Raw genomic sequence first — 576,716 nt, forward strand, 5'->3', positions numbered from 1 at the left:
TTTGTAGTGAAAATCCTAGAGAGTTTGTCGTTTGATGTTGCAGCACCACTGCTATGCGCAAGAATATCTATATACAGCCCCATGAAATACTTCCAAATAACAGAGCCTGAAAACAAAGCCTAGAAAAGTTGTGACTCTTGCGTACTTGAGAACATTGCTACTTACTTTCTACAAGAGGCATTTCTTTTGTGTGTCTGAATATGTATATGGATATGCAATAAGAAGCGACATAGAAGTATTGTCACTGAGAGAACACATTAGCGTCCTGTTTATTGTGTTGGTCCTCAGTGCATTGAGCGTTGAAGCAACATTGGTGCAGTTAGTTGGAGCATTGAACAGTCTTAAATCTCTTGCAACCTATGGTTAAATATCCCTTCTCTGCATTGTGAAGTTGCAGACACTAGCATACACAATGTCGAATTGGTATGTGTATTGAGATTTAATTGGATTAGTTTGTTGCCTATTATACAAGTATCATAAAGATATATTTTATGCTATAGAGAGAGTAAAGTTATGATTGCAGTGGAGATTGGAAAATATTTGTAATCATTGCGATTGTCAACTAATACTTCTTTTCTAAAATGGCCAAAGTTGATGAAGTATTAGAGTTCCTGAAAACTCTGATACATTCCACTGATCATGATACCATGAAAATAAAAAAGAACACTCTTGTGATATTCAAACATGTCTGCAAAATGCACAAGACAAAATAGATTTTTTGCAGCTTGAATCACAGCTACAACAAGAGGAGTTACAAAATTATAGTCATGATTCTGAACTTGTCTTTGTTCAGGACAATTCTTTGTTTGAGACACACTCCCATCAACTACTAGAAATTGATCAGATCATTGAGCCCCTCTCAAGAGCAGTTGTACATGCAGATGTAGAAATTCGACATACACTTCCCAAGACCATCATCAAACCTTGGGAAGATCTTATCCATAACAAGCACAGAACTGGACTTGGATATGACAAGGATGTGTCCTTTCATATTCTAGATTACTCAAAACCCATCAAATTTCAGAATGTTGGGGTTCTTCATGGAAATTCACCTTTAGTTGTTCCAGATTCTGCTCCTCTTCCACATCAATAACAATAGATTGTGAAATGCCAATTGATCTGTTACTGAATGTTAGTTTTGTTGTGCTAATTTCAATTACATATTTATAAACAAATGCTTGTTCATTTCTTCCTGTGCATAGGTTTCCTTACGTTGTTTGGTGATTGTAAACAGGTAAATTACATCAAGTTTAATCTAACATTCATGAGAAAATTAGCTTAAAAGACAAGTGTTGAACAACAACAATAAAAAGTATATCAAACCATCAATTGAACACTTTAACAGAGGTTTTTGATGAAGGAGTTCACCCCTCCTGGGCTTCATCTCCTTGGTCCAGCTTCCATGGCTTGGGCCTTTGTATTAGCTAAATATGGAAAAAATGATGTTTACAAAGCTCTACTGCTCCTGATACCTATTCCAATGTGTTCATAATGTCGAAATTAGCTAGGAACACCTTTTCCTGAGCTCAATTTGGTCTAAAAATGCTCCAGTTATGGATCAAACATTTTTTCCCTATAAATCCTCCTCCAAAACTGGAGGAACTCTAGTTAAGGCCACTAATTGTAGAGGCAGGCCTGAAAATGGTGGAATCCACCAAAAATCCCGCCAAGTTAAACTACAGTTAACTGGAGGATTAATTAAATTTAAGCGCGATTAACTAGAGGATTAGTGCACTAAGCACAGTTTTGTGGCTGACCGTTAGCGCTAATGGGTTTTGTGGACACATGTGTCACATTTAATGTCACGTTTGTCACCGATTTAACTGACCTCCACATTAACCTTAACCGTCGAAGTAATGCATTCACATGGTTTTCACTAACCGTCAGGGTCGTGGTTTTATGTTGGAGCCACCAGAGTATTAACCATTTGGTGTTAACTGTTGGCGCGTTCACATGGGGAGGGTTGGTCCTCCTAACCGCCAACCTAAACTTCAATTCAATTCAAATATGCATTGTGTGCTATACTAGTTAAGTGACATGTGATGGTGTAGTGGTATGGCACAGAGTTTGTAGAGAGGAGGTCACGGGGTCGAACCCCGGTGCCTCCATAAAATTTTGATGAACTGTGTCAAGACAAGTTTTTTGGGGAGGGACACATAGCGGCCTCCGGGCTTGCCACTTGTCCCCTCCTCATTGGTCCTGCTCTAAACCAATCACAATATGCCACGTCACCACCTCTCATCAACCAATAATAATCTAACACTTGGCGAGCTCCGATTGATCCGTTGACCAAAGTTGAGCCTACACAGTCACCTGCCACATCAGCAGTACAGACTGCTAATTGTGCATTTTTTTTTTAATTTCCCTTGTTTAGCAAAGTGAACAAAACTAAATAACTTCCTCATACAAACTTGGTTTTCAATGAAACAAGTTGCGTTAGGATCGTTTTTCCAAGATGGATGCAGTCATTCAGGTTTTGAGCCATTCTGAGAACTTTGATTTTTGAGCTAAATACTAAGCACCTGATCATTCCTCCCCACTAGAATCCTTTTGGACCCCAAAAGATACTATCAATTGTTCAGCAAGTGAAGGTGCACCTCCCTCACCTTCTCGATCTGCAACCATTTGGCTTTAGAAGGCTTTTATCCCCTGAGTCCCACTCTAAGGTATTCGACATCCCCTATTTTTGAAGTCCTGATTCTTCTATCAAGTATGAGATCCTGCTGAAGTTCATCAAGATATTCTGGTGAGAAATCATCTATTGATGGTAGCTGAACATGCTCTCCTTGATCATCAATCAAAGGAGGCTCAAACAATCTCAAATTCTCAACATTAACAATAGGGTATATTTGCATATAAGGAGGCAAATCAAGCTTAAATTCATTGTTACCAATCTTTTCCAGAATCTTAAAAGGACCACAACGGATTGGCTTAAGCTTTTTAACTTCCCCTTGAAGTCTCTCTTTGCTAATATATAACCAAATTTCATCTCCAACTTGAAATTTGTGATCAATGCAGTGTTTGGCATGCCTTGCCTTGTAGCTGCTTTGACACTTTTCCAATTGTTCTTGCACTCTATGATGTATCAGCTTAATTTTCTCTATGAACTTCCTTGACTTATTGATGTCATTGTGACCATCGATGGTGACATCTTTCTCAAAGATGAAGTTCAATGGCAATCTTGGCAAGTACCCATAACATGCCTCAAATGGCGATGTGTTTGTGGAAGAATGCTTTGCCCTATTGTATGCATGTTGTATGTAATGCAACTGTTGATCCCACAACTTGGGATGTTTGTTGCAATATCCTCTAAGAAGATGAATGAATGGTTTTTTGACCACCTCGGTTTGTTGATCTGTTTGCAGATGAAAGGTTGTACTCTTCTTCAACTTTGTTTCCATCATGTCCCACAAATTTGACCAAAACTTCCCAACAAATCGAGAATCTCGATCACTTACAATGGAAGTAGGAAGACCAAAATGAACCCAATTGTTTTGGAAGAAAAAATGAGTTGTTTGTTCAGTTGTAATTTGCTTTTTACACGGTGTTAGTTTACACATTTTGTTGAACCTGTCTACAACTACATACAAGTAATCATGACCTTTCCTTGACAATGGAAGACCTCCTACAAAATCCATTGAGATACTCTCCCATGGATGTGAAGGTATCGGAAGTGGAGTGCACAACCCTAGTTTCCTATTGCTAGGCTTACTTGTTGCACACAAAGAACATCCTCTAATGAAATGAGATACATTATCAAACATGCATGGCCAATAACATTACCTTTGGAGATTCGCTATTGTCTTGCCTACACCAAAGTGTCCGACAATCAATGAAGTGTTCACCTCCCTTATGATATTGTTTCTTTCTCCCTTTGGAATACATAACTTGCCCAAGTGATACAACAAACTGTTATGTACATGATAATCCAACTCTTCAATTTGGTTTCCTTGACTCAAGCTTGCATACACATCTCGAAAGTCATTATCATATGCATATTGCTCAATGTAACTTTCATGCAAAACAAAATTATGCTTGAGTATAACAGATAAATTTACAATAGGCCTTAAAAGCATATCAACTACCTTATAGTAGATTCCTTTTTTTGTACCTGATAACCAAATGAAATTGTTATGGAAAACCCATCCATCTAAAATGTCGTGACTGCTGCAACTTTGACTGTGACTGTAAGTACTGCAGTGGTTGATAGTCGGTATGGATAATGGTCTCTCCTTCTCCATCAAGTAGTGTTTCCATTTTTTGACACTTTTTACAAATGCGTAAAGTTCTTTGTCATAAGTGGGATAGTTAGTTATAGCTCCAGTAAAAATTTCAGAATGAAATGAAATAGGCTTACCACGCTGCATAAGAACTGCTCCCATGGCGTAATCACTAGCATCCGTTTGAATCTCAAATGGTTGTCTAAGATCCGGAAGAGCCAATACCAGCGTTGAACTGATCTTTTGCTTCAAAGCATCAAATGCTTTCTATTTTACATCTCCCCAATGGAAGACTTTCTTGACACTAGTCAATGCATGTAATGGAGCTGCAATGGAAGAAAAATAAGCAATAAATTTTCTCCAATATTGTGCTGCCCCTAAAAAGCTTCTTACCTCTTTAACTGTATTGGGCTTGGGCCAATTCAAAATGACCTCAACTTTAGAGGGGTCGATCTTCAACTCACCTCCTCCAACAATGTGTTCCAAATACACTAAAGAAGTGTTGCCAAATTCACATTTCGACATCTTTAAAAACAACTGTTATTTTCTCAAGACATCAAGTACTTTGTTTACATGCATGACATGTTCATCTTTGGATTTGTTGAATATGAGTATATCATCTAAGTACACAATGACAAATTCATCTATAAATTGTCTCAATACATCAATCATAACTCTCATGAAAGTAGCTGGAGCATTTATAAGACTGAAAGACATAACAAGCCACTCAAAAAATCCTTGTTTAGTTTTAAATGTGGTTTTCCAAATGTCCTCTTCAATTATTCTAACTTGATGATAACCACTTCGTAAGTCTGACTTAGTGAAATACTTTTCATACCTCAACTGATCAAGCAAATCATCAATTCTTGGGAGTGGATAACGATTCTTTATCGTGATTTTTTCAATGCACGAAAATCCACACACATACGCCAAGTCTCGTCCTTCTTTGGCACCAAGACAAGGGGCGAACCACATGGCGAAGTAGATGGGCGTATGATACCTTTGTTTAACAATTCTTGAATTTTCTTCTTGATTTCCATGCTCTCCGTAATCGACATGCGATACATGCCAATGTTTGGAAGTGGAACATCCTACTGCAGTTGTATCTCATGTTGAATTCCCCTCTTGGGAGGTAACCCCTTCGGTTCCTGAAACATCTCTCCATGCCTTCTTACCACATAAAACAAATCATATTTCAATTTGTCATCACAACCTTCAAAAGATTCATAATCAATGTCATTCTTTTTCTTGATCATGAGAAGCACAAAAATTTTACTTGCATTTACTAGTCTCTTAATCTGCCCTGCATTAGCCAAAGAAATGTTCAGCTTTTTGTGATGGGCTCTCACAATGTACTCCACCCTATTCTTGAGAAATAAGTATTTGTTTTCATGGCGATAAAATACTGCTTTTCTATCACACAAATATGGACTACCCAAAATGATTCCTGAGATGTCAAGTGGCACTACATCTAACTCAACTTCATCAATGAATTTTTTAGTAATGGTGAACTTGAATAAACACTTCCTTATAACCTGTACATTTTCATTATTGACTATCCAACCCAATGGATATGGCTTATGATGAGGTACAGTTTCAAGGTTGAGCTTTTGGACCAAGTCTTCTGAAATTAAGTTTGATTGTGACCCATTATCAAATAATGCATCAATCTTTATATGATTTGAAATTACCCTTACATGAAACAACTCTGTTCTTGATTCTTCATTTGGAGTGGTGTTTTGATTGTTTGAGGAACCAGTGCTTGCAACAGCTTCTTTCCCTTTTGTGACCATGGCTGAAATCTTGGTCTCATCACTAGAATCTTATCCAAGGTCATGTTGTGTGGTAGCGGTCATCTTTTGTTTTCCCTTATTATTTTGTTTCTTAAGCTTTAGTTCGGGATGTAATTTCCAACAATGGGCTTCATCATGCCCAGCTTTGGAACAATGTTGGCATATGGTTTTCTCCCCTTCTTTCTTCACACTTAGATTCTTCTTTTCCTTCCATTTCCCCCCATTCTCTTTATCCTTACCCTTGAAAGGCTTCTTGTTACTACCCTCTTCCCGAATGTTCTTTCCCCTTGCTTCAAGGTGCGTGGCTTACACACATACCTCATCCAAATTGCTTGGATTGAACATAAGGATAGTATGTTTCAAATAGGAATGTAAACCCCTAATATATTTCAACAGTGTATCTTGGGAATTCAAGTTTAATCCTAACAACAAAGCCCTCTTTCTAAACCCCTGGGTATAGTCTTGGACTATTTGGCCTTTGAGCTGCCTAAAATTATGCCAACTCATAATGGCTTTTTTCATATAGGCTAAAGGGTAGAACTGTCTTTTAATTGCATAAACAAATTCAACCCAAGAAATGGATATCTTACCATGAATTCACGTTTCCTCTTGATTCTTTGCTTCCCACCAGACTAATGTTTCTCCTTCTAGCTTCAATGAAGCCAACTGGATCTTTATGTCATCTTCTTGAAGGTTCTGAATTCTGCAGTATACCTCCAGTTGTCAAATCCAATTGTCTAACTTTTCTGCATTTACGTCACTATTGTACATGGGAAGTTCAAACTTAATGTCCAATTTGAGTAAGGGAGTTTTTCCTTTTGGGGTTTTTGAATGAGTATGGGTAGTTTCAGTGGTGGTAATGGAAGATGATGATGTATGTGATAATGAAGATGATGAAGATGGTGGAGATGGAGGTGGCTTTCCTCCACTACCCTTTGAATCCTTCTCTCATCTTTCTTATCCTTTGAGCTTCCTTCTCCATGTGGAGGCTTAGAAATCTCTCCAACCATTCTAGTGTTCCTCTCTTCATATAAGACTTTAACCATCTCAGTTAAAGTATAGAAAGCTTTCTTGAATTCTTCCTCTTCTGAAGAAGGACCTTTAGGCTCTCTTTCTCCATACATAATGGATGTGGATTTAGGATTAGAAACTAGTACTGCTTGTACCTCTTCAATCTCAATTGAAGGCAAGACTTGATGTGTTTCAAGTGCAGCTGGAGTTGGAACTTTGGGTGGTGGAGATTGTGTCCTCGTGGCTCTCCTTCTTCTAGGGATTACCTCAGGAGTTGCAACCAACAATTTCCCTTTTCCTCTCTGCAACTTCAACTTTGTAAGCATCACAATTTTGCAACCATTAAAACCCTACTTGCACAAAACTCAAGTAGTCAAGAAAATCAATTTTTGCTCTGATACCAACTTGAGGTACTGCTGATGTGGCAGGTGACTGTGCATTTTTTTAAATTTCACCTGTTTAGCAAAGCAAACAGTTGTCAATAACTTCCTCATACGAACTCGATTTTTAGTGAAACGAATTGCGTTAGGATCATTTTGTCGAGACGAACGTGGTCATTCAAGTTTCGAGCCATTCTGATAACTTTGATTTTTGAGTTAAATATTGAGCTCCTGATCACCAACACTATGATCGAGTTGGGCATATGAAAGATCAATTTTTTATCTTCATCCATGTAAACATTGTCATAAAACCAATCATTCTTCAAACAAATGCTTCAAAAACAAGCCTCTTGCAAGAACAAAGATTCATCTTTGATGGATCGCTTCTTGGCAATGGGCTTCAACAGCTAAGAAGATATTTCAGTCATATGTCAGAACTTGTTCTGGAGTATTGAACAGTCTTGCAGTCAAGTTTTCTCCATCATCTCACCTCGTATCTAACAAGGGGGGGAATGATGGTCATCTACAAGCTTCAAAGCCACATCAAGCAAGCCTGAGCCATAACCTGCCATACCAGATTCAGAGTTGTAGACAGAGACAAAGATGCCCCTGAGCATGCCTTTAGTTGGTGATGCGTCTTCAAAGAATTGGGGACACTTCCTTTAGCAGAAGACTTCAACTTCTTGTCAGTTTTGGAAGAGTTTCAGGAATTGCATTAAGCATTCCAGAGTTTGTGGTAATTCTTAAACCATCACAGTTTGAGACCTCCCTTTTCAGGTTGAGGTTCACCCTTTTTATACGGGGTGAGACATCCCTTTCAAGGTTGAAGGTTTCCCTCTTCAAAACATTAGGAGCACTTCCTCTAGCAGAAGACCTCATATTCATGCCAGACTTCGAAGGGTTCTAGAAACTGCACTAAGCATTTTAGTGTTGGTGGTCCTCCTTAAACCATCACCTTATACCAACACTTCAGAGAGCACATTCAGCCTAGTGTTGCCATGCATTTTTGCACATTTTGTATTATAGCTCTCTTCTTGGACTCATACATACCCCTTCGGATTAAGGGGGGGAATATTGGACACCTAATCCTCTAAGGGTTGGTGTGGAAGTTGAACAACCAAAGGGAATCTAAGGGACCACTTGGAATATGAAACCAAGGGTCACTCCTATGTATTATAAGTATGTATCATTGTGAATAAGATATGACATTCAATGTTTATCTTTCATATTCTACATTCGCCATGTATGTGTTTAACAATGCTTAATATTGTGTAGATACTTTGTACATTAGTGTGTGTTTCCTTAGTGTGCAGTATTTTGTTGTGATTGCTTGCATTTTTGAAAACATGTTTTCCCCTACTTATCGTGTGTTCCACTTTGCTTGCAGTGTTGGGTGTGGAGCCTGATTAGCTTCTGTATTCAAAGGTTTCAGCCGAATGTATACTCCAGGAAGACTTTACACCCCTCCACGTGGGGGAGTGCGGGGGGGAGTTGCCCCCCCCACGGGAGTCCGGGGGGGCTAATCCCCCTGGCTGGGGGGTCCGGGGGCCAGCGGTCCCCCGGCAGGGGTTCGGAGGCAACACCCCCGAAGCTAAAAATAGATGTAAAATTGCCTTGTAAAAGTCTAGTAATTTCTAGTCAATCTGGGCCGTTCATTAGGTAGATGATCTAACAGTAGAAGTTATGTTTAATTTAGGGTTTTTTGCCCTAGAAGGCAACCCCTCACTATATATGACGGAATTGTATTGCGTCTATGTATATCTGTATTCTGAGTGAGGGAGAGAGAGGAGATTGAGAGAGAAGAGGGTGTTACAGTGGATCTGTTGTAGGTTGTATCTCTTCAGTTTGTTGGATAATATAATAAAAGAAGGACTAGCTATTTCTCCATGGACGTAGCCCAAACTGGGTGAACCACGTATATCTATGTCTCTCTTATTTTATGCGTTTTCTGTGTTTATATTTCTTTAATATTTTATGTGTTCCATTGCTCTGTAATATATAATTTTCTAGCAACTGGTATCAGAGCCGAAGGTCTATTTGGCTGGTAAACTCGCAGGAGAGAAGGTTTCAGGGTTTGAGTGGGAGCAATGGCGGAAGATGGTAGGTTTAGGGTCGAAAAGTTCAATGGCCAAAACTACCAATTGTGGAAGATGTAGATGGAAGATTATCTGTATCAGAGAGATCTGTACCTACCATCGAGTGGAAAGACAAAGAAGCCAACGAGTATGACAGACACAGAATGGAATATTCTGGACAGAAAGGCACTTGGAACAATACGGTTGTGCCTAGCGGCGTCGGTAGCATTTAATATTTCAAAGGAAACGACAACACAGGGTTTAATGTCAGCATTGGCCAAACTATATGAAAAACCCTTGGCCTCAAATAAGGTATTTCTTATGAAGCGTTTATTTAACATGAAGATGTCAGAAAGTGGATTTATTGCAGATCATTTAAATGATTTTAATACAGTTATAAGTCCATTAAGTTCTGTAGGGGTAAATTTTGATGATGAAGTTAGGGCTCTGTTATTTTTGTGCTCATTGCCAGAAAGTTAGAATGGTTTAGTTAGGGCAGTTAGTAACTCTATCTCTGGATCTAGTACTTTAAAGTTTGATGATATTGTTGGTGCAATCCTTAGCGAGGAAATGCGACGGAAAAGCTCTGGTGAGACATCAGGTAATGCTTTGACTACAGAGACTAGGGGAAGAAAAATGGAAAGAGGAAAGAGCCCAGGATATCGCAGTAAGTCAAGAAAAGGCAGATCCAAGTCCAAATCGGGGATAGTGTGCTGGAAATGCGAAAAGAAAGGACACTTAAAGAAAGACTGTAGATTTCAGAAGGGAAAAGAAAGAGATGCACAGCAAGAAAATAATCATGAAGCAAACGTGACAGGTGAGGTGTTATAAGATGCTTTGATTCTTTCTTTCGAAAATATTATTGATTCCTGGGTGGTAGATTCAGGGGCCTCATTCCATGCCACAACTGATAAGAAATATTTTCATAACTATGTTCAAGGAGATTTTGGACAAGTTCGATTGGGTGATGATAAACCCTGTAAAATTGTTGGAATGGATACAGTTTTCATAAAATAGAAAAATGGAAATCAATGGCTATTGAAGAATGTAAGGCATGTTCCAAATCTAAAGAAAAATCTGATTTCAACAGGGCAGTTGGGAGGTGAAGGTTGCGTAAGTACTTTTACAGATAAAACCTGGAAGGTCACTAAAGGATCTCTGGTAATAGTGAAAGGAGAAAAGGTTGGTAAATTGTATTTATGCAATGGTATTTCTAATTCTGTTAATGCTTTAACCTCTACAGGAGAAGATACGGCATTGTGGCATCATAGGCTCGGGCACATGAGTGAGAAGGGGATGCAGATTCTTCACTCAAGAAATTTGTTACCAGGTTTGAAGCATGTTGATTTAAAATTCTGTGAGAATTGTGTTTATGGAAAACAGAAGAGAGTCAGATTCCTTAGAGTTGGGAAAGAAAATAAGAGCGAAAAATTAGAGCCTGTGCATACAGATGTATGGGGACCTGCTCAGGTATCATTTCTTGGTGGCTCTCGTTATTATGTTACTTTTATTGATGATGCAACCAGAAAAACCTAGATTTATTGTATTCGAAATAAATCTAATGTATTTGATACTTCCAAGAAATGGAAAGCTTTGGTTGAAAATGAGACAGGGAAAAGGTTGAAGTGTCTCAGATCAGATAATGGAGGTGAATATTGTAGCAAAGAGTTTGATAGGTACTGTTCAGAGAATGGAATTCGCAGAGAAAAGACAGTTCCAGGAACACCACAAAAAAATGGTGTGTCAGAAAGGATGAACAGGACAATCATAGAGCGTGCAAGGTGCATGAGATTGCATGCAGGATTACCTTTACAATTTTGGGCAAATGCTGTAGATACTGTTGTTTATCTAATAAACAGAGGGCCTTCAAGTTCCTTGGATGGTGGTATTCCAAAGGAGGCATGGACAGGTAAAAAGGTAAACTACTCATTTTTAAAGACTTTTGGTTGTAAAGCTTTTGTCCACATTAACAAAGAAAATAGAACAAAGCTTGAGGCAAAATCAAAGAAATGTACCTTTATTGGATATGGTGTTAATGATTTTGGTTATCGCTTATATGATTATGAAAATCACAAAATCATTAGGAGCAGAGATATAATATTCAATGAAAAGGTTTTGTATAAGAATCAGTTGCAGGAAAAGAAACAAGAAAAAGAAAACAGAGAATACACAGTGCTTGACGATATTACAGGAAAAGTGATAGTGCCTGAAACTCATAATGATCAACAGCTAGAACAACAACCACAACAACAACAAGCATTTCAAACACCTGAAAGTGGTGTTAGAAGATCTACCGGGATAAGTAGACCCCCTGAATGATACTCTCCTTCATTATATTATGTATTGTTGACTGATTCTGGTGAACCAGAATGTTATGAAGAAGCAGTGCAGGTATAAACTAGGAAGAAGTGGGAGCAAGCCATGAAAGAAGAGATGGACTCCTTAGCACATAACCAGACTTGGGACTTAGTCAGGTTGCCTGCAGGTAAAACAGCATTGCAGAATAAATGGGTTTACAGGCTGAAGGAAGAAGATGGAGGAAAACAGAGGTATAAAGCTAAACTTGTGGTGAAGGGGTTTGCACAGAAGAAAGGTATTGATTTTGATGAAATATTTTCTTTTGTTGTTAAAATGACTTCAATCAGAACTATTTTAAGTCTAGTAGCAGCTAAAGAATTGCATCTTGAGCAGTTAGATGTAAAGACAGCCTTTCTCCATGGGCATTTGGAGGAAGAGATATATATGCAACAACCACAAGGATATGAGGTAAAAGCAAAGGAGAAACTAGTGTGCAGGTTGAAGAAGAGCTTGTATGGCTTAAAACAGGCTCCAAGGCAGTGGTATCTAAAATTTGACACGTTTATGTCTGAACAAGGTTATACTAGATGTCACTCTGATCATTGTGTTTATCTCAAAAGGCAAAATGATGGAAGCTATATTATATTGTTATTGTATGTAGATGACATGCTTGTTGCAGGTTCTAACATGCAGGAAGTAAATGTGCTCAAAAGGAAATTGGCAAATTCATTTGCAATGAAGGATTTGGGTGCTGCAAAACAAATCCTTGGTATGAGAATAACTAGAGACAAGAAGAATCGCAAATTAACATTGTCTCAAAGTGAGTACATAGAAAAGGTGTTGAAAAGGTTTAATATGCAGAATGCAAACTAGTTAGTATGCCTTTGGCTAGCCATTTCAAATTAAGTAAGGAGGCGTGTCCCAAGACTCAACAAGAAATAGCTCATATGTCTAAAGTTCCATATGCATTTGCAGTTGGAAGCTTAATGTATGCAATGGTCTGCACAAGGCCTGATATTGCACATGCAGTGGGAGTTGTAAGCAGGTACATGAACAATCCAGGAAAAGAACATTGGATGGCAGTGAAGTGGATTTTCAGGTATTTGAGAGGTACCACAAATCAAGCATTATGATTTGGTGGTTGAAACATTGCTCTACAGGGATATGTTGATGCAGATATGGCAAGTGATAGAGATAACAGGAGGAGCACAACAGGGTATGTGTTTACTGTAGGTGGAACAGCTGCCAGTTGGGTTTCGAAAATCCAAATTGTTATTGCACTTTCAACAACAGAAGCAGAGTATGTTGCTGCTACAGACGCTACTAAAGAAATTATTTGGTTACAAAGGTTTTGTCTAGTCAATTTAACATCTTAAATTGCTCTACATAAATTATCAATCCGGGTATCATAAACTAATGAAGTGTGGTGCACCATATATGCTTAGTTAACCTTTTTCTTACTTCGTTGTTTTATAGTTTTTATCTTGTTTTGGGGTTTTGTTCTTGTTGATCTCTTAAAGTGTCTAATGCAAATGGAAATCCTATTCTAAGGTCTTAAGGATACTTTTAAAGGTCAAGTATGGATGGAGATTTCAAGACAAGGTTTATGTCCCTTATGGTAACTTCCAAAACTTATCACTTCAAAAGATCTCAAAACATGCTATTGATCAAATTAATACTTGAACAGGAATGTAAATATGCAGCTACTTAAATCAAACAAAAGATGAAATACTGATCATGAAATTACCGTCTCTGTTGCCCATCTAATTACAGAAATAAAATCTAAACTATTGCACTCAAACAAACCAAAAATTTTAGACTAACGAAAGCAAGATCAATTTACTTCACTTATAATCCGATAGCTCGCCAAGTAGCTTTTCCAGGTTAAGCCATGGCTCTAGAGATAACGTCAAATAACATGAAAAATTGATATCTAAATGAAAGCAAAATCAAATTACTTCACTCATAATCCGATAGCTCGCCAAGTAGCTTTTCGGGGTTAAGCCATGGCTCTAGAGATAATGTCAAATAACATGAAGAACTTGATATCTAAATTACCTACTTGCAGATTAATGAAAGCAAAATCAAATTACTTCACTTATAATCTGATAGCTCGCCAAGTAGCTTTTCGGAGTTAAGCCATGGCTCTGGAGATAATGTCAATAACATGAAGAACCTGATATATAATTGCAGAGATGAAAGTAAAATCAAATCACTTCACTCATAATTCGATAGCTCGCCAAGTAGCTTTTCGGGGTTAAGCCATGGCTTTGGAGATAACGTCAAATGACATGAATAATTTGGTATCTAAACTAACTAACAACAACAAATAAATAAGACTGAAATCAAAGCATAATTGAAATTGAAAAGATTAAGAAAAAGTTCAGCAGAGAGGCAAATCTCATGTCAATATTTGATGCAAAAACATGTAAAGAAAAACTAATCTACAATCAGTCGGTTGAACACACTTGCATGAATTAAAATTGCATGAATGGAAAATCTAAACTATCAAACTTGAAAGTAATAAAATGACATACATGAATGAAATCAAAGCAAAATTACAAAATAAAATCTACTCTACCTTACATTCTAATGTGCTCCATGGCATCTACTTCGCATCTCCTTCCATGTTGAGAACATCAAAGCTTTATTCAAATTCTTCAAAATTACAAAGTACAACAAAGCTTTCCAAAGCTTTCGAAAGCCATCAAGGAAGAACTATAAACTCCAAGATAAGCTAAGACTAACAAGCTAACAAGCTAACAAATGAAGGAGAGAGATCTCCTATTTATACAAAAAGATGAGAAACCATCTCATTAATGTGAGTCCATGAATCTCTCCCTCTACCTCTAGAGTCCTAATCAAAATAGGAACTGATAAGACACATGTCTTCTTAGAGTTTCAATACAATTAGGATATGTGACACATATCCTCATGATCTCATGATTCTCTCCACTCAAATTCGAATTTGGTCTTAGAGTGCCACATAAAGGTCTTCTATAAGCCTCCTTTTGACCTACACATGTCAACAATCTCAACCCACTTGTTAGGTATAAGCATATGCACATTATTTTCTAATTTTTAACCACAAATTCACTTAAAAAGGCTAAGAATTAATAAAGTTTGGAAAAACATAAATGTGGCCCAATGATAATGAAAGTGGGATGAATGTAGTGACATAGTAATGAAATGGAGGTGATATAATGGACATAATAGTGAAAGTGTAATGGAAATGAATGACATTTTCAAGACCCAACATACCCCCCAACTGAAGTTATTGCATGTCCTCATGCAATATATATTACATTAACTCTTTTGATCCTTGAGCTTTGGCTTAAATTTGCATGATATCATTTGATAACTTCATATTTTTGCAAAGTGTTTTACATGAATTGCAACATGGTTGGTTCTTGTGTTACAACCAATTTTATTTTTTTTGCATTCTATTTTGATCTTTGAACTTTGCATAATGATATTTTGATTATTGTTGCAAAGTATATCTTTGTTGGATTGCACGATGGTTGGTTCTTGTGTGACAACCATGATATTGTTTGTATCCAATCCATCCTTTAAGCACTTCTTTTTTTGAAAAGCCATTGTATGCTCATAATAACAATGTAAAAGTTAATATATGTTGGAAGTATGTGGGCTCCTGAGTATGATATGGACATGAAAAGATATGAAGATGAATGTATTTCCCCCCCAACTGATAGTATTGGCAATTTTATGAAATGAGAAAGAGAAATGTTTTTCCAACAATTATCATTCTAGCTTTCTATGGAATTCTATGGTCAAAAGTTAGAAAATGACGTACCTTCACTTACCCTTTGGAATGGATGAGCTGTATGTGTGGTGGCTGAAAAATTCTGATCATTTTCTTCTTCAAGTGGCTGAACAAGAAGAGTCATGGATAAAGAGTTAAGATGACTTTTTATTGCTTCTACTAAAACTTACTGAATCTGCTCCAAAATGCTGAAAATAAGTCTTCATGTCTTCAAACTCATTAACACAATTCCTACTATGTGAAAAGATGTTCTGATGTCGAACATAGCAGGAAATTGTTGACCTAGTGACCTGTTGTGCTCTACAACAACCCCCCATTTCATACCATTTTAATCACAAAACTATAATATGAAATGGGTCCCTTTTTGTTTTTAATTGGTATTAACTTTGTATCATTCAAAAAGGTCCGAAAAACAAAATGAAAGCATTATAAAAAACCTTTTTGACAAACCAATTATTTGGTCTTATAATATAAATAATTAATCTTTTGTCATTGCGATAAAGCAATCGCAAGATCGCATATCGCAATGACAAAGGAAGCATAACTTAAAGGCCCGTTGGTTTTCTCCAATGCGATGACATGCAGTAGGCTATCAGATATCGGCAATAATAAGTTCCTATAATTAAAGTGCCTCCCGCTCCGATGCGATGCGATTAAATGCTTTTCACTCCGATGCGATGCGATCACGTCCCTTTCACTCCAATGCGATGCGATATCGCTATCGGCGATCAGGGATATACCATGCATGCTTTTTAAAGTGCCCATACTCCCAATGCGATGCGATGCGATATCGCTATCGGCGATCGGGGATTTCAAAAGGTGTCAATACAAAGATTTAAGTTTTCCCCGACACCTGATTGCGATAAAGCCAAAAGCGCAAACTTCAAAAAGCCGTTAAAGCAGAGGTATTACAATTAATTCGTATTTAAGGCCTTATCTTTCAAACAGTGATTCACCTGCGCTCAACCGCCAAAACGTCCAAGGCACGCTTAAACAAATCATGCGGCCGATAAGAGATATGATGAGCATTTAAAGGATTGACAGGTTTTAATGGCCATTTAATGAAATAGTAAGCTTAAAAAATCTTCTCATAGATTGTATCCGCGGCCACTTTAAGTTAATCCCTCATCATGCATTGATCAATATATCTCACTCGTATTTGGTTTTGCCTACCAATTCTCTGTGTTACGCTTATTTCCACTACTGTGCAGAATTTTTCTGAAGTAATAGATTCAAGCAGAATGGGGAAGAAGTCTAAGAAAACCGCAATCGCTACCACTGCACCAGCCACAGGACAAGCCGTCGTTGATCCAGCAACTAAAAAGAAAGGATTAATATCTGATACTACATGTTCAGGACTTGGCAAGACCACTTGGCAAAGTACCTATAATTTGATCGAAGCCGAAGAACCAAAGGTGACGGCAGTGCAAGCTACAACGGGTTCCAGTAGAAAATCTGATGGTACTTTGAAAGACTTGGCCGACTCTTTCCTTCATCGGATAGCGGCTTGGGGACAAATTCTCCCATATACGGATGTAGTAAAGTGGGCAATTGAGGAAATCCCAATCACTGACAGAACTTTCTGCACTAGAGATGGGAGGATCTTCGGTTCATTCAAGGCTGATGATTTGAGGCAAATGTATCATTTGCCTGAGCCAGAAAAGAAGTACAACAAGGCATTTCTGGAGAAATTCCGAAGTGAGAACGAAACTGAATCCGAACCCATTCGGGAATGGAGGCAAAATCCGGCGAAACACAAGCATGAAACTTCCAGTAAGTACTCTGTTGATTCTCTATGTTCTCCATATTGTTATGTTGGGATAATGATGTGTAGATTGTGGGGGTTGCACGATTCTTCTAATTTCACCATAGAAATGGTTCCCTTGATGGAAGCGGCATGTAATAGTGAGATTATGGATTGGGCAACCATACTATCAGATAAGCTAGCGACAGCAGTTCTTAGTTTTAGAACTAAAACTTCCGTCTCAGAAAGGTTTATTCCCCCATTCTACTACAGTGCTTATATACTAGATACCCTGTGTTTTAATTCTGAGTTTCCTGTACTCGGCTGGAGGTGGACTGTGCAAGACCCCACGCCTATTCACATATACCATCAGAAATTGTGGAAGACCTCCTATAAGCACCATTTATACCAAGTCTGCAATGGCTTCATGTTACCCATTCATTATTCTATTTTTAATAAACCTGCTCCCAAGATTTCTTACCAAGCAGGGATTGATTTAACATCAATAGGAAGATGGTTCGGAGAGGAGAAATTTACTTATGTAAGAATTTTCGGCAGCCAAGCTGAACCTCATGTCCTTCCTTTGTACATACCTGACAAACTGCTGGCAAGGGAGATAGCCTATCAGATTATTGCCGAAGGAGTTACACAAACTCTGAAGAAAAATAAGAAGCAGGTCTGGCCCTCCTTTCCTCTGAGATGTGGTGTCTACACTTTGCATGATTTCAAACATGCAGAAAAAGAAGCTACGAAAATGAAATCATTGACTCTAGCGACTCTCCCAAATAGGCGATTTGATCCCAACAAAGTCGCCTATAATGCACTTGAACAGGCTAAATTGACAAAGTTTGATCATGTAGAAGATAAATTTGATGACCTGTTCTCTTCGGCTGAATCAATGTATCAAGTTAGATCGCTGGCCATAATGGAATACAAAGATGAAGGGTTAGTTGAATTCAACAGACTTAGAGAACAGAGGTTGCAAACTCTGCCTCTAGATCTGTTAGCAACAGCCCCAGCAACAAGACCAAGCGAGCCTGAACAGCGACATACTAAGGAACCTCCGGTTACAACAAAAGAACAGGAGAAAGTGCAGGAGGAAACCCAGAACAAAGAACAGGAGAAAGTGCAGGAAGAAACCCAGACTAAAAGGCAGGAACAGAGCAACATAGAGATAAATGTGGATACTCAAATTGATCCCAAATTGCTCCAGGAATGGCAGCAATTTGATTCAATTATCAGTAATCTTGAGTGCTCAAAAGACACCGAAACTTCAAAAGTGGCAGATACACAGGAGACCACTTCAAAACAGGTTCCAACTGGAACCAGCAGCCTACCCAGTTCAAAGGAAGTAGAAATAATCCCAAAGGATCCCTCCGATCAAATTATTTTGCAGATAGAAGAAATCCCTCCTTTGGATGTCTTCTATAGCCCAAGACACAAAGATGTGGTAAAACAACAAAGGAAGAGGAGAAGGATTGATCAACCTTCCCTTTTCCCAGAACAGACGGTCACAGGCAATGTGGTTTGGAAGGAGGAATTCTACCCCTCTGATGACCTAACAAAGCTATCACAATATGCTGGAGCCTATTCGGCAGCAACAATAGACAAGGCATCAGAGGTGAGTCTTTTATTAAAAACAAAAGACCAGGAAATCTTTTTATTGCAAGCACAGCTAACAGAAGCACAGCAGAAAGCAGAGCATGCAGAACAACAATTGTTAACAAAACAGCAAATAAATAATCAATTAACTCAACAATTGAGAGAAGAGAAACAGAGGATTGACCACAGCGCAGTCCAGAAGCAGAAAGAGTTGTCTGAGGCCTTGGCACAACTGAGGGCAGTAAATGAACAAATGCTGAAGACAAAAGATGAGCAGATTGCTCAACTATCAGCGCAGCTTGAGAAGACAAAGGGCGTTCCACAGATAGCCGAATTCAAATTAGAAGCATTACAGATAAATAAGGCATTAATAACACAAATCAAGCTTCTATGTCAACAAATCGCCCAGGCGGAACCACTATGCGAATTGACGGCATCAATAAGTAAACAAACAGAAAAGGCTAGAACAGAATTGGATCAAGCTAAAGAAACATTAACTGAATTTCTTGACTCGCAAGATACCGATCAGGGACAAGCGGCAAATTTACCAAGAATTTTAGAGTCACATAAAGAAATATTGTTTACAGAATGGCAGTCCCAGTTAATGAAAGCAGAAAGGGCAATTTCAAGATGAAAATCAACCACAAGTAATTTGGTTGAATTGGTTAATAATACTCTCTACTTGTCAAATATGATTTCCCAATGCACTCCAGGTAAATTGACAGCTGTGAAAACATTGGAGCAGTCATGTTATCCAGATCTAGAGGAAAAGGGGAGATTAATTGCTGGAATTAACAGTTTAACATGGGACACCTATTGGTTCTTCTTGGTAAAACCACACAGTCAAAGAGCCGCCCTCAAATGCCTTACAGATGCAATCGGGTATATTATCTCCGATATTCAGGATGCCACCGATGCCGCCCAGCTTAACTCTCACCTCAACAAACCGCCCGAAGTGGAGCCAATGCTTGCGATAAGTCAGCTCAAGTTTAAAGGCAAACAACCTACTTGATGATTCATGCCGCCGACTGCCAAGTTGCTGAGAAGAATATATTCAAGATCATTTGATACCAATTAAGTAGGATTTCAGTTTCATAGATAGTTAGTTTAATTTAGTATTTATAGACCCTTTCATTGTTTTGGAAAGGGTCGTAAAGTTTTGTACTTGACTTAAAACCTGAAGTTGCACTACTGTACTTCAGGCATATTCTTTTATAAAACTGGACCAATCATTCTGATTTTGGCAAAGAAGCTTTTATGCAAATGTGCACCACTGTCTTTGTTTGAAATTATTTCTGCGTTAGAGGAAGAATTTCAAATAGCAATTGATATTGGAGAGTGACTCGCAGCTCATATGGTACTATTATCTATGTCTGAATCCATTCTTTTTATATGAATTGTTATATGATCGCCTTTGCTATTATCGAATATATGTATGTGTTTTAACAGCATTTCTTTATTCCCTCCACTATTGGATGTTTATGGTAATGCTTTTCTTTTAATCATATATGTATTGATGATATAAATGATGAGTGTAGCAATATTGCGTTAATCACCTTGTTTAACTATTTAAACAAAGTAATCCTTGAATGAGTAAATGTCCATGTTTATTAGATGGAGTCATCTACATGCCTGTTAATAAACGTAGATCATCAAGCGCTGCACTTCAAAGTACAATAGTTCCCGGGATTAGTAGTAATTCTTTTTATTTCGCTGATAAATTAAGTTATTCGCCTATCATTAGATTAGTCAATCAATCATTCATTCATCCCGTTTATTCATTGCTGGGAAACTGGTCCCATTATCCCCAGTCGGAGCCACCATTCCAAACGGAAAAGGAGCTGTATTAAGGTCTGGACGGGGTGGTTATCCCCCAATGTTGATACAACGATTTTCGGGGCATCAACATGACCATTAATGGATGCCACTAGTCAACACGAGAACTCTCACCATTTATGACAATGAGAGTCAAGATGCCCAAACACATCTTGCTAAGTATGAAAGATTTTGCCAATGTCGAGTCACCTAAAAGATCTGATAAACAAGGGAAATTAATGTATTTCCATTGTTTATCAGCATGATAACTTGCCATTAAGGCATGCAAGCCTCAATGTGTCTTTACAAGGAACTTAGACTCAAAGGACTATGGACTCAATAATTTGCATTGAAACAGGGCTTATTTGCGGAATGAAAATGACAAGAAATGGAAGATGAAAATGGAATATGGCAATGGAGAGTAGAAATGGCAATGGGCAATAAGCATGTGAATGAGCCTATTGCTTTTATTCGTGGGTTATGAATGGACAAAAAGAGATGGAAAGTGGATGTGAATGTAAATCGAAAATATGAAGTGAAATGAGGTGAATGGTTTATTATGAGGTATGGATGTGATGGAGACAATAGTATCTGAAAGTTTTTCAAGTGTTTAGATCTGATTTTGCATCAGCATATTTCCTCTTTGTTGCTAATCATCCTCTTATGAAACAAATTGGTCTCTTAGAGAGACACCATTCTCTTGTAGTCATTTGTCCTTCCTCCTGAAACCTGCAAAAAAACTAATACTTCTTCTGCAATGGAATGTAATATTATCAAATGAGAGAGGTGATCAATCTCTCTAGTTATGATATTTACACACAAAACTAAGAATTTGTATTAATGAAACAAGTTCTCAAAGGAAAAATCAAAAGAATTTATATCTACTTTGGAATTGGTGCCCCAAGTTGAATGTTGCTTCTTTTCAGCAATTTATTTCAATATTTTCCATTTCAAACTCTAATGATGGATTTTTCATTGTGTAGATCTTGTTGAGATCTTTCCAACGATACTTGAATCATCAAAATCTAATTTCGTATGAGAAAGTTAGGCTGATTTGAACAATGAGGTTTTTTTAGCTAGAGAACAGTTGCGGAATTGGACTTTAGCTGCGAAATGTGCACAGTTTCTGTAGCTAAAAATCTTGAATAAAAAGTTAGCCATTCATCTTTCATCATCAGTCCAAAATTAATCAATACCTTTAAAAAAGTGAGCAAATAACTTATTCATTTCATTGATTCAAAATTATTATTTTTTTCTTGACATGCAGCGACTTAGTGTGGTGACTTAGTGATAACACACAACTTGACTTCCCTTTGACCGGGGTCTTTTTCATCGACTTGGATCAAATGAATAGGACACCATCCATGTACTGACATTTTCCCAACTACCCATGTGGTTTGTTTCGTCTCTTGACACCTATAACCTATAGAAGTATGAAAATGGCTGCGGAATTGCCAGTTAGCTGCGGAATCAGGCTGCATTTCATAGCTAAAAGACAATCAACCATTAGTTTTCTGATTTAAGTTATTGGAAAAGAGATTTTATGTAGCCAAGTACCAGGGAGAGAGAGCCTAAGATCACAGCTGGTGGACCAATCATTCATGAGCCTCTGTTTTCTGCTATTTTTTCAAATTTTCTTTCACTGTTGGAGAAATGACTGTGTAAAAAAGACTGGATATGTACAGTGGAATAATTGGTAAATATGGATATGGAACGACAGAAACTATGAGTATGGGGTAAAACGACTATACATACACGAAAGCAGAGGAGTTGTATGCATGAAATACGTGAAAATAGAGTGTAGAAGATACTGTGAAATGGAGTGGCTGTGTGCGTGAAAAAAAAATGCGGAGGATGTAAGCAATTGCACACGTAGACAGAGTATGAAAACAGAGTGATGCTGAATGAATAATCCAAGCAATATGGATGTAAAAGAGTCGTATTCAACTTGGTCAAGTCATACAATTAGCCGTTAAACAGGTGCTTGGAGAAGTATCGTATTCAATTGGGATACGTCTCTGTTGTCGGCCGTTAAACTGAAATACAGTCACGGAGGTTGCATGAGACCGTTAGCAATTAAAGACGCGTAAACAACATTGAATTCCAGCACATACTAGGTTCCCAAATTGGTTTTGTCTTCTCCAAGCACGCTGAGTCAAAACAACAGACTGTTCATCAATTAAAATCTGTTTTTCTTCACGTGGCATGCAAAAAGAGGCTTCAGAGAACCAAGAAATTCTCTTAAACCACCACGAATTTCTTAAACCATTTACAGGTTATCTAAATGATCCTATTGCCGAAAAAACCCATGTTTTATTTTTTCCAAATTCGCCTCCATTTGGCCAGATCGTGCATTCAAAGTTTGACGTTTTTCTCTGTTTTGCGTTTTTTTTCTAAATTGTTGTGGCAAATGTGTTTTCTTCAGGTTTGCGATATCTACAGTAGCCAGTGGCAGCAAGTGAACATCTTTTACAGTAGCTATCCCATGTTTTCGTAGAAACAACTAAATATTTAACATGTTTTTTTTTTTTTTTTACAAGAACGGGTATGGGATTATATTGATCTTTGGCCAAAATGCCTTTCACCGGTTACATTTGGTCGGGCATAGCCCTTAAACTTTTCTTCCACTAGCTGATCAGAGGTCCCAAATCCTGGGTACCCGCGAAATTTATTCCAGACTATCGATTCTATCTCTATTATTTTCCCTATCTTAAATAGACAAGCAAACTAATTCAGCAAAATGCAGAAAAACATGACAATCGTTATGGAATGGAATCCCAGCTCTCAATTTCGTCTGCCAAGAGACAGCCAGCGGAAAGAGGAACTGCCCTGTTGGCTTCTATATCAGCATCTTTATTATTTTCTCTCAAGACATGGAGGAAAGTTGTAGTCCAGAAAGATTTCATCAAGGTTCTGATCCTTGAAATGATTCTTGCCAGGCTGATGTCTACAAGAGAGGAATCCTCTACTAAGACTTTGATGATGGCTTGAGAGTCTCCTATAATGCTGACTTCTGAGAGACCCATAGCCTTTGCTTGCTTAAGGCCTTGCAGAAGTGCCAAGGCTTCAGCTTGCATGCTGGTTGACTGCCCTAATCCCCAAGCGAACTTTGCCACTGTTATGCCCTCTTTATTTTTTATAATTCCTCCTGCCCCACCAATCCAGGATTGCCTTTCACTGCTCCGTCGAAGAACAAAGAGAATCTAGCTTGCCTGAGAAGCAAATCCGACAGTTCGTTCTCCTTCCACCTGAATTTCCATTCTTTTGTGGCCTTGTGGTGCCTAATTTTGCCTGAGAAATGGAGGCTCATCGAGGTGCCCCAATCTACGTCATGTTGAATCAGATTCAGCTCTGGCAGATAATCCCCAAGACTTTCTTTCCGAAGGCATTTTGTTTTGATGATAATAACCTGTGAGTTGAGACTTTCATCCCTGAAGACTCTTCTGTTGCGCTCGAGCCAAATCTGCCAGCAAGCAAATTTCGGCAGGGAGAGCCATGCTGCTCTGAATCTTTCGTTTTTTGGGAGAGTTTCAGGATAGTAATTCTGCCAATTTGCAAAGAGGTCAGGTATAGTCATGGGCAAAGTGAATTCAGGTTTCCAGAAACTCAGAAGTCCTTGCCAGATTTCTCTTGAATATTTACAGTCCAGCATGATACGCTGAGCATTCTCCTCATTGTCGCAGCATAAATGGCAGCGGGAGGGGCCTTGAAAGCCTTTCTTCTGCAATATGTCAACTGTTAATATCACTCTGTGGCATAACAGCTAGCAAAAGGAGTCGACCTTGGGCATGGATTTAATGTTCCAGATCCTGTTCCATACAGCTGGGTTAGGGGGGACATGAGGTCGATCCTGCAGACTCTTGTAGCCTTGCGCCACCGTGTACAGCCCTGGGGCGGCTCCCCATCCTCGGGCGTCCTTCTTACCCACGCGCAGAGGCGCCATCCTGTTTAGCAATGCAAGGAGCAGATCGCGAGCTTGAGACAGCTCAGGAGGGACGGGTGGGAGTCTCCAGCGCAGCCATGATCTGCCTTGCCACTGCGAGATGTCCCTAAGTGTGTTGAAGCCTGCGTTGTCCAACCACAATCACAGCGACTATAGAGAACTGTGGGACGATAAGGGTGGATGCATCATAATTCTATCTTCCCATATCTTGTAGTCTTTACCGTTTCCTGGAATCCAGTATGCTCTGTCTCTGATTAAAGGGACTGCTTTTTGGAAAAGTTTGATCAGTTGCGAGCTTGTGGTGGGTAGAGGGGCGTCCAAGCATCTCTTTCTCTTTCCCTTGAAGTATTTCCTCCAGAGATCTCTTTGCGCCCAGCCTGGATGTGATCTAATTACTCTCCAGAAGATCTTGGCACCCATGGCTATGTTTTGGAGGCTGAGATCCTTGAAGTTAAGGCCTCCTTCGCTCTGAGGCTTGCAAATTTTCTCCCAACTTACCAATGGGATTTTCCTGTCATTATGGTTGCCCCCTTTCCAAAAGAACTTGCGAATGAAGGCTTCCATTTTTTTTATGATGCCTGAAGGGGCTAGGATTACAGAGAATTGAAAAATGGGTAGGCTACAGAGAACGGATTTGATGAGGACAGTTTTGCCAGCGAGATTTAGCCATGAAAACCCCCAAGCTTGGATTTTGGCCTTAAATTTGTCCAACATAGGGACCCAATCTCTGTTGTAAGCCAATTTATGAAAAATGGGGAGGCCCAAATATGTAAAGGAGGACCAGTTGAGGGAAGCAGTAAAGCCCAGAATTCTTGAAATGTTTGTAAGGGTGGAAGGCGAAATATTCCAACAAAAGATTTTACACTTACCCCTGTTTAAGCTGCCGCCTGTAGCTTCACTATAGTCATCTAGGACCTCCTTGAAACTTGAAGCAGATCTGGCGGAGGCAGCCCCTAATAAGAGGGTATCATCCGTGAACAGGGTGTGATTGACATTTTTAACACCTCTTGCTATATTGAGCCCCAGGATCTCTTGGTCAACCAGTTTCTGATCCAGGTAGAAACTCAGGATAGAAACATGAATAACGAAGAGTAGCGGAGAGAGGGGGCAACCCTGCCTAAGCCCCCTTGAGGCTTTAAAGAAACCAGCTGCTCTCCCATTCACAAGAGGGGTGATCCAAGGGTCAGCAATACAAGCCCGAGTCCATTTTAAAAAACCCATTCCAAAGCCGAATTTTTTCAGGACCTCCCAAAGAAAGCTAAGTCTGACCCGATCAAAAGCATTAGCTAAATCTAATTTAATTACCATACCTTTCTCTTTGCGAAGCTGGCTTGAGTGGATTGCCTCTTGAACCAAGATGAAATTGTCAGCAAGTTGTCTCCCTTGAACAAATCCGCCTTGGTTCTCCGGGATGATGGCTGGAAGTATGCCTTTTAGTCTATTGGCAATGACCTTTGTGATCAATTTGTATCCAATATTACAAAGAGAGATGGGGCGGAACCGATTGAATTCTTTAGCACCCTTTTCCTTGGGGACGAGGGCGAGGAAGGCTGAATTGGTGCTGCCCCCAATTTTCTGGCAAGTTTGGGATTTCAAAACCATTTTGTAGAGGTCTTTCTCCACAATCTTGCAGTGAAGCCATCTGGGCCCGGGGCTTTGTCCGGCTCCATGTCGGAGAGAGCATCTTTTATTTCTTGTATAGAGATCTTCGCCTCGAGCTGTTGATTCATTGAGGGAGAGATCCTAGGAGGAACTGCCTCCAAGAATTTAGAGTTAGAGTCCATCACTCCCTCTTCTCTATATAGATTTTGAAAATGATTGAAAGCTACTCTCTTTATGCTATCAAAGTCTTTGTGAGTTGAGCTGCCATCTTTAATTTCTACAATAGAATTGAAGCTCATTCTGACTTGAGCTTGTTTGTGGAAGAAGGCAGAATTTCTGTCTCTTGATTTAAGCCATAAACTCCTAACTTCTATCTCCAATGCTCTTCCTCCGAAAGGCAGGATTTATGGAAGATTTGCTAGAGCTCAGCTTCCTTGTCTAGAACTTCTTTAGTGATTTCTGCATCTTCACTTTGAGCATGGTGGTGGGCGAGGTTGTCCTGGGCCTGCTTTCTCTCTTTTGGAGGGGAGGGAAGGGATTTGGCCCAAGTTTTGAGGACCGCTTTCAATCTTCTAAGCTTTTCTTCCCAAATGAAGAAAGGGGAACCTTTTACTGGAAAAGTCTAGCAGTCTTGAACCAGCTTCAGGAACTCTGGTCCCTTAACCCAAAGAGGGTTGAATCCGAAGGGGATGGGACCAAGATCTTTGTGGCCCGATATCTCAAGCAAAATGGGCTTATGGTCAGAAGCGCTACATGGGAGGATGTGCAATCTGGATTCTAAGCCCAGCAGAAGAAAGGAACTCTGCACCAAGCATCTATCAAGTCTAGTAGCAATATGACCAGGATCTATTCTGGAGGGATGTCGAGTAGATCCTAGTCCTGCATGAGGTCTTCCACCCATTCCCTTGCAGGATCCCTTATGATTGTTCCTCCTTGCTTTTCCTCCATGCGCATGGTAAGGTTTAAATCCCCTGCCACAATGATGTTTTCCAAATTTTCTGACTCCGACAGATGTCTGATGGAGTCCCAGCACTCTCTTTTCTCCCCTATATTTGTTGGAACATAGACATTGAAAAGGTTGACTGCCTCCCTTGAGTCCAAAGGCTGGAGCTTCAAAAACAGCCAGTGGGTGTTGTGCAATTCGATGACCAACCTATACTTGAGAGGGTTCCAGAGGGAGCCCAGACCCCCAGAGGCTCCCCATGCTGAAACTGCGTGTCGTTGCTTCCTTTCCAAAAAATTTTGCTGATTTCGAGAAACTCCTTGTCCTCCATTTTGGTCTCCTGGATCAAAAGAATGTTTGGGGCTTCTCTTCTTATAAGACTTCTTGTTGCTTCTTCTTTCACTTTGCTCCCCATTCCACTGCAATTCCAGGAGACGATCTTCATTATTTATTTTTATGATGATGGGCTCCCTTGGAACCCTGCACTTGATTTTTGTTCGTCTTTGGATTTTTTCCAAGGAGTTTCTCCAGTGTGGGTTGGCTACCCTGAAGCTTGTCCTTGTAAGTTTCCTGATCTCTCTTTTCTCTAGCAGATTTACGGCCTCTTGCAGATATTCTGACCGATGTCTGCATGTCTCCTATTTCTCCATCCTCCTCAGACTCCTCCGAGTCATGTTCCTCCTCGGATGCTTCTGTTTGCTTTTCCTTGTTTCTTGCCGTGGCGCTTTCTTCAGGTCTTGCATCTGTTGAAGTCATTTTTTCTGGTGGATTATCTTGCTTATCTTCTTCCTGGGGAGTCTCTTTGGCGGAGCTTAAGACCACATACCTGTTTTCTTGACTTTTTGACGGGGGAGCATTCTGGGTGGAGGCAGGATGGGGGACATGAACCCCAGATTTCTTTTGGGATGCCTTTGACCTCTTGACCTGGTTCCAGCCCTCTTCCTTACCTTTCTCTGCTTCCCCTTTGTTTGGGCACCCTCTTGCAAAGTGGCCATAGATATGACATTTACGACATTTGAAAGGAAGTTTCTCGTAGTCCAACACTTGAACGTGCGTCCAACTGCCGACCTTTAATTTGATGGCCTCCGGAAGCCCCACCTCTAAGTCTACCTCGACACAGATTCAGGCGCAATCATACTGGTTGTTGTTGTTTGCTCTGTCAATGAATTTTCCCAAAGTATTCCCTATGTGCTTGAGGGACTCCCAGTTCCAGCAATGCACTGGGAGATTAGGGAGCCGAACCCAGACAGGGACCGTCGTTGGGACATCCATGGTCGGGTCAAAGTCACGGGTCCATTTGTTGAGATAGAGACCCTGAGGTCCCATGAAATATGGCCCATTCCTGAAGATCAGGTCTTTGTCCTCCTTTGTGTTGAACTCAAACGGGAAGAAGCCTCTGCCCAGAAAATAATAGGTGACATTGTTTTCGATCAGGGGAACCTAGTTCTTGATGACCCAGTTTTCCATCGATTTTGGCGAGGGCCAAAGGCCCGTGAATTGACCCACCAGGGCTCGATCTGCCAGGGACAAGGCAACCTAGATCGGACCCTCAGGAGGAAGGTTTACCTCCGGAACATCGTCGAGCCTTTTGACGAATTTAGAGATTTCGGGCTTCTTCTTTTTGGGCAGCGAAGCCAGGAGAGAGGAGAAGGTTGCTTCAGCTTCCGGGGGTGAAGCTTGCGAGGGACCGGTAGGCGAGCCTTGGGCCTCCATGGCAAAGCACAGATCAGCAAACCCGATCTGCACCAAGCAAGAACAGGAAGCAAGGCATCTCAAGCTCGGAGAGAAGGAGATCCGATCAGACCCTGCAGGACGAGGGTGATCCAGGCAGATCTAACTGGTGCAGGGGCACAACACGGTCTAGGATTTATGTTGTATTTTACTGTTGGTTGTTTCTATGAATTTTTGGAGATCATGCATTGTTATATGACAGAAAATTCCAAAAGTTCTCGGGTTAACTAAATCTTTAACATGTTGAGCTATGGGTAGTTTTGCAATTTTCAGCACAGAGAATAGCCTCTGTTACTTCATCAATGACGGGATCAAGAACATAAACAACTGTTGTAGCATAAGATGGTTTAGCTTTTGGCTTGACTGGATTTCCTTCCCTTCCTTCAGTGCAGCATTACTTCAAACAAAGGTGCACTCTCAGAATAATTTGATCAAGGAATTATAAATCAGTTAACCCCAAATTCTAAGTCGACGATTACATCAGACTCTTGAGAAGTTCTTGCTTGATGAATTTGAGCTTGTCAAAGATATAATTTGTTGATTCGAATGTGCTTCCCCTTATTTTAGAGCCAAAATGAAGACAATGTCTACAATTAGGGCAGGAAGAGTTAGAATGAATCCATTTGTCTACGCATTCTGTGTGGAAGCCATGGTTGCAATTCAGCAACATTGTGGCATCTCTTGTCATGAATTCTGCCAAATAGATAACGCACTCTATTCCAAGCTATGGCATAATTATTTGAGTCGATCTTAGTTAACTCCATAGAGCTGCAGGTTTTTTTTATTGTGTTTTTTTAATGCTTTTGCAGGTTTGTTTCTAGGCCAAAGCTCAAACAGGAATGCAGATTTTATATTGAGGCCACAGTGGAAACTGGAATTGGGGATAGCCATTGATTGTTTTTCTTCTTTTTTTTCTCTGAAATTGTAAATTTTTATAAGAAGGATTAATGATTTTCAATTTCAGGCAGCAAAGACTTCAAGTAAAATATGCTAAAAACATAACTTTGACTGAGGCCTTAAGCTGATTTTTTTATCAATCTGGGCTGGGTGACTAGGATAGGATCAATGTCAAGACAATTCTGGAGATGCCCATGTGGTCGGTTTTTTCATTGGACGCTTATAACCTGCTAAACCTTGAAATTAGCTGCGGAATTCACAATTAGCTGCGGAATCGGGCTACATTCCGCAGCTAAGTTGCAAAATCTTATTAAGACAGGATATAGTGTTTTGAGGACCACTACAAACCATAACCAGTCAATCTTGGACAGTTGAACCTATCAAAGCAGTTGGGTTTCATTTTTTTTTTTGAATCAATTGAAATGATGAAGTTTATTTTGTCTCCTTTTTTTTAACATAACAATTCTTTTTCTCATCTTCTAGATCAGACAAAGTGCAAGAGGAGAGCATACTCAAGAATTATTATTATTATTTTTTTTATAACAATTTTTTTTTTCTGATCCTCCAGATCACACAAAGTGCAGGAGGAGAGCATACTCAAGAATTATTAAAAAAAAATTAGATGTAAGAAATAAGGTCTCCTAATTACACTTCCCCGGCAACGGCGCCAAAATGTCTAGTCAATTTAACGTCTTAAATTGTTCTACATAAATTATCAATCCGGGTATCGTAAACTAATGAAGTGTGGTGCACCATATGTGCTTAGTTAACATTTTTCTTACTTCGTTGTTTTATATTTTTTATCTTGTTTTGGGGTTTTGTTCTTGTTGATCTCCTAAAGTGTCTAATGCAAATAGAAATCATATTCTAAGATCTTAAGAATACTTTTAAAGGTCAAGTATGGATGGAGATTTCAAGACAAGGTTTATGTCCCTTATGGTAACTTCCAAAACTTAGCACTTCAAAAGATCTCAAAACATGCTATTGATAAAATTAATACTTGAACAGGAATGTAAATATGCAGCTACTTAAATCAAACAAAAGATGAAATACTGGTCATGAAATCATTGTCTCTGCTGCCCATCTAATTACAGAAATAAAATCTAAAATATTGCACTCAAACAAACCAAAAATTGCAGACTAACGAAAGCAAGATCAATTTACTTCACTTATAATCCAATAACTCTCCAAGTAGCTTTTCCGGGTTAAGCCATGGCTCTAGAGATAACGTCAAATAACATGAAGAATTGATATCTCAATGAAAGCAAAATCAAATTACTTCACTCATAATCCGATAGCTCGCCAAGTAGCTTTTCGGGGTTAAGCCATGGCTCTGGAGATAACGTCAAATAACATGAAGAACTTGATATCTAAATTACATATTTGCAGATTAATGAAAGCAAAATCAAATTACTTCACTTATAATCCGATAGCTCGCCAAGTAGCTTTTCGGGGTTAAGCTATAGCTCTCGAGATAACGTCAATAACATGAAGAACCTGATATCTAATTGCAGAGATAAAAGTAAAATCAAATCACTTCACTCATAATCCGATAGCTCGTCAAGTAGCTTTTCAGGGTTAAGCCATGGCTCTAGAGATAACGTTAAATGACATGAAGAATTTGATACCTAAACTAACTAACAACAACAAATAAATAAGACTGAAATCAAAACATAAATGAAATTGAAAAGATTAAGAAAAAGTTCAGCAGAGAGGCAAATCTCATGTCACTATTTGATGCAAAAACATGTAAAGAAAAACTAATCTACAATAAACCAGTTGAACACACTTGCATGAATTAAAATTGCATGAATGGAAAATCTAAACTATCAAACTTGAAAGCATAAATGACATACATGAATGAAATCAAAGCAAAATTACAAAATAAAATCTACTCTACCTTACATTCTAATGTGCTCCATGAATCTACTTTATATCTCCTTCCATGTTGAGAACATCAAAGCTTTATTCAAATTCTTCAAAATTACAAAGTACAACAAAGCTTTCCAAAGCTTTCCAAAGCCATCAAGGAAGAACTATAAACTCCAAGCTAAGCTAAGACTAACAAGCTAACAAATGAAGGAGAGAGATTTTCCTTTTATACAAAAGATGAGAAGCTATCTCATTAATGAGAGTCCATGAATCTCTCCCTCTACCTCTAGAGTCCTAATCAAAATAGGATCTGATAATACAAAAAGATGAGAAGCTATCTCATTAATGAGAGTCCATGAATCTCTCCCTCTACCTCTAGAGTCCTAATCAAAATAGGAACTGATAAGACACATGTCTTCTTAGAGTTTCAATATAATTAGGATATGTGACACATATCCTCATGATCTCATGATTCTCTCCACTCAAATTCGAATTTGGTCTTAGAGTGCCACATAAGGGTATTTTAGAAGCCTCTTTTTGACCTACACATGTCAACAATCTCAACCCACTTGTTAGGTATATGCACATTATTTTCTAATTTTTAACCACAAGTTCACTTAAAAAAACTAAGAATTAATAAAGTTTGGAAAAACATAAATGTGGCCCAATGATAATGAAAGTGGGATGAATGTAGTGACATAGTAGTGAAATGGAGGTGATATAATGGACATAATAGTGAAAGTGTAATGGAAATGAATGACATTTTCAAGACCCAATAGGTTTCTGGATGAATTAGGCAAGAAGCAGGAGTTGGGTAGGTTATACAGTGACAGCAAGAGTGCCATACATCTTGCAAAGAACTCTGCATTTCATTCCAAGACTAAACATAGACAGCTCAAGTACCATTTCATACGGTCAGCATTAGAAGATGGACAGTTGAAGCTGGAAAAGATACACACTAGCCAGAATCCTGCAGATATGTTAACAAAAGTTGTAACCAGGGAGAAACTGAGAATCTGCTCAGTTTCGATTGGTCTTCAAGTATGATGAAGAAGATGAGAAACAGCCAGGTCCAAAGTGGAGTTATTGTATAACAAATGAAGCAGCGGTGGAGTTGCTATAATCAGTCTCCAAGTGGGAGATTGTTGGGTGTGGAGGCTGATTATCTTCTGTATTCAAAGGTTTCAGCCGGATGTATACCCCAGGAAGACTGTACACCCCTCCACACGGGGGGGTGCGAGGGGGGACTTGTCCCCCCCCCCCCGCGGGGGTCCAGGGGCCAGCAGTCTCCCGGCAAGGGTTTAGGGGCAGCACCCCCGAAGCTAAAAATAGATGTAAAATTGCCTTGTAAAAGTCTAGTAATTTCTAGTCAATCTAGGCCGTTCATTAGGCAGATGATCTGACGGTAGAAGTTATGTTTAATTTAGGGTTTTTTTTCCCTAGAAGGCAACCGCTCACTATATATGAGGGAATTGTATTGTGTCTATGTATATCTGTATTTTGAGTGAGGAAGAGAGAGGAGACTGAGAGAGAAGAGGGTGTTACAGCGGATTTGTTGTAGGTTGTATCTCTTCAGTTTGCTGGATAATATAATAAAAGAAGGACTGGTTGTTTCTCCATGGACGTAGCCCAAACTGGGTGAACCACGTATATCTGTGTCTCTCTTGTTCTATGCGTTTTCTGTGTTTATATTTCTTTAATATTTTATGTGTTCCATTGCTTTGTAATATATAATTTTCTAACATGCAGATGTCGATGAACACTCTTCCTTATGTCGATTTCGTTGATGGCGCTTATCGTAGTACATAGAATATGTCTTCCGTTGCGTGGGGACTTTTTCCTCCCAATGATGAGTTAGTGAGTTTACAAGGTATATGTTCAAGACACACAACTAACAATATAGAAAAACATAGTGTGGTCATCGAACTATTGGCAGAAGCTATTGCTCTTGGTATTAGGGTGTTAGTTGTTAAATTTGATTCACAACTCATTATGTTACAATTAAACATGCATCATTCCATCAGAAATCCTCACATTTTAAGAATGTATTTGCATGTTCGTCTCTTCAATTATTTTTTCTTACATAACATATCAACACATTCCAAGACATCTAAATACATTGACAAATGCATTAGCTAATCATGTTTTAGATCAACATTTGCAACATATGTAAAAATGAAACCATGGCACAGTAGGAACATCAGGTACATAAAGTAAAACATGTATATATAGAGTTTGAAAAATGTTTTTACATATAAAAAATCAAAATTTGTGTTCTAAGACACATGGTTTCTTGAGCCTACATAAGTGCAAAAAATATGACTGGAGACATGTCTATTCGATAACAAGATGCTCATGATAACATGATACAACCCTAACAACTTGGCCTAACAACCAACGTAGTCTAGTTGATACCCCTATGGTATGCCTCCGATACCAAAGTGGCACATCATCAATAGTAGCATAATCTAGAATGCCTCTAGTCAAGGCCTCTAGATTACGCTCCACTTCCACCATAGGATTGGTTCCCTCGACATATGGTGCATTCTCAATATGTCGTGCCACCTCCTCGCTATCGGAGAAACCCATGGAGGTATCTCTGCTCCCACATTTGCAAAATATCACAAGTCTCAGTCTTGGTTCACATATTAAAAAAAACAATTACAAAAATTTGAAAAACTTAAAAACAATTCTTTGCTTGAGTCATTCCACTGCGTCCCAAGTGGCAGTGGGAAATCACGATCTCCTCATAAATCCATCCCATCATAGGCCCAATCATCCACCATGATAATCTATTGACGTAGCCATACAAAGAATTCAGGTGGAAATGACATTTGTTGCTCACCTCTATGACAAGGCATCAACTCTCCCCGCCACGACAAATGTGGATCCCTAGGTCTGGGAGTTTCTACCTCCACCCACTGATATCTAAATAGTAGACACATGCTCCTGAAAGAACACCACCAAAATTGACCCATAACCAAACTGTTTTAGCTTGCTTGTCTTACACTTGGTAAGTTGGTCTTTGAGATTGGCCAATGATCCTTCACACCAATTGAATACGATCATATTGAGGCAATCCACTACATACTGGAAATGAGATTTTCTCACCTCGTGTAGAGCTTGGACCCCAACCAGTCGAGCTATAGTGTAGAGGATTGTTCTTAATGGAAGTTCTCTGACATCTTTGATGTCTATCTTCTTGCTTTTTATTTTGCAAGAATTGTGGGCACAATGCCTGGAAATTAGCATATCAGTGCTTTCTCCTCCTGGGTGAGCACCTGAAAATTGTACTCGTTTTCCTGTCATGGACAAGCCAGTGATGAAATATATTTTCGCTACCTTTATATCTAGCTCTTGGTCTCCTATCACAAACAATTGACGGTTTATATCCCACCATCTCACCAAATAGTGTAATAAATCCACTTAGGCTCTGATCCTAAGGGTGTGGAAGAACTTAAGCAATCCGCATTCGCAAAGAGCCATATGCAATTTGGATCCTGTGATGCCCATTGATCTTCTACTTCATGCCCTCTTTCTTTCCATTCAATTGCCATTTTCTCCTATAAAACATCATTGAACAAGGATTTAATTAGATTCCATGGAGGAAAATTTGCAAAACAACTAGTAATTTTTTAGTTTTGTTGGAAAAATTGGTTAAGCGGTGCCAACGTGTCTATCCCTAATTTTTACATGCTGGCCCTGTTGAGCTCAGGGCAATTAGTGCGGACCTGATGGGTAAAACCCGCACTGACCTCCCTTGACCCCTTTTTATTCAAACACCCCCTAGCTACCTATTATATGGGTTAAATCACTTGAAATTACTACTAAATTGTAGAGGAAGGACAAAGCTCTTACCCACGACAGACGGTTCGTTGAATGGTGCCTTGGATCAATCACACTCCTCACCTGAAGATTGGGGGAATTTATGTCAAAATGTGCTCTCCAATTCACAAAATGACAAATGATAATTTTATTTTTACTTTTTGAGTTTATATAAACTTTTTTTAAAGTATTTTTACCGTTTAAAGCTTATTTTTTACCTATATTTGTATATTTTCCTCAAACTTGGCAACGTTTGTTCACATGTGTAGTGACATGTTATTACTAATTGGCAACGGTAATTAATTTGGTGAACTATCGAGTTTTATTTTATCACTTTTTTTCAGACTCATAAAACTAAATGAAAACAGAACCCCCTTGGAGTCATCTTTCAGCTCTTTTCTGACTCTCGAAAGATGAAAAGATTGTTGAGCACTTGTCTTTTCGAACTTGTAAAAGTAAATGAAAAAATGTCTACTCATTATAAGTTTAACCCTTTTCCGGTTTGAGATAGAATAGCTACAAAAAAGGAATACCTTAGTCAAACATGGCTAAGAGGTTCTCTTGGATATTATTTTCCACCTTTTTGGATTCGAGAGATTATCTATGAAAAGGGATATCAGGATTTTTCTCTTTGCCTCTTTTTTAAACTCTCTAAACATGAAAAAGACTTTGAGTTACCTCTCCGTCGGGCTTGTAAAACTAAAACGACGAAGGACTTGTCCCCATGAAGAGACCGAGCTACTCCTTCCTAGGGCTTGTTAAAAATACTAGGATGGATTCATCTGAAGGATGATCTTATACGACAAGCATATGGTATCCTCTTCAATCTTGAGATTAAAAATAAAGAGGTACTCACTTGAAATAGTGTGAAAAAATAGAAGGAAATATATATCCTATATTCTGTATAAAAGGCAACATGTCGCTCCTGAACATGACACTTATTTGTATCTCGTGTCGAGTTTGGGTTATCCTCACTTCGTCACTTGCCTTACTAGGTTTAGGGAATCCATTTGTCTCTCATCTGATTATATCATATTGTCACCATGACCTCTGATCATATTTTAAATCAAATGCTTCCAAATTTCGGAGTCAGGTTGTTGATATGTTCAAGAGAAGTTCCATCTGCAAATTCAAACCACTTATACCCTGTTTGACATTTTCTGCAACAATCCTGAATCACTCTTGCCAACTCTGCAAAATCTTAGCATAGTTACCGATCAAACGAGAACTATTACCTCAAAATGGGTACTCTAGCACAAAAACCAAAAAAAACATGAAAAAACAGGCCGAAAACGAAAAGTGTTGATGCTGGAATAACATAATTTTTTTCGGGGTACATTTTCAACATTTTTTAAAAATGACAGTAAGAACCAAATTTTTTTGTGCAAAAAACACCCTGAAAATGAAAAGTGTTGATGTTGGAATAACGTCTTTTTTTTCAAGGTTTACTTTCAACATTTTTTAATAATGACGTTAAAAATAAAATATCACAACTCTAAAAAACTTTAAATTTCCAACGATTTTCAAGCATAACATTAAAGATAAAATATCACGTCTTTGAAAAGCCTTAAAATTCCAACAACTTTTAGGCATGACATTAAATTTAAAATATCATTTATTTGAAAAACCTTAAAATTGCAACAATTTTCAGGCATGGTGCTAAGAAAAAATACTTATAATTGTTTTCAATTATAGCATTAAAGATAAAATATCACGACTTCGAAAAACATTAAAAGCTTGACAATTTTTCGACCATGGCATTAAAACCAAAGTTATGATTACAAAACAATCTTAAGTTTTCAAAATATTCCAAGCATGACATTATGGAAGAAAAAAAATTATGACTAAAAAAACCTTAAAAACGAACACATAAATGAAAGAGTTATTATACCAAGAGTAATTTTTTTTAAATGCTAAATGTATAGTGATTTTAAAATCTTAGCCTAAGACAACTTGATATATTGCAAAAAAAATTAAAAATCAACCATCAAATTGACACGCATTGTAGGTGAATTTGACCCATTGTAATGAAAACTTAAAGCCCAACCATGAAATTGACACATTGTGGGGGCAGACTCGATTCATTATAATGAAAAAATTTAAATCAACTATCAAATTGCACATAATAGGATCAAGTTGCTAAACGAGTATCGACACGGACCTTACATATATATATATATATATATATATACAAAAGGAAAAACACATACACACACAAAAATAAAAAATAATAACAAATAATAAAACATGAAAAAAGTCAAATATAAAAAAATATATAGAAAGGACAAAAAAAAAATCAAAATTAACTTGTAAAATTTAAAAAATTAACCAAAATTAAAAATTAAATTAAATAGGAAAAAGGAAAATATTTCAAAAATAGACACAATTTAAGAAAAAGAAGAAGTTAAAGATTAATTAAAAAAATCAAAAACAATTTAAAATAAAAAATCAAACATAAATTTTTTAAGTTAAAAATAAATAAATAAATTTGCAAAAAAGAATCCCCGCCCAACCCGCTAGGGGTGGCAAGGGGTTGATTCATGACCAAAAATAAATCAAATATAAGAAAATATTTAAAAAGGAAAACAAAAAACACCCAAGAAAAAAAAAAAAAAAAAATTAACTTGTAAAAAAAACAAACAAAAAGCAAAAAATAAATAATAAAAAAAGGAAATATTTCAAAAATATATATAATTTAAGGGTAAAAAAAATAAAATCTAAATAATTTTTTTGTTAAAAAAAACCTCATAAGAAAAAATAAAATAAAATAATTAGCAAACTCCACCTCGCTCATCCGCGCCACCAGGAATCGGCCCCTTGCCACCCAAGGTCGATTGGGCCGCGGGGTGGGCAGGGACAAAGGGAGGGGTGAGAAGGGGTAGGTGGGGAGGGAGGCAGGGAAGGGTAGGTTGGGTGAGGAAGGAGAGCAGGTGGGGATGCGCTGGAGTAGAAGGATGGGCAGGAGTGGGAGCGCTGGGGTGAGCAGGGAGGTGTGGGGGGCAGGAGTTAGGGGAAGCGAATTTTTTTTAATATTTTAATTTTTTTATTTTAATTCTAAATTTTTCAAAAAAAATTCAAATTTTAATTTTTTATCTTTTGTTTTTTAATTTTAATGGTTTTGAATTGTTTTAATTTAAATTTAAAATTTTTTACCTTTTTGTAAATTTTAATTTAGTTTTGGTAATTATTTAATTTTTTTTATGAGTTGTTTATTTATTTTAACCTAAAAAATAGTTTTAGATTTATGTTTTTGGTTTATTTATTTTTTTTCCTTAAATTTTATTTTTTTTTTTTGAAAAAAAATCGTTTTTTATGCATTTTTTGAATTTTTTTTTACTATTTTTTGTTAAGTTTTTATTTAAATTTTTTATTTTTAAAAGTTAATTTTGGTTTTTTTCACATTTTTATGGTTTTTTTTCTTTCTTTTATATATATATATATATATTTTTATATTTGAATTTTCTTTTGTCTTGTTTTTTTCTTGTTCTTGTTCTTCTTTTTTTTACCAATATGAAAATCACCAACATTTAAAAAAAATTATCCACACTTAATACATTAGAAAACTTAAAGTGTAAAAAATAAGCTCTCTAAACAAAAATAGTTGATGCTCATGAGCACTTTTCAAAATCAAGATGAAAATCACTAACAAAAAAAAGTTGTTCATACTTAATACATAAAAAAAGTTAAAATGTCAAAAATAAGCCCTCTAAAAAAATGTGTTGATGCTCCGTCAACACTTTTCAAAATCAACATGAAAATCACTAACATTAAAAAAAAAAAAAAAAAAAAAAATCATACTTTATACATAAAAAAATTTAAAGTGCCAAAAAAATGCTATAAAAAAAGTGTATTCTGAATCACCATTTTTCAAAATCGAGTGATTTTTTGCTACGTCAAAAATACGGGTACTAGGTAATTTATTCATTTGATCGATAACTATGTTTCCTATGTTTCGTGTCGATGATGTGGGAAACATTATGGCCCTCCTCTATGGATCACTTCCTGTCGACTCCAACTCATTATCCGGAAAGATGATCTAGGAACTCCCTTTCAGTACCTTGAAGCTTGCATGCCTCAATGGCAGGTTCTTCGCATTCGACGATAGGTTCACATCACTGGCCTTCGATCGAATAGTTTTGTTAGTGTTTGACTTCAACTTCATTGTTCACAGTCATGGATTGTGTTGTTGTACCTTGAAAGCCAACATCATTATTAGTGGTTTCTCTCGTGCCTGTTAACAATTTACATCATTGAACAGTGATAACGTGGTTTCTACCATGTTCAACTCTGACGCATCTATTCACATGGTCATATTCGTACTTTGGTTGGATCGAGATAGAGGTGAAGACCCTAGGTTTCGTTTGATAAATCTAGGTTGCATGGAGTTATTAAGTATTCATGATTATAAACATGATCCTTTCTATTTGGATGGTTGTGTCCATGTCGTAGATCCTTGTATTGTTAGATGTTTGCTCAGAGATGTATTATTAGGCATACTTACATCAGAGATGTCATATATATTGTATTATGTTTGATTTGCAGGTCTCCTGACGATGGTTCTCTAAGTCCATGCCTTTGCTTGTAAAGCACTTCAGCCATCACTTACGTTCTGCCTTAATACTTTAGGGGGCATTTGTTATATAGTATTTTGTCACACTCTTAATCTCGTATCCTGAAGTGTCGCAAAGTGATGAAAGTTGTCACAAACGATGTATTCACCATGAAACATTTTTAGAACATCCCTGAAGAAAAGGAAAAAAACTTGCCTTGAAAGAATTCTCAAGAACTTGTCAAAAAACCTTGTTTGCAAGCTCATTACGCTTCCTATAGTTGATGTCTAGTGCTAGTAACCTCTGGAATTACACATGTCTAGTGTTGTCAGCGCGACTTTTATCAGGAAAATCCGCGTTGGTCCTTTTCAGGTAGTTTTTCCCAAAATGGAGGAGAAGCTTCTCTTACTAGAAGGCTCGAGAGCGACGATGTGGTTTCAAGTGAATGAAGATTGGAACAACACCTCCCATTCCTAGCCCTAGATCCTACTTTCATGGATATTTCCATTGAGATGCGGAACTCCTCCCTCTTTTCATGGATCCTCAACTCCTATCCTTTCCTATAAATGAAATCCCCACCATCCACTTATGGTTGGTTGTCATCCTAGTGCTAAATTATACCCAAATGCTACCCATTTGCAAAGGATAAAAGGTGTTTGAAGGCTAAGGCTTGGACTTGGAATCTCACTTGGAGGAGGCTTCCAACATCAGGGCTTCATTGGTTGTAATACTGCTTTTTTCATCTATTAATGACACAATATATGTTTTCTTTCCATAAATGTGTCAATTATTGTCCATTTATTGTAATGATCCTTGATCTGTTACATAATTTGTATTAGAAAATGTTATGCTTTGCATAGTTTTGTTGTCTCCACTTGATCTTTCTTGCAAGCACTCATCTACACCAACGAAGAGGAAACCGTTAGCTTGGAAGCCAAAGAGTCAAGGTCGACATCAAGGGTATTGACATCAAAGAGAGGTAGGAGATCTATCCTCCTTTGTATTTTCTAGTATGAATTAGGAAAGTTTGCATGTGGTTGTCTTTTGTAGTTTCTAGATCCTCCCATAGGACTAGAGGGATCATTTTTGTCTGCAGAAAGGATTGCTTACACAACAAAAATCTTCTCTACCTTCGTCAAAATGATAAAATCACCTCATATCTTGGCTCGAGACATCAAATTACCACATGGAGCATGAATCCATCTTTCGTAAGTTTTATCTGCTCCAAACTCCTTATCGTTTCCTCAAAAACATAGTTTTTCCCAATTGTTCACAAATTAGTTGGCACATATCTTATCAGGAGAAAAATCATGAGCCTCTTCTGAATGAACTATCAGTGCCCGCTCAAAATAGAAAAAATTAGCGCTGATAATTTAATTATCAATGCTCAGTCAAAACGTTTTCAAAAAGAACACTGACGAACTAATGATCAACACTGCGATAAAACCCTACTTGAGTCTGTTTGCGACCTCTAGCAAAAGGTCTACACTACTTGGTTTCCCTTTCTTAATCTTCTTGGCCCTAGGGTCAGTTTATCTCCTCTTTTGACCTTTGTGCTTCTTAGATCTATCACTAGCCTATTTATCATTAGGTCCCTTAAAGGTGTGTCATCCACATCAATCACTTTATTTTCCAGGTTAGGGATCTGTTTGAGTTTGAACTTAAGCCTCAGTTTTTTTATCAGCCTTGTATGAGGCTTTTTGACCCCATAAATCTCACTTAGAGTGGGTTCATTTAAAATATCCCTTTGTTGTGTTTCAAGTTGACCCTCCCCTATTTTAGCAGGTTGATCTTTTGCAACTTTCACATATTGTTCTTGCAACTCAGGAGATGACACTAGAGGAGAAGATAGGGCATTTTCCTCCATAACCCTTTTACCCTTTCTTGTATAAACCCTCTTTAACTCGTGAATAAGAATAAGGGTTTTGGGATCTCAGATGTTTGAGCAAGCTTCTCTAGTTTCCTTTTCTTGCTACTGGTTTTGGACTTAGGAGAGACTGACTCTACGAATCCCCCCCAAAATAGGAAATGATCCTAGGTTCTGTTAACTTTTTTCAAATGATTTAGAATCAGAAGTTTAATCATGATTTTATGGAAAACATAGTGAGGGGATGCATCTGGTTTAACCTGAACCCTTGCTGACATTTTCCTTAGACTCATAAGCAAAAAGAAAGGCACATTCATCCTAACATGTCAAGAAACATGAGCGAGAAACCTGAAGTGATGCATGATAAGTCTGTTGAAATGTCCCTCACAGGTAAAATAGGCTTGAGTTATCCTTGGGATTTGGTCCCACTCAGATTTGAGCTATGATCTCTACACTCCTAGACGTCATGGCTTGTCTTTGTGTTCATCCTTAAAAAAGAAGGGGATGTCGATGCCTGGCAAGGTTTGATTTTTAAACCAACGATCCTGTTGTAGCGGCTACAACCACCCTCTAAAGTTTTTGCCTTAGCTTCATTTTGGAGCCTCCCTTCCAACCTTCACACCAGCTTGCCTTGCTTCTCCAAGTTCACAAGCTTTAGTGTTTTGCTTGCACAAAGGCAGCCTGTCGATCACAGCTCAATGCATTCCCCTCACAGGCTGATCACTCGGACTTGGTCCAGCTGTAGGCTGAGCAGCTCCCCCAAGAAATTGCGCAATTATGGAGGGAAACCAGCCTTCCCTCTAGAAATTGCACAATCCTGATTGGCAGCCTGCTGGGCTCCAAAATTGCGCAATTCTGGTAGTCAACACTCACATTGAAAATTGCGTAATTTTCCCCAACAGGGTTGCTCAGCCCAGAATTTTCACAAATTTGGGCAGCAGTTAGTTGCTCTGCCCAGAAATTGCGCAAATCTCCTAGGCAGTCAACCCAGCTCCCAGCCAGAAATGCGCATTTCCTTCAAGCAGTCAAACATCCTCTTGCATGTGCAACTGAGTTGACCGGTTCCCTCCAGGACAAAGAAAAATAGACTTGCATGCATGGGATGCTTCTCCCAAGGTAGCATGCAAAGACATCCCCTGTTTCATGGATCTATGTTTAACAGTTGGAGGTTACATGCAAGGATCATTTCAGAAACCTCCCACTAAGTGTCGCTTTCCCTAGATTTGTGGCATGCACGTCACAACCTTGATGTTATCAAAACTCATCAACCAGACGTTGCAAAGCTCATTCCTCTCATCAACCTTGCAGCTATGACATCCCACATCACATCTAGGAGTAGTAGGCACATTCAGCTCAATTATTTTTGGGGTAAGCATGCTTTCCATGACTTGTGTTTCATTTTTGTTGCTTTTTGTGTTTTCGCTTGTATGAGTATTGTTTGCTTGTTTTCTTTGAATGCTTGTTGTCGTTTACATGTATATTAGCTTGTCCTAGCACTATCTCAGTTTTCGTTGCTATCTCAATGTTGTCACATGCATGAAACTATTTTTCACGAATGGTCGTTTATTTGGTGACTCGCTTCACCCCCATGCATGTTGATATGTTTATTGAATCTTTCATTCACGTTGCATGCATTGTCAATCACTTCTACTTTCACTAAGTGTCTCCATGCATCCACTGCCATATTTTCTTTTAGTTGTCCGTTGGAGAGTTGGACCAACCTTGGTCTGGACTCTGCCTTCACTGAAACAACATTGCACAATCTGGGGAAGGAAGGCTCTGTCTTCCTCTCCAGAAATGTGCATTTTTGCCCAGGCACAGTCCTTAAGAACTGTTTTGCGCATTTCTAAGGGACAATGACTGTTGGCCTAGAAAATTGCGCAATGCAGTCACTAAGCCTGCAACATTTCCAGTTGAGATTACACATTGCGCAATTCCAGTAGTCAGCAGCCAGACTGGACTGTGCATTACGCAGTTCCAACAGTCAGCCAGTCTCCCAACAACCCAGACTGTGACTTTTGCAGTCTTGGCAGTCAGTGTCTCGACCTCCCGCCTGAAATTGCGCAACCTTCATGATCAGTCACACAGGTATGTTGAAAGTCAGTTCTCAAGTTCATTTTGGTTTTCGACTGACAGATTGCTTGCCATGAGTGTTGCCATGTCTCCAGGTATTACAGGTGTTCATTTGCCTCTCAGCAGTGCAGGTACAATGGTTTCCAAGAGGGCAGAGTTGAAGACATCGTTCAAAGCACACCTGGAGATGCAGTTGATCAAATGTTTATGGGCTTGCCTACTCACGAAGGTACCAAGTTTTTCATAGACAAGAACATCAAAATATCACAACGAGCAGCATCATGAACAATAGTTGAAGGCAATATACCGAACATAACGAATGCAGCGAACACATCGAATGCAACAAATGCAGTGAACGCAAGAGGAAGGTTGTTGACAACACAGAGGCAGAACAAAGTTGCAAGATCAAGTAGATCCACTGACAATGAAAGCAACTTTGGAGACTCAGGCTATGAGGTGACGATGCGACATGAAGATCGCGCGAGGATATAGAATGGAACAAAGAAGGAGTTGCATGTGTTGAAGCAGCAACTCAAGGAAGAACATGAAGCTGCACAGACAGACGAATGATTTGCAGCAGGAACATGAACAGTAGTGGGTGCAACATGCACTCACGGATGAAACTGCATTCGTACAAGTTAAAGATCCATCCCAACAGTTGGCATAGAGCAGATATAGTGAGAATTTTTGTTGATCACATGCAGGGGATTCAGCGACATGCATGTCATTGTGCACATGCATGCAATGCAACCCATTCAGCACACTCACCAAGGCGAAGACAAAAAGCAAGTCCAAATGGAGTTGAACATGTACTTCAACAAGTTGATGCGCATTACCACGAGCACACACTTGAAGATCAACGCGGACACTATGCATTAATTTGTTGTCGGTTCAGATGTACCCAAGAAGACCATGCGCATGTTAGTAGACAAGTTGGATGAAGGATCTGAACCAATGCACCGGTTGCAACGGAGGTAAGAGTTCGCTTTAGCAAGATGTCACCATGAGGTGCATGCACACCATCATGAACGACCAAGCTTGGCATCAACTCACCACCTTCACCATCACAAGCATTCCAAAGAGTTGGTCTCATCACAACGGACCAAGTGTTAGTGATGTCTTGCATGGCTTGCTCAAGCCATGTTGTCTCACATGAGTACATGTGCATTGTAATGTAACGTCATGTCAAGTGTAAGTCAAGTGCCAATAGTTGGATGTAACAATCATAGAGTAAATGAAGAGTCATGAGGGTAGATGAACTATCACAAAGGGGAATGTCAAGGGTCACCCCACCCTTTTCTATAAATAGTCCCCCATAACTCATTATATAGGCTTTTGGTCAACCAAGCTTATGATAAGACTATCTTGGAAAGAGCTTGGACAATATTGTAACGCGCCTTGGCTTCTCCACTACACGAAGCTAGTTCATCTCTTTGGAGGAGCAGGCGGATGTGGCTGTAACGTTCCATTGTTGGGGCTAGCAGGTTTACACGGATGTATTGTATGATCGGAACTTACACTTCTTTATATAATAAGAGCCATCATGTTTTCTTGCATATGTTGTTATTGTAGTTGGATTGTTTTGGTTGCTGTAGAAATGTATGTTGTTTAACTTACGTAGTTGTGTATGAACACTTTTGTATGCAATTATATGAATCTTGTTGCAGGTGTGTTATTGGTTTAACCATCACTTTGGATTGTCGGACTAACCTACATTCTAGCTTGTGATGCATCTTCGCTCGTGTGTTCCCTTCCCAGTTGAGTACACTTACAGGCTACCAAGGGGTGCACTCATCTCAACCCACCTGTGTTATAAAATCTCATGCATCTTCCTTGACCCACTGCTAGGACTCCTACACCAAACGGTCTGAGGTCTAATTGGGACTTCTTACCGGGGAGATCCCCTTGACATGTTGGTGGGTCCAGCACCATCAATAGATCCCCATCCACTCGGAGGCCTATAGCATCTATAATCATTTCCTTTATAACTAGGAAGGATATGTTAGCAATGTTCACCCCCTGGCCATAAAAACCCTTTGCAAATGTTTGATCCACTGCATTATGAAAGCCATCACACCTAAAACAAAAATCCTCCCAGCCTTCTCGTCGAAATTGCTCTTGAATTTATAAGATCGCTTCAAGAGCTTCAGGACCCTCAGGCTCTCCTTTGTGTAGTCGATCGCTTTTCCCCATAACTACTAACACTCAGAACGAAAATGTAACACCCTACTCCCACATCTACCCAAGTAACTGGACAATCGGGGTAAACATGTGACGAGAAGTTACTATGATATGACTCGACCTCCTAAGTCACCTTAAGGAAGTAGAACTGATGGAAACACACCATACAAACCTTCTACATCAACAGCATGACTCCCAGGAACAATCCCAACCTCTCATGTAGCCGGCCCCTAGGTCTCACTGAGTTTTTTGACCATTAAACCCTCAGACGCTCCCTTGATATGGGCAAGCATGCGTCCAGGAGGCTTTGGACGCTCCCATAGCATGGGTATGCATGCATCTAGGGACTTTTCTGCCCAGTGTTTTTCCTGCGTCTCTGGGATTTTAGCCACTTTTTCAGGCCCAAAGTCCAGGTCACTTCCCAGAACTCAATGACAGGTTTAGAGCTGAAAAATAACAACATAATAATGATATTAATGCAATTGCTTGAACAAGGACTAGACTATACCCCTATTAGCCATGAGATACATTTAGTCAAACATGTAATCTACAATTTTAAACAACATATCTGAGCATAGTGGTCTCATGCTTATCTGAGAAACATTAAGAAGCATTGATGCCTCAACACATTAGTTGTCATTTCATCTATTAGGCCATAGATACATTGTTCATTCATTTACAAGTGAAAGCATGATGAGAGCCATACATAGCCACTATCATAATACATGTTTGTAACTAGCATAATAGCAATAGAAATACCAAGGAAACAACAACCATATAATCCACATATCAACCAACATAATACTTGTGAAATAAAAAGGAGAAATAAATTCATACTAATAATGTAAAGGCCAATGAGTTGTGGGACTTCCACGAACCACCCGACTGTAGACATGGCTGAGCCAAATCTCTCTTCAGCCAGTCACCATCGTGCCATATTCCAAGCATGAATGTGGGAACTCATAAAACACATCAATCCAAAACCATTCAGGGCTTCCAGAGGCCAAACCACCTCAACCCATCAAACAGTGATTCCACCTCACGGTCGGAAATCACAAAACCATCATCATATTGGTCTCTACCCAAGCCTTCCAGGGCTCCAGAGCGTTTGTTCCAACCAATGATTCAAAGATAAGTAACTCAACTCACAACTTACTCTGGGCTTCCAAAGCGTTTTATCAAACTAGGGCTTCCAGGGATAGTAACTCAACGCACCAAGGGCTTCTAAGTGTTTTTCCAACCAAGACTTCCAGGACTAGTAACTCAACCCAAGTTGTTACAGGGATTCTAGAGCATTTGCCCAACCAGGGCATCCAGGAACTAGTAACTCAACCCAAGCTAAAGGAAACATGAGAACCAACTAGAACACAAAGAAATGAACCCACAACACCATCACTGTCCAGGAAATAGCAAGGTTAGGAAAATCCACTAGCAATCCAGGCAGTCCTCCATGCTAGTGATAGATCATGACCAATAAACCACATGCATATGCCATGCATGCCAAAACTAGTGAGGAAAACATACATGCAAATCGGTACATGCAAGAAAAACTTGTCGTGGTTGTTGATCCCGATGTCCTCTTGCGCTTTCCTACCCTTCCTTTGCCTTCTTGCTCCAAAACTACAAGTATGCCACACTCCTCTAAGAGTGCTCCAAGAAACTCTAAGTGCCCAAGAGTATGAGAGAGAGCTCCAAGACTAAATTGACAAAAGTCTATGAACTAATCATCAGAAGCCTTTTTATTATTGAAGCCTCTATTTTCTTCATTTTCCATTATTTTCCTTCATTCTTCCTCCTCACATGCAACCTGTGACCTTTCACCTCCCTTTTCTCCTAATTTCCATTACTTTCATAAATAAATGTGCCAAAAATGCCATTTTTGCCTTTCCAAAGCCTTTACCATTTCCTTTTCCAATTTCCTTAGCCATTAATCAATCACAAGTGATTCCCATCACTATGTTTTTGCCCAACATTCAGCTTGGAATAAGTGTCCCATCAACTGTGGTTAAGGCAGTCCTCCATGCTACTGATAGATCATGACCAATAAACCACATGCATATGCCATGCATGCCAAAAGTAGTGAGGAAAACATACATGCAAATCGGTACATGCAAGAAAAACTTGTCGTGGTTGTTGATCCCGATGTCCTCTTGCGCTTTCCTACCCTTCCTTTGCCTTCTTGCTCCAAAACTACAAGTATGCCACACTCCTCTAAGAGTGCTCCAAGAAACTCTAAGTACCCAAGAGTATGAGAGAGAGCTCCAAGACTAAATTGACAAAAGTCTGTGAACTAATCATCAGAAGCCTTTTTATTATTGAAGCCTCTATTTTCTTCATTTTCCATTATTTTCCTTCATTCTTCCTCCTCACATGCAACCTGTGACCTTTCACCTCCCTTTTCTCCTAATTTCCATTACTTTCATAAATAAATGTGCCAAAAATGCCATTTTTGCCTTTCCAAAGCCTTTACCATTTCCTTTTCCAATTTCCTTAGCCATTAATCAATCACAAGTGATTCCCATCACTATGTTTTTGCCCAACATTCAGCTTGGAATAAGTGTCCCATCAACTGTGGTTATTATTTTGCATTTATTAACTTTTGTTACATGGAATTTTCACTAAGGTTGTTATAGAAAACAATGGAAGAGAAAACATAATTTGTTTCATGCCTATGCAGGGAGCTTTAACTGATATTTACCTCAAAAGGAAATAATGACATTACATGATAATCCTACGATGATTCCCTTCGCATGAAATCTCGTGCTTAGACAAGAAAGGTGAAAACAAAAAACTTGTTAATTGCAATAATGCATTTGTGGCATCGATCATACCATCACTTTGATAATGATTGTCACCCTTTGGCAGCTGAAATTTAAACAAATTTTCATTTTGAAAAAATTAAATAACATGTCATACCAGTTAATTGATCAACACCATTTGTCAAATGATGATAGGTTATGTGGTAACTTGATTTGCCAATGTTCGTTTGTTCATAAATTAAAACAATTGCTGATATTTGATTTGTCAACGCTTTCGTTTTATTTTTTTTGAATTTGTCAGGGCGCTTGAAACTTTTATGAAAAGAATAAAAAAATGTTCCAATCCATTTCCTACGAACCCTTTATCCTGAAACTAAACTGTGATAACAACCGGCTCTAATGACTGGATGTTGTCTCCTTAAGAGACAAAAAATAACCCTAGTAGACAGGTGCATAGTCATTGGGCAGTTCCCAAATCTTTAAAACCAATTCATTCTCCAAATATGCAACTTGTGACCTATAAATTATTCTTGTTCCCATTTGAAAACATTGATGCAAATTGAACTATCCCACATACCAATAAAAACCAGCTAATCACTAAAAACTTGATGAAGACTACAAAGTGCTCAAACTAAAACCAATCATGTTGCAAATCTAATTGATACTATAATTAAAATGAGGCTGAAAACATGCTCTAGTGATGAGCTTATTTATGTACAAACCAACCTATTCTAACTATTGAAATCAACTGCATCAAGTGATACAAAAATGGCAATGCAACTAATCAAGTAGTTGCTCAAATGATGTGACTCCTTGAATTTGCTTGAACACTGTCCAAACAAGATAATGTAATGACAAAGACAATTGATGATAAACCTTATTCTCACAGTGGAAACATTGTTGAACATTTAAGTTGAGAAATCCTTCCATATAGACAACTATAAGATCATAGAAGACAAATTTTGTTTGTTGATCCTCAAGATATTTTGTGACTTAATTGTTATGTTTGGATGGTTCATATGTGCTCTCTTCTTCAACACATGGTGGTTTCGGCTATGAGTTTTCAAGCTTATGTCCAAAAATAAAACATTATTCAATCTCAATGTTAAAGGGAAAGGCAACAATGTATCTTTTTGCTTTTGTTGAAATGAAACTTCAAAAGAATGACCCTGTAATGGAAGAATTTGGGATATTTCTTGAGCCTCTAAAGCCTCAAATTTAATCTAAATGTTCTTAACAAACTCCTCTAAAAATGAATCTTTGCTTCTAAGCTACATTTTCATGACTTTAAGTAGGAAGAAAAAAATTCATCCACTTCATCATCAATATACATATCATTCCATTCCTAAGACCTTGAATGGAAATAGAGTCTGTCGCTAACTCTGGTTTTTCCATTGATATTCCAAAGAAGATAATCCAAAAATTTGTTATAGACCTTATGGACTTAACAGGTAACCTTTCAACCCAACTCCTACATTCTCCTTAGAAAGAATCATAAAACAGTCTAAGGAATACATCTCCATTCTTGATTTTAAGGAGATCAATAAAGTCATGGTAATTTGAGATATGTTTCAAGGCCAGGCTTAGATCATCTCCATTAAATTTAGGACCATTCCTTCAAAATATTCATCTGTAGGAAGAGGATTTCGAAAACCAAGAAGGTTTGTAAAGCCAAACATGCATACCTTGAAATAATAATAGCAACATTTGAGTTCTTCATCAAATCCAATGGTGTCACTAGTTCATTCTTCAAGCTCTGGATTCTCAAATCGAGTGCAGTTGCCAGTGATACTCTTTAGGCTACTGATTCTTTGGACAATGAAGTTGCCATGAATGCTTTGAAATCTGAATCTTGTTGAGAGTGGAGTCGCCAGGTGAATGATGTGCAACCTTTCTGTGTCTGTCCTATGTTCACCATTAAAGAGCAGATCTGTTTGTTGTCGTTCTTTCGGGATGTTGACTTGAAGCTTCGCATCCCTGACAATGGCACCAAGATGTTATCACTCAAAAATTACCCTGACTGTGGAGGGAAATCACTAAGAAAACCTTCAAACCGCTTTGGGATTTAAAGTTGGTCCTTTAATCTGGAGAGGGATTTCTCCTTAAATCTGCCACTCAAGGTCACTATAGTAGCATGTTACTAATACACTCATTGCCCAGATTTAACTTCTAACAACGATGATTTTGGTTTGGAAAGGAAAGAAAAGGGACCATTGGGCATGGAGTCTCTGACATAAAAAGATATCTCCTAGTCACATGTTATATGAACAACTCTAACAAAGAAAAGATAGATTACAATTTCTTAGACAAATTATCATCAAGGTATAGTAGGAGACTGTAGAAAATAAACATAAAAAATAAAGTAGTATGATTTATGCAATGATATCTAGGCTGAAAAACACATATGTATTTTGAATAACATGAACTTGAGTGTTTAATACGAATTCCAATTCATATAGCTTTATTCAAATACTGAAGATTTAATGACAAAAGTCTTGACTAAGGAGAAAATAAGCACAGTAGAAAAATGGACAGGAAACCATTCATACATGAATCTCTGAAAACTACACATGTAACACCGCTTATAGCAAATTATATTAATCTAAAAAAGTATACACAAGGCCTGTCTTTTTCCAAGAAAGTTATGAACCCTTGGTTCTCTTTCACAATATACTTTATAGAACATTTACAAATTGTAATCATGTTTTTAGAAAACTATGATTACAAAGTCTCAAATATCTACATAAATTTCTAACTAGAATCAAATACATTGCATAAACATTTCCTTGATGTACTTGTTTTGTTTAGTCATAAAACAAAAGGATAAGACACTGAATCTAGACGATGAGTTGTAGTTGAAAATATGGCTGAGCTTGAGGACAAAATCACTTACTGATATCTCGCAATGAAATTTGGAAATGCTTTGTTTTACCCCACAATTTTTGCTTTGCCTTTGTCAAAACAAAAAAATCACCTTATATCTTGCCCTGGGACATCAAATTGCCACTTGGAGCATGAATCCATCTTTCATAAGTTTTATCTGCTCCAAACTCCTTATCGTTGCCTCAAAAACATAGTTTTTCCCAATCGCTGATAGATTAATTGACACATATATTATTGGGATAAAAATTGTGAACCGCTACAAAATTAACTGTTAGTGCCTGCTCAAAATATAAGAAAATTAGCGTTGACAATTTAATAGTCAGCACTTAGTCAAAATGTTTCCAAAAAGAACACTAACTGACTAATGATCAACACTGCGATAAAACCCTACTTGAGTATGTTTTTAACCTCTAGCAAAAGGTATACATTACTTGGTTTCCCTTTCTTAATCTTCTTGGCCCTGGGGCCAAGTTCTCTCCTCTTTTGACCTTTGTGCTTCTTAGATCTAGAAGCCACCCTTGTGTTTATCATTAGGTCACTTAAAGGTGTGTCATCCACATCAATCACTTTATTTTCCAGGTTAGGGTTCTGTTTGAGTTTGAATTGAAGCCTCAGTTTGTTTATTGGCCTGGTATGAGGCTTTCTGACCCCATAAATTTTAGCTAGAGTGGGTTCATTTAAAGTCTTCCTTTCCTCTGTTTCAAGTTGACCCTCCCTTGTTTCAACAGGTTGATATTTTGCAACTTTCACATGTTGTTTGAGCAACTCAAAAGACGACACTTGAGTTGGAGATAGGGCTTTTCCCTCCATAATCCGTTTACCTTTCTTGTATAAACCTTCTTTAACTCAGGAATTGGAACACATATTTCTATTAGCAAGGCTTTCTTTTTGCTCGTAGTCTGAATAGATGAGGTTCCTTGTTTTGGGATCTCATAAGTCTAAATAGACTTCTTTTGTTTCTTTCTCTTGCTACTAGTTTTGGACTTAGGAGAGACCAACTTTATGAATTCCCCCCAAAAGAGGAAATGCTACCAAGTTCTGTTAACTTTTTTCAAATTATTTACAATCATAAGTTTAATCGGTATTTTATGGAAAACATAGGTAGGAGACACATATAGTTTATCCCAAACCCTTGCCAACATTTTCCCTAGACTCATACACAAAAATAAAGGGACATTCATTCTAACCTATCTAGAAACATGAGAGAGAAACCTGAAGTGATACATGTCGAGCCTGTTGAAATGTTCTTCGCAGGTAAAATAGGCTTGAGTTATCTTGAGGATTTGGTACCACTCAGATTTGAGCAAGGATCTCTTCACTCCTAGATTCCATGACTTGTCTTTGTGTTCATCTTTCAAAAAGAAGGGGATATCGATGCTTGCCAAGGTTCGATTTTTGAATGAGATCCCCATCCACCGGGAGGCCTGTAGCCTTTGCAATCGTTTCCTCTGTAACTGGGAAGGAGATGACAACAATGTTGACCCCCTGGCCATAAAAACCCTTTGCAAATGCGCGAGCCACTCCATTGTGAAATCCATCATACCTAAAACAAAAATCCTCCCAGCTTGCTCATCGAAACTACTCACGAATTTTTGGGACAACTTCAAGAGCTTTAAGATCCTTAGACTGTCCTAGTTGACCGCTTTTCGCCATAATTGTCAACATTTGTAACAAAAAAAATCGAATAAAAAATGGGATTTGTTTCACGCATATGTAGGGAGCTTTAACTGATATTTACCTCAAAAGGAAATAATGACATAAAATGATAATCCTACAATGATTCCCTTCACATGAAATCTTGGGCTTAGATAAGACAAGTGAAAGAAAAAAACCTGTATAATTGCAATCATGCATTCGTGCCATCAATCATACCATCACTTTGATAATGATTATCACCCTTTGGCAACGAAAATTTAAACAAACTTTCATTTGAAAAAATTAAATAACATGTCATACCAATTAGCTAAACAACACCATCTGTCAAATGATGATACGTTACGTGGTAACTTGATTTGCCACTGCTCGCTTGTTCAAAAATTAAAACAATTGCTGATATTTGATTTGTCAACATTTTCATTTTAAAGTCTTTGAACCAGCGCTGACAAAATCAATAATTTGTTCCAGTCCATTACCTCTGAGCCCTTTATCCTGAAACTAAACTATGATAACACGACCTTCAACTCATCATGCTCCCATGTTTCAACTAGAAAAATAGTATGAATTTCACCCGGGATCCAATTTAACATAAGACCTTTACACCATTGAAAGCCACAACAACTCCAAAAAAGGATCTTGAGTTTTACAAAATTTTGTTATTACTACCATCCTAGTTTCCATCCCTAATAATAGCTTTTTTATTTCTAATTAATTCCCATTTTGCTTATTTTCTAGGTTCCATTACCTTTAGAACTTTCGTCCTTATTTCAACTTGGTCTATTGGAACATGGTCTTCATTTATAAAAATTCTTAAGACTTTTAAGCTTGAAGATTATTGAATACGCCAAATTTATGGTCAATACAACTTGCCTTGACATAGATCAATCTATCTTATATTCGAGTATCTTTACCAACCTCTTTGCTTCTATGAGATAAGTTGTGTCAATTTGTGACTTGTTTTTAATTTTTAATTTTACTATTGCTAGTTTGTCCTCATATTTCTACTCTTTTATACCAACAATTACGAGAATCAAATATCTTTTTACTATGCTCATGATCCAACTAAATTAGCTTACTGATTTCCCCTTTGATGGCATTGTTATCTAATTTATTTTCCATACTACTTAGAGCCAAATTGTTATTTAATTCAACTCTTTAATCTTGTCTCTCAAGTCACAATTTTTTTTAACTCTGGGTTGTTTCTATTTTTTTCATTTGTTGTCATCCAACCTCTAATTTTTACAGTGGAACCTCAAACCCTAATAATCTATTATCTAGCTTCTCTTCCGACAATTTAAATTTGTTATCAAGAATTGCAGCTAACTCTATTTTATGTTCCACTTCTCTTTCTTCTCTCCTTCTAATGAGTCTATATGATCATAAAATCTGGGGTGATTTTACTAGGCCTCCCCTTGTTAGGTTGAGGTTTTGGCATATGTGGTGAAGTGCTCATAGTTGAAAGTAAAGAAATAATTAAGAAGAGGAACTTATGCACTTGGTTTATAAATGACAAAGTATAACCATAACCTCATTCTTCTTTGATCAGAACAAAGAATCTCATGTTAGATATATCCCCAAAGTTGGTCCAATTTAACTAAATCAAGCCAAACCTTTCAGATAGTTGTTTAGTCTCACCTCATGCCAGATTGGCCTTGTCAATGGTCTACGTCATGTGACAAGACTAAGTGTTCAATAAGTAACTAAGGATTCATCATAAGCGGATGTAGATCCATCTATTCAATGTATAACGTGTCGTAGAGATACGCCGTTCAATGTATGCCATTCACAAGCCTAATTTGTTCAAAGTTGCAAAGATAACCCATTAAATGGCTGCCACAAAGATAATCTATTTGTTCACTACAAAGATAACCCATTCAATATCACAGAGATACTGTATTTATTCACTATAGAGAGAACTTGTTCAATGCTACAGAGATAACCTATTCAATGTATGCCGTTGAAAAGCCTAATCCATTCAGTGCAAATATATTTGTTCAGTGCATGCTATACCATGGAGATAGTCAATACCATAAAGATAATCAACATTTTTTTAAAATAACCTTTCTAAATATTTTAGTAGTAATTAATTTAATTTTAAAATTTTAATAGTAATGGATTTAACTTAAAATTTATTAATATTGGTAGTGGATCAATTTACATTTTTGAAATTATAAAAGTTGTGAAAAGAGTTAAAATAAGTTTTAAAAGTTTTGTTTTGTTTTGTTTTTGTTTTTTTGTTTTGTTTTGTTTTGTTTTTTTTTAATTAAGAAAAAAGTCTAAATGTCTCAATCTACTATTTGACTTAGGTTAACACTTGTTTAATAATTGAGGGGAGAGGCTCATTCTATAGCTCAGTATGATGTGAGGCTCATTTTACAGCCTAGTGTGATGTATAACTCTGTCTGTGTGTCATTATAAAAAACAAAAAAATTAAATAATTATACAAAACATTTAAATAACATTGACTTACAAAAAAAATTAAATGTGAAGAAATTGAATCCCTCTAAGCTCATATTAAATCCATATATTTAAAATAGATCTATACTCATAATAATTTTTTTTCAATTAAAAATATTTTTATTATCCATAAAAACAATTTCATTTCTTATTATCTGTTTTTTTTAATTATTATTAAGTATAAGAATTATAATTTAAATAAAAATCAAACTATCAAAATCAATTAAGAAAAATACGGCTCCTTTTTCCCATCCCACTATGGTGCAGAAACAGAAATTTGTTTGTTTTGAAATCCTGTTCATTTATTCACATATAGAGGATACCGACACATTAGTGTACAGTCCGGCCTGTCCAGATAGCACACTATTAAATCAATTACATAAAAATCAAACTATCAAAATCAATTAAGAAAAATACGGCTCCTTTTTTCCCATCCCACTATGGTGCAGAAACAGAAATTTGTTTCGTTTTTATTGGTGGGCCTTTTATTTTGAAAGCCTGTTCATTTATTCACATATAGAGGATACCGACACATTAGCGTACAGTCCGGCCTGTCCAGATACCAGACTATTGCGCGCGGGGAACGACTTACAAGGGATCGATCTCACGACCAACGAAAGATTTCCGACAAAATCCTTGCTGCCTAAATTTTTACGAGGGCCAAACTTTTACTTCTCTTCCACCTTGGAAGTCAGTGGACTGTTAACGCTCACGCAATGGAAGATTTCGGCGCGATTTCTTTCAGATTTCAGCCATGGAGTTTCTTGACTTAGAGCAATAAAATACGCTATATTTTTGGTCGATTGGAAGTATGATGAGGTCGAGGAAGACGGTTATGAACAAGGTAGGCAAATATGAGATCGGAAGAACCATTGGTGAAGGTACCTTTGCGAAGGTTAAATTTGCACAGAATACGGAAACTGGAGAGAGCGTGGCTATGAAGGTTCTCGACAAGGGGGCTATTCTCAAGCATAAAATGGTAGACCAGGTAATTTTTGAAAATTCCTTTTTAATCTTTAGTGTTTTATGTCAAAACTTTGTACATTCCCCAGAGTATTTTCCTTTTCTTTTTACCCCATCGGCCATAGCAGTCAACGAGTATTCCCATTTTGAATTTTCTCTTCAATGCTTCGCTGTGAATTCTCTTTCAGCAATTTCAGCAACCAGGAAATGCTTTTTCCTGATTGCAAGAAATAGAGTCTTTCCACCTGTCACTAAGTAAAACATGGTCCAACTCTTTTTCCGTTTGCAAGAATTAGTGCTTTTCCATGGGTCTATTTTTTTTTTTTTTTTTCAAAACATGGCGTCCATGTACTTCTAAAGAAATCTTCTTAATTTTAAAATTCAGGGGTACTTGTCTTGCCTCTCTCTAACCCCTAGTGGTACACTCCTATAATTTTTTGAATTGATGTCGTTTTAGTATAACCATTATTGCTATTTAATTCCCTTCTGTTTAGAAGTTCAAGTGTTTTTCTCTTCTTTTCTGCCAATGTCTCTGGAAACTTGCACCCAGCCTCCACCGTTATTGCATGCCTTGGTGCTCATCACAAGTATGAGCATGTTGCCTTTGGCCCCAACCATTGTTAGATGCATTGGCACGCATCCACAATTGTAAAAATATCACTTGGTAGAACTTGAGCCTTGGTGGGGACTATGCTATCTATGTGCTTTTCCTGATTGGACAGGTCACTGTTGATTCCTTAAATTTTACCATTTTGATTATAAAATTTATGTCAATGATAGACACCCTTCCAACATTAAAGTTCCCTCCCTCTACTTGCTTATTAAATTTCTTCTATATAAACTCATGTAATGTTTGTCACCTCTGTTTTTGTTTTTCTAGTTCTGTACTCAGTCAATTGATATTTATCTTCTATATAAACTTCTGTAATATTTGACACACATGTATGTGTTTTTCTGGTTCTATACTCAGTGAATTGGTAATATGTTAGCATGCCAAATTTCGACATATTAACTTTGTGTGGTGTTATATATGCCATTGATTTGTACGACTTGTTCTCGCCGAATATTGAGTGTTGAAACAATCAGATAAATTAGTATATGGTGTTACCAGAATCTGTCCAAAGCAACGATTTCCATGATTAATTCCAATAATCCAACAAGCGCCATAATGCTAGATATTCTATTGTTATGATAAGTGAAAGTAATGCTAATGCAATTGCATCTCTATTTTATATTTTTCTTTTGTTTGTGAAAAATAAGAAATCCATGGCCTAAGGTTCGAGTTCAAATTCCAAATTAGAGATAGCTATATCTTTGTTGTTCTTTTTATAAGTTAAGCAATATTCTAGAAGCCGTAGGGATGGGGAGCAAATTATAAGCAGCTGGTGGTAATTCTGAAATGGCTTAAAATATCCCCTATTTCAAAACCATTATTAATGGAATTATGGTTGCATTTGTCTCTTATAGGTTGGCACATAGTGAATTAGTGACTAAGGCTACTAGGCCAACGCGAAAGAAAGTTATTTCAAGATTGAGCTTAGTATGAATAGACTGGGCTTAGATTAAGAGAGTAATAAGTATTGATTTGTGTTTGGATAAATCATACACCATAAACAAATGGTTAATACTATGTTCATAGGGAGTTTGGTGCACACCGATTCTGATTGCTTATTGCTTTTGGGATTGTGTTGCATCTTTCTACAAGATTTGAGGGATGGGTGTACTCATTGATAGAGCTTGACTACTCCAAACAAAGATCTCAATGACAAAAGTATTTTGGGTAATGAATCATGGCCATATCAACAAAGGAACTAAGGGGTGGCAAGTGTGAGAAATGTCTTTGATGTTGAAATCTGGTAGCATCAGGAGGTACTCTCACATGCCCTTGGTTCTCGGCTTGTGAGAGAGAAACACCCATAAAGTCACTGTGTGGGTTTTGCGCCCAAGTTGGGGGTTTTGGACCCAAAGTGAGTGGGCTTGGAACCCAAGAAAGTGAATTTAATATTCTAATTTAATGTAAAAGCTGAGTTGGAGGTTCCTTGATTTCATCCAAGAGGAACTTCGGGACAAGGAACTTCTGCAGAAGACTAATGTAGAGAACATTGTCCTCGCTAGTAAGCTGAAGAAGGTAAAAGAGAAGTTCATCATCAAGAAGGACCTAAGCAAAGTGAAATGCTTTACATGTGAAGAGTATGGTTATTATGCAAGCAAGTGTTCGCACAAGAAGAAGAAAAGGGGGAAAGTGAAGAAGCCTGAGATGGCAATGGCTGCTTCTCTCATTTCTCCGAGTGCACCATTTGTGAGGGTGCTTGGTTCATAGATAGTTGGGCATCGAAGCATATGACAAGAATTCGAGAAGTATTTTAGAGTCTAACAGAGTGGGATTCTGAGCTACATGTGAAGATTGGTGACAAGTGTCAGCATGTAGTCAGAGGAATGGGGACTATACCATTCACGATGGAGTTAGGTAGATTGCTGCAAGTTTAGGATGTACTTTAGGTACCGTAACTTGGGTGCAACATGCTTTCAATCTTAGCAATTGAGGCAAAGGGGTTTCAAGTTATATTCCGAAATGGAAAAGTGATGCTCCAGCCCAGTGGATCTAACTCTAGTCCAGGAGTGGTTCTTGGAGTCAGAGATAATGTATAGGCTAAAGGGCAAGCCTATTGACCATGGAAAGAAGAAGGTTATAGAGACTCAGAGGGAGTCAAGTTCCAGAGGGAGTTCACAGATTCAGAGGGAGAGTCTATAACCCCAGAAGAGTACATCAAAAGAGAATTTCACATTTGAGAAGGAGGAGCCATGAAATGGCTTATTGGCCTATGCCTATGTGGAAAATAAGAATTAAGAGGCTTCTAATAGTAGGGACACTTCAAAGAAGGATTTTGTTCTTACAACAGGTTATGCTTCAATGGCGAAGGATAAAGTATATGATGAATGTTGGAGAGCAGTCGTGGAAGATGATTGTATTCTAGTGTGGGAAGAAGAGATACTTCCAAGGGATGGGAGTAACTCCCTTGGTAAGAGGAAGTGTTGAAATTGGGTAGCATCGAGAGGTACTCTCACATGCCCTTAGTGCTAGGTTTGTAGAGAGAAACACCCTCAAAAGTGACTATGTGGGCTTTGCACCCAAGTTGGGGGTTTTGGACCTAAAGCGAGTAGGCCTGGAACCCAAGAAAGTGAATTTAATATTCTAATTTAATGTAAAGGTTGAATTGAAGGTTCCTTGCTGGACGTAAGGGCTTCCTAAGGTGACCTAAGGACAAGTATATATAGCAAGCCAATGGAGAGGCTTATGGAGAAGAAAGAGTGAAGAGACAATTCTTCTTGTAAGTGTGAGAAAAGGAGCCACAATGAAGGAGGAGGGGGGCGCAACTTAAAGGGAGCAAAGCTGCAACCAAGAAAGAAGTTGTCTGAGGTTTTATTGAGGCTGAGTAGGGCCTGTTTGGAGGGCCATAGGAAGGATGTAGCTTTTGATTTGGGGTAGCATCGGATGTGCTCTAGCCACGAAATTTGGTGGAGAGGTTGGGGCACATGAGATCTCCAATACCCAAAAAGGGTTTGGGCAGATTCTAAACAGATCAAGAGATATTAAAATAATTAATATTTTTAATGGAGTCCCTAAGTCTAAACTTAGGGAAAATAAAATATTAATGTGTATTAATATGAATCTGTGTTAGAGTGGTCCAAAAGACATGGATCAAGCCAGATCTAATCTTAGCTGTTGATTAGTGACTTAATCTCTGGTGTTGAGATGTTAACAGGAAAAGTATAAGAGGAGGCTTGACGGTTGCTTGGAGAGCACACCAGATGATTAGTCATTCTATTCTCTAGAGCGGGGTTTGCTAAGAGGGATAGAATCAGTGATCGGGAGAGCAACTGAGGGTCATTGAGTACAGAGAAATAGAGAAGGCAGAGGTTGTGCCGAGAGAGTAGCGCAACAGCCAAGGGCTCACGCAAAGGCAGCCAAGTGCTGCGCAGAGCACTAGAGGGGCCAACGCAGAGGCTCCCAGAGTTGACGCAGGGCCTCTTGGGGCTGACGCAGGGCCAGTGTGAGACAGAGAGGGGCTCACACAGTCCAGTTTGCGCAGACGCTGGGGTTGCAGGAGCAGTTTTGTGCTGAGAAGCTGCCGAAAGGATTTTCCAGGGTTTCAGCTAGGAGATTTCTATCAAACTATGAGGTATAGTTGCTAAGGAAATTCTTTGTTGGGTAGGCTAGTTTCAGCACCCAGATTGCACTCTGATATTGCTTAATAAGAAAACCCTCAGATAACTACACCGATTTTCCCGCATTGGGTTTTTTCGAGGACATTGGTCCAAAAATAATGGTGTCATGTGGTGTGTTTGTTCTTGTTTCTTTTAGTCGCTGGTCTGTAATATGTTGAGCATGGATTGGTGTTTATTTTCAGTATTTACATTGTAAATAACTTGTTAAAGAAAAATAACAAGTAGGTAGGAATAAATCAGAAAAAGTGCATGGAGGGTTTCTAAATTAAGAAAACTTAGAAACTTCAACATGGTATCAGAGGGTGATTGCAGATCACAGGAGGACGAAAAGCCTTCAGCCGAGCGGAGCAATAGCAGTAGAAAACAACTGCCCCGAGGTGACAGAAGCTATTTCTAGCAGCGTAAAGGCCAAGAAGTGTGACGTAGAGCCAACTAGAGCCATGCAGAAGAAGTCGGGAGCTGTGCAGAGCCTCAGAGAGGCCAGCGTTGCTGACGTAGAGATCCAAAGGGTTGACGCAGGGCATCCCAGGGCTGACACAGACCCATCTGGGGTGACGCAGAGCCAGCGTGGGGCACAGAGGGGTTGACGGAGTTCACAGAGAGGCAGTGGCTAGAGTTTAGAAGGCTGCATAAATATTGCAGAGTAGAGCTGGTGAGGTATTGTAGTTAGAACAATACCTGACAGAGCAGGGCTAGAGAAGTTGTTACCGAGGGTTTCTAGCTGAGGAACCTGGATCAGTAGTGCAGTTGCACAAGACGATCAGAGTAGGGGACATCTCGACAAGCGGCAAAAGGATTTCCATGAGGGAAATTAGGACTCAGAGGGAGTCCAGAAGAGAGCTTCCAGACGGGAAGTAGAGACTCAGAGGAGTCGAACAGAGAACTTCCAGGGGGGAAGTAGAGGAGTGTCATGGCAGTACACGGGGTAATTAGGACTCAGAGGGAGTCCAAAAGAGAGCTTCCAGACGGGAAGTAGAGACTCAGAGGAGTCGAACAGAGAACTTCCAGGGGGGAAGTAGAGGAGTGTCATGGCAGTACACGGGGTAAGAGACCAGGATAGGCTGGACGGAGCATCGAACTTCACAGTCTAGAAGGTCAGAATCTTATCCGTGCTTGACAGGAATCGTGTCAAAAACTTTGCCTTGAAGGTTATAGCTATCCCAGTCGAACCCAATGATAACGACAAGTACGAAGAGGCGATGGCGAGGGCAAAGTGCATTATCCTTGACGGGGTCAAGGATCATGTGGTACCACATATAGCCGAGAAGGAAATGACAGTTGAGATGTGGGAGGCTCTCAAGAACTTGTACCAGCATACTTCTGTGTAGAGAAGAAGGTTGCTCGAGAACCAGATGAGGTCGTATTAGATGAAGGGTCAATTGATTGACACCTTCCTCGGAGGACTGAATGAGATCCGAGACTAGGTGACTGCTATAGGAGCAACACCGAATCAGGAGCTTATGGTGAGGACAACCCTGAATGCTATCTCAGAAGATTGGGAAGTGTTTGTCCAGAGTATCTTGGGCAGAGGAACTCTCCTACCTTGGGACGAGATGTGGGTAGCTTTTCGCTAGGAAGAGATCAGACGACAGTCAAAGACAGGTAGCAACAGCAAAGGGATCAAAGCTCAGCAGGAGGAGGAAGATGTGGCCCTAGCATCCGAGGGAATGCAGGAGAAGCGGAAGAAGAAAGATCTCTCCAAGATCAAGTGCTTCCACTGTGGGGAGATGGGTCATTATGCGACTTAGTGCCCAAGGAAGAAGAGTAAGGGAGAGTCTTCTGAGACTAAGGCAACGCCAACACGGGCAGAGAAGGAAGTTTTGACAGATGATGACTGTGCCATGAGTGCACACGCACCACTTGAGCGGAAGTGGGGAGACATCGAGCTGTAGTCAAGAGGACTACAGGCGATGAGGAGCATGATCCTTGAGGTACCTAGCCTCTTGGATTAGACCTTGCTACGGGAGCCCCTCAGCTACTCAGCCTGTTTCTTTGTCTTGTATGCCTAATTATGCCATTTTTGTATCATATCATCTAGACCCTAGGCTATAATCTCCCCTTTATAGGCTATTTTGAGGGTACTCTATTCCTTATCACATTGAATTGAGACTTGTTCTTAGTCTGAGTACCCTATCTGAGCCTATTGAAACTATCACCTTTGAGCTATTAACTTAAAATATCCTTTAAGTGACTTATACCGGGAAGCCTCCCTTGTGGTGGAAATTCCACTAAAGCGCAGGAGTGTTGAGGTGACAGTGGCCTCCACCCTATTATTGTATCTTGGTCTAGCTCTCGTCTTGCAATGCCTCTCACAAGACCTGCTAGATTTTGAGGCAACAACTCCTAGTGAGAAGATCAAGGCTTTGTGGTATGGTCCTTTCAAGATATTGGAAAAGGTGGGAGATAATGCCTATAGACTCAATCTACTCCCATACATGCACATTTATCCAATAGTCAACATGAAGAATCCTAAACTATATGAGCCTTCCATGTTGGATTAGGAGGAGGAGCATGTCTTATCTTTCATAGAGGACTTAGCACCATATGCTCAAACAAAGTTGGTAGAGGACAAGGATTTACAAAAGAGGTCCAAAATTACATGACAGGGACAACATGACATTTGGCACAATGGGTTAAAAGGGCAACTTCTAGGAAAAGAAAAATGGTACTTCAAGGAGAAGGTAGAGGAAAAAAATGTCTCACCTAATTTAGTAAAGCTTTCGGGGACCAAAAGCCTCCCTAAATGGGTAGGTATGATCTAGATTGGATGATTATATCATTTGTCATCTACCTCGATACTTCCAGAGGGGGAAAAAAATTGGATGAATTAACTTGTAGGCTCATTTTAATAATAGGTCCCAGTTTAGAAAATGAAGGTTTTAAACTTTCTGAAGCCATTTTGAGGCATTGAACAACATTTTTTGGGGTCAAAATTTTCCCACTTTAGCACAGAGACCCTGAAATATTGATCTACTCTCAAATACCTTTCCAACGGTGCAATAATGACATCAATTGAAATTCGTATGCAAAAGTTAAGCCTCCCGCAAATTAATCTATCGTGTTGACCACCACGGTATGAGAGGATGCCACATCAACCCCCATTACTCATGCAAATGGGGATTTCCAAGTGTGGACTTTCAAAGAGACTCTAGAATTTCCAAAACTATAACTCTAGTTGAGGGTTGAGGAAGTCAAACCTTACCCTAGTTGGTTATCAGGTTACGTTAAACACTGAGCCACTAAGGGTAGGAGTCCTACTCTATATTATTGTATTTTCTTCCATAGTTGATCAAAGCAACTAGGAGTAAGAAGTTAGAGAGGAGAACAAAGGGGGTTGAGGTTCTATAGTAGCCTTACAGGCCACGGGTCTTTGGTAGCTCCATAAAGAGTACTTCTTCCTTTCTAATTGCATATTTCCATACCAGAGAAAAGAGAGAAAAGAAACCTCACCTTCTAGTTGGGTTTCCTCCTATAGGTGATTCCTAGGGTAAAACTTATGTCTATTATGGATGGCGCATTTCAGCTATTTCATTTGTTTAAGCAGAAAATCAGCGATTAAAGAATAAGGGATCTAAAGGAAAATTAACCTACATAGTAAAGATTTCAGTTATTTTATTAGATATGTTGTGACAATTTGTTCTAATGGATTATCCACAACAGTTGACAGATAATTTACTATGATGCATTATGCCTTTGTTGTTTTCTTTTCACATTGCTCAAGGTTGTGTTGTAGCACTTCCATCACACATAGAACACAACCAACCTTACAACAATGGCAAGCAAACAAAACCACACACCTTCACTAATACACATAGAGGACTATTCAGGTAAAGGGCCCAAACCACCTGTTAACAACATACAACACCAGAACAAGAGATACCAACATACCAACCTCCCACAAATTGACTACCAAACCTACCACTCGAAATTCCTATGAAGAAATTATAGAATTCAAGGATTAACGGAGGGAACATTACCAAATTTACAGAATCCATTAGAAGCACCAAAAGCCACAAGTGCCAAACCAACTTATGTGAAACTGAAAGCAACATCCAACTTCTTATCAACATTATAACAATTACGAGGCCAACCATTAACAATGAGACTAAAATCTTCGCAACAAACAGTCATATCCCCCAATTCACAAGGATTTGTAGGCATTAACTCACATCCAATGCACTTGTTCACCATTATATGCCATATAACTGTTGGGGATTGTGAACGATGGTGTGGACTAATAGAGTTATGCCATAATATGCTCATATCCCATTGCAAATGCATGTCACAACAAGAGTTGTGTGGAAATTATTTCATGGGATTAACATTATAACCATGGGAGGGGGTATGAGGAGGCCCCTTCAATTTACCTTCCTCTAAATCCACCCCTTGATTAGCTTGCGTATCCAACAAAACATTTTGCCCACGCGTAACTTGTTAATACTCAATCCATTCAAAACCATGTGCTTGTCGAAGAAACCTTTCTACCAAACAACAACAGTGTAATCTCCTTGGAAGGTGTATGTGTGTGAGAGAGAGAGAGAGAGAGAGAGAGAGAGAGAGAGAGCTAATATGAATTCTGGAATCCTCCAATTTTGTGACTCTTCATGTGCCCATATTACAAAATAGCAAAAGACATTAGAATAAAGCCAACGCTTTTAGTTTTACCTCATTATTAGAAGTGACACAATGCCCCATGCAAAGTCAGTAACTTGATTTCTTGCAAGGTCAAATGTTAGAAATCCACACATCCCAGGTTTGGTCTATGCCTTAGCTAGGAAACATAAACACACTAGCATTGCCTAACTTTAAACCAATGTTGATAATATCGGCGATATTCGGAAATATCGCGATATTTTCGGCAAAACGATATATCGCCGAGAAAATATCGCGATATTTTCAAAATATCGGCAAATATCGGAAAATATCGGCAAAATATCGCGATATTTTGAAAATATCGGCTATATTTAAAAATTTGAAAAAATTATTTTTTATGCTTGCCAATATTTGCCGATATTTTGCCGATATTTTCGCCGATATTGCTGATAAGATATTTTCTGGACCCTCGCCGATATTTTGCCGATACCGATATTTTCAACACTGCTTTAAACTATTACAAAGCGAAAATTACACCAACAATTAGATCAATGTATAGTACACAAAATTCAATGCCCAAGCTTGTTTCTCATCATTCCATTAATAAGAAAATTGCAGGGATCCTGTACCAAGGATAATGGCCCTTTATATCCCTATCCAAATGCCAAATACAAAGTCTATCCTTTGAACAAAACCCTAGGGCTGAGACTTTGTCCTCCAAGCCCTCACTGCCTAAATAAATACACCTAAATCACACAATTGTAACAACTAGGCAACAACCATCCCTCATTAAATTCACTCAAACACTAATCTGCTTACTTGGCAGGTTGATATCACTTTGTTGTAGCCTCCATCCAATCCTTTAGGACACTTATTAGCTTTTTTGACTGTGATAGCCTCCACAATAGGCCTCGATCTGCCTAACTAGGCCTCCCTTTGCCCTATCAATCCTGCAACCTCCTCCCTAGGCCTGCAACCCCTTCCTGTGGCCTATTGTCAAAGTTTCTAAGTTTTCTTAATTTAGAAACCCTCCATGCACTTTTTTTGATTTATTCCTACCTACTTGTTATTTTTCTTTAACAAGTTATTTACAATGTAAATACTGAAAATAAACACCAGTGCATGCTCAACATATTACAGATCAACAACTAAAAGAAACAAGAACAAACACACCACATGACACCATTATTTTTGGACCAATGTCCCCGGAAAAACCCAATGCGAGAAAACTGGTGCAGCTATCTGAGGGTTTTTTTATTAAGCAATATCGGAGTGTAATTTGGGTGCCGAAACTAGCCTACCCAATAGAGAATTTCCTTAGCAGCGATACCTCACAGTTTGAGAGAAATCTCCTGGTTGAAACCTCGAAAAATCCTTCCGGCAGCTTCTCAGCACAAAACTGCTCCTGCAACCCTAGCGTCTGCCCAAGCTGGACTGTGTTAGCCCCTCTCTATCTCACGTTGGCCCCGTGTCAGCCCTTCTAGGCCTGCGTTAGCCCCAGGAGGCTCTGTGTCAGCTCTGGGAGCCTCTGCATCAGTTGCATTGGCCCCTCTGGTGCTCTGCACAACACTTGGCTGCCTCTGCGTGAGCCCTTGCTGGCTCTGCGTCACCCTTCTTGGCTGCTGTCCTGCTCTCTCGGCACAATCTCAACTTTCTTTGTTTCTCTGTACTCAATGCCCCTTACCTCTGACTTGTCCTTCGGTTTTGGGACAACATCCCAAACGCAGTTCCAAACGATGGAGTCATACTCCTCCACCATAGCATCAACCCAGTCTGGTTGCTGCACTGCTTCCTCGAATGAAGAAGGTTTGGTCTCTACACACTCCCCAACCAGGGCCATGTAACCAGTGTACCGCTTGGTGACCTCCTCTGTCTGCGCTGAGAAGATGGCTGTCCCACATTCTCTCTCGCATCCAGCATCAACCTGTCAGCTTCCCTTGAGCGTTTTCGCCCATCTCTGGAAGACTCAGCATGAGTGGATGTCTCCACTCCTGGATCCTTTGCATTCGGCTGCTCCGCATCAGTCTGAGGCTCCTCCTCCGCATGCAACTTGAGCTCCCTCTCAAGTGATACTCGCATGGCTTTCTGCTCGTCGAACTTCATATCTCTGCGTACCACTGTCCTCTGACTGGTAGGCAAGAACACCCGATAGTTGTGGGGTGTATCAGTGTACCCCACAAGTATCCCCAACTCAGCTATTGGATCTAGCTTCTTTCGGACATCTTTGGTCACATGGCAATAAACCGATGATCCAAAGATCCTGAAGTGACTCACATCTGGTCTCTTCCCGAAAAAGGCCTCCATTGGTGTCTTCATTCCCAGTATACGATGCGAGCTTCTGTTCTGCAAGTATACCACTGTATTGCATGCCTCAGCCCACAAATGAAGTGGTAGGCTTTGGTCATGCAACATCGCTCGAGCTGCTCCCACAATCGATTTGTTCTTCCTTTCAGTCACCCCATTCTGCTGTGGGTTACGGGGTGCTGTCAACTCCCATTTAATTTCTTCTGCTGCACAGAAGTCCTTAAACTGTTGGGAGACATACTCTCCACCATTGTTGCTTCGCAAGGCCCTTATTTTCTTTCCAGATTCTTTCTTTGCCAAGGCTTTGAACTCACAAAAACTTGAGAAGGTTTGATCCTTCTTCTGCATAAAGTAGATCCAACATACGAGAAAAATCATCAATAAAAATAACATAGTACCTTTGTTTAGCGGTGGAGGCTGTAGAGAATGGTCCACACACATCTGTATGAACTCGCTCTAGGATTTTTCCAGCGCTACTGTCTCGATCCTGAAAGGAAGATTTTGCATACTTACCCAAGGTACAACCTTTGCATGTATCAATTTGCTCCAATTTTCCCTTGGGAAGTCCGATAGAAATCTGTTGCATGATCTTCAAGGCCCCATGGTGCAAGTGGCCCAATCTTCTATGCCATAGCTCGTCAACATCTTGGCTCCGCACCAACTCTGCTTTGGAACTCAATGCAGCACAATCGTCTACCTCTAGCTTGTAGAGATTCTTTACTCGAATCCCAATCCTCTTGGTCTGTCTAGAGCAGATATGCCTTAGGAATGCTTTTCCTTTACTAAAGACCACATCATAGCTTTTGTCTTCCAGCATAGTGACGGACACAAGATTCTTCTTTAGACCCGGCACATACTTTACATCAGTGAGGGTGAGAGGCGCTCCATGCTTCCTCTGAAACACAACCGTACCTTCACCTGAAACACGATACTTTCCATCATTGCCCATCTCGATGCGCATCTGAAGGTCCTTCTCCTGCAAGGTACTGAAAAGATTCTTGTCGCCGGTCATGTGGAATGAAGCTCCACTGTCTAGGTGCCAAACACACCCCACCATCGATGAAACGATACATGCGATGAGGGTGAAATCCCATTCGAACTGTGAGGCCAGTGCCTCACCATCTGATCCCTTCAAGGATCCCTTCTTGGATTTCTTCTTTGGACAATTCGTAGCATAATGGCCCACCTCATGACAATGAAAGCATCTCACTTTCGATTTGTCAATCTTCTTCTCACCATGGGAAGAACTGGATTTGGAATGCGATGCCTTCCCTTTCCCTTTCCTCGCCTTACTCGCTAAGGCTAGATTTTCTTCATCATCTTGCTTTGATGAAGATCCATCTCTAGTGCTTCTTCTTATCTCCTCCTACATCAGATCCGACCAAAGTCGTTCCCAATTTGGCAGTTTCTCTCTTCCATTTACCGAGGCTTGGTAGCTATGCCAGCTCTTAGGAAGACCGAGGAGAGCAAGACTCACCACGTCATCATTGGCTGTCGTGATCCCTACATTTCCAAGCTCATCCCTGTAGGTGGTGAGCTTGTTCAGATATGCAGAGATCGTGTCGCCCTTTTCACACTTGATTTTCCGAAGCTTGTCTTTTAGCGCCAGCTCCCTCTGATCGCTGCTGTTCTGATATAGATCCTTCAATGTTTTCCACTTTGAAAACAATGTCTCCTTCCCATGGAGACTCGAGACTATGTGGTCTCGAACTCCCTCCAGAAGGATTCTCCTCGCTCTAGCCACACATTTCTTCCATTCTGCCAATTCTTGGGCATTAGCAGCTGTTGGCTTGGGGACTTCTTGATCAATGAAGTCCTTCAAACCGTTGTCCTCTAATACCGCTTCCATGTGATCCTTCCAAGCTATATAATTCGAGCTGCCATCAAGGGCATACTCGAGTCTCAAATCGTTGAACGACATTGGTGAAATTTGAGATGTGATAAGAATTTGAATTCTATAATCAGGAACTTCAAACTTCGAACTTCTCCCTTCTTTGTATACTGTTCTTTGCTTTGATCACCTTTGCTCTGATACCATGTAGAAATTCCCACTGTATATCACCTGATAATGCAATATACTAAAGCAAAATACTTGATCTACTTCTACAAACAAACTTGCGGAAGCTTAATTGATTTTGAGCAAGATCAAATAGAACACATATAACAGAGAATGAGAAATCAATCACACATGAACACAAAAGAATACTTTGGGGAAAGCCTCAGCGAAAAACCCCGATTTCTGTATTATCATACAAGTGGAAATATGTCCGGATTACACAAAGCTTTAGCTCACAAGCTATCCAGCTCTTAGTACAATCCCTCAATGCTGCTCATAGACTGAATAGACACAACATATGCCTTCCCTCAGTCCTCCAAGCCTCCTATTTCCTTGTGCAGTTTCTCCTGGGTCCTCTGGCTGCCACCTGTGTGAATTGACCTCTCACACAACTCAGAAGTAACTGCGCAATCTCCAAGGAATGAATTCCTTCTGCATGCAAGAGATATCCTCAATGGAATATTCCTACAACTGGTAGTACACTGCCCCATCATCTAATCTCAACTGGGTCTCTGATTGAACTGACATGCATGAGTTATTTATGAGAGAATATTCAGTTATCTGAAGTGCAGTAGTTACATGCATGCATGCATTAACTAACTGAACTCACAATTAGTTCAACAAACTGTTGGAACTAATCTAACTAGACTTAACTCAGTTAACTGAGCTAACTAATTACAACTCAAAGTACAACTCATCCTGATCTCCTTAATCAAGGGATAACTTCCTCAATCAAAGGGGAAACTATTGCATGTCTTCACATAGACTTCATGTTTGATTTTCTCCAACTAATTAACTCAAGATGAATTAATTAATTATTTTTCAAACAACTGCTAAAATCAAATTCGAATTTTAATTCTCAATTTTAGTTCAGGGACTAACTAAAATTGGAATGTATCCCGAAATGCTATTTATAGCAATGCTATTTTTAGCACTTCTATATTTAGCATTTCTTGTTGCTATTTTCAACATCTTCAACACTTGCATGGGCAGCAAGATCTCTTCCTCTCCTTTTGTTGTTGAAGTTGTTGTTGTTGGACCTTTGAGCATTTCTTCTATTAGGACAATCTTGGGCTATGTGACCAAATTTGTCACATCTATAACATTGGACTTTGGACAAGTCCCTTCTATTATTGTTGAATGCTGGAGCTGGCTTCTTTGACTTCCATTTGGAAGGTCTTTCTTTCCCTTTTATTTTCTTGACATTGACTACAAAGACTGTAGGTTCTTCCTCTTCTTGTCTCTGAATTCTCCCTCTGGAAATGAGCCTAGATTCTTCTTGACTGCAATTTCCCAAAAGCTCATCAAATGAAGGGAGGTCTTTACTGCAACTAATACTTGTAATGAATGTCTCCCAAGACATGGGGAGTCCCCCAAGGGTCATCTGCACCAACTCTCTTATTTGAGAGATGCTCATGAAGTATGCTGTTATAGATTTTGAATTGGACATCTTGTTGTCACGGAGTTGACTTTTCAAGGCTATGACTTGGCCGAGATTGTTGACCCATACATTCCAATCAATTTGTCATACATCTCCTTTGACTTCTTTAGCTTGGACACATAGCTGATGAAATGGTCTCCAAGAGAGTCAATGACGATCTTCTTGGCCTTGATCTCACCCGTGTATTTGGATTTGACACCGGCATTGGCATTCTCAGGAGGTTAAGCTACTTGGCCCTGCACACACTGCATCACATCATTCTCTTCAAGGGTAAGATCCAATCTAACCCTCCATGTGTTGGCATTATGGCTAATGTGTTGTCCTTGATGGCAACCTACTTGATAGAGATGTCAACAGCATGGTTATGCAAATGCTACAGGTGATATGAACGAAGGAATATTAGTTCAGAGACAGATGGATGGCAAAGATCAAGTGTGAGAAAGTATACGCGGATCCAATGAAGCAAGATCATGTAAATACGCAGTTATGATGAAGAGAAGTTGAATACAAAATCCGCACCATGATATTATGAATACCAGGGGACTTTACCATGGTATTGGCCCATAGTAATGAGTGTGACAACGATTATATGATCCCGTCAAAGAATGCCAACGACATTACTAAGGGATTGGCCTAAGGTATTCACTGAGGCTAATGCTATATAAAGAGATGGAGATCAAAGTGTTATGTGTGCAAGTTATGGGTTATTAATGTGTGATTTGATCCGAAACAAGTGTGCACCAAGGAGCATGAAAGAGGCTTAGATCTGATAGATCTGAAAGAATAATAACGAATATGCTTGTTTGATCTGTTTGTGATTATAGCTAACAATGATTGATCTGTGATGATAATAATGCTCAATGGGAATATGTGATGGTGAAGTATGTGTTGTGGTTGCAGCGAAGGTTTGACTCATTGATTTCAGATCTATATGCTTGTTTGCCTCTGAGAGGTTGCATACATATGCGGATCTGCCTCTGGGTAGTCACGTATATATTCTGTGAAGTATTTTCAGTATGGGTAGATCTGTACGCAGGTGTGGTGAATGGTAAGCGCATACATACGCGGATATGCTGTATGAAAATCGCATACACCTGCTAGGGTTTTACAGTATGGCTTGTTGATGACATTTGATCAGTTTTGTTATGTTTGTTGCTCTCTATCAATGATGTCTCTCTCATAATAATCTATGTTTGATAGCATTGGTTGGGTTGATTTGATTATGGAATGGAATGATGATTGGTGATGATGATACTGTGTGATGATCTGTATTTGGTTCAGTAATCTGTGATGGATTCAGCATGTGTCTCAGTGATCGGTTCAGCGTGACAATGATTCAGATTCAGGTGTCAGTTATTTGAGATCTGTACGCAGTTATGATTCAGAAGAGTAGCGTATATATTCTGACATATGTTTGATCAAGGTTTGCAGTGACAACATTTGGTTTCTGTGATGAACAATATATGGTCTGGTATAGTGGTTGTGCATTGATATGATCTGATAAGAATTGATTTGATGTAGTTGCATTGGTTGACAAAGATTCTGTGACTGATTTGATGATTGAGTTGGTTCAATGATTGGATGATTTGGTTCAGTGATTAGTTTCAGAATTGTTACTTGGTTTGAACTTAATGATGGAAGTGGATCTAGTCTGAAAATATGATAAAATGTGGCCTACAGGTTTGATGTTGAGTTAGGTGGATTCAATATGAAACATTATGAAATGTGGTCCACAAAGGTGCTGAGGGTTGGAGCCTTCAGTGAGGAAGTCAAAGCTTCCGTCTACTAGCAGCTTGAGAATTTGTACAGGGGGTAGGAGCTAGTAAACGAGATCAGGGGGTTGGATCTCCCTTCTAGTGGGTGTTGGAGAACGAGAAAAGGTTGTAGCCTTCTGCAGGTGGGCGCCTATGTATTGGTAAGAGTCTGTGTCAGTACAAGATTGTAAAAATTTTCTTTATATGAAAGAAGACAGAGACAGGGACAACGGTGGTTTTCTCCCACATTGGGTTTCCACCTAAAAATCTTGGTGTTCTATGTGTGTTGCTTATGTGTTGTGTTATCTTCTCTTTACTGCTTATGGTTTTATGCTTAATGAATGAATAATGAAGTAATGATGCACTGACTAAGGATGAACAATTAATGAAATAAATGATAAATTAGTTGTCTATATATACGCGGTTTGTAGTTACCATAGTCGCGTACATATGCGGGTTTCCTGAATGACAATAGCGTACAAAAATCAAAATAAGAAATTGAAAAGTTAAAATAAGTTTAAAACATTGATTCACCCCCCCTCCCTTTCAGTGTTTTTCCCAACACCATGCTGCAAAGTTGGGGGCATCATTTAACTTCTCTTCAATCTTGAAGTAGGAGGAAGTCATCTTGTCCAAGAAAGTTGTCACCAATCAACAAGAGAAGTGTCTCAAAGGGGAGTTTCTGGTCTCCAATGGCTAATCTTCACCTCAACTTTGCTACCATGTTAATTTTTCACAGTGTTCTATCCTATTATAATCACTTAAAACAATTTCTTTCACCCCAGTAACAGTTAAGCAATTATAGATAAAATAGTAAACAGTAATGCAAAATAGAAGATTAGCCAAGCACAATGAGACACAGAAATTTGTGTCAGAGACCAGGGCAAAATCCCACAAGGGGGGAAACCCAAAAATCATTTTTTCTTCTTTATAGTCAATCAATGTTCAACATGAGATACATAGTCCAATAGTACATCCCTAAACCAGTCAAAGTCAAAGCATTGACATTCCAAGTCAACCAAGACAAAGTCACTCAAATGAGAGAGAGAGAGAGTCAAATCTAGTCAATAATCACAGTTTGCAACAGAGGACCAAAATTCGGCTTGTGGAAGCTCGCTCAACCATAGTCAAGAACTTGTAATTTTCGGTCAAAGTCAACAATCAAACTTGCCCATAAAACTTTGGTCAACCCAACAAAATATTCAACCTTTTCTTTATTCAAAACTCGGTCAAATAGAGTCAAAGTCTGCTGCAACTTTTAGTCAAATTCCACAATCAAACCCTATGGTCAACCTCAAAAAATGTGCCTAGAACAACAGTCAAATAGAGTCAAAGATTCGGTCAAGTCTTTGTTATTGCTCAGACTAGCAGGGGACCTAAGGGGAAATCCCTAGAGGGCAAATGTTAAGCCAAGGGCAACAAATGGAGACTTAGCCCACTCTCACCTCAGCTAAGGCTCCCTTCTATTTATAGACTTTCACCGATGGGAGGAGACCCGATATATATGGAGTCACTAATGAATGATAAGTCAATGAATATGAGTGACCCAAACAAACCCTTTCCTAGAAAATTTTGAAGGAAGGAGCTTGCTTGTTTTTTGAGCAAGGTATTATGTATTATAGAGAAAGGAAGAGAGGATTTGAGGGTTAGGTTTTATGGGATGAGACTTGTGAAGGAGTTCCTGAATCCCTAAAATCCTTATTTAGAATTGGTATCTCGGAGCGTATTGAAGAATGATCTTTTTAAAGGAACAGGACCACACGGGGCCTAGTGGACCCGGTCAAGGGTACGAGGAAAATATGTAGCAACCAATGATATTATTATCCTAGACAAGGTGGGGAAATGATCAAATAAAGTATTTTCACTCAAAGATGTTTTGACCCTATGAGGTACTAGCCTTGGGGATGGCAGGGAAAGTTTTGATCCTGGATCTAGGGCTTGGATTTTCTCCCAACTCCACCGTCAGAATGTCTTAAAATTGGAGGAGGGCTAAAGGAAAGGCCAACGCAGGAGATCCTAGGAGATTGAATTCTTTTGATGGCTAGCTTGTTGGGAAATTGATGCCCTAGGTACCCCAATGTGGCCAGTCCTGGAAGGATGTGAGAGAATATGAGTTTTAGTGACTACCCTTGGTAGATCAGTGCCTTAATCTTTGGGAGAATGGAGTCTATGTTGAGTATGAGTAGGATTTCTTGGTTCCCAGTCAAGGAGGCCTCAAGATCACTTCGTTTGCCTTTTAGGTCAAGAAGAAGCAACCTTGCAACTTCTATACTTCGATGTGCAAGAGGATTGGCTTGTTAAGGTCAAATTCATTGATAGAATTACCCGTAGGAGATTTCGCTCCTATTACATGGCCCATACATTGAAAGGTGTTATAATAGAGACACATTCCACAATTTTAAGCAATAAATGCATGCAACAATGAGCCCTAGAACAACGAAAATCCTAGTCCAAAATATATGACAAAAGTAAACAAGAATAACATCAAAAGTGTGTACTTACATGTAATAGAGTATATCCAACCATTCACAATCGACAATAAAGAAGCTCACAGAGAAGATAGACCAATATCCACACATCAAAACTAATCCATAAAGCTCCAATTCATCCTTAGAAAAAGTACGAAATTCTCAAGAGAGATAAGAGATCCAAACCAAAGTGATGATGAACAAATGAGCTCATCTCACTTGTATTTATAGATAATTTAGGAGTTTAAATTAGCCTCCTTGGCCTACATAAGCCCCCAAAATAAAAATAATGTTCTAATAATACAACCTTTGGTGACAAGGCCACCAACTAGCTCATGAATGAAAAAGTAAGCCTCTCAAGAGGTCAAATAATAATCTATTCATGTTGTAGGGCCCTCTAAGAGGCCTAATGAAGTCCATGGGTGCCACAATGAAGAATAGGACCCTCAAGAGCAGTGGACTAGGGGTTGGCCCCTTGTAATAACCAGTGTTGCTCCAATGATATGTGGGGGCATACAAGTGTCCTCATGGGTCTCCAAACCAATCGAAGATGCTTGTAGATTGCTTGCAAGGGCTAGGATGATGGTGTAGGTGATACCACATTATCGTGCAAGTCATGGATCATTTGCCAAGTGTATGGTGTAGATCTGGGTCTGGTTGGGAATGATAGATCAGGTGCATCCTACTCGTCCAATAAGTGAACCACGGGCAAATTTTGAATGGTTGAGGGGATCCATGGAGTGCAATCTGCTGCTATGGAGGGACGCCCATGGCTCTCAATGCTCACCCTACATGTGCCAATGTAGCCCTCTGGAGGATTAGCACACCGTATAGGGAGACCAAACCCAAATGGAAACCATCTGCAATCTTGCATAAGATACAATGCGTCCCATAGCCTTACAGTATAACAAGTCATTAGAGAAATCGAGTAAATGAGTCTACCTAATCATGGACCACAGGTGGGCACTTCATAATGGTCTGCCCTTCCATAATGGGCTTCGGGATGTGCCAATGTCTCCTAAACTCCAAATGGGGTTAACCAAGTACCCTACGAGGTAGTTTCTACTTCTAAAGGGGATAATATAGCCAAGGTACATCCATCAAAAAGGTGGTGGCATGTGGCAGATAGGTGAATGAAGTAGGGAATGAGAAGGGGCAGCCCTGGGTCAGATGCTGGGGTACAAGGGTAGCTAATAAGAGGGAAGCCCACACTTAGGTTTATAATTTATAGGAGGGAGCAATTGTGGTACATGAGGTGCCCCGACCTTGATTTTTCCACCCTTCTTTTATGCCTTTTTCCTTTTTATGATATTATTTAATTAATTGCTCGGGGTTCAAGGGGTTAGAGCATGATGTATAAGATATAGCAGTGAATTCCCCCTTTTAAGGTGGGGCGGTTCATCGCCCACCAGGGGTTGGGACAATCATGGGTTCCTATATGATGAAGAAGGCTCATAGAACCTGTAGGAACTAGGGTGATGGCCATGATGATGGGATGGAGCTCATGTATCAACTTTTGCTTGTGTGCTAAATGTTTTTGTCCCAACCATATTTTGCATTTTGTGGTACATTTTCCTGTTGAATGTGGCCATATATGCTTTTAACTTTCTTTGCAGCTGCATCAACCTCCGGGCTTTATTCTAGGCCATGACCCAAGGTGTGGGCACGGGGAAGAGGCAGGCTAGACCTATGTGGACCCAATGAAGGAATGTGGACCCAGGGGGGAAAAATGATGGATGGGGTAATGATGAATGGAAAGAGGGTAATATAAGCTAATAAGGGAGCGGGACCATGCAACCAAAATCAGAGTTTCCCGTTAATACCATCCCTGGAACCAAATGGTCAGTAAAAGAGATCCCACGGACTACAATCCAAGGTTAATTCCTAAAAGGGGTCCAGGGGGCAGAATCAGAGACCTTAGCCTATTCTTTCCGCCGAATTGTTGATTTGGGGTAGCATCAGATGTGCTCTAGCCACGAAAATTGGTGGAGAGGCTAAGGCACATGAGATCTCCAATACCCAAAAAGGATTTGGGCAGATTCTAAACAATTTGGGAAATATTAAAATAATTAATATTTTTAATGGAGTCCCTAAGTCTAAACTTAGGGAAAATAAAATATTAATGTATATTAATATAAAATTGTGTTAGAATGGTCCAAAAGTCATGGATCAAACCAGGTCTAATCTTAGCTGTTGATTAGAGACTTAATCTCGGCCGTTGATTTGTCAATGAGAAAAGTATAAGAGGAGGCTTGAGGGTCACTTGGAGAACACATAGATGGAGACCAGTGATTTCAATTTCTGGAGCGGGGTTAGCTGAGAAATTGAACCAGTGGTCTGGAGAACAGTCAGGAGGCAGCAAGTACGGAACAGAGAGACTAGAGATCAGCACAGAGGCAGAAAAGGCAGACACAGGGCCAGAGGGAGCCACGCAGAGGCAGCAGAGACTGTGCAGAGCTAGTAGGGCCTGCATCATCCACACAGAGGCTACATGAGTGACGCAAAAGGCCAGAGAGGTTGCGCAGAGTCTCAACAGGTTGACACAGAGGGTTTCAGGTCACGCAGAGGTCAGTAGGGCTGATGCTGGGTTCAAAAGAGGTCCGGGAAAATTTGTCTATCTGTGGGTAAGCCAGTTTGGCACCCTATTGTACTAGAAAATTGCTGAATAATAAAATCCTCCCTTGCTGCATCGGTTTTCCCACATTGGGTTTTTTCGGGGACATTAGTCCAAAATAACTGTGTCAATGTGTTGATTCTTGTGCATATGTTTGTTTCTGTATTACGGTGTGATATCTGCAACAATATTTATTTTAATGTTTATTGAAGTAATTTCATGAATAACTTATGGTGAAATAAGTAGGAAAAGTAAATTAGTTGTTGTAGTGATAGAATTTTCACATGGTATCAGAGGAAGTAATCAGAGACAGAAAGGGAAAATCAGTTATGGGTCGAGACCACGATGCAGAGGCATCCACCTCAGGGGACTCACGCAGATTTTCAGAAGATTGCACAAGAGAAAGAGATTTCGATTTCTCTATGTTGGCTTCCAGGCTGGAAGAAGAAGTGGCGTGCATGACTAGTGCTGCATCATCAGAGGTATGGTATATAGACAGTGGAGCCTCGTGGCATATGACAGGAATTAGGGAGTGTTTCTTAGAATATTGAGAAGAGAAGATGAACTTTCAGATCACCATGGGGAACAAGGCATAGTGTATTCCAGTAGGGAAGGGTACCATAGTTTTTCAGACAGAATCAGGAGAGCGGTTCCGTGCTACATGTACCAGGATAGGGGATGAACTTACTTTCCGTGTCATAACTACAAGGCAAGGGCTATGATGTCTACTTCATCAAGGAAAAGGTATACGCCAAACACCCGAGCTGGAAAAAGAAAGTGCAGATTGGGATCAAAAGTAATTGGTTGTATATATTACAACTAGAATCACCAATGGCACTAATAGGCAGTCATGGGGACAAGGACTTGAACGAAATATGGCACAGAAGGATGGGTCACTTGCACCATGGAGCTCTGAGAATCCTCAGGAGCATTGTAACAGGAGTTCCGGATCTGAGTACGGAACGAGATGATGTATGCAGGGGATGCGCTCTAGGAAAGTATGCCAAGGCGGCATTTCCTAGGAGCAAACACAGGGCCAAGAGTGTACTAGGATTGATACACTCAGATATCTGCGGACCTATGTCCGTCAAAGCTCTCAGTGGTGCCGAGTATTTCCTTACCTTCATTGATGACCACTTGAAAAAAACTTGGATTTATTTTCTGAAAACCAAGGATGAGGTTTTTTGTCGATTCAAGGAGTTCAAAGCTCTTGTGGAGAATCTGACTGGGAAGGAAATAAAAGTTGTGCGCTCAGATAATGGTGGAGAGTATGTCGATAAGGATTTCACTGATTATTGCGATAAAGAGGGCATCAGAAGAGAGTGGACTAACTCCCTACAATCCGGATTAGAATGGGGTGGCATAAAGAAAAAACAGGACTATTGTAGAAGCGGCTAGGGCCATGCTGTATGATCAGGATATACCAAAATTCCTGTGGGCGGAAGCATGCAACACAACTGTCTACGTTCAGAATAGGACTCCTCATCGGGCATTGGACAAGATTACTCTAGAGAAAGTCTTCACTGGGAAGATGCTTGAAGTCAGTCATTTCAGGATATTTGGGAGTTTAGCATATTGCCGCATACCGGAGGAAAAGAGGAAGAAGCTGGATCATATTGCAGAAAAGGGATATCTGGTGGGATATAGAGAGAACACTAAGGCATACAAAATCTATCTTCCAGGGAGCAGGAAGGTAGTAGTACGACGAGATGTAAAGTTCATGGAGGACAGAGCTTTCAGAAGATCTCGCGAAATGCCTTCCAAGGAGCAGTCGAAAGAGGATCCGTTGGTCATGCCTCTTCAACCAACAGAAGTGAAGAATTCTTCCTCAGGTCAGGAAGATTCTCAGGATGAGGAGGAGGAGCGAACAAAAGCACCTGCTGGTAGAGGAAGAACTAGCAGGGAACTTTGTCAGATTCTGCGTGATGCAGAGAACTTCATCGGTGAGCCAAGGAACAGTAAGAGGGAGCGAAAACAGCCAGACAGATATCAGGGGTTAGTAGCTCAGGATGGAGAGCCTACTAGTTTCAAGGAGGCAGCTCAGCATCAAGTCTGGCTAGATGCGATGGTAGAGGAGTATAACTCCATAATGGTGAACGATGTATGGGAGGTGGTGTCAAGGCCTCAAGACAGATCTGTGGTAGGTTCAAGATGGATCTACAAGATCAAATATGCTGCGGACGACAGTGTTGAGAAATACAAGGCCAGGTTTGTGGCTAAGGGGTATGCTCAAAAGGAAGGGATTGACTATGAGGAAACCTTCGCCCTGGTAGCCAGGTATACATCTATTAGGACTGTGATATCTCTTGCAGCCCAGATGGGATGGGAGATCCATCAGATGGATGTCAAGACGACATTTCTAAACAGGGTAATAGAAGAAGAGGTATACATTGAACAACCAGAGGGCTTTGAAACTCATGAGAAGAAGTCTCATGTATGCAGACTGAAGAAAGCCTTGTATGGGCTGAAGCAGGCACCGAGAGCGTGGTATGGTCAAATAGATGGCTACTTGCAGAAGATGGGGTTTGTCAAGAGTGACGCGGGTTCGAATCTCTACTATCTGGTTGTAGAGGACGAGCCGCTTATTTTAGTATTATATGTGGATGATCTCTTTCTGACAGGGTCATCCAGACTCATTGAGGACTGCAGAAAGGAGAAATCTTCCTTGGGCAAAGGGAGGTATGCTATAGAAATCCTGAAAAGATTCAAGATGGGACACTGTAGACCTATGGCTACGCCAATGATCACCAACTGGAAGAAGATTGATGCATCAGAAGACAAGGATGTCGATCCCACCCTATATCGACAACTAATAGGGTCCCTGATGTATCTGGTCAATACTAGGCCAGATATTTGCTACGATGTCAACACCATCAGTTAGTTCATGGTGGAACCAAAGAGGGCACACTGGGCAGCAACCAAACACGTTCTCAGGTATGTACAAGGAACAATTGATTATGGGCTCTTATACACCAAGGGGAAGGATATCAAGTTGAGTGGATTTACTGATGCAGATTGGGCAGGAAGTTCAGTGGATCGGAAATGTACCTCTAGGTACTGTTTCAACATTGGATCAGGAATGACCTCCTGATGCAGTAGGAAACAGAAGCCCGTGGCTTTGAGCTCATCTGAGGCAGAATATATGGCAGCAAGCACAACTTCATGTGAGGTCATATGGCTTAGAAAAATGTTGGTGAACCTATTCAGAAGAAATATGGAGGCAATCAGGATCATGTGTGATAATCAGAGTTGCATCAAACTCTCTGAGAATCCAATGTTTCATGATAGGTCGAAGCTTATTGATATCCAGTGTCACTTTGTTAGAGACTGTGTCCAACGAGGAGCTGTACAGTTGAGCTACACTCCTACAAGAGAACAAGTGGCAGATATCCTCACCAAGGCCCTTGGAAAGTCAAAATTTCACTACTTCAGGGAAAAGATGGGGATGGTAAAGAACCCCTTTCAGAAGTAGAAATGAGTGTGTTAACAACACGAATGAAGAGGGAGTTGCAGTGCAGATGCAGTGTTGGGAGAAAGGACCAACAACAACACAGATGCAGAGGGAGTTGCAGTGCGGATGCAATGTTGGGAGAAAGGACCAGCAACAACACGGATGCAGAGGGAGTTGCAGTACAAGATGCAACAATGCAGAGGATGTTGGGCAGGGAGGCTTAGCATTAGCATAGGGACCGATGCCAGATGATCAGAGTGATACTCAGTGAGGAGTATTACTAGAGCACAATCCTCGCTAAGAGGGAGTGTTGATTTGGGGTGGCATCGGATGTGCTCGAGCCACGAAAATTGGTGGAGAGGCTAAGGCACATGAGATATCCAATACCCAGAAAGGGTTTGGGCAGATTCTAAACAGTTTGGGAGATATTAAAATAATTAATATTTTTAATGGAGTCCCTAAGTCTACACTTAGGGAAAATAAAATATTAATGTATATTAATATAAAACTGTGTTAGAATGGTCCAAAAGTCATGGATCAAGCCAGATCTAATATCAGCCGTTCATTAGGGACTTAATCTCGGCTGTTGATTTGTCAACGAGAAAAGTATAAGAGGAGGCTTGAGGGTCACTTGGAGAACACACAGAGGGAGACCAGTTAGTTCAATTTCTGGAGCAGAGTTAGCTGAGAAATTGAACCAGTGGTCTGGAGAGCAGTTAGGAGGCAACGAGTACAGAACAGAGAGATGGGAGATCAGCATAGAGGCAGAAAAGGCAGACGCAGGGCCAAAGGGAGCCACGCAAAGGCAGCAGAGACTACGCTAAGCCAGTAGGGCTTGCGTCATCCATGCAGAGGCTACAGGAGTGACGCATAAGGCCAGGGAGGCTGCGCAGAGTCTCAACAGGGTGACGCCAAGGGTTTCAGGTCACGCAGAGGTCAGTAGGGCTGACGCTGGATTCAGAAGAAGTGCTGGAAAATTTGTCTATCTGTGGGTAAGCCAGTTTGGCACCCTGTTGTACTAGAAAATTGCTGAATAATAAAATCCTCCCTTGCTGTACCGGTTTTCCAACATTGGGTTTTTCCGGGGATATTACTCCAAAATAACTATGTTAATGTGTTGATTCTTGTGCATATTTTTGTTTCTGTATTACGATGTGATTTCTGCAGTAGTATTTATTTTAATGTTTATTGAAGTAATTTCATGAATAACTTATGGGGAAATAAGTAGGAAAAGTAAATCAGTTGTTGCAGTGATAGAATTTTCAAATGAATCCGCCCATTAATCCATGCCCAAAAGTGTCCATGATAAGCAAACTACAATAATCAATTTCCAAATGAGAAGGCATACCTTTAGATTCGGGAGGCCCACCTTCAAACATACGATCATGGCAAATGGGTGAGGGACCACATGGCTGGCTCAGGTGGCGGAGAAGATGGCATAATGAGCTAGCTGGTGGTTGCAAGGGGATGCTGGCTGCCCCTTGTCAAAGTTAAGTCCCTTCTAGACTTATGCTACTTCTTTATGTCACTACTCTTGTTTTATCATTTGTGTATGAATATTTGAGTATTTGAATGCTTCTAACTTTTTGCTAAAGATATGACAGGAAGATCCTTCGTAAGGATCACCTGGGTGCTATAAGGTGGAGGAAAAGAAAGCTAGTACAAGTAGTACCAAAAGTTGTTGGTGTAAGAAGGGGAAGCTCTAGTAGTACACAAGGATTACAACTACTGATGACAAATCATATATTGCTAAATGTATTTGTATACTACAAGCTATGTATAGTATAACGTTTCAATGGCAAGTTAAGCTCTCATAGATGATTTGATTTATGTTTGCGTGTCACGTGATCTTGTTGGATATCATGATTTTGTCTAAGATAAAGTAAGGCCTTAAACATTGACTTTTGATATTTGATAATTTAATACTGTTGACAGTATAGTAACCCTAATACCAATGGGTGGTTGTAAGATAGATGCTTAGGATCTTTTTCTTGTAGTAAGTTGTAACTGCTATGATGATTTAACAACATTTGACAATGTATCAAATGGATGTCCTTCCTTGATGTTGTTAGTACTTTGATGTGATGATGTGGTTATGATCCTTGAAGAATGAAGACACACTTGTCCACTGTCCTAGTTATATGACACTAACCCCTTGATGAATCTATCGATAAGTGATAGTAAAACAACTGATGGTGACTTGTCATGACTATATATATATATATATATATATATATATATATATATATATGGGAACCTGACATAGTTTGTCTCTGTGATTTGACAGCTTTGTTGTTGCATGACATATGAGGTATAGGTTGATGTCGTGATTGATGATGATTGAAGAAGCTTCCCATTCAGATGGAGAGATCCTTGATGAGATCCCAACACCTATTATTTATTTGTAGTCCAATGATTATAGAATGAAACAATGATCATTTGATGTTATATTTTTATTATTGATCTAACAGTGCTTTGTTGACAGGACTGATTTATCGTATGCAACATTAGGATCCACATCTCGTATAGAAGTGCTTTTATGGCATGTTGGATTGCATTGATGGATTATTGTTATTGTATTAAATAGATCTTTGTATGCACTCTGAGTCTTGGTCATATATAACTCAGACAAAAACATCTTCACTTATTAAGATAATATTGTTGTATGAGACAAGCTTAGGCTTGTGGATATTGCCTCCCTGTGTAAGAGGGAGTAAAGATGAATATGGTATTTCTTTCTTCATGTTATATATTTTTTCTAACATTTGATGTCCTATATGAACAGGAAAACAAAGAACTGTTGCTCTAGGTAATATATGAGGTACTGTGATTGAACTCCTCCATAAGTTGTTTGAGCCGGTACTAGATACGAGCACTTTGATATGTTTCTGATCTTTAGAGAGCAACATGGATTGATGGATGTGAACCTCCTAGGAAAGGGTTCGAGTTGGTCAAGGACACTGAGCTAGCTCTTCCCCCATGTCTGAGCTCCTAGGGTGGGGAATGGAGCTAGTAGGCTCTTGGGGATGAGAGACCTTTAACGATAGGGTGTATAGAGATCTGGGATCCCTCCTAGTCAGAGTATGCCCCAGTTAGCACCCTGCCCACTTTGTGGGATAACCTCCCCATCTAGCCAATGGGTTGAGGGACTTGGAAGTTGGGATAGAGTGTGTGTTAGAAAATAAAAAAGGTAGAAAGATTTTTTTATACTTGATAATTACTTGTGAGATTATGTTAAAATTGTCAACTAGGGCCAAACTCCACGTGGGTCATCTTATAAATGGCAGCTGATATTTTTCTTGGATCCCTCTCATCGAGAGGTGTAGGTTTGATCTAAAGATCATCTGATTTCGACAAGTATTCATGGAGATATGAATTTATTAGTGTTATAGGACAATTCGTCAAGATCGGCCAACAACCAAATAAACCCACTTGTGCTCAACATTTTAGTATAAATAGAGGTGGCCTTCAAGTCATTTCACACACTCACTCTTGTGACCTCTCTTCATTTTGTTTTGGGTTTGATGAAGATGAGATCTAGAGGGAGTGCCCTAGGTGATATGTTGCCCTAATAGAAGATGCCCTAGAAGCTGTCATGGACAAGGTTCTACGCTGCCCTAATGGAGAAGTCTAATATGTAGCAAGAAGAAGGCTCACGCAGTCAGGGAGGAGGTCTCATAATGCAGTCCAAGGAGAAGCCTTAACGCTGGTATGGTAGAAGCCTAATGCTGTCATGGAGGACAACCCTTATAGTGGAGTCTAAGAAAGGTTCTACGCTGCCCTAAATGTGACCTTCCTACACAGCAAGAATAAGCCTAAATGATGCCCTAACGCTGCCCTAACAACTTGTTATAGGACGCAGTTTAAAGAGGGTTCTTATGTGCCCTGATTGCTGTAAATGCAAGCCCTAGCTGCAGTCCTTTTGGGAGGACTATAGCCTTAACCTAGCTGCTGATAATGGAAATACTTGGCCACAGTTCTAAGAGATCTCTAGCAGTCAAATAGAGCCACTATACGCTGCCTAAAAGGTTCCTCATCCATTGTCCAAACACTCAGTCTAATCTGCAGTTTCAAAGAGGCATCTATCTTCCCTAGCCGCAGTGAAAGGTGAAGGTTACAGCCATCAAAATAAAGGTCTCTAGCAGCTGTCATTTGTGCTACAAACCGCAGTCCAAGTAGGGTCAATATTGCCCTAGTCTCAGCCCTCAAGGAGGTCATCTTGGCCTCAATTAGAGAGGACCTTATCATCCAAAGGATGAAGTTTAAGAGGTCCATAACTTTGTAAGGAAGGAACCCTTGGACGCTGTAAGGAAAGTCATATCTAAGTCACATTATTGTAGATGACAACATGACACATTTGAGATCTGTTCTGGGCATGACTGTGCAACAATAAGGCTGATTGGTAGACATTGTTCTTCAAGGGTAATTGCTGGGAACTGTATGACAATCTTGCTTGTTGCTAGGCTAGGCCGCAGGCCATAGCCAACAACATATTGTGTAAAGGGTTGCACAAGGATAAGGATTGAAGGTTGATGTGACTGCTTGTGTGGTCAGCATGTTAGACAACATGGTTAGATGCAACATGGTATTAGAGACAACAGTGAAGTGCAACATAGTAATGATTGGGTGCAACTCGGTGATGGGAGCAAAACAATGAGAAGAGCAGCTCCGTGATTAGGTGCAGCACAGTGATGCATGCAACATGATGATGAGGAGTAGCATGATGATGAGGTGCATCACAGTGATAGGTGCAGCATGGCGATAGAATCATCTTGGAGGATCAGTTGAAGCAGTTTGCCTTCACCTGAGTTCAGATTAGCTACCTCATGTGTCATTTTCTTAAAGAAGATCTTTGCTCTCATTATGACCAGTCAAAATGTTGAGTTTTGATGTATATGTACTATCTCTCTCTCTCTGTTGAACTATTGAAGAATATATAAGAAGAATTGATCAAGGGTTTCCCTACATTGGGTTTTGTCCTGGCTGGCAGCACATCTTATGTCCTCTTGTCTTGGCTTGTCTTCTGCGATTTATGTTTATGTTCTATCTGCTGTTTACTTTAATGACGATGTGATTGCCAATCTGTAAAAGATATTGAGCTAACTATGAAAATTGAATTAAATTGCTCTAAGCATAGAACATACCTAAACTTAACAGATTCTAGTGTTCTTACTAACTTTCTTATGTTCTTCTTTTATTTTAGTTCATAAAGCAATTACCAAAACAATCGCACAAAGATCAAGGACACCAGATGTAGGCGGACAACCAGGGAAAACCCCAGTCTTGGGGAAAACCCAGTCAACAACTCTTCCTTTTTTTGCGATAATCCAGGACTCTTGACTTAGACACAGACTTCCTCCACACCAAGTTAGCCCTTTCCTTTTTCAGCAAATTATCACTTTCCAGTACTGTCTTCGACCTAGATGCAGTAGTAGCAGCAACAACACTTCGATGCAGTAGTATCTTCGACCTAGCAACTTTGATCTTAATGCAACAACTTCAACCTTGAAGCACTTAGCTCTTCGACCTTGAAGCATCAGTATTACCTTGAAGCAACACTTCTACCTTGATGCCGTACTTCGACCTTGATGCTGTACTTCGACATTGATGCCATAACATAACTTTGACCTTGATGCCGTAACAAAACTTCTTGATGCCATAATAGAACTTCGACCTTGATGCCGTACTTTGACCTTGATGCTGTAGCATAACTTCGACCTTGATGCCGTAACAGAACTTCTTGATACCGTAACAGAACTTCGACCTTGATGCCATAACAGAACTTCTTGATGCCATAACAGAACTTCAACCTTGATGCCGTAGCCCAGACAATCACACGTTTGAGAGAGAGAGAGATAACCCAAAACCTTTTATCCTGCAATTCTCCTTCTTCCACTGCAACTTCGCACTTTTTCTCGACTTCTTCTAGGAAATCAAACTTGTGTGAGTGATTGTCCTCCAAATGAATCGAACTGCTTCAATATATAGGCTTCTTGTGAGGTCGAATTACCTTTTTTGAGGCTGACTCGATCTTCTTGAGGCAGACTTGGTGTGGAGGTGACATAATTCATTTTTGACTAAAAAATAATTCTTTTTACATGATTCAAAAGCCCAAGAAGGGTCTCTTTAAATGTACAATGACTCTATTGACCTAGAATAAATCATAAAAGTCCTCAATGGGGACATTGACCTAAAACATGATGACCCAAGCATGAAATCCATGCTTTAATAAGTCATAATAATAATAATAATAAAATTTCTTTTCATTATTTTTCATAAGTACATTTTATTATGGCTCAAACATAATTATGAAGACCGAGCCTAGTTACATTTTTCAACAGTGTGATCCCTACCCCTTGCAGTAGGTGGATCTCACCCAAGTTGGTGGATGCAGGTGTTCTACCATCTGATTCTTTAAGGTTATGATGGATGATCGGGGACAATAGGGTAGAGTGTGATCCTTAACTCTGGTAAGTTGATCTCACCTATTGTAAGGGACTTTGGGATAGAGTGTGATCCCTACGCGTTGGGGTAGGTTGATCTCGCCCATTGTCTTTGGTTCCAGGTGGTAAATATGGTTCCTCGATGATGATGATGATTTCGGGTAGTAGTAAGAGTCTCCTCGATGGTGATGGAGTCAGGGTGGTAGTTGGGGCTCCCTTGCAACAATTCTTCTTCTTTAGATTTAGGAGTGTTTAGCGTGAGATGAGCAGAGACAAGCTGAGATGAGTCGAGACAAGATATGACTTGATGATGATGATGATCCTACTTCAAATGATCATATGGATTATTGATATAGGGTGGAAGCCGGATGCTCCCCTATGATGATGTTTGAGCTGGGCTACCCAATTATGGTATGGATTGAGTTGGACTCCCCTATGATGATTCGTCTTCTTCTTCTATTACATCAAGATTGTTCAACTGATGATTAAAGGAAATTGAGATGAGATGTGCTGAGATTAGTAGGGTTTGAGGATTGATCTCCCCTACCCTTGATTATGGATTATTCTTCTTCTATGTGACAAGATGAGACGTTACAGTTGCCTGCCTTCGCATATTGAGACATGTCATCCTAGATGAGATTCATGATGTTAATGGAAATTCCTCCCTAGTTGAGAGGGAGTGTTATTTTTTTGGCAGCTAGGGAGAAATTCCCTAGCTCACAATTTGATTATGTTTCAAATAATGAATCAAAAAGGTATTTTATTTTTGATCCTCATGTTGGCTTCTATTGGAGGGAAATAATTAAAGTTGAAACTAAATCTATGCTCAAGTCGGCCTACCCCTAAGGACACGACCGTTCCCTCATGGAATCATCTATAAATAGCAAAATAGGTTAGTCATTATGTATGGAGAATTTGGATCTCTATCTGCACTTCGCACTAGTATGAGGTCTTCGTTTTGGCTACAGGTGTCTCGTGTTTTTCTTTGGATTAGGTCTTCCGCATTTCTATGGCTCCAGTGCTCTCGCTGTTCGAGAACACCAGAGATCTCGCACTCTTGGATTCGCATTCGCATCAAAGATCCTCACATCTTTATGATCCCTCATCGCTTTGGTTTGGTCACATTGTAACAACATATGAATTCTCACATCTCGCAAATCTTGATGACCTCTATTTATGATCAACCTTGACTCAATAAGTCTTGCATCTCGGCACTATAGTTTCGACATATTTATTTGGCACAATATCTTATATATGAATTTTTTGGGCACAGTAATTTTGTTTCTTATCTCAAGTACTCTCGACACAATGGTTATGTATATGGTTTCCTGATGATGTATTTGGATATGGTTATGTATATGATTTCCTGTCGATGTATTTAGATATGTCGATATATAATACACAACGATGTATATAAGCAGTATACATGGAAGTGTTGTATATGATGTGTATTACAGCAATAACATCGTACTGTGATATCTATAGATTGTCACTCTGATAAGATTTAATAAGTTTTGACGCCATACATCAGACATAATATGGCAAACAAGATCTACATCACATAGCAAGACTCTTCAGATATTGCATGGCAAACATCTCATATTTGTCATGGCAGACATCTCTTGTATGGACATGACAGTCATCACATACATTGTCATGGCAGACATCTCTTGTATATGGCAAACATCTCTTGTATGGACATGACAATCATCACATGCATTGTCATGGCAGACATCTCTTGTATATAGCAAACATCTCTTGTATGGACATGACAATCATCACATACATTGCCATGGCAAACATCTTTTGTATGGACATACGTGACATCTCTGTCTGCTGAACAATCTCATAATATTGTACTTTGTATCTCAGCTGAACAATTGATTAAATCTAATAGAAGAAGAAGAAGAATTATGGGTTTTCCCCCTTGTGGGGTTTTGCCTTGGTCTCCGACCAATCTTGGTGTCTCTTTGTGTGCATGCTTTTCTTCTGATGTTCCTTTTCATTGTTCTGTTGTATTACTGATGATGATGCTTCTTCTGCATAATTGCATATGTTGTAATGATGATATAACACTATGGGGTGAATTCAATGTTAGTTTTGGTAGCATCAGATGTTCTCTAGCCATGAAAATTGGTGGAGAGGCTAAGGCACATGAGTTCTAAAGAACCCAAAAACCGTTTGGTGAAATTCCACCTGGATTGTATTTTATTAAAATAATTAATATTTTTAATGGGGTTCCTAAGTCTAAACTTAGGAAAATTAAAATATTAATGGGTATTAATCAAAATATGGGTGAGAATGACCTAGAAGGCAGATCATGTCATGTTTTAATCTTAGCCATCGATTAGAGACTTAATCTTGGCCGTTGAAGTCTCAATAGGAAAAGTATAAGAAGGAGGTTTGGGGTTCATTTAGAAACACACAGAGAGATTGAGGAAATCGATTTTCTGAGATAAGAAGTTCTTAGGAGGAAAATAGATTGGGGAGATCTTGCAGCAGAGGGGCAGGGATAGTTCAGGAACACTGACAGAGAGGTAGAGAGAAGCTTGTGGAGGCAACGCAGTAGCCAGGAGGGCTGACGTTGGGTTAGTCTGGGCCCACACAGACTTGACACAGAGCCAGAAGGGCCAGCGCAGAGGAGAAAGATGCCTTCCTCGCAGAAAGCCGGAATTGCCGGAACAGCCGGGAAAGCTGACGCAGTGGGCAGAAGCGCTGATGCAGGGCTAGCGCAGAAATAGCAGGGGTTAGCTAGTTTTGCTGCCGGATCAGTCGAAATCTGCCGGGTGAAGTGAGGTAAAACTCACTCAGATTTTCGGCCATTGTATTTCTCTATCATTGGTTTGCTGGGAGGGCAACCAACATTTGTATTCAGAATTGCTACTTAATAATAGAAAACCCTCAGAGCTGCTGCACCGGTTTTCCCACATTGGGTTTTTCCGGGGACTATTTTGTCAAAAAATAACTGTGTCCTATGTATCTTGTTCTTTGCTCAGTTTTCTATTTCATGAAATCGAATTTAAAGTAGTGTAGGCTGCCGAAGTAATTTGCTTCAGTATTCAGAAGAATAACTTGATGAATGTCATTAAAATCAAGTAGGTGAAGTAGATTCAGATTTGCTGCAGTAGGGGTTCCTTGAGGATTAGGAATTTTCACATGGTATTAGAGCATTGATTTTGAAACAGGAAGAGCAGATCCAACGCTGAGCAGAGAAGCCAAAAACTGCACTTGGCAACAAATCGAATCCCCTTGAAGGGATTGCGCAGTCCTTGTCCGGAAGTAGAGATTCCAAGGAAATCTCTCTCTGAGAGAGTCGACAGAGAGGTACGATTTCCGAATCGTGAGCTTGCACAGGGAGAGGGAGTGATGCAGAGCCTCAGCGCAGTGCTTGAAGGACAGAAATCTGTCAGAAAAGAAGCGAAGACACATAGAAGGGGAATTTTCTCCTCAGAGAACTTTTTGCCAGAAAGTTTGAATTTCTCACTTCCTGAGCAACTAAGTAGTGACTAGAGGAGTCAATTCGACAATTGGGTGAGATGGCATCGCATGGGCTCGGAGATCAGGACAAGTAGGAAGGAGCTTCTAACTATGTCATATGGAAGATCAGAATCTTAGTTGTTCTGGAGGAGTACAATCTTGAAGCCTACGTCAAGAGTGTTGTGGCTGTTCCTGCTAACAACGATCAAAGGAAGAAGTACAAGGCCAAGCAAGGAAAATAGATTGGGGAGATCTTGCAGCAGGCGGGTAGGGATAGTTTGGGAATACTGACAGAGAGGCGGAGAGAAGCTTGTGGAGGCAGCGCAGTAGCTAGGAGGACTGACCCTGGGCCAATCTGGGCCCACGCAGCCTTGACGCAGAGCCAGAAGGGCTAGTGCAGAGGAGAAAGCTGCCTTCCACTCAGAAAGCCGGAATTGCCGGAACAACCGGGAAAGCTGACGCAGTGGGCAGAAGAGCTGATGTAAGGTTGACACAGGGCCTACGCAAGGCCAATGCAGAAATAGTCGGGGTTAGCTAGTTTTGCTGCCGGATCAGCATGAATATGCCGGGTGAAGTGAGGTAAAACTCACTCAGATTTTTGGCCATTGTATTTCTCTATCACTAGTTTGCCGGGAGGGAAACCGACATTTGTATTCAAAATTACTACTTAATACTAGAAAACTCTCAGAACTGCTGCACCGATTTTCCTGCATTGGGCTTTTCTGGGGACTATTTTGTCCAAATATAACTGTGTCCTATGTATCTTGTTCTTTGCTCAGTTTTCTGTTTCATGAAATCGAATTTAAAGTAGTGTAGGCTGCAAAAGTAATTTGCTTCAGTATTCAGAAGAATAACTTGATGAATGTAATTAAAATCAAGTAGGTGAAGTAGATTCAGATTTGTTGCAGTAGGGGTTCCTTGAGGTTTAGGAATTTTCACATGGTATAAGAGCATTGATTTTGAAACAAGAGAACAGATCCAATGCTGATCAGAGAGGCCAAACGCTGCACTTGGCAACGATTTGAATCCCCTTGAAGGGGTTGCGCAGTCCTTGCCGGGAAGCAGAGATTCCGAGGAAATCTCTCTCTGAGAGAGTCAACAGAGGGGTATGATTTCTGAATCGTGAGCTTGCAGAGGAAGAGGGAGTGATGCAAAGCCTCAACGAAGTGCAGCGATTTGAATCCCCTTGAAGGGGTTGCGCAGTCCTTGCCGGGAAGCAGAGATTCCGAGGAAATCTCTCTCTGAGAGAGTTGACAGAGGGGTGTGATTTCTGAATCGTGAGCTTGCAGAGGAAGAGGGAGTGATGCAGAGCCTCAACGCAGTGCTTGAAGGACGCAGTTTCTACTGGGGCAGAAATCCATTGGAAAAGAAGTGAAGACATATAGAAGGGGAATTTTCTCCTCAGAGAACTTTTTGCCAGAAAGTTCGAATTTCTCACTTGCTGAGCAACTGAGTAGTGACTAGAGGAGTCAGTTCGACAATTGGGTGAGATGGCATTGAATTTGGAAGGAGCTTCCAACTATGTCATATGGGAGAGCAAAATCTTAGCTGTTCTGGAGGAGTACGATCTCAAAGCCTATGTTAAGAGTGTTGTGGCTGTTCCTGCTGACAATGATCAAAGGAAGAAGTACAAGGTTGAGCAGGGGAAGATGAAGAGGCCCATTCTCAATGGAGTTCGAGATCATGTGGTCTCACACTTGCAGGGCAAGGATACAACCCAAGAGATGTGGGAAGCTTTGTCTTTACTGTATGAAGGCTCTTCCGAACAACGCAAGATGTACCTATAACAGAAGTTGCAGCTGACATTGATGTGGAAGGGAGAAGGAGTCAACTCCTATCTTCAACATCTTTAGGATACCAGAGACTGACTTGCTGCAATGGGGTCCACTCCTCAGTCAACCGCAATGGTGAGGATAGCCCTGAATGGAGTATCAGATGAATGGCAAGTCTTCGTCCAAAGAATATTGGGCAAGGAAAGACTACCTTCATGGGAGGAGATGTGGGCAACCCTTCAACAGGAGGAATTAAGGAGGGACCTAGTAAAGGTCAACTTCAATGGAAATAGTGGAAGTGGCACGAAGACCAAGGAGGAGGAGGAGAACGCAACTCTAGCATCGAAGGGATAGCGGAAGCCAAAGCGAAAGAAGGACAATTCGAAGGTGAAATGTTTCAGATGTGGCGAGATGGGCCACTTTGCATCCCAATGTCCTTTGAAGCCAAAGGATAAGGATGAGAAACATGATCCTAAGGCTGCTCTGGCAAAGTGTTATGAATATAATTCATAACAAATAAAATAAATATAATTAATGTAAATATTAAATAATCAAATATTGGTTATGTTAAATAGTCATTAAGTGAAAAGGCATGTCTAAAAGACATTCCCAATCACGAAAGGACACCTTTTTAGGTATATATATGCGGGTCCTCATTGTAACATTCATCACTTGTACAATTTTATATATATTAATAAATTATTATTTTAATACCTCGTGTATTTTTACCTTAAAGTCTACAAGCTACCAATTTTTATGCTTCAATGGTATCAGAGCCATGGCGCACAATATAATCATGCGAGTCTTTGAACGTTGTTCGCTGCGTAATGTGCCATTACGTTCACATCCTGAAGGCGTTGGGCAGTTTAGTAAAATTCAAGAAGCATTTCAGCATTTAGAAAAATCATATGCAAAAGTTAAAGCATGTCGAAAGGAAAATGATCTAGATGATGATTCTGATGAAGATTATGCAGATCAAGATGATGATCCAGATAAAGATGAGGTGGATAAGGACTATCTTGAGAGACAAGAAAATGAACAACAACAACAACAACAACAACACAGAGATGGGGGGCATCTTTTAAATGGTTCTGCCAATGGATTAGTCGGTAATGATTCCCTTATCCGACAAAACCAGGGGACAACAAATGCCATGGCAACAAAGATGTATGAGGAACGTCTAAAGTTACCGCATCAGAGAGATTCCATGGACGATGGATCGATGAAGAGGTTTGGAGACAATGTTGGTCAGCTACTGGATGCAAACCAGACAAATATACTGAAGTCAGCAACCACACCTGGGCAGCCTTCGGGGCAAGTTTTACATAATACAACAGGTAATATGGTAGCTGCTCTTTAGCAGGTTCAGGCTCGTAACCAACAACTTCCTGTAGCCACACAGGACATCAAAACTGAGATGAACTCGGTACTAAGTTAGAGATCTGGCACTTCAGATGCTTCATTATTTGGAGTACCTAGAGTTGGCCATTCAAAACCAAATTTATTAAGCCCAGGTGCAAATCAAGGAGGAAATAATCTACCTTTGAAAGGCTGGCCCCTGACAGGTCTTGACCAACTTCGACCGGGACTTCTACCAACACAGAAATCTTTCATTCAATCTCCACAGCAATATCATCATATTCAGATGTTAACTCTGCAGCAACAACAACTTTTGCTCCAAGCACAAGCCCAAGGAAATTTGACGTCTGCACCATGTTCTAATTTTGGTGATATGGAAAGCAGAAGACTTCAGATGCTTCTGAGTAACAAGAATGTTGTTGCAGGCAAGGATGGCCAAACTAATGCTGTTGGTGACATGACCTAGAATGTTGGGTCTCCACTGCCACGACCTGAAGCAGACATCATATTGAAGATGAAAATAGCTCAAATCCAACAGTAGCAACAACAACAGAGCAATCAACAACAACAACTTCAACAACAGGCTCTGTCAAACCAGCAGTCCCAGGTTACTAGCCATCAGCAGCAGCAACAAGAGAAACTTGGTGTTGCTGGTGTTTCAGTTGAGGGGAGTATGTCAAACTCTTTTCGTGGAAATGATCAGGCTGCATCTAAGGGTCAAAATGGAAGAAAAAGAAAGCAGCCTGGGTCATCTTTTGGTCCAGCTAATAGCTCAGGAACTGCAAATACTACTGGTCCATCGCCAAGTTCTGCACCTCTGGCTCCATCTACTTGTACCTGTGGAGATGTAATGTCCATGGCTGGTGCATTGCAGAATAGTGGCAGCTCATCTAAGACGTTGATAATGTATGGATCTGGCGAATGTGGGGCCCTTGCTTCACCATCCAATCCTCTAGTTGATATAGATCGCTTTGTGGAAGAGGGGTCCTTGGATGATAATGTGGATTCATTTCTATCTCATGATGATACAGATGCTAGGGATAGAGTAGGCCGGTGTATGAATGTTAGCAAAGGGTTTTCATTTTCGGAGTTCAGTTGCTTTCTGCGGCCTAGGGAAATTCAAGAAGCTGCAGATGCAGCAAAAGCTCGGTTTGCGCACATTGATGGAGATCATCTGACGATGTTAAAAGTGTACCATGCTTATAAGCAGAATCATGAGAATCCAACATGGTGTTATGAGAATTCTATCAATACAAGAGCCCTCAATATGCAGACAATGTGTTGACAACAATGGATATTAGTTTGAACAGTGGAATCTTTTGGTAAGAACAAAGAAAGCTGTTTACAACACTCTGAACATGCTAAGCATTGATGTTACAAGGAAGTGTCTAGTTGCTGAAGGGTGGTACTGGTGCCTTGTATTTGCAAAAAGTCAGGTTCAAGATGCATTGCATTGTGCAACTGTGGATAGTAACTCACAGGTTGGAACTATATTCCAAGTGCTTTATACAAAGGAAGCACCACCCACATATTTCAGAACAAATAAATTTTGCCACTGCTTTCCAAGAAATAGTTGATGCATATGGTGTGGCTAAGTACCAAGAGGCAAATCCTAGTGTATTCACCATCATTACATTCCCATTTTTGTTTGCTGTAATGTTTGGTGACTGGGGCCATGGTATATGCTTATTACTTGCATCCTTGTGGCTCATATGTAGAAAAAGAAAACTTGGTAGTCAGAAACTTGGAGACATAATGGAGATGGCTTTTGGAGGTCGCTATGTGATTTTTATGATGGCAATCTTCCCAATTTACTGTGGACTCATCTACAATGAATTCTTTTCAGTTCCCTTTCACATTTCTGGCCCATCGGCCTATGCATGTCGTGATTCTTCCTGCAGGGATGCTTATTCAATAGGATTGATAAAGGTTCGTGAGGCCTATCCATTTGGAGTTGATTTGGTGTGGCACAGTAGTCGAACTTAGTTGCCATTTCTAAACTCATTAAAGATGAAATTCTCTATTCTGTTGGGAGTTACACAAATGTATTTGGGAATTTTTATAATTATAAGCAATACACATTTCAAAAAAAAAAAACCTGTCCTTGTTCCCCTGCCATCAAGCATCGTAACCGAGGTTGAAGGGTCAACAGGTGTGAAGTGTGACCCCTGGCGGCGATTCATACGGGCTCTGTGACTTAAAGGGTTGCTCGGTATATATAATTCGATACAGCGTAATTAATATACAGTCGGGCAACGATTCGTATGACGGTGTAAGGGTAACATTAAAAGAGTTATATTATAATTAAAATTATAATATTATTATTATAATTAAGTAACATAATTTAATTAAAAAAAAAAAAAAAAAAAAATTAATTTGAAATTTAAAAAAAATAAAAATATTTTAAAACATATATATATATACATGTATATTGAAAAAAAAAATATTTTTATTAAAACATATATATATTGAAAAAAAGAATTGGGTTCAAAACTAGACATAACATTGGTCTTGAAACAGAGTTACTAGCGAAGTATAGAAGCTAAGCTACCAGTGACCAACTATTAAAAATGACGTGAGCCAGATGAAGGCAATTATTTGAGGTTAAGATGAACGAAACTGCCAACAATACAACTTTGAGGACAAAGCTTCCGAAGGAAGGGGCTATGTTATGAATATAATTCATAACAAATAAAATAAATATAATTAATGTAAATATTAAATAATCAAATATTGGTTATGTTAAATAGTCATTAAGTTAAGTGAAAAGGCATGTCTAAAAGACATGCCCAATCATGAAAGGACACCTTCTTAGATATATATATGTGGGTCTTCATTGTAACATCCATCACTTGTATATATATATATATATATATAAATTATTATTTTAAATACCCTGTGTACTTTTACCTTAAAGTCTACAAGCTATTAGTTTTTATGCTTCACAAAGATTGACGAAGATGAGTTTGCCATGAGTGCCCACGCATCTTCAGGAGGGAGATGGGGCGATATAGCATTGTAGTTGGGAGGGCTACATGTGGGCAGGATCCTTTAGGAGTCCACCTCTTGGTTCAATTCCTTGCTACGGGAGCTCGAGATTCAGTAGTAGCGAGATGGACTTAGTGTCAGATGATGCAGTGGATTTTTTGGAGGACAAATGCAGTAGCAGGAGACCAAAGACTGATCAATGCAGAGCAAGGTTGGCAGCAGTGCAGAAGTCTACAGTAGCGCAAAAGATTCAGAGGGTCAGAGATTAGTAGCAGTCAGATTCCAACGTTCATGGTATTATGTTGAACATAGTTAAGTTCAGTTAATTCTTGATGTTTTTCAGTTGCTTCTCTCAGTAACTGAGTTGCAGTACGAATGCAATGCTATATGTGGCAGTGCTAGCAACTGTTGAAGTTTCTAAGTCTACCAGTTAGAAACCCTCCATGCACTTTATCTGATTTATTCCTACCTACTTGTTCTGTTACTTAACAAGTTATTTACAATGTAAATACTGAAAATAAACACTAGTGCATGCTCAACATATTACAAATCAACAACTGAAGGAAACAGAAACAATCACACCAAATGACACCCTTATTTTTGGACCAATGTCCCTGGAAAAACCCAATGTGGGAAAACCGTTGCAACTATTTGAGGGTTTTCTTATTAAGCAATATCAGAGTACAATCTGGGTGCCAAATCTGCCTTACCCAATAGAGAATTTCCTTGGCAGTAATACCTCTCAGTTTGAGACAAATGTTCCGGTTGAAACCCCGGATAAACCTTCTGGCAGCTCCTCAGCTCCAATCTGCCCCAAAAACCCCAGCGTCTGCCTTTCTGGATTGATCAGCTCCTCTCTGCCCAGCGCTGGCTGTGTGTCACCCTGAATGGGTCTGTTTCAGCCTTGGGAGGCCATGCGTCAGCCTTCTAGCCCTCTGCGTTAGCAACGTTGGCCTCTCTGAAGCTCTGCGCAGCTCCTAGCTGCCTCTGCATGGCCTTGTGTGAGCCCTGGCTGCTACTGCGTCACTCTCTCTGGCTACTGCGCTGCTCTCCCGACACTATCTCTGCCTCTCTGTCTCTTTGTACTCAATGCCCCTTAGCTGCAACTCCGATCACTGATTCTATCTCTCTTAGCAAACCTCGCTCTAGAGAATAGAATGACTGATCACTCTGGTGTCCTCTCCAAGTGACCCTCAAGCCTCCTCTTATACTTTTCTCGTTGACATATCAAAGACCGAGATTAAGTCCCTAATCAACGACTAAGATTAGATCTGGCTTGATCCATGACTTTTGGACCCTTCTAACACAGTTTTATATTAATTCACATTAATATTTTATTTTCCCTAAGTTTAGACTTAGGGACTCTCCTAAACTGTTTAGAATCTGCCCAAACCCTTTCTAGGTATTGGAGATCTCATGTGCCCTAACCTCTCCACCAAATTTCGTGGCTAGAGCACATCCGATGCTACCCCAAATCAACGCTCCCTCTTAGCGAGGATTGTGCTCTAGCAATACTCCTCACTGAGTATTACTTTGATTATCCGACATCGGTCCCTGTGTTGAGCTAGGCCTGCTGCCTACCATCCTCTGCACAGTTGTATCATGTACTGCTGCCCATGGTTCTGCCACTGCCACTGCTGCATCTGTACGACAGCTCCCTCTGCATCCATGCTGCTGCTAGTCCTTTCTCCCACCACTGCATCTGCACTGCAACTCCTCTCATCATGCTGCATCGTGCTGCCCACTGCTGCACTACAACTTAGTTACTGAAAAGTAAGTAACCGATCTCCCAACTCTGACCTCTTTGTTGGGCAAGAGACCCTCCTGATGCTGAAGCTCCCTTTGCCGCTAACAAGTGCTCCCTCTTTGACCTTTGCATTGCTGCAACAACTTCCTGCATCTCGCACCGTTGCACACCTCTCTGTGCCATCCTGCACTGGTGCAACACTCCTGTGCCTCTCGCACTGCTGCAGCCTGCTAGCTTCGCGCTGTCTCGAGACTCCTGCACTGTAGCTCTCTCTGCTGCTCCATCCGCATCCATCTCTACCCACATCAGCCAGTCCTGCTACTCCTCTTTGGGGCTCCCGTAGCAAGGTCTAATCCAAGAGGCTGGGTACCTCGAGGATCCTGCCCCTCATTGCCTGTAGTCTGCCTGTCTACAACTTGATGTCTCCATACTTCCGCTCAAGTGGTGCATGTGCACTCATGGCACAGTCATCGTCTGTCTCCACTTCCTTCTCTGCCCTTTCTGGTGTTGCCTTAGTCTCGGAAGACTTTCCCTTACTCTTCTTCCTTGGACACTGGGTTGCATAATGACCCAGCTCCCCACAGTGGAAGCACTTGATCTTGGAGAGATCCTTCTTCTTACGCTTTTCCTGCTTTCCCTCAGATGCTAGGGCTACATCTTCCTCCTCCTGTTTGACTTTGATCCCCTTACTGCTGCTTCTCGCCTTTGACTGCCGTCTGATCTCTTCTTGGCGAAGATCCGCCCACATCTCATTCCAAGGTGGAAGTGTCCCTCTGCCCAGTATACTCTGAACAAATACCTTCCAGTCTTCTGAGACAACATTCAGGGTTGTTCTCACCATCAATTCTTGATCTGGCATGGCCTCTATAGCAGTGAATTGATCTCGGATCTCATTCAGTCCTTTGAGGAAGGTGTCAATTGGTTCTCCCTTCTTCATCTGATACGACCTCAACTGATTTTCTAGTAACATTCTTCTCTGCACAGAAGTATGCTGGTACAATTTCTTGAGGGCCTCCCACATCTCATATGCCGTTTCCTTCTCGGTAATGTGTGGTACTACATGGTCCTTGACCCCGTCAAGGATGATGCTCTTGGCCCTCGCCATTGCCTCCTCGTACTTGTTGTTATCATTTGGGTCGACTGGGATAGCTATAATCTTCAAGGCGAAGTTCTTGACACGATTTCTATCAAGTACGGATAAGATTTTGGCCTTCTAGACTGCGAAGTTCGATGCTCTGTCCAGCCTGTCTTGGTCTCTTACTCCGTGTAGTGCCATGATGCTCTTCTACTTCCCTGCTGGAAGTTCTCGATCTGACTCCCTTTGTGTCTCGATTTCTCTCCTGGAAATCCTTCTGCCGATGTCGAGATGCCCCTTATGTTGATCGTCTGTGCAACCGCACCACTGATCTGGATTTCTCGGCTAGAAACCCTCGGTAGCAACTCCCTCCTCTTGGCCTTGCCCTGTCAAGTACTGTTTTGACTACAATACCTCACCAGCTCCACTCTGCAATGTTCCCACAACCTTCTAAACCCCAACAACCTGAAGGTGAGAGTTCTTAGGCTCTACGCAATCCCAGCACCAACAACCCGACCTCCTTAGCCAATTGTGTTAGCCCTCCTAGCTTCTGTGTGGCTTTGCGTGAGGCTCCCTTTGCCTTTTTTAGCCTCTGTGCTGCCTCTTCCTAGCTCACCCTTGATGACGCAAACACTGCGTCACCCTTCCCTTGTTGTTGCTCTGCTATAAACAACTTCTGTCACCTCGAGACAACTGTTTTCTGTTGCTATTGCTCTGCTCGGCTGATGTCCTCAGTTCTCTTGTGATCTGCAATCATGCTCTCATACCATGTTGAAGTTTCTAAGTTTACCAGTTAGAAACCCTCCATGCACTTTATCTGATTTATTCCTACCTACTTGTTCTATTACTTAACAAGTTATTTACAATGTCAATACTGAAAATAAACACTAGTGCATGCTCAACATATTACAGATCAACAACTGAAGGAAACAGAAACAATCACACCAAATGACACTGTTATTTTTGGACCAATGTCCTCGGAAAAACCCAATGTGGGAAAACCGGTGCAACTATCTGAGGGTTTTCTTATTAAGCAATATTAGAGTACAATCTGGGTGCCAAATCTGGCTTACCCAACAGAGAATTTCCTTGGCAATAATACCTCTCAGTTTGAGACAAATGCCCTGGCTGAAACCCCGGATAAACCTTCCGATAGCTCCTCAGCTCCAATCTGCCCCAGAAACCCCAGCGTCTGCCTTTCTGGACTGCGTCAACCCTCTCTGCCCAGCGTTGGCCCTGTGTCACCCTGAATGGGTCTGCGTTAGCCTTCGAGCCCTCTGCGTTAGTAACGCTAGCCTCTCTGAAGCTCTGCGCAACTCCCGATTGCCTCTGCGTGAGCCCTGGCTGAACTGCGTCACTCTCTCTGGCTACTGCGCTGCTCTCCTGACACTATCTCTGCCTCTCTGTCTCTTTGTACTCAATGCCCCTTAGCTGCAACTCTGATCACTGATTCTATCTCTCTTAGCAAACCCCGCTCTAGAGAATAGAATGACTGATCACTCTGGTGTCCTCTCCAAGTGACCCTCAAGCCTCCTCTTATACTTTTCTCATTGACATATCAACGACCGATATTAAGTCCCTGATCAACATCTAAGATTAGATTTGGCTTGATTGATGACTTTTGGACCCTTCTAACACAGTTTTATATTAATTCACATTAATATTTTATTTTCCCTGAGTTTAGACTTAGGTGCTCCATTAAAAATAGTAATTATTTTAATATCTCCTAAATTGTTTAGAATTTGCCCAAACCCTTTTTGGGTATTGGAGATCTCATGTGCCCTAACCTCTCCACCAAATTTCGTGGCTAGAGCACATCCGAAGCTACCTCAAATCAACAACAGCATAGCAGATGCAACATTTGAGAGGGAGCTGTAGTACAGATTCAACAATGGTAGTGGTAGTGTCATGGGCGGCAGTATAGTAGCAGCAACAACACAATGTTGGTGGCAGCAACAGTGCGGAAAGGGGATGGTTCAGAGACAGAGCAACATGCATTTGGATATTGTTGCTAGAGCACTTTCCTCTCTAAGAAGGAGTGTTTGTTTTTGGTAGCATCAGATGTGCTCTAGCCATGAAAATTGGTGGAGAGGCTAAGGCACATGAGTTCTAAAGAACCCAGAAACCGTTTGGTGAAATCCCACCCTGAGCGTATTTTATTAAAATAATTAATATTTTTAATGGGGTTCCTAAGTCTAAACTTAGGAAAATTAAAATATTAATGGATATTAATCAAAATATGGGTGAAAATGATCTAGAAGGCGGATCAAGTCATGTTTTAATCTTAGCAGTTGATTAGAGACTTAATCTCGGCCGTTGAAGTCTCAACAGGAATAGTATAAGGAGGCTTGGGGTTCATTTAGAAACACACAGAGAGATTGAGGAAATCAATTTTCTGAGGTGAGAAGTTCTCAGGAGGAAAATCGATTGTGGAGATCTTGCAGTTGAGGGTCAGGGATAGTTCGGGAATACTGGCAGAGAGGCAGAGAGAAGCTTGTGGAGGCAACACAGTAGCCAGGAGGACTAACGCAGGGCCAGTCTGGGCCCACGTAGCTTTGACGCATAGCCAGAAGGGCTAGCGCAGAGGAGAACGCTGCCTTCCACGCAGAAATCCGGAATTGCTGGAACAATCGGGAAATCTGACATAGTGGGCAGAAGAGCTGATGCAGAGTTGACGTAGAGTCTGTAAGGCTGACGCAGGGCCTACACAGGGCCAACACAAAAATAGCTGGGTTAGCTAGTTTTGCTACCGGATCAGCTAGAATCTGCGGGGTGAAGTGAGGTAAAACTCACTCAGATTTTCCGCCATTGTATTTCTCTGTCACTGGTTTGCCGGGAGGGCAACCAACGTTTGTATTCAGAATTACTGCTTAATAATAGAAAACCCTCAGAGCTGTTGCACCGGTTTTCCCGCATTGGGTTTTTCTGGGGACTATTTTGTCCAAAAATAACTGTGTCCTATGTATCTTGTTCTTTGCTCAGTTTTCTGTTTCATGAAATCAAATTTAAAGTAATGTAGGCTGCCGAAGTAATTTTCTTCAGTATTCTGAAGAATACTTTGATGAATGTAATTAAAATCAAGTAGGTGAAGTAGATTCAGATTTGCTGTAGTAGGGGTTCCTTGAGGATTAGGATTTTTCACATTCAATGTATAAATGATGTAATGCAATTATCAAAGCAAAGAACATTATATAACCCTACGAAAAATTAACACTATATACTCTGTTTCTTGGACTGTTGACAAGTACATGGTCAATAGGATCAAGCTTAGAGATAACTATAAGATCATGTTATTATGCAATACAAGACCAGTGAATTTGTGCAAGTTTTTTCTTCTCTCGTGTTCTATTTTGTGGATTTCTGCCTTCAAATCTGTCATTCTGCATTTCTCAATTGTAGGAATCATGTGGGAAACATCAAAACAATGATAATAATTTGTGATTCTGATTGTGTCAATCTTATTGCAATAACAAATAATCAAGGAATGCTTTCGTTTAGCATTTAACATCTAATATTCTTATAAAATGATTTTCCTTGAGATTTATCAGGCTATTGTGTATGCGGATCTTGAATATACTGAGCATGACATTAGTGCCTTCCCTAGAATAAAATGTCAACATAACTAAATTTGTAGTGTAAGCTTTACAAGAATGTAATACATGATAATGCCAACCATAACTATTTTTACGGTTTTCTGCATTCATTAAGATATACATCTATAGATAACATTATTTAGTACAGCTATTTAATAATTTTTAGGAATTGTGCCTAAACTGAAGTAGAATGTAATATTACCAACAAAGCCCTTCTATTGAATGGTGTATATTGTGTCATATAAGAAACACAATGCAAATGAAAATTATATTTACTAATTTTGGACCTCTTAAATTATGTCAGAGTTTAGTCAGTTGTTGAAATATCTTTTAAAGGTAAGAACTTTCTGTCAGATGAATGCTACTTTTTTTGTTTGGTTCTACATTATTATCATGCATGAAGATTAAAATACTAATGTTTTGTATGTAAATGTTTTATTTCTTTATTGTTTCTCTCCAGATTAAAAGGGAAATATGTGTTATGAAGCTGGTTCGACACCCTAATATTGTTCATTTGCATGAGGTATACATAGTACTAACCCTTTGTATTGTCTTTTCTATACATTTTTAATAGCTCTTAATATTGTATTTGTTTTTGTTATCATTGCATCATGATCACATTGTTTATTACAAATAAATGATAAGACTGAGCATGCAGGTCTTGGCAAGTCGGACAAAGATCTATATTATTTTGGAGTTTGTCACTGGAGGTGAACTATTTGATAAAATTGTAAGGATTATGCCATCCATAGCTTGTTTTCTTATTTTGTTCAAATGATTGTATTTTGTTTTAGATATAGAACTTTCAAATGTTCCAAGTCAAATTCTATTTCAGACGTATATGTAAGTCTTAAGCATGTCTGTTACACTAATTCGTGCAGGGTTATTTTGCTGGTATCAGGTATCCTAGCAATAGGAGGTATTAGATGTAAAATAGCAACGTATTGTTATTAAGCATATAAAAAAATGTTGACTTGAAAATTAGCTTAACATCGCTTGAAACCCTCGTAAAGGAGGTAATAAAATCCTCCGGAGGGACCAGCATCTTCCAAACAGCTCTAATAAAACTTAAAATAATGCTTATTAACGTTCTAAATATGCCTCAAATGAAGGCCTATACCCATACCACAAATCAAAGCACTTCCATGAAGCATGGGAATGACTTTCCAAGTCCAAATTGGGTCACAAAATGCAATGTACCCTATCTAAAATATGAAAATTTTCTTCCACAAATTTCAAACATTTTCTTTGACAACTTTTAACAAACAGTTAGTGTGCAATACTTTTGTCGAACAGTTGGCTGGCACAGTAGGAAAAATGCTACAGCAAGAGAAATATAGAGGCAAATCATCAATTTTATTATCTGATTGGAAAGCTATTACAATGCAAGAACAATGAAGAACCTGGAATCTCCACTTAGCAAATAAATCTGGGCTAACTCGGCCCACTGGAATGCTGGTATAAATTCAGGAATGTCTCAGCCTCTAAATGATGGATCAGCAATGGCAGTATAATAGCTTCTTTCAGAGATGACAGCGGTACAAGCTTAGCCTCTAAGTCTGATAAACTCGGCCTTCTCAGGATGAATGCACAACCCAGAAATTTGTCACCAACATCAGTCCAACTCAGCTCCAAGAGAGAGGAGGAATTCAGTCCTTATAATAGAATCAACTTGGCCTTTAAGGGTCTGCAACTCAGCCTCTTCAAATGATGGAAATCAGCCTTCCAACACTAAATGTATTGCCCAGAAATAGTCCTCCCGAAGCAAGCAACTCAGGCTCCTGAAGGCTATTCGACCTTTGATGTATGCCGCAATAAATGGGTGCAATAACCTCTGAATCTCGGCCTCCAAAGAATGCCAGAACTCTGCTCAAGTAGGATTGTGCTCGGCCTCCACAAATAATAGGATTCTCAACCCTTAATAAAATGCTCATGGCCTCCTTGATGAGATAAGGCACTCGGCCCCTCAATAAAATATTCTCGGTCCTCCTTCAGCAAATGTGCAATCGGCCTGCCAAAGCAAGGGTGCTGTCAGCCCCTTGGTGAAAATGCTCTCGCCCCCCTCCAAAATAAATATGCTCGGCCTGCAAGATAAATTCAAGATAAATTCACCTCCTTTTCAATGATAGATGGGATCACAAGCAATCCGAACAATTTGCAATGTAACTTGGCCCTTTCACAATACTCCAGCAAATTCAATGATAACTTGGCCCCTGAGATGAAAGCAGCCCATCCACAAAGGATTGATCTTCAGTGAATGCAATGGAAACTCGGCCTTCTGAGGTAGATAATACTTCTGTAGCAACTCGGCCCTCTTGGGGAATAAATCGAAGCCCAACACCTGCAAACAAATATAGGTCCAGCAAATATATTTCTCTTCGGCACTTCAGAGACACCTGCAAATGAGATCAATTGAGAAATCTGAGTGATTTCCTGCAATGCCAGCTAGGGTGGCAATAATGTCCACCGAAATTGGATAGTTACCAGCTAGGGTGGCAATGATGTCCACCGAAAGTAGAGTGAGGATCTCACCTGAAACCCTCGAACTTGACTACCTTGAGCCAAAATCCAAATATAAGAGAATAATCACCAAATAGAATGAATAAGGAATGGCCTTCTATCCCCTTTTATAAGACATCACAGGACTTTCTCCAAGCTTCTAGAACTCCACTTTTTAATATTTTATTGACGAAGCCACTTTTTTCATCCAAATGAATTTTGACCCCCTTTTATTAATAATAACAATTTGCCCCCTTTTTATTAATAATAATTTGCCCTTTTATTTCTAATAATAATATCAAAGTATGTTGGGCAAAAACTCCTTAGTCTCCTTGGCAATTTTCCCTTTTTTCTAGCCGAAGGAGACAAGATAGGCTAGTTGGAAGGGTATCTCCATGCTTAGGAAATTGGGGATATTACACAAAATCCGTAAGAACAAACTGATTCAACATAGAAGGAGAGATTATTTGGCTTGAGCGTTCAATGTTCCCTTTAAAGATGCTTGAATTGACTTGGAGGAAAATTGGGAGACCTTGGAGGCCCAACACTCTCCTCAAGATGCTCAACATTCCTTGATCTTGGCGTTTGACCTCCCAATGGCTAGGAAAAGGTGGTGTTGATTTTGGGTAGCATCGGATGTGCTCTAGCCATGAAATTTGGTGGAGAGGCTAAGGCACATGAGATCTCCACGACTCAGAAATCGTTTGGAGAAATTCCACCCGGATGAAGAGATATTAAAATAATTAATATTTTTTATGGGTCTCTAAGTCTAAACTTAGGAAAATAAAAATATTAATGTGTATTAATATAAAATGGGTGAGAAAGTTCTAAGTGATGAGGATCAAGCCAATTCTAATCTTAGTTGTTGATTAGGGAATAATCTTTGCCGTTGATTCATCAACAAGAAAAGTATAAGAGGAGGCTTGAGGGTTAGTTGGAGACACACCAAGAGAGATCAAGAATTCGATTTTCTGGGCTGGGTTTGCTGAGGAAATTGAGTTAGAGATCAGTTGCAGTGAGGGGTAGTTCAGCAAGGGATTTCAATCCAAGGCTGAAGAATACATAGCAGAGAGGTAGTGAAGTGCCGGAAGAGGCAATGCAGGCTCGAGGGAGCATCGGATGTGCTCTAGCCATGAAATTTGGTGGAGAGGCTAAGGCACATGAGATCTCCACGACCCAGAAATCGTTTGGAGAAATTCCACTCGGATGAAGAGATATTAAAATAATTAATATTTTTAATGGGTCCCTAAGTCTAAATTTAGGAAAATAAAAATATTAATGTGTATTAATATAAAATGGGTGAGAAAGTTCTAAGTGACGATGATCAAGCGAGTTCTAATCTTAGCCATTGATTAGGGACTTAATCTTTGCCGTTGATTTGTCAATGGGAAAAGTATAAGCGGAGGCTTGAGGGTCAATTGGAGACACACCAAGAGAGATCAAGAATTCGATTTTTTGGGGCTGGGTTTGCTGAGGAAATCGAGTTAGAGATCAGTTGTAGTGGGGCAGTTCAGCAAGGGATTTCAATCCAAGATTGAAGAATACATAGCAGAGAGGTAGTGAAGTGCCAAAAGAGGCAACGCAGGCGCGAGGGAGCATCAGATGTGCTCTAGCTATGAAATTTGGTGGAGAGGCTAAGGCACATGAGATCTCCACAACTCAGAAATCGTTTGGAGAAATTCCACCCGGATGAAGAGATATTAAAATAATTAATATTTTTAATGGGTCCCTAAGTCTAAACTTAGGAAAATAAAAATATTAATGTGTATTAATATAAAATGGGTGAGAAAGTTCTAAGTGACGAGGATCAAGCCAATTGTAATCTTAGTTGTTGATTAGGGACTTTATCTTTGCCGTTGATTCGTCAACAGGAAAAGTATAAGAGGAGGCTTGAGGGTCAGTTGGAGACACACCAAGAGAGATCAAGAATTCGATTTTTTGGGTTGGGTTTGCTGAGGAAATTGAGTTAGAAAGCAGTTGTAGTGAGGGGTAGTTCAGCAAGGGATTTCGATCCAAGGCTGAAGAATACATAACAGAGAGGTAGTGAAGTGCCGAAAGAGGCAGCGCAGGCCCAAGAAGGGCTGACGCAGAGGCCTGAGGAGCCAGCATAGAGGACGCAGAGGGCCGTAGAGGCTGATGCAGAAGCCGTAGAGGACGCAGAGGGCTTCAAAGGCAGCATTGGGAGATTCTCTAGGGCAGACTGGGAGCTAAGCAACAGATCCAAAGCCGGGAGAGGGTGACGCAGTTCCAGAGCAGTGCTTGGAGCAACTTTCGCTATCCGGCACAAGGAACAGTCAGAGTCATTGTGGGGTTGATCATCCGGTTGCTGATTTGTCAGAATATCTGTCTCCAGAGGGAGGTACTACTGCAAAAGATATTCTCTGAAGGGTGAGCCATTTCTGGCACCCTAGTTGTATTCAGAAATCTGCTTAATAATAAAACCCTCTATATGCTGCCTTGATTTTCTTGAATTGGGTTTTTCTGGGGACGATTGTCCAAAAATAGCGGTGTCCCTTGTGTGATTGTCTCAGTTTATTTCAGTGCATGACCTGTATATCTGTGAAGGCTGCATTTGTGTTCACTTCAATGTTTATGCTATTAAATAACTTGTTAATGGAAAGAACAAGTAGGAGATAGTAAACTAGACATTGCGGTAGGGGTTTCTGATGTGTTTGATTCAGGAATTTTCACATGGTATTAGAAGGATTGCAGATCATAGGAGACTGAACGCACCAGCTAGGAAATTTGAGAGTTTGCAGCAAAGAAGCAGATGTCCCAAGAGACAACGCTGTTCCAGAGCCAGAGACACAGAAGGAAGGGTGATGCAGTGCTTGCGTCAACATTCTTATCCAGGAGAGGAAGACGCAATAGCTGGGAGGAGCCCACGCAGTGGTTGCATCAACTGTCCAGGGCAATGCAGAGGGAGTGGGGGGCAGATCAGGCCTACGTAGTGCCAACTCATCTTTCTCAGCCAGGAAGGATTGACGCAGTGGCCAGAAGGAGCTGATTTAGCTCTCATTGTGATTGCACAGAGCCAGAAGAGCTTAGATCCTTCGAGTTGCCGGGGCGAAGGGTGGTGTGTAGATTTTGATTTGAGGAGTTTGTGGGACACTAGTTCTGTTGGTGCAAAACAATGTCTAAGGAGACTGAACCAAGGTAGAGGGAAGCACTACCTCAACAGATTTCTAGCCAAGAAATCTAGATCCGGGTTGCAACGACAAAGGAGGATTGGAGAGGAGTGATTCAAAATTTGGCCAGAGGATTTCCGAGAGGGGAATCAAGACTTAGATGGCGTCTAGAGAAGAGGAGCAGAGATGGCAATGAATGGATTGAGGGATCAGGACAGATTGAATGGGGCTTCCAATTTTGTCATCTGGAAGGTCAAGATCTTGGCAATCCTGGATAAACATCGCATCAAGGACTATGCCTTGAGAACCGTAGCTGTCCTAGTTGATCCTGATGCAGATGAGAAGTATGAGGAGGCCCAGGCGAAGGCGAAATGCATGATCCTAGACGGGGTCAAGGATCATGTAATACCACATATTGCTGAGAAGAACACAACAAGTGGGATGTGGCAGACCTTGACCACCTTATACCAGGGCTCTTCCGTGCAGCGGAAGATGGAAGATGTTATTGGAAAATCAACTGAGGTCATATCAGATGCAATAAGGAGAAGAGATAGATCACTTCCTTCTCAGGTTAAAAGGGATTTGAGCCCAACTTACTTCTGTGGGGTCTACATCGGATCCAGAGTTCACAGTCAGGATTGCCCTGAATGCAGTCTCCAAGGAGTGGGAGACATTTGTCCAAAGCATTTTGGGCAGAGTGACTTTCCCCAGTTGGGAGGAGATGTGGGCAGCTCTTCAATAGGAAGCGCTTAGGAGATTGACCAAGACGGGGAGTAGTAGTAAGGGAGTTTGAATCAAGAAGGAGGAGGAGGAGGATGCAACTCTAGCATCTGCGGGATAGCAGGGGGTTCAGAAGAGGAAGAAGAAAGACATCTCCAAGGTCAAGTGCTTCAACTGTGGGGAACTGGGACATTATGCCTCTCAGTGCCCCAGAAAGAAAGGAAAGGGAGAAGCTTCCGACTCAAAGGCTTCTCCACCAAAGGCAGAGAAGGATGTCGAGACTGATGACAATTGTGCCATGAGTGCTTATGCGCCTCTAGAGAAGAGGTGGGGAGACATAGAGATTTAGTCAAGAGGACTACAGAAGAGGGTCAGGATCCTTGAGGTACCCAAACTCTTGGATCACATTCGGCTATGGGAGCCCTTAACAACAGTAGCATGAAGACAGGTGTTGGGTGGAGCAAGGTGTGATGGAGCGGCAAGGCAGTGTTAGAGTGCAGAAGTCTGTAGCAGCGCAGTAGAGGTTGCAGCAATGCGAGAGGCACAGAGGTGTTTGTAGTAGCACATTGGCAGCAGAGGGAGCACAGGATAGCAGTAGAGGGAGCACAGGATAGCAGTAGAGGTAGCTTTAGCATAACAAGGCTTCCAGACTGACCGGGATGTCAGTGGTTGGGTGAAGTCAGTTACTTACTTCTCGATAACTGAGTTGCAATGCAGTATTTAGTAATGGCAGTGTTATGGGCAACATGATGCAGCACGTTGAGAGGCAACTGCAGTACAGATGCAGCAGTGGCAGTGGTAGTGTCATGGGTAGCAGTACAGGAAGCAGTGGTGTAGTGGATGTGGGGCGACAGGCCAAGCATCAACATAGAGGACCGATGTGGAAATTGGGGACATTACACAAAATCCCCAAGAACAAACTAATTCAACATAGAAGGAGAGATTATTTGGCTTGAGCGTTCAATGTTCCCTTGAAAGATGCTTAAATTGACTTGGACGAAAATTGGGAGACCTTGGGAGGTCCAACACTCTCCTCAAGATACTCAACATTCCTTGATCTTGGCGTTTGACCTCCCAATGGCTAGGAAAATGTGGTGTTGATTTTGGGTAGCATCGGATGTGCTCTAGCCATGAAATTTGGTGGAGAGGCTAAGGCACATGAGACCTCCAGGACCTAGAAATCGTTTGGAGAAATTCCACCCGAATGAAGAGATATTAAAATAATTAATATTTTTAATGGGTCCCTAAGTCTAAACTTAGGAAAATAAAAATATTAATGTGTATTAATATAAAATGGGTGAGAAAGTTCTAAGTGACGAGGATCAAGCCAGTTCTAATCTTAGCCGTTGATTAGGGACTTAATCTCGACCGTTGATTCGTCAACAGGAAACGTATAAGAGCAGGCTTGAGGGTCAGTTGGAGACACACCAAGAGAGATCAAGAATTTGATTTTTTGGGGCTAGGTTTGCTGAGGAAATCGAGTTAGAGATCAATTGCAGTGAGGGGCAGTTCAGCAAGGGATTTCGATCCAAGGCTAAAGAATACATAGCAGAGAGGCAGTGAAGTGCTGGAAGAGGCAGCGCAGGCCCAAGAAGGGTTGACGCAGAGGCTTGAGGAGCCAGCTTAGAGGACGTAGAGGGCCGTAGAGGCTGACGCAGAGGACACAGAGGGCTTTAGAGGTAGCGCTGGGAGATTGTGTGGGGCAGATTGGGAGCTGATCAATAGATCCTGCGCTGGGAGAGGGTGACGTAGTTCCAGAGCAGTGCTTGGAGCAAATTTCGCTGTCCAGCACAAGGAACAGTCAGAGTCACCATGGGGTTGATCATTCGGTTGTTGATTTGCTGGAATATCTGTCTCTGGAGAGAGGTACTACTGCCAAGGATATTCTCTGAAGGGTGAGCCATTTCTGGCACCCTAGTTGTATTCATAAATCTTCTTAATAATAAAACCCTCTATATGCTACACCGGTTTTCCCGAATTGGGTTTTTCCAGGGAAGATTGTCCAAAAATAACAGTGCCCCTTGTGTGATTGTCTCAGTTTATTTCAGTGCATGATCTGTATATCTGTGAAGGCTGCATTTGTGTTTACTTCGATGTTTATGCATTTAAATAACTTGTTAATGTAAAGAACAAGTAGGAGATAGTAAACCAGACATTGCAGTAGGGGTTTCTGATGTGTTAGATTCAAGAATTTTCACAGATGTCTCCTTGCTTTTTGTCCAAACTTTGCTTGCTTTGTGATTCAAGACTTGACTTTGCTTTCTTATGTCTTGTCCTTGGTCATTAGAGTTACCTTGAATTGAAGTGACCATTCCTTTGGTCATAAGATGTGCCACATTGCTTCATTTACCCCACATGACTTCCCCAAGAGAAGATGATTTGGCATGCCTGGGGGAGTGCAATAGACCTTGGAGAATGTGGGACATTTCCTTTGGGAGCAGAAATGCATCGTGAATTGTGAGACTACAATAAAGAATGATGGCCATGGCCCAGGAGGTTTGTATATAGAAGAAAAATGGTCCATGTGGGGAAAAGGTAGGTGCGCTAGTACAATAATAATATCTATGTTTCCACCCTTGCATAATGCTATCACCTCTACATGGCTAATATAACAAGTAGTACGATTACATTTATAAGGCTAATACAAGTAGTACGTTCACCTTTACAGGACCAACAAGTAGTACGATCACCTTTATAGGGTTAGTACAACAAGTGCTCCTTCAAGCCATGTGCCCTAATAGATCCACTTTGATGATGTTCGAATACCTACTAAGGACATAAGAATGTCCATCCAGGCAGGGAATTACTACCCACTAGTGGGCAGTTAGCAAAGACATAAAACCAAGCACCATGAAGATGAAATTAAGTAGACTGCTCATGACCGTCCATCGAAGTTGAACTAGGATACACTTTACACTTCATCCCACATGGCCTTACAAGGCCATAGACTGCATATATTTGGGCTTGGTGTGGTCCAAAAAGTTTTGGGGTACACTTGTTGAAAGAGGGGTAACGATGTCCTCCGTTTCTACCTCGAGGTCATTTTTTGCTTGATTTCTTTTCTTCATAGTGTTTGATCTCTTAGACTTTGCCACTGGGGGAGAGAGGTATCCCTACCTCACACTTTGCTCCTTAGAGGCTCTCGCCTCAAAATCCTTCCCTAGGATAGGTGCAAGGTTAGTTCTCAAAGGTGTCTTGGTTTCTTCAGATGATTACTATCTCCTAAAAGCACCTTCCCCTGTTCAGAGTCTCCCTTGATGTGCCATGCCAACACTTGTCAACTAGAAAAGTACCTAACCAGGCTATCAGATAGGATATTTACAGATTGTATATTTAGGTCACTTGGACCACACCCATGACAAGCCTGGACTCAAAGATGTCTTCCTACCTAGAGCAATTTTTAGAGCATGCTGGTATTATTGCTCCCCCCCATACATGCAGACATTGGATGCACTCAGTCAAGATCCTTTAGGGACAACTTTGGGTTGGCTCCCATTGACTCTAGATAGAGATAGATCACCATATATTGCGATTTGATAAAATTTTCTAGGTATGCCGCTCTTCAAGAGTGGAAGATAGAGATGCAGCTCAAATTTTCGGTGTCCCCTCTGTAATTTCTTCTGGTATTAACATTAGAGATGCTTATCCCTCTTCACCAGGGATATTTTTAGCCACAAATCTCAGCTCTTGCATGCCATGCCTCACTTTGGGATGACCAGGTCGACTACTTCATACTTCCTTGTTGATCCATTAGATAGAAGTAACAAACGACAAATAGAGTTCCATAACGCACTAGATAGCAGGATGGTAAGACCCTGGGTTTCTCCTTAGCTTCACCCTTGGGGAGACCCCTCGATATTATTGACACTGGTTCGAAGGTGTCAGTTCGAACATCAGGCCACACGTACCTATAGCATTAGAGAGATAAGCTCTAGACATATGCTTCGTAGAACATGCTTTGTAGAACATGCTTCCTCTGTTAGACTACCTCCCAAATCTAGAGGAGCAACCAGAGATCCATTCAAAGTTTTCTTCTTCCAACTTCATATGTTAGGAGCATTTCTTTCCCATACATCTCCCCTTTGATTGTGCAGCCAGGCTCCTCGATTGATCTGAAATCGGGCATGATAAAATTGAATTAGTTTTTTCTCTAATTTTGAATGAACTCTATGATTCTCAATTTACCATCATGAACATGAAAATTGGCATAACATTTAAAATCAACATTGAAATGCAATTGAATAATCAAGCTCACAAAACGAATATGCAAAATGATATGACAACAGAGTTCACCAAGCATTGGCTATGTCTCCAAGTTCTCACCGAATTCGAACTACTTCATTAGTTCTCTTTCAAAGAGGGCTTCTTCTTTTACAAAAAGGCTTGAATTCTTCTCCCAATAAGGGGCTGGTTCTCCTTTACAAAGGGCTGAAATCTTCTCCTAATAAGGGGTTGGTTCTCCTTCACAAAGGGCTAAGCTTCTCACATCAAGTGGCTTATTCTCCCATAAGTGTCTCGCAAAAACTGTCTCTCAATAAGGGGCTTCAATTCTTAAGCATGACTACTACTTTCTTATTCTTCTTCAAAGAGTTTATAAATCACTCTTTAAAAAGCTTACAAAAAGTAACTCTCCCTTTTTACAAATGAAGTCCATCCTTTTATAGGCCAAGAGCATTTTGTTTGGCTTTTGATGCGAAAATCTTATCCCAAATGTGTTGGGATTCAAATCTCTAAATAAAATGTATTGTTCTGTTTATATAAATATATATTTTCCATTTCAAAACACAAACCAAGAACATGGTGTAGTGGTTAAGTGTCTCACAAAAACTCTCTCTCAACAAGGGGCTTCAATTCATAAGCATGACTAATACTTGCTCATTCTTCTTCAAAGAGTTTATAAAAAGCTTACAAAAAGTAACTCTTCCTTTTTACAAATGAAGTCCATCCTTTTATAGGCCAAGAGCAATTTGTTTGGCTTTTGATGCCAAAATCTTATCCCAAATGTGTTGCGATTCAAATCTCTAAAGAAAAGGTATTGTTTTGTTTATATAAATATAATATCCTCCATTTCAAAAAACACAAGCCAAGAACATGGTGTAGTGGTTAAGTTGTTGTGCTTGTGTAGGCTAGGTCACAGGTTCAATTCACAACAAATTCGCTCCTTTTCTTATTTTTAGAATAAAACCAATACAAAACATAAATACTATTATGCACTTCTCTACACTTGTTTCACATGTGTTGCATTGGTGAAGTCTGTTGGACGCTAGAGTGGAGGTCATGGGTTCAGACCTCATCCTTGCAGATTTCGTGGAGTAAACTTTTGATCTGTCCTTACCCTACCACATAGGCTTTACACAAGCTCCACATGGCAGCCTTTGGTTGGTCACATGGAATCTTCTAATTGGTCCATGTGGCAACCATGTGTAAAACTTTCCATTGAGCCAATTGAGTCTATCACATGTTAGCCCTATTATCGATCTTGCCACGTGTCAACATCTAAGTGTGCCATGTGTCAACTGTTCCATCTCATCTTGCTACATGCTCATCTTGCCATGTCTGCATCAGAATGTTCGATGCGTTAGCCATGTCACATCATCTTGCCATGTGTTAGCATTTGAATGTGTCACTTATCAACTTTTCCATCTTGCCATGTGTTGACTCTATCATGCCATCTTGCAACATGTCAACATCTGAGAATGCCACGTGTCAACCTTGCCACCTCATCTTGCCACATGTCAACATTTCAAAATGCCATGTGTCTTTCATGCCACATGTCAAATCTATACAAGTCCAGTCAACATCAATGCTGTACCTTTCTAATATCCCTAAGGAAAATTAACAGTAAATATGCAAAGGAAACATAGACAAAAACACCATAAACAGTGAACACACAATCAGACCATAAAATTGCACCAAAAACTGCGTTGCTAAGCTATTTTTATTAATAAAGATGGGTGTACAATAAGGTGCTGGAAGGAATGCACCTGGGCTTGCTCAAGGCAAGCTAGCAAAGCCCCAAATGACAAATAAGACACCCTCCACCAATCTGTTGCTATGCTGCTCAAGCTCTGTGCTAAAGATGCCCAGAAATACGTTGCTGACTGAATGGATCTGCTGCTAGGGCCCTCTTCGGTGCTCAAAAAATTTTGGGAAATTAATCTCGGCCTCTCCACCAAATACCTAAAATAACCCACGAAGGATTTGGCCAATGCTTGACTTCGGAAATTTGGCCCTATTTCCCCTAGCTCCTCTAGCTGCTGGCTTAATTGGGACCCCTGTTTGACCCCTCAAATATGCCCAGAAAATTCTGCCAAATTATTTCTGAGGTCCTTGTCAAAAACCCAGAAAAACCTAGAAAGGGTTTTTCCTAGTTTTGACGCTCCAAAATTGACCCCAAATGCTTGGCCCTCCTCCACAAGCAGAGGATGTAACCTGTAGCAAATGTTGCGTTTTCTGCTCCGCTAAAATGTTGGAAAAGGCCCCAAAACACTTCCCCGAACTCCACCTCAAGTTTTAGGTCCAAATTCCCATCACTCCTCAACAACCAAGTGTCTCCTCCAAGCACTGCGCAATCCCTGCGCTGTTGCTAGTGTCTCCTCCACACAAACTCGCACTCCCACTGTTGGAACAATCAAAAAAGGATGGAACTCCCTCCTTGGGCTGGCACTCGAAGTCCACCGAAGCAAGGGTTGAGATCCCTCGTAGACACTCGTATGCTAAACAACACTTGCAGACTTGGCTTCCGCTCAAGCATGCTATATCAAAGACAAGTTTCTGAATAGATGAATGAATGAACAAAACGAGTGCCTCTTGCTCTATTTATAATTTGTGGCTCCTTCTCTCCTTGTGGTCCCCACTCTTTCTCTCTCCTAATTCGCACTCCCTTCTCTTTCCTCTCTCTTCCAAGAGTGCGAGTTCCCTCCTTCGGTCGAATTTCTCTTTCTTGTGGTCCCCACTTTCCACTAGAGCCGCAATATTCTCTTTTCCTCCTAAGTCTTGGTGCCGGAATTGCGTCCTCTCCCCAAACTCATCTCTAATGCTGAAAATCAAAATTGGGGATATTACAACCTTCCTGCGATATTTTCACTGTTTGGCTTAAACTTCAGTAGGCCTTAATTTTTGCATACGATGTTTGTTTGATTCTTTTCAAATTGTATTGGAAAGCTCTCGACGAGCTCTTCAACATGAGTACATTTTCATCAGAAATTAAGACCAACTTCAAATTTTTGATTGTGATGATCCTCCTGTATCATCGATGGTTTCAAAAGACCCCGACAACGAGACAGTGCCTAGTTTACTCACCACACCCTCGTCCATTAGACTTGGGAGATCTTGACATCATCAGCCTCATTGTCTGATCTCTCTCTCCCACACACTCTCTCTTGACAAATTCTTGAGTTGAATTGTCCACCTTTCCAGTCTTGGACAAACTCACTTAATATTTTGTATCATTGTACCTTTGTCACAATGTTATACATATGTTTTGATGATATACTTATCTAGGTTTCTTTCTTTGTATTATTTTCAACATTTTCTAGGAGATGCCCTTACACTCCCACATTGTATTCATACTAGTTGTACTCTTCAGTCCCACTGACCTACTTTTGTGGTCACTTGTTGGACATCAATAAAATGATCTTAACTTAAATTTCTTATTGCACATTGTTTGTTTCTATGATTGCTTACTGTTACTCTGCATACACACTGGTTCATTGCATTCCTGTTGCACACTGATTTACCATCATGCACCTTTAATCCTGAAACCAGTACTTTAATGCTTTCTTGTTGAATGTGTGACTTCTGCACTTTGCTTTTCTTTTCTTTTCTTCAGTTGAATGATTGTTGTTCACAACAGTTGTTCTTGTTGCACTATTCCTATCACAACTAGCCATGTTCCCTAAGTTTCAATGTAGGAAAAGATGGGAAACTTTCCCAGTCTGCCACAAATTGAAGATTAGCACATGTACAGGGTGTTTGGTTCGCTGTGCCACCCCCTTTATCCTTATCAAGTATAGCTTCTTGTTTATGGTTATAATCTTGGAAAAACAACCAAGGCAGGAAGAAATCATGTACTAAGAAATCTGGAGGTGTGATGTTTTTTCCCTATTTAGATTTGATATGCACAAAATTTGTTATATGATTATGTTAATTTTTCACATGTTCTATGTAGCAATAATTACTTCAAACAATTTTATTCACCCCAGTAACAATTAAGCAACTATAGATAGAACAGTAAACAATAATGCATAATAGAAGATTGCCAAGCACAATGAGACACAAATATTTTTGGTCAAAGACTAGTGTAAAACCCCACAAGGGGGAAAACCCAAATCAATTCTTCTTCTTCTTAGTCAATCAATGTTCAACTTGAGATATATAGTCCAGTAGTGCATCCATAAACCAGTCAAAGTCAAATCTTTGAGTTTCCAAGTCAACCAAGTCAAGACCAATCAAATGAGAGAGAGAGTCAAATCAGGGCAATGAATATGCCTGAAATAGGATTGCCGAAATTCAGTCAATATCAGTCAACAGACCCTGCAATTTTTCGGTTAAATGCCACAGACAAACAGTACTGCAATTCTTGGTCAAAGTCAACCGTCAACCCTATGGCCAACATCTAGAAAACAGTGCAAAGATTTGGTCAACACAGGGAATATTCTAGTCAAAGATCCGACCTCCAAGCACAGTCAAATTCTCGGTCAAAACCAAAACAGAAAGTCTCAGTCAACAAAAGGTCGACTCTGGTCAACACAGACAAAAACAGTTCATAAAGTCAACTCTCGGTCAAATAGAAAAAGTCTCCTTCTCCTTCGCATGTGTGAACTAGCTCTGCAATTTCAGATTGAACTTGATGTGATGTGTTGAATGATGATGTGCTAAATGAGTGTCAACGATGATGTATTTATATGTGGTTTTGGACGAGCCCTTTCTACTATGGGGCCAACTTGTCTTCCTTGTTAAAAATGTAACTAGTGTCGGTCTTCATAATGAAAATTAAGTATTGATGTACTTATTATTATTATTTTATTTTTTATCAAGCATGTTCTTCATGCTCAATTAGTCAAAAAGAGTGTCAGGATTTTGTATTTGACTAATGTCATATTTGACATTTGAAAGAAGAAAAAAAGGATTTTTATTTTAGTCAAATGGAGTCAATCTAAGGTCCAAATTGACCCTCCCTGTCAAGTCGGCTTGTGTGGCAAGTTTTCACCATCTTGGACAACCATATAAAGGAGTAACCTCAACCTCTTGGGAACAATCAAGTTTTGAAGTTATCATCGAGTTCTGTGATCAAGAGTGAAGAAAAGGGAAGCCAAATCCAGAAGAGAAGAGATAGTCAAAGGAAGAAAGTAAAAAACCAAGTTTTTCTGCCTTGTCTCTGTCACATGTGTGAGATTCTGTGAGAGTTCTGAAGCAACTATAGGACTGAAATTTGGCCTCTGCAGCAGGGCCTGAAGTTATGAAATTTTGATCAAGTTTGGAAAAGGTTTGACCATATTTGACTTTTGTTGACTTTGAAGAAGACTTGGGAGGGCTGACTTGGAATCTTTGGAGAAATCATGGTCTAGGTTGTGGATATCTCATTTTGACTTTGTTGACCACTACGTGTCAACTTCCCATAGCAGTACACCCCCTTTTCTTTGCAAAAGGGATAGCACTTGATTGACGTGTCCGTGCCATTCGACAATCATTGTTGACTTTATCAATTTATGTTGTAAACCCAGTCTGCATGTGTGAATTGTAAATAATCTTGGCAGAGTTGAGTCATGTATGTAAATTGTCTAGGTGGACCTAATTTTCTAGTGATAATCTATGTTCCGGAAGGTTTTTTGTCTCACCGATCTATTATCGGCAGAGTTTTCTTTCCGCCTAACCCCAAAGCCAGAATGAATTTTGTCATTAGAATCTTAGAGGAATCCTAAAGTGTTGATCTGCTAGATTATAGTTGGTCGCAGAACTGGGTGGTCTATGTCAAATGGGTTTTCCCCCTTGAGATGTAAAATTGTAAAAGTCATGATGTAATGTGTCTTGAGGGTTAGAAAATGTTTTAAATCCCTTCATAAGTCCTAAGTCCTAGGTCCTAGGTGATTTTTTCAAAATCTAAGTTCGAGGATCCATTTAAAACTAAATTAAAAATTAAAAATTAAAAAATTGAAAAGATAAAAAACAATAAAATAAAATAAATAAAAAATTAAAAAAAATATAATAAAATAATAAAATAAAATAAAAACTTAAAAAATAATAAAATAATAATATTTTGAGTAAATAAATGCAGAATTTCAATTTTTTAAAGCATTAAAAATTCGACGGATGAGATTAAGAGATATCTTGATCCTCATCGACGGTCGAGATCATTTTGACGTGGATCACTCGAATTAGCCGTTGGGAATTTTTCCTTTAAATAGGGTGCTAGGGGTCATTTGAGATCAGATTTGATCTGAGAGTCTGGTGCTAAAGAAAGCTCTCTTGTAGTCATTTTGTGCAATAAAGAAGACTTTGGCGTTAAAAATCTAGCTGGTGTTACTCTTTTGAAAGCGCTGTAAGATGATTTATGTTTCTGTATAATTTTATTTTCAGCCATTGATTTTAGCTTGATGAAGATTGATCTAGGCACAGGTATCTTGTCTGATCTTTGGGGTTTGAATGATAGTTTAGATTTTGAAATATAGTGGCAGGTATCTCCATTTGATCTGGGTTTCACTATTGTTTTCTCCCTCTATGTTAATGGTTGATTTTAAGCTGTGCAGGAAATCCTTTTTTCAGATTACCGGGCGTTAGGGGAAGTTCTCGGCTGAACCAGCCAACTCCCGGATTGTGTTTTCTGAAAGAGCCCAGCCAGTTCTTGATCCCGGGCTTATCATTGAAATTTTTTATGAATGCATGCAGGGTTTTTTGAAGTGTCTCACATTAAAATTAAATTCTGATAATACTACTGTGATTATTGACAAATTTGGCTACTAAAGAGCCTCAGATCTGTAAATACTGTAAATTGTTTAGCTGGTTTTAGGGTTTTCAGTTTATTTTTGGCACATTTCACTTCTGGGTTTTCCGTTATTGCAGGTTGCTGATACAGGTTTTGAATTTTTTTTGGGGTTTTCATTAAACAATCTGAAGCAGTGGATTTAAAAAAAAAAAAAATTCTAAATCAAGACTTCTAGAAAAGGGTTCTGGCAAATTTTAAAGAGTTTTCCAGCCATCTATTTCTGATCGGTTTCTTCAGAATTGTTGCCTGGTGGGGTTTCATGCTACATAAAAATTTTGAATTTTTTTTGCTGTCAGCTGCTGCCTGGGGTTTCATTTTTGTTGCAGGAAAATTTTGACTTTGTGTTCATTGTTGTTTTTCTCAAAAGCTTTCGGAATTTTTAAGGTCTGTCTGTGGATTTTAAAGCTTTTTTTACGGGCTCTGGAAAGCTTCTGGGTCATTTTCCTACCTTCGCTTTTCTCCTACGCTACCCTAAATTCCTCACGCGGCTGCCTATTCTTCTCAACTTGCATTGCCATTTCTCTTCCGTTGTTGTCTGCGTTTTTCTCACAGCTGCTCCTTCAACCTGCAAAACGCATAAAAAAAAAAACACGCGTTCATCCCCAAAGCCACCACGCAGCCTGCGCGCTCTATCTTTGCTAACCCACAGCTGCCTTCACTCTGCTTCTCCGGCCATCTCCATGTAGTCTCAACATAAGCTTGCAGCCTCCAGCGTGCTCCCAACCTTCATCTCCCTCGGATCCCTACTCCTCGTGCTGCTTACCCTATTCCGTCCATTCTTTCCACCCGTCCAGAACCTGCACCTGCAGCAGCAAAACACTTGCTTCACATCTCCGCCTCCAGCCTAAGCTCCTCACGCTGCTATCTCTGTGCTGATTCACTGGTTGCTCACCTTCACACACAAAAACCGTGAACTGTATGCGTGGGTAAGATGTTAAGGTCACGCACTTCTTGATTCTCGATTTTTTTGGTTTCGTTTTGATTTAGGCTTGAATAGGTTTATTCCTTTTTTTATTTGTTAGGCTCTAGTTTCAAACATGAAAGTTTAGTTTTAGGATGAGATTGTTTTAATTTTAGTTTTGTCATGTAAATTTAGGATTTTTTAAATTGCCGTATAGCTTTAGAGTTTAAGCTTCAGATTTTCGATTTTAAAGCTTTGTATATATTATAATATGCGTTGTTTTCTTACATGTTAGATGTTAGTTTTTGTTTAGATTTTTTAATCTTAGGATAGTTTTAAATTAAATATTATTATTATTATTTTGTTTCATTTTAAATTTAAAATATATATATATATATATATATATATATATAAAACTTCATAAAAAATCTTTTTTAGTTTTAGTTTTTTTTTGTTTAAATTTCTAGATTTAAAGCTTCAGTTTTAGATATAGATTTTAGAGTTTTGTTTTAGTTTAGATTTTGACTTTAACTTTTGTTTAAAAAAAAATATGAAAAATTAAAAAATCATAAAATTATAAAACTCAAAAAATATTAAAAAAAGGCAGGAAAAATAATTTTTAGCCCCTTTTTTATTTTTGTTCTATAGTTCAGGCTTTAGATTTAAAGTTTCATTTATTTAGCCTAGTCTTGTTTTATTTGAAAACATAAAAATATTCTGGAAATATTTTGCCAAATTCAGTCCTGGCTCAGGGATTTATCACGTTTTATCTTTTCTGTTGAGGCTAAAATTTTGATGTGGAATTAATGTTTATCATTTTTATGTGAGTTAGCATGCTTGAATGATCATTTTGAAGATTAGCTACATGAATGTGAAATCTGGTTAGCGTTTAAAATTACGTGGTTGTGTATCGAACTTTATCTTTCGAAATTTTAAGTTGCTGGAGTATCATTAAGCCGTTAAGCATTTTCTCGCATTTGATAAAAGTTAATCTTTGTTTGAGTTATTTGATGATAAATGATTGCTCTACATGGTTTACATTTTTGCAACATTTAATAGGTAATCATTTAAACATTAACTCCATAAGGCACTGGTCTATTAAATTAATAAAATCTATTTAGTGCTGGTTTCCTTTCGTGTCTCCCAAACCAACTGATTCACAGTTGGTCAATCATTTTCCCATAGGGTCTACCCCCCTTAGCCGCGGGAGACAGGCTTAAACGGAGAGATCGGGGATCAGGGTGACAGCCCTCGGTCTGTGCGTTGTCGTGACAATCTGTGCGACAACTGACTTGATTCTATAAGAAGAGGATTGTTTAGTTTTCCCCCTAGTGGGGTTTTGCCCTGGCTTGGAGCCTAAACTTTTGTGTTTCTTGCTTCTTTGTGATCTTGGAAGACTAAAATATTGTATTATTGCTTGATGAAGAAGAAATAATAACTAAAAGAAGAAGATTAACATTCACAAGTAATTATCAAGTAGGAGAATCAAGCATCATTTCCATGTCACTTGATTTTTCCAACATTCGTTAGGGTCGACTTGGTCAAACACAAAAATACAAATTCTCTCCATGATTTTGTTGATGAAATTTGACCGAAGCTGCCATCTTCAACACTCCCTCTCGGCTAGGGAGGAATTTCCACCTGCATCATAAGACTCATCTTGGATGTATGTCTCAACATAAGGGAAGCTGATAGCTGCACCATCATCTCGTCTCATCTCATCTTAGGTGAAAAATGATGACTTGATCCATAGAAGAAGGAGAATGATTCGCATTGATAATAGGGGAGATCGATTTACCACAACCAAGTCCATGGCAGTCATAAATGACCTTGGTAAAGATCACACACCCTATGTCCACTGACTGATCCTCACCCAACTTGATCCTTAATGATCAAGTGGTAGAACACCTGCATCCAATACTTAGGGGAGATCAATTTACCACAACCAAGTCCATGGCAGTCACATCCGACCTTGGTAAAGATCACACACACCTAAGTCTCCTCACCCACTGGCTAAATGGGTGGCAATCCGACAAGCTTAACCATCTCAATATGGCCCTTAGTAAATAATGACGCGAAGGTGACTTCCGGGTAGGAAGCATACTGAGGCATGTACTTAGCTAAGTCCATGGCTCCAATGAGTACCCTCACACCCGGGAGCCTCATTGCTAATCCCTCCCCCCATAGAGTCCATGGCTAGTCAAAAGACTAGGGGAAGAGCATATGCTCAATGTTCTCGATTAGCAGTGTTCCCTCTCAAGGAGGGATACATTCTCTTGCACTCCAAGTTACTCTCTGAAGAATACAAACTCTTTCGGCAAGGCTTGGTGAGAATGTTAGCAACTTGCTCATTAGTCGAGATGTGTTGGGGCCTTACTGCTCCTCTTTGTACCATATCCTTGATGTAGTGGTACTTAATGATGTGCTTCGACCTGTAATGGAATACTGGATTCTCTGAAAGTTTAATCTTGGTTTGATTGCCACACTATATCATGGTCGTATCTGGCACATGATCAAACAACTTTTCAAAGAGCTTCCGCAACCACACTACCTCACTACTAGCCATACTAGGTGCAATATACTATACTGTACTGAGTGCGACATATTTATGCTTCTTGCTCATCTAGGAAATCATGGCAGATCCAAAGCTAAAGCAACACCCAGATGAGCTCTTCCTGTTAATAACACTCCCCACCCAATCTGCATTTGTATATCCATGTAGTTTCAAATCATCACTGAAGGCACATCTCAGTCCATAACTGATCGTCCCATGTAGATATCTCAACACATGTTTTGCAGTTACCTAGTGAGCATGCAAAGGTTCCACCATGAATTGGCTCAAGGTGTTAATAGCAAAACATATATTTGGTCTAGTGTTGATCAGAAACATTAGAGCCCCAATTAGCTGTTGGTAGATAGAAGGATCCATTAGATCTAGTCTCGTAGCTTCACCACATAACCTCTTGAAGTTTGCCTCCATCAGTGTGGCCATGGATTTGCAATACACCATCCCAAATCTCTAAAAGAGTTTGACAACATATTTTCCTTGGTTGAGGAAAATCTCTTTAGGTTTCTGCCACGCCTATAAGCCCTAGAAATAGTGCATCAACCCAAGATCTTTCATCTCAACTTCAGAGGCAAGCTCTGTCTTACACTGGACGATTAGAGGCTTTTCTCTTGTCATGAACAAGTCATCAACATATAGAGCCATAATCAAAGGCATACCTTGGACAACCTTGAAGTAGAGGTTAGGATCGACATTGCTTCTGTTGAATCCTAGCTTCATCAAGTATCCATCCATTCGAGCAGCTTCAATCCATAGAGGGATTTCTTCAATCTGCAAACATGGGTTTCCTTGTCATGTTCCTCAAAGCCTTGCTGTTGTTGCAAGTACACTTCTTCCTTCCGTATGCCATGAAGAAAAGATGTCTTCACATCCATCTGATGAAGACTCCAACCCTGATTAGCAACAAGGGCAATACTAGATTGGATGGTAGTGTATTGGGAAACAAGAACTGTATGCCATGAAGAAAAGATGTCTTCACATCCATCTGATGAAGACTCCAACCCTGATTAGCAACAAGGGCAATACTAGATCGGATGGTAGTGTATCGGGAAACAAGAACCGTATGCCATGAAGAAAAGATGTCTTCACATCCATCTGATGAAGACTCCAACCCTGATTAGCAACAAGGGCAATACTAGATCGGATGGTAGTGTATCGGGAAACAAGAGCAAACATCTCATCATAATCTTCACCCTCTTTCTGGAAGAATCCTCTAGCCACAAACCTTGCTTTGAACTTTTCAATGCTACCATCAGCTGCATGTTTGATTTGATGAAAACTTGACTAAACTGAGAGAAGGGGTGAATCAGTTTAGTACATTCATGGACATTAAAATTCTTTTCTTTAAACTCATTAACTGAAACATTACATGAGCAACTTAATAAATAATGACCAACAGATTGAATATGTGAACAACAAGTAATAAGCAAACCAAAACATCACATCAACACATAATAACAACACATATTGACACCAGATATATGTGGAAACCCATAAAGGGAGAAAACCATGATTTTGTTATTGTTGTGATGCAAAGGCAAGCTCCTACTCCTTATTACATCTGATTTTCTGTAGGCTCCAACCTACAGGAGGCTGCTACCTCAATTTTCTGCAAGTTGCAACATGCAAGGAAGCTCCAACTCCCATATGTTTTTTGTAGGCTACAACCCATAGGAGGCTCCTACCTCAACTGGCTCCAACTTGATGTTTATCAAGCCACTACTTGAAAGGAGACTACAATCCCCTGATGCAAACAAAAAACAACAATGTGTTGGTTTACTTGGTCATAAATTCTGCATATCTCTATATTCATTTCAACGTCTTCTTCCCTTCAAATCTGCTTCACATAAGCTTCATATGTGTCATGTAACTAACGCATAATACCTCAATCAATTCTCACACATTCTCCCACTCTCTAACCTCAACTTGCTTCCAAAAACAACATCTTTTATAAAGAAAGTTTTCTGGCTGCTTGTATTCCACATAAGAATATGAAGTGAACAGCTTGACTCATTGCCTTCCACTCATTCGTTTCCAAACTCTTCATATCTTGAATATTAGAACACAAAAAGAAATAATCCACCCAATATTAACTTTCATTCACATGAAATGATTAAATTCATCAACATAAGCCAACATCAAATAACAATATTTATTGTTAATGCATCACAACAATCTTCGCAACATCATTCCCTTTGCCTTGGACTTGCATCACAACATCCTCATGTCATTGTCTCAACCTCCTTGAGTCTTGTCTTGTTTTGCTGTCATGGAGTTTTGCCTTTGCTGTCATGGAGTCTTACCTTTGCCGTCATGGATTCTTGCCTTTGCCGTCATGGAGTCTTGCCTATGCATCACAACAATTCAGCTTAACAACAAATTAGTATCACCACAAATTCTTCATTAAACAATCTCTGCAACATTATCCAAACATCAAGCCATCAACATGCCATCAACACTAGCATGAAGCCATCAAAATGCCAACATCAATGTTCTACCAAACCATCAATGTATTCGCTGCTCCTTTGTGTTGTCATCAAGCATGCCAATTATTTTCGCGCTGATAGTCAACCTGTCAACTAAACTTGAAATGTTGATGACCCCATTGTCAGCGCATCGCCGCATTGTTCTTTGCTGATCATGATTTGCTCTGTTGCCCTTTACTGACCTTGTTACTGCTCTTGCCTTGCTGCTCCTTTGTCCCTTGCTCCTGCATACCTTGCTGCTCCTATGCCCCTTGCTCCTGCATACCTTGCTGTTGCTCCTTGCCTTGCTGGTCTTGCACTGCTCCTATGCCTTTGTTGGTCTTGTGCTGCTCCTTTGCTTGCTACTCTTGTGCTGCTCCTTTGCTTTTCTCCTGCATTGCTGTTCCTTGCATTGCTGCTGTTTGCTACTCCTTGCATTGCTGCTGCTCCTTGCATTCCTTCAATGCTCCTTTGCCATCAATGACACTAATGCCAACAATCTCCCTCTTTGGCATTGATGGAAATACATTCGTCCTCCCCCTTTTGTCCTCAAAAATATTTCTCATTGCTGCCCATAACCTCTGCTTACCTCCCCCTTTGACATCAATGGCAAGGGGTTACAGATGACTTGTATCCCTCCAATCCACATTTATCCATTTTCTGTTATTAAGGTACTGAAAAATATGGTCTTCAACTCACTGTAAAAGAGTCCTCAGTGTAGCTGTCATCATTGCATTAATGCTATACAACCTGCAATGTCTTGTTCTGCATAAACAATGTTGATACTGTGATTGAATGAATGCCACTCCAGATGGCTTATTAGGGCTTCTCCAGATTGAATGAATGTTGCTCCATAAACATTGCTCCAAATAAGCTTCAGAAATTTTTAACATTGCAAGATATTGTTGTGAGAACACTCTGAAAGCAAGAATATTGTTGAGAGAACACTTTGTAAACTATTGCAAGAACTCATTGAATAACCACATTGTAGAGCACATTGCAAGAATACATCACCGCACCATAAGAAAGAACAATATCACCATAAGAACATTGAAATATGAATATGAACGTTGCGCACCAACACTCCATGCTCACAATTCTTTTTCAATGCATCCAAACAAATGAAGGTAGCAGAAATATGCTTCTCTTCAAAGCTCTCAAGCTGCGAAGATAATTCTCAGACTGTCATAGTACCTTTTCAGCAAGGGGCTATCAACTTTATCCTCACCCATATGCTGGCTACAAATGAGAAGGCCTTCCACATAAATTTGAATACTACTATTGGAGCATAGTTATCGATAGGCTATACACAAAAATGATGGATATCATCAGGGGTGTAGAAATAATTCTGTGATGGCCATTGAGCAGTCTTCACAGTACCACACGTAGTGGAAATAAAATGCCTCTTGACATTTTAGTGGCTTGAAAGCGAGCCATAGGAAGGGAAACTTGACTGGTGCAACTAGAACCAATATGATGGGTATGCAATAGTGGTTGCTTTGGCTAGACTGGAGCACTTTGATATTGACTACTCGTTCATGGAATTTTTTGTTAGATCCCTCGCTCAAATTTCCAATAGTGTCAATAACAATGTGAATACCATCTTTACTATGCTAAGTAGATGAGCTTTCTTTTAAAAAAAGGAACATGGAAAGTGCTTTGAAACCTCTTAACAGGCGGACTCAACATATTTGCAATTAACTTCCCTTCTGTGTTTGCAATTGTTGGACAGTGAGAAATGCCAATTACTCAGCACAATCAGAAAGAAAGTATTGGTGTGGAATGTGCCATACTGAATACTCAAGCTCCACAACCAAAGGGCCATGCTGTTATCTTCATCTGTGTTGTTTCAACTCCCTTGGCAATTAGACCTAATACTCCAAATTTTGTTGCCTTGTGTTTGTTTGTTGATGACAAAACTGTATTGGTTGACATATGTTGCAATGTACCCAAAATTATATCCTTTATACAATAAACCGTGAAAAAAATGGCATCGGGGTGAATATTTGCAACACAATCATCATATATTAATCGCATTGGTATATGGCTTTGAATCCTTCCGCCTTCCATCAAATTCTTCTTATTTATGCATAATTGCAGAGTACATCCATACATCCATATTAACCTCAACGCCATGCTGCTTCATTTTATAAAGTAAGTCCACTGCTTCCTTCAATTTGCCCGTCTGCATATTCTAAAGACTACATACTCATTTGTTCTTTGCACTCCATGCTTGAATCCGTCCACTTGAATGCAAGTCCAGGGTGCAAGCAATCTGAGGAAAAATAAAGAACAAAAAGTAAGAAAAAATAATTAGGCTTCTATGGATTTCGACAACTTGATTTTGTGTATGTTCCCCATCACAACCCCACCATCATATGAAGTAATAAAATGATTGACATCCACTATGATACTGCTGTCACATTGATAATAGTCATATTTAACATATACGCCAATATACCAATGTTGTAGTGAATATGCGAGTTGGAATTAGTATTGTAGCGATATTGATCAATTCAACCCCATATGTATTATTACTCGCCAAATCCAACTAGTTATTGAATTCTGAACAACAATAATAATAACACCATATTAATAAACTCCAGGTTGTAATGGTGACTGTCCACGTCGATATGAGCTTCTGTGCCATCGATAATAAGTATCAAGAGCCACTTTAGACTGTCGCTCATTCTCCATAGTTAGTACATCCACCTGAATTTCAAGCTTGCGGCAAAGACTTTTGTAATCAAACTCCTCCCTCAGCTTCTCCATATTTTCCACTTTCATGGTTCTCCTCGATGCCACAGTGATGGTCTAATTGTTATAACTAAAGAAATATAAACTAGACAATTCTACAGTTGCAAGGCATGTTAAGAACTTTTGAAGGAACTTTATCATCATCTGCGGTATGTCCATTTTCTGGCTTCTTCGTTACTCTCAACAACATCAAAATCTTCATCGTTTTCATCAAATGGATCTTCTTCCTCAGACTCATTGGAGAAGCTGCTTCAACATTTATCATCAAGTTCGGATTCCTCTGCACTAGGATAGTCATTCATTGGGTTATTCTTATCATTAAAATCACCAGTGTTGACTTCACTCGGATAGTCATTAGAATCATCAGTATCGACTTCTAACAAATGCGCAACACCTGCAACGGACATGTGCAGCTCCTGCAGTGGAATGCGCAACAAAAATCATCAGTATCGACTTCTGATTCTACCATATCTCCATAGTAAAATTCATCTTCTTCCTCGACTTGCACCAGTGGATAGTCAGCTACAACATCTTCAGCCACATTTTCTTCTTTTCCCAAGGTGTAGACATCGTAGACATAGTCTTCTTGTTCAGTAGTGCAAGAAGAACATAACTGAGCTTTGACTACTGCTGCAATAGACGGTAGATATTCTCTCATCATAGGTAGGAAGTTACACAAAATTTGTCTTTCACGATCTGACACAGTTTTATGTTTAGCTTTAGCTTTCCTTGCGGGCTTTGCCTCCATTGCAAGTCGAACACATATGTAATACTGCATTTTCGAAGTCAACGTATATATAATACCAGACATATGAAACACTGTCATCCAAACGTAATATAATGCCAAGCAAACACAAATGGTAAATTGTGCCTCTTCCGATACTAAACACAGATGTAATATGCATTTTGTGGCCATGACATTAGACTAAATCTGATACTAAACACAGATGTAATATGCATTTTGTGGCCATGACATTAGACTAAAGCGCTGCGCTTGTAAGTTGCTGCGTTGAGTTGTGTTTAGCAGCCTTTCCGGATTTATCAACGCGGTAAACAAACCAAAAGGAATTGTTTGACACATGGAATTGTGATTGGTTTACGTCTGGTGATTGCTTGGCGATAATATTCCAAAAATGAATGCAACAATAATATTATTGTGCAGTGATACTAATAATGCCATCGAATGCTTGATAATAATAATAATAAAACGCCATCAACAATAATGACCATCTTGATAATAATAACAATAATAACGCTTGATAATAATGCTCCTCCAAAGGCACATATCACGTTGAGGAAGGCCACAATAATGTTAGCAATCGACATAATATTCAACATAATAAATTTCACCAACTTCCATGTTGTTTTTGTATATGTGTTATGGACATGCACACTTGATGATAGGCCTGATTAGAATATTTTTCATGCTGCGTGTATTCAAGATAAACTTCGATGGATGTCAATATATAATCACAATAATAACACCAAATTTCCGAGCTTTCATGTGATCAACGTGAAGAATGTTGGGATTCCTGTGGTCAAACACTGTAAAATGAGCCGCGCCACCAACCATATATTGCTGCAAATTAACACCGGGTTCGTATCTCGGTTCCATACATGAACGCTTCATAAAATTAACATTGTGTTTTGACACCAATCTCCATTCATGGATGATATTTGTAAGAGCAATAATCTTGGAGCCCAAGGAGCTGGCTGCCGGAGGATTTCTCATCTCAATCTTAATGCCTCTCTTATTACAGCGCTGCTACCATTACAACTATTGGTTAGGTATTAAGGCTGCTCAACGATGTTTCAAATAATCAATGTCACCACATTATTTGTAACAACATGCGCCCATTGTAATAATGTTTCCAATTAATTGATTAATACACCAGTTCAAATAGCCCCAATCGAATTTGTAACTTTCCTTGGATGCTTGTAATATTAATGATATACAATGTAACATATGTTCATGTCACAATTCTGCCTGAGCTGAATAATGCTCTTATTATCATAATGGTCCCAATGCCAAAGAATCTCTATTATTCTGCTGGTAACACAGAGAGAAGTATAATTGATATAAGGTATGCATTGAAACGTTCCAGATCTCTGCACTCAAGTCCATTACTCTATGAAACATTGAAGGCTCCCAAAATTATTTGATGATACCTGGACATCTTATCCTCAGTATTTGTAGTCATTTAGCTCCTCCTCCAGCGTAGGATCATGTTCTAGTATTCTTGTTTCTTGTATGTGCTGCTCATTTTTAATAACTTCCTGTTCTAAGACGCCGTCCACTAAATCATTATCAAGCAAAGCAGCGACATTGGTAGCCACGTTAGTGCCAGTTGAATCCTCGTTGCAAGTACTCTGATGCTTGGCCTTCTCATTGGCAATTTCTCGCTGCTTATTTTTGGAATCCTTCAAGACACCTTCTATGGAATTCACAAGGACATTTGATTCAATTTCCACATTGGCAATTTCCTGCCATTTATTATTGGGATCCTTCAAGAGGCCTGCGGCATTTGCAAGAACCTCACTTTCAATTGTTGTATTGGCAATCTCCTGCTGCCTATCAATGGAACCCTCCAAGGCAATTCCTGTGCCATCTGCAAGAACCTTGTTTCCAATCTCTGCGTTAGCAATATCCTGTTTCTTATCATTAGAATCCTTCAAGGCACCTTCTTCATCATTTACGAGAACTTCTGTTTCAACCCTAATATCCCATGTTGTAAGTGAATCAATGCCTTTTGTAGCACCTGTTTCAGAAGGCTGAGGAGTGTCAATCAAGGGACGAATGATTTTTTTTCTTCCCTCCAATTATAAAAATTTTGTTCTTCACTAAAAAGGGAGAGGAATGATTCTTTTCTTAAATTCCTTCCCAGTAGTTGTAGGAGTCTTTTCATTTTTATTTGTTGAAGGTTTCTCCACATGTGATGCCCGGGTAGTTCTTAACCTGGTCCTTCCCAATAACATCGGTTTCCTTCTTATTTTCACTTTTGCCAACTGAGTTTGTCCTCATGATATTGCCACTCCTCCTATATAGCTTTCTCTTTGTTATTATTAATTGTTTCTTCTGCATGTTTATGTATTTGTTTGCTTCACATTTTCCATGCCAACTTTGATCTCATGATGTCCATTAACTTCTCACATTTTATGGGCTGCTCTCCCCCTGGGATGTTGTTGCTCTTCTATACTGACTGGATGACTGCCTTGCTGCTTGGAGCAGCTCCCCCTGAAACCATGATGCCTTCATTGTGTCATTGAAGTAACAAGTTATTCCTTTCTCTTCCTCTTCCGCACTTTCGTAGATTGCTTTCTCTTGTTTGCATTTCTTTCATGGTTTTCTCTTCTTGAAGTTACTTCAATCTTCTGTCTAGTGCTCTTTAGAATATATGGCAGCTTACAATCGTTGGCTTTGTGGCCAAGATTAGTACACACAAAACATCTTGTGTGGCCAAGAAAGAGAGAAAATCATGTGTTTCTTTTTGCGTTCATGTTTTTCTTCATATACACTTTTCATTCAAGCGCTTTATGTCCATATTCATGACACACATAACAATAATCATAGAAAGAGTTTATGTCCCTGTTTGCTGATGTTCTCCTTCGTTTGCTTGTTGGATAGTACCTTCTTGTTTGCTGGATGTTTTGCTAAATAGTCTTGATCTTCTTGTTCTTACAGCCTGCTACTCTGTCCAGGTTCATGGCAATGGAAGCATGAGATATATTCTCTACTTTGAAATTTTCTCTGGTTGTTCCACATAGACTTCTTCTTGGTCGAACCATGCAAGAATGCGGTGTTGACATCCATCTGATGTAGGTTCCACATAGACTCCCTCTTGGGTTGTTCCACATAGACTTCCTCTTTGATCGAACCATGCAAGAATGCGGTGTTGACATCTATCTGATGCGGGTTCCATCCTTGCGAAGCAGCAAGGGCTATGATCGAGCGGATGGTGGTATATCTGGCAACAGTTGCAAATATCTCGTCATAGTCTATACCTTCCTTTTGAGAGATGCCACGAGCGACAAAACGAGCCTTATACTTTTTAGCACTTCCATAAGCTCCATGCTTTATCTTGTAATGCCATTTCGAAGTGACAATTGTTTTGTCCTAGGGTCTGGGGACCACATCCCACACATCGTTCTTCATGATGGATTCATATTCCTCAGTCATAGCATCTTTCCATACTTGATGCTTGATAGCTTTTGCGAATGACGAAGGCTCATTTTGAATGATCGTGCTCATGATGGTCAAGTATCCCTGGACCCTGATACTTGGCCAGCTTCTTACTTTCACAGAAAGTCCCTCACGGTGCAATGTGTCCTTCGGCATCATCAAGTGTCCCCTTGAGCCATGAAGGCCTCTTCCTCGAAGAGGAAGGCTCTTGCGGACGGGTATCAATAGGATCCATAGGTTCTTCCACATCGGACATCGTCTCATCTTCCTTTTCCTCCGGTTTCCTGGTGTCAGATTCTTTAGATTCCCTTAGAGTAGGAAGATTGTCAACTTTGCTAAGAGCCATATCTTCGTAAAAGGTGACATCATGGCTAATCTTGACTTCCCTTTGACCAACCACATAGATTCTATAGCCCTTAGTATTTTCGCTATAGCCGACGAAGATTCCTTTCTTTCCAGATGCACCCAATTTATTCCTTTTCTTTCCAGATGCACCCAATTTATTCCTTTCTTTCCAGATGCACCCAATTTATTCCAGAGACATCTTCCATCCGTGATAGTCAGACTTCTCACTGAGCTTGTCTTCAGCGGGGAAGTGTGATGAGGACCCCATGAAGTCTTTGAGATTACTTCAATAGCCTTCGGTGATTGCTCTTGCTTTTTCTCTTGCTTGGGCTTTGTCTTCACCTCAGCTCCGGTACCATGTTAATTTATGGTATGTTCTATGCTTAGTGCAGTTTACTTCGATTTCTTCTTATTAACCACTGTTTAACAATCACATAAACATAAAGTAAATTGCCGATAGAACATTAATAGATCAACAGAAAACAAGCCAAGACAAGAGACACAAGATGTGGCGGCTAGCCAGGGACAAACCCCAATGCGGGGAAACCCTTTGATCAATTCTTCTTTAATATTCAATAGTTTAGCAGAGAGAAATAGTACAAATTCAGAAATCTGTAATTTTATGACGGCAACAGCAAACCCTAAATCAGCAGAGTCAAACTTAGTCAAACGGCCCCAAATTGACCTCTAGTCAACCTTGAAGAACTCGGTCTTCAACAACAAACTTCGGCAGCCCAAAACAACCCTTGGTCAATGGTCAAAACAACAGTCTGCAGTTAGCCCTAACTAGTCAACGCTGGTCAACACTTTTGTCAATGCAACACCCAAACAGCGTGCGCAGGTTAGCCCTTGGTCAACGCTTGGTCAACACTTCACAAAATAGCCCAACACTTGGTCAACGTAGCCCTAGAAAAGTCAACGCTGCTGAGAAAGTCAACGTTGCCCTAAAATCAGTCAACGCTGCCCTAAACAAAAAATGCGTACTTCTTCTTACACGTGTGAGAGAAACTGCTCCTTCGCTGGCCCAATGAGATGAGGAGAGAGAAGATGAGTTGAGATGAGATGAGTGAATATTGACTCAACCTCACTTGTACTTATATGATGTGTTGGGCATGTGTGCCACACATTTAGCTGCTGGTCGACCTTGACAATTTGTCAAGTAAATATAAATAAATTCATATCTCCATAAATACTTGTCGGAATTGGATGATTGTTAGATCAATCCTACACCTCTCAACAAGAGGAATCAAGGAAAAATAGCAGTTGCCATAAATAAGATGACCCACATGGAGTTTGGCCCTAGTTCCCAATTTTAACATAGCCGCAGTCAAGAAGAAGAACGTTGCCCTAATCTAGAGGACGCAGTTAAGTGAGAAGCCCTAACATTACAAGGAGGACAACCCTAGTATCCACGCAGTCTAGAGGAAGAAGCCTAAGCACTAACGCTATCAAGATCAAGCCCTAGCCTATACGCTGGCCTTTACGCATTCAAGAAGGAGGTTGCCCTAGACAACGTAAAGTGTTGTGTGGACAACGAAGCTTAGCTGCAGTATGAAGGGTCAAAGGGACAGCGTAGAGGCTGCCCTAGACAGCGTGAAGGGCTGTGGTGACAACGTGGTCTGAAAGGGCAGTTTTGAGGGTAAGGTTAGTGCTGTTTCTAGGTACGGTTTAGAGTTGGAAAGGCAAGCAGCCAGGCCAAGGAGAATAGGAACCATACGCTGCTGTTTTGGGTATCATTCCATGGAGGTAGTGACTACAAGGGAAGAAGCTTGCCAAGGTAGGCCGTAGTCCTTAAGGGGCTGTTTCGCTGGGTGTGTAAGGGCTGCCAGATGCCCTAACCAATGACCACATAAGCAGCAGTGAAGGCAACATTGGAACAACAATGTTGTGGACAGCTAGGCAATAGAGCTTGGTGGAACCAAGATGCATGGACAACAAGGCTACATAGTGCTGCAAAGATGCATGGACAACAAGGCTACATAGTGCTACAAAGTCTTATGGGACAACAACAAGGTATAGCAAGCTGTAAGGGGACAACAACAAGGTATAACATGAGTAGTAGGGCCAGCAACAAGCACGAACATCACAATGATGGGACAACAATGATATAGTGTAGCAATGTTTTATGGGACAACTGTAAGATGTTGGGACAACAGTATGATGAGACAGAACAATGTTGGGACAACAAGCACAGACGGTAGTGGCAAGCATGGTGCTGCAAGCACATGAAACATGCGGTATGATAACTTGATTCAACAATGGCACATGGGACAACAGTGCAGCATAAGGTGCGATAGTGATGAGGTACAACATTGTGAGATGGGTGCAGCATGGTGCAACACGGTGAGGTGCAGCATGATGACAAGATGCAACACGATGATAGGTGAAGGAGTCACCTTGGAGAATTAGTTGAAGCAACATGTCTTCAACTGATTTCATATATCATATTCTTAGAGATGATCTATGCTTTTATCTAGATAAGTCAAGTGTTGAATTTTGTTGTAAATGTACTATCTCTCTCTCTCTCTCTGCTGAACTATTGAAGAACATATAAAAAGAATTGATCAAGGGTTTCCCCACATTGGGGTTTGTCCCTGGCTAGCGGCACATCTTGTGTCCTCTTGTTTTGGCTTGTCTTCTTCTATTTATGTTTATGTTCTATTTGCAGTTTACTTTAATGCTGATGTGATTGCTAATCTGGAAAAGATATTGAGCTAACTGTGAAAATTGAAAAAAATTGCTCTAAGCATAGAACATACCTAAACTTAACAATATTTCATGACTCAATCAGAGCTACCTTCAAGCTGTTAGGGTTGTACAGAAGGAACTTGGCTCTGATACCAATTGATGAAAACTTGACCAAAATGAGAGGGGGGGTGAATCGGTTTAGTATATTCATGGACATTAAAATTCTTTTCATTAAACTCATTCACTGAAACACTACATGAACAACTTAATAAATAATGACCAGCAGATTGAATATGTGAACAACAAGTAATAAACAAACCAAAACATCACATCAACACATAATAAGAATACATGTTGACACCATATATATGTGGAAGCCCATAAAGGGAGAAAACCACGATTTTATTATTGGTGCGATGCAAAGGCAAGATCCTACTCCTTATTACATTTGATTTTCTGTAGTCTCAAATCTACAGGAGGTTGCTACCTCAATTTTCTGCAAGTTGCAACATGCAAGTAAGCTCCAACTCCCATATGTTTTCTGTAAGCTACAACCCACATGAGGCTCCAACTTGATGTTTTCAAGCCACTACTTGAAACAAGAAACAACAAAGTGCTGGTTTACCTAGTCATAAATTCTGCATATCTCTATCTTCATTTCAACCTCTTCTTCCCTTCAAATTTGCTTCACATAAGCTTCATATGTGCCATGTAACTAATGCATAATACCTCAATCAACTCTCACACATTCTCCCACTCTCTAACCTCAACTTGCTTCCAAAAGGAACATCTTTTATAAAGAAAGTTTGCTGGTTTTTTGTATTCCACATAAGAATATGAAGTGAACAACTTGACTCTTTGCCTTCCACTCATTCATTTCCAAACTCTTCATATCTTGAATATTAGAACACAAAAATAAATAATCCACCCAATATTATTTTTCATCCACATGAAATGATTAAATTCATCAACATAAGCCAACATCAAATAACAATATTTATCATTAATGCATCACAACAATCTTCGCAACATCTTTGCCTTTGCCTTGGACTTGCATCACAACATCTTCATGTCATTGTCTCAACCTCCTTGAGTCTTGTATTGTTTTGTTGTCATGGAGTTTTGCCTTTTTTGTCATGGAGTCTTGTCTTTGCTGTCACAATTTCTTGGCCCTTGCTGTCATTGAGTCTTGCCTATGCATCACAACAATTCAGCCTAACAACAAATTAGTGTCACCACAAATTCTTCATTAATTAATCTTTGCAATATTATCCAAGCCTCAAGCCATCAACATGCCATCAACACAAGCATCGTGCTATCAACATGCCAACATCAATGTTCTACCAAACCTTCAAGGTATTTGTTGCTCCTTTGTGTTGTTGTCATCAAGCATGCCAATTATTTTGGTGTTGATAGTCGACCTGTCAACTAAACTTGAAATGTTGATAACCCCATTGTCAGCGGATTGTTCTTCGCTGATCCCGATCTACGCTTTTGCCCTTTACTGACCTTGTTATTGCTCTTGCCTTGCTGCTCTTTTGTCCCTTGCTCCTGCATACGTTGCTGCTACTCCTTTGCGTTGCTGCTCCTATGTCCCTTACTCTTGCATACCTTGTTGTTCCTCCTTGCCTTGCTCGTCTTGCGTTGCTCTTATGCCTTTGTTGGTCTTGTGCTGCTCCTTTGCTTGCTGCTCGTTTGCTGCTCCTTTGCTTTGCTCCTACATTGTTGCTCCTTGCATTGTTGCTGATCGCTGCTCCTTGCATTGTTTCTGCTCCTTGCACTCCTTCAATTCTCCTTTGCCATCAATGACAATAATGCCAACATGATTTTGTATATCCACTTGGAAGTCACAACAGACTTCCCCTCAGATCTCGGAACAACCATACGTCAGTGTTCATGATGGACTGATATTCCTCTGTCACTGTTTCTTTATAGCTGCAAGGTTCCAATTGTATGATGTCGCTCATCAATGTAGCATATCCCTGATATTTGCGAGGCTCCTTGCTTTTTGTGAAGGTACATCTAGGGGTTGAATGTCTCTTTGCATCCTATAAAGTATCACGAAGCCACAAGGGTCACTTCCTGGAGGGAGGATCACAAGGAGGAGGATCTCAAGGATCCAAAGGTGCCATAGGCTCATTAGGAAGGTCAGGCTCTGGCATGGATGGCTTTGCATCTACATCTAGAATATCATCTCTTCTCTTAATACTGGCAAGGACATGAGAGTCGCTTGCTTTTCTAAGGGAAACATCCTTCATTAAAAGTCGCATCTCGACTGAACTCAATGTTCCTCTAACCTGGCACATATGTCCTGTAAGCTTTAGAATTTTCACATTAACCAACAAACATACCTTTCTTTCTTGAAGCCTCTAGCTTTTACCTCTTCTCCTATGGTACATGAAAGTAGACATGGTAGCCAAATATTCTCAAGTGTCCAACTTCTGGTTTCACACCTATAAATACTTCTTCAGGAGTCTTGTCCCCCAAGGCTTGATGAGGGCTTCTATTTTGGACATATACTGCGGTATTTGCTGTTTCTCCCCACAGAAACATAGGAAGTTTCTGATCATGAATCATGGCTTTGGCTGCTTCCAAGATGGTCTTGTTCTTCCTCTTAGCAACTCCATTTTGTTGAGGGTTGTATGGAACAATCACCTCCCTCTTAATCCCAACATCTCTGCAAAAGTCTTTGAAATCATTTGAAGTGTATTCTCCTCCATTATCTGTCCTCAGGATCTTGATCTTCTTTCTAGTTTGATTTTCCACAAGAGCTTTGAAGTCCCTGAACATGTTGAAAACTTGATCCTTGGTCTTCAAGAAGAAGATCCAAGTCTTATGGGAGAAGTCATCAACAAACATTGCATAGTATAAATATCCTCCAAAAAATGTCACCAACATGGGTCCACAAAGGTCAGAATGAATAAGTTGAAGAATCTCTTTAGATCTGTTTCTACTAGAAGGGAATGGTCCCTTGACATTTTTACCACTAGCACATCCTTGACATACACCTTCATGATCAACCTGAATTTGGGAATCCTTAAAACGATCCTGCTCAAGACATGTAAAGCCCTGTAATGAAGGTGAGCAAATCTCCGGTGCCAAAGCTCACATTGGTTAGTGCTATCATGGACCAATGCTTGGATTGGTCTCCTTCAATTCTAATTCCATGAGTGAAGGTTGCTCTTAAGCTAGATTTCCTTGGCCAAGTGAGGACTTTTTCATCAATGAATGCAACCCCGAACCCTTTGTCTTCCATGGTTGAGATGGAGACAAGATTCTTCTTCAAGCCTGTTACCGCTCAAACTAGCAGGGGTCCTAGGAGGGGATCCTAAAGAGAAACTACTAGGTCAAGGGGAAATAATGGAGCGATAGCCCATTGTCACTTCAGCTAAGGCTCCCTGCTCTTTATAGACTTTCACCGATGGGAGGAGACTCGATATAGGGGGAATCACTAGGAACGATAGAGCTATGAATGGATAAAGAGCTAAGTAACTGGATTCGTCCAAACCCCTATGCGAATCTGAATCCTGCGAATCGGATACGATTTGCTAGGAATTCAAATCCTAGAACAGGACACGATGTGCTCATGTCCCGATTTTGGGATTCGAATCCCCTAAAAATGCATTCTGCGGACTTAAAAATGCACTGTTCTTTTTTATTTTCACCTTATTTCTCATTCACTTTTGCATAGTTTGAGCTGTGGGCAAGGAGCTAAGGGTTTGGAGCAAGGAGCTAAGGGAGTAGAGCGTTCGACAAGGAGATTCAAGCACCAGGTAAGTGCACTTTAGCTCCATTTTTTTGCATTTCTATTACAACAGTTTGTATATGATTTTTTTTTACAAATTTGTGCATGTTTTGTTCATTTTTTTTATAGTATTCATGGCTCAATCAAAGACAACGGTTAGGGGGCAAAGGAAGGGGAAGAATGTCTCCATTGGATATGCTCCTCCTCTCCCAATATCATCAGAGTCTGCTGCAAGTAATGTTGAGGGAAGAGGAGGACCTAAAGACGACATTGAGAAATATCCCTTGTGGAAATATGTCACAAGAGAGGATGGGACAAGCACCAAGGGGAAGGGAGGAGGCAATGTGCAATGGAGATGCAATTTTTGTCACATTGCTTTCAAAAGCACATATTTCCGTGTGAAAGACCATTTGTTGGCTTTACCGGGTTGTGGAATTGGAGCTTGTAACGCTGTTCCTTTACAAAAGAGGAAAGAAATGGAAAAGGAGTCCATTGTTGGTATGGAAAATGCGGCTGCAAAATCAAGAAAAACCAAGAATGAAGACCCCCTTCCATTTTTGAGGAAAGGCACCACCAAATTTCCATTTGAGAGTTCTATTGGGGGACAAGCAACAAAAAGAAGAGCAATTACACTTGGTCCAATGGACAAGATTTTTCAAAAAGAGAAACGAGAAGAGCTTGATCTCACCATTGCCTTCTTTTTCTATCAAAACTTCATATCATTTAATGTTGCACGCTCACCTTTATTTATTTAGATGTGTCGAGCTCTAACTCACGGGTCTCCATCATGGTATGTGCCTCCTAGTTCAGAAAAGCTTAGAACCACATTGTTGACGAAGGCAAGAAAAGAGGTGCAAAAAATGCTTGAGCCTATTGTAGTGTCATGGCCAACATCTGGGGTTAGCATTGTTTCTGATGGATGGACAGATCCAGCACGACACCCAATCATTAACTTCATGATGTCTTCCTTGAATGGTCCAGTTTTCTTGAAAGCAGTGGATACACTTGGAGAATACAAGGATGCACAATTTATTGGTGAGTTATTTATTAAAGTTATTGAAGATGTAGGTGTTGATTCTTGTGTGCAAATCATTACAGATAATGCACCTGTTTGCAAGGCTGCTGGCATGATTGTGGAAGCTAAATATCCACAAGTGTTTTGGACACCTTGCATTGTCCATTCATTGAACTTAGCACTGAAATCCATTGCTTCTGATGTGCTTTGGATTGGTAACATTGTTGAGGATGCATGACATATTCGTAATTTTGTGCAAAATCATACAAATGCCCTCACTATCTACAAGGAGTACACCAATCTATCATTGTTGAAGATTGCTGATACACGGTTTGCCTCTTCATTCATGATCTTGAAGAGGTTGAGGGAGGTCAATACCGCTCTTGGGTCCATGGTTATTTCTAAGTTTTGGTCTTTTTGGAGAAAGACAGATCAGGTAGCCTCTAAAAGAGTGAAGGACACAGTGCTAGATGATGCTTGGTGGGAGAGGGTAGATCTAATTATTCAGATCATGGACCTTATCATTTCTTTGCTTCGATTTGCAGAGACAGACAAACCCATCTTAGGAGAGGTTTATGAGGGATGGGATTCCATGATTGAGTTTGTGAGGAGCATTATTCTACAGAGTGAGTGCCCCGAGTATGAGACATCACCAGAGGCCTTCTGTGATACTATATAGGATATTCTTGTCAGTAGATGGGACAAGAATCGTACACCTTTACATTGTTTGGCTCAGTCATTGAACCCAAAATACTACAGCCATGAGTGGCTGAATGGTGGACCTTCTTGCAGATTCCCTCCTCACATGGATGGTGAAATCTCACAGGGGAGGAAAGAGGCATTCAGGTGGGTTTTTCAGGATAGTGCATTGCTTGATGAGGTGGAGGATGCCTTTGTAGAGTTTTCCACTGGCACTGGTCGATTTGCAGGATATGATGTGATTAGAGACAGGTGGGCTAAGAAGCCCTATTCTTGGTGGGCAAATCATGGGGCAACAAGCCCTCCTCTTCAGCAGTTAGCCATGAGGCTCCTCTCTCAGGTGACTTCATCCTCTTGTTGCGAGAGGAATTGGAGCACATATGGGAATTTGTATAGTGTGAAGAAAAGCAGGCTTGAGCAGTTCAGGGCAGAGACAATGGTGTATGTGCACACCAACCTTCGTCTTATTTACAGGTAGAGGGAAGAGTGGTTGAGGGGAAAAACAAAGATGTGGGATGTCTTTTTTGATGATATGGCTCTAGACAGCAGTGTTGAGTTGGCATTGGCCAACATGGATCTCAATGATCCAGTGCCAGAGCCTATTAGATTTGATGACAGTGATATTTTAGAGGGGTCATCCTCCACACCAGCAAATGCAAAGGCGACTATGGATACAGGGGAGGAGGAGGATGCGGAGGAGAGCAATGGTGATCATGATGATGAGGACATTGATGCTGATTCCGATGATGACTCTGAGGATTGATGACTACCTATTGCGTTGAGGCTTGTATACCTGTAGTTGTTTTATATTTTCTATTTCTATTTGCCATTGGCATTGCACCAACACTACCTATGTAACATATTTTGATTTGATGACTTAATGAGAAAACTACAGTTTTCAGTGTCTTTATCTTAGTATCTTGTAGTTGTAAGTTGTCTTTAATTTATGAATTATGAATCATGATTTATGTGACCATTGACATGTATTTGAACTTTGTATGTACTATGCATGCTATATATGAAGATCTATGTTTGAAATCAATGAATTTGTATCATTAATTAGAATTTGTGTAAGAAATATTTAATTTTTAATATATATATATATATATATATATATATATATATATATATATATTTTAAATATATATATATATATATTTAAATATATATATATATATATATATATATATATATATATATATATATATATATATTTAACTATATATATATTTAATAAAATAATATATAACGAATTCTACGTGTCCTGTTCTGAGGGGTCAACGTGTCCGAATCCGACACTCGAATCTCCGAATCCTATGAATCTCGAATCCTCAAATCCTACAAATCTCAAGTCCTCGTGTCAGGTGACTTAGATAAAGAGTGATTCCTAAGGCCTATTCGCAAGAGAGGCTCAATTAGATAGCTTTCTTGCTTCAAAAGCAAGGTGATGGGCTCTTTAGGAAGGGCTAAGAGGGTCGTTGGGCCTAGGTTTGGAGGATATGCCTTAAAAAGGGGCTTCCTAGACCTAGGGATCCTTATGGATAAGAGGCTTCTATGTAATCCTTGTGGAATTAGATTTGCAAAGTTGTGGGACTACAAAGAAGCCAAGTGGACCCAAACTAGGTCGAGGGTATAGAGTTGATTATTCAAAGAGGAGCTTGACCTAATTGGGGAGGAGAATATGTCGAATGACTAATATTCTTTTGAAATACAAATACAATGACCCAAGTGAGGACACTAACCCAAATCAACGTAGGGCAAGAGATGGTCTCATGGCCAGGGCTTGCTATATCTCGGGATTCCACTGTTTGAATTGCTTGAAATTTGGAGGACCCCTTGAGCAAACTACAACACAGTGGTGGACCAATTTTCAAGGTGTTTGGATGGTTACAAAGAGATTCGTTTGATTCCTTAGGTGACCTTCTAGGGTTAGGCCCAGAAATTGGAAAAGTGAAGAAAAGAAAGGTAATTTTAACCACCAAAGGGATACGATGATCACTGTCTTATTGCTTGGGCTTAAAGGAGTCAAGATACACATAGATCATGAATTTTCGTAAGCTAAAGAGCCCTAATTGATCTTTGCTAGCCTCTCTAAGGGAAACAACTAGATAAATAGAGATTTATACTTCAAATTTGCGAAAGAGACAAAGTTTCGAGGTATTTGATCTAAGAGGTGCCTCTAGGAACATTCACCCAATCCCTCAAAGGCCAACTCATGCATTTAATCACTTAATCAATGTCCTAAAAGAATTTTGCATTACATTTAACCTAAGTAACCGGATTCGTTCATATAGCTCGGCGAACCCGAATCCCCCGTGTCCGATACGATTCTCTTGAAAATCGTATCCTAAAATCAGATTCGACGTGTCCTATTAGGATTCGCACGAATCCTAAACGAATCCTGTGCATGGTTAGCGAATCCCGATTTTAGGATTCGTATCCCAGAAAATAACTAGAAAAAATTGTCTCAGTGACCAATTTTTCAGTATTTCTGGAGAAGAATGTATGTTTTAAGTTCGGTGGACAAAAGTTTGCCTATGTAGTTTCTAGAACAGAATTTCTAGGGTTAGATTTCTTTTGTTGGAGGCTTATTCTCATCCTCAGCAGCCAATCTCCAAGCAAATTTTGTACTGTAGATGTGTGTTCCTCTAATACTGGAGAATCATCAATATCATGTTTTCTCTGAAAAACAACGAACTTGACAAGATTCAAGAAGTGATCTGAGATTTGAAAAGACTTAAACTTCACTGCTCATACATTTGATTTGTTTTACTGTTATTTATCCATGATGTGTTTATCCTTTAGTTGGCAAAATACTTTTAACTTTTAAGACTTTTAGAGAAGCGGATGTTTAATAAGTCACTGGCATTGTTGGAAGAGACATGACCCCAGATTTAAGATAATTTATCAGCAAAAATTAGCCCTGAGATGCAGATATTTGAATTTTGAAATAAAAGTCCATATTGTCCAAAATTTTGTTCATCCTCTAGTAATAGGCATTTATGTTGCTAATATCATAATATGCCTTAGATTATATCTCCCTGTAACCATTTGCCATTTCATATAAGTATGTTTGTCTTTTGTATGTACTATGCATGCTATAGATGAAGATCTATGTTTGAAATCAATAAATTTGTATCATTAGTTAAAATTTGTGTAAGAAATATCTAATTTTATATATATATATATATTTAATAAAATAATATATAACGAATCCTACGTGTCCTGTTCCGGGGGGTCAACATGTCCGAATCCAACACTACGAATCCTGAATCCTACGAATCCCAAATCCCATGTCAGGTGACTTAGCATTTAACCCATATAAGAATAAAGATAACAAATACATGCAGTTAACCAGTAAGATAACAAGAATAACATCAAAATTTTGACTTACATGAGAGAGAGAGAGTATATCCATTTATCAACTTTGCATTAGACAAGCTCCAAATACAATAGCGAAATCCAAACATCATAGTGCATCAAGAAAAGCTCCAAAAATTCATCCAAACAAAAAGTGCGTTAATCTCATAAGAGATACTAATCCAATCCAAATGATGATGATTTAACTGAATCACCTCACTTCTATTTATATAAATCACTAATGAGTTCAATTTGCCTAATTGGGCCTATTTGAGCCCCAAATAATAAAATAATATGCGATAATAACATTCCTTGGTGACAAGCCCACCAAGATAGCTCAATAACATAATAATACGCCTCTCGAGAGGGTCGAATGATCAATAAATTGAGTCGTTGGGCCTTTGAGGAGGCCTAATGAAGTCCAGAATGTGCCACGATGTGAGAATGGGTTTCAAACATAGTGGACAAGGGGTTGACCCCTTGTTTCCAAGCAAATCCCTGTGGTGCCCCTGAGTGGCTGTGAGGGTCTGAAGGACATCCTCATGGGTCTCCAAGTGGATCGAAAATGCCTATAAACCATCTATAAGGGCTAGGATGATGTCATAATCCCTCTGTGGTGTTCATCTGAACCCTGGATCATCTGCCAAGTGTATGATGGAAGTGTGGAGCCGGTTAGGTGTGGTGAACCAGGTGCATCATCCTCATCCAAAAAGGTGGAACATGAACGATCAATGAGTGGTGTTAGGGATCCATGAATTACTCTTTGTCATGGTGGAAGCCCATGGCTCTCAACGCTCACCCTACAAGTGCCAATGTGGCCCTTTGGAGGGCTAAGACCTTGTATAGGGAGACCAAGCCCCAAATGGAGACCACCTGCAATCCTTCCTAAGATCCAATGCATCCCCTTGCCCTCCAATACAACAAATCGTTAGAATAATCAAGTAAGGAGCTTACAAGCCATGGAATCAATGGGGCACTCCATGGTGGCATGCCCTTGCATAGTGGGCTTTGGCATGTACAAGTGTCTCTAAGCTCAATAGGGGGTTAATCGAGGACCATATTAGGTGGTTTCAACCTTTAAAGGGGGTGACATGTCCATCGTACATTCCTCAAGTGGTAGGTGGTAAATGATATAGTAATGGAACAGAGTGGGGATTAGGGGAATCATCCAGACCACATATTATGGTGCAAGGGTAGCTATAACAAGGGAGGCCCACACCTGGGTATATGAGTGTAGGAGGGAGCAAATCATGGTACATGAGTTACCCCAACCTTTGTTTTTCCACCCTTATTCATGCGCCTTTTGCCTTTGATTGATTTTTCTTCATAACTGCTCGGGGCTCCAGGGGATGAGAGAATGATGTGTAATATATAGCGGTGGATACCTCCTTAAGGTGGGGCAATTCATCGCCCACCAGGAGTTGGGACAATCATGGGTTCCTTAATGATTGAGGGGGCTCTTCTAGGGCCCATAGGAACCAGGGTGATGGCCATGGATAAGGGGTGGAGCTCATGTTTGGCTTTTGCCCATGTGCTAAATTTGTATGTCCCAATTATCTTTTGCATTTTGTGGTACATTTCCTATTGAGAGTGGCCAAATTATGCCTTTTCTTTTCCTTCTAGCTGCATTAACCTCCGGGGCATTGTTCTAGGCCCGACCCAAGGTGTGGACAAGGGGAGGGGGAGGCTAACCCTATGTGGATCCAATGGACCCATGTGGATCCAGATGGGAAAAGAGATGAATGAGGCTAAAATAAGCAGAAAAGAGTGATGCATATGGTGTCGGGAAGTGGGACCACTCAACCAAAATTGGGATTTCCCATGTAGTGCCAACCCTAAAGCTAATAGCCAGTAAAGGAGATCCCACTGGACTAGTATACAAGGCTCACCACAAAATTTGGCAATGGAGACAAGAGTACAAACCTAGGCCATTTTTTCCGTCGAATCCCCCCACTAATCTATGCCCAAAAGTTCCCATGACAAGTAAGGAAATTACTCAACTATACCAATGAAAAGCCATACCTTCGGGGTTGGGAGGCCCACTTTCAAACATACAATCATAATAAGTGAGTGAGGGACCACATGACTGGCTTAGGTGGTGGAGAAAATGACACATCGAGCTATTTGGTGGCTGCAAAGGACTGACGGTTGCTGGCTAAGGACCATCTTGGGAGAAAAAAATTATCCTAGGGATATGCCCCCCAAAGTGGTGGGTAACAAAGCCTGACACATATAACACATCCTGCAGATAAAGAGTTTCACCATAATCCAAACGAAAAGAAATAGATCCAATTTCTTTGACAGGATGAGTAGAATTATCACCAAGTATAATTTTCAAATTTGTTTCCCTCTCCACCAAATTTGAGAGGATTTCATAATACCTAGTCAAATGTCTAGATGCCCCATTATCCACTAGCTAGCTATCAACGCTATCTGAAGATGAGCTAGAAAGAGTAGGAACAAGATTATATTCAGATTGAGTATTAGCAACATTATCAACATGCCTTGAGTTCTTGGACCTGTTTTGAGGGCGTTGAGTCTCTTCAACACTTGCATGGGAAGCATGACCTCTTCCTCTCCTTTTATTGTTGAAGCTGTTGTTGTTGTTGCCATTGTTGTTTTTGTTGGGCCTTTGAGCATTTCTTCTATCAAGACAATCTCGGGCTATGTGGCCAAATCTGTCACATCTATAGCATTGGACTTTGGACAAGTCCCTTCTATTATTGTTGAACTCTGGAGCTTGCTTCTTTGTCTTCCATTTGGAAGGTCTTCCTTTCCCTTTTCCTTTCTGAGCATTGGCCGCAAATGCTGTAGGTTCTCCTTCTTCTTGTCTCTGAATTCTTCCTCTGGAAATGAGCCTGGATTCTTCTTGAGTGCAATTGCCCAAAAGCTCATCAAATGAAGGAAGCTCTTTTCTGCAACTAATGCTTGTAATGAATGTCTCCCAAGACATGGGGAGTCCTCCAAGGGTCATCTTCACAAGTTCTTTGTCAAGAATGATTTCTCCAATGGAAAGAAGCTGATCTCTTATTTGAGAGATTCTCATGAAGTAGGCTGTTATAGATTTTGACTTGGACATCTTGATGTCACAAAGTTGACTTTTCAAGGCTATGACTTGGCTGAGATTGTTGACCTCATACTTCCCAATCAATTTGTTATACATCTCCTTTGACTTTAGCTTGGACACATAGGCGATGAGATGGTCTCTAAGAGAGTCAATGATGATCTTCTCAGCCTTGATCGCACCCTTCTTGTACTTGGATTTGACATTGGCATTGGCATTCTCAAGAGTTTCAACTACCTTTCCCTCCACATATTCCATAACATCATTCTCTTCAAGGGTAAGATCCAATCTAGCCTTCCATGCTGCAAAGTTGGAGGCATCATTCAACTTTTCTTCAATCTTGAAGTAAGAGGAAGTCATCTTGTCCAAGAAAGTTGATCACTGATCAACAAGAGAAATGTCTGAAAGAGGTGTTCTCTGGTCTCCAATGGCTAATCTTCACCTCAACTCTGATACCATGTTAATTTTTCACATGTTCTATGCTGCAATAATTACTTAAAACAATTTCATTCACCCCAATAACAGTTAAGCAATTATAGATAGAACAGTAAACAATAATGCACAATAGAAGATAGTGAAACACAATGAGACACAAAGATTTTTTGTTAAAGACCAGGGCAAAACCCCACAAGGGGGAAAACCCAAATCAATTCTTCTTCTTCTTAGTCAATCAATGTTCAGCTTGAGATACATAGTCCAATAGTACATCCATAAACCAGTCAAAGTCAAATCTTTGACTTTCCAAGTCAACCAAGTCAAAACCAATCAAATGAGAGAGAGAGAGAGAGTCAAATCAGGTCAACGCATATGCCTGAAATAAGAGAGACGAAATTTGGTCAACCTCAGTCAGCAGACCCTGCAATTTTTTGGTCAAATGACATAGTCAAACAGTCCTGCAATTCTCGGTCAAATTCAACAGTCAGCCCTGCCGTCAAAGCCCAGAAAACAGTGTAAAGATTCGGTCAACACAGAATATTGCAGTCAAAGCTTTGGCCTCCAAGCACAGTCAAAATCTCGGTCAAAACAGCAGCAGAAAGTCTCGGTCAACAGAAGGTCAATGATGGTTAATATAGACAGAGGCAGATGAGAAAGTCAACCCTTGGTCAAACAGAAAAGGCCTCCTCCTTCGCACGTGTGAACTAGCTCTGCAATTTCAGATCGAACTTGATGTGATGTGTTGAGTGATGATGTGTCAAATGAGGGTCAACAATGATGTATTTATATGTGGTTTTGGAGGAGCCTTTTCCACTGTGGGGCCGACTTGTCTTCCTTAGGTCTGACTTGGTCAAACCCAAAAATACAAATTTTCTCCATGATTTTGTTGATGAAATTCTGACTTAAGCTGCCATTTTCAACAGAATATACTGCTAAAAAGCAATAGAATGGTAATATCTTTCAAAATTATGACATTTTGTTCTTTTTTTGGTTTTACGAGCAACGGGAATTACCTTTACATCCAGGCTGTGTCTTGTGTGTTTTCACAGTGTTGATTTACAGTTGGTTTTTCTCTGTTACAGGTTCATCAACAACGGCTCAGTGAAAATGAATCACGCAAGTATTTCCAGCAGCTTATTGATGCTGTTGATTATTGTCATAGTAAGGGTGTTTACCATAGAGATTTAAAGGTACTTAATAGTTTCATGCTGCCAATGATTTTGCCTAGCATTCCATTGTTTTTGATGCTATAGTCACTGCTCATCAGATGCTATGACCAAAATTATACTCTCTCTTGCAGCCTGAAAATCTTCTCCTCGATTCTCAGGGAAACTTGAAAATCTCAGATTTTGGGTTAAGTGCCTTACCTCAGCAATTAAGGGTAATTAATTTGTTCCATTTTTGGCTGCTAGCTAAAACTATAAATTTAGTTATTTTGAGGTATATAAGAATATATGTTTTGGACAAACATTGACCTGTGCTAAAACCAACATATGCAGGAAGATGGACTCTTGCACACAACCTGTGGAACACCAAATTATGTGGCACCTGAGGTTGTATTTTTTTTTTTCCCTCTAAGGGTTTGTTATGTTGTGGAAGGATCTTACTGTGACTCGATTATCCTTGTTCTACAGTAAGCATGGGTTTATGTTTTAGTGCAAGCGAATAGATAAATTTGAATTTGTTTGTTATACTCTGCTTTGAAGTGTGTTTATTTTTATAATTTGTATTAAACTACAGTAAAATTGGGGTTTATAATTTGCGTAAAACTGTAGTAAGGTTGGGTTTTTGTTCCCAAATAGGGTGATAGATAAATTTGAATGTGTTTTCTATGTTTCATTTTGTGAAGTGAGTTCATTAGTATTTCCCGCATCAAATTTTATGGAACTGTAAATTTTACATACTGATTTACAAGTTGTTAATAGGAATGCAATTATGAGACATACATTTTATGCTATTTTTTCTTCGATAAATTATTTTACTAATTCGTGATGATCATGCATGCATGCACATTGTTTCCCTGCACGCCTGCTATCAACAAAAAGGATGATAGGAAGCTTAATTCTGTTGAACATGTGGTAGCTTCGGAAGATATTCTGCATAGGCTTGGTGTCTTAGCATGTGGAAGATGATTTATTGCCTTTTTAGGTGTTTGCTTGGTGGAGTAAGTGATTTATGTCTTCTTTCTTAAGTCTAGCTTAGGAAAAGTACAATAATTAAAGTCAATTAATTATTTTGGACTAATAAGTTATTTTCTAAAGATAAATAATTTAATTAACTTAGAAATCTCGATCTCAACCATTGATCTCCAAGATCTTCTAGAAGGAAGATTAAGGTTAGGGATTAAGGCTTAATGAAGATTATAAAAGAAGTCTAGGGAAGAGGTGGAGACACAAAAACACGAGAGAAGCAGCCACAACATCTTTGGGGATGCGGTTTTCTCAAGGAGAGTGAATTGTGAAAATTCCGAAACCCGAAATTCTACTGCAACCACTGATAATATTTCTTCTATTTGTTAAATTAGCTAAACAAACTATTTGCAGTTTCCTACGACAAATATTGAAACATATACACTGCAGCCTTCACAAAACAAATACTGAGGAAGAAAAATAAATACTGGAAAAGTAGAGAAATTCTAGCACACACATAAAGATATTGACAAAGTTATTTTTGGACAATTGTCCCCGGAAAAATCCAATGCGGGAAAACTGGTGCAGCAAATTGTTGATTTTTGGGTAGCATCGAATGTGCTATATCTCTGAAATTTTGTGGAGGGGCTAGAACACACGAGATCTCCAAGACCCAGAAATCGTTTGGTGAAATTCCACCCGGATTGTATTTTATTAAAATAATTAATATTTTTAACGGGGTTCCTAAGTCTAAACTTAGGAAAATTAAAATATTAATGGGTATTAATGAAAATATGGGTGAGAAGCTTCTAAGAGACGAGGATCAAGTCTAATTTAATCTTAGCTGTTGATTAGAGATTAGATCACGGCCGTTGATTTCTCAATAGAAAAAAGTATAAATGGAGGCTTAGGGTCAGTTGGAGAACACACACAGAGGGATTGAGGAAATCGATTTTCTGAGGTGAGAAGTTCTCAGAAGGAAAATCGATTGGGGAGATCTTGCAGCTGAGGGGCAGGGATAGTTCAGGAATATTGACAGAGAGGCAGAGAGAAGCTTTTGGAGGTAGCGCAGTAGCTAGGAGAGCTGACGTTGGGCTAGTTTGGGCCCACACAACCTTGACGCAGAGCCAGAAGGGCCAGCGCGAAGGGAGAACGTTGCCTTCCATGCAGAGAGTCAGAACTGCCAGAATAGCCTGGAAAGCTGACGCAGTGGGCAGAAGAGATGACGCAAAGCCTCAGAGAGTTCCACGTAGTTACTGCGAAGGGACAACGCAGTTGTAGCCGGGGTTAGCCAGTTTTGCTGCCGAATCAGCCAGAATCTGCTGGGTGAAGTGAGGTAAAACTCACTTAGGTTTTCCGCCATTATATTTCTCTGTCACTGGTTTGTCGGGAGGACAACCAACATTTGTATTCATAACTTCTGCTTAATAATAGAAAATCCTCAGAGCTGCTGCATCGGTTTTCCCGCATTGGGTTTTTCTGAGGATGTTTAGTCCAAAAATAAGTGTGTCCTTCGTGTGATTGTCTCATTTATTTTTCAGTATTTGATCTGTATATTGGTGTAGGCTACAGTGTATATACGTCAATATTTTCTGAATATTTCTGAAAATAACTTGTTAACTGAAGAACACAAGTAGGTAATGCAAATCAGTTTACTGCAATAGGATTTCTGGTTTATTAGATTTAGAAATTTTCACATGGTATCAGAGCGATTGCAGATCAAGGAGCACTGAGGCCATCAGCGAAAGGACAGAGGAAAATCTGTGCTGAAGACAACTGTCCTGGGAGACAACGCAGTTTCTGGCCGAGAGAGCAGAGGGGTGACGCAGTTGACGTAGTCACCAAGGAGGCTCATGTAGAGCCTCTGTTAGCTTGATTGGGTGACGTCGTTCTGCAGAGGGTAGCGCAGTGGTTATTGGGCCAATGCAGAGATTGTTGAGTCTCGTTTTTCTGATTTCCTTGGCTAGAGGTGCAGTGTAGATTTCATCTAGAGTTGTTGGTGGGGTGCTGATTCTGTTGGTGCAGAACAATACCTAGTGGGGTAGAAGCAAAGTAGAGGGAATTAGTCCCTCAGAAGATTTCTTGCCAAGAAATCTAGATCTAGCGTTGAACAACAGCAAAGAGAGATCTAAGAGGGGTGCTTCGACAGTGGTTGGCAGAAGGATTTCCGTGAAGGAAATCGAAATTTAGAGGGAGCTTGTTCCTTGGAGGATTTCTAGCGCCAAAGAAATCCAGATTCGAGTTTTGTTGGGGCAACAACGAAAGAGGGAGAAGAGAACCAATTCGACATTCTTTTGAGCAGAGATGGCTGTTAACGGACTGAGGGAACAAGACAAGTTGGATGGAGCTTCCAACTTCTTCATCTGGAAGGCTAAGATCCTGGTAGTTTTGGATAAAAATTGCATCAAGGATTATGCCTTGAAGATGGTTGTTGTTTCGGTTGATGCTGATCCTCTCAAGAAGTACCAGGAGGCTCAAGCAAAAGCAAAGTGCATGATCTTGGACAGGGTCAAGGATCATGTGATCCCACATATTGCTGAGAAGGACACAACAAGGGAAATGTGGGAGGCCTTGAACACCTTATATGAGGGAACTTCCGTTCATCGGAAGATGTTGCTTGAGAGTCAGCTGAGACAGTTTTAGATGCAAAAGGGAGAAGAAATCAATCCCTTCCTTCTTAGGTTGCAAGGGATCCATGACTAGCTAACTTTCGTAGGGGCTACACCAGATCCTGAATTTATGGTTAGGACTGCCCTGAATGTAGTCACTGAACACTGGGAAACCCTTGTCCAAAGCATCTTGGGCAAGGCTTCTCTTCCCAGTTGGGAGGAGATGTGGGCAGCTCTTCGATAGGAAGAGATCAGACAATTGACCAAGGCGGGAAGCAGCAACAAAGGGATCATAGTCAAGGAGGAAGAGGAGGATGCAACTCTCGCATCAGCGGGACAACAAGGGCAGCAAAAGAGGAAGAAAAAGGACATATCCAAAGTTAGATGCTTCAGATGTGAAGAAATGGGTCATTTCGCCACATAGTGTCCTCGGAAAAAGGGTAAAGAAGAGAAGTCTGACTCAAAGGCTGCTCCAGCGCAAGCTGACAAGGAGGACAATGAGGATTGCATGATGAGTGCTCATGCACCTCTAGAGAAGAGGTGGGGCGATATTGAGCTATAGTTGGGAGGACTATAGGAGGGCAGGATCCTTGAGGTGCTCAAACTCTTGGATCACATATGGCTACAAGAGCCCTTAATGACAGTGGCAGAATGATGGGAGTTAGTTGGTGCGAGGGATGATGGTGCAACAATGGCAGAGCTAGAGTGCCAAAGTCTGAAGCAGCGCAGTGGAGTGTTGCGACAGTGTGGGAGGGACAAAGCAGATACAATAGTAGCGCAGTAGCATTAGAGGGTCAGCATAGATTAGCAGCAGAGGTAGCTTCAGCGTCGAGGGACATCTACACTGACCAACATGTCCGCTTTTGGGTGGCTTTTCAGTTGCTTACTTCTCAGCAACTGAGTTGCAGTGCAGCAGTTAGCACTGGCAGCGCTATGGGCAACATGCTTCTGCATAATGAGAGGGAGCTGCAGTACAGATGCAGTAGTGACAGTGACAGTGTCATGGGCAATAGTACAGATTGTAACGGCGCAGTGGATGAAGGGCAACAGGCCGAGCATCAGCCGCGCAGAGAACCGATGTCGTGGATCAATGTGATACTTCTGCTGGGAAGTATTGCTAGAGCACATTCCTCACTGACAGGGAGTGTTGATTTTTGGGTAGAATCTGATGTGTTCTAGCTCCGAAATTTTGTGGAGTGGCTAGAACACATGAGATCTCCAAGACCCAGAAATCGTTTGGAGAAATTCCACCCAGATTGTATTTTATTAAAATAATTAATATTTTTAATGGGGTTCCTAAGTCTAAACTTAGGAAAATTAAAATATTAATGGGTATTAATGAAAATATGGGTGAGAAGCTTCTAAGAGACGAGGATCAAGTCTAATTTAATCTTAGCCGTTGATTAGAGATTAGATCACGACCGTTGATTTCTCAACAGGAAAAGTATAAAAGGAGGCTTGGGGTCAGTTGGAGAACACACACAAAGAGATTGAGAAAATTGATTTTCTGAGGTGAGAAGTTCTCAGGAGGAAAATTGATTGGGGAGATCTTGCAATTGAGGGGCAGGGATAGTTCGGGAACACTGACAGAGAGGCGGAGAGAAGCTTGTGAAGGCAGCACAGTAGACAGGAGAGCTGACGCTAGGCCTATTTGGGCCCACGCAGCCTTGACGCAGAGCCAGAAGGGCCAGCGCGGAGGGAGAAATTTGCCTTCCACGCAGAGAGGCGAAATTACCAGAACAACCGGGAAGCTGATGCAGTGGGCAGAAGAGTTGACACGGAGCCTCAGAGAGCTCCACGCAGGCCCACGCAGTTACTGCGAAAGGGCAACACAGTTGTAGCCGGGGCTAGCTAGTTTTGCTGTCGGATCAACCGGAATCTGTCGAGTGAAGTGAGGTAAAACTCACTCTGGTTTTCCGCCATTGTATTTCTCTGTCATTGGTTTGTTGGGAGGGCAACCAACATTTGTATTCAGAACTACTGGTTAATAATAGAAAGCCCTCAGAGCTGTTGCACCGGTTTTCCCGCATTGGGTTTTTCCGGGGATGTTTAGTCCAAAAATAAGTGTGTCCTTTGTGTGATTGTCTCATTTATTTTTCATTACTTGATCTGTATATTGGTGTAGGCTAAGTGTATCTGCATCAATATTTTTTGAATATTTCTGAAAAATAACTTGTTAACTGAAGAACACCAGTAGGTAATGCAAATCATTTTACTGCAGTAGGATTTCAGGTTTACTAGATTTAGAATTTTTCACACAGATGAGGGTTTCTTTATTAATCTTTTAGTAGTACTTCAAGTACAAGAATTCAGATAGCAAAACAGGGGAAAAATACTGAGAGAAGTTTAGCAACAAATTTCTCACTCTCTACAGCGACTCCCTGACCCCGAGATGGACCCTCCGCCCATACGTTGGTGTCTCTGCATCACCCTCTGCGCAGTGCTCTAGTGGATTGCGTCTCTCCTCACGCCGTCTCTTCCTGAATTCATCCTGCACTTTTGGACCACTGCTGATACCCTCTCTCTCTCCTCCTGCAACTCACCCTCTGTCTCTCTCCTCTACTAAACTTCAGCCACTAAGAAAATCAATTTGCTTGGGCAACTGAGTAACTGCACTTGTGTATTCTCCATCTACCCATCAACTTCTTCTTATAATCTTCCGTTGGAGCACAAACAACCAAGATTAAAACATAATCGATGGCCCAAATTATTTCCCTGTTGATCCATATGAGTTTCTAGAACATTCAAACCTTAACGTAATTAATTTTGATTAATTAGTCATATTCCCTAAGTTTAGACTTAGGAAATATTTAAAAAATGACTAATAATCTAATTAAGTCATTTCTAGGTGGAATTTCCAGAAACGATTTCTGGGTTTTGGAGATCTCATGTATTTTAGCATCTCCACAAAATTTCATGGCTAGAACATATCCGATGCTACAAAAACTAACACTCCCTCTTAGCGAGGAAGGTGTTATAGTGTTGCAATTACTGCCACAACACACTGTCTCTAAACCATCTCCTGTCATGCTATTGATGTCTGGCTATTGCTGCCCACCAACTACTGCGCAACTCTAATATGCATTGCATCTGTGTTGCTGCTGACCCTGCTGCCAATCACTACATTTGCACTACAACTCCCTCTCATCTGTTGCTTCTGCAACTGAGAATCCATTTGTTTCTGGTACTGAAATGGGTTCTCCACCATACCTATCAGTTCCCCGAATTGGATGAACTTAGCTCTCCCTAGAGATTTCGTAAGTATGTTTGCTACCTGATCTCCTGTGGGAACATACTGCATTTGGACTGCCCCATGCTGAACACAGTCTTTGATTAAATGACATCTGATATCACTGTGCTTTGACCTATCATGAAATACTGGATTCGCAGAGAGTTTTATGCAACTCTGATTATCACGGTAAACGCTGGTCGATCCCATCTTCTTCCTGAATAAACTCACGAGCAACTTCCTAAATATAGCTTCGCACATAGCTCTGCTCGTTGCCATATATTCAGCTTCTGCTGAGGTCATTGCTATTGACTTCTACTTCCTGCTAGACCAAGAGACCATCCCTGTTCCAACATTGAAGCAGTACCTGGAGGTACTTTTCCTATCCATTGAACTACCTGCCCAGTTTGCATTTGTGAATCCGCATAATTTGACATCATCTCCTCGAGTAAATTTCAACCCATATCTGACTGTTCCACGCACATATCTAAGAATGTGCCTAGCTGCTGCCCAATGTACCCTTTTCGGTTCTACCATGAACTGACTAAGGGTATTGACAACGAAACAAATGTCTGGCCTAGTGTTAATTAGATACACGAGAGATCCAATGAGTTTTCTGTACAAGGTGGGGTCGAGTTCCTTGTCCCATGATGCATCTGTCTTCTTCCAATTGGTGATCATGGACCTCGTCATGGGTCAGCAATCCTGCATTCTAAATCTCTTCAGAATATCTGTAGCATATCTCCCTTCCCCAAGGAAGATCTCTCTATTCTTCTGCCATACTTCCAATCCTAGAAAATAGTGCATCAACCCCATATCCTTCATTTCGAATTCTGCTTCAAGGTTCCTTTTGTAGTCGTTTATGAGCTTTGATGATCCTGACAAAAACATGTCATCTACATACAAAACCAGAATGAGAGGCTCATTCTCCACCATTAAATAGTAGAGATTGGGATCTACATCACTCTTGATGAATCCCAGCTGCTGCAAATCACTGTCAATCCGACCATACCATGCTTTGGGTGCCCATTTGAGCCCATATAGGGCTTTCTTCAACCTGCATACATGAGTGTGCTTTTCATAAGTTTTGAAGCCTTTAGGCTGCTCTATATACACCTCTTCTTCTATCACCCCGTTCAAGCATGTTGTCTTGACATCCATTTGGTGAATCTCCCATCCCAACTGCGCTACTAGGGATATAACATATCTGATAGAGGTATATTTGGCAATAGGGGCGAAGGTCTCCTCATAGCCTATCCCTTACTTCTGTGCATATCCTTTTGCCACGAATCTAGCCTTGTACTTCTCTACACTGCCATCTACAGTGTACTTGATCTTCTAGATCCATTTGGAACCTACAACTAATCTGTCTTCTAGTCTAGGCACTACCTCCCAAACATCATTTGTTATGATAGAACTGTATTCTTCTACCATGGCATCCACTCACACCTGATGCTGTGTGGCTTCCTGAAAGCTAGGTTATGTAACTTGAGCTACCAAAGCTTGATATTTGTCAGGCTGCTTGCCTTGCTCTTGTTTGTCCTAAGTGCTCTGACAAACTTCTCTGCGTCCCTCAAGGTTTGACCACTTCCCTATTGGCTCTAGCATTGGTGGTGGGAGGTTCAATCAGTTCCTCCTCCTGTTCCTGCTGCTCTGTTTGCTAAGAACTCCCTGAATCTCCTACTTTTGAGCCTACTTCTGAGGAGATACTGGTACTGGTCACCGTACTCGATCCTTGTGACTATCCTCCTGCTTGGCCCACTTGTTGTCCTTGCCGCTGGACTAATGGAACTTCTGCACTGATCATTTGCATGCATTTCTCGGGATCTTCTGAAAGCTCTGTCTTCCATGAAATTTACATCTCGCCTCACTACAATCTTCTTGCGGTTAGGAATGTAGGTCTTGTATTTCTTTGAGGTCTTGCTATGCCCTATGAGGAACCCCTTCTCTGCACTTTGATCCAATTTACTGTGCTTTTCATCTGGTATGTGGCAGTAAGCCACACTCCTGAATATCCTCAAATGACTTTAGGCTTCTTTCCTATGAAGACCTCCTCTGGCATTTTCTTTCTCGATGTTCTATGAGGTGTTCTATTTTGAATGTACACCGTTGCATTTCATGCCTCCACCCATAAAAATCTAGGCAAATTGTGGTCATACAGCATAGCCTTTGCAGCCCCAATTATGGTTTTGTTCTTTCGCTTCGCTACTCCATTCTGCTGAGGATTATATGGAGTTATCCATTCTCTTTTGAAGCCTTCCTTCGCGCGGAAGTCTGTGAAGTCTTTATCTGTGTATTCTCCACCATTATTTGAACGTAGCACCTTGATCTTTTTCTCTGTCGCATTTTGTACGAGAGCCTTGAACTCTCTGAACCGATCAAAGACCTCATCTTTGGTCTTTAATAAATAAATCCAGGTCTTCCTGGAATGATCATCAATAAAGGTGATGAAATATTCGCCACTGCTAAGAGCTCTAGTGGTCATAGGGCCGCAAATATCTAAGTGTATCAATCCCAACACGCCATTTGCTTTGTTGTCACTTCTAGGAAATGATGCCTTTGCATACTTCCCAAGTATGCATCCTTTACACACATCATCATGCTCTGTACTGAGAACTGGAACTCCCGTTACAGTTTCTCTGAGCATCCTAAGTACTCCATGGTGTAAATGTCCCATCCTCCTGGGCCATAGTTCGTTCAGCGCCTTCCCATTGCTATTATCACTGCCTATTAGTGCCATTGGAGAATCGAGTTGCAACCTGTATAATTGGTTGCTTCGAGCTCCAATCTGTCTCACCTTCTTCCAGCTAGAGTGTTTGACATACACTTTCTTCCCCACGAAGTGTACATCGTACCCCTTGTTCTGTAACTGGGACACTGAAATTAAGTTCATACCCAATCCTGGCACATGTAGTACATTAGTAGCGCTGGTGCTGGTTCTTGTTTCTGTCTGAAATTCTATGGTGCCTCTCCCTACTGCCCATAGTGATTTGGAAGTCCATCTGCTCCTGATAGTTAGAGAAATATTCTCAAACTCTTGTCATATGAGCTGAAGCTCCACTATCAATATACCAGACACCAGATGATGCTGAACTTGTCAAGGATGCAAACTCATCCTCCAACCTGGAAGATAATTATGAGGTTTCCTGACTGTTGATTCTATCAATGATTTTCTGTGCTATTTCTCCTTTCCTTCCTAACGTTGATTTCGCTGCTTCAAAATAATGCGTCTCCATTGGAAATATGCTCTGTAAAGAAATATTGTTGCTCCCTTTACCTTCGGCAATCCTTGATCTGGAAAATCTAATTTCTTTGTTGACTCTCAGAGAAATAGACTTTTCCTCAAAAATTGACCCTCTTGGCCAAGGGGACTACGCAACCTCTGGGGTTTCGAGCAGCTGCTTACACAGTGCTACGAAGCTCCTTCTCCTCTTTGCAACTGAGCTCTCCGACTTCTATCTACTCTCTGATACCATGTGAAAACTCCGAAAGCCGGAATCCTACTGCAACAACTGATAATATTTCTTCTATTTGTTAAATTAATTAAACAAACTATTTGCAATTTCCTACAGCAAATATTGAAACATATACACTGCAACCTTTAGAAAACAAATACTGCAGAAGAAAAATAAATGATGGAAAATTAGAGAAATTCTAGCACACAGATATAGATATTGACACAGTTATTTTTGGACAATTGTCCCCGGAAAAACCCAATGAGGAAAAACTGATGCAGCAGATGAGGGTTTCTTTATTAATCTTTCAGCAGTAATTCAAGTACAATAATTTGGACAACAAAACAGAGGAAAAATACTGAGAGAAATTTAGCAACAAATTTCTCTCTCCACAACGACTCTTTCACCCCTAGATGGACCCTTTGCCCATACGCTGGTGTCTCCGCGTCACCCTCTGCGCAATGCTCTAGTGGACTGCGTCTCTCCTCACGCTGTCTTTTCCTGAATTCGTCCTGCACTTCTCGAACCACTGTTGATACCCTCTCTCTCTCTCTCCTGCAAATCACCCTCTAGCTCTATCTCCTTTGCTGAACTTCAGCCACTGATAAAATCGATGTGCCTGGGCAACTGAGTAACTGCACTTATGTTTCTCCATCTACCCATCGACTTCTTCTTCTAATATTCTGTTGGAGCACCAATGGACAAGATTAAAACATAATCGATGGCCCAGATTATTTCCTTGTCGATCCATGTGAGTTTCTAGAACATTCGCACTTTAACTTAATTAGTTGTGGTTAATTAGTCATATTCCCTAAGTTTAGACTTAGGAAATATTTAAAAAACAATTAATAATCTAATTAAGTCATTTCTAGGTGGAATTTCCAAAAACGATTTTTGGGTTTTGGAGTTCTCATGTATTCTAGCCTCTCCACAAAATTTCATGGCCAGAACACATTCGATGCTACAAAAACTAACATGAATTCTCTAGAGCGTGGGGCTCGGCTTGACCGAGGAGAAGGAAGAAAAATATAGGGATTATTTCAGAGTGATTTTAGGAGGCTGATTTGTTGGGAATTGGAGAGGCAAAATCACTGAAGTGAGGAGGCGCAATTGCTGGGGAGGTCAATTTGCTATGGTTGAGTTATGAGTTTGCAAGGTTGATTTTCTGGTGAGAGGTGGGCCTATTTTCTTTTGGCTGATTTTTTCAGAGGTCAATTTCCAATTAGTTGATTTTCCTTGGGCCGAATTATTCTAGTGGGGCCGAGTTGCAGGTTCCAGTCATGGTATTTTTCTTTCTAATATCTTTGTGGGTTAAAACCCTGATTTTCTAGATTAATAAATGACAGGGAATTGTTGTGGGTGAATTATTTCTATTGCAATGCGTGATTGATAACTCCAATTTATTTCTGTTGCATATATTTCTAGATGTTAAAATACCAATGATTTTACTTTTTTGGTAATTCAAGATTTATTTTGTTAATTAAATAAATCGTCGGGAATAAATATTTGTTGTGAGAAAATAAATATGGGCTGGCATTAAGAGATTTAACATGGTATCAAAGCGTTCTAGATAACTTTGAGAGAGAGATCCAAAATCACTAGGGTTTGCAGTAGCAAGTTTCTTTTTTTCTTACAGCAAGGGAATTATTTTTAAATTTTGCAGTTGTGTTTTGTGGTTGAGGTTGATTTGTGAAGATGGAATTGTTACCACTTAAACTAGTAGAGGACCTAAAGGGGATCCCTAAAGGGCAAATGCTAGACCAAGTGCAACAAGTAGAGACCTAGCCCACTGTCACCTCAGTTAAGGCTCCCTACTATTTACGGAATTTTATTGATGGGAGGAGACCCTGTATATTATGGAGTCACCAATGAAGGATAAATCAATGAGTGGATGTGGAGTGACCCAAATGATCCCTTTCTAGAAGAGGTTGAAGGATAGAGCTTGCTTGCTTTCTAAGCAAGGTACAATGTCTTGTACGAGAGGGATGCGAGGATTTGAGGGTTAAGTTTAGGGAATATGGCTTTTGAAAGAGTTTCCCAATCCCTGAAATCCAAGTTGAAATAGGTATCCGGATGGTTCTTGAAGAATTGTTTTTTCAAAGGAATGGGACCACATGGGACCAAGTGGAACCAACCTAGGTCAGGAGGTAAGAGTTCAACAACCAATGATGTTCTTAACCCAGACAAGGAAGGGGAAAGGAACAAGTAAAGAATATTCACTTAAATATGTTGAATTGATCCTATGAGGCACTAGCCTTGGGGATACTAAGGCAAAGTTCGATCTTGGAGCTAAGGATTGGATTTTCTCACAACTCCACCTTCGGAATGATTTCAAAAGTGGAGGAGGCCTTGAGGAGACACTAGTGCAACAAAGGCTAGGAGATCTAACTTTTTGGAGGGCTATTTTGTTGGGAAAATGATGCCCTAGGTGACCCAACTTGGCTAGACTTAAGAAAAGGTGAAAAGGAGTTGATTTTAGGTGATCACTTCTTGGTAGATCAGTGCCTTAGTCTTGGGAGAATGGAGTCTATGATAAATATGAATGAGTACCTTTGGTTCTTAGTCAAGGAGGCCTCAAGACTACTTCGCTAGCCTTCTAGGTCAAAGAGAAGCAATCTTGCAAATTTTATACTTCGCTGTGCAAAAGGTAATGGTTTATTGAGATGAATTCGTTGATCGAATTACCCCTAGGAGATTTCATTCATATTGCATGATCCATACATCGAGAGATGCTATATAGAGACAAAATTCCACAATTTAAGCAGTGAATGCATGCAACAATTAGCCCTAAAAATAGCAAAAATACCAGTGCAATGTATATGACAAAGTAAAACAAAAATAACATTAAAAGCATGTAATTACATGTAATAGAATATATCCAACCATCCACAATTTGACAATAGAGAAGCTATAAGATAAGGTAAACCAAATCCACACATCAAAATTCATCCATAAAGCTCCAATTCATCCTTCAAGAAAAAATGCGAAATTCTCAAGAGAGTAGAAATCCAATCCAAAGTGATGATGAGCAAATGAAATCATCTCACTTGTATTTATACACTAATGAGGAGTTCGAATTAGTCTCCTTGGCCTACATAAGCCTCAAAAAATAAAATAATGTGCTAATATTCTAACTTTTGGTGACAAGCCCACCAAACTAGCTCACAAATGAAAGAATATGCCTCTTAAGAGGTCAAATGATGAATAAAACATGTCATAGAGCCCTCCAAGAGCCCTGATGCGGTCCATGGGTGCCATAATGAAGAGTAGGATCCTCAAAAGTGATGGACAAAGGGTTGGCCCCTTGTTCTCCAAACAATAGACCCGTGGTCTCAAATTTCAATAATAACCTCATGGGTCTCCAAATAATTGTAGATCGTCTGCAAGGGCTCTGATGATGGTGTAGGGGATGCCACATCATCTTACAAGTCCTGGGTCAACTGCCAAGTGCATGGTACATCTGTGGGGCCGGTTGGCGAAAGGTGAACTAGGTGCATCTTTCTCGTCCAGTGGGAGTATCTTGAACATCCTTGACTATCCTCGAGGATCCATGGGAGGTTGTCTATTGCTGTGGAGGCCCATGGCTCTCAACACACACCCTACATGTGCCAATGTATCCCTCTGGAGGATTAGGACCCCGTATAGGGAGACCAAACCCAAGATGGAGACCATCTGCAATCCTGCATAAGATCCAATGTATCCCCTAGCCTTCCAGTACAAGAAGTCATTAGAGAAATCGCGTAAATGAGCTTCCCAACCATGGACCATAGGTGGGGACTTCATAATGGCCCGCCCTTCCCATAATGGGTTTCGGGATGTGCCAATGTCTCCTAACTCCAAATGGGGTTAACCAAGTATCCTTTTAGGTGGTTTCTACTTCTAGAGGGGATAGTATGTTCAAGGTACATCCTTCAAAAGGTGGTGGCATGTGACAGATAGGTGAATAAAGTAGGGGATGAGAAGGGGCAGCCCTGGGCCACATGTTGGGATACAAGGGTAGCTAATAAAAGGGAAGCCTACACTTGGGTTTATAATGTATATGAGGGAGCAATCGTGGTACATGAGGTGCCCCGACCTTGATTTTTCCACACTTCTTTATATGTCTTTTGCCTTTTTATGATTTTCTTTGATTAACTACTGGGGGCTGAAGGGTTAAGAGCATGATTGGGGTAAGATAGGGTAGTTCATTTTCCACTAGGGTTTGGGACAATCATGGGTTCCTATATGATGGAGGCTCATAGAACTTATAGGACCCAGAGTGATGCCCATGATGATCGGGTAGAGCTCATGTATTGGCTTTTGCCCATGTGCTAAATGTGTTTGTCGGTGTCCCGACCATCTTTTGCATTTTGTGGTACATTTTTTCCCGTTGAATGTGGCCAAATATGCTTTTGTCTTTTTTTTTAGCTGCATCAACCTCCAGGCATCATTCTAGGTCTGACCCAAGGTGTGGGCAAGGGGAAGGGGCGAGCCAACCCGATGTGGACACTGTGGAGGAATGTGGACCCAAGTGGGAGAAATGATGAATGGGGTTAGAATGCGTGAAAAGGGGGTAATATTAGTGGATAAGGGAGCGAGACCACACAACCAAAATCGGGGTTTCCCGTGAAATACCATCCCTAAAGCCAAATGGTCAGTAAAAGAGATCCCACGAGACTAGAATCCAAGGTTAATATCCAAGAGGGGTCTAGGGGACAAGAGGACAGACCTAACACATTCGTTTTGCCGAATCCCCTCGTTAATCCTTGCTCAGAAGTGTCCATGATAAGCGAACTACAATAATCAATTACCAAATGACAAGGCATACCTTTAGGTTCGGGAGGCCCACCTTCAAACATACGATCATGGCAGATGGGCGATTGACCACATGGCTGGCTCAGGTGGCGGAGAAATGACATAATGAGCTAGCTAGTGGTCGGAAGGGGCTGTTGGCTACTGGCTGAGGACCACCCTGGATTTTTTTTTTCTCCTAGGGATATCACCCACAAAATGGTGGGTAACATCTGGCTCCAACTAGGACGTGACCTCTTGAAGAAGTGGGCGAAGCTACTTGAATGGAACTCTAACAATCTCCTGGTTACTGTAGGCCTATCACCTACACATATAATAGATGAAAAAAGACATCACGGCATCTCGTGATCGCACATGCTATATGTTAGGCCATAAAATCAATAGAAAATAAAACATGTAGATATGCATCTATCTACCATGAGAAATATCACATGATTTTATTTCCAATGCAAAAATCATCATGAAATGGATCCTACTCTACCATGCATATGATACAATGACAAGTCTCAAGGAAAGAGGTGATACGACTTAATTTGACCAGCTCAGGCCAAAGGTCGTCGTTAAGTTTGGCAACGTAGTAATAACCATCCCCAACCTTTCCATGAATCCTGACAGGTATGGGATCTTTATCAACCAAGACTAAATCCCCAACCTTATATTCTTTCTTAGGCTTCCACATTTTACTTGTTTGAGAGATTAGTCGTTTGAGGATACAAATTTCTTGAGTTGGGAGAATAGGGGAAGGTTTCTCAGTCTCGCATGTCTCATAATAAGGTTCAGGCTTAATCACGTGAGGTAAGTAAGTAGGTTCCGTATAAATGATAAAAGGGGTGCCATCGGATTATGGAATGTTGCATATGATAAGTCCATTTGAACATGCCCCCAATGGTAGCTCCCCATTTCCTAGATAATAGCATCCCCCACACATCAGGAATATCAATAACAATAACATCCATGAGGAGGGATATATCGGGATTCCTAGCTAAAGAAACCTTAAGGTCTTTGACTACCTTCCACTTCCACAGGTTTGGAATTAAAACCACACACCTTTTTGTATGGTCGAGTGATGTTGAGACCAAGTTGCTTCATAACAGTTAAAGGCATGTTATTTGCAGAAGCCCCTGAGTCTAACATACAATTGTGTAAGAAAAGGTCATTGACAGCCAAACTAAACAAGAAAGGTTCATGCCCAAGGTTTCGGTCAGGAATATGAATGTTTCGCAATTCACGGCTTCTTCGAATGATGTAGGCTCATTTTGAATGATAGTGCTCATAATGGTCAAGTATCCTTGATACTTGGTCGACTTCTTGCTTTCACGGAAAGTCCCCTTTGGTGCAACATGTCTCTCGGCATCTTCGAGAGTCTCCCTGAGCCACGAGGGCCTCTTCTTGGAGGAGGAGGGCTCTTGAGGAGGAGGATCAATAGGATCCATAGGTTCATGAACATCTGGCATCGTTTCATCTTCTTTTTCATCTTGCTTTCTGGTGTCAACTTCTTTATCCTTCTTTGGTATAGGAAGGTTGTCAACCTTGCTACGAGCCATATCTTCGTCAAAGGTGACATCATGAATTATCTCAATTTCCCTTTGACCAGCCACATAAATTCTACAGCCCTTAGAATTTTCACTATAGCCCACAAAGATTATTTTCTTTCCAGATACAACTAATTTGCTTCTTTTCACTTTCGGCACATGAAAGTATACAAGACTTCCAAAAATTCTAAAATGATAGACATCGGGTTTCTTACCAGTGAACATTTCTTCAGGAGTCTTGGAGTCCAATGCTTGATGAGGACATCAATTTTGAACATACACGGTGGTATTCACAGCATCGGCCCGTAGAAACTTCGGAAGCCTTTAATGATGAAGCATGGCACGAACAACTTCCATAATAGTACGGTTCTTCCTTTCAGCCGCACCATTCTGCTCAGGAGTGTATGGTATTGTGGTCTCCCTCTTAATGCGAGCTTCTCTGCAATAGTCATGGAATTCATTGGATTCATACTCGGTTCCATTATCAGTCCTCAATATCTCGATTCTCTTCTCCGAATGATTTTCGATCATGTCTTTGAAGTGACGGAACCAGGTGAACACTTCATCCTTCTTTTTCAATAAGTAGATCCAAATCTTGCGAGAATAATCATCCGTAAAAGTGAGATAATATAAATACCCTCCCAAAGAGTTTACGGGCATCATACCAGATATGTCAGAGTGGATCAACTGCAATATATCAGTGGTCTTGCTATTACTAGATGGGAATGGTCCGCTTGTAAGTTTTTCTTCAGCACATCTCGGACATATACCTTCATGCTTTAGTTTGAACTCGGGCATACCTGTGACCATTTGTCTCACATCGGGAAGAGCCTTATAATGAAGATGGGCAAACCTCCGGTGCCATAGTTCAGATTGTAGAGATGTGTTGCAAGACATGGCCCCCAATGGACTTCCTCCAACTTGATACAAAGTGTCAACTCGGAACCCAAGAGTAAAAGCATCTTTAAAATTCTTTTTCAAAACACGTACCTTTCCATCGATAAATGCCACCTTGTAACCTTTGTCTTCCATTGTCGAAATGGACACCAGGTTCTTCTTGAGATCAGGTACATATAGAACTTCTTGTAAATGAATTGTGTTACCCTGATTCAATTCAAGGGTAACATTCCCTACGCCTTTTACGGGATAGGTGGCATTGTCTCCAAGAATAATCTCCAAGTTTGTCTCCTTCTCTATCAAATTAGAGAGAGCTTCCTTGTATCCGGTGAAGTGCTTTGAAGCACCACTATCAATAAGCCAATTCCCCAAGGTGTTTGGAGGAGAGGTAGTGGAGAGGGCCAATATAAGATAATACTCCTTTTGCTTATTTTTAGCAACATTTGATTCTTCATACTTGGAGTTCCTTGCTTTCTTAGAAGGTTGACCATTTCCATGATGTCCCACATTCCTTTTTCCTTTGCCATTGAACCTGCCATTCCTTTGATTGTTGTTGTTGAAGTTGCCCCTGGAGTGATTGTGATCATCATCATGAGATGTGTCCCTTCTATTTGGACACTCCCTGGAATAGTGGCCAAACTTATTGCAAACAAAGCACCTGCCCTTCCTTCCACCCTTAGATCCGAGCTTTCCATTGAAATGATCTTTAGACCCAACATTATTTCTCCTTTTGGCATGAGCAAAGAAAGCAGTGGGGTTGCCTCTATTAGAAGGCATTTCTTGCTCCACCATTCTTGTTTCTTCTTGACATCAATTCTTCAAATCCCAGAATTCGATCATTATTGAGAATAATGGTTCTAAATATATACCACTCAGGTGGGAGCCCTCCAAGGGTAGTGATAGTAAGTTCCCTGTCAGGAATGACTTCTCCAATTGATAGAAGATCATTCTAGATCTCAGTGATCCTTAAGAAGTAGGATTGAATATCCTCGTCCTTGCCCTTCTTAATATCCTTCAACTTATTTTTGAGGAACAAAACTTGATTTGCATCACTAACCTTGAACATGCTTACCAATCTGTCATAGATCTCCTTGGAGGTGTTCAAATTGGAGATGTAGGCCACCAAACGCTTGTCAATGGAATCTTTGATAATTTTCTTCGCTTTGACTTCAGCCTTGGTGTACTTGTTCTTTGTAGCAGCCAGTGCATTTGATGGAGGCTCAGGGATTTTACCCTTCATATAATCCAACACTTCTTGTTCTTCCAATGTCAAATCAAGAGACATCTTCCATCCGTGATAGTCAGACTTTTCACGGAGCTTGTCTTCAGTTGGGAAGTGGGATGAGGAACCCATTGAGCCTTTTGTCCTTTCCAACTGTCTTTGGTGATTGCTCTTTCACTCTTGCTTGGGTTTTGTCTTCACCTCAGCTCTGATACCATGTTAACTTTTGGTATGTTCTATGCTTAAGAGCAATTTACTTCAATTTCATATTAGCCCAATATCAATTTCCAGTTTAGCAATCACATCAACATGATAGTAAAATGCAACAACATAAACAGTAAAAGACAAGCCAAGACAAGAGGACACAAGATGTGGCACCAACCAGAGACAAACCCGAATGTGGGGAAACCCTTGATCAATTCTTCTTATAATCTTCAATAGTTCAGCAGAGAGAGATAGTACAAATATACAAATATGATATTTTATGACAGCAACATCAAACCCTAACCAACAAAGTCAAAGCTGGTCAAACAGGTTAGATTTGACCTCCAATGAAGCTTGGTCAAAGCTCAGTCAACTCAGCCTTCAACAACAAGAAGTATCAGCCCAAAACAGTCCGAAAATCCCAGTCAAACATTAGTCAATTGCAGTCAAGCCTGCGTCCAGCCCTAGCACAGTCAACGCTAGTCAACACAGGGTCAAAGAGGTTGTCCAGAAGTGCGGCCTGCCAAGAAGAGGCAGCCTAACCTAATCCACAATCAAAGAAGAATCAACGTTGTCCAAATAACCTTCCTACAACTTTGGTCAAACTCGGTCAATGCAGCGCTAAACAGAAAACAATCTCCTTCCTTTCGCATGTGTGAGAGAAGCTGCTCCAGATATGCGTACCCAAACAAGAGAGGAGAGAGAAGGATGTGAGTATGAGATGGTGAAATAATGCCATGAGGTCTCCTCCTTTTATATGTAACGTTGATGTTAAGTTGGGGGTGAAAATCACTGTTTTTCTTGCTGGCCGACCTTGACAAATTGTCAATAATATAAATAAATTCATATCTCCATATATACATGTCGGAATCGGATGATCTTTAGATCAATCCTACACCTCTCGAAGAGAGGAATCCAAGAAAAATATCAGCTGCCATAAATAAGGTGACCCATATAGAGTTTGGCCCTAGTTGCCAATTTTAACACGGTTTAGATCCGAGGGGGTTGCGTTTCCTGCAACATTGGATGGGACACCTACACTACAAAGCTCTCCCTATGTTGTAGAGAATGGTTATAAGTTTTCTAGAGATCAGGGTGAAGCCGGATGGAGTGTGGAAAGGGTGTGCACTTGGCAAGCATGCCAAGGATGCGTATCGTCACAGCGAGACCAGGTCTAAGGACTAGAAGAGAGATCCAAAATCACTAGTGTTTGCAGTGGCAAGTTTTTGTTTTTAACGGCAGGGGGATTATTTTTAACTTTTGCAGTTGTGTTTTGTGGCCGTGGTTGATTTGTGAAGATGGCATCATTGAGTAGTTTGCGATATGAAGATAGGTTGGATGGGGCTGCTAATTTCAGTCCTTAGAAGGAGCGAATTACCATGATTTTGAAAACGAATGGTTTATGGGATCTTGTGGACACAAACATTCAGGTTTCTCCAGATCCAAACCTTCTAGCAGAGCATAGTCTCAAAGATATGAAAGCAAGGTTTATAATTTTGGATGGTGTGAGGGATCACATAATTCCTCACATATCAGGGAAGGACACTAGACGTCAAATGTGGGTAGCTCTAACTGATATTTATAAGAGCACAAATGATAACAATAAAATGGTGTTGCGGGAGAAATTAAACATCAGGATGAACAGATCTGAGACTGTAACATATTATCTCATGAGGACCTAATAGGGTTGTGATGAGCTTGCAACTATTGGGGAAACTGTGATTTATTCAGAGTTGGTGAAAGTTGCTTTGAAGAGTTGCGTTAAGCATTGGACCACCTTTGTGGATAGGATTCTTGCTAGGCAACAATTTCCTGATTAGATTGTAATATCCCTAAGGAAAATTTACAGTAATAAAGCATGCATAGTAAAAATACACAGAAAAATCGGCACACAAATCAGACCACGATATAGAGCCAAAAACTGCGTTGTGCTAAGCCATTTTATTATGAAAGTATGGGGCTACAATCTGATGGATGGAAAGTGTACACCTGGGCTTGCCCAAGGCAAGCTAGCAAAGTCCAAGTGATGAAGACAAGTCCCCCAAAACTGTTGACGAATCTCTACCTTGTTCTGCGCTGAACTGCTTAGAAAATGAGCTGTTCGCTGTAAACAATGGTTGCTAGGGCCTCCTTCAGTGCTCAGAAAATTCCAAGAAATTAACCCTGGACATTCCACCAATAACCCACAAAAGCCCACAAAGGCATTGGCCAAATGTTGACCTTGGAATTTCGACCCAATTTCCCCTAGCTCCTGCTGCTGTTGGGTATTTCGACCCACCTGTAAATTTTGCTGCTGAGTGTCCCCAAAATGGCTGAAATCTTCAGCAATTCTCCTTCCCGAACTCCCCCACAAATCTCAACCCCAAACGCCCTTCTCTCCTTAAGTCCCACATGTGGTATGAACAAGGACAACGCAGTCCCTACACTGTTGCTGCTGGAACTCCTCCACACTCCTGCTACATTGCTTCCGAATCGATCTGAAAAGGATAAGACTCGCTCCTTAGGCTGGCACTCAAAGTCCACCGAAGCAAGGGGTGAGATTTCCCCTGGAAACCTCTTGTGCTCAACAACACTTGCAAACTTGGCTTCAACTCAAGCGTGCTAGTCTAAGAGGAAACTCAAATGATCAATACTGCCCAAACGTGATTGCCTCCTCTTTTGTCAAAGTGCCTCCCAATTTCCCATGTGAGCCCAACCATCGACTTTCCCCCACCAGTTTCCCTCCAAAAACTGCGTACTTCCTATGGGTATGAAATCGATTCCCCGGGGCTAGCTCCAGCTCATATGCTAATTCCCCAACTCTCTTGGTGACTTTGTAGGGCCCATAAAAGCGAGGCTTGAGCTTCTCGGCCCCCTTCTGTTTGAGTGTCGACTGCCTATACGATTGAAGCCTCAAGAAAACCAAATCCCCAACCTCAAACTGCCTCTCTACTCGGCCTCTGTTTGCCTAGAACTTGTACTGGTTTTGCGCAGTCTACAGGTTATCTTTGAGAGCCCGCAAGATATCTTGGCTTTCCTGTGTACAATCCTTGGCCCTAGGGGCCATGTTGTCTCCAAACATCACGTCAGCAAAAGTTAATGCATCGTAAATGTACAAAGCTCTGAATGGGGACATACTTATGGAAAAGTGGTATGTTGTGTTGTAGCAGTACTTGCCCAAATGCAACCACCATATCCATGCACGCTAATGGCCCGTCACATAGTTGCGTGGGTAACCCTCTAACCATTTGTTGAATATCTTCATCTGCCCATCAATTTGGGGGTGATAACTAGTACTCAGAGTGAGCTCTGTTCCCACTAGTTGAAATAACTCTTGCCAAAATTCCCCCATAAACTAGTTGTCCCGATCACTGACAATGGCCTTCGGAAGACCATGAAGCCGAAATACTTACCTAAAAAACAGTTTGGCCACCTGTGAGGCTGAAAACTGGGCTGAGATAGCGAAAAAGTGGGAAAACTTCGTCAATCGGTCTACCACCACGTATATGCAGTCCTTGCCCTGAACTGTGGGCAACCTGGTAATAAAATCCATCGACACACTCTCCCATTTCACCTCAGTGATAGGAAGAGGCTGTAGCCACCCATCAGGGTGCGTCTGCTCACCCTTGTTCCTTTGCATGTGTTACACTCCCGAACATGCCTCAGAACATCATCCTTAAAGACCTGTTACCACTCAAACTAGCAGGGGACCTAAAAGGGGTTCCTAAGAGGGCAACTGCTAGGTCAAGGGCAACGGTGGAGGCTTAGCCCACTATCACCACAACTAAGTCTGCCTGCTCTTAACAAACTTTCATTGATGGGAGGAGTCTCGGTGGTGTAGGGATCACTTTGTAAAGTAGATGTCAATGGATAAGTGAGGAGTGAACCTGAAAACCATTTCCCAAGGATGGAGTGAGGAATGGAACTTGCTTGCTCTTTAAGCAAGGGACTTCGTCGACCAGGGGTAAGGGGCGAGGATTGGAGGGTTGAGGGAGAAAGGATAGGCTTATAAAGGAGTTCTCAATCCCTGTGATCTTTGGAAACTTGGATTCCCAAATGGTCCTTGACAAATAGTCTTTATGGAGAAGTGGGACCACACGGGGCCAAGTGGACCTAGCCCAGGTTTGGGGATGGAATGCAGCAACCAATGATGTTCCTATCCTAGACAAAGTGAGGGGAAAGGACCAAACACGAATATTAACTTCAAAAGGTCGAATTGATCCGATTGAGGTCTAGCCTTGGGGATGCTTAGGAAAAATTCAATCTTAGATTTAGGGCTTAGAATTGCCTCAAAATTGGAGGAGAGGGAGAGGACCCACCAGCGCAGTAGCCTGTAGGAGATCGAAGTTTTTCCTTGGGTCAATTCCTGGGAAATTGATGCCCTAGGTGACCTAATGGGGCTAGACTTGGGGAAAAAGGGGAAAATAGTAAAAAGAAGGTTAAAATGATCACCCCTTTAAGGGACCAGTGCCTAATTCACTTGGGGATATGGAGTCAAAGATGATAATGAGTAAGAACTTGGTTTCTTGATCAAGGAGGCCCGGAAAGTCAACTTCATCCAGTGTTGGGGGAAAGACAAGAAAATTGACCTTCAAGCATTTATAATTCAAAGCAAACGATGCAAGCTTATCGAGACAAATAATCTCTAGGACATTTCATTCATATAACATTGGCCCATACATTAAACTAAAACATGCTCAATTCCACATTTCAATTATGCAACAACTAGCCCTAATTTTAGCAGTATGCAACAACAAGAATAATAACATCAAAATTCACTTACAACGTTATAGAGTATATCCAACCAACATTTTGTTCACAAGACAACTCCAAGACAAGATAAATAGCCCAAATCATACGTCAAAATTCATCCATCTCCAAAAAAATCCTCCAAGGAAAAAATGCGAAGTTCTCTATGATTAGAGAGATCCCAAGTCAAGTGATGATCCAAATGAATGTATCTAACATCAATATATAGCCTCCTAAGGAGTTCGAATTAGCCTATGATTTTAATTATGGAATCATGAGTCCTTTTCTTATTCAGTATTTAAATGTTTTGCTTACAAAATTCGAATATGTTATGTTGTACTTTTATAGATATGAGATGATGTTATGAACTATTGCATATATTGTGGTTTTTATAACTTATAAGGATTGGAATTGTCATTAGTTTTTTTTTGTGCTTAAAATTTACCATATTTTAACGTTTTCTTGTATTTTGACGAGTCTTATATGAGTCTTATAAGGGTCATTCCTAAGTCTTATACGAGTCGACGAGGTAATGCTGTGACGAGTCTTATACGAGTATGAGTTGTGCAACATTGATTGGAATGCTAGAAAACCTCTTGAGAATTTCTCCGGAAATTCTCACTACTGAAAACCCTCTAGTCGATGTCTCCCTAGCTTCAACTACACCCTTATTGAATCATTGCAGCTGGGTAGTCGAATTGCTTGAATTCCTTTAATATTTCAATATCTTCTCCAAACCCAATCAACTTGCGCTTATAATCTTTTGTTGGCCAACCAATGGCCATGATCACATCTCAATTGATGGCTAAGATCATCTTGACCCCATCAAGTGACTTTTCTGGAAGTCTCTAGAGAAAAATCGATTTCCCTCAATTAATTTGATTTAATTAACCAGTTTTCCTAAGTTAGACTTAGGAAATATTTAATTATTGGCTAATTAATCTAATTGAGGTGTTTCTAAGGCTTTTCTCGTGAAACCTTTTTTGGGTTTTGGAGATCTCGTGTTCCTTAGCCTCTTAGACACCATAGAGACTAGAACACTTGTCTGTTGCTACCAAAAACTAACATATGCTCTTAGCGAGGAAGTTGTCCTGCACTACTCCCATCTTCTCATGGAAGTAGACAAACTTTGCCTTACCCAAGGCCTTTGTGAGTATATCTGCAACCTGCTGATCTGTGGGAACATGCTGTAGCCGAATTGATCCACGCTGCACGCAATCTTTGATGAAGTGATACCGTATGTTGATATGCTTCGACTTATCATGAAACACTGGATTCGTAGGGAGGTTGATGCAACTCTGGTTATCACAGTAGATACTAGTCGACTCCATCTTCTGACCAAACAAACTCACTAGCAGCTTCCGAAGCCAGATAGCTTCACATGTGGCCATGTTAGCTGCCATGTATTCTGCCTCTACAAAACTCAGTGCCATAGACTTTTGCTCTCTACCTCATCAAGATACAATTCTTGATCCAACGCTGAAGCAACACCTTGATGTGCTTTTCCAATCCACTGAATTGCCTGCCTAGTTTGCGTTTATGTTGCAGGGAACATTGCCTAGGGGTTCGTTTCCGGTCGGAAACGAGGAAACTCGTACCGTACGACCTGGAAACTCGTTTTCGGCCGTACTGGCCCATTTCATGCTGGGGAAACGTGCCCAGTACGGTCGGAAACGAGTTTCCAGGCCATACGACAAAGTTTCCAATTAATACTTGACGTTTTCTTTTATTTTTAAAATTTTTTTCTCTTCTAATTTTTTATTGGGCGACTAAAATATCTTCTGGATGCTTCTAGACACCTCTCTCAAGTTATAAAAAAGAGGATTTTTTTGAGTGGGGCAGCGTAATGTTCAAGCCTATGGCCCTAGTGTTGATATGCAGTTCATGGTAATGTTAAATTCTTAAAGTAAAAGTGACGTTTTCCTTTATCTTTCATTTTCATCATCCTTTTACTTAAATTTTTAATATTACCATGAAATGACTCAGGATGTTTGAAAGTGGTTTTGCCCTCATTGGATTTCACATGGAGAAAGTAGAATTTTAGATCTCACTCAAAATCCAGCAGACTTATTTGTTTTTCAGGTTTTGAGGATTGGGGGAACTGCAATGTTTCCATTGGATTTTGTTATGTACTAGGGTATGGAACTTGTATTTAATCAAGAGAACCAAACCCTCTATGCAGGGGAGACTCCCAATAATCAAGAGCACCTAGGGTACTAGGGTATGGAACTTGTATTTAATCAAGAGCACTAAGGTTGTTCGACTATGTAGGAAGAGACTCCCAATCAAACACGAGACAAGAAATTAGAAATTTCTCGTGGCTGATTTTGGATATTGCTATTTTCATTATGTAATCATTCATGAGTAAATGTGATGTAAATTTAGAGACTTATAGTTTATGCATTGACAATTCACAATTTAATCATAATGTAATAAATTAGAATGTATCATGTATGCTTTATGATTGCACATATTTCTTAAATGTCATATATATATTGTTGGACACCTAATCCTAAATGGGTTAGTGTGGAAGCTGAATAAACTAAGTAGTCCAAGAGACCTTGGGATGTGGAACCCAATGGTCACATGTTGTACTATAAATGTATATCTCCTGTTAATAAAAAATGTACTCATGATTTATCATTCATATTGTTCTTGCTGCCCATGTGTGTTTAACATGGTATCAGAGTGGGCGTACTCCTGCCGTGCATAATTTCTTTGAACCATTTGTTTTATGAAAGTGTTGGATTTCAGTTATGAGCCTTAACTTGGTCGATTCGTGTATGGGTCAATTTCTGTGTTAAGAATTGAAATGATGAATTTGCTAGTATTTAATTTGCTGGTTTATAAGAGAAGAATTGTAATGTATGCTCTTCAAACGTTAGCAACAATTTGCTGTGTGTGCCTATGAGAGGAATTTTGTAATCGAAGTATGTTTTTTTCTCTTGGATGATGAGCGATATTTGTATTAAAAGATTGTAAGCTCTAAATGAGTATCGATTCATATCGACTTTGTTTGCACATGTTGAGGAAAGGCATTTGAAGCTGGTTGAATTGCATGAAATGGGCAATCACAATTAAACTAAATGACAACGTTGTTGAGGTTAATAAATCAATTTTTGTGCAATCGAATTTCATAACAGGAAGACAGGATTTGTTGGGTCGATTTTTGTTTGTGAGCATTATGCAGTGAATTCACACCTCGAGTTGCTTGGTAAAGTCGAGTGCTGAAGAATTACATCTGACAAAGTCATGAATTAAAGCAATTTAATTTGTTTTAGCACTAATTAATCGATGTGCAGAGGTTGATCTAGACACAGAATTTGTCAGGATTCTGTCTGTCCTGAATCGATGAAATAGTAATTATTTAATGCAGATGTGCAGAGGGGAGTTTTCAAAAGTCGACTTGTGTTTCAGCTGAGATGTAGAAAACAGCGTTGGAGCCGCGTTGGTGGTATCATGAGTATATTTGAAGGTTGCGCTGAAGGATGCAATTCTTGAAACTCTGCTGAGAACCATGGTGAATGCTGCCTAAAGTGAACGCTGTAATGGGAGCATGATTGTGTTTGATAAAATGTTTCAGTGAGTGTTTTTTATGGCCAATCATTGCAAAATTCGTTGGTAGTCATTGAACTGGTAGCCTGAGATTGGTACATGCGTTGAAGTTTTTATATGGCATATAAAAATCGTTGAATGACATTTATTGAATAGTGTTGGCCATGCTGCATTATGTGCATTTAAACAATGATGCCTCTTTAATCCGCATCAATTAAACACTGATCATTAAATTGTGGTTGAACTTTGCCTCTGCACTCAAAAATCGTGAATCATGCTACATTGAACTGTTTCTGGAATCTGTGTTAGTGTAACCCCTGCATACGTGGGTTGAATGGTGCGTTACGCTGCCAAAAGAACCGTTTGAGTGGTGGGTTGAATGGTGCGTTACGCTGCGTTAGTGGTTTGATGAACACCCAGAAGAACGTTTTGGTGTCAGAACTGTGTGATGAACGCCCAGCTCCCACTGTTTGATAAACGCTTGGTATTTCCTACTGTTACGCTTGGTTGCCTCCACTTGAGTTTTGATGTTGTCTATTACTTCGAATCCTCTCGCAGAATTGGCATTTTGGGCCTGCAGTCTTTTCTCTGGTAAACGTCGCGTTGTCATCCAATAAGATTGAACCATCGCACCCCTGCAAGGCAACCGAATCCAAATTTCACCATGATCAGACAAACAAGGTAGAAATGGTTGGGGATAGGTCATTATTTTCGACTAAATAAAACAGTTTCTTACATTGACGAAGCAATCGTGAAAGTGAAGGCGGACCAAGGACGCTCCCATTCTTTTCTCCTTAGCGACCGCTTGCTTCACCACTGATTTCACTATCGATGGCAACCTCAGACACGATTTGGCATAAAACGCTGAGCTCAGCTGCCCATTCACAGCATTTATATGTATTGTTACGCATCTGCTCATCGCAAATTTTTATATTGAGCCTATTGTAAAGCAACATCATCGTTCAATTCATTCTGTTGTAAATCAGTCCATCCATGCTCTTCAAAAGCTTTATCAACGATTAAAGAATTAAGAGACTTCATTTTCTTGCTCTTTGAGCGTCCAGGAGGCCTTCGTTTTGCAGGGGTTGCCTTCTTCGGCGTCGGCACTTTGTGTTCCGCGTCCTCATCACTAGAGGACTCAGACTGTTCATCTTCTGTGGAGGGCTGATAGTCATTATCCAGTTTGACTTTACCCTTTTGGGAAGTGGTTTTTTTCAGCTTTTTTGTTGCTGTTTTTTTTGGAAGGTGTGTGAATCTTCAGCAGTTCGTTTGTCTCCTGACTTGGATATATCTGAAGAAGTGTTGGTGTAGGTATTTCAAATAATTATTTTATTAATTTCGATACTTGCATTCGAAAGGAAGATAATCCACAAGGGTATTGCCTTTTGATAGCCATCATTTCTGCTTTGAAAGTGATTATGCTGGGGGATTTTTGGGAATGACAGAGTTCAATGTTCATAAGAATTAGGGACTGTTTATATTTGTAGCAATTTGGCATTATTTATGAGTTCAGTGGAAATTGTTTCAAGCCAAGACTATCCTTTGTAGATTGAATTGGTGTATTTTCTTAAAGGTTGTTCATATCAGAGATTGTTATTGAACTAGATTGAAGTTGTTGCTAGGACAAGTTCCCTTGGATTCAAGGCTGGTATAGGAAAATATCTGTTTGAGGCCTAAATTGCTTGTAGCTTTGTTGGAAGTTAAATTCTCAGGTGAATTGAAGAAAATTCATTTTTGAATGAGGAGTCTGTTTTCCGGATATCACCATTCTTTGTGTGTTGAATCTATTGCAAGCTGATTGATTTGAAGCTGTTGCCATAAGTTTATATAAAAGAACAATTGGTGTCCATCTTTTCCTCATTGTTTTACTATTTTTTGAGGTTAAAAATGGCTCCAATTGGTGCAATATTAGAGTTAGTGGACAATCTAATACTCTCTACTATGGATAATACAGTCAAAATCAGCAAGGATTTTCTCACTGATATTCATAGTTGTTTACAAGATGTACAGGAAAAGATCGATTTTTTGCAGCTTGAATCATAGCTACAACAAGAAGAGCTACATCAAAATAGACATCATTCTGAACCTGTTTTTGTTCAGAACATTGAGACAACGACCCATCAGCAGCAAGTCAATAATGTTACAGTTCATTCAAATAAAGCAATAGTGGTACATGCAGATGCAGAAACTCAGTCTGCACTTCCCAAGCCCATCATCAGACCTTGGGAACAACTTGTCCACAACAAGCACAGAATTGGTCTTGGATATGATAAGGACTTGTCCTTTCATATTCCAGACTACTCAAAGCCCATTCAGTTTCAGAGCGCTGGATTCATTCATGACAGTTCACCTGCTCCTTATGACAGTTCAACTTCAGCTGTTCCAGACTTTGCCCCTCTTCCACAGCATCAACAACAACAACAAAAACAACAGATCGTGAAATGCCAACACTGTGACCGAGTTGGCCATATGAAAGATCACTGTTTTGATCTTCATCCATGTAAGCACTATCATAAAACTAGTCATTCTTCACACAGATGCTTCAAAAACAAATGTCCTGCAAGAACAAAGATTCATCTTGGATGGATCGCTTCTTGGCAATGGGCATCAACAGCCAAGAAGATATTCCAAACACATGTCAGAACTTGTTTCAGAGTATTGAACAGTCTTGCAGTTGAATTTTCTCCATCATCTCACCTTGTATCTGACAGGGGGGAAATGATGGTCATCTACAAGCTTCAAAGTCACATCAAGCGAGCCTGAGCCACAACCTGCCACACCAGTTTCAGAGTTGTAGCCAGAGACAAAGATGCCTGTGAACATGCCTTCAGTTGGAAATCTGGGACACTTCATCTAGCAGAAGACTTCAGCTTCTTGCCAGTTTTGGAAGAATTCCAGGAACAAAATTGAGAACACTTCCTCTAGCAGAAAACTTCAGTTTCTTGCCAGTTTTGGAAGAGTTCCAGGAATTGCATTAAGCATTCCAGAGTTGTTGGTCATCCTTAAACCATCACAGGTTGAGACTTCCCTTTTCAGGTTGAAGTTCTCCCTTTTATGCGGGGTGAGACCTCCCTTTCATGGTTGAAGGTTTCCCTCTTCAAAACAATAGGAGCACTTCCTCTAGCAGAAGACTTCAGTTTCTTGCCAGTTTTGGAAGAGTTCCGGGAATTGCACTAAGGGTTCCAGTGTTGGTGGTCATCCTTAAACCACCGCCTTTTATGCCAACATTTCATAGAGCACATTCAGCCTAGTGCTGCCATGCATTTTTTGCACATTTTGTATTACAGCTCTCTTCTTGGACTCATACATAACCCTTCGGATTAAGGGGGGGAATGTTGGACACCTAATCCTAAATGGGTTAGTGTGGAAGCTGAATAGACTAAGTAGTCCAAGAGACCTTGGGATGTGGAACCCAACGGTCACATGTTGTACTATAAATGTATATCTCCTGTTAATAAAAAATGTACTCTCATGATTTATCATTCATATTGTTCTTGCTGCCCATGTGTGTTTAACATATATATATATATATTGTGTTTCCCCATTTCCAAAATTTCGGGGGGCCACGTTTCGTACCCGTTCCCGTTTTGGAAACTCGTACTCATTTCCCTGTATCGTGCAACTTAGGTTTGCATCTATATATCCACAAACCCTAACACCATCACCTCGAGTATACTTCAACCCATACTTGAATGTGCCGTGCAAAAAACTCAATATATGTGTCACCGTTGTCCAGTGTACCCTCTTAGGTTCCACCATAAACTGACTGAGAGTGTTGACTGTGAAACAAATGTCTGGCCTTGTGTTGACTAGATACATGAGTGAACCGATGAGATGCCTATACAAGGTTGGATCCAAATCTGCGTCCTCCGAAGCATCTATCTTCCTCTAGTTAGTATTAGTAATCATAGGCGTGGACATGGGTTTACAGTCCTGCATCCTGAACCCCTTCATGATCTCCATAGTGTATCTACCTTGACCAAGGAAGATCTCCTCGTTTGTCTGCCAATGTGATACCTCCAAACCTAGGAAGTAATGCATCGACCCCAAATCCTTCATCTCAAATTTCGTCGCCAGGTTCCTCTTATAGTCCTCTATGAGCCCTAATGACCCTGTAAAGAAGAGATCATCCACATACAATACTAGGACGAGTGGCTTACCTCCAAACATCAGATAATACAGATTGGAGTCTGCTTTGCTCTTCATGAAGCCCATCTGATGCAAGTCGCTGCCGATTCGACCATAGCATGCCCTGGGAACCTGTTTGAGCTTGTATAGTGCTCTCTTCAACCTGTGCACATGTATGCCTCTCTCATGTGTCTTGAAGCTCTCTCGTTGTTCGATATATACTTCTTCCTCTATCATCTCGTTCAAGAATGCTGTCTTGACATCTATCTGGTGAATCTGCCATATCATCTGCGTTGCTAGAGATATCACTGCTCGGATGTAACTTGTAAGTATATCTGGCCGCTGGTGCGAAGGTCTCCTCATAATCTATACCTTCCTTCTACGCATACCCTTTGGCCACAAACCTAACCTTATACTTCTCTACACTTCCATATGCAACGTACTTGATGTTATAGATCCATTTGGAGCCTACCCTTGACCTATCTACAGGTCTAGGCACGATCTCCCATACATCCTTTGTCATGATGGAGCTATACTCCTCCACCATGACATCCTGCCACACTTGATGTTGTGCATCCTCCTCATAGAGTCATAATTGGAAGGTTCAACAACTTGTGCCACCAATACCTGGTATTTGTCTAGCTATTTGCGCTCCCTCTTGCTCGTCCTAGGAGTCCCCATAAACTCTTGTGCATCCTTCAACGTTTGACGAACTTCTCTGCTGGTTCTACCACTAGTGGTGGGTGGTTCTGCTAGCTCCTCATCCTACCTCTACTACTCCGTCTACTGCGAACTCATTGGATACCCTCTACGTGAGCTGGTGCTCGTATTGGTAAACTATACTAGTACTCTGCTGACCCTATGACTGTCCCTGTTGCTGGACCAATGGAGCTTTTGCTGGCTCACTCTGATCACTTGCTGGCAACTCGCGAGATCTCCTGAAGGCCTTCTCCTCCATGAACTTCACGTCTCGTCTCACGATAATCCTCCTGCTGCTAGGAATATAGATCCTTTTATGCGTTTGAGGTTTCACTATACCCAATGAAGTACCCCTTCTCTACAATCTGATCTAACTTAGTGTGTTTCTCATTCGGCACATGGCAATATGCTCTACTACCAAAGATTCTGAAGTGACCAACCTCTAGTTTCTTCCCTGTGAGGACCTCTAGTGTTATCTTCCCCAGCGGCTTGTGAGGAACCTTGTTCTGTATGTGCATCGCTGTATGTGCATGCCTTTGCATATAGAAACTTGGGCATGTCTTGGTCATACAACATAGGCTTTGCTGCCCCAAATATAGACTTGTTCTTTTGCTCCACTACTCCATTATGTTGTGGATGGTATGGAGCTGTCCACTCCCTCCTAATGCCCTCCTTTGCACAAAACCATGAAGTCATTATCTGTGTACTCTCCTCCATTGTCTGTACGAAGCACCTTGATCTTTTTCCCTGTCATGCTTTCCACTAGAGCCTTGAACTCTTGGAAATGACTGAAGACCTCATCTTTGGTCTTCAAAAAATAGATCCAGGTCTTCTTGGAGTAGTCATTCAATGGCTGATTTTCATCTCTTTACCTTTCTCCCTTATTATTGGCAACAGTTATTCTTAAATATGAGAATTCAAAATTCCAAACTTTTCTAGAAAATACCTCGGTTGTACTAGCATGCACTATATATATAATGTTAAAAATTGTAAAACAATATATATATATATATATATATATACCTTTAAAATTTATAATGTTAAAAATTGTAATACAATTTAACATTACACGTTTAAAATTAACTATACATTACGGTGTAAAATTTACTGCACCATATCCAAGTCATTGTATTTGAGCTTTTCTATAAATTCGTCATATCCATGATTCCATACCTGTACCTGTATCCATATCCATCTGACTTGGCCTTTAGGGAGTTATTGCCTTGCAGTGCTGTGCATATTTTACTTTGAAGTTGCATCGTTAACTAATTCTGGCTATTGTGTATATTAAGTGAAAGGACTTGGCTACTTGAGTTAGTTCAAAGAACTGGGCAAGCTTTACTAAAGGTTTATTATAGAAACGTGTGGTTTAATGCTTAATCGAATGAAACCTTGTGGTTATTTCAGTGTCCATAATAAAATGGCTTGTTTTTATAACTGACATATCCATCAATTGAACTGGGTTCTAGTATGATCTGCAATAATTGTACTGATGTGATCCTGAAATTGGTGTAGTTTATGAGAATTATCTTGAAACTAGACCAAGTACACTTCTGAAAATATTTTCACATTAAGATTAACAGGTGTGAAAAATGATGGGGCAAAGCTATCTAATTCAATATTAAATTTGTTGCTTTACTTAATGTTTTATCTTTTATGTTAGGTTCTTAGCCACAAGGGATATGATGGTGCATTAGCTGATGTGTGGTCCTGTGGAGTCATTCTTTATGTATTAATGGCGGGATTTCTTCCGTTTGATGAGGATGACCTAACAAGTCTATATAGAAAGGTATGTTCTTACAAAGTCCCTTATTATCTATCCCACGCAAGAAAAATTGATGCTTGCAAAGATGAACAATGCGGAAAATAGTGGCATAAGATGCATGGAAGACAAAAATTAAGCAAGGGACCACATGATTTTATAAGTAGATTAAAGTTAGCTTTAACAGTCCAATACGAGTTATAGCATTGAATTTGTTTTGGGCATTAATACGGATCAAGTAGTTCTCACCATTAAGCTATTGCAACTTATATAGATTGAAGTGTCCCAAAACGCTTTTGGAATACCAGCATTGCACAGTTGAAGAATTCAAACTAGTTGATTCATCTCTAAGATGTTTTATGACAAAGATGCGCTCAATTTTCTTCTTGTGCTTTGTTCAAAGAGGACATGCTTATGTAGCATGACAGCGACACTTGCTTTTGTAGACCCAAGATTAAGGCTTATTCATTCACAAAACACTACCTGGCAACAGAAATTGTGTGCTAGATTGCAGATTCCTTTGGTTCTGTTATAGTCAAATCTCAGAAGCATTGTCTACTGAGAACTTTAATTTACATTTTATGTTCAAAATTCAAATACAGATAGGTTTGCAACCTTATTTTTTCTCAGCGGACATTATTTCTGCACTATTTACTTCTAATACTCGATTTTCATGAGGAAATGTTTTAGATCAATGAAGCAGAATTCTCATGCCCAACATGGTTTTCTCCTGGTGCCAAGTCTTTGATTTCTAGAATTCTTGATCCAGATCCACAGACTGTAAGTTTCTTGATATAATTGTTGACTTGTAATGCATTTGAAATTGTTTGAGATTTTCTTCTTGCACTTCAAGTTGCCAAAAAACCTGGTTGCAAAATTTTGTTTCATCACATAGATTAGTTCTTTATCTTCCTCAGCGCATACGAGTCAATGGTATCCGGGAAGATGATTGGTTCAGAAAGAATTATGTACCTGTCAGGCTTTATGAAGATGATAATGTTAACTTGGATGATGTGCAAGCAGTTTTTGATGACTCTGAGGTTTGTTAAGATCTCTTTCCGTTAATTTTTCTTGTCATGCCAAATATAATTTTCTTAGTGTAAAGAAGAAAAAATACATGAAAAATAAAAGCTTTGCTGGCACCTAGAATCCATTTTTGGCAAATGTAGAAAAAAAGTAAGCTCTGTTAACAGACATAAAAGAATATCAAATTTGATTTCAGAACAAAATGGAGAAAGGGCTGCTCTGAAGCTCAAATGTACCTGCTACAATCTTACAGACTGTAGTTACTGTCTATTGTATCTTTTCATTGAGTTCTCCACTATGCTTTTGGTATTAAGTTGGTAATTATTGGCTCTCTTTTTTGGTTGTATCCTCTGTACATAATTGAACCTAGAAAGGCCATTTTGAATAGATTGAGAATTTGTTTGCAATAATTGAGATTATAGTTTTTCTTTTCTGACCCAAAACATTGGATTGTATTAATAATTGACAACAATAATGTTAATCGATTGCTATATGGGCAGCAGACATTGTAAAGTAGATTTTATGATTTTGCAGGACCAATATGTAAGTGAGCAGAGAGAAGCAACAGAACTTGGTCCTTCAATGATGAATGCATTTGAGTTGATAATGCTCTCTCAAGGGCTCAATCTCTCAGCATTGTTTGAAACACACCAGGTTTGGTACCAGAAACATTTCTTGTGTCTTTTGCTGGTATATTCCATGCTTTTTCAAGACATTTAATTAAAAATATTATGTGATCTTTAACAAGTCAAAATCTTGCTTGATCCTTCCCTGTACAAGTAAACTCTTGAAGTTTTTAAACTACTCTTTCAATAGTGTTGTGACGTGCAAGCCATATCAATATAAATTTTTAATGTCCTTACAACTACAATACAACCTGTAATAACTCACAATAACTTAACGAAAGCCATTATCGTCACTCTCATTCTGCAAATACAGTAGAAACTAAGTCAAGTTTCAACTATCAGGTCCTCTGACCCTGATTTTTTGTTTCTAAATAAATTGAATAAAAAAGAAAAGATGGAAGGAAAAAATCTACACCTGGCAGCAGCTTCAACAACTGAACAAGTTTGAATTGAGTGACAAAGAAAGCTTAACATACGAAGGAGGAAAACTACTAGATTAACAAAATTTAAGTAACATGTTCTGGGAACTGAATAACAGCCTATACAATAAGGACATATATGCCAAATTCACAAAAGGAACATGCTTGGCAGACAAAAGTATTCAGAGTAGTTCAGATTTCAGATAGAATTGGAATTTTCCTAAAGGAGTAGAGACTCTTGAGATTGGTGCTAAGGTGGATATGCCAGTACACATTGTCTATGCAAGGAAGGTTAGTCTGTACCTGAGATGTGTGGGAGCCGCAACTGCCTGCTTTGCTCCTGAAACACACTTTGAGAGGGAGTGGCCTTAAAGCATTTCTGAAAGAATGCTTCTAGGTCTCTCCCTCCTCTGAGCATTTTTAGGGAGTGTGCTCTCAGGGGTTTGGGGTCCTCCTTGCCTCCATGGGAAGTGCTCTGGGAGTGCTGCTCCTATGGCCATTCAAAATGGTCCTTGAGTGCTCTCTGCATGCTAGATTAACATAATTTAAGTAACATGTTCTGGGAACTGAATAACAGCCTATACAATAAGGACATGTATGCCAAATTCACAAAAAGAACATGCTTGGCAGACAAAGGTTGAGAGATGGCGATGGCGAGGAGACGAAGAAAGCGACGGAACAAGGGTTAGGGTTTTCTGCAGACGACAACTTGAAGATTTCTTCGTTCCTCTGACCGGCTTTGTGCAGTCCCAGTGCCGTTTGTCTTCGTACGGCCACACCCGTTTTGTCCCCCTGCCGTTCACCGTCACGGGATAGCATATTCCCTGCTCCCTCCACCATTTCTCCTACTCTCCACCTACTTCCCAACCACAACAGCGACGGGCACTGAATTTTTCGAGGCGGCAGCTGGCGCGGTTTTGTTGGAACAGTTATGGAGGACTTGGTTGATTGCTCGGAGGACCCACTGGAGGGCACCCCCATCTGGGCAACTCCGCAATCAAACCCGCTGGTCCTGCACCATTTCACCAACGAGCTTTCGGAGGAGCTTGAAGCGCTGCCATCCTTCTCTGGCCCCTCGACCTTGGCTGCTACCCATCCTATGCCCTCCCTCGCCTGGCCGCCTTTCCCTCTCGCTCCTAAGCCACAGTCGGCTCAAACCCCTGCTTTCAGCACTGAAGGTACCACTCTAGCTGGCACTTCCTCTGGACTAGCCTCTTTCCCCCCGTCTGCAAGCTCTAATTACCTCCCATCGACCCATGCAGGCCTCTCCCCCAGGATCCCAGTGGCCTTTACCTCCACGGTGCCACCCTTAGGCAGTTTCACTCAGATCCTCCCGATCACCGAAGCCTTCCTTGTGAGCTATTCCTTGGAGCCACCAAACCCTAACCCTCCCACAACCCCGACACCGAGTGACCCTCCACAGTTTCAGTTTGAGGCAGGGTTTCGACCTGTAAAGGAGCAAAGGTGTGTTAAGACAAGAGCAAAGGAAGCACTCCTCTGCTTGGGAGAGGACATCCAATTGGGAGATGCGATGAAAATGGTAGATAGGGTATTCGTAGGCAGAGTTCGTGGAAGGCACTACACAGCAGCCAGGCTGAAGTAGTGGACGGATGAAGTATGGGGCCATCACTTAGCGGACCTCCCCTTTGTGCAAACCTTTGTAAAGAGCTGGTTTGCGCTCCGATTTGCACGGGGTGAACACACGAATTGGGTTCTCTCAACGGTTTGGCACATTGAGCAGGCTTCGGTCCTGCTGCGCAGGTGGAATCCACTCTTCGATCTAGAGAGCGAACACTTGGGGGCAGGCCCGCTGTGGGTGAGATTGCCGGGTCTTCCCCTCCAGTTCTAGTTAGAGGATATTTTCAGGCGCATTGGGAATACCCTCGGCACCTACTTGGACCATGACAAAGCATATTAGACAACAGGAATGATGGCCTATGCTAGAATTCTAGTCCATCTGGACACCAGGGAGGGACTGCAGGAATACATTACCTTATAATGGAGAAATATCTCTAGAGCTCAAAATCCTGGATTATGAAGGGGTGCCCTTTCGCTGCAGAAGGTGCCATAAGGTTGGTCACCTATTTCGAGACTGCCCTCTTAACAAAAAGCCCAAGGATGGGGAGACAGGCAGGGGACCGTTGGCTAGGAACATGCAAGCTAATGAACAAACCCCTCTCCCTGAAGAGACAGAGGTACTTGCTCACTTCGAAGTAGCCAAAGAAACCCTCCCCAAGGAGGCCTCGAAGAAGCGAGCAAAAACTCAGCATCGGGTTCCCTCTCCACTGCTCACCAGGGCAAGGGCAGCTGCTGGAGCTGTGGGCACTTCGGGTAAGAGCTCTTCGACCCCCTGTTCATCTCACATCAGTACTCTTCCTATTAATTTCTCTCTCTCTGCTTCTGTAAACAATAAAATCAATGAGGGTCCGATTTCATCTCCTACCTCGGTGACATGTCCTATCCTCTCTCCCCTCCCCTCCATCTCCTTCATCCCTCCCTCCGTCTTGGAATCCCCTCCCCTGTCCTGGGGCCAGGACGCCGGTCTCCCTCCTCCTCGATACTTGACCCGTTCCAAGGCAAAAGCTCTAGACGTGGACCTGCTGGGTATTGGGCTCGACTCAACACCTTTCCCCCTTAAACTCCCCCGAGGCCGCCCATCGTCACTATCCAAAGCTAAAATGCAAGTGGGGGAGGAAGTAGTTTTAGGAAGGCAATTCACTATCCAAAGGGCACTTAGAGCATTGAACACCTTGGCAGTCCCCCCCCCCCCATGAAGGTCCTCTCTTTCAACTGTAGAGGGTTAGCTAGACTCGACAAGAAACTAGCCTTTCGAAGATTGCTAAAGGCGGACCTTGTAGATATAATTCTCCTTCAAGAAACCTTGGGCAGTGCTGAAGCTGTCTCGGCTTTGCTTGTCTCTATGCTACCGGGCTGGCCTTTCCAGGCCCTAGATGCTTCTGGGAGATTAGGTGGAATAGCCCTAGGCTACAACGCTCGAACCATCAACCTCATAAACTATTGGGGTGGCCCTGGGCATTTGGGGGCTGACCTCTTCTTAGCCGATTTAGGCACAGAGATCAGGCTAATTATTGTATACGTGCCTTGTCACCACAGAATGGAGTTCTAACTTCTGGGAAAGTCTTTTGAGCTCTGAGCTGCTCCGGAAGGACCACCTAATTCTGGGAGGGGACCTAAACTTTTCCTTAGGCCACTCTGAATCATGGGGTCACCATGCCCAGTCTGATCCTCTTTCAGAGTTCTTTGAAAACATTTTGGATGAGCACAGTCTGGTGGACATCCCTTTAGCAAAACTGTAGCCCACTTGGCAAAACAATAGAGTTGGGGAAGCTAGCCTGTCCAGAAGATTAGACCGCTTCCTTCTCAAGGAAGGCCTACTTAGCTCAGGATACAACCTCAGGCAATGGATAGGCTCAGGTGGACTATCTGATCATTTGCCTATCTACTTTGAAATCAGAGGAAGGATTGAAAAGCCTAGGGGCCCCTTCAAATTCAACTCCTCATGGCTAAAAGAGGCTTCCTATGATCAGATGGTCAAGTCTTTCTAGAAGGCCCATCCTCCAGATGCTGGAGGGAGTATTGCTGAGGGTTTTGTGTCTAATCTAAAAGAACTGAAGAAACTCTTTAAAATTTGGGCACACAACAAGAGACTGGAGGATGACAGAACCCTTCGAGAGACTGAAGCAGAGATTGCTGCTTATGAGAATGGAAAGGGGGGAGTCTTCTCATCAATAGACCAAAAATAAAAGCTCACATCTCTATATGCCTCTCGAGGCAAAATCCTGAAAGATAGAGAAGAGACATGGAGACTGAGAAGTAGGGCAATCTGGCTGCTAGAAGGGGATGACAACACGAAATTCTATCATAAATTTGCAAATGGGAGGAAAGCAGTTAACACTATATGGCAGCTCAACGATGAGAATGGGACTCCTTTAAACTCTTTCCCTCAACTTTCGACTTTGGCAACTTCTCATTTTAAGCAGACTTACAGAGCTCCCACCAATGTCTCCCTTGCGGAAATCATTCAAGTAGCCCAACTTTTCCCCAGATTCGTGGAGCAAGAGGAGGTTTTGGAGCTGGAAAAGGAAGTCTTGATGGGAGAATTGGAGGCCACTCTCAAGGGCTTTAAGAGGGACAAGAGCCTAGGATTGGACGGATGGACAGTGGAGTTCTTCCTAGCTTTTTTCGAAACTTTAGGTCTTGATCTCCTCAAGGTGGTGGAGGTCACGAGAAGTGAAGGAAAGATGATGGAAGCCTTCAACTCTACCTTTATAGCCCTCATTCCCAAATCTGCCAACCCCTTCTCCTTCGATGATTTTCGGCCCATTTCGTTATGTAACTGTATCTATAAAATTATAGTCAAGTGCATTGCCAATCGACTGCGACCTATCTTATCAGCGCATATCTCCCTAGAGCAGTTTGCTTTCCTCCAGGACAGGCAGATTCATGAAGTGGTTGACACAACACACGAGGTCCTGCACACCCTTTAGACTAAGAAACTAAAATGTATGATCCTTAAGGTGGATCTCTCAAAAGCTTTTGAAAGAGTAAGCTGGCTCTATATAAGAATGCTTCTAACTCATCTAGGATTCCCCTTTCTTTTCATTAAATGGGTTATGAGTTGTATCACCAACATACCTTTTAGTGTGCTAATAAATGGAGTAGCCTCCCCTTTTTTCCATTCTGAAAGAGGTCTTCGGTAGGGATACCCCTTATCCCCATTACTTTTTCTGCTTGTCATGGAAGGTCTTAGCAGGCTCATCAAAGATGACCACTCCAGAGGCAGACTCCAAGGAATCAAAATCACTGAAGGATGTATTCTGACCCACTTATTATTTGTGGATGATGTTTTGATATTCCTGAATGGGGGTATAGGAGATCTGACATCCCTCAAGAACTCCTTCTCCCTTTTCCAGATCGCCACTGGAATGATTGTTAACTGCTCCAAGTCTACCTTAACAGCACCTGGTTGCTCACCCCAGGAGACTCATTTCGCCCTCCATCGGTTCAATTACACCCTGCTAAAGATGGAAGAGGGGCTTTGTTATCTGGGATACAAGCTCAAACCTTTGGGCTATAAAATAGCACATTGGATTTGGTTAATAGCAAAACTGGAAAAAAGACTGAACATTTGGTATCACAAGTACTTGTCAAGGGCTGGCAGATTAACTCTAATAAAAGCAGTACTGGAGGCCACCCTAGTGTACTGGATGGCCCTAGCCTAGATCCCGAGAGGCATTCTTGCAAGGATACAAGCTCTCTGCAGTAGGTTCCTATGGAAAGGCTCTCAATCTGGAAGAATTTTTGCTTGGGCCAAATGGGAGGCCTTATCCATCCCAAAAAAATGGGGAGGCTGGGGAATCAAGAAGCTGGAGGAATTCTCCTCAGCACTAGCAGCAAAACTGGGTTGGCACCTCATCACCTCAAATAGCTTGTGGACAAGGGTGGCCATCTCAAAATATATCGCGCCTTTAAGCGTGCTGGACTGGCTAAGACAACCCTCAAGGAACACTTCAGGGATATCTGTAATCTGGAAGGCAGTGCTAAAATCCCTAGAGATTATCAGATCTGGCCTTACATGGAGAATCCAAGATGGAAGTGCAGTGAGGATTAGGGAGGATCCTTGGATAGGATGCGGAAATGCCCATAGACTGCCTCTCGATCTCAAGGACTAGCTCAGTGGGGCTGGTATTTCTCATATCAACCAAATAGCAGACCCAGATCTCTCTACTATGTTTCAACAAGCCTGGAAATCAGCTCGACGCTTGCTCATTCCCCAGCAATGGGAACAGACATGGAATAGATACACAACGGCCTTAACTGAAGCCCAAATCAGAATTCGAGAGGGGGCAGATGAATTAATATGGGCACATGCAAAGTCTGGGAAATACTCCCCAAAGGAGGGGTATCTGATCCTAGTATAAAAATACAAACCCTAGGCTCTTGAGTCTTGGTGGCGAAACATATGGAAGCTTAAGTCCCCCCAGGTCCCGCCTTCTCATGTGGACTATCCTTAAAAACAAGATCCCAACAGGGGACAATCTCCAAAAGCGCGCTCAGCATGGACCTTTCTGGTGCTGCTTGTGCAAAAGCAACAATGAAACTGTGGATCATCTATTTCTGCATTGTCAGGCAGCAAAAGACCTCTGGAACTTGGCCTCTTCATTGCCATCCCCTTGCAGGTGGCAGGGCGGGACGATTCATGAGGCCTGGACGAACTGTTGGACCAGTGCAGCCCCTCCCAAAACCAGAAATCTCCCTCTACTCCTCTGTTGGGCTCTTTGGATAGCTCGTAACAACCTCATTTTCCAGAATATCCCACCCCACTAGCCATCCATATGGGCCCGTGCTCTGAATGACTACTGCTCTATCCCCGATGATGAAATCAGCCTTCAGCCCAGAACCATCATTCCTGAAACCATAAACCATCAGATCCCTTGGGCATATTTTGATGGCTCTGCATAGGAGCAGGGCTATGGAGGAGGCGCCTTACTGTTCATAACAGATTCCTATTTTTTCAAACTACAAATGGGCCTGGGAAGAGGCACAAACAACTATGCAGAACTGTCCTCATCAAAATTCCTCATTCAATTTGCACTGGAAAAACAATGCAGAGATCTTCAGTTATTTGGAGATTCAAAAGTGATATGTGACTGGCTAAATAAAAAATCATTATGTACAGCTTTTTCTCTGAGACAGATACTGGATGAGGCACACCGACTCATCACTTTTTTTGACTCCTTTGTATGTCATCATATCTATAGGGAACGAAATACAGCTGCAGATAGCTTATCCAAAGAAGCGGCAGACATGCCTCTCGGTATCTGGCTGATCCAGGAACAGAGGGACGAGACACACTACCAGTACTATCATCGGCCGTTCATAGATATTTCAGTCTAATGGGCTCACAGGGAGCCTGGTTTTGTGTATTTATCACAAGTTATTATCATCTGTAAATATTCATAAACTGCTTTTAAATTATCAAACTTTATTCTGACAGGTACTCTTTGTTGAGAGTAATTTTGTTTTAATTTTTGATGAACTAAATCATATGTGCCTCCCTGCGTGGATCAAGGCACCTTTTTGGTTTTGCTACTATGGATACTCTATAAGTGCTGACAGAAACTCAGACTTATCTACATCATATGCGGCTTGCATATACAGCATGTAATTTTCTTTCATATAATGAAAATTACGATTTTTTCTAGGGGAGAAAAAAGGTATTCAGAGTAGTTCAGATTCAGCTCAAATTGGAATTTTCTCAAAGGAGTAGTGTCTCTTGAGATTGGAGCTAAGGTGGATATTCTAGTACACATTGTCTATGCAAGGAGGGGTAGTCTGTATTTGAGATGTGTGGGAATCGCCATCGCTTGCTTTGTTCCTGAAACACACTTTGAGAGGGAGTGGCCTTAAAGCATTTATGAAAGAATGCTTCTAGGTCTCTCCCTCCTCTGAGCATTTTTAGGGAGTGCGCTCTCAGGGGTTTGGGGTCCTCCCTGCCTCCATGGGAAGTGCTTTGGAGTGTTGCTTCTATGGCCATTAAAAATGGTCCTTGAGCGCTCTTTGCATGCTCAGATAGATTTGAACTTCTTCCTTTTTTTCTTGTGAGGATCAAGGCAAGCTGCCAATAGGGAAAATAAGAGCTAGGATTTCTTGATGGATTAAAAACACTCTTTCACTCCATTTGCTGTCATTCTATCACTCATTTCACTCGTCTTCACTAGGGTTTTGAGTGGACTTCTTGCTAGTTGTTGAGGAATAGATTTGTGAAATCTTGCAAGTGATATTGAAGGCTGCCCTAGTTACTTTCAACCACCATTGAGAGCTGAAGAGGTAGGCTCTATCCTATTCTTGCTTTTTTTTTTCCATGCATTGTAAACTTGTATATTTTCTATGTTGAATGCTTGAATGTTCTTTTCTCCTACACTTTCCTGTTTCTCTTTCTCCCTCATTCTATTGTAGGTAGCGTGTTGTTCTCAAGAAGCATAATGGGTATATGATTTATCAATGTGGTTCCATGTTTTATTACTATGGTGTTATTGGGAAACTACAATACCAATGATAAGGAGGAAGAAGAAGGCAATGACTCGTACCATGGAGAGGAGGAAGAAATGGAAGGGGATGATGAAATTGACTGTGATGATGAAAATAAACCGAAAGAGTGTTCAACACCCTTGTGGAAATTTGTGGCAAGGCATGGGGGAGGAGAACAAGATGGAACCACTAAATTTACATGCCCCCATTGGAACAAAACTTACAGAGGTTCATATTCCTATATGGGGTAGGATTATGCCAAGTGATGAAAAGAAGAGTATAGGAATCAAAACCTGCGATAAAATGCTGGCAAAACAGAGAAAATACATTAGAGAAGAGGTGGAAGAAGAAAACAAGTCCAGAAAATCAAAGGTTGAATTTGAGATATCAGGCTCATGCATAATGTTAGATGGCCTATCCCCATAGCCACATGCCAGTGGATTTTCTCCCATGCGTTCAAGGCACAGAAAAATATCAGACTCCCTTGACCAAGGTTGTAGGGATGATATGGATGCATAAGTATTCAAGGTTATTTGTGCATGTGGTATACCATGCAATGTTCTTCACTCACCATATTGGCATGAAATAATACAAGAAATCAATAATGCCATTGAAGGATATAAAAGCCTCCAGTAGGACAAAGCGAGAACCGTGTGACTTGATAAGGAAAGAGACAAAATCCATAGTGCTTTGGGATAATTTATAAATGATTGGACCAAGTATGGGTTATCCAACATATTTGATTGTTGGACACAGGTCAAAGGTAGTCCATTGATAAATATTCTTGGTGTGTCTTGTTAAATCTCTCTTACTAGATTTGATTTATTTATATCCTTGCTGCAATCCTCTTCTCCCGAAATATCCTTGCTGTAATCTTTTTCCCTTCTCTTCAATTCTGGAGTCTCTCACTCCTTGAGAAAATCACTTTCTCAACAATAGCAATGTAGTGTGTCTTCATCCTCTCCCATAGGTTCTCTTTATAATTTCTCCATGGGCGAAATCCCTAATACCCAAAGTGATAGATGTTGATTTCAGTGCAATAGATGCAAGTACTTTGTTTTTGAATTAGGATAATTGCTTCCAATGATAGAGATGTTATTTAGCGCAACAGTACGATCATTAAGTAATTTTACTTCAAAATTCAACACCATAGATAGTAGAATAATAGAGATCACAAATGCACAAGAGACAAGAATATTTTACCTTGGGAAAACCCAACCATCCTTTTCCTTAGAGAATCAATTCAACGAGTTATATATCAAAGTCAAAATGATAGACAACTCATCCGCATAGATGACAAGCTCAACCTCTCATGAATAAACCAAGTCAGCCCTCAAAACTGTCCACAAAATACCTCTTGAAGAATTTAGTCAAGTCTGAACTAGGTCTACTCCAAGGGCTGAAATTTGGCCTCTACCTCAGTCATGAGAGTTCGGTCTTGTACCACAGAAAGGGCTCGATATACCTCAAAAAGATATCACAAAAGTTCGATCTTTGCCTTAGACAAATACCACATACTCGCACCTGATCTTGGCCTTCTTTCTATTGATTTATGGTAGCATCAGCTTTGCTCTAAGCCTCAAAATTTGCAGGGAGGCTAAACACATGTATTCCAGAATACCCAGAAATCGTTTTGGGAAATTCCACCTGGAAACAGTTTTATTAAAATAATTAATTAGTTTTAATGGATGCCTAAGTCTAAACTCAGGAAATTAAAATAATTAAAGGGTATTAATTAAACTGGGGGTGAAACTTCTAGAAGAAGACAAGGATCAAGTTAAAATGATCTGAGCCATTGATTAGAATCTAATTTGGGATGTTGATTGATCAATGATAGGATTATAAGAAGAGGCTTGATGGGCATTTGGAAGTCACATCGAGTGAGAGATCAGAGATTGATTTTCTCAAGAGAGTAGCGCATCAGTTGCCAGAGAGGTCATCGAGGAGATTTCTTGCAGTGAGGGATAGGGATAGTTTTCCGGTTTGGGTGCATTTGCTGCAGGTCTTAACAGTTGGAAGGAAGCTCCCACTTTTTAAGAACTATTGCCTGCCTGCAGTCAGGAAGAATTGAGGATCTCATTAGTTGCCAATTCCGAAGATGTTTCAAATGCCTACACTGCTCAACATAAAGGAAATAAATCAAAAGGACCAAGGAAGAAAGTTGACATGTCTAAGGTAGAATGCTATCAATGTCATAAGAAGGGTCACTACAGGAGTCACTGTCGCGACAATCCAAGAAACAAGAAGAGAGAGAAAGAGATCAAGCCAATGTTGCTAAAGAGGAAGACCTAAAGAAAGCCAAAAGGACTTATACTACTAAGTCCTTTGCTTGTAGCCTTAGATATCTTATTTTATATTTTTGATGTTTAAAATTTATAGGTTTTAACATGTTTGTGGAAAAGACTTTTTCATTTGTTTTATACGTTTATAGTTATCCCTCAAGCTTTGGAGGGAGCCCCCAACAACTCCCAAAGATAAGTATCTCATTCCCTTTCAGTTTTTGGTTTCATGTACTCATTTAGTTTTGATTATATTAAATACTAATCACTATTCTCCCTCTATTGTCTTGATTAGGAAGACATCTACTATATCCTCAAGGAGTATGGAAGAAAGCCACCCAAGATAAGGTTTGTCAAGAAACAAAGGTATGCCTTAAACTACAAAACATTGATTTCTTTATAATAAATGTTTATTCATTTAACAATCTATTACTAACATTGTTGTGTCTAGCTATAGTGAATCATATTGATTCTTATTTTGGATGATTCATCCCTTGATAAATCTACCCCACTCCTATTCTTAACTGATTTTATAGAACCTTAGGTTCTCTGGAAAACCCTAACCTAAGGGCATGCTAATGTGAATGTTTGAAACCCTAAACTACTTGGGGATATTTTGAAATGCTATTTGAAGTTCTTGTTGATGATGTCATGATTGGGATTTTGGTGTGACCATAAAATCTTAACGTGTTAGGGTTGAATGATGTTTGTCTGAGAACCTTTGAAATTTTTGGAATAGTAGGGTTTGCTTTGATATGTTACGAAACTCTAGATCTTTAGGGTTTGGTTGGGTCTATAAGAAAAACCCTTGTTATGTATTTAGAGTCCTAGGAAGGAAACCCTGCGTATGTGTCTATTTGGTCGAAACCCTAGCTTGGTCTAGCTTTGTATATGTCTAATATATTAATGTTGTCTGACATATGATATGCTTATGCATGATATTGAATTCCTAGATATGTGTGTTGACCTAGTTATTAATGGTCATAAGTCTTAGGATTTAATACAAGTCCTTGTCTGAGATTCTAGGATGATGATATTTGGAAATCTAGGGTTTTGCAGCTAAACCCTAGTAGTAGTTAAATTGTCTAGTATGTGTGATATAACAATATGAGATCTATTTATATAATGTTTGTTGAGATTGTGAAAATGAAATTCTAGGGTTTTGGAGTTAAACCTTAGTAGAAGTGAAAATCTCTGATCATGACAATGTGATAATTTGAGATTTGTATAAGATTGTTGAAATCTGAGTTTTAGTTGTGATGGATGGTTGATTGAAAATCTAGGGATTGCAACTAACCCTAGTGGAAGTTGGTCATGTTAATGACTAAGTTGTGATTGGTTTGGATTGATTCTTTTGTAATAAATCTAGGATTTGTATGAATCCCTAGTGGAAATTCTAACGTATTTGTTTGAATTGTTTTTAGGGTTTGCTATATGTTGTAGTAGGGTATGTCACACTTTGAAAGAAACATTGAAACCCTAGATGGAATGAAAATTGTTATGAAGTAGTTTAGGGTTTATGACAAAGTCCCTGGCAAGATGTTGAAAAGTATGTGTCTCTTGTTTGGGTTTGGGTTTGGGTATCTGATAGATGTAAGGTTGAAATGCTTCCATAATTCTGATATGGCTAACTTCATGCTTCTATAGTTTTGGTTGTACTTGCTATTTAAATTGTGCAGGTACACAATCGTCCATATGGTGAAGATGTTTGTTGATGTGATTAGCATGTTGGAAGCCACGAAAGATTCTCCGATGACGAAAAGAAGAAGAGATCTCCTTAAGATTAAGGAGTCTGGATAAAGGGATGCTCCCTCGTTGAGAGGGAGGGCATAGCTTGGTTTTGATTGAAGAATGAATTTCGGGGGATATGTTGTTGCATGGGAAGTAGGAAAGGAAAGTGTATGATTGAGGAATCTTTTGTCAGAGATTCAGTGGATAGTCCTACTATGAAAAGTTGAGAAGCAACATCAAGTGTCTTGAAGACCCCGAAGTTTTGTATTTGATTATGTACATATGAAAGTAGATTATTGATTGGGGTTGTGTTTGAACTTTGTACAGGTGAATCTCTCGAAGGTGTTGATAGCGTGCTGGTTACCAATCAATTTGATTGGGAGAGATTGGTTATCCTTGATCTGTTGGATCTAGGAATGTTGAGGCTTTATGAGTGAAGCATTGCCTAGGAGGACATCTGGCTGACACTTTCTGTTGATGCCTAGGTCCCGAAGTTGGAAAAGGTGGTGTTGATTATAGAGCTCTATTTTTGGATACACACCTAGATCTTTGGGTTGGTGGTTAGCAAGTAAGCCTGATGGTACCTAGAGATGCTGAAAGCTTGAATCCACCTTATTCCCACTTGGATAGATTGCCCTGGTCAGGAATCTAGTCTGTGGCATTGTGGTGCCTAAATTGTTGAGAGATGGATAGATTGCCCTGGTCAGGAATCTAGTCTGTGGCATTGTGGTGCCTAAATTGTTGAGAGATGGATAGATTGCCCTGGTCAGGAATCTAGTCCATGGCATTGCGGTGCCTAAAGTTCTTCATGGTTCATATAGTTGAGATCTTCCTTGTACTTGTATATGATGAATACCTCCCTAGTTAAGAGGGAATGTTGGAAAATGTAACTAGGTTTGGTTTTCATTAAATGTATTTGAGTCATCTTGTAATGTACTTGTCAAAAGAATAAAGAAAATTATTATTATTCTTAGTGTGACTTATTAAAGCATGGGTTTCATGCTTGGGTCACCATGTTTTAGGTCAAAGTCCCCATTGAGGACTTCTAGGATTTATTTTGAGTCAATAGAGTCATTGTAGTTTTAAAGAGACCCTTCTTGGGCTTTTGAATCATGTAAAAAGGTTTAGTATTGAGTCAAATATAATTTATGTATCCTCCACATCAAGTCGGCTTAAGGAAATCAATTCGACCTCCCTTGAAGCCTATAAATAGAAGCAAGTCGAATTCATTTGGTGCATCTCATCTCAAGCTAGTTCGATATCTCTAAGGAAGCCGTGGGAAAATTTGGAAGCCCAAATTTCTACTGCAACAACTGATTAAGTTCCTTCGATTTGTTAATTATTGAAAAATTATTTACTGCTTCCTACAACAAATACCGAAACTAATACACTGTAGTCTTCACTAATTAAAATTATATGCGGAAACAAGAAACTGAGCAAGAAAGAAATACACAGCACATTACACCGTTATTTTTGGACAAATGTGCCCGGAAAAACCCAATGTGGGAAAACTGGTGCAACAACTGAGGGTTTGTATTATTAGGTAGTAGTAATTTTGAGTACAATTCGTTGGATGCCCAACTGACTATCCGATACAAAGAGAAATTGTGAAAAGATAATAGTGTGATGATCTCACCCCGTCACTGGAAGAACCAACACTGATCTGCACTGGAGATGAGCCTCTGGAGAACTGACACTGATGAACCAACTCCCCCCGCTTGCATAAACTCCTCTAGCCTCTTTAGACAAGAAATATTTCTGCCTTGTGATTAAGTGGAAGAAATCTTCAACAATAGTCCATCAGATAAGTAAGGAATCTTGTTCTTCAATGGAGTTGCTCCCAAGAGATGATCTATCAAAAGATGATTGTCCATGTGTGACTCATCAAGAATTTTATAAGTCCCATTCACGGATAACTTCTGCAAGAATGATTAAGAATCATAAGCTCCCCCTAATAGTATGCATGGTCTCCTTTGGCAGAGTCTTATTATCAAACAATTGGAATATCAAGGATGACTCCATCAGATCAACAACATGTGTTGTTGTCCGGAGTGATCAAGAGATTTTCGGATCCAATTTGCTTCCTTCTCCATACTTGTTTAACCTTCTTCTCTAGCTTGGATGTTATGGTTGTAGCTTGTTTAGGGACCCAAGTCAAGCTACAATCACAAGCCATATGTCCAATTTCATGGCAATTGAAGCACTCCATCTTGTTCATGAATGAGAAATCATGACTTCTTCTTGCAAAATTGTTTCTAGGAGATTGACAGGGACCATTATACATGTCTTTGTGATATGCCGTACAATCTTTTGCCATGTGACCAAAGTTTGTACAAGAATAGCAATAACCAAGAAATATACTCTGGTACCTGGGAGATGAAGATTTCCTTGATGTACTTCTGAAGTTTTGTTGCCTTGGGATTCTTTGATGATATTCATTACCTTTTGTATCCTTGACACCAAGTCTCCCTGGAATAGGATTTCTTCCATTGTTGTCTTGATCCTTCTCCTTGCCTTTGCTGGAACTAGGACCATCAACATTTCTTCCTTGCTTCCTCACATCCTTGTCGTTTGAAGCATTATCATTCTTGCTTGAGGATTCACCTGCACAACCAAGACTTGATTTATTGAGGGGAGACCTTTGATGACTTAGGATGTCATCTAGGGTTTGAGAACTTTTCAAGTTCTTATTCAGCAAGTCAACTTCCTTTTTAAGAAAGACAATTTCTTCCTTCATTTTCTTGCATTCTTCATCCTTCTTTGATAGAATGATCTCCATTTCTTCCTTCATCTTGGTTACTTCACATGATTGGGCCTTAAGAGAAGTGATTTCTGATCTTAACTTGGTGATGTCATCATCCTTTTCTTCTAGTTGGCATATCATGGTGTTTCTCTCCTTTTTTGCTTCATTAACTTGTCCTTCTATGAATGTCAAAGCTTCCATCACCTTCTCAGCTCCTTGTGCTTGTTTCCTTGCTTCTTCTAGTTGAGATCTAAGGGAGGAAACGTCTTCTTTATATTGACCAATCTTTGCTTCAAGTTTGTTTAAACTCTTGAGTCTTTGTTCAAGGTGGCTTGACAAAGTTTCTTGCGTTTCTTTGCCTTATCTGATTGATTTATCATGGATATGACTTCTTCATGATGCTTTCTTTTGTTTTGATGAAATTCCTCCTTAAGCTGTTAGTTTTTGGTAGCAGCGGAAGTGCTCTAGCTTTGAAAATTGGTGGAGAGGCTAAGGCACATGAGTTCTAAAGAACCCAGAAAATGTTTGTTGAAATTCCACCCGGATTGTATTTTATTAAAATAATTAATATTTTTAATGGAGTTCGTAAGTCTAAACTTTGGGAAATTAAAATATTAATGGTTATTAATAAAAAAATGAAATAGAATGATCTAGAAGGTGGATCAAGTCATGCTTTAATCTTAGCCGTTGATTAGAGACTTAATCTCGGCCTTTGAAGACTCAACAGGAAAAGTATAAAATGGAGGCTTGGGGTTCATTTGGAAACACACAGAGAGATTGAGGAAATCGATTTTCTGAGGTGAGAAGTTCTCAGGAGGAAAATCGATTGGGGAGATCTTGCAGCTGAGAGGTTGAGAGAATCCGGGAGAAGAACTTTCCGGAAAATACATAACAGAGAGGCGGAGAGTTTGCAGAGAAGCAATGCAGTAGCCGGGAGAGTTGACGCTGGGCCAGTTTGGGTCCACACAGTCCTGATGCAGAGCTAGAAGGGCCAGCGCAAAGCAGAAAAGTTGTCTGTCATGCAAAATCTAGAATTGTTGGAATAGTTGGCACTGTCGGGAACTGCCGGAACAGCTGGAATTGCCGAGAATTGTCGTGAACTGCCGAAACAGCTGGAATTTTCAGAACTGTCGGGAACTGCTAGAACTGTCGGGAACTGCCGAAACAGTCGTGAGAGCTGATGCAAAGGGCAAAGAAGGTGATGCAGGGCTGACGCAGAGCCAACGCAGAAATTGCCGGGGTTAGCCAGTCCTGTGCCGGATCAGTTGGAATTCTGCCGAGTGAAGTGAGGTAAAACTCACTTAGATTTTTTGCCATTATTTTCTCTGTAAAGGATTGCTAGATGAGCATCCTAGATTGTATTCAAATATTTACTGCCAATAATAAGAATCCCCAGATCTGCTACATCGGTTTTCCCACATTGGGTTTTTCCGGGGACAATTGTCCAAAAACAAGTGTGTCAATGTGATTGTTCATATGTTGATGTTTCTCTTGCCATTTAATTTTCAGTTCTAGTTTGTGAAGTCTGCAACTGAATTTATTTTGGTATTTACTGAAGTATGGGTAAATAACTTGTCATAAATAAGTAGGAGAAATAAATCAATTATTGCAGCAAATATTCACATGGTATCAGAGCAAGGTTCAGGGAAGATGGACGCAAAGAAAAAGGGCATGGAGAATAGTAGGGATCATAATATTTCCGAATTAGTGTTAAGATTAGGTATGTTCTATGCTAGAGCAATTTATTTAAATTTTCACAGTTAGCAATCACATCAGCATTATGATAAACTGCAGATAGAACATAAATACAAAACGCAGAAGACAAGCCAAGGCAAGAGGACACAAGATATGGCGCGAGCCAGGGACAAACCCCACAATGTGTGGGGAAACCCTTTGATCAAATCTTCTTTTATCTTCAAAGTTCAGCAGAGAAAGAGAGAGAGAGTACATTTACAACAGAAGTCAACACTTTGACTTGTCTAGATCTGAGCATATATCATCTCCTATAACGATGAGATCAGTTGAAGACATTCTGCTTCAACTGATCCTCCAAGGTGACTCCTTCACCTATCATCGTGCTGCATCTGGTTCTCTTGCTGCACCACTGCATACTACACCATGCTGCACTAATCATGATTATCATCATGTTTCCCATGTCCATGATCTTATTAATTATCTTGCTGCCTTTTATGTTGCATCCTCTATCATCGTGCAACCCTATGACTAAGCTGCTCTCATCTACTCTTAGCATCATCTTGCTGCCCATGCCCATCATGATCGGAGACATATCATTCTTATCATTCTCATTATGTTGATACTGTAACCATCATTGCTCATGATCCATGTCATTGTGAGTGCATGACTGCGGCTATAGGAATTTACAACGGCCCCATACCTTGATTGTTGTTATGACTGCATATGGATATCTCTGTGCATAACATGAACAACGTATATATATATATATGACATATGAACAACGTGTAATAACATGAGCAACATTGAACATCGTATATATGAACTATGTGTAAGGGTATCTTCATAACTGCGTATGGACCCTACGTGTTATGAATTTATGACAACATATGACTGAGACCATATGACTGATATAGTATCTCTATAAATAAATGCCAAGACTTATCTATTGACAGCGTATGGAGTAATTGCTGTAACGAATGCATTGATGTACATGATCTAGGGCTGTTGGGAAGCTGAGTGTTCCACACTGTAATGTCGAGACATGTGAAGATTACAGTGATGCTATTCCATCTGATCTGTTGCCTTACTGTAATGCGAGGTCATCCGAGAGCCAGTCTTCCTATAGTGCGAGGTCAGACCTGATCTGTTGCTTCATTACGCTGGCTTCATAGCTGCGTATACGTGCATTGATACGCTGCGTCCTTTGCCCTGTGTATAGGGCATCACGTTGACTCTATAAATCAACAACGTAACCATGAACCCATGACTGTGGCTACATACATTGATTACGGCTTCATGTATTGACCCGATACATCGATTGCGACTTCATGATCCATATCCACGCTGAAGTGCGAGTATGGAGCCCTGCGTGTATATATATGTATTGAACAGCGTATAGCTGTCTCCTGTCCATCGTGATGTCTGCCTGAACAGCGTATAGCTGTCTCCACAACCTGCGTATATATGTCTGCCTCACGCTGCGTCTATATAGAGTTTATGAACTGCGAGTATGGAGCCCTGCGTATATATATATATATATTTAACAGTATATAGCTATCTCCTGTCCATCGTGATGTCTGCCTGAACAACATATATTTGTTTCCACAACCAGCGTATATATGTCTGCTTGAACAGTGTCTGACCAGCGTGTAAATGTCTACCTGAACAGCGTATGACCAGCGTGTAAATGTTTTCCCTTACTGTGGCTAGGTGACTCCATTACAGGACTGCGTTCAGATATGTTAGGGCATCTTGAACAACGTGTAGGCTAGGGCATCATATTTGGGCCAGCGTGTGTTTCTCTTAGTGTCTCACTCTTTCTCCAAAAACCCAAGACGTGGAGAGGAGGATATCACTCAAGAATACCTGTGCAAAATGATAACAAATCCTCATCTATTTATACCAAAACAAGGATGATGAATAGACACGTCGGTTGGGCTTCTAGAGCCTACTTAAGAGCTGGTCGGCTTGATAATAATTACATAAACAAAATAAATTCATATCTCCATAAATACTTATCGAAATTGGATGATCTTTGGATCAATCCTACACCTCTCGACGAGAGGGATCCAATAAAAATATCAGCTACCATAAATAAACCGACCCACATGGAGTTTGGCCCTAGTTGCCAATTTAACAATTAGCTTCCAGGCTAGAAGAGGAGTTTGCTTGCCTATCAAGTTCTGCATCAGCCGAGGACTGGTACACTGATAGCTGGGCTTCAGCTCATATGACCGGAGAACGAGAATATTTGTCGAGCTATCAGGAGGAACAAATGAACTTTCAAATCACAATGGGTAACAGGATGAAGTGCACCCTAGTAGGAAAAGGAACCGTTATATTCTGGACAGTAGCAGGAGATAGTCTTCGGACCACGAATGTACTGCATGTGCTAGGTATGGGAATGAATTTGATTTCTGTCTCTCAATTACAAGATAAGGGATATGATGTATACTTCATTGGTAATAGAGTATATGTCAAGCATCAAAGGTGGAAAAATAGGGCCCAGATTGGAACTTGAAGCAACATATTATACAAGTTGCAACTGAAGTTTCCTATGGCATTGATAAGTAGTAATGTCGATGGATAAAAAGAATTAAATGAGCTGTGGCATAGGAGGACGGGACACTTACATCATGGGGCGTTACAAATGCTCAAGGAAACTGTTATGGGGGTTCCAATGCTTACTACCAAGCATGATGATACATGCAGAGGCCGCGTGGTAGATAAGTATGCCAACACAACATATTCCAGAACCAACAATAGAGCTAAGAGTGTATTAGGGTTAATACACTCAGACATTTGCAGTCCGATGTCTACAAGGGCCATCAGTGGCGCTGAGTATTTTGTTACCTTCATAGATGACCATTCCAGGAAAACTTGGATCTATTTTTTGAGAACCAAGGATGAGGTCTTTGATCGGTTTAAAGAGTTTAAGGCTCTAGTGGAAAACCTGACAGGAAGGAAGATCAAGATATTGCGCTCAGACAATGGTGGAGAATACACAGATAAGAACTTCACTGATTTTTGTGCAAGAGAAGGGATCCGAAGAGAATGGACAACACCCTATAATCCAAAACAGAATGGAGTCGCAGAAAGGAAGAACAAAACTATTGTTGGAGCAGCAAAGGCGATGTTATATGATCAGAATCTACCCAAGTTTTTATGGGCAGAAGCATGCAACACGACTATACACATTCAAAATAGGGCTCCTCATAGGGCTTTAGGAAAGAAGACACTAGAGGGAGTTTTCACGAGAAAGAAGCCAGAAGTAAGTCACCTCAAGATATTCGGAAGTGTAGCTTATTGCCATATTCCAGAAGAGAAGCGGAGAAAGTTAGAGCAGACTGTCGAAGTTGGGTATCTAGTAGGTTACAACGAGACTTCAAAGGCGTATTAGATCTATATTCCGAGTAGGAGAAAGATTCTAGTAAGGCGAGATGTGAAGTTCATGGAAGATAGAGCCTTCAGGAAATCTCGTGAGATGCCATTTGAAGAACAGGATGAGGATGCTCCTCTAGTCCAGCTATAGGGATCATATCTGGCAGGAAGACAAGCATCTGGTTTAAGCATAATAACCAGTACTAGCATCTGCTCAAGAGAATAGGAGCCAGGAGAGTCACAACAGGGACAGGAAGAGGAATAGGTGGAACCTCCCACCACTAGTGGAAGAGCTAACCGAGAAGTACGACAAACTCTGAGGGACGTAGTGGAATTCGTTGGAGCTCCCAGAGCCGAGGAAAGGCAGTGTAGACAACTTGACAGGTACCAAGCATTGGTAGCTCAAGTTGAAGAACCCTCTAGTTTTCAAGAAGCCGTACAACACCAGGTATGGGTGGATGCCATGGTAGAAGAATACAGTTCTATCATGACAAATGATGTCTGGAAAATTGTACCAAGACTAGAGAACAAATCAATTGTAGGTTCGAGATGGATCTACAAGATCAAGTATGCTGCAGATGGTAGCGTAGATAAGTACAAGGCTAGGTTTGTCGCAAAAGGATATGCGCAGAAGGAAGGAATCGACTATGGGGAAACCTTTGCCCCAGTAGCTCGATATACCTCTATCAGATCAATTATATCCCTTGCAGCACAGATGGGATGGGAGATTTCCCAAATGGATGTCAAGACAACGTTCTTGAATGGGGTGATAGAAGAAGTGGTATATATCAAACAACTAGAAGGTTTCGAAACACATGAAAAGAGAACTCATGTGTGCAGGTTGAAGAAAGCCTTGTACGGGCTAAAACAAGCACCCAGAGCTTGGTATGGTCGAATTGGCAACTACTTACGACAATTGGGATTCATCAAGAGCGATGCTAACCCTAATCTTTGTTATTTGCTGGTAGAAGGTGTTGATTTGGGGTAGCATTGGATGTGCTCTAGCCACGAAAATTGAAAATTGGTGGAGAGGCTAAAGCACATGAGATCTCCAACACCCAGAAATGGTTCGGGCAGAATCTAACCGGTTTGGGAGATATTAAAATAATTAATATTTTTAATGGAGTTTCTAAGTCTAAACTTAGGAAAAATAAAATATTAATGGGTATTAATCTAAAACTGGGTTAGAATGGTCCAAAAGTTATGGATCAAGCCAAATCTAATCTTCGCTGTTGATTAGAGATTTAATCTCGGCCATTGATGGACCAACGAGAAAAGTATAAGAGGAGGCTTGAAGGTTAGTTGGAGAACACACCGAGAGAGATCAAGAACTCGATTTTCTGGGGCAGGGTTTGCTGAGGAAATTGAGTGATCAGAGTTGCAGTTGAGGGGCAGTGAATACATAGTAGAGAGGCAGAGTTAGTACCAAGAGGATCAGCGCAGAGCTGGGAGAGGGACGCAGAGCCAACTAGAGGCCACGCAGAGGCAGCCAGGAGCTGCGCAGAGCCAGAGAGGGCCAGCGTGTGAGACACAGAGAGTCCAGGGGCTAACGCAGAGGCTCCAGAAGTTGTTGCAGAGCCTAGAGAGGTTGACGCTGGGCCAAAGAAGTTGATGCAGGGCCTAGAGGCAGTGCTGAGAGCATTTCGTAGGACAAACTGAGAACTGGAGAGCCGGATAGGGTGACGCAGTCCCTATCAGAGTGATGCAGAACAACAGAAGATGCATTGTTGCTGTGGGATCGTTCATTCGGTAATTTAGCTGGAATATTTGTCTCCGATTGAGAGGTACTACTGCTAGGGAATTCTCTGTTGGGTGAGCCATCTCTGGCACCCATGTTGTATTCTGAAACTGCATAATAATAAAACCTTCCGAATAGCTGCACCGGTTTTCCCGCATTGGGTTTTCCCGGGGACATTAGTCCAAAAACAATGATGTCACTTGTGTGCTTGTTTACTTTCAGTTGATGATCTATATGTGTTGATACTCTACTTGTATTTATTTTCAGTATTTACATGGTAAATAACTTGTTAAGTAATTGAACAAGTAGGAAGAAATAAATCAGATAGTACATGAAGAATTTCTAACGGGTTAAACTTAGAAATTCCAACAGAAGGTGAGCCATTGATTCTGGTATTGTATGTGGATGATTTATTTTTGATAGGATCATCCAGACTCATAGAGGATTGCAAGAAGAACCTGGAAATTAGGTTTGATATGAAGGATTTGGGGCTAATGCACTATTTTCTGGGATTGGAAGTTTGGCATCAGGATGGTGAGATCTTCTTTGGCCAAGGAAGATACGCATCAGAAATTTTGAAAAGATTCAAAATGCAAGATTATTGACCTATGGCTACGCCTATGATTACCAATTGGAAGAAAATAGATGCTTCGGGAGATAAGGAAGTGGACCCCACCTTATATAGGCAACTCATTGGGTCACTTATGTATCTGGTCAACACCAGGCCATACTTGTGTTATGCTATCAACACCCTTAGTCAATTCATGGTGGAATCAAAAAGGGCGCATTGGGCAACAACAAAGCACATTCTCAGGTATGTGCGTGGAATAGTAAATTGCCAGGCCAGGAGGTAACTCCTCAAACAAGAATATGTTTATTCATTTAGGCTGTTCATAGTTATATACATGAGGGAGTGACTCTTGAGTTTCATCTCCCGATGACTCTTCAGTTTCTCTTAGTAATTATTTACACTATTTACAATTGTTCACCCAATCCCTATGATTAGGTGTCAACATTCCCCCCTTAATCTAAAGGGATGTTGGTGAGTCCACGCATCGTTTTGAATCTTTCAAGCTTTTCTCTTCCAAGCACTTTAGTGAAGATGTCTGCAATCTGCTCATTAGTGGAACAATGGCGAAGATGGATTGTTTTGGCCTCAACATGATGTCGAATCAGATGATATTTTGTATTGATGTGCTTCGTTCGATCATGTAACTTTGGATTCTTGGCCAACTTTATTATAGAGGTATTGTTAATCATGAGTGGAGTCGAATGTACTTGTTTCACCTGCAAATCTTCCAGAATTTTCCTGAGCTACACAATTTCTTTTGTTGCCTCCGCTGCTGCCACATATTCTGCCTCTGTTGTGGAATCTGCTGGAACTGATTGTTTGTGTGATCTCCAGGAGACAGCTCCTAATCCAAGACATAGCATAACCAAAAGTAGATACCCCAGTTTCTTTGTCTCCATCGAAGTTTGAATCAGAGTATCCAATCAAGTTGAAGTCGCCCACCTGTGTATACTTGAGTCCAAAGCCTTGAGTTCCCTTCAAGTACTTTAGAACTCTTTTTGTAGCAGACTAATGTCCTTCACAAGGCTTTTGCATAAACCTGGAGAGGATTCCAACAACAAACGAAATGTCTGGTTTGGTAGTAGTCAGGTAGTTGAGACTTCCTACAAGCTGTCTATATTTTGTTGCATCCTCAAATTCTTTTCGTGAGCTTTAAGTTTTGTTCCATTAGAGTAGCTAGAAGATTGCATTCAGCCATGCCAAACTTGTTCAACAAATCTCCAATGTACTTCTTTTGTGAAAGGAATATGGACTTCGGATGTTGAGTTACTTCAATACCAAGATAGTAATGAACATACTCCAAATCAGTCATGTCAAAACCTTTCCTCAATTCCTTCTTTATGGATGCAATGTAGCTCCCATTGTTCCCTGTCATCAAAAGATCATGTACATATACCACAAGATATACAATTGTTTTGCCAACTTTCTTGACAAACAATGTTGCATCATCAAGATCATAATGTTTGAAATTGAGTTTCAGAAGATGCTCAGTTAATTTTTCATACCAGGCTTGTGGTGCTTGCTTGAGGCCATACAAGGATTTTGCAAGTTTGCATATTTTATGTTCATGTCCTTTCACAACAAATCCTTCAGGCTGGGACATAAAAACATTCTCTTTTAGATCTCCATTCAAGAAAGCAATTTTTACATCCATTTGATAGAATTTCCAACCGTTCTGAGCTGCTAGGGCAAAGAGTGTCCGGATGGTAGCCCATTTTGCTGTGGGGGCAAAAGTCTCCTCATAATTGACCCCTTCCTTCTGTGCAAAACCTTTTGCCACAAGCCTGGCTTTGTGCTTGTCAAGTGAGTCATCAACTTTATACTTGTTCTTGTAGACCCACTTGCAGCCAATTGGTTTGGTTCCCAATGGAGGATCAACCAGCTTCCAAGTGCCATTCTTTATCAAGGCATCATACTCCTTTTGCATCACTTCTTTCCATTCATCATGAGAAGCGACTTCTTTGAAGGAAGTTGGTTCAAAATCTGTAGACAAATTCAATTCACAATCATAAGAAACATCCATATCAACAGGTGAATTAGAGTCATCTACATCACCTCCATTTTGCCGGGTTGAATTTCTTGTTTCTGTCTTCCAACCTTATCAGGATGAACACTTTCAAGTGTCTTTGTCAGCCACTTTGGGGGACCTTTTTGAGATGGTCCAGGCTGCTCGGTTGATTGAGTTGGGGACTGAATCAAGATTGAGTCTCCTAATTCTGTCAATCACATCACTCAAAGTATCATTGGTGGTTGGAGTTTCATGAGGGGGAGAGAGTGCTTCAGAAGAAGATTCCACAGGTTGATCCATTATAGGAACCCCCCTTCAAGGTGTGGAATCTGATTGTCAAATTCTTGAAATGATTTTGCATTTGCGAATCTATCCAAGCGATCAAGTTGCTGCTCAACAACATTGTCAGTTTTGGATGATTTGAGAAAGATTACATCTCTAGATACAACTAACTTTTTATTGACTTCATCATAGAGACGGTATGCTTTGGAGGTGTTTGAATCAATGTTGCAGGAAGCGTCCCCCCCGTTTCCAAGGCCTAAAGCGCGTCCCGTGCGGATGCGTCCAGGAAGCGTTCCCGGAAGCACGCTTCCGCCTGTTTTGGATGCTTCCTGGACGCTTCTGCTTGTTTTGGACGCTTCCTGGATGCTTCCCCCTGTTTTGGACGCTTCTGCCTGTTTGGGATGTTTATTTTGAGTATAAATGCAAATATATATATATATATATATATAGCAGACGCTTCGCTTCCTAGATTTTTGGAAAATGACGCTTCCGTGTCCCCGCTTCCAGAAAACGCCCCCGCTTTGTGCAACATTGGTTTGAATACCCCAAGAAGATAGACTCACAACTCCTTGCACCAAGTTTGTTTCTATGTACCTTTGGTATCAAGGCATAACAGGTGGAACCAAAGACCTTGAGATGCTTTACCGAAGGAATGTGCCCATACCACATTTCATAAGGAGTCTTGTTTCTAATAACATTAGATGGACATCTATTCTTTACATATACAACACATAGAACTGCATCAACCCAAAACATCAATTTTACATTCTTGAAAAACATCATGGAGCGCACCATATTTAAGATTGTCCTATTCATTCTTTTAGCTACTCTGTTCTGTTGGGGATTATAAGGCACAGTTGTTTGATGTTTGATCCCATGTTGGCGAAGATAGTTTTTAAATTCATTTGAAGTGTATTCTTTTCCATTATTAGTGTGAATAGAGCCAATATGAGATTGTGCATCATTTTCAATCCATGTATGAAAGTTCTTGAATGTTTGAAAAGCATCAGATTTGTTCTTCAATAAATAAACCCAACACATTCTGGTGTAGTCATCAATAAATGTCATCATATATTTATTTCCATTTGCAGAAGGAACAAGCATTGGACCACATAAATATGAATGAATGAGTTCAAGTTTTCTATGTGCTCTGGAATGTGAATCATGAAAAGACTATTTGCTATGCTTTCCTAGAATGCAAGCATCACATTGCTTAAGTTTCCTAGGAATTGTAGGCAAACCAGTAACACCATTTTTCTTCAACAAGCGGAGGCTGTCATATTTCAAGTGTCCAAATCTAGCATGCCATAATAAACTTGATGGAAATGTACCTTCATCATAATGAGAATTGTATGAGAAATTTTGTGCACGAGCAGAGGTACCTTGCAACTTGAGAAGCCTTTCTTCTTCTATCCTTGTCATGACAAGTGAGTGATCTGATGCTTTTCTCCCCTCAACCTTGCGATCAAACATATGAATGGAGTGTCCTTGTTGGCGGATGTGGACCAAGGACAACAAGTTTCTCCTTAGCTTTAGGAGATATAAAACATCATGCAGAAGAAAGTCTGGAATACCAGGCAATTTAAGCCTGCTTGTGCCAAGCCCAGATGGCTTGAGTTTTGATTTGTCTGCAAAGTATACTGCTCCATCAACATTGTCAGTAAATTCTTCAAAAGAATCTCTTCTAAAGGTCATGTGGCAAGTTGCTCCTGAATCAAGCAACCAATCATTTTTCCAAGAAGCAAGTGAAGCATTAAATAAGTCTTCATTTACTCCAATATTACAATGTGCCACAACATAGTGAGCAGATTCAGGTGCTTTACCTTTCTCTTTGTCATTAGTTTTACCTTTGGGTTGGTTTCTTTCCTGCTCAATTCTGTCCCAAGGCAACTTGCATGTGGATGCATCATGTGATCCATCTCTATTGCAACGTATGCAATGCAAATCTGACTTTTCACCTTGAGAGTGTCTGTCTGCCCCCCCGCCTCTGAAATTTCTTTTTCCTCTTCCTCTGGAAGAATCTTGAGCAAGATTCTTCTCTCTATGTGCAAGACACAAAACCTCTTCAGTAGACTGAGTAGCTGTCTTCTTCCCAAAAGCTTTCTCTCTTTCAACAAATTTCTTCACAAGGGAGTCAAAGGTAATTTCTTTGAGGTTTCCATTTGCTTGCAATGATTCAAGATAATTTGAGTAAGTGGGATAAAGTGCCTTGACAAAAGCTATAAGAGGAATGTCCAGTTCAACATTAGTGACTTTGATATCATGCATAATAGATTTTACTTCTGATGCAAGAGCAAGAGGATCATCATTTTGTAATTCAAGGCTAAAGAATTTTATCATGAGTTGAACAACTTCAAGTGCAGAGTTGAACCTCTTCATTTACTAATGCTGCAATCAAGGCATAAGCTTTGCTATTCTTATTTTCCCAAATGGCGAATTCCTTGTCTAAGGTAGGCTGTTCTGGTTCTTTGTCTCCGTCTCCAACATACACTCCTTTCCACAGTGCATTAAAAATGAGAGTGTGTTTGATTGTCCGCGACCATTCTGGATAGTTCTCTTTGCCGGTGAGAACTACTCCCATAATAGATATCAATGAATGCGTTTTAAAAATCTGTGTATTGTAAAAAAAATACTTCTGCTACCAAGAAATAACACTTCCAGTGGTAGTTTTGTAAAAAATTACAATTTTGATATAAATATGTATTAGAGGTTTTATATAAGGGAGGGAGTATATAGGGGAGGGTTTTTATAGGGGAGGGAGGGTTATATAGGGGACAGGTTATATGGGGGAGGGTTTATATGAGTTTGGGCCCCACGATTATGGAGAAGTGGAGACAACGTGACTCAAAGCATGGCGTTATGCCACACAGGGTGTGGTGCAACAGGAAGCCAAACAACATCAATATTCATCGGGAGTCAAACTACGGGAGGCACGGAGGGTGGTAACCGAGAGTTGAACTGCGGGGAGGCACAGTGAGTGGTAACCGGGAGTCGAACCACGGGGAGGCATAGTGAATGGTAACCGGGAGTCGAACGCGCTATGGGAGGAGGCCGGTATGGCGTAATATGAACAAAGATAGCAGCGATATGGGCAACATTACAAATAACAACGGTGGCATATGGACAACGTTACTTATATGGACAGCGATGGTATTAAAGGTGGAGAGCGGATTTATGGATGGGTCGTATGGTACACGTGTTTAACGCAAAGCGCTATTACCTGTGATATGGTAACTGCTCATGTACAGTCGGCTCATACAATTTATATAAACAGAATGTTATCACAGTGTTCAAAAAATATTTAACACAGAGGCAACATACCGTCGCCTTTCTCCATACAACAGTGGAGGAATGGTATCGCAGCGGAATGGCCTGAAGGCCGAGCACTGTGCGTGGAGTGGACGATGGAGGACACCCTCCGGGACTACTTCAAGCATGCTCTGCTGCTCTCAACCATTGATGGAGGGCCGACTGTTTAGAGGAGAGGAGTTTCCAACATTCAATAGAGTCGCCAGCATTCAACGCATTCAACCTGAGTCTCTAGATATGGAGGCCGGAGGAACAGTCGAGGTATGCCTGGAATATGGGCCAAAAACGCATATGACAGTGTATGGAAGGTGCGTTCATGCTTCAGGAATATGGTAGAGGTGCCAGTTCTGCAAAATAGGCAGAACATAGGCAGGAGGGAGTTACAAGGGCAGAGAGGGAAGCCAAAAATGGAGCTGGCTTTGATACCATATCAGGCCAGGAGGTAACTCCTCAAATGAGAATATGTTTATTCATTTAGGGTGTTCATAGTTATATACACGAGGGAGTGACTCTTGAGTTTCATCTCCTGATGACTCTTCATTTTCTCTTATTAATTATTTACACTATTTACAATTGTTCACCCAATCCCTATGATTAGGTGTCAACATAAATTTTGGATTAAGGTACACCAAGGGCAATGATATCGAATTGAGTGGATTCACTGATGTAGATTGGACAGGAAGTTCTGTAGACAAGAAAAGTACCACTGGGTATTGCTTCGGTATTGGATCTGATATGATCTTCTGGTGTAGTAAGAAGTAAAAGTCTGTAGCTCTGAGCTTTGCTGAAGCTGAGTATATGGCAGCTAGCAAAGCAACATGTGAAGCTATATGGCTCAGGAAACTGCTTGTAAATCTATTCAGGAGAAGGATGGAAGCGACAAGGATCTTCTGTGATAATCAGAGTTGTATCAAGCTCTCTGAAAATCTAGTATTTCATGATCGCTCCAAACACTTTGATATTTGGTGTCACTTTATCAGAGACTATGTTTAGCGTGGAGCGGTATAGTTGGAGTACACTCCCACATGAAATCAAGTGGCAAACTTACTCACCAAGGCTCTAGGAAGAGCCAAGTTTGTTCAATTTCGGGAACAGATGGGTATGTTGGAAAACCCCTTTCAATAGAATGATGCAGCGTTTGAGAGGGAGCTGTAGTACAAATGTAGCAGTGGCAGTGGTAGTGTCATGGGCAGCATCGTAGTGGTACAGTAGTAGCAATAGCACCGTGTTGGTTGTAATAGCAGTGCAGAAAGGAGATGCTTCAGAAACAGAGCAACATGAAGGTGGACATTGTTGCTAGAGCACTTTCCTCGCTAAGAGGGAGTGTTAGTTTTTGGTAGCATTGAAAGTGCTCTAGCCTTGAAAATTGGTGGAGAGGCTAAGGCACATGAGTTCTAAAGAACCCAGAAACCGTTTGGTAAAATTCAACCCGGATTTTATTTTATTAAAATAATTAATATTTTTAATGGAGTTCCTAAGTCTAAACTTAGTGAAATTAAAATATTAATGGGTATTAATCAAAATATGGGTGAGAATGATCTAGAAGGCGGATCAAGTCATGTTTTAATCTTAGCCATTGATTAGAGACTTAATCTCAGCCATTGAAGACTCCACAGGAAAAGTATAAAATGGAGGCTTGGGGTTCATTTAGAAACACAGAGAGATTGAGGAAATCGATTTTCTGAGGGGAGAAGTTCTCAGGAGGAAAATCGATTGGGGAGATCTTGTCGCTGAGGGGTTGAGAGAATCTAGGAGAAGGACTTTCTGGAAAATACAGAACAAAGAGGCAGAGAGAGCTTGCAAAGAAGCAACGCAGTAGCTAGGAGAGTTGACGCTGGGCCATTCTAGGCCCACGTAGTCCTGACGCAGAGCCAGAAGGGCCAGGACAGAGCAGAAAAGCTGCTTGTCACGCAAAATCTAGAACTGCCGGAACAGTCAGAACTATCAGGAATTGCGAGAATTGTCGGGAACTGTCAGAACAACTGGAACTGCCGGAATAGTTGGAACTGCCGAGAACTGTTGGGAATTGCCGGAACAATCGAGAGAGCTGATGCAGAGGGTAGAGAAGGTGACGCAGGAATAGCCGGGTTTAGCCAGTCTTGTGCTGGATTAGCCAGAATTCTGTCGGGTGAAGTGAGGTAAAACTCACTCAAATTTTCCGCTAGAATTTTCTCTGTAAAGAATTGCTAGATGAGCATCCTAGATTGTATTAAGATATTTACTGCCAATAATAAGAATCCTCAGGTCTGCTGCATCGATTTTCCCACATTGGGTTTTTCTTGGGACAATTGTCCAGAAACAAGCGTGTCAATGTGATTGTTCATATGATGATGTTTCTCTTGCTGTTTAATTTTCAGTTCTAGTTTGTGAAGTATGCAAGTGAATTTATTTTGGTATTTACTGAATTATGGGTAAATAACTTATCATAAATAAGTGGGAGAAATAAATCAATTATTGTGACAAATTTTCAGATAAGCTTGGTGAGTTCCTCATCTCGTTCTTGAAGCTTGAAAAGGTCAACTTGCTTCCTTGTCTTGTCCTGGTCACCATCTTGCGCTTTCTTCTTAAGTTCCTCATTTTCCTTTTTCAAACTGTTAATCTCTTCCATGGCAACTATAAGTTTAGTCGGGAGATCTTCTTCAAAGTCTTCTTTGCCTTCTTCTTCTTCTAGGTCTTCTTTGGCCTTGATGTCATCATTCTTATTTTCAGCTTCCTTGATGGGTTCTGGATTTCCTTCTTGCTTTCCATCATCTTCTTGACTAGTGGTCATGGTGAATGCTCCTTTTGAGTGAAGGTCATGAAGTTTGTCCCATATACCCTTTGTTGATGAACATTTTTCCAAATTGGCCTTTATAGAATTTGGTAGCCCATTCAAGATTTCCTTCATCGCTTTTGCATTGTACTCCTTGGATTCTCCGTTCATCATGTTATCAGTAATCATTGATTCCCATACTCCAACGCCTTGAGCCATTAAGAAATTTCTCATTCTTACCTTCCATACATCAAAGTTTCCATTGAACACTAGAACTTTATCAATTTGATTATCTTCAATTTTCATATTTGAGGAAGATACATCTTTAGGAGGTTTGGAGCTTTTATTCCTTGGCTTTGCCATTTGTGTTTTAAGGATCAACCTTCAAGCTGCTAGGCTTTGAGTGAAAGTACTGGCTCTGAAACCATTTGTTGGAAATACTGAGAGGGGGGTGAATCAATATTTCTTTTCAATTGTTACTTTTAGATATCATTTTTGGGATTCAACTGCGTTAAGTAAGTCATTCAAAGTATGACCATTTCCATGAGAGGTAGTCGTAAAGTGACTAATATCTCATGATTTTTGAATAGTTCACTTAGCACTCATTGCATCGGGTGATGCTCACAGGGGTGAAGAAGTGGGATTGAAACTAGTGAAATGTGGAGAACGAATCACATAGCATCAATCATCACTTCCGGGGCTTGCACCCGGTAACCAGGACTTCCCAGGAGGTCACCCATCCCAGAACTCCTCTGGCTCAAGCGCGCTTAACTGTGGAGTTTTTCCCCACAATCAAGCCCACTTAGCTTGCTACCCCATTTGCAAAACCTTAGCAAGTATTGTGCCTCATGAACCATTCAGGTAGAGATCCCTTGACTCTTTTTGAATTTAAGTATGGGGGATTTACACAGTGCATTATATTAGATATCATTTTTGGGATTCAACTGCGTTAAGTAAGTCATTCAAAGTATGACCATTTCCATGAGAGGTAGTCGTAAAGTGACTAATATCTCATGATTTTTGAATAGTTCACTTAGCACTCATTGCATCGGGTGATGCTCATAGGGGTGAAGAAGTGGGATTGAAACTAGTGAAATGTGGAGAACGAATCACATAGCATCAATCATCACTTCCGGGGCTTGCACCCGGTAACCAGGACTTCCCAGGAGGTCACCCATCCCAGAACTCCTCTGGCTCAAGCGCGCTTAACTGTGGAGTTTTTCCCCACAATCAAGCCCACTTAGCTTGCTACCCCATTTGCAAAACCTTAACAAGTATTGTGCCTCATGAACCATTCAGGTAGAGATCCCTTGACTCTTTTTGAATCTAAGTATGGGGGATTTACGCAGTGCATTATATTAGATATCATTTTTGGGATTCAACTGCGTTAAGTAAGTCATTCAAAGTATGACCATTTACATGAGAGGTAGTCGTAAAGTGACTAATATCTCATGATTTTTGAATAGTTCACTTAGCACTCATTGCATCGGGTGATGCTCATAGGGGTGAAGAAGTGGGATTGAAACTAGTGAAATGTGGAGAACGAATCACATAGCATCAATCATCACTTCCGGGGCTTGCACCCGGTAACCAGGACTTCCCAGGAGGTCACCCATCCCAGAACTCCTCTGGCTCAAGCGCGCTTAACTGTGGAGTTTTTCCCCACAATCAAGCCCACTTAGCTTGCTACCCCATTTGCAAAACCTTAGCAAGTATTGTGCCTCATGAACCATTCAGGTAGAGATCCCTTGACTCTTTTTGAATTTAAGTATGCACTGCGTAAATCCCCCATACTTAAATTCAAAAAGAGTCAAGGGATCTCTACCTGAATGGTTCATGAGGCACAATACTTGCTAAGGTTTTGCAAATGGGGTAGCAAGCTAAGTGGGCTTGATTGTGGGGAAAAACTCCACAGTTAAGCGCGCTTGAGCCAGAGGAGTTCTGGGATGGGTGACCTCCTGGGAAGTCCTGGTTACCGGGTGCAAGCCCCGGAAGTGATGATTGATGCTATGTGATTCGTTCTCCACATTTCACTAGTTTCAATCCCACTTCTTCACCCCTATGAGCATCACCCGATGCAATGAGTGCTAAGTGAACTATTCAAAAATCATGAGATATTAGTCACTTTACGACTACCTCTCATGGAAATGGTCATACTTTGAATGACTTACTTAACGCAGTTGAATCCCAAAAATGATATCTAATATAATGCACTGCGTAAATCCCCCATACTTAAATTCAAAAAGAGTCAAGGGATCTCTACCTGAATGGTTCATGAGGCACAATACTTGCTAAGGTTTTGCAAATGGGGTAGCAAGCTAAGTGGGCTTGATTGTGGGGAAAAACTCCACAGTTAAGCGCGCTTGAGCCTGAGGAGTTCTGGGATGGGTGACCTCCTGGGAAGTCCTGGTTACCGGGTGCAAGCCCCGGAAGTGATGATTGATGCTATGTGATTCGTTCTCCACATTTCACTAGTTTCAATCCCACTTCTTCACCCCTGTGAGCATCACCCGATGCAATGAGTGCTAAGTGAACTATTCAAAAATCATGAGATATTAGTCACTTTACGACTACCTCTCATGGAAATGGTCATACTTTGAATGACTTACTTAACGCAGTTGAATCCCAAAAATGATATCTAATATAATGCACTGCGTAAATCCCCCATACTTAAATTGTTACTTTTACCAGTTAGATCACTTATATTTAGAACACAAAATGAACAATAAGAATAAATGCTTTTATTAATTTCTTTAATAAAACAATACAATATATGTAGGGTTCCAACCCTAGGTGAAGACACTGATCTTCAATCTCCCAGGCTCCAACCTCTATTTGCCAAGCAATGACTTGGACTTCTAAGGCTCCAACCTTGTCAATTTGAGGCACCAACCTTTAGGGCTCTAGCCCTATTTTTGGTTCGGGCTTCAACTTGGTTTCGTGAGAACTCCGATCCTCTAGGGCTCCAACCCTATTCTCCAAGGCACCAACCTCTTGGGCTCCAACCCTCAGCTTCACTTCATCAAGATATGTTTGGTTATACTTCACGGCTCCCAATGTCTTCTACAACGAGCCCTGTCTATCTTTGCTTAGTCTTCACTTTAGTATCCACGTCACGTCATTAATGACAACCTTGATCTCTTAGAAGGTGTCACCATTGCTTTAAGACACCTCATGAGGGTTTATGCATCATGGTCTTCAAGGGTGTCTCCAAGACTACTTACCAAAATGTCTTCAATTGTGTCTCCAAGACTACTCACCAAAATGTCTTCAATTGTGTCTCCAAGGTCAGTCAAGGCTACTCAACAGGAATGCTCCAATCTAGGATCTTCTGCAGGATCACTCGACAAAGACTCCAAACAAGGTCTTCAAGGGTGTCTCCAAGACTACTCATCAAAATGTCTTCAATTGTGTCTCCAAGACGACTCACCAAAATGTCTTCAATTGTGTCTCCAAGGTCAGTCAAGGCTACTCAACAGGAATGCTCCAATCTGGGATCTTCTGCAAGATCACTCGACAAAGACTCCAAACAAGGTCTCCACAAGTTCTTCAAAAAGTGTCTTCAATAACCCTTGCCTAAGATATCTCTCCACGAGGATGCTTCAAAAACTTCACTTTCCAATATTGGTCTTCACAATGCTTGCCCAACAAGGTATCTTTAATAGTCTTCTCCAAGAGTACTTTCTACCTTCACTTGGCCTTTCACTTAGAATTTGTTGCAATCAAGGAGGTAATACCGTACCACAGTCACATGGAGATCACAAACTTCAAGCCACTGTTATTATGTTTGTTGCACTATACTGCACCATTGTTCGAGATCAAAAGGTGAATTCAAGCTACTGTGCAACTGTGCTATACCCTTGTTCGAGCCATAGTCAAGTAATCCGAATCACAGTCCCACTGTAATAGGCTGCACAGGTCTGAGGTTCTGTCACAGTCCGAGCACTGTAATGCTATCATGTTTCGAGCTACAACAATTATGGATATACTATCCATTGTCCGAGTTAAGAGCTCACCATGATCTGAGCTATATCACAATCCGAGGTTGAAAGCTGCTAGCTTTTAAACTGGGTGCAGCACAAATCCGAGCCAAAAAGAATTGTTGTTCAAAAGGTTTACCACAGTTCGAGCTAAAAGGATCACTGTTCAAAGGTATGAGATAATACATAGTCAGTTCAAAGTAATCATGCCATTGTCCACGCTGTCCTGAAGATTTCAGACCCTAAAAAAATATTCACTGCTACCCTTTCTTCTTTAACTCTTGTGTTTCCTTTCACTTTTGTTCATTCCCATGAGTAGACTGAGCTCCTGTAGTATTTCTGTGATAATCATCGAAAATTGTTGAGGAGAAATGCAGTCCGCACTGTATATATAGTGGTTTTTGCTAAAGAAATGAAGAGACACGTCTTTTGGGAGGGAGGCCGACATGTGTACCAAAGTGTAAGTTGGCTCACATTAATTATATTTTTCTTAACTTAAAAAATCATTATCTCATCAACCACTGGGAGTTTTGGGGCAAATGAGGACTCATTAGAAAGAGGAAAAAATCCTCTTTAAGACGGTGTAGGACTCATTATGAAAGGATGCCTCCAAGGTGTCCAAAATAATTTTTTTTTTGTGACTGTCCTTGAATTTTTTATGTGCAGAAGGTGATTAGGACAATATGGCTTCTCTTGTTTGGCTTCTCCATTGTTTGGCTTCTTCATTGTTTGACTTCTTCATCATCATAGGATCATAATGTCATCATGTAGTATGCAGCAATGAGTGTATCATCTCGTGTCATCACATAATGGTGCAGTGATACGTCATAGGCAACATCATTAGGAAAGTTTCAAGGTAGTCTTCTAACCATCAAATGAGATCTTCCACATCATCATCTAGTCTTCCAACCTTCATCAAGTGCCATCATCAATTGTGGTCATTCATTTAGTGTATGACATCATCAAGTGTATGACTCCATATGTCATCAAGGGTTAAGGTCTAGATCATCAAGGCACATGCAACATTATAGTTAGTTCAAGGGCTCCTTAGGACTTCTTCATTAATGGTTTGACATCTTCGTGGCTTGACATCTTCATTGATGGTATCCTTGTCAAACAAGAGTCCTGACATCATCATCTGGAACCAGGCATCTCAAGAATATTGACATCTCGGTCAATGCCATATTGACATCAATGACAACCTTGATTAACAATTCCTGCTGGAGTTCATAGATCTGCTGCTCCCTGCTGCTGCTCAACAAATGATAATTCAGACTTCTTGGCTGGAAGTCTTTTGAGGAAGAATTCCCTCAATAGTGTCTCTCTTCTTCCTTCTGACGTTTTTCTGCCCCAATAACTGCTGCAGAAAACTGTGTCACACCAAAAACCTCCTCTTCGCTGAAGCTTCTGCGCTGCTCCTTCTGACACTGGCAAACTTCGATCTGGAAGTCTTACCTCTCTGTCTACTCACTTAGTGAGAGACCACCTTCAAAAATTTTGCCCTCCTGGCCTGGACTGTGCAATCCCTCTGGGGATTCGATTTACAGCCTACGCAACACTTCGACCCTCCTTCTGTTCAGCACTGGCCTCTTCCGACTCTGCTCTCTTGCTTCACCTGCAACTCTGATACCATGTGAAAATTTGGAAGCCCAAATTTCTACTGCAACAACTGATTAAGTTCCTTCTATTTGTTAATTACTGAACAAATTATTTACTGCTTCCTACAACAAATACCGAAACTAATACACTGTAGCCTTCACCAATTAAAATTATATGCGGAAACAAGAAACTGAGCAAGAAAGAAATACACAACACATTACATCGTTATTTTTGGACAAATGTCCTTGGAAAAACCAAATGCGAGAAAACCGGTGCAACAGCTAAGGGATTGTATTATGAAGCAATAGTAAATGTGAGTACAATTCATTGGATGCCCAAATCGCTATCCAATACAAAGAGAAACTGGGCAAAAATAATAGTGAGATGATCTCACCCTGTCACTGGAAGAACTGACACTGATATGCATTGGAGATGAGCCTCTACGCTGTCTCTGTGCAACTTCTGCACAGTTCTGCATCACTCCTATGCATTCACTGCATCAGTGCAGCTGGGACTGCGCTGTACCTCCTTCTGATCCTCTGCTGGCTGGAAACTTAAGCTCTCAGGACTCCCGGTTTCACACCTCGACTTTTGGCTCTGGAACTCGACTTCCATAGCATAATTTCGATCTCCCTTTGAAGCTCTGCGCTGCCATAACGTAGCTCTATGTGGCCTTGTGTCAGCTTCTTTGGATGTCTCTCTGCCGTCTCTGCCTTGTACTCTCTGGTCCAGGAAAACTTCCCTCCAGATATTATCCCTGCCCCTCACTGCAAGAAATCACTTCGAATCTCTCTCTGGCAACTGCTACACTGCTCTCTTCAGAAATTCAATCTCTGATCTCTTTCTCAAAGTGATTTCCAAATGCCCATCAAGCCTCCTCTTATAATCCTTTAGTTGAGAACCAACGACCCTAATTAGATGCTAATCAATGGCTCAGATCATTTTGGCTTGATCCTTGTCTTCTTCTAGAAGTTTCACCCAAAGTTTGATTTTAAACCTTTAATTATTTTAACTTCCTTAGTTTAGACTTAGACCTCCATTAAAAAAATTAATTATTTTAATAAAACTGTCTCTGGGTGGAATTTTCCCAAATCGATTTCTGGGTATTGTGGAATACATGTGTCTAAGCCTCCCTGCAAATTTTGAGGCTTAGAGCACATCCAATGCTACCATAAATCAACAAGCCGAAGAAGTGTGAAGTGGGTCTAAGGAAGTGAAAAGAAGTACGAGTTGGGTGGAGTCTAAGGAGAAGAAGAAAAACAGAATTTTGGTGTCTCTCTCTCTCTGTTTCATGCCCTAGTTTGGGAGATCGAAGTCTTCTAAGTTTCGCTGGTGCCGGAAGCTGCTACATAGTCGAAGTTGTTGGAAAGAAGGTCGAAGATCTGGGAGGCTGACTTGGTGTTGAGGGAAGGTTTGGTCTTTGTCTAGGGTGAAGAGTCTCAAAGAATAATATTGAAAGGAAGAGAATTTTGACTAGGTTTTCCCCTCGAGGGGGGTTTTGCATTGGCATGGTGCCTACATCTAGTGTCCTTTGTGTTATGTGCTATTGCTTTGGTAATTGCTTGATGAACTACATGAAAGAAGATATAGATAATCGTAATAAGAAATCAAGAACATCACAAGTAATTATCAAGAATAAGAAAATGTTTCTGCCTTTTTGATTTTCTAACACCATCACTCATGGTCAAACCTTAGGTAAACCCATGTCCCACCTCCAAAGGCCTCACTGTAGGCCATGGTACTGAAAAGGCACCCACTTCATTGAGTGTTTGGGCCTCATGGACCATTCCTCTCTAGAATGTCCATCCCTCATGCTATCACACCAATAGTCTGGGCAATTCTCCTGCTCCTGTTGTCAACTCATCAACAACTCGGGCCATGCTCCTATTGTTACTTACAGTCTGGCCATTCCCACGTTGTCCTCTCATCAGTAGTATGGGCCATTCTCCTGTTGTCACTAATAATTCAAGCGATGCCACTGTTGATGTCTCATCAATACTTCCTCTCACTAATAAAGGGGTTCTCCACAAGTCCAAGCTTGTCCTTGAAGTATACAAACTTCACTCGAGACAGAGGCTTTGTTAGAATATCAGCTGTCTGCCCATCATAGTGAATACACTGGAGCTTCACTGCTCCCTTTTGTACCATATCATAAATGTAGTGGTACTTGATCTCAATATGCTTCGTCGTATCATGAAACATTGGATTGTCTGTTAGCTTCATAAAGATTTGATTGTCACAGAACAACACAGTGGATTCCGAAATTTGATTGAACAACAATCTAGAGAGAGGCTTACGAAGCCATACTCCCTCACAACATGCCAAACAAATTGCAATATACTTTGCCTCTGCAGTACTGAGTGCGACTAATATTTGCTTACTGCTCATCCAAGATATCATAGCAAAACCCAAACTAAAACATACACCGGATGTACTCTTCCTGTCATACACACTCCCTACCCAATCAGATCCGTATATCCCTGTCGCTGTATCTCATCACATGAGGCATATGTCAAAAAATAGTCAATGATACCATGCAAATATCTCAATATATATGCTTTACTGCAATCCAATGGTCATGTCTCGGTTCCATCTAGAATTGGCTCAAGGTGTTTATTGCAAAGGAAATGTCTGGTCTAGTATTGACCAAATATATCAATCAACTTTCAGTATATGGATGGATCTACTAGGTCAGGCTCAAAATCTCTTAGCTTACTCAAATTCGTCACCAAAGGAGTTGCTATAGACTTGCATTCCATCATTCAAAACTTCTGAAGTATTTTGATGACATATTTTCCTTGCCCAAGAAGGATTTCACTATGTTTCTGCAAGACTTCTAGTTCCAAATAGTAATGCATTAAGCCATTATCCTTCATCTCAAATTCAAAGGCCAACTCCCTCTTACATTGAAAAATAGGATGCTTTAGACCTGTTAGGAACAAATCATCATGTAGTAGCATCATAGGCTCACCCTTCAAAACCTTGATACAAAGGTTTGGATCAACAACACACTTACATAAACCAAGTCTCATCAGATATCCATCAATTTTGGAATACTAAGCTCTCAGTGCTTGCTTGAGTCCATTTAAGGCCTTCGTCAGTCTGCCCACACGAGGTTCTCTTATCATTAACCTCAAAACCTTGAGGTTGCTCTATGTACACTTCTTCCTCAAACACGCCATTGAGGAAGGTGGTCGTCACATCCATAAGATGTAGCTTCCATCCCATAAACAAAGCAAGAGAAACAAGAGATCTAATCGTGGTGTACCTAGCAACCAGTGCAAAGGTTTCATCATAATCTTCTCCTCCTTTCTGAGAGAATCTTCTAATCGCGAATCTTGCCTTGTGTTAGCACTTCATAATTCCTCCAGGCTGAGGAGAGGAACCCAAAGGTAACCACAAACCAATCTTTAGGGCTGGAAGCTAGCCCTTCCAAACCCAGAGAGGGCTCTCTCTTGTGAAATCTTCTGGATCTTAGGCTAGGTCTATAGATCAAGGTAGAATAATTTTAATAGTTTGATGGCAGGGGAGAGGGAAAATCCATTGGGCATGGAGTCAAATTAAGCTAAAGATTTTCAGTGCTATGATGGGAAAATGAAGAATCCTTAGACAGGGGCAAGGTAGGCAATACTTTATGGTGTCTTTGTCAAATTTCATTATAGAGAGGTGAGTAGAGGAATAATGAAATTGATAATATCTAAAGCATCTAGTTGAGGATGAATTTTAGATATTATGGTGGAGGAAAAAAACACTGAAATGTTTAGTTACTTATAACAGAGCACCTGAAAGTGAATTCTGAAATAAATTCTTTTAACTAAACATTGAAGACATAACATTTAAGCATGGCCATAATAGAAGATAAACAAAAAACACAAACAGGAGATAAACATCACCATAAATGATTGACACGGGAATCCCTGAACAAGTAGACTTCGACCTTCATCATTCACTGAAATTTTTAAAAATAGAATTGTACAATGCACAATGTCTTTTCTCTATCACACTCCAACCAACCCCTTTCTCAATCAAAATTACATCATATATACATCAAAATATTAGTTCCTCCCTTTAGGAACCGAATTCCCCAAAAAGACTTAGTTTACTGCTTGTAGCAGCGAATATAGAACCACCTTCTACAAATTAGGAAACTGTTTGACTAGAGGAATCTTTAACAAAATACATTGAATGCCTTCATAAGGATGAGGCTTGAATCTCCAAGACACTTAAGGACACTTGTCATAACCATATAAACTGACTTCAAGAGGTCTGGAGTCGGATTAAAAGGTTAAATTGCTGACTGTGTAGAAACGCAACAAATTTGCTGCGTTACTTCCTCCTTCAGAAAAAAACGCAGCGAATTCACCATTCTCATACTTCTAATCATCTCCTGGATTTCTGAATGTGTCAGACAGGTGGAAGACAACCCCTAAAACATCAGACACTTGTTAGAAGACATCTGTTCAAACTACAAACCTCCATTCTTGAAAATCATCACCTACAGAGAAAACGCAGCGATTAAGCGCAGTGAAACTTAACTTGCATGGGTTTAACTTTCATCATTCTGGACCAAATATTTGTTCACAAAATCCAAATGTCCACAGCAGTAGGTGCAAGATCTTCCACAACAGTGTATGAGTCATCAACTGATCCTATCAAGAGAGTTCTAGCTCAGGGATGCAACTTCTGTCTTGGACATTGGATGCAACAAATTTCCAGCAATCCTAAGGTTGTCCTCAAACAAACATTTCTTGCCATATCTGAAAATACTTCTAATGCAATCTCTCCATAGAAGAGCACAACTTCAACCTTCCACTAAGGTCACATATTTTCCGCATATGGCTATGACTTGCTTTGAGCCACAATCCGTAATGCATTGTTTTCATTTCTTTCAGATTTCATTGCAACTTGGATCTCTGGATTTCCGGTCATCATCATTGTAATCTTGTTTGTAGACAGAGTTCCTTTCAAACTTATTCTGGCTGCTTCCTTCAAAGAGACATCAACTTGGCTCCTTGAAATGCATCTTGGCTTTGTGATCACAGGTTTCAGGCTTTGCAAGTTTCTAACTCATCACTCATCAATGTTAAACTTCAGATTTTTGTAGCCTCTTGCTAATCTCTTTATATTGTATTTCTAGTCCATATACCTATTACAGTGTGTATAGAGTCACACTTCAAACTTATCTCCCTTCTTCTTGTTGAATTTTGTAACTATGGTTGGTCTTCATAATGTATATTTTCATCATTATGTATTTATTGTAAGCATGTTCTTCATGCTCAAAAGAAAATTTTATTATTATATTTGTCAAAAGAAAATTTAGAAGGCATGTTCTTCATGACCTTCTCAAAAAGGAAAATTTGAATTTTGGAATTTCGGTTTGCAACTCCACAAGAAAACCAAGTCGACCTTCCTCCTTGTCAAGTCAACTCAGCTCCAAAGAAGCACCTATTCAACCTCCAAAAAGACTATAGATATGTACATTCATTCTCCCTCCAAAAGGGCAATTTGAATCATCTGTTTTATATAACTGAGGCAACGAAGATGACAAGAAAGTAGGACGACTTCAAGGCTTGCAAAGGATGAATATCTCTCTCAAGGATAGATTGAAATTCCGTGGAAGATCTCTGTTGAAGGCTGAACTTCTGCGCTGGACTAAACCCCTGTAGAGGAACCAAATTTTTATGGAAGGACCAAAAGACCTAATTCTGATGTAGACCTAGTTTTGTGGGCTGATCTCTTGGAGGGTTGACATGGCTTCTTGGTGGACTGTTGGTCTAGTCATCTTGCTGGTCAGTTTGTCTATGACTTTGATGTCTCTCTTGTTGAATTAATTCTATAAGGAAAGGATTGTTGGGTTTTATCCCATGTGGGTTTTCCCAGGGTAAACTATTATGTTCTGGTGTCGCTGTCTCTTTATGATCCTTATGGCGTTTTGCTTTTTTTTTTTAACTATTGAACTCCCTTGTGTAATTGCTTGATGAAGGAAAAGGTCATTGCAAAAATATTAAACTAATAAATATCATAAGAAGTAGTTATCAACTTAGAGGATGCCCTAAAAAAAATCAACACTTCTCACACATGTCATAAGATAAATTTCTACTTTTGAGTACAGTCCCTTCCATAAAGGTTAAATGTAATATCCCAAATACAAATTTAGCATAATATTGCTTCAGAAATTTACGTTGTTAATTCAATAAACAAATTTCACAAATTGAACCATAAAAATCAACGACAATTTGGAAATATAAACCGCAATCTCATAATATGCAATAAATGCATGCAGGGAATCTCAGGTTTATTTATATTAATATAAAATTGATTTTTACGAATAATGGGAGGATAGTTGAGATGGGATCCTTCAAATTGGACCTTGTCTCCCAACCGAATTGCAAATGATAAGCGCTCTTTTGAATTCTGGATGAATTCACCAAGGGATGAGATGGATTCCTGTCCACTCTCACCAAATCACCCAAGGGTTTCCATCTAGGGGCTACTAAAGCAAAAAACTAGGTTCTCCAAACCACACCAAGGACGAATACTCAAATCCCCCATGTCCCAAATGATCTCCTCTTGCTCTGTTTAAAGGCCCAATAGATAGATCTCCAATCTTCTAGAAGTATTTTATTTTATTATTTTATTATCATTCTAGAAGCTCCCCTTGCCTTCATCTAAGTGACTTTTTAATTTAATTTAATTTTTTTAAGTCACTTTTGGCCTTTTTGCTTCAATTAATTAATTTCCCCTTTTTTATTTAATTTATTAACTAATTAAAGTCACTTTTAATCTGGGAAAAGTGTAAATCACCCACTACACTTTCTCTGGCTGCTGGAAGTGACTTCTCATCATCCCATCTTGTAGATCCTCTCGTGTTGGTTCCAACGAGCTATTACACTAAGATGTTCCTCAAGTATTCCTCTCGAAATGCCACCCTAAGCATAATTAATTAAGTTAGACTCAATAATAACCTCATTTTATGGGAATTATCAGAATGTAACAAAACCAAAAGCACACTGTATGGAACTAACCTTGATGATGGAATATTCCAAGCGAACACCATTGGACCCCATAAAACTCCTCAAAACCCCTTTGGGACCTTTGATGACGTAGTCTTGCTCCTGTGACTTGGCCATCACATACCCTAGAAATCCATCCTGGTTGTACTATAGAGGAAATTGAAAAATAGGGACATTACAAGTCCTCCCTCCCTAAGATTGCTTGCCCTCAAGCAATCCGTATCTAATTACTGCGGAGGCAATTGTATACCGATACCAGGATCCCATACAAACCATCATGTCACATGCCTCTGTGTCATCCAATCATGCATGGATCCCAAACAAATTTTTGGCTCATCTTGCTACCGATAGATCCATCTAGATCCCAACGCCACTATGGCCAATCATCATCGCCCGTACCCCATGAATCTAACTATGCTCCGTCTCTGGCTAGATATTTTACTGCATCAATCGAATACCAACTCATTACTTCTCTCCAATCCAACCCTTGGCATAGACCAAGTTCAACCCCACCAAGTTGATGTTGGGTAACACAACAAAAAAGCTGATGAATTGTCAAGCTTGATTCAATTTATTTACTGGAGCTTGTAGTATCTAAGGGCCCCTATTGTGCTACACCCTTGACTGAGAATACCGCTTCATCAATAGGATACTAACTCATAATCTCCCTCTAATCCATCTTGTGGGAAGGATCAAATGCCTGTACATGGGAACAAGTCTATCATGTCGATTCTGCTCCATGTTCCATCCATGCTTCTCTTCTCAACCAACTAATAGGGGTGACTCTACCCCTTCCCCCCCATTGTGTAAATGTGAGCTACAAGCTCTATCTATGTACCCTTGAAGAGGGCTACTTTGCAACTCTGGAATATACTACACTCGCTGCCTAGTTAGGGATGCTAATTTTTCTACAATGTTACACAGCTTGGCCCATGACCTGTCATATGTTACTCAAAGCTCCTCGAGTGTACCAATCTCTTGTAAGATAGTGCCTTAGAGTGATTGTATCTGTTGCTTCATCGCCATAAGATCTGTCCTAATATTATCTATCTTCTCCGGATAACTAATGTCTTAAAGTATTGCAACCCTGCTGGTTGCTTGTGCATCTGTCTACTCCTCATCAATGGCTCACTCAAAATATGGTTGTTCACCCCCCTCCACCATGGGCTCAACATGAGCCTCTAACTTCCTCTCCTCAGATAGCTCATCACGCATAAACAAAATAACCTATCAAAAGGGTACTGAACTCAGTTCTCACTTTTTAGAGGTAGCAAAAAATCATCTGATTCTGAAAAATGCTGATTTAGAATACACCTTTTTATTTGAAGCATATTTTTGAGACTTTAAATTTTCTTATGTAGTATGCAAATTTTTTTGAATGTTAGTGCTTTTCATGCCAATTTAAAAAAGAAGTTGATCCAGAATACACATATTTTTTATTGGAATTTTCTTATGTATTAGGTATGCACATTTATTTATTTTTATTTTATTTTATTTTTTGTTTTTTTTTTGACACTTCAAATTTTTTGATATCTTAAGTATAGATAAGTTTTTTAAAATGCTGGGAATTTTCATGGAAACTTTGAAAAACATCAACCTTTTTTAGGCATATTTTGGATAGTTTAAATTTTCTTATGTTTTAAGTATGCAATTTTTTTTAAATGTTTGTTATTTAACCATTTTTTAAGTTGTCTTATTCCTCTTTTTGTTTTCCGTTGTTTGTTTTTTAAGGGTTTTCCAAACTCGTGATTTTTGTTTTTCTTTGCAATGTTTTTATAATGAATTTTTTAATTTTTTTTGCAAAGTTTAAAAAAAATAATAAAATTAATATTTTGAGGTTAGGGTTTTTTTATATATCTATATATCGTTCATTAATACTTCAATACACATAAAATAATTGGCATTAAAAAATAATAATTTTAAACACTCCGTGCAAAATACTCATTTTGCATATAGATATAATAAAAAAAGATGTTTTCCCTAAAAATGACATGTTAAATAAAAGATTTTTATGAACAAATTGAATAAAAAAAGTTGGAAAAATAGCAAATTTTATGAATTTTATATCCAAAACTGATGACATTTGAATTTATTAAAAAAAATGATATTAAATTTTAAGTAAAATAAAATAAAATTAAAACATAGAATTAAAAAAAAGTAAAAATAAAAATGAGAAACATAAAAAATACAATTAATAAAAAAAAAGATAGGAAAAAAAAATGAATTTAAAAAACACTAAAATATGAACATCAAAAAAAAAAAAATATTTGGAATTTTTTGTATAACATTAAAAAAAAAAAAAAAAAACATTCTAGAAAAAAAAGCAAGCCTTGGCTAGCCCGAGGGGCCACGCGTGAGGTTGGAGAAATTGCATGTAGCTCCTCGCCCTTGCGCGTGGCCTCTCAAGCGGCTAGGCATGGGCTGGTCGATTCACTGGGTTGGCTGGGGGTTTGTCTTTTTAATTTTTATTTTTTGATGTTCTTTTATTTTTTAATTTTATTTCATTTTTAATTTTTTTTTTTTTATTATTATTGTGTTTTATTTTATTATTATTATTATTATTATTTATATTTATTTATTTATTTTCACTGAAATTATTTATTTTTTAATTTAAATTAATTTAATGTTTTTTATTGTGTTTGTGTGTTTTTTTTTTTTTTTTCCTTTTAATTATCCAATTTGCTTTATTTATTTGTGTTTTTAGTGTTATGTTCTTAAATGTTTTTCTTAAATTAAGTTTGTTTGGAAATATTTTCCTTTTTTTTATTTTTTATTATATATATATATATTTTAAATGGTTTTTTGTTTTTTTTTTTTTTTTAAATTAATTTTTTTTTTTTTTTTTGTTTAAATATTTATCTTTTATAAGTTGATTTTGAAAATATTTGGTCGACGCGTTTCGAACCAGCCAATGTGGTTCATCTTCAGGACAAGATGAAGAGACAGATCTCCAAAGAAGGCTAAATAAGAAGATAGGTCAACCTAACGGCTAGAGGAAAACAACTATATTTGACTAGGGAGGGAAAACTATATTGTTTATTTCTTTTTTTTTAATTTATTTATAAATTATTATTATTATAATTCAACTAAACAACTATATTTGACTAGGGGAGGGAATTATTTAAATTGTTTAAATAATTAATAATTATTTATTTATTAATTTATTCAATCCTTCATTTATTTATTTATTTATTATTATTATTTATTTATTTATTTGATTATCCAACTTGGAAAAAATAACAAGGATTATAAATTATTAATTATGGAAAAATAAACAATGATATATATATATATATATATATATATATATATAGATATATATATTCAAAATGAATAAATAAATAATATTACGAATAAAAATTATTAAAAATATATAAAAATACAAAGAGAGTGTCCTTCTTTATTTTAAAAAAAATAAAAAAAACTAATAGTAATAAATAAACAGTGATAATGAATACACAAATAATATTACTAAAAATTAATAAAATAAATAAAAAGAGAGGGTAATCCTCTCTAATAAAAATTAATAAAAGGAAGAATAAAAAATAAAACAAATAAGAAAGGGGATAAAAAGCTCAGACAAAGAGGAGAAAAACTAAGAAGAGAGGGCGGGAATCCAACAACTACTAATTTTCCAGCCGTCATCCCTATTAATATTATTAGAAGACCTCTCAATTTCAATGGCTTCCCTAAACTTGCGGTGATGAAAATGAGAAATTTTTGCGACGACCTTAGCCTCCTCAATGCATATATGATGCTTGGTCTTCAATGCATGCTCTGCTAAAGCAGAAGATTTGGTCCTCTCATGCTCTAAGTCACAGGACACGTCCCCTAGGGTCCCGTGTCCCGTATTTTATGTATTGGACACGAAAACGGCCCTAATACGTGTCCAATACGATTTTTAACGTGTCATAAAAATCGAATACGTATTCGACGTTTTCCATTCGTGTCATAAATTTTGAATACGCGTATTTTGTACATAGCATACGTTGCCCTAACGTATTTCGATGTTTTGAATACGTATTGAAAAAAAAACATGGTTTATAGCGTAAGCGTTGGTCTATTCCGGCCCCCGGGTTATTTTCGGTTGTCTGGAGCTGTCGTGTGGAGCTGCGGGAGTGTTCGTTCGATGGATTTGGTCATAAGTTTTGACATATTGTTATATAAGGTGATGTGTAGGTCGCATAAATCGGAGCTAAGAACCATATAATTTCGGAGCTCTTTTTAATTGAACCTCCGATATCACTTAACCTCGATGCTTGATCTACCTTGGGATTTCGTTGACCTTGGAACCTTTTTCATAAAAAATACGATTTCTAATCCCTTCAACGGCTCGATGTTTAATACCTAAGATGGTTTAATTTTTTATTCGTTGGTGTAATACCAACGTTATTGTATATACGATATTCTATTCATTGTTATAAAAGGTTTGGTATTATATTTTTTGTATTTTATATTGAATGAATTAAATAGAATTTTCTTTTAATATTAAATCATTTTTAATAAATTACATCTAATTAAATTTTAATAAAATAATTATATATATAATTTAATTCATTTTAATATGATTTGTTTAATATTTGTTTTAATTCAATTTAATTAAAATCTAATTAATTTCTTTTATATATAATTTAATTTTTTACATAATTTAATTTATTAACTTGTAGTTAGTTAATTATATCTATATCTATCTATCTATCTATCTATCTATATATATATATATATATATATAATTTTTTAATCAAATTTTTTGAATTTTAGCCTAGGCATGCATTTTACTACAATTCTGTATTTTTGGCACCTCAACTTCGGAGAGGCATATCTCAAATTTCACTCAACCAAATCAATCTTGAAATAACTAGTTGAAAATCTAATTGCTATCAAGTTAAATTATGAGTTCAAATAGATAAGCACGACATACTTGTTAATTATTTATCAAATTCATGTCAAGTTTCTCTTGGTTTTAATAATGATTTTTTATCATGACTAGTTTCTTATGTGCTTGTAAGTTGTAAATTTTGATTCTATTTTTTTTTTAAAGTGAACTATGAACTTTGAGAAGTAATTATATTTTAATTTGATTAGATAAGCTGCAACCTGCAATTTAATATGGATAAAAAACTATATTTCGGTATATAATATATATATATATATATATATATATATATATAAAACGTGTCCCCCGTGTCCTGTTTCCAGGTCGCTGCGTTTCGTATTGAATACCTCGTATTTACGTGTCCTCCGTGTCTCGTGTCCTCGTGTCATGTGACTTAGCTCATGCTTGATATCAACAATGTGTCCCTTAATCCTTTGGTTAATAGACCGACCCATTTCGCCAATGTATGAGGTCCCACACGAACACGGGATGACATAAACACCTTTCAAATCCATAGGGTTCACTTGGTCTTTAACAGACTTTAGGGAGCTTCTAATGGAGTTGAGGGGTCTAAAGGTTGAGGGAACATTACGCTTCTTCAGGATTCTCACAATAATTTTTAGTAATATTATTTATGTATTCATTATCAGTGTTTATTTATTACTATTATTATTATCACTACTACTATTATTATATTATTAATTTTTTTTAAAAGAAGAACACGCTCTCTTTTTTTTTATATATTTTTAGTAATTTTTATTGGTATTGTTATTTATTTATTCATTTTTAGTATATATATATATAATTTTTATAATTTATTTTTTCATTATCACTTTTTTTTAAATATTCAATAATTTATAATCCTTGTTATTTTTTCCAAGTCAGATAATCAAATAAATAAATAAATAATAATAATAAGTAAATAATTAAAGGATTGAATAAATTAATAAATAAATTATAATTAATTAAAGAAATAAATAATTATTAAATATTAATTATTTAAACGATTTAAATATTTCCCTCCCCTAGTTAAATATCGCTGTTTAGTTGAATTATAATAATAATAATAATTTATAAATAAATAAATAAAATAGTTTTCCCGCTTTAGTCAAATATCGCTGTTTTCCTCTAGCCGTTAGGGTGACCTATTTTCTTATTTAGCCTTCTTCTGAGATCTGTCTCTTCATATTGTCCAGAAGATGAACCACACTGGCTGGTTCAAAACGCGTCGACCAAATATTTTCAATGTGATTTTTTCCAAAAAATTTCATAAATTAACAAGTTATAGATCACAGAAGCTTGAATTTGAATAAGTTGATTTTGTTTTTTTTGTTTATACTCCTTTTTTTTTTAAATTTCTTTAATATTGTTTTTTACATTTGGTTTTTTTGGGTCATTTTTTTTTTTCATGCGAGGTCGGGGGAGTTGCATGTAGCTCCCAATCCTCGCTCGCAGTTGCGCAGGGGCTTGTCGATTCGGGCGGTTGGTTGGTGGTGGGTCTTTTTAATTTTAATTTTTTAATTTCTTAATGTATTTTTATTTTTAATTTTATTTCACTATTTTTTATTTTAATTTTTTTAATATTATTGTGATTTCCTTTTATTATTTTTATTTTAATGATTTATTTATTATTGTGATTTCCTTTATTTATTTTTTTAATTTTAATGATTTATTTATTATTATTTGTTTTCTAATGGTTTTTTCTTTTAATTTAAATATTATTTTTAATGGTTTTTTCTTTTAATTTAAATATTATTTTAATGTTTATTTTTTATTTTGTTTGTCTTTGTGGTTTTATTTTATTACTTATTATCCAATTTAGTTTTTATTTATTTGTTTTTTTGAAGTTAATTTCCTAAATTTTTTTCTTAAATTATGTTTTTTTATTTTTTTATATATATGTTTTTTTTGTTGTTGTTTTTTTATTTTTATTTTTATTTTTATTTTTTTCTTTCGTTTAAATTAATTTTGTTTTTGTTTTATTATTTTTATTTTAATGATTTATTTATTATTGTGATTTCGTTTTGTTTTGTTTTGTTTTTTTGTTTTTTGTTTTTTTTTTTTTTTTTTTTTAATTTTAATGATTTATTTATTATTATTTGTTTTCTAATGGTTTTTTCTTTTAATTTAAATATTATTTTAATGTTTATTTTTTCTTTTGTTTGTCTTTGTGGTTTTATTTTATTACTTATTATCCAATTTAGTTTTTATTTATTTGTTTTTTAAAGTTAATTTCTTAAATTTTTTCTTAAATTATGTTTTTTTTATTATATATATATATATGTTTTTTGTTTTGTTTTTGTTTGTTTGTTTGTTGTTTTTTATTTTTATTTTTATTTTTTTTATTTTTATCTTTCGTTTAAATTAATTTTGTTTTTGTTTTATATTTTAATATAATTTTTTTTTGTTTTTGTTTTATGTTTTAATATAATTTTTTTTATTATTTTTTTTTTTAACTTTTGGTTATTTTATTTTATTTTATTTTTGTTTTAATTTTAATTTTTTTCAATGTTTTAGTTTTTGTTTTGTTTTGTATCTTTCGTTTATATATATATATATTATTTATTTATTTTTTGTTTTATTTTTTATTTTTTATTTTTGCTGCAAGGTTTGCATCGATCCTCGACTAGCAACTCACCCTTATTATGTGTCAATTTGATAGTTTATTTTAAAGGTTTTGTTATAATGGATTGAGTCCATCCCCACAATGTGTCAATTTCATGGTTGATTTTTAAGTTTTTATTACAATGGGTCAAGTTTGCCTACATTGCGTGTCAATTTGATGATTGATTTTTAAATTTTTGTTGCAATATGTTAAGTTTTCTAGGCTAAGATTTTTTTTTGCAAGCTTGGCAGGTCTACATCTTCTTCATGTCCAATATATCACCCCGATTGGGGCGGAGAATTGAACCATTGACTTCACATCCAGGAGTGCTTTAACAAAGCACCCGATCACCGTCTATTGAAGACCTGGTGGATGTCTTAGGCTAAGATTTTAAAATAGCTATATTTTTAGCATTTAAAAAGGAAATTAATCTTGGTATAATGACTCTTTCATCCATGTGCTCATTTGTAAAATTTTTTTAGGTATATAATTTTTCCATAATGCCATAGTTGAAATATGTTGAAAACTTAAGGTTTTCTGTGGTCATGATCTTTTGTTTTCATTCCATGGTTGAAAAATTATCAAAATTTTAAGGTTTTTCTGTGTCATGATATTTTATTTTTAATAAAATGGTTGAAATCAATTATAAGTATTTTGTATTTAACACCATGGCTGAAAATTGTTGGAATTTTATGGTTTTTCAGAGATTTGATATTTTATCCTTAATGCCATTCCTGAAAATCGTTGGAATTTTAAGGTTTTTTGGAGACATGATATTTTATCTTTAACGCCACTATTAAAAAATGTTGAAAATTTTCCCTTAAAAAGAAGACGTTATTCTATCATCAAAACTTCTCGTTTTCAGGGTATTTTTTGCACAAAATAATTGGCTTTTATTGGTTTTTACTGCAATTTTTAAAAATGTTGAAAATTTACCCCAGAAAAAAAAGACGTTATTTCAGCATCAACACTCTTCGTTTTCAGGGTGGTTTTTGCACATAAAAATGTCTTTTATTGGCTTTTATTGCCATTTTTAAAAAATGTTGAAAATTTATCAAAAAAAAGTGTTGATGCAGCATCAACACTTCGTTTTTGGGTAGTTTTCTCAAGTTTTTTTAGGGTTTTTTTGGCTAGAGTTCTCGTTTTGAGGTTACAATTCCCTTTTGATAGGTTACTTTGTTCATAACATCCTCATTTGGCTCATGCTTCTTTATGTGCTCTTCTTGCTAGATGATCAGTGGTAGCTCATCACCCTGATGTCTTCTCCTTGGTGTTCTTTTCTCATGGGGATAATCTACTGCTCCACATACTCATCCATATATATGTACGCATATCAGGGCTGCTATCAACATCTCCGCATGCTTGCTCATGCTCGTCCAAGGTATGCTCATGTGTTGAAGTAAATGTTACTAGGTTCGATCTTCATAAATGTACTTTTGATATTTGTGTTTATTTAAGAAAAGAGTATTATTTTTTTAATATATGTCAATGAGTTTCTTGCTCATTAAAATAGGCCTAGCACATGTTAAAGTGCTATAGGTGAGTCAAATGGTCAAAATAAAATGTTGAGGACCTTAAGGGCATGTTACACCATGTATGTTTATATATTAGAGTCAAGAGAATACCTCCAAGCAAAGTCGGCAAGTCTCCTCCATGCAACGAAACCTACAAAAGAAGCAATACGAATTATAAATGTCTAGTCAGCCTGCAGTCTTCTAGTCGGCCTAAAAGGAGGGATAGTTGTCTATATATAGAGGTTGTCCACTCCATTGCAACGTCAAGCAAACACCTCTGAAATCTGCGAAGTGAAGGCACAAGGAAAGGGTAGAAAAGAGCGAAGAAAGGGTCTCCAAGTGCAGCGAAGAAGAAGGGTACACAATTGAGCTCAAGAGGACTGTTTCTAGGGCAAGATGCAGTCACATGTGCGAAGATAAAGAGGGTATCTCTGCTGTCTTAGCAACCCTCTAGCACAGTCACACATATCTCATTGGTTGGGCTAGAAAAGTAGGCCTATAAGGCCTCTCACTCAAGCGAAAAGGAAGCACACTCAAGCGAAAAGGAAGCACACTCAAGCGAAGAAGAAAAGAGGACCTCCACACAAGAATCTTGAAGGAATCCCCTCACACGTGCGAAGAAACAATGATACACTGCTGTCATATCAGACCTGCATCTACATCTCAAGAAGGGGCTCGGTTGGAGGAAGGATAAAGTGCTCTTCATATGTAAAGGAATCTACCAAGGAATAAAGAGGAATATCTCTTATAGAAGATACCTAACAAAGACTAATATCAGTTGCCGGAAGAAGGATGAAGTGCCGGGAAGCAAAGTGCCAGAAGAAGGAAGACTAAGTGTCGGGGAACAAAGTGCAGAAAGGAGGAAGGACTTGACTTGTGCTTGGAGGACATTCTAGTCAGGGGTCTAGGGTTTGGCATTGATCAATAAGAAGCTTCAATAAGAGAAACTTACTAAAGGGTTTTGCTCTCAAGAGAAGAGAGGTTTTGGCCTGGCAGAGAGCCAACATCTTGTGTTCTTGTTCCTATGTTTTTGGTAGCTTGATGAAGTAAACGCACATGCATTAATAATAAGAGGAAGAAGATTAAGCTAACAATAAAAAGTAAAAAGACTCCACAATTGTTATCAAGTCAAGAAGAATCTCACTACACCTAATTGCCCTTGATTCTTCAACATCATGAAAACTGATAGACTCAACAATAGAAGGATCCTCATCAGAAGGGTTAGATGGAATCTCCTCTTGATCTACCTCCATCATCTTCTCTGTGTCAGTCAGGCATGAGTGGTTAGCCCCCCATTGTTCCTTGTAGATGAAGCAAAGGCCTTTCCTCCTTACCTCAATCTCGCTGCATGCTCAGACCCTTGCTTCCTTGTCGTCACCACAAATCCTCAACAACTCCTCCTTGGTCAACTGTCTTATGAACAATTTTGTGTTTTTCTTAACCAACCTTTCGGCTAGTTCATAAACAACGGTGAGACCAACTGTTCCTTCCTCCAAATGGCCAACAACTTACACTGCAACTACTTTCATACGGCATCATGATCTCCCATAACTAAGGACAAAATGAACTGCGTGCTTGTTTTGACTGTGTCAAGATGATGTTCCATAATGCTGAAGATGCATCGGAACATTTGAAGAATCAAATCATCACACTCTAGATCGAGCATGATGTCATATGATTTGGCCCTAGCCATGATTTCTGAAATCTTGAGATTTTTCCCAAAGGTAGGACCCATGGTGTTATCCAAGTTCTGAAAGGTTTCTACTATTAGCTCGAAGACTCTCCTCATGATATCATCATTGTAAGGGAGTATAGGAGAGGTTAGCTTCATGATCTTGCTAAGAGAGGAGGTAACTAGAATTTTGACCCCTTCATAAGGGTGCTCCAAGAACTTGTGTTGTATTAGGGCAAGCATGGCTAGTTTTAGAGCCCAACATAAATTCTTCCAATATCACTGGTTCACCTTGGAAAGGAGTGAGTCTAGTTCTTCCAATTTGGAAAGTGCTTTAAATGTAACCCTCATGAATTTCAGATTTGTCCCAAGTTCAAAGAGTTTGTGTCTGATTTCCTGCTCTTTCTATTGGGAATCACGATTGTCGTTAGACCAAAACCCGCAAGTGTTAGTGTTAAAATTGGACAACTAGGTCCAAACTCCATGTTCTGATGCTCAGATTAAGAGGCTAATATTTTTGTTGGATTCCTCTTTTTGAGAGGTGTAAAATCCATATAAAAATAGTCTTAATCCGATGAGCAGAACTTATATTTTGAATTTATTATAAATTATATGTGCAAGGTCAGCCAGTTTTGTAATGTAGGCTCACATGCCCAACAGATGTGTCACACACCCTCATTGATGGATATATATACAGGAAAAGTTGGAGAGAATTTGAACACAACTCCTCTCCACGTCTTGGGTTGACTCATCTACTGGTTGGAGGGTTGTTGTGACACATGCTGGGCTGGCTGACCAAAGGAGACTTTGCTGGTTGAAGCATCCTGTTGACCGCCGAAACGAACACATTCATTTTTCTTGTTCCTGATTTGTCTTCTGTAAGATCTGCTTATATGTTCTATCTGCATTTTGCTTATCTACTTGTATGATTGCTGTGAGAAAAGTGAAATTGCTCTTAGCATAGAACATCTACAAAACTTAACATGGTATCAGAGCTGAGGTGAAGACAAACTCACTTCAAGTGATCTCCTCTCCACGTCTTGGGTTTTTGGAGAAGGAGATACACTATGGATTACGCTGGCCTATGGTGCCCTAACTGCTTTGATGCCCTAATTGCTGTAATGCCCTAGCCAGCCGCAGGCTTATGAGGATGAAAACAAACCTTATACGCTGTCCATGGAAACTTTTATACACAGTTTATGAAGCCGTAGTAAGACCCTATGTGAAATGACGGAAACATTCATACGATATCATGTATACGCAGAATAACGCAGCCATGGTCAACGCTGTTATGTATACGCAGTATAACGGTCGTGGAAACTCAACGATGTCATGTATACGCAGAAGAACGCATGTCAAAAGCAACGCAGCTACGAAGAGCCGCAGTCATATGTGGAACGTAGTCTATACACGCACAACTGGAGCACTTAGCCGCTGTCCACATGGTAGCCATAGTGATATAAGAAGCCGTTGTCATAAAGGGTAACCACAACTGTTGTGATATGGAGAGAGCCACAATCAAGCCGCAGAAAGCCGCAATGATGGAAAGGCAAGGCCGCAGTTAAGTGCAAGGGTGCCACGTAACTAAGGTGAGCCGCAGTTTTGATAAAGACTTATTAACGCGCTGTTAATAAAGGGTTTATACAGTTATGAAACGACATCCACACAGTTCATACGCTGTCCAGATACCCTAGACGCAGTAATGCCCTAGCCGCAGTAAGCACCAGGCTTATGAAGAAATATAAACACAGTCAATGGGTCAATAAGACACAGTGAGTCAACAAGACCTGTTCACGCATTCCTCTCTGCCATTCTATACATATATACGCTATATATATACGGTATACAGGTATGGCTATTCTACGTGAAGCCTGGAACATGTGTGGCCTTTCTACGTGATACATATATACGCTGTATATGGAAATTATAACCGCGATAGCTGCAGTCAAGGAAAGGGGTAGCCGCAGTTGAGGAATAACGAAGCCGCAGTAAATGAAGTAGCTGTAGTCAAGTGAAAATGACGAAGCCGTTGGAAATGAATACGCTGCAGTCATGAATATACGCTGGGCAGTCATCATATACAGTAAATAGATATGATGTACGCAAGCTATGATACAACGCTGCAATATATTTATATATGCAGGCAAACAATGCAGAGATATGTATATACACGATGGCAACATATATATATATACATGTAGTCAATTTATATACATGCAGAACTACAGTCAAGATTTGGTGAGTACAGGTTCAATATGTCTCGGTTTAAGACCACTTCGGACCTACCTTATAAACAACCTAATCACATGGATATAAATGTATATGGGTAAGCATGCTCTAACACTGTCTCAACTAAATGATTATCTCAGTGTTACATATCTATATATATATATGACTGTCTTGGCATAATAGTCATAATGATGAACAACAACAATGATAGAACTATGATGGTCAAGAGATCCTTCGTATGCCTGTAAAAGGACTCAACATAATGGAAATAATAAGGATGAACAATCTCAGATCATAATGATAGAAGCAGCATCATGGGCATGTCAGTAAAGGGCAGCACGATGATGAATGAGACAGCTTGATGTATGGGCAGCACAGTGATCATGAGCAGCATGAAGATGCATGATGCAGCATGATGGTGCTACATGGTAAGGTGTAACAGATGAACGAAATGGATAGGTGAAGTCGTCACCTTAGAGAAGAAGAATGTCTTCAACTGATCTCATCATTATAAGAAATGATCTATGCACAGATCCAGACAAGTCAAAGTGTTGACTTCTGTTGTAATTACTGATGACATTTACTGATGACTTCTCTCGCAAAACCTGGATATACTTCTTGAAGAAGAAGGATGAGGCTTTCATGTGGTTCCGTACCTTCAAAGCCTTGGTGGAAAATATGACCGGAAAGAAGATCAAGATTTTGAGGACTGACAATGGCACTGAATATGAGTCAAATGAGTTCAAAGACTTTTGCAGAGAAGCTGGCATTAAGAGGGAGACTACCACTGCATATACTCCTGAGCAGAATGGTGTTGCTGAACGCAAGAATAGGACTATTGTGGAAGCTGCCCGTGCCATGCTATGTGACCAGGGTCTTCCAAAGTTTCTGGGGGGAGAAGCTGCAAATACTGCTGTGTACATTCAAAACCGATGCCCTCATTCCGCTTTGGACTCCAAAACTCCCGAAGAGGTTTTCTCTGGTAAGAAACCTGATGTCTCACATTTTAGAATTTTTGGATGACCTGTCTATTTTCATGTGCCGAAAGAAAAGAGAAGTAAGCTGGATGCTACTGGGAAGAAAGGAATGTTTGTGGGCTACAGTGAGACTTCTAAGGCATATAGAGTCTATGTACCTGGTCAAAGGGAAGTAGAGATAAGCCATGATGTCACTTTTGACGAAGATGCTTCCCTGAAGAAAGTAGTAGATCTTCCTAGATCTGAAGAAAACCATGAAGAAAGACCTGGAAATCTGGAAGAACCCCAGGATGAGACTATGCCTGATGTTGAAGGGCCAATGGACCCTATTGATCCTTCCCCTTCTCTAGGAAAGAGGCCATCATGGCTCAGGGACACCCCCGAAGATGCTGAGGGTCATGCTGCCCCAAGGGGAACATTCCGAGAAAGTAAGAAGCCGTGTAGATACCAAGGGTATCTAGCTGCCATGAGTACTATTATACAATCTGAACCTGGATCTTTTGAGGAAGCCATCAAGCATCAAGTCTGGAAGGATGCTATGCATGAAGAATATGAGGATATTATGAAGAATGATGTCTGGGATGTGGTCCCGAGACCGAAGGACAAATCTGTTGTCACCGCTAAATGGCTCTACAAGATTAAACATGGATCTGATGGGAGTGCTGAAAAGTTTAAGGCAAGATTTGTTGCCCGTGGCTTCTCTCAAAAAGGAAGGAATTGACTATGACGATATATTTGCACCTGTGGGTCGATATACCACCATCCGATCCATCATAGCCCTTGCTGCTACGCAAGGATGGAGTCTTCATCAGATGGATGTCAAGACCGCTTTTCTGCATGGTGCAATAAAGGAAGAGGTGTATGTAGAACAACCTCTGGGATTTGAAGTTCAAGATCGAGACACTTATGTCTGCAGGTTGAAGAAAGCCCTCTATGGGTTAAAGCAAGCACCCAGAGCTTGGTATGAGAGGATGGATAATTACTTGATGAAGCTGGGCTTCACTCGAAGCAATGCTGATCCAAACCTTTACTTTAAGGTTGAGGAAGGAAAGCCTCTCATTCTAGTGCTGTATGTGGACGACCTCTTCCTGACAGGTGATGACCCTCTCATTCATCAATGCAAGAGGGAGCTTGCTGCTGAGTTCGAGATGAAAGACCTAGGACTGATGCACTATTTCCTAGGCCTGGAGGTCTGGTAGAGACCTGGAGAGATTTTCCTTTCTCAAGGAAAGTATATTGTGAAGCTTCTGGAAAGATTTGGGATGGTGGACTGTAAGTCCGTGTCGACACCAATGGAACTCAACTTTAAGAAGTTGAGTGGCAGCGCTGCAGGGCCTATCTTGGCCAATCCTACTGAGTATCGTCAACTCATAGGAGCTTTGATGTTCTTAGTGAACACCCGTCCGGACATATGTTTTGCAGTGAATACTTTGAGTCAACAGATGGTTGAGCCTCATCATTTTCACTGGGTTGGTGCCAAGAATCTTTTGAGATATCTTCGGGGCACGATAAACCATGGGCTGAGATACACTGCCGGGAGTGTGATACTCCGGGGATATACTGATGCCGATTGGGCTGGCAGTGTGGTGGATCGTAAGAGCACATCTGGATGCTGTTTCAATCTTGGTTCTGCTTCGATCTCATGGATGAGAAGGAAGCAGAAGTCGGTGGCTTTGAGCACCGCGGAGGCCGAATACATTGCTGCTAGTATGACCTGTTGTGAAGCAGTTTGGTTGAGGAAGCTCTTTAGTGAGCTGTTCCAACATGTGCTAGATACCACTGTAATACTCTGTGATAATCAGAGTGGGATTCGTATGACTGAGAATCCTGTGTTCCACGACCGATCCAAGCATATTGATATCAGGTACCACTTTATCCGGGATATGGTACAGCGAGGCGCCGTAAGGCTCGATCATATAGGAACTGATGAGCAGGTCGCGGATATTCTCACTAAGCCCCTGGGGAAGGTCAAGTTCCTAACCTTCCGTGAGAGTCTTGGTGTCGTGGAAAGACCCTATGATGTGGGTCCTGTTGGACGATGAGCTCTGGGAGCTCTGGGGGGCTTTGGGGATAGCTTCTCGGAGCTATAAGCACTCATAATGCTTCTGCCCCACCCTTGTGATTATTGAGCTGGTTCGCCACTCATTTAATCTGTGCCCCGTATGCATCCTACCCATTGAGTTCAGGGCTCATGGGAAGTACCTCTCATTTGGCCAATGAGGTGTGGAAAAGCTAGAGACTATTAGCAAAGACTGATGGACGCATCAGAGATTGCCGTACTCTCTATCTAGGATGGCATGGTCCAACCACTTGATCTGGGATCAAGATTTGTGAGGTCTGGGACCTCTGGACTGATTATGTCAGTCGGGGAATGATGTCTTTGTAACTGACCCACTTCTGTTCTGAAATAAAGAAGCCAGCAAAGCAAGTTTCGGCGGGATGACTCACGATGTTAATTGCACTAATAGATGGAGTTCTCCCTAGTTGAGAGGGAGTGTTAAAATTGGACAACTAGGTCCAAACTCCATGTTCTGATGCTCAGATTAAGAGGCTAATATTTTTGTTGGATTCCTCTTTCTGAGAGGTGTAAAATCCATATAAAAATAGTCTTAATCCGATGAGCAGAACTTATATTTTGAATTTATTATAAATTATATGTGCAAGGTCAGCCAGTTTTGTAATGTAGGCTCACATGCCCAACAGATGTGTCACACACCCTCATTGATGGATATATATACAGGAAAAGTTGGAGAGAATTTGAACACAAAAACTCCTCTCCACGTCTTGGGTTGACTCATCTACTGGTTGGAGGGTTGTTGTGACATCTACAAAACTTAACAGTTAGTCAACGATCGCATCGCTAGAGATAAGGATCCTCAAGAGGCTGTTAGTCCTTGTCACGAAACACATGGGGAGCGTTGGTTTATCCAATGTCCAACAATCTCACCCCCCCAACGCGAGCCGGGTGTGTATCGAACTCGTGACCTACACTCTAATACCACTTGTTGGGAATCACGATTGCTGTTAGACCAAAACCTGCAGGTGTTAGTCAATGATCACATCGCCAAAGATAGGGATTCATGAGAGGTGGTTAGTCCTTGTCATGAAACATAGAGGGAGCGTTGGTTTATCCAATGTCCAACACTTTCTGTAAATCCTCTAACTATTCTCGCTGAAGAATGTCATGGACCCCATTTGAGAAAGGTCTTTAGTTATGCTTTTCCCTCTGGTCTATATTGCAATCCACTAAGGTACTGCTGTATTGATTTAGGAGGCATTTTACAAACTCCATTACTTGCATAATCTTAGCAAAATGTCATCACTCTTGACTTATTCAAATGTTGACTTCAATAATACATACTCTGAGTTTAAGACGATAAGACTAGCAACCACTTAGACTCTAGGGTACAACATTCTCTCATCATAGACTCTGCTTAGTTCCAAACCTTCAACAAGTCACTCAACAGTACATTGTAACAATCACAGTATACTATAGTATACTAGGCGTAAAAATTTTATGTTCCGAAAATCTTCAAAAATTCTCATTGAAGAATTTCTACAAACAATTTGCACTCAGAGTTTTGTCGAACAGATTGTAAACAACTCAAAAAAAATTGATCAATTGTGAATTTAAGAGAAAACTCAATGACAGCTTTTGTCAAACAGATCATAAGCAGTTAGAATACTTGCACAATAATTGTTGGGGAAAATAACAACTTCAAGAGAAATACAATGAGAAACCTGATACACCTTCAACAATGTATTTTTCCATCAAGATGATATGGTTCAAAGTCACTTCTCCATGCTTAGATTCCAACCTTATATTCTGCTCCAACTATGAATATTGTGCACAGTACATCTCTCACCCATAATTAACACATAAATGGTCTGCCATTTAATATAAATGGCTCAGAATTCGATTTGCCTGCAAGTGGAAATTACACACCCAGATATTAGAGGAAGTATCTGTCTGCAAGTGTGCACCGACTTCCACTAGTAATTTCGATCCTTTGAATAATTATGCAATTCGACCCCACTTAGAGATGAATTTGACCTATGGAGATTCAACCTTTAATGGATAAATCGAGCCACTAAAATACTTGCAATTCGGCTTTTAAAATAATAAGTGTATTAGACCCTCCAACATTGGTTTGTCTACTATTAATAACCAACCACCAAGGGAATGAAGGTTTGCTGCCCAGTTTATAGTGACATTTCATATAGACGCCAAAGGTGTTTCGGCCTATTGATTTGGGTTAGCATCGGATGTGCTATAGCCACAAAAATTGGTGGAGAGGCTAAAGCACATGAGATCTCCAATACCCATAAATGGTTTGGGCAGATTCTAAACAGTTTGGGAGATATTAAAATAATTAATATATTTAATGGAGTCCCTAAGTCTAAACTTAGGGAAAATAAAATATTAATGTGAATTAATATAAAATTGTGTTAGAAGGGTCCAAAAGTCATGGATGAAGCTAGAGTTAATCTTAGCCGTTGATTAGGGACTTAATCTCGGCCGTTGAATTGTCAACGAGAAAAGTATAAGAGGAGACTTGAGGGTCACTTGGAGAACACACCGAGTTGATTAAGATTTCGATTTTCTGGGGTAGGGTTTCCTGAGGAAGTCGAAAGAGTAATTAGAGTTGTAGCTGAGGGGCAGGGTTTGATACAGAAGCAAAGAAGCAGAGATAATATCAAAAGGATCAATGCAGAAGCCGAGAGAGAGGGATGCAGAGCTAGCGAGAGGTTCACGCAGAGGCAGCCAGGAGCTACGCAGTGCCTTAGAGAGCTAGCGTGGGTGACACAGAGGCTCTAAGGGCTGACACAGAGGCTTTAAGAGTTGACACAGTGCCTCCAGAGGCTGACGTAGGGTGAGCTAGGGTGACACTGGGCCAGAAAGGGTTGACGTAGTCCCTAGATGCTGATGCTGGGGTTTTCGTGGGGCAGATTGGAGCTGGGAGTTGTCGGAGTGCTTATCCGGGGTTTCAGCCGAAACATTTGTCTCCGACTGAGAGGTACTATTGCTGAGAGGTACTATTGTTGGGTGAGCTAGTTTTGGCACCAAGATTGTATTCTGGAATTGCTTAATAATTAAAACCCTCAGATAGCTGCACTGGTTTTCCTGCATTGGGTTTTTCTGGGACATTGGTCCAAAAACAACGGTGTCACTTGTGTGCTTGTTTTGTTTCCTTCAGTTGATGATCTGTAATGTGTTGAGTATGTACTTGTATTTATTTACAATATTTACAAGGTAAATAACTTGTTAATTAATCAGAGCAAGTAGGGAGAAATAAATTAGAAAAGTACATGAAGGGTTTCTAACAGATAGACTTAGAAATTCCAACATGGTATCAGAGCGTGGTTGCAGATCACAGGATAACTGAGGACATTAGTCTAGCAGAGCAGCAACAGCAGAAAACCGCTGGCCCAAGTGATAGAAGCTATTCCTAGTAGAGAAGCAGCAAGGAAGGGGTGACATAGTGCCTGCGTCATCAAGTTTGAACCGAGAAGAGGATCAACGCAGTAGCAGAGGGGAGCAGACTCGACCTACGCAGTGCCCGATCATCTTTCTTAGTCAGGATGGATTGACGCCCGTGGCCAGGAGGTGCAAATTTTGCGGGTCCCGGGATTACACAGAGCCTAGAAGCTCTAACCTTCAATTTGTTGGGGCTTAGGAGGCTGTGGGTAAGATGCAAAGTGAAGCTAGTGGTGTACTGTAGTCAAAACAATACCTGACAGGGCAAGACCAAGGAGGAGGGAGCTGCTGCCAAGGATTTCTAGCCAAGAAATCCGGATCAGTGGTGCAACTGCACGAATGATCGGAGTGGGGGCATCTCGACATTGGAAAAAGGGTTTCCAAGAGGGAATCAAAGCTCAGAGGTAGTCACACCAAGAACTTCCAGGAGGGAAGTAGAGGAGCAACGAGATGGCAGTGAATAGGGTGAGAGACCAGGACAGATTGGATGGAGCCTCAAACTTTGTAGTTTGGAAGGCCAGAATCTTATCTGTTCTAGACAGGAACCGTCTCAAGCAATTCGCCTTGAGGACAATAGCGGTCCCAGTTGACTCGGTTGATAACGATAGGTATGATGATGCAATGGCGAGGGCCAAGAGCATCATCCTTGACGGGGTCAAGGACCATGTAGTACCACATATTGCCGAGAAGAATACGACAAATGAGACGTGGGAGGCCCTAACAAAGTTGTATCAACATACTTCTGTGTAGAGGAAGATGCTACAAGAAAACCAACTGCGGTCATACCAGATGTAGAAGGGAGAATAGATCGACACCTTCCCTGGTCGATTGAAAGAGATCTGGGATCAGCTGACTTCCATAGGGGCCATGTCGGATCAAGAATCGATGGTGAGAACAACCCTGAACCAATGTTTTAAAACTCCGACTCCGACTCCTACTCGGGCAAGGATCGACTCCGACTCCGACTCCGAAACGGTAATGACTCGGCCGGCTCGATTTCAATGACTCGGTCGTTGTAAAAAATACATTAAATATTTATTTTTTTTATTAAAAAACATAATTTTAAATATTTTAAACATAATTTTAAAGATTTTCATTCATGTTTCCAGAATCCAAACACACAGCATTATAATATAGATGGAAGACAACATATGATCAAAGTAGGCTCATGAACCAATCCATTATATCAAAATGGTACCCTATGGCAATACATAGTCAACTGTCATACATGATCAAAGACTCAAAACAAAATACAAATAACCAAGGAGGCTAGAAATGGCCTCTACAACAAAAGTAAACTGTGATGGTGACCAGACTCCAATACTAGTACTACTGCAGCACTGCTAGCAGCTACACTACTACTGGCTAGTAGCTACTGCCAGAGGAGCCAAGATCATCTCGACCAATCTCTGGATCATCATCATTAGAGTCAGACAAGGGGCCCCATGGCTCCTCCTCATCATCATCGTCTCCAACTGCAACTGTAGAAGTGGTACCAGTACCACTAGCAGGCTATGTAGCGGATGCAAGCTGAGATAGAGTAGATATGCGGCTGCGCAGGCGCTTCTGTCGTGGCTAAGCAGAGGAAGCACCTACAACTGGAGTCCTTGCTGGCTGTGAGACTGAGGCTGGTGGATTGGGATCTGCATTCAACTGAACAGGCTGAAGTTGAACAACATGTTCAAGTTCAACTGATGTCTCCATATCTATATCTACATCAAGATCCTCATCAGGATCAAACTTTGGTGGACGACTCTCCACTACCCAATCTGATGTTGGATCAATGTCTTCCAACACAATGGGATCTGAATCAGGTCTTTTGTTCAGCAAATGGTTTCGTCTGAGCCGAAGGTTGTATTGGACAAAAACTAGATCATTCGACCGTTTTTGATCCAAACGGTTTCTCTTCTTTGTGTGAATCCTCTCAAAGACAGACCAATTGCGCTCACACCCAGATGCACTGCAAGTTTGACTCAAAATACGAATTGCAAACCTTTGCAATTCAGGGCAATGGCCACCAAAGACCTCCCACCATTGTGCTGCAAAAAACATAGGAGTGTAATGAATTATGAGTTAGTTGAAGCTCAACAAAATTACAAATTATATCTAACTTTCAAATTATAAATGATTTAACAAACTTTAATAAAAAAAGTAAAACCATTAAGAAATTGAAAATTGAAATTTTTGTTTACCTGGCTCATCTGCTTCTCTTGCAATCTTTGCTAGGTTCTTCCCAAAGGTACCTGATGCATTGCTGAAGGTTGTGACTTGTCGATGTATCTCCAGCTGATCAGACTCCAATGGGATCATGCGATCAATGCAATCAATCAGTCCATCTCTGACCTCCCCCCTCAAACCTCCTGACTCCTTAGCTTTATAATGATACCGTGGGTTCAAAAAATACCCAGCTGCATGTATAGGGCGATGGAGTTGATTGTTCCATCTTTCATCAATGATTGCCCAAATGGGCCCATACTTTGCCACTCTATCCTTGTATGCTGTCTTTATTTGCTCCTTTGCTTGATCCATAGCCTCATAAATGAAGCCCATAGCCAACCTTTCCCCATCCACCAACCGCAACACCTTAACTAGTGGCTCAGCAAGCTTCACAATCTCTGCTGCCTTTCTCCAAAAAGTTTCTTCATGGACTTTCCTTTTCAATTCTTTGCCTTCTGGTTTGTTAGACCAATTGCTTTGATTCCATTCATCACTGGAAAACATCTTTTGCAAGCTTCTATGTTGGGAAAACATAGATTGCAATGTCAAAAAATGTGTAGCAAATCTAGTGATGGCAGGCCTAATAATATCCTTGCCTCCAGTGTGTTTCCTCATGAGACTCAAAACCAGTGTATGATTGTAGATAAATTTTGTTATGCTTTTGGCATGATCTACAGTGTTTTTGACCCAATCTAATTTTCCAATATCCTCAAGCATGAGGTCTATGCAATGTGCAGCGCATGGGGTCCAAAAGATGGTCTTGTGTTTTTCCTCTAACAGTTTACCAACAAGAACATAGTTAGAGGCATTATCTGTGATGATTTGAACAACATTAGCCACCCCCACCTCCTCAACAACCTGATCCAATAGCTGAAACAACAAGTGGCCATCTTTTACCTTATCAGATGCATCAATTGATTTTAAAAACATGGTTCCCTGTGGGCAGAAGACAAGAAAGTTTATGATGGTACGGTTTCTTTGATCAGTCCATCCATCTGACATGATGGTACACCCTGTTCTTGCCCATGAGTCCCTGAACTCTTGCAAATACTCATTAATGGATTGAATTTCTTTCTGCAAATGAAACCCCCTTAGCTCATGCATAGTAGGGCCTTTGAAGCCTTTTCCAGCAGCATGTATGGCATCAAACATAGGCTCATAATATGGTGAACGAGCAGCATTAAAGGGGATATCAGCATCATACCACCATCTAGCTATGTACTCACAAGCAGTCTCCCTCAATTCTTTCTTCCAATGGTCATCTAAAGTGGGCTGAATTTGACCTTTACTAACTTCAGGACCATGTGCATCTGATGGAGAGGAGGGAGTGAAATAACTTTTGATAGTCACATCACCCTTTTTCAAATTCATTCTACCCTTTCCCTTATCTTGAATAGAACCAATAGAGGGAGGAACATATCGGAAAGGGTTGGATGCCTCAGTTTGAGGGATAGAGGAAGAACCCTCAAAATCATAGTGGGGGTTGGTAGCCATCATTTTTTGTATCTCCCTCTTCCTCCCAATTTCAGCCTGTATGTCTTTTTGCCTAGCCTTCTCTTCTTTAAATTTCTCAAAGCTGGCCAACAAATTCTTTCTAATCTCCCCAATTTCTGGTGAGGTACATGGGGTAATTTGGCCTCTAATCCCTGCCAAGTGTTGTTTCAGCCTATGAATGCCCCCAGGACCTTCCTTAATTTTCCTATGGCAAAATTTGCAATGCATTTGACTATCAACCATTTCAACATATGCCCAAGCAGGATCTCTTGCCCTAGGTGCCATTTTTTGACTAGGAAAACAATCTGAAAATGAAAAAAGAAAAAACATTGATTCAATGTTCATTTACTTGACAAAAAACACTCTCTAAGCTTTCTAGATATGCACCTAAAATTTACTAAGCAAAAACAGATTTATAGAGGTGGAAAAAAATACCTCCAGGCACAAACTGCCTCCTCAAGCTTGCTCCAAGAATCAGCTCCTCAATGCTGCTCCAAATGGCTGCCCAAGAAGCTCCTCACTCCAGCTACAATGCTCCTCCAAGACTCCTCACTGCTGCTCCAAAACAAGCTCAAGAACTGCTCACTAACTCTCGAAGAAGACTCTCACTCAAATGCATAAGACTGCTGTGAGTGAATGAGAGCACTTGGGTGTGTTAAATAGGGTTTGGGAGGGGGAAATGGACCCCAAAAATCATTTAGCATATTGGTATAATAGTTTGAGATCCAAAACAAACATTAAGCAATTTAAAAATCCCAAAAAAATCAATTTTTTAATGCTGTTTAGGTGTGGAGGGCCGTCCCATTGTGACTCGGCCGAGTCATATCGGAAACGGCCGGGTTGGCCGAGTCACCCATGACTCGGCCAACCGGACCGTTTCCAAGGCCGGGTCACTCCCAACTGCTTCAACTCGGATCAACTCGGCCGTTTCGGTTTCGAAACGGCCGGTTTTTAAAACAATGCCCTGAACGCAGTCTCAGAAGACTGGGAGGTGTTTGTCGAGAGCATATTGGGCAGGGCGACCCTTCCAGATTGGGAGGAAATGTGGGCGGCTCTTCGCCAAGAAGAGATCAGAAGGCTGACCAAGGCAGGAAAGAGTGGCAAGGGGGTCAAAATCAAGAAGGAGGAGGAGGTGGATGTTGCCATAACATCTGAGGGAAAGCAGGAGAAATGGAAGAAGGACCTCTCCAAGGTCAAATGATTCCACTGTGGGGAACTGGGTCATTATGCGACCCAGTGTCCAAGGAAGAAGAGCAAGGGAGAGGCTTCCGAGACCAGGGTTGCGCCAGCAAGGGCGGAGAAGGAAGTGGAGACAAATGATTACCGTGCCGTGAGTGCTCAAATGCCACTTGAGCGGAAGTGGGGAGACATTGAGCTGTAGTCAGATGGACTACAGGCGATGAGGGGCAGGATGCTCAAGGTACCTAACCTCTTGGATTATACCTTGCTACGGGAGCCTCGAAGAGGAGTAGTAGTACTAGCAGATGTCAGGAGAGACGGATGCAGATGGAGCGACAGAGGGAGCTACAGTGCAGGATTCCTAGGACAACGTGAGGCAGCAGTGTGGGATGCATGGAGTTGTTGCAGCGACATAGAGTTCAGAGAAGGGGCACTTGCTAGCGACAGAGGGAGTTTCAGCATTGAGGGTGTCTCTAGCCTGACAAAGATGTCATAGTTGGGAGATCAGTTACTTCTCAGTAACTGAGTTGCAGTGCAGCGGTTAGCAGTGGCAGTGCAATGGGCAACACGATGCGGCATGATGAGAGGGGTTGTCGTACAGATGCAGCGGTGGCAGCGACTGTTGAAGTTTCTAAGTTTACTTAGTTAGAAACTGTTCATGCACTTTTTCTGATTTATACCTACCTACTTGTTATTTTTCCTTAACAAGTTATTTACAATGTAAACACTGAAAATAAACACCAGTGCATGCTCAACATATTACAGATCAACAACTAAAAGAAACAAGAACAAACACACCACATGACACCATTAATTTTGGACTAATGTCCCCGGAGAAACCCAATGTGGGAAAACCGGTGCAGCTATCTAAGGGTTTTCTTATTAAGCAATATCAAAGTACAATCTGGGTGCTGAAACTGGCCTACCCAATAGAGAATTTCCTTAGCAGTAATATCTCTTGGTTTCTGACAAATCTACTGGCTGAAACCTTGGATAATCCTTCCAGTAGCTACTCAGCACCAATTTGCCCCAGAAACCCCAGCGTCTGCCCAATCTGGATTGCGTCAGCCTCTCCTAGCCCAGTGATGGCACTGTGTCAACCTGTCTTGGCTTGCATCAGCCCTAGGAGGCCCTGCATCAGCTATACTGGCCCCTCTGGTGCTCTGCGCAGCACTTAGCTGCCTTTGCGTGAGCGCTAGCTACGCCTACGTCTCTTTATGGCTGCTTTGCTGCTATCCCGACACTATCTCTGCCTCTTTGTCTCTCTATACTCAATGCCCCTCAACTGCTCTCTCGATCACTGGTTCTATCTCTCTTAGCAAACCCCACTCTAGAGAATAGAATGACTGATCACTCTGGTGTGCTCTCCAAGTGACCCTCAAGCCTCCTCTTATACTTTTCCTGTTGACATATCAACGATCGAGATTAAGTCCCTAATCAACAGCTAAGATTAGATCTGGCTTGATCCATGTCTTTTGGACCATTCTAACACATATTGATATTAATACACATTAATATTTTATTTTCCCTAAGTTTAGACTTAGGGACTCCATTAAAAATATTGATTATTTTAATATCTCTTGATCTGTTTAGAATCTGCCCAAACTCTTTCTGGGTATTGGAGATCTCATGTGCCCCAACCTCTCCACCAAATTTCGTGGCTAGAGCACATTGGATGCTACCCCAAATCAACAGTGGCAGGGCAATGGGTAGTAGTACATGATGCAGCGGTGCAGAGGATGTTGGGCAGCAGGCCTAGCATCGGCACAGGGACCGATGCCGGATGAGCAGGGTGATGCTCAATGAGGAGTATTACTAGAGCACAGTCCTTACTAAGAGGGAGTGTTGATTTGGGGTAGCATTGGATGTGCTCTAGCCACGAAAATTGGTGGAAAGGCTAAAGCACATGAGATCTCCAATACAAAAATGGTTTGGGCAGATTATAAACAATTTGGGAGATATTAAAATAATTAATATTTTTAATGGAGTCCCTAAGTCTAACTTAAGGAAAATAAAATATTAATGTGAATGAATATAAAACTGTGTTAGAAGGGTCCAAAACTCTTGGATCAAGCTAGAGTTAATCTTAGCCGTTGATTAGGGACTTAATCTCGGCCGTTGAATTGTCAACGAGAAAAGTATAAGAGGAGGCTTGAGGGTCACTTGGAAAACACACTGAGTTGTTCAAGATTTCGATTTTCTGTGGCAGGGTTCGTTGAGGAAGTCGAAAGAGTGATCAGAGTTGCAGCTTAGGGGCAGTGAATACATAAGCAGAGAGGCAGAGATAGTACCAGGAGGATCAGCGCAGAAGCCGGGAGAGAGGGACGCAGAACCAGCCAGAGGTTCACGCAGAGCTAGCCAGGAGCTATGCAGTGCCTCAGAGAGCCAACGTGGGTGACATAGAGGCTCTAAGGGCTGACGCAGTGCCTCCAGAGGCTGACACATGGTGAGCTAGGGCCAGAAAGGGCTGACGCAGTCCCTATAGGTTGACGCTGGGGTTTTCGTGGGGCAGATTGGAGCTGGGAAATGTCGGAGTGTTTCTTCGGGGTTTCAGCCGGAACATCTGTCTCTGACTGAGAGGTATTATTACCGAGATTATTCTCTGTTGGGTGAGCCGATTTTGGCACCAAGATTGTATTCTGGAACTGCTTAATAATTAAAACCCTCAGATAGCTGCACCGGTTTTCCCGCATTGGGTTTTTCTGGGGACATTGGTCCAGAAACAACGGTGTCACCTGTGTGCTTGTTTTGTTTCCTTCAGTTGATGCTCTGTAATGTGTTGAGCATGTACTTGTATTTATTTTCAGTATTTACAAGGTAAATATCTTGTTAATTAATCAGAACAAGTAGGCAAAAATAAATCAGAAAAGTACATGAAGGGTTTCTAACAGTTAGACTTAGAAATTCCAACACGGCCTTGCCCATAGACTTGGCCAAAATTTAGATGTATTCACGATACAGTTGTCTACTAATACACTCACTTAGGAATGCTATTAACTCCTTCCACAAAGGGGGATTATTAATAAGAAGAAGAAGATTAAGCTAACAAGAAAAAGTAAAAAGACTCCACAAATTGTTATCAAGTCAAGAAGAATCTCACTACACCTAATTGCCCTTGATTCTTCAATATCATGAAAACTGATAGACTCAACAATAGAAGGATCCTCATCAGAAGGGTTAGATGGAATCTCTTCTTGATCTACCTCCATCATCTTCTCTGTGTCAGTCAAGCATGAGTGGTTAGCCCCCCAATGTTCCTTGCAGATGAAGCAAAGGCCTTTCCTCCTTACCTCATTCTTGCTGCATGCTCGGACCCTTGCTTCCTTGTCGTCACCACAAATCCTCAACAACTCCTCCTTGGTCAACTGTCTTATGAACAATTTTGTGTTTTTCTCAACCAACCTTTCGGCTAGTTCATAAACAACAGTGAGACCAATTGTTCCTTCCTCCAAATGGCCAACAACTTATACTGCAACTACTTTCATATGGCATCACGATCTCCCATAACTAGGAAAAAATGAACTGCGTGCTTGTTTTGATTGTGTCAGGATGATGTTCCATAATGCTAAAGATGCATCAGAACATTTGAAGAATCAAATCATCACACTCTAGATCAAGCATGATGTCATATGATTTGGCCCTAGCCATGATTTTTGAAATCTTGAGATTTTTCCCAAAGGTGGGACCCATGGTGTTATGCAAGTTCTGAAAGGTATCTACTATTAGCTCGAAGACTCTCCTCATGATATCATCGTTGTAAGGGGGGTATAGGAGAGGTTAGCTTCATGATCTTGCTAATAGAGGAGGCAACTAAAAGTTTGACCACTTCATAAGGGTGCTCCAAGAACATGTGTTGTATTAGGGCAAGCATGGTTAGTTTTAGAGCCCAACATAAATACTTCCAATATCACTGGTTCACCTTGGAAAGAAGTGAGTCTAGTTCTTCCAATTTGGAAAGTGCTTTAACTGTAACCCTCATGAATTTCAGATTTGTCCCAAGTGCAAGAGTTTGTGTCTGATTTCCTGCTCGTTCTGTTGGGAATCACGATCGCCGTTAGACCAAAACCTGCAAGTGTTAGTCAACGATCGCATCGCTAGAGATAAGGATCCACAAGAGGCAGTTAGTCCATGTCACGAAACACATGGGGAACGTTGGTTTACTGTTTATCCAATGTCCATCAATCTCCGCCCACCCCAACGCGAGCCGAGTGTGTATCGAACTCGTGACCTACACTCTGATACCACTTGTTGGGAATCACAATTGCCGTTAGACCAAAACCCGCAGGTGTTAGTCAACGATCACATCGCCAGAGATAGGGATTCACGAGAGGTGGTTAGTCCTTGTGACGAAACACAAAGGGAGCGGTGGTTTATCCAATGTCCAACACTTTCTGCAAATCCCCTAACTATTCTCGCTGAAGAATGTCATGGACCCCATTTGAGAAAGGTCATTAGTTATGCTTTTCCCTCTGGTCTATATTGCAATCCACTAAGGTACTGCTATATTTATTTAGGAGGCATTTTACAAACTCCATTACTTGCATAATCTTAGCAAAATGTCATCACTCTTGACTTATTCAAATGTTAACTTCAATAATACATACTCTGAGTTTAAGATGATAAGACTAGCAATCACTTAGACTCTACGGTACAACATTCTCTCATCATAGACTCTGCTTAGTTCCAAACCTTCAACAGGTCACTCAGCAATACATTGTAACAATCACAGTATACTATAGTATACTAGGCGAAAAATTCTATGTTTTGAAAATCTTCAACAATTCTCATTGACGAATTTCTAGAAACAATTTGCACTCAGAGTTTTGTCGAACAGATTGTAAACAACTCAAAAAAAATTGATCACTTGTGAATTTAAGAGAAAACTCAATGACAACTTTTGTCAAACAGATCATAAGCAGTTAGAATACTTGCACAGTAATTGTTGGGGAAAATAACAACTTGAAGATAAATACAATGAGAAACCTGATACACCTTCAACAGTGTATTTTTCCATCAAGATGATATGGTTCAAAGTCACTACTCCATGCTTAGATTCCAACCTAATACTCTGCTCCAACTATGAATATTGTGCACAGTACATCTCTCACCCATAATTAACACATAAATGGTCTGCCATTTAATATAAATGGATCAGAATTCGATTTGCCTGCAAGTGGAAATTACACACCCAGATCTAAGAGGAAGTATCTGTCTGCAAGTGTGCACTAGCTTCCACTAGTAATTTCGATCCTCTGAATAATTATGCGATTCGACCCCACTTAGAGATGAATTTGACCTATGGAGATTCAACCTTTAATGGATAAATCGAGCCACTGAAATACTTGCAGTTTGGCTTTTAAAATAATAAGTGTATTCGACCCTCCAACATTGGTTTGTCTACTATTGATAACCAACCACCAAGGGAATGAAGGTTCGCTGCTCAGTTTATAGTGACATTTCGTATAGACGCCAAAGGTGTTTCGGCCTGTTGATTTGGGGTAGCATTAGATGTGCTCTAGTTACGTAAATTGGTGGAGAGGCTAAAGCACAAGCGATCTCCAATACCCATAAATGGTCTGGGCAGATACTAAACAGTTTGGGAGATATTAAAATAATTAATATATTTAATGGAGTCCCTAAGTCTAAACTTAAGGAAAATAAAATATTAATGTGAATTAATATAAAATTGTGTTAGAAGGGTCCAAAAGTCATGGATGAAGCTAGAGTTAATCTTAGCTGTTGATTAGGGACTTAATCTTGGCCGTTGAATTGTCAACGAGAAAAGTATAATAGGAGGCTTGAGGGTCACTTGGAGAACACACCGAGTTGATCAAGATTTCGATTTTCCGGGGGAGGGTTTGCTGAGGAAGTTGAAAGAGTAATTAGAGTTGCAGCTGAGGGGCAGGGTTTGATACAGAAGCAGAGAGGCAGAGATAGTACCAAGAGGATCAATGCAAACGCCGAGAGAGTGGGACGCAGAGCCAGCGAGAGGTTCATGTAGAGCCAGCCATGGCTCATGCAGAAGTAGCCAGAAGCTGCGCAGTGCCTTAGAGAGCCAGCGTGGTTGACACAGAGGCTCTAAGGGTTGATGCAGTGCCTCTAGACGCTGACGCAGGGTGAGTTAGGGTGATGCTGGGCCAAAAAGGGCTGACGCAGTCCCTAGAGGCTGATGCTGGGGTTTTCGTGGGGCAGATTGGAGCTGGGTTGTCAGAGTGTTTATCTAGATTGTCCTCTAATATTGCTTAATAAGAAAACCCTCAAATAACTGCACCAGTTTTCCTGCATTGGGTTTTTCTGAGGACATTGGTCCAAAAACAACAGTGTCACTTGTGTGCTTGTTTTGTTTCCTTCAGTTGATGATTTGTAACGTGTTGAGCATGTACTTGTATTTATTTTCAGTATTTACAAGGTAAATAACTTGTTAATTAATCAGAACAAGTAGGCAGAAATAAATCAGAAAAGTACATGAAGGGTTTCTAACAATTAGACTTAGAAATTCCAACATGGCCTTGCCGATAGACTTTGCCAAGATTTAGATGTATGCACGATACAGTTGTCTATAGATACACTCACTTGGGAATGCTATTAACTCCTTCCACCAAGGGGGATTACTCACGCCCAAGATTTAGAGAATCTTGCTCAGGTTTATAATTGATTGCGGCCTGTAGTGACTGGTTACATTCAATATACTTGTCTAGCTTCAATATCAAGAAGGAGATTACAACGTGCTGTAGATGGGCCAAAAGTTTAGCTCTTCAATATAAATAACTTGATCCCTCAATTAATTTTTAATGTAGACCCCTAAAGAGTATGACTGATGATCCTTTGCTCTAGAATAGGGAGGGGAAGGACTCCTGTTCCACCAACAATTGCTCACAACTAGGCGACAATTGATTCAGATGTCGATCTTGCTTTTGATCACTGAATTAATAATGAAACTCAACCTCCTTTTCTGATAAGAAGCTAGTCCTCAGATTGCAGATCAGACTTTTGAAATAAATGGGAACTCAATCTTGAAGAAAGGAGAATTCGGCCTTGTAAGATTTGTTTGCCAATACCCCTGCTATACAAAAATTTTGACCTAGCACAAGGAGAAATAGTCACCAAGTGGAAAAAGAGTCGTTCTGCTCTGCTCACCAACAATTTGATCTAGTATATTAAGTAGAAATTCGGCTCTGCCCAAGAAGTGAATCTTGTTACCTTGCCTTTACTGCTAAATTCACTCCCCTAAATGGTTATGCGAGTTGGCTAGTTCAAAAATGAGTATGGCCTGTAGGATTTTCGACCTCCAATTTATAAATAGACCTCTGGATAATGAATGATGATGAGCTCCTTCCACTTGATGGGTTTCGGCCTCCTTGATAGCTTAAATTTGGTTTGCTAAATACTGGTCATAACCTTCACAATGTATGGAACTCGGTCTTCCAAGGGATTCGTCCTTTAGGTGATGCATCCAACCCTTGCAAATCTTCTGCGAATCACGAGTATAGGGATCTCCGCTTGGTCATTAAGTAATGATATCGCTCAAGGCAAAACAAGAACGATTCTATGCCTCCAAAAATGAAATCAGTACCCTGATTACTTAGGCAATTCGACCTCCATATAGAGAAGGACTCGACTTCCTGAGACTATGCCTTTCAAATGATAGATTGACCCTTGCTTAACTAATACGAATGAATCTCAGTGATATCTGGTGCTCGACATGCTAAATCAATTAAATGACATTTCCAACAATACCACTAATTACAAGCTACTACCAATCCACTGCGAAATACGCCCAAAATTCTAGATGGGTCATAATCAACTCACTCAAATCTCGGAATGCAAATAAACATGACCAATAATTTTGCTTTTCGACTTGAATCATAAGTAAAAGAATTTTGCCTTCGATGCACAAGCAATTTTATCTTCAAACTAGATGAATTCGGCCTTCACAATTTGACAATAATTCGGCCCCACAGATATAGATCTAGTCCCGAAGATGGTCAATTTGATCCATAGCGAGTAGCAAATCTGATGAATAATTTCCCACTCTTTAATAGCCTTGCAAATCTATAATTCAACTTATTGCCTAATGATGGCCTCTGCCTTCAATCCCTGCAAAACACTGCTTGGATCCAATCTAATAATGCATGCAAGATAATTCAATGATAGATAGAGCAATTTTCTGCAATGATCAACTAGGGTGGCTATGGAGAACCACTGTAATTGACAAGATTCTTAGCTAGGGTGATCATGGAGAATCATCGAAACTAACTCTCTTTAGTGCCAAATTGACCTGTAACTAAGAAATCTTTAGGTTGGCAGGAAAACCAACTCTGATACCACTGTAATATCCCGAATACAAATTTCGCAGAATATTGCTTTAGAAATTTATGCCATTAATTCAATAAACAAATTTCACAAATTGAACCATAAAAGTCAATGACAAACTGGAAATATAAACTGCAATCTCATAATAGGCAATAAAACACATGTAGGAAAACTCAACTGTATTTATATTAATGTAAAAGTGACTTTTATGAATAATAGGAGGATACGTGAGATGGGATCCTCCAAACTGAATTTGGCCTCAGGATCTAGCTACTACAATACTGGATCTGGCCTCCCAACTGAACTGCAAATGATAAATGTTCTTGTGAATTCTAGACGAATTCACTAAGGGATGAGATGGATTCCTGTCCACTCTCACCAAATCACGCGAGGGTTTCTGTCCTGGGGCTACGAAACCAGAGACATAGGTTCTCCAAACCACACGAAAGACAAATATTCAAATCCCTGATGTCCCAAATAATCTCCTCCTCCTTTTAAAGGCTCGATAGATAGATCTCCAATCTTCTACCAAAATTTATTTTATTATTATTCTAGATGCTCTCCCTTGACTTTAGGTAAGTGACATTTTCATTTAATTTTATTTACTTAAGTCACTTTTGGCCTTTTTCATTCAATTAATTATTTTCCCCTTCTTTTATTTAATTAAGTGACTAATTAAAGTCAATTTTAATCTAGGAACATGGTAAATCGCACACCATACTTTCTTTAGCCGCTGGAAATGACTTCTCATCATCACATCCTGTAGATCCTCTTGTGCTAGTTCCAACGAGCTATTACAATAAGGTGTTCCATCAAATATTCCTTTCAGAATGGCACCTTTCGCATAATTAATTAACATAGGCTCAATAATAACCTCGTTTTATGGAAATTATTAGAATGCAACAGAGCCAAAACAAACTGTACGGAACTAACCTTGATGATGGAATATGAGAGAACAATGTCGAATCCCAGAAAACTCCTCAAAACCCCTCTGGGACCTCTGATAACGTAGTCTTGCTCCTATGATCTAGCCATAATGTACCTTGAAAATCAATCTTGGCTGTACTAAGAGGAAACTAAAATAGGGACGTTATAGTAAAGGGGTAAATCTCATGCACAAGTATAAAAATATTTTAGGACTTCTCTTTGTAAATGATTCTGCCTTTAACGAGACTTGTATATGCTATAAATCTTATATCAAAAGGTGTAGATAGGCTTATCCTTCATCTGAAGTATTTCAAAATCCAAATTTTCTGAAATGAGACTTCTCTGCCTTTACAGATTTGGCCATGAGGTTTTTAGATCTTCGAATAGATGTATTATTTTTCGGCCTTACTATAGAAGTAGTTAGAGGCTTTTAGTCTTGTAGATATAGTTGAGTTCTTGTAATTATCTCTGAGATGTTTCGATCTCGAAGATCATGACTAAAGCTTTGAAAAGCTTTGAGGTCCTTTGGAGATTCAGATCAAGGTTCATCTTTTCTTATTCAAGGCCTGAGGCCATTCGACCTTCCTTTAATGCAAATTTACGAATGCAATAGAGAAAGAGATTTTGATCTTGAACTAGAACTCGGTGTAGGGTTTCTCGAACCACAATTTTGCTTCACAAGTACGTTGACCCTGAGGTTGATTTGTGATCTTTTTGACCTCTTGAAACCTAACATAGGTATTCTACAATCCTCTTGAGATTTTCGGCCTTCTGAGGCTCTTTGTGAATTTTTTTTGCAATTGCTTTTGGATTTGAGATCACCCATGTCCTTCATGTACAAATCCAACATTTAGACTTAAACTAGGGCACAAACTTTCGCCCTTCATTTTGGAGTGTGATCTCAGTGTTTCTTCTCTTAACGTTGCTCTAATCCCATGTTGATTTTTTAGTACAATGGATGCAAGTACTTTATTGTTGAATTATGATAATTACTTCCGATGATATAGATGTTGTTTAGCGCAATAATATGATCAAGTACTTATACTTCAGAAATTCAACACCATAGACAATAGAACAATAGAGGTCACAAATGCACAAGAGACAAGAAGATTTTACCCTAGGAAAACCCACTAAGGGTGAAAAACCTAGCCAACCTTTTCCTTAGAGAATGAATTCAACAAGAGATACATAAAAGTCAAAATTGCTTTGACGAGGATCACTCGAACTAGCCGTTGGAGGATTTATTTTTAAATAGGAAGTCATTTGTTAGTCAATCGTTCCGACCTTTGAGTCGTGTGCTAAGTGAAAAGCTCTCGTGTAATTTTTTTTTTGAATAATAAAGAAAGACTTTCAGGTTAATTTTCGTCGGTGTTACTCTTCATGGAAACACTGTAAGATGTGTTGTTTTTCATGCGTAAATTTTTTTAGCCTTTGATGATAGCTTCTGAAGAGTGATTTGATTACAGGTATCTTGCTCAGTCGCCAGGGTTTAAGTGATAATCTAAATTTTGAATGTAATAGCAGGTATATCTATTTATCTGAATTTTATTATCATTTTCTCTCTCTATTTTAATGGTTGAATTGAGTTTTGCAGGAAAGTCTTGATTTTTAGATCATCAGGCATTCTGGGAAGTTTTTAGTTGGACCAGCCAACTCTCGATCCGTGTTTTCTGAAGAACCAAGATTAATTTGATCCCGGGCTTATCATAAGAATTTTACTGGTGATACATGAAGGGTTTCGAGCTAAGCACCTCCTTTAATTTTTTTTTTTTTTTTTTTTTCTTTAATTTTAATTTTTAATTTTTAATTTTTTTAATTTTTAATTTTTTATTTATGTTGGAAATTGATGAATCTCACTGTTGAGAAACTTAGATTATCAGATCTGGGAGCAGAGTTGGACTCGCACTCCCCAGATCTGATAGATTTGTCATCCCTATGCATAGATCTGTAAGTTATTTTGGTTTTCTGGCTTGGATTTTTCTGGGTTTTAGTTTTATCATTGTATATATCATTTGGGTGTTTTTTTTGTTGCCTTGCAACTACAAATCTGAGGAAGAAATCTGTGTAGAGTCCAGATCTAGGCCTTGGAGGGTAAGATCTGGATCTTCGAGGTTCATCAACATCATTTTTCAGGGATTTTAATCAAAAGGATTTTCGCAATCCATCAAAAGGTTTTAAAACTGGAAAATTTTATAAGGGTTTCAAATAAATCTGAGGTTTTAAAAGAATTTGACATTTTAATCAGGATTTCTGAGGTTTTTTGGCTATCATTTGTCCGATTTTTTTTATCTGCTGCCTGGGTTTTTGGGTTTGCTGTAAAATTCGATTTTTTTTCTTAACCCTCTCACTGCCCATGCTTGTCTCCATTATCGCTGCTTGGAATTGCATTTACCGTCAAAATCCTCGCTGCCCTTTTTTTTCTGCCGCCCCTTCACCTCAGTTCTTCCTTCTCCATTTTCATCCGCTTCCCCTTCGAAACCTGCGTGCATTCTTCCCCTCCATACCCTCCTATCCTTGTCCTCAGACCTCTGTCCTTCTGCAAGCCTTTACTCGCATTCCTGCCGTGTATCCTCGCTGCCTCTATGCACCTGCAAAACGCTAGCCTAAATCCATCGGCTTGTCCATCCCTCTCGCGGTTTCCTCTCCCTCGTTCCACCTGCAAACACACACAACAAACTGCAGATCCGTGTGTCCATTCGTCCACGACAACTCCAAGTGCAACTGCTTCCTTCGCCCTCCAGACTTTCGAGCTCCATTCGCCGCTGTCCAAACTTCTTCGTCTCACCTGCATAAACAAACAACAGAGAAATACACATTTGATTTTTTATATTTGTTATGTATGTGTTTGGTTAGGGTTAGCTCCTTTTAGACATTCGACTTTTCATTTCATTTTTTATTTTTATTTTATGTTAGGTTGGGGTTTAGATAGATTATTTAGCATATTCGATTTTCTTTTGTTTTACTTTTATTTTCGTTTGTATCATTAATTTAGTCAGTTCTTTTTTTATTTTTATTTTTTATTTTTATTTTCATATGTATATGCGTTAAAGTTTAGGGGGTTAAGGTTAGAATATTTTTTCATTTTTTTATTTGAGATTCGATTTTGCTTTGGTTTTTATTTTTTTAATATTTTGATTTCATTTGATTTCACTTTTTTTTTAAAATTTCATTTTGATTTTGAAAATCAATAAAAATTTAAAATTTTCTAAAAATATCTAAAACATTAAAGTTTTTTAAAAATTAAAAAAAAAAAAAAAAATCTAAAAAGATTATTATTATTATTATTTTTTTTGTGACTATGGGGTTGAGAATAAAATAAACTAAAAAGGGATTTGCGCTTTCACATTTAATATTTTAATGTGGCCTATGTCCCATTAAAATTTTAATTTTTAACTCTTTGATTCATTTTAATTCCATCACATTAAAAGATTTCAATTTCTTCATTAAATAAATTTCCTAAGGAATAATTAAATTGTTTATCTAAAGTTCCCTGGTGTTTTTTCGTGGTAAGTCATTTCTTTATTGTGAAGTGCGATTAATGCCTATTGGAAAATTGTTCTGGATCTGAATTCTTAATTATTTTAAATTTGGAATATCCTGCGTGGTAAAGTTTTAAGCGTTTACATTTAATTGTTCATGATTGTCATTATTCGTCACATTTGTAAATTGCTTTGAATAACTTGTTCTTACTTAATCTATATGGTTAATCAAATACGGAGGCACTGATCTATAACCATTTCTGTCTTGTGGTTGTGAGTAAGGATTAGAGTGACAACCCTTACTCTAAGTGTTGTCGTGGTGCCTAGACACTTTGCGCGACAACACTTTTTGGCGCCGTTGCCGAGATATTTTATTCTCGGTATTTCATCGACATTTTTCCATCATTTTTTTCATTTTTCATTTCTCATTTCTCATTCGAGCCGACAAAGTAATGCAAAAACATGAGGCTTGAAGACAAAAGACTTCGAATTTTATTCCAAAAATACAAAAAAAGTTTACAAGCGAAGGAGTGGGATCCTTTAGCTGTCACTTTACAAAGCTTTCTAGACAGGATTTGAGCTAGAATTTAGGGATTTGAATTATCTTGTAATTAATTCAAGTATTTAGGCTTAGTTGAGATTCTTGAGGAGAATATCATGCAAGTTAGATATTATCTAGGATTAGGCAGATTCGATCCATTGATTTAGGATTTGATTGTTGTATGAGTAGGTATTTATGTAAGTTTTGAATTAGTAGAATGGGATTTTGGCAGAGGAGGATTGGAATGTAAAATTTGAAATCTCTCTGTATCTCTGTGAATATTGTGCAGGAATGGTCAAATCCCAGGGGTCTCTTAAATTTCCTTCGAAATATTTCTGAGTTCTGTTGATTTCCAGTTTGAACCCTTTAGAATTAGATTTTGTCCAATCTTGTGTGGTTGCATCTAATCTTCACTCACTGTGCATTGAAATAGCTTGGATATGTTTCAAGATCACAGAAAATAATTTAGAGACAAACGAAACTTGGCGGAAGTGCTAAGTCTTGGCGGAACGAGGAAACCTTGACAAATTCATGAGAAACCCAGGAGAAGATCTGAATCGTCCGATTGACAGATCCAATAGATCTAATGGTCATCGTGTGCCAACAAGTGCAGACGTTAATCAGAATAGAAGAGCGGTCTTCATAGGTGTAAGCAGTATCTCACGCGGTCTCAAAGTGGTAAGTGGTATTTTGCAAATTCACGCAATTAACCCGAGGGGTTGACACATAACACAGGAAAACCACTTTTCTCGCGCGCTCTCGACTTGTTATGCATCGTGCAAGATTTCACGCGAGATTATGCGATAACCGTTGGATCGAGTGGGATTGATCGACGGTGGAGATCGGCCAAGCTAGTTGGCGAGCGGGTGACGCGATAGCCGTTCGATTAGACGGGTTAGATCTGACGATGATCGCGTCGAAAGATGCACGTGAATTAATTTAAATTTCGGACGCTATAAGGTTATGAATTGGGGTTTTAATTCCTTTTGGTTCCTTGGAAAATTTGAAGGTTTGCTATATACCGGGTGAATTAAATAGTTATGCTATTTTAGAAGAATAACTAAAATTGGAGGTTGATAACTGATACTCCACAGAAAAACCGAGAAGATGTTCCACCCGAACTTGAAGAAGTAGTTTCTAGTTTTGAACGATTATCCTTAACACTTGCAACCAACCCACCATTAGTGGTATCAGAGCAGCCTATTGACACTGAGCAGGCTCTCAAAGATCAGAAAAAGAAATCCAACATGGCTTTCAGAGTTGGAGGAAGACGTGGTGGTAGTCAATGAAGAGGAAGACTAGTTGCAAACGCTGAAGTGTTGGAGGCAATGCAACAGATGCAAGCTAGATTAGAAGCAGTGGAAATGGGAAACCAAAGAGATGCAGGCGCTGGAGATGCTAGTGAGCCTGAAGTTGAAGCTGCAGAAGAAGAGGAACCTGCAGAAGTTACTCTTGAAATGAGATTCTTTAAATCAGTGTTGGGATCCACATCTAAACCCAGACTTGAGGTTTCAGTTTATACAGGAGGTTTAAACCCTGAGGAGTTGATAGACTGGATTAATGACATGGATAAATTCTTTGATTATGAAGAAATGGAAGAAGGAAAGAGAGTGAAATTTGCTGTCACAAAATTGAAAGGACATACAACACTTTGGTGGGATGGAGTGCAGGCAAAAAGAAGGAGACTTGGTAAGTAGGCAATTAAAAATGTGGAACAGGATGGTGGCAAAGTTGAGAGGTAAGTTTTTGCGAGGTGATTATCAACTTTCATTATTTAGACAGATGGAAAATCTTAGACAGAGGTCTTTGACAGTGAAAGAATACAGAGAGGAATTTTACAAAGTGAGCATAAGAGCAGGACAAATTCAAGATACAGACGAGAAGGTTGCAAGATATATAAATGGTCTCAGAATGGAGATCCAAGATGAGATAAGTGTGATGTTTCCTAAAACAATAGAAGAGGCTTATCAATAGAAGAGGCTTATCAAATGGTATTGAAGGTTGAAGAAAAACTCATGAGGAAGCAATCTGCCAGAAGTAGAAGTACTTTCTGAGGAAGAGGAAGTCAATGTGGTAGAGGAAGATTTACAACACCTAGAGATGGAGTTAGCAGCAGCTCAAATCAGCATACACTGACAGAAGGTGGTGCAAGTGGCAGAAGGAGTTTTTCTAGAGGAAGAGGAAGCAGAGGCAGAGGAGGAGAAATCAAATGTTACAAATGTAATAAGCTAGGACACAGAGCCTATGAGTGCCCAGAAAACGCAGGGACAAATCAGAGAAATGTAATTGTTGCTCAAACTAAAGAGGAAGCAGCAAAGGTGCCAGAAGAAGAAAATGTACCAGAGAAAGGGGAATCTTTGGTAGTTAACAAAGTTTTGTTAAAGCTAGCAAAGGAAGTTGTTGAACCAGCGCAGAGAAAGACTTTGTTCAGGACTGTGTGCAAGGTTCAAGGAAAATGCTGTCAAATGGTAATTGATAGTGGCAACACCGATAATTTGGTCTCTACAGAAGTGGTGGAAAAGTTGAAATTGAAGACAAAGAAACATCCAACACCTTACTAGGTGTCATGGCTTCAAAACGGACCTCAGTTGTTAGTGAATGAACAGTGTGAAGTGGAGTTGCAATTGGGCAGATACAAAGACAAAATTCTATGTGATGCGATGCCTATGGATGTGTGTCACATATTGCTGGGAAGACCTTGGCAGTATGACAGAGGAGCTATACATGATGGGAAAAAGAACACATACAAATTTGGTAAAGATGGTATTAATCATACATTGCTGCCTATGGAACAGGAGGATGCATCAAGAAAATCTGATCCAAAGACCCTATTGCTGAGTGGAAAAGAATACTTGCAGCAGATTGAAGAGAATGAGGTAAATTTTGCATTGATTTGCAAACCCAAGGTAATAACTACTTATATTAAAATTTTTGATTTGCCAATTGAAATTCAAGAGATGCTGGAAATTATTGTGATATCATTGTAGATGATTTTCCTAATGAGTTACCACCCATTAGAAAAATCAGTGATCATATAGATTTGATTCCAGGGGCGAATCTACCAATAAAGCAGCTTACAGGATGACTTCCACAGAAAATGAAGAAATTAGAAAACAGGTTCAAGAATTGTTAGATAAAGGACTGATTAGAGAGAGTTTGAGTGCTTGTGCAGTGCCAACAGTGTTGAGTCCAAAGAAAGATGGAGGTTGGAGAATGTGCACTGATTCAAGAGCAATCAACAAAATAACAATCAGATACAGATTTCCTTTACTTAGAATTGAAGATTTGATGGATTGTTTAAGTGGAGCAAGATATTTTACAAATCTGGATTGAAGAAGTGGGTATCATCAAATAAGGATTAGAGAAGGAGATGAATGGAAAACTGCTTTTAAAAGAAATGAAGCACTGTATGAATGGATGGTAATGCCTTTTGGGTTATCAATTGCTCCTAGTACATTTATGAGGCTTATGAATGAAGTGCTGAAAGAATTTATTGGTAAATTTGTAATTGTATATCTAGATGATATATTAGTTTACAGTAGATCTAAAGAGGAACATATGAGACATCTGAATTATGTCTTACAGAGGCTGCAACAAGAAAAGTTACTGCTAAATTTAAAGAAATGTTCATTCATGAAGGAAGAGTTGGTATATTTGGGCTTTGTTGTTTTCTGCTGATGGATTAAAGATGGATCCAGAGAAGATAAAGGCAATCATAGAGTGGCCTTCACCGAAAAGTGTTTTTGAGGTAAGAAGTTTTCATGGTCTTTCTAGTTTTTATAGAAAATTCATAAGGAATTTTAGTAAGATCAATGCTTTTATTATTGACACTATAAAGAAGGATAAACAACCATTTAAATGCACTGTTGACGCATAAAAGAACTTCCAATTGTTAAAAAACAAAGATCACTGAAAAGCCTATTTTAATTTTGCCTGATTTTAATAAACCTTTTCAAGTGAAATGTCATGCTAGTGGAGAAGCTATTGGCGCTGTTTTAAGTCACGAGGACAGACCTGTAGCTTATTTAAGTGAAAAACTGAATGAATCGAAGAAGAAATATTCTTCTTATGATAAGCAATTTTATGCAGTTGTGCGGTCATTGAAAAAGTGGAGACATTACTTGATGTCTAAAGAGTTTATACTTTATTCAGACAATCATGCATTGCAGTACATTATGCAACAGCCAAAGCTTAGTCAGAAACATGCAAAATGGGTAGAATATCTTCAAAGTTTTAATTTTGTATTGAAGCATATAAATGGCCAATCAAACAAACTAGCAGATGCCTTGAGCAGAAAAATTATCCTAGTTCAGGAAAGTCAAATTCAAGTGTTGGGTTTTGATTTTCTTAAAGAATTATATGAGAAAGATTTAGATTTTAAAGAAGCATTTGAAGCTTGTAAAAACCCTGTTTTGTTAGACAGAAGTAAGTGGCTGGATATTTTCTTGCAAGAAGGATTGTTGTTTAAAAGAAATCAGCTGTGCATACCAAATTGCTCTGTCAGGCCAGGCAGTAACTCCTCGACCAAAAATTGATTCGTGTATTATTCCATCAGGTAGGTCTTCATTATATACATGAGGGAGAGACTGTTCACCTCATCTCCCGATGACTGTTCATATTATTTATTTATCTATTTACATTATGTTCACCCAATCCTGAGGATTAGGTGTCAACATTCCCCCCCTTAATCTGAAGGGATTTTGGTGAGTCCAAGCATCATTCTGAATCGTTCAAGCTTTTCTCTTCCAAACGCTTTGGTGAAGATGTGTGCAATTTGCTCATTAGTGGAACAATGACGGAGATGGATTGTTTTGGCCTCAACATGATGTCGAATCAGAGATATTTAATATTGATGTGCTTCGTTCGATCATGGAACTTTGGGTTCTTGGCCAACTTTATTGCAGAGGTATTGTCAATCATGAGTGGAGTTGATTGTACATGTTTTACTTGCAAGTCTTCAAGAATTTTCCTGAGCCACACAATTTCTTTTGTTGCTTCAGCGGCTGCTACGTATTCTGCTTCTGTTGTGGAATCTGCTGGAACTGATTGTTTGCATGATCTCCAGGAGACAGCTCCTAATCCAAGACTCATAGCATATCCTGAAGTAGATATCCAGTTTCTTTGTCTCCATAAGTCTGAATCAGAGTATCGAATCAAGCTGAAGTCGTCCACCTGTGTATACTTGATTTCAAAGTCTTGAGTTCCCTTCAAGTACCTTAGAACTCTTTTTGCAGCAGACTAATGTCCCTCACAAGGCTTTTGCATAAACCTAGAGAGGATTCCAACAACAAACGAAATGTCTGGTCTGGTAGTAGTTAGGTAGTTGAGACTTCCCACAAGCTGTCTATACTTTGTTGCATTCTCAAATTCTTTTCCTTCAATAGATGTGAGCTTTAAGTTTTGTTCCATTGGAGTAGTAAGATAATTGCACTCTGTCATGCCAAAACCTGTTCAACAGATCTCCAATGTATTTCTTTTGAGAAAGAAGTATGGACTTCGGATGTTGGGTTACTTCAATGCCAAGATAGTAATGAACATAGCCCAAATTAGTCATTTCAAAACTTTTCCCCAATTCCTTCTTTATGGATGCAATGTAGCTTTCATTGTTCCCTGTCATCAAAAGATCATCTACATATACCACAAGATATACAGCTGTTTTGCCAACTTTCTTGACAAATAAAGCTGGATCATCAAGATCATAATGTTTGAAATTGAGTTTCAGAAGATGCTCAGTTAGTTTTTCATACCAGGCTTGCGGTGCTTGTTTGAGGCCATACAAGGACTTCACTAGTTTGCATACTTTATGTTCATGTCCTTTCACAGCAAATCCTTCAGGCTGGGGCATAAAAACATTCTCTTTTAGATCTCCATTCAAGAAAGCAGTTTTTACATCCATTTGATGGACTTTCCAACCGTTCTGAGCTGCTAGGGCAAAGAGTGTCCGGATGGTAGCCCATTTTGCTGTGGGGGCAAAAGTCTCCTCATAATCGACCCCTTCCTTTTGTTTAAAGCCTTTTGCCACAAGCCTAGCTTTGTGCTTGTCAAGTGAGCCATCAGCTTTATATTTGTTCTTGTAGACCCACTTGCAGCCAATTGGTTTGGTTCTTAATGGAGGATCAACGAGCTTCCAAGTGCCGTTCTTTATGAGGGCATCATACTCCTTTTGCATCGCTTCTTTCCATTCATCATGAGAAGCACCTTCTTTGAAGGAAGTTGGTTCAAAATCTGTAGACAAGTTCAATTCACAATCATAAGAAACATCCATATCAACAGGTGAATTATAGTCATCCACATCACCTCCATTTTGTCAGTTTGAATTTCTAGTTCCTGTCTTTCCAACCTCATCAGGATGAACACTTTCAAGTGTCTTTGTCAGCCACTTTGGGGGACCTTTCTCAGATGGTCCAGGCTGCTCCGTTGATTGAGTTGGGACTGAATCAAGATTGAGTCTCCCATTTCTATCAATCACATCATTTAAAGCATCATCTGTTGTTGGAGTTTGATGTGGGGGAGAGTGTTCTTTAGAAGAAGATTCCACACGTTGATCTAATATAGGAATCCCCCCTTCAAGATGTGGAATCTGACTATCAAATTCTTGAAATGATTTTGCTTTTGTGAATCTATCCAAGCGATCAAGTTGCCGCTTAACAACATTGTTAGTTTTGGATGATTCAAGAAAAATTGCATCTCTAGATACAACAAACTTTTTATTTACTTCATCACAGAGACGGTATGCTTTGGAGGTGTTGGAATACCCCAGGAAGATACACTTACGGCTTCTTGCACCAAGTTTGTTTCTATGTACCTTTGGTATCAAGGCATAACATGTGGAACCAAAGACCTTGAGATGCTTTACCGAAGGAACATGCCCATACCACATTTGATATGGAGTCTTGTTTCTAATAGCATTAGATGGACATCTATTCTTTATATATGCAGCACATAGAACAGCGTCAGCCCAAAACATTATCTTTACGTTTTTGAAGAAGAGCATGGATCATACCATATTTAAGATTGTCCTATTCATTCTTTCAGCTACACCATTCTGTTGGGGATTATAAGGCACAATTGTTTGATGTTTGATCCCATGTTGGTGAAGATAGTTTTCAAATCCATTTGATGTGTATTCTTTTCCATTATCAGTGCGAATAGAGCCAATATGAGATTATGCATCATTTTCAATCCATCTATGAAAGTTCTTGAATGTTTGAAAAGCATCAGATTTATTCTTCAATAAATAAACCCAACACATTCTGGTGTAGTCATCAATAAATGTCATTATATATTTGTTTCCTTTTGCAGAAGGAACAGGCATTGGACCACATAAATCTGAATGAATGAGTTCAAGTTTTCTATGTGCTCTTGAATGTGAATCATGAAAAGACTGTTTGCTATGCTTTCCTAGAATGCAAGCATCACATTGCTTAAGTTTCCTAGGAATTGTAGGCAAACCAGTAACACCATTTTTCTTCAACAAGCGGAGGTTGTCATAGTTAAAATGTCCAAATCTAGCATGCCATAATAAACTTGATGGAAGTGTACCTTCTTCATGATGAGAATTGTATGAGAAATGTTTTGCACGAGCAGAGGTTCCTTGCAGCTTGAGAAGCCTTTCTTCTTCTATTCCCCTCATGACAAGTGAGTGGTCAATTGCTTTTCTTACCTCAAGCTTGCCATCAAACATATGAATGGAGTGACCTAGCTGGCAGATGTGGACTAAGGACAACAAGTTTCTCTTGAGCTATGGGAGATATAGAACATGATGCAGAAGAAAGTCTGGAAGACCAGGCAGTTTAAGCCTGATTGTGCCAAGCCTTGATGGCTTGATTTTTGATTGGTCTGCAAAGTATATTGCTCCATCAACATTGTCAATGAAATCTTCAAAAAAATCTTTTCTATGAGTCGTGGCAGGTTGCTCCTGAATCAAGCAACCAATCATTTTTCCAAGAAGCAAGTGAAGCATTAAACAAATCTTCATTTACTCCAATGTTGCATTGTGCCACAACATAGTGAGCGGATTCAGGTGCTTTACCTTTGTCTGTATCATCAGTTTTACCTTTCTGTTGGTTTCTTTTCTGCTCAATTTTGTCCCATGGTAGCTTGCATGTAGAGGCATCATGTGATCCATTTCTTTTGCAGCGAATGTAATGCAAATCTACCTTTTCTCCTTGAGAATGTCTGCCCCCCCTGCCTCTGAAATATCTTCCTCTTCCTCTTCGACCACCTCTTCCTCTTGAAGAATCTAGAGCAGGATGCTTTTCTTTATGAGCAAGGCACACAGCCTCTTCAGGAGATTCAGGGGCTGTCTTATTTCCAAAAGTTTTCTCTCTTTCAGCAAACTTTTTCACAAGAGAGTCAAAAGTGATATCTTTGAGATTACCATTTGCTTGCAATGACTCAAGCTAATTGGAGTAAGTAGGATAAAGTGCTTTGAGAAAAGTGATAAGAGGAATATCCAATTCAACCTTAGTGGATTTGATATCATGCATTATAGAATTTACTTCAGATGCAACAGCAAGAGGATCATTATTTTGCAGTTCAAGAGTGAAGAGTTTAATCATGAGTTGAACAACTTCAAGTGCAGAATGTGAGTCATAAAGTTCTTTCAGCTTTTGTAATGCTTCAAAGGTGGTTGAAAATGACGAAATATGGCGACTCACCTCTTCATTTACAGATGCTGCGATTAATGCATAAGCTTTGCTGTTCTTGTTTTGCCAAATGACAAGCTCTTTGTCTGAGGTAGGCTGTATTGGTTCATTGTCTCCGTCTCCGACACACACTCCTTTCCATAACTCATTGAAAATGATGGTGTGTTTTATCATCCGCGACCATTCAGGATAGTTCTCCTTGCCAGTGAGAACTATTCCCACAATAGATATGATTGAATGCGTACTATAAAAAAAACTTCTGCTGGTAAAAAATCTGTGTACTGTATTTAAAAAAAATACTTCTGCTGGCAAAATGTGCTTTTGATGTAAAAAAAATGTGCTTTTGATTTTTTTATTTTAACAAAATCTCAACCCATATGGTTATTGCAACAGCATTCGACATTTTCTAAAAAACACACACAGCCAGTGAGGCGGTGTGGGAAAACAGTATGGCTACCGGCGCGCATGTATTAAAATGATGTAAAAAATATCCAAAAGCCACAAACTTATTCAACACTGCCTTTTGGAGAACACCCAAAAGTATTACACAGAACAACACATTCATGCAAACATAATCGGATACATGTTTCATAAGCTATAAGAATCTGCCAAGCCCATGACCACTGCAACATGAAGATGTAAGGCCCTCATCAACCAAAACTGGAAGGACCATATAATTGTAAAATAAAGGGTCAAAATTGAAATACTGCTCCATTGCGTAGCTACTCGAGCCAGAACTACAAAGAGATAAAAAAACAAAATGTTTCTTCCTAATAAATATCTGCAATCAGCTTTTCCAAATCCCTGCGGCTGTTTCTTCCTGATAAATATCTGCAATCAGCTTTTCCAAATCCCTGCGGCTGCTCCGATCTTCCACAATTTCTTTGTGGGAATAAGAGGCAGTGGAACTGATTCTAATCTCAGCCACATGTGTTTGCCACGAGTGAAACCGGGGCCGTCATTTGATGAGGAAGGAAAAATGAAATTCCAGAATGATGATGCTACTCGTAGCTACTCATACCATTCATCATACCATTCATTAGGCCAGGGATGATACCATTCATCATTCGAACCAGGGCGCGTGGAAGGTTCAGTCTTGGAACCGTCACCCAACTAATTTTGCTTCAACCAACCGCTCGAAGGGCTCTTCAGAGAAGGACCATATGGAGCATACCAAAATGTTCACGCATTAGAGTTCACATTCATTAAAGGAGAGGAACACTTCCAGCATTGTAGCAGAGGAACGTTACAGCAGAGGAACGTGGCAGCAGCGTTTAGGCCACTGCGTGGCAGCAACGTTCAGGCCATTGTGTGGAGCAGCGTTCAGGCCACTGCGTGGCAGCAACGTTTTGTATTCAACGTTTATGGGCAGCGTATGGACGACGCTTTTGAATGGAGAGCAGAGGAGCAGAATAGGGAGTTACAAAGGGCATAAAAGTTTAAAAAATGGAGCTGGCTCTGATACCATGTTAGGCGAGGCAGTAACTCCTCAACCAAAAATTGATTTGTGTAATATTCCATCAGGTAGGTCTTCAGGATATACATGAGGGAGAGACTGTTCACTTCATCTCTTGATGACTGTTCATATTACTTATTTATCTATTTACATTATATTCACCCAATCCTGAGAATTAGGTGTCAACATGCTCTATGAGGGAAAATTTAATCAAGGAGAAACATAGTGGTGGACTTGGAGGACATTTTGGTGCAGACAAGACTTGTGAGCAGTTGAATCGGTTTTATTTCTGGTCGAAGTTGAGATCTGAAGTGGAGAAATATGTAAAAAATTGTAAAGTCTGTTAGTATGCAAAGGGAAGGAGCCAAAACACAGGTTTGTATGTTCCATTACCTATTCTAGATAGACCTCGGGATATGGTAAGTATGGATTTTGTTTTGGGTTTACCAAAAACTCAAAGAGGAAATGATTCAATTTATGTTCTGGTTGATAGATTTTCTAAAATGGCACATTTTATTCCATGTTATAAAACTAGTGACGCTGTTCACGTTGCTAATCTGTTTTTTAAGGAGATTGTAAGGTTGCATGGGTTACCTAAGAGCATTGTTTCAGACGGAGACACTAGATTTGTTGGTCATTTCTGGAGGGCCTTGTGGAAGAAATTTGGTACTAAACTGAGTTCCAGTTTAGCTTATCATCCTCAGACTGATGGACAGACTAAAGTTGTACACAGAAGCTTGGGTAATCTTTTGAGGAGTCTTGCAGGTGAACATCCAAAATAGTGGGATCAAATTTTGGCACAGGCTGAATATGCTTATAATGATTCTCCTAACAGGGGTACAAGGCGGAGTCCATTCCATATAGTTTATGGAATGCACCCAAGAGGAGTGTCTGAATTAAGAGACTTGGGAAAAGCTAAAATGAGAAGTGCTAAAGGAGAAGATTTTGCTTCAGAGATTCAAGCAATACATGAACAGGTAAAACAACAGTTACAAGATAGCAACATAAAGTACAAGAGCAGAGCAGATTTGAAGAAGAGAGAAGTTAATTTTGAGGTTGGAGATTTGGTTTTAGCACACCTAAGGAAGGAAAGATTTCCAAAAAGGGAGTATAACAAGTTAAAATTTAAGAAAATTGGACCATGCAAAGTCTTGAGGAAATTTTCTACAAATGCATATGAAATTGAATTACCCCCTGACATTGGAATATCTCCAATTTTCAATGTTGTTGATTTGTACAGGTATGAAAATAGAAATGCAGATGATACAACAGAAGATAAAGAAGAACAAGAGGTTGATTGGGTAAAATAATTACCTACAACAAAGGCATTGCAACCAAAAAAGATTTTAGATAAGAGATTGTTTAAAAAGACAAGAGGACAGGAGTATTTTCAGTATTTGATCAAGTGGAAGGATCAACCAATTGCTGATGCTACCTGGATGACAGATGCCATGCTACAGAAGTTGGGCAGTTTTGTAGAAGAGCTCATGGATAGGAGCCCATGAAGAATTTTGTCCTCAGGACTCTGATGTAGGAGCATGAGGCTTGAAGACAAAAGACTTCGAATTTTATTCAAAAATACAAAAAAAGTTTATAAGCAAAGGAGTGGGATCCTTTAGCTGTCACTTTACAAAGCTTTCTAGATAGGATTTGAGCTAGAATTTAAGGATTTGAATTATCTTGTAATTAATTCAAGTATTTAGGCTTAGTTGAGATTCTTGAGGAGAATATCATGTAGATTAGATATTATCTAGGATTAGGCAGATCCAATCCATTGATTTAGGATTTGATTGTTGTATGAGCAGGTATTTATGTAAGTTTTGAATTAGTAAAATGGGATTTTGGCTGAGGAGGATTGGAATGTAAAATTTGAAATCTCTCTGTATCTCTGTGAATATTGTGCATGAATGGTCAAATCCCATAGGTCTCTTAAATTTCCTTCGAAATATTTATGAGTTCTGTTGATTTCCAGTTTGAACCCTTTAGAATTAGATTTTGTATAATCTTGTGTGGTCGCATCTAAATCTTCACTCACTGTGCATTGAAATAGTCTGGATATGTTTCAAGATCACAGAAAATAATTTAGAAACAGACTAAACTTGGCGGAAGTGCTAAGTCTGGGCGGTACGAGGAAACCTTGACAAATTCATGAGAAACCCAGGAGAATATCTGAATCGTCCGATCGACAGATCCAATAGATCTAATGGTCATCGCGTGCCAACAAGTGTAGACGTTAATCATAATAGAAGAGCGATCTTCGTAGGTGTAAGCAGTATCTCGCGCGGTCTCAAAGTGGTAAGTGGTATTTTGCAAATTCACGCGATTAACCTGAGGGGTTGACACGTAGCACGGGAAAATCACTTTTCTCGCGCGCTCTCGACTTGTTATGCATCATGCAAGATTTCACATGAGATTACGTGATAGCCGTTGAATCAAGCGAGATTGATTGACGGTGGAGATCGGCCAAGGTAGTTGGTGAGCAGGTGACGTGATAGTCGTTCGATTAGATGGGTCAGATTTGATGGTGATCGCGTCGGAAGATGCACATGAATTAAGTTAAATTTCGGACACGATAAGGTTATGAACTGGGGTTTTAATTCCTTTTGGTTCAGTGGAAAATTTGAAGGTTTGCTATATACTAGGTAAATTAAATAGTTCTGCTATTTTAGCAGAATAACTAAAATTGGAGTTTGATGACTGATACTCCAAAGAAAACTCGAGTAGGAGTTCCACCTGAACTTGAAGAAGTAGTTTCTAGTTTGAACGATTATCCTTAACACCCACAACCAACCCGCCACAAAGCCAACACTTCTTGGCATTGCCCCCAAGGACCAATTTATTGGACCTTGGCTTTACGGGATTTCATCTCATCTTTTCCTCCATTCATTTTAGCCGGCAATGCCAACATTTTTTGGCGTCGTTGCTGGGGATAGAGTTTTTCTGTCCTTGGTTTCCTCGACATTTTTCTAATGATCTAATCTTTCATCATCTCTTATCCCATCAACACAACATTTCTTGGTGTCATTTGATCTTTTCATCGCCTTATCTTTCGTCATCTCATTAATCGTTTCATTTGCTCTTTTAGCACTTGGACATTTCATTTCATTTCTTGTTTGGGTGGCGACTACACTTATTCATCCATTATTTCTCAGACAAGAAGCCCTCCCTTATATCCAACTGTTTTTGCCTTTTGGATCTTAAAAGCTAGATTCATGTTCAAGTGGTGACTCCACTTCTTTTATTTCTTACAAGAATTTCTACTAGAAGCTCGCTTCTTGTGGATCTCTTGATTTTCTTGAGAAGGGGTCTCTTTCTAGCATCCATTTGGTCCCTCCTTATCCCTTTAAGCAAATCATCATGGATGACTTGTTTACCCCATGTCATTTTACTAATTTTCTCCATGATATGCCGGAAGAGGCCATTCATAAATTGCCTTTGTTCTCGGGTGGTGATTCAGCCGCTGCTAGAAAGCATCTATCCAGGGTTACTCGTACAATAATCAGATATTGTAGTTCTTCCCAATATAAACATGAAGATGTCAAGATGCGTCTATTTGCCTTTTCTTTAGAGGGTGATGCTTTGAATTGGTTTCATAATTGTCTTGAAGATTCTTTCTCTTCTTTACAAGACATCATCAATGCTTTTTACAGATAGATATGAAGATTATGGTGGCTCGCCTTGTGCTCGTAGTACTATGCAATAGAATGAAAGTGATCTTGTAAAGGATCCAACTGTCAATGAAAGATTTCAAGACAATTCTCTATATTAGAATGTGCCATCCACTTGTACCATTGCAAGACGAATCCATGATAGTGGAAAAACAAGAACAAGTTATCAAATTAGTGTCGATAATGAAAGGAAAAATGATAAGCATCTTATAGAAGAACTAAAGCAGTTGGTTAAAGACATGCAGTTCAGTCAAACATAGTTGGTAAAAAATATGGAGCTTAATCAAGAAAAATTTATAGCTGATTACGCCAAGGATATGAGAACTTTATACACCTAGCTGGAAAAACGTGATAAGGAGATGGAAATCATGAAAATTAAACTCTGATCATGTAGCCACTGTAGTAGTAAAGTGTGCTAAGAATATGGAGGCTCATCATGAGAAAGAAAGGACTTCCATGCAAAACTATTTACTTTTGATGAGAACACGGGTGGGACTATTGTAAATCAATTCCAAACACCAAAACTCCAGAGGCCGGAGTTGGTGATGGGACTTGCTTTCATATTGCTTGTATCCTCCTACACTACGGGCGTATGGGTGACGCCTCCAGAGATTTGAACACGGGTGGGACTACTGCAAATCAATTCCAAACACCAAAAATCTAGAGGCCAAAGTTGGTGATGGGACTTGCTTTCATATTGCTTGTATACTCTTGCACTATGGACGTATGGGTGACACCTCCAGAGATTTGAACACGGGTGGGATTACTGCAAATCAATTCCAAACACCAAAACTCCAGAGGTCGGAGTTGGTGATGGGACTTGCTTTAATATTGCTTGTATCCTCCTACACTACGGGCGTATGGGTGACGCCTCTAGAGATTTGAGAGAAAAACTTGCTAAAGAAATGGAAACCATGAAAGCTAATCATGACAGAGAAATGAGCTCTATGCAAAATTGCTTGATGACCATAAAAGCAGATAATGAAAAAGTAATAAAAGATATGGAAGCTGGTCAGATATGTCTTCAGAATAAGTTATTGACCATGCAGGAAAGCCATGCCAAGGAAGTCAGTGCCATGAAGGTTGAACACTCTAACTAGATGGATGCCATAACAATACAGGTATAGAAATTTCAACATTAGTCAGAGGATGAAAGAAACAAGCAAACGTCAATAGATCATAAGCCTCCTTGTCTGCTGCAGCAAGCTCCATCTTATTATGAAGAGATCATTTGTTCCATTGAAAAGTGGCTAATTGAAGGTGACCCAAATAAAATGGAAATTAATAAGAATCAGGTTGATGCTTACGTTTTTGATCCACTAGTCATAAAAAATCAAGTTATAACTCATGACACCTGTGACATTGATCCATCATTCTTGGCAGAGCAGATGTAGAATGAAGAAAGACATGTCATGCATATCTTACATACTTCATCTGAGAGTTTTGAAGCAGAATGTTCCACATCATCAGTGATACAACTTGCCACAAAGAAAAGACGCAAGAGAAAGAGAATGAGAAAGCGGTTTTATCCATCTGATGGCTGCAAACAGCTTGGTTTTCGTATAGGAAAAAGTCCTACCGTGTGCAGGATTGGACATGGCATATCTGAGAAATAGCCAACAGATTTGCCTGAAAGCAGGCAAATGCTCAACATGCACTACATTGAACGCATCTGATGCCGTGGGGCATCCTTTGTATTGTATTTCTAACCTTATACCCTATTATTTTAGTATTTCATTTTGTAGTTAGATTTATGTTTTTCATGTTATTAGGATAGTTAATAAATGAAGAGCTTATAACTTTCTTGTGCTTAATGTTATATGATGATTTTTAGATGGACGCTACTTATGTTATATTGTGTGTTGCGTGGATGCAGATTTTGGATTCTCACATTCCTCCGGTGCAACAACGTGTCCCTAAGTAGAGCCAGATGTTGACCAGTACGTGTCAACGACCCATATCAGTACACCCCCTTTTTTCGCAAAAGAGATAGCGCCTAGTCGATGTGTTCATGCTGTCCAGCTATCATCATCAGCTTGATGACCATGTTATAATGTAAATCCATTCTATATGTTTATGATGTAAATAATCACAACAAATCCATGTCGTTTATGTAATTACCTTGGTAAACCTATTTTTCTGGTGACGATTTACATTCCGGGAGGTTTGTTGTATCATCGATCTCGGATGGTCAGCAGAGTTTTCCTTCAGTCTTACTCCAAAGCCGGAATGGATTTTGTCACTAGGATCTTAGGGGAGTCCTAATGTTCTAGATCAAGTCTATGTAAAAGTGACTTGGGAATAATCCTAACTATTTGGTTAGGTTATTTTATTACAAATTGCTTAGTCTGCTAGATTATATTTGTGTCATAGAAATGGGTAGTCTCTAAGGGTTTATCACAAATGGGTTTTCCCCCTTTAGATATAAAAAATATGAAAATCATGATGTAAAGTGTCTTGAGAGTTGGAAAAATAATTTATCCCCTCATAGGTTAATTAATTAAATTTTTGGCCAAAAAATTAATTAAAATTCGAAGCCAGAAATTTAATTAATTCTAGGTCCTAGGTAAATTTAAATTCCTCGAAGGCAAAATTCGTCGGTCCTTAAAAATTAAATTTAAAGAGGTCCACGGACTAAGGTAAAATAATTATTTTGATAAATTTTAAGCCTTTGATCCCTAGGGTTAAGTCAAAGTCAAAATTTTGAGGAAATTAATTCAAAAATTTAATTTTCGAATTAATTACAATGCATTTAATTTTTGAATTAATTAAAATGCATTTAATTGAAAAAATCGAATTTCTTCAAAAATTTAAAATTTTGACGGATGATATTAAGAGAAATTTTGATCCTCGTCAACGCTCGAGATTGCTTTGACGAGGATCACTCGAACTAGCCGTTGGAGGATTTATTTTTAAATAGGAAGTCTTTTGTCAGTCAATTGATCCAACCTTTGAGTCGTGTGCTAAGCGAAAATCTCTCGTGTAATCTTTTTTTTGAATAATAAAGAAAGACTTTAGGGTTAATTTTCCTCAATGTTACTCTTCATGGAAATACTGTAAGATGTGTCATTTTTCATGCGTAATTTTTTTAGCCATTGATGATACCTTTTGAAGAGTGATTTGAGTAAAGGTATTTTGCTTAGTCGCTGGGATTTAAGTGATAATCTAAATTTTGAATGTAATAGCAGGTATCTCTATTTATCTGAATTTTATTATCATTTTCTTGCTTTATTTTAATGGCTGAATTGAGTTTTGCAGGAAAGTCTTGATTTTTAGATCATCGGGTGTTCGGGGAAGTTTTCAGTTGGACCAGCCAACTCTTGATCCATGTTTTCTGTAAGAGCCGAGCTTAATTTGATCCCGGGCTTATCTTAAGAATTTTACTGGTGATGCATGAAGGGTTTCGAGCTAAGCACCTCCTTTAAAATCTAAAAAAAATATTTTTTATGTCGGAAATTGATAAATTTGGCTGTTGAGGGCCTTAGATTATTAGATCTGGGGGCGGAGTTGGACCCACACTCCCCAGATCTGATAGATATGTCATTCCTGTTCATAGATCTGTAAATTATTTTGGTTTTCTGACTTGGGGTTTTTTTGGGTTTTAGTTTTATCATTGTATATATCATTTCGGTGTTTTTTTTGTTGCCTTGCAGTTACAAATCTGAGGAAGAAATCTGTGTAGAGTCCAGATCTAGGCCCTGGAGGGTAAGATCTGGATCTTCGAAGCTCATCAACATCAATTTCCAGGGATTTTATTCAATTTTTTTTTTGCAGTGCAAGGTTTTCAAAAGGTTTTAAAACTGGAAAATTTTATAAGGGTTTCAAATAAATTTGAAGGTGTTAAAAGAATTTGAGATTTTAATCAGGATTTCTAAGGGTTTTTGGCTACCATTTATCCGATTTGTTTTATCTGCTGCCTGGGTTTTTGGGTTTGCTGTAAAATTCGTTTTTTTTTTAACCCTCTCACTGCCCATGCTTGTCTCCATTATTACTACTTGGAACTGCATTTACCCTCAAAATCCTCGCTGGCTTTTTTTTTCCTACTGCCCTTTCACCTTAGTTCTTCCTTCTCCATTTTCATCCGCTTCCCCTTCAAAACCTGCGTGCATTCTTCCCCTCCATACCCTCCTATCCTCGTCCTCAGACCTCCATCCTTCTGCAAGCCTTTTACCCGCATCCCTGCCAGATCCGTGTATCCTTGTTGCCTCTATGCACCTGCAAAATGTTGGCCTAAATCCGTTGGCCTATCCGCCCCTCTCTGCGGTTTTCTCTCCCTCGTTCCCCTTGCAAACGCACACAACAAATGTGCAGATCCGCGCGTCCATTCCTTCACGGCAACTCCAAGTGCTGCTCCTTCCTTTGCCCTCCATACTTTCGAGCTCCATCCGCCATGGTCCAAACTCCTCCGTCTCACCTGCATAAACAAACAACAGAGAAATACGCATTCGATTTTTTTTTTATTTGTTATGTATGCGTTTGGTTAGGGTTAGCTCCTTTTAGACATTCGACTTTTCATTTCATTTTTTATTTTTATTTTATGTTAGGTTGGGGTTTAGATAGATTATTTAGCATATTCGATTTTCTTTTGTTTTACTTTTATTTTCGTTTGCATCATTAGTTTAATCAGTTTTTTTTTCATATGTATATGCGTTAAAGTTCAAGGGGTTAAGGTTAGAATATTTTTTCATTTTTTATTTGAGATTCGATTTTGCTTTGGTTTTTATTTTTTTAATATTTTGATTTCATTTCATTTCACTTTTTTATTTTATTTTTAATTTCATTTCATTGCACTTTTTTATTTTATTTTTAATTTCATTTTAATTTTGAAAATCAGTAAAAATTTAAAATTTTCTAAAAAAACCCAAAACATTAAAAAATTCTAAAAATTATTATTTTTTTTTTCAAAAAAATAAAAAAATCTAAAAAGATTTAACTTTTTTTTTGTGACTTTGGGATTGAGAATAAAATAAACTAAAAAGGGATTTGCGTTTTCACATTTAATATTTTAATGTGGCCTATGGCCCATTAACATTTTAATTTTTAACCCTTTGATTCATTTTAATTCCGTCACATTAAAAGATTTCGATTTCTTCATTAAATAGATTTCCTAAGGAATAATAAAATTGTTTATCTAAAGTTCTTTTTGTGGTAAGTCATTTCTCTATTGTCATGCGTGATTAATGCATATTGGAAATTTTTTCTGGATCTGAATTCTTAATTATTTTAAATCTGGAATATCCTGCGTGATGAAGTTTTAAGCGTTTACATTTAATTGTTCATGATTGTCATTATTCGTGACATTTGTAAAATGCTTTGGATAACTTGTTCTTACTTAATCTATGGTTAATCGAATACGAAGACACTGGTCTATAATCATTTCTATCTTGTGGTTGTGTCTTGGGTTTAATCTATTCATCTCAGTTAACTAGGATTTGTCCTAAATTTATCTGGTTTTCCATCTTCAAGTCTCCTAGAGCCTGTATTCCACAAGCTTTTCTCATTCATTCACCTTAGGGACTACCCCCCTTGGCTTGTCGAGGAGAGAGTCTAAACGGAGTGAGTAGGGATTAGAGTGACAACCCTTACTTTGAGCATTGTCATAGTGCCTAGATACTTTGTGCGACAACAATGCTCATTGTATTCTCTACTGAACATTTTATGACAATCTAATAGAAGAAAGTTTTTCAAAGAGTTTTCCCTCTAGTGGGGTTTTTCGCTGGTCTTTGACCAAATGTGGTGTCTCTTGTTGACGTGTTGATTGTCTCCTTTGTCATTGCATTTATTGTTCTATCTTCAATAACTATTGATGAATAGAAAGACTAATTTTATTTGGAAAAATTGCTAATTGAAGTATTGAATTGGGCTAAAGTAATTTATACAACATACAACAATTTGAAAAATTAACATGGTATCGGAGCTAAGGTGAAGGACAAACCCAAAAGGAGACAAGCATTGAAGCAATCATCTTTGGAAAGTTGAAGGATCTAATCTAGTCAAGATGTCTTCCTTCTTCAAGGAAAATGAAAAGCTGGGTGACTCCTCTAATTTTACTGCATTGAAAGTCAGGTTGGAGATCATAGCTGATAACAATGATGTTCTAGATTACATTCAGGGAAAAGTACTCGAGCCTCTGGAGAATGCTTTCGCTACTGCCACGAACAAGCACAAGAAAGGTGAGTTAAAAGCAAATCAAATTATAGCTAATGGTTTACAAGATAATCTTCTTGCATATGTTGGAAATTTGAGGTGGTCTAAAGATATGTATGATAAGATAGCTGACATGTATGAAGTCAACAATTTGAATGAAATAATCTCCTTGAAAGATCAACTCAAAGACACGAAAATGAACAAGGGACAGTCTGTGCAATCCTACATTATGAGGATATCTCGCCTTACAGATCAATTGCAAAGAGTTGGGGAAATTGTGTATGACTGGGAATTGGTGATCGTAACTTTGAGAGGTCTCCCTCCTGTTTGAGAAACCGTCATCACTACCATAAGAAACAACAATGTCCTCTCGTCATTTGATGAAATAGTTGGAAAGCTCACTCAAGAAGAATAAAGGATGATATCAAGAGTAAGGATTCAAAAGCATGAAGAAGGAGAACTCGCTGCTTTTGTCACACAAATTAGAATGAGAAAGGAAAAGGAGGTCCATCAAGAAATCCTTTACCTCGAGATACAAAAAGGAGGAATGATAGAACATCATCTCACATTGAATGCTACAATTGTCACAAGAAGGGTCATTATGTTCGAGATTGGCCGAGAAGAACAATGGTCCTCGCTACAACAGTAGAAGCAACAACAGGTTTGATGATCGAAGAAGAAGAGATGATCGAAGGAATGATCACAATGGAAGAGATGAAAGAAGAAGAAGAGATGCTCCAAGTGACCATGAAGAAGATCATCGTCCTCAAAAGAAGTCAAGATACTCCAGGTATGAAAGTAATGTTGGCAAACAATTTGAATATATTCTTATTTCCTCTCTTACTAGTTCATCTCCTCCAGATTCATGGGATAGTTGGTTGGTTGATAGTGGGGCCACTCATCACTTCTTTGGTTATAAGGAAGTTCTCTCTAATTTGGTGGAGAGGGAGTCAAATTTGAAAATCATTCTTGGAGACAACTCCACTCATCCCGTTAAAGGTTTTGGGTCCGTCAAATTTCATTTGAATTTGAGAGAATCTATTTTGCTCCACGATGTGATGTATGTGCCAGGGTTAAAGAAGAATTTGGTATCAATATCCGCTTTGGAAGACAAAGGGATGAGGGTTGCCTTCATTAGGGGAAAGGTTCTTACTTGGCTTGTTGGATCACCTATGAGAGATGCATTCACATTAGGATCAAGATATGAAGGACTCTACAAGGTTACTGGAAGACCACTTCTAGCATTGGTCCATGATACTAATCATCTGAGTGAGCTATGGCACCGAAGATTGGCCCATCTACATTATGATGCTCTTCCAAAATTGGAGAAATTGGTCTTAGGGATTCCCAAGGTTCAAGCCCAACATGATGGAGTATGTCCACGATGTGCCAGTGGGAAGAAGACAAGGGGACCATTCCCCTCCAGTGAGAACAAGACAAATGACATCCTCCATCTCATTCATTCCGACTTGAGTGGTCCAATGCCTGTACACTCTCTTGGTGGCCATCTCTATTATATCGTCTTCATTGATGACTTTTCAAGAAAGACATGGATATATTATTTGAAGCACAAGGATGAAGCCTTTGAAATGTTCAAGGAGTTCAAAGCTTTGATAGAAAATCAAACAGGGAAGAAAATCAAAATATTCAGGTTTGACAATGGTGGAGAGTACACTTTGAATCAATTCATTGATTTTTGCAAGAAGGAAGGTATGGAAACAACTATGCCCTATACTCCCGAACAAAATGGAGTAGCTAAAAGGAAGAACAAGTCTATTGTAGAAGCTGTTCGTGCCATGCTCTGTGATCAAAAGTTGCCGAAGCTCCTTCGGGGAGAAGCAACAAATGATGTCGTATATGTTCAAAATAGGTTGCCTCATCAAGAATTGGACAACAAGACTCCTGAAGAAGTGTTCACAGGTGTTAAGCCCGATGTTAGCCATCTCTGTATCTTTGGCTGCCCCGTATACTTTCATGTGCTGAAGGACAAAAGAAACAAGTTGGAAACCACGGGAAGAAAATGCATGTTTGTTGTATATTGTGAAAATTCTAAAGCATTTAGAATAAATATTCTTGATCAAAGGAAGGTCGAAATTAGTAGGGATGTTACATTCGATGAAGATTTCGCCCTTGGAAAAGTAAGGGACCTTCCTCCACCTCCTCCTTAGAAGAATGATGATATGGATATTTTGGATGGTCCTTCTGTGCTTGAATCTGAGACATATATTGTTGACAATCCCATGGATCCTTTAGATCCTCCCGCCAAGAAGAGACCACTTTGGCTTCAAGACACATTATAGGATAATGAGAGACGAGCTCCTATTCGAAGATCATTTAGAGAAAGGAAGAATCCACGCAAGTACCAGGGATATGTTGTAGCCATGAGCACTATGATCCAAGCTGAACCTCCCACCTTTGAAGAAGTTGTGAAGTAACAAGTATGGAAGGATGCTATGGCCAGAGAATATGAATCAATAATGAAGAATGACGTATGGGATGTCGTGCCGAGACCGAAGGGAAAATCTGTGGTGACTTCAAAATGGCTATTCAAGATCAGGCATGGAGTTGATGGTAGCATTGAAAAATATAAAGCAAGGTTCGTGGCTTGAGGTTTCTGCCAATAAGAGGGAGAGGATTATGATGATATATTTGCACCTATGGTTTGATATACAACCATTCGTTCGATAGTTGCCCTCGTTGCAAGTCAAGGATGGACTCTTCATTAGATGGATGTAAAGACAACATACCTACATGGTATGTTACAAGAAGAAGTGAATGTTGAGCAGCCATGAGGATTTGAAGTAGAGGACCGAAGGACACATGTTTGTAGATTGAAGAAGGCATTGTATGGTTTGAAGCAAGCTCCCAGAGCACGGTACGTGCGCTTAGACAATTATTTGGTGAATTTGGGATTCACAAGAAGCAATGCCGATCCCAACCTCTACTTCAAGGTAGTCCAAGGTATGCTATTGATTTTGGTTTTATACTTTGATGATCTATTCTTGACAGGTAGTGAGCCCCTGATGATAGAGTGTAAGAGGGAGTTAGCCTGTGAATTTGAGATGAAGGACCTTGGACTCATGCACTACTTTCTAGGCCTTGAGGTGTGGAAAAGGCCCGGTGAGATTTTCCTTTCACAAGGAAAATATGTTGTGAAGTTCTTGGAAAGATTTGGAATGACTGAATGCAAGTACCTACCTACACCGATTCAAATGAACTTCAAGAAGTTATGTGGAGAAGCTGCAAGACCCGATTTGGTGAATCCATCCGAGTATAGACAGTTGATTGGGGCTTTAATGTTCCTACTGAACACCTGTCTGGACATATGCTATGCAGTGAATACATTGAATCAATTCATGACTGAGCCTCTCCATGCACACTGGATTGTTGCCAAACACATTTTGAGATATTTGCATGGGACTATCACACTTGGTCTGAGATATTCTATCGAAGATGTTCGACTTTATGGATACACCGATGTTGAATGGGCAGGAAACGTTGTCGACAGAAAGAGTACGTTTGGATGTTGTTTTAGCTTTGGATCTGCAATGATATCGTGGATGAGTAGGAAGCAGAAGTCCATAGCGTTAAGTATGGCCGAGGCAGAGTATATTGTCGCTAGCATGGCTAGCTGCGAAGTAGTTTGGTTGAGGAAGCTCTTTAGAAAGCTTTTTGCACTGGTCCTAGATACTATAGTGATATATTGCGACAACAAGAGTGGGATCTGTCTGGCAGAAAATCTCGTATTTCATGACAAGTCCAAGCACATAGATTCGATATCACTTCATTCGAGACATGGTGCAGAGAGGAACCATTCGACTCCATCCCATATCGACAAATAAGCAGATTACAGATATTCTCACCAAGGCTTTGCCGAAAGGGAATTTCTTGGTCTTTAGAGGAGTAGCTTGGATTGTTGGATGTGACTTGTCTTGACAAGGGGCAACACTAATCGAAAACACTGAGCCAACTCTTCTCCTTGTTTGAGCTCCTAGGGTGAGGAATTGAGATAGAGGGCTCCTGTGGTTGAGGGATCTCTAGACAATAGGGTTGTAGGGATCTTCAAAAGGACGAACACAATAGATCGCGAAGCTAAGACACCAATGTCCCAAGAATCAGAAGAGATGAAGGAGATGCAAGATAAAGAAAGTTGGAAGACCGTAGAGAAAAAAAAGAAAGCTACAGCACCAATTTCGCCAAGAAAAACAAGGAGCCAGACAATTAGAAACTAAGAAAGAAAATTATAGGTCCGATAGACCAATTTGGTCTGAGTGGACGGTAACCATCATCATCATCATCATCATCATCAACTGTTGCTCCCCTATCTGTTACCCATAGGGTTAGAGATGTTGCTCCCCTATCTTGGTTTTTATAGAGTATACCCGAGTTAGCATCATACCCACAAGCTTCGCTTGTTGGGATTACCGCTCCTCGTCTGGCCAACAAGTTGAGAGTGTACTTGGGGTTGTACAACCCAAGCTGATTATGAAGCAGGTGTTTTACCACATGACTCTTGAGGGTCATTGTTGGGAAGATCAGTGAGCAATAGGATTGGTTGAGATGTGCTCCCCTATATCACTTATTGCTTTATATAGGGTTGTAGATGTTTAGTTCCCCCATGAGATTCCGGGTTGAGATGTGCTCCTCGATGTAGATTCAGGTTGAGATGTGCTCCATGATATTGTTTTCAAATTGAGATATGCTCTCCGATGTTATAGAGGGTGGAAGCTAATGCTCCCCGATTCTTCTTCTTTAGATTTGAGGATGTTTCAACTGATAGAGTTGAGCAGAGATGGGACACATGATGACAGGTTGACATGTTGATCAATGAACAGATATGGATAGGTGGAATTCTCCCCAGTTGAGAGGGAGTGTTAAAAACATGCAACTACAGTTAAATTCCACTTTGGACAGCTCATTTGATAGAGATGATTATGGCATTGAATTCCTCTTTTCGAGAGGACCAAAATCGACCTAAAGATTGCTCAAATTGGATAAGGGAAAGTGTACTTATGAAGGAAAGCCCACATATGGACATTTGATTAAGGTCGGCCCCAAAGAAAATTGGACACCCATGGAAACCTACAAATACAAGTGACTTCAATCTCATTTGGAGATCACCAAGCATTTTCTTCTTCTCTTCTTCATTGATTGGCTCGCACAGGCATAGTTCTAAAAAACGGTTGTTTTGAAACAAAAACGGCCGAGTTGGTCCGTTCCATTGCCCTCCAGAGTGACTCGGTACAAAAAATGGCTCGGTTGGCCGAGTCAGCCATGACTCGGCCTAGTCATGGCTAACTCGGCCAACTCGGCCATTTCTCGTACAGACTCGGCCGAGTCACAAATAGTGGCCTGTAACCCACTAAAACAATGATTTAACATTATTTTAATGAAATTTTAAGGGGTTTGCTGATTGGTTTGGACTTCAAGGTGTTTTATGAATTAGCTAAATGTTATTTGGGGTCCATTTCCCCCTCCCAAATCCTATTTAACACACTCAAATGCTCTCTACTATTGATATGCTATTCAAATTTCATGGTAATGTTAAATTCTTAAAGTAAAAGTGACATTCTCCTTAATCTTCATTTTCATCCTTTTACTTAAATTTTTAACATTACCATGTAATGACTTAGGATGTTTGAGAGTGGTTTCGGCCTCATTGGATTTCAGATGGAGAAAGTAGAATTTTAGATTTCATTCAAAATCCAGCAGACTTATCAGTGTTTCAGGATTTTAGGATTGGAGGATTGCAATGTTTCCATTGAATTTTGTCATGTATTAGGGTATGGAACTCGTATTTAATCAAGAGCAACAATCCCTCTATGTACCTTGATGTTAGTGACATTGGTTGTCAAACTCCTCTGGGATTCGCTCCCAAACCAGGAGCTTCTAAAAATGTCGCTCTCGCTCCCGTTTTCGCTCATGCTCCCAAGTAACACAAAGAAGAGAAACCGTTTGGATAAAAAACGGTTAAATGATCTAGTTTATGTCCAATACAACCTCCAGCTCAGACGAAACCATTTGCTGAACAAAAGACATGATTCAGATCCCATTGTGTTGGAAGACATTAATCCAACATCAGATTGGGTAGTGGAGAGTCGTCCAGCAGAGTTTGATCCTGATGAGGATCTTGATTTAGATTTAGATATTGAGACATCAGTTGAACTTGAACATGTTGTTCAGTTGAATGCAGATCCCAATCCACCGCCTCAGTCTCACAGCCAGCAAGGACTCCAGTTGTAGGTGCTTCCTCTGCTCAGCCACGACAGAAGCGCAGCCGCATATCTACTCTATCTCAGCTTGCATCTGCTGCAGTTGAACAGCCTGCTAGTGGTACCACTTCTGCAGCTGCAGTTGGAGATGATGATGATGATGAGGAGCCGTGGGGCCCCCTATCTGACTCTGATGATGATCCAGAGATTGATCGACATGATCTTGGCTCCTCTGGCAGTAGCTACTAGCCAGTAGCTGTAGTACTAGTACTGGAGTCTAGTCACAGTTTACTTTTGTTGTAGAGGCCATTTCTAGCCTCCTTGGTTATGTGTTTTTTGTTTTGAGTCTTTGATCATGTATGACAGTTGACTATGTATTGCCATTGGGTACCATTTTGATATAGTGGATTGGTTCATGAGCCTACTTTGATCATATGTTGTCTTCCATCTATATTATAATGCTGTGCGTTTGGAAACATGAATGAAAATCTTTAAAATTACTTTTTTTATAAAAAAAGTAAATATTTAATGTATTTTTTACAACGACCGAGTCATTGAAATCGAGCCGGCCGAGTCATTACCGTTTCGGAGTCGGAGTCGGAGTCGATCCTCAGCCAAGTCGGAGTCGGAGTCGGAGTTTTAAAACTATGCGCACAGGTATGAGGCAAGGACGACAACAAAGGTTCGCAAATGTATGAAATTACAGGGTCCAAGGCCCACTTCTGTTTTAGGGTTTTGGGCTACAGTTGCTGGCTTTGCCACGGGGCAAATTCAACCACATTCGCAGCGATCACAGGCTTAAGGGAGCGATTGGAAACCTTCATTCACAGGCAGATCTCCTCATCCATGCGATCAGAAAGTTTGACTTAGATTTGATCGAGGACTGAAGTTGACCGCAGACGGGAAAATTTGTCTTTGATATATTTTGATGCTGGAAACATATTTCTGAATATTGTTGGGTTGTTTTGCTGGATGATATTGTATTGGGTTCATTGTACTCTCTACTGAACATTTTATGACAATCTAATAGAAGAAGATTTTTCAAAGGGCTTTCCCCCTAGTGGGGTTTTTCCCTGGTCTTTGACCAAATCTGTTGTCTCTTGTTGATGTGTTGATTGTCTCCTTTGTCATTGCATTTATTGTTCTATCTTCAATTACTGTTGATGAATAGAAAGACTAATTGTATTTGGAAATATTGCTAATTGAAGTATTGAATTGGGCTAAAGTAATTGATACAACTTAGAACAATCTAAAAAATTAACAAATCTTGCTTCCATGCTGCCATCTAATGCATGCTCCATCTGGACTTCTCTTTGGCACAATCAAGGCATACTTCGAACAACCCGCTCCCTTTATCTTGGTACACTATCCTTCAAATAGAAATTTTGGAAAATCCTTTTGCTTTGTTTTGCTTTGTTCTTCCACTTCTTCCATCTATTGCCAAAGTCTAGGTAGTCTTTCCCATTGACCTGCAATTTATTTTGAGAGGATATGAAATAATGATTACAACCAATCAAAGGATGCATAAACAAGAAATTAACTAAAAATTAAAGTCAATAACAATAGTCTTAATCAAAGAGGAAAGTTATAGAATACTTATCTTTTGAGAAAAGTCAACTTCCTCTTACTCTTGCACTTCTTGCATTTATCTTGCAACTTCATCATTCCTGTTCTCAGCATCAGAATGATGTCATACCTTCTTTAAAAAGCTAGGGTTTCTTCTTTATTATGGAGACTATCATTCCTAGGGTAGAAAGCCTAGACCTTTCTTGTTCAAACCCTTGCTAGGGTTAGACCAACACACTGATTGTAGCTTGATAAGATTTTTCCCTTCAACTTCTTCTCAAGTTGCTAGGGTTTTGTAAACCTTAGACTCTCAATCTGCAAGTGCCCAAATGCCAAGACCCTAGATTCTACATGTCATCAATTAATCAATAGTTAACCTTGACTTCATCAAGCCAAGTAACGTGGCTTCTTAGTTTACTTTTCTTAATGAAGTCACAGGTACCTTAATTACTATAATAAGATAGCTTCTATGGAATCCATCCACCTGTGACACTACAATCTACGATTACAATAATAATAGGGATGTAGTGTCATAGGTAGCTTAGATTCCATAGAAGAATGGTCCCACAGATAACTCGAATGCCTCAGAATAATGGTGCCATAGGTGGCTTGAATGCCATAGAATAATGGTGTCACATATAACTCAGATGCCACAGGATAATGATGCCATAGAATAATGCCACATATAACTGGGATGCCATATAATAATGTGCCTCAAACTCGCATTGTCAGCGTCAAAGATATGGATGATCCGAATTTGCTTGTGGAGGAGACCGAATAGGACTTGTTTATAGTTGCTTGTCCATACGAAGAGACACGTCTTTTGAGCAGACCGACTTGATGCTTGGAGGGATGGCTTGACAGTTGGGAATTGGGATTGACAAACGACAAATTTTTTTTCCTTTTCTTTTAAATGTCCAAATGGGACATGACAAATATATATATATATATATATATATTTGACTCAAATAAATCCTTTTTGACTCTTTACAAGATCATAAAAATAGACATTATGAAGACCAAACCTAGTTACAATTTCAACAATTAGGCTAATTATTAGCCATCCTCCTCATACAAATAGATGAGCGGATTGTTGTAACTCATCATCATCACTTGTGTCATAATTTTGGCCTCTTAGAGGTTTCGGCCTCTTGGACCCTCGTTGAGATGTGATTTTATGGAGTATTTTTGCATATTTGAGCTATTTCCTGGCATTGGAGATGTTACTTCAGATCAATGAAGGATTGTTCATGCGTTTGTCTTGTAAGTAAGCTTTGTATTTGAGAAATCTTTATTCTTGTGTCTAATGTATGGAATGCATTGTTATCTAGGGTTTTTCTATTGTGCCATTTATTATTGAAGATCAATTGTATACAATCTGGATAATGTCATTGCATATATTACTCATGAATGAAATTTGAATGGCAATCCCCTTAGTGAATCATTGAAATAACTTTCCCAAGTGATCTTGATCCCTCACAAAAGTAATAGCTAGGGTATTGAGCTAGGGCTTCAAAATTCTTTCATTCTCTAGTAAGGTTTAGCCAATCTTTCACCTCGATTGACTCCATCATCATAAGGACTAGGCACTGGCCTTGTCATTTTGGTGATCAATCATAAATCCATTCCCAAATTCATTTCCCAAACTCATTTTTACTCTCTTATTTACGTTTTTGGCCCTCATAAGGTCAAGCTACTAGATAGGGTTATGGTGCGAGTTGACCTAGATTTGGAGTTTTGGCTTGTGGAAGGATTCAACATTGAGGGGAGAGTTGATTGCCTCAAAATCAATTCCCTTTAGTGGGCAATCCATCCATTCTATGGCTGAATTCTCTTGCCCTAATTAGAATTTTCCCTAGGAAACCCTAGTTTTCCCTAGGCTTCAACTTGGGGGCATATTGAAGGTTTCTTGTTCAATTTGATTGATGTTATTCATTGTTGGGAAACTTTTCTTGGCCTCTTGACTCTAGGCTAGTCCATTTTTCTTGCTATCTCTCAAGCCCTAGATCAATTTTTCCCTAGTAAGGCCTTGTTAGAGGATGCGAGTTGCCTTTCTTTGCTTGGTTGAGCCTTATACTTATGAAGATCCATCCTCTATTAGCCTCTATTGTCACCTTGATCCTTGAACCTAGCATATCTCTCATAGGTGACTTATCTAAAGGGAAGCCTCCCATTGGTGAAAGTCCATAAAGAGCAGGAGGTAGTGGCTGTGGTGATAGTGGGCCACACCTCATTGTTGTCCCTTAGTATAGTTTTTGCCTTGTAGGTTATTCTCTACAAGTCCTGCTACATTTTGGGGCAACATGATGGAAAAGACAAAATTCTCGTATTAGTCGACAAACTCACCAAGTATGCACACTTCATGGGAATAATGAAATTGGATGCTTGAAAACAAATCGCCGAAGTATTTCGCAAAAATGTCATTGTTGGCCATACAGACGCCAAATTTAAATTTGGAAAGAATTTTCGAAACAGATTGGAATATACCTCAACATGAGTTCATCTTATCATCCTCAAACGCACTGTCAAATAGATGTTGTTAATAAATGTTCAGAGGCTTACCTTCGTTGTTATGTAATAGACAAACAAAATAAATAGTTTTAGTCTTTAGAGGCTTACCTTGTTGAATGGTAGTAAAACTCTACTTATCACAATTCAACCAAATTGACTCAATTTCAAACTCTTTACAATTATGAGCCCCCTAAATTGAAGGAATTCACCATTAACGAAACAAAATTTCCAACAATAAGAGATCAGGTAGAAGAAACCCAAAGTGTCTTTCAGACACAAAAGAAAATCTAAATATTGAAACAATCTTATGAGACAAGCTGACCAACACAAAATAAAAGAAAATTTGAGGTTGGAAAATGGGTATTTTTTAAGCTTGAACCTTACAAACAATTATCCTTGAAGTAGCAGAGGAAAAATTGTAATGTTCGAAACTAGGAAAAATAATGAAATGCAAAGCAAAACAAATTCGACACCAAAAATTTGGAACATTTAGCAAACACCCATATAAACTCAAGAAGTAAGAACCACCTAAGCCATTTTATTAATCAATTGGAGCATGTACAATAGTGTGGAAGGAGTGCACCTGTGCTTGCCTCAATGGAACGTGTGACAAAGCCCAGTTGATCAAAAACCAAGCCCAAATGCTAAACAACCACTGCTCCAATGATGCTCTGTGCTGCCCAGAAATTTGCACTTTCTATTGGATAGGAACTGCTGTGAACCCCACCTCCGGTGCTCAGAAAATTTTGCAGAATTAACCTCAAGCTCCTCAACCAAAACCCACCAAAACCCAGAAAGGGTTTGGCTTGGTTTTAACCCCCAAAATTCAGCCTCCAAATACCACATCCTCCTCCAACTGCTGGAAAATATGGCTTGCCTGTAGCTCATTGAAAAAGCCCCACAAATCATCCTTAAAGGCTGAGATGCTGACCTCCAAGGTTTCCCTTATTTCTCCCGGCAATCTCCAACTCCTTAACTCGTCCCTCAAGCTCCTACACCCTGTGAGAGTCCTCTACGCAGGCCTAGGTAGCTGCAAATCGTGCTGCCCACTAGCAGCAATCTCCTGCTCTGGAACTCCTCCAAAATGCTGATCCTCCATTGAAGCTCCAATGCGAAAATTCCCCCGGCAAACGTTGCCTAGAAGACCCCCTAAACAATCCCTGTGTGCTCCCTTCCCGCGTCCTCTAGAAACACGCACTAGCTGAGCCAAAGGCTGAAAGATGAGCTCTGAAATCCCTGCAGCTCTCCTACAAGGGGTACGATTTGTCCTTCCTAGGGTGGTACTCGAAGTCCCCCGAAGAAATGTTGAATTCTCTGCTTAAAAAACTCAGTGCTAAACAACAAGTGACCCGACTAAGCAGCTCGAGCAGCAAAAGTGAGTTTAATAGACAAAAACCCTTTAAGAAGATGAGCTCCTCCTATTTATAATTTCGTGGGCCTTCCTCCGCATGTGGGCCCCTTCTCCTTGCCTTTCGATTTGCCCTTCAAGGCTATTCAAACTCCACACTTAGCCAAGTGCATTTTTCCTATGTGGGTGGCTCCCACATTCCACTAACAAAATAATTCGACCTTGTTTCTCTCCTATGTCCTTAAGTCAAAATTGAATGGGTTCTAAGGTCTCCAAATATTATGCAAATATTGGGAAATTAAACCCGTGACAAAATAATTTAGGAAGGGACATTATAGTCCTCCCCTCCCAAATGTTGCTTGTCCTCAAGCAACTTCAATGCTAGATGCTCCAAAATGTGCTCACCGTCCTAGGTGGCATCCTCTTCTAGCAAATTCCTCCAACACACCAAAAACTCCCTGATAGTCTTGCTCGCTGGCTTCATCTCCCGAGTCTCTAAAATGGCCTCAGGTTCCTAAAGCAGATGCCCCTCATCATCAAGCGCGGGTAACTCTATAGCTGCCGTCACCTGTTGTCCCAACACGTTCTTGAGGCACGAAACATGGAAGATGTTGTGAATCTTGCTCCCCTGGGGAAGTTCCAGCTCGTAGGCCACCTCTTCAACTCTCCTAACCACTCTATATGACCAATAGAAACATGGCTACAACTTCTCAACACCCTTCTGCTTCAAGGTAGACTGTCTATATGGCTGTAGTCATAGATACACCAAGTCTCCCTGCTCAAAATGCCTCTCAGTCTGATGCCTATCAGCATACATCTTTTGCTGATTCTGCGTTGTCACTAAGTTGTCCTTAAGAGCTTTGAGAATGTCTTGGCTCTCGAGGATCCAATCCTTGGCCTTTGGGGCCCGGTTGTCTCCAAAAACAATGTCAGCGAAATATAATGCATCATAACCACATAACGCATGGAAAGGTGACATACCAATGGACATATGATGAGTGGTGTTGTAGCAATATTCGCCCAAGTGCAGCCATCGAATCCATGCCCTCTGTTGCCTGGTCACGTAGTTCCTGAGATAACCCTCCAACCACTTGTTAACTAGCTCGGTCTGGCCATCTGTCTGAGGGTGGTAGCTCATGCTCGGGGTGAGCTCAATGCCCACTAATCTGAAGAGCTCCTGCGAGAACCCTCCATAAACCTGCCATCTCTATCGCTATGTTCTTAGGGAGTCCATGCAAATGGAAGACCTACCTGAAGAACAACTCGACCACCTATGACGCTGAGTACTAGGTCGGAATGGCAAAGAAATGGGCATATTTGGTCAACCGATCAACCACCACATAGATACAATCCTTGCCCTGCATTGAGGGAAGCCTCGTGGTGAAATCCATGGAGATACTCTCCAATTTCCCCTCAAGAATGGGAAGTAGCTGCAACAATCCTGCTGGATGGGTCAACTTCCCTTTATTCCTCTGGCATACCTCACACTCTTACATGTACCTCAACACATCCCCCTTGAGACCCTTCCAGGTGAAACGTTCCCTAACTGCCATGTATGTCTTACTGAACCCCTGATGCCCTGACAATGGGGAGTCATGTGCTGCATGGAGTACTCTCTCCCTCAACTGTGAGCCTAATAACAAAAATATGAGCCCCTTGTAGTATATGATCTCGGCCGTCACCCTGTAGCGTTCATCTACATGTGCCCCCTATAAGATCTCGCATGCCCGCCGATCGTTAGAATACTCTACCAACAACTGGGCCTTCCAATCATGACAAATGCTCATGAGTGAGAGGCCTGTGGGTCTCCTGGATAATGCATCGACCACAACACTGTGCTTCCCCCACACATACTCGATATCGAAATCATAGGCCTGCACCTTGCTGACCCATCTTCGATGTCTATCATTGAGGCCTTGTTGCCCCATGAAGTGGCAAATGTTGAAGGAAATGTAACTAGGTTTGGTCTTCATAAATGTACTTTTGATATTTGTACTTATTCAAGAAAAGAAATATTATTTTTATAATATATGTCAATGAGTTTCTTGCTCATTGAAATAGGTCTAGCACATCTTAAGTGCTATAAGTGAGTCAAGGAGTCAAAAGAAAATGATTGAAGACCTTAAGGGCATGTTACTCCATGTATGTGTTTGTATAATAGTCAAAGAATAACCCTCCAAGCAAAGTCAAGTATTTTCCAAAGGAAAGGAACCTCCAAAGAAGCAATTCGAGCTATATATGTTAAGTCAGCCTAAAAGGAGGGACAATCCTCTATATATAGATGTTGTCCACTCCATTATAACGTCAAGCAATCCTCTCTGAAATCAACGAAGTAAAGGGACTAGAAAAGGGTGGAAAGGAGCGAAGGAAAAGGGTCTCCAAGTGCAGCGAGGAAGAAGGGCACGCAACTGGTTTTAAGAGGTTTGTTCTAGGGCAGCTGCAATCACACGTGCGAGGAAACAGAGGGTTGTCACTGCGGTTATGACCAGTGTTGTTAAAAGCGCGATTAAAGCGCGCTTTTTTCCCTAAGCCGATTTAATCGTGCTTTTTATGGGAAAAAAGCGCCTAAAATTTTTTTTGCCGTTTTTTTGAAAAAAGCGTGCTTTTTCGAAAAAAGTGCGCTTTTTTCATAAAAAAGCTCGGGGGTCCGTGGCAGCACGATTTATAATGAAAATTTGGATTTATTAATTATTATTTCATGATCTTTGTACAGGTTGGAGTCCCAGCGACTTAATGACATGGTCTACGTCTACTACAATCTTCGATTGTGGGTGAGGCAACTTGAGAGGACACCTGATGTGGATGCCATCTCATTGGATGGGATTGACACCACTGCTGCATGGAGGGTTGAGGCCGAGAGGCCTCTCATGGATTCTACTGATGATTGGTTAGTGCAGGATGAGGGGGAGGAGGAGGAGGAGGAGGAGCAGGTGGAGGAGGAGGAGGAGGAGGAGGAGCAGGAGGAGGAGGTGACACCGCCTACCCGGGCTACCACTAGGACCAGTAGAGGACGTGGTCTACCTCCTGTAGCTCATACTTCTAGTTCTTCAGCTTCTAGAGCACATCAGACTCCATTGCCATTTCCACCAGCACAGGCACCAGCATCTACATCTAGAGGGAAAGAGAAAGCTGTGACATTTTCTCGCAAGAGGGGCAGAGGAAATCAATAGGATTAGACTTTCATTTTATTGTATATGAGTCTATGACATTATGACATGATGAGATACATTATCATATTTTTTGTTGATATTTTGAGGCTGAGCTGGGACTCAGGAGTCAGGACTTACTATTCAGGACATGATTCAATGTTATGTGTGATTTTAGCGCTAGAAATGATATTAAACATCTTATATATTAGTTTTCTTATCATATTTATGTGTCAATGTATTTATTTTATGTTGTAGATGGTTTAGATATTAAAAAAAATGAAAAAAAATGAAAAAAATGAATATTTTTGTACCAAACGCTTTTTTCCCACTTTTTCCGATTTTTTCCGCTTCATTCCCGGCGCCGATTTAATCCCGCTCGCGCTTTTAACAACATTGGTTATGACAACAGAAACACACAATAATCTATCTCTCTTTGTTTGGGGCTAAATCTAGGCCTACAAGGCCTCCTACTCAAGCCTGGAAGAAGAGTACTCAAGCGAAGGAGATAAGGGTATACAACATCAAGTAAACCTCCCACACGTGCAAGAATTTAGGGCTGCTGTATAGTCACTTCAGTCTACATCTACATCTCAAGAAGGATCTCATTTGAAGGAAGGTGTCTAGATAAGTGAGGGATATCTCTAAGTATAGAAGAGAAGCATCTCATCTAGAGCAACAAGATTTACTAACAAGTTGAAGGAAGAACGAAGTGCCAGAAGGAGGAGGGTGAATTGCTGGGGAACGAAGTGTCGGAAGAAGGAAGTGCAGGTGAACAAAGTGAAGAAAGGAGAAAGGACTTGACTTGTGCTTGGAGGACATTCTAGTCAAGGGTCTAGGGTTTGGCATTGATCAATAAGAGAAACTTACTAAAGGGTTTTCCTCTCAAGAGAAGAGAGGTTTTGGCCCTGACAGGGAGCCAACATCTTGTGTTCTTGTTCTTATGTTTTTGGTTGCAATTTGATGAAGTACACACACATGCATTAATAATAAGAAGAAGAAGATTAAGCTAACAAGAAAAGTAAAAAGACTCCACAAATTGTTATCAAGTCAAAAAGAATCACACTACACTTAATTGCCCTTGATTCTTCAACATGGTATCAGAGCTAAGGTGACACATCAAGGAAAGGGCATCTCAAGAACACTATCAAGGAAGGACATCTACAAAAGTTGAAGGATCTAGCCAAGAAGTCTCTATCACATCAAGGACAAGAAGGTCTACCATCTATCTTTTATCAAGGAAGACTACAAAGCAAGAAGAAGAGCCTTACATAAAGGTACCTACAAGAAGAGGAAATCAAAGAAGGACCTACATCAAGCTACAAGTCATCAAGAAAATCTCATCATCAAGCAAGTGCACTTGAAGAAAGCAACTTGAAGAACTTCAAGATCTAAGGAAGGCAAACCATCAAGTCTTCAAGGAGAAAGCAAGTCTACTACATCTCAAAATCTATCAAGTAAGTATATGTCCCTTTCTGAGAGAAATCAAGTCTACTACATCTCAAAATCTATCAAGTAAGTATATGTCCCTTTCTGAGAGAAAGCAAGTCTACTACATCTCAAAATCTATCAAGTAAGTATATGTCCCTTTCTGAGAGAAAGCAAGTATACTACATCTCAAATCTATCAAGTAAGTATATGTCCCTTTCTGAATATACATCAATGTCTTTTTGCAAGGAAAGCAATAAATTGGTAGGTACCAATAACTTTCTTGCATGGAAGAAGAGGATTGATTTACTTCTCAAGGAGAATGAACTTCTGAAACATATCAAAGGGAATATCACTATCCTTGCTAAGGAACAAACCCAAGCCTAGCCAAGTACAATAAGGATGAGACAAGAGCTCAAAGGATTCTAATAGGATCTATCAAGGACTCTCTCATTCCATATGTCTCCAAATTTGAAATGTCAAAAGAAATCTATGATACACTAGTAGAGCTATTCTCGGTAACCACAACTAGAGAAGTGATATATCTAAGAAATGAATTATACAAGATGATGATGTCAAAGGAAGGAATAACTCCCTACTTCATTAAGATCTCTAAGATGAGAGATCAACTTCAAGAGCTAGGGGAATTCATGTCTGATAAAGAAATGACAACTGTAGTACTCAATGGTCTACCTAAGGATTGGGGCAACTTCACATCAAGCAGATATGCCAAGAAGGAAACTACCATACTAAGTGAAATGTGGTCTCTATGCAAGATAGAGGAAACCAAACTCAAAGTCGAGGAAGATGTGGGATCAAAGGAGCAAGCATTCTCTACCATGGCCAAGAGAGGGAAAATTTGGCAAATTTGGTCCACGAAGAACAAACAAGAAAAATATGTCCAAAGTCCAATGCTATGGATGCCAAGAATATGGACATGAGAAAATGAATTGTCCTAAACTAAGTCTACTTCTTTACTTAAGGTCTTCTTTCAAAGTTTTGAGTAGTATAGGAGCATGTAGGAATAGAATAAAATTGCATTGCTAGAAACATCTTCTAGAATGTAGAAGCATGATGTACATAGAGTTCAAAATACTCATGTAGAAGGAGCATTTATAATAGAACAAAATGCATGGTTAGAAATGTCTTCTAGAATAGAGGAGCATTGTAGATATAGCTCAAGATATTCATGTAGAAGGAGCATACCTAGAATAGGACCTCATCCACAATGAAAGAAAATTGATCATGATTAAGAATCTTAGAAGACCTCCATTAACAAAAGGAAAGAAACATTTGCAGGGTAAGGGTCTTCAAGATCCTATGATGGAATCTTCAAAAGAAGATTCATAAACAAAGGCAGATGTCTCATTGAGAATCCCATTCATGGGATTCAATAAAAGGATGGTATGCAGGCAAGCTAAGATGAAGCAAGAAGGGCCATACCAAGGACAACCAATTGAAGCTAAGATGATCAAAGGAGAATCAAGATGAGGTATGCATGCATCAAAGTTTAGTCATGTTATCATATGTATATTATTGAGTCATGGGAATAGTTCCATAACATGATCAAGTATGAAAGAATCTCTTTCACCAAGGACATGCTCGAAGGCATGTAGTACAATGCAATGAATATCAACAAAAGGAAATACTCACACAAGGAGTATAAGATTGCTGACTAAGAAGCTAGTGAGCAAGAAATGTTGACTAGCACTAGAAGCAAGCAATGAAGTGCTCCCACAAAGAGCATAAGGTGGTTGACCAATCTATCCAAGAAGAAGAAAATGAAGAAAGAGATCAAGCATGTGAAAACCACCATGATCACCAAGAATCACTCTCTGACAAGATACTTTAAAGACATCTCTTGAAAGAAGGCATGACAACTCTGACAAAGGAAGAAAAAGATCAAAGGACCCTTGACACCTCTGAAGGCCTTGGAGATATGAAAGGTGCAGATAATTGATTCTACTCTACAAAGATGTCATGATGAAGAATCCATCCAAAAAAATTACCATTTAATGTTGAAACAATATTAGGATGAAGTCATGAAGGGCTACTAGATCAAAGCATGGGAATAAACAAGTACAAAGAAGCATCCATGTGAAGAGTAGTCCAAAGCATAGACAAGAGGACAAGGAATAACTAGATGACAAGAGAACTTGATTTATGACAAGAAGGCCACTTTCCATGAAGGAAGCAATGACGTGTCAAACCAGGAAGGAAAGTGATCGATGGATGGTGCCCTACCAAGAAGAAGTTCGAACAAAGACTTCATGGCATCAAAGGAAGGAAGGAGATCAAGCAGCTGAAGGACCCACGAAGAAGAAGTTGCCGATGAATGGACAAGTCCCTAGCTATGAGGGAGTTATAACAAGTTCCCAATTATAAAGGAACTTGGACAAGTACCTTGTCAGAGGATACTTGGGCATGTCTTCCTCAATTAAGACGAAGTGATAGACACAACATTCTTGCCTTCACTTGGGAAGAAAGAATGGGCGGATTGGGTAATCATCTGGCATCCGATACTCTTTGAGGATGTGTAGGGCATCCAACACAAGAGTAGGCAAGAGGACCGATATTCTTTGAGGGCTGGGAACCCAAGATAAGAATAATCCTAGAAGGTCATACCCAGTGAACACCTGGCTGGGTATGTACCTTGAGAGACAATGACTAAGGTGTCTATAAGTCATTGGTCTTGCCAACATTGCGCTTTGGTCTATTGAGAGATAGAGCTGTGAGTCAAGGCCTTGCTGTGGAAACAATGTTGGTTATTATGATGCTATAATAGATGGGTTGCAAATCCGGTTTCTCTTATGTGAATTCTTCAAGATTGAAACATAGCCAAACAACTTGTAATGTTGTATGAATACCTCCCTAGTTAGGAGGAGTGTTGAAGGAAATGTAACTAGGTTCGGTCTTCATAAATGTACTTTTGATATTTGTACTTATTCAAGAAAAGAAATATTATTTTTATAATATATGTCAATGAGTTTCTTGCTCATTGAAATAGGTCTAGCACATGTTAAGTGCTATAGGTGAGTCAAGGAGTCAAAAGAAAATGATTGAAGACCTTAAGGGCATGTTACTCCATGTATATGTTTGTATAAGAGTCAAAGAATAACCCTCCAAGCAAAGTCAAGTCTCCTCCAAAGCAAAGACACCTCCAAAGAAGCAATCTGAGCTATATATGTCAAGTCGGCCAGCAGTCTTCTAGTCGGCCTAAAAGGAGGGACAGTCCTCTATATATAGAGGCTGTCCACTCCATTATAACGTCAAGCAATCCTCTCTGAAATCAGCGAAGTAAAGGGACTAGAAAAGGGTGGAAAAGAGTGAAGGAAAAGGGTCTCCAAGTGCAGCGAGGAAGAAGGGTACACAACCGAGTTTAAGAGGTCTGTTCTAGGGCAGCTGCAGTCACACGTGCGAGGAAACAGAGGGCTGTCACTGCAGTTATGACAACAGAAACACATAGTCATCTATCTCTCTTTGATGGAAACATAGCCAAATACCTTGTAATTCTGTGATCTGAACTTTTATTTGAGTCAAAGTCCACCAAAATAGTCAAAGTCGGCCCTCCTTGGAACAAGTCGGCGTAAGCCTCCAAGAGACAGCTATTTGACCTCCTGAACAGCTATATATAAGAAGGAAGTTCGACCCTATTGGAAACCATCTATTTGACCAACAAGAATACATCTGAAACCAATGAAGAAGAGGAGTCGAAGAAAGTCAAGGTTGCACGAAATGGGGAAACGGGTATGAGTTTCCGAAACGAGAAGCGATACGAAACGCGACCTCCCCAAATTTTGGAAACGGGGAAACACGAATATATATATATATATATATATATATAGGACATTTAAGAAATATGTGCAATCATAAAGCATATATGATACATTCTAATTTATTACATTATGATAAAACTGTCAATTGTCAATGCATAAACTATAAGTATCTAAATTTGCATCACATTTCTCATGAATAATCACATAATGAAAATAGAAATATCCAAAATCAGCCACGAGAAATTTCTAATTTCTTGTCTCATGCTTGATTGGGAGTCTCCCCTGCATAGAGGGCTTGGTTCTCTCGATTAAATACAAGTTCCATACCCTAGTACATGATAAAATCCAGTGGAAACATTGCAATCCCCCCAATCCTGAAATCCTGAAAAACAGATAAGTTTGCTGGATTTTGAGTGAGATCTAAAATTCTACTTTCTCCATATGAAATTCAATGAGGGCGAAACCACTCTCAAACATCCTGAGTCATTTCATGGTAATGTTAAAAATTTAAGTAAAAGGATGAAAATGAAAAATAAAGGAGAATATCACTTTTACTTTAAGAATTTAACATTACCATGAACTGCATATCAACACTAGGGCAAAAGTTCACTTTTATAACTTTAGACAGGCATCTGGAAGCACGTAGAAATCTCTAGGCTAACGTAAGAATATATTAAAAAAAAAAAAAAAAACACAAGTAAATGCTGAAACGTGGGTCGTACGGCCTTGAAACGCGCTTCAGGGCGTACTAGCCACGTTTCAGTTTTGTGAAACGTGGCAGTACAGCCTGAAATGCGTTTCAGGGGCGTACCAAACGCGTTTCAGCGTTTCGTACCCGTTTCCGTATAGAAACGCCCTTCTGCCCCACGTTTCCTGCAACATAGAAGAAAGTCAAAAGAGAGAGAAGGATGAAGTCAAAAGGAAGAAGAATATTCCAAGTTTGAACGATTTTTTGACCTAATGACAGCTCGCATGTGTGGACTGTAACTTCTGTGGAGAAGGCTGAATCTTCTAAGGTTGCCACAGGGCTGAATTTCAGCCTCCCACTGCAGGTGTGAAATTTCAGTGTTGACCAGATTTGGACAGTTTGACCATCATTGACTTTGAGAAGAGTTGACCAGATTGAACTTGACATTTTGGAGGCAGTTTTGGGTCTTGGTCTTGGTCTTGGAAATCTCATTTTGATCTGATTGTTTGAGTTTCCCCCTTGTGGGGTTTTGCCCTGGCTTGGAGCCTAATTTTTGTGTCTCTTGCTTCTTTATGATCTCTATATTTTTTGGGAGACTGAATAATTGTACAATTGCTTGATGAAGAAGACATAAACAGTAATAAGGCGATTACGAATATTCACTAGTAGTTATCAAGAAAGAGAAATCAATAATAATCTATACTCTACTTGGTTTCTCAACATAATGAGGGAAAGGTCATTTTAGAACCAGAAGGAATCATCACCACCACAGAAAAGAAGTTACAGTCACGAATAATTAAAGAATATCTTATTAAGTGGAATTGTGAAGAACCTACTAGAAGAAGAAGCCTTTTGGGAGACAAAAGTTTTTCGTCAACGACACCCTTCGTTACCTATGCTTTGAGGACAAAGCATTTTCTCGATAGGAAGGCAATGTTGTAAATAAATAATAATTATAATAAAATAGTTAATAATTACTTATAATAAGTCATGACTCGGGTCATGACTATTTAGAAAAGGTGCCTCGGGCAATATTTAAAGATGAACCCTTCATTGTAAACCATCATCTATTATGTTGCCCCATCCCAAGAGCACAGGGCAGAAGGGAACCACACCCCCTAACCTGGGGAGTGTGTTGCCCTGTAACACTGATATAAAGTGTAACTATTTTTAGGTTATGTCTTAACGCAATGTTGGTTGAACATGTGCTTGCCTCTCTCATGAGACATGAATTTTGTATCCTACTTTGATATTGAATGATTGAATCATCTTTCTCTGTCTGTGTCTCTTTCTGCGACTCTATTTGTGTGTGTATAATTTAACAGTTTTTCCTACGAACTTCCAGAATTTCAATTCAAAGCTCAAACTATAAAGGATGGAAGCTTTTAAAGATCCAACAAAAAGCCAAAATTTTGTTAAGCTGCTAATCATGGCGATTTTGACACACACTCAAATCTCAGTTTCTGAAGTTAAGTGTGCAAAATTTTGGCTTTCACTCAATAAAAAGTTTCCAAAAATATCGTTGATGCAGCTTTATAGTCAGAATATGTGGCTGGATTTGAGCTTTAAATCAAATTCTTAAACTTCCACTCGATCTCTGAGAATGTGGCTACTTATTATTTATTTGTTAGTTGATTTCACCGTATTACATTATTACTACTGACTTAGATTAACATACAAATTCACTATATTTTTGTTGCTTATATTTATAAGATTCTTTTGCAGGAAGTTTTAAAGTTCACATTCTTTACATTTTACAGGATCATGTCAAGCGCCAGACACGCTTCATCTCTAGTAAACCAGCAAAAGTCATCATATCTGAAATCGAATCTGCTGTAGAATCTATGGGATTCAAAATTCAGGTTTCTAATTACAAGGTAATACTGTTAGAAATTAGAGCGATCATTCATGAGAAATTTATTCTGTAGTATGGCTAAAGCAAGAAGTTTTTAACTAAACAACATTTGATATTGGGCTGGGCATGTAGTTAATTATGATTGAAACCTTTCAGAGATAATATTGATGATTACAAAGAAGTTGAACTCCAGGATAACAGTGCCTAGGTTCCCACAGATCATGTTGGTTAAACCTCCATTAAATGATAATCTAGATTGATTAGTTCCCAATTAATTTTCTGTTTTTGATGTTCCCCTGCAGATGAGAATTGAGGGACTTACACAGAATAAGACAGGACATATTTCTGTTGCATTAGAGGTAAATCATCACTTTTACTGTATGTTTATATTGCAATTTCTATGTGTCATTCTCATTCTCAGTCTATTTGCTGAACATAATTGAGCTTCTTTTCCTTTTTGAAAAATGCACCTTATATTTGTTGATTTTCTAGTGCAATCAAGACCAGTACAAATTTTCAAACTGATAACTACTTCCAATGATACAATTTAGAGCATTCCAATCATTAAGCAGTTATACATGAAAAATTTCAACCATTAACTTATACAATATAGCAATAGAGATCACAGTAGACAATGAGACAAGAGACACCAAAATTTAGGTCAATGATCAGGGCAAAACCCACAAAGAAAACCAGAAATCTTTCCTTATGAGAGAGAGTTCAATTCATCAAAATGTATATCAGAATATTCCAGTCAAAATTCCAATCTCTGACCTCAATAAATGCCAAGTCAAAGTCTGCAACAGATGGGCTGAATTTTGGCCTGAGGAAGCTGGTCAAAGGGCTGAAATTTGGCTTGCAATACCACAATCAAACCTCAGTCAAAGTTGCACAGTTGACCTGCAGTCAAGTCTCCGTCAACAGCCCAGAAACAAAGATAAACTTTGGTCAAACAAAGTCAACAAATCATAGAAAATCTCGGCCTCCAAAATCAGTCAAGAGCTTGGCCAAACAGACAGAAATAAACCAAAGTCAATGCTGGTCAAACAAAAGTCAAATAGCTGGTCAACAAAGAACAAATCTTCTTCTTTTTCTCCTCGAACGTGTGAACAAAACTCCTTGTGTTGGCAAATGAAATGTGATGGATGGATGTCAAATGAGGCCAATTGAATGCCAATATATACATGTGCTAGGAGGTGGGTTTTGACCGTGGGGTGAAACCCTTTCAATGAGTGGGGCAGACTTCTGCAAATGAGTCCGACTTGGCCAACATAAAAATATATAATTTCTCCTTGTTTTTGCCAATGAAAACACTGACCGAAGCTACCAATTTTCAACACTCCCTCTTAGCTAGGGAGGTACTTTTCATTCTCTCTCTCTCTCTCAAGATCAATCTCCCCAACCAATCCATTGGTCTCTCAGTGATAACCCAAGGGAGAGATCAGATGTACAAATCTCATTATAAGGAAAGATACATGGCATCAAACTCATCCATAGGCTAAAACCCAATGGCATCAAGGTCAACACCCAACTGACCAATGGGATCAATCAATGAGGCCAACCTCTCCAACCATATGAATTGGTTTCTTAGTCAAGCAAAATGACCCAAGAGAGTACACAAAATCAATTTTCTCAACCAAACCAAGTTCACTTGGTCTCTCAGTCAAACACAATGACTCAAGGAAGAGAACTCAAAATCAGTCTCCCCGACCAAACCCATTGGTCTCGTAGTCAAACACAATGACTTAACAGATCACTCCAAGCCTCAAAACCAAACTCCCCAACCACATTGGTTTCTCAGTCAATCTCAATGACTAAAGGGAGTAACTAGGACAATCTTCTCGACCATAAACCTTGGTATCTCAGCTAAGTGCAAGGAAGATTGTCAATCACATGATGCTATACAATCAATGCTCAATCACATGATGCTATACAATCAATGCTCCCTCTTCCAGAGAGTGATTCTCAACAACTCCAAGTTGTTCTTTGAAATAAGCAACCTTAATCCGAGACAATGGTTTCGTCAAAACATCACCAACCTGCTCATTAGTAGGTACATATTCAAGCCTCACAACTCCTCTCTGGACAATATTTCAGAAGTAATGATATTTGATCTCAATGTGGTTCGACCTGTCATGCAAAATTGGGTTCTCAGACAACTTTACACAACTTTGATTATCACAATATACAATGGTCGATTCCAGCACCTGATCAAACAAATCAGCAAACAACTTACGAAGCCACAAAAATTCACAACAGGGTGAACATGTAGCTATATGCTCAGCTTCAGCTGTACTAAGAGCAACAAAAGTTTGCTTCTTATTTGACCATGAAATCATAATAGAGCCCAAACTAAAATAAAAACATAAGTGCTCTTTCTATCGTCAGTGCATCCAACCCAATTAACATCAATAAAACCATGCAACTACCATTTTCAATGGTGCCACAGAGATATTTCAATATATCTTTTGTTGCAACTCAATGCACATGTCGGGGCTCAACCAAGAATTGGCTCAACGTGTTCACAACATAGAAAATATCAGGTCTGTTGTTCATGTTGAAAATTTGGCAGCTTAGGGATGAATTTCTAAAAATAGAATTTCTAAAAGTAGAAAGTCTAAAAATAGAAGTTTGAAATTAGAAAGTCTCAAGTTAGTAAATCACCTTCCATCAATTGGTAATCAAGTATTGTTGATGGAAAATCCCTTCTGATCATCAATCAATCCTAATAGTTCAATTTCGACTTAATCATCAATATTATCATTATTATTATTATTATTCTTATGATACTATTATATTATTATTAAAAAGAAATTCAAGTCACTCAATCATGGCTCTCAATAATGTTTTCTTACACTCTCATTATTGGCATGGCATATTCCTCTTACACTCTCATTAATGCTCTTACACTCTCTTACACTCATTAAAGCACATCATAAAAGATTCTCTTACACTCTCTTGCACTCAATAAAAGCATGTCATAAAAGATTCCTCTTACACACTCTTTAATGCATATGTTACACTCTCTCTTAAAAGCATAAGTTACGAAGACATGAGTTACACTCTCTCCTAAATGGGAATGAGTTACACTCCTCTTGGCATGCAAGTTACTCCTCCTTTATGGCATGGATTCATTGCTCCTCCTATATATATGTGCCTCATTCTTTCTCCCCTCACTACTTGTGCATTGTGAAAGAAGAATTCGAACTTGAGAGAGAGTTGGAGAGAATTGAAGAAGATTGTGAGAGAGAGACTTGGAGAGTAAGAGCAGAACTTGGTGAGCCAAGGTTGATTCAGTGTTTCAGTGTTGATTTAGTTGAAGGGAAGGTTGATTCAGTGTGTGCATCTGCTGCTGCTACCAATGATTTTCATGCTACAACTTATTCAAATTTGGGTAAACTTACTCATTCTCTTGATCTCTCATTGCACTATGTATCTCTGTTGAATAATTGATTTCTAATAGAAGGAATCCAGTTGGGTTTTCCCCATGTGGGTTTTTCCTTGGTGATTGGACCTAAATCCGCTGTGTCTCATTTTGTTCTTGGTTGTCTTCTATTGTGCATTTGATTTATGTTCTATCTACAATTGCTTATCTAATATTGTAGCATAAATACGTTTTGTAATAAGTGATTGTTACAAAATAGAAGATCAGAATTTCAACTGTTCGCCAGATAATTCAATGAGTCAATCAATTTGTGATACATAGAGGGATCAATCAGATCAGAATCACAGTCCCGTATCTTCAAATTTGTCACCATGGGAGTGTCCATGGACTTACAGTCTGTCATGCCTAATTTCTGAAGGATCTTGACAATGTACTTTCCTTGCCCAACAAAGCTTTCATTAGGCTTTTGCCATCTTTCCAATCCCAAATAGTAATGCATAAGACTAAGATCCTTCATCTCAAATTTAGGAATCAGCTTCCTATTACATTGGAGATTGAGAATCTCAGCCCTTGTAAAAAGTAGATCATCTACATACAGTAGCAAAATCAAGGGCTCATGTTCAACAACTTTGAAGTACTAATTTAGATCAACATCGCTCTTTTTGAAACCAAGGCTCAACAACGAGAGTACCACGCACGAAGAGCCTACTTAAACCCATACTGTTGAAAATGTAACTAGTGTCGGTCTTCATAATCTAATAAAATGTAATTTTTATAATTGACATATTTATTATTATTATTTTATTTTTGGTCAAAGTATGTTCTTCATATTCGTAGAATCAAAAGAGTAAAAAATAATTCATTATGAGTAAAAAAGAAATATATTTGAGTCAAGTCCCATTTGGACTTTTTGTAAGAAAATATTTTTATTTTTTATTTTGAATCAAAAGGTCAAACAAAGACCTAGTCGGCCATCCTTGGACAAGTCAGCCTATGTGGCAGCCATTCGACCCTCCTCGGCAGCTATATATAAGAGTCAACTCGACCTCTTGGATTCATTCACTCACTCAACACATCAACATTGATTTTTGTGCCTAATTGAGAAGAAAGAGAGCTGAAGTCAAAGGAGAGAGGAAATTCGAATTTTCTGCCTTGTTTCTGCTCACACGTGTGAAGGTTTTATGGCAAATTTGAGGTAACTACAAAGACGAAATTCGGCCTCCACTACAGGTCCGAAAATTCTGTGATTTTGACCATATTTTAGAATTTGATCAACGTTGACTTCCGTTAACTTTGACTTGTTGGATGTGTTGAGAAATTTAGGGCACAACTAGGTTAGGGTGATTTCTCTTACTTTGATAACTTCTTGTGAACTTATTTTACTTAACTTGATGTACTTTATAGTTAGCTTCTTCTTTACTTGCTTATTATAGTGTTCTTATCATCAAACAACTACCAAACTATGAAGATCAATGAAACAAGAGGACACAAAATATAGGCTGCAAGCTAGGGCCAAAAACTCTCCTATTGAGAGGAAAAAGCACAAGAATTCTTCTCTTCTTATAGAATCTTCAAATGACGAATTCCAAAACCTAAGACCCCTCAAAGAGCAAGTCAACCTCTCCCTTGATCAACTTGTCCTTCACAAAGTCAACCCACGTCAGACTGCTTCAACACTTCAGATTTCGGTGGCTGCTTCAGCGCTGCAATTTTTTGCCTCTACTGCAGAAATCCTAACTCACGTGAGGAAAAGATGATGAATTTTGCCTTCTCTCTCCTACTCTTGGATTGCTTCTTTCTTCTTGACAATTTTGCTTGCACACTTGATACTTATGGCACCAAAATTCGGCTTACTTGGAGGTTTAAAATTTCTGTTTTGTTGCAACATTTGATGCCCTAACTTTTCGCACGTGTGGGAGGATTTAACCCAAAACAATCCTCTAAAAACTTTGATCTTCCTTTTCTTCTTTCTCCTCTACTTCTCTTCCTTTCTTGGTCTCTTTCTTGTTCTTCCATGAGCTTCTTGGATGCCTTGTATGTCTTTTAATGGGGTCAATTTCTTCCTTGTATATAGGCTTCTTGTGGAGGTTGAACAACGCTTATGAGGCCGACTTGATCTTGGAGGGTCTTTATGACATAACTTTGACTAAATTAAATACTTTTGACTTGATACATGATGCCCAATAGGGTCTTTTACATATGACAATGGCTCTTTGACACCTAGACTTTATGACAAAGCCCTAGAAGCACACAATGGGTGCTTGAATTATAAATAAATCAACCTTGAGCATGAAACCCATGCTAAAATAATAATAATATATTCTCTTTCTCTTTTATATCAAATGCAAAAATCAAGATCATGAAGACCGAACCTAGTTACATATTTCAAAGGGAGGAGACTTGGAGGAGGGTTGACTTGGGATCTTTGTGGCAGTCTTGGTCTTGGGTTCTTGGATATCTCATTTTGGTTTGATTCTATAAGTGAAGGATTTTTGGGTTTCCCCCTTGTGGGGTTTTTCCCTGGCTTGGAGCGTAAATCTTGGTGTGTCTTGTTCTCTTGTGATATTTATGTTTTGAATTTGTATAATTGCTTGATGAAGAAGCTAATATAAGTAATAAGAAGGTAGTTGATATTCACAATAATTATCAAGTTAAGAGAAATCAAGCATTGTCTTCATTACACTTGGTTTCTCAACATGGTATCAGAGCTAAGGTTAAAGGAAGACAACTTTGTTAAAATTGGCAACTAGGGCCAAACTCCATGTGGGTCTACTTATTTATGGCAGCTGATATTTTTTTTGGATTCCCCTTGTCGAGAGGTGTAGGATTGATCTAAAGATCATCTAATTCCGACATGTATTCATGGAGATACGAATTTATTTGCGTTATGTGACAATTCGTCAAGGTCAGTCAACAACCAATTTACCCCATCTTATCCTCAACATTGCACCATAAATAGAGATGGCCTTCAAGTCATTTACACACACATCCCTTGTGATCTCTCTCCACTTGTTTGGGTTTTGGTGGTAGGAGAGATCTAAAAGAGTATACACTGCCCTAGCCCTAAGCGCAGTCAAAAGGAGAAGGCTTTACACTGCCCTAATGAAGATCAAATCACAACCATGGAAGGGACCTATATGCTTCCCTAAAGCAGATGCCCTAGCCCTAAACACAATCTTAAAGGAAGAGTCATAGTCGCAACCTTGGAGGAGCCCTAGCTGCTGTGAAATGTGCCCTAGCCGTAGGTCTTATATGCTGTCCTAAAGGGATTAAATCTCAGTGAAGAGAGGCTCCTTCGCTGTCCCAAAAGAAGGCTCTTCTACGTAGCAAGGAGGCTTCCATACGTTGTCAAAGGAAGCTCCATAAAAGCCCTAGCTGCAGTCTTCTATACACAGCTAGACACAGTCAAAGGGAGCCTAAATGAACTCCTAATCTGCAGTAAGAAAGAGCCTCAACACACAGTCCAAAGGATGTGATTTAGGTGCTGTTCAAGTAAGGAGACCTAGCACATCTTAGCCACAGTCCTGAAGTCTAAACCACAGGTCAAGAGGTGACCTCAATTCGTAATTAAGGGTGACTGCTCTAAGAATCCCTTACATGTTGTTTCACAGCTAGAGGGTGATCCGTAACTACAGGAGGATGGTCACAGGAAATACAGTTGGTTGCTGTCTAGAAGGAGGCCTTACACAGTCACCTAGCCGCTGGGATAATGCCACATTGTTGTAGGTGATAGCATGGCCATTTCCGTATTGTTTGGGTATGACATGCTGGGCAGAAGTATCTTATAGGAAGGAGCTATGGGGCTGCTACATAAAGGCTGATTGGGTCACTGTATGAAGGGACAAGGTTACAGTCAACTGCTGGGCTAGGGCACAGGCCATAGCCAGCAGTTGGAAGCCTCTTTAAGTGTTGTGCCCAAACCCTATTATGCAGTGTATCATTGGATATCATTGTGAAGGATATCCTCAGTAAATAGGTGGACTGTGGAGTATGTTTAGAGTGTAGTAGTTCTAAGATCTTGTGCCCTAACTAGAGATTAGGTTTTCCAAGATATGCTTCAGTCCTTTCAGCTTACACATGTTGCCAGATGGGCAACCTTGACATGATCAGTGAAGCAACAAAGGGGGAATAGCGTTATAGAAGGAAAGCTTCAGTGTTTTGGGTAATTGGTTGAGCTTCTCTAGGCTATCATCTGCTGCATTGTGTCATCTTCAGGGTGAAGATCTCTGATGTCTGATCTCTCATTTTGGCAAGTCAAGGTGTTGACTTCAAATGTATTTGTACTATCTCTCTCTCTCTGCTGAACTATTGAAGAATATAAGAAGAATTGATCAAGGGTTCCCCACATTAGGGTTTGTCCCTCGATGGTGCACATCTTGTGTCCTCATGTCTTGGCTAGTCTTCTGATGTTTATGTTTATGTTTTATCTGCACTTTACTATCATGCTAATGTGATCGCTAATCTGAATATTGTCATTGGGCTAAAATGAAAAATTGAAGTAAATTGCTCTCAACATAGAACATACCTAAAATTAACATGGTATCAGAGCTGAGGTGAAGACAAAGCCCAAGCAAGAGTGAAAGAGCAATCACCAAAGACATTTGGAAAGGACAAAATGCTCAATGGGTTCCTCATCCCACTTCCCGAAACCAATAAGTGCTAGAATATGTGAAGGGTAAAATCCCTGAGCCTCCATCTAATGCACCAGCTGCTACAAAGAACAAGTACACTAAGGGTGGAAGGAACGACAGATGCCTTGCTTGCAATAAGTTTGGCCATTATGTGAGGGAGTGTCCGAATAGAAGGGACACATCACTTGATGATGACAACAATCATTCCAGGGCCATCTTCAATGATCGAAGGAATGACAGGTACAATGGCAAAGGAAAAAGGAATGCAGGTCATCAAGGAAATGGCCAATTCTTCAAGAAAGCAAGGAACTCCAGGTATGAAGAATCAAATGTTGTTTCTGATAAGCAAAGGGAGTATTATTTTATATTGACCCTCTCCACTACCTCTCCTCCGGACTCTTTGGGAAATTGGTTTATTGATAGTGGTGCCTCAAAGCTCTTCACCGGATACAAGGAAGCTCTCTCTATTTTGATAGAGAAGGAGACAATCGTGGAGATTATTCTTGGAGACGATGCCACCTATCCCGTAAAGGGTGTAGGGAATGTTACTCTTCAATTGGATCAGGGTAACTCGATTCATTTACAAGAAGTTCTTTATGTACCTGTTCTTAAGAAGAACTTGGTGTCCATTTCGGCAATGGAAGACAAAGGTTACAAGGTGGCATTCATCGATGGAAAGGTACGTGTTTGGAAAAGGAATTTTAAGGATGCTTTTACTCTTGGGTTCAGGGTTGGCACTTTGTATCAAGTTGTAGGAAGTCTATTGGGGACCATGTCGTGTGACTCATCTCTTCAAAGGCACCAGAGGTCTGCCCATCTTCATTGTAAGGCCCTACTCGATGTAAGACAGATGGTGACAGGGATGTCTGAATTCAAGGAATATCATGAAGGTACATGTCCAAGATGTACCGAAGAAAATCTTGCAAGGGGACCATTCGCCTCATGTAATAACAAGACCTTAGATGTGGAACAACCCGAGGGGTTTGAGATTCATGATCGTGAATCTCATGTATGCAGGTAGTCTGAAGCAAGCACCCTAGGCTGGGTATGAGAGGATTGACAACTATCTGATGAAGCTGATATTCACTAGGAGTGAAGCCGGACCAAACCTTTGCTTTAAGGTTGTGGATGATAGACTCTTCATACTGGTACCTTATGATGACAACCTCTTTCTGACAGGTACAGACCCTCTCATTTGCAAAAATAAGAGGGAGTTGGATTCCGGATTTGGAATGGTGGACTAAAAACCTGTGACTACCCCAATGGAGCCTAACTTTAAGTAGTTATGTGGTAGTGTTGCCAGACCTGATTTGGGAAATGCCTATGAGTTTCATCAACTCATAGTAGCATTGATGTTCTTGGTGAACTCCCATCTGGACATATGTTTTGCAGTTAACATGTTGAGCCAACATATGGCTGAGCCTCATTACTCACATTGGATTGGTGCCAAGAGTCCTCTGAGATATCTTCAGGGCACAATCTCTCATGGATTGAGAGACACTGCTGAAGATGTGAGGCTGCATGATTATTCTGATTGGGCAGGCAGTGTGGAGGATCGCAAGAGCACTTCCGAGTGCTGGTTCTCTTTGGGTTCTGCTTCGATATCCTGGATGAGCAGGAAGCGACAGATGGTTGTTTTGAGCACTGCTGAGGTCGAATACATAGCTCTGAGTATGGTCTCGTGTTAAGCTGTTTGGTTGGGGAAGCTCTTTAGTAAGCTGTATCGACACGTGCTGGATACCACCGTGATCCTGTGTGACAATCAGTGTGATCTGATTATTAAAGAATCTCATATTTCATGATTGCTCCCAACACTCAGACATCAGGTACCACTCTATTCGAGATATGGTACATTGAGGAGAAATAAGGCTCCATCACATTGGCACTGATGTGCAGGTTGCCGATAATCAGATGAAGCTCCTAGGAAAGGTCAAATTCCTGACTTTCTGAGAATGACTTGGAGTCGTGGAGAGACCCTCTCTTGAGGGTCCTGTATGAGATAGACTTTGAGCTCTGGGAGCTCCGGGGGGCTTGGGGTACTTCTTGGAGTGATGAGCAACCATAGGGTGAGTGGTTCAACCTTCCCCTAGTGGTCTGCTCTGTAGGCAGGATGAGTGGTTGAACCTTCCCCTAGTGATTTGTTGTGTACAGGGTGAGTGATTCAGCCTTCCCCTGGGATACCCCATGGCGACATGTAGGCAGGATGAGTGATTCATCCTTCTCCTGCTGAGACATCCTACTCATGCAGTTTGGGACTCATGGGAAGTACCTCTCATCTGCCCAATTAGCAGGGAAATGAGGATAGGGACCATAGTACTACTGATGTACGCATCGTGTACTACCGTACTCCCTATGCTAGGATGATATTAATCTGGGATCAATTGGAACAGACTTTAGGTCAGTAAGAGTGGTATGAGACACTCTTTATTTGGAACTGATTTCAGTTCAGTAAGAGTGGTATGAGACACTCTTTTATTTGGGATTGACTTCGGGTCAGTAGAAAATGGTATGATACATTCTCGATCACTTCTTCTTCTTCATAGTTCAGTAGAGCAGAGCAGTGCAGGGCATTGCGTTGATGACAAAGATAGTACAGTCTGGCAGATGGATTAGCAGATGGAGTTCTCCCTTGTTGAGAGGGAGTGTTAAAACTGGCATGTTAGGATATTCTGACACATAGGAAATAATTAAGTATAACTTGGTCTAGTGTAGAGTTAGGTAAAGTGTGTTTCTTTACTATGTACTTTTGTAACCTACAATCCGACGGTCACGATATGTTCTAAACATGAAGTGATCCGACGGTTCATTCTCTCCTTGGTATTACTCACACTTGATCCGTGGACTGTTTCCCTCTTTGAGGGTTTTAACCACGTCAAGAATACTGGTGTATTGATCTGTGATCTGTTTGTGAGCGGTGTCCTTTGGTGTTCTATCTGAGGAACTTGCTCTACACTAGACCAAGTTATACTTAACTATTTCCGACACATAGGAAATAGTTAAGTATAACTTGGTCTAGTGTAGAGTTAGGTAAAGTGTGTTTCCTGACTATGTACTTTTGTAACCTACAATCCGACGGTCATGATATGTTCTAGACATGAAGTGACCCGACAGTTCATTCTCTCCCTAGTATTACCGACACTTGATCTGTGGCTTAACACCCGATTGTTCCATGGTCTCTATTTAAAGAGCCTGGAGGGTCATTTTTAAGGTGACCATTCATGAGAGAAGCTTATGTAAATTTTCTTCCGTTCATGAGAGAAGCTTATGTAAATTTTCTTTCTTTTATTAATAAATTGCCTGAAGTGGCCGCGTTGGCTCAGGCTGTGGATTGTTTCCCTCTTTGAGGGTTTTAACCATGTCAATAATACTAGTTTATTGATCTGTGATCTGTTTTGTGAGCAGTGTCCTTTGGTGTTCTATCTGGGGAACTTGCCCTGTAAATTCCTACATGGTATCAGAGCTATTTGAGGGCCACATCCATTGGTGATCCAAATCTGAAGCCAATAGAACTGCATTCGACTGTTGTTTCTTAGATCTACTGTTTCTGACTGCTTTCGGGCCAAGAGGACAACTCTATTGTGTTAGGAGCATCTGTGCCAGTGAGGAACCCCTTTCGTTTCACTTGAAAAGGTTTCCGGTAGCCCTAGCTACGTCATTTTTAAGATCTGGAGGTATACAGTCTTTATTTGCAGTTTTAGTTATTTATCTCTCTGTTTATTTCGGTTTATTTATCTCTCTGTTTTTTATTATCGGATCTATACCTTTCATTTCTGCATATGCTCTTTGCCTCGTGACTCTATGCGATCTGGGCAAATTAGAAGCATAAAGGAATGATTTTTCTCATGTGTATGCTCTTTTCCGCTACGCCTTCGAGTGATCTCGGAAAATCAGAAACAATGAGTAAAATATTTAGTTTCCGGTGAAAGCTAACTTCAAGCCATAAGGTTTGGATTTTTTTTGCATGTCCCTGTTGGGTTGTGTGCTTTTTTGTTTTGTAAGCAAAAAGGGTTTTTTCAAGTAAGCATGCACTCCCAAGCTTCAGTGATTAAAAAAATTAAAAACCCCTTTCCTCTTTTCAAAAAATTACTAACCTTTTCAATTAGCTCACTTGGTCCAAAGTTACTTTATGAGAATAGAGGTCTTGGGTTCAAGTCTTTTTTTATGTTGAGTTACTTTTTCAAAAAGCACATGTAACTTATGTTTTAGAGTTACTTTATGTAAAAGTGTTCTCACCCATTATAGAAAGTGAGTCACTTATAATTCTAAAGTCTCTTTATTTTTTATTTAAGTTACAATTTAGTGGGTAACTCATAAAGTACCATTGTAAAAGTGACTTTCACTTATTTATAAAAGTGGGTCACATAATTGTTTTTTTAAGAAGTGAGCTGATTAGATTAAGTCTGGAAAGAGGGGGGATTTTAAAAAAAAAATATAACATTATCATTCACTTCCGCACATTTACATACTTCGTCGGCATCTTCAACAACTTTTTTTCAAAAAGCCATAACTTCTTCATCCAGAAGCCGTTTTCAGAGCTGTTTGTTTTGAATCGGCCTAATTTTTTGAGGTCTTTCCATTGGAACACTTAGTTTCAGCATCTACAACTTCAGTTTCTGTTAAAATGGAAAGTCCATGCCAAGTTATTCTCGACAGCGCTAACTACTTCCAATGGGTGTCCTGCATGGAGGATTTACTTAGAAGTAAAGGTCTTTATAGAATAGCCTTAGGCCAAGAATCTAAGCCTAAAGATGAAGATAAGGCAGTAAAATGGGAAAATAAACAAGATCAAGCACGTGGGTTGATAGGGATGTCTATTTCTTCAGACCTTAGATTCCATATCGCAGAACTTGATACCCTTGATGAAGCAATGAAACAATTCAATAAAGTTTTTGGAATTAAAAATGAAATTAGAGGCCATCAACTCGAAAATGAGTTGCTTACGTTGGACCCCAATATTTTTTCTTCCATTGAAGATTTTTTTGTCCAAGTTCAAGACCCGTAGACTTCTCTTGGAAGGTGTTAAGGTTAAGAAAGAAGATGGTAGCCTTATCTATTCCATTCTTATTAAGTTAGGACCAGCCTACTATGTGTTTGTTTCCACTTTCCATTCTACTATAGAAGCCTTTATTTCTCAAGGACAAGCCTACAAGTCCCCCTCTTTTGATGCCTTTTGTGATTCTTTAATAAGAGAACAAGAAAAAATCTTACATCTTGGTCTTCCTAATTTTGGAAACTCTTCTAAGAAAGCCTTAGCTGCCCAACAACAACCAAGTTCAAAGAATCCTAAGAAGTAGCATCCCAAAAAGAATGGTCCTAAACCAACCGAGGGTCCTAAGCACTTTCAGTCCCAAAATGAAAAATCAATTCAACAAAATGATAAGGCAAATAAAAACAAAGGGAAGAACACTGATAGACATTGCAACTTTTGTAATCGAAATGGCCACTTAGAATCCAAATGCTTTAAGAATATGGAAGCCTTGGAAGCAGCAATGAAGAAGCATAACATCCATTTGGAACACTCTTCAACTTCAACTTCATCTTCAGGAATAACACTTTCTGCATGTGGTTGTCAAGCATCTCGGTGTGGTTATGCACTAAGTGTATCTTCTTCTTCTCATTTTCATGAGTGACTCATTGATTCTGGAGCTTCTTATCACATGGCCAAAAGCAAAGCCATGTTTTCTTCTTTAAATGATTGTAACACCAAAAATATATATGTTGGTGATTATAGATCTCTTAGTGTTGTAGGCATTGGAACTATTCATCTAGACAATGGTCAATTCAATGATGTATTATGTGTTCCAACCTTATCCTGCAACCTTCTATTTGTATATCAGATAACTTATTCAGGTGAAGGTATGTGAGCTGACGTGAATGTTGGAGGAGAAAATTAATTCCATTTTGAAGCCGACTTGAGGTTAATGCTTGTGCTTGGTCTTGGAGGGCTACTTGACATATTCATTGACCCATATACAGATATAATAAGCCCAAGAAGGGTCCTTCAGACATGACATTGACTCAATTTGAATTTATGACCAATCCTAAGGACTCACAATGGGAGTCAAACTAAAAATAAAATTCCTTGCTCAAGAAACCCATGAGACAAGCGCTACAATAATAGTTTTATTTTTCTTCTTTTCATCAATTACATAAAATCACAATTACACATGTCATTATGAAGATTGAACCTAGTTACATTTTTTAACAAGAGGCACCACTGTCCACCAACCAGATTTCATCATGACCTCCAATGGAACCTGTAAAAGCAGAATAAAATGAATATTCATCATCAGAATCCTTCTTCCTAGGCCTCCTCTTATGAGATGGTCCATTAAGGTCAGCTGCAGAAGCATGGTGATTCCCTTTCCCTTTTCAATCCTCATTTCTTTGAGGACACCTATTTTAATAGTGACCATATGCTTGGCAGTGATAGTACTGAACATTTGTCATGTCTCTTCTTTCTTGAGAGGGAGGAGGAGGTCTTCTTTGTGGAGCAGGTCCTCTTCCCGGAGTAAGGTCTTGGAGCAGATCTTGAAGTAGGTGTTCTACCTGAGCTTCTTTGAAATATTCCCAAGTTCCTTCTTCCCTTGCTATCCTTTGAGTGGGTTGCAAAAGGTTGGGAATCCTCACTTGGATTTGGAATCTTGCCTTTGGACATGAGCCTAGATTCTTCTTGAGTGCAAGCAACCCATAACATATCAAAAGTAGGAACAATTTCTCTTCCACTAATGCTTGCTACAATAGAATCCCAAGAATTAGGTAGACCACCTATTGCTACAACTATTAATTCTTTGTCAGATTGTTGTTCATCAACCACCTTGAGTTGATCTCTTATTTGAGATATTCTTACGAAGTATGATGCCATAGTATCACTCTTTGTCATCATGTCATAACAAAGTTAACTGCTTAGATGTATAGCTTGATTCTTGTTGATGGTATATAATCTAATAAGGGCATCATACATGTCCTTGTAAGATTTGTGATCAACAATATAAGGAATTAAATGATCCCTAACAGATTCCACAATGATGCTTGTTACCCACCACCTCTGGGTGACACCCATAAGAGAAAATTTTCTCCTGGATTGTTTTCAGTCGGCAGTCGACAACCCCTTGCAGCGACCAAATAGAAAGATGTGTTGTCATCTCTGCCACCTGAGCCAACCATTATGCACCCTAGCCCATCTATCATGATCGTATGTTTGAAGGTGGGCCTTCCATCTCGAAGGTATGAATTTCATTATGTAGTTGGGTATCTTTGCTTACTTACCATGGACACTTCCAGTCATGGATTAGTGGGGGGATTCAGCGAAAAGAATGGGCTTGGCCTATACTCTTGTCCCCTTGTCCAACTTGGTGGTTAACCTTGTATCCTAATCCCGTGGGATCTCCTCTATTGGCCACTGGCTTTAGGAGTGGCACTACACGGGAAACCAGGATATTGGTTGCGTAGTCTTGCTTCCTGACACCACATACATCTTTCCCCTTCGCTCATTATAACCCCTTTTCACATATTTCCCATCCGGGTTCACATTTGTCCATTGGGTCCACAAGGAGTTAGCCTCCCCTCCCCTTGTCGACACTTTGGGTTGGGCCTAGAATGATGCCCTGAAGGTTGATGCAGCTAAAAAGAAAGTTAAAAGCATAATTTGGCCACTTACAACAAGTAATGTACCATAAAATGCATAAGATGGCCAGGATGAAAATTTAGCACGTGGGCAAAAGTCAAACATGAGCTCTACCCCTTATCATGGCTATCACCCTAGTTCCTAGGGCCACTGTATGAGCCCCCCTTGCATCATTAAGGAACCCATGATTGTCCCAACCCTTGGTGGGTGATGAAGTGCACAACTTTAAGGGGGTATTCACTGCTATATCCTTCACATCATGCTCCCATCCCCTGGAGCCCCAAGCAGTTATAAAACAAAAATCAATAAAAAACAGAAGGCATATGAAGAAGGTGTTGAGAAATCTAGGGCAGCTAGATTATGTGATTTCTCTTTTTCTTTGATAATTGTTTGTGATGTCTTTTTACTTATCTTGATTTGATTATTTTTCAACTTGATTATTATTGTGTTCTTATCATCAAACAACTACCAAACCATAAAGAACAATGAGACAAGAGGACGCAAGATATAGGTGATCAACCAAGGCCAAAACCTCTCCAGTTGAGAGGAAAACCCACCATAATTCTTCTCTTCTTATAGAAGTTCAATTGACGAATTCCATGACCTATGACCCTTGACCAAGACCCTCCAAGATGAAATCAAATCTTTCCAGCAACTTTGTCCTCAGGAACTTTTGCAATTTCGACTTCTAGCAAATTCTTCTGCAACTTCATCCCCAACAAATTCTTCTACAAATTCGACCTCCCCAGCAGATTCTTCTACAACTTTGATTTCTAACAAATTCTTCTGCAGAAATCCTAGATCTTGCACGAGAAAAGATTATGGTAGATCCTTCCTCCCTTTCTCTTCACTTGAGTTGATTTTATCTCTTGGAGAATTTTGGCTTGCTAAGTGTGCTTCTTAGTGCCCTATCTTGACTTCTACAATTCGGTATTTTCTTGCTGCAGTAGTTGACCTAATTCCTTCGCATGTGTGGAGAGAAGCATCCCAAAAACAATCCAAGGTCTCGTCCTTCTTTTCTTCTTCCTTCGTCCTTTTTCTTCGCACCTTTCTCTCTCTTGTGATCAAACTTGTGTGAGTGAAGTGAGTGCACAGAGTGAGGTCGAAGTCTCCCTTATATATAGGTCTTTCATTTGGTTGAGTTGCTCCTTTTAGGTTGGCTTGTCCACATGTGTAGGCCAACTTGATATTTGCATTATGATGAAGAGTTGGAGGGTCTTTTGACTCAAATAAATGTTGAAAATTTGGCAGTGCAGGGATGAATTCTTAAAAATAGAGTCTAAAAATAGAATTTCTAAAAATAGAATTTCTAAAAAATGAAAGTCTAAAAATAGAAAGTCTCAAATATGACTTTCCAAAAATAGTAAATGACCTTGAAACAATTGGTAATCAAGTATTGTTGATGGAAAATCCCTTTTGATCATCAATGAGTCCTAATAGTTCAATTTCGCCTTAATCATCAATATTATCATTAATATTATATTATTATTTTTATGATACTATTATATTATTTAAAAAGAAATTCAAGTCACTCAGTCATGACTCTCAATAGTGTTCTCTTACACTCATTATTGGCATGACATACTCCTCTTACACTCTCTCACTCAATAAAAGTTGTCTTAAAATATTCCTCTTACACTCTCTTACGCTCTCATTAAAGCATGTCATAAAAGATAGCTCTTACGCACTCTTTATTGCATATGTTATACTCTCTCTTAAAAGCATAAGTTACAAAGACATGCGTACCTTCTTAATGGCATGAGTTACATTTCCTAAATGGGCATATGTTACTCTCCCTCTTGGCATGCGAGTTACTCCTCCTTTATGGCATGGATTCATTGCTACTCCTATATATATGTGCCTCATTCTTTCTCCCTCACTACTTGTGTATTGTGAAAGAAGAATTTGAACTTGAGAGAGAGTTGGAGAGAGTTGAAGAAGATTGTGAGAGAGAGACTTGGAGAGTAAGAGTAGGACTTGGTGAGCCAAGGTTGACTCAATGCTTCAATGTTTTAGTGTTGATTCAGTTGAAGGGATGGTTGATTCAGTGTGTGAGTCTACTGTTGCTACCAGTGATCTTCATGCTACAACTTGTTCAGATTTTGGTGAACTCACCCATTCTCTTGATCTCTCATTGTACTTTGTACCTCTGTTGAACATTTGATTTCTAATAGAAGAAGAATCTGGTTGGGTTTTCCCCTTGTGGGTTTTTACGTGGTCATTGGACCTAAATTCTCTGTGTCTACTTGTGTTTTTGGTTGGCTTCTATTTTGCATATCGTTTATATGGTGTATGTTCTATCTACAATTGCTTAATTAATATTGTAGAAGAAAGAAGTTTTGGAATAAGTAATTGTTGCAACATAGAACATTAGAATTTCAACATGGTATTAGAGCTTTAGCGAAGACAAGCTCGATTTGCAACTCTCTTTCTGCTGGAATATCTCTTGCTGTCCGCTCCATTTGTAACTCTCTTTCTGCTAAAATATCTCTTGTTTCCCGCTCCATTTGCAACTCTTTTTTTGCTGATTCAGGTTTATTCATCACTTGGAGACAAATGAGATCCATTTTTGTCGTCCAAAGCCACATTTGGGGGCTACAAGATGATTTGTAGAGAGATTTAGCGGCCAACCCCTAGCTTGATTTTAGGAGCCCTCTTCGCTCATCATAGCACTAGAGGACCTCAACACATGCCCTAGAAGGGCCTACGACAACGTGATGTCAACATTTCAACCCTTCTTTTGGAGATTTATCATTTTGTCCACATTGGCTACAAGGTCGGGTTGTGACCTTGATTAGTGATTTCCCATTATTTTATTGTTTGAGGGGCTCGTAGGCTAAAATTAGAGTTAGTAGCACATGTATGTATTAGAGATCGTTTCATTTGATATCTCATGATCATCACACTTGGAATTTTGGCCTCATAGAGGAACTTAAACTTCTGTCTTGTGGATGCACTGGAATCTTTGGATGCATTTTGATATGTGGAGTTAATCTTGGATATTCTTTGGAGCTAATCTTTGGCATAATGGAAGGAATTCTTGCATGTTGTCTTGTAAGTGCTTTAATTTGATGAAGATTTATTTTTCTACGTCTAATGTATGGAATTATTGATTCTAGGTCATGCAAAATTGTGCCCTAATTTGTTGAAAATTAATTAATGTTGCTATCTAGATGAATATTGCATGCGTTACTGATAAACATGTATTGAATAGTCCTAGTGGTGAACTCATTGAAGCTCTCTCATAAAAATACATTTTTCCATTGAGTGGGTAAATGCTTGAAATTTGCTTGCTAAGGCATCAAATTTCATCCTCCTTTGGAACAAGGTTGATTATCCTAAATCATCCTTGACTCTGTTCTCCTAAGGGACAAGTCACTGGTCAAGTTGTTTGGTGATCATCTCTTTAATCCATTTTCTTCCCTCTAAATTTTGATCCTTTCAAGGCTAGGGTAGAGAACTAGGGCTTAGGGTGAAATTCTAAGGAAAAGGTATTTGCTGGTTGGAGAGCCTAAACATCAAGAGGATAGGGTCGCAACAAAACCTATCATTTTGGCGAGCATCTAGTTGAATTTCATCCATAAATTCGTTTGCCTTACGTCTTTTCCTTAAGGGAGAAACCCTAGTCTTTCTTCCCTCAACTTAAGAACTCTATTGAAGGTTTCATGAGGCTTGGCTTAGCTAATATACATTACAAGAAATCTTTTCTCCTTGCCTTGACCTTGAATTGTTCCAAAACTCGTCAAATCTATCAAATCCTTGGTCTTGTGCCCTTGTTTCTAGTCTCTTCGTAGAAAGAAAATTGCTTCTTTGTGAAGCTTTGAACCTAAATTAGGTCTTTCTTGAAGACGTCCTAGTGAGATCATTTCACACATTAACCCTACAATGTCTACTATAAGCTAAGTCATAGGACACGTCCCTGTGGGTTTCGTGTCCCGTATTTCACATGTCGGACACGAAAACCGCCCTAAAACGTGTCAAAAACGTTTTTCTTCGTGTCCTCCAATCGAGACACGCGTTTTGGACGTGGCGAAAATGTGCCCTAATGTTTTTGGTTCTTAGGACACGTGTCCGATGAAAAGTGACATTTAAAACCTGCAACATGGTTTATTTTTGGGTTTTTTTTGTCATTGTTCGCACTGAAGTAGAGTTTGCTCGCCGCCAAAATCCAATTTGTTGTGCAGTGTGAGGAATTTCATCAGATTCGAGCGCAATGCTCACAACTTCACATGAACCTAGACCTAGAGATGTAGGAGACGAGCGATCGTGTGCTTTGTTGAGAGTTTGGAGCACTTAAATTTCCTGTAAGTTGTGTTATAGCGTACGGAACTTAACCTAATTATATAGGCGTGACCACTTATAGATCGTGTGTTGAAATAAAAATCTCGGCTCCCCGTCATGTGCTCATTGCTCACTACACCTTCGAGGTCTAAAGGGGGGGAAAGCTCGATTAACGCTGAGTTCAACAATGAAGTTTGAACACATATAAATTTATAGTTCATAAACTACCTTATGTGAAGTTTGAACATGATCAAACTTGTTTGAAGTTAATAACAAAAATTATAACACTAAATACTAAATAGATATCATCATGATTCATATCTATATGGATCAAGCACTATATTTTAGTATTTTAATATATATATATATATATATATATATATATATATATATATATATACGTGTGTCTCGTGTCAAATACTTGTATTTATGTGTCCTTCATTTCTCGTGTCCTCGTGTCATGTGACTTAGATTATAAGTGATCTCTCTTCTATCGAGACTCCACTTGTCGATGAAACTCTGTAAAAGGCAAGGGGTTTTGGCTATGGTGATAGTGGGCCACTATCCCATTATTGCTTCTTGGTCTCGTTTATACTTTGTAGGGGTTCCCTCTCCAAGGCCCGCTAGATTTTGTGGCAGCAGGACATACTTTTTCTTTTCTTTATGTTACATCAATATCTTAGGGCAAAGTTTTCCGGCCCCTACTCAGAGATGAGGAAAACAGAGGACTGATACTTGTGATAGATAGCAATTGACGAAAAGTGAAATGTTGATGCAAAGGAAAGATGGAATGTTATGTATAGCTTACCATGGACATGCAACATTAATTAGGGGCTACTATTTGTGCCCTTCCTAGGCGATGAAAAAAAAGCCTCAAGGAAGGTCACACTGGACTAGGGGCAAGTGGAAACCACCAAGGTGTGAAGCAAGGGAACAAGTGTACAATCAAAAACAATTTATCATCCAATTCAATATGTGATCCATCCCAAAATGCCTTTAAACATTAAAGGAAAGCGCTTGAATACAAAAATGGTTAATGTACTTGATATTTGATGACCCACTTTCATTGGATGAGCATGTTGGATGAAATAAAGCATTGATTGGAGCATGGATGGGAGGCATATGAGGCTAGCTATTGGTGGATCATCATAGGGCTGCTGGCTAGCAAGCTGAAACAATTGGAGAAATTTTTTCTCCAGGGGTTACCCACTTAGGATGGGTAACAGGTATTATTTACTTTCTTTATTCCCCTGCTTAGGGGTGCACTTTGCTTCATTGTCAATTTTCAAGGGTTTAGCCATCTTGGGTCTAACCGTTCTATTTGTTACTATGTTATTTTGTTTTTCCTTTTTAGGGAAGAGATACCAAACACTCTTTATTTGTCTATTATTATTTGTATTTTCAAGTCCCATTGATCTATTTTGTCCATGAGTGGACATCAATATAAATTCATTTCATCAATGGTTTGGAAGGTGAAGAAGGTTTTGTTTCCTTGAAAAGAAAAATTGCAGCAATGTTTGGCTGTAATCTGAAGCATGAAGCTCAAGGATGAAAGAACATTTGTTGGCTTCATAAACTGGCAGTAGCAGAAAAATTTTCAACAGCAGTTTTGGATTCATATTGCAGGACACAGATGGGACGTTAAAAGGGAGTGTTGAATAATTCAATATGCTGCTAAGCGCACTAAATTAATGTTGTTTGATGTGATGGAGTTTGTCATGAGTCTTTATTGGTTGTCAAGTCGAGGAACAAATAAGTGTAACATGAATTGTCAAGTTAGAAGATGAAACATGGAGTTGAGGAATAATACTTGAAGTCAATCAAGGAATGTGGGGCACCAAAAGGCTTAACTTATGGGTTGATCTTTAATGTCTTTAAACGTATGAAAGAGCGATTCAGAAGATTGAGAGAGAGAGAGTGTGTTTGTTAAGCCCTTTAATTGCAGAGTGCTCAAAATGTTACTGCAGTATTTCTTTGCAATTGTGTTTGTATATCTCGCTTGTCAAAAATATTATCCTGGGAATATCAATGCACATGCGTTCCATTTTTCAAACAATTGGGTAAGGTAAATACTTGTATATAAATATCTCTAGATATGATATCAGGTTGCAAGTGCCTTGAAGTTGGTACAACTCGGATGTATTATTCATTTCCAGATGAGCAAACTAAACTAGATATTTTGCAACTTATTTTTAGACCAGAGAACATGTGGAATATTTGTCATTGCTTTCTGAGGATTGATTGGGGCTCTTTTTGAGTTGTGTTTGGCTGTAATGTCATATCCATGAATTTAAATTTACAGAGTTCATATAATGTGTTGTTTCTATAGCATGCCTCTCTCTCATATCTATAACGAGTTATAATATGTGATTGGCTTGGGATATCTTTTTGTGCAGGTTTTCGAAGTTGCCCCTTCCCTTTACATGGTTGATGTGCGGAAGGCTGCAGGTGACACCCTCGAATATCACAGGGTATGTATGAGTCGTGTATCTAGTGCAGTTTTATAATTTGGTTTTTTTTAACATGCTTCAATTTTTTGTTTTGCATGCTGTGGTCACTCTAATTTATTTCCTTGTATCTCCTGATCTTATTTTCTATGAAGTTTTACAAAGCACTATGTGCACAATTAGAAGATATTGTTTGGAAACCAGGCAACGACTCAGCTATTGGGATTCCAGATCAAAATGCTGGTTAATTGTTCTGTAAGTGCATAAGTTGCAGAGACCTTGTATAGCTTTTTCTGTTCTTTATGAAACAGACTAATGTTTAGCAGATCAAGCGGACAATAATGTCTTGATCCTTGTAAGACTAAAAATCAAAGCATGATGAGAAAATTGGCAATATGCTTTAGGCTTGAGAAGTTATTTTACAAGGAATGATTTATGTTGTGAAATATTTTTTTTCCATTCTTACTATGTTGTAATCATTCAAAGTATCTGATCCAATATGAGAATAGCAGTGTGATGTATTATTATCAAAGCTATGGCCTTGAAAATCCATGCCCAAAGCATAGGTGTACTAAGATAAGTTAAAAGATAATTTTAATAATGTCTAACAAATGGCCACAAAAGCAGGTCAATGGGATTAACAAGCATAGTCAAATGTAAATACAATATAGGAGTGCAAAAGTGACTCCTAGATAAATACTGAAAGAAAGAAGCGAAGGAATGGAATGCAAAGCTAAATATTTGGCGAGGACCTATAAACTAGCAATCCTGTAAAAAGATATAAGAGAGTGTAGATGTCACGATATAATAAAAGGACCAGACGCTGAAGGCTTCAGCGCTGTGGAAGAGGGAGAGAGGCAGCAGAACTTGTTGGTCATGATCAATGTTGCGATAATCGCGATCGGGATTAAATCGGCAAGGGTTTGAAAAAGGAAAAAAATAATAGGAATCAGGATAAAATCGGTAAAAATTTAAAAAAATACAAAAAAAAAATCAAAATTTTTAGTCTCTAAAACATCCACAACATAAAATAAATGCATTGACATATAAATATGAAAATAGAACTAATATTTAACATGTGTAATATGTCTAGTGCTACATCACACATAACAATGAATCATGCCCTGAATCCTGAGTCCTGACCCAACCTCAAAATATCAACAAAAAATATAATATGTATCTCATATCATGAGTCATATACAATAAAATGAACCAAATAACAAATGATTTCCTCTACCCCTCTTACGAGAAAATATAACAACTTTCCCTCTAGATGAAGAAGGCCCTGTGACTAGCATTGGACTCTGATGTCCTCTAGAAGCTGAAGAACTAGGAGCCATAGGAGTTAGACCCCGTCCTCTATTGGTGACCATGGTAGGTGGTGTCACCTCTTCCTCCTGTTGCTCCTCCTCCTATGTAGTTGCTACCCCTTCCACTACCTCTAACCAATCAGGGGCCGATTCCATGATAGGCCTATCGGCCTCAACCCTTCATGCAGAAGTGGTGTCAATCCCATCCAATGAGATAGCCTCCACGTTAGGTGTTCTCTCAAGTTGCCTCACCCACAATTGAAGATTGTAGTAGACGTAAACCATGTCATTAAGGCGTTGGAACTCGAACCTATACGAGGGTCATAAATTATAAATTAATAATTATAAAAATAATAAATTACATTTTTTATTATTTAATGAATTCAAAAAATTAATTGGAAAATTTTTATCCTGTTGCAATTGTTGGTGTGTAGTTTTTCAAATATATTTTAGTTGTGCTCGCATCTAGAGGAACTACATATTTCGCTGAACACTCGAATGTCAAGCTTTTGGAGATTGGGTACTCTACCACCATAACTTCTCCACCATGCATCTACAACAAATAAGAGACACATAAGAAAAAAGTTGAAAGTTGAAGCAAAGTATGAAGAGAATGATATTTGAAAATTGGAACAAACTAAAGCTTACCTAGCATTTTGGTTTTCCTATCATGGATAGCCATGTCAAAGCTAAATGCGCCACCTTCCATCCCTTATATCTCAATTTCTTTAGAAATGTTTGCATGTTTTGTTGGAGATGACACCATCTTCTTAACACAAGTGAAGAATACATCCATGACCTCAACATCAAATATGAAACCATGGAGTAAGAAAATGCGGGGTTCAAGTAGATTCGTGCAACATGAATGAGACGATGGAGTGTATTGTTCCATTGCTTGTCAATCATTGTCCATATTAGTTGTTGTTTCTTAAACCCCTCATCTCCCTTATCATCATAACAATTGCAAATGGATTCTTTGGCCCTATCCATTGCCTCATTCAAGTAACCCATTTTGGGCTTGTCTCCATCAACTAATCGAAGAACCTTTACCAAAGGTTGAATGATATGAAATTAACTTGCATATGGCCTCTGCTTTGAGTTTGCGGCTAAATGAGAAAGCACACCACTCCTTTGAAAGAAACATTCTCTTCACATCCTACATAGATATTCAAGAGAGATTGAAGTTAGTGGAAAATCGTGTAATAGAAGAGCGCACCAACTCTTTATTGTTGGTGAATGCTCTCATCAACTGAAGCACATAGGCATGATTATATATAAATTTTGTAATGCTTTTTGATGATTCAACAATATCCTTGACAAAAGAAAATTTTCCTATGTCCTCCAACATCAAGTTAATGCAGTGTGCAACACAAGGTGTCTAAAATAAGTTAGGATGTCTCTCCATAAGCATCATGCCAGCAACAACATAATCTGTAGCATTGTCCATTATGAACTGACCAACATGTTGTGGACTCACCTCTTGAATGAACACGCCCAACAAAACACATAATAATTGTGCATCTTTGATATGTGCAGATGTATCAACAGATTTCATAAACATTGTACCCTTGGGAAAATTAACCAAGAAATTAATAAGGGTTTTACCATTTTGATCAGTGCAACCATCTGACATCACAATGCGTTCCGTTTGTGCCCATGATGCCTTGAACTCCTCCAATATTGCAATGCATTTGACATTTTCATTTTGAAGAATATGTTGAAGAATCTAGGGCATTCAGAATTAAGGTGATTCTTCTTAGCATGATAACAATTTGTGAAGTGTTTTTACAGTTTTTCTTAGCTTGATCTTTTTTACATTATTAGTGTGTGTGTTTACTTCATCAAATTTCTATCAAAACAAAAGAGACAAGAACACAAAATATTTGGCTTTCTGCCAGGGCCAAAACCTCTCCCTCTTGGAAAGGGAAACCCGCAAAAAATTCTTCTTATAGATATTCCAATTGACGAATACCAAGACCATGACCCTTGACACTTTCTGCCACTCCAAGACCAAGACATCAATCCGCTTCTCTGTTTACTGCTGAGATCATCATGATTGTTGTGTCATTGAAATCATCACTGTTGCATCACTGAGATCTTCACTGGTGCTTCTTCACCATATCAATGAGATGTATTGATATCTTCATTGTGGTCTTTATTCTATGCCTTCATTGATGGCTTTTTCCCAATGAAATTGAACACTCAATTCATACAACAGGATTAAGATTTGATATCATCTAGGAACCAGAGAAAGGGAAGGTTGAAGCCAATCTCGCTGGCAGGTATAATCGAGCCTCTACCAATCCCGGAGCGACCATGGTAAAGTGGATGCACTGAGAGCTTCATTATGACAATCATCATGATGACTGTTTCATCATACTTCCATAAGCACTAGAATCATCATTGTACCTTAAGATCATATGCCAAGAGAGTATTTCATGATATATATGTCGAGACTATAGTGATAACTGAGGGATCACTTATAATGAGACTGTGATCCTTTTATCATATAAATACATCCATCGAGATTGTGATAATGTTCTAGATCCTTAACCTTTTATTGATGCCGAGACTGTAATGGTTACTGCTCACCGAGGCTGTAATCCTCTTTCACTTGTCATGATTCTGAGACTGATCATCTTTGTCATTGTTGTAGACATAGTTATCACTGAATTTCTCTCCAACATGATTAGGTCGAGAATACATGTATGTCTAGATAATGTTCATAACTGAGATAGTATATGTATATATATGCCAAGGTTGATCCATCCATAGCCGACTGCGTTCTGGAATAAACTCCGAGTTGGTACGCTATTGTAGGATCACCGTGATACATATGTTTAGACTGCTTAGGAGACATGGTGAAGATACATTCTCCTGTAGTGCGAGTTGCAGGGACTTGCCTCCCTCTTTCCGTCATCCGAGACCTATTTTGTCTGCCCTTATACCCATCCGAGGTGCAGACAGACCCTGCAACAATTGCCCCAAGGAAATGCGGATCTGCTTCTTCTTTCATGCAAAATTTCAAAGAGGAAATTGTGAGTGCTCCTTATGTCATTTGCACTGACCCTAGACGGGTATTTATAGTGGCTTGTGCTCCTATATGAGCTGATTTGAATCCATGAACCGTCATGTCTTTTATCCAAGCCGACATGACATATAACTATGTATTTTAATTCATCTTGGAGTCGATGTGAAGATCTCCGTATTGTTTTACTTGCAGACTTCTTGTGCTTTCTTTTAGAGGATTGTTCTTGGTCCTGGAGCGCTGCTACACACTTGTATAGATTTCCATAGGTTCATGAAGAGCTTCTTTACACATGACATGACTCTTTGACATATAAATAAAATCCTAAAGACATCAAGAAGAAGTCTTTTATCTAGTGACACTTCTTGCTCATGAAACCCATGTAGCAAGGCATACAAAAACAATTTATTTCCTTTTATTACATCATTTACAAAGATCATGTCATTATGAAGACCGAACCTAGTTACACTTTCTTCAACAGAATATGCCCTCTAAAGTCATCATAGGAAGGAGCTTCGTACCCTGGGCCAACAATAGCAGTAACATCAATCACGAGCTGGAAAAATGAATTGTTCCTAGCAATGTTGAAATGAACATCACTCCAAAGAAGACAACTACCCAATAGTGTGTTAGTTTCTTCCTCCTGTTTTTTTAAGAGTTGACATGATAGATGGTTGTGCACCAGGTGTGGTTCTAGAAACAATAAATGATTAGATAGTTGTGGGGTTGACTATAGAAATTGATGTTGAAGAACCACTCTCACTGTCACCTCCCATCACTCCACCCCCTACCATTTGATTCTTCAGAGCTACCTTGGTTAGTTTGGTTGTCTCTATATCTTCCAATTATTTGAGGGATTTACAGATGATTTCTAGATTTGTATTTGCGAAAAGCCCTACTTCATGTCCAAGAATTTGTGTAAGGTGGAATTTCAATCGATATATTCCCTCTGTCATATGTTGCCCACATAACTTGCAAGTCAAATTTGATCTGTCAACCCCCGACCGGGTTCACCAAATTCCCACATAGAGTCGCATTTTCTTGGCATGTTTGTAACTTTGTTGAACTACTGAGTATTAATGTAAGATTGAAGTTTGAACTTAGGGCACAAGAAGAATTTAAAGTTAAACAAATGAAATTAACAGTCAACATTTTGATTTTTTTGACAAGAAAACAAACCTTCGTCTCAATGCAAGAATAATGGCATAAATAATACACTCAAACCCAAGCAAAAATCATGGAAGAAAACTAGGGCGCAAGAAGAATTTAAACAAAATACAATTAATAATTAACATTTTGAAATTTTTACAAAAAAATCCCTCTCCACTAAATGCAACAAGAATAGCAAGAAAACCCACTCAAATCCAAGCAAAAATCATGGAAAATATATGGGTGAATAAAACCCAAGGGAAAACAAGGAAAAAACAAAAAAAAGTAGGGCCAAATTTGATGCCCGTACCTTAAATCCACGCCATGCTGAAGAAACGTGGTCCAAATTTGAAATTTCTTTGCTTGGGATCCCAAATTCTTTTGGTTTTCTCCTCTCTTGCCCTTGTATGTTAGTTCTCCTCCTGCTTAACTCCCACCCTTGCCTTTTTTTTACCTTTAAAAACTCATTGTTTTCGTGGCCTGCAATTTTTACCTATTGGATCATGATTTTTTCGTTTTTATTTCAAATTGAAAAAATCGTCGATTTAATCAGGGGATTAAATTGACCCAGTGAAAAAATCGCAATTTTCGCAACACTGGTCTTGATGACTGAGGGAAAGGGATGGAACCAAGATGTAGGCATACTATCATAGTCATAGGTCACTATGAAAAGGTTGATGCACCAACAAATGATATCCTTTGGATAGTGACTGGTGCTAAGGGGAATTGGATATGCAATCTTGGGGAAGCGACGAAACTAGGAAACTTTGCTCTCCTATCATCCAAGGTTGAGGAAAAGAAACTCTTAATCGAGGCCTAGCCCCATGGTTTGAATTGGGAGAACTTTGGTAGTTAGGTGTAACCAAACTCTTGGTTTGTCTAGATATGGAAATGTATGATTTGTGATTTAGAATGACAACTCCCTGCACATTTGAAGAGTACTGAATACTTGAGCACATTTTGTTTTCGCCAAAAATAGAGTCATATAATAGGTTGTATGGCAGAGATTTGCTTAACCTTCATACCTAAGACAAGAGCACAAGTATACTTCATTGAGCCCCTAAATTTGCTGATATGGTATAGGAATCATTAGATGAAGCTTAGCTCAAAATCACTTTTAGCCATCATTAGGCTAAAAGTGATTTTCTTTATGGTCTTTCACCTATTTATGATCTCTCAGAGATAGTAAAGCATAGGGAGTGTCAATTTGCCAAGAATAGTTGGAAGCTTATGTGGTATCTCTTACCCATAAGAGAAATTCTTCTCCTAGATTGTCTTCAGATGACAACCAACAACCCCTTGCAACCCTAGATTGTTCGATGTGCCACCATTTCCACCGACGGACCCATCCATTATGCACGTTCACCCATCTGCCATGATCGTATGTTTAAAGGTGGACCTTCCAACCCCGAAGGTATGGCTTTCATTATGTAGTTGGGTATTTTTTCTTACTTATCATGGACACTTTTGGGCACAGATTGGTGGGGGGATTTGGCAGAGAGAATGGGCTTGGTTTGTACTCTCGCCCCCTTGTCAAACTTGGTGGTTAACCATGTATCCTAGTCCCATGGGATCTTCTTTATTGGCTACTAGCTTTAGGAGCGACACTACATGGGAAGTCCCGATCTTGGTTGCATGGTCCCGCTTCCCAAAACCACATACATCACTCCCTTTTGCTCATTATAACCTCTTTTCACATATTTCCCATCCGAGTCCACATTTGTCCATTAGGTCCACAAGGAGTTAGCATCCCCTGTAGTATTCCTAATGGAAAAATTTACAGTGATAACAAAAATATGCAATACAATTCAGTGTAAAAAATTTCAGTGAACACCAATAAACCAAAAATGCTCCCAAACACGCCAAAATGAGTAATTTTATTATATATAACTGCTGGAGTATAATGTGAAATAGAAAAAGTGCACCTGAGCTTGCACAAGGCAAGCTACAAGCCTCAGGGGGTCGATATATCAATGTCCAACTGCTGCAGGAGTTTCTCTTCTAGAAATCTGTGCTGACCCTATACATTGCTGGTTGTGTTGATACCCTGGTTTAACTCATCAAATCCACGCAAAAAATTCTGCAAAATTAGATCTGAGATCCTTGTAAAAAACCCCAAAAAACCCAGAAAGAGTTTCCTCTAGTTTTAACGCTCCAAAATTGAACTGAATTGCCATTGCTAAGCTCTCTTGTCAATTCTGTATGAATTCACCAATGGGAGATGGGTGTTTGTTCAATCTCACTAAATCACCCGAGTGTTTCCATCCTGGGGCTACCAATGAAGTAGAGAATCGGGTTCTCAACCTCTCATACAAGAAGTAATATCAAATTCAAGATGTCCTCTAATGGCCTCCTCTTTTTTTTATAGATATGATGGACCCCTCTAGAACCTCTTATTTTATTATTATTTTAATCATGGAGCACTTTTCCCTTTTTTATTTCAATTAAAATGTTCTTTTTAATGTGGGAAAAGGGTAAATTGGCCACCATGTCTCCTTAGGTCACTAAAACTCACATCTAACCATCACATCCTGTAGATCTTCTCGTTTCGGTTTCAACAAGCTATTACACTAAGGTGTTCTGTCAAGTATTCTTCCTGAAATGCCACCTTAAGCGTAATTAATTGAGGCTCAATAATAACTCTGTTTTTTTAAAGTTGTTGAAATGCACCGGAACAAAAAGAAAACTGTGCAGATGATGGAATATACCAAGCGAATGCCATCATACCTAACACCAACCTACACCTGTGACATGTTTCCCCCAATTCTAAAAGTCCATTCTAATCATGTCATAATAACACCAGCAAAAATGAATATTTCAAATCCTCCTGCCCCAAGATTGCTTGCCCTCAAGCAATCCAAACATGTGCACCAATCTGGTGGTCCAACGTAACTAAGACACAATGCTCGGAATCCCATACGAACATCTGGGTGATGCTTCGCCTCTGCGTCAACCAACCATGAACGGGCTCCTCAATGCTCGAATTCCAAACCAATCTTTGACTAAACATGTCATCAACAAATCCTCTTGGATCCTAATGCCACCCATAACAAGTAACAAGGCTCCAAGGCTCTTGCCATGCTATAAATCCAACCATGAGTGTTGCTCCATCTATCACATACCAACTCATCACCTCTCTCCAATCCAACCCTTGGCATAGACCAAGGTCAATCTCACCATGTTGATGTTGTGTCGAAACACTGACAAATGGCCAACCTACATCCTGCTTCCAACTGAAACATGTGATATCCCTCACCTCTAAGGGCTTTTGCAATACAATGTTTTTGACTAAAAACGATACTCCATCAATAAGGTACTAGCTCGTGATCTCTCGCCAATCCAATGCACAGACCCCTGTGTAAGGAACAAGTTCACTAGGCTGATATGGGTCCTTGCTTAACTGATGATGCTCTATCTGGTGAATCAACCAGATCTGTCTAAGGAAACCTGTCTCTCTCACTCTAATAGGCTTGGTTGTGTCCTGGAAATACTACAACTCTACCGGCTTCTACTGCACCTATATGCACCGCATCAATGGGTAGGCTCAAAATGGATGCACCACCATCTCTAACAACTCCTCCCTCCTTTGATTGGGAACTCCATGCTCTTGCCATCTACTAGCCTCCCGCAAAACTACCTTGTCAACCTCCAATACCTCCCGGGGACAAGTGTCAGCAAATATTGCTACCTAGTGGGCTGTCTGTACATAAAAACTTTAACATATAAATCTTGTTATGGCGATATATTAATTTATGATAAAGCAAACATTACATAATTGTTTTACCGCATGGTGAATGTGGTATTAATTTTTTTTTAATATAAGAACTTAACATATAAATCGTGTTATGGCGATATAGCAATTTATTTTAAATGTGTGATAGAAGATATAATAAAAATTAAAATAAATATTCAATTGTCTATTAAATTCTATATAGTTTAAGCAAAAAATTAATTTAGGTAAAAGATTTAGTTTATGATTTTAATTTAAAGATTTAGTTTAAAAGATTAATTTCATAAGAAAATTTTAGTTAAAATTTTTCAATAAATTGTAGAAGAAAATTTTGTAGGGAAATACATGAAATAAAATTTTTGGAAGGAAAATTTTCAGCAAAAAAATTTAGAAGGAAACTTTGGAGGGAAATTTTCATTCTTTAACGTATATATTATCATTAGGAGAGAGTGTGTTTGTATCATTCAACTTCTTCTGTTTGAAAGACATGGATTCTTCTGATAGTGAAGTTTTGCTTTGTGAAGCATCAACATATTCGTCACATAACAACTCTATTCATATTGATGAATATAACATAGATTGTTTCACTATGAATAGAGAGTCAAATCTTCCACTTAGTTCTAATCCTAAGGACTATGAGAGCGCCACTAATGAAGGGCAGGATGAAGAATTTCAAATAAATAAAGTCACGATTTCCACTTAGTCCTTATCCTATGGACTATGAAAGCAACAGTGATGAAGAGCATGATGAAGATTTTCAAATAAATAAAGAGTCGCAGTTTCCACTTAGTCTTAATCCTATGGACTATGAGAGCAACAGTGATGAAGAATTTCAAATGAACAGAGAGTCACAGTTTCCACTTAGTCCTAATCTTATGGCCTATGACAGCAGTAGTGATGAAGAGCATGATGAAGAATTTCAAATAAATAAAGAGTCGTGGTTTCCACTTAGTCCTAATCCTATGGACTATGAGAGTAGCAATGATGAAGAGCATTATCAATAATTTCAAATGAATAAAGAGTCATGGTTTCCACTTAGTCCTAATCCTATGGACTATGAGAGAAATAGTGATGAAGGCGAGGATGAAGAATTTTCAATAAATCGAGAGTCACAGTTTGCACTTAGTTTTAATCCTATGGACTATGAGAGTAGCAGTGATGAAGGTCAGGATAAAGAATTTCCAATAAATCGAGTCACATTTTCCATCTAGTTCTAATCCTAAGGACTATGAGAGAAGTAGTGACGAAGGACATGATGATGAATTTCCAGTAGATAGAGAGTCACATTTTCCACCTAGTCCTAATCCCAAGGACTATGAGAGCAGTAGTGACAAAGGGCAAGATGAAGCACTTAGTCCTAATCCTAAGGATTATGACAGCAGCAGTGATGAAGGGCGGGATGAAGCACTTAGTCCTAATCCTAAGGACTATGAGAGCAGCAGTGACGAAGGGCATGATGAAGAATTTCTAGTAAATAAAGAGTCACATTTTCCACGTAGTCCTAATCCTATGGACTATGAGCGCAACACTGACAATGCACATGATGAAGAATATCCAATAAACATCGAGTCAAATTTTCCATTTAGTCCCAATTCTAAGGACTATGAGGGTAGCACTGAAGAAGGGCAAGATGAAGAATATCCTCCAAGTCAGTATTTCAAAAGCGCAGACGATCACAGTGAGGATAATATTCCTCATAATGATGATGAATATGCTTATACAAATGATGATCCAATGATGGAGATGTTGCCAACAAATATTTTATCGAGTAGGAGCATATCAATCCAAGATGTTCTCGTTATACAAGGGGTAGAGCAGAGTATCTCACGAGAAGAAGTTCTATCAATGCTTTCATTTCAAGTGAATGTTGTCAAAATGGTTGCTTGAAACATATGGATTTCAAGTTTGCATTGGAGAATAGGAAGAGATATTTGTCAATGAATAAAAGCATGCAAAATTCATATTTAGTGGGGTGCATGAAATCTAAATTGTCAGGTTATGATTATCATATTGGGTCTTTATTTATCTATAGAAAGGTTTTCAAAATGTTTCATTCAATGGGTAATTTTCGTATGTTAAGAAACCAAGAAAATTTGGAAAAGGTTCCACATTTTATTCAGAAGTATATCATAAACGACAATTTGGGTCATTATCAAATACTGCAATGTCATGGATGAAAGACTTCTTTTCAAAGCATGGAGAGTGTATGCCAAATAGAGAGACAATACATATTCCAAATAATTTCTCAAGACGAGAAATCTACAACTTATACAAAGAATATGCAGAAGGTGTTGAAGGAAATAGTCGATTTATTACATATCAATATTTTGTGAAGATATGGAAGAAAGAATTCAACAATGTCTGTATTCCTAAGAAGACAAGGATGGGGATTTGCAGTACATGTGCTTCTCTTAAATAAAAAAGGGATAAATGTGAAGGGGCAGAAAGAGGTAAGCATTCATAACATTAATTTTTAAAATTGTATAGTCATCAACTATGAAAACGTATTTATTAATGACTTTCTTTTATTTTTTGTAGATTCCATTGTCAAAACGCTTCAAGAGCATCGCGAACAACAAACAAGTGAAAGGAAAAATTTGTACACGCATCGAAAGAAGTGTTATGATAATCGAAATAAATATTTTGGTTTGATAATTGATGGTATGGACCAGCAGAAAACACTTCAACCACATTTTGTTTGCATACTCAAAAATTTACAGGAGGAAAATTTTATTCAGTATCACTTGGTTGGTTGTATGGTCTTCAATGGGAAAGTGTTGCCAAGGGTATACTTCATAGCTCTAAATATTCATAATGATGCAAATCTGACAATAACCATAGTTCATGATGTGCTTTCTCATTGGTTTGGTAATCTTCCTAAAGTTTTGTATCTACAATTGGACAACACTTGTCGTGAAAACATAAATGAGATTGTTTTTGGATATCTAAACATGCATGTTGAATTGAGAATTTTTCAAAAGGTAAAGGTTGGTTTCCTTCTTGTTGGGCACACTCATGACCATATTGATAAGATGTTTAGTCGTTTTTCAGTCACATTGGGGAGGAATGATGTTGGGAACTTGCCATCATTAATTGAATGCATTAAGAAATCATACATGCCAGAGCCTATTTTTTATTTGTTGGAAGAAAACTGTTGACATGTGAAAGTTTATTCTGGGTTCACATGGTGAGGATAAATGCTTTGAACAACTTAAAAACATTAGCTTCCAACATCAATTTCGTATCAAAAAAATTGATGGGAAAACACTAATATGGGGCAAGCAGTATTCAACTACCACAGAATGGGCGTCGTCATTAGGGTCGGCATTTTTGAAGTTCATTCTAGATCATCCAATATTTGTGTCAAATATATTGTTATTACAATCAATTGTTAAAGTTCATAATGCATGCAGGCATAATAGAGATATAAATTATTCTAATTTCCTGGAAGAAATTAAAAAAGGTATTAGATATACATATGAGTACTTTGATATTTCTGATTCAGTTTGGTGGGAGTCTTTTTTCAATAATCAAAGTGATATCATTTCAAGAACAACAAATGAAGATATATCTTTGAAAACTCTATTTATTTGGCCACAAAATGTGTCAAATGAACATGAGAAAAGATACATTGTTGAACAACAACAATCTCAAGGTATTATTAATTCTTCACAGGTAGAGGAAATATAAATGTATATTGGTTCCAGAAGATCTCATGCACAACGTGAAGCCATGGAAGACCTTACAAGGGTTCAATACATGATATTAAGGAGGGTTGCATGATCGCATTGCTAGCAAATGGAGATCCCAATGGCTATCCATTCTGGGTTGTTAAGGTTATAAATTTCATTACAAAAAATGAAGATGTTGCAGGTTTTGAAGCCCATTGGTATGCCACAAATACACACCCATTCAATGGTGTGTACAAGCTAGAGATGGTAGTTGATAAAAAAAATTGCGGAAAGAGAAAAAGAAAGGGTTCAAATATAAATCGTCGCCGCACATACCTCTTAAAATTGGAGGATGTTGACATACTTGTTTATGACTTCAATTTAGTAAAGAGAGGAACTCTTCACTTCAAGACAATAGAGATTCTGAAGAGGTTGTTACCAGAATAAACAGTGTTGAGATGGGAGTCTGCTGAAACTAGTTGTAGATCCAGAAGAATTTTGAAACCTGAAATGGTGGGCATGCATGTGGACTCAGATGGAGCACTATTTGATGAAAGAGAAGAATATGGAACATCTTCATCTGCATCCAGTGATTGATATGAAGATGTGAATTCTGATGGTGTGCAAGAAAATATGAGTGATTTTAAATAATTGTCTAAGACATTTTATATAATTGATGTTTCCATTGCATCTTGAAATAAAAATTTTGATTTCCATATGATGTTAAATGAAGTTATGAGTCATTTTTATGTTTGTTGGAATATATGTTTTAATTATGATGTGTTTTATTGTTTAGAATATATACAATGCAACAATAACTTAGAGATATAATTTATGTTTCATTATTGACATTTTGATTAATTTAGTCATGTAATTTGTTCATAATGTCATGGTTTAAATGTGTTGAAAACTTAGAGTTTTTAATTCTATGGTTAAAAATTGTGCATTTTTTTTTTGTTGAAAAAAAATAAAATTTTAGCGATCTTTAGTGTCATGTTATTATATGTTTAACAATATGGATGAAAACTGATGAAATTTTAATGTGTTTTGGATCCCATTATTTTATTTTTATCTTTATTACTAAAAATATTGAAATTAAACCTGGAAAAAAAAAATGTTATTCTACCAAAAACATTAGTGTGTTTTTTTCCTCAAAATCAATTGTTTTTTGCACAAAAAAATTGGTTTTACTAGCATTTTTTAAATATGTTGAAAATTAACTCTAAAAAAAAACGTCATTCCAGTATACACACTTTTCACTTTTAGCATTGTTTTTCATGTTCTTTTGGGGTTTTTTGGCTAGAGTTTTTGTTTTGAGTTTATAGTTCCCGTTTCAAAGTTTACATTGTTTAATTTAGTTGATGGTTAGGGTAAGATTTGTTGTACATTTATATTTTTCTTGTTTATGTTGAATGATGTTGCACTCTCATTTACTTTTCCTTTATTTGTTGTTTGCATTGACTTCATGACAAAAGTACTATGTCTTTTCTTGAAGGTTGGATCACTGGCCAAGAAGTTTGTTGCCATCGACAGTGACATTTTGCCACGTCTTTGATTTATGGTTGGGTCACTGACCAAGAAGTTTGTTGCCATCAACAATGAGATTTTGCCACAAGCCAAATGACAAATTGCTTCGACATCAAATTTAATGAACAAAACAATTTTTCCCTGGAGCATCCATAAAAAGACGGGTGTACACATAATTGTCAACGGACAAAAAATTATTAATTTAAAATAACACATGGCATCATTGATAGGTAGTCCAAAAAACTTCTTTACCTAAGAGATGTATTCATAGTAAATACTAATAGATGTGGCCTAAACTGAATTAATGTAAGTAGCATAATATAATTTATTTCTTTACAATGAGAAAGAGTAAATGGGGGCATTATTGAGGTGAGGGTTCTGGGAAATTAGGGCCGACCAAAATTGGAATGTTTGTGGAATTTTTCTAGGAGGGAATGCCAACTTGAGTAGCTAACAGCATAATTTCTTCTTGAATGATGGTAGTGGGGATTATTAGAATAATACTATTTAGTGTTTAATGCTCATTCTTATTAGTTGTTGCTATTTTTATCATTTTTAGCAGTTTTTTAGATGAAACTGGTTGTTTCTATTTCCTAATAGAAACTTGATGTTTCTATTACTGTAAATATCTCTGTATTACTTATTGAGCTACATTCTGCTCATGTAAATCAATTCAATTCATTAATTGATTATGGTATCAGAGCCTGGACCCAGGTTCGATTCCCCCGAGTTGCATTTGAGGGGAGGTGTTGGAAGAATCACCGCACCTCTATGAAATCCGTAATTTCCGCCCTGGGGATCCTAGTTACTGATTTGTAACGTTTTTAATTCGCTGTTTGAGTTGTTCTTCAGTGGTTTCGTGAGGGTTTCTGGTGTCATCTGAGAGATTTGAAACACTTCCCTCGTGCTTTGGCTGGATTGAACGCTGTTTGACCGCTGTTCGATTTTTTTTTTTACCGTGTGGGTTTTTTTTAACCTACTCGATTCCACATTCTACTGCGGCCAGAAGTTACGTCACCTCTCGAGGCATGGTAAAACCCTGTTGCAAATCTGGGTTTCGTATCAGCAAACTGAAGTGGTGATAGTCGTGGTGACTATAGACTTCCGGAGTGACGGATCTGCAATCGGCGAAGACCGCTCTCTGCCGCCGCGTCCAATCCTGGATCTACACCACAAGACTGACGTTTTTCTGTGACAAAAGCCGAGACTGCTAGCATTTCGTTGTTCCCTCCAGGCTGACTGCAAACGTGGCGTAAAAGTGTTGGCATACACAAATGATACAGTATCTCTCGCCACCAAATTTCCGCCGTCAAATAGTCGTCGTATGCTAAAAGCGCCTGAATGTGCCAGGGTCTATCTCTGTCGACGACGCGAAGGAGCCGCACCTGATGTGGATACGTAGGTGTTTATCATTTCTACAACAAATGCAAGCATACTATCTGCGAATATAAAGGTGTAAACATTCATCCAGCTAAGCACCGCACCACGACAATCCGCAACACATTAACAACAACGTAGTTGATGATTTGAAAGAGCGGATCTGCAACAACAGCAGGAGGCATAGCAAAATTGTCGTGGCAACGAATCTTGTCAATCCAAAACTTCTGAAACTGGACGTAATAACACAGGGGCTCATCCTGGTGGGCTACGTATTTTTAGGGACAGTGTGGTATGTTATATAGCTTCTCTTTTTTCAATAAAGAAGTAATTATGGAGACCACGAATCACTAGTAACCTGCCCGTATCAATTCATCAGTATATATATTTTCTTTTAATTCTTCAGAAAATATAGATTTTTTTTTTCTGGGCATACAAATATTCTCCAAGTTTCTTCCTGCCTAAGCCTCTCAGAGCGATTTCTGCATTAAAATTTCAGCAGATCTACATTAAAATTCGTGCCAGATTTCTTTGGTGTTTTCTGTGTCTTGGGAAAAGTGCAGATGGCTTCGCTAACCAATCTGATGTTGGAAGGCAGTCAACGCTTTAATGGCACCAATTATAACTTCCGGAAACAAAGAATGTTGACCATTTTTTAATATAGGCGTCTTGACCAGCTTGTTTTGGCCAAAGAGCTACGTCCTGGTACAGCTGGTATCGATCAAGATAAGTTTGATGATCGAAATCGAGAGGTTGCTATGCTTCTCAAACTTTCTGTCACTGATGATCAGTTACCACAGATTCCTTCCGGCAAAACAGCTGCTGAAATTTGGCAACATCTTAAGGAATTGCATGAGACATCCAACAAGAGCAGAGCTTTCTTTCTCAAGAATCAGCTGTTCTCCATCATGATGGACGAACATGTCTTTACAGGAACATCTTAACAGGATTAAAGACATTCGAGATCAGCTCGAAGCCATTGGTCGGACCATCGAGGAAGAAGATATGGTAGTCATCACTCTGAAAAGTCTACCAAAATCGTATGAACACTTTATAGAAACACTCAACATTACCACCACAAATGTTGATTTGAAGTTTCCAGATTGATGCACCAAACTCCTGCAGTAGGATCGTTGGAAACAATAGTTTGGTAGTGGTGCTTCATCAGTGTCCTTGGAAAATGTTTTTGCTGCCAAATATTAGTCTTCTCAGTCCTTTTAGCAGAAAGGTTCTTCTCAGCGTTTTGATCATGCTAGGAAGAAAAGTGTGCAGTGTAATTACTGTCACAAGTTCGGCCACATGAAGAAAGATGTCCGACAAAGGATTGCTTCTGAATAGAAGAAACAGGGAGGGCCCCATCAGACAACAAATGTTGTAGAACATTCCGAGCAGACAAAATCTTCCTTTTACGCCTTTATGGCTAAAAGGTTTTCAGATCATGTCTCGTCTTCTGCTTGGTACATTGACTGTGGTGCATCATGCCATTTCTCTCACAGGCGTGACTGGTTTATTGACTTCTCACCTTTCAGTGATTCCGTGGTATTTGGCGGAGGTGAAAAGTACACAGTGGTTGGTAGAGGTACAGTGCAGATCCAGTCTGGTGGGCGCACACTCATCTTCTTGAATGAAGGATGGAGAATCTTGGCGCGCATCTAAGGTACTCCAATTAATTCATGCTGATATTTGTGGTCCTATGAATACATCTTCTATTACTGGTTGCAAATATTTTTTTCTTATTGTAGATGATTTCAGTAGAAAGATGTGGGTGCATTTTCTAAAATATAAATCTGATGCATTTAGTACCTTTCAGAAGTTTAAAACCTTAGTTGAAAAAGAGTCTGGTTGTAATATCATGACTCTTAGGACAGATAACGGGGGGGAATTTTGTTCTTCTATTTTTTCCAACTTCTATGATACTCATGGCATCAAACACCAGTTAACTACACCCTACACTCCTCAGCAGAATAGTGTTGTTGAACGCCGCAACCGTACGGTTGTTGAAATGGCTCGTTCCATGTTACAACACAGGAGTGTTCCGAACAAATTCTAGGTTGAAGCAGTATTCACTACTGTCTATCTTCTTAACCGATCACCTACTTACGCTGTTAAGGGGAAGACTCCCGAAGAGGTCTGGTCTGGCCGTAAGCCTAAGATCAGTCACCTCAAAGTATTTGGCTCAGTTGCATATGTTTGGATTCCAGCTGCTAAGCACTCTAAGTTGGATTTTAAAAGCTAGAAACTCATGATGATAGGGTACAGTGATCATCACAAGGCCTATAGGCTGATAGATATAGCCACTGGTCGTCTTAGCTTCAGTTGGGATGTAGTATTTGATGAAGACAAAGGATTCTTTCAGTGTTGTCCTTTTGAGCAGTGTTCTGAGGATCAGCGTCATAGTGTTCTTCTTCCGGTAGGTCCACCTGATGGGAGGGATGATGCAACATCAATATTTGATAATACACTACCTGAGCTTCCTCTGGAAAATAACCCTCCTCTTGCTGCTCCTATTGTTCTTGAGCCTTCTCCACCTCCTCCAGATATTGGTTCCTCTACTCTTCAGCCTAAATGGTGGGCTAAAACCATTGGTGATCTCCGGGATAATGAGATCCTTGAAGGTAGAACTTCTAGACATAAGAGCAAACAACAGTCTACAATAAATTTTGCTCTTATGGCTAACCTACACAGTATTTTTGAGCCTCAAACCTATTCAGAGGCTAAGGGTACATCTGAGTGGGAATAGGCTATGGAAGCTGAATTCCAGAGTCTTCAGAAGAACCAAACGTGGACCCTTTCTGATCTTCCTACAGGGAAAAATCCCATCAGCTGCAAATGGGTGTATAAAGTGAAATACAAAGCTGACGGAACCCTAGACAAGTATAAAGCTCGTCTTGTTGCTCGAGGGTTCTCACAGAAGGAAGGCATCGACTATGAAGAGACCTTTGCTCCTACAGCTAAGATGAGTACCGTCCGGCTTGTCCTTGCCCTAACAGCTCAGTTCAATTGGAAAGTTCATTAGATGGATGTAAAGAGTGCTTTCCTAAATGGTGACTTATAGGAAGAAGTCTACATGACGCAACCTCCAGGATTCAAGGTTGCCGGTCAAGAACAGAAAGTGTGTAGATTAGTTAAAGCACTCTATGGATTGAAACAAGCTCCTCGGGCTTGGTACATGAAAATTGATCAGTATCTGACAGATCATGGCTTTCAGCGGAGCCCATCTGATGCAAACCTGTATATCAAGCATACTGGTGATGATATTTTGTTTGTGGTTGTCTATGTGGATGACCTTATCATTACTGGCAGCTCTGCACATTTGAATCAATGGGATCAAACAAGACTTACGTAGCACCTTTGATATGACAGACTTGGGACTTCTTCATTACTGTCTGGGGGTTGAAATCTGGCAAACTGAGAACAACATCTTTCTCTCTCAGTCCAAGTATGCCAAAAATCTTGTGGATAGGTTCAGAATGCAGGATTGCAAACCGGCCACGACTCCTATGGAACCAGGGCTCAAACTTTCAGCGCAGTCATACTGCCCCCTTGTGGATGAAACTTTATTCAGGCAATTAGTGGGCAGCCTCATCTACCTTATTGCCACTAGACCTGAAATCAGTTTTGTAGTGAGCTACATTTCCCGCTTCATGTCAGCTCCTAAGGCTGATCATTAGATAACAGCAAAGCATGTGCTATGATATGTGCGTGGCACTCCTGATTATGGACTACTATACGCTCGAAGTTCTGATCCTATACTCAGTGGTTACACACATTCTGAATGGGCCGGCTCGGTTGATGACCGAAAATCTACAGCTGGGTATGTGTTTAGTCTAGGATCCGGTGCTGTCACCTGGACTAGTAAGAAGCAACAGGCAGTGGCTCTCTCCTCAACAGAAGCAGAGTATTGAGGAGCAGTTAAGGCATCTTGTGAAGTAGTTTGGCTTCGACGTATGCTTGCGGATATGCATGTTTCCCAGACAGGTCCTACTCCCTTGTTTTGTGATAATCAGGGAGTGCTCAAACTTGCCAAGAATCCAGTCTTTCATGAATGAACAACGCATGTAGAAACCCATTGCCACTACATTCGCCAGCTTGTTGAAGACGGAACCGTTCAGTTGTGATATATTCCCACAACAAAGCAGCCCGCAGACATCTTCACCAAGCCTCTTGGTCCTGATAAGTTTGTAAAATTCAGAGGGTCTATTGGTGTTGTAAATAGATTGAGCATTAAGGGAGGGTATTAGAATAATACTATTTAGTGTTTAATGCTCATTCTTATTAGCTGTTGCTATTTTTATCATTTTTAGCAGTTTCTTAGATGAAACTGGTTGTTTCTATTTCCTAATAGAAACTTGATGTTTCTATTACTGTAAATATCTTTGTATTACTTATTGAGCTACATTCTGCTCATGTAAATCGATTCAATTCATTAATTGATTAGGGATAATAGGGATTTATTCATTCAAGTTGCTAATTGTTTGAGGGTTGTTTTGGTCATCGAGGATGGATGTGGATAGGGTAGTAGGATAGAATTATGCATCTCTTCATCTTAGTTAGGCTTTGAGGAAGTAGCAACTATATTATGCTTTTGGAATTGGTATGGTCCCTTGATAGCTTTTCTTTATTGATGTGTGGCATGTTGAGATGTGGGAAAGCAATTAGTAAGAGATGAATAACAGGAGGTCGAAAACTAATTAGAAGAAGGGACTGTAGGGAGGTTGGGGAACTCTCAAGATTTTGTTGTTTATTTGACTTGCTTTGAATCCAGTCGCATGAAATTCTTGTAGAATGAGGGATTGATGCTTTTGTTTGGTTTTCACACCTTTTGAAAGGTTAAGGTTGTTTAAGGAGGGCTTCTTCTTTTTAATTTATTTTTTTAGCACTTGAGGCAATGTTGTTCATTACAATGCTAGACATCAATGGCTATGAGGTGCTGGCCTTTGCTTGATTTGATTTGGAGATCATATGTTGTAGTTTGTTGCACATTTTCTTGGATTTTCCCTAGTTTAATTGTTGTTAATGGAATTTGAGCATTGGTGTTGTTATCGCTTGGATTCTCCCTAGAGAAAAGGTCTTAACCTCACCAAGGGGAGAATCTAAGAAAACTATTAAGAAATGTATGAATTGTCACCTTGGCAACCATGCCCCTCAATTCTAGGTTTAGGTTTGATCTCCTATCCTAAGGGGAGATTCCCTATTTTTAATTCTAAGCTTATTGCTTAGTATAAGTGAGAGTATGACTTGGATTCGATGTTAACTTATTTGAAATAAATTGGAGCAATATTAATTGTTTGATCAATTATTTATGAAAAATAATGATTTTTCTAGAGTAGCTCAACTATATATCCACAATCAAATGATTTTGCATCATAGTAAGAAATACTATTCAATTGCACAAATAACATGGAATTGTCTATCAAATGACATACATTTAAAGTTCAGAACTTCTAAGAAAAAAGAGGCTTGTAAAATGGGTATGCATTGTGCTATATGTTGATTTTTGTAGCATCAAGAGGTATTCCCACATGCCAAGAGGCCTCCTAAGTCAGCTTGGAAAAATTATGGAAATTAAAATAAAATATATTTTATTTTTGGGGGTTTCATGTAGGCTCAAAAGGGACAACACGACCCCACAATAAAAGGATGTGGCCCTTAATGTAAATGCACACATTCAACTTGTATATATACACATGATGTGACACTTCATTTGATCACTCACTTATCATCAACTCTCTTCTATAAAAGACACTCATGGGAACAGAAAAAGGATGAAGTGGCTAGAGTTTAGACTTGGTTTTTGGCACAAATTTTTAGACATTTTACTGTAAACCTTGCTAAAGAAGAATTTCTCCTAGAAGAAGAGTTGTTAGGTTTTCTCCCAAGTTTAAGTTTCCTGGGGAAACGTTTTTTGTCTCTATTGTGCATGGCTATCTCTTTATGATCTTATTGTTTTCATTGCATTATTGTTGAATTCTTCTATGCATAATTGCTTAATAATATCAATGGCATAATATAAACTATATGGAGATTATGGTGATTATTAGGTGGTAATTATCAGATCAGAAGATTATTTTATATTATATTTATTGTAGAAAATAAACGTTATAGCCCTCAGATATAACAATGTGAGATTAGTACAAGAGGGTAATATTCTTGAATGTTATTTTCAATGCACTATAACGGCTCAATGATTGGTTTCAATAGACCTACGAGGACTTTTGATACACTCAAGGTATGTGGAAGTATTATCTCTGCTCAATTATGTCTAATGTAACACTAACCGATTGGGTACTAACAGAGGTAACCCAGACCTCCAACAAGATGAGCCTTAAGCTCAATGAGTAACCTCTTGAATTCTCGTGGTTTCCCTTTGTATGATTCCCACATTGTAGTTTTGCCTAATGACAAATCTTGTGATTGTTTATAGATGTTAGAACATGTCTCTAGATTAAATCTCTTGGGGGTTTTCTTGCTTGGAAGTATGTTTGAAACCATATAACTGTGTTCCTCAACATATATCATTATCACCATTCATTTCGTTGAGGAATATAATTTCTTGAATCAAATGATAAATGGATATTTCAAGTATATTCTCCAAGTAGTTTCAGATGATTGAAAAGATACTTAGAGCATTTACTTGAAATATTTGCGACATTTCATAAAGATCCCATAAATATATCACCATAAATCAACCATGCTAATTTAAGGACTATCATATGAATTTATGCACCATGCTTATTGACCGTGTTAAGGATTCTTGTGTTTGTTTAGCCATATTTAATCCATGTAATAAGTGATTTAAATAAGTGTCATTCATGCTATAAAATGCCATTCATCTCAATTCATCGTGGTCCTAATAAAGATTGTATCAACCACAATTTGCAAAGTAAATTTTATGCCCTTGAGGGTCATATAGGTTGCTTCAATTTAAAATCATATGAATTTACAAGCTAAATGTGTCCAAATTGCAAGAAAAGTTGAACGATTAACTTTTTGTGTCACTAAAAGATTAGTTGAAGTAACAATTAGACCAAATGCTTAATAATGCATTGCACCAATTAGTAGAAGTAAAATCAAACACATTTATAGATTCGGTTCAAGAAGAAAAATGTGCTTGGTGCTTGTAAATAATTGATGTTATAAGACTCTTATTGAAATGTAGATTTCAATACCAATGAATCATTTTAGCATAACGATGCAAAATGTATTTCTATGCACAAAATTTAATGTGTTCTCAATATGAACTTAAATTAAATTGAATTCAACTTTTATGCATTGAGAAAAACACTACTTTCCTCTTTTTTGAGTTTGTCTTTCATTTATTTATTTATTATAGGTAATTTTTATGATTTTTTTGTTTGTTTAATTCTTTATTTATTTAGTCTAATCCAAATTTTAACCATAAAATAAATATAATATAAATAAAATACAATCAAATATATATATATATCTTTATGCAATGAAAATTTAAAAACAACTTTGTTAATTGGTAATTAAATTAACTATGTTAATAAACTAAAATAAAAAGAACTTAAACCTATAATTATATAAAGGAACTAATTATAATATCAAAATTATATAGAGTAACTAATTATAATACTAAAGAAACTCAATAAAGTTTTAGATTAATCTATTATTAAAAAAAAAAATTGATGCAAGTATATATATATATATATATATAACTACAAAATAAATTCAATCTATTTCAAACACTAATTAAAAAAAATAAAAATAAAAAAATAAAAATAAAATAAACGTACAAAATTATTAAAATTTAATTTCATGATTATTTTTTAATTAAATTCTAGTTAAATAATAATAAACAACACTAATTTAAATCTAAAAAAAATATTTCTATCTATATCACTGAAGGAAGAAATTTTATTAAATTTTAAGAAAAGTTTTAATGATTCTAAAGTAGAATGTAAATGATTGAGAAATATTTGTGTGCTTAATTGAAGATTTTAAATTTGACCCTTCTACAATTATGTGCCAGATTGATTCTTTCTTGTTCAATTTATTGAGATGAATATGTTGCAATCCACATCCACTTATGGAAGGAGGGGGAGTAGTGATCTTGAAATTAGTTGTAAACACATTTCTTCCAAAAAAAAATAAAAATGAACGTTAAATTTGGTAAAAGAAAAAATAACTATGTCTAATGAAAACAAATTTGCATGGAGCTGAAAAATGAAATATTAGAAAGATTACTTAAGATAACCTTCCTAAGCATGTAAACTAAAATGGATCTATGTAAACAAACTAGAGGAAAATTGTGATAAACTTCGCCTCGTGTTTTCACCATGACCGATTTTTTTTTAAATAGTGGCTTAAATTGAATCTCACTTTAATGCACAAAATATTAATAAGAAGAATACACTACATAACTTGCAGTGAAAGGAGTTTTTTATTATCTTCAATATATCGAATGAGGTAGAATGCCTTCCTTTTATAAGATAAGGAGACCTCTAATCCATCAACTACAATCCGTTGTTCTTTCAAAAACCATGGGAGAATACAACTGGTTTCTTGACTATTGTTTTTCCACATTGATGAAGTAAAAAATACAATAAATAAGAGTGGACAAAATATTTGCTTCATTTTTCTAGAAGATCAAAGAAATAATAAAGTGGACAAAACACTTTCTAAACCTTCTAGAAAACTAATAGCTAAAACTAGTTGTGCTCCTTTGACAAACTTTTGTAATTTTATATCAAATATCTCTTTCGAATATGACCATTGACAAGGGAAATATTCATGTATATGCTAGCAAAACTTTGTGCATTTACAAGTAGTTCTTTAAGTAATATTGATATAAACATTTGGAGATAATGAATCACCATGTAGTTATTCATGTTGGTTGATATAATTGACAATGAATAGTTTCAAACTTATAATAATACATCCAGTTTCAATTAATAGTTAGACATTAACAAATACAAGATAAATTAACACAAATAACTTAGTCAATGTTATCAAATTACTCGAAAACTAACCAATGAAACAGTTTTATCCCATTACACATGTCTATGAGTTAGAATATAAAGTATTTCCCAAGTTTTCTAAATTAAAGTAGATGATGATGTTATTAATTTTTATGGAAGGGGATGTAAGGATAACATATGGATTAACTTTCAATGTCACATATGATTTCACTTTTAGAGGCTTGCATTTTTCATTATCTTTCTTCAAGACCCTTGTTTGAATGACTTTTAGTAAGTTAAAGATAGGTTAGGGAAATCCCTTTTTTTTATGGATGGGATGGAAAGTGGAAGTGTATTCAATGGAAAATGTTAAGTATGAAAGGGATATGTCCATGCTACCCACCATGACTTTGAAATAGTACCTAATGGTCTAACTTAAGGCACATTTATCTAGAAGCAATAATGTTTTAATATGGGTAGAAATAGTAACAAGGTAACATTTTTACTAAGTTAAAAGTTATAAAACATCCATTTAATGCCATCATCCAATCAAGAAGTTCAATCCTTAGCACCATCTTCTAGGTAATGGAAGTCATATAATATAGAAGCATACCAATTAATGATTGAAGCAACAAAGATGGCATCAAACACATATGAGATCAAGGGAATGGGAATTGATACACTGATGTACGTGAATAACTAGTGAGCACAAGAGTGTAAATAACGAATGGAGAATAATAGGTCCATACTTATTGAGTATGTTGTCATTGATGTCAAATAAAGTGCAGGATATCATCATTGATGTCCTTAGTATGTTGGCATGTATGGATGAGATGGTGCATTGATGAAACCCTAGCCCTAGGGTTGGGATTTCTTGGAAGATGATCATACCTCGAAATTGTTGGAGATTTTGAAGAAGTAGATCAATGAATTCCCATTGGACACCATCATCATTGGATTCTCCTTGTCATGCCATTTCGGTTGATATGTGGAGTGCTTCGTGGGCCCTCACGATTTGAGAGACGAGTCTAGTCAAAGATTGTGCACCCCTTCTTGTGGTCAAAGGTCCTAAAGGGTGATGATATGGCATAACATTATTGATTAAATGATGTGGCAAATAAGAATGTCTTATTATGATTGAACACCCCAAAGGATGATGATGTGACAACACATAGATAGGACCTTCATTAAAACGATATTTTATTAAGGGATCAAATTCAATCCTTGATGAAGATAAATTTAAATTTATCATGGTCCAAAAATGAGAGAGAAGGAAAAATTTAAAATGATCACAAAGGGGATTTCTAGCTCCACACTTAAATAAACTGAAAATTCAAATTTTAATGTTCCCTCCAAACCTCAGGTTGGTTCTCTCTCATGGAAAACTATTTAAAGGCTCCTTTCATCCTCATCACAAAATGTAGTCAAATGTAGATCTGAAGGAGTATCATCTTAAATATATCTGCCCTGTATAGACAGATCAGATGAGGGTGCAAAGTTTTGGGCTTGTGGTTTTAGGATTAAGGTTTATTCTTTTGCAAGGGTTTCACTGGGTTATTTTGTTCAAGATTTGTAGGTAAACTTTGCGCTATGATTGAAAGGCCAATTTTAGCATATTGGAGTTGATCTTGAAGCAACTTAGCTTATGCTTTTTAGGTTTATATCTCCTTTCTAAAAAAATTCAGCGAAATTAGTCTTGAAATTTTGAGTGTAAGTCGTTGGAGGATCTTGGGTATCTTATGGTATTTCGTTGGTATCTTCGCTGCCTTATTAGGGCTTGACCTGGTTCAAAATTTACAAACCCTTAAAACCCGAATTTTGTCACAAATTGATTCCGTTGAGAAGATATGAACCCTTGAAGATTGTTTTTATTCATCTATCTTTGTTGTTTGTGTATCCTCTTAGAATTAGGGTATCGTTTGGGCTCCTTTTATTGTAGATGGATTTACTTTGTATTGATGGGCTACATTCATGTGACATCAAATCTCTGTGACCCAATTTCTCAGATAAATGGAAGAATTTAAACATGGAAGTCTGTTGTTACTTGGTACAAGGCTGCCAAGGCCATTCGACCCTTAACTAATCGTGACAATTTTCTATTTGAAGCTAAAATTCTGGAGCAATGTTGTTGAAAGTCTAGCTTTGAAGATCTGTGATTTCAACCTTAAGGAGCTACAACTTACATTCTTGTGGATCTTATTCTGCAACATATTTGTTTTGTGGTAGGGCATCATTGTTGTGTGTTGGTTGGAAGTAGCTGATTGTGGAACATGTTCAAGGCCTATTTGGAGCTAATCTATTAAGCCATACCTTTCAGGGTTCTCTAGAAGTCAAAGGATGTTGTCTTTGAAACAAACTTGAGCTTTGTATTATAAAGTATTTTAATGCTCTAACCAGAGATCTACACCTTTTTTTCCATTGTTGTTGTAGTAGCACATTTCTCATATCTACAAAATTTGAAGTAGAGCATGTGTGAAAAGAAACGCAAGGAAAGAAGACCGGATTGACTAGTGTTATTGGCATTAGAAGTTAAGGGTTAAGAGACATGAGAAATTAATTTTTTGTGCACATATTTTAAGTCTTCTTTGCATAACCATTGTGGTAGGGCATATACATAGTTCAGTAATCCACTAGAACAAATATCTCAAGAAAATATGTATTGTATATTTGATGGAAAAAACTGAAATGCCATTAACCCTCTATCTATGAGATTCACTAATAATTGTTGAAATAATTCATTTTGACTCAAACCTGTGGTTTTTGCGGGGCATGTGCTGAGGTAAGGTCTCATAATTAAATCCATGGTTTCATGTTCAAATTCATGGGGTTCAAGGTATGCAATTTTTTTGAAATATAAACATAAATCATTGAGCATACCAAATCACTTCATCTTGAGAAGTAAATTTGTACTTGGATTACCTTTGTTGTCATGAGAATTGTAGCAAGGTTTCACTACATTTTCATCCTATAGATAGTTACAAAAATCCTATGTCTTATTGAGATCTACAATAGTGGAAACAATAGTTTGGTTGCAGTAGTCTTCTACAACAGTTAGAATTGTACAACAATGAAGGCTTATCATCAATAATAGTAAGGGCCTTTTGTCAACATTATGTATTGAAGCAATTGGGTTTTATTAACATATCATGTTGCAACTTGTTGTCCAATTTAAACACAAATGTTAGGTTGTAACATTCATATTGGAAGTCAAAGTTTGAGCAGTGGCTACCTTCAATGATGTTAGGCTTGACAACAATATATGGTTGTGATCTTCTATGCTTCTCAGTGATGTTGTTAAATTATGAGACTATGGTCAAATTTCGCTTTGGATAGCTCATTTTATGGAGATGGTAATAGTATTGAATTCCTCTTTTCGAGAGGACCAAAATCGACCTAAAGATCACTCAAATCGGATAAGGCAAAATGTACTTATGAATGAAAGCCCACATATGCACATTTGGAAAAGGTCGTCCCCAAAGCAAACTGGACACCCATGAAAGCCTATAAATACAAGTGACGTCAAGCTCATTTGGAGATCAACAAGCATCTTCTTCCTCTCTTCTTCATTTATTGGTTCACATAGGTCTGAGGCTAGGACAAAAAAAGAAGATCAAAAGGTTCAAAATTACAAGGTCCGAGGCTTGCATTTGTTTTAGGGTTTTGGGTTACAATCGTTGGATTTCCACATGGTAGATTCAACCATAGTTGCAGACATCACATGCTCAAGGGAGTGACTAGAAACCTTCAGTCACAGGCATAGTTCATTATCAATGCAACCGGGAAGTTTCACTGAGTTTTGACCATTGACTGCAACTGAGCGAAATTGACTGCAGATAGGAAACGTTGTTTCTGATATATCTTGATGTTGGAATCACATTTCTAAATGTGATTGGGTTATTAGATATATTGTATTAAACTCATTGTTCTCTCTACTGAAGATTTTAGGACAATCTAATAAAAGAATATTTTTCAAAGGGTTCCCCCCTAGTGTGGTTTTTCCCTGGTCCTTGACCAAATCTGGTGTCTCTTGTTGATGTGTTGATTGTCTCCTTTGTCATTGCATTTATTGTTCTATATTCAGTTATTGTTGATGAATGGAAAGACTAATTGTATTTGGAAATATTTCTAATTGAAGTATTGAATTGGGCTAAAGTAATTAATAAAACATAGAACAATTTGAAAAATTAACATGGTATCAGAGCTAAGGTGAAGGATAAGCCCAAAAGGATACAAGAATTGAAGCAATCATCTTTGGAAAGTTGAAGGATCTACTCTATTCAAGTCAACATGTCTTCCCCCTTAAGGAAAATGAAAAATTGGGTGACTCATCTAATTTTGTTGCATGGAAAGTCAGGTTGGAGACCATAGTTGATAACAATGGTGTTCTGGATTACATTCAAGGAAAAGTACCTGAGCCTCCATAGAATGCTTCTTTTGCTTTCAAGAACAAGCACAAGAAAGGTGAGTTAAAAGCAGATCAAATTATAACTGATGGTTTACAAGATAATCTACTTGCATATGTTGGAAATTTGAGAAGGTTTAAAGATATGTATGATAAGATAGTTGGCATGTATGAAGTCAACAATTTGAATGAAATCATCTCCTTGAAAGATCAACTCAAAGACACGAAATTGAACAAGGGATAATTTGTGCAATCCTATATTATGAAGATATCTCACCTTAGAGATCAATTGCAAAGAGTTGGGGAAATTGTGTCTGACAGGGAATTGGTGATCATAACTCTAAAAGGTCTCCCTCTTGTTTGGGAAACCTTCATCACTGCCATAAGCAACAACAATGTCCTGCCATCATTTGATGCAATCGTTGAAAAGCTTACTCAAGAAGAATCAAGGATGATATCAAGAGGAAGGATTCAAAAGCATGAAGAAGGAGAATCGGCTGCATTCGTCACACACAATAAGAAGAAGAAAGGAAAAGGAGGTCCATCAAGAAATCCTCCACCTCGAGATACGAAAAGAAGGAATGATAGAACATCATCTCAAAATTTCTAGTGTTGTTGTAGTAGCACATTTCTCAGATCTACAAAATCTGAAGTATAACATGTGTGAAAAGAAACGCAAGGAAAGAAGACTAGATTGACTAGCATTATTGGCATCAAAAGTTGAGAGTTAATAGACTTGAGAAATTAATTTTTTGTGCACATATTTTAAGTCTTCTTTGCATAACCATTGTGGTAGGGCATATACATAGTTCAGTAATCTTCTAGAACAAATATCTCAAGCAAAGATTTATTGTATATCTGATATAAAAGAAACTAAAATGCCATTAACCCTCTATCTATGATATTCACTAGTAATTGTTGAAATAATTCATTGTGACACAAATCTGTGGTTTTTGTGGGGCATGTTCTGAGGTAAGGTCTCATAATTAAATCCATGGTTTCATGTTCAAATTCATGGGGTTCAAGGTATGCAAATTTTTCGAAATATAAGCATAAATCACTGAGCATACCAAAGCACTTCATCTTGAGAATTAAATTTGTACTTGGATTACCTTTGTTGTCATGAGAAGTGTAGCAAGGTTTCACCACATTTGCATCCTATAGACAGCTACATAAATCCTGTCTTATTGAGAACTACAACTGTGGAAACAATAGTTTGGTTGCAGGAGTCTTCTACAACAGTTAGAACTATACAAAAATGAAGGCTTATCATCAACAATAGTAAGTTCCTTTTGTCACCATTCTGTATTGAAGCAAATGGGTTTTATTAACATATCATGTTGCAACTTGTTGTCCAATTTAAACAAAAATGCTAATCCCCATGTTTGAACAATGAGTGTTGATGTTAGGTTGTAGCATTCATATTGGCAGTCAAAGTTTGAGCAGTGGTTACCTTTAGTGATGTTAGGCCTGACAACAATATATGGTTGTGATCTTCAATGTTTGTCTCAGTGATGTTGTTAAATTATGAAACTACGGTCAAATTCCAGTTTGGACAACTCATTTGATGGATATGGTAATTTTATTGAATTCCTCTTTTCGAGAGGACCAAAATCGACCTAAAGATCACTCAAATCGGATAAGGCAAAGTGTACTTATGAACGAAAGCCCACATGTGCACATTTGGGAAAGGTTGGCCCCAAAGAAAATTGGACACCCATGAAAGCCTATAAATACAAATGACCTCAAGCTCATTTGGACATTAACAAGCATCTTCTTCTTCTCTTCTTCATTTATTGGTTTGCACAGGTCTGAGGCTAGGACAAAAAAAGAAGATCACAAAGGTTCGAAATTACAGGGTCTGAGGCTCGCATTTGTTTTAGGGTTTTGGGTTACAGTTGTTGGATGTCCACACGATAGATTCAGCCATAGTCGCATACATCACAGGCTCAAGGGAGTGACTAGAAACCTTTAGTCACATGCATAGCTCATCATCCATGCCACTAGGAAGTTTGATTGAGTTTTGACCATTGACCGCAACTAATCACAATTGACCGTAGACAGGAAAAGTTGTCTCTGATATATCTTGATGTTGGAATCGTATTTCTAAATGTGATTGGGTTATTAGATGATATTCTATTAAACTCATTGTATTCTCTACTGAACATTTTAGGACAATCTAATAGAATAACATTTTTGAAAGGGTTCCCCCCTAGTGGGGTTTTTCCTTGGTCCTTGATTAAATCTGGTGTCTCTTGTTGATGTGTTGATTGTCTCCTTTGTCATTGCATTTATTGTTCAATCTTCAATTATTGTTGACGAATGGAAAGACTAATTGTATTTGGAAAGATTTCTAATTGAAGTATTGAAATGGGCTAAAGTAATTGATACAACGTAGAACAATCTGAAAAATTAACATGGTATCAGAGCTAAGGTGAAGGACAAGCCCAAAAGGAGACAAGCATTGAAGAAATCATCTTTGGAAAGTTGAAGGATCTACTCTATTCAAGTCAACATGTCTTCCCTCTTCAAGGAAAATGAAAAATTGGGTGACTCATCTAATTTTGCAGCATGGAAACTCAGGTTGGAGATCATAGCTGATAACAATGATGTTCTGGATTACATTCAAGGAAAAGTACCTGAGCCTCCATAGAATTCTTTCGTTGCTTTCAAGAACAAGCACAAGAAAGGTGATTTAAAAGTAGAGCAAATTATAGCTGATGGTTTACAAGATAATCTACTTGCATATGTTGTAAATTTGAGAAGGTTTAAAGATATGTATGATAAGATAGTTGCCATGTATGAAGTCAACAATTTGAATGAAATCATCTCCTTGAAATATCAACTCAAAGACACAAAAATGAACAAGGGATAATTTGTGCAATCCTACATTATGAAGATATATTGCCTTAGAGATCAATTGCAAAGAGTTGGGGAGATTGTGTCTAATAGGGAATTGGTGATCGTAACTATAAAAGGTCTCCCTCCTGTTTTGGAAACCTTCATCACTACCATAAGAAGCAACAATGTCCTCTTGTCATTTGATGCAATTGTTGTAAAACTTACTCAAGAAAAATCAAGGATGATATCAAGAGGAAGGATTCAAAATCATGAAGAAGGAGAACCCATTGCATTCGTCACATAAAATAAGAAGAAGAAAGGAAAAGGAGGTCCATCAATAAAGCCTCCACCTCGAGATACAAAAAGAAGCAATGATAGAACATCATCTCACATTGAATACTACAATTGTCACAAGAAGGGTCATTAGCTTCCTTGAGAAGAACGATGGTCCACGATACAATGCTAGAAGCAACAACATGTTTGATGATCGAAGAAGAAGATATGACTGAAGGAATGATCACAATGGAAGAGATGAAATAAGAAGAAGAGATGCTACAAGTGACCATGAAAAAGATTGTCATCCTTAAAAGAATTCAAGATACTCCATTTTGTTGGTTGATAGTGGGGCCACTCATCACTTCTCTGACTATAAGGAAATTCTCTCCAATTTGGTTGAGAGGGAGTCAAATCATTCTTGCAGATAACTCCACTCATCCCGTTAAAGATTTTGGTTCTGTCAAATTTCATTTAAATTCGAGAGAATCATTTTTCTCCACGATGTGATGTATGTGCCAGGGTTAAAGAAGAATTTGGTATCAATATTTGCTTTGGAAGATAAAGGGATGAGGGTTGTCTTCATCAGGGGAAAGGTTCTCACTTGGCCTGTTGGATCACCTAAGAGAGATGCATTCACATTAGGATGAAGATATGAAGGACTCTACATGGTTACTGGAAGACCACTTGTAGCATTGGTCCATTATACTAATCATCTAACCAAGCTATGGCACCGAATATTGGCCCATCTACATTATGATGCTCATCCAAAATTGGAGAAATTGGTCTCAGAGATTACCAAGGTTCAAGCCTAACATGATGGAGTATGTCTAGGATGTTCCAGTGGGAAGAAGACAAGGGGACTATTCCCCTCTAGTGAGAACAATACAAATGACATCCTCCATCTCACTCATTTTGAATTAGGTGGTCCAATACCTGTACACTCTCTTGGTGGCCATCTCTATTATATACCCTTAATTTATGACTTTTCAAGAAATACATCGATATATTATTTTAAGCACAAGGATGAAGCCTTCGAAATGTTTAACAAGTTCAAAGCTTTGATCGAAAATCAAACATGGAAGAAAATCAAGATATTCAGGTTTGACAATGGTGGAGAATACACTTCAAATGAATTCATTAATTTTTGCAAGAAGGAAGTTTTCAAGAAGGAAACGACTGTGCCCTATACTCCCGAACAAAATGGAGTAGCTGAAAGGAATAACATGTCTATTGTAGAAGTTTCTCGTGCCATGCTCCATGATCAAAAGTTTCCAAAGTTCCTATAGGGAGAAGAAACAAATGATGTCTTATGTGTTCAAAATAGGGTGCCTCATCAAGCATTGAACAACAAGACCCCCTAAAAAGTGTCAACAAGTGTCAAGCTCGATGTTATCCATCTCTATATCTTTTTCTACCCTATATACTTTCATGTGTCAAAGGATAAAAGAAACAAGTTGGACGCCACGGGAGGAAAATGTATGTTTATTGGATATTAGTGAAAATTCTAATGCATTTAGAATATACATTCCTGGTCAAAGGAAGGTTGATATTAGCAGGGATGTAACATTCGATGAAGAAGTTTCCCCTAGAAAATAAAGAGACCTTCCTCTACCTCCTCCTCCTGAGAAGAATGATGATATGGATATTTTGGATGGTCCTTCTGTGACCAAATCTGAGACATATATTGTTGATGATCCCATGGAGCCCATGGATCCCTTAGATCTTCCTCCATGTGATCCTCTTGCTAGGAAGAGGCCACTTTGGTTTCGAGACACATTACAAGATGATGAGAGATGAGCTCTCGTTTGAATATAATTTAGAGAAAGGAAGAAGCCATGTAAGTATCAGGGATATATTACAGCCATGAGCACTATGATCCAAGCCGAACCTCGCACCTTTGAAGAAGTCGTGAAAGAACAAGTATGGAAGGATGTTATGGCTGAAGAATATGAATCAATAATGAAGAATGACGTATGGGATGTCGTGCCAAGACCAAAAGGGAAATTTCTCGTGACCTCAAAATGGCTATTCAAGATCAAGCATGGAGTTGATGGTAGCATTGAAAAATATAAAGCAAGCTCCGGGGCTAAGGTTTCTCCCAAAAAGAGGGAGAATATTATGATGATATATTTGCACCTGTGGCTCGATATACAACCATTCATTCAATAGTTTCCCTTGCCGCAAGTCAAGGATGGAATCTTCATCGGATGGACAAAAATAGAGCATTCCTCCATGGTATGTAATAGGAAGAAGTGTACGTTGAGCATCCATGAGGATTTGAAGTAGAGGACTGAAGGACACATGTTTGTAGATTGAAGAAGGCATTGTATGGTTTGAAGCAAGCCCCCAGAGCATGGTATGCTCGCATAGATAGTTATTTGATGAAGTTGGGATTCACAAGAAGCTATGTCAATCCCAACATCAACTTCAAGGTAGTCCAAGGTTTGTCGTTGATGTTGGTTTTATATGTTGATGATCTATTCTTGACAGGTAATGAGCCCCTGATTATTGAGTGTAAGAGGGAGCTAGCCTATGAATTCGAGATGAAGGACCTTGGACTCATGCACTACTTTCTATGCCTTGATTTGTGGCAAAGGGTCGGTGAGATTTTCATTTCACAAGGAAAATATATTGTGAATCTGCTGGAAAGATTTGGAATGAAAAAATGCAAGTCACTACCCACACCAATGGAAATGAACTTCAAGAGGTTATGTGGACAAGTTGCAGAAACTGATTTGGCGAATCCATCTGAGTATAAATAGTTGATTTGGGCTCTGATGTTCCTAGCGAACACCCATCCGGACATATGCTATGAAGTGAATACATTGATTCAATTCATGACTAACCCTCTCCATGCACACTGGGTCGTTGCTAAACACATTTTGAGACATTTGCATGGGACTATCACACTTTGTCTAGCATATTCTACCGAAGATTTTCGACTTCATGGATACATCGATGTTGACTGGGTAGGAAACATTGTCGATAGGAAGAGTACGTCATAATGTTGTTTCAGCCTTGGATCTGGCATGATATTGTGGATGATTAGGAAGCAGAAGTCCCAAGCATTGAGTACCATCGAGGCAGAGTATATTGCTGCTAGCATGGATATCTGTGAAGTAGTTTGGTTGAGGAACCTCTTTGAGAGTTATTTGAGCAGGTCCTAGATACTACAATGATATATTGCGACAACAAGAGTGGGATCCATCTGGCAGAAAATCTTGTATTTCATTACAAGTCCAATCATATATAGATTCAATATCACTTCATTCGAGACATGGTGCAGAGAGGATTCATTCGACTCCATCGCATATCGATGGATAATCATATTGCAGATATTCTCACCAAAGCTTTGTCAAAAGGGAAGTTCTTGGTCTTCAGAGAGTAGCTTGGACTAATGGATGAGACCCCTCCTAACAAGGGGAATCACTGATCGAGAACACTAAGCCAACTCTTCTCCCCTATCTAAGCTCTCGGGGTGAGGAATTAAGATAAAGAGCCCCTAGGGTTGAGGGATCTCTGGACAATAGGGTCGTAGATGTTTCTCCCCTATCTATTACCCACAGGGTTGGATATGTTTATCCCCTATCTGTTACCCATAAGGTTGGATATGCTTCTCCCCTATCTTGGTCTTTGCAGAGTATACAATAGTTAGCATCATACCCACAAGCTCGACTTGTTGGGATTACCACTCCCCATCTAGTCAACAGGTTGAGAGTGTACTTGGGGTTTTACAACCCAAGTTGATTATGATACATGCGTTCTACCACATGACTCTTGAAGGTCATTGTTCGGAAGAATTGTGGGGAAATAGGATGGGTTGAGATCTTCTCCCCTATGCAATGAATCTTGTTGCTCGACATAGGGTGGAATATGTTTTCTCCCCTATGAGATGACTTGGGCTGAGAGTGTCCAATAGGACCTTCCCCACAATCATATACATAAGGTGAGAGTGTCCCTGAAACTTCCCCATAGGACCTTCATCAAAAGGATATTTTATTAAGGGATCAAATTTAATTCTTGATGAAGATAACTTTAAATTTATCATGGTCCAAAAATGAGAGGGAAGAACAAATTTAAAATCATCACAAAGGGGATTTCTGGCTCCAAACTTAAATAAATTGAAAATTCAAATTTTCAATGTTCCCTCCAAACCTTAGGTTAGCTATCTCTCATGGACAACTATTCAAACGCTCCTATAAGATAAGGGGGAAAAGTTTTAGGCTTGTGGTTTTAGGATTAAGGTTTATTCTTTTGCAAGGGTTTTGTTGGATTATTTTGTTTGAACTTTGTAGGTGAACTTTGCGCTATGATTGAAAGGCCAATTTTGGCATGTTGGAGCTAATCTTGAAGTAGCTTAGCTTATGATTTCTGGGTTTAGATCTCCTTTCTGAAATTTCCATTTAAAGTAGTCTTAAAGTTTTGAGTGCAAGTCATTGGAGGATATTGGGTATACCTATGGTATTTCGTTGGTATCTTTGTTTCCTTATTATGGCTTGACCTGGTTCAAAATTTAGAGACTCTTGAAGCTTGAATTTTGTCACACATTGATTCTGTTGAGAAGATATGAAACCTTGAAGTCTGTGTTTATCCATCTATCTCTGTGATTTGTGTATCCTCTTGGCATTAAGGTATCGTTTCGGCTCCTTTTATTCCAGGTGGATTTACATTGTATTGATGGGATGCATTCATATGTAATCAAATATAAACAACTCAATTTATCATACCAGTGGAAGAATTTAAACATGGAAGTATGTTGTTTCTTGGTACAAGATTGCCAAGGCCATTCCGCCCTCAAATAATCTCGACAATTCTCTTTTTGAAGCTAAAATTCTGGAGCAATGTTGTTGAAAGTCTAACTTTAAAGACCTGTGATTTCAACCTTAAGGAGCTACAACTTACATTCTCATGGATCTTATTCTAAATCATCTCGGTTTTGTGGTAGGGCATCACTAATGTGTGTTGTTTGGAAGTAGCTAACTATGGCACCTGTTCAAGGCTTATCTGAAGCTAATCTATTAGACCATACCTTTCAGGGTTCTCTAGAAGTGAAAGGATGTTGTATTTGCAACAAACTTGAGCATTGTATTATAAAGTATTTTAATTCTCTAACCAGTCTAGATCTACCACAATTTTTCCAATGCTACTATGGTAGCACATTTCTCAGATCTAAAGAACCTAAAGTAAAGCCTGTGTGAAGAGAAACACAAGGAATGAAGACCAGATTTACCAATGATATGTTAATTTTCCATTGTTATGTGTTGTTACAATCAATTTAGCCCAATTCATTTCTTCAATTAGAAATCACTTTCAAATCAATTTACCCTTTCCATTAACAAATAACAATTGTAGATAGAGACATAAATGCAATTACAATAGAAGAAAATCAAGAGCAATAACGAGAGACACCCAATTTGGTCAAAGATCAGGGAAAACCCTTTCAAATTCTTCTTCTTATTATATTTTCATAAAATGTTTAGAAGAGAGATTAAAATGATCCAATTCACCATTCAAGAGTCAAAGGTCAACAACTTTGAATTTTCAACATACTATTTTCCAAAATCCAAGAGATGAGCCCAAGAGTCAAATTTGGTTAAATTGTCAAATCTACAATTCTAGTCAAAGTCAACAGTAGTCAAAGATGCTCTAACTAGTCCAAAATTCAATGGTCAAACTCCTACAAAAGAGATCGGCTAGCTGCCCAAAAATGCATCATTTAAGGATGGTTAAAATGAAGTGAAAACAACCCCAAACAACTTAGTCAAACCTAGTCAATAGAGAGAGAAAGTCCACAGTTAAACCTGCAGTCAAAATTTGTTGTCAACTACAGTCAAATTGCCCAGAAAACCGTGCTCTTCTTTCCAAAGAATGCGGCCTCCAATAACTGATCAAAAATTGAATTCAAACCAAGTCAAAGTGTGCCTAAACACGCAAAAAGTCAACACTGGTCAAAGTTTGTCAAAGGAAAATTTTGGGCCCTCCTGCAATTCTCTCTCTCCTACTCGCATGTGTGAAGAAGACCTACAATTTTCAGACTTATACGAACCTCCAAGAGGAAAATAAGATGTGTGAGATGCGTGTCCAAATGAGGTAGCCTTGACTTGTATTTATATGCTTGTCTAGAGACCCAATTTGTCTTTGAAGCCGACCTAAAATTTTGTGCACAAGTTGGTTTTCACATTAAAAATATATTTTTCCTTAACCAAATTAAATTCTTCCAATGGAAAAGATGGTCTCATTTGGATGAGGAAGGTTTTTTAAAGGAGGGAATTTGTCCCTGAGCTATGAAATTAACACTCCCTCTAAGCTAGGGAAAAATTTCTGACTACAACATATGTCTCATCTCAAATATGAAGTCAAATGTCATTTTTTCTCGGCTTTTCTCATCTCTACTCATTTGCTGAACACTCTCGAATCTAAAAGAAGAAGTCTTTGACATCATAAAGGAGCTCAAGCTATCACCCTCTATCAAGGACAATAGGCGAGATCTATTTACTGCAAGGGCAAGGATCAAAGTCTATCTTATTAACTTGTGAAAATAGGCGAGATTGAGTTAAGGATCACACTCTATCCTGTCATCTATGACAATAGGCGACATCAACTTAAGGATCACACTTTGTCCTATTGTTCATTGATCCTACATCTAAACCCTCAAGAGTTAAGTGGAAGAACACCCGCATCCCATGACTTGAGCGATATTGACTTACCAGTCCAGGTGAGGACCACACTCTATCTCAAGTCACCTTAACCCATTGGCCAGATGGGGAGGACCAATCCCAACAAGCCCAACTTGTGGGTATGATGCCAACTAGGATATAATTTTCCAATTCCCATACTTCATGGTAGGGGGAGATACCCACTTATCATAAATGACAAGGATCACACATACACACCCTACAACGATAATAGGCGAGATCGACTTACCACAGGGGTAAGTATCACACCCTATACTATTGTCCAGAGTTCCCTTAACCCTAAGATCCCTTACTGCGTCATTCCTCACCTTGAGAGCTCAACAAGGGGAAGAGCTATGTTCAGTGTTCTCGATCAACCGGGACCCTTACCAAGGAGGGTCACATTCGTCAGCCCAATTTTCTCTCTGTTAGTGTCGGTATCTTCATCCCTTCGTGAGTGATCAAATCTCTCTTTTTGCATGCATTTTAGGTGTCCATCTGATCAGTTGCATTCCATTAGGTCATGGATCATCTGATTGTAGTGGTTCATTATCAAATTTCCCTCATGAGTTTTACCTGCTAGCCTATTTTCACAAATTTAGGTCATCTGCTATCATTTTTATTTCATTAAACTTGCAGAAGTCATTTTAAGGTTTTCAGGGCTCATTAGGTCTAAGTTTTGCCACCATGGTCTTCAAAAGCTCAATAAAGGGTCAGCAGGCACATGAGGATGTTTAATAAATTCATAAAATCACAAATTCTACTGATGATTTTCTCCATAAAGGGTTTTTACCTCAAAACTCTGTTTTGAGGTGAAAACAGGGTTTTTCCATTTCATGTACAAATTTTATGTAATTTTATTATTTTCATATGTAATAAAACACCATCTGCAACCCTAGGTCACCTTGCCAAACTCCAACACTCCAGCAATTGCAAAAGAGAAAAAATTCAAGCATGAGTCCATCAAATGACAAAAAGAGAGCCAAACTGTAAAACAGGGTTTTTTTTTTAAAAGCAAAGTGAAAAGGAAACTTTAGAAAGTGGGTTTTCTAAATGAAAAATTAAATTCAGTTGTATATAAAGGGATCATTTGTGTTAGAAGACTTCATTTGTGCTAAGGTGAAAGAGAACAAGCAAAAAATCGCATTTGAGGAGAGAAAAGACAAAATTGCAGCAAAGTTTAGGTTTTTCCTTGGCGCGGCATACCTGGGCACTGGCGCGACGCACTAGTCTGCCAAGCCAGAAACTCATCCCATCGATTCTCTAAGGCTTCAAAATTTGCAAATACCATCCCTTCAAGTAAGTAAATCCTCCCATTTGCCATAACAAGAGATTTTGTCATCCTTGATGGTGTTTTGCATGGTAAAAAATCAAACCCTAAATTGCTTCACAGTTGTATTGCAAAACTGTTTAGGGTTTTGCAGTTTTTTTCATTCTTGTTGTTTTTTACTCATTTGCATAATTTTCTCATATCCCATCCCTCTTCACTAAATCTCCTTAATTTTCTTCCCCTTTCCCTCTCTCATTGACACTTATCTTACCCCCTATTCCCAAACCCTAAAACCCTACACCTAATTCCCACTATTCCCCAAACCCTAATCTTCATTTCCCAAACCCTATCATTCCCTAATAAGCCTACAGCCAGCATCAAAGCCCTCCTTTCCACTTATACTATCATTCAAACCATCAAATCCTCAAGAATAAAATAGCAGTCACCTATTCTTGAGAAAATCTCTTCATACTCATCATTCTACACTCCACATTTGCAAGCATGGAAACAGATTCAGCATATGAGAGAGATGATGAAACTGTCAGTGATTCTTCCCAAGAGGTTCATGTCACCATTCAGCTGAGTGTACCATCATTCAAAGGGTTGTCATCACCATGTCAGGTTCCAATGGGTCATTTTACACCTTGTTCATGCTTCAGTTGTGCTTAGGTAAGGTTCATTTCCCTCTCTTAGGGTTTTGAAGGTAATTTCTCTTGGATGGTCAAATCATCAACAAAAATTGTATCCTAATGTTCATACACCTTCCCCTATTCTTAATGTACCTTATTAAACACTTCCCATCACTGGTATCCCTCAAATTCCTCATTTTCGTACAAACCCTAGTTTCTTGCTACAATTTGGCAATTTTCTAGGCCAGGCCTATGTTTTGCCCTTTTGGACCCCTTTCCCTCCCTCAATCTTTGAAATTCCACTTTCCCCTGATTCCTAACATCCCTCCCTACTTCCCAAAATTTTCTCAAGAATTCAAAAACTCCTTATCCCTTTCATTTCACTTCATTTCGACAAATCCCCTGTTCCACACATCGGGATAGGTTTTACTCAAATGATATTTCTAAGCAAGAAAAAATGAATTTGGAAAAAGTGAGAGAGTTTTTTTCCATAATAGGCCAAGGAAGAAAAACCTCCTTCACTTTTTACACAGGTGTCATAGTTTTAGAGAAATGTCAAAAATACGGTTGCCTCAGGAGAATTGATGCGCCTCTGAAGTGACCTTGGAAAAATCACGATTTCTCCTAGCTGGGTTAGCCAAATTAATTTCTTGATGAGTCAAATGATAACTAGACACAAAGATATTTCCAATGAGCTATCATTAGTGCAATTTGGAGTTGAGGAAGACCTTCAAAAGTTGACTGCAACAACACTCTACCTTTCGGCAGCCTCATTTTGCACATTTTGACCAGTCTTGGGAGATTTCAATTTTTGAGGGGCAATTCGACTCCAAATCAAAAAATTCAAGTTGTTCCAGAAAGTAGACTCACAGGGCTTTCCAACAAGCTATCCTGAACTTGATTTGGACATCGAGAAGCCTTCCAAAAGTAGCTTGGAAAAAGCACTACACACTGAAAAAATGGCGCTACGCATAGGATGAAAAAGTGCCAATTTTCCCTGTTTGCTCAAAATTTCTCCTAGTTTTCTTTCAGTTTAACTTTTTCTCTCTCATGGTCAAATTCATGATGTGAAATGATGTAAATTTATGTACTATGATGTAAAAATGATAAAAATTGACTTGATAAGGTAGATACATCAGTTGTAGGTGGTTTAGAGTTGAATGAATCAATTTCCTAGGTTTTAGAGGCAAGCTGTTCCACTGCCTATTTTTGTGTTCCTGTTGACACCTAATCCTTGTGATTGGGTGAATTATTGTAAATAGACGAACTGAACAGTCATCGGGAGACGAACTGAACAGTCTCTCCCTCATGTATATAATGAGGACCTACCTGATGGAATAATACAGTCAATTTATTTCTGCCCTATGGAGTTACTGCCTGGCCTGACATGGTATCAGAGCTAGCTCCTTTTTTTAGCCTTTATGTCTTTGTTACTCCTGGTCTGCTCCTCTGCTCTCCATACAATTCAGTGACTGATTACTTGCGTTCTGTCTGCCATACCTGCGCTCTCTGTACCTATGCTCTCTGTTTGACATCACCTGCGCTCTCTGTACTTGCGCTCTCATTGTCTGACATTACCTGCGCTCTCTCACTGCGCTCTCATTATCTGACATTACTTGCATACTTTGCGTTTCAATCACATTGCTTGGGTTTGGCTTTCCATTGACATCGCTTGGGTTTTGATTTCCTTTCAAGTTGCCCTGTTTTGGCTTTTCATGCACATCTGTACGGTTTGCAATATCAACCAACACACTCCTTTACCTACAATATTGAACGCTGTCACATGGAGGAGCTACGGTGAGCATGGTCCCGTTTGGAGTCTAGTGGAGAAGCTGGGTATCGTGGAGATGCGAACGCTGGATATATGAGATTAGATGCGAACACTGGATTATTAATATGCATATATTTTTTCGTTGAACGCTGTTACAGTGATTATTAATACGCATATATTTTTTCAATGAAAACACCATTCCGTTGAACGTTGTTACAGTGATTATTAATACGCATATAGTCTTTCAATGAAAACACCATTCCGTTGAATGTTGTTACAGTTATTATTTGCCCGAAAGCTTCCATATGTTCTGCCGCTCCTGCGCGTGAATATTTGGGGAGACAGCATGGCTATGCGTGGATATGGATGGGATACACGCTTTGCTTTGGCCATATTTCCGTAATTTTCACCACAGTTTTTATGATTGTATCAGCGCAGAAGGTTAAAGGAGTAATAGTTTATTTTTGTGTGGTAGATGTTAAGACTGTGAAGGTGTTTGACTAGCCTTGGTATCACTAAAGAAAAAAAAAAGGGGGGGCGTTGAGCAGAAACAATTTTGCTCAATATTTTCCTTATTTTATTAGTCATTCTGGATTTAAGGAATACAATATATTGATAATGGTGCTATGAGCAGTTCCTTCTTGTCAAGGGCATGGATGCTTGATATATTGTATGAAATAAGGTTGAAAATACAAATGGTGATATTCTATATGGATAAAATATAGTTTTGCTCTTTGCTAGCAGAAGTATTTTTTTTACAGTACACAGATTTTTTCTTGCTAGCAGAAGTATTTTTCTATCAGCAGAAATAATTTTTACAGAATGCATTCAATCATATCCATGGTGGGAATAGTTCTCACTGGCAAGGAGAACTATCCTGAATGGTCCCAGATGATAAAGAACACCCTCATTTTCAATGAGTTGGGGAAAGGAGTGTGTGTCAAAGAAGGAGACAATGACCCAGTACAACCTACCTCAGACAAAGAGCTCGTCATTTGGGAAAACAAGAACAGAAAAGCTTATGTATTAATCACAGCATCTGTAAATGAAGAGGTGAGTCGCCATATTTCGTCATATTCAACTACCTTTGAAGCCTTACAAAGGCTGAAAGAACTCTATGACTCACATTCTGCACTTGAAGTTTTCCAACTCATGATTAAACTCTTCACTCTTGAACTGCAAAATAATGATCCTCTTGCTCTTGCATCTGAAGTAAAATCTATAATGCATGATATCAAATCCACTAAGGTTGAATTGGATATTCCTCTTATCGCTTTTCTCAAGGCACTTTATCCTACTTACTCCAATTATCTTGAGTCATTGCAAGAAAATGGAAATCTCAAAGATATAACCTTTGACTCTCTTGTGAAAAAGTTTGCTGAAAGAGAGAAAGATTTTGGAAAGAAGACAGCCCCTGAATCTTCTGAAGAGGTTGTGTGCCTTGCTCATAAAGAAAAGCATCCTGCTCAAGATTCTACAAGAGGAAGAGGTGGATGAAGAGGAAGAGGAAGATATATTTCAGAGGCGGGGGGGGGGGGCAGACATTCTCAAGGAGAAAAGGCAGATTTGCACTGCATTCGCTGCAAAAGAAATGGATCACATGATGCCTCTACATGCAAGCTACCATGGGACAAAATTAAGTAGAAAAGAAACCAACAAAAAGGTAAAACTGATGATACAGACAAAGGTAAAGCACCTGAATCCGCTCACTATGTTGTGGCACAATGTAACATTGGAGTAAATGAAAATCTATTTAATGCTTCATTTGATTCTTGGAAAAATGATCGGTTGCTTGATTCAGGAGCAACCTGCCACATGACTCATAGAGAATATTTTTTTTAAGATTTCACTGACAATGTTGATGGAGCAGTATACTTTGCAGATCAATAAAAAATCAAGCCATCAGGGCTTGGCACAATCAGGCTTAAACTGCCTGGTCTTCAAGACTTTATTCTGGATCATGTTATATATCTCCCACAGCTCAAGAGAAACTTGATGTCCTTGGTCCACATCCGCCAGCAAGGTCACTCCATTCATATGTTTGATGGCAAGCTTGAGGTAAGAAAAGCATCTGACCACTCACTTGTCATGAGGGGAATAGAAGAAGAAAGGCTTCTCAAACTGCAAGGAACCTCTGCTCATGCACAACATTTCTCATACAAAGCTCATCATGAAGAAGGTACACTTCCATCAAGTTTATTATGGCATGCTAGATTTGGACATTTGAACTATGATAGTCTCCGCTTGTTGAAGAAAAATGTTGTTGCTGGTTTTCCTACAATTCCTAGGAAACTTAAGAAATGTGATGCTTGCATTCTAGGAAAGCATAGCAAACAGTCTTTTCATGATTCACATTCAAGAGCACATAGGAAACTTGAACTTATTCATTCAGATTTATGTGGTCCAATGCATGTTCCTTCTGCAAATGGAAATAAATATATGATGACATTTATTGATGACTACACCAGAATGTGTTGGGTTTATTTATTGAAGAACAAATCTGATGCCTTTCAAACATTCAAGAATTTTCATAAATGGATTGAAAATGATGCACAATCTCATATTGGGTCTATTCGCACTGATAATGGAAAAGAATACACATCAGATGAATTTGAAAACTATCTTCACCAACATGGGATCAAACATCAAACAACTGTGCCTTATAATCCCCAACATAATGGTGTATCTGAAAGAATGAATAGGACAATCTTAAATATGGTACGATCCATGCTCTTCTTAAAAAATGTAAAGATAATGTTTTGGGCTGATGTTGTTCTATGTGCTGCATATATAAAGAATAGATGTCCATCTAATGCTATAAGAAACAAGACTCCTTATGAAATGTTGTATGGACATGTTCCTTCGATAAAACATCTCAGGGTCTTTGGTTCCACCTGTTATGCTTTGATACCAAAGGTACATAGAAACAAACTTGGTGCTAGAAGTCGTAAGTGTATCTTCCTAGGGTATTCAAACACCTCCAAAGCATACCGCCTCTATGATGAAGTAAATAAGAAGTTTGTTGTATCTAGAGATGTAATTTTCCTTGAATCATCCAAAACTGACAATGCTGTTGAGCGGCAACTTGATCGCTTGGATAGATTCGAAAAATCAAAATCATTTCAAGAATTTGATAATCAGATTCCACATCTTGAAGGGGAGATTCCTATACTAGATCAACATGTGGAATCTTCTTCTGAAGAACACTCACCCCCGCATGAAACTCCAACAATGGATGATGCTTTAAGTGATGTAATTGATAGAATTGGGAGACTCAATCTTGATTTAGTCCCAACTCAATCAACGGAGTAGCCTGGACCATCTGAGAAAGGTCCCCCAAAGTGGCTGACAAAGAGACTTGAAAGTGTTCATCCTGATGAAGTTGGAAAGACATGAACCAAAAATTCAAACTGGCAAAATGGAGGTGATGTAGATGACTCTAATTCACCTGTTGGTATGGATGTTTCTTATGATTGTGAATTGAACTTGTCTACAGATTTTGAACCAACTTCCTTCAAAGAAGTTGCTTCTCATGATGAATGGAAAGAAGCAATGCAAAAGGAGTATGATGCCCTCATAAAGAACGACACTTGGAAGCTGGTTGATCCTCCATTTGGAACCAAACCAATTGGCTGCAAGTGGGTCTACAAGAACAAGTATAAAGTCGATGGCTCACTTGACAAGCACAAAGCTAGGCTTGTGGTAAAAGGTTTTTCACAGAAGGAAGGGGTCGATTATGAAGAGAATTTTTCCCCCACAACAAAATGGGCTACCATCCGGACACTCTTTGCACTAGCAGCTCAGAACGGTTGGAAAGTCCATCAAATGGATGTAAAAATTGCTTTCTTGAATGGAGATCTAAAAGAGAATGTTTTTATGTCCCAGCCTGAAGGATTTGCTGTGAAAGGACATGAACATAAAGTATGCAAACTTGTGAAGTCCTTGTATGGCCTCAAACAAGCACCGCGAGCCTGGTATGAAAAACTAATTGAGCATCTTCTGAAACTCAATTTCAAACATTTTGATCTTGATGATGCAACTTTATTTGTCAAGAAAGTTGGCAAAACAGTTGTATATCTTGTGGTATATGTAGATGATCTTTTGATGACAGGGAACAATGAAAGCTACATTGCATCCATAAAGAAGGAATTGGGGAAAAGTTTTGAAATGACTAATTTGGGCTATGTTCATTACTATCTTGGCATTGAAGTAACCGAACATCCAAAGTCCATATTTCTTTCTCAAAAGAAATACATTGGAGATCTGTTGAACAGGTTTGGTATGATAGAGTGCAATCCCCTTACTACTTCAATGGAACAAAACTTAAAACTCACATCTATCGAAGGAAAATAATTTGAGGATGAAACAAAGTATAGACAACTTGTAGGAAGTCTCAACTACCTAACTACTACCAGACCAGACATTTTGTTTGCTGTTGGAATCCTCTCCAGGTTTATGCAAAAGCCTTGTGAGGGACATTGGTCTGCTACAAAAAAAGTTCTAAGGTACTTGAAGGGAACTTGAAACTTTGGAATCAAGTATACACAGGTGGACGACTTCAGCTTGATTGGATACTCTGCTTCAGACTTCAATGGAGACAAAGAAACTGGGGTATCTACTTCAGGATATGCTATGAGTCTTAGATCAGGAGTTGTCTCCTGGAGATCACACAAACAATCAGTTCCAGCAGATTCCACAACAGAAGAAGAATACGTGGCAGCAGTTGAAGCAACAAAAGAAATTGTGTGTCTCAGGAAAATTCTTGAATATTTGCAGGTAAAACAAGTACAATCAACTCCACTCATGATTGACAATACCTCTGCAATAAAGTTGGCCAAGAACCCAAATTTCCATGATTGAACGAAGCACATCAATACTAAATATCATCTGATTCGACATCATGTTGAGGCCAAAACAATCCATCTCCATCATTGTTCCACAAATGAACAAATTGCAGACATCTTCACCAAAGCGCTTGGAAAATCTTGAACGATTCAGAATGATGCTTGGACTCACCAACATCCCTTCAGATTAAGGGGGGGAATGTTGACACTTAATCCTTGTGATTGGGTGAATTATTGTAAATAGATAGATATGAAATATGAAGAGTCATCGGGAGACGAACTGAACAGTCTCTCCCTCATGTATATAATGAGGACCTACCTGATGGAATAATACAGTCAATTTATTTCTGCCCTATGAATTTATTGCCTGGCTTGACAGTTCCTAGTTTAGATATGGTTGAAACCACCCCTCTTCTTATGGATTCAACCCCTGATGGATAGCACAAGTGGTTTGGAGGTCTATATCATGTGTTTTTCAGTCATTTGTCAAGGTTGGACTCTTGTGAATGCTTTGAGGACTATTGTACATCATGTATGCAGTTTGGCAAGGAAATAGACCAGGGTTTGCAGCATTTTGTGGGATTCTTGTGGCAAGGTGACTTAGTATTGTTTTTCCTTATGTGATTCAAGTTATCATGTGTTTGGGTGTGCCATTATCTCTCTCTTTTCAGCTTAACTAAATGAATCAAGTATAAAGGTGGAAAGCATTGATGTTGTAGTGCTCTACCTTAGGGTTTGTTTAGCTGTACATGTTTTCTACTGTTTGAAGAGGAATCATGACACTTCCATGCCCTCTTCAACTCCTCACCAGCCTTAAGACTCTCCATTTCACTTAATGCAAAGTACTAAAGCATTTTCCTACCTCGCCCCACAGAAACCTCTGCAAGACTGAGTCTTTTCCCTGGACCCAAAACTACGTTTCACATTTGATCCTTCAATCAACCATAAAACTTAATCAAAATCCTTTGATCATATACCTAGCCTAAAATTAGTCTTTACATCAGTCATCTCAAGCCTCATTTGCTATATTTCCCTGAGATTGATAAGGAGAGAGCCCTCTCTCGACCTGGTAGGGCTAGCTACCAAGTTAAGTGTGGTTTGATGTTACCCTAGACCTGTCTTTCTTAGCCTGAGGTAGATTTAGGCCATAACACTCTCTAAAGACCCATAACTTCCATTTTAGTGAAGCCTTGGTGAGAATGTTTATTATCCCCTCATAAGTTGAAAGATGATGGAGTCTCACAGCTCTTCTCTGCACTATGTCTCATAGGTAATGATAATTGATATCAATATGATTGGAATTATCATGAAACACGAGATTCTCTGCTAATTAGATCCCACTCTTGTTGTCGCAATATATCACTATCAAATCCAAGACCTACTCAAAAAACTCTCCATAGAGCTTCCTCAATCACATTTCCTTGCAATTGGCCATGCTAGCAACAATATACTTTTCCTTAGTCGTTCTCAAGGCTACAAACTTTTGTTTCCTGGTCATCCAACATATCATGGCAGAACCTAATCTAAAGAAACATCCTGATGTTCTCTTCCCGTCAATAAAATTTCTGGCTCAGTGAACATTAGTGTATCCATGAAGTCAAACATCTCCAACAATATATCTCAATACCAAGATTGACTGTCCCATGAAAATATCTCAGCACGTGTTTGGCAGCAACCCAATGTGCACGAAGGGGCTCAATCATGAATTGATTCAAAGTGTTTACTACAAAACATATGTTTTGACGTGTGTTCACAAGGAACATCAATGCCCCAATCAACTGTCGATACTCAAAGGGATTCGCCAAATCAGGTCCAACGACATCTCCACATAGCTTCTTGAAGTTCATCTCCATCAGTCTGGCCAAGGACTTCCACTCTACCATTCCAAATCTTTTCAATAGCTTCACAACATATTTTTCCTAAGAAAGGAAAATTTCATTAAGACTTCGCCACACTTTGAATCCTAGGAAGTAATGCATCAAGCCAAGATCCTTCATCTCAAACTTAGAGGCCAACTCCTTCTTGAACTCAAGCATCAAAGGCTCATTACCTGTCAAGAATAAATTGTCAACATATAAAACCAAAATCAAAGGCATGACTTGGACCACTTTGAAGTAGAGGATCAGGTCAGCACTGCTTCATATGAATTCAAGCTTCACCAAGTAATTGTTAATGTGGACATATTAGGCTCTAGGGGCTTGCTTCAAACCATTAGCTCTTTCTTCAACCTGCAAACATGAATCTTCCTATCCTTCACTTCAAATCCATGAGGTTTCTCAACATTAATCTCTTCCTATGTATGCCATGAAGAAATGAAGTCTTCACATCCATTTGGTGAAGAATCCATCATTCACTAGCAACAAAGGCAATAATTGATCTAATGGTGGTGTAGTGGACAAAAGGTGCAAATATGTCATCATAATCTTCTCCCTCTCTGGGAGAAACCTATAGCCACAAACCTTGTCTTATACATCTCAATGCTTCCATCAGTTTCATGTTTGATCTTGTATAGCCATTTCAAAGTCATAACAAATTTTCTTTTAGGTTTCAGAATGACATCCCATATATCATTGTTCATAATCGATTCATACTCTTTAGCCATATCATCCTTCCAAATTTGTTCTTTCATAAATTTTTCAAAAGTGGGAGGCTCATCTTGGATGATAATGCTCATAGCTGCAACATATCCTTGGTATCAACATGGCTTCTTCCTTTCTCTAAAGGTTCCTTTCGTAGGAACATGTCTCTCGACATCCTCTAATGTATCACGAATCCAAATAGGTCTCTTCTTGGAAGGGGGATCACTTGGAGGAGCATCTAAAGGGTCCATAGGCTCCATGGGATCGTCAACAATATCCTTCTCAGATCCTAGCATAGAAGGTCCTTCTAGTAAGTCAATGTCATCATCATTCTCAAATAGGAGGAGGTGGAGGAAAGTCCCTTTCTTTTCTAAGGGCAATATCTTCATCAAAAGTTACATCCTTGCTAAACTCGACTTTCCTTTGACCGGATATATATATTTTAAAGGCTTCAATGCCATGAGCCCTTATTGCTCCATTCCTCACCCTGGGAGTTCAATAGGGAGGAAGAGCTAAGCTCAATGTTCTCGATAATTCGAGACCCTTACCTAGGAGGGTCACATACATCATTCTAAGCTGCTCTCTAAAGACCAAGAACTTCCCTTTTGGTGAAGCCTTGGTGAGAATATATACCATCTTATTATTATTTGAAATATGATGGATTCTCATGGATCCTCTCTACACCATGTCTCGTATGTAATGATAAATGATCTCAATATGCTTGGACTTATCATGAAACACGAGATTCTTTGCTAATTAGATCCCACTCTTGTTGTTGCAATATATCACTGTCGTATCCAGGACCTGCTCAAACAACTCTCCAAAGAGCTTCCTCAACCATACTTCCTCGCAGCTAGCCCTGATAGCAGCAATATACCCTGCCTCATCCATGCTCAAGGCTATGAACTTTGTTTCCTGCTCATCCGATATATCATGGCATAACCCAAGCTAAAGCAACATCCTGATGTGCTCTTCTTGTCAATAAAATTTCCAGCATAGTCAATATTATTGTACCCATGAAGTTGAACATCTTCGACAGTATATATTAAACCAAGGTTGATTGTCCCATGTAAATATATCAGCACATGTTTGGCAACAACCTAGTGTGCATGAAGGGGCTCAATCATGAATTCACTCAAAGTGTTCATTACAAAACATATGTTCAAAAGTGTGTTCACAAGGAATATCAATGCCTGAATCAATTGTCGATACTCAGAGGGATTTGCCAAATCATGTCCAACAACATCTCCACATAGCTTCTTGAAGTTCATCTCCATCGGTGTGGCCAGGGACTTGCATTCTACCATTCCAAATCTTTCCAACAACTTCACAACATATTTTCTTTGAGAAAGAAAATTTTCACAAGGTCTTTGCCACACTTCTAATGCCAGGAAGTAATGCATCAATCCAAGATCCTTCATCTCAAACTCAGAGGTCAAATCCCTCTTACACTTAAGCATCAAAGGCTCACTACCTCTTAAGAATAAATCGTCAACATGTAAAACCAAAATCAAAGGCATACCTTGGACCACTTTTAAGTAAAGGTTTGGGTCAACATTTCTTCCTGTGAATCAAACCTTCACCAGGTAACTGTCTATGGGGCATACTAGGCTCTGGTGGCTTTATTCAAACCATATAACACTTTCTTCAACCTACAAACATGAGTCTTCCTATACTACTCTTCAAATCCCTGAGGTTGCTCAACATATACCTCTTCCTATAGTATGCCATGAAGAAATGATGTCTTCACATCCATCTACTGAAGATTCCATCCTTGACTGGCAGCAAGGGAAATAATCGATCTAATGGTGGTGTAGCAAGAAATAGGTGAAAATATGTCATCATAATCTTCTCCTTCTTTTTAGGAGAAACCTCTAGCCACAAACCTTTCCTTATACTTCTCAATCCTTCCATCAACTCCATGCTTAATATTGTTTAGCCATTTCGAAGTCATAACAAATTTTCCTTTACATCTCAGAATGAAATTCCATACATAATTCTTCATAATCGATTCATACTCTTCAACCATAACATCCTTCCAACCCTGTTCTTTCACAACTTCTTCAAAAGTGGGAGGCTCAACTTGGATGATAGTGCTAATAGTGCAACGTATCTCTGGTATCAACATGGCTTCTTGCTTTCTCTAAAGGTTCCTTTGTCATGAATATGTCTCTCAACATCCTGTAATGTATTATGAAGCCAAAGTTGTCTCTTCTAGGCACGAGGATCACTTGGAGGAGCATCCAAGGGGTCCATGGGCTCCATGGGATCATCAACAATATCCTTCTCATATTCTGACACAGAAGGTCCTTCTAGTAAGTCCATGTCATGATCATTCTTCTCAACGGGAGGAGGTGGAGGAAGGTCCCTTGCTTTTCCAAGGGAAAACTCTTCATCAAAATTTACATCCCTGCTAAACTCGATTTTCCTTTGACCATATATATATTCTAAAGGCTTTAGAATTTTCAAAATATCCAACAAATGTACCTTTATTTTGGGTGGCTTCTATATTGTTCCTTTTGTCCTTCGGCACATGAAAATACATGGGGCAACCAAATATCCTAAGATGAAAAATATCGGGTTTCACACCTAAAAACACTCCTTCGGGAGTTTTTGTATCCAGAGCTTGCTAAGGAACCCTATTTTGAACACAGACCATTGTATTTGTAGCTTCTCCCAAAGTAATTTTGACAAATTTTAATCATGTAACATAGCTCGAGCATCTTCCACAATGGAACTATTCTTTCTTTCAGCCACACCATTCTACTCGGGTTTATAAGGTACAATAGTTTCCTTCTTGATTCCAGCCTTTTTCCAAAAGTCAATGAACTCATTGAAGTATATTCTACACCATTGTTAGACTTGGAAACTATGATTCTCTTCCCTGTTTGATTCTCTATCAACACCTTGAAATATTTGAACATATCAAATGCCTCATCTTTATGCTTCAAATAGGATATCCATGTTTTTCTGGAGAAGTCATCAATAAAGATTATGTAGTTTAAATGGCCACCAAGAGAGAGCACTGACATGGGTCCACATAATTCAAAATGGATGAGTCAAAGAATATCACTAGTCTGGTTCTTATTGGAGGTGAATGGTCCCCTTGTCTTGTTTCAACTGGCACATCCTAGACATACTCCATCATGACTAGTTTGGACATTAGGCATCCCAAAAGCCAACTTCTTTAATTTACGTAGGGTATCATAATGTAGATGTGCCAACCTTCGGTGCCATAACTCACTTTGATGATTGATATTGTGGACCATGGCTCACAATAGTATTCCATTAACTCTATAGAGTCCTTCATTTCTAGATCCCAAGGTAAATGTGTCCCTCATGCGAGACTCCATAGGCCAAGTGAGAAATTTTCCACTTATGAAAGCTACTCTCATCCCTTTTTCTTCCAAGGCATATATAGATACCAATTTCTTCTTTAATCCCAAAGAATATATAACATCATGGAGAAGAACGAATTCACTAGATTTCAAATGAAATTTGACAAAGCCAAAACCCTTCACTGGATGAGTGGAGTTGTCCCCAAAGATGATTTTTAGATTTATCTCCCTCTCAACTAGGTTTGATAGGATAGAGAAATGTCTATAAGCCCCACTATCTACCAATCAACTATGATACGAATCTGGAGGGGAAGAACTAGAAAGAGCAGAAATAATAATATATTCAGATTGAGAAGAAGTTGAATTATTTTCATACATGGAAGGTGGCCTTATTCATGATCTTCTAAAGAATCTCTTCTCTCTTCTTCTATCATCTCTTATTCTTTGATGATCTCCTCTTCTTGTATTATTGAATATGTTGTTGTTGAATCCACGATTGTTGTTGTAGTTGGATCTTGGAGTGTCTGTCTTTTTTGGAAATTCTCAAGCATAATTACCATGCTTGTGGCAGTTGAAGCATTCAATTATTCTTCCTATTCTACTGAAGTCCTTTGATTCAAGGGGAGGCCTTCTTGAACCAGATGGTTTTCCTTTTATTTTTCTCTTCTTGTCTTGAGAAACAAATGCAGATGGTTATCCTTCTTCATGCTTTTGAATCGTCCCTTTGGATATCATCCTGGTCTCCTCTTGAGTGCATTTACCAACGATCTCATCAAATGTCGAGAGTATAGTATTGTTGCTTATAGTAGTGATGCAGGTTTCCCAAATAGGAGGAAGACCTTGAAGAGTGACATCACCAACTCTCTATCAGATATAGACTCATCAACAGTATGTAATTGATCCCTTAGTTGGGATACCCTCATGACATTTGATTGCACATATTCCCACTTGTTCATCTTCATTTCCTTGAATTTATTCTTCAAGGAGAGGATATGATTCAAATTGTTGACTTCATACATCCCAACCAACTTATCATATACGTCCTTAGAATTCTTCAATTTTCCAACATAAACAAGCAAATGATCTTGCAAATAATCAATAAGAATTTTCTTAGCTTTGATCTCACCTTTCTTATACTTAGACTTGGTAGTAGTCGAAGCATTTTCCCAAGGTTCAAGAAATTTTCCTTCCACATATTCTAGGACATCATTTTCATCCAATATCACTTCCACCCTAATCTTCCAAGTAGCAAAGCTAGATGAATCACCCAACTTCTCATTATCCTTGAAGAAAGAGGTAGACATCTTGACCGAGTCAAATATGATCTGTTAGCTTCTTCCAAAGATGATTGCTCTTATTTCTTGTCTCTTTGGGCTTGTCTTCACCACAACTCTGAACCCATGTTAATTTTCCATCATTCTATGTTCTTACAATCACTTTAGGCCAATTCTTTTCTTCAATTAGAAATCACTTTCAAATCAATTTAATCTTTCTAGTAACAAATAGAAATTGTACAGTAAATGCAAAGAGAAATAACAAGAGACACCCAATTTGGTCAAAGACCAGGGGAAACCCCTTTAAAATTCTTATTCTTATTAGATTGTCATAAAATGTTCAACAAAGAGATTACAATGATTCAATTCACCATTCAAGAGTCAAAGGTCAACAACCTTGACTTTTTAACATATCAATATCCAAAAACTAAGAGATAAGCCCAAAAGTCAAATTTGGTCAAACTTTCAAATCTGCAATTATGGTCAAAGTCAATGACAATCAAAGATTCCCTAACGAGTCCAAAAGTCAACAATCAAACTCCTCCAAAAGAGCTTGGTTACATTAGAGAAATTTTGAGGTTTAGAATGGGCCTTAAAACAAAAATGTACAACCAAAATAAACTTTATAGGAACCAATAGGATTCAAGATGATGATGTGAACCATGGAGGATGATTCACCATTTTTGGAGTAAAAAGACTAAAAAAAAACTTATTTTTTCAACTCGTATTTTTAACTTCACCCTACGATTTTACTCAAATTTCAAGTGGGAGCACTCATTGGATGCAGAATCTAATTCCTCATCCAAGGAGTACCCATGTTGCATACTTTTGATGGACCCTGCTACAAAAAAATCAGAAATACATGAAAAATGTGACTGAAATAATGTTGTTTTCATGTATTTCTCATTTTTCATGTAGCAGGGTCCATTGAAAGTATGCAACATGGGTACTCCTTGGATGGGAAACTAGATTTTGCATCCAACGAGTGCTCATTCTTGACCTAAAAATTTCTCTAATGATTTCCCAAAAATGCGGTCTTGAATGTTGGTCAAAATAAAGTCAAGACAATCCCAAACAACTTGGTCAAACCTGGTCATGGAGAGAGAAATTCCATGGTCAAACCTGCAGTCACATGTAGCCAAAATGCCCAGAAACCTCAATCTCTATGCCAAATAATGTAGCCTCCAAGTACAGATCAAAAACTAAAGTCAAAGTGTGTCCAAACACACCCAAACAATCAATGTTGGGCAAAGGCAGATTTCGGTCCTCCTAAATTTCTCTCTCTCCTACTCACACGTGTGAAGAAGACATACAATTTTTAGACTTGTACGAACCTCCAAGAGAAGAAGAATATGTGTGAGATGTGTGTCCAAATGAGGTAGCCTTGACTGAGATGTGTGTCCAAATGAGGTAGCCTTGACTTGTATTTATATGCTTCTTTGGAGACCCAATTTGTCTTTGAAGTCGATCTAAACTTTTATGGACAAGTGGGTTTTCACATTAAAAGCATATATTTCTTGACAAAATTAAATTCTTCCAAGGGAAAAGAGGGTCTTCTCTGTATGAGGAAGGTTATCCGAATGAGGGAATTTGTCCCTAAGCTTCCAAATTAACATGATATTGACATGAAAAGTTAAGGGCTAAGAGACTTGAGAAATTATTTTTCTATGCACATATTTTAAGTCTTCTTTGCATAACCATTGTGGTAGGGCATATACATGGTTCAGTAATCCTCTGGAACAAATATCTTAAGCAAAGATCTAATGTATATTTGATGGAAAAAAACTGAAATTCCATTACCCTAAATCTTTAAGCTTCGTTGATGATTGTTGAAATAATTCATTGTGACTCAAATATGTGGTTTCTATGGCACATGTTATGAGGTAAGGTCTCATAATAAATCCATGGTTTCATGTTCAGGTTCATGGGGTTCAAGATATGTAAAAGTTCTAAAATACAAAGGTATAGAAATGAGCATACCAAAACACTTCATCTTGAGAAGTAAATTTGTACTTGGATTACCTTTGTTGGCATGAGAAGTGTAGCAAGGTTTCACTGCATTTGAAGCCTACAGACAGTTACACAAATCCTACGTCTTATTGAGAGCTACAATAGTGGAAACAATAGTCTGGTTGTTGTAGTCTTCTACAACAGTTAGAGTTTTACAACAATTAAGGCTTATCATTAGCAATAGTAAGGGCCTTTTGTCACCATTTTGCATTGAAGAATTTGGGTTTTATTAACATATCATGTTGCATCTTATTGTCCAGTTTAAGCACAAATGTTAATCCCCAATTTTAACAGTGAGTGTTGAGGTTAGGTTGTAGCATTCATGATGGCAGTCAAATTTTGGGTGGTGGTTACCTTTTGTGATGTTAGGCTTGACAACAATGTATGGTTGTGATCTTCTATGCCTGTCTTAATGATGTATATGGCAGTGCCTCTATGAAAATGACTTATGTCAGTGTGATGTGTGGTAATGGCACTATGACAGTGACACATGGATTATAACAATGTGATGTATGGTAGTGTTACTCATGCCCTTTTTGAGCATAGTGTTGTGAGGTTGAATAACTGAGTTAATCTGAAACAAGTGTTGAGTTGAAGTGAAAAAGTAGTAGTAGCAGTGGTAACAATAGTAGAAGTGGTAGTAGGTAGTGAGGAGCGAAGTGGATTGGAGCAGCGGGCATTGTGGAACAACAACAGAGAAGAGGATTGTTGCAACAGTGGAAGTGAGAAGTTATAGAGTGAAAATAGTGAAGAGGATTGGATCAAGAGTTGCAGTTGGTATCGTAGAGCGTCAACAACAACAGTAATGACTAGATGATTGGTTGGTTGTAAGGGAGATTGACTCCTGCAGACTTAGCCTGTAAATATCTTCATACTTAAGGAGTATTCTACTTCCTTCTAGTTCAATTGGTAAGGTTGTATGTAACCATACATAATGAATAGCTTTTGTTGAGACAAATATTTTATGCATTGTTTAATGAGGTGATCAGGTTTCATATTTGTTTGATGCTCTAGATTTTTAAAAGAATAAACTAACCAATTGTGTAAAAATAAGGGAAATATTGATTCAACCCCTCTCAGTATTTCCAACAATACTGATGAGCCAAAAATTTCTTCATGGAAACAACAAATCTCACCAACTGATTGTCTCTAAGGGAGGTTCATTAAGGGAAACATATGGCTCCAACTCAAGGAAATGTGATCTCATACACGAGTGTATGATAACTCCCTATTATCTTGGTTTTGTAGAGCAGAATTCCATAGTCATTGGGCCATGTAGCCACTAGTCCTGTAATCTTTGCAACATCTAACTTATGCCTTCCTCCATGCATCAAGATCACTCCCATAGCATACCTACTCACATTTGTCTCCACTTCAAATTACTACTGCAAGTTTGGTAATTCTAGAACTGGTGCTTGATTTATCTTCTTCTTTAGCTCCTTGAAAGCCCTCTCCTAACCCTTTCCCCACAAGAAAATTTAGCCACTTGTTGTTATAGCATGGAGCAGTGCTGCTACTGCTGAAAATGAGGCTATGAATTTCCTTAGGTACTATGATACCCCAATGAAACTCCTAACCTCAAAAACATTAGTAGGGAATTTCATGATGGCCTCCATTTTGGCAAGATTTATCTTTAGCTCTCCTCCACCTATCACATACCCTAGATACACCAAATATTGTTGTGCAAATTCACAATTCATGAGATTTGCTAGCAATTGGTGCTTCTTTAATGTATCTAGCAACACTATATACAGTATATCATCCAAATAGACAATAACAAATGAATCTATAAAAGGGCGCAATTTATCATTCATTAATCTCATAAACATAATTGGTGCATGTTAGCCTCCTCATACATATATTAACAATCATTAAGTCCAAATTAAATGTTGATTAAGTATTTATTAAAGAGTGTGTGAAGGAATAATTCATAAGAAAATATGACATTATTCGTAGTGAAAGTAGACTTACTCTAGAAGTCTATGTATGACCAAAGATAAGAATAATGAGATAAGTTAGGGACAAAAAAAAGAAAAATCAACTAAGATCTCTGTGGAGATATTCATAGAGATATTGAGGAGAAAGTTGTGGAGGAGAGTCAACCAATTAACCAAATTAGTAATTTGTCATGGGAACCTCATTTCTACATTACGAGGCCTCATGTATGGTGAGTGTGTGTGAATAATGTATCATTTTTGTAAATTAATGAATTAAGGCTTGAAAGAATTTTTTCCTAATTTTCTGTCTCATGTTTATGATATTTTGTTTTTATTAATTACTTCAGTGCATTATATAGGCCAGATGGCATGACTAACCACTCACACAAACCTTGCCTAGTTTTGAAGGTGTTTTTCTAGGTATCTTCTTCTTTGAATTGAACATGGTGATATCCAATCTTTAACTCCAAATTGGTGAAGTATTTTTCTTGGTGCATCTGATCCAACATATCATTTATTATGGGCAGGGGGTACCTGTTCTTGAGCATGATTTTTTTCAATGCCCTATAATCTATACACATCCACCAATTTTCATCCTTCTTTGGCACAATGATAATGGGTGACCCACATGGTGATGTACTTGGTCGAATGACACCCTATTCCAATAGTTGCTACATTTTTTTCTTCACCTCACCTACTTCTACAACAAATTGCCTATACAACCCAATGTTTGGGGATTATAGTGATAGTTGGATCTTATGCTCCACTCCCCTCTTAGGTGGTAACCCTTTAGGCTCTCAGAACACATCCCTATATGCATGTAGAAACTCTTCCAATTATTGTTTTTATTTTTTGTACACCCTTCCAAGGATGCCTTGATTCGTACTCACTCTTATTGTTCAGAAATTAGGGTTTGATAACTTGTTATACTTACAAGAATCTCCCACTCAGTTAAACAAATAAATGATCTAGATTATATATGACATTTGCGGAATTAAATACTTGAAACAGGTGTATGTCTTTTTATTTTAATTGTTTAAGTGGTTTAAGTCCATTTGTTTTTGCTGATATTAAACACATATAACAACCATATAATGAAGCAAATAAACAACCACACATAACAACAAATTTAATCTAGGAGTTTACCTGAATATCGTGGGCTACGTCTTCCTGAGCTTTTTTCATCTTGACTTGGCTCTTTGGGATTATGGAAAAGTTTCTTTTACAAGTTCAACACTTAACTCCAAAGGTTATTGAACTGAACCAATGGGCTTATAATACCATCTATATCCCTGTCATGGCTATCATCACTCTGCAAACAGATCTAAGCTCCCTTAGACTTGATTCCTTCAATCAGTGCTCTGAGCTACCCTAAGCTTCTTGATGGCACTAACTCCTTTAGAATTTTTTAACTGTCACTCAAACCTCATTTATTGTCTCCAACACATATCATACACCAAAATACACTGATCATTTTCTCAAAATGAGCACTGCATCCCCAAACTAGGCCTTCCTCCACAGTTGGAACTAGGCTACCTGAAACTTCCCTGTAGCATCTCGGCCTTTAGAAGTCTTCCAATGCTTCTGCAAATCCCTGCAATGGATTTAGAAGGCTCACTACAGTCAGGAATGACTGTTGGTTTGCTGAGAATGAGTACTGTTAGCTCCTACAATTGCCTCCAACTCCTTGTGGCCCTAAGCTCCAAAATATCCTTGGATGAAAATCTCTATGAAGATGACTTCTTCAGCTTCTTTGGACTATTCCATTGGCTTCAAAAGGCTCCAATTAGCCTATCTAGCCTCTTGTTTCACTCTCTCTCGTCGAAAACTGCTCCTGGAGTGCATTTAGTCAATATCCCCTAGGGATACTCCACCAAATTTGGTGAACTGCACCTAACTCCAGTTAAACTTGGCATATCTACCTAAGTTTAGCTGCTCCGCCAAGCTGACCATCGGAGGTGAGCCATTACAATAACTATTTGGGCGCGCATATGAGGCGGTATAATCCCGGTAGTTAGGGATAATCCTCCGTAGAGTTGGCGGTCATGCAACCGCGTGTCAACTGTTTGCAACCAGTGGTTACATTGGCATTGGGACATGTGAACTATTTTACGGGGACTGCTGGTGGGTAAGACCGCTAGCGGTCCTAACCCCCAATCCTCCGACTGTTACAAGTTAAATATGCCATGCAACCGTTATATGTTAAGAAACACGTCGGGCGAAGTTGGTAGAGCGTTGTCTTGTCTTGCTGGAGGTCACAAGTTCAATTCCATCAGACCCCAATAGATTTTGCATAACCATTCCAGGGCCACGTGGTGGCCTCCGAGCTTGCCACGTGTCGGAACCTGATACCACTTTGATGCAACAAAGCTGCATCTTTACACAATTCGTGCATGGACCTGTGGGTTATGGGCCCACGTATACATCGGAAGCATTTCAAATAGCAGAATCTCCACCGTCGATCTATCCTGCTTGATCCAATGGATATCGCGTCGTCCACTCACCAACTAACCCAGACAATCTCCACCGTCGATGTGACTCGTCCAATCAAATGACTGTCGCACAATCTCGCGTAGATTCTTGCACGACCGATATCATTTCAAGAGCGCATGAGAAAAGTAGTTTTCCCGTGCTACGTGTCGACCGCTAAGGTTAATCGCATGAAATCGTAGAATACCATTTACATCTTTATGTCTGCGAGATACTGTTTCCCACTTTCCGAATACTACCCACGTGCTCAATACATAACCTAAAGAAAGATGTTTAAAGAAAGGTTTAGCGCTTACCTCAAAAGGGAATATTCCAAGGAATATTCCTCGGAACATACTTTTTTTAATATTTCCAAAAACCAAATTAATTTTGGTCAAATGTCTAAAAATTACAATTTACTGGACTTTTCAAATTGCGATAACCCCTTCATATAGTATCCGTTTTTCAAACCATTCGCAACACTAGAATCAGGAAGACGAGATCTATCCGATCACTCAGGTTTGACACTCTTTTGAACACTTTGAAATTTGAGCTATCATTTAGGTCATGGATCAATATCTGATCACTTATACAAACTGATTTTCTCTTAATAATAATAACACATTCTTCTTGCTGGAATTGATCAATTTCATGGCTTGGTTGGCACTTACCAATGTTATTTTTGACTTTCCCTTGTGCGCATTGATGGGGAATGATTTTCCATCCTTGATGAGTTGATACTAGTTAGCTCTCTGCATAAATATTACATATCACATGTACATGTAGGGACTCCCAAACATGACTCCACCTATATCAATGAAAACCACATCTAGTTCTACTTCATTAATAAAATCAACCATATGGAAAATCTAATTTTGCATTGTTTTGTTACCTTTAGCTCTGCATCCGTATTTACCCACCCCAGTGGATATGGGCTTGGACGATCATGAACTTGCAACCCCAACTTCTTGACCAACTCTACTGCATTGAGATTCACCTACAATTCTGAGTCAAACAACGCATTAGTCTTAGTCTTCTTGACTTGTATCTTTATATGGAAGAGTTTAGTCATTTCTTTCTCTTGTTGTTGTTGAAGGCTACATAGGTTCACTTCCTTCTGCACTGATGTATAATTGATCTTCTCATCCATCTCTGAGCTACTTTCAACTTGGTTACTCAATTCAGTGACCATGAGATTATTCTTCTTATTGTCTTTCTTTTTATTCTTCGGGTTAAGCTTTGGATGCAACTTCCAACACTTGTCCTCAGTATGGTTGTCAACGTTGTAGTGGTTGCAATGGTTGCTAGGATGTTTACACTGGTGTGTTGTGGTTGTTGTCTTTTTATCTTTTCCCCCTTTCTACTTCTTCTTCCCCTCCTTAGAATCATCTTGTTGCTTCTTCTACTTTGATCCACTTGATTGCACTTTCTTCAGGCCTATGTTCTCTTGGAATTTTTCTTGTACACAATCATTGTCCATCAATTTGGGCTTGAACAACATCACTTCTCTCATAGATAGCATTATATACCCCCCAAATACTTGAGGAGTACATTTAGGTTCTTTAGGGAGATACCCAACATTATGGCCATCATTCTGAACTCTATGGTATACTCTTGCATGCTTTGCCCCGACTTTTGCCTTAAGCAGTGCCACTAGATCCAATGGTCCTTTATATACCCAATAGTGTAAAATTGTGATGTTATGAGGGTTTTGAAGTCCTCCCACTTAGTCATTGGACATTCTCCCTCAAACCTTAAGGTCTCTATGGATTTCCCTCCAAATCAGGGCATGGCCCTCTAATTTCAATCATGCAAATGAAATTTCTCCACTCTAGTAAAACCCAGCTAGAAGGTGAGGTTTCTCCACTCTCTTTCTCTAAATGGAAATATGGTTGTGAGTACAAAGAAGTATGACCTATCGCTCATGGGCTACTACAGTACACAAATCCTCTCTATGTGTCACTATCTCCTATCCCTCTTGGCTATTTTTTCTCAACTATGTAACAAATGCACTTGAAATAATGGAAGCCCTTTTCCTTGTAGTATCCCGATTATAACACAGCTCGATAGCCCACTAGTGGTTAGGTTTGACTACCTCAAATCTTAATTAGAGTTACAATATATACTCTTCTAGAGTCTTCTACATCATAATCATGTGGCTAGCCCCTTTTCCATGAATAATGGGGGTTGACATGGCATCCTCTTGAATTATGGTGGTGAAAACAAGAAGGTAAACTTCTAAGTGGCATAACTTTCAAATACAAAATTTGATTGACGTGATTCTTGTTCCATTGGGATGTATTTATGTGTAGAATAAGAAAAAAAGTGTGGCACTAAAGCGCCAAATTTTTATCCCCAAAAATCGTCATTTGATGCCTCAAAATGCTCCTCGAAGTTTTCATAGCTCAATTTTCCAAACTAGGTTTCACTAGTAAAAATGGTCTTGAGAGTTGATTCCTCCACTCTTTTCCACTCCGAAAGCATCGAGATAGATGACAAACAATATAATGATCCAATCTGGATCAATTAATATCTTCTATTACGGCTCCCTTAATTCTCACTCATAAGCACCAATTTAGAGCTACGTATGTAGGTTTTAAACCATACCAGTAAGAAATGCACACACCTATTCTTTATAATAATAAAATGTAAACAATGACACACATAGTACTCATATATTTACCCTAGAAGCCCTTAATTGAGAAAATCAATGAAATGTTTAGAGTCGCACCTCTAACTTTCATTGTCATGAAATTTATCATTATAATGTGATATATGATCTTGTGGCATCTAAAACCTTAATCTATTGACCCAGAATATATTACAACCTTACTTCTTTAATTAGAATACAATATTTCGAGTTGAAAAACCTTGTGAAGAAAACCTCCAAAAACATAAACAAAAACCAAACAATTTTTTTTATTTAGGGGTTTTACCCCTGAACCCTCGAGTAGAGGGTTTGGTAGGCTCCCACTACACTTTATCCATACAAATCACATTTGAGATTAATTTTGCAAAGAATATAACACATACCCAACATTCCCCCGCTTGTTTTCTTTGCATACAAAGATCATAGGATTGCATGATCAACAATCCAAGTAAGCAATCATTAGAGAACTTTTGAGGTCTAAAATGGGCCTTCTAAGAAAAATGTACAACCAAAATAAACTTTATAAGAACCAATAGGATTCAAGATGATGATATCAACCATAGGGGATGATTCACCATTCTTGAGGCGGCAAACAAGTAAAAAGATTAAAAAATAATAAAATAATAAAACTACTTTTTCAACTTGTATTTTCAACTTATCTCCCTAAGGTTTTACTCAAATTTCGAGTAGGAGTACTCATTGGATACAAAATTTAGTTCCTCATCCAAGGAGTACCCATGTTTCATACTTTTAATGGACCATGCTACACGAAAAATGAGAAATACATGAAAAAACATGATTGCAATAACATTTTTCATGTAGTTCTCATTTTTTGTGTAGCAGGTTCCATCGAAAGTATGAAACATGAGCACTCATTGGATGAGGATGTTAGAAATAATACTAAGAGAGGGAGGGGGAGGGGGGGGAGGGGGGGGTGTGAATCAGTATTAGCAAATCAGACTCTTTTCATTTTCATACTCAGATTTATATATGCTACTTACGTTAAGGATATCCGCGTATATACGTAACTGTGATAAATGCAACTAGTGTACATCCAGTAAACTTATGATTCAGTTAATTGATCTTAAATGATTGCATCGGAACATTATTAGCCATATTAACAGTAAACAGGTGCAGTAAAACAAAACAGATCATCACACATAAAGATCACATATGAACACCATGATATAAGGTGGAAACCCAATGTGGGTGAAAACCACTTGCTGCAATTCGTCTCTATCTTCTTTCAATTAGAAACTTCTTTTTACAATGATTAAGTACTGGTGCAGTCTTATACTAGTACGCAGGCTTCTACCTGCAGAAAGCTACAACCTTCTCTCGTTCTCCAGACTCTCCTGGAAGGGAGCTACAACCCCCTTAGCTCTTGTACTAGCTGAGGTACTAGTACATAAGTGCTGACTTGCGGAAGGCTATAACATTCTCTTTTCTTCCAGGGACCACGTTTCATAAATTTTCATACTGGATCCATAAATACAAAGTAATCACCACTGAAATACAATCATCAACTTATACCTACATCATCAATCTCTGAATCACCCAATACTGAATCACTGAAACCCTGTCATCAAAATACAGTTACCTGAACACAGACCAGAGCCCAAAAATATGCAACATCAAACCTCATAATGTATACGCTACTTGACTTTGTCAAGACCGCATGTACACTCGCTTTCTTCGGAGAGAACCCACGTACAGATCTAAAGATAATTACTTATACCTTTGCTGCCATTTCCAACTTGATTCAGATCGAGCCAAGCATCACAAACCCATAACCAACATACTAGATCTTCACACTTCATCAGACATTCATTACTTGCTCATCCACCCTTGGCCCAATGATCTTCTTCTTATATAGATTTAGGCTTCTCTCAATACCATGGTCCAAAACCATGTAGAAACAATACCTTGGACCCAATACCTGGGGTCAACACTTTGGACCAAATACCACGGACCAATACCAAAATACCATGGATCAAATACCGTGGACCAAACCTTAGTTTTCCAACATGTACGCGCCTTTTCTTCTGTAAACCTGCGTGTTTACGCATACGCGCCTTTTGTTCTTATCACCCGCGTGTATACGCACTTTCATCAAGATTAACCTACGTATATCTCCCTCTTGACCTGTTGTACTAAGATCTGTCCTCTGATTGAGTTGTCATCGCATGTATCATCCCTCTGAGTGATTTGTCATCAAGGAAAACACTTGTATCATAATGCCAACAATCTCCCCCTTTGGACTTGATGGCAACCACCACACCAAGTCACTCTCCCCCTTTGACATCAAGGGCAAAGGGTAGACCAAGAAGTTCTCTCCCTCTGCTGTCCATACTCCCCCTGAGTACCTGCTAAAATCTCTGATTGGGCTCCCCCTTTGTATATGCCAAGATGTACCAATCCGTCCATGCTCCCCCTGAGCACATGCAAGTTCTTTATAATAAAGACCAGCAATCCATTCAAGACCATGATAGTCATTAGCCACTATCATACACTAAATATGATCTGCACCATAAGCATCAGCATCCAGTTCTCTAACCCACAATAACATTCTTTTGATCAAACAACAAGATGTAACATTTAGCCACATAAGCATCATCACCAAAGACTTCTAACCATAATGCCAACAATGCATTATTTGAAGTATATGCTCCCCTTGAGCCTGTGCCAACCATCATATACCATGTACGAACCATTTCCTAAGTCTGTTCTGCTGCCTTTTTCTTCTGAGCTTCATATACGCAACTCTGCAGCCTCTAGATCGCGTATATACGCGACTTATCTCTATTATATCAGCGTATGCAAGACGGAATACTGAAGGTCTACACTTTCAGTTTCCCCTGTGTCTGTTATGTCAGCTGACTGAGTTATGTCACACCTTTCTGTCTCTAATTCTATCTTCTTTAATACCTGGAATTGTGATGATGTATAATCCTCTTGCTTTGGAGTTTGAATTTTGCTCTTGCATTCCCTTGCTTTATGTCCAAACTTGTTACATGCATAACATCTTACATGTTTTATGTTCCTTCTATTGCAATCAATTGCTTTGTGACCAAACATATTGCAAGCAAAAAAATATCCTTTGATGTACCTGGAATGTGATGATATTATGTGACGGTCTCGAACCATTCTACTTCTGCATCTGGCTACAACATGTCTAAGATTATGACATACATAACATTCAACATTATTCAATGGAGGGAATAATCGTCTATCACTTCCATAGTTAGGAGTAAAGGATTTTCCTTGAGGAATTTCTTTCCTTGGCTGTTGATGAGGTTGTCATCTCATCTCCTTGTTGGGTATTTCAGAATTCTCATTAGATTTCCTTGCCTCACCTTGTGAGCTAGATTCACCTTCACCAGATTCATAAAAGCCAAGACCAGTTTTGATAGTAGGGGATCTTTGACTACCGAGAATGTCATCCAAAATCTTAGTACTATCTTGAAATCGTAACAGTTTATCCTTTTCTTCTAATTTACTTTTTAAGATATTTACCTCAACCTGATGTTGTTATTCCTTTTCCTGATACTGCTTCCTTATGTTTTCTTCAGCTTTTCTCCCTTCTTCCACTTGTTGCCTTAGTTCGATTACTTCATGTTCTTGTTCTTCAAGAGCTTCTCTATTCTTCTTCTTTGATTCTTTAAGATCTTCCTTTAGAGAGAGGATCTTCGATTCAAGTCTCTGAATTGTTATGCTTTGATCTTTTACTACATCCTGCAATTTCTCCCTTACTCTGGTTACTGACTCCAATTGTTCCTTTAATCTGGTAACTTCTTCTGTTTCTACGTCCTTATTTTCATATGCCATGAGAAGTCTAATGTCTTCATCACTATTGGATGAGTCATTACTTTTAACATGGGTATAATAACTTCTATTACCTTCTTCAGACATCTTTCCTTTGTTATGAAGACATCTAGCAGCGTAATGACCAATTCTACCACATGAAAAGCATTTGAAAGGTAGCTTACCTTTGAACCTTCCAAATCCCCGTTCAAGATTTTTGACAAAATTTACCTCATATTCTCCTTCTGAAATGTATCCTGATTCATTTGCTGACACTTCGAATGCAGCTTCTCTCATATCTGATGGTCCTCCTTTTCTCATCTCAAAAGCAGTTAAGATTCCATGAAGCTACATCATAGTGATTTTCTGCAGATCCTCCTTTTCTTCTATGGCAGAAAATTTGGAATCAAATTAGCAGACATGGATCTTAAAACATTTTCAACTAAGACAACTTCCTTAAATTGTTCACCCAAATTCCTCATACAATTGACAATCTCATCTATACGCAGAAAGTAATTAGCTATGCTTTCATTACTATGCATTTTAATATTTTCATACCGTATTCTGAGAGTTTGAAACTTTGCTCGTTTTACCTGTTCATCTCCTTCATAGCATAGAATGATTTTGTCCCAAATTTATTTGGCTGATTTGAAATGCATGACCTTCATAAATTCTGATTGTGACAAACTTCCCAATAAGACGGTAACAACTTTGGCATTGAGTTCATATTGCTTTCTCTCTGCTGTATATGTAGGAATTGCTAATGGATATGTGTATCTACCTTCCACGATTCCACAAACATCTGTTCCAAGTGATTGTAGATATGTTGTGGTTCTTATCTTCCAGTGGACAAAGTTGCTTCCATCAAAGATTGGTGGCCTGATGGATGCCTCTCTTTCTTGATTACTCATTCTGTTGGATCTTTCCTTCAAGCGATCAAGCTTCTTCTAAAGGACCTGCTCTGATACCAATTGTTGGAAATAATACTGAGAGGGGGGGGGGGTGAATCAGTATTAGCAAATCAGACACTTTTCATTTTCATACTCAGATTTATATACGCTACTTACGTAAGGATATCTGCGTATATACGCAACTGTGATAAATGCAACTAGTGTACATCCAGTAAACTTATGATTCAGTTAATTGATCTTCAATGATTGCATCAGAACATTATTAGCCATATTAACAGTAAACAGGTGTAGTAAAATAGAACAGATCATCACACATAAAGATCACATATGAACACCATGATATAAGGTGGAAACCCAATGTGGGTGAAAACCACCTGCTGCAATTCGTCTCTATCTTCTTTCAATTAGAAACTTCTTTTTACAATGATTAAGTACTGGTGCAATCTTATACCAGTACGCAGGCTTCTACCTACAGAAGGATACAACCTTCTCCCATTCTCCAGACTCTCCTGAAAGGGAGCTACAACCCCCTTAGCTCTTGTACTCGCTGAGGTACTAGTACGTAGGTGCTGACCTACAGAAGGCTACAACCTTCTCTTTTCTTCCAGGGACCACATTTCATAAATTTTCAGACTGGATCCATAAATACAAAGTAATCACCACTGAAATACAATCACCAACTTATACCTGCATCATTAATCTCTAAATCACCCAATACTGAATCACTGAAACCCTGTCATCAAAATACAGTTACCTGAACATAGACCAGAGCCCAAAACTCTGTAACAACCACTAGAAGCAGCAGCAACCTGAAACATCAAACCTCATAATGTATACGCTACTTGACTGTGTCAAGACCGCGTGTACACGCGCTTTCTCCAGAGAGAACCTGCGTACAGATCTAAAGATAATTACTTATACCTTCGCTGCCATTTCCAACTTGATTCAGATCGAGCCAAGCATCACAAACCCATAACCAACATACTAGATCTTCACACTTCATCAGACATCCATTACTTGCTCATCCACCCTTGGCCCAATGATCTTCTCCTTATATAGGTTTAGGCTTCTCTCAATACCATGGTCCAAAACCATGTAGAAACAATACCATGAACCTAATACCTGGGGTCAACACTTTGGACCAATACCAAAATACCATGGATCAAATACCGCAGACCAAACCTTAGTTTTCCAACATGTATGCGCCTTTCCTTCTGTGAAGCTGCATGTGTACGCATACGCACCTTTTGTTCTTATCACCCGCGTGTATACGTACTTTCATCAAGGTTAACCTACGTATATCTCTCTCTTGACCTGATGTACTAAGATCTGTCCTCTGATTGAGTTGCCATCACCTGTATCATACCTCTGAGTGAGTTGCCATCAAGGACAACACTTGTATCATAATGCCAACAGAGGAATCAAATTTTGCATCCAACAAGTGTTCCCACTCGAAATTTGAGTAAACCCATAGGGAAATAAGTTGAAAAAGTAGTTTTTTCTTTTTTCCCTCTAAAATTTGATGATGCAACCTAATCTTCTTTTATTATTTCCACTATTATTTTATAATTTGCTTAGGAGGCCCATTTTAGACCTCAAAATTCCCCTAATGGCCCATTGTTTCTCTACACCAAGAAAACTTCTTAATGATAATAGATTTTGTCAAAGGTCCTGCCACATCCTTCAAAGTGTCCACCTTCACTAGCAACAACATCTTATATTCAACCATGTATATCACAAAGTGATATTGAAATTCAATATCTTTTTCCTTAAAATAATAGGTTGGGTTCGTTGCTACAAGGATTGCACTCTAAATATCACAATCCAACCTTACAACTTGCTATACAATTCCAATAACCTAAACAAAATATTTGTAAACATAAAACTTCCTTACTTGCATAAGTGGCTTCCATGAATCCAACTTTTGTAGTTGAGAGTGCAATTATAGATTGTGTCTTGTTCATCCATTTGATATCTCCCCTAAATAGATTAAACACATAACCACTTATAGATCTTTTGTGGTCCAAATCTCTAGCCATGTCCACCTCAAAAAAGTCATATATGTCCAACATTTTGTCTACTCCAAGTCTTCGTTAGTAGCAACTCTTATAATCTATAGTGCTACAAAAATACCTAAAAAACTTCTTTATATCTATGCAATGTGTGTTCCTTAGTTTTGACATATACCAACTCAAAACTCACATTGTATGTGCAATGTTTGGTCTAGTACAAACCATCACATACATCAGACTACCAACAACATCGGATTAGGGAACTTGGGACATGTCCCCTTCCTCTTTGTATTTATTGGGACACTAATAAACTTATAATTTTAAATGTATAGGAATAGGGGCTTTAACCAATTTACATTCCTACATATTTAAACATTAGCAATATTGTTCTTGGCATATTGCCTCTTATTCAACCAAAGTTTCTTGTTTTCTAAATCTTTTTTAATTTTGATGCTCAAAAATTTTTTGCAACACTAAGGCATTCCATGTCAAATTTAGAGGACAACTAAGTTTTAAAATACTTGATGATTCCCTTGTTGTTTCCAATCAACAACATATCATCCACATAAAAATCCACATAATTAAAATGATCACCAACTAAATTAAATATGCACAATAATTAGCTTTGGTCCTTGTGAAACCAAGCCCCAATATATAAGTGCCAAACTTGTGTTGCCACATTCTTGGAGATTGATTCAACCCATATAGGGGTTTTGTTAGCTTGCAACCTAACACTTTTTTTTTTTCTCTTCACCATAAAAACCTTTGGTTTCTTTGTGTGCATTTCTTCTTCAAGATACCCATCTATGAATGCATTCTTTATATCCATATTCTCTACTTCAATATCAAAAGTGGTAGCAACAAACAAAAGAAATATCATAGAAGTTAATTTAACAAATGGAAAAAAATTCACCAAAATTAATTCCCTCTACCTAGGAATATCCCTTTCCTACCAATTAAGATTTTTACTTATCCACTTTTCCTTATGGATTTAACTTTTTCTTAAACATCCATTCAATGCTACCAATGGAATTTCTTCCAACCAACAACACAAATAGATCCTAAGCTTCATTATTATCTAAGGCTATAATTTCATCATTGATCTATATTTATGAAAGAATAAAATGTAATACAGATTTAAATAAGAACATAGAGATACACCGAAACAAAACTTCAATTAATAAATAACAAGTGTTGAAAATTGTTTACATATATAAGACAAACAAACTAGCTTGGGCAATGGTAGCTTATCTTTGAGAAGAGATGTGATGACTACACGCATTTGAACTAAGTTATAATGAGACTCTCAGACATTTTTATCATCAAGAAACAATGGAAAACCCTAAACATCCAAAAACCTAACCTTAGGAGATGAAGCACCAAAATCTTGTGGGCCCTACTAGGGTTAGTCGGAATATCAACTTCCTGGGGTTGTAACTTTGGCATGCGATATTTGTTTGGCATGCATGATAGCTCATTAGAAAGGTATATCTGAGGACAAAAAATTTCAACTATAAATGGAGGTTGATTGCCTAGCATTCACTTGTTTCCCCAAAAAAAGTTGTTTAGGGCCTCAAAATGACTCTGGAAGTTCATAACTTGAAAAATTGATAAAAATAGAATACTGCCAAAGTAGGAAATTGTGTTGGAAATTAGGAAACTGAAAGGAGACAATGTTGGGGGTCCAAGTGGAATACGCAGGTGGTCACTAATATTCACCTGGATCAGTCCTCCCCCCTTAGGAAGAAATGGTCCCCATTGCGTTGAGTGCCTCCATGAGATGGGGAAACTTCTACTAAATTTGGTCCTTGGTGAGCCACTTTCCTTGCTACAAGAGTTGCCCATCTTTGAAAACCCAATACAGTTGGATCCTCTGTTGGTGAGTGTTCTTAACCTATGTGTCCATGATCTGATCTATTGTGGCATGTTCTATGAAATATGGCTGCTCAACAATGTCTGATGTGTCTGACAATCATGGAAAGTATGGTCGAAGGCGGTCCACATTGAATATGGGGTGCAGGACAAGGAATGGAGGGATACTTAGCTCGAAATCATTTTCACCCACAACTTTAGTGACGGTGAATCTTCTGATGGGCTTTAGAAATGTGATCCTTCTGTAGATACAAACACACCTTTTCACCCACTTGAAACTTAAGTGGCGCCCAATGTTGATCATGATATTGTTTATACTTGCCATTGGCTTTATCCAGGATATCATGAACCTACTGGCAGATGTTTTGGATGCTCAATAAACCTAGTGGCTTTATTACCTCCAATCTGTACATGTGTAAATTCTTCCTGTGTAGTCATAAGAGCCACGGAAACATCAATCAGGCACGGTGGTTGAAATCTGATATATCTTTCAACATCCTATCGGAGTTTTAGCCAATAAAAATACTTTTGTAGTACTTTCATTGTTTTGTCGAGACCAAAATGTCTTATGACCCAACTGCAATGTGCCTCCAAATCAACATGGCACACTCAATTGAAGGAACACAAAGATCCCCCATGTAGTATAACGATGCATCTTGTAGGTAGAAGTTTGGTACTTGTTTTCCATCCATCAACATCTTGTATGTGGTGACAAATTCTAGATCATTTTTGTACAATTGTGGCCATCCAGAAGCCTTGTTCCCACAAGAGTTGATAACAATGGTTAGTTCCAGAATTGGGGGCCAACTGAGGCAATCTACAATGTTATTAATGTTTCCCTTCTTGTATTTAATGTTCAAATGAATTTTTTGTAGATATGTGGACCATTTCTAATGGTGACATTTTGCAACTTCCCTTGTGTCTGTATAAACTCAAGAAGTTGGTGATTTGTGTGGATGATCGTCTCCTTCCCCAGAATGTAATGTTTCATTGTCGGCAATCATGCACAATGGAATAATTCTCCTTATCATAGGTGGGGCATTTCCAAATCGTATCAAAGAGTATCTCACTGTGATAGGCCACTGGATGCCATTGTTGCGTGAGAATTGCACCAATAGCATAGTTAGAAGCATTTGTCTCAATTTCAAATGGTTATTATAGGTCTAGTAATGTGACTACTGGCGCAGAGAAATGTGTTGAAAAATGTGTAACTAGGTTCGGTCTTCATTAGTATGAAATCTATTCTTATAAATGTAAAACGAAAAATAAATTATTATTATTATTGAAGCATGGGTTTCATGCTCAAGTTCTTTTATTTTGTAGGTCAAGCACCCATTGAGTGCTTCTAAGGATTGTCCTAGGTATAAGAGTCATTGTCATATATGGAAGACCCTATGGGCACATTCTATATTGTAAATAAATAATTATTTTGTCTTGAAAGTGTCAAAATACCTCAAAGATCAAGTCAACCTAATGAGTTGTCAAGTCGGCCTACATGAAGAGCCACATCCACCCTTAAGGAAGCCTATATATAATAGGAACTTGTCCTCCACTTGGATCATTCATTCACTCATCTCTTATGCAAAGAAGGCAAAAGAAGAAAGTTGAAGAAGGAAGTGCAAAGAAGAGAAGGATGAATAAGTCGAAGTGTTTGGGTCTCTCTTTATTCTTCTGGAAGTGCGAAGTTAGGGTTTCTACGTTGGGATGGTCCAAAGTTTGATTTTGAAGGCAAGAGAGAAGGAAAGGCAAGCGAAGGTCTCTTAGGGCATCCTACTAGCCCTAGGACTCAAGTCAAGTCAAGAAAAGTCAATAGGAACACTATTAGAGGGACATTGAAGTCTCCTAGAGAAGCAACAACAGTTGTTGGGGAGCAAAATTTCAGATCTATTGGTAGGTCAAAAATATTGCAACAGGAGGCTGAGGAAGACTTGATCTTGGAGGGTATTTGACTGAGTCTAGGTCATGGTATTTGTCAATTGAAAGATATGAAAGATAAGAAGAGATTTTTTGGATTTTCCACTCAAGAGGAGGGGTTTTGGCCCTGGCTTGCATCCTATATGTTGTGTCATTGTTCTTATTGTTTTGGTAGTTGTTTGATGTATCGCAGATTGGAATAAGGAAGATCAAACATAATAAGTGAAAATGTATCACAAATAGTTATCAATTTAAGAAAATTAACATATACATTTCCCTATTGAATTCTCAACATGGTATCATAGCTTTCATTCTCTAAGGGCATCATGAAGATCTCCTCTACAATGAAAAAATTCATCAAGAAGATTACAACCCATCTCAAGAAAGGTATCAAAGAAGTATGGAGTCTCATATTCTCTTCAAAGAAGGCATACCTCAAAGAAAGAGATGAGGGGATCTTCTTGGCTCTCTTTGGGACATTCTAAGGTGAAGACATTCGGGGATTGATAGCAATGCATCAAGTCAGATGACTGGTCACTCCCACCAATTGAAGACCTTGTCAAAAGGCGAATTTGCATACTTTGTGGAACTTGGAGACAACAAAATATATCCAATGAAATGGATTGGATCATCATCCTTAAAGCTTGAATATGGAAGGAACATCCACCTCAAAAACATTCTATTTGTTCCAAGTTTTCACAAAAATCTACTTTCTATTTCAAGCTTAGAAGATAAAGGAGATAGATTAGCCTTCATTGATGGTAAATTAGTTGTATGGGCAAAAGGCTCTAGCATAGAACAAGAAAAAGTGATTGATATCTGAGAAGGAAGGATCTATAGATTATCATTTCTTGTAAACCATGCCCTAGTTCACATTGAGATTAGTCAATGTGAATTTTTTCACCGAAGGTTTGGTCATCTGCATTTCAAAATACTTCTGACTCTAAATTCCATAGTAGATGGAATACCAAATCTGGAGGAGGATCATGAAGGTGTCTGCAAAGGATATGTATTGGGAAAGAATACCAATAGACCATTTGGAAGCAGTGCTTCACGGTCGAAAGAAATCTTGGATCTCATTCACTCTGATGTGTGTGGCCCTATGACTCCAAAATCACTTGGATGACATATTTATTATGTCACATTCATAGATGATCACTCAAGAAAGACCTGGGTTTACTTAATGAAAACCAAGGATGAAGTATTTACCAAATTTCAAAAATTAAAAGCTAAAGTGGAGAACTTTACAGAAAGAAGAATCAAGATACTAAGATCTGATAATGGAGGAGAATATACATCCAAAGAGATTATAGCATTCTGTAAGGAATCTAGGATTAAGAGGGAGTTGATAGTTCCATACAATCTAGAACAAAATGGAGTTGCAGAAATAAAGAACAGATCCATTGAAGAAAGTGTAAAATCAATGTTACACGATCAAGATCTACCTAAGTTTATGTGAGGTGAGGCAACACAGACAACAGTCTACATGCAAAATTGATGTCCTCACAGATCTCTAGACAACATGACTCCGAAAAAGTTTTCATTGGGAAGAAGACATTTGTAGATCATCTCTGAATATTTGGATGTCCTGTGAATATTCATATACCTAAGAACAAAAGAAAGAAGTTGGATCCTTCCGGTGTGAAGGGAATATTTGTTGGGTATAGTAACTCATCGAAAGCCTATAGAATATATATGAAAGATAGACATCACAATGAAGTTCGTTGTGATGTCATATTTGATGAGAGCATAGAATTCAAGAAATCAAAAGAACTTTCTATAGATTCTGATGACAAAGAACTTCCCATATTTGAGGAAGAAGTTGACAAGGAAGGAGACGGATCTGACCATGAGCAAGAAGGACCTAGTGAACCTATTCAACCTGTAGTCATTCAAGAAACAAAGAAAATACCTAATTGGTTGAAGTCTACATTAATTAATGAAGAAGGTCATGGGGCACTCAAGGATCATTTAGAGAAAGTAAAAGACCCAAGAAATATTTTGGGTATGTTGCATACATGACAAAAGTAATAGAAGCATAACCATCCACCTTTGAAGAGGCTGCAGAACATCGAGAATGTAAGGATTCCATGAATGAAGAATATCAATCTATAATGAAGAATGGAGTCTGGGAGACTGTACCTAGTCCTAAAGACAAATCTGTGGTTACTTCCAAATGGATCTACAAGATCAAGCATGCAACTGATGGAAGTATAGATAAGTATAAAGCAATATTTGTGGCTAGAGGGTTCTCTCAACTTGAAGGCATCGACTATGAAGAAACATTTGCTCCAACAGCAAGATATACAATGATTCAATCATTAATCTCTTTGGAAGCATCGCTGGGATGGAACATCCATCAAATGGATGTCAAGACTGCGTTTTTGAATGGAACTACAGATGAAGAAGTCTACATAGAACAACCCTTGGGATTTGAAATCAAATATAGGAAGGCATATGTTTGCATATTGGAGAAATAATTATATGGCCTCAAGCAAGCACAAAGGGCATGGTATGCTAGAACGGATCCATTCCTACAAAGATTAGGCTTCACGAAAAGTTATGTTGATTCGAACCTATATATTAAGGTTGTAAACAATGAACATGTAATTATTCTTCTGTATGTAGATGACCTTCTCTTGACAAATGTAGAAGGTCGAATTGAAGAATGTAAGAAACAATCAGCAGCAGAGATTGGCATGAATGATCTTGGGCTAATGCATTACTTTTTGGGACTAGAAGTCTGGTAGGAATCTAATGAATTCTATCTAGGTCAAGGAAAGTATGTGATCGAGATACTGAAGAAGTTCGACATGATGGAATATAAATCTATGACCACTCCAATGATCACAAACTTAAAAAGACTAAGGAGTTTTGAATCAAGCCCTGTGGATCCTTCCAGATATAGACAACTAATTGGCTCATTGATGTACTTGGTGAATACTCGACCAAACAACTATTTTGCAATAAATGTACTCAGCCAATTCCAAGTGGAGTCGAAGCATGATCATTGGATAGAAGAAAAAAATATTATCAGATATCTGCGAGGAACCATCAATTATTGCCTGAAATATGATAGAAGGAATGATGTTCAATTGATTGGTTATATAGATTCCGACTGGGGAGGCAATGAACAAGATGGAAGAAGCACTACGGGAGGATGCTTTAGTTTAGGACCCTCTATGGTCTCATGGATGAGAAGAAAGAAAGACATTGTTGCTTTGAGTAGTGTTGAAGTTGAATATGTTGCAACATGCGAAGTTAGTAAGCAAGCAATTTGGTTAAGGAAGTTGCTATCTAACTTGTTTGAAGGACCAATGAACCCTATAGTGATACTTTGTGATAACACCAGTTGTATTCGTTTGTTTGAGGACCCAATATTTCATGGGAAGACAAAGCACATCAACAACAAGTATCGTTATATATGAGAGTTAGTACGAAATGGTGTGGTGTAGCTACGGTATATCTCCATTGATGAGTAGGTAGCTGACATATTGATGAAATCACTTCCAATCAAGAAGCTTGTGTGGTCTAAAATGCGGATGCAAATTAGAGTTTAATTTAATGTCAACCCGGGAAGGTAAACTTAGAAGTGCTTATCTAAAATATATAGATCTAGAAAGATTCCTAATTTGTCCAAGATCTTAAAGTCCCCTTACAAGAACATATTCATTAAGATCTCTTTCAATAACAAATCAAACTTAGATCTAACAATTGTTTGAGATCTATGATTCTCTTACAAGAACATATTCTACAAGATCTCTTCCAACATTAGAACATCTAATAAGAAATTAAAATCTGAAATGAAGTAAACCTAGATCTAATAATTGTATGAGATCTTACGGTTCTCTTACAAGAACACCTTCAAATAAGATTCTTCCAATATTAGAACATTTAACAAAACTTGAAAGCTGAAATCAAACAAAAACATAAAATAAATTATAAACAAATAAGCATGCAAGTGAGGCCATGGGGGCCCTCCATAACTCCACAAGCACACCACTTCAATGGAGACTCAGATGTAGAAGCAAAATTGAAGTATGATCCTTTATTTCAAAATCTTCATTACAAACCAACTCTAAGATTACAACTCTAAGCTTCTAAGATTACATACTCCAAAATTCTAAGATTACAAAAACTTCCAAATTACAAATGGAGGAGATTGTACTCCTATTTATACAATGGGATGAGTAACAAACTCATAATGATCATCTACCAATCTTTCTTCAGTTCCATAAATCTCGCAACCATTTTTAACTACTTTCCCATTATTACAAAATATGATCCCTTTGAATCCTCCATAAATCTCTCACATATCTTGGATAAGATATGCCAACCAAATCCTCCATGATCTTCTCCTTAGGAATTGGATAAGATATGGCAACCAAATCCTCCATGATTTTCTCCTTAGGAATAGGATAAGATATGCCAACCCAATTCTCCATGATTTTCTCCTTAGGAATAGGCTTGCATAATTATCTCCTTAATATAGTGGAGGAGATATGGATAAGTCTCTTGGAATTAATTCTTCACATATTTCCTACACATAACAAAACTCACATATTCTTGAGATATATAAAAAATATGTATATTTTCTAATATTTAATCATAAATTCACTTGTAATACAAAAATGAATAAAATGGAAAATAATAAGGTGAAACCCAAATGTATTTATGAAATTGATATGATAAAAGGTTAATGGGATGATCAAATGTAAGGAATAGTGAAGAAAAAGGTGGATGAAAATATGACATTTTTGAGTCCCAACATCCTCCACAACTGAATTTGTTTCATGTCCTCATGCAACCATGCATGGGTCTCTTTAAGAACATTTGGCATCTTGAACAACTTTGGCTTTACATGATGATGTCTTTAATAATGAATGTTTCCAGGATATGTGAAAGACAGGAGTAACAACTTACATTTTCTTATGGCTGGTTCTTGTGTGACAACCATGAATACAAAGAATGTTGGTTCTTGTGTTAACACCATTCATTTCGTTTTCTGTTCTCTTTTCTTCAATAATAATGTAAACACTCACTGGAAATCATAAGCTATCAATGTGCATAAGAAAGCCCTTTTGTAATATTAATGAAGCATGCCAATATTGCGTATGAAGCAAAGTGCAACAAAGTATCATTGGAAAATAAATGTTGGTGAATGGTAAATGAAAAAAAATGGAGTGATAGTGGTGAAGAAATGGAATCATGGAAGTGAATATGTAGTGTGGTGAAGAAATGGAATCATGGAAGTGAATATAGTTCTCCCCCCCTTAACTGAATTGGTTGCATGTCCTCATGCAACTTGACATAGCTCATGAAAGGAAATGTAGCATGGTGAGGGAATTTTCCAAAATATTCAAGTTAGCATATAAGGAATTGCATGATTAAAGATTAGAAAACAACATACCTCTACTTACCCAAGAATGATGAACTATGCAAGAGGAATGTAGTTGTTGCTGCTGCTGCTGGATCAGGAAAATGTGACTGATGTTGTTGTTACTGGATCCTGGGAAATGAAGGAATCTGAACTGCTGATGTTGAATCATGGAAAAGATAAATGTTGAAAGTGGAACTGTGGTACTCTCATAGATCAGAATTCATGCTGCTGTAACTGCTGAGAGAGTCGTGAAAAAAGTGTATAGTCTTCACCTGCTAGTAAACTTCTTGGTACAATTCTAATCATGCGAAAGAATGTGTCGATGTCGAGCATGAATAGAAATCATTGGATTACCGGCCATTGATGTATGTTGTTAACCAATGCGAGGCAACTCACCATTGATGTCAATGAGTGCCAAGGTACTTGAGTACATCTTGCGAAGTGCGAATGGATGTGTTGAGGTCGAGCCACTTGCATGATCTGAAGATCAAGGGACACTGATGTATTCCCATGAGCGTCAGCTAGAGAACTTGCCATTAAGGCATGCAAGCCTCTAGGTACTCAAAAGGAACTCTAATCTATTTCCTAGATAAGGTGCTGATGTCAATGGGGCAAGACTTGTTGAAAGGTGGGCCTTAAGGAATCCCACATCAGTCAACGCGAGTTTGTACAAAAAGATTTGGTAGGACTATAAATGGAAAGAACTCACGGACAAGCAGTGTGGATCAGCATGGCGAGGAAAACAAGGCAATGTAATCATGGAAAGGGAATGAGTTTTATTCATCGTTGTAAAACAAGGAGATGTAATCATGATGCAAAAGGATCGTTGTGGAGTGGAAAATGTCATGATATGTGTAGTGAAGAATTAGCTCCTTCAAGCGTCCAAAAATGGATGTAAGGAAATGCATGGTGTATGAAGATGAACTCTTGCTGTGAAAAATGGATATGGAAATGTCATGCTTTATGGATTTACAATTGGTGGAATTCAAAATTTGCTTCAAAAAGGGAGGTGCAAGGTAGTGGTTGTGGAGTTGGATTTGTCTTTAGAATTTTTCATGAATTGTAGTCTTTGGAAGACCAATTGTCGTCACAATGTAATCTCCTTATGATCACTTGATTATCCTATAACCTGTAAAAAAAACTTGGCAGAAAGAAAACATAAGTGTGTTCGAGAAGAAATGGCCATTTCCTTCATGATTCTTATGCAAAAAAAAAAAAAATTCATACCAAATAAAACATATTAAGGACAATCAAAGTGTTGAAATTGACTTAATCATGATATTAAAATCAATCCATTCTTAAAATAACCATGAAAAGTAATACTCCCTGTTTGGGTCAGATGAAATATGCTCGGCAAAAAGATTGGCATTAGAAAGATTTGTTGTGTTCTGCATATTAGTATGTGATATAAAAGCATTCAACATGAATATTTAATGCCAACTTGAAGCTATTGAAACAAGATAATCATCATTTATAGAATCCTCCAAATGTTTGAAATTTGTTCCCAAGTGTTCCATTATTTATTTTCAAACCTGCATGAATTTTGTGAGAAATTTTAAATTTTTTATTTTTTTTAAATAAAAAAACAAAAGAATGAAATTCAATTTTTTTCTTTTTTTAAAATTAATTTGGTATTGATTTTGAGTTTTTTTTTTTTTTTTTTGTAAGAAAGAAATCAACAAAAACAAATTCTATTAAAAACTAATATAGAAAATTTCTAAACTAACACTAAAATGGATTTTTTTTCCAATATCCTAAAAAATGAAAAATTTGGCTTTTTGTCTAGAAAAATTAGGAGAAGATAATGCAAATGCCAAATCTCTCCAGGATAAGTCAAATCCAATTTTTTTATCACTATGTGGGAATTTTTTTATTTTTTATTTTTTTATTATTTAAAAAAAAAAAAAACTAAAATTTAAAAAGACTAAGTTTTATCTAAAAAAAGTTAAGATGATTTTTCACTCATTCACAAAATTCTTTATTGTCGCATTGCGGATTAGTTCTCCAGCAAGAGTATGTTTGTTTGAAATAAATCAATAGATTTTCTAATCTTCCAGATCGCACGAAGCACAGGAAGAGAGCATACTAATCTCTTGATTTTTTTTATTTATGCAGGTTAGCGTAGATGGATAAATCACAATTAAGTCTGCGACAAAACCTTGCATTATCTACACTCTTTTTGCAATGTCACGGGGGCATTTAGACTCTCGGAAGACAAAGGTTTCCGATAATCAAGCTCCTGGCTCATCCGTGATACAGAAACAAGACATAGAAATGCAAAGATGAAGCAGTTCTTTTTATTCATGATGATTTATTTTTGGAAAACAAAACTAAAAACTTCTAATGATAACGACTTCTAATGACTTTTAATGAGATCTCATTTTTATTTTTCTAATATATTCTATATTAACTTAAAAGATGTTTTATTTTCTAAGTAAAAGAATGCTTCCAATGAAGCCATCTACGGACTAAAAATTCGAACATACTCACATCAAGACTTAAAAATTTTACATTATGTTTTGCAAGTATGTGAGAATCATGTCTTAGAGTTGGCTCAAGGTTATTGTCCTTGCTCTCCAAGAAGTACCTGTTCAACATTGTCAAATTCATCATCCGTAGATGGATTAGTGAGAAATGGGGGGTTTAAAATAAAAACTAAATTTAAAATAACTATGTACGAAAATAAAAATGCTCCAAACTTTGAACTCCTTTACGAACCTGTTGTCACCAAGTTCCACAAATTAGTCCATAAAAACAATTACTAAATCCTTCTATTTGCACTTCCCTGGCAACAGGGCCAAAATGTGTGGTCTAAAATGCGGATGCAAATTAGAGTTTAATTTAATGTCAACCCGGGAAGGTAAACTTAGAAGTGCTTATCTAAAATATATAGATCTAGAAAGATTCCTAATTTGTCCAAGATCTTAAAGTCCCCTTACAAGAACATATTCATTAAGATCTCTTTCAATAACTAATCAAACTTAGATCTAACAATTGTTTGAGATCTATTATTCTCATACAAGAACATATTCTACAAGATCTCTTCCAACATTAGAACATCTAATAAGAAATTAAAAGCTGAAATGAAATAAACCTAGATCTAATAATTGTATGAGATCTTATGGTTCTCTTACAAGAACACCTTCAAATAAGACTCTTCCAATATTAGAACATTTAACAAAACTTGAAAGCTGAAATCAAACAAAAAAATAAAATAAATTATAAACAAATAAGCATGCAAGTGAGGCCATGGGGGCCCTCCATAACTCCACAAGCACACCACTTCAATGGAGACTCAGATGTAGAAGCAAAATTGAAGTATGATCCCTTATTTCAAAATCTTCATTACAAACCAACTCTGAGATTACAACTCTAAGCTTCTAAGATTACATACTCCAAAATTCTAAGATTACAAAAACTTCCAGATTACAAATGGAGGAGATTGTACTCCTATTTATACAATGGGATGAGTAACAAACTCATAATGATCATCCACTAATCTTTCTTTAGTCCATAAATCTCGCAACCATTTTTAACTACTTTCCCATTATTACAAAATATGATCCCTTTGAATCCTCCATAAATCTCTCACATATCTTGGATAAGATATGCCAACCAAATCCTCTATGATCTTCTCCTTAGGAATTGGATAGATATGCCAACCAAATCCTCCATGATTTTCTCCTTAGGAATAGGATAAGATATGCCAACCAAATTCTCCATGATTTTCTCCTTAGGAATAGTCTTGCATAATTATCTCCTTAATATAGTGGAGGAGATATGGATAAGTCTCTTGGAATTAATTCTTCACATATTTCCTACACATCACAAAACTCACATATTCTTGAGATATATAAAAAATATGTATATTTTCTAATATTTAATCATAAATTCACTTGTAATACAAAAATGAATACAATGGAAAATAAGAAGGTGAAACCCAAATGTATTTATGAAAATGATATGATAAAAGGTTAATGGGATGATCAAATGTAAGGAATAGTGAAGAAAAAGGTGGATGAAAATATGACATTTTTGAGTCCCAACAAAGCTTATAAACTTAAGGAACAAGCTTTGTTTGGTGGATTTGTCCTCCCTAATTGAGAGGGAGAGATAGACACAACATTCTTGTGTTCACTTGGGAAGAAATAATGGAGGATTGCGTAACCAAGTGGAATTTGATACACTTTGAGAATGTGGTAGGGAATTCAAGACAAGAGTAGTTTTGGATCAATATTCTTTGAGGATTAGCTACCCAAGATAAGAATAGTCTAATGGGAGGTCATACTCTGTGAACACTTGGATGGGGTATGTACCTTGGAGAGACAATGATGATGGTGTCTGTACATCATTGGTCTCACCAGCATTGTGCTATGATCTTGTGGAGAGATAGAGTTGTTAGTCAAGGCCTTTCTATGTGACAATGTTGGTTATTATGATGCTAGACAGATGGGTTACCAATCTGACTCTTCTTATGAGATCTCTTCAGATTGAGAATGACCATGTACCTCTAATGAATACCTCCCTAGTTAAGAGGGAGTGTTGAAAAATGTGTAACTAGGTTCGGTCTTCATTAGTATGAAATGTATTCTTGTAAATGTAAAATGAAAAAGAAATTATTATTATTATTGAAGCATGGGTTTCATGCTCAAGTTCTTTTATTTTATAGGTCAAGGACCCATTGAGTGCTTCTAGGGATTTCCCTAGGTATAAGATTCATTGTCATATATGGAAGACCCTATGGGCACATTGTATATTATAAAGAAAAAATTATTTTGTCTTGAAAGTGTCAAAATACCTCCAAGATCAAGTCGGCCTAATGAGCTGTCAAGTCGGCCTACATGAAGAGCCACATCCACCCTTGAGTAATCCTATATATAAGAGGAACTCTTCCTCCACTTGGATCATTCATTCACTCATCTCTTATGTGAAGAAGTCATAAGAAGAAAGTCGAACAAGGAAGTGTGAAGATGATAAGGAAAAGAAGTCGAAGTGTTTAGGTCTCTCTCTATTCTTCTAGAAGTGCGAAGTTAGTGTTTCTGTGCTGGGATAATATGATGTTCGATTTTGAAGGCAAGAGAGAAGGGAAGGCAAGCAAAGGTCTCTTAGGGCATCCTACTAGCCTTAGTACTCAATTCAAGGCAAGCGAAGTCAAAAGGAAGGATGTTAGAGGGAGATCAAAGTCTCCTAGAGAAGCAGCATCAGTTATTGGGGAGCAGAATTTTAGATCTATTGGGAGGTTGAAAATATTGTAGTAAGAGGCTGAGGAAGACTTGATCTTGGAGGGTATTTGTCTGATTCTAAGTCATGGTATTTGTCAATTGAAATATCTGAAAAATAAAAAGATATTTTTTAGGTTTTCCCCTCAAGAGGAGGGGTTTTGGCCTTGGCTTGCAGCCTATATACTGTGTCATTGTTCTTACTGTTTCGGTAGCTGTTTCATGTATTGCACATTGGAATAAGGAAGATAAAAGCTAATAAGTAAAAAGGTAACACAAAAACTTATCAAGTTAAGAGAATTAACATATACATTTCCCTATTGAATTCTCAACAAAAAGGTGGTTTTTTAGTTCAATGAATGCCTTCTATTGGGACTCAAACCAAAAAAAAATTAGTTTGCTCTTCCCTTGATAACTTAATGCAAAGGCAAAGTGATATGAGAGAATCCAAACACAAATATTCGATAGAAATTGGCAAGGCCCAAAAATTTTCGAAGCTCTGTTAGAGTTGTAGGGGTTTGCCAATCCTGAATGACCTGGATCTTAGCCGGATCCACATGCACACATTGTTCATCAATGATGTAGCCCAGATTTTATATTTGGTTCATGCCAAAGGGGAATTTCTCCAAGTTTTCAAATCGTTTTTGTTGTTGCAGGGTTTGAAGGACCTTCTGAATATGTTACAAGTGTTCTTCCCAACTCTTTCTGAAGATGAGGATGTCTTCTAGATATACAACCACAAACGAGTTGGTGAAAGGCGATGTCATCCATTTTCCTCATAAAAGTTGTAGGGGCATTTGTCAACCCGAAGAGCTTGACCAACCACTCAAAAATTCCTTCCTTGGATTTGAAGGTGATACTACATACATCTGTGGTTTCTGTTGGAACTTGGTGAGAACCACACTTCAAATCAATCTTGTTGAAGTACAAGGCGCCCTTGAGTTGGTCAAGAAGTTCATCAATCTATGGGATCGGGTACTTGCTCGTAACAATGATTTTATTAAGTGCTCGATAATCAATGCAGAGTCTTCATGTCCCATCCTTCTTTTGTACAAGTACAATTGTGCTCCCACAAGGTGAGGAACTTAGTTGGATGTGCCATTTTTGTAACAGCTTCTGGATCTGCCACTTGATTTCCTCATTTTCCAAAAGAGAGTGACAATATATCGACCCATTCGTTAGAGGATATCTGAGAGTCAGATCGATTGAATGCTTGACGTGAAAGTGCAAGGGTACCCCTATGGGTGAGGAGAATATGTCCCTGTACTCTTCCACTATCGTATCAACTTGCTTCTACTACTTAGAGGAACCCTTTTTTGGGGCCATAGATGTGGTCGTGATCTTCCCCTTACTTTGAAAGCGAACAAAAAAAACTTTATCTGGGAGATGATCTTACTACATTCCTTGGAAAGGACCAAATAATTGGTTGTATGTGGGGCTACCTTCAGTATCCTGTATGGTTTTTTTCCCAAATTAATAATCATAATGCGAGGTCTAGAATTATACACAACATGACACTTCCACAAGTATGGTTGGTCTAATAAAACATCACAAATTTCAAGAGGAGCAACATCACACAGTACCTCATCCATGAAGGGCTTGATGTTGTAGGGAAGGCGACATTGTTGGTTGAAACAAGGATCTCGTCCTTGGTGGAGCCACCCAATGGTGTATGGTTGAAGGTGTGGCATGGTCGAGAAGACCAACCACTTAATGACCTCTGCTGAGATAAGGATCTTTTGGCTCCCACTGTCGATAATGAACTACAGCGGAGAACCCTTCACCCACATTTGTGAGTGGAAGAGATGCTCCCTCTCCTCTAGATCTTCGGGCTCAATCTTCTAGACCTTGGTGGTGGAAATGGTGGCACTGGGTTATTTTTCAATAATCTACTTCCCCTTGTCATTCCCCTTGTTGGTTTCTAGCTCAGAGTCAGATCATGCATCAGAATTTGAAGATTTTAGCTCAGCCACCAGTAACTGCTTGGCGCGACACTCTTTTGGGTTGTGGGTGGGGCTCTTGTGGAACTCACACCACTTCCCTATGCCTTTCATCTTCATGGTACTATTCTTTTCTTGTGGCTTTGATGGCTTGTCTTGGGCCACTCCACCTTAGCATTGTCCTTTTTTCTATGGTTTGGAGGTGCCTTTTTCCTGCTTCAGATTCACAGATCCAAAGTCTCGCCTCTTTTGCTTAAATTTTTGCTCAATCTTGAAAACATATCGATACATTGTGTCAAGTGAGTAGATGTATAGGAACTCCATTTTTTCCTGATGTATTTTTGCAAATAGTCACAGTACTTGAGTACCAGATGCCACTAAGAATTATTGATACGCAACTTTGTGTGCAGGGTATGGAAAATATTCATAAACTTTGGCATGTCTTGGTTCCTTTCCTTCCATAATGTGGCTCATTTTATGTACTTATCTTCATAGCTACCAAAAGGGTAATATTGTTCCTTAATGGAATCTTAGAAAGAATTCCAAGAGGGTGTGGCTGAAAATAGTGAGGGTTCCTCCTCATCTCTTTGTTCATAGTAAGTTTCCCACTAGTCCTTAACATGGGGAGAAACTTTGAGGAGTGTAAAAGTAATATTTTAGCTATTGTAAAAGTTATGGACTGAAAAATATCCTTCCAGCATATTTAGCCATCTTTCTACGACATTTGCATCTATCTAGCCTTCAAATATACGAATTTCAAAGTTAACTTGTACTTTAAAGGGGGAGGCACCTCCGAAGTGATTGTTGGATGAAGATGCCTCACCCACTAATACTCGCCGAAGGATCTAGGAAAAATTATCCATCACCTCATTCGTTTGTCGCTCGAGGGCATCTTCGAGCTACATTTTGAAAGGATCTCCTTCTCTCTTGTCTTTATTTTCTTCCGCCATTGGATGTCGTTGAGGTCAGTGAGGCTAGTCTTGCACGGGTTCAACCAATTCAAGTCCCAACTCCTTATAACCCGACCTTGTTGGGTACATGCACATAAAAAAAAAAGAGCGAACCTCTCTGATACCACCGATCCAGATTTATGAAGGAAAGAAATGAAATACAGATTTAAACAAAAACACATAGATACAATGAAACAAAACTTCAATTAATAAATAGCAAGTGCTGAAAATTGTTTATATACATAAGAGGCACAAATTGCCTTAGGAATATTATATCTTGATTAGAATTACGCTCTTAGGCCTTTTTATCAACAAGAAACAATGGAAAACCCTAAACATCCAAAAACCTAACCTTAGGAAACGAAGCACCAAAATCTTGTGGGCCCTATTGGGGTTAATTGGAACGTCAACTTCCCGGGGTCGTAACTTTGGCATAGGATCTCCGTTTGGCACGCACGATAGCCCATTAGAAATGTCTATATGAGTAAAACAAATTGAGACTAAAAATCCAAGCTGAAAACCTTATGTTTTCCCGTTTCCCCAAAAATATATTTTTAGGGCCTCAAAAAAACTTTGAAAATTCAAGACTCGAAAAACTACCAAAAATAGAAAAGTTCTGAAATACAAAATTATGCTGGAAATTAAGAAAATGAAAGGAAATAGTGTTGGGGTTCCAAGTGGAATAGGTGGGTGGCCACCAGTATCCACCTATATCACTCATCCATGGCCATTTTCCATAGTTTACCATTCTATAAATCCACTACCTCCTTAATAGTTCTAGGATCATCATAATAATAGGCAAGGAAAAACTAGAAACCAAATTAGGAGAAGTATATGTTTCTGGTTACCTTCTTTCTTTAACCAATATCCTCAACACTAGAGTATAAAGTTCTTCTACTTATTATTTATGTTATTCTATTAAGTTAGACTCATTAACCTTCAACTCAGTTCTATTTTCTCTGGTTCACTTTTTATTAGTATGCCTTCCTATTTGGTAACACCTTTGACTTCTCTAAGGACCATATCTCGATTATAAACAATGTTCTTAGTTTCTGGGTTCCAAAATTAATTTATAAGCTTTTAGACCATATTTATAACTAATAAAGATACACTTTTCAACTTTATTATCCATCTTAACTCCTATTTTCCTTCGAAACATATACGTAAGAATCACAACCAAAAAGTCTGAGATGTTGAAGAAAGGGTTATTTACTATTCTCTACCTTGTTTGAAGTCTTGTCAACCAACATTGATGAGGGTAATTGATTTACTAGTTAACATGCAGTATCCACTGCCTCTTCCTAGAATTTTTGTCCTTACCCAACACCATTAAGCATGCACCTTGATTTTCTCATCAATAACCTATTCATCCTTTCCACAACCTCATTCTATTGAGGTGTGTATGGAGTATTCTTCTACCTTGTTATACCACAATTCTTATGGAATTCTTCAAATTCATCCACACAAAACTCTCCACCATTATCTATCCTCAACAACTTTATTTTCTTTTCCATTTAATTCTTCACAAGAGCCATAAACTCTTTAAATTTACCAAATACATTAGATTCATTTTGGAAAAAGTAAATTCATATTTTCCTCAAGAAATCATCTATGAATGAAACATAATATATAATCTACCAAATGATGGAATAGGCATAAGGCAAACGCATCACTGTGCACTAACTTTATAATTCCATTTTCTCTTGTAGCAACTAATGAGAATCTCACCCAATTCTATTTACCATATATGCAATGTTCACAAAATCAAGATACAATGTGCAACCAAACATACTTCCAACAATACCTTTATTGTGTAATGCTTAAAGGCACTTCTCTCAAATATGTCCCAATCTTTGATGCCCTATCATTGTTTTTTCTCCAATGACAATAGCATTTTTGTCTTCTTCATTTCCACCCTCATGAACAATATAAATATTACACCCATCAATGATGGTGCTTCCAAACAACTTGTATAGAGTTCTAGATCAAAATCCCCTTAATAACACCACTGCTCCTTGAACCATCCTATAGGTTCCCTTTTCAAACATTGTATTTACACCTGCATCATTCATCTTTCTTACAAATATCAAGTTTTTGGCTAGCTCTGGAATATGTAAAACCCTAGGGAGTGTTCTAACCCTTCCATCCTTGATCATCAACTTGACTTTTCCTTATCTCATGGTTCTAGATGTCAAGGCATGCCCTCAGAAAGCATCGCCTAAATCATACCTTTCATATTTATAGAACCACTCCCTATGGGGAGTCATATGGAAAGAAGCACCTAAGTCAGTCAACCATACATCATGATCTACATGTATGCTTGAAGAAGCCAAGTACACATCTCCTACTTCCTTTGAGGATACCTTCCCTTTTATGGAAGAAGCATCATCAAATCCTTCCCTTTATCAACACTTTTTTATTACAATAATTCTTGTAATGCCCAACTTTATCACATTTCCATCATTTTATTAAGTATTTTCCTAGAGACTTGGATTTACCATTTGAGGACTTATTTTAATTTCCATCCAAGGAAATTCCTCTTAGATAAGACATTGTTTCTTTGAATATCCATTGTTTTCATCCTTGTTTCTTCTACTAACAAGGATGAAACCACATCATCAAACTTTAATGTGGTTGCATTACTACCAATAGCTACAACCAAACTATCCCACAAATGTGGCAATGAAAACAATAAATTAATGCACTTATATTCATCTAAAATTTTAATATCTGGAAATAACAACTTACCAGAGTATTGAAGGAATTTAGATGCTCTATCATTAAGTATCCATCAATCATAATTAGGAGGTACTTATTTCAAAGTAAAATTTATTTACTAGGAACTTAGATTGATACAAATCCCCTAAATTATCCCATAACACCTTGGTTGTAGTTTCTCCTGAACCATTCAATAACAATAATTCTAAAAGACACAACTAGATTGTGCTATTTTCCTTCTTATCCAACTTTGTCTAGTCTATTGTCAGCACACTTGTAGGTGTTGTACCAAGATCCACAATGATCCATTGTTATTTTTCTACCAAAATGTCTTCCATCTTGGCATTCCATATCTCAAATCTTTGTCTGTTGAAGTTCTCAATCTCAAGTTTAGAACTACTTTCCATTCCCTTCTCACACAAAGATCACCATTATATAGCTCCCACTAAAATTAGGTTTATCATAAACCCAACATAATTGAACCCTTAGTAACAAAGGAAAATCCCTACAATAAATAATCACTCAAATACGATGTAAGGGTTTTCCATTACACCAAAACCAATAGGTGTTAGTAAACTTCCAAATTGACAACATCACCTTGAGTGGAAAGTTGGTCCACAAGATTGATTCCAAAGGTGTGGTGGTTATTCCAACATTTTATTATCCATATTGGATCATTATATTTTTTTCATCCATCTCGACGCATTTCGAGTGGAAAAAGTGGAGGAATCATCTCATAGGACCGTTTTTATTGACGAGACCCAGTTTGGAAAAACGGGGTCTAAAACCTTCCAGGATCATTTTGAGGCATCAAACAGAATTTTTTGGGGGTAAAATGTTACCGCTTTATCACCACACCCTTTCATGTTATTCTACACACAAGTATATTTCCAACGGCACAAGAAGCATGTCAATCAGATTCCATATGCAAAAGTTATGCCACTCAAAAGTTGACCTTCTTGTTTTCGCACCTATAGTTCGTGAGGATGACGCGTCAGCCCCCATTATTCATGGAAAATGGGCTATCCATGTGATTATGATGTAAAATACTCTATAAGAGTCTATATTGTAACTCTAGTTGAGATTTTATGTAGTCAAAATTAACCACTAGTTGGCTATCGGGTTGTGTTATAACCAGACCACTAGGAGGATTCAAGAGGCATTCAATTCTTTCGAAAGAATTTTGTTCCATAGTTGAGAAAAGATAACCAGGAGAGATATGAGGTAGAGCACAAAAAGAGGATTTGTGCATTGTGTTAGCCCACGGGCCAAAGATATTACTTCTTTGCACCTGTAGCCATATTTCCAGACAGAGAAAGAGAGCGAAGCAACCTCACCTTCCAGCTGGGTTTTCTCCCGAATGGGTTTCCGAGAGAGCATATCTTGTGTCTTATGTGTGTGTGAGAGATTATTTTTCCGTTTAATACTTTTTTGCATAATTTCCATTTGCACGCATGCATTAATTACAATTAAATCTACATATCTTAAAGTTTAATAAAATTGTAATAGTGTAGAATCTCATATTTTTTAATATAATATTACCAGATCTGTCGTGACGAACTATCCAGTGGAATATCCATGAAAATTTACAAATAATTTGGTATCATAGAAGGTTTATTTCGGTATTTGTGGATATTTGCAGGGGATCTAGGTCGACGGGGTCGAAAATCGTAAAACCCTAATCATGGTCAAGGAATCTGTAAAAAAGCCTCGTGATCCTACAAAGGTGAGGTTTTCGCAGCTTGAACAACAAGTCATGGATACAAACTGTAATGTAAACCTCCTCATGGCGACCCTAAGCAATAAGCGAGGGATATTTGAAGAAGATGGGGGTTGGAATACAGAGGACAAATCATTTCAGGAGATCGGGAAGACACGGAGAACCAACTAAAGAAAGATCCCGAAAAAAATCAACCCAGTTAGAATGTCATGAGTCAATCCCTATTTAAAATGGAAGCAAAAGTTGATATCAATCCATACCACTGTGAGATTGATGCTCTGAAGCTGAACAACTGGCTGCAGCAACTGAAATTTTATTTCAGTGTGCACCAGATCGAGGAAGGGAAAAAGATCACATTCATGCAACTGAAATTAGAGGGTCATCCATTGACTTGGTGGGAGAGCCACACAAAAACCTTGAGGTTGGATGGAGAACCTCCTGTTATCACAAAATCATGTACTGATGGCTGCTATCAGTTAGACTTTATGTAACTATTTCAGACCAGACTCTTGGCTAAGGATTAGCCTCCCTAACCTGAGAGGGCTCTCTCAAAACAAACTACTGATTGTGATTAACACTAAGAGGGCTAACTCTTGAAATGAAAACTTAATAACATGCTGGTTGGACAGACAACATAAGATTTCTTCCATTGGGCTCATGGAGTCAAACACCATTTCAGTAAACCATTCAACTACTCATTCATGGAAGTCAAGGCATGTAATGTTTAAACACTCAAAACATTTTGCAAATGAACCTCAACTCATAAATATACACAGGAAATCTGAGCAACTAGGTGAATTCAGAGTGATTGTATATCTATAGAGCTGTAAAACACAAAGGATAAGACAAAGCCAGATACATCTTGAGCATTTGAACAAAGTATGAATCTTGAGAAGAAAAAGTAGTCTATTATATTACTGCAACAAGTCTTTTACATAAGCCAATATAAAACTCTGTTTTTTCAATAACATCCAACCCTTTTTACATTCATCCTTCAGCTCTATATAGAATGCTTACTCTACCTGATTCGAGCTCCCTCCTCCTGCGTGAGGGGAGCTCAATAATTACCTATGATGACACCTACTAACTTTTAACTAACTAATAATTACAGCTGACCACTAATTGACAGCGCTGGAATCCTAAAACAATTAAAACTCTAATTCTACATCATGCTGGAAATAGCATTTATTACAATCAAGATGGTGCTCCTGCGAGAAAAAGAAGAGAACAAGCTCATTCTCTGACAAGTGGCTTCTTTTAGTTTGGCTGTGATAGGTGTCTGTAGTTGCTTGCTGGCCTTTAATGTAACATGTTTTCCAATACCCTGAAATATAGGAAACTGCTCCTGTTTGTCGGTCCTTGGTTTGCCTCAACATATTCGAATCCAAAGAAGTATGCTTTTAGCTTTTAATTACCAGGTTTCCATGTCCATGATGTGCTGGCGATTTTTTATGTGTGAAGACAACACCTTTCAAAGATTTGCTGATTTGTCAATCATAATTGATTGGCTCAACTGAAATATGCAGCTACAGCAGTTTCGTAGCGCGCTACGAAACTGCCGTGTAATTGCATCATACACAGTCTCATCACTTCTCTGTATTCTTGCTACCTTCTCCCCATATTTCTCTTTCAGCTGATTGTTCACATTTTCCTCAACAAATGAATAACAACTTGCAAGTAATCCTGTTCAGCTGCCAGACTCCAATGTCAATACCTTTCCTATAAAATTCAAACAGCATGCCCAGATTTCTCTGCAAGCCCTGCCAACCTAGAACCTTTCACCGCAAAACACCTTTTCTTACAGCCACTTCAATAGATTCTACAGCTTCCAATTTCAAATCTTCAATGTCTATTCTCAGGCGCTCGAAATCAGTGTCCTCTGTCTGCTGTTTATCAGATGACAATAAAAATTTATCTGCTCCAAGAATGCTCAATGCTTCATCCTTCTTTGATGCAGATGTGCTCAAAATTATTACATTCAGTCCAAAAGCCTTTCCAAATTTTACTGCCATATGACTAAGACCTCCTAGCCCAATTACTCCAAGAGACTTGCCTGCATGATTCATGTGATAACGAATCATAGGGCTGCAAACAGTAATTCCTGCACAGAGAAAAAGTGCAGCTGAAGCCAGTGGTAGATTGTCTGGTATCTTAAAATAGTACCTTTGGTGAACAACAATGTGACTAGAATATTCTCCTTTCGTCACTGTGCCATCTACATCGATACCATTAAAGGTGAAAATAGACCCTTTTGCACAATTGACTTCCATTCTTTCATTACAATATTCACATCGCTGACAGGAGTTGACATATGTACCCACTCCAACATGATCGCCAACCTTAAAATGGACTACATTGATGCCAACTTCTTACACAATTCTAACAATTTCATGCCCTGGCACCAATGGATACTTTGAATCACCATGTTCATTCCAGGTCCATACAACATCGGTGTAACAAACTCCACAACAGAAAACAATTAGAATCACAACAAAACAAGTTCTGTAGACTTGTTGAAAGCCTAATTTCTCATATAGAAAAGAATGTGATCTGCTAGATGTATTAGGACCTATGCTGCCATGGGTCAACTCAGAAATAAAATATTGTATGAGGAGAAGTTGGCGATGCATGAAAGTTGAAGTTGCAAGCATAGGAAGCATTGCAGGTACTAATCAGCGTGGACCAAATCTCCATAATACCACTCTTACAAAAGATCACTTGCAAGCCTCCAGAGTTGTTTGTCATCTTGCAAACCACGATGCAGATATAGCAACATATGTAACAGGGCAGCACAAGATTTGCAGTCGCCATTCTGTAAAGAAAGATTAGGTGCTAATTTCTCACACAGCACAACCCTGCCTTGCGCCCTCTTCCACAATATATTATCAGTCTAAAGATCAAGATGACTCTGTGCAAAGAAGATTGCATGAAATTATAATATGGTACAATACTGATGATATTAATGACATGTGCTCGAGTTCCACTGCTTTTTTTCAACGTTCTCTTACAGCCGCTACAAAAGTTTTCTAGGATCCCCGGTAACTGCAACTCATAGACAACTCTTGTTTTTCGAGAATCATCTTGTGAGCAACGCTCAAGCATCCCGTATATGAATCAAAGAACTCTCTTAATTTGATAGCCTCCTCAATACTTGCTTTTGAGAATCATCCAGTTCAGAGCCTTCATCCAACCCGCATATGAATCGAAGAGCTCTCAAACACACTAACAGTTGCTTGAAAATCCTCTCCAAAGTTTTGAGTTGACAAATACGGTTCTGTTGGCTCCGAAGAATAAAGTTGCAGGCCCTTTCTTATGCGCTCCCTTAACACATACAAGGCAGGATTTGACTTCATTATTTTATTCATAGCTTGGGCCGAAAGAGGCTTTGAACCAGGAAACCAATTACCAAATGCAGAATGTAAATTGTAAGCAAGATCGATTGCAATCATAACACCAGTGGGTGATGGATAAATTGACATATTAGCTGTTGTATAGTCTAAGAATTTGGCTCTCGTATACCGTTCACGGTCATGAGGATCATAGTCTTCCCACCGAAGTTGCACATCAATCCAATATTTATTACTTGCCTTCTGATCAAAAACATCCTTAGACTCTGCCACAAGGCTGGGCTTGCATTCTCCAGAAGACCGAAGGAATTGTCAATCAAAACATGTCACTACGCTCCCTGCCAATCATTCTGCGCACTAAAATTAGCACCATTTCCATTTTCTTGAGGATCCAATCCATCAAGATACCGACTATGTGGATGCATACAGATCAACCAAATGGGCAACCCTATCTCCTCCAGCGCCATCTGTATTATCACTTATGTTGGTGCCAAACAAACGACCTGAAATTGCGGTTCCTATTGAAAAGTGCATTATGTCCACTTTATGACCACCGCAACTTTTGCTTGTACAACCGTCAACTGTCTCTTTGCAAGCACCCATATTATGACATGTTGCATTACCGCCACCTTGGAACATGAGTGATACAGAAGGGCAGCTCATTTCCATTCCTTACACATAACGATATTCCCCCGGTACTTTTAGCAGAAAATGTTGGCCGAATGCTCTTCCTTTCCTGGAATGTCTTGCTAAAAATCTTGATCTTAGAAGTACTTTCTCGAACTGCATATTCTCCATCTGAGGCCCAAACAAATTTGAGTGCAGATCCAAAGGATCTATTCCTTCATGCCAGTGTCGTATAAATTATGTATTCACCATCACCACATACAACAACAAATCTTCCATTTGGATTAATGTTAGCAAAGGGGTCTAAATTTTCCCATAAAGACCCTTCAAACAAGAACGGAATTTGGAGGACAACAGTCAGTCTGGAGCGGAGTTCTTTGAGAGAGACATTTGATATATCCACATTATCAATAAGTATTTTCCCATCAGAGATTGGAGTAAGGCTAAATATATCATTAAGGACACTAGACCTGTTCTTCCAGCTATTCCAAACTGCTCACATGCATTTATAGTAAATGACACTGCTCGCAGGGCTGGTGGCAAAAATGGCATATATCTCAACATAACTTGGTTGAACTCAATGAGTCCTTCCATTGGCCAGTTGATGCGTATGCTTCTTGTGAGATTCTCACTAGATGCTGATTTCTTGAGGGTAACAGAACTCTGTTCAATAGGCATGCTAGGATTTTGACCTCTACTGAAAACTCGAACAAATCCCCAATTTCGTAGCACGCTACGAAACCACCTAAACCTGTAGCGCTGCGAAACTGCTAGAAAGGATTCATGCGCTGCGGAAACACTTTGTCCTAAAGCTAGTCTGAAAAATTTTGGCAACAGAATTTTCAGTGATAACACCTCCAATGACTAAGTGGGAAGATTTCAAAACCCTCATTAAGTCACAGTTTTATCCCATTGGGGTACGTGGAGGACTAGTGGATCCAATGGCATTACTTCAGGCAAAAGTTGAGCCAAAGCATGCAGGAGTACACCACGGACTTCAGAAAGATGGCTATAATGTTGGGTATCTCTCCAAAGAACCCAGATGTAATCCTCAATTATTTTGGGGGTTTGCACTGCCATCTGCATAAGAAAGTGATGTTATTTAAGCCCAAATCGGTGGACGAGGCTTATGTACAGGCACAATACCTGGAAAACATAGGCCTGAAAAGAGTGGAATCAAGTGGATCGAAGTAGAAGGAGCAACAAGAAGCTTCTAAGGAGGGGAAGAAGAATCAAAAAGGGGGAAAAGATAAAAAGACGATGGCCACAACACACCAGTGTAAAGATCCTAGCAACCACTACAACATTGGTGGCCATACATAGGAGAAGTGATGGAAGTTGCATCCAAAGCTAAACCCGAAGAACAAAAGAAAGATAACAAGAAGAAGAATCACATGGCCACAAATTCGAGCAACCAAGTTGAAAGCAACTCGAATGTGGATGAGAATATCATTTGTATGGCAGTGCAGAAGGAGGTGAATTTGAGTAGCCTTCAACAACAAGAACATAAAGAAATTACCAAACTCTTCCATATAAAGATATAGGTCAAGAAGACAAATATTGATGCTCTATTTGACTCAGGATCACAGGCGAATCTCATTGCATAGATCTGGTGAAGAATTTGGGACTGAAAGTTTGTGATCATCCACACCCATACCCATTGGGATGGGTAATTAAGGATGCACAGTTGAAGGTAACAAAACACTGTAAAATTAGATTTGCTATTAGTGTTGATTTCATTGATGAAGTAGACCTGGATGTGGTTCCCCTTGATGTATGTGGAGTTGTGTTTGGGAGTCCATACATGTACATGCGTGATGAAATATTCATGAGGAGATCCAATTGGTATCGACTTGTCAAGTATGGAAGATATTTCATCATCAACACACGTAAAGCAAAGTCAAAATCTCACTAGTAAGTGCCATTGAGGCCAAGAAATTGATTAGTTCCAGCAAGAAGTATGTTTTATTTTTTTAAGAGAAAGTCGGTCTAAAGAGTAGTCAATAAGAGGAATGGAATCCCTAGAGGGGTGTACTAAGAAATAGAAACAACAATTGGAGGAGTTACAGACATACAAGGATGTGTTCCAAGAGCCTAAAGGATTGCCACCTAAGAGAGAAGTGGAACATGAGACCCAGATATTTCCATACTCCCATTGCCAAATATTGGGTTGTACAAACAGTCCGTTATAGAAGCAAGTGAGGTGAAGAAATAGTTGCAACAACTACTGGAAAATGGTGTCATTCGACCGAGTACATCACCATGTGGGTCAACCATTATCATTGTGCTAAAGAAGGATGGGACTTGGCATATGTGTATATATTACAGGGCATTGAACAAAATCACGCTTAAGAACAGATACCCCCTGCCCAGGATAGATGATTTGCTAGATTAGTTGCAGCAAGAAAAGTACTTCACCAAGTTGGACTTGATGTCTGGATATCACCAGGTTCGAGTCAAAGAAGAAAATACATGGAAAACCGCCTTCAAAACCAGGCAAGGTTTATATGAGTAGTTAGTCATTCCATTTGGCCTATGTAATTCACTAGCTATATTTATGAGATTAATGAATGATGTACTGCGCCCTTTTATGAATTCATTTGTTATTGACTATATGGATGATATACTAGTATATAGTGCTACCTGGGAGGGGCATATGTCACATTTGACGCAGGTGCTAGAAACATTGAAGAAGCATTAGTTTTTAGCAAATATCAAGAAGTACGAGTTTGCACAATAGTCTTTGGTGTATTTGGGGTATGTGATTAGTGGAGGACAACTGAAGATATATCCTTCCAAGATGGAGTCCATCATGAAATAGTCGGTACCTACTATTATTTATGAAGTCAGGAGTTTCATTGGGGCAACACAGTACCTAAGGAATTTCATAGCTTCATTTTCAATGGTAGCAGCATTGCTCCATGCCATAACAACAAGTGGAAAGAGTTTCTAGTGGGGAAAAGGTCAGTAAATGGATTTCGAAGAGCTAAAGAAGACGATTAGCCAAGCACTAGTTTTGGCATTACCAAACTTGCAATGACTCTTTTAAGTGGAGACAGATGCATGTGGGTATGCTATGGGAGTTGTCTCGATGCACAGAGGAAGGCCTGTATGCTACCATTATGAAGTGTTTCATGGGGCAGTTCTTAACTACCCTAAGTATGATAAGGAGCCCTATGCCATGGTGCACACTATGAAGAAGTGGAAGCACCATCTGATGGGGAAGGAGATAGTAATACACATAGATCACCATTCGTTACAGTACTTGCAGGCCCAGAGTAAGCTACAACAGACTAGGCATTACAAGTAGATGGGGTTTTTACATCAGTTTCATTTGGTGATCAAGTGTAAGAAGGGTAGCACCAACAATTTGGCTGGCATGCCTTCAAGGCCACCCACATCGAAGATATCGAAGATCGCATCTTTGGGGAATATTATGCACGTGGAGACATTCACCCATGGTGTATACAGAGAGGCATATTTAGAGGATGAGGACTTTAAGGAGGTATATCAATAGTTGCAAAGTCATAGTCATGCACAATGTTGACAACACCGTTGACTAGCATCTCTAGGATGGGTTACTCTACGGACTAGATAAGCTATGTGGTCCTAAAGGTGAGAAATTGTAGCTGATCAGAGAGGCTAACACCTCCAAGGTTGCAGGAACTTTGGTGTAGGGAAGACTATGACTAACTTGTATAGGCATGTGTATTGGCCCAAGATGCAAGAGAAGGTAGATAGGTTCATAGAAGGATGCATGATTTTTTGTACCAGCAAACCTAGCAATAGGAAAGGGGTTCTATATCATCCCTTACATGTACCTATTCGTCCTTGGGAAATCATTTCCATGGACTTTGTTGGAGGTTTACCGACAACCAGAAAGTGACGTGACTACCTGTTCATGGTAGTTGACAGGTTCAATAAGATTTGTGTTCTAATGCTCTGTAAAAAGACCATCAACGAGCAAGAAGCAACAAGTTTTTTCTTTGGACAAGTTTGGGTGCACTTTGGGATACCAAGGAGCATAATTTAAAACAAGAATACAAGATGTCTCAGCGCATTCTAGACTACATTGTGGGAGAATACGGACACAAAATTGAAGAGATACACAACATTCCATCCAGAGGCAAATGGGTAGACAAAAGTAGTTAATAGGACTTTGGTGTAGCTTCTGAGGGGATGTTACACAACATTTTGTCACTATCCCTATACTCCCCGTTCCTTGATCCTCGAGGACCTCTATAGTGAACCCTACATGCTTTCCCTTCATGAAGAAACTCCCATTTTGTCCCTCTTCATGAGCAGAACAATTCCCTTTTGCACCATTTCCCCAAAATCTTTTGGTTTTCCCAGTTTACAAGACCGGCGCTAACGGGCCTTGTCCTCCTCGTGTCGATATGCAGGGATTAAAATTGTCCCTAGCGCCAACTGGAGTGACTGAGATTTGTTCCTGTCACATCTGTCCTCTTGCGGAATTTTTTTAAATAAAGAGCTGAAGCTTCCAGCTCTAGAAGCTTCGTACCAGAAATTTGGTAAATGGTTTGGCCAGATGGAGTCGAGAATGTCAGTCTGGGCTCCATTCCCCTATAACGATGGAACTACCTCAAGAGATAAGACCTTCTCCCATAAGAAGAGGATCCATCTCCCATCCACTCATGCTATATAAACCTCCCTTTTTCCCAAGCACAAACTAGTGTTAATTTTGGTGTGCTAGTGCTAATTAAGTTTGGAGTAAAACAACAAGTTATTCATAGTTGTAGCTCTCTAGTTGTGTGAGGGAGAAGTGTGAATTTGGTTTAGTGTGAAGACTAAAGGGAAGAGCCTTAAAACTATTATTGTTGAGGCCATCATGGAATGTTAGCAGAAGTGTGTGGGAACCTGATTTTTTTAGAGGAGAACTGCAACGTCAAGGCAATGGTTGTAATCTTTTCTTGATTCAATATATATGCAACTATCGATTGATTTCCTAGATAATGTGTCATATTACATGTTCATGGCTTAATGTTTCTTGACTTGTTAAGTAGGTTGAATTACAATTTGTCTATTATCACGGTTGTTGTTTGTTGTTGTTTACTTGTTTCAAGTGTTTGAATAAGGAAACGAGAGCTAGCTAAAGCGAGCAAGCAAAGATATCATCAAACGGGATAAGCGTACTAAGGGGCAGGCCCTCTTAATTAGTTCTAACCTAAGGAAATATTCCATAGAATGTATCAGTTGTGGCTAGACCCATTATCAGGCTAGAGGAATTGTTTGTGTCCGCACTCATAATTTTACTTCACCATAAATTGGCGACCATACTAGGGAGCTAATCCTTCTGTTGGTCTTGTTTGAGATTTCATGGTTTCATGAGAACTTTTCTAGTTCCACTTTCTCCCTTTGGTTCTGTTTCTTTTCCTCTACTTACTGGTTTGAGTTTGAAATTCATAGTAGTAGATCGGCTCCCAGCTTTTATTTTATTTCTATTTTTTTTCTTGGATCCCTCGCTCATCACGCTTAATCTGCTGACAGTCACATCGATCAGTGCGATATGCTGAAAAACAGTCACGCCGACCTCCGTCTGGCACTTGTTTTCAGTTAAGCAGTCACACTGATGCTTGTAAGTGAATATTAGGATTTGTCCCCAATATTGGCCAGTGTGTTTTGCTCTCATGATTTCGACCCCGTAAACCTTTTAGACTGTTTTTTCCTTGACTAAAAAGTTGTTTTTCATTGGTTTTTTTTGCTTGTTGGTTTGTCATCTTTCTGCTTGATTTCTTGAGTCATTGGGTGGTTAGTGACGCTAGGGCATCTAGATTGTCATCCATTCAGCTGATTGTGAACTCAGTGAGTCGAGTTGTTGGTGTACTTACTCCTTGCATTTCGTTTGCGGTCCTGTTACGACTTTGACCTCCATTATACAAGTTTGAAAAGTTTTTTTTTTTTTTTTCTAAACGTTTCTTTTCCATCATGGATTACATTGCTTGTCTTGTTTTCGATAAAGTCAATGCTTCATTAGTTTGAACGAGTTTCTATTTTCATGTTTTCATTTGCTTGAAGAGCTGATTGTCCCAAAAACTTTTTGATTGAAGTGTTGTATACGAAAAATTCATTTCGTTGTTTCATGAAAAAGTATGAAATTCTAGTTTGTTGCATTAGTATGCTATGGTAGTCAGCATCACTAAAGACTAGGATTGCATTGGAATTTGAAAAAGAAAAGAACTATTTTTCTTTTGAAAGGACTATTAGAAATGAACTTGTCAGGAAATTAGGAATTGGAATGCATTTTTCATTAGTTTATTTTCTCAAAAGTAAAGTAGTGAAAGATCATTTTGCTTTTAGTTGCTTGGTTGTTTTCATTTGATTATGTGTTCTCTACCCTCTCTAGTGTAGACAATTCATCGAATTGAAAGGGTCTTGTCTCATTGATCCGAATTGGATCCATGAAAGACTATCAAAGAACCATGACTGTATCACGCTGGGACAAATCTCTAAAGAATTCCAAAACAACGATCAAAAACACCCCTGAACCAGTGGCAATGGCAGCCAGTGTGGAACGACGAGGACCTCGGTCAAAGCACGCTGACCGAGGCCCATGGAGACTGCGTGGGAGGTCAAAGTAGCCCCTGGGAGCCCCGGATCGGGAAAAGGAGGTGATTTTTGATGCACGATTAGTGCCTAGCGATGCTAATCGCTAATCGTTGAGCGAAAAGGGTTGAAATGGATCAGAAGCCCTGAGCACTTGGTCACGTAGGGGAGCCAGAGAACCGTGGGCGAAAGGCGAAAAGCGCTAAAGGACAAAGGCAGGACCCGCGCTCTAGAAATCGGCGGTATTGATCGAGGCACCCTCAAACGGTAAGTGGTTTTGGAAGAGAGCGGAGCGATTCCACTCAAGAATCGACGCATGGCAAGCGGAGGTGAGATAAAACCGTCATTGATCGTGCGGTAACGGTCGAGCAAGTCAACCACGCGAAACGTGCATATGGCGTTGGATCTGGGAGACCCAAATCGGACGACTGAGATTGGCCCGATGGAGGAAGAGAAATCGACAAGGGAAATGAGCCGCGATTTAGAAGGATTTGGAATTCGTTTGACCACCACGGTGGAGGAAGAACTCATCCACGATGTAACCGAAGAAACGAACCGACGAAGCAGGTTGGCGTCGTTTAGAGGAGGACATGTGGCCACTCCCTGAGTGATGATGATGACGCCGAACAGGGAACTCCAAGCGCAGCTACAGAAGGTGAATCGATAGCGGCGGAAGAGGAATCGATAGAGGCGGAAGAGGAACTGAACAGTCTTGGGAACGAACGGATCTAAAGCCATGAACAAAGACATAATACACAGTCGAAGTCAGAGAGACAGAGAGGAACTGAAACCTAGAGAGGAAGACGGGAAGGAAGACAGAAAACAGAGAGAAGAAGACAGTGAAGCAAAATCAGAAAGAGGACAGAGGGCCGAGTTGACCAAAGGCAGCGTCGAGCACCAGAGGCTTGAGAGATCTGAGCCATCCCAGAGAGGATTTGTCCAGGCTGAGCACCAAGTTGGGCTCTCCATTGTAGACTAAAAGGTCACAGAGCTGGTAGGAAGAAGAAGTCTGTGTACTCAAGTGGCTTGGGGAATCCAAGAACCACCCTGCCAAGAAAATATGTTTCAGGTGACCCATATTGAGCTCCTGCATTGTAATTCTCTGCTTAAAGACACAATAAAATAAGGCCACCACTGAGAGCTGGACCGGAGATGTAGCCCGGGAGAATAGGGTGAACTCCTTATTAAATTTCTTGTGTTCTTGCATTTGCTTACTATATTTCTCTGTTGTCTTTCCATTTAATTTTCTGTGTATTGGCAATTTGATCGATCCGTTGCTTCAATAACACAAAACACACACTAGCACATGAGTCTGTAATACCTTTGTTTAATAAATCTTCAATTGATGTCACTCATAGGGTGAATATCAGATCAAGTGGTATCAGAGTTGCAGGCTATAAGGTTAGATAAGCTTGTGTTGGTTTAGCTTTGAATGCTCACTAGATCAAAGCTCAAATTAGGAGGAGAGTTGGTGGAAACTAACCCTGAAATTGGGAGAGTCTATCCTCGGAAGACAATGTCAAAGGAAGGTACTATGGGGCTAGACCCTCAATTCATAGAAAGTTTCCTAGCTATAAAGTCTATGGTAGAAGAAATATATATGGACTTTAGAAAGCATAAGGTTGAAGATTCATCAGGTTCTAAACAAGATAAAGAAGAAGATGAGTCTCATTTCCATGACCACTCCTAGGGAAAAGGGAAAAAGGAAAGCTTTCTCACACCTCTTAATAGCCCTGTGCATAATAAGAAAGAATATTTGATCAAGTTAGATGTTAAATTTGACTTGCCCATATATGATGGAGACCTAAATGCTGAAAATTTGGACAATTGGATTAGACAAATTGATGTGTATTGCAGGGTGCAGAACATAGACTTAGACAAGAGTAAGATTCAGCTGGCAAGCCTATGCCTAAGAGGCACTACCTTGGTTTGGTGGGAAGGCAGAACCCAAGTTGATATGAAAAGACATGGTAAGACCATCTCTATCTGGAGTGAATTTGTTTCTGCAATCAAAAAGCGGTTCTATCCATTGGCCTACATGCAACAAGCCATGATGAGTTGGCAAGCTCTTCGGCAATTGAAAGGGAAAAGTGTGCAAGGGTATACTCAAGAATTCAGAAAGAGAGCATTGATTTTGGGTATCTCATTAGACTCACCAGAGACTCTTTTGAAGTACATTGGTGGTCTACATAGCTACATGAGGCATACCATCCTCATGTTTAATCCCACTAGTATAGATGAGGTATCTGTACAAGCTACTCATCTAGAATCTAGAGGAAAGAATGGAAATCCAGAAGTTGGGGGACCATCCCAACCCACTGTAAGCAAGAGCAAGGAGAAAAGAAAGCAGAAGTGGAAAGCAAGGAAGGCTAACATTGCATAGAAAACCAAAGCTTCATGCACTCACTGTAAAAAGGATGGGCATGATGATGAACATTATTGGATTCTGCACCCAGAGCTGAGACCTAAGAAGTTCAAGGGCAAGAAGAAGAAGATTGTTGCAGCTATTCAGAAAGATTTGGGGTCAGACTCAGGAGATGAAACAACTATAGCAACCACAGGTATAAAAGGTAAGAATTCTGAAGCATCTACTAGTAATTCTGCTCAATCTGTTATTGATGAGGAAAATGAGAGAAAAAGACATGAGCTTTTCCATATTCGAGTTATTTCCAAAAATAAAAAGATTGATACTTTGTTTGATAGTGGCTCACAAGTAAATCTAATTTCTGAAGCAATTGTAAAGAAATTTGGATTAGCAACTACACCTCACAAGAAACCATACCCATTAGGATGGTTGAATGATAAAGCACAACTACAAGTGACTAGGCAGTGCAAACTCAAGTTTTCTTTTGGGTCAACATTTGTAGATGAGGTTGAGTTAGATATAATTCCTTTGGATATATGTGGAATTGTTTTAGGAAGTCCTTACTTGTATGATAGAAAGGCTATTTTTGATATAGCTAAGAACAAGTATCTACTTGTTAAATATGGAATCGAATACTTTGTAAGAGCTCATAAGCTCAAGAATAATTATACTCTCATAAACTCAGGGCAGATGAAAAGAATGATAAATTCATGCAAACAATTCTTACTGATGGTTGTAAGGAAAAGAAACTTGATAAAACAATGTATTTTAGGGCTGTAATGCTGATCAGCAAGCTAATATAGAAAAGGTTGTTTCAGAGTATGATGTCTTATTTCAAGAGCCTAAATGTCTACCACCCAAAAAGGGAATAGTACATGATATTATTTTGCAGCAAGATGTTCCATTGCCTAACATTGGGATGTACAGGTTGTCTTCTTTAGAGAATGTTGAAATCAAAAAGCAGGTGCAGGAGTTGCTCAAGAAAGGGTTCATCAGGACTAGTACATCACCATGTGGGTCACCAATCGTTTTGGTGAGAAAGAAAGATGGCTCGTGGAGAATGTGCATTGATTATCGAGCACTGAATAAGATAACAATCAAAAATCGTTATCCCCTTCCTTGCATAGATGATCTTTTAGATCAATTGAAGGAAGCTATTTATTTCACCAAGCTAGATTTGCATAGTGGATACCATCAGGTCAGAGTTGCAGAGCAAGATGCATGGAAGACTGCTTTCAAAACAAAGCAGGGATTGTATGAATGGCTAGTTATGTCTTTCGGCTTAACTAATGCTCCTGCTACTTTCATGAGATTAATGAATGAAGTACTCAGACCTTTTCTTGATGATTTTGTTATTGTGTATCTGGATGACATTCTGATTTTTAGTAAAATGTGGGAAGAACATTTAAAGCATGTTAAGCAGACATTAGATGTTTTGAAAAGAGAAAAACTTTATGTTAAACTCTTAAAATGTGAATTTGGCAAAACATCTCTAAACTACTTGGGTCATATAGTAGGGGGAGGTGAATTGAAAATAGATCCCTCTAAAGTGGCAGTCATTGTGAACTGGCCTAAACCCAGGTCTGCTATAGAAGTGAGAAGCTTCTTAGGAGTAGCACAATATTGGAGGAATTTCATTTCTAACTTTTCCTCAATTGTAGCTCCCTTACATGCTTTAATAGGATTGGATAAGGTGTTTCAGTGGGGAGGCAAACATCAGAAAGCCTTCGACACCTTGAAAGAAAATATTAGTACAGCACCTGTACTAGCACTACCAGATCTACAAAGACCATTTGAGATCCAAATTGATGATAGTGACTATGCCATGGGAGCCACAGCACAGTAGACCCATATGCTATCATTCTAAGACTTTTAATCTTGTAGTAGTTAACTATCCTACATATGATAAAGAATTGTATGCATTAGTTCAGAGTGTGAAAAAGTGGAAACATTACTTAATGGGCAAAGAGACAGTAATACATATTGATCATCAACCACTTCAATATCTACACTCCAAAACTAAGTTGCAGCAATCAAGACATTATAGATGGATGGGTTTTCTACAACAGTTTCATTTAGTTTTCAGATATAAAAAGGGCATACATAACAAGGTTGCAGACATGTTATCTAGACCCATTATAAATGCATCTACCATACTTAAGCATAATTCTGTGCTACATGAAAGCTACATAGAACAATATGCTCAAGATATGGACTTTAAAGATGTATATACAACTTTGAGTCAAGGCAAAAGAGTAGAAGAATTGGATTATCACATGAAGGACCGACTCTTATACCATCGTGGGAAACTCTGAATTCCACAAACTGAGAGAGAAAAGATAATTAGGGAAGCACACACTTCTCTGATATCAAGTCACTTTGGGGTAAGTAAAACAGTTGCACAACTGCAAAGATTTTGTTATTGGCCAAAAATGAATGAGACAGTTTCTAGATATGTAAGAGGGTGTGCCATGTGTGCTAAAAGCAAGCCCAGCAACAGAAAACTAGGCTTGTACACTCCATTTCCAGTTCCTTCTCACCCTTGGGAAAGTGTTTCCATGGATTTTGTTGGAGGACTGCTTAAATCTAGGAAAGGTCATGATTATCTATATGTTGTTGTGGATAGGTTCAGCAAAATGTGTATTTTGATACCTTGTAATAAACAGATTACAGCTGAACAGACTGCAAAATTGTTCTTTGAACATGTATGGGTTCATTTTGGATTACCCACTTCCATTGTATCTGATCGAGACACCCGATTTGTGGGAAAGTTTTGGTCGAGTATGTGGGAATTGATGGACACCAAATTGAAGAAAAGCATAGCTTTTCATCCACAAACAGATGGCCAGACAGAAGTAGTTAACATGACAGTGATCCAGTTACTGAGGGGATATTGCAGCAAACATCCTAAGCTTTGGGATGAACACTTGTGTTATGTGCAGCATGCTTACAACAGAGCAAAGCATTCTTCTACACAGAAATCTCCTTTTGAGACCTGTTTTCGTTTCACACTAAGGTCTCCTTTGGATTTTGTCTTTGGTAAAGATACCATGGTTGAAGGACACAGTGATGTGGACAAGGCAACTAGATTCATTGAATAGATCTAGGAGATCCACCAAGCAGTACAGGAACAACTAGAAAAGAGCCAGGCCAAGCACAAGGCTAGGCATGCTAAGCATCTGATGGAGCATAGTTTTCAAGTTGGAGACCAAGTCTGGCTGTATATCAACAAGGACAGGATGCAAGGTGAAGGTAAAAAGCTAAAGCCTATCAGGTATAGACCTTTTAGGATACTTGAGAAGATTGGTGAAAATGCTTTTCGCCTTGACCTACCAGCTTACATGCACATCTACTCAGTCGTAAATGTAGATTGCTTGAGATTGTTTGAACCTTCAATGATTGAGGACCCTGAAGAGCAAAGTCAATTGCCTTCTATTGATGACCTGCTACCTGAATATCTTAATGAGTTGCAGGAAGACACAGTGCTGGACAGGAAGGTGAGGACGACGCGCAGGGGAGATGTTGAGTACCTCAGGATTGGGCTCAAAGGTTCAAAGCCGAGCAGTGCAAAGTGGATTGAGATTGGACAAGTGAGAAAACAATACCCTCACTTAGTCGATGCTTGAAAACCAACTTTTGGTGGTCCAAAATCTTTTTCAGTGGGAAGGCCGTGATCCGAATTGGATCCATGAAGGACTGTCAAAGAACCATGATTGTATCAGGTCGGGACAAATCTCTAAAGAATTACAAAATAGCAATCAAAAAACACCCCTAAACCAGTGGCAATGGCAGCCAGCATAGAACAACAAGGACCTTGGTTGAAGCGCACTGACCGAGGCCGATGGAGACTGCGCGGGAGATCAAAGTAGCCCCTAGGAGCCTCGGATCAGGAAAAGGAGGTGATTTTTGATGCACGCGAAAAGGGCTGAAATGGAGAAGCCCCGAGCACTTAGTCACGTAAGGGAGCTGGAGAACCACGGGCGAAAGGTAAAAAGCACTAAAGGACAAAGGCGGGACCCGCGCTCTGGAAACTGGCAGTATTGATCGAGGCACCCTCAAACGGTAAGTGGTTTTGGACGAGAGAGAAGCGATTCCACTCAACGATCGACGCATGGCAAACGGAGGTGAGAGAAAACTGTTGTTTATTGTGTGCTAATGGTCAAGCAAGTCAACCACGCAAAACATGCGTATGGCATTGGATCTGGGGGAACCAAATCAGACGGTTGAGATTGCGCCCGATGGAGGAAGCGGAATTGACGAGGGAAATGAGCCGTGATTTAGAAAGATTTGGAATCCGTTTGACCACCACGGTGGAGGAAGAACTCATCCACGATGTAACCGAAGAAACGAACCGACGAAGTAGGCTGGCGCCGTTTAGAGAAGGACATGTGGCCACTCCCTGAGCAATGATGATGACGTCAAACAGGGAACTCCAAGCGCAACTGCAGAAGGTGAATCGAAGAGGCGAAAGAGGAACCGAATAGTCTTGGGAACGAACGGCTCTAAAGCCATGAACAAAGACAGAATACACAGTCGAATTTAGAGAGACAGAGAGGAACCGGAACCCAGAGAGGAAGATGGGAAGGAAGACAGAAAACAGAGAGAAGAAGATAGTGAAGCAAAATCAGAAAGAGGACAGAGGGACGAGCTGACCAGAGGCAGCGTCGATCACCAGAGGCTTGATAGATCCAAGCCATCCCAGAGAGGATCTGTCCGAGCTGAGCACCAAGTTGGGCTCTCCATTGTAGACCAAAAGGTCATAGAGCTGGTAGGAAGAAGAAGTTTGTGTACTCAAGTGGCTTGGGGAATCCAAGAACCACCCTGCCAAGAAAATCTGTTTCGGTGACTCATATTGAGCTCCTGCATTGTAATTATCTGCTTAAAGACACAATAAAATAAGGCCACCACTGAGAGCTGGACCAGAGATATAGCTCGGGAGAATAGGGTGAACTCCTTATTAAATTTCTTGTGTTCTTGTATTTGCTAACCGTATTTCTCTGTTGTCTTTCCATTTAATTGTTTGTGTATTGGCAATCTGATCGATTCGTTGCTTCAATAACACAGCACACACACTAGCACATGAGTCTATAATACCTTTGTTTAATAAATCTTCAACTGATGTCACTCATAGGGTGAATATCAGATCACTCATTTAGTTGAATTTAAGGTTTTCGAGTCACATCGCTAAGTCTTGAAAATTGAGACATAACTCAAGATAAACTTTTAAATGAACTCAATTAACCTAAGGCACATTTGAAATCTAACGACCATATCTAGAAGGTCTAGGCTAGAGACGTGTTCCGATGTCTATAAACCTAGTAGTTGTCGTTAGCTTCGGCATTAGACAACGCTAGTACGAATTTGTGCTCCCTGTATTGTCGAGTATATAATGGGAGACCCCTCTAGGATGTAATCCTTTATCCATAGGAAGCCAAGTCATCCACCTTGCAAACGTGATACACTGAACACAGCATTCGGGGAGATTGCCTGCTCGTACTTCTCGGTTTGCCGAGAGGTATTTGCAGTTCACGGTTGCCTAGTAATCCTGTTTACCTAGATCATCCAGAGCAGTCATTTGATATTTTTGACTCATTAAACTTAAAAGATCATTCGAGCACTTGTCCTTTCGAGCTCATTTCCAATTGAAAGTGATAGAGTCATCTTTGTTTCTTTCTCAACTCTTAGAAAATGAAAGAGCACCAGTCTATTTATGTGTCTTAATAATTGATTGCCCATGATCTGGTAAAATCCTGTTAGTCTTTTCTAGACCAAATCGTGAGTTTCCCTTAAAGAACGTTTTAAAACCTTGAAGTTTATCTCTTTCTTTTCCTATTAACTAAGACAACGGCATCGTGGCTGAGCCATCTGGTTCACCTAGTTCCTCTTCCTCTCCTCCTTGTGAAAGATTGCCTAAGGAGTCGTTTCATGAGTTATTAGAGTCACTCAAGGACCAAGGTGTTGAACTCGAAATTGTTTTGAGCATTCAACCTTTGTCATCTCGTCCTTTGCCTACTTTAGATATTGGGTCATTTGTTGATCTTGGCCCGGAATCTCCGGACAATCCCATTCAAACTCCTGAGAGTTCGCCGACCATTGACAGTAAACTTGGATTGGTTATCTATCCTCTGAATCCTTTTATTGACCCTGTTGTGATATCATTGCAGTGTCCTTATAGTCCGTACGATCATCTGGGTGTTCCTTTGGAATTATCCCCTCATACTTCTTCGATCGTTCGTCGTTACTTGTTCCCAGATATGGAACCTGAAGGCGATGCTCCAATCACCTCTCCAGAGGAGCCAGAAGTTTCTACTCCACACACTGTCGAGGAGGAAGAATGTCCTTTTCCTCCTGAAGGTTTCCCCTATACAGGGGGAATTCTCGCCAGTGTGCCACTTAATTATGTGCCTTTGTCATAGTTGGTTTCAGGTACACCTAGTGCCTCATCACTTTACCATAACCTTGTTTGGGCATCCGGCCCCATGCCCACTTTAGGTCCGTTCATTGTGAACTCGACCTCTCAACAGGTTGTTACCTCAGTCCCGGTGCAACCCACCATTTCGAACCCTCTTTTATCATTAGTCCTAGTCACCCGTCCGATTCAACGGCGGTCTCGAGGAATGTCTCTGTCAGTTCCTCCATCCCTTTGGTCAATGGCCAAGCTATGCCACTGCTTGGGGGGAAGAACCTGAATGTTTCTATGATGTCAGGTGCCACCAATGTGAGTGGCTCACAATCTCACATGCTTGGTTATGAACCAGCCTTATTCTAGCGTTATTCACAGCCTTGCTGATCCTACTGGATCAAGAAATGTCTAGTACCAGCAGATTCAAAATCTCATTGGTCCATCTGGGTTGAGCAATGTCCAGTATCAACAGCCCTATGAGGCTCAAGTCCAATACCAAACTCCTTACATTCCATATGGTTCTCAAGGAATGGTTAATCAATCTTACACCCTTCAGTCTGGGTAGTACGTTCAGCCTGGCTCATCCAATTTCCACGGTGGCTATGGCCAGATTCAGTTCGGAAATTTTCTGGGCACTGTTCAAGTACCCTTGCAACAACAAGGACAACCTCTATAATAACAAGGGAAACCTTTGTTACTGTAAGGGTAACCTTTTTTGCAACAAGGGTTATCCACGCAACAGTAAGGGCAAATGATCCCATAGCAAGGTCAACTGCAACAACCACAAGGGAAACCCTTGCAACAGTTGCAGCAAACCATGCAGCAGCAGATACAGTATGCTCCGCAAACCTCCCAGCCCATGTCCTCACAGGGCCAACCTCTAGAACCCCAAGGACAAAATTTTGCAGCCGCAAGGCCAACCCTTACAGCAGCAAAACCAACCTAGGTAGCAGCAACCCTTGTATACATATCAGCAAGGTCAACCCTTGCAAGGGCAAGGCGAGAGTCAAGTCCTGCAATAGGAGGCCCAAAATCCTAATGTCCTAGGTCAACAGGTCCATAATCCTTCTGGCCAAGGGTAGCAGGTACAAAAACCTAATGTCTTGGGTCAACAGGTACATAATCCTTTTGGTCAAGGGCAGCAGGTACAGAATCCCTATGTCCAAGTGCAACAAGTGTATAACCCTTATGCCTAAGGACACCAAGGCCAATATCCTCTTGTTCAGGGACAACAGGTTCACCACTTGTATGTTCAGGGACAACAGGTACAATATCCATATGTCTAAGGTCAACAGGCTCAACAGCTTTTTAACCCTTACGTTGCTTATCAACAACCTATGACTGGACAGTTCCAAGGTATTCAAGGTCAAAATCCTCCCTATGGCCAAGGTAACCCACAATGGGGGCAGCGTCAAATGCCATATGGCCAAAATCCCCCAATGTAGGGCCAAAATCCTTACCAGCAGGGATGGGATCCTCTGCTTGGACACACTTACTGACCTCCAATGCCTTTTAATACTCAATCTCCATTCTTGGACACACTAGAGTTGCCAAATGTGTCTCGCCTTATGAATGATCCAATTCTTCGTTCGACATACTGGCATCCAATGCCGTCCAAGATACCAAGCGATTGTCCAAAGTTCGATGGGAAAGCAAAAGAAGATCCTCAAGCCCATGTGATGACATATTACCTCTGGTGCTCTTTGAACTCTTACGTTGATGATTCCATTCATCTCTGTCTTTTCCAAAGGACCCTCACAGGTGCTGCAACCAAGTGGTACATCAAGCTTCCTCGAAGTACTTACCATGACTTTAACTCTTTATCCATGGCTTTCCTCAAGCATTTCGCTACCACTTCGCTATGAAACAGGCACCTATTTTCTCACATCACTTAAGCAAGATACTGTGACACACATCTCCGATCACATCCATGAATGGAGACGTAGACGTCACCTGATCAAATTCGAGATTGTTGATCAGTTGCTCACCGAATGGTTCACTAAATCATTTGTGGCCCCAATTGCTCATGATATAGCTATGGGTGGATGTGTTACTAAAGAACAAGCCATTGCTCATGCCCAGTACTTAGATCTAGTTTACTCTCAGTCTGGCACTTTGTATGAGTTATTACTCGATGCTCTGCAACCATCATCTGATCCCACGACATCAAAGTCGCCGGATGCACCTCCTATCGATGGATTTATTGGTTCAGTATCCCGGAACCCTTCTAAATCTTCTTCCAAACAGAATTTGGTCTCGAATGTTGTTCCCAATAATTCTTCCCAAAATCCACCTGGCCCTAGTAAAACCTCAGAGCTCCATGCTGTCCAGTCTACCGTAGCAGACAAATCCTCAAAAGGTAAGAAGAAAGGCAAATGCAAGGGTAAAGTCGATACCCCAAAACAGGGTCCTCCCAAATCGTCTACTAGTGAATCTTCACAACAGAAACCTAAGTATCCCTGCCTCATTTGCAAGGAGGATCACTACACCAAGGATTGTACCCGATGATCCGAAGTTAGTTGTTTGGTCAAAGGGACCCTAGCCATCCTCAAAGAGCCATTTCTGTCTCCACATACCCAAATGGTATACCAACCTCAATCATCTGCTTCCTTAGGATCTCAAGTGTTCATGATGAGTACGCCTATTAATGTGGCTACTAGATCAAAAGATTACCAAACTCCTACTCCGACAGCTGGGAAAGAGAAAGAAGCCACCCCTTCTTCTTCTGCCCCGAGTTTTGGCCCTCTTCATATCAAGCACCCTAACCCTGATTCCGCTATACGGCCACCCTCTCAAGGTGTGTTACGGAAATCCTCGTACAATCCCAACGCCCAAGCCGCTCAGCACTATAATATTTTTGAAGATTTGGCTCAGGTCTTATCAGCTATGTCAGCTCTCAAGGTGCTCCAAAGTTGCCCATTGCAGCACAATCTTTACTATCAGCTATCAGGGGTATTGATCCCACCGATTCTAATTTGATATTTTTTGATCTAAAGAACCATGTTCCGCATCTCCCTCACCAGATTGCCTTCCTCATTCAGGTAATCATCAATGAGAAGACCATCCACAGGATTGTCATCGATGAAGGTGCTTCCACCTGCATCATGTCAATCACATTCTGGAAGGCTATTGGTTCTCCTGCTTTGAACCAATCCCCGAACACTTTGGAAGCTTTCAATGGGTGCGATTCGCGGCCCTTCGGTGTCTTACCTAACCTTGCCATTACTCTGGATGGCAAGACAGTACAAGTTGAGGTAGAGATAGTTGACGCCAATCTCAATTACAATCTTCTACTCGGCCGGAGCTGGACCCATGTTGTGCATGTTGTAGCCTCCTCCCTATTCTATGTGATTCGTTTTCCCCATCAAGAGAAGATTGTCACTGTCAACCAATTGTCCTTCTTTGCCTCTTCCTCCTCGGATGGAAATGTTCTGTACGTCAAGCACACTGGTGCTCCCTATGAGAGTGTGGGGGCAGGTCTTTTCAAAGATTATGCCTTAATGGGAATTTTTTTGCTCCCACCTCCTCATGTTGCCTCTGTCAACATGGTCTCGGTCAAATCTGATCCTTGGGTCATACCTTCACCAGATCTTGTTGATACCTGGGGCGAGGTTATGCCGCTTAGTCCTGTCGAAATCAATTACGTGGAAATTGTTTCGGCTTCGAGTTCCGCATCCTCTGATTCTTCTATTTTGAAGACCTCTCTCGATACGTATTCTCAATCCCTGTGGCTTGGCACTTTGGAATCGCTTGATCCCTTAGCCGAGACTTTCCTTGCTGACGAAGGTATCATGGAAGTAATGTCTCTCGAGGAACCACCTTGGACCGACACTCATCATCGTTCCTCGTTCCTGCCTCGCCTAGCGGTCATGTCTACTAATTTCGAAGAGTTTTCTTCTTCGTTTCCTTTCCTCCTACTTCCTCCACCGATCATGACTCTTGAAGTATGGTCGAAAGGAAATTTGGGTAATATTATCCAAACGATGTGGATTGATATTTCTATCAAGCCTGGTATCGTTGAACATGTCCATATCGGGGTATCTTGTTCTTACGATGAGATCAATACCTATACTCGTCTGTGTCGAGAATTTTGTGATGTGTTTGTGTGGTCTTACGAAGAAATGCCTGGCATTGATCCTAACATTGTTGTGCACGAAATACCAACTTATCCTCACGCGAAGCCCATTCGCCAACGGCTCCGCCCAGTGCACCCTAGGAATGCTGCTACTATCAAGGGTGAAGTTGAAAAACTTCTCAAAGTTGGGTTCATCTATCCCATCCCTCTTAGATATTAGGTATCAAATATTGTCCCAGTGACAAAAGAACAAGGCACAATCCACGTTTGCGTTGATTATCATGATCTCAATTGTGCTTGTCCTAAAGATAACTATCCTACTCCCTTCATTGATCAGATCATCGATGAATATGTCGGGAGCGAGATTTTTTCCTTTATGGATGGTTTTTCTAGTTACAACCAAATTAACATTGCATCGACCGATCAAGAAAAGATAGCTTTTATCTGTCCATTGGGTATGTTCGCGTACAAAAATCTCCCTTTCGACCTAAAAAGTGTTGGGGCTACGTTTCAGTAGGAAATGTCCTATGCGTTTCATGATATTCGCAACATTATCTAGCCTTACTTGAATGACCTTCCCACTCATTCTCGTAAGTGCCAAGATCACCCTGACCATCTTCAGCATATTTTTCTTCGTTGTAGACACTACAACATTTGGTTAAACCCGCATAAATGTGTTTTCTACGTAGAATCCATACGACTCCTTGGCTTTATCGTTTCCAAGGATGGTATTCGCCTTGATCCGCTTAAATTCGAGGCCAATGTAAATTTACCCCTTCCATCTTCATTGCACCAACTCCATAGCCTGCAAGGAAAGGTAAATTTTCTTCGTTGTTTTATACCCAATTATGTTGGGCTAGCTACAAGATTTACCTGGCCGCTCGAACAAGGAATGCCCTTTATATGGGATGAGGTTTCCCAAAAATCTTTCGATGATCTCAAGGTTGTCCTCATAAATTCTCCTTTGTTGCATCCCCCAGATTATTATCGAGATTACTTCCTTTACCTAGCTGCAGCCCCTAGCACCATTGCTATGGTCTTGGTCCAAGATGACGATGAAGGCAACGAACATGTTATCTACTACCTTAGTCGTAATCTCCTCAACACTGAAACACGTTATGCCCATGTCGAGAAGTTGGCTTTGGCTGCCGTCCAGGCTATTCAACACTTTCGGCACTACATCCTCTTACGCATGACTACGGTGATTTCCGAATGCAACCCCATGACCTACATCCTGACTCGTTAGTTGCTGGGGGGAAAATATTCTAAATGGATTGTCATCCTGCAAGAATTCGATTTGGTATTTACTACTACCAAATCTAAGAAGTCACTCGTTTTCACCGAATTGATTTGTTCCCTTCCTTCTAAGTCTCTCCCTATTGCTGCTGATGAACAGCTCCCGGACGAGACTCTCTTCCTGATTAGCACCCTTGATCCGTGGTACGGTGATATCATCGTGTATCTCCAGATGTCCACGTTCCGGTCTGCATTGACTAAGGATGATCGTCGAAGGATTCGACATCACTCCCAACCCTACCGTATTATTGGCGATACTTTATACCATGTCAGTGTCGATTTAGTTCTTCGTCAATGCCTTATGCTCGAGGAGGCTGAAATATTTCTCAATGACTGCCACTCTGGGGAATGTGGTGGTCATATATTTGGCTATGCTACCGCTCAAAAAATCCTTCGCGCTGGTTTTTTCGGGCTGTCCATTTTCAAGGACTGCATCCTTACTATTCGCAAGTGCCATGAATGCCAAATTGACCAACGCATGATGCGTGCCCCACTTGCTCACCTACACCACGTCATTACCATTGGTCTTTTTTCCAAATGGGGCATCGATTATATGACATGTAACCTTGTTTAGTCGGGGGGCATGGCTATATTATCATTGTTATGGATTATTTCACCAAATGGGCCAAAGCGATGCCTACATACTCTGCAGACGGTAAAACGACAGCTCAATTCCTTTTCAATAATGTTATTTCTAGGTTCGGCGTACCTCAAGCCATTGTCACATACCATGGCTCCCATTACAGAGATTACATGATGGTTGAGCTGACAGCTGCGTTGGGTTTGTGCCACAATGGCTCAACCCCGTATTACCCTCAGGCCAATGGCCAAGTTGAAGCCATGAACAAGGTTTTGGTTACAATGCTTCAACGTACTATTGGGATGCACAAGTCAAATTGGCATCTCATGCTCTTTTTAGCTCTATGGGCTTACCGAACTTTGACTAAAGACGCAACTGGTTTCACACCATTCTAGCTAGTCTATGGCCTGGAAGCAACATTGCCGATCGAATGCGAGTTTCCTTCACTCAAGCTAGCTATCGAACTTCTCCCCGAAACATCACCTCAGGAAGAGTGCCTTTTATATTTAGAACGACTAGATGAGACTCTTCGTCTCGCTGCTTTGGTTATCGAAGCACAAAAGAAACGGGTCAAGTCCCATTTGGATCAGTCGGTCTCCCCTTGCGCATTCTCTGAGGGTGATTTGGTCTTACTGTATGACCAAGCTAATGATAAGCTGGGGGCAGGTAAGTTCAAACCCATGTGGCATGGGCCCTACATTGTGAAATGTGTTTTGCGAAAAGCGACCTATGAGATTATTGATTATGAAGGCAATCCTCTAGATAAGCACCGAAACGGGATTTACCTCAAGAAGTAATATGGTTAGGTCATCTTGCATGGTTACTTGTGTACATTAGTTTGTCATTCATTTTTGTGCAGTGTGGTTTGGTGTGTTAGTTTTCAAACAAGTTCTTGTTTACTATGTTTTCCTTGCTTTGAGATGTTTGTGACTCCTCACATCGGTTTTGCTGATGGTGCTTGTCGTAGTACTTGGAACCTATCATCCGCGGCATGGCCTATTTATGACTCCAACAGTGAGTTGATTGACCTTCAAGGTATCTGTTTAGGTCGCACAACTAACAACATTTTTTAATACAGTGGGGTCATCGAACTGTTGTCAGAAGCCATTGCTCTTGACATTCAAGAGTTGATTGTCAACCTGGATTCACAGCTTGTCATCCTTCAACTCAACAGGCAATATTTCATCAAAAGCCCTCAAATATTGAGAATGTATCTCTGTATTCATCTACTGGAAAGGAATTTTGATTACATTACTGTTAAGATTTGGTATGTTCTATGCTAGAGCAATTTATTTAAATTTTCACAGTTAGCAATCACATCAGCATTACGATAAACTGCAGATAGAACATAAATATAATATGCAGAAGACAAGCCAAGACAAGAGGACACAAGATATGGCGCAAGCCAGGGACAAACCCCACAATGTGTGGGGAAACCCTTTGATCAAATCTTCTTTTATCTTCAAAGTTCAGCAGAGAAAGAGAGAGAGAGAGAGTACAATTACAACAGAAGTCAACACTTCGACTTGTCTAGATTTAAGCATAGATCATCTTCTATAACAATGAGATCAGTTGAAGACATTCTGCTTCAACTGATTCTCCAAGGTGACTCCTTCACCTATCATCATGCTGCATCTCATCCATTTGCTGCACCTTACCGTGAAGCACCATCATGTTGCATCATGCATCATCATGCTGCTCATGATCTTATACATCCCGCTACCCATACATCATGTTGTCCATGATCTCATCTATCATGCTGTACTCCAAGTCACTGCTGCACGTCACTGAGATTCATATACCAGATCTCTAATCCTCTTTTCCATCGATGTTGAGATCCTCCTCATTTCAGCACCATTGAAGCCATCATTATGTGGACTGTTGCAAGATACCTTTGTCATCACTGTATATTTGTTGAGACAGTGATTCTCATTACTGCTTTATTATGTAACCCTTGTCACTATTATGCTGCTGAGACTTCAGCTTTCCTTTATCATTTTTGCCAAGCAATATTATAAATCCTGTAGAGCAGATCTGCTCCAATACTCACATGAAAGAATGCGAGATACCTCCTTCAGATCATAGGTATGCTGAGACTCCTCTTTATTGCGATGGCGTTATTGATTGCTCCTGGCATCGGGGTTGTGACTGCACCGAAACCTTCTAGGTAACTGTGGCTTCTTATCTCCATTTCAACGTATTCCAATCTGCGTATGACCTGCGTATATTGCGTATGACAGTGACTGTGATGCATATATGACTGTGACTGATATATGCCCTGCGTAGGACTGCGTATATGCATATCTACTTCCACGAGCAGCGTATCTTGACTGTGTTGATGTGTATCATGACTGTGTTGGTGCGTGTATCCATGAGCAGCGTTTATGACAGTGTTCGATATGTGTATATGCCAGCGCGTGAATATGACAACGTATAACCCACACGTTGATTGTGTATTGAACCCAACGTTAACATCTACTGACAACGTGAACCCAGCGTATATGATGATATATATATGCCATGACCTGAAATTTATCAAGAGGGAAGTCATAAAGCAAAGCCAAATGTCTGGTCGTAATGTTAAAGCTGCTATTCTCTCTGACTTTAACACAGAGCTCTTCAACTCGTTCCCACCTTTCTTTCCCGACGTCTCGAGTTCGAACCTGGGGGTCTTCAAAATTATCACCTTCGGCACCGTTGATTTCCTTACCAGATAAATCATCCTCCTCAACATCGTCGTCGTCGTCGTCATAGAATGCTTCGACCTCCTCGTATTCTTCTGCAGCAAAATCATCGTCGTCTTCGTCATCGGTTGAATCTTGCTGATGTGAAATTAATCTATCCGAGCTTTCCAGAACAGTGGAAGGAATCCCGCCACTGTTCGTCCTTCCAGATGTGGCGGCCTCTGAATCTTAGTTGTGCAGATTAAAGCTGAATTTGCCGTAGTGGATGAGAAACTTGTTGGCCTTCTCTTTATCACAGCGGCCACCATCTATGTGGCTACCATCTACGCTTGACTGTGGCTCTTTCTATAGGTCCTCACCATGACAACGTTAGGCTACAACTAGAACCCTTGTCGTGACAACGTCTTAGATTAGGGCTCTTCTGTACAGTGATTAGAACCTATTTGTGACATCGTTTCTCCTCTACAGCGTTTAGGGCTTCACGTGGCTGTTGTTTAGGGCTACGTAAACCTTCACACCTAGGCAGCGATGTCTTCATTTACAATGGATAGGGTTACAACATCATCTGCAGCTAGGCCAGCATATTCTTTAGTGTCTCTCCTTCTCCAAAAACCCAAGACGTGGAGAGGAGGAGATCACTTGAAGAATCTGTTCTAAATGACATCAAATCCTCTCTTATTTATACTAAAAATGTAGAGGTTGAATAGACATGTGGATTGGGCTTCTAGAGCCTACATAAGTGCTGGTCGGCTTGATAATAATTACATAAACAAAATAAATTCATATCTCCATAAATACTTATCAGAATCGGATGATCTTTGGATCAATCCTACACCTCTCGACGAGAGGGATCCAATAAAAATATCATCTGCCAGAAATAAGCTAACCCACATGGAGTTTGGCCCTAGTTGCCAATTTAACAATTACATATCATCGTATTCCTAGATGCATGAATACATTGACAGATGCATTAGCTAATTATGTGTTGGATAGACATTTACGAAACATGTGAAAAGATAAAACAAACCATTTGTACCATAGTAAGCAAGAAAATACAACATATATATATATATATATATATATATATATATATATATATATATATATATATATATATATATATGTGATAATGTTTGATACATCAAAACCCCAAAAAATAATATGTGTGTCCAAAATAACATCAGTGGCTCACAGGCCTCATATATCTGTGGCACACAGGCCTCAAAAAATGTAAGTGCTGGACCTAGGAACTAATCAGCATGGTGATCGTGGTAGCATGACATGGCTCGTGCAACACGAGTCAGCAATCGGCGGATCTGATTCGATACTCCCACTGTGTGTCTCTGGTACTGGCGAGGAATGTCTCCCACTCGAACATACTCTGGGATACCACGAGTCAACCCCTCAAGATTCGTCGCGATCTCCTCCTCGTTGTCACTCCCCTTCTGATAAGGAGAGACAACATTAATTAGGTGAGCGACACACCTGGCTATTGGGGACATCCCCGCAAGACGCTCTGGTCCAACGTCTGCATTAACAAAGCGAAACGTTATAAACACATATATACCAAAAATAATTAAAAAATCATCAAAATTAAAAAATTAATTTTTTACCTTCATCGTCAAAATCCTCTCCATCTGGTAGCATCATGTCCTGATCTCCACGAAAGTCGGTGCCACTATATGGCTAGTCCTCCATGACAATCCTTTGTCTTCGTAGCCATGAAAAGAATGCAGGTCTGTACGACATGTGCCAGCCCCCAGTGATCCTGGGCATCAAACGACTCCAGCAGGCCATCTGCGGGTCGCGTCACATGGGAGGATCTACCTCAGTCAATTGGTAATGGAACAATGGCACCCATTCCAAGAAAAAGGTCACTAGTATGGATCTGAAGCAAAATTGCTTCAAATTCCCCACCTTAGCTTTGGTCAGCTGCCGTTTTATGTTCATCTTCATGGGCTCCGCCCAATTGAAGATCGTCGGTGCAATGCAATCAATGGCATACATGAACTTCGACTTGTTAGTCTCATGCACAGCCTGGGACCCCGCCACTCTGTTTATAGTCAACAATAGCACTCTCAATGTCAGATCCTGAACAATGGAAATCTTAATCTTGCCACTCTTGGATTTGAGGGCTTTAGGGCAATGTTCAGCGAGCAACATGGATATGCTTGCCCCAATTGGTTGTGGCCCATATAAGTTGACTAGTTCCCCTCTTCGGGAAAATCCTATGATGAAATATATGTCTAAAGTTTCTAACTCTAGCTCCTGGTCACCAATGACGAATATTTCCTAATTTATGTCCTAGATACTAATCAAGTACCAAAGCAACTCAGGTTGGGCCCGCATCCCTGGCGTGAGAAAGAATTTGAGGAGCCCACAGACACTCAAATCTTCCAGGCAATTTGGATCATTCAATGCCTACGTGTCCACATCCTCATGTTCCCATTCTTTCCAGTCTACCATTTTCAGTGATTCTTTCCTGCAAATGCCATAGATTTGAGTCAACAATCATTTTTGGCCCATAAATTTTAAGTTTCAACGGTGGTTTTATGAGGAAATATGGTTTTTCCCTATTCACGGTGCTAACACGCCTGTTTTAAAAACAGTTGTGCCGACGATGCGATAGGCCATGTTAATTACCCTCATCCAGTGCGATTCCGTGCCTGGAAGTCGCGCAGACCGAGGGCAAAAAACTTTTGATAGATCCTCCCTCAAAAATCCTAAAAATGGTTAAAAATAGGAATAAAAGGCACGAAATGAAGCTCAGGGCTTTGGATCTTACTTGTAACTGGAAGCTCGATGAATGACCACCCAGATCTCCCGCAATCTATTTCGGAAAAATTAGGGCAAAAGTGAGTAAAAAGTCTTTCACAGCAAGGTAAAATGGTAAATGGTAAAAATTATTTACTTTTCCTCCTTTTTATTCAGTTTTTCATGAAAATATTAGTTATTTGTAAATATTTTGACATTTTTGCCTCAAGAATTGGATAATGCACTTTACCTTTTTGCGCAGCGACAAGTGATGGATGTTCGACGATGACGTCGAGTCACGTTTCAGCTCTTTTCTCGACTCATAAAACTTATATGAAAATATTTCCAAGTATTTTTCCCTTTTGACTCGTAAAAGATAGTAAAATGGGGGGTCCACTTTCAAGCTCTTTTCCGACCTTTTAAAATCGAAAATATAGCTGAGCCTTTGTCGTTTCGTACTCGTTAATGGATGCGAAACGTCGTGCGCCCAATAAACGTTTACCCCTTTTTCAAGATGGGATGCACTATTTACGAAAAAGGTACTCCTTGACTGAAATGGTCAAGCAGTTCTCTCAAGTATCATTTTCTACCTTTTCGAGCTTGAGAGACACAAATGTACGAAAAAGGGACCATGCGGATTTTTCTTTTCCGTGTCTTTTTCAAACTCTCTAAACATGAAAAGATATTGAGTTACACCTTTGTCAAACTCGTTAAAATATTAAATGACATCGGATTCGTCACCATGACGAACATGAGCTTCTCCTTCCTAGGGCTCATTAAACTTACTAGGTCGGATTCGTCCGAAGGATGAACTTACAGTGCAAGCATATGCTATCCCCTTCAAGCTTGCGATTAAAAAATAATTGGGGTACCTGCCAGAAATGGTGGGGGGAAATTTGGAAATCTAATCAGTTGTGTCGGAAGCTCACTCTTGAACATGACACTTTCTGCTTCGTGTCGGGTTGGGATATCCTCCTTTGTATCATTGACCTTCCTGGGTTGGGCCGTTCATTTTTGCCTTCCATTTGATCTCTACCACGTCATCATGACTACCGATCTTATGGATCCAAAAGCTGCCAAACTTCTAATCGTGTCCTCAATATGTTCAAGAGTTGTCTTTCTGTAGTTAGATTTACCTCTGATTCTCTATCATCCAAAATCATTTTGCATTCGTTCATCTCGCGTCAATGATGTGGGATACATTATGGCCCTCCTTTGACATGGTCGCTTCCTGTCGACTTCAACTCATTATCTGGGAAGTTGACCGAGAGACTCCCTTCCAGTACCTTAGAGCTTGCATTCCCTAATGGCAAATTCTTCACACTCGACGACAAGTTCACATCATTGGCTTTCGATCGAGTGATTTCACGGGTGTTCGACTTCAGTTCCTCTATTCACATTCTGTGGATTGTGTTGATAGTACCTTGAGGACCATTGTTATTATTGGTTGTTTCTCTCACACTTATTAACGGTTTACATCATTGACTAGTCATCAAGTGACTTTCTAGCATGTTCGATGCCAACACATCTATTCACATGTTATGATTTGTACTTTGATCGGGTCATGTTGGAGCGCAAGACCCTGGGCTCATATCACAACAATCCAGGTTGCGAAGTAATGTGACATGGTCATGTTGATATACATGTATCTTTCAGATGGATGGTTGCAACCATACCATGAGTTATCATATGTGATCCTTCTTGCTATTGGATGGTTGCGACCATACCTTGGTTTCATTATGATCCTATTTGATGGATGGTTGCACCCATGCCCACATCCATTTACATGATCATTCTCTAGATGGTTGCGTCCATATCATGATTCATGTATCATTTGACAGAGTTCTGAGTTTTGTATATGTATATGTACTTTCTTGCAGGTTTTCCAATGGCAAAATATGGTTCCCCACACTGATTCATAAAGCATTTCATCTCTCACTCCAGTTTTTCCTTCATGCTTTAGGGGGCATTTGTTACACAGCATTTTGTCACTTTCCCTGTACTCCCCATTCCTTGATCCTGGAGGACCTCTACAGTGAACTCTACATGCTTTCCCTTCATGAAGAAACTCCCATTATGTCCCTCTTCATGAGCAGAACAATTCCCTTTTGCACCATTTCCCCAAAATCTTATGTTTTTCCCAGTTTACTAGACCAGCGCTAATGGCCCTTGTCCTCCTCACGCTGATATGTAGGGATTAACACTATCCCTAGCACCAACTGAAGCAATTGAACTTTTTTCTAGTCGCATCGGTCCTCTTATGGAAACTTTTTTAAATAAAGAGTCGAAGCTTCCAGCTCTAGAAGCTTCGTAATGTAAGTCTGGTAAATGGTTTGGCCGGATAGAGTTGAGAATGTCAGTTTGGGCTCCTTTCCCCTATAATTATGGAACTACCTCAAGAAATAAGACCTTCTCCCATGAGAAGAGGATCCATCTTCCATCCATTCATGCTATATAAACCTCCCTTTTCCCAAGCACAAACTAGTGTTAATGTTGGTGTGCTAGTGCTAATTAAGTTTGGAGTAAAACAACAAGCTATTCATAGTTTTAGCTCTCTAGTTGTGCGAGGGAGAAGTGTGAATTTGGTTTAGTGTGAAGCTTAAAGGGAAGAGCCTTAAAACTATTATTGTTGAGGCCATCATGGAATGTCAGCAGAAGTGTGTGGGAACCTAGTTTTGTCTGAGGAGAACGGCAACGTCAAGAGAATGGTTGTAATCTCTTCTTGATTCAATATATATGCAACTATCGATTAATTTCCTACATGATGTGTCATCTTGCATGTTCATGTCTTAATGTTTCTTGACTTGTTAAGTAGGTTGAATTACAATTTGTTTATTATCACGGTTGTTGTTTGTTGTTGTTTACTTGTTTCAGGTGTTTGAATAAGGAAACGAGAGCTAACTGAAGCGAGCAAGCAAAGACATCATCAAATGGGACAAGCGTACTAAGAGGTAGGCCCTATTAATTGGTTCTAACCTAAGGAAATCTTCCATAGAATGTATCAGTTGTGGCTAGACCCATTATCGGGCTAGAGGAATTATTTGTGTCCGCACTCATAATTTTACTTCACCATAGGGGATACAACCAGAAGCATCTGAATACTTAGGATGAAAATCTGGTATATATACCACATTCTTACAACAGATAAATCCACACTTCTATAGGAAAGTACTCATTTGATACTTGTTTTGGATATTTTCCACCTTCACCTTTGGATATTGCATATGGGAAACAAGGAGGAGTGAGGAAATGTCTTACAAAAGATGCTTTGTGGGCTGAAAAAATTATAGAGATGATCAGGCAGATCCATCTACGAGTATAAGAAGTACTGCATAAGTCACAAGAGAAGTATAAGGCTAGGCATGATCAACACAAAACAGAGAAGTCATTCAAGGTGGGAGACAGAGTATGGTTACAGTTGAACAAGGAGAGGCTATAGGGGCCTGGTAAGAAAATCAAGGCTTTGAGGTATGGTCCCTTTGAGATACTGGAAAAGGTGGGTGATAATGCCTATCAAATCAGTTTACCACCATATATGCACATTTACTCAGTTGTGAATGTAGAGAATTTGAAACTTTATGAGCCTTCCATGCTAGATCAGGAAGAGGAACAAATCCTACCTTCTGTGGAGGATTTGGCACCAAATGCTCAAGCAGAGTTGACAAAAGATATAGTTTTTCAGAAGAGGTCCAAAACTACAAGACATGGGCAACATGACCTTTGGCAGATTGGATTAACGGGGAAACTTCCAACAAAGCTAAATGGTACACCAGAGAAAAGGTGGAGGAAAAATTTCCTCACCTCATTCAGTAGAAGCTTTTGGGAACCAAAAGCCTCCCAAAATGGGGAGGTATGATCCAGATTGGATAATTACATTTTTTTCATCCATCTCGATGCATTTGGAGTGGAAAAAGTGGAGGAATCAGCTCATGAGACTGTTTTTATCGGTGGGACCCAGTTTGGCAAAACGAGGTCTGAAACCTTCTAGGAGTTTTTAGAGGCATCAAACGACATTTTTTGGGGGTAAAACATTGTTGCTTTAAAGAAGCACCATTTCATGTTATTCTACACAAATATATTTCCAACGACGTAATAAGCGCGTTAATCAGAGTCTGTATGCAAAAGTTATGCCACTTATAAGTTGACCTTCCTGTTTTCACACCTATAGTTCGGAAGGATGTCATGTCAGGCCCCATTATTCATGGAAAAGGGGCTAGCCATGTGATTATGATGTAAAATACTCTAGAAGAGTTTATATTGTAACTCTAGTTAAGAGTTGATGGAGTCAAAATTAACCACCAGTTGGCTATCAGGTTGTGTTATAACCGGGCCACTAAGAGGAAGAGGTATTTGATTCTTTCGAAAGCATTTTGTTCCAAAGATGAGCAAAGATAGCCAAGAGATATAGGAGGTAGAGCACACAGAGAGGATCTATGCACTGTAGCAGCCCACGGGCCACAAGCATTACTTCTTTGTACCTGTAGCCATATTTCCAGATAAAGAAAGAGAGCGAAGCGACCTCACCTTCCAGCTGAGTTTTCTCCCGAAAGGGTTTCCCAGAGAGCATATATTGTGTCTTATTTGTGTGTGAGAGCTTATTTTTCCGTTCTCTACTTTTCTGCATAATTTCCATTTGCATGCATGCACTATTTATAGTTAAATCTACAGATCGTGTAGAATCTCATATTTTTAATAAAATATTACCAGATCTATTGTGATGAACCGTTTGGTGCAATTTCCACGACAATTTATGGATCATTGTATACGGATGGTGTTGTCTATCATCACAAAACCAAGTTTGTAAAGTCATTGCTAGGTAGTTTGTCTTCTTAGCATTCCCCTTTATTTACATATGTTCTTATATTATTTTATAATGGTGTTTGGCAATGCTTACTATGAACAATAATGTTGCAATGGTTTTGTTCCCTACCTTCTTAATTTTTTCCTTCTTATTCCTAAACCTATATTTTGTTATGCTTGAATATGTGATGGTATTTTATTGCATAAATCTGGCATTTTAGTAGCATTTGTTAGAGAGATAATTTTCTAATATGTTTAATTTTTCACTCAGTATATTTTTCAACCACAATTTAATGTTCTACAATAAAATGATTTAATCATTGATTTCATCTAATAAACTTATTTGTTATTTCTTAACAATAAGATAAGAGAAATTGTTTGACTACAAACAAGTAATAATCACTAAAATGACCCCGGATGCGGGTGTATTTAACGAATGAATGGCAGGTGGCTTGTCACATGGGCAGCTGGCAGCCCGGACAAGCCACCATAAATCAACACGCCGAGGTAATAACTGCGAAGGAGGGTGAAGCCATAGGAAGGCTCAGTTTGGCTCAAGCGACATTCATTGCGGAGAGGATTTTTATTGGGATGTCCATTCCGGTTCAGGCGCCAAAGGTTGAAGACATGGGGAGGCTCAGTTCGGCTCAAGCGACATTCATTGCAGAGGGGATTTTTCTTGGGATGTCCATTCCGGTTCAGGCGCCATTCAATGTGCAGCCATGGACAAGGCACATGGCGATCCATAAATTTGGAACCCATGCTGTATTCCTGCATTCTTCAAAGCGGCTTCAGCAACTTCTGGAAGCAACGGAACATACTCTGGCAGGGTGTAAGCTTTCCTCGAGGAATTTGGTTAAGGAAGGCCATTGCAGGATGCCAATTGAGAGACTTAGGATGGGAAGTCGACGCGGTGGAACAAGGGGTCGCCCTGCTACTCAGAGGCCCGCTACTTCACCCTCTGCCTCTGTGGACAATCCTTATGGGCATAACAGAGGCCTGAGAGGCATAGTTAGCCATGGCATTGAACGAGATAGGGGTGAAATCCTGGACTGCGGTCACAGGGAGCATCCGGCAGTCAGATATCGTATCCCCTGCACGCTGGAAAATAACACACTCATTGTATCAGTCACTGTGGAGCACTGCAGCAACCTCCGGAGGCCTGGGGACAACCTGACAGTGCCAAGGGTGGATATGCAGGTTCCCAGAGTGGACATGAGGCGACCCACGCAAGCAGAAGAGGCTGGACCCAGTGAGCCAGCTCCGAAAATGTCGCACCAAGATGCAGAGGATGACAAGAAGCTCAAGGGCGTGGCAACGGATGAGCCTTACCTCACTGATGAGGATTAGTTCAGAAGCCTCTGTCTTCATGGCCAAAAATGCTACTCTCAGTCCATCTCCTTCTGTTTTCTTGGTATGTTTGTTTGTCATAGAGTCAATGTCCGCCGCGAAGGTTTGCGTGTCCACTGTGTTAGTCTACGTGTCAACTGTGTCCAGTTATGGGTCCATCGTGTCAAGTCATATGTCCGCTGTGTTGGCTCAAAAGCCTGTTGTGTCGATTATATACCGGTTATGTTGGAGGTAAGAAACAGGTCCCTTTTTGCCTGTTGCTTAGAATGGATAATCATGGGAAATTCTCTTCGGAGATGCGAGGCTTCGGCCTTTTGTAAATTTTGCTGTATTTTTGGTTTTTGTAATATAAATTAGTGTAGTTTTACGGAGAAAAAAAAAAATAATCACTAAAATGAAATAGATAAAAACTATATTCCCAATTAACTATAAAAATGTGTCCAAAAATCAAAATTAAATAAACTAAGATAAAAGAAAATTTAAAATCAATGCTACATATATTGTTATTTTTTATCACGGTAGAAATATCAAATCTAAAATAAAATTATAAATATATAAAATATTGATACAATTATTCATGAAATTATGAATATATATATATATATATATATATATAAAACAACATTACATACTTTAAAATAAAATAAAATTGAAATTCAAATCACCTTTCAACCATGTAAATCTAAACGTAGAATGAATACATTTTTAATATGTAGGCATAAATTTTTATTTTATTTTGTTAGCTCAACTTACTGGAATTTGAATCATGAAATTTATTGTTTATATAATATTTGATATTATGTTTATTGTTAATTGAGCTATATCTCACAAACTATTTGTATATTTAAATTATATGTAGCTTAAATTTATAATTTAAATTTATTGGATAGAAAAAATGATATATTACCATACTAGTAATACTAAATAAAAATGGCCAAGTCTCACTAGCACAACTGGTTGAGGATGGGCCTCGTTAGCAAGGCAACGTAGGATCAAACCTTATGGGGGGTGGTTGTTCCCTGTGCTAGGAGGAGGCGACATGCTAAAAAAATCAGTCAATTAAGGGTTGGTGTGGCCCAGGCCGGGTGCGATCCCTAGGTGACTTTGATGGATTAGATGCACATAGGTCGCGGCTCCTCAAGCCACAAACCCTGGAAGATCACAAACAACTTGACAAACAAACCAAAAAAATACTTAAATAAAAATGAAGTTTTAAATATATAACTACAAAATAATAAATAGTTATTATTATTATAAATTAAATCTCTATATACATGAACCATTAAATATTATATAAATATAATCTTTTATTTATTAGAAAGATGATAATGTAGCCTTTAGTATTCAACAAATAACTCAAGACTTAAAGCTTCCTATAATGCAGTATATGATTCAATGAATAACAAATCAATTGCATGTTAACCCTGGGATTATACCAATAATTATCATAGGAATTTTCTAGTAAGTGACATTAATACAAATTAATATAATTAAACCAAAGATAACATTTTAAAATATTACTTAGAAAAGGCTATTGGGAGTATTTTTATCACAAACTTATGTCCTTTTAACAAAATGATCATCAACAAATTAGGAAGTATTTCCTCCACCACTATAAGTAAATTGAGGCAACACTAGTTGAAAGGAGTAAGAAAACATTGTTGTTTTTTTATGAAAAAATAAATTTGGAACATGTAAAAATGTATACTACACATCGTGAAAACTAAGTTGTATTTTAATGATGAGAAAGTCAATTTTTTTTATTTTAACCCTTCTAAACATCCTATTACATGTATAATAAAACACTGGAAAAGTCAAAATGGATGATTGATGAGGGAGAACAAAATTAAAGGCTACATTCTCCATTGGAAATGCAATACATTATGCTCATGGTTTATAGAGAACACATAGAGGTAGTTAATTTCTTTAGTAAAAAGATCATTGCATAGTGAATGGTCATAGATAGTGTAGTGTTTTGATGTTCACGATTAATGTGTAAGGGTGCATTTCCCAAAAGTGTCATTTATTAAGTTATTAATCCAAATTTGTAATAATTTGTGGGAACTCAGTTATTTAATGAAAAATCATCATTGATATATTCTTAAAATATATGGTGTCCAATTCATCTTATGTTGTATTTCTTAGTTTGCAATAATTTATAGGAAGTCATTGTTATTTAATGAAAAATCAGCATTGATATATTCCTAAGACACATGGCATCTAATTCATCTTATGTTGTACTTTCCAGTTGGCCTTTGACATAACCAATTAAGATTCTTTCTTAAAGTTTCTCTATGGCATCCCTCCCTTATTTAGTGAAACAAACAAAAACTCAAGAGCTTGTTTATCATATGCAAACTCAAGAGTTTGTGTTATCATATGTAAAGAACCTATGCTCCTTAATAGAAGGATTTAGTTAAGAAAACTACAATTAAGTTAGATTCAATGTAAACCCATTTTAATCCCCATATATATTAATTGTAAAAGAATCAAATCACTTTAATTGCAAATCTTTTAGATGGTACATCAAATCTAATAAAACAAAAAATTCAATCAACATCAACATATTCCTAAGTCACATGGCATTCTATTCATTCCATATTATATTTCTATGTTAACCTTTGACATGACAAATTGAAGTTTTTTTTTTTTTAAGATTTCACATGGCATCCCTCCTCTATAAAGTGAAACAAACAATAGATCCAAAGCTTATTTACTTTATCATATATAAAGAATTGGAATTTTCAATACAAAAATTTAATTTAAAAAATAGTATACACAAGTTAGATTCACTCTAGATTCAGGGTAAGTCTAAATTTATCAATTGTAAGAATTGCACAGGGATGAAAGGGATGAAATGTATTGGCATCCAAATCTTTTAAAAGTTGCATCAAATTTATTTATATTCAAAAGAAACTATAATTTAATCAAAATTAGTATAGATTTATCTTAACTCTAAATTTATTAATTTTGATGAGTATAAATAGATTAAATCTATTCACATCCAAATTTTTTGGACAAATACTTTAAATTTATTCACATTCAATTAAATTATACCTTTGACATGACAAATTGAAGTTTTTTTTTTAAATGTCACATGACATCCCTCCTCTATAAAGTGAAACAAAAACAAACAATAGAACAAAAGCTTATTTAAATTGTCATATATAAAGAATTGGAATTCTCAATACAAAAGTTTAATTTAAAAAGCAGCCTGCACAAATTAGATCCAATCTAGATTCATGATAAGTTTAAATTTATCAATGGTAAGAAATGCATAGGGATGAAATTTATTCACTTAAAATGTACATCAAATTTATTTATATTTAAAAGAAATTATCATCTAATCAAATTTAATGTAGATTCATCCTAACTTTAAATTTATCCATTTTAATGAGTATTCACATCTAATTTTATCTAAACTTTAAATTTATCAATTTTTTACTAAATCTATTCACATCCATTTTTTTAACACATACTTTAAATTTATTCACATTCAACTAGATTATAATTTAATTTACAATAAGCCTAAATTTATTAATTATGGGAATTATTCACATCGAATTTCTAGAGTAAGCATGAAATCTATTCACAGCCAAATTCCAAATTCTTCTGGGAGTGCATCAAATCTATTCACATCCAAAGTGATATCTTTCTTTAAAAGGGTTGCACTCAATACAGGGATAGTGACTTAATATTTTGACATAGTGTATAGTAAAAATGGCGGAATTTGGTTTTTTTTTTTTTTTAAATAAAAAATTAAGAGAAAGATACTTGAATAATGTTTTTAATAATAAAAATAAATTCAACACCATTAAAAAAAATTATAATCACCAAAATTTTTGAAATTTAACAACCCTAACCTGATTTTCAAAATTTTCGGCCAAATTTTATTAAAAGCATGCCATTATTTTCTGACAAAAAATGATGGCTTCACTGATATTTTAATTAAAAAATAAACAATCTACTCATGCTACGCTGAGACTATGCTGTAACAATCTCCTCATTCCAAGCTGTAGAATGCCATTGTAAAAACAGTACGTATTTTTTCGTAAGAATCTACATCTACTGCGCTGTAATCTTGGGAGTTTAACCTCTAGAATTCCCTTCCGAAACAAGAAACATGGAATAATGAAACGGGTTCGGGTGGTTGATGCCCAATCACCAAAGTTGCATGCACAAGCAAAGAAGATTCGTCCCCCATCATATCAATGTTGCTTTATGGACTTTTAATCCCATCGTCTCCTCCCATGGGAAACAACCAGGGCTGCTGCTTGACAAAATCTGTATTTATGAAATCGTGAGTGGTGCCAAGTATGATTAGCGAGTACATTTGTTTCAACTTTTTAATGACCCTTTCGATCACAGCGAATACCTCGAGGTGCCTTTAGCATTGAACCGAGAACCAGAAATTGGAAAATGCTTCATAGGTTGAATGCCTCTGCAAATCCGGGCGACTGAGATGACTGCAACATGCCGCCATCTGTGCTGCCTTGTTTTAAGCAAAGCCGTAGAACGAGCGAATTGCAGAAAAGCGCGGCGGCCGTGTCAGCCGCGCCGCCAGGCGGGACGAGGGAGTACCCTCGGCGCAGAGTCGTGGTTAATGAAATTGCGTCCGGCGCAGCCTCGACCGGCGTCGCGGCTTGCTGTTGCCCGCTGGCAATTGTGTATTCAATACTACTCCTAGTCGTGGGCTGCCCCTGCTCTCTGCTCTTCAAATTCGCCCGCAAAGCCAAGACTCGATATCAGCGCAACCTGAAATGCGAAAAGGAAAAACCCGCGCTTTTCGCGCTTCCCGCTCGCGAAGAAGAAAATGCGACGCTGCTCCCGCTCCCCCGCGCGCGCGCAGGCGAAAATATTTCTGATCTCCACCCTCATTTCCCTTCCGACGGATGGAAATTTTCATTCGGATTCGGCATGAAAAGCAGGGGAAAAACTATGGCGTTTCATGCCGAAATCGACTGTGAGCGGTTTCTGTCGAGGGTTCCAGCGCTGATCAAGCAGAAAATCGGAGACTTCAAGAAGAAAAGTCTGGGCGCCAAGAAAAGGAGGAGAAGGAGGAAGGAAGGGTTATCATGTCAGGGTCTGCCTGAAGAATACGCAGGGAACGAGTCTCCTGTACCGCCGTCATCATCATCGGGTAGCCCTGGCAGAGAGCACTGGCCTCTGTGCTGTAGGGATGGTGAAAGGAGTCGTGGTAAGGATGGTGAAAGGGGTCGTGAGATTGTGGAGTCGAGGGGATTCGAACACCCGTTCTGGCAAGAGCATTTTGAGGGCGAGGGTAGTCAATTAGGCTTCTGGCGGGGTCTCGATCTTAAGGACTCTTGAGCCAACGGAGTCGAACTCGAAACGTCTTGTTTTTGTGTGTACGAAGGTGTGTAACCACTGTGTTGTCTTATATTTTTCTTAATGAATATCATTTTCTCACTGTGTTACTGTGTGGATGTGACCTCATTCCTGCTGGACATTTTATTTTCTCACTGTGTTACATTGTGTGTGTATGTAATCTAATTTCTGCTGGAAATTTTATTTCTTCTATGTTCTTGAATAAAGATGCTTGCTATATCGCCAAGCTAAGTATTCAGTACCAACTTAATAATCACACATATTAGATTCTGTCACAGGGTGGGGATAGGAATAGGGTTCTTCCTCATTCGGATAGATTTCCATATGATCAAAAGAGTGGGAAAGATCAGCTTTGAATATATATTTTTAAAAGTTAATAGTGTTTAGGTGTTTTGAATCCTTTAAAATCAGTTTTATTTTATTTTCAAAATTATTATAATTGAGTTGTTAAATTAGTATTGAAAATAGTGATTATTAGTTAAATAATTTATTATTTTTATTATTATTATCAACCGATCAAAATCTTTTGAGACAAATCAGGTATTAAAATGGATCTAGGCCAGTATAATATAGATCAAGTGTTAAGATGGATCATAGACCGGTATAATATATATAAGCTGGCATTAAAATATTTTATTTATAATTCACATTCCCCACATTATATTTAATTAATTTTATTATTAATATTTTCAAAATATTACATCTCAAATCCATATTTTTTAAATATTTTTTTTTAACTCATCTCCATATTAAGTAGTGAAGATAATACATCTCTTCTTTATAGTAAAAAGTAATTTTTTTTGACTTTCAGTTACTTTATCTCTCTCCCATACTCTTGTTGTAGAGTGTCTCTCCGTGTAATTAATAATATTGTTAATATATATAATAAATAATTTTATTTAAATCAATTAATTGAGATCTTTTAATTCTTTATGGTGACATGATAAATTTTGATTAATGTAGTTAAACAAATAAATAATATATATTTTTATTTGGTCATTTTAATTATCATATATATTATTTTATTTTTTTAAACAAATGTATTTATATAACAATATATAAATGAGTATTTTGTAGAGAAAAAGTTCATAAATGGGTCTTCTCATAGATTATAAAGAGATATATATAATCTGTTTTAAATTTCCAAAAAACTTAAAAGAGAAATTTTTCTATAAAAATTATTAATTATGATATTTATTGGTGTAAAGATTATTTATAAAATTCCATAATAAAACTTAATTTAGTTTGAAAATCACACAAACAATGCTCGTAATCATAATTTTAGGCATAAAAGACCATTGCAATTGCAAGGTTTGAATCATCATCTTTAGTGATTTTCTGATTATTTATCTAAAGAGGTCAAGCCACATCCATTATTCCCTTATTTGGATGATTCGGCCACCTTAAAAATGATTAATGAAGCAGAGGGCACTTTCATTAGCGGAATACATGGCCCTTTTATCATGTTAGCCACATAAGAGAAACTTTACAACTTTATCACTTTAAAATTCAGAAAAACAAGAGAAACTTTACAACTTTATCCCTTTAAAATTAAGAAAAATAGCAATGTTAAGTCTTAATTTGGTCGTAATTTCATTTTTTTCACCATTATTTTGTTGACTTATATTCATTTCTTATATCTTTTGCAAATAGTCTAGTCATTTCAAGTTAAATTTATTTAGTGGTAAAAAGTGAATATGCCAAGATGATAAGAAAGTTCAATAGACATTTCAAACAACATGAACTTTTAGAGAAAATGACTTTAGGCCTTTGGACATGGTCTTATAGTGTTAATGAAAGTTTGTATAAGTCATTTTAATATTGACATAGTGGGCATTGATTTTGAAGTTAGATATGTGAATTTGAGTCAAGTTGTTTACATCGATGTAACCTTTAAAGATCATGAGATAATTGGTAGTTAAGGAAAATGGTGTTGTAATTGGAAATAGATATAATGGTTACTGAGTATAAAGGTGGTTATGTCTCTTAGTGGGCTTTAATGAACCAATCATAGATTTTGCTTAAGGTTTTCCTAATTCTTGAGTTGTTGCACCATTGCAAAAATGACCTTGGGTGATGGGAAAAAACATCACCATGACTTCATTAATGAAGGACAAAAGCACCCACCACCCCCTCTCCCCCCCGCCACCAAAAAAACTAGGAGCCACTAAAACTAAAGTAACTATGGTGGTGATCAAAAGGCCCCACATCATTAAGCATTGATCATCGTCAGAATTTAAAGAGATATGGTGACGTTCAATCACTGTCACTAATAATAATTTAGAGTCACCATTGTTGTTGCAAAAATAACAAATGGGGACAACCGAAATATCTCCAATGCTTTGCATGATCATCACCTTTTCCAAAGAATAATAACGTTCTCGGTGACATTACTTCAGGATCGCCACCATTAATGTAGAATAAAGAATTGTCGCCATTAATACATAATAACGAACCATCGTCATTTCCATTCAACTTTAAAAACATTTAATGATGAGTTAATCTAACTGTCACCAATGCCTTAAATGATCATCACCAAGGTGAGAAATTTGTATATGTGGAAAGGTTGGGGATCTTATAATCTCTCGTTGCTATGTTTTTCCCCATCAATTTATTATGCGTTTTGCATCATTTATGCAGTTTTGTGAAGACTAGATTGCATTCCTTTAAAATGACAAAAGGAGTGAAAGTTTCATTTTAGCAAATCCATAAGTTATAATATAAGACAATTAAAAAATTCTTAAAGTGCAAGGTAATGCGCCATGCAAGACACCATATCTATATCCTTTCAGATATTGTTAGAAATTCTTCTATGAATTTTTGAAATGCATTTTGTAAAGCAATGCTAAGTGATATGAATGCTTGTTTTGGTGCTATAAATCACTTTTTAAGCAAATGGAGTGCATTTATAGCATTGAATGAGTAATATGAGTATGTATGAGGATGTGCCATGGAAGATGACATTGTTAGCTTGTATAAAAAACATTTCAAATATACTTTTTAGAGTAGAATGTGCATCTCTATGATATTTTATTTAAAAAAAAAATATGAAAATTTGTATATATGTTGTAATTAATGATTTTTAATCTATATTGTAATACAAATAATGACTCCATGTCACTACTATGTGAATGTTTCAATAATTTGATGGTTAGAAACAAATAGGAAAGGAAGTTGCAACAATTTTCCTTTTTTTCATTGATAAATAATGGATGTGAGGTTTTGTGGGGCTAAATTGTATTAATAATAATACATTGAGAGGTTGCTCGTAGGTTGAAGTAGGGTTTGATTAATTTATTTTATGATGTTGTTATTGATTATAGAAAGTGAAAGGCCTTTGTAACTTGTAATATGGTACAAAAGCATTGACCATTTGAATAGATAAGAAAAGATAGTGTGTTATTGATGTCATTTCCAATTATGTTTATGATTTTATTTTAATTTCGTTGTTCTAGATGACTTTTATTGTGCACTCTAGCCTTCAAGAGTGGCATGCTTGCATGAAATGTTGGAAGAGTAGAGTAATCCTAAGTTTGAAGAAAATTCTAGGAAGGAGTGAAGGCATTAGGAAGAACTATCAAAGAGCAGTGTGTAGATTCCAATAGAAGTTCCAACATGGAATGGCGAGATGAGGATTTACTACATGATTAGAGGTTGAGGAACACCCAAAAAGGTATATGATGGTATAGATGTTGTAGAAATGTTGAGTGTGTTAACTGTGAGGTGGTATGTTAGAGTGATGATGGAGGAGAAGTGAAAGTTCTAAGAGAAGAACCGAAGGAATAAATTTCCCTAGAGGAAACTTTGATGACTTATAAAGTGTCTGAGAGGTTGACTAAAACTTGGTACCCCATTGTATTATGGAGACTTGGGGGATTTATGAAGGTGACCTATGTACCACTATGTATATGTGATTCATGAAGATGAAATAGTTGAAGGTGTTGGTAATATAACAGAAAGAAGGTGAGGGTTTCAAGCCAATGCGATTAGGGTTGTGAGCTCAGTGATTAGGGTGATTGTGGGGCTAGTCTGTGGAGTGAGATCATTGTCCTAAAGAGTCAGCAATGGATGGTGGGAGATTAAACAATGTTTCTAAAGAAATGTTTTGGATTTTTCTTACTTTTTTGTCTGAGCGAAGATTTAGGGAGTGTTTCCTTATATTGCATTGTTATCACCCTCAATCCCCAGTTTTTCATGTCGGCCAAAAGCTTCACCAACAGGATTACTAGTTAAACAAGTATGTAGAATGAAATGGTGGGGGTTTATTCATGGATGAGATCAAAATGGTGGACTATGAACCAGCATCTGAAGGGGAATCGCTGATTTGGGTTACCACACTAGATTTTAAGGCATAAATAGAGGATGGTTGAAGGGGTTTATAGTTAGAAAATGATGTCAAAGCTTGTGGAAGTTCTAGAACTGGAACCTTATTGCAGCAACTGGTATTATTTCTCCTACTTTTTAATTAATTTAACAATTTATCTACTACGGAAAATATTGAAATAAACACACTGCAACCTTCACAAATAAAATATAGTGGAAAAATAATGCACTGGAAACTGAGAAATGCTAGCACACACGCATAAAATATGAGACAATTATTTTTGGACAAATGTCCGCAAAAAAACCCAACTTGGGAAAACCGATGCAACAGTGAGGGTTTTTATTATTATGCAACAGTGAAAATCTGAGTGCAATCTTGATTCTTGAAGCTGGAAATCCATAGCACGAAATTCTGGGAAAAATTATTGAAGGGATTTACTCTTCCTCAACCAGCAATCCTAGCACAACCTACCTTCAGAAACTCGGCCCTCTAACCCTTTGCATCAGTCTCTCTGCAGTATGCTTGACGTCAAACCTCCAACCAGTCTCTGATGAATCCGTTTTGCCTCCAGCTACTGATGAAATCGTCTCTTCAGCCTCCTGAAACCTTTGCCCAACCACTAGAACTGAGAACGATTTTCTCTCCAGCTAATCGAATTACCCTCTCTAAAGCTATTGGGCAGTGCTCTACAATGCCTCACTAGGATAACTCGGCCCTCTTGTTGTTGCCTCTCTAGATCTGGAAAAATTTCGCTGGATCACTGTCCCTGCTCCTCACTCACTACTTTGATCTCTATCTCTCTCCTACAACTGACTGCTACTACTCTAGAAATCGATTTGCCAAGAAATCGAACTGCTCAAAAAGTGTCTTCTCCATCACCACATCAGCCTCCTCTTATAATCCATTGTTGAAGCACCAACGACCAAGATTAAAACATAATTGATTGCTAGGATCATCTCTAGATCGATTTGTGTGAGTTTCTAGACTATTCTTACCTTATCTCAATTAATACTGATTGATTAACCATATTCCCTAAGTTTAGATTTAGAAAATATTTAAAAATCGGTTAATCATATAATTGAGACACTTCTGGGCAAAATTTCTAGAAACGATTTTTGGGTTTTTGAGATCTCATGTATTCTAGCCTCTCCACCAAATTTTGTGGCTAGAACACGTTTGATGCTACAAAAAATAACACTCCCTATTAGCAAGGAATTTGTTATAGTGTTGCACACCCTGCCACAACACATTGTCTCTGCATCATCTCCTGTCACATTGTTGATGTCTGCCTATACTTCCCACCAACCACTATGTGACTCTGATATAAATTGCATCTGTGTTGCTGGTGACACCACCATACTATTGCCAACACTGCAACTCCCTCTCATTTGTTGTTGATGTAACTACAACATCTGCAACTTAAAAGCATCCAAAATATTGAATCAATTGTGTTCAATATGACGCATTTATCTCCCGAGTCTCTGACTACTACTAACATCTACACTGTCACTAAATAATTTGCGTTGTTTCCAACTCTGCACTGAGCCACCTGCTCTGATGTCAACACTGCACTGCACTCCCTAGCATCTGGCTGCTACTAGTCTTGGCAACTGTCACTCGGTATTTGACTGCACCAACTGCCACTGGTCCATTCCGCTATTGAATACTGTGGGCCCCCGTAGCCAGGTAATGATCCACGAGGTGGACTCCTCAAGTGACCATGCCCAATATTTGTAGTTCTCTGGGACTACAATACCAAATCTCCCCTCCTCACTCCGGATGTATATCTGCAAACATCGTGAAGTCTTCCTCCAATCTGGAGGGGAGGACAACCTATCGATCTCTGCTGAGGCTGCCTACTAGTCCTGCTTCTCCTCCTTGTGCTTCTTCCTGAGAGGACATTGGGTACTGTAGTGACCAAGCTCACCATACCTGAAGCACTTGACCTTTGACAAGTCCTTCTTCTTCCTCTCATTAGGGGAATTTTGAGGTCTAATATGGGCCTCCTAAGAAAAATGCACAACCAAAATAAACTTTATAAGAACCAATAGGATTCAAGATGATGATTGCAACCATGGGGGATGATTCACCATTTTTGGAGTAAAAAAGTAAAAAGATTAAAAAATAATAAAATAATGAAACTAATTTTTCAACTCGTATTTTCAACTTATCTCCCTAAGGTTTTACTCAAATTCTTCTATGAATTTTTGAAATGCATTTTGTAAAGCAATTCTTATGTGATATGAATGCTTGTTTTGGTGCTATAAATCACTTTTTAAGAAAATGGAGTACATTTATAGCATTGAGTGAGTAATATGAGTATGTATGAGGATGTGCCATGGAAGATGACATTGTTAGCTTGTATAAAAAAACATTTCAAATATATTTTTTTAGAGTAGAATGTGCATCTCTATGATATTTTTTTTTTTTAATATGAAAATTTTCGTATATGTTGTAATTAATGATTTTTAATCTATATTGTAATACGAATAATGACTCCATGTCACTACTATGTGAATGTATCAATAATTTGATGGTTAGAAACAAATAGGAAAGGAAGTTGCAACAATTTTCCTTTTTTTCATTGATAAATAATGGATTATGTGAGGTTTTGTGGGGCTAAATTGTATTAATAATAATACATTGAGAGGTTGGTCGTAGGTTGAAGTAGGGTTTGATTAATTTATTTTATGATGTTGTTATTGATTATAGAAAGTGAAAGGCCTTTGTAACTTGTAATATGGTACAAAAGCATTGACCATTTGAATAGATAAGAAAAGATAGTGTGTTATTGATGTCATTTCCAATTATGTTTATGATTTTCTTTTAATTTCGTTGTTCTAGATGACTTTTATTGTGCACTCTAGCCTTCAAGAGTGGCATGCTTGCATGAAATGTTGGAAGAGTAGAGTAATCCTAAGTTGGAAGAAAATTCTAGGAAGGAGTGAAGGCATTAGGAAGAACTATCAAAGAGCAGTGTGTAGATTCCAATAGAAGTTCCAACATGGAATGGCAGGATGAGGATTTACTAAATGATTAGAGGTTGAGGAACACCCAAAAAGGTATATGATGGTATAGATGTTGTAGAAATGTTGAGTGTGTTAACTGTGAGGTGGTATGTTAGAGTGAAGATGGAGGAGAAGTGAAAGTTCTAAGAGAAGAACCGAAGGAATAAATTTCCCTAGAGGAAACATTGATGACTTATAATGTGTCTGAGAGGTTGACTATAACTTGGTACCCCATTGTATTATGGAGACTTGGGGCATTTATGAAGGTGCCTATGTACCACTATGTATATGTGATTCATGAAGATGAAATAGTTGAAGGTGTTGGTAATATAACAGAAAGAAGTTGAGGGTTTCAAGCCAATGCGATTAGGGTTGTGAGCTCAATGATTAGGGTGATTGTGGGGCTAGTTTGTGGAGTGAGATCATTGTCCTAAAGAGTCAGCAGTGGATGGTGGGAGATTAAACAATGTTTCTAAAGAAATGTTTTGGATTTTTCTTACTTTTTTGGCTGAGCGAAGATTTAGGGAGTGTTTCCTTATATTGCATTGTTATCACCCTCAGTCCCCAATTTTTCATGTCTGCCAAAAGCTTCACCAACAGGATTACTAGGTAAACAAGTATGTAGGATGAAGTGGCGGGGGTTTATTCATGGATGAGATCAAAATGGTGGACTATGAACCAGCATCTGAAGGGGAATCGCTGATTTGGGTTACCACACTAGATTTTAAGGCAAAAATAGAGGATGGTTGAAGGGGTTTATAGTTAGAAAATGATGTCAAAGCTTGTGGAAGTTCCAGAACTAGAACCTTATTGCAGCAACTGGTATTATTTCTCCTGACTGTTAATTAATTTAAAAATTTATCTACTACGGAAAATATTGAAATAAACACACTGCAACCTTCACAAATAAAATATAGTGGAAAAATAATGCACTGGAAACTGAGAAATGCTAGCACACACGCATAAAATATGAGACAATTATTTTTGGACAAATGTCCGCAAAAAAACCCAACTTGGGAAAACCAGTGCAACAGTGAGGGTTTTTATTATTATGCAACTATGAAAATCTGAGTGCAATCTTGATTCTTGAAGCTGGAAATCCATAACAAGAAATTCTGGACAAAATTATTGAGGGGATTTACTCTTCCTCCACCCGCAATCCTAGCACAACCTGCCTTCAGAAACTTGGCCCTCTAACCCTTTGCATCAGTCTCTCCGTTGTATGCTTGACGTCAAACCTCAAACCAGTCTCTGATGAACCCGTTTTGCCTCCAGCTACTGATGAAATCGTCTCTTCGGCCTCCTGAAACCTTTGCCCAACCACTGGAACTGAGAACGATTTTCTCTCCAGCTAATCGAATTACCCTCTCTAAAGTTATTGGGCAGTGCTCTGCAATGCCTCACTAGGATAACTCGGCCCTCTTGTTGTTGCCTCTCTAGATCTGGAAAAATTTCTCTGGATCACTATCCCTACCCCTCACTCACTACTTTGATCTCTATCTCTCTCCTACAACTAACTGCTACTACTCTAGAAATCGATTTGCCAAGAAATCGAACTACTCAAAAAGTGTCTTTTCCATCACCACATCAACCTCCTCTTATAATCCATTGTTGAAGCACCAACGACCAAGATTAAAACATAATTGATTGCTAAGATCATCTCTAGATCAATATGTGTGAGTTTCTAGACTATGCTTACCTTATCTCAATTAATACTGATTAATTAACCATATTCCCTAAGTTTAGATTTAGAAATATTTAAAAATCGGTTAATCATATAATTGAGACACTTCTAGGCAAAATTTCTAGAAACGATTTTTGGGTTTTTTAGATCTCATGTATTCTAGCCTCTCCACCAAATTTCGTGGCTAGAACACGTTTGATGCTACAAAAAATAACACTCCCTATTAGCAAGGAATTTGTTATAGTGTTGCACACCCTGCCACAACACATTGTCTCTACATCATCTCCTGTCACATTGCTGATGTCTGCCCATACTTCCCACCAACCACTATGTGACTCTGATATACATTGCATCTGTGTTGTTGGTGACAGCACCATACTATTACCAACACTGCATTTACACTGCAACTCCCTCTCATTATTTGTTGCTGCAACTACAACATCTGCAACTTAAAAGCATCCAAAATATTGAATCAATTGTGTTCAATAAGACACATTTGTCTCCTGAGTCTCTGGCTACTACTAACATCTACACTGTCACTAAATAATTTGCGTTGTTTCTAACTCTGCACTGAGCCACCTGCTCTGATGTCAACACTACACTGCACTCCCTAGCATCTGGCTGCTACTAGTCTTGGCAACTGTCACTCGATATCTGACTGCACCAACTGCCACTGGTCCATCCCGCTACTGAACACTGTGGTCCCCCGTAGCCAGGTAATGATCCACGAGGTGGACTCCTCATGTGACCATGCCCAATCTTTGTAGTTCTCTGGGACTACAATACCAAATCTCCCCTCCTCACTCCTGGATGTATATCTACAAACATCGTGAAGTCTTCCTCCAATCTGGAGGGGAGGACAACCTATCGATCTCTGTTGAGGCTACCTACTGGTCCTGCTTCTCCTCCTTGTGCTTCTTCCTAAGAGGACATTGGGTACTATAGTGACCAAGCTCACCATACCTGAAGCACTTGACCTTTGACAAGTCCTTCTTCTTCCTCTCATTAGGGGAATTTTGAGGTCTAATATGGGCCTCCTAAGAAAAATGCACAACCAAAATAAACTTTATAAGAACCAATAGGATTCAAGATGATGATTGCAACCATGGGGGATGATTCACCATTTTTGGAGTAAAAAAGTAAAAAGATTAAAAAATAATAAAATAATGAAACTAATTTTTCAACTCGTATTTTCAACTTATCTCCCTAAGGTTTTACTCAAATTCTTCTATGAATTTTTGAAATGCATTTTGTAAAGCAATGCTAATGTGATATGAATGCTTGTTTTTGGTGCTATAAATCACTTTTTAAGCAAATGGAGTGCATTTATAGCATTGAGTGAGTAATATGAGTATGTATGAGGATGTGCCATGGAAGATGACATTGTTAGCTTGTATAAAAAACATTTCAAATATACTTTTTTAGAGTAGAATGTGCATCTCTATGATATTTTATTTTTAAAAAAATATGAAAATTTGTATATATGTTGTAATTAATGATTTTTAATCTATATTGTAATACGAATAATGACTCCATGTCACTACTATGTGAATGTTTCAATAATTTGATGGTTAGAAACAAATAGGAAAGGAAGTTGCAACAATTTTCCTTTTTTTCATTGATAAATAATGGATTATGTGAGGTTTTGTGGGGCTAAATTGTATTAATAATAGTACATTGAGAGGTTGGTCGTAGGTTGAAGTAGGGTTTGATTAATTTATTTTATGATGTTGTTATTGATTATAGAAAGTGAAAGGCCTTTGTAACTTGTAATATGGTACAAAAGCATTGACCATTTGAATAGATAAGAAAAGATAGTGTGTTATTGATGTCATTTCCAATTATGTTTATGATTTTCTTTTAATTTCGTTGTTCTAGATGACTTTTATTGTGAACTCTAGCCTTCAAGAGTGGTGTGCTTGCATGAAATGTTGGAAGAGTAGAGTAATCCTAAGTTTGAAGAAAATTCTAGGAAGGAGTGAAGGCATTAGGAAGAACTATCAAAGAGCAATGTGTAGATTCCAATAGAAGTTCCAACATGGAATGGCAGGATGACGATTTACTACATGATTAGAGGTTGAGGAACACCCAAAAGGTATATGATGGTATAGATGTTGTAGAAATGTTGAGTGTGTTAACTGTGAGGTGGTATGTTAGAGTGAAGATGGAGGAGAAGTGAAAGTTCTAAGAGAAGAACCGAAGGAATAAATTTCCCTAGAGGAAACATTGATGACTTATAATGTGTCTGAGAGGTTGACTAAAACTTGGTACCCCATTGTATTATGGAGACTTGGGGGATTTATGAAGGTGACCTATGTACCAATATGTATATGTGATTCATGAAGATGAAATAGTTAAAGGTGTTGGTAATATAACAGAAAGATGGTGAGGGTTTCAAGCCAATGCGATTAGGGTTGTGAGCTCAATGATTAGGGTGATTGTGGGGCTAGTCTGTGGAGTGAGATCATTGTCTTAAAGAGTCCGCAGTGGATGGTGGGAGATTAAACAATGTTTCTAAAGAAATGTTTTGGATTTTTCTTACTTTTTTGGCTGAGCGAAGATTTAGGGAGTGTTTCCTTATATTTCATTGTTATCACCCTCAGTCCCCAGTTTTTCATGTCAGCCAAAAGCTTCACCAACAGGATTACTAGGTAAACAAGTATGTAGGATGAAATGGCAGGGGTTTATTCATGGATGAGATCAAAATGGTGGACTATGAACCAGCATCTGAAGGGAATTGCTGATTTGGGTTACCACACCAGATTTTAAGGCAAAAGTAGAGGATGGTTGAAGGGGTTTATAGTTAGAAAATGATGTCAAAGCTTGTGGAAGTTCCAGAACTAGAACCTTATTGCAGCAACTGGTATTATTTCTCCTAACTGTTAATTAATTTAACAATTTATCTACTACGGAAAATATTGAAATAAACACACTGCAACCTTCACAAATAAAATATAGTGGAAAAATAATGCATTGGAAACTGAGAAATGCTAGCACACGCATAAAATATGAGACAATTATTTTTGGACAAATGTCCGCAAAAAAACCCAACTTGGGAAAACCGGTGCAACAGTGAGGGTTTTTATTATTATGCAACAGTGAAAATCTGAGTGCAATCTTGATTCTTGAAGCTGGAAATCCATAGCAAGAAATTCTTGACAAAATTATTGAAGGGATTTACTATTCCTCCACCAGCAATCCTAGCACAACCTGCCTTCAGAAACTCGGCCTTCTAACCCTTTGCATCAGTCTCTCCGCAGTATGCTTGACGTCAAACCTCCAACCAGTCTCTGATGAATCTGTTTTGCCTCCAGCTACTGATGAAATCGTCTCTTCGGCCTCCTGAAACCTTTGCCCAACCACTGGAACTGAGAACGATTTTCTCTCCAGCTAATCGAATTACCCTCTCTAAAGTTATTGGGCAGTGCTTTGCAATGCCTCACTAGGATAACTCGGCCCTCTTGTTGTTGCCTCTCTAGATCTGGAAAAATTTCTCTGGATCACTGTCCCTGCCCCTCACTCACTACTTTGATCTCTATCTCTCTCCTACAACTGACTGCTACTACTCTAGAAATCGATTTGCCAAGAAATCGAACTACTCAAAAAGTGTCTTCTCCATCACCACATCCACCTCCTCTTATAATCCATTGTTGAAGCACCAACGACCAAGATTAAAACATAATTGATTGCTAGGATCATCTCTAGATCGATTTGTGTGAGTTTCTAGACTATTCTTACCTTATCTCAATTAATACTGATTAATTAACCATATTCCCTAAGTTTAGATTTAGAAATATTTAAAAATTGGTTAATCATATAATTGAGACACTTCTAGGAAAAATTTCTAGAAACTATTTTTGGGTTTTTGAGATCTCATGTATTCTAGCCTCTCCACCAAATTTCATGGCTAGAACACGTTTGATGCTACAAAAAATAACACTCCCTATTAGCAAGGAATTTGTTAAGTGTTGCACACCCTGCCACAACACATTGTCTCTGCATCATCTCCTGTCACATTGTTGATGTCTGCCCATACTTCCCACCAACCACTATGTGACTCTGATATAAATTTCATCTGTGTTGCTGGTGACACCACCATACTATTGCCAACACTACATCTACACTGCAACTCCCTCTCATTTGTTGTTGCTGCAACTACAACATTTGCAACTTAAAATCATCCAAAATATTGAATCAATTGTGTTCAATATGATGCATTTGTTGCCCGAGTCTCTGACTACTACTAACATCTACACTGTCACTAAATAATTTGCGTTGTTTCCAACTCTGCACTGAGCCACCTGCTCTAATGTCAACACTGCACTGCACTCCCTAGCATCTGGCTGCTACTAGTCTTGGCAACTGTCACTCGGTATCTGACTGCACCAACTGCCACTGGTCCATCCCGCTACTGAATATTGTGGGCCCCCGTAGCCAGGTAATGATGCACGAGGTGAACTCCTCAAGTGACCATGCCCAATATTTGTAGTTCTATGGGACTACAATACCAAATCTCCCCTCCTCACTCCTGGATGTATATCTGCAAACATCGTGAAGTCTTCTTCTAGTCTGGAGGGGAGGACAACCTATCGATCTCTGCTGAGGCTGCCTACTGGTCCTACTGCTCCTCCTTGTGCTTCTTCCTGAGAGGACATTGGGTACTGTAGTGACCAAGCTCACCATACCTGAAGCACTTGACCTTTGACAAGTCCTTCTTATTCCTCTCATTAGGGGAATTTTGAGGTCTAAAATGGGCCTCCTAGGAAAAATGCACAACCAAAATAAAATTTATAACAACCAATAGGATTCAAGATGATGATTGAAAATTTTGGAGGAATCAAATTTTGCATCCAACAATTAAATTTAATTCCTTGGATGAGGAATTAAATTTAATTCCTTGGATGGGGGTTTGGAGGAAAATTCTTTTCAATTCGAACCCTCTTTCACCTCTCGACCCAATCATGTAGCACTAATCTGCAATCCTGTGGAAACTGCCTTTGATCTTGTAGCACTTGCTGATCGACCCCTGGTTAAAGCTAGCTCAACTCTCGATGTCTTTGTGGGCCTCTCTTACTGTTTTGGGAATGAGCTTCTCAGTACAAATGAAATCGAGCATGTCCTTTGTATTTCCTCTTTTGGTAGCATGCTCAATGTGCTTTTTGAGTTGGGCCCCACTCCTCGTAATTATCACCCTCTTATTTTTTACTTTTCCACGTTGCATGGAAGGGTGGGTTTATTACACTTTAACTATTCTAGGGTGGCCAAGTTTACTAGCCAACTCCAGCCTGTAAAACTCATTCCTAATTCATTAAAAACACTTTTGAGCCATTATGCACTTAAAGGAAGAGGTGAGGAGTGTCATACCTGAGCCTACCTGGTGATGTCGAGTTGTTGTTGATGCCTACATGTTGCTTCTGGATAGTGATCAATTTGCTGGCCTTTGGAGGTGTTATCTTTCATGTTGGTTGTTTCATGCACTAGTCCTGATCCAGGAGGGTCTTGTCAAATCAGTTACACAGGTTTAGTTTCGCCGTCATCATTCAGTGTTCAGTATCTTCAGCTTCGACAGTAATGTTATGGTTATCCGGTAATGTCAATAGTTGATATGGTTTTCATGATGATATGGTTTTGTACCTTCTTGTCGACATGTGGTTGCCGTTAGTTACGCCAGGATTTGGTTTTCGACATGTGATTGTCATCCGTCTCGCAGGATTTGCTTCTTGACATGGGTTTGTCATCCGTCTCGCAGGATATGGTCATCAACATGCGTTTGTCGTCCGCCTCGCAAGATTTGGTTGTCGACGTGGGTTTGTCATCTGTTTTGCAGGGGTTTGGTTGTCGTCATGTGATGTTTGTTGCAAATGTCACTTTGTGACAATTTGTTGTAAATGGGTTTTTAGAACAAACCTAATACACCTAAACCCTAACCTATACCTAAACCATGCATTAAAATTTCTAAACCTAAGTCTAAACCATATCGGAACATTGTATAAACAATAAAATACATAACCTAAGTCTAAACCCTAACACTAACCCTCTCGGACCATATCAATACATTCAAATCATATTAAAACATTACAAAACCCATATAATAGTCTCAAACTGTTGGTCATAACCGCAACGGGACTGCAGCGTGTGAACACCGCAGAGTCACCGGGTTAGACCGCAGCGGATATGTCAAGGTAACCGTAACCACATTGGCGTATACATGGTAGCAATGACAGGTGGGCATCGCAACCGCTGAGTTAAACACAACACGATAACCACAAGAGTAAACTCGACATGTGAACGGTATGGATTAACTGCCAACTCTCAACAGGTCAATCAGCGGAACCACAGGATCCCTAACCGCGGGGGTGATCCACCTGTACACATGCGTTGTCAACGCCCTCCACCCGATTAGCTAACCGTTAATTGTTTTCGGTTTATTATAAGGTTGAAAAGTGGGTTTTTGAGTCGAATGTTGTTATTTGATTACACCTAAGACCTAATAACCTTAACTCATTAACCAAAAACCCTAAAATAACCCTAGAAGTTAGCACATGCATTCTAAAGTTGGGCAGTAGAGGTTAGAATGCATTTGCAGGGTTATAAAGGTAGTTTTGCTCATTGAAGATGGAGGGAGTGGTTTTGAGTTTTGTATTCAGATTCTGAAGGATATAGGTTGTTTTGTTTTCAATGTAACAGGAGCATCCAGAGTCAGAATTGGGAACCGAGACAGATGTTGGAAAGCTAATTCAGAGAGTTTTCTTGTGATAGTGACCAGAAGTGCCTGTGTGCACAAGCAGTCTGGTTAATTTTTTCTGTAATCGACCTCCTCGGATTCAATCCTAATAAAGCAGTCACCCATCTTGAAAGTGGACCCAGAGACGTAGTCCATTAGGGACGAACTCCGTAATCAATCTTGTTGTCTGGTATCATTTTGTTTTGTTGCTTTTCACTTCTGTTGCATCTTGCTTATGTTTCAATTATGTTGTCAATTCATTCCTTTTCAAGCAATTCTCACAGTTAAAACACTTTACGTTAACATTCAGGTCACCAATGGCAATAATCAATTCTACTTCAGTTTAACATATGATCATTTTAGATCATATAATTTGGTATCAGAGCAAGTTGCATTTGTAGAATTTGTCAGTGAATGTTAACCATGTCAAAGTCGCAACATGGAGAAGGAATCCTCAAGGAGATTGATCCAAAGATTGGAAAGCAAAGAGTCGCTCATAAGTCGACCATAACAAGATTTCATGCAGGTGAAAATCCATAAACTCAAATGAGCGAGGAACAGTTTTAGCAAGCATTCTTGAGTATGCAGCAGATTTTGGGAGAACTTTATGAAGATAAGAAGGCGAGAGATGTAGCTTCTTCTTCAAAGACATCGAAGAAGGACAAAGGTAAAGGCAAGGCTGATAAACCTACTTCACCCCCATCATCTCCATCATCATCATCTTCTTCTTCGTCCAGTGTAGAATCTGAAACAGAAAAGAATACTAAGAAAACATCTCTTTTGAAACTTGATGTAAAATTTGAGTTACCTATTTATGACGGAGAAATGAATCCTGAAAAGTTAGATAACTGGATTAAGCAGTTAGAAGTGTATTGTCGTATTCAGAACATTTCTGACGATAAAACAAAAATTCAATTAGCTACACTTAAAATGGGGGGAACAACTTTAATCTGGTGGGAAAGTAAAACTCAGATAGATGTAAATCAGAAAGGTAAAGTCATCTCTTCATGGTCTAAGTTTTTAAAAGCTCTTAGGAAACAATTCTTTCCTTTAGGCTACATGCAGCAAGTTGTTATTGATTGGCAGCACTTGAGGCAAGGTAAAGGGCAAAGTGTTCAGGAGTTTACTCGAGAGTTCAGAAAGAAAGCATTAGTGCTTGGTATTTCATTGGATACACGTGAAACTTTATTAAAATACATCGGCTATTTACATTCATATTTGCAGCATACATTATTGATGTTTAATCCTGATGATTTTGATGAAGTGTGTGTTCAATCCATACATATTGAATCAAGTGGCAAACCATTCAAGTTTTCACCACAATCATCCAAAGAGTTGGAAATCAAGGATTCCAATGACAGTAAGGGGAAGAACAATTCGAAGAGAAAGAAATCAACGACAACTCAGAAGGAAAGACCTACTTGTTCTCATTGCCATAGAATCGGTCATGATGAATCTAGGTGTTGGAAACTTCATCCCAAACTTAAGCCCAAAAAGTTCCTTAAAGAGAAGGATGAAAAGAAAGCAATTGCAGTAGTCCAACAAGATCTAGGTTCCGATTCAGGTGATGAAAGGAGGATAACTGCCATAGTTTCGACAGGTAAAACTTCTGACACTGGTTCAAGTTCGAATACTATTGCATCTTCATCAAACATAAATCCTTCAAATGAGGATAAAAGAGTTGAATTATTTAACATAAGGATAACTTCTAAGCACACAAAGATAGATACAATGTTTGACAATGGATCACAGGAAAATTTAATATTTGAATATTTAGTTAAGAACTTGGGTTTGGAGACATGGAATCATCCAAGACCTTACCCATTAGGATGGCTAAATAAATCAACTCAGATAAAAGTCACAAAACAGTGTCGATTAAGATTTGGCATTACAACTAATTACATTGATGAAGTGGAATTAGATGTGGTTCCAGTAGACATATGTGGAGTTGTCTTGCGAAGTCCTTATCTTTGTGATCGTGATGCAGTATTTTATAGGAAAGAGCATAAATATCACCTTAAGAATGATGGGGTTGAATTTATTGTCAGGGCACATCAAAGTAAAAATCACTTAAATTTAGTTGTTGCTAATCAAAATTAATAAGTTCAAATAAGAGATCTGTAATCATGTGTGTAAAGGAACAACATAAGAATCAACATGATGTTTGTTCAGGTTATGAGTCTCAACTTAAAGATAGTTTGATCAAAGAGGTAGAAACTTTCTCAGTTCTATTTAAAGAACCCAAACATCTTACTCATAAGCAGGGAATACAACATGAATTATAGTTGATGTCCAAATCTCCTTTTCTTAATGTCAGAATGAATCAATTCAGTCCAAGTTTGGAAGTTATCAGTTACAGGGATGCAAGTCAGTATTGGGGAAAGTCAGTTTTAAATTTTTCTTGTATTGTGTCACCATTTCATGTTTCAAACAGTTTGGAAGCCTCTTTTCAAGTGGAGAGGAAGCCTATTTGTTTTCATATCAAAGGCTTTTCTAAAGCAGTGTCAAAGTATTCAATACATCTAAGGGAAACTTATGCATTAGGGGGAAGTGCTAATCAATGGAAACATCATTTAATGAATGAAGAAATAGTTATTCAAATAAATCATTCGACATTTCAATAATTTCAAAGTCAAACTAAGTTGCATCAGTTTTCATATTACAGTTTGATCGGTTTATTGTAGCAAGTTCACTTAGTAATCATGAATGAGAAAGTATATCAAGTCAAGTAGCTGGTTTGATGTCAAAAATGTCTTTGATTGTCTCTATCATTCCACAATATAGATTGTTAATACATGTCAATAGTATTGAACAATATCCTGTAGAGACTGTTTTCAAAGATGTGTATGAATCACTAATTCATGGTACTTCGTGGAAAGAAGTCAATTTCCATGTTCATAATAGGTTGTTTGACCATCTTCGCAAGTTGTACATACTGCAGATGGATGGAACAGGTCACCAATTCAAAATGTGCCATGGTCAGCATCATCAGGGTCATCACTTTCAGGTGGTTGATCAAATGTATTGGTACATCATCAGGGCAAGGTGGAGAGTGAGGGAGCTCTACCCTCATTTACTATCTATTTAAGTCAAACTTTTGTGGTCCAAAAGCTTTCAAGTGGAGAGGATTGATCCAGGAGGATCTTGTCAGATCAGTTACACAGGTTTAGTTTCGTCGTCAGCATTCAGTGTCCGGTATCTTCAGTTTCGACAGTAATGTTATGGTTGTCCGGTAATATCAATAGTTGATATGGTTTTCATGATGATATGGTTTTGTACCTGGTTCTCGACATGTGGTTGTCATCAGTTTCGTCGGGATTTGGTTGTTGACATGTGGTTGTCATCCGTCTTGCAGGATTTGGTCGTTGACATGGGTTTTTCGTCCGTCTCGCAGGATATGGTCATTGACATGGATTTGTCGTCCACCTCGCATAATTTGGTTGTCAACATGGGTTTGTCATCTGTTTTGCAGGGGTTTGGTTGTCGTCATGTGATGTTTGTTGCAAATGTCACTTTGTGACAATTTGTTGTAAATGGGTTTTTAGAACAAACCTAATGTAAAGCCTAATACAACTAAACCCTAACCTATACCTAAAACATGCATTAAAATGTCTAAACCTAAGTCTAAGCCCTATTGAAACATTGTATAAACAATACAATACAAAACCTAAGTCTAAACCCTAGCACTAACCCTCTCGGACCATATAAATACATTACAAATCATATTAAAACATTACAAAACCCATATAATAGTCTCAAACCATCGGTCATAACTGCAGCGTGTGAACACCGTGCAATCATCGTGGTTAGACTGCGTAGAAATGTCAAGGTAACTATTGGGGTAACCGTAATCGCATCGGCGTATACATGGTAGCAGTGACATGTGGGCATTGGAACCGTCGAGTTAAACGCATCACCATAACTGCGGGAGTAAACTCGACGTGTGAATGGGTCGGATTAACCGTCAACAGGTCAGTCAGCGGAACCACAGGAGCCCTAACCGTGGGGGTGATCCGCCTGTACACATGCGCTGTCAGCGCCCTCTGCCCGGTTAACTAACCGCTAACTGTTTTCGGTTTATTATAAGGTTGAAAAGTGGGTTTTTAAGTCGAATGTTGTTATTTGATTACACCTAAGACCTAATAACCTTAACTCAGTAACCAAAAACCCTAAAATAACCCTAGAAGTTAGCACATGCATTCTAAAGTTGGGCAGCAGAGATTAGAATGCATTTGCAAGGTTATAAAGGAAGTTTTTCTCATTGAAGATGGAGGGAGTGGTTTTGAGTTTTGTATGCAGATTCTAGAGGATATAGGTTGTTTTGTTGTCAGTGTAACAAGAGCATCCAGAGTTGGAATTGGGAACCGTGATAGGCGTTGGAAAGCTAATTCAGAGAGCTTTCTTGTGACAGTGACTAGAAGTGCCTGCGTGCACAATCAATCTGGTTAATTTGTTGTGTAATTGACCTCCTCGGATTCAATCCTAATAAAGTGATCACCCATCTTGAAAGCGGACCCGGAGACGTAGTCCATCAGGGATGAACTCCGTAATCAATCTTAATGTCTGGTATCGTTGTGTTTTGCTGCTTTTCACTTCTGTTTGCATCTTGCTTATGCTTCAATTATATTGTCAATTCATTCCTTTTCAAGCAGTTCTCACAATTAAAACACTTTAAGTTAACATTCAGTTCACCAATGACAATAATCAATTCTACTTCAATTTAACATATGATCATTTCAGATCAAGTCCTTTCTATGAAAAAAATTATTTTTATGGGTATTCTCTTATAGTTGTTTGACTGAGTGAAGTCTACTTATGTAGGTTCTTCAATTGATGGATTAATCTGTTGTTGTTGGAAATGAACAATGGCCATGTAGCTACTCCTCAAGAGTGATGTGGCTTACCAATATCTCAAGGATGGTATCTCAATGCTTTAGGATGGCTAAGTCTTCATTTTTGTGTTGTCAAGTGTCTTCAGATGTGGTTCTCTAAGGTTTGTGTAGGATGTTACAGGGTTGGATCCTTTCATGTAGAAGTCACACAGAACCTTCCAAAATCACAACATACTTCATGAAATGCATTCATAATCTCGAATAATTCAAAGTGAGCCCATTTACAAGGACTAAAAATTTTAATGGTGGTGAAAATTGTGGAAGAAGGGGTGGAAATGGAGTTTTTCATGAACAAAGTTGAAGTTTTGGATGGAAAAAGGGCTAAATAGTGTGGATGAAATATGATGGAGGTGTGGTGTATTTCTCTTTTCATTCCCCCAAGGAAAACATGATATTTGACCCCTCTCCTTATGCTAATCTCAATCCTATAGCAATTATGGTCAATCGTATAGCAATTTAGGACAATCATGTAGCACTGCAGGATTGAGGAAGAATTGATTGTGATAGGTTTCCTCGTGATGGAGTAGTGTAAATAGATGGGTAGACTGATGAAGGACACGCAGGAGGATAGCTTGGGAGGTGGAAAAGTGGAATATGGAGGTTGCTTCCTTCGACTGTTGTCCCTTTGACCATGACTGGAACTCTACAAAAACTTGGTTAGCAAAACTAATGTAAGGGGTCATTTTCTTTTGTGTTGCTTTCTCCTCATTTTTTTTTCTCTTTTTGTTTTTTTTTCCTTTCATTTTTTTTTGAGACCTATAGGCTACCTCTAATGAGATTTTCAATTTGCAGGCTTGCTCGAGGTGCCTCAAAGGAGGTTTTCACCTGGGGATCTTTTCATTTATTTTTTTCTTTTTTTTTCTCATGGGTTGCCTCATGGAGGTTTTCAACCCTAGAGTTGGCCTCAGGTGCTTCATGGAGGTTTTCACCTAGGCCTTTTTATTTTTCTTTTTTTCCTTTTTTTTTATTTTTTTATTTTTTTTCTTCTTTTTCTAATCAAATGTTGGATGAATGGAGTGTTGTGAGGACCCCAATTAAATTCATATCCTTACTTGTTGAGTTGGTAAACTCAGGTGCTTCATGGAGGTTTTCACCTAGGCCTTTTTAATTTTCTTTTTTTCCTTTTCTTTATTTTTTCTTTTTTTTCTTCTTTTTCTAATCAAATGTTGGATGAACGGAGTGTTGTGAGGACCCCAATTACATTCATATCCTTACTTGTTGAGTTGGTAAACTCATCCTTTGATAGAGCCTTCTTGTACAACTTTAACCGATAACAATTAACAAGATATGTAATGCCTTCCTCATCAATTGTTGTTATTTGGACCTTGGGGAAAAAAATTGTTCTTATTTGGATAGACCCATTCTCATAACACTTTTCTACCAAGTAACTACCCAACAACCTTGTCATCCATTTCCCTTTGAAATCCTTGAACTTGGAATCATATTGAATGGCCCAATAACCCTCTTGGAAGGCTCTTTCTCGAATGTTTTTATCATGCCAAATCTTCCTCTACATTTGGACTACCTTAGTGTGCATGAGAGCGTGCAATCTGAACTCATCCAAACCATTTAGCTAGAGCATAATTTCTTGTTAAGTTCTAATGATATCTAAATCCAATTGCACTTCCATCCTCAAGATGTTGTATTTAAACTAAATGGATAGTTGGGCCTTCTTCCAATAAACTAGCTCAAAAGGAATGAATCCAATGGTGGTTTTCCAAGTGGTATTATAGGCCTGAGTGGCCTCTACAAGTCAATCTACCCAATCTCTTTTGATGTTGCTGACAACCTTGGTCAAAATTTTCTCCAAGATTCTATTTTCTACCTCTACTTTCCCATTTTCCTGAGGGCTATAGGCAATGGACTTCTTGTGTGGTGTTGCTCCATGATGCTTTCAATCAAATTTGAGGTAAATTGTTCCCATTCATTAGTGTCCAACTCCCTTGGAAAACCAAACTTGTACAAGATATTTGCTCTAACAAATTCAACCACTTTATGCTCGGTTGTTGCCTTCATTTCCTTTTCTCATCCCACTTGGTAAAGTAATCGACGCACACAATGATATATCTATTTTTCCCAGGGGGGGGATCAATGGGCCCAATGAAATCCATGCCCCATTTCTCAAATGGCTCTAGAGTCACTTGAGGTTGTAGGGGAATTTCATCCTTGGGTGTAGGCTTTCCCATCCTTTGGAACTCACTGCATATAGTAGTGCACCTCTTTGCATCCTGATGTAGAGTAGGACAGTAATAGCCAGCTTGTAAAACTTTGAAGGTTGTCCTCCTAGAAATAAATGGCCCCCACAGGGTCCATCATGGCATGTTGAGAGGATGTGAAAGACCTCCTCCTCTCTTACAAATCTTCTTAAAATCTGATTTGTCCCTAACTTGAAGAGATTCGCCCCAATCTAGGTGAAGGGGGCACTCTTCCTATCAATCTTTCTCTTCTCCCTAGAGGGTAGATTAGGAGGTAACCTCCCAACAACCAAGTAATTTATTATATCAGAAAACTAAGGATATAACATCAATATGGAAAAGAGGTGTTAATTTGGAAGTTGAACGTATACCATATCCTCATTTCCTGCAGACAAGGTTTGTCTTAACAAAAAATCTACAATCACATTCTCTTTCCCTGGCTTGTCAACAATAGTTAGATCAAATTTCAGCAATAATAACAACCATCTAATGATTCTAGCATTCACATCGAGTTTATTCACTAAATATTTAATGGTTGCATGATCAGTATGAACAAAGTCTTGATATCTAGTGATATAGTTCATAAACTTATTCGAAGAGTGCGCCACAACTAGGAGTTCTTTTTCAATAATTGTATAGTTGAGTTCAACTTTAGAGAGGTTCTCACTGAAGAAATATATGGCATAGGGAAATTTGTCTTCCACTTGTCCTAAGGTTTCTCCTATATCTTTATCTGATTCCTTTGTGTGGATGTGGAAAGGAAATTTCCAATTGGGGCCCCTAAGGTTTGGTGTAGTGGTTAATTTCTATATAATCAACACAAATCCTCCAGTTAGTATTTTTCCTGGGTACTATGACAAGAGGGGACACCCACTCACTATCTAAAATGGGGTATATGAACCTTGCATCTAGTAGCTTTTGTAGTTCCTCTTTTACAATATCCTTAATGGCGTGACTCATCCTCCTCTGGGGTTGGTGCATAGGTTTTCATCCATCCTTTATGTAGAAATGATGAGTAAACACTGAGGGATCCACTCCTTTAATTTATTTGTAGTCCCAATCAAAGACATCAAGACGTTACCTCGGCACAATGCATAATTTCTCTTCTTGCTCGATTGAGAGGGAAGGGTTGATTTTTAGAGTTGTATGGGTTGATTCCACAACCTTGGCATGGTCTATATCAAAATCAGTAGAGCACAGATTGGTCCATGTATTGTTCTTAGGTTTCTCTAAGGATTCCTCGACCAGTTCATCAATTGGCATGGAAGTAGGAGGTTGATTCTTTAAGAAGTGGTCCTTCCTACAATAGTTTGTAGTGCACAAGCAGGGTAGAGGGATGACTGATAAAGGTCTTCTTCTTCCTCGTCCTCTATCCACAAGGCTAAGCCATTCTTAAGAAAGGGTTGAACAAGGGGATATAATACAGGTTTCTTTGAGAGATGTCCATTCTTAATGGTCATGTTTCGAGCCCTGCAACGACTCCCTAGGATCATAGAGTAACCATTACGCTTGGTTTTGGGTTGGAGGACAAAGAAATTTGTGGGATATTCCCAGGATTCAATAAATACCATCGCATCCTCAATAACACCCTTAGGGGATATTATGGATCTATCGGCAAGCTGCAACACTGTAGTGGTCTTCTTTAAATCTCCTTGGAGGTTGATATTTTGCATGGTTTCCATAGTCATAACATTGATTGCAACCCTAGGGTCAATCAAGGTGTTACAGACCACAATTCTATTAATTTTCACATCCACTTCTAGGCTACCAGGATCCAATTACTTTAGGGAGATCACCCTCCCAAGCATTAGATCAAACAATTGCGCAACAACATTGATAGTGGGAGCATATCTTCTTCCCCTCCCAGGCCTCTTGGAACATTATTCCCTAATGATCTTGTTGTAGATGGGAACATATTTGATAGTCTGGATAATGGGTATTTTAACGCAGAAATTCTTCAATTCTCCCAGAAGTTCAGCCTCTTTCGAGGTGTGTTGTTTAGGTTGGAACAACCTTTCAAGATAAGGAGGTATATTGGCTTGAGGGGTAATGTCCTCCTTCTCTTCCTCAAAATATCCAAGTGGAGAAGGTGGGTGAGCATCTAGAAGTAGATTCCCAGATCGAAGGTTGATCTATTGGATTTCCACAGCATAGGCAGGATAGGATGTTTCCCCACAGTAGACTTGTTGTGTATGCTTATTGTTCGGGTTCGAATTGGGTTGGGAGGGCATCTAAGGTTGCTTTGGTGGGTTATCATGGGGAAGATGTGGTTGATGTGTAGGAGGAGGCATTAAGGCAGTAGTTTGGGTTTCCTAAGGCCTCCATCCTTGTCAAGGGATTCCCCATTAAGGAGGTTGATGTTGATATGGTTGAAAATGTGGATTACCATGCTTAGGAGGGTATTAAGGAGTATAGGACCAAGGAGAGGACATGGGCCATGATGGGTGATTTGGAGGATACCAAGGCTAGAAGGGTGCATTCTGATTTAGATTATAAGGAGGATATTGTGCATGTTACATGCCATGTCAATATGGACGACGGCCTTGTGGTCTCCTTTGGTAGATGAAGAAAAGATACTCCAAGCCATTCTCTTCTCCTTGGTATACAAATTTTAGGCCTAGAAGAGAGGGACATTTGTTTGTTGCATGGCTTTCCTCACAGACAGAGAAAAACTCTATGGTGTTCAGTGGGCACTCATTTCTGGGATGCCTCTTGGTGCATCTATGGGAAAAGATGGTTAGTTCCATTTCTTCTTCCTCTTGCTTCCTTTTAATCTTCATGGTATCCATCTATAAGGAACATTATGCAACATTTCATTCTTTAAGTCTTCTAACATACTCCCTATCTCATGTTTGATGGTTAAGGTGGATGGAGAAGCATTGACCAGGCCTTGATTGGACCTACCTCTCTTCCTGGCATCCCTAGAATGAGTCTTGAATATTGTCTTGATGTTATCATAGACCAGCTAGTAAATATCTCCTCCAAAAAGAATATTGAGGGTCTCCATTACATCCTCCCTAATCCCTCGGAGAATTACAAGCTTGGGTGATCTAGGGTCAAGGGTACAGTTGGCCCTCCTTTAGTTGAGTTGGAACCTTTCCTCATAGTCTTCTAAGGACTCATCTAGCCCTAGGGTCATCCTAAATATTTCTTCTTTTTTCTTCTTAGACGTGCAATAATCGCTATATTTCTCATTAAAGGCTTGCTTCATTTATTCCCATGTAGTGATGTTGCCTTTAGGTAGGCTCATAAACCAGCACAAGGTTGCATCCTTGAGGGTGGAGGGAAACAACTTTAACTTCTGCTCATTAGAGGTATATTCATAGGTCCTACAAATCATAACAAACTCAAACATGAATGTGTTAGGGTCCTCAAAGGCTAGGTCATGGAAATGTGGAAGAGAAGTGGGGCTTATATTCTTCATCCTCACCTCCACATTAGTCTCTCGGATAGGAAAGAACTCATTCTTCTTGTTTTCAACCATGTTGTGGATAGGTGATATAGGTTATTCCTCCCTTATGGGTTCTTCAAAATTTTCAGGTTACTCACCTATAGGATTTTTTAACTCCCTGTGGTTAAGGTGGGAAGTTCACAGTCACCAAAAAAGAGTGATGGTTGATTGTTGGAAGAGGTGGGAGTTTTTGGCAGAAATTTCCCTTGATTATCCCTACTCCTATGGGGCATGAAAGATTTTGTGTTTTCTTTGTTTTTTTCTTTTTTGTATTTTTTTCTAATCAAACAATGTTGATGTAAAACAAAATATAAAAATAATGGCCACTTCTAAGTAGAAACAACACCTACTTGGACACCTCCCCGGAAATGGCGCCAAAAAGTGATGAGCCTCAGTATCATAATAAGAATGTTGAGATACCCAAGGCTACCAACTTTAATTATCAACTCGAGGTTCGTACAAACTTAAGAGGTGACAGTGCTATATGCATAGTAGATCAAGTTCTACTCATACCACCTTCAAGCAATGTATTGAATCAAGGCATATAAAGGCCACTCTTTCAGCTAGCTCAAGGAAGGAAATTGCATGAAAGGAGAGAGCTTTATTCTACTTGCATAAATGAAAATGTTATTTATCCAAATGTAGGGGGCTAACCCTAGTTGCAAGAATGTAGATATTGTGCTACTTGCAAAAATGAAAATACTAATCTACTTGTAGAATGTAAACTCTATGTTATTTGCAAGAACGTGAACATTATTCTAATTGCATATTGTGAAAAGCTACCTCAAACAGGAAATTATATTATGAAATGATAATGCTTCTAACTGAAATCCTAAAGAAACATAAATTCAATGAAACATGCCTAATCTAATTTACATTAATAAATCACCCCTTTTAATCATTGTGTTCAAAGAAACTTAGCTTTAGTGGCAGAGTCCATGTGAATTTCATAAGAAAATCATCATTACTATTCAAATTTGGAAATTTATCCTCTAGCCCTAATTGAAGAATTATGTTACAATGAAGAAAATGAAAGTCTAAAGTGGTCTTTGGTCCTCCTCAATCATAGGTTTAGAGCCTAGGGTTCATTATTCAAGCCTAAGATGCAAGAATCGAGCTTCTGGATCAAATCTAGTCAAGTTTAAGTGGTGCTATGGGATGTTATAGTACTTCCTTGTTTTGCTACAAGATTGGATCCGTGAGCAGCCTAAGGGTGGAAAATGTGTTCTAAAAGGTAGGAAACAGTAGATGAAGGTATATGAATGTTGTAAGATACTTTTTCCAATCCTAGAACCTCTCAGAGGCTCATCTTGCACAAAATAAAATGCATACGGTGTCCCTCAATGGTCCAGAAATATAGTTTCGGTGGCAAAGTTTTGAGGGAAATGTGAGATGAAGAGGAAGAGGTTGATGATGAAAAGAGGAATGTAGGATGATTGTCCCAACCCTACAAGCCACTAGTACTACCTGCATACTAAACAAGCGATCCTATTTTGCACTTGAAAAGAATGCCAAACCAATGATCAAATTGCAGCAAAATGAACTAAACAAGAAAGGATGAGTTGAATTTTATGAAATCAAATAAAAAGAAAGGATGGGTTTAATTTTATTACAACAAGATACAATCTAACTTGCAGCATGCATCTTACCTACATCCATTAATCTTAGAGAAGAATGTGATTTAACTCCTAAATATGCAAAAACAAAGTATGTAAGAGAGTATTGATCTAAGGTCTAACAATCTACAAAGGAAGATAACCAAATTTTTTTGGCTTGCTACTGTATACCCTTCAACCACACTTCCCACAAAAGAGAGGTGGTAACCAGACTTCGACAAAAATTTTTTGCAAGTAAACTTCTACTAAGAAAGAAAGAAATGTTGCTACTCAAAGTAATGCATATATGAGATACACAAAGAGAGACTGGAGCTTCTAGGTTGGAATCTAACCTAAGGGGACTCATCCCTATGAAGAAAACTCAGATGTGAGACAACAATAAAATTTTCATTGACATAAGATAAATTTCAAGTACATCATGCAATGGAAAATGAAAATGACAATCCTCCTATCTCTTAGTAGCTCTTCCCTTCTCAAAAAATTAAAATCCTATTGAGCCCTTAGACTTGTTTAGTTATACAAAGATGACTGAGGGGAACCTCCTTGGAAATAGGATTGCTTCCCTCCAAAATCTCAAAAAAGTTGGATCTAGCTCCCTTAGATCCTTGTGATTACTTGATTTCTTTGGCTGCTAGTAGACCTCTAGTTGTAAGTGAGTGATTTTAGGGATCAAGTTGAGTTGAAGTGGAGTAAATGCATGGGACAAGCCTCCTGCATTCCCTCTAGCTACCTCCAACATGCCTCTGCATAGTAAATGCACTAAATAATGTTATTTTCCTACATATTAACCGCATTAGGCGATGAAGTATGAGAAACATCCTTTAGTCTCCCTATTAAGCACAGTATAGCCATAAAGATGTTAATTAATGTGAGAAAAGAAGAAATTATAGGTTGGAGGATAGCAAAATGGACCTTATAATATACCTCTTGATGGGGCCCATCAGATCTATCATGAACCTTGTGAGTAAGTTGCTAACAAATTTTCAACAAGAGGAATCTAATGCTAGAAAACCCCTAAGAAGATAAATGATCATAGATAAATTTTGTTAATCTAGATATATTAAAAATGGTATAACCGACTTCTAGTCAAAATTTGAGATCCTAAGCATGCATATCCAACCTTGTGATGCATTTTACTACAATTAGGGTGCATCAATTTTTATTGATTTTTAAGAAAAATTATCTTATTTCACTATAACTAACATCTTTAAGACCAAACTAAGGAATTTGATTACATAATAAGATTTAGATTCTTATAATATCTTTTTTTAATGCGAGATAGAGATTTATATTATATTGAAACAAAAATGCACAGTAATCCTTGTGTGACTATTGGCCTACCACTAGGGAAACCAGACCAGTAGTATAGAAGGGTTTCTTTTGGCCAAGTAAACGATATATTCAGTGTCACAAATAGATATAAATAAGAATCTGAAAAATTCTAGAAATATACTATGACGCTAAGCCCTATCATCTCCTAGGATTACATCCTCACTACTTCTAGTATGGAAAACAAGAATTGTACAAGAAATCATTTAAGTGGATGGAAAATCCTCCTAAATAGTATTAAGTGTCATTGAATCCTCCTCAAAGTTGGAGAATTTCAAATCAGCCATCGTTGAGATATTGTCATTAAGTTTCCTTACTTTCATTTGCAAATCATCAGTACTAGCAAGATTTAATGTTGAACCTCTAATTGTTCCACAAGTACGTCACCCAAATTTTTTTTATCTGCCAATATATATCTATATTATGTATGTATTCGGTTTGTCTAGTGTGAGTACTCCCTATTTAAAAAATCTCACTACCAACCTCTTCCACCACTTTAACATCTAAAATAAATATCTTCTCCACCTTTTCTTCCCACTTTACATTTTGGATTTCCTCAAGAATATTTGTTGGAGTATTTTCCACATAGGTCATTGTTGACTATGTTGCCACCTATTGAGCTCTCAAATAGGGAGGGTTCCTATTGTCATGATGGCCTTGAAAACCTGTAGACATTTTAACTCTCGACATCATGGAACATCAAAATGCATATAGGGTAGATATACAGAGAGATGGAGCAATAAGGGATAGAGGCACATGCTTACAAACTAAGGTGTACACATTAAAAATTGATTGCCACAAGGGAGGAGTCAAAAAGATTCGAAGGTGAACAAGGATAGAGCTAACGACTGGAGAGAGGGTTGAAACCCAAAAAATTCCCAATATGAGAAGCATAAGGGAAGTGTAAGAAGAAATTCCTTGAGCCAATAGGGTTTTTAACATGCACCAACAAAATAACATTCCAAATCTAAAACCCCCGAAGGAGCCAGGACTGTGAGAACAATCTAGAGGGATCACGCCATTGATGAACCATTGTAGAAAAACACAGACACAAAAATACTCTAGCATTGTAATCATTTATGATAAGGCCCAATTTTTTGACACTTGAATAAATCATAGTACAAAAAATCCAAGAATACCAAGTAATAAAAGAGTAATAATGTGAAATCATTAAATGTTCTACTACCATAACCCTCTTAAAATTTCCAAATTCACAAATATGCTCCCCACTCTTTTCCATGAGATCTAAGACATCATGTCGGTAGCGTGCGCTATGATGATTCATGGAGGGAGAGGTCACCAAATCATGTCTCCAGACAATTAATAGTGAGAAGAAAACCACAAGTCTATATGCATGAACCTCCTGTTGAGCCAGCTACCAAGTGGGTGGATCATTAATCCACCATTTTCACTAATGGCTACCCTTCATTATGACCTCAATCATTCCCATGATTTGACACCCGTAGTGGGGGAGAATGATCCTTTAAGGAAATTTCCAAGCATTTCTTTCTTAGAGGCTCTAGTCTAGTCTCACTCTATAACATATCCATAGGAATGTTTTCATAATTATTGCCGTCATTAACTACTCTATCTAAAATCTTACTTCCTATTATTCTTACATGTAAATTAGAACTATCATTTCTAATTCTAAGAAAGGGGTTTTGATTCTCTCCAATCCCCCTTCCAATTTCCAACAAGTTCAGACTTTGAGGACGAGCCATGTTATAGTGTTTTGGTTATTTGAATGTTCAATTATGAATCCCCCTCTATAATAAGACTCCTATAGTTGTTTCTGATCTCTACCTGGAGGTCATATTCAATAGAAAAGAGTCATGTTCAATTATTTTTGTCAACTCCAATTGAGCAAGCAAAAATATTGAAAATAATTACTTTGTCATCTTTGTAGATTACGTCAGGCTAATCTATGGGAATATATCATGGCATAATATTTAGATCAATTTGGGTGTTCATAAAATTATAAGCACATTACAATAGATAGGGAGCTAGGTTAGATTGGTTCACATTAAACTGAGACTAAGTGTTGAAGTCAACTAGTAGAGATTAAGGTCTAAAATTCTAATTTAGAAAAAAATAAAAAAGTTAAGAAAGCATGAAACCAAACTTTTGAAAGAAAACCAATCTAATCACACTTCTTGAAATTAAACCACACATATACTCAAAATATATTGGATGATTGGGCATGCACTAGTGTCCTAAAGTTATATTGGTCGGCTCCTAGTCTTTTACCCTATCATGCTCAATTGATTTTTAAGTATTCACACTAAAATAAAATGCTTGAAAACATAAATGACAGGAATTGAAACAATGCTCGAGTAGGTATAGTTTGATGGATTGTGAATACACTAGGACCGATTCCACTTGAAAGAGAGAAACGGGTGGACACTTTTCCTAGCATTTTACTCAACCCAACACTATTTGATAAGCTAAGAATACACTAGTGACTTTTCCACTTGTGAGAGAGAACGGAATGGACACTTTTTTACTTAAAACATCAATCAATTTATCCTCAAGTCATTAGCTAATCTAGGAAAGCATAAACTAATATAATAAAACAATAACTATGATTCTTTGATACAACACTCACTGAGAAACTAAGATTTCAATAGGGTATTTTCCACTTGAGAGAGAGACAGGGAGGAACACTCCTAGCCTTATACTTAACTCATCAATCGGTTTGTGCTAAACTCATCAGTTACTCTATGATAAAAATTTGTTCTTAATTGAATATGGACAGTGTTATATAAACAAATATGGAAAACAAAATTTATGAACAAGTTTGTTGGACATTGGATAAACCAACATTCCCTGTGTGTTTCGTGACATGTGCTTACCCGCCTCTCATGGATCCGTTAACTCTGGCGATGCGTCCATTTACCAACACCTGCGGGTTTTGGTGTAACGATAATTGCGAATCCAACAAGTGGTATCAGAGCCAAAGGTCTCGAATTCAAATCACACCCGGCTCCCGTTGGGGGGGGAATTGTTGGATATTCGATAAACCAACGCTCCCCGTGTGTTTCGTGACATGTGCTTAACTGCCTCTCATGGATCCGTTAACTCTGGTGATGTATCCATTTACTAACACTATAGGTTTTGGTGTAATGGCAATCATGACTCCAACAAAATGAGCACATAAAGCATAAAATTACAAGTATAAACAAGGTAATTTAAAACACATGAAAATGAAAGTTTGTTCGCATAAATATGAAAGAAAATAATATGAACAATGTACCAACATACAAAATATGAGAAACAAGTAAAATAAGGATACACGTTGAAGTTGTGGAGACCCTCCACTCCTTCGCATGCACACCAAAGGATACAACAATGGAAAATGAAGAGAGTTGTATGTATTACTTTAAATGGAAATGAAATCAAAGCTTTAGGATTGAGGTCTGTTGGGATCCATTTTTGTCTCCTTTTCGACATCCTATTCCGCTATTTTTTGTGTCATCCTCCTTCATTTTGGCTCTTTGACACCCTAAAGTTGTCCCTATACTTGTCAAATTGTCTACGTCAATGAACGTAGGTAAAAGTAATAAATTAGGCTCCTTCTCATGATTATTTCGTTAATCTAGGTAGATGATTAAGTGATATTTGTATTATATTGCTAATCCTAAATGTGGTTACAACTTTACTAGGGTTCTTGAACATGAAAATGAGGACTTCTTAGCATCTGACAAGTCTACCTAGAAATTCAGCATTTGGATTAGTTGATCGACATTAGGAAGATATTTGGTACCCTGTTTTGCACTTGATTTGGTAGCTTCTCTCTAGAAATTCGGTACTACTCAATAACAGCACTATATTTCTGCACTTTCCTTGATAATAGTTACAACACTCTTTTATAGGATCATTACTATGTTAGATCTTTGTGGGATGCATTGGAACTTGGATAGAAAGCACCTAAATACGGTTGAAGGTGAGGACCAATCCACTTGGATGCTATCTCATACGGACTGGAGTGATGATCCACAAAATCTGGCCTTGGTTTAATATGAGTCTAGAACCTTATCATGTACTATTTATGTTTTGATTAGTTGAAAAATTATCTTTGGATTGTGATATCTTTAAAAAGTAGTCACTAGTAATGTCATGGGTTATAAAGAGAAGAGAAGAAAGCAAGGAATAGTGATAGCATTCTTGTCAATCTTTGAACTCTATTTTAATTTTAACAGGGCTCTTGGAACCATATTGTGTATATTCTATTGAAGACTCTTTTAATATAATATCTTAGCAACTATTTATTGATTACTGATGTGTTAATAATTAACTTATCTTATCATAGTTAGTCCAGCGTGTCTAAGGTCATCGACAAGGGCCTATTACCAGTCAATCTAGCAGAGGTCCTAGGAGGGGTTCTAAAGGGGAAACTACTAGACTAAGTGGCAACAATGGGACAAAGACCCACTATCAACTCAGTCAAAGTCCCCTACTCTTTACAGAGTTTCACAGATGGGAGGACTCTGTATATGGAAAATCACTAAGAATGATATATCAATTATGGAAAGATGGTGATTTCAGTATCCTATTCATAGGAGAGGCTCAGATGACAGAGCTTACTTGCTTAAGAAGCAAGGTATATGGCTCTCCAAGAAAGGCTTAAAGGGAAGCCTAGACCCAAGGATGATGGATAATCCTTGATAAGGGAGGCCCTAGACCTAAGATTCCTAGGAGAAGAGGGTTTCTAAGATGATCCTTGTGAAATTAGAGTGATAAAGGATGTGGGACCATAAAGAAGCCCAAGTGGACCCAAACAAGGTCAAGGGTTTTGGGTGAAACTTCAAACAAAAGGTATTGATCAAGTAAGGAAGGAGAAAAGGATCAAGAAAAGTATATTTTCCTTGAGTTTTCAATACAATGATCCTTGATGAAGCCACTAACCAAGGATACCTAAGACTAAGAACGGAGTTGGAGCCAGGGCTTGGGATAATTCCAAATCTATCCACAGGAAGTTCTTCTAAATTTGTGAGGGCCTAGAGGATACCCCAACATAGTTGTAGCCTAACTCACTCTTGAAATGGATGGTTGGAATGAATTTCGTGTGATTCCCTAGGATACCCCTAGGGTTAGGGCTTAGAAAAGAGAGAAAGAGGTGAAAAGGTATTCGTTGAGGTGATCACCAAGGATAGGATCAATGCTTAGCCTATTCGGAGAATGGGGTAAATGTGCTTCCAACCTTTGGAACATTATTACTCAATCAAGGAGTCCTCCAACAACTTTGTATAACCCTAAAGGCAGCTACTAGGTTACCAAGGAATTTATACTTCTTGTTGTAGCAATTTAATGACATATCAAGGAAATTATAAATATGATGTACCCCTAGAAACAATCATTCACTATACCCAAACATGTAACATATGCAATTCCTCACAAGATCAAAAATTTGACTAACTTGCATTAAATTAAGGCATGATTTCATACTTCATGAGAAACAATTCCATAAGTTATACGTGTATATAATAGAGAGAGAAAAATTGAACATGAAAAGCACTTACAAGTATAGCGAGTATATCCAATCATCAAATTGAGACAAAATTGAAGCTCCAAGACCAAGAAAAATATCCAAGCATCAAAATGCATCAAAGATTCTCCAATTCGTCCTCAAATAGGTAGAGCATAATTCTCAAGAGAGAAACAAGTTACAAATCCAAGTGATGTTGAGAATCAAATGATCCTCTCATCAATATATATCATCCTCTAAGGGTTCGATTTGCCTAATGATGCCCCAACTAATAAAATAATGTACAAAATAACATTACTTGGTGACAAGCCCACCAAGATAGCTCCACAACATGAAAATAAGCCTCTTAAGAGGGCAAAATGATAGATACAATAGGTCGAAGGGCCATTAAAAGGCCAAATGGAGTCCAACAAGTGCCAAAATGAGTGGAAGGGCTCCAACTATAGTGATAAAGGGGGTGGCCCCTTAATCTCCAATAAAATGACATGTTGTGCTCCCAAGTGGTTGTGGGGGCACAAAAACATCCTCATGGGTATCCAAGTGGATTGAACAAGCTTGTATCCCATATGTAAGGATTGGATCAATGATGCAATCCCTCCCTTTTTCTCCCATGGTGAGACACAACCTCATCTGGCCCTTGGATCAACTGCCAAGTGTGTGGTGCAAGTGTGTAGCCGGTTGGGCAAGGTGGTCCAGGTGCATCACCATCATCAAATATGTGGAACACGAGTAATCAATGAATGTCATCGCAGGATATCATGGCGTGGCTATCTTCTCTCTACTATATTGGAAGCCCATGGCTCTTAATTCACACCCTACAAATGCCAATATGACCCTTTGGAGGACTTGGACCCCGTATAGGTAGACCAAACCCCAAGATGAAGACCCACCTGTAATCCTGCATAAGATCCAATGTGTCTCCTCCCCTTCAAGTATGACAAATAATCAATGTAATTGAGTAAATGATGTTACAGATCATGGAACCAAGTGAACACTTCATAGTGGCTTTAGAGTGTACAAGTGTCTCCAAGTTCAAGAAGGATATTAACCAAGGACCTGTTGTGTTGTACAACAACCCCCCATTTCATTAAATTTTATTTTAAAAAATCATAATATGAAATGGGTCCTTTTTAAACTTAGATGTATGAATAAATTGGTATTCTCATCATTAGAAAACCTCATCAAAAGGTCCAATGGAAATGATATATTTTAAAATAAACCTTTTGAATAAAAATAAAATAGGTCTTTTAAACAATTATAAAGCTCTTTGTTATTGCGATAAAGCAATCGCAAGATCGCATATCGCAATAATAAGGAAAACATATATAAAAGACCCATTGACTCACCCCGATCCGAAAAGCAAATAACTATCGGATATCAGGAAAGAAGAATCGCAAGTATAATAAAAAACCATCCCTTATTTCTCCGACGTGATATCGCTATCGGCAATCGGGGGTAGCAACCCAACGGATGTTTAAGACACATTCAAATCCTCTGATGTGATAAGGCATATCGGCATCGGCGATCGGCGATTTTGCAATGGCGCAAGTAATATGACCCGAACCCATCCCCGATTGCGATGCATTAAATCAAGGCACGTGTTTCGAAACATATTTAAAAGGCTTGCATGCATTGTATCACCTTTTGGTGATCAAAAGATATTTTGGACTATTATTAAAGCCTTCCCGTTCACGTTACCAATCACCGATTGCGATTTACTTCTGATTATCTGCCAAAAAATCTAAGCCACGCTTGAATGGATCATTCATCATATAAACGATATGATGGGTATTTAAAAACTCCTTTACCATGATTGACAGGTTAAACGGCCAATTAATGAAGCAGTTATGCCGAGATTTTCCTTTAGATTGTATCTGTGGCAGTTTTACTATAATATTTTATTATCCGCTAGTCGATATAATTCTTTCATATTGGATCATACTAGCTATTCTCTGTATCACATTGGTTTCATTCCTTGCACAGAATTCCGCCGAAATAACAAATTTGAAACAAATGGGAAAGAAATCCAAGAAATCCCTAGCAGCAGCGGCTCCTACAGTAACAGTGCAGCCCAGCAATGATCCAGGACCAAGTAAAAAAGGTTTAATTTCAGACACTACGTGTCTTGGCCTTGGAAATACAAGTTGGCAAGTATCTACAATTTAATTGAAGCAAAGGAGGCTGAGGAAGTATCGGAAGAAGCTACTGCAGACTCAACTAATAAATCAGAAGCTTCCCTAAAATATTTATATGATTCATATTTGAACAGGATAGCAGCACGGGAGAAAATTCTTCCATACACTGATGTAGTCAGATGGGTGGTAGAAGAAATTCCAGTTTCAAATAGAACATTTTGCACAGTTGACGAAAGGATTTTTGGTTCATTTCAGCATCATGACTTAAGAAAGATGTATCACTTGCCCAAACCTGAAAAGAAATACAACAAAGCCTTTCTGGAAAAGTTCGCAGAGGAGAACGAGACTAAATCGGCCCCAATTAAGCAATGGAGACAAAATCCCGCAAAGCACAAACATGAATCATCGGGTAAGTACTCTGTGGATTCAGTATCATCTCCTTACTGTTATGCTGGGGCAATGATGTGTAGAATGTGGGGAATGCATGACTCTGCAAAGTTCACTATTGAAATGGTTCCTTTAATGGAAGCGACGGTTAATAGTTATGTGATGGATTGGGCGAATATATTGTCCGATAAATTAGCCACTGCAATTCTTGACTTTAGATCAAATTCACAAAAAAACACCAGGACCATTCCCCCTTTTTATTATAGTGCTTATATTATGGATATTCTTTGCTTTAATTCTGAATATCCTGTACTTGGGTGGAGATGGACTTCACAAGACCCTAAGCCAATCCACATTTATCATCAAATGTTATGGAAGGTGCACTATAAAGACCACTTGTACCAAATCTGTAATGGTTTCATGTTACCTATTTATTATGCCATTTTTGATAAACCTGCCCCAAGGATTTCCGAGGAAGCAGGGATTGACTTGACTGCAGTAGGGAATTGGTTTGGGGAAGACAAGTTCACATATATAAGGGTTTATGGTAGCCTTGCAAGACCCCATGTCCTTCCTCTGTATGTACCTGATAAGCTGTTATCTCGAGAGTTGGCCTACCAAATAACAACAGCAGGAACATCCAAAACTCTTAGGAATTCTAAAAAACAGGTGTGGCCTACATTTCCATTGAGATGCGGTGTTTACACCCTACATGGTTACAAACATGCGGAGAAGGAGGCAGGAAAAATAAACATGCTCAATCTTGCAACCATACCTAACAGGCAATACGATCCAAGGAAAGTTGCCTATAATGTGCTTGAACAAGCCAAACTTACAAAGTTTGATCATGAAAAGGATGAATTTGACAACCTGTTTTTTCAGCAGAATCATTATTTCAGGTAAAAACATTGGCCAAAATGAAATATAAAGATGAAGGGTTGGTAGAATTCAATAGGCTCAGAGAACAGAGGTTGCAAACTCTACCTCTAGACTTATTAGCTACTACCCCAACAACCCAGTCAAGCGAGCCTGAACAACAAATTATTGACAAACCGCCTGCTATAGAGAAGATTCCCGAGAAAGGAAAGCAGCCAGAACAAGAGACAGAGCAGGAGAAAGAGAAGAAACAGGGCAGTGAACATATTGATATAGATACTCAAATTGACCCCAAACTCCTCAAAGAATGGCAACAATTTGATTCCGTTATAAGCAATCCCGAGACTTCACAAGGTTTCAGCACACCTCAAGTAACAGTCGGTCAAGAGACAACGACAACTACGGTTTCAATTGAAGGGACCAGTGGCCTACCCACCAGCAAAGATGTAGAAATAATTCATAAGGATCCATTCGATCAGATTGTTTTGCAGATAGAAGACATACCACCATTAGATGTCTTTTACAGTCCCAAACACAGGGCTGTAGTGAAAAGACAAAGGAAAAGGAGAAGATTTGATCAATCTTCCCTTTTACCAACACAAACAGAGATGGCTAATGTGGTGTGGAAAGAAGAATTTAATCCTTCCGATGACCTTACAAAACTTTCTTAGTATGCCAGAGCCTATTCGGCAGCCACTATGGATAAAGCCTCTGAAGTAAGCAATCTACTTAAGGAAAGAGACCAAAAAATTGTTTCATTGCAGTCACAGGTGTCCGAAAGACAACAAAAAATAGAACAACTAGAACAGCAACTATCAACACAGCAACAGATAAACAATCAATTAAATGAGCAATTGTTCAAAGAGAAGCAGAGGATAGACCTAAGCGCAGTACATAAACAAAAGGAATTATCCGAAGCATTGGCCAGGTTGAAGACAATGAATGAACAAATGAGTAAGACGAAAGATGAGCAAAACGCTCAACTGTCACACCAAGTAGAAAAGTTCAAAAGTCTTCCTCAACTAGCAGATTTCAGGTTCGAATCTCTCCAGATAAATAAAGCATTGATTACACAACTAAAATTGTTATGTCATAATATTTCTCTGGTTGAGCCCCTCTGTGAGATTACTGCATCAATAGTTGACAAATCAGTCGATGCCAGGCAGGATTTAGAACAGGCCAATGAGACTTTAACCAACTTTCTCGCTTAGCAAGACACCAGTGAAGGGCAAGCTGCGAATCTGCCTAAAATTTTAGAATCACACAAAGAAATCCTTTTCCTAGAATGGCAGTCACAACTGATGAAAGCAGAAAGAGAAACCTCAAGATGCAGATTATCAACCAGTAATTTAATTGAGTTAATCAATGACACTCTTTATCTGTCTAACTTGATTTCATAGTGCACTCCAGCTAAACTTCCGTTAGCCAAAGCATTGGAACAAACATGCAATCAGGAATTGGAGAAGAATGGAAAATTAATCGTCGGCATCCAAAGCTTAACTTGGGATACCTTTTGGTTTTTCTTAGTTAAACCATACAGCCAAAGGGTCGCACTCAAATGTTTAACCGATGTGATCGGTTACATGATTCCCGAAATCCATGATGCCACATACTCAGCCCAACTGCATTCTCGTCTGAGTCGCCCTCCAGAATTGCAACCAATGCTCGCTATCTGCCAGCTCAAGCCAAAGGAAGATCGTCTGAAACAATGAATCATGTTGTCGACTGAAAACAAGCCTATTTTGAGGAGATTCTCATGATTTAGCTATACCACCTAATAGCATTTTTATTTCGTAATTAGTTAGCCTAGTTAGTATTTATAGACCCTTTCATTTTCTTTAGAAAGGGTCCTCAGTTTTTGTATAAACTCCAATCAGTAAGTCACACTATTGTGCTTCTGATATATTTTTTTATGAAGACGGGGCCAGTATTCTGAATTTTAACGAAGAAAGCTTTGATGAGATGTGCACTATTGCCTTGTTGTGGAAGTGTTTCTAAGTTAGAAGAAGGAATTTGAATGCGATTGATATCGGGAGTGATCCAAATAACATATGGTACTATTATCTATGCTCTTGCTTCATTCTTTTATGTAAATCGACATTTATTTAATCTTGCTATCATTGGATATATATGTGTGTGTTTTAACAACAGTCCTTATGCTTATCACTATTGAATGTTTAAGGAGTGTTTTCCTTTCAATCATATTTATGTCAATGATATATATGAAAAATAGTGTAATAATGTTTTCATGATTACTTTGTTCAACTACTTGAACAAAGTAATTATCGTATAAATAAATGTCTTTGTTTACCAATTGAGTCATCTATACGCCTGTTTGTAGATAAAGATCATCAAAAGTTACACTAAAACAAAAATTTCTCGGGATAGATTAGTTGTTTATAATCTTACTTTTTAGATTAAATCATTCGTCCATTATCATTATATATTAGAGAATCAACCACTTATCCATCCTATTTATCAATCATTGGGAAACTGGTCCCATTATTTCCAGTCGGAGCCACCACACCAAATGGAAAAGGAGTTTCCTTTAAGGTCCGGACCGGGTGGTTTTCCCCGATGTTGTTGCAGCGATTTTCGAGGCATCAACATTTCTGGCGCTAGAAGGAGGGCATTAACTGTGAATGGCGAGCCAACCTAAACCTATAACCCATTCTGAGAGTAAATCTCCCTCCACCTCACCTCATACCTCCCAGTTGCATGCTAGAACACCAGTATTCAAACGAGAAGAAGAGGAGTCAACCACAACTGCTCAAACCCAACATACCACAGAACAATTAAGTCCTGAGTCTCCTAAAGTTCAGTCTCTCATCCATAAACTTCAAGGCTTTTTTATATCACCACAGAAATCTGAGGTATCTCAAGGCAGTGAAACTTCGCAATTCAATCCACCTCACCCTCTCACCAGACTTCAAAGTGGAAGGCTCGGTATTGAACCTACTGAGTTGCCTTTACCCAAAAGGAAAAGGGCAAAAAATACTACTGAAGGATCTGACAGTGATACTTTCTCATCATCATCCTCCATCTCATCTTCTCCAGTGCGAAGTCAACCATCCAATCCTCCATTACACATTGTTGTACAACATGGATCAGGAACTTCACCACCTCAAACCTCTATATCAACTCCTTCCCAAACATCTAGAATCTCATCGGCAATATCATCTACTATTAATCTTACAATGGCTCAAAATCCATGGAACAATCCTGGTGCGGTCACTATGCCTACACCATTGCATCCATTGCCAACACATCCTGAAAAATGGTTGCCAAAATTTAATCCAGATGCAGGAATACAAGCCAACGAACATATTAACAATTTCATGTTATCAGTTAATTTAAAAGGAGTAACAAAGGAAGACGTTGTTGTTAGCCTTTTCCCTTATACCTTACAAGGATCAGCTGGGTCTTGGTATTTTTCCCTGCCCTCTGGATCCATTACTAGTTGGAACATTTTCCAAGAACAATTTCTGACTAAGTATGGCGATGACAGATCTTTAGCAACGTTAATCAACGATCTCTCGAATCTTAGGATAGAATCCAAAGAACCTATAAAGGAGTTCAACTCACGATTCAATAAACTCTTGAATAAGATTCCAACCGCCTCTAAACCAAGTGAGAAAATCAGAAGCGAATGGTATATAACAGCCCTACCTTCAAATATAGTTATTTTTGTAGATAGAGCTACAAAACCAACTTTAGCTGAAAACATGAAAGAGGCGCTTGCTGTAGAGAAATGCATTATTGCTTTAGAAAAGAAAGTTGCTCTTGAAGATAGAAAATCCAAAAAAGCTTCTTTTAAGGATGATTCAAAGAAGAAAACCCCTAAAGATCCATATGATATGTAGGGTCTACAAAAAGTCCTCAAGACTATGTCAAATGAAATGGTAGAAATCAAAAAGCAAGTAGCTAAAACTTCAACAAAAATGCCATTTAGAAATTTTAAGAAACTTGAATCAAAACCACCAAATAATATATCCAATGAAGATTCAGATCCTGAAGAGGAAGAAGAGCATGAAACAATCTTGTCATCCGAAGAACCCGAAGAAGAGGAGACTGTTGAATGCCATGGGATGTGGGACTTTATTTTACCTAACTCCGATACATAAAATGAACAGGAAGCTTTCCCTGTGACTACCAAGAGTAAGGGTACTCCTGAGCCTGTTCAGACAACTTCGAAGAAAAGGAATGCAAGGACCACTACTACTAAAGAAAAGGTTCCCACAAAGAAAGCTGCAGCGATACCATCCCAAAACTAGCCATCATCTTCAAACCTACCTTCAACATCTAAGACATTAGTAGTTATAGATTCTATGGACTACAATATTATCAAAGACATGAAGAATACTAAGGAAAATATTACCATCTTTGAACTTAGTAATTCAAACATCAACAGAAATTACTTCTTAAGGAGCTAAATGTTGTACCTTCTTCACCTCTTCCTAATGCTGTATTGTCCAAAGCTGCTAATGATTTAGGTCAACCACCTCCTGGTAGAGTAGAAGCTACTGATGCTATTTTAATTGGGGATAGATCAAATTCTCATACTCCTCCTTTCCTCTTAACCTATGAGATCTATAATAGAAATCTACACAACTGTTTGATTGACTCGGGGGCTTCCTCTAATATAATGCCAGCTTTAGTTTGTTCAAAACTGAATATTGAACCCCAAAAGTCTGCAATTCATATTGTACAGTTGGATAGAACTAAGGTCCAAGTTTTAGGGGAAATCAACTCAGTGACTATCAGGTTATCAGTTGATCCAAAAGTGGTTCAGAGAATTGATATTTTAATCGTTGATATACCTGAATTCTATGGTTTGATTTTGAGTAGAGACTGGTCTGAGAAACTCCATGGTTACATTTCCACCGATTGGTCTCATATGTGGCTTCCTTATAAAGGAAAGCCAAATCAGATCAAGATCGATCGGGAGAAACACATGACCCATACTATTACCGAATTCGAGCAAGAAAATCAACCAATAACATTCAATAACAATATTTTGGGGAATTACTCATCCGAATCATTCTTTGGCAATTTCACTGCTCAACCATCTCCTTTCTCAGTTAATAATTTCACATCTCAAATTGAAATTTTTTCACAAACAGATAGATCAAGATGTGTTAATGTTACTGACAAAACTGTAAATAAAATTGTTGATAATTCTTTATTTTGGTAATTATACTTTGATGGGTCTAAATCTAGTGAAGGTGCAGGAGCAGGATGCATTTTAGTTAGTCCCGAGGGGGAAAAGACCATGTTATCATGCAGATTGGAATTTGAATGCACAAACAATACAGTTGAATATGAGGCCTTAGTTTAAGGATTATACAAAGAAATTGGCCTTAAAGTTCAATATTTGAAAGTGTTCGGTGATTTCGAAATCATTATAAAACAAGTTAGAATGCAATTCATTGCCTTTCTAGTCATCTCAAACACTATCAGTCTTTGGTGCAATAACTCATATCTCAATTTTTGGCATTCAATATTTCCCCCATCCCTAGGTCCCAGAATGCAACAGCATACCTACTAGATAATGTTGCTTCCAAACTCCTACCATCCAAAGATTACAGCCCACACAGATTTTCAGTAGAATTAATTTTTAGACCATCAATTCCCGATAACGTCACCAATTGGAAAGTATTCAATAATGATGAAGACATTTTAAATTTCTTGGCTTCTGACAAGTCCTACATTGATCAAATCATTGATGAAAGTGATCATGACCTTCAAATGAAGGAAAAGCAAGAAGAAAACTCAATACCTAAACCAGTGGTCAAACTTGAGGATCTTTATGATATTAAAGACAGATTTAAATAGGTGACCAATTCAAAGCTCCAGAGTTCTACTTTAAGATTTGAATTGATAAACCTAGATACTAAGGAAAACCATCAAAACATCAATTTAGGATTAGGACTTTCTTCATAAGAAAGAACAGCATTCATTATATTATTGCAGAAAAACAAATATGTATTTGCTTGGAAATATAATGATTTGAAAACATACGATGCATCGATCATTTAGCATACTATTCCAATGCTTTCTGAACAAAAGCCAGTTCAACAGAAGTTAAGAAAGATTCATCCTAACCTAGAGAGTCAAATAAAGGCTGAACTAAATAAACTCTTGAAGGCTAAGATAATTTTTCCTATCATACATTCAAACTGGGTGTCCAATATGGTGCCAGTAAAAAAGAAAAATGGCAACATTAGGATTTGTATCGATTTCAGAAATCTTAACAAGGCAAGCCAAAAGGATAACTTCCCTTTACCTACCATGGAGCAGACACTCCATTCGGTAGCTGGTTCTGAGTTAATGTCCTTTTTAGATGGTTTTTCAGGATATAACCAAATTTTGGTCCATCCTAATGACAGGCTTAAAACTACCTTTAGAACTAAGTGGGGAACTTATGCTTACCAAAAAATGCCCTTTGGACTTATCAATGTTGGAGCAACATTCCAGAGAGCAATGGACATAGCATTCAAAGGATTGATCAATAAATCAGTAGTTGTCTATTTAGATGATATTACTATATTTTCCAAGAAAAGATCTAATCATTTACATGATTTAAAATAAATCTTTGAACGCTGCAGAAGGTATGGTATCTCGCTTAACCCAAAGAAGTCCTTTTTTGCTCTTAATCAAGGAAAGCTTTTGGGCTTCATTGTTTCAAAGGATGGTATTTATATTGATCCAGATAGAATTAAAGAGATTTCTGATATTCCATTCCCTCATAATAAAAAATCCATGCAGTCATTTTTGGGTCAAATTAACTTTGTCAAAAGATTTGTTCCAGATTTTTCCCAGATTATTTTACCATTGCAAACGATGATTAAGAAAAATTTGGTGTTTAAATGGGGACCTGCAGAAAAAGAGGCATTTGATTCTATCAAACAATCAATCATTAATGCCCCTGCTTTAAGCACTCCCAATTTTTCAAGTCATTTCATGCTATATACCCTTGCATCCTCTTCGTCTTATGCAGCAGTGTTGACTCAAATTAATGATCAAAACTTGGAAGCACCAATCTCATTTTATAGCTCAAATCTTCAAGGTGTTGAACTTAATTATTCGGAAGTTGAAAAACAAGCCTTTGCTATGTACAAAGCCATTAAACACTATAGACCCTTTCTCTTAAAAGCTCACACAAAAGTTATAGTTCCTTTTTTCAGCAGTAAGACAATTACTAGTTCAAAGGGAATTAGGAGAAAAGAGAGCAAATTGGGTCACAACATTACAAGAATATGACTTAGAAATCAAGCCAGCAAAGATTTTCAAAGGCCAAGATTTTTGCAGGTTGTTAGCGGGAGCGTCCAATATTCAAGAACCTGAAGGTACAGAAGATACTGAAGAAATCAATCAGATAAGTATCACAGATCCTAAATCACAATATGCAGATCTGATTTTCTATTTAAAAAATGGATACGCTCCTTCTAATCTTTCCTATAAAAACAAACGTGCCATTAGATTGAAAGCGAAAAACTTCATAATTGTAGATGATGTATTGTTTAGACGAAATTATGATTCAATTTTATTAAGATGCTTAGAAAAACCTGAAGCACAAAAGGTTTTGCAGGAGCTACATGACGGACCAGCAGGAGGGCATTTTGGAGCTGATACAACAGCTCACAAAATCATTCATGCTGGATATTATTGGCCCACCTTGTTCAGAGATACTCATGAATATGTAAGGAAATGCCAAAGTTGTCAAACCTCCAGTGGAAGACAAAGGAAGCCAGCTTTCCCTTTGCAACCAGTGAACATTGAACAACCTTTTGAGCAATGGGGATTGGACATCATTGGGGAAATCACTCCACATTCATCCAAACAGCATAAGTATATCCTCACCGCCATTGATTACTTTACTAAGTGGGTTGAAGCAATTCCTTTGAAGACAACAAACTCTAAGGCAATTATGGAATTCATAGATCAATTCATTATTACCAGGTTTGGTGTCCCAAACGCTCTTGTTTTTTATAATGCATCTTATTTCTCTGGAAATTCTATATTTGAATTTGCTATCAAAAGGGGATTTAAATTGAAGTATTCTGCAAATTACTACCCCCAGGGTAATGGTTTAGCAGAATCCACCAATAAAAATCTTATTAAAATTATTAAGAGAACTATTGAGCAGAATCATAAAAACTGGCATAAATCTTTGATATTTGCACTATGGGCTAACAAAATAACACAGAATGCCTCCATAGGCACTTCTCCATTTAATCTAGTATATGGAAAGGAAGTTGTCATACCAGCAAATTTAATACTTCCATCCCTAGCTTTAGTGCAGTTTATTGAAGAAAGTCCCTCATCTTCTATTCAACTAAGACATGATCAAATTTTGAAATTAGAAGAAGGGAAAAAGCCAGAATTATACATGCAAAACATCAACAAATTATCAAGTCATCTTTTGATACAACTTCAACCAGTTCAAAGCAATTACAAGTTGGTGATCTAGTTTTGAAATGGGACAAAGCCCATGAAGATAAAGGAAAAAACACTAAGTTCCAAAAAATGTGGCTCGGACCATTTCAAATCAACGAGAAGATAGGCCCTTCTACTTTCATATTGCAAGATCTATCAGAAAAGAGAAATCCTCTTCCTGTTAACGGCCTTATCTTGAAAAAGTTCTTCAATTGAGGAGGTAACCCCTTCTCCCTTTGTAAATATTCAATTTTCAGCAAAATTTGTGTACATAGTATATTTGTTAGGATCCTAGGAAAATAAAGTTGTATGAAGCCTTCCATTAGTTTTTACTATATTGAAAAGTTACTCAAAAGAAATAGTTTTGATATTTACTTTTGAGAAATGGAAACCTTAAACAAAAGAAAATTTTCTATGGAATTAGGTATATTTAGATTCTGAAAACTTCATTTTATTTTTGTGAAATCTTCTCAAGATTTAGAACTACTTCAAATCATTTTAATGTTTTCAAGTAGGCTGAAAACGGTTATCAATACAAAATAGAAACTGATTCAATCTTAGCATCTTCAACTCTTACCCTGTCATCAATCTTCTCTTAAGGAGAAAATTGTTCATCCCATTCGTCAAAGTTTATAATTATTCAGAGTGTAATTCTAAAATATGTAAGATATAAAAGATAAGAGGTCTTATTACAAGCCTGCTTACCATGATCATTAGGGGAATAGTTCAACTGACATTACCAATACTGCATACCAAATAGGGTAATGGCTTATAATTATAAGACAAGGGGTCTCATCACGAGCCAGCTTGTTCAGTTAAATTACAACCAGTGAATGGCATTGTCTAAACAACTGGCCACCAAACCAGGACAATGAATTTTTATCTTACAAAAAAAAAGGAAAAAAAAAAATACAAAATATGGAGACATATTTTTGAATTCATTATTTTTTATTATACTCGGTAACAGATGGAATAATGAATGATCAAATGGTTAAAAGGTATCCCTGTCGAGACTATAGACGTTTGCTGGCCACAGAGGCTCTACCTATGACAGAGGAGTCATTATAAAGCTAAGATGAGAAAGTCTTTTATTTTATCATTATCAACCAATTAAAGCTAATTTAAAACATATAATGTATTTAATTTTAACACGAGAAGAAAATAGCACAAATAGTTATCATTATATTCAGAATTTATGATTGCCTAGTTATATTAGAATTTTTCTCTCAGATAAGATTTCCAGATTAAGAAAGTTAAGTATTTTAACATTTCTCGAAGATAATTGTTTCTCCCAGTAAATCGCCAATTGTTGTGTTGTACAACAACCCCCCATTTCATAAAATTTTACTTTAAAAAATCATAATATGAAATGGGTCCCTTTTAAACTTAGATGTGTGAATAAATTGGTATTAACTCATCATTAGAAAACCTCATCAAAAGGTCGAATGGAAATGATATATTTTAAAATAAACCTTTTGAATAAAAATAAAATAGGTCTTTTAAATAATTATAAAGCTCTTTGTTATTGCGATAAAGCAATCACATATCGCAATAATAAGGAAAACATATATAAAAGACCCATTGACTCACTCCGATCCGAAAAGCAAATAACTATCGGATATCAAGAAAGAAGAATTGCAAGTATAATAAAATACCATCCCTTATTTCTCCGATGCGATATCGCTATCGGCAATCGGGGGTAGCAACCCAACGCATGTTTAAGACACATTCAAATCCTCCGATGCAATAAAGCGTATTGCCATCAGCGATCGGTGATTTTGCAATGGCGCAAGTAATATGACCCGAACCCATCCCCGATTGCGATGCATTAAATCAAGGCGCGTGTTTTGAAACATATTTAAAAGGCTTGCATGCATTATATCACCTTTTGGTGATCAAAATATATTTTGGACAATTATTAAAGCCATCCCGTTCACGTTACCAATCACCGATTGCGATTTACTTCTGATTATCTGCCAAAAAATCTAAGCCACGCTTAAATGGATCATTCATCATATAAACGATATGATGGGTATTTAAAAACTCATTTACCATGATTGACAGGTTAAAGGGCCAATTAATGAAGCAATTATGCCGAGATTTTCCTTTAGATTGTATCTGCGGCAATTTTACTATAATCTTTTATTATCCGCTAGTCGATATAATTCTTTCATATTGGCTCATACTAGCTATTCTCTGTATCACGTTGGTTTCATTCCTTGCGCAGAATTCCGCCGAAATAATGAATTTGAAACAAATGGGAAAGAAATCCAAGAAATCCGTAGCAACAGCGGCTCCTACAGTAACAATGCAGCCCACCAATGATCCTGGACCAAGTAAAAAAGGTTTAATTTCAGACACTACGTGTCTCGGCCTTGGAAATACAAGTTGGCAAAGTATCTACAATTTAATTGAAGCAGAGGAGCCTAAGGAAGTATCGGAAGAAGCTACTGCAGACTCAACTAATAAATCAGAAGCTTCCCTGAAAGATTTAGCCGATTCATATTTACACAGGATAGCAGCACGGGAGAAAATTCTTCCATACATTGATGTAGTCAGATGGGTGGTAGAAGAAATTCCAGTTCCAAATAGAACATTTTGCACAGGTGACGAAAGGATTTTTGGTTCATTTCAGCCTCATGACTTAAGAAAGATGTATCACTTGCCCGAACCTGAAAGGAAATACAACAAAGCCTTTCTGGAAAAGTTCGCAGAGGAGAACGAGACTGAATAGGCCCCAATTAAGCAATGGAGATAGAATCCCACAAAGCACAAACATGAATCATCGGGTAAGTACTCTGTGGATTCAGTATCATCTCCTTACTGTTATGCTGGGGCAATGATGTGTAGAATGTGGGGAATGCATGACTCTGCAAAGTTCACTATTGAAATGGTTCCTTTAATGGAAGCGGCGGTTAATAGTTATGTGATGGATTGGGCGAATATATTGTCCGATAAATTAGCCACTGCAATTCTTGACTTTAGATCAAATTCACGAAAAACCACCAGGACCATTCCCCCTTTTTATTATAGTGCTTATATTATGGATATTTTTTGCTTTAATTCTGAATATCCTGTACTCGGATGGAGATGGACTTCACAAGACCCTAAGCCAATCCACATTTATCATCAAATGTTATGGAAGGCGCACTATAAAGACCACTTGTACTAAATCTGTAATGGTTTCATGTTATCTATCTATTATGCCATTTTTGATAAACCTGCCCCAAGGATTTCCGAGGAAGCAGGGATTGACTTGACTACAGTAGGGAATTGGTTTGGGGAAGACAAGTTCACATATATAAAGGTTTTTGGTAGCCTTGCAAGACCCCATGTCCTTCCTCTGTATGTACCTGATAAGCTGTTAGCTCGAGAGTTGGCCTACCAAATAACAACAGCAGGAACATCCAAAACTCTTAGGAATTCTAAAAAACAGGCGTGGCCTACATTTCCTTTGAGATGCGGTGTTTACACCCTACATGATTACAAACATGCGGAGAAGGAGGCAGGAAAAATAAACATGCTCAATCTTGCAACCATCCCTAACAGGCAATACGATCCAAGGAAAGTTGCCTATAATGTGCTTGAACAAGCCAAACTTACAAAGTTTGATCATGAAAAAGATGAATTTGACGACCTGTTTTCTTCAGCAGAATCATTATTTCAGGTAAAAACATTGGCCAAAATGAAATATAAAGATGAAGGGCTGGTAGAATTCAATAGGCTCAGAGAACAGAGGTTGCAAACTCTACCTCTAGACTTATTAGCTACTACCCCAACAACCCAGTCAAGCGAGCCTGAACAGCAAATTACTAACAAATCGCCTACTATAGAAAAGATTCCCAAGAAAGGAAAGCAGCCAGAACAGGAGACAGAACAAGAGAAAGAGAAGAAACAGGGCATTGAACATATTGATATAGATACTCAAATTGACCCCAAACTCCTCAAAGAATGGCAACAATTTGATTCCATTAAAAGCAATCCCGAGACTTCACAAGGTTTCAACACACCTAAAGTAACAGTCGGTCAAGAGACAACGACAACTACGATTCCAATTGAAGGGACCAGTGGCCTACCCACCAGAAAAGATGTAGAAATAATTCCTAAGGATCCATCCGATCATATTGTTTTTCAGATAGAAGACATACCACCATTAGATGTCCTTTACAGTCCCAAACATGGGGTTGTAGTAAAAAGACAAAGGAAAAGGAGAAGACTTGATCAATCTTCCCTTTTACCAGCACAAATAGAGATGGCTAATGTGGTGTGGAAAGAAGAATTTAATCCTTCCGATGACCTTACAAAACTTTCTCAGTATGCCAGAGCCTATTCGGCAGCCACTATGGATAAATCCTCTGAAGTAAGCAATATACATAAGGAAAGACACCAAACAATTGTTTCATTGCAGTCACAGGTGTCCGAAAGACAACAAAAAATAGAACAACTAGAATAGCAACTATCAACACAGCAGCAGATAAACAATCAATTAAATGAGCAATTGCTCAAAGAGAAGTAGAGGATAGACCTAAGCGCAGTACAAAAACAAAAGGAATTATCCAAAGCATTGGCCAGGTTGAAGACAATGAATGAACAAATGAGTAAGACGAAAGATGAGCAAATCTCTCAACTGTCACACCAAGTACAAAAGTTCAAAGTCTTCCTCAACCAGCAGATTTCAGGTCCGAAGCTCTCGAGATCAATAAAGCATTGATTACACAGCTAAAATTGCTATGTCATAATATTTCTCTGGTTGAGCCCCTCTGTGAGATTACTGCATCAATAGTTGACAAATCAGTCGATGCCAGGCAGGATTTAGAACAGGTCGATGAGACTTTAACCAACTTTCTTGCTTAGCAAGACACCAGTGAAGGGCAAGCCGCGAATCTGCCTAAAATTCTAGAATCACACAAAGAAATCATTTTCCTAGAATGGCAGTCACAACTGATGAAAGTAGAAAGAGAAACCTCAAGATGCAGATAATCAACCAGTAATTTAATTAAGTTAATCAATGACACTCTTTATCTGTCTAACTTGATTTCACAGTGCACTCCAAGTAAACTGTTGTCAGCCAAAGCAATGGAACAAACATGCAATCAGGAATTGGAGAAGAATGGAAAATTAATCGTCGGCATCCAAAGTTTAACTTGGGATACCTTTTGGTTTTTCTTAGTTAAACCATACAGTCAAAGGGCCGCACTCAAATGTTTAACCGATGTGATCGGTTACATGATTCCCAAAATCCATGATGCCACATACTCAGCCCAACTGCATTCTCGTCTGAGTCACCCTCTAGAATTGCAACCAATGCTCGCTATCTGCCAGCTCAAGCCAAAGGAAGATCGTCCGAAATAATGAATCATGCTGCTGACTGCAAACAGGCCTATTTTGAGGAGATTCTCATGATTTAGCTATACCACCTAATAACATTTTTATTTCGTAATTAGTTAGCCTAGTTAGTATCTATAGACCCTTTCATTGTCTTTAGAAAGGGTCCTCAGTTTTTGTATAAACTCCAATCAGTAAGTCACACTATTGTGTTTCTGATATTTTTTTTTATGAAGACTGGGCCAGTATTCTGAATTTTAACGAAGAAAGCTTTGATGAGATGTGCACTATTGCCTTGTTGTGGAAGTGTTTCTAAGTTAGAAGAAGGAATTTGAATGTGATTGATATCGGGAGTGATCCAAATAACATATGGTACTATTATCTATGCTCTTGCTTCATTCTTTTATGTAAATCGGAATTTATTTAATCTTGCAATCATTGGATATATATATGTGTGTGTTTTAACAGCAGTCCTTATGCTTATCACTATTGAATGTTTAAGGAGTGTTTTCCTTTCAATCATATTTATGTCAATGATATATATGAAGAATAGTGTAACAATGTTTTCATGATTACTTTGTTCAACTACTTGAACAAAGTAATTATCATATAAATAGATGTCTTTGTTTACCAATTGAGTCATCTATATGGTTGTTTGTAGATAAAGATCATCAAAAGTTACACTAAAACAGAAATTTCCCGGGATAGATTAGTTGTTTATAATCTTACTTTTTAGATTAAATCATTCGTCCATTATCATTATATATTAGAGAATCAACCACTTATCCATCCTATTTATCAATCACTGGGAAAGTGGTCCCATTATTTCTGGTCGGAGCCACCACACCAAACGGAAAAGGAGTTGCCTTTAAGGTCCGAACCGGGTAGTTTTCCCCGATGTTGTTGCAGCGATTTTCGAGGCATCAACAGTACCCTATTGGGTGGTTTCAACCTCTAAGGGAGTGACAGGCCCATGGTACATTCCTCAAGTGGCAGGTGTCGTGTGATATTATGATGGAACAAAATGGGGGCTTCGGAAGAAGGCTCCAAGCCACATGCCACAGTACAAGGGCAGCCATGATAATGGAAGCCCACACTTGGGTATATAGATGTAGGAGGGAGAAATTGTGGTACATGAGTTACCTGGCCTTTGCTTTTCCACCCTTCTTCATATATCTTCTGCCTTTTATTGATTTTTCTTTTTATAACTACTCGGGGGTCCAAGAGATGAGAGAATGATGTGAATGATATAGCAATGTATACCCCTTTAAGGTTGGACAGTTCATCACCCACCAGGGGTTGGGACAATCATGGGTTCATTAACAATGTAGGGGGGAATATGAGAGGCCCAAGGAACTAGGTTGATTGCTAAGGATGATAGGGGTAGAGCTCATGATGGCTTTTTTCCACGTACTAAATTTGTATGTCCCAACCATCTTTTGCATTTTACGATACATTTCCTATTGAGAGTGGCCAAATTATGCTCTTTACTTTATTTTTAGCTGCATCAACTTCCATGGCATCGTTCCTGGCCCAACCCAAATTGTGGACAAGGGGAGGAGGAGGCTAACTCCATGTAGACACAATGGAAAAATGTGGACCCATATGGGAAATGTATAAAAAAGGGTTATAATGAGTGGAGGGGAGTGATGTATGTGGCGTAGGGAAGTAGGACCAAGCAACCAAAATCGGGATTTCCCATGTAATGGCACTCCTTAGGCTAGTAGCAAATAAAGGAGATCCCACAAGACTAGGATGCAAGGTTAACCACCAAATTGGACAAGGAGACAAGAGCACAAACCAATCACATTCTTTCCACCAAATTCCCCCACTAATCCATGCCCAAAATTTTCCATGATAATTAAGCAAAAATACCCAACTACATAATGAAAGTCATACCTTCAAGGTTGGAAGGCCCACCTTCAAACATACGATCATAACATATGGGAAAAGAATCATAATGGCTGGCTTAGCTGGTGGAGGTGGTGGCACATCGAGCTACCTAGCGACTGCAAGGGGCTACTGGCTACCAGCTGAGGACCATATAGGAGAAAACTTTCTCCTATGGGTGTCACCCACGAGTGGTGGTTAATAGGGCCCACCATCGATCTTAGTCAAACCCCATAAAGTTAGTGTTGGTTAGATTTAATATGCATATTTAAGTTTTGTTTAGCACAGATTAACAATGTTTATTTGGTTGCCAATATTTATTATTTCTTATTTTTGAAGCATTGAAAATATTATTTTTGGTACTTACTATGTGATTGTGCATTTTTTAGTTAATGGTTAAATTTAGATATTTATGCATTGAATTCTTATCAATTGAAGTTTATGAATAGGAATAGTTGAATGATTGATTGTTGTAGGGTGAATTTGAATCTGGACTTTGTTCTGTAGATGCTTCACTGAGAATTCTCAATTAGGATTTTGGATAGAGTCAAATATCTTTAGCTATTGTAATTTTCAAGATTTGTTAGATATTTCTGTATAATCTTTATCATATTTACATTTCATAGCATTTCATTATCTCGTTTTCCAGTAGAGTAATTGAAATAGTTTCTTCAAACTTAAGAATTAAACTAAAATTTGAATTTGAGTTCTTGATATCATTCGTTACCTAGGTTTTGTACCAAAATTGGTACTAAATCCAAGTAATGAGCACTTAGCTTGCAAATTTCAGATTTTGTAGCTAGGCTAGAATTTACAGTTTTAGTATTTCCATAACGAAATAGGCCTGTAGAAACGTGCCTAGACTAGTTTTGTTTTGTAACTCGAAGTTTACGGTCCCTAGTTGATATTTTAATGAAGGGATATTGATTAGAAAAATAAAACGCCTGAAATTTTTGGCGTTGTTACCGGGGAGTTACAAATGGTCCATGTAACATTTTTCTTTGGTAAGAGTTTTAGTAGATTAATGTTTGTGGTAGTTGATTTGCAGAGAAACTAGAGGGATGATAAAGTATAGTAAGACGTGAATGGAGAGCCACACATCCACTATGGTAGGGTTTCTAGGTAACATTTTGCTTTGGTAAGAGTTTTAGTAGATTAATGTTTGTGGTAGCATATTTGCAAGGAAACTAGAGGGCGGAGAAAGTACGGTAAGATGTGAGTGAAGAGCCACACATCCACTATGGTGGGGTTGCTCCAAAGTCTGGTTGTCTCTAATTGATTTTCTAGTTTCTTTTTCATGTGTAGAATTAAAGGTAGGCCTAGAGATAGTAAAGGTAGATTTATTTAGGTTGAGAAGTTTCCTTCAAATTTATTTGGTCCTACAAAGACCCCCCTAATTAACCCTTCCAATCGTTATGTAGACAATGTGGTGAGAAGAGAAATTTCAGCTGCAACGATGACTTCAAAAGGGAAGGAATTACATACATAAGAAACTGTACAATTTGGAGGTATATCACAACAAGAACAACATGTACTTGAAGCAATTGTGGAGATAGAACAAGTACTAGTACTGCAAGAAGTGGTGATTTCGCAAGTAGATTTTGTAGTGGGAGGACCTTGGAGAGATTTAGGACCTATGCATATAAGAGCCAATTCAGTTGAGTCCTCTTCCAGCTAGGACACTACACCTAATTCTACTGCTTTCAAATACTTCGGAGGAATGATTGGCATGGAGGCAAGAGAGGACAGGAATAATGATAGGACTAATGGGATTGGTGGTAGAAGAGAAGAACTGAGGGGTGGACCTGATGAAAATGAACATGAAGAAGAAACAGAGACCACATTTGGGTTCCCTATTTTGGACATCTCAAGGAATGTTACTATGAAAAACATACCCTTGGCATCTCTTCCACTTTTTCACATTATGTCTTCAAATGACTCTGTTATTTCTTGTTTGAATTTGACCTTCTTTGCAAAAGTTACAATTATCATGATGATGCTCATAAACTTAAACTATTTCCTGCCACTTTAAAAGATTCAGCCCTTAGGTGGTTTATAAGTTTAGGGGGAACACATTATCTTCTCTTGGGATGAAATGAAATATGATTTTCTTAAAAAGTATCAAGATTACTGTAAAATCAGAGACATTAATGATATTTTTAGGATGCAACAAATGGAGGATGAGAGCTTAGAAGAGTATCTTGAGAGATTCATTTACAACTTCCATAAGTCTTGAATAGGTAACCTTGATGAGCGAACTATTAGGAATGTCTTCTTGAAAGGGTTAAGAGAAGATTGCATAGAGGTGTTGAACCTTTTAAGCTCAAGAGATATTTATAAAAAAAAAAACTTTACTGAGATATCAGAGCTTTGTAGAACATATTCTAGGAATCAAGCTAAAGTAAGTTAAAGAATTCGAGAATATATGAGGGATTATATAACAAAAACTGCCAAACTTGTTCAGGGAGGAGTTACTTGAACATAATTGGGAAATCTTATAGAAAATGTTAAAACATGCATCTTGAATACCATTCGTGATCAACTGGACACTCTTATGATTAAGAAAATGTTTCTTTGACCATCTTCTGTCCTAGATGTAGAAAAAGACATGCTAAAAGAGAATGTCCTATGAATGTAGTGGAAGTTTGTAGGATCTGCACTAATGACCACCCAACTGAGGAATGCATGTCCTTACCAGGATTACAATCCTTTTAAAAGGGAGGAGTTGAAACAAGTGAACATTCCTATCCTCCTAGAAGACAACCATGGAGGGCACCAAATCCAAACTTGTATCAAGATCCTAATGTGCAATCTTATCCCGAATATCAATCATGGAATCCTCAAATACCTTATTCTCAATGGTCAACTCAATCACCTCAAAATCCACCATGGAGTCAAGGTTGGAAGGGAAATCCCTATGGGAATACCTATCATCCTCAATTCCCAGCACCATCATATTCCCAATATCACCCACAATACCCATCTTATGCACCATACGCACCTAAAATTTCTCAATTCCAGAAAGGGTATAATCCACCCTTCCCTACACCACAACAACCCTCATTATCATTACCACCACCAGAAAAAATTTCACAGTCCTTACCTCAACAACAGCCACTTCCATTACCTCAAAGTACCAATCAATCCCCACAACAAATGCAACAGCCATTTAATTCAAATCCTCCAAGACCAACTTAGCTTCCTGCACAACCTATACTTAATCATAGTAATAGGCCTCCTCAACACATTGTGCAAAATATGGAACTGTAGACCTTTCCTACCTATGCCATTACTTATTTCCCTATAAATGAAATCCAACTAAGGTCTAGAAAAGTGTTAAATAAGAATAAATCTGCAATTATCATCCAAGAGGAGGACCCCCAAATAAGTTCTGAAAATGAACCTGTTGAAAATAAACAAATAGAAACTAATAAAAATGATGTAATGCAGAAAATTCCACAGGAACAATTGGAATCTAAAGAGCCTCCTTTTCCTGAAGATTGCTTGTAAGGAAATCTGAAGTACCTGTAGAATATGACTTGGAATCAAAATTAAGAAACATTTGTATAAAGATCCCTTTACTTCAAGCTATCAAAGACATACCTATTTACACCAAGATTATCAAGGATCTTTGTATAAAGGAACCATGAAGGAAGAAAAAGAACAACCAAATCGTTAAAGTAGTTGGTCAAATTTCTAAAATGATATCAGAGTTGCCACCAAAATATGTTGATCTAGGGAATCCAAAAGTAACTATAAAATTTGATGGAACTTTTCTGCCTAATACTTTAGTGGATTTAGGAGTAGAAATTAATGTAATGGCCATTGATACTATGACTTTGCTGCAGCTAAACCAGATAAGAACCGCACCTATTATGTTAGAACTGGCAAACAAGCCTATTGTTAGGCCTACTAGAATCTTAGAAGATGTGATAGTAACAATGGCTTATTAGGAATATCTAGTGGACTTTCTATTAATTGTCCTAAAACCATTAAACCATGACACCTAATCGTTTTAAGGAGACCATGGCTAGCTACTGTCGATGCCTTTATTGGTTGTAGGATTGGAGAAATGACAATTTTGAATGGATCTCAGGTTCAAAAGATAGTTATTTTCTACCTACTCAATTGGAAAATGAAACTCCATCTTGGTTAAAAAGTGCTTAGGGAGAAGAAGAATGCATGTTGCTTTTGTTAACTTTAGAATAATCAATAGGACTTCAACAGCAGATAGAAGAACATGTCCTTTAGCAATTTTTATCAGAGGTAAGATGTATTAAGTATCCTATTTATTTTAGTGGATATAATTATGCTTTCAGTTTTGAATTTCAAGAAACTTGTTATCCTGTTATTTTTGCATCCTTTACCATTGCATCCATGGGAGAAAACAAAGAATTAGGTGTTCACCCTGCTGAAATTATCCCTATAAAAACATTATATATTGGTGTTGATTTAAGTACAAAACAACAGTAGTAGGTAATGAAAATGATCCAAAGACAGTGTATAGAATTTGCTTGGGACTATTCAGACATGAAATGAATTCATCCTGATACCTAAACCAATCGCATTTATACTAATGAAGAGATCAAACTAGTAAGACAACCCCAAAAAAGAATGAACCCAACTCTCAAGGAAATTGGTAAAGAGGAGCTCCAAATATCATTAATTGTCAATTTCATATATCCCATCTCTGATATTAAATGGGTATCTCCCTTAGTATTTGTTCCAAAAAAGAATGGGAAATGGAGAATTTTTGTTGACTATAGGGAGTTGAATAAAGTTATCTTGATAGATTACCTTCCTTTACCCTTCATTAACCAATTGTTGGATACTTTGTCTAGAAAGAAGTAGTTTTCCTTTCTAGATGGGCTTAGTGGTTATAATGAGATCCAGATAGTCTTTGAATACCAAGAGAAAACCAACTTCACTTTTCCTTGGGTTACTTATTCCTACAGAGTTCTTCCTTTTGGCTTGTGCAATGCTCCAACCACTTTTCAAATAGTTGTGCTAACCATTTTTTATGATCTTATACATGATTGTGTGGAGGTTTACATGGATGATTTTATAGTATATGGGAATGAATTTCAATGAGCTTTGGATAATTTAGAGAAATTTTGTATTCATCGTCAGGAAACTCATTTAGCTCTCAATAATGAAAAGGGGAAAATGATACAAATTGAAGGAATTGTGCTCGGTCACCATGTTTCACAAACCGGGATAAAGGTTGATCTTGCAAAAATTGAAGTAATTTTAAAAATCCAATCCCAACCTCACAAAAAGAAGTAAGAAGTTTTATAGGGCATGCAGGATACTATAGAAGATTCATTGAAAATTTCACTAAACTTGTTGGTCTCATGTTTAAATTATTAGCCAAAGATGTTAATTTTTATTGGGATACTGACTGTCAAATTATTTTTTAGGTACTGAAGGGACCTAATTGTTCTCTTCCTTTTCACATTTGTACCGATGCATCAGATACAACCCTTGGAGTTGTGTTGGGTTAGAGAGAAAATCAAATTCCTTATGTTATTTATTTTGTTAGCAAGAATCTCTCACGTACATAATTGAATTACATTGTTACTGAAAATGAGTTGTTAGTTGTAGTCCATGCCATCAATAAATTTAACATAGTTACCAATCAAATGGGAAAATTACCTAGTACCCATTTTTTTGAGGTTGCAAAAAATCACCCGATTTTGAAAATTGGTGATTCAGAATACGCCTTATTTTTTAGCATATTTTTGGCACTTTAAATTTCTTATGTATCAAGTATGAACATTTTTTTTTAAATGTTAGTGATTTTCATGCTAATTTTAAAAAGTGTTGATAGAGCATCAACACATTTTTTTAAAGAGCTTATTTTTGAAACTTTAAATCTTTTTATGTATCAAGTATGAACATTTTTTTTAAATGTTATTGATTTCCATTTTGATTTTCAAAAGTGTTGATGCAACATCAACCCTTTTTGTTTAGAAGGCTTATTTTTTACACTTTAATTTTTCTAATGTATTAAGTGTGGATATATTTTTTTAAATGTTTGTGATTTTCATGTTGGTAATATAACATAAAAAAATATTAAAAACCATGACAAAAATAACTCAAATAATAAATATATATATAAACAAAAAAAAAATACCCATAAAAATGTTAAAAAAATAAATAAATAAATAAATTGTACAAATAAATATAAATAAATAAATAAAAATATCAAAAATAAAATAATAATAAAAAATATTTTAAAAAAACATATAATTTAAAGAAAAAAATTGAAAATTAACCAAAAATATACACAACTATAACAATTTTTTTAAGATAAAATAAATAAATAAATAAAATAAAATAAAATATTTGAAAATTAACCAAAAAATACACAACTATAACAATTTTTTTAAGATTAAAAAAAAATAATTATAATAATAATTATTATTTTTATTTTTATTTTTTTAAAAGTTAAACTAAAAAACTGAAGAAAAAATTCATTAAAATTATGAAAATAAAATAAAACAAAAATATGAAAAACAAAACAATTAAAAATTAAAATTACAAAAAAAAAAAAAAAAAAAAAAAATGAAACAAAAGAAAACAATTCAAAAAAAAAAAAAACTAAACTCACCACCTTGGGAGGCGTTCGCCATAGGTGCGAGTGGGGAGGCAAGCTACACACAACCTACCTCCCCGCCCAAGGGCTGCAATTCTAAGAATCGGCCCTACAGCCCCTGGGCAGGGTTGGTCGTGGGCGCAGGCGTGAGCGAGAAGGCACGCTTCGTGGAAATCGAACTAGTTATTAATACATTAAATACCGAAATAAACACAATACAGTCACACCATCTACAGATCATCAACTAAAAGAAAACAAGCACAAGTGACACCGTTATTTTTGGACAAATGACCCCGAAAAAACTCAATGCGGGAAAACCGATGTAACTATTCAGAGGGTTATATTATTATTCAGTGTATCTGAGTACATCTGGGTGCCTAACCAGCTCACGTGACAGAGAAAAATACACGGCAGCAATACCTCTATATCCAGAAACAAGTATTCAGAAAACTTGTCCCACGAAACCCTCTCTAGCGCAACTGAAGCTCATCGCTGACCCTTCTGGCCACTGCGTCAGCCTCAGGACCCTCTGCATTAGCCCTCTGAGGCACTACGCAGCCTCTGGAAGCCTCTGCGTCACTCCCTGTGCCCTCTGCGTGGATTACGCAGTCTCTCTGGGCTTTGTGTTGCCTCTGTTGGGCTCTACGTAGCCTAAACTGGCTGCTACTCTTGCTCTCTCAGCTTCTGTGTTGATCTCCCAGTATTGTCCTTGCCTCTCTGCCTCATACCCACTGCCCCTCGTTGTTGATCATTGATTCACTTTTTCTTAGCAACCCCGCTCTAGCAAAATGAATGATTTATTACTCTCGTGTGTTCTCCAACTGACCCTCAAGCCTCCTCTTATACTTTTCTCGTTGATCCATCAATGGCCGAGATTAAATCTCTAATCAACGACTAGGATTAGATTTGGCTTGATCCATGACTTTTGGAACATTCTAACCCAGTTTTATATTAATACTCATTAATATTTTATTTTTTCTAAGTTTAGACTTAGGAACTCCATTAAAAACATTAATTATTTTAATATCTCTCAAACCGGTTAGAATCTGCCCAAACCCTTCCTGGGTTTTGGATATTTCATGTGATTTAGCCTCTCCATCAATTTTCATGGCTAGAGCACATCTGATACTACTCCAAATCAACAGTAGCCAACTTCTCCACCCGCGCTTGTGGCCAACTGCCCAAGGGTGGCGGAGATACTTTTTTTAACTTTTTTTTAATTATTTTTTCTAATTGTTTTGTTTTGATTTTTTTTTTTAATTTATCATTTTATTTATTTATTTATTTTAAATGGTTTTTTTATTTTAATTTATAATTGTTTTGTTTTGAATTTTTTTTTATATATATATATATATATATAGTTATGTACTTTTTTATTTTATTTTATTTTTTTAATTAAAAAAAAAATATTTTTATTTTTATTTTGTTATTTTTAATTTGTTTTTTTTTTGTAAATTATGTCTATTTTTTCCATATATATATATATATATGTTAATTTGATTTCTTCTTTTACATTTTTTTAGTTTTTTTTGTATTTTTTTATATTTGTATTTTTTGTCTTTTGTTTTATTTGTTTTTAATTTTTTACAATATTTGAATTTTTGCTTTGTTTTGTATTATTTTGTGTTTTTTTTATTTTATTTTTTTTCAATATTTGAATTTTTGTTTTCTTTTGTATTATTTTTTATGTTTTTTTTAATTGTTTTTATTCTTTTTCAATATTTGAATTTTGTTTTCTTTTGTATTATTTTTTGTTGTTTTTTTCTTTTTATCAATATTTAGACTTTTTTTTATATTATTTTTTTTTGTTTTTTATTGTTTTTATTTTTTTCAATATTTAAATTTTTTATTTCTTTTGTATTTTTCATTTTTTTTTCTTTACATATTTATTTTTTATTTTGGTTTTCATTTTTATTTTCTTTTATGCAAAGTCTGTGTCGATACTCGTCTAGCAACTTGATCCCATTATGTGCAATTTGATAGTTGATTTTAAAATTTTCTTTATAATGAATCAATTTTGTTCCCACAATGTGTCAATTTCATGACTGGTCTTTAAGTTTTCATTATAACGGGTCGAGTTCACCTACACCGCATGTCAATTTGATGATTGATTTTTAAATTTTTGTTACAATGTATCAAGTTGTCTTAGGCTAACATTTTAAAATCGTTATGTATTTAACATTTAAGGAATAAATTACTCTTGGTATAATAACTCTTTCATTCAGATGTTAATTTTTAAAGTGTTTTGTGATAGAAAAATTTCATAATGTCATGCTTGAAATATTTTGAAAACTTGATTTTTTTGTAGTCATAATTGCATGGTTGAAAATTTGTCAAGATTTTAATGTTTTTCTAAGTCATGATATTTTTTCTTTAATGTTATAGTTGAAAACAATTACAATTTAAGGGTTTTTTAGAGTCAAAATATTTTATGTTTAACAACTTGGATGGAAATTGTTAGAATTATCAAGATTTAAGACATGATATTTTATCATGAACATTATGTCTGAAAATTGTTAGAATTTTACAGTGTTTCAAAGTCCAGATATTTTATCTTTAATTTCATTGCTAAAAAATATCAAAATTGTAACCCAATTTTTTTTGTTATTCCAAAATCAAAACTTCTTTTTTGAGAGTGTTTTTTTCATCCATTTTGCAAAAAAAAAAAAAAAAAGTTTTTACTTCCATTTTTTAAAAATTGTTGAAAATTTACCCTAAAAAAAAGCATCTTTCTAGCATACACAGTTTTTGTCTTTGGGTTGTTTTTTCATGTTTTTTGGGGGTTTTTGGGCTAGAGTACCCGTTTTTAGGTAATAGTTCTCGTTTGATTGGCAACTATGTTATTTAGGCATTATATTACTAGCGATAAAATCTTTGTACACACCGATCACTATGTTATTAGATTTCTCGTGAATAAACCTATTACACATGGTAGAGTTATAATATGGTTACTTTTACTTTAGGAATTTAACATTACTGTGGTTAACAACCCTGGACGAGATACTTTAGTTACAAACTTCTTGTCTAAAATGAATAATCCACAAGATGTTGTTCTAGTCCAAGATGATTTTCCTGATGAGAATTTATTTTCCATCTCCACTTATACTCCTTGGTTTGCTAATGTGGCTAATTACCTGGTGTTAGGAAAGTTGCCACAAAACTTATCTGCTAGGGAGAAACACAAGATTGTTCAATTGAGTGCCAATTATTCTTGGATTGAAGGTGATTTATATAGCGCTAGACCTAATCTAATTATGAGAAGATGTGTGCGGGAGGATGAAATGTATGATGTTTTGAAAGCTTGTCTCAATGAGTCGCGCAATGGGAATTTTGTTGATTAAAGAACAGCTTACAAAGTGTTGCACTCGGGTTATTCTTGGCCCACCCTTTTTAAAGATGCTAAAAAGTTTGTTGCTAGTTGTGATGCTTTCCAGAGAATGGGAAAACCAGTCCACATTGGTGAGATGCCTTTTCATACTCTGGTATTGATTGAACCTTTTGAAAAGTGGGCATTGGATTTCATAGGAACTATTTCTCTTATGTCTAGGAAGAAGAGGTACATTCTAGTTTGCACTAATTATGTGACAAAATGGGTAGAGGCTAAAGCCTTATATACTACTAGTGAAAAATTTGTTGTTGATTTTTTATTTGAAGACATATTTCCCATTTTGGCGTACCTAGAGAAATTGTCACCGATCTGGTGACCCAATTTACTTCCAAGCTGGTAAAAGTTATCACTAAACAATACCAGATTAAGCACCGCAAGTCTACATCGTACCATCCCCAAGCTAATGGTCAGGTAGAATCCACCAATAAGGTACTAGAAACTATTTTTACTAAAACAATTCAGTTGCATCATAAAGACTGGGATGATATATTACCATAAGTGTTGTGGGCCTATAGAATAACTTGGAGAAATGTGACTAGATATACTCCCTATGAACTAGTTTATGGGAAGCAAGTATTGCTACCAATCGAATTTTAGGTAAAGACCTTCAGGACAATTGTTCAATTAGGGATGGATTTGAATAAAGTTGAGAAACAAATAGTACTTTAGCTTAATGAACTTGATGAGATTAGGAAAGATGCTCTCTAGAAGACTATGTTAGTACAGAATCAAAGGGCTTGTTGGCATGATAAATATATCAAAAAGAAGACCTTTCAATTGGGAGACTAGACATTGTTATATGACAGTAAATTCAAGCACTTCAAAGGGAAATTTTCAACTAGATGGTTGGGGCCCTATGAAGTTGAAATAATTTTTGACAATAGCTCAATTAAAATTATGGCCATTGACGATGATCAGACTTCCTTTGTGGTAAATGGACACATATTGAAGGTTTATCATCAACCACTTTCCAAGGAAGAATTTCTGCAAAATCTTTAGATGAAACTGATAGATAAAAAGGATCCATCTCTTGCTAGTTCTTCAAGTTGAATTATTATTATTATTATTATATGTTTATATATATAATATTATAAATAATAGTGGCCTTATTTTTGTTTTCCTCCTTAAACTCACATAAAATAAAGAGGAAACCTATCGAGTGTAAGTTTATTCCTTTATCCAAACTTGATAGATTATTTATGGAAAATGACACCCCCTGGAGTCTCCTTTGAGTGTTTCAACTCTCTAAAGCTGAATACTTTGCTCATAGAACTGACCCAAGCTTGTTAAATTTAAATGGGACAGTGGTATTTAGGGATCCACCAGTTATACAATTGTTCTTTTCCAGCCTTGGTAGAATAATTAAAGAAAGGAAACCTTTGTAGTATTCTTTGGTGTGTTTCATACTCTCTAAAATTGACATGCCAACCAGGAAGTACATATTCCAAGCCTAGCTTAAAATCCATAGTAGTTCCAGAATTCAACTTGAAGCAACAGATTCTCATGTTAGCTCGAGCTCTCAGTTCATTGATCATATTTTCCTATTGCAGCTTGATATTTTCAGACTAGTTCTAAGCTAAGTTTGAATGCAATTTTGACCAGTTCTCTACTATAGTAAGCAATGCTTCAGAGTCCTTGTTTCAGTGCAGATCACAAAATCTAATTCCAGTATTTCGGTACTTGCATTGTTACCGAACCAACTTGCAGTACCAAAATAGTTCCAGTGTTTCAGCACTTAATTTAGTACCGAGCTAGTGCACTAGAGTCTTAAGGACTTAATCAATTTAGAATTATAGCTTTTAATATTTATGTTGGTATCAGTTCGTTTGACATCAGGTTCAACATTTGAAAAGCTCCAGTATTGGATTTTAACACTCATGTTGAGGGTATTTGATAACTCATTGTTTTCGAATTCCTATCCATCATTATACAACCAATAAAAGGTACAAAATAACCTTTCATTTATTTAGGTTAATACAAGGGACGTGGGTAATTGAATCAAAGTAGTGGTTGTTAACCTCCATTCATAAAAATCATGACAAAAATCGTGTCCATTATAAAATTGCCTTTGTCCATTATGATGCCAAAAACAAATCTTGAGCTCTCAACTCTCTACATGGTTATGAATATCCCATTTCATTATTATAAACATGTTTGTAGTCTTTCCCATGATTGAAATAATACCTATGCTTATCATAATCCATAAAGGAATCAGTCGCCCTTCTATTTTTATCCCTATTTATCTACCTCCGATTTTATAAAAAATTGAGGAGACGTCTCTCTCTATCAGTTGCATAATTTCCCTGTGGATTTTTCTTAATCCCTCGATAGTCCTGAAATAGTTTCACCATCGACATGGGAGTGGACAGACACGAACCCACTTTGCTCACTTATGTGCCAGCGTAGAATATGAGGCATGCAAGGCCAAATTTGAAGACTAGGGGTGGATATCCTTCTTACAACGGTTTCAAAGCTACAATGACCGAGTTGCTATGGAGTTTGAGCAGAAGTTTAATGGCAACACTGTAAAAATTGGGGACATTGAAATTGAGCTCACAGACGCACTAATGGCAAAAGTTAGTGGGTTATCTTTGAGTGGTGAGAAATATTTTAAAGGGTTTCCAGTATATTGGAAGAAATGTGAGAAATTTCTCAAGCTAGAACATAAAAATGTCGACTGGACAAGAGGTATTCCCAGGAGCTACATTATAGAAGAGTGGTGGACGATGTTGACAACACTACAAAGGTTTCTAACCCGTGAAGGACAATATGTGGTCAATTTTCTTTATCATATGAGGATCCTTTTACATTTTACAGATAATTTTAGTATGAATTTTCCCTTCTTTCTCCAAAGAATTTTGCAAAAGGTCATTAAGAATATCCACTCATCCTCTTAAGAATCCATAAATTAGTCTCTATCACTATGGTCTTATTGAAATGATAATTGTGTATGAGTTGGAGCGACAGAAGGATACTTGGGCTCAACTATTAAGCAGAAACCTTCCAGGGGAAGAGGACCAAGTCAAAATCAAACGCAGAATTATCAGTCCAAAACCAAAGAAATTAGTAGAGGGATATGAAACCCCTATTGAACCAGTGATTGAGCCTAAACTGGAGATGGTCGGAAAAGATGCAGTAAAAAGTACAAAAGGGTTACCATCAGAAAACCCTAACCCTACTCGAGGAGATGAAATTCCAGCAACTGAGGCAAAGAAGAAGAAAAGGCCATGAAAACAGGGCTCGGGAAAGAATATTCAGGAAGAAGAGGAGCCAATACAAGAACAAACATAGGATCATGTTGAAAAGAGCACACGTACATAGGATGTGGAACAGAGTATTCTAACTAGGAAGAAATAGGTACAAAAGAAATTTAAAAGTCATGCGAAAAAGGGGCGAAAGAAGTTGTTTCAAGAAAAAGAGGATGTTTTACCACCATCAACACCACCTTCCCCTCACAGTTGAAGGATGCTTCCAATCAACCCTCGGTTCCAACCTTGTAACATGGTAGGAGACTCACTCACAATATGGCATGTCTACAACTTCCTCAATAGAAGACTCGGCCCCTCAAACTAGTATATGTTCCATCATCTTCAGATGAAGAACCACATTATCAGACAAGAATTCCCCCTCTTTCACCTTAAAAGATAGAAATACATGATAAGTCATCACTAAAGGAGAAAGCACATGTGGACAATTCTGGTGACTCGTGTGTTAACTCTCCTCTTGCTATTTCTTTTGAGTATGGGCATACTATAAATAAAGGGATAGATGAAACAGTAATGAGCCAAGTTCAGGAGAAGTTGGTCAATGAAAAGTCTGGTCCGAGAGAAAATATTCTACCCACTGAAGACAAACCTAATCCTTCTGAAAGAGAGTTACAGTATCAGGTTGAAAAACTACAAAAGAAAAATTTGAAGTTAAAGGAGAAAACACATAAGTATAAAATCCTATAAAAGTACATCAAGGGTGAAAATGAACTCTCTAAGGCTCGGAAATTGACTTTGAAGGCATAGAATTATAAGTTGATAGAGAAAAATAAGTTGTTCCGTTAGGGAGTGAAGCAGTTGGAGCCAGCCCAAACATATCCCATTGACGACAGGATTCGAAGGCCATGTCAACAGAGAAAAACAAATGACTTTGGGCTGGAAATTTTGGTCAATGTAACAGGGATATAAGAGAGAGGTTGGTGCCAATTTTGATAGTTGAACAAATTTTTCATAAGCTAACTGCATGAGGACATGCATATTCTTCAGCATGGGGAAGATGTTGGGATCCATTTTTGTCTCCTTTTTGACATCCTATTCCACTATTTTTTGTGCCATCCTCCTCCATTTTGGCTTTTTGACACCCTAAAGTTGTCCCTATACTTGTGAAACGGTCTAAGTCAATGAATGGAGGTAAAAGTCATGAATTAGGCTAATTCTCATGACTCATTGGTTAATCTAGGTAGATGATTAAGTGAAATTTGTATTCCATTGCTAATCATAAATGTGGTTGCAACTTTACTAGGGTTCTTGAACATGAGAATGAGGACTCATCGGCATCTGACACGTCTACTTGTAGTTCAACACTTGGATTAGTTGTTCAACACTATGCAAATATGTGGTACCCTGTTTTGCACTTGATATGGTACCTTCTGTTCAGAAATTAGGTACTAGACAACAACAACACTATATTTCTGCACTTTCCTTGGTAAACGTTACAACACTCTTTTCTAGGATCATTACAAAGTCAGACTTTTGTGGGATGTGTTGGACCTTGGATGGAAAGGTCCTGAATATAGTTGAAGGTGAGGACCAATCCACTTGGATGCTTTGAGTCTAGAACCTTATCATGTACTATTTCTGTTTTGATTAGTTGAAAAACTATCTTTGGGCAGTGATTTCTTTAAAAAGGAGTCACCAGTAGTGTCATGGGTCAGAAAGAGAAGAAAAGGAAGCAAGGAATAGTGATAGCATTCTTGTCAAAATATCTTTGAAAGCTGTTTTAATTTGAACAAGCTTGGAACCATGTTATGTACATTCTATTGAAGATTCTTGTAATATAATATCTCAACAATTATTTCTTGATTATTGATGTGTTAATAAGTAACTTAGCTTATTGTAATTAGTCCATCTTGTCTAAGGTCGTTGGCAAGGTCCCACCATCGAGCTCAGCCAAGCCCCATAAAGTTAGATTTAGTTAGATTTAATATGCATAGTTAAGTTTTGTTCAGCACAGAGTAACTGTATTTCTTTGGTTGTCAATATTTATCATTTATTATTTCTGAAGCATGGAAAATATTGTTTCTGGTACTTATTGTGTGATTGTGTCTTTCCAAGTTAATGGTTTTTTTTTCAGCACGAAAAAAAAGCTCTATAGTTATATTATGATTGTCCAAAAAACATCATGAAAAATACAGCAATGAGAACCATGGGAACCTCTGATTTGAGAAAAGAAATAAGGCATAAGACCTCCAGGAGAAAGGATATGTGCCTCCTAGGCAGATCTGCTTCATAGCAGCCATGAGGAAAAAGATGTATATTGGGGATATCTTGATATATAAAAAACTAATAAACAGTCCCATGAGCCGGAGTATGAGTGAAATATCAACCAAAAATGAGACAAAAGATGGGGAGCAAAATTCCTATCAGTGAAGTTCTCATAAAATAGTGAAAGAAGAACCCTGCATAGAAAAGTCTTAGATCTGGTGGGAGGAGTTGTCAACTGAAATCAGCAGCCTCCAAGCTAATGGTTAAAGTTAGATATTTTTGCATTGAAGCATGTTATGAATTGAAGTTTATGAAATAGGATTAGTTGAATGATTGATTCTTGTAGAGTGAATTTAAATCTGGACTCTATTCCATAGATGCTTCATTGAGAATTCTCAATTAGGATTTTGGATTGAGTTAAATCTCTTTAGTTATTGTAATTTCCAAGATTTATTAAATATTTCGATACAATGTTTACCATATTTACCTTTCATAGCATTTTGTTATATCGTTTTCCAGTAGATTAATTGAATTAGTTTCTTCGGACTTAGGAATTAAACTAAATTTTGAATTTTAACTCTTGATATCATTCGATGCCTAAGTTCAGTATTAAAATTGGTACTAAATCCAAGTACTGAACACGTGTAGCTTGCAGATTTCAGATTTTGTAGCTAGGATAGAATTTAAAGTTTGCCATAACAAAATAGGCATGTAGAAGGTTGCATAGACAGAAAATGAGTTGAAAATCCTATACAAAATACGATGCCATATCCGGGACAATAGTCCGCCATAATACTGTATATTTCAGAATGTTTTTATGTACATAATATAAATACCATTCTGCTTTTTCTTCCGAAAAAAAAAAGAAAAAAGAAAGAAAGGGTGCATAGACCGGTGTTGTATTGTAACTTGAAGTTTACAATCCCTGGTTGATATTTTAATTAAGGGTGATTGATTAGACAAATAAAACACCTAACAAATTCTTTGAACACTAATATTACCAAAATAATTCTCAAATGTTTCAAATTACAAAAGTTAACTTAATAGGCTACCATTTGCTTGCTTTTATACACAAAACTAAAACTAATTTCCAAAACTACTCCTTGCGGGCAAAGTTATTCTAATATTAAATTTGGATCAAATCGACCTCATTCCATCCTTGGATCGTACAGAAAATCAAATTAAATCATATATGGGTAAATTTAGCAAATTGTCCTACGTTTTTTCCTCCAAACTATCAACATTGACCAAACAATTCTGTGTCGATTTTTGCAGAGTAAATAGGTATTCATCCATCTCATAATACTGGCCAACAAAACCATGTTGTAATTTTTTCTCAGGTTGTTTGAACATATGGAAACAAACGAGCATTTACGAGACGCCTTGTTGTTCCATGAATTCTTTACAATGCCATTATTTTATGATTTTTCAAAAACTAAAAATAACTAACAAATACCTTGGGAAATGTTTTATTAGCTAAAATATGATTAAAAAATGTTAAAAGTGATACTAGATAGTTTTCCTAAGGCCGAAATATGGTGGAAATCATGGCAAAATTTAGACAAAACAAAGGACTGATAGACTCCTCCAAAGCTTTCACGTCTTATATTACTCTATGAGGCACCATCGTTGTTGAGTTTGACGAATGCCAGAGTGGGAGGACTCCAGCTATTAATACTGCACCTAGGAGCATATATTATGACTGGAGGAAAGATAGGAGGAGAGATACCCAAGGAGTTTAGAATAAAAGTTTCTTGAGATATTAATCCAATCTTGAGGAGTCTAGTTAGATGTCAAAACTGTTTTTTTAATACTTTTGATGACTCCTTCCCACACATATCCTTCAGAGGCTGAGATATTTTTAAAGATTCCTTTGTTTCTTTCCTTCCAAGTTTCAAGTAAGATAAATCTAGGGAGAAGTTGCCAAGCCTTGTTGATAATGAGATGAGTTAAGGTTGTGGTTCCCCATTCCGATAGGGTGGAATTAAGGTTGCTTCTTCAAATTGTCAAAAACTCAAGGCTCCTTCATCCCAGAGAAAGGATTGGAAGGGATAAGCATTGTGAAGGTGTTCAACAATCTCATAATTGAGGGAACAAAGGTAACCTTGAAATCCTTTGCATTTATCCCATGTGAGAGTTTTTCCATGCACTAAAAGCCAAAGGAAAAGTGAAAATTTCATCCATAGTTGCAAAATCCAAATTTTCTTCCATATATTATTCGTTGGCATGGAGGCAACATCTATTGTGAAACTTTCATCCGTAGTTGAAAATCCAAATTGTCTTCCATATATTATCGGCTTACATGGAGGCAACATCTATTGTTGTGTTGTAAGCCTCTTTTAGACTATATATTCCAATAGGCTTGTACCCCATCTAATCTTGTCCGGGCCTTGCTGAGTTTGTATTTTCCTATTAATAAGCTCATTCCAAAAATTGTCCCAAGTTAAGTTATTAGTAGTGTGATTCCATTGCTCTTTTGGTAGCCATGATCTCCATTTTGAATGCTCTGCTAGAGGTTCCCAATAGTGAATTGGAGTGTCCCTGTGATAGTTCATCAGGTGAATTCATATTTTGTGCTACACGACCATTTTTTTGGGACTAATTTGCATCCTCCAAAAGTGACAAAACAATGAAAGCATCATTTTGGCAAATCCATAACTTGTAGATGGGGATAGTTTTCAAAACTCTACAAATGTAGACCAATTCCCTATGTAAAACACTACATCCATATGTTTTCTTAGTGTCAAAAATGCTTCCATGAATTTTGGCATGTGTTTTATAGAGCCATGCCAATATTATTTTAATACCTTAGTTGTGTACTAGAATTCAATGTTTGAGACAATACACTACATTTTGAAACATGGATGAGAGCATGTGCCATGAGAGATAAAAAAAAAAATGTCAATGTTACACATTTCTAGGATAAGATGTATGTTGAAGTAGAGCATATGAATTTTGAGGTGCATTTTATATAGCCATGTCAGTCTGATTTTAACACTTTAAAATACAAAACATTCTAAACATTGATGAGAACATGTGTCATGGGAGATAAAATGTCAATCTCACGTTAAACTTTAGTGCATACATTTCTAGAATAGAACATGTGCCATGGGAGATAAAATGTCAACATTGCATTCTAAACATTGATGAGAACATGTGCCATGGCAGATCAAATGTCAACCTTGCGTTAAACATTTAATGTATACATTTCTAAGATAGAAATGTATAATGCCATGGGAGATAAAATGCCAACCTTACATTAAACATTTAATGCATACATTTCTAGGATATAAATGTATGCAATGGGAGATAAAATGTCAACCTTGCATTAAACATTTAGATAGAATATATATTGAAATAGAACCTAAAATAATGTTATTATTAATTACAAAGAGGGGAGGGCATATACTATTTGCAATAGAATCCCTGAATATTGACCATGTGAATAAATAAGAAACTGTTAATTTCATTTCTCATTCTGTATATTAATTTTGAATTTTGTATATCAATTTTGAATTGTGTTGTTGATGTAGTTTGCATCTATAATCATCATTTCTATTCAGTTGAAAAACAAAAAAAAATAACCTTTAAAAGTCATTGTTTGAAACTTAATTACATTTTTTTAAACAACATTCCTTAAAATCCCATCGTTGTTTCATTGCATGATAATTTTTTGATGATGAATAATCGCCATTTCCATTCAATTATAAATAAATAACTAATCAATTACATATTGATATTTTATCAATGTTACTTAAATTTTTTAAACAACATTCCTTAAAATCCCATCATTGTTTCATTGCATGATAATTTTTTGATGATGAATAATCACCATTTCCATTCAATTATAAATAAATAACTAATCAATTACATATTGATATTTTATCAATGTTACTTAAAATCCGATCCGATCATTTTTGCATTGAATGTTAATTTTTTAATGATGATCACATAGTTGACCATTAACATTAATTCTCACACCAAAGATTGATCATCGTCATTTGCACTAGGTCTAACAGTCTAACACCAATGGCATAAATGTATAAATATTTTTGTAATGATTCCAATTCCATAGATCTTCATTTCATGGAATTATCAAGTCTATGTTTAAGTCACGTGGCGATTATTTTAATTATCGCATTCAAATTTAAATCTAGATTTCAAACCAAAATAGCTGTGATCCAATTTCAAGAATAATATATCTATAAACACTCTTGAATAATAAAATATTCATGAATAATATATCGTCAATCTTTGATAAAATATTCATATATGTACATAATACGTTTTCAATTACTACCCCTCTTCCTAGTGTCCTTCAAACACCCTCAAGTAGAAACACATAAATCATCATACTTGACATTGAAATATATCACAATTTATAACATATATAATATAAAGATCTTAATTTGTAAATTAATTTTTTTAATGCCCACAAATGGTTACAACTCGGAAATGTTTTATACTTATACTAACAAAAGTTTTCTCGTGGATAAAATTTACATTTAACAAAATGTATATAGAACTAAGCTTGTATAATAATACAAAACTCAAAGCATGAAAACCCAATGACGAACTATTTTGGTACATTGTAGAAAAATTGGAGAGATATTAATTTATAGGATTCATTTTAGGTGCAAGTACTATTTTGGTGATTTGGAGTTTTGACACTTTTTGGAGCTCATTTAATGTATTAAACGCTCATTTTAGATTTTAGGGGCCTAAATTTCGTGGTCAACGTCCACAACCCTTCGATAGAATTTATCATATGCGTTGAGATTATCTTTCCGGACTATGTTATATGCATTGAATCTATTATATGTATTGAGATTATTTTTCCACAGGGAAGAAATAACACCTCAATTGAAGTTCATGAAGTTATAGGTTATGTCTCTTGCAAGTTGCTCTATAAGTTGAGAGTAGACCACCATGGTATCTAGTGCATGCCACATCAACTCCTATAAATTTATAGGTTATGTCTCTTGCAAGTTGCTTTATAAGTTGACAGTTGACCACCATGGTATCTAGTGCATGCCACATCAACTCCTATAACTCACTCACATTGACCACCATGGTATCTAGTGCATGCCACATCAACTCCTATAACTCACTCACATTCACATGTGTGGAGTTAATCAGGCGTGAACTTTCAAGAAGATTCTAGAGGGTCCAAATCCCTAATGCTAAACAAGAGTTGATGCATACAAGAGCTCTAACCCTAACCCTATATGCCTATCAAGACATGTTAAACATTGGACCACCAGAAAAGGAAGGCATTTCATTCTTCTTGTATTGGTTGTTGTTCCATGATTGAGTAGAAAAAGGAAGTGAGATATTGAGAGTGAATAAGAAAAGTACCAAACCCTAACACAACCATACAAGCTATAATGTATATGGCAGCTTCATAGTTAGTTCATTTTTCTTTATATTTGCATTTCGTATTTGAAAAGAAAAGAGCAAGGCATAGTGCTTAGCTTTCATTTAGGTTTTTCCATATTGGGTTTCCTAGGGTACTTCTTATGTTCATTATGTCGATGGTGTGATATTTGTTTTAGTTTCTTTTATTTCATTCTAAACATACTTAGGTATTTCGAGTACTAAGCTTGAAATGTTAAATTTAACCGGGAGTAAACACTACATAACACATATTTTGCACAAACTTGTAAAATTTGTTGTGGTGAAATCTCTTAGTGGGATATCCACAATAGTTTACATATCATAGTGGTACCAAAGCAATTTTCTTTGAGGCTTTCATGAGTAAAATTTGTTGTGGTGAAATGTCTTAGTGGAATATCCACAATAGTTTACATATCATAGTGGTACCAGAGCAATTTTCTTTGAGGCTTTCATGAGAAATTGCAAGATCTAAAAATTGGCTCAAGGAAATAAGTCTCAAACCCTAGCCATAGGGAATGAGTATAATGATAATCCAAGGGATGACTTCGAGAAAATGTTTTCAAAATTAGAAACACAAGTGTCTAAATTCTTTGTCAACATGGCAAACCTCATGGTAGCCTTAGAGAGAAAGTTCATACCTTTCTGGGGATTTGATATCTCTAACTTAAAGGCTAGCTTTGATAGGAAATATGGAAACAAAGAAAAACCAATATAGGAGTTGGAAAAGGAGTCAAAGAAAGAGAGACCAACTTCCAACATCACCTCTTCCCAATCCTAATTTAAAGTAGAAGTGATGGTGGAAATAAAACCCAACATCAAGATGACATTGGTGTTCTTAATTTGAATCAATGATTGTTGGAATTGCAATTTCAATGTTTGTAACATAAGAGAAAGGAAAAATCTATCATTTGGTTCATTGAAGTTAGAGGGCCATGCCCAAGCTTGCATTGTTAATTTGGATCAATGATTGCAATAGTTGGAATTGCAATTTCAATGTCTGTTACATAAGAGAAAAGAAAAATATATCATTGGGTTCATTGAAGTTAGAGGGCCATGCCCAGGCTTACTGAGAAAGCCTCACAAATATGCTTAGGTTCGAGGGTGATCCCTTAGTAACCAAGAGGGAGGTGTTTAAAGCCTTCATTAAATTCTAGCTTTACCCACATTAATATGCTTAGGTTGGAGGACTATCGCTCAATAACTAAATGGGAGGTGTTTAAACTCTCATTAGATCCCAATTTTACTCTATTGGGTACAAACATGACCAATGGATCCATTAGCATTACTTCTCACACAAGCAAGGATAGCATCTACAAGAGTACATTGAGTTCAAAAAATGGTAAGAAGCATGGTGGCCAAACTTCTCTACAAGAGTACACTGAGTTCAAAAAACACTAAGAAGCATAGTGGCCAAACTTCTCTACAAGAGTACATTGAGTTCAAAAAACACTAAGAAGCATAGTGGCCAAACTTCTCTACCAGAGTACATTGAGTTCAAAAAACACTAAGAAGCATTATGGCTAAACTTCTCACACTTGAAACACGGAGGTGGCTCAAATCTTTGTTTCCCTAAATAGAGGACCCTAAATCCTCCTCATTACCCTTTTGAACCTTGTCGAATCTGTTAGAGTCGGTCTAGTAGCCCTCCATCAGCGATCAAAACTCTTTGAATTTGCATAAGTAGGTGTCTCATCAGTGTCAATTTTTGCATTCCATTAGGCATGCCATAACCCTGATGGAGGAGCTGGTGTTTTTGTCCCCCTCTTGGCATTGCTGGATCAAAGTTGTTTCAGTCCTTAAACTCTTTTAAAGCTTACTTGTCTTGTCTTGAAGTCAAAATTCTAGGTCTAGGGTTTTGGTCAAGTTTGTTTTCAAGGTCATGTCTCTGAAGGTCAATAAGTGCTCAGCAAGCCAGAGGGATGATTTTCAAGGTGTTTCTTCGAAAATTTCTATCTTGTACAGTTAATTTTCACCTTGGATTTAAAAACCATGTTTTTAAAGCCAAGGTCATTTTTCAAAATTTTGTAAAAAATGGTAAAATTTCAAAAGGCTTCAAAGGACAGCATGTAACCTTGGCTCCCTTGCCAAGATCCCTCAGATGTTATCCCTGCAAAAAGTATCGAGCAAAAGCATCAAATTAGTCAATTTCAGGATAAAAGGAAACCAAAAACATCAAGTTTATAAAGTGTCAAAGAAAAACATTATAAAGTGGGTTTGGGCATGAAATTAATTCAAATCAAGGTTATAAAAGCCCAATCTCCCTCCATCGAGCCTCATTGTGCATCTAAGTCACTTGCAAGAGAGATTGGGCGAGAGATTGGACGAAGTTATTGAGCTGGACAGGCGCGCGACCCGTCAGACTAGGCGCGCGACCCGTCAGAGGCGCGCGACCCGTTGAGCGCCCTCCGACAGTGCAAATTTATAACGGGCGCGACCCGTCAGTGGCGCGCGACCCGTCAGCGCCCTCCTTATAAAACCGCCTGCAAATTTCACCAAGGAGCCACAAAATCGCCGGATTGTGTGAGGTAGGCCCTCAAGCTTAAAAATTTGTTGCTTGTTATGGTTAAAAGAAATCATGAGTACATTTTCAAAGATCTCCATGTGCAAGAGAAAAGCTCCATGTTGCTGTAGTTTGAAATTGTAAAAGTGGCTAGGGTTTTATGTTGTTTTAAGGTATTCCCTTGTAATCATTTTTTCCCCATTCCCATTTCTTTTTCCTTGACATTCCATGTAAATTTCCCTTGCAAAATTAGTGAAAAGCCCTAAACCCTACCCCTCTTCCCTAACAAGTAAAAATCAAACCCTAACCCTACCTCTAATAATATCCATGTTAATAAGTTTGTATAATGGTATATGTGCAATGATTTTGTAATGATATTTCCCAAAATCCCTGTTTTATATATTTATTCCCATTTTCCCTTTAAAGTGTCCCCCCCCTAACATTCCCCTCGTGCTCCTTGTCCCCTTGAAACAGCATTTTAATCAGCATTTTGCCAAGCAGAAACAGCAGTACATTTCAGCCACTTTGCTCCTTAAACAATGTCAGAAACCGAAACCAATTACGAGCAAAGTGATGACCAGGCATCAGCTTCAGAGTTTGAGGTATAGAGGAGGCCTCATAAGGGTGGAAAGGGTGGTCATCATAGGAGAGAGGAGCCCACTTCTTTGACAGATTTACAGGCTTGTCCTATGGCAGTCTCATGTTTCCGGTATATGTCTTGTTATGAGTTTTGCGAGAGGGTCTCTCGGATTCAGCATCACAGAGAGTTGGCTCGCCTATTTGTTTTACATTTGCATGATGGACATGTCAACCTTTCCGGGGTGGACTTTACATTGACACCCGAGGTGATTGCACAGGCCACAGGGATACCTAATGTCGGAGAGGTATGGAATAAGCGCAAGGTGTTGGACAGTGTTCAGTTTGAGCCTTTCGTTAGGCCCGCACTCATGAGACACTTGACAGGTGTGTTTCCCTTCAGATTTCTCAGGAGTGAGTATGCTCCCATGATGAGGCTTATCATGCTCTATTTTACCTGTGAGGGCAGATTTTCACAGGTATATTCGTACCATATTCGCCTATTGATGCATTTCACACGGGTACGGATGATGAACATCCCTGTTTTCTTCTGCCAGAACATTGAGAGGATGGTGCCCGTGATGCAGCGGAAGAGCCCGGCACAGCAGTATAGGAGCCTCTACCATTATGGTTTGATTCAGCTTGTGGTCCTACATCAGTTGGCTCAGCAGGGCATCTCATGGGAGGAGTTCATCTCTCGTGAGTTCTTTACAGCACCACCACCACATCCGGAGATTGTCCATGAGGAGGGAGGACCATCACAGCAGCATGATATCCCCGGGACTAGCCATGTCAACTCTCCTCCGCTTGTCACTTATCAGAGAGGCCAAAGGGCCTTATTTGCAGCAGCTCGGCGAGTATTTTCTCCACATCATGTGGAAGGGGTCTCGCCTTCTTCATCAGCTCAGCGAGTGTTATCTCCACAGCAAGTGGAAGGGGCCTCGCTTTCTTCAGCAGCACAGAGGGGCAAGCAGCCCAAGATTGATGAGGGGCCATCAGGTGTTCCAGATATAGAGCTTATTGATCTTGATGTCAGTTCTCCTAGCCTAGAGTCGAAGGAGATCATTCAGCACCTTAGAGCTGAAAATGATGCATTGCAGAGGAGATTAGAGGGGGCACAATGGAAAATCTCATATCTAGAGCAGCGCAACAAACAGTTGGAGGATGAGCAAGCTCTTGATGAGTTGTGGAGGATTCGTAGTGACCGCAACTTGAATCGAAGAAGACCCGGTGATCTATTGCCCGCTGAGCGAGAGTCTATGCTTATCCAGCTCAATGCTCACTTGGAGAGGCTGTTGGCTAAGGCCAACCAAGGTAAGAAATTGTTGAGAAACGTGAAGAACCATTATTGGGCGCGGTTGCACGTGTGCAAGGCAAAGATAAAGATGTTCCAAAGGCGGTTGGCCAAGGCACAAAAAAGGAGAAAAAGGCCCGATCCCCTCCACGTCTTGGCCGAGGCTTCCTTGAAGGAGCAAGGCACTAAATAGCTCATTCACAGCACAAATCCCAAGAAATTTTGAATATTTTGGGTCAATTTTGGTTTTTTCAGGCAATTTACAGGTTTTGTCCTTTTAACGGGTCTCACCCCCCGCGCGACCCTTTCACTTGGCAACTCCATTTTGCAAAAACTCAGCATTTCCAGATTTTTCATGAAAAGTTACACATGCTCATCCATTGCCAAGAGATTTTATGAAGTTTTGGGCCTCCAGAAGGTCAAAAAACAAGCAAAAAATGACTTTCTGCCACATTTTTGAGACACATAAAGCAGTCTTGGGAGATTGCAATTTTGGAGGGGCAAATGACCACCAAATTCAGAAATTTCAGTGGGGTTGGAAAGTAGACTCACATACCTTTCCAACAAGCCTACTCTTGCCCCATTTGGACACTGGAAGTGCCCCAAAGGTGTCCTCAAAGGAGCGCGACCCGTCAGGGAATGGCGCGCGACCTATCAGGCAAATTTCTCAAAATTTCACTGTACAGCTCAGAAAAACGCAGTTTTGACCATGTTTGACTTTTTGGAGTGGATTGTTATCCTCCTTGATGTAAATAATGTAATTTTTTGACACTTTTACACTTATGTATCTCTTCTGGAAGATTCATTCATGAGATAGGTGAAAATTAAATGAATGAATTGGTTTCCAAGTTTATAGAGGCAAGTTGTTTTGACTGCCTAGTTTTCAGTGCTTAGTTTAGAATTGGTTGAAACAGCTCCTAGGATAGTGAGCTCGACCCCTAGAGGCAGGGAAAGATGTTAGATGATCTATATTATGTACTCTCTTGCTCATTTTCATGGTTGGACTCTTGAGGGAGAAGCTATCATTGTATTATTCACTGTATCTCTGCAATTTTTGACTAAGGAAGACCAGGGTTTTGCAGTTCTTTTTGGGATTCTTGTGGTCACATGTATTGATGGTGTGTTTCTCTATGTACTTGTAAGTGTGTTATGTGAATCATTTCCTTTCTTTCCTTCTGCATATTATGCAAATGAAGTGTTAAAGTAGAACTCATGACTGTCATGCTCTGCTTTTAAGTTTGCTTAATTTAAATGTTTTCTACTGTTTAAGGAGAATTCAAAGTTATTGTTTGCTCTCCTTAGCTCCTCACCTGTCTTTCTTATCCATTCACCTCAATCTAAGGCATCAATACTGTCTCATATCTCGCCCCAAAGAACCCCCTGCAGAAACTGTGTCCAATCCCCGCACCCAAAATTGCCATCTCCTCAATTTGCCACCAAAAACCCTAAAAACCCCAAATCAACCCTTTTGATCAGTTTACTAGCCTAAAATCAGTGTTACCCTATTGGTCATCTCACCCATTGAAAATCTTTACCGAGATAGACCGGAGAGAGCCCTCTTTTGCCCCGTAGGGCTAGCTACGAGGCTAAGTGGTTTGATGTTGCCTTGAGGTTTACCTTTCTCAGCCTGAGGTGAAATTTCAAGCGCTAACATATTGGCGACCATACTGGGGAGAACAAATTAATCGTTTGCTCATTGACGTGTTATTTCATAAGTCTTAGACGGAGCCTGAAGTTACGCCAGGTTGCCTTCGAAAACGCTCTTGTTTTACATCATCGTTAGTAGATAAACGCTGCTTCAGTCAATCTCTGTGAGCTTATGAATGTAGCACTTCATTGACACTTTATCCCAGTGTAATTGTTAACTCTGAGCCGTTGATGATAGGTTGAGAGTTTTCACAGGCTGAATGGTTTTTCTTTCCTAGTCTTTTTGAGAAAAACAAGCTGGCTACAGATCCTAGACCCATTTTCAAATCCCATTCATCTCCAGCTATCATCAAGTATTTTGAAGATCTAGACTTTGACGAAAGCTTTGAGTTGTCCCTGTTTAAAGCCAAGTCTGAAAGTGCGCTCAATTCTCTAGTCCTTGACCCTGATTTTGCAGCTGCCATTGAATTTGAGAGACACAACAAGTTGGTCGAAAATTTCATCTTGAGACATCTCCAGACACATATTCAAGCTACTACCCTTGCTGATTTTGTTGAGAATATCTCTGATCATATTGGATCCACTATCACGGCTCACGAAGAATCTTATCCTCCTTATGTTTCAGTTTCGCCTATAATCACCTATCCCGAATCCACAGTCGGTTCTCCTTCTACATCCCATACCCCTCCTATTCCTCCTACCCCTCCAACTCCCCCAACTCCACAAACTACAGCTCCTCTTATTATAATCCCTGCTATCACAGCTCCTCCTCCTCATACTCATCCTACTCCCCCTCCTAAAGCAATGGCTGCCCGGTTTGCCCCACTTGCTCTTCCCCAAAATCTTCATGATATGCCAGCCGACTATCAAAGTAAAATCCCCATGTTTGATGGTACTCCACAAAGTATTTATGATCAGCAGCATATTGACAAAATGACAACTTTATTCGATCTATATGAGATAGATGAAGAAGATGTTACTATGCGGTTGTTCGTCCAAACATTTGGAGGTGAAGTTAGAAAGTGGTTCAGAGGGTTGACAGCCAGAAGCATTGCCACCTTGGAAGCACTTCAGAATCAGTTTTTAGATCGATGGGAAATCAGAAAGGATCCGCTTCAGATTAATGCCGAATACAACAACCTCAAGTGTAATCCGGGTGAGTCCGTTCAAGATTACATAATCAGATTCAATACAGTTTACAATGCTATTCCAGATGATTTGAGGCCATCTAGAAAATCAGCACTTCTTAAGTTCTCGGATGGCTTTGATCCAGAGATGGCCTACTCATTGAGAGACAGAGATCCTCCTACCTTGGAGGATATGCAAAAAATTGCTGTCAGTGTTGAGGCAAACTTAAATGATAAAAGGGCAAGAATGAAGGCCGAAAAGCGAGTCACAATCAAAGAGGAAGCATCCACCTCAAATCAGCTACTTCGTGATGTTGAACAGATAAAGAGGGCACTTGAAAATGTTCGTCTTGACAAGCCGGAACCGCAGATCCGTAATCCTAATTTCCGAGGTGCACAGCAGCAACAATATAGAATCAAGCAGCGTGAAACAAAGGGACAAGAGCCAGCAGTTCAGCAGCAAATGAAACCTCCTTTTCAGCAGAATTTTGTTAGCCAAGAATCAGAGGATGAAGGTGATAATGTTGGAGAGGAAAATCACTTCTTCACTCTTGATGATCTGCCCACTTATATTATAGAAGAGGAAGAGTTGGTGAGTAATTCCATCATTCCCCAAGATGAGCATTATATTTTGTCAAACGATGCAGCACTTCAAGAAGAATCCGAAGAGTATCAAAGAGGGTATTTGCATGCTTTATCAGCTCATCAAGGTCAGCAAAGGCAATTGAGAAATCGAGTTGTTCCCATAAATCCCATCCAAAAGAGAACAGAGGCTTCGGCAAAGAATGGTTCTGTTGTCCCGCAGAAAAAAGGGAAAAAAATAAGCGATCCTCCAGCAGGCCAATCATTATCAGCGAGCAAAATAGACCAGCCATCAAACGCACCAAGAGATAGAGGTGAAAAAAGAGACAATCCAGCGAAAGAAGGTGAGAAGATTTCAGCTTTCAGTTTGGAGAATGAGATTGCAAAGTTGAAGGTGTCTATTCCCTTGACGGAAATCATGAAGAACAGCACTTACCGAGGCCAAATCTCCAAGATGCTGAATTTCGATCCCATGCTAGACACGGTGAATGTAGAAGATGATCAGCCTGCGCTGATTTTTGGGCCCGTTTTAGATGGTGAGTCTCTCGAGAGTGATGTTCCTCCGTTCTATATCAGTTTGCGATTACATGAGTATGTGCTACACAATGCCATGGTTGATTCAGGAGCTTCACATAATTTGATGCCCAAGGCGATTATGGAGAAGCTGGGACTTGACGTCACAAGGAAGTATCATGATTTGTATTCGTTTGATTCCAGCCGGGTGAAATGTATTGGTTTGATCAAGGACTTGGTGGTGAGTCTAGATCAAATCCCAGCAAAGAATGTTTTGATGGACGTGGTGGTGGCGGATATTCCTCCGCGATTTGGCATGTTGCTTTCGAGGTCATGGGGAGCCAAGCTCAAAGGTACACTTCAGCTCGATTTTTCCTATGCTACAATTCCCGTTTTTGGTCAGATGAGGAAGTTGTATCGGGAACAAAAGATGAAATACATGATCACTAGTAAGGAAAAGCCCGTCAATCATCCTGTAAATTATGTACAAACAGATTTAGAATCTTTTGTTTTGTTTGCGGATAATTTCAATGAGATAGATAGTCAGTTAGTTCAAGCAGAAGATATACCAGATATTACAGAGAATTTTAGAGAAGTTTTGAGAAAGGAAAGTGAAGAAAGGTCTGTTGTCATAAAGCCAACAGCTGAAATAAATGGGCAGCAAACAGAGAATGCATCGACATCACATTTTCAGCACTTAGAAGACGATGAGGATGGTCTTTGGACCATGGATTTTGATGGCGCGGTGGGCAGCGATGGTGCTGGTATAGGTGTGTGGATTCGAAGCCCATTTTCAGTTCAAAACCAAGTCCCTAGCAAGGTACGGGTATGTTCATATAAATTGGCATTTGATTGTTCAAATAATGAGGCGGAATACGAGGCTCTTATTGCTGGTCTGAAAATCCTTCGGAAGTTGAAGGCAAAGAAGATAGCGGTATATGGCGACTCCGAGTTGGTTATCAAGCAAGTGAAAGGTGAATTTCAGGCCAAACATCCTCGTATGCGAGCATATCGGAATGTTGTCCTAGATATCTTAAAACTGTTTTCAGAACATACTTTGACATGTGTGCCCCGGATTCAAAATGGTGTTGCGGATGCATTGGCTAAGGCAGCAAGTAATCTGAAAATACCCATGAATTCTAGCAATAAGTTTGAGATATATGTGAAGCATCGTCCTACAGTTCCAGATAATCAAAGGTGTTGGCAAGTTTTCCAAGATGACGAAGAAATCAAAGATTTTCTGCAAATTGAGGGTAAATTCAAAGACATCTCAATAGACAAGGAAGCTGAAGGAGTAAATCAGATGGATGTGTTGCAGCTCAAGGACAATTACATTCCTAAAGGATTAATTCCTTTAGAAGAATTGTTCGATCAAGATGATGTGGCCCGCAAACCAACTTTGAGGCCAACGGAAGAAGGTGTCGAAGATGTGAATCTCGGGACAGCCGAAAATCCAAAGATGGTGAAGCTCTCGAAAGCATTGTCGCCCAAGGTAAAGAAAGAATATATCAGATTGTTGTCTTCGTTTTCTAATGTTTTTGCATGGGACTATTCAGATTTGAAAACTTATGACACAAGTATCATTCAGCATACCATTCCCATAAAGCCAAATCAAAAGCCTTTCCGACAAAAGTTGAGAAGAATTAATCCTAAGTTGCTGCCATTGATCGAGAAGGAAGTCAATAGGTTATATAAGTCTGGAATCATAGTGCCAATCCAATTTTCTGATTGGATTTCCAACTTGGTGCCCGTGAGGAAAAAGACAACGAAATTCACTTGTGTATAGACTTCAGAAATCTCAATAAGGTGTCGTTGAAGGACAATTATCCGCTGCCCAAAATGGATCATATATTGCAGCGGGTAGTTGGGGCATCAAGGATGTCATTACTTGATAGTTATTCCGGGTATAATCAGATTTTGGTACATGAAGATGACCGAGACAAGACAGCATTCACTACTCCATGGGGGACATTTCATTATGCCAAGATGCCGTTTGGATTGAAAAACATAGGCGCCACATTTCAGCGGGCAATGGACATGGCCTTTGCTAATGAGAAAGATGTCTTTTTGGTCGTTTATCTTGATGATCTGACTGTGTTTTCTAAATCTGATGAAAAGCATTTGTTTCATTTGACTAAGGTGTTCCAAAAGTGCAGAAAGTATGGTATCTCGTTAAATCCGAAGAAGAGCCTTTTTGCTATGAGCGAAGGCAAGATGCTGGGCCATATTATTTCTAAAGATGGCATTCGTATCGATCCTGCACGGGTGGAAGCAATTCAGCAATTAGAGTAGCCCCGAAGCAAAAAGGAGATTCAGTCCTTCAATGGTAAATTGAATTTTCTGCGTCGCTTTATTCCCAATCTTGCCGAACATCTTAGAGAAATAACCAACATGCTAAAAAAGGACAACAAGCTCAAATGGACCGAAGAGGCGGTAAAGTCTTTCAACTTGGTAAAGTTAATCTTATCTTCAGCCCCAACTTTGATCAGCCCGGATTATACACAAGATTTTATTTTATTTTCATTTGCTTCTGAGCATACGTTGGCAGCTGTGTTAATGCAAAAGAGAGATGGAGTTGAGAAGCCCATAGCTTTTTTCAGCCGCATCATAAGGGACGGAGCGCTGAATTATAATATCATTGAAAAGCAAGCATTGGCGCTGATAAAAGCTTTGAAAGATTTCCGGGTATACATACTGAATTCTCATATTTTGGCATATGTTCCCAACGCAGCTGTCAAGGATATCTTGGTACAAGCGGAACCGGAAGGAAGAAGGGGTAAGTGGATCGCTGCATTATTAGAATATGATGTGGAAATTAAGCCTACCAAGTTGATCAAGGGTCAAGGTCTTGCTAAGATGATGGCTAAAATGAATCTTCATGTCCTTGACATCAATTTGATTGTTGCCTTATCCGATGAAGATGAAGAAAATTCAGCTCTACAGGTATCAGATATCTTTGTTTCCTCTCCTTGGTATGCTGATATTGTATATGTGCTTCAAAATTTGTCTTCACCCCCTGGGATGCCTAGAAACAAAGCTAGAACATTGAAGTTAAAGGCTGCCAAATTTTGTATCATCAAATCTGCACTTTTTTGGAAAGACCCCAGTGGCATATTGTTGAATTGTTTAGTCGAAGAAGAAGCTAAGACAGTTGTTGAGGATTTTCACAAAGGTGACTGTGGGGGTCACTTGTTTTGGAAGACCACAGCTAATAAGATCTTCAGAGCTGGTTTCTATTGGCCTTCATTGTTTTCTGATGTATATAAAGCAGTTAAAAGTTGTCATGAATGTCAAATTTTTCAAGGAAAGCAAAAATTACAGTCGTTACCTCTAAAGCCCATTGAAATCAGCGCACCATTTCAGCAATGGGGCTTGGATTTTATTGGCGAAATCCACCCAGCATCTTCCGGGAAGCATCGATGGATCTTGACCGCCACAGATTACTTCACGAAGTGGATTGAAGCCATTCCCACTCGGCAGGCCACGGATTCGGTAATTATTTATTTTCTTGAGAATAACATATTGTCACGTTTCGGCTGTCCACATAAGTTGATTACAGATAATGCAGCAGCCTTTAAGTCGAAGAAAATGGTTGATTTCTGCTACAAATATAACATCAGCTTGGGGCATTCGACTGCCTACCATCCGCAAGGAAATGGGCTGGCCGAATCTTCGAACAAATCTCTAGTGAACATCATAAAGAAATTGCTGGAAATCAATAAGAAGAGCTGGCACAAAAAGTTAGTAAATGCATTATGGGTTGATCGGGTAAGTCAAAAGAAGTCAATTGGTATGTCACCCTTTGAACTGGTTTGCGGGACAGATGCAGTGTTTCCTACTTCTCTTAGTATTCCGGTAGCAAAGTTGCTTCAAGACGCTGGTGGCGAGGAGGATCCTATGCAACGGCGGATTAGTCAAATGATTCACTTACAGCAGACACGAGAGGAGGTTCTTCAAAATTCCCTTAAGTTGCAGGAGCGCATAAAGAAAATCTATGACAAAAAAGCCAAACCAGATGACTTTCAGATAGATGATGTTGTTTTGAGATGGGATGCCCAAAATGAAGACAAAGGGAAACATGGAAAATTCGACAACTTGTGGAAAGGTCCCTACAAAATTGCAGCGTACCGTGGTCCAAATGCCTTTCTTCTCAAAGAAATGAACGGTGATGATTGTCTCGGTGGGTCGGTGAATGGCCAGCTGCTCAAAAGGTATCGTGCTTAAGCATTTTCTGCTCTAATCACTCTCATTGTAATTACCATTTTACTTTCATTCTGCAGCAAGTGTGAATTGATCTTCCATCTTCAGTCTGGGGCCCGCGGTGAAGGCTATATTTCTGAAGCTGGTGATTAGTTGGTGTGAGTTTTTCAAGTTGTTTTAATCAGTCTTTTTTCTGCATAAAGTGAGTCGGTTTGTGTCAAAGTTAGTTCAAATTTCAGTCAATTGTCAAAGTCAATAAAGTTGTCCAAATTTGGGTCACATGTGTAAATATTGACTCCATTGCCCAATGATGATAAAGCACTGGTCTGCTCTCCCAGAGGTCTAAGGTTCTTGGTACCTCCAAGGAGCTACCATCCCCATTGGAGCCAATGTTAGAGTCGGTCTAGTAGCCCTCCATCAGCGATCAAAACTCTTTGCATTTGCATAAGTAGGTGTCTCATCAGTGTCAATTTTTGCATTCCATTAGGCATGCCATAACCCTGATGGAGGAGCTGGTGTTTTTGTCCCCCTCTTGGCATTGCTGGATCAAAGTTGTTTCAGTCCTTAAACTCTTTTAAAGCTTACTTGTCTTGTCTTGAAGTCAAAATTCTAGGTCTAGGGTTTTGGTCAAGTTTGTTTTCAAGGTCATGTCTCTGAAGGTCAATAAGTGCTCAGCAAGCCAGAGGGATGATTTTCAAGGTGTTTCTTCGAAAATTTCTATCTTGTACAGTTAATTTTCACCTTGGATTTAAAAACCCTGTTTTTAAAGCCAAGGTCATTTTACAAAATTTTGTAAAAAATGGTAAAATTTCAAAAGGCTTCAAAGGACAGCATGTAACCCTGGCTCCCTTGCCAAGATCCCTCAGATATTATCCCTGCAAAAAGTATCGAGCAAAAGCATCAAATTAGTCAATTTCAGGATAAAAGGAAACCAAAAACATCAAGTTTATAAAGTGTCAAAGAAAAACATTATAAAGTGGGTTTGGGCATGAAATTAATTCAAATCAAGGTTATAAAAGCCCAATCTCCCTCCATCGAGCCTCATTGTGCATCTAAGTCACTTGCAAGAGAGATTGGGCGAGAGATTGGACGAAGTTATTGAGCTGGACAGGCGCGCGACCCGTCAGAGGCGCGCGACCCGTTGAGCGCCCTCCGACGGTGCAAATTTATAACAGGCGCGACCCGTCAGTGGCGCGCGACCCGTTGGGTGAGGCACGCGACCCGTTAGCGCCCTCCTTATAAAACCGCCTGCAAATTTCACCAAGGAGCCACAAAATCGTCGGATTGTGTGAGGTAGGCCCTCAAGCTTAAAAATTTGTTGCTTGTTATGGTTAAAAGAAATCATGAGTACATTTTCAAAGATCTCCATGTGCAAGAGAAAAGCTCCATGTTGCTGTAGTTTGAAATTGTAAAAGTGGCTAGGGTTTTATGCTGTTTTAAGGTATTCCCTTGTAATCATTTTTTCCCCATTCCCATTTCTTTTTCCTTGACATTCCATGTAAATTTCCCTTGCAAAATTAGTGAAAAGCCCTAAACCCTACCCCTCTTCCCTAACAAGTAAAAATCAAACCCTAACCCTACCTCTAATAATATCCATGTTAATAAGTTTGTATAATGGTATATGTGCAATGATTTTGTAATGATATTTCCCAAAATCCCTGTTTTATATATTTATTCCCATTTTCCCTTTAAAGTGTCCCGCCCCCTAACATTCCCCTCGTGCTCCTTGTCCCCTTGAAACAACATTTTAATCAGCATTTTGCCAAGCAGAAACAGCAGTACATTTCAGCCACTTTTCTCCTTAAACAATGTCAGAAACCGAAACCAATTACGAGCAAAGTGATGACCAAGCATCAGCTTCAGAGTTTGAGGTACAGAGGAGGCCTCATAAGGGTGGAAAGGGTGGTCATCATAGGAGAGAGGAGCCCACTTCTTTGACAGATTTACAGGCTTGTCCTATGGCAGTCTCATGTTTCCGGTATATGTCTTGTTATGAGTTTTGCAAGAGGGTCTCTCGGATTCAGCATCACAGAGAGTTGGCTCGCCTATTTGTTTTACATTTGCATGATGGACATGTCAACCTTGCCGAGGTGGACTTTACATTGACACCCGAGGTGATTGCACAGGCCACAGGGATACCTAATGTCGGAGAGGTATGGAATAAGCGCAAGGTGTTGGACAGTGTTCAGTTTGAGCCTTTCGTTAGGCCCGCACTCATGAGACACTTGACAGGTGTGTTTCCCTTCAGATTTCTCAGGAGTGAGTATGCTCCCATGATGAGGCTTATCATGCTCTATTTTACCTGTGAGGGCAGATTTTCACAGGTATATTCGTACCATATTCGCCTATTGATGCATTTCACACGGGTACGGATGATGAACATCCCTGTTTTCTTCTGCCAGAACATTGAGAGGATGGTGCCCGCGATGCAGCGGAAGAGCCCGGCACAGCAGTATAGGAGCCTCTACCATTATGGTTTGATTCAGCTTGTGGTCCTACATCAGTTGGCTCAGCAGGGCATCTCATGGGAGGAGTTCATCTCTCGTGAGTTCTTTACAGCACCACCACCACATCCGGAGATTGTCCATGAGGAGGGAGGACCATCACAGCAGCATGATATCCCCGGGACTAGCCATGTCAGCTCTCCTCCGCTTGTCACTTATCAGAGAGGCCAAAGGGCTTTATTTGCAGCAGCTCGGCGAGTATTTTCTCCACATCATGTGGAAGGGGTCTCGCCTTCTTCATCAGCTCAGCGAGTGTTATCTCCACAGCAGGTGGAAGGGGCCTCGCTTTCTTCAGCAACACAGGCAGCACAGAGGGGCAAGCAGCCCAAGATTGATGAGGGACCATCAGGTGTTCCAGATATAAAGCTTATTGATCTTGATGTCAGTTCTCCTAGCCTAGAGTCGAAGGAGATCATTCAGCACCTTAGAGCTGAAAATGATGCATTGCAGAGGAGATTAGAGGGGTCACAATGGACAATCTCATATCTAGAGCAGCGCAACAAACAGTTGGAGGATGAGCAAGCTCTTGATGAGTTGTGGAGGATTCGTAGTGAACGCAACTTGAATCGAAGAAGACCCGGTGATCTATTGCCCGCTGAGCGAGAGTCTATGCTTATCCAGCTCAATGCTCACTTGGAGAGGCTGTTGGCTAAGGCCAACCAAGATAAGAAATTGTTGAGAAACGTGAAGAACCATTATTGGGCGCGGTTGCACGTGTGCAAGGCAAAGATGAAGATGTTCCAAAGGCGGTTGGCCAAGGCACAAAAAGGAGAAAAAGGCCCGATCCCCTCCACATCTTGGCCGAGGCTTCCTTGAAGGAGCAAGGCACTAAATAGCTCAGTCACAGCACAAATCCCAAGAAATTTTGAATATTTTGGGTCAATTTTGGTTTTTTCAGGCAATTTACAGGTTTTGTCCTTTTAACGGGTCTCACCCCCCGCGCGACCCTTTCACTTGGCAACTTCATTTTGCAAAAACTCAGCATTTCCAGATTTGTCATGAAAAGTTACACATGCTCATCCATTGCCAAGATATTTTATGAAGTTTTGGGCCTCCAGAAGGTCAAAAAACAAGCAAAAAATGACTTTCTGCCACATTTTTGAGACACAGAAAGCAGTCTTGGGAGATTGCAATTTTGGAGGGGCAAATGACCACCAAATTCAGAAATTCCAGTGGGGTTGGAAAGTAGACTCACAGACCTTTCCAACAAGCCTACTCTTGCCCCATTTGGACACCTGGAAGTGCCCCAAGGTGCCCTCAAATGCGCGCGACCCGTCAGGGAATGGCGCGCGACCTATCAGGCAAATTTCTCAAAATTTCATTGTACAGCTCAGAAAAACGCAGTTTTGACCATGTTTGACTTTTTGGAGTGGATTGTTATCCTCCTTGATGTAAATAATGTAATTTTTTGACACTTTTACACTTATGTATCTCTTCTGGAAGATTCATTCATGAGATAGGTGAAAATTAAATGAATGAATTGGTTTCCAAGTTTATAGAGGCAAATTGTTTTGACTGCCTAGTTTTCAGTGCTTAGTTTAGAATTGGTTGAAACAGCTCCTAGGATAGTGATCTCGACCCCTAGAGGCAGGGAAATATGTTAGATGATCTATATTATGTACTCTCTTGCTCATTTTCATGGTTGGACTCTTGAGGGAGAAGCTATCATTGTATTATTCACTGTATCTCTGCAATTTTTGGCTAAGGAAGACCAGGGTTTTGCAGTCCTTTTTGGGATTCTTGTGGTCACATGTATTGATGGTGTGTTTCTCTATGTACTTGTAAGTGTGTTATGTGAATCATTTCCTTTCTTTCCTTCTGCATATTAGGCAAATGAAGTGTTAAAGTAGAACTCATGACTGTCATGCTCTGCTTTTAAGTTTGCTTAATTTAAATGTTTTCTACTGTATAAGGAGAATTCAAAGTTATTGTTTGCTCTCCTTAGCTCCTCACCTGTCTTTCTCATCCATTCACCTCAATCTAAGGCATCAATATTGTCTCCTATCTCGCCCCAAAGAACCCCCTGCAGAAACTGTGTCCAATCCCCGCACCCAAAATTGCCATCTCCTCAATTTGCCACCAAAAACCCTAAAAACCCCAAATCAACCCTTTTGATCAGTTTACTAGCCTAAAATCAGTGTTACCCTATTGGTCATCTCACCCATTGAAAATCTTTACCGAGATAGACCGGAGAGAGCCCTCTCCTGCCCCGTAGGGCTAGCTACGAGGCTAAGTGGTTTGATGTTGCCTTAAGGTTTACCTTTCTCAGCCTGAGGTGAAATTTCAAGCGCTAACAGAATCCTTTCTTGTTTCCTTGCTTCATCTCACAAATGAAGACAAGATTTTTGTTGCTCCTCTTCCATGTCTACAACAATCTTCAATCTCATCTCCTCCTAGATGAAGTCCTTCCATGGCTTCTCAAAGTAGGAAAGCTCTTCTTGGCCACACAACCCTTGGACATAAGGATCCCAAGAGGAAGATACCCCATTTCATGCTATGTCTACTAGCTCGTCACTTTTGACCTCTTATCTAATTATTGCAACGTGATCACAAAGTTAAGTGATCTTCATCAAGTAAGCGGTTATAGTATGCTCATCAATGCACAACTAAGCTTAGATACATCTCCTTTCATGTGGTCTTCCTAATGATGTGGGTGACCAAGTGACATTTCACAAAGTTAAGGATCACTTGTTTTATCTTGGTCATCTTTCTTTTATTTTTGCGAACGACGTGAGATTGGTAGGATCTACCACCTTACTCTCCATGAAATCCCAAAGATCATGCTCCTCCAACAAAGTCTATACCCAACACTTCCATGGGACAAAATTAAAGGGACCCTTAGATTTTGTCTTCTTATTCGAGACCAAGTGTAGTCAAATTACTACCCCTAGAACACTGTGCTAAAAAAACTAATCAGCTTATAATAGGTCCAATGCTTTTCTCAAGCATCTCACCCTTGAAACCTCTCGACAATTCCTTATCATTGGTAAAATCCCTACTATTCATACATTGATTCCTAGAAAAATTCGATAAATACACTTTAATACCATGTAAAAAATCAAATTGTGATGAGTAGATTCTACATTATAAAATCTAACCTAATAACTAAAGATCGATAAAACTAAAAACACCAAAGCAACCTACAAACACATACTACAAATAATTAAAACAACAAACACACTAATATAAACACTCAAAACAATGTCACTAATTTTCCATTAAATTTGAAAACATAAAGCTAAAGCTATAGTTCAAAACGAACCATAAAGTTGTGTGCCTTGCTCAACTCTTGAACCATAAAGTTGTGTGCCTTGCTTCTCCTTTATAGGCTAGGAAGAAGATCAACTACAATGAATGTGGAGGTGAAAAAAATAATGCTTTAATTAAGTGTAAAATGCCAACCCTATAGTGCTTTCTTGCATGTATAAATGAGCCTACTACATGCACCTCTATGCGGAATGATTTAAGGCATGCATCTTCCTCAAGATATTCACCCCTTAACTTATATTGAAATCCTCATGAAAACTACACACTCTAACCATGCATGTAAAACTAAATAGAGGAAAAACCAAGATTAGAATTAGGAAGAGTGTTGTAGTTGGAACATTGGCCAAACTACACACATGAAAACTAACAAAGTAAGCACATTGCTTGAGGCATAATAAAGAAAAGGTATAATGAAATACATCAATATTCAAAGAGATTTTTCTTTAACCCCTTTGTTATTTGTCAATGAGATATACTAAAGAAAAGGTACAATGAAAGGAATCAATATTCAAAGAGATTTTCTTTTAACCCTTTGTTATTTGTAAATGAGGCATACTAAAGAAAAGGTACAATGAAAGGAATCAATATTCAAAGAGATTTTTTTTAACCCTTTGTTATTTGTAAATGAGGCATACTAAAGAAAAGGTACAATGAAAGGAATCAATATTCAAAGATATTTTTCTTTAACCCCTTTGTTATTTGTAAATGAAGCATACTAAAGAAAAGGTACAATGAAAGGAATCAATATTCAAAGAGATTTTTCTTTAACCCCTTTATTATTTGTAAATGAGACATACTATAAAAAAAAAAAAAGGGTACAATGAAAGGAATCAATATTCAAAGAGATTTTTCTATAACCCCTTTGTTATTTGTAAATGATGTTATGTGAATCTTTTAATGATGTCTCAAAAAGAGAAGCATAATATGTAAAGGAAACCCTTTATCTCTATTGCGTATCCATAATAAAGTAAACCCTTGATCTCTATCGCTTATCCACGGGCATGGAAGTTAACCTACATAACTCTTCGATCTCTTTTTATGCACAAGTAAGAACCAAGAAAAGATGATCATTCATGTCCGCCATTTAAAGGTGAAGAATTCAATAAAGGTATTAAATATTTGAGTTTTGTGCTCAAAGCAAATGACTATGGGTTTAGAGATTGGCTTTGGCTCCAGCCAAAAGTGAAAAAACTTAAATAACGGTTGATACACTAAGTGGTTATCCTTGGGAAGCGACCTAACTTTGGTAAAATATGTTCCTGAAGCCATTTCAGTGTATTGGCGCTCTAGCTGATATCCCTGTAAGTATTTAAAGGAAAAGAGGTTTTAATTTTTATGGAAAAGTACAAAAAAATAAAGGAGGCATCCTATTGGCTAAGTGGCAAAGGCTTGTTAAGCCCGAAGTCTTGGGGGATTGGGTATTAAAGAATATCTACCCCATTGAAAAAGCCATGGTTAATAAAACCAGCATGGAGGCAAGGTAGGAATTTCAAACCTAAACCAATTGTCAAACCACTTTGAAAAAGCCTAGGTTGATAAAACCAACATGGAGGCAAGGTAGGAATTTCAAACCTAAATCAATTGTCAAATTTGATGGTTTTGTCAAGAAAGTAGGGATTTCAGACCTAAATCACTTGTCAAATTTGATGATTTCTGCAACTATTTTAACAAATAATGTTGACAAACGTGAAAAAGTTTTAACCGTACTTGATGGGCAATTTGCCCATCTAATTCCATCCCTACATGGACGGTAATAAAACAAAAGTTGGGTTGCAGCAGTGTGCAATAAAGACGAAGATGAAAGACCAAACCAATTGCGAGAGCATTTGACATGTGGAAAGCAATAACTCTAGTTTTACCCCTCATTGGGAATCAGTTGGCATAGAAGATTGATCCTTAGGTAGGCAATAAATGGTGAACAGAGAGTTCGTATTGAACTGGCTGAAACAATTGTATCCCTTTGCAAAATATAGTGGAAATGAATCTTGGCACCAACTGTAATGAAGATTGCAAACGGGCAAGAGATGTGGAACTCGTTGGCGAAGAGACCGAATGGTGGGACTCTTTGGTGGGTAGTTTTCATCTCTTCTGTTGCGAGGAAAACGAATTGGGATGATCACACAACCCCTCAAGTATCTGCACTGGAAAACGAATTGCTATTATCATACAACCCCTCAAGTATCTGCACTGGAAAGTGAATTGCTATCACTACAAGATTAGGATACAAGCCTCAAGGTAATGTTCCTAAATATTTGCTCAAGATGAACATTGGTGGTGGAAACTAGTCTGGACATAGAAGGCCTTTCTGAAATTATGGTTGGTTTTCTGGTTGGCTTTGAGCGACATGGGTCATCTTAGGAAAAAGAGCTGCTGGCAAGGGCCATCTAAGGGGTCATCTTAGGAAAAAGAGATGCTGGCAAGGACCACTGCCATCTTACGGGTCATCTTAGGAAAAAGAGATGCTGGCAAGGGCCAATGATAGGTATCAGTTGAAGAGGAGATCATCCAACATCTTCGGATGGAATGTTCCTTCTCTAGGAAGTATGGGAATCTCTAGGAAGTATGGGAATAAGTGCTCTCTCCTCTGCGCGTTACAAAGTACATGAGAAGGTCAATCTTTGGTGGAAGTTAGAAGCGGTGGATGGACGATACGTTGGTTGGAAAGGTTGTGGATATCAAAAAATGTTGTACTTTATCAGGACTTATCGTTCTCACCACTTGAATTTTCCCACGAAATCAGAGCTTCTTATGAGGGAATCAAATAACCATGTAGGTGGAAACCCCAAACGCAAGTAGGTGAGTTAGTTGTTAACAGGTCGATTGCATGAGAATATTTTGATGGGCAAATGATAGTAATCCTGACCCCTATGGTGGCGGTGAGTATTGTCTCTGGATGAAAAGGTTAGATTCAATTTTTTCAAATTTAAACAAGAGTTGGAGAGAGGCACAAGAAGTGAGCAGAGCTTCATGCTTTTGGCCATTGACGTGAATGAAAAAGGCTACAAGTTTTTGGTGATTCTAAGCTGGTATTGAATGGTTAAAGTGCACTTTCAGAATGCACTATCTTTCCCTCGGACCACCTCTGGACTAGATCAAGGAAGCTGCAGCCTCGTTCCAGGAATCAATTTCTAAGTTAATAATTGAATGGGTAAAGCACACTTTCAGCATGCACAATCTTTCCCTCAGATCACCTGTGGACTAGATCACTCAAGCCGCAGCCTCGTTCCAGAAAATCAATTACCAGCATGTTTATAGTGAACTAAATACTATAGTGGACGAGCTCTGTAAGGAAAAACCAGAATATTGTCTTATACACCAACAACAGTGCAGTTTGAATGAGATATATTCGGGTAAATAATCAGCGAGATTCGTAACAATAAGAAAAGGCTACATTTCAAATTTAAGCATTACTTGGAATTTCTAAGTTGTTTCGACCTCCAACAGCTTTAAAAACCACAGATTTGTTATAATTATAAATTTAAAAAGGCGATATTTAATATCTATGTACTACTCGAAATTTCTATGAGCTCCAGAAGCTCTAAATATATAACCAAAAAAAGAAAATTATTCAATTAATTGCTGAGAAGAGAAGGAAAATTGGAAATTTGATGATTCGATTAAACCTTAAAACATGAAATTTCTTCAATTCGGTCATTTAATGTGTATTACAATGGCCAGGGCGGAAGCTTTACAATTCGAGTCGAACTCTGTTCTCCTGCTCAATCACCTCCAAGAAAATGGGATCCACCTTGATGTGGCTCTCAACAACCACTTCAAACTTGTGACCCCATTTCCACAACCATGCACTGCCCTTGATGTTCACAACAGACCTCAGATCCATCTCTCTTTTTCTCACGTCTTTCACCAAATCTTTTAGATGCTGCGTCACCTCCACTCCGTCAATCCTGACGGGGACTTTCATTATTTCCGAGCAGTTCGCCCCTTGACTCCCTGCAGGCACCTGCTTTTATCGATACTCAGGACTTGACCACCACTAGAAAACCTAAAGAACAACCCTAACAAACCCTAAACCCTACATGGAAGAAAGGAATGAGGGACTAGGGCTGACCTGCGCCTGACCGAGAAGGGAACCCTTGTAATAAATGCACATTACCGTGCTCTTGTGCTCGATGGGAGTCAAGTTGGGATTAGTGATCTTGATGGAAATGCTGAGCTCCACATCAATGAACGCGAGCGGAATGAGTGAATCCGTGTTGAAGCTGAGCTTGAAGCCCTTGACATGTATTGAGAGCACCTCGAAAACAGGGTCCCTTGGCCTTATCGCATACAGGGCTGCCCCTACGCCTCCTATAACCACAGCTAATCCCAACTGGCCCATGGAAATGCCCGTGGAAATTTTCTTTTCCTTCTTTCTCCTCTCTTCAGAAAAGACTACAACGCGGGTCGTTTTCACCATCCTCTCCTCTGTTGGGGTTTCTGCAAAATTGAATCAGAGTGAATGCTCGTTCTGACATGGGTTTAAGGCGGTATTGTTGTACGGATTTTTGAATAAGGAGTGTATATGTGTGGATACTGCTGAAATTTGTCGGTTATGTAATCTGATTGCAACCATATGCTCCTTTTTGGGCTCCATTCAAAACTGTGAATCGCATCTCAGAGCACCAGCGTCACACGTCAACTCCGGGCATTCAACCTGCCAACATTATTGCCATGTAACAGCACCACATGTCACTTTGCATTTCTACGCAATATACAATTTACATATGCCTTTGTTTTAGATTTTTCCTCGTTTTATGCTCCATTGTCACTCTGGATTATTCATTACACAGAAGAAAGTAGGAATGTGAAATAAAAAAATGAGTGATATCATTATATTTTTCGTGTGATGTTCTCTTTGATATCATTAGAAAGTAATTAGAGTAGTTTCGAGTATTCTTTTAAATGTTTTTTAAAAGTTTTCTAATTTATTTTCTGATTTAATTTGTTTAGAATTTTGTAAAGATTTATTGAAACTATAAGGTTGGCAAGGAGATTTTTCACAATTGAAGTGTGTTAAGGGTTTTTGATTGTGTTGAATCTATATATGCAGTGAAAAATCAGTGTAAACAAAACAAAACAAGATTTGGTCACATTTTTTTGTCGGATTTCAGCGAGAAATCTGCCAAAAACTCCAAAAAGTTACACTTAGAGACTACTCCTATCATTATAACACGCACTTCTTCGAGATTTTTAAATCTGATCTCCTAAATATGGTGGAGGAGTAGTGACGTATTGGGCATATTCATCCTCGTATTAATTCCACATATATTGCCCTTATACCCAAAAGAAAGCCTGCGCAGACTTTCAATGACTATCGCCCAATTTCATTATGTAACCTTATTTACAAGATCATTTCAAAAACAATTGTGGGCGGATGCGCAATATTCTGTCAAAGTATATCTCTTCTGAGCAATATGGGTTCTTGTCGGATCGACAAATTCACGATGTTGTTGCTATCGCATAGGAATGTATGCATTCCATTCATACTTCACATCAAAATGTCGTCATTATGAAGGTGGATCTGATGAAGGCTTATGATTCAGTTGATTGGGGGTATCTTCGTTTGATTCTTCTAAAGATAGGACTGCAACCCAGGTGCGTAAAATGGATCATGGCATGTGTTCAGAATATAAATTATGTTGTAATCATAAATGGGTATCCCACCCGGTTTTTCCGAGCTGGGCATGGACTGAGGCAAGGTTGCTCATTGTCACCATTATTGTTTATTCTGGCTATGGATGGACTGAGTCTGCGGATTAAGCGTGCGGTTGAGGATGGATTATTTCTGGCTCTAGATTCTGGGCACAATATCAAAATATCACATGGTTTTTTTTGTTGACGACATGCTAATCATGGGCATGATTCATCGTATTTCATGGATGCATCTTTTTCATATTTTCAAAAGATTTGAAAATGCTTCTGGCTTAATCATGAATATACATAAATCTATGCTATATTTTGACATGGGAGATATGGAAGATATCAACTATATTAAGAATCTATTTGGGGTTGAGGCGACTCAAATGATGAATGGTATACAGTATCTCGGTTACCATATAAAACCAAATTGTTATAGAAACAATGACTGGCAATGGCTGGTTGATAAGTTCTACAAGAGAATTTCTGGCTGGGAATTTCGTTGTTTATCCATGGGTGGTCGTGTGACTCTGACAAAGGTTGTGCTAACTCAATTGGGCATTTACTGGGCTCACTTATATCATATCCCAATGGCTACTATAAACAACATAAACAGAATTATGGCAAACTTTATTTGGGTTGGTTGCAACCGAAAGCACAAATATCATCTTACTAAATTTAGCCATATTGCTTGCTCTAAGATGAGAGGGGGATGGGGTATCATGAACCTTAAACTGTTTGGCAAAGCATTATTGGTGAAATCTCTTTGGTGGGTTGTCTTCGGATTTGGTGTATGGAGTAGGGTGATTCACCAAAAGTATATGAAGAATAAAAGTTTCACTTGTTGGTTTCGTAAAAATTCCATTGGCATTTCAGGTGGCTCGGCTATATGGAGAAGCTTTCAAAAAGTGGGAAATTTTTTCCTCAATCATCTCAGGTGGAACATGGGATTTGGACATTCCATGATTATTGGCCTTGATCATATTTATGGAGCAAATGGGGGATGCCAATTCTCTGAACCATTGCGCCTGGTACTTTTTAGAAAGGGCTATTTGTTCTGGAATCAATTGATTCGAACATGGAGTGATCACTTTCCTATATGGAACTCTCCATTACAGTTGGGGCTGACAGGCCAAATGGCGGATGAATGGTTGTTCATTATTGATGGTTTAAAAGTTCTTGGGATTTGTAGGGAGGTCCATCATGACAGGCTTATTTGGTCTGGGAAAATGAAATCTGCAAACGTTGTGGTTGCAGACATATATGATAAACTGTGTGAGGTAGAAGGTGGATATGTGGCGGATCCGATGCTATATGATTTATGGAAATGTCATGTCCCATGTAAAATCATCTGCTTTACATGGCTTGTTTTCCATAACAAGAATCTAACATGGGAGAATCTGCAAAAACATCAATGGCATGGTCCTAGCATATGTGTTATTTGCAAGCAGGAGGAGGAAAACAATGCACATCTATTTCTGACATGTCAACATGTTTCTAAGGTATGGTTTAAACTTGTTGCTTATTATGATTTTCCTCACCTTCAATTTCAAAATGTTGCAGATTGTTTGAGATGGTGGCTCAAGCAAAAATTGGCATGGAGGAACATTCCTCTCTTTGTATTCTGGACTATATGGAAATGGAGGAACAAACGTATCTTTGAGGATTGTTTTGAAGATTTTGGAGTTACATATGATAAGATCATTTTATTAATGGCACTTTATCCAGTGAAGGAGACTCTTCAAAAACATATGAAGCTGAAAAAGAGTGTTGCTCCTCCTATGGTATATCTGATCGCCTTCTTCGATGGGGCATCACAAAACCAAATTTGTGGTTGTGGCATATGGTTGGTTATGTCACTTGATTTGCAGTATAAGGCATACTGGAATGCAGGGACAGGCACCAACAACAAGGCTGAGGCAATGGCGCTTTGGGGTATCATTTGGCTTATAAGTTTTTTAAATATCCCAGAGATCCATATATATGGCGATTCCAAGATTATTGTGGATCATGTTAAGGGAAATGCCACCATAAATCAGCCCTCCCTTTTGGGCTAGTTAAGGAGAATTCACTGCCTCTGGACACAGATTACATAGGAAGAGAATATAATCAGACTGCGGATTTGCTCTCAAAGAAGGGTCTTCTAGGCGAAATGGGTAAAGTTCAGATGGTCATTTATATGGAAGCGCAACAATCACACTCTGTGGATTTTACATTCCCCGGATAAGTTCTTACATCAGCAATTCTTGATCTATTTTGCTTTTTGATAAAACTGTTAATTTCATACTTGTATGTGTAGATAACTAGAATTGTATGTATGGATGCTATATTTTTCAGTCTTTTTGATAGTGTTGATGATGATTTAGAAGGAACATACAATTCTATGGATCATATTGCTTAAGCTTCTTTTCTTAAGCAAACATGATTATATATGGGTATATGGCACTTTTGAGGGGATTGACTGTTTCAAGTTATTTGGTAATCTGGAATGCTACTGTGTACATTCTAGAAGACAATTGATGTATATGATCCATCAATTTTTTTATTATCTAATATACAGCTTTTTTCATACTGAAAAAAGTTAGTCAAAATTGAGACCATACCTTCTTTTTGTGTGTAAATTACTGCAATTGATTTCTACCGATAGAAAAATGTATTACATAAAGAACCTTTCATACCAGTAAAATACTAACTTGGAGTAGCATGATTGCCATCTTGGATAAACATTGACACAACAAAAACTACCGATAGCAATTTGCAAGACAAGGCTACCCTACTGAAATGCACAAAGATTGGAAACTACTATATAGTCTACTAAGAACCTCTACTTTCCTTACGACTCTCACTGAGCCATACTATATGCTAGAGATACAAAATGTTTGTATTGTAGTAACGTAGGATACACCCATAAACCATTGTCAGTGCTACAAAACAACATAAGATTGGTTACAAAAAAAACAAGTTATCTCCAATAGTAAAGACTCGAACAGATAACATGGTGGACTTATTAGTCCAAAATGATAACTAGAGAATGAGGGGAAGAGTTTGCTCGAGTAGTGTTATGAATTGGAGCGTTGATGACTGCGGCCTCTTTTTAGTGTTCATTGGTGTCAGACTCTAAGTCTGAGACCACAAAATGTTCCACTTGATTCAATCTTCCCATGATGTCATCCAAATTATACCTATTATTATCCCTCGAGATTATCTTGATCTCTTCCTGACCTGCAAAGAGCTTGTAGTTATCCACCTGCTTGTCGTGAATTACCTTGCTAAGTAGCGTTTCAAATTATTGGAGCAAGGTGATAAAATGCATGTAGTGAAATATTCTCCTCTGAAGATTCCCTGGATCGAGAACCCATTTGAGGTTGTTACCTACAATCTCTGAATCAAAATAGTATTTACAATCCCCGAATTCCCTAGATTCCAAGTGTAAAATTTCCTATTTGACCTCGATAGGTGTTGCGCTGGAAAAATTAGCCACAAACCCGCATCCCAATAGACGCATATGCCAAGAAGAGGAAGCCCCGAGAGCTCCTCCCTTGCAGCTAGGTAGTCGTTGATGAGGAGCCATATAGGCATAAGACCTGTAAACAAGCCAAGGAACAATGACTCGAGAAGGAAGAATGACCTAGTAGTGACTAACGACAGGTTGATTTTACCCTAGTATGACATGAACCGTAGACCCAGTAGAGAAATCAGAGAGAAGTATATGTGGCTTGTAAGGTCCCACCTTACCAACCATGAATAGTATAAAGAAGTAAAGGTCACATTGAATACTATTACTCAATTTTCATTTTTATTTTATTTTTGTTTTACTCATAATATGACTAACTTAGCTATCATGTAATCATGTTCCTTAAACAATTTCAATCTAAGAATATAACGTAAGAAGTCGGGGGTAAATTTCCCTTAATATCACAAAATATATTGACCCAACAACATTCCAAATTCATCAACTAAAATTCCCAATCCTAATTATTAAGCTAATGCTCCAATCGTGAGAATTGTATAATGAATGTTGCAACAAGAGAAATTAATGTTACCAATTCAAAAGCATATTATTCTTTAAAATGTGTCAAGTAAAACAATGGACCTGCATAAATTGGGCACAAGTAGTTGTTTTCTACAGTGATTGAAGCATAAGAATGCACCCATGAATACATGCAATTCATACAAAATTTATTATGCTCATTTGCACAAATTCCTACAGAATTAGTCATTGTAAAATTGTTTTCAACAACAACCATTTTTTAAGTGAAAGTCTTAGATAATAAAAGTAACACGGGCCTTATTCTCTATTCACACTTCAACAACTTATTAAATTTAGTTTCACATTCATACAAAGACTTGTCGACATATGAAGCTACATCCATTAAATAATCTATTCATAAATTTTCTAGTGCATAAAATCTACAGTAAGTAAGACATTTACTCTAACAATTTGTATGCACAAAAACTACATCCATTGAAGTTTTGACAAACACTTTGCAAGCATGCAATCTACAAACTACAACCATTGAGGCCTTTTAACAAATACTTTGCAAGCATGCAATCTATAGCCATTGAGGCCTTTTAACAAACACTTTGTAAACATGCAATCTACAACCATTGAGACATTTTTTCAAACACTTAGAAGCCACAATCTCTTAAGGAAATTTGACATGAATATAAGGTTTTCTCTCAATCTATTTAGCTCATAAAATTTATATATTAGTTCTTCAAATGACAAAATATTAAAACAATGACTAAATCATCTTATTATTTCACCCAAAACTTGACAGTAGGTGCACAAAGTTGGCAGCAACAATCTGCAAAATCGCCCAAATTTACGATATGGGTTTTGAAAAGTGTTTTTTTGGAATCAAAACAGGGGTTACATGTTCTTATGGGACAGATACCCCTTAATGTCGTCCTGAATCGGTACGAAACCATGCATAGATGCATTTTAAAAAAACTAGCAAATACGTTGACTCCAGGAATTTCATTTACAATTTTTGTCAAACAGATGACATGCAAGGTTGAGTCTACAACTATGGCAAACAAATAAAAACCTATAATAAAATTATAATTACTTATGTATTGTGTAAATGCCTTTCAAAATCATTTCTTTCACTATAAGTGAATTGCAGGGCTTTGAGATTCATCAAACATTATTTTCATTCAATCATTCCTACAAACCCATGGCAAGCATCTTGAACTATTGCAATACATAATGATTGAAAATTACCTCAATGATTCTCTTTAAAACTCGTCTTCCATCTTCTTCTTTTTTCACATTTTTATTTGAACGGTTGATCTAGTGATTCCGCCTAGTATATTTTAGGTATGCATCCATTTCTTACTCTGGTATGCTACAAGTTAACACTTATTCATGCATAATGATAAAAATAATAATATCATTTCTCATTCATGGATTTTGTCAAACACTTTGCAAAATATCTTGAAACCCTTTCTAAAACATGTCTCTAATTACATGAAACAAAACCATAACTCATGAACTCTTACCCAAGTCCTTTGGAATTTCTTTATTGCCATTACCTTTAACAATATTTGTCTTTCCTTTCTCAAATGCTACAATACCAATGTTAGTACAATAGACTATACCAATAATAATTCCATAACATCTTGAGATCTAAACACTCATTCATATAGACCACTCTTAGTCTTCGTTTTCAACTATCCAATAAGATTCCAAATAAAATAAGCTTAAACACAAATTAGATTCTTACAATAATTTAAATTTCTACTTTTTATTTTTATGCTAAAGCTATACTATAATGTTAGGACAATAAAAAAATTATACATGAAGAGATATTCAACTCCAATAGTTGAGAATATGATCCTTCTTTGATCCCTTAACCAACTCATTTGAACCACCCGGTTTTCCACCCAACCATATCTAGAGAGAGCTTCTCCCCTTGGAACCCGCGAGCTGTAGGAGCTCACAAACAATACCAAACTATAGCGGTAGAGAGATATCCAAGGCAAGCTAAGGAAAATAAGTTTCACTTGCTCCCAACACCACTCATGGTCAGCTCCACCAGGTAGAGCTAAATAGTAATCTAGTTCGGGAATTTGAAAATCATTTCAAAAGCAATTGGCTATTCTCCAAGTCTCTCACTCTCATAATATTTTTCAAATCTCTCTAACTCTTGGTATCACAATGCACCTCCCTCCCCCCCAAGTGAGAATACATGATACACATATATAGGAGGAGCAACAAATTCTTGTCATAAATGAGAAGTAATATGCATGTCTTGTATACATTTTAGAGGAGTGTAACTCATATCATTAAGGAGAGGTATCCATGCCTTAGTTAAGGAGATTGTAACTTATGCATTAAAGAGAGCGTAAGAGGAATCTTTTATGACATGTCTTTAATGAGTGTAAGAGGAATATGTCATTCTTTGATGAGTGCATAAAATAGAGTGTAATGTATTATTAAAAGAGAGATTTACATAGAGCTATGAGAGTCATCAATGAGAGAGGTGTGAAGTGATTAACGAGATGAAGGTGACTTGTAAATCATTTGTAATAATAATATCATAGTCTCATAAAAGATAATAATAATATTAATAATATTGAGGAGTAAATCGAGATTGAACGCTTAGGATTAATTAAGTGATTTTTCTTCAACTATACTTGATTGCCAATTTATGCAAAGTGATTTACTATTTTTGGAAAGTCATCCCTGAAATGCTAGACATGACTTTCTATTTTAAGAAAGTCACTCTAGGATTGTTAAAAAAGAGGTTTTATTAAGGAAATTCATTCCTGAGCTTCCCAAGAGTGGTATTTTTCTTCTGGAGAATAGGGATTTCGCACCCCTATTGCATACATCTTCGTACCTTAGTAGATTGAGGACTCCATGCCCAGATCTACTCTAAATATCCAAGATTCTACACCTTGATCTTTTTAAATATTCAGGACTCCGCACCCTAAACATTTTATTATAGATACAAGAATTTACGTCTTTATCTTCCATGGATTTAGGACTTCGTGCCCTAATTTACACGGCTTCTCATCTACTCTGCTTTGAAGCTCCACGCTTCACCTTAAGGTATTGATTGTGAGCTCATACTCATCTTATGGTTCATTGGTAAGGCCTTGTTCCAAGACTCGCACACATCACAATTTTATAGATAAAAGGAATCAATGAATTTCATAATTAACTTATTCGCATTTTACCAAAGATTGTGCATGACTTCCACAACCATTTTGGTTCTAGAGAAATGACTTCCGCGACCATTTAAAATTTGAGCATATTTTTTTGAAAATAACCACGTTCTATAGCTTATCCAAATTGACTCAACTCCCGAATTTAACCAAGGTCTTTTGCTTTCGTGATGTGATTAGAATTGCATTTAAAATAGCATAAATGAACATAGATGCATGATGTAAAGAAGAAGGAACATGACAAGAATCAACAACATAAAACACAAGACATTGATAATGGAGTTCGTTAAGGAGGGACTACGTCTCCGGGCCCCGGTGTGAAGATGGTGTAGGTCACTGCATTAAGTGCTGGAAAGAGTGATTATGTACATGCATGTGTTTTCTCTATCATACAAGGAATATGCCCTTACGTAGGAGTGGCTCCAAGAGATGTTCTGTTGTAGGAACTGTTTTGGGGCTAAAAGCCCATGTTTGGGGCAGAAGGCCCAAATTTTGTAATAAAGATGTAAAGTCTCCACATTTTGTGGTGACAGAGCGTGAAGAGGTCGAAGGGTTGTCCGCCCTTGTTTTGTGAAGTATAATGTCAGTTGTAAAGATCTATCCATGGTCTGTGGACCATGGAATTGTATAAAAAATGAGTCTTAGAAGAGTCTAAGGGGGACGCAGTAACAAGAGGAAGGATTTTGGGTAAAAATTTATAAGTTTTCTCGAGTCTTAGTGTAGGTAGAGGCTCTGCAGCTGAGTGCGCAGAGGCCTAGGGTGGAAGTTCGCAACTGAGTGCGCGAACCCCTATAGTTGTGTGCACAAGACAGATAGAGTCTGTACTAAACTTAAGATATCAATAAAGAGAAGTATTCTGCAACCACTGTGTATTCTGCCTATGTTTAATGCATCTGATTATATTATTTTACGATCTGGGTTTACATTACAATGCTTATTTGATGCGCGAATGTATTTGATTATATTTTTTAATTGAATGCAAGCAAGAGTAAAGGTTTATGCGAAGGTAACTATAAATGCATGGTATATTAGGGAAACACTTAAGATAACTTGGGAACTTATACAGCAACGCAGTCACAGAAGCATGTAAGTGCCTGGACCTTAGGTTAAGACTGCGCGAAGATCAATTGAGTACCTTCGCGAAGGTACTAAAGGACAGAAGAAGAGGAACCTCAATAAGCCCTAAAGGCTTGTCGATCTACACGAAGGCAGGATCAGGAAGTATAGACCGACATCACAACCATCTCAGGGTGTAGAAACTTGGTTCCTACATCTCCCCATACTGCTTCGGGTGAGACTTCAGTCCGCACTCCGCAGGCTGATCCCGAAAGGGCCAACAGTGTAGGGATTTGCTTAGCTGACTAATGTTGAACCTGGGTCAGGGCCCATCAAGCCAACAAGAACTCTCATTCAAAAAAGGACTCCTATCAGCATGACATAATTTCACGTATGTTATTAATGGGCATCCCACCAACATGGCATCAAAGGGATCTCAATTCAAATATACATAGCTACAACATGAGTATCTCATCAACATGACGATAAAGGGATGTCAATCAAAACATGACAATAAGTACATCTCACATCAAGTATAAAACAAGATCCCACATCAAACATCAAACAGGGATCTTTGCAGCACAATGCATCTCAAGCAAAGAGATAAAGAAGTACATGATCACATTGCATATACCTCACATCATGGAGTTATCTGAAGAAGAGGATGATAAACTGTTGGATCTGGTTGCACCATCAGTCTCGTGACATCGAATCTCATGGAAATGACTGCACACACATCAAACGCTAACACCTGAACTCCACTTGAAAAGTCGCTGAAAAATAGAATGATCAAATGGAAAATATGATTGCACCATCAGATTTGTGGCATTGAATAGTGTAAAATCCACTGTCAACTTTCTGAATTCTAACAAAGTGAAAATCTGGGGCTACAAGGATCTTTTAGATTCCTCAAAGATTTCCTCCTCCGGATCATCTGAAGATATGCTGCTTAGATCAAAATTATGTCTGCGACATCAGGTTCGTGTCGCTGAGAGGGTAGGGTCGACATAAAGTTTGTCTAATTTGGACACTAGAAAAATTTTGTCCTCCTGGAAATTTGGCTCAATCATGGTTCCCCCTACGCTTTTCCAGGCTCATGGTTCCACTTGCAAAATTAATAAAAAAATATATGTCTCGATTTTTGTGCTCTCCTTCACCCCCATTCCGCTCTGCATCATGTGGTTCCGTTCCTCCATTTGGCGCTTCCCCCCTCCCATGCGAATGAAATTGGGTTCATTTGTTTGTTCGTGGGCAGAGTTTTCCAAAGGACCACCGTTGGTTTGTTGGTAAGTTGGTAGAATTAGTAACATGGAGGTCGGGGGATCAAATCCCGACCTCTCCAAAAATACACTTTCTTTTGATTTTATTTTGTTTTATTACAGAACGAGTGTGGCGCGTTTTAAGTGGAGTGGAGTTTGTGGGCGGAGTAATGTGGGAGCCGTTATGCATTAACGTTTTCGGCGCGGTTTTGGGTTGTGATATGGCATTGTTGGTGTGACATATGGGGTCGCCTAGTGGGGGCCGGCCCACGTGGGCCGAGCGGGTTCAATCCCCGTCGGCTCCACATTATACGTCATATATATATATATATATATATATATATATATATAGTGGGTGGGTGGTTGGGGTGTGGGTCGGGTCCACCAGAGGTGGCTCACCCACCCCATACATAACATATAACATGGTTTTGTGTTGTTGGTTGGGGTCGGCGAGATTCGTGGCCCATCGGCCATTTTCTTTTAATTAACAATATATATATTTATGCCTTGGGATCCGACGGAGGTGGCGGGGGTCATGGCCTGCCACCTAGATTAATATTTTTTTTTTAATATTTAATAACCATTTTCAAATCTTTCAAAAATAAGGGATATTGGGCAATTTAAAGAGGCCACAATTTCTCTCTTTTTTGGGAGCTGGGTTTCATGTTCGGGACTCGGTCAATTTGTGGGACACTTAAATCTAGCCCACTACCCAACTTTGACCGAAACTTTGACTTGCTCGTTCTCCCTCATATGAGCTCGGATTTGAGCGTCATTCACACCGTTGGAATCAGGGTGACGAGCACTTCAATCTGGTGCTAGTTTGGGAGCAATCTGACCACTTTTAATTTTAACCCCTTCTGAGTCCTCTTGGACTTCTCCCTGTGTCTGAAGCCACTGGATCAATAGCACATCCTAATCAATACAAGATTAAGCATATAAAATCATAAAAATCATATAACATGACTTCCACGACCATTTATAATTTGAGCATCCTTGTTTGCAAATAACTGTCCCTTGCCACATCTTGTTCATTACAAGATTAAACATATATAATCATATAAATCACATATCATCCATAAATCATAATTAACCATATGTTCCACATAATTATGATCATCCATGGATCTATGTGTCTCAATCATGAATCAACATCCATGTCATACACCTATTACCAAACTAAGATACCAAAAGAGAAAACATTGATAATATGTTTTTAACCAAAATCAATTCTTATACACACAACCACACATATTATCCTATGCACACAACAATTAGGTAATCCAAACCGGGTCTATAGCATATAAGCATGTACATAAATTTCTCACGCATAATATTATATCAAAATCACCCTCTCTAAGTGTCATCAAAGCTATCTCACCAAGAAGGGACACTACATACTCCCCCTCTTGGGCTAAACTCGGCCCAAAGTTTTTCCTATAGCCATAAGATACTTATTTATATTCGATTCTCCTATCACTAAGGTGTTAACCTTATGTATATGTATTTGATACCTTTTTCTTCATGCCAAACCATAGTTTAATTTTTTTCTAAATTGGAAGAAACTCCATGAAAACCGAAACATACCATTCTTAATCAAGTAGAAAATATATCCATGCCATATTAGGCATGTTTCTATATAAAGTGCCAAATATTTCTATATCAAAACCAACCATACAATTTATAGTACCAGATCAAAATACTATTTTATGTAATTGATATGACATCTAATTAAGATATCTATAATAATTTGGTATTCTACATGTTCTTCTTTTTCATAGTCTACATGAAATCTACATGTGTCATCTTCTTGGTTCTATAGTGCGTTGAGCTTGCCAAACTATAAATAGCTCACACATTGGTTGTAAAAAAAAAAAATGGTCCATCCCATCTCCCAACCAAATTTGCATACAAAAAGCATAAAATCATCCACATACAACTGCCAGTGAAATTATGCAACAAAACATGATTTCATATATAAAACCCACTCTTACATCTTACTTAATCTACGTCTTCTCAATCCAAGTTTCCCCTTTTCATTCCATAATACATTCTTGCAATCAAAATCTTTAGGATCTACCTATAGTTTTTAATAAATACTTAATCTTTAGGAAAAATTACAATTTTAGGTTTTTAGCACCTTTTTTTTTTAA

At 38.8% G+C, this 576,716-nt stretch overlaps 2 protein-coding genes and 3 pseudogenes across 3 annotated transcripts; 3 read left to right on the forward strand and 2 right to left on the reverse strand.

Annotated features, from left to right (window-relative positions):
• Positions 1-56,379: 56,379 nt before the first annotated feature.
• Positions 56,380-332,803, forward strand: LOC149220926 (CBL-interacting serine/threonine-protein kinase 8-like). 2 transcript variants are annotated; one of them, XM_089384950.1, is made up of 14 exons: positions 56,380-56,949; positions 104,747-104,809; positions 104,945-105,016; positions 150,920-151,027; positions 151,165-151,218; positions 151,337-151,390; positions 184,679-184,804; positions 185,468-185,557; positions 185,695-185,817; positions 186,338-186,457; positions 309,838-309,954; positions 310,235-310,291; positions 332,253-332,327; positions 332,459-332,803. In XM_089384950.1, exons 1-14 carry the CDS (start codon positions 56,773-56,775, stop codon positions 332,549-332,551), a joined length of 1,329 nt encoding a protein of 442 aa, XP_089241076.1. In that variant the 5' UTR covers positions 56,380-56,772; the 3' UTR covers positions 332,552-332,803. The 2 variants fall into 2 exon arrangements, with proteins under 2 accessions (XP_089241076.1, XP_089241075.1); XM_089384949.1 differs by having other exon boundaries at positions 56,384-56,949; positions 151,138-151,218.
• Positions 59,836-96,168, forward strand: LOC149220927 (transcriptional corepressor LEUNIG pseudogene; annotated as a pseudogene).
• A 93,395-nt stretch (positions 332,804-426,198) lies between the features above and the next one.
• Positions 426,199-426,690, reverse strand: LOC149220928 (putative cinnamyl alcohol dehydrogenase 1 pseudogene; annotated as a pseudogene).
• Positions 426,691-465,339: 38,649 nt separating this feature from the next.
• On the forward strand, positions 465,340-466,692 carry LOC149220929 (uncharacterized; annotated as a pseudogene).
• Positions 466,693-562,760: 96,068 nt separating this feature from the next.
• LOC149220930 (uncharacterized) lies at positions 562,761-564,241 on the reverse strand. The gene is made up of 2 exons (XM_089384951.1): positions 563,505-564,241; positions 562,761-563,396 (listed from the first exon to the last, which is right to left on the reverse strand). Exons 1-2 carry the CDS (start codon positions 563,850-563,852, stop codon positions 563,124-563,126), a joined length of 621 nt encoding a protein of 206 aa, XP_089241077.1. The 5' UTR covers positions 563,853-564,241; the 3' UTR covers positions 562,761-563,123.
• Positions 564,242-576,716: the final 12,475 nt, after the last annotated feature.

Source organism: Pinus tabuliformis, chromosome Q (assembly GCF_031772625.1).
Source record: "Pinus tabuliformis cultivar Carrire ecotype Pingquan chromosome Q, CPIR1, whole genome shotgun sequence".
Classification (NCBI taxonomy): domain Eukaryota; kingdom Viridiplantae; phylum Streptophyta; class Pinopsida; order Pinales; family Pinaceae; genus Pinus; species Pinus tabuliformis.

What these genes read in the sequence shown, in the direction of transcription:
- LOC149220926 (XM_089384949.1), top strand. Translation starts at nt 56,773, where the DNA reads ATGATGAGGTCGAGGAAGACGGTTATGAACAAGGTAGGCAAATATGAG. An exon ending in CAGTTTTTGATGACTCTGAG is followed by an intron (nt 185,818 to 186,337) that starts GTTTGTTAAGAT and finishes ATGATTTTGCAG; the next exon opens with GACCAATATGTAAGTGAGCA. An exon ending in CATTGTTTGAAACACACCAG is followed by an intron (nt 186,458 to 309,837) that starts GTTTGGTACCAG and finishes TACATTTTACAG; the next exon opens with GATCATGTCAAGCGCCAGAC.
- LOC149220930 (XM_089384951.1), bottom strand. Translation starts at nt 563,852, where the DNA reads ATGGTGAAAACGACCCGCGTTGTAGTCTTTTCTGAAGAGAGGAGAAAG. An exon ending in CCCTTCTCGGTCAGGCGCAG is followed by an intron (nt 563,397 to 563,504) that starts GTCAGCCCTAGT and finishes CGATAAAAGCAG; the next exon opens with GTGCCTGCAGGGAGTCAAGG.